This window comes from Emys orbicularis, chromosome 2, assembly GCF_028017835.1.
Source record: "Emys orbicularis isolate rEmyOrb1 chromosome 2, rEmyOrb1.hap1, whole genome shotgun sequence".
In the NCBI taxonomy this organism is placed as follows: domain Eukaryota; kingdom Metazoa; phylum Chordata; order Testudines; family Emydidae; genus Emys; species Emys orbicularis.
The window spans coordinates 59257529-59834244 of record NC_088684.1 but is presented as its reverse complement, the minus strand read 5'-3'; the positions used below and the strand labels follow the sequence as shown (position 1 = coordinate 59834244).

At 42.3% G+C, this 576716-nt stretch overlaps 5 protein-coding genes across 5 annotated transcripts in view; 1 reads left to right on the top strand and 4 right to left on the bottom strand.

The window, feature by feature from the left end:
- Positions 1–135050: 135050 nt before the first annotated feature.
- PRDM14 (PR/SET domain 14) lies at positions 135051–146236 on the bottom strand. Its single transcript, XM_065398296.1, has 7 exons — positions 145681–146236; positions 145329–145385; positions 145077–145234; positions 144469–144739; positions 142281–142483; positions 139354–139455; positions 135051–135278 (listed from the first exon to the last, which is right to left on the bottom strand). The coding sequence occupies exons 1-7, from the start codon at positions 146234–146236 to the stop codon at positions 135051–135053; spliced, it is 1575 nt and encodes a 524-aa protein (XP_065254368.1).
- Positions 146237–159893: 13657 nt separating this feature from the next.
- NCOA2 (nuclear receptor coactivator 2) lies at positions 159894–421031 on the bottom strand. The gene is made up of 23 exons (XM_065397650.1): positions 420934–421031; positions 398164–398247; positions 263320–263424; positions 253673–253845; positions 216643–216746; positions 212012–212189; positions 210263–210448; positions 209164–209265; positions 208935–209075; positions 205668–205815; positions 202175–203444; positions 193382–193592; positions 188118–188324; positions 185280–185495; positions 184405–184534; positions 177951–178116; positions 175816–176094; positions 173559–173636; positions 172726–172960; positions 169418–169595; positions 167903–168101; positions 163693–163782; positions 159894–159976 (listed from the first exon to the last, which is right to left on the bottom strand). The coding sequence occupies exons 3-23, from the start codon at positions 263403–263405 to the stop codon at positions 159965–159967; spliced, it is 4389 nt and encodes a 1462-aa protein (XP_065253722.1). The 5' UTR covers positions 263406–263424; positions 398164–398247; positions 420934–421031; the 3' UTR covers positions 159894–159964.
- A 69033-nt stretch (positions 421032–490064) lies between these two features.
- TRAM1 (translocation associated membrane protein 1) lies at positions 490065–515645 on the bottom strand. Its single transcript, XM_065400111.1, has 11 exons — positions 515403–515645; positions 511675–511738; positions 510919–511040; positions 508064–508180; positions 507272–507330; positions 506553–506637; positions 498007–498077; positions 497805–497909; positions 496683–496826; positions 494699–494859; positions 490065–490716 (listed from the first exon to the last, which is right to left on the bottom strand). The coding sequence occupies exons 1-11, from the start codon at positions 515523–515525 to the stop codon at positions 490643–490645; spliced, it is 1125 nt and encodes a 374-aa protein (XP_065256183.1). The 5' UTR covers positions 515526–515645; the 3' UTR covers positions 490065–490642.
- Positions 515646–542835: 27190 nt separating this feature from the next.
- Positions 542836–560591, bottom strand: LACTB2 (lactamase beta 2). The gene is made up of 7 exons (XM_065398765.1): positions 560432–560591; positions 558974–559137; positions 557048–557174; positions 554452–554630; positions 549862–550010; positions 547201–547282; positions 542836–544212 (listed from the first exon to the last, which is right to left on the bottom strand). The coding sequence occupies exons 1-7, from the start codon at positions 560551–560553 to the stop codon at positions 544169–544171; spliced, it is 867 nt and encodes a 288-aa protein (XP_065254837.1). The 5' UTR covers positions 560554–560591; the 3' UTR covers positions 542836–544168.
- A 9618-nt stretch (positions 560592–570209) lies between these two features.
- The window catches only part of XKR9 (XK related 9), a 16034-nt gene continuing 9527 nt past the window's right edge, over positions 570210–576716 (top strand). Inside the window, exon 1 of the mRNA XM_065400210.1 lies at positions 570210–570481. Within this exon, the coding sequence (XP_065256282.1) occupies positions 570210–570481 (272 nt within the window). The remainder of the gene's footprint in view (positions 570482–576716) is intronic.

The window sequence follows — 576716 nt, the reverse complement described above, 5'->3', positions numbered from 1 at the left end:
ATTGGATTTACATCAGGGTAACAGAGATCAGAATCTGGATCCTTTACCTTATCCAGTTGCCATGTATGATGCTCCAGGAGATGGAGGTAAAAGATGAAATCCTGTCTGAAGATGTTGCTAAGGAGGGGATAGCCTGGAGCACAGTAGATTGCATTTTCCATTACTGACACCAATTTTCTATGTGTAGTCGTTTGGAGGTACAGAAAAATAGATAAAACATTGGGAGAAATAACCAGTGCAATGGAATAAGTTGCAAAGGTTTATAGAGTCATCATTAGGTAAATATAGCCAGCTCAGTAAAGGGACAAAACATGTGGACTATCCAAGCACCAAGTAGGTATGATGGAAAAATCTGTAAAACACCTTGTCTGTTTAGTCTACACACCTCTTCCACCAAAGGCAGGGATAAGATAGGATGGTGATCAACATGCTATGCTAGTGCTGTAAGAGAGACAAGGGCCAGATTCACATGTGGAGGGGATCAACCTCTTCCTGCAGTGAAAGGTGGAGGAGGTCAGCTGCCTCTTCAGTATCATTACCCTGTGCTAGGACCTTGTGGGCAGGGACTGGGCGGAATGGGAGCAGGATGTAGGCTGCATTGAATTGGGTAAGGGAAAGGTAACAACCCAGGCAGCACTACCTATCACTATGATATCTGACCCTGAGAAACATTTACTCTTGTTAGGCCCAAAAATATGGAGTATAGAACATTGTTTGGCCAGCTTAGCCAAAGTTAGGTTAACAGTAGTTGCTGGGCCATTCCTGTCTCTCTGTGAAACCTGAGGGCATGCTTGCTTGAGCTGCAGAGAATGAGACAAGAGGTGGGGGCCGCATTCTTGTACCAGAAGTGCTAGGAACAGTTTGTTTGGACATATGGAAACTTGCAGTCTCCACTCCCTGTTTCTGTTCTTCATCTGTTCTTAACTCCCTCCTTTCTCCTAGTTTCTGGTGCATGACAACAAAGCTGATAAGAAGTTGCTGAGGCATCACAAATTGTTTGTAGTGTCAAAGAAGATAGATATGCATGAATATTAGAAGCTTTCTAACTAATAAAGGGGGGTTGGGTTGTTTTAACTATGACGCGACGGAACTGTCTATATAACCTTACTAGTTATTGTAATCGGGGCTGGTTCTCTCTGGAGACGGGCCGCTCTCTATTGTTGTGTGCACTCCTCAATAAAGAGCTTGTGTTTGGACCTTGCTGGTGTTGCCTGTCTCTTTGCGGTCAGACAACGAACCGTGCCGTCTGGGTTCGAGTCCCTGACAAATTTGGCGACTCCGCCGGGACTCGTCTGACTCTCCAGTGCGGGATCAGACTCCGAAGCAACGCAGCGCGCATCCTCTGGCTTCGAGGAGCCTTGCCCGGTAACCTGATCCCTGCGTCGGCGATAAGGTGAGTCCTGTGAACCAGCTGAAGCCCGTAGAAACCCAGCAATGTCCACCTACCCGTTGAGTAGGATCCAGGTCTTCGGGGTTCGAGTCCCTGGGGAGGTCAGGTCTTCGGGGTTCGAGTCCCCGGGGAGGTAAGCGATCGCCAGATATTGAGAGGTAGGGTTAGAGTCCCTGTTCCATCTCAATTGGGGTTAGAGGCCCCGGATTGGGGTTAGAGGCCTCGGGTTGGGGTTAGAGGCCCCTACAGTCTAAATGGGACAATTTGGCAGTAAATGCCCGGGGGACGCCCCGTTGTCTCTGGTACTTAGAGATTGGAAGGAAATCTCTGGAACAACCGGTTTGACTAAATCTAAGATGAGAAATTTATGCCAAATTCAATGGCCTTCCTTTACTGCTCATTTGTCCCTGACTAAAGATTGGCCAAGCTGCGGAACCTTTTCTGCAGACAGGATGGATTCCCTCAGGGATATTCTGGTTGATCTTAGACCGGGACAAATGGATTATTTATTTGTATGGTATAACTATAAACCAAAATAAAAACTGCTTTCGGCCCCAGCTGGCTGTGAAAAAATATAGACGGAGGCAAACCAAAGACAATACAAGTTACAAGTGCTGAGATTACATTTGCAAAGCTTAACTGTCCAGTGAGATCCAACAGTCTGCCTTTGAGACCCTGGAGCTGGCGTGGTTTGGGGACGCTGTGAAGAAGCCACAGGCAGCCGGCCTGGACTGGAATCTCTGAAAGAGACGCCGCAGGAGACCCCAGGGTGTAAAAGAACAGCCCTCCCAAGAGTGGAAGCAAGTCAGAGATTCTGGACAAGCTGTATACAGGATAATCTCCCGTCCACCTCTTCCCCTTCTCTGGACGTTATACAAAGATGTGGCCAGTCTGGACGTACGTGTGTGAGTATGAAAGTGTGCCCACCCTCAGCCGCAGTAAGTCTGAGAACTGGAGAGGGGTTAAGCATTCCTTTCTCCACCCCAGTTGGCTGGGAAGGGTGTCAGGTGGATCTACCCCAGTCATAGCAGGACTGGGCAATACAGAAGTTGGAGAAAAGGGAAGAGTTGTGTACTTGATAACTAGAATTAAGCAATTAAGAGCATAGATCATGAACCAGGCAGCAACTCAAACCTACGCCCAGGGCAAGTTGCAAGCCTTGAGACAGGACTTCCAGGCAGAAAAGGAAGCACTGGCTAAGCAAGTACCGGTCCTTCAGGGACTTGTCAGAATTTAACCATTTGTGTTTGCATATGCTGTAACAGCAGTGTGTTTGCCACAAAAAAAAAAAATTGAATAGTTAAACGCCAATGGGCCATGCATTTTTGCCCAGGTGGCAAGCCTCACGAGGGAGGACTCGGGTAGCCTTGTGAGTAAGAATGTTTAAGGGAAGAGACCAGGAAGGGGGGGGCTAGTTGAGAAGCCCACCCTCCTAGCTAAATTGATAGTGGAACAAGCCGGTGCCCATGGAAGGGACGGTTCAGCAAGAAAAGCAGGATCGAGCCCAAGCAGGCAGTCAACAGATAGATTAGAAAACAGGTTGGAAACTTTAAGGGCATAGTGGAAGAAAAGGAGTAAGTAATTATAAGCATGGCGATTTCAAATCCTCAGGACAATAATTGGAATGGTAAAATCTGAGTTGATTGGGTGTCGTTTTGGGAGACAAGCAAGTGATTTAAAAAAAAAAAAAAGAGTGAGAAGTTAACTCTATAGTTGCTAGAGGGAATTAAGCAGTGAAACTTGGTAAGAATTTCTGTAAGTAATCCAGGCAAGAGGTTATTTAAGTGGAATTATTCGACTATGAATAATTTAGTCGAATTTGCTGAAGAACACTCCTGCTGTGTACAATCTGTATTTTATAAGTTTAAGATGAATTGGTATTGTTTAAAGTTGCAAAACCAAGAATACTTTTGCCAGGCACAGGAAACTAGTGTTGTTTAAGGTATTTAGCATTTAATCCTTAAGGTGACTTAATGCTTTACAAGATTTAAAATGTTTTAAATAAAGACCAAAGGTTGTGGCTGCAGTAGGGTAGTCAAAGCCAGGAAAATAAAAGATTTAAATTTGTTTTTGGGTAACAAAATAGCAGATAAAAGATCTGGTAAAGAGAAAGAAGGACAGTGCCCCTGGCTCTGTGTGGTCGAGCTGTCACTTTGCGCTGGGTGCATGGAGATTTTGTAAGCATAAAAGAAACAGTTATACCTTGTGTAGAAATTGATGTGGCTAGCGTTGTGGAAATTGAACTGTGGAGAGGATGTGCATTTTCCCCAGAACACGTGCAGTGTATATTGTAGCAGAGGTAAAAGAAATGCAAACCTACCAATATAGGTTGTGTTGTCTTTTTCAGATCACTGTGTGTTTGAAAGCAGGAGTTAGAAGTAAAAGGCAATCAAAAGTCTGGGAAAGTTAATTGTGTCCTTTTTTTAAAGTAAGAATCTTTAAGCTGTGGATAGCTTTGGATCTGGAAGCAAGCCAGAAAGCATCTGTATTAATGCAAATTATCTAACTAATAAGGTAGAAGCCACTGAAACCTGGGCTGCCTATAAAACAAATACAAGGAAATATGGTAATTCCTCTGTTTTGCCTAAAATCAACAAGAGTATGTGTATATAAAGGAAATATTTTAAGTAAATAATGTCTTTCAAATCATCAGAGAAAACGGATGCCAGCTGAACAGCATTCAACGTACCATGCATTTACTGGTACAATAGGAATTATTTTTGTGTTCTATGTCCTGTCTTGTGGTGTTTGTCTTGTGGCCAGAATTGTTGTGTTTAATATTTTCATAAGACAATCTAGTTCAAAATTAAATAAAAGGGTTAAATAAAAAAGCAGATACTTGTTTTATTCAACTTGGAATACAAACTGTTTGGATAAATCAGGAAAAATGTGATATACTAAAGTCTAATACATTTACTTAAGTAAAAAAAAGAAACTTCATTGGTCAGATCTTTTAATTGAAAAAAAATGTTGTTAAAATTTGCATATCAACAGTCTTTGGAAGCAAGGACATGGAAGGTTAACCCACTCCCCATATTGCACATGGGATCCTTCTGGCTACCTCAGATTTCTAGCCAGAGGGCTGGGGAGGGAGGAAAGCTATTGGATACCAGAGGTTGTACCGAGTGGACTCCTCAAAAGTGGGAGTGCTTGTCCTGGTTTGTTGCTCCAAAGCTCTGTATATAAGTTATTTTACTGGAAGGGTGTATATGGCATACATTGAATAATAAGACTAATGTACTGTATAATGGCAATGTGTATGTGCTCATTGTTGGGAAAAAGTGTATGAGTGAAGAGTGGAAGTTTCCTTTGTAGGTTAAAAGAAGCCAAGAAGGGGAGAAGGAAAAAGAACAGAACGAGTTAACTGGAAAAAAATAGCTAGCAAGCTCAGTCCAAAGATAAAACGCTGGCCCCATCCAAGGACACTGCCCACAGCTAAGACTTGGCCGACAGCCAAGAAAAGGGGGGCTTGAATAAGCCTAAGCAGCTGTAAAATCTGCAAAACACTGCCAGGCATTAATGAAATGTGTTAGGTTTTTCACAGGTAAAGAAGCACTACCCAAAGACCGTAGCAGTCCTGCCATTCATTGAAACCAGGAGACTGAGTCTACGTAAAGTCCATCAACGAAAGACTGCTTTGACTCCATGCTGGAAAGGCCCTTTCCAAGTCCTGTTAACCACCAACACTGCTGTGAAGTGCCAAGGACTGCCTACCTTGACCCAGGCTTCTCACTGCAAAAAGACCCCTCCACCTCGGGAGGACTCTCCGACTGACGATCAGCCTATTCCTCCTTCTAACTCTGCTGTGCCTTCTGGACAGCAGGAAAAAGAAAAAAAAGACAAGGTGAAGTGCTAGTAACCTCTCCCTTGTCCACTGACAGACCTACTGTGCCTTTGGATTTTTCTAAAAGAAGCAAAACCATTACCGGGTGATGTGCTAGTAACCTCTCCCCTGTATGATGCTGAACCACACTGTTTCAGAAAAAGAGAAGAAGGAACACTCGCTCCATTGAAACCACCAAAGTCCAGGGATTCCTTACTACAAAAAACATTAAGAACTGACCCTGGTGAAGAAACAAAGAATTATACACTGGCAGGAAGAAACTTGTGGGACCCATGCTTAGGAATGTGGTTTTGATTGGATTGTGGGGTTTATTCTACAGGCTGCGCCCTGTGTTTTGGATAAGTCCTTCAGCATGTATTGCCCTCCCTAATTGGATTTTAAATGACAAGTACCAAAGGCACCTTGTTGCCACTGCCCCTGCCATCTCCTCCATTACACTGTTACCCCTGTAACACATCCAAATACAGACAATGCCATATATCTGATAAAACCAACGGCCAAGGCCTTCACACTTTAGTGATTTATTTAAATATTGTTTGAAAAAAATATATTTTTAAGGTTCAGGATATCCCGTATAAGCGAACAATTGAATGAAAAAGAATGGATCAGTGGAGATAAAAATACATGATATCACTACAAGTGAACCCCAAGAATTTGTAATTGAAATTAATGGGTTCTATAGTGAAGTAGATATGATGGCTGTTCCTGGAATTTGCACTGTGTTAAATGAGAGAGGCCCTTATTGGTATTTGGTCACCCAATTAGTAAATAATCAAACGACTACCCAAAGAGTTTGTTCTGCCACTGAAAATTTTACCGGCATAGAAATTATTCCAGTGACTAATAATTTTACCTGTACCTTATTGCAATACACCCCTTCTTATGCCATTAATATCAGTGCCTCCCGGAAATACATAAAGGTGTTCAACCAACAGATGTGGTATAGTACTACACCAAAGAGAGATGTATTAGGATATCAATGGACTGTGTGATTAACACTACACTAGGGACTGTTAATTTTCATTGCCCTTATCCAGTTTCCAGATCACCTCTACATACCCAAATTGTTCAAAAGGGGCTGCTATTAGATTAGCACAACAGAGGGCTTGGGTTATTTCCTCTAGAAAGAAGAGAGACTTGACCGGATCCCTATGGGATAGGGCCAAGAGTACAGCAGCAGTTTGAAATATTTTTAAGAACCAAAAAACATGATAAGAAATTGGGGCAACTAAAGAAGGCCACAAGCCTTATTTCTGGGGCACAGCTAACCCAGGTACAGGCTGGAATTGGTGAGTTACATGTTATCTCCGCCCTTAGTTCTATGACCCAGAAGTTGCTGACAGAGATGGTATTGAATATCACTGAGGCTGGGAAGGCATTGCAGTGGGATCTAGCATGTTTAGGCTTGGCCCACTGCCCTTACAGACACATCAGGAGTACCATCTGATCTGTGGCCATGGAGACATACTTGGAGACTTTCCTGGTGGAAGTGCGGACATTCTCAATGCTCCTTCCAAGCATATGGACCGGTTGGGGGGGTGTGGGCTCCCACATACCGAATCCTGCCGGGTCCATGGGGAGGATGCATGTGGGATTGGGTAATTCACCGAGACATCTGGGAAATTAGACTACCGCCAATGCCCTGGTGGACTTGGCAACCGCACAGAGAAAACTAAGGCAGATGGTTCTCCAGAACTGCTTGGCTCCAGATATCTTACTGGACTCTCAGGGAGGAACATATGCACTAATGGGGCAAGAATGCTGCGTATATGTTCCTAATGGTTATAATGCCACCTGGGACAGAGCAAACCACCTCATACAAGTAGCAAAGGACCATGGAGGGGAGCGGGTTGAATCCTGGTGGAGTAACCTGTTCAATTGGATTCCAAACATAGGTGGTTGGCTCCATAATGTACTCCGAAGCGCCGTTGTAATTATATGTGGCCTGCTAGCTTTGTATGTTATGGTAAAGGTTGGATGTTGGATGGGCACCAAGCTGTGTTCTGTCCAAAAGTAATCAACCCCAAACTTACCACTCATGGCAGCTAGTTGTCCCAGGAGTCCCTCCAAAGGCACTCCAGGGACAAAGGGGGGATTGTTAGGCCCAAAAATATGGAGTATAGAACATTGTTTGGCCAGCTTAGCCAAAGTTAGGCTAACAGTAGTTGCTGGGCCATTCCTGTCTCTCTGTGAAACCTGAGGGCATGCTTGCTTGAGCTGCAGAGAATGAGATAAGAGGTGGGGGCCGCATTCTTGTACCAGAAGTGCTAGGAACAGTTTGTTTGGACAGTTTGTTTGGACATATGGAAACTTGCAGTCTCCACTCCCTGTTTCTGTTCTTCATCTGTTCTTAACTCCCTCCTTTCTCCTAGTTTCTGGTGCATGACAACAAAGCTGATAAGAAGTTGCTGAGGCATCACAAATTGTTTGTAGTGTCAAAGAAGATAGATATGCATGAATATTAGAAGCTTTCTAACTAATAAAGGGGGGTTGGGTTGTTTTAACTATGACGCGACGGAACTGTCTATATAACCTTACTAGTTATTGTAATCGGGGCTGGTTCTCTCTGGAGACGGGCCGCTCTCTATTGTTGTGTGCACTCCTCAATAAAGAGCTTGTGTTTGGACCTTGCTGGTGTTGCCTGTCTCTTTGCAGTCAGACAACGAACTGTGCCGTCTGGGTTCGAGTCCCCGACACTCTTATTTCATTTTTAATTAACAGGTTAAACATTCATATGAAGATGGAACTGTTCATTAGGAACACAGCCCTGAGTACGTGGTAAAGGCACAGTTACTAAATACATGCTATTTTCTTTCCTTTTTGTGAATAATAATGTGCAAGGTAACTTACCAGAAGTACATTTATGATGATGAAAGGCTAGATTCTGTGACCCTCACTCATACACATGCAGGACCATTGATTTCAGTGGCGCTAGTCAGGGAGGAAGATGCTACTCCAGATGAATCACAGACTATAGTTTGGTTCAGATGGAGACATTGCTTAATTTGTATTATAATACGGAGATCTGTACTGCTCCCATTAGGACTTGGGTCCTACAGTGAGCTCATTTGGGTGCCATGCAGAGTCCATATAGTCAAGGGGACTCTGCACCGAGTTGATTGCAGGACTGGGGGCTTGAGTAGTTTCTGTGCTTTTCTCTTCCCCTTAGCATGCGGCAAGTAGGCATTGAATCACAAGACAAACAAATTCGAATTTGCTTGCTTTCTTACTCTGCTTAATAGTTACCCTTTATGATCCTCCTGGTAATGTAGGCAAAGCTTGTATCAACATAAGAAAAAAAAGAACACTTTGACCTTAAACCTGAACTATTTTGCTTGATAAATTGAATTAACTGAATTTCCATATGGTTTTGTAAAATCAATTAATTTTTTAAAAAAATTACCCTGCCTAGAATGAGGCCTGTAAGAGGAAAATATTTAAGCAAAATTTTCCAAGTCTGTCACTGCTGCCCCTGCAGCCATTAATCTGCCCATCCTGCTATGACACCGCTGGATTTGTACTTCCAGAAAATGTGCCTCTTGTCAATCACTGAAAGGAAGAGCTGCTCCCAGGTGAGGACAAGACAGAGAAACTAATACCTTCCAGGGCAGCAGGAGCTGGCTTCCTTAATATTAAAAACATGATTTAAACGTATGAGTATGACTTAAAGAGGAAAGGAAAGAACAGAAAGAAAAAATGTTATGTACACACAAACAAACTAGAATCAGAGCTTCTATAATGAGGGAAGGGAGATGAACAGAAGGTTTCATGAAGTCCATATAGGACCTTGCTATTCAGATCTCATTTACCTGAGAAATGCTAAGGTCAGGGTGGGGACTGTCTCTTTATTATGTTGCCTTGTCTACACTACGGGGATAAGTCGACCTAAGTTACGCAACTCCAGGTACATGAATAAATGTATCACCGACTGCGGTGTCTACACTGTGCTGCGTTGATGGGAGAGTGATTTGTGGTCTATTTAGCAGGTCTTCACTAGACCCGCTAAATTGACCCCCGGCGCATCGACTGCTGCAGTGTCGATCCCCGGTAAGTGTAGACATGCCCTGTGTGTGTAGTGTACCTATCATAGTGGGACTCCAGTCTTGGTTGGGTGCCTTTACTACTATAACACAAACAAATAACTAATACAATAATGGGCATTGCAGAAAACCTGAGAGGTAGATGTAAAATGGCTTAATTCCCACTTTGTACTGCTATACTGTAACTACTGAGGTTTGTGGTGGGGAGGTTCTTCCTTTTATTATGGACTTTTGATATGGAATTCTTCACTTCAGGAGCTGCCAGTCACAAATTTCAGTGCATGAAATAAGACAAACAGTGGGCATAGCTATAAAATTTAAAATGAAAACTAAACCACACACTACAGTATATCTAAGCCCTGAACTAAATGTTCTTTAACAAATGACTCCACAATCTAAAGAGATTAAGAAGAGCATTAGCACTACTGTAGGCTTTGTCTGCACTAAAATCTTTTACCCACCTCCAGTTGCTTTCTGCAGAATTTAAGCATTCTTTTCAAATAAAGTGCCTAACTCTTCCTGCAAAAACAAAACAAAAACCTCTCAAAAGTCACTTGGTGCAGTGTTGTCTTCCTAAATCTTCACAGACAATCTTCACACAGACAAATCTGTCAAAAGTCCATTTTGGGAGAGACAGCAATTAAGTTCTAGCACAGGGAGAATGCTTATATTAGAGGCGATTAAGTATGATCTGCTAAAAATATGGCTTTATAACGAAAAGCTAAGATACGTTTACTTACTTAAAACAAGCAGACCATTATTAGATGCTAAAAGAGTGCTTTTTACATACAGCATGTAGCAACTGACGAAACCTTTGTTTTTATGTCCTCGTATCTTAGAAAGGCATCAAGCTGCATTTTGAAATGTTTAGTATGTTCAAAGAATTTGCAATAATATTTAAGGGTGAAATTCACCTCTGTGCAGAGGGACAGCAAAAGGCTTGTGTGCCACTTAAGCACTCATAACTTAGGTATTGTGTAGACTTATGCTGGGCCTCTGAACAAAGATGAATATTGCCCCACATGAGCAGTGGGCCTATGCAAGGTCCTAGTCAACAATGACTGTCCTAAAGGTGCCAGTCATCCCACAGCAAAGAGGTACCTCTGTTTACCTTAGGTTTATACATATTTCCTACTCTGCACCCATATAAAGTGAGGATGGGACCAGTCCTGAGTTTTCCAGACCAAGGTCTTGGTTACACACACACACACACACACACACACACACACACACACACACACACACACTACAAATTATAATGAGCTGCATCAGCTGCAAATATCAAGGTCATTCATGACTAAGAGTTCCAAAACTTGACTTTTCTATTTTGAGCAAAATGGAGCTTGCGGTTTCCATGGTTTCACCCAAAATATGTACTGGGCTTTTATTGTTTCAGAGCCTTGAAATCCAATCATTTCAATAGAAGACAAAGACATCAGACTACTATGGGTCATTAATTTGAATTTAAACACTCAAGCAGACTACATCTTCTCTGAATGGATTTATGAATCTCTACATTGTGATCATGCACAAAGACAGCTGTTAGGATTATCCAATGTAAACTTATTTCTGGATATATTGTTCACTTGCACCTTTAATTTGTTGTACAGGATAGACTGTTCATGCACCAGAAATATCAAGCTTTTTAAGGTAAAAACTTTATTGAGAAGACGTGACAGCATTCAGTGATAGTGACCGGGGCGGCTCCAGGCACCAGCGCAGCAAGGGCGTGCCTGGGGCGGCAAGCCGCGGGGGGCGGCCTGCCGGTCGCTGTGAGGGCGGCAGTCGGGCGGCCTTCGGCGGCATGCCTGCGGGAGGTCCGCCAGTCCCGCGGTTTCGGCAGCAATTCGGTGGCGGGTACGCTGAAGCCGCGGGACCGGCAGATCACCCGCAGAAACGCCGCCAAATCCGCATGACCGCAGACCGCCCGCAGCCATGACACCGAAGGCTAATTATCTCCTTAGCAGTACTAACAATACAGTATTACATCAAAGAAGATATGGCTATGTGTCTTCCTCTATGTTTGTACAGTGCCAAGTACACTGGGGCCCAGTTCCTGACTGGGGCATTTGGGTATTACTGCAATAGAATGATAAATACATAAAAGAATAATATTGAGTGGTCTGGAGAAAAATATTTTTGAAACAATGGTTGGTTAGTCTGAGGAATAGACTCTTGGCACGTATAGAATGCCTGCCCTGAATTAGTCTATAAGGCCAAGACCTTGGCCTTCAAAGCCCTCCTCAAGGCCCACTTCTATTTCCTGTGAAACACTGTCAACTAATGATCGTTAGGAGCAAGGTCAGTGTAAATAATTATACTTATTTAAAAGTAAAAAAAATGGATTGTATGTTGCTTGTCTTCCCTAGATTGTGAGTTCTTTGAGACAGGGAACTGTAACTTTGTTACATATTTGGAAAGTTCCTATAACATTGCGGGCAATAACAGAAGCCTAATAAATAATAAGAAGTGTCCTACAAGATCCAGTATGGTTAAAATAACCATCAGTAGTCACACAGGGTAGAATTCTGACTTTGTTGAAGTCAGTAGGAGTTTTGCCATTGATTTCAATGTGGCCAGGATTTCACTAATAGTATCTATTGCTCTATACACATATTGAACAGGACAGTGACTATAGCAAGGAACATCCAGGCATTTTTCCACCATGATGGTGGTTTCTATCTATGTGCTTAGATGGGCCCATAACACTGTATTGTCTTAGGACCTCACAAACATTAACAAATCTTTACTCAGACAGCAAACTGAGGCAGTGAGAGATTACCATCTTGTCCAAGATCACACAGAAAGGTGGTGGCGATGGGGACTGAACTCAGGGCTCATAGTCTAATGCTTTATTACAAACCAACCATGTTTCAGTGATGGGATAGGACTGGCCCCTAATCCAGCAACTGCAAATGCTGCCTCCCACAGCATGTGCAACTCAACAAGGATTGCAGCAAGATGGTTGCTCTTGCAAGAAAGAATGGCAAATAGTTCTGCCCAGTACATTCAGCAGATCCCAAGTATGGGCTGCCCTGTAACGAAGTCTCTGGAACTGAGTGTGTTTTACTTTGCCTCTCAATGAGCCATTGCCCTCACTTTTCAAGCTTCTGCCTTAAGATCGGGATTTGGTACTTTATGTTAAGAGAATTCATGAGTGCACTTCTTTCTATTTAGGCTTTCTCAATGTGCCTGTCTCTGAGATATCTAAGCACCGTTTAGGTAGAAGATATAGTATTTGGGCCTGATCCAAAGCCCACTGAAGTCACTGGAAATACTCACATTGCAACGAGCTTTAGATCAGGCACTACATAGTAAGGAACTTAGTGGTCTTATTAATTGCATCCAAAATACCTGAGATCAGCATATATACTAAATTAGGAAATGAGTCAGGTAATTCTTTAAATTTGTCTCTATAACTCCAGATTTTGTCAGTTCCTTCTGGGGTAGAATTTCTCCCTGTTAAGTCAAGCATGGCTATTGGTACACTGTAGTTAACTGATGCTGTCACCATTCAGTGTGAGGTGTGTTTGTGGTACTTTGCCATTTTCTAAGACTTACTCTTTTTTGCAACTGTAAAAGGCACAGAAAGCAATTTAAGCAAAGCTGAGGCAAGACTGAATTTATCTGAGAGCGAGGGGGGAACCCGTAGTTCTAATGTGGCGAGTCTTTTTGAATATGTCAGGCCAAATATTTTAAAACCAACCTTCCCAGAATAATTTAGGGACCATGTTTTTGCTATCTGAATTCTGGCCAGTGAGAAAGAAGGCAGTTGTTGCATCTAGATATCATTTGCTGTTTGTTTTATAACCATACTGTGGATGGTTACTTAACCTAAATCGGATTATAATTTAGTTGCAATTTATGTATACCAGGCCAAATCCTAACATTCTTGCTGAAAGTCAAAGGGAGTTCAGACTGAAAAAAAACTGAGTAAAGATTTCAAGATTGGTCCCCTCTTTACCTTATCTGGATATTCTCCAGCTGATCCTATATCCTGCAGGTTTATCATATTGTTGATTTATTTCTAATATAGGTGGTTTTGAAGTCATGGGGATTTTAATCCTAAAAGGAACATCACTTGTACACAGTATCTCATGTTATTTTGAAATTGATATGGCCAGAAATCCTAAATTTGTGAAGAAAAAGAGGTTAGAAGGCTTTGTTTTTTCCTGGTCCTCCCCTGTGCACGGCTAGCAGCACTGGAAGTTAGGCAGAAGGGCTGCATAGCACATAGAAGTCTCTGGGAGGAATTCTGTCTCCCAGGCAGTGCACCTACTACATCACCTTGAAGAGGACATAGCACACTTCAGACCCATGACCCTATGCTCACCCTTTTTTAGGCATCGAGCACTGAGGTTTGGGCTGGAGTGCATTGGGAAAAGGGAATCTCTTTGTACTCTTCCCCATCTTGTTCACCCAGAGAAGCTGGCCAGAATCTGGCCCTAACTGACAAAGGATGAGATCACAAAATCTGTTATAACAAGGGGAGGTATAAGTTACATAATGCAGTATTGCAACCAGTATGATAAAGATCCTGGCAGCCCGAGATCCAAACTTCTTGAATACCATAAAAATATGACTATTCAACTCAGTGTGTGTTTTTTTTTTTGTTTTTTTTTTTTTTGCTGTCTAAGGATATACCGTATATGGTTAATTCAGAAAATATTATCAGTCTTTATATGCTTCAGACCAACTGAGTTTGATAAACTTCATGGAAAATACAATGTATAATACACTAAGAGAAGAACTAAGCAAATAACTGGATGCTTCCACGTTATACTGCAAAATAAATAAAGCTATGGAAGGATTATCACCAGACCGGTTGCTAGTTAAAGACAGATTTCCAGCAGTACTTTATGGATTTACAGAAAAGAAACTGTTTCAGTGCTAGTCCAGCTATACTCAAAGTAATGTAATGTGATATGGGCAGTAACCAAGGGGTATGAGAAAATCCCTGATTATGTTTGTCTTAACAAAGGAAAAAGCAAGGATTTATTATGGGGAATTACCATCCAATATTGCTTCTAAATATGGATGGCAAGATTGCAGCAAAAATCTTCTCATTGGAATCAACATATTTCCACAATTTGTCATGGAAACTCAGCAGATTTTATGAAGGGAAGGTTAGTAGCAGAAAATGCCAGTACAATAATGAATCTAATGCATTAGGCACAATTATCTGACTGTCCCACAGTCTGACCTATTTTAGATTTTGGACAATGTTCTTAGAAATCACTTCCCTCCTCCTCCCCCCCTGCCCCCCCCCCCCCCCCGCAATTGCAAATAGCTCTCTCAGCTCTTTCTTGCTATGCCCATACAGTACATCATTAAGGAAACAAGGTTTTGCTGGATTTGCACACCAAAAAAATGTATACGTTTGGCTTTTTCAGTATGAACTGTTGGCTATGGCAAAAATTGCTTTTTGCATCACTAATCCTATCCCACAACAAAAAGAAAATCTACACTGCCTAGAATTTATCTACATAATAGTCCAAGAGAGAATTAAAATTATATATATGTATACACACCTTACTGAAAAAGAAGAGAACATCAAGTACTGTTCTGCCACTCCCAGATCAGATCCTACTGTTTCCTGTGTCCCATGTCACCATTTCAGCAAGTACAGATTTATTAGTTGTATTAAAGCTCCCAGCAGCTACTGTTTTACTTTTACCTTCTAATTTTTGAAGTAAGTGTGTAAATGTTTAAGGATAGATTTTGCAAGAGTTCATGTTATGAGCCTAAGTAAGAATCCAGGTGTGTAAATCAATATGCACCGAAATTTAGAATTTTCCAAAAATGAAACCGAAAGACCTAGTTCAACTGAAAATTATAATATATAATGGATCCAGTTAACAGTATGATTTGCAATTGCTAGAGCTGGATGCTACTGGGACTAGATCTGGATATTCCTTGTTATTCAGAGCTGATGGTTAAGGCCCTGATTCAGCAAAGCACTAAGCACATGCTTAACTTTAAGCATATACTCAGTCCCATCCCTATTCACCAAAGTAATTAAGCACATACCATTAAAGTCTATGAGACTTAAATATGTGCTAAAAAGTTACGCTCATGCTTAAGTGATTTGCTGAATCAGGGCCTTAATCTGGGTCTGTATAGATAAAGTCTCAGATTAATGTGAGGGCTTGTGTTCAAGGCCTCTGTGTCTACAATGTGTTTGCTGTGCATCACCTCAGTGACAAATACAGAAAAAATAACTAAGCATGCCCTGTGCAAATGTAGCTCAGATCCAGTTTTTAGACTGGAAGCTCTTTGGGAAAGAGATTGTGACTACCTCTATATTTGTATAGCCCATTTCGCAATAAGGCCCTGACCATGACTGGGATCTCTAAGTGCTACCATAATTAACAATAATTCGTAAAGTCGAAACCAGTTGTTGTAAGTCGAATCAGGGTGTCAATTCAGAAACGTTGTAAGTGCTGTTCGTTGTAGGTCGAACGTCGTAAAGTCTGGGACTGCCTGAACTAGCAACATTGATAGTCAGTCACACTAACTTAGACCTGCAAATCTGGGGACTTACATTTGCTGCGCACTTTTATGTTCTAAGTACACCTCTACCCCGATATAACGCTGTCCTCAGGAGCCAAAAATCTTACCGCATTGTAGGTGAAACCGCGTTATATCGAACTTGCTTTGATCCACCGGAGTGTGCAGCGGAGCGCTGCTTTACCATGTTATATCCGAATTCGTGTTATATCGGGTCGCGTTATGTCGGGGTAGAGGTGTATATTGAAAATACATTTGCCTGATAAATATATGGTTGTGCCTCTAGGCCTATATCATGAGCTTTGCAGTTCATTTGCAGCTCAGGCACATCGCTTTGTGAAATAAACCCAAAGAGCTGAGCTTAATTTAAACAAACAAAAAAACATGTTCTGCCACTGCCAGTTTGTAGGCTGTAGCTCTTTGACTCCACAGCTGTGGAGCCAGGGCTGGATTAAGGCATAAACTAACTAAGCTACAGTTTAGGGCCTCACAATACGAGGAGCCTCTAAAGAAAAAACTGACTCCATTTCCAATTTTATCAAAATCGGTTGCTAAATAAAGAAGATATGGGAAAAAGAAGATTCTCTCTAAATATAGACATTTTCATTCAAATATGGCAAAGATATACACATCTGGCTATACAAATACCCTTGCCCTACCCTTACCCTTCACTAATTGTTCATTATTGACAGGCGGGAGGCCAGGGCTGAGAAAAAGACAATAATTGCACTTGTAAAAATAGTATTTCTACGAGTAAGTCTGCTATCAGTCTCCTAAGGCAGCGTTTTGTTGGCCAGCTGCTACTGGTAAAATTCTGACCGTGCCGTCATAACTAATATATATATATAATAAATAAAAAATAAAAATGAACAATCTCAGTGCCAATAATCTCAGGAAAAATGTGAGGTGGAGACAGCAGTGTCGTGAAGCAATCCTGCCAAACTCATATTCATATGGGACTCATCCTAGGAGTGATGTCATGTATAGTGTCCCCATTGGCTAGTAATAGCAGGAAAGCCACCATCTTTTGTTCACGGTCCAGCACGCTCAGTCGCATAGTGCCTTCGCTCCTGTTTTTCTTCGTTTTCTTAAGTATCAGTGTGTTCTTTCTTCTTTTGATCTGTACATACGTACAATTGTGTATTTTAGTGCGCATGCCACTTTCTGCTTCATGCGCTATCCATGCTTCACATGATTCAGTTTGCAGGTGATCGTCTTATGGACTTGGGTCGAGTGGAACTTGAGGAGGATACATTTGTGTTGGCTTCCCTCCGTCAGTTTTGGGAACCTTCACAGTAAATATCAGAGAGTGCTGATGAAAGGATAAATAGAGGGTTTTGAGAGAAGTGAAGGAAGATATACATATATATCAAAATATTCTGAGTACTCGATGAGCAAGTTATTTCAGACTATGTGCATATAATTTATAGGCTATTAAAGCCTATAATATTCATTATATTTGCTTGAATATAAGCTAATTTTTCTCACTTTCTCAATGCTTGTCTAGAGATTACCAGTCTTTTTTTTGGTAAATTATTTCTCTCTCTTTCGCGCATATAGCTTGTTGTCACTCTATGTGGCCGAGATGTTTACTCAAGATTAATTAGTGGTCCTGGGAGAGACAGAGGACAGAGAAGCGAACTCTAAGAGAAATGTCTGCCTAGAAAATGCTGCAAGAAAAGCTATCTGCCCTAAGCATTGTGCATCGAAAGTGACAAACTCCATAGCTTATCATTTGAGGACATCAATGAATTTGCTCTCCAAAAAAATCACAATAGAAAATGTTCTAAATTTCGGTATTAAAATTAATGTGATGTGCAAACAGACATACTGCAGCTTGTACTGCTTCCATTAAGTAAGCTTGTCTGTGTAACTGTAACTGCTTTTGTGTAGCTTTAGATATAAACTTTTCATATTTACTAATTAAGAAATCATAGATGAAAATATGTTAATTTGAAACTATTTTATAATACAAACAGGCATATTGCAAGACATGTTTTAGTTAGATTATTATTCTATTTTTATAACTTTGCCTTTGTATATATGCAAATATAAAGTTTTCGTTTTTATATATTCAATGTCCTTTCTGTGAAAATAATTTTTTTTAAAAATTATGGTATGGGGCCTCTTACACTTGACATAGTTTAGGGCCTCAGAATGTCATAATCCAGCCCTGTGTGGAGCATATGCCATTCACAGAAGACTAAATTGTTTTGTTAGCCATAGAATATGCCTTTGCAAACACTCTTAAGAGCAATAAAGTGTTTATTTATTGGCCTTTTTTATGGATCTGAGGCTGCCCAGGACTTTATGATCTTCACTATACTTCATTCCAGGACTGCTCAGGATTTCACTATTATGACTAGAGATACAACTCAGCTCTTTCCTCTCCAAAGGCCTGATCCAAAGCCCACTGAAGTCAGTGCTGTCACTTGATAGCGCCTATCACCTGGGATAAAGGAGAATCACTTTTAGATTTAGCAATATTTTCTTTTTTATTATATTTTACTTTAAAGCCTTATGGGTAAAATCCTGATCTCAGCATACAAGTGGAGGAATTAGGCTGTGCATTTGGGATCCTGGCAGGGGCTCCAATCATCACCTACCTTGGCCAAACTCTAGAGCCACTGTTAAAGTCTGGGCCTGCATTACCGTTCATGGCTCCTGCAGTCCCCTCCATGTGTGGAAATGTCAGGGCGATTCTCACAGTTCCAGACCCACCAGCCTCACCTGCATTCCTCTCCATCTCGTCTCTGTCCAAAATCTCCTTTATATGTTGGGACTTAGGAAGCCCCAGTGGAAGAGAGTTATAATAATATATGGAGATATCCTATCTCCTAGAACGGACCCTGAAAGGTCACTGAGTCCAGTCCCCTGCCTTCACTAGCAGGACCAAGTACTGATTTTGCCCCAGATCCCTAAGTGGCCCCCTCAAGGATTGAACTCACAACCCTGGGTTTAGCAGGCCAATGCTCAAACCACTGAGCTATCCCTCCCACCAAGTTCTGCAGTGTGTAGGGGGTCTGAACCTCCATGGGTTCCCAGACCTCTGTCCCCTCCATACACAGCAGTACCAATGTGGAGTTAGGCTTTGTACACGGCAGGATGGTCCAGTGACACTAGATTGGGAATCAGAACACCTGGGTTCTGTTCCTGGCTCGGACCCTGACTTGGTGTGTGATCTTGGGCATGTCACTTCACCTCTCTGTGCCTCAGTTTCCCCATCTGTAAAATGAGGGTAATATACTTGCCTTACTTTTTAAAGTGTTTTAGAATCAACACATAAAGCACTGTACTGAAAGCTAATCTAATTTAACACCCACACCCTCCATCCCTCCCCCCAAGACCAATGTAACCCAAATACCTGTAAAGGTTTCAGATCGTCCCTGGATTGACCATTGTGCCTTTCCAAACTGCTTCATGGGTTCAATAAAAGACTTGCTTCATGTTCTTTAAATGCTGAACTGTCACCCAACCCACCCTCTCAAGACTCACATACATTCACTTGTTTTCAGTAAGGAAATCCCCTTACTTATGTCTGTTTTCCCCAAATATCAGGCCACCTGTCACATATCATGAACCTTCCAAGTACTACTATAACATGAGAATGACTGCCATCCAGCCAGGTGCATTAATTTATTGTACCAAGTCAATATGCCATTGTTAATATAATCCAGAAATCCTCTCCAAACGTCAAGGTCATCATTCAGCTTGCATAACCACTTGATGAAACAGTGACTTTTTTGGCCCAGCCATTGCCTGGCCATACTGTCCAATAGCAAAGGTCAGATATCTAGCTGGAACCTATCATTTCTGCTAGGTTGTCTTTTTTAAGTGGTCAGGCCAGATTCAAGAACAATTTCAGATACTGCAGTTGTGGCTCTGAACCTTATGGCCAGGTCCTCTGCTGGTGTAAAAATTGTTGCTGTGCCCATGTACACCAGGTGAGGATCTGGCCCAAACTGTATCTAATTACATTCAGAAGACAATTAACAAGTCCAAAAAATAAAAGGGAAATGCAAAAGCACTACAGAATACGTGGGTCACTCTGCTGTAGAAGGTTAGTAGCTGAACTTGGCAAGGAAAATAGACTGTGTGACACGATGTGGTTAAAAATAAACTCTAAAGTTCGAGTTCAGGCTGGTGAGAGACCCACTCTGCTTTCTTTCACTATACTCTGATGTGCTCTCCTCAGGAAACACCCTCTGATTCAAGAGAATACCAATCTGGGACTCATACACTTACATAACAAAGCAGCTTGGGGAAGAATTAAAAAGAACTTAGGAAGAATTTCCTCTCATAAATGAACATATGATTGTTCTTAATTATTCACACATAGAGTAGCTGTACCATGGAGCTTTCCAGCTAGCTTGCCTCAAGCCTCTCATGTACTGAATTATAATTTGAAATGCTCAGATAACCGGAGGGCCAGATCCTAAAGTGGTCCTCAACACTGAAGTCAGTGGTACGAGCAGGCTTGCCCTAGCCCTGAGCACTTTCATGGGCTAATTGTCCCTCACTGCTGTAGCATAATGAAATTTTCTCAAATTGCACTCAAGCAGGAATCTAATTTTTTTCACAGCTGGAGAGCTTGCTGCATAAACAACTTTACATTATTTTAACTCTTATATTTTTTTTAAATATGTACATTTGAATTTTTATCTGATTTTTTTAAAGCCTACACGTTTAAACAAAAAGGCAAAGACCAAGTACCCCCTTCCTTTTAGTGGATTTATCTTAAACCCTGGCAGGTTGGCTTGACACGTTTTTGCAGAACACATAGGACATTTGGGATTAAAATTACTGTTGCAACTGTCTCATTAGCATCGCATCAGCATGTAGGAACCGATTATATTCTCTTTGCCCAGCTTCCACACCTCTAATCTCAGAGCTGACCTGATTTATACCACTAGATTTACGTGGGCCAATGTAAATTGAAATCCAGAGAAGAGGGAGAGAGTTGGAGATTCCCTGAAAATAAACTCGGCTGGCAAAGAGATTAACCCATTTAGAAATGCACTTTGCCTGTCACTGAGTGTGCAGCATTTTATCTGTTTAACAAGCACAGGGCTAAATCAGATACTCTCAGCATTCAAAGCAAATATAAGGTAACATTCCAACATGGATCAGTCACAGGCACACCCGTTTACATGGATTTTTTTAGAAAAAACTTTTTTTTTGCCGTGATTTAAATCAAAGCAATGCCAGAGAAGAATATCCTTTCCCCTAAGTGGTAAGATACTGTAGGTGAGTCTGAAAAATCCTGTGCACATTTAATGCAATGCAATCCCAAAATAGACTCCATCAGAGCTGATGTTTTATATTTATCAAGGGCTGAGGCTTATGTAATTTCTCATTTACAGAGGGAAACAATTTATGGGAGAACATAAACACCAGATGTGTTGACCCTAGGGCCTTTATCAAAAGATTCCCAGAAAATAACTCAACTGACAAAGAGATTAACCCGTTTATAAATGCACTTGCTTGTCGCTGAGTGTGCAGAGTTTTATCCATTTAATGAACATAGGTCAAAACCCAGATTCTTATAAGGTTGAAAATAAAGAAACCCATTTAATCCTATCAAGGGCATTTTCTGCATCTTGGCATAGGGCTTCTGCTGAAACATCAAAGGCTTTTACACACAGGACTAGATTTAAAAGTGGTGCATAGGGAGTTACACACACAGAGATTCCACTGGCAAAAACAGGATTTGTGCACAGAACTCCCTGTTCAGTATTTGTTAAACACAGGTATGTATTCATGCAATCTATTTGCACATGAATATCCAAGTATGTAGCGTGCATGCAGAACAGGCAGATGTAGCACCCATATGGAGCTGAGCAAGCCAGTCAAAGCTCAGGTCCAATGCACAAGTTTGGCTCAGCTCTTCCCTGAATGAAGGTGAACCAAGGACAACTCCAATAAGGTTTGGTGCATCATGATGCCAACCACAGGACAAGCACATTGTGGTTACAGTGAGTTTTTAAATGGTATGTATTGTGTGATCATTATACTGTCCAAACAGTTTCACCAAATCAAAATGAAGTTAGAATTTATATGGGATAAGAAAAGATTAAAACTGGGTACAACCACTTTATGTAGATTCATTAAATAGGGTAGCTAGCTGCTCTATAGGGAAGATCATCCTGTAATTTAGGATTACATTGTCAGCTAGAAAAACTTGATGACTGTGTTGTTGCATAACGCTTCTCTAAATAAGAAGTGCCAAGTTTATTTTTGTATTTGTTACTATCTTGTTTCTGATACATTTGTGCTAAGGACATATGTTAAAATTGCTCATGCTGTGGGGATTGAGCAGGCCTAATAGTTGGGCCCCTGGAGCTGGGGTCAGAGCTAGGTGCCAAGTCAGGGGTCAAAGCTGGAGTCAGCAACAGTGGTAGTGTGTAGGAGCAGGGACCTGGAGCGATATAGGAAAGCAGGAACTGGGAACAGATGGGGGTCTGTGATAAGGAGGACAGAGACCAGGAACAGGCTGGGAGGCAGGAACCAAGAGGCAGGCAAGTAGGCAGGGTCCATAGTAGCACACAGCCAAGGATTCCCCCAGCTGCTCAGATAACTTCCTGTGCCTCTTTCTGGTTTAAGTAGAGCTTCCCAGTGGCGCTAGATATCTTCCCCAATCAGGAGCTTCATGGACAGGGCCCTTTGCAAACAAGAGTTTCACTGGTCCCATTCTCCACAGGTTCAGGTGATCTGCTGGGTGGTGGCATGGTCTGAGCAGTACCTAGGGACATGTGGGTTTGAGGCCTGCAATTCCTCACACATGCTCCCTAAAGAAAAACAGCTGTATAAAAGGTTCCTCCCGCAAGGAGCTTGCAATTTTAGATATGACAAATGGGACTAACAAACAATAAGGAAGATATGTGGTGGGGAGAAACAGGCAATATCAAGTTACAGGATGGTCTTTCAGTAAATACTGAGCTCTGTCACGTGAAATTGCTATTGCCCTTTGTCACCCTAACTAGGAAATATAGTCCAGTTTTTTGTTGTTGGTTTGAGTGGGGTGTTTTGTTTTTGTTTTTTTGCCAGCATCTCTGGGGCTCAATCCCAGGAGGATTAGATCAACATAAAACCACGGAGAAGCCTGTCTTCTTGAAGCCATTAAGAATGCTGCAGCAGTGCTCATGTGCTGACAGGAGTAACATATGCCTTCCCATTCGTTGACAATGAAAGACATTAGAAGCAACAAACTCAGATTCCAGCACTCCGCTCCACCTCTGCAGCTCAACAGGTCATTGCAGAAGGAGCTGTTTTGAGAACAAGAAGTGGCCATCTGATCATCAAGCCAATGAGGTTCTGAGGTAGCATTAGTATGTATGCTTATTAATTATTATTACAGTAACTCCTCACTTAAAGTCATCCCAGTTAACATTGTTTTGTTGTTATGTTGATGATCAATTAGAGATCATGCTTGTTTAAAGTTGTGCAATGCTCCCTTATAACGTTGTTTGGCAGCTGCCTGTTTTGTCCACTGCTTGCAGAAAGAGCAGCCCGTTGGAGCTAGCTGGTGGGGGCTTGGAACCAGGGTAGACCGGCAGTCCCCCTGTCAGCTCCCCGCTCCCTTAAGTTCCCTGTGCAGCAGCCACCCAGCAGGCTATCAATTGCCGGCAGTTCAGCTGTCCCTTCCCTCACTGCCCCGTGCTGCTCCTGCCCTCTGCCTTGGAGCTGTTCCTGGGAGCCTCCTGCTTGCTGTGCGGGGGGGGGGGGGGAATCTAATATCAGGGTGTCCCCCTCCCCTGCCCCCCACTTACCCCATCTCCATAGAGCCAAGGGGTAGGGGGGACATGACAGGGCTCAGGACGGAGGGAGCTTGCTAGCAGCAGCTGCTGCCTCAACTTGCTGATCTACTTACAAAGGCAATGTACTTAGAGTCAGCGTACTTAAAGGAGGCCAGCGTACTTAAAGGAGCAATGCACATCTCTCTCTCTCTCACACACACAGGATGTGTCTCTGTCTGCCATGCTGTCTCCCCTCCCTCCATTTGTGGTGCCTTGTAGAATGTGTTAACCCTTGAGGGCTCAGCCGAGTGCTTGGTCATCATTTAGCAGTAAGGCATTCCCTGGGAAATATCCCACCCTCTTCCACCCTCTGACTTCACCCCCTCAACCAAGCTTCACAATCATGATTACTGTGTACAGTATTAAATTGTTCACTATATATATATATATATATATATAGTGTCTTTTGTCTGCTAAAAAATATTCCCTGGAACCTAACTCCCCCTATTTACATTAATTCTTATGGGGAAATTGGATTCGCTTAACATCATTTCATTTAAAGTCGCATTTTTCAGGAACATAACTACAACGTTAAGTGAGGAGTTACTGTATTATATTGTTAAGTGTTTATGTATTTTTAAAAAGAGGGAAACTGGAATAGTACCCAAGAGACTTTATTTCCTGACTCAGATCATATGATTAGGGCCAGAAAATAGTCAATTTTGTGCCTGCACACCTGTGAATCAGATGCATATTACAGCGTTCAGAGTGCACCAAGTGTTGGCTCGAAAGCGGGTATGGCCAGAACACTTGAAGAGTGCGCAATTTCAGCATCTCTTCTGGGAAGGCTCCTGTGGCGATCTAGTGGAAGTTTAACCTGCTCCTCCACAACTCTGATGGGAAATCCAATTTGAGGACAGTAGTTGTACCAACGCTTGTGCTCTCCTAGGGTGAGTCTACCCTCCGGAATAGGGCAGATGAGTAGGCAGGTAGAGGGAGAGAGAAAGGGGAGGGTTAGAAAAGTCATGCATTCTGAAACCAGGATGTCCCTCACAATGTCTAGTTGTCAGTCAGTGTTCTAAGAAGTAGAATTAGTGAAACACCTCCATGAATGCTCAGGTATAAATCTTATTATCAAAAAGCAAGAAGGAGGTAATAAGTAGCTATCATCCACCCTTCTTCCAGGTTTGATTTTTAGGAACCCTTCAAAAGAGTAAAAGAGAACAGCCGAGGAAACCTGCCAGAAATGCAGACTTTCCCTGAAGGATCTTCCTTTTGTCAAAATAACTCATTTGGAACAAGAAAAAAAATCCCATAATCTAATAGGATCTATCCACATCCAAAGGCTTACCATGCCTCCCTTGGGTGCTGGAGAGAGAAGTGGACCTGCCAAGATGCTACCTGATCAGTGGCATAGAAGGTGTCCGGCCTCCCACACAGAAAGTCAGCATTAGGTAAAGTGAGCTGGGGTCAGTGGAGAAGGAGACTTGTGCGGAGAAGGAAGGAGAGCCAGGAGGTCTTTTGGAAAGAGAAGTTCTGTGGGAGGTGGGAGGGTTACTCCAATGACTGGGTAATTAGTTAATCTTCAGGTAACAAATGTTGGATGCATATCCAAACTATGCCCCAATTCTAAACAGTTGCAGGATTACTCAACGTTTTTTTCTGAAGTGGAACATAACTCATCAGGAGGCACCATATGTGGAATCTGAGGATGAAGTCAAAGAACCTCACTGGGGAGCTTGATTTAAAGAAATAATATTTTCTCTTCTGGCACACTTTTCTAGTTCCACCTACACAAGTGCAAAGATCTACTAGGAAGGAGGTAAGATGAGATTGCCTGTCCTCTCAGATGATGACAATTCTGGAGCTAAACCCAAGGTTAAGGATTTTAAGATGTAGGAGCACAAATGAGGTTATTCTTTCCCCTCGGTGCAAAGATAAACAACATGCTTTAGTGAATAAGAGCAAGAAATATCAAATTAAAAGACAACCCTGGACCTTGACAAATGTGTCTCCACTTCAGCACAAAGCTCAGAGCATTATGTTACATAGACTAGAAGCAAGGCTAGAGGAAACTGATCATTGTGTATTTTTTTTCTAACTTATTTCTATGCCCTATCCACATGCTGTGGTTTATTACCCGTTCTTTGCAAAGAGATTCGCAAATTCAAAGAGAATAAAACATTCTGATTTGCTGTGCCTGTCATTGTTTCACCCTGTTTTACCTTCCTAGTTATGGCTGTATATACAAAATGAGAAAACTCATAGGTAACAAATGCTAATTTGGGCAAACTTGTCCCCCAAAAGTAAAAAATTAAGACCCCTATAGTATAGGTTTTATTTCATTAGTTTATGTTGAAAATTATGACAACGTTAACTAATGAAATAAAACCTATACTACAAGCATTAGAATTAGTCACCCATTATGCATGTGCCCATCCTGGCGTACAAGTGTTCAAAATGACACAATGTGCTTCAGGCAACTTTGGCATTAGAAAAGAATTAAGATTCCCCTTTCAACTTACTCTCTTAGCCATGCTGCTGATGACTGGGCAAAACGGCCCCCAAGCCCTCAAACAAATCTAAATGGTTATAAAAAAAAACCTGAGAAACAGAATATAAGACCCTTCCACGCATGCACACCCCACACAGAAAACGTGGGCCAGTTAATTCTTATCATTCTAATGTGCGCTCTATATAATGTGCAACTAGATAAAAGCATAAAATCCATCCTGAAATGCAGCATCATTCCAACTGACACTGATAATTGCCAACAAAAACTGCCCTGACAGCTGTGTATTATATGCAGAGTGTACAGCTAATGGCAGAACTGGAACAGTGACCAGTGAATGGGGAGAAAAGTTAAAAACATCCATTCTTTCTGCCTAAAGTTGTACAGTCACAACAAGATTTTTTTTTTTTAAATCGCATTTCACTGACCCCCTTCTTGACTTCTCTAAGAGTGCCCCAAAGGAGGCATTCAGCTTCTCTTGTTTGGGATCCATATATGAGATCAATAGTGATCTATGTCATAAAGGTGGTGTTCCCTGCAAAATGTACATAAATTGTATTAAGAAGAGGGGAAAGTGAGTGATCTGGGAACCATAGAGATGAGTCACCTCCAATAGCTACATCCGAACAGAATATTAGTCCATGCTTCTTTAAAAGAGATACTGCCTGGGTGAAATACTAGCCCCATTGAGATAAACGGGAGTTTTGTGATTGACTACACTGGGGCCAGGGTTTCACCCTCCGTGTGCTGTACCTTATGCGTACCTACTGATGAATGGAACCATGGCATAGCTTGAATGGGAAGAAAGAGGCTAGGGAATTTGGAAATATTCCTACTCTGGCTTTTCATACTTCCAAAGACACCATTGATTTCAAGCTTGAACCCTAGTGGAAGTATTCCCCTAACATGCTGCATACTCCCAAGCAAGAGCTTAACAAGGGAGATGTACTTTATGTAAAGGTTGTTTGGGTTTTTTGTTTTTTAACGGGAGATGAATTTCCCCCCAAATAACCCACCCACAAAATTTTTAAAGCAAAAAGCTGGGGAAACAATTGAACTGGTCTGCAGCTATTCTCCGTTGCAGAGGAAGTTGGCTTCCAAAGGCCTATTGAGCTGTTCTATTCTAGGAACAGAAAATTGTTCCTAACTATTGCCAAGCCTTGTAGTTGATACCTTAAACTGATCAATTTAAGTCATGCTCTCACACAAGCAGGGAGAATGGCAAACAATTTACCACCAATATGTGGACAAACAGCCAAAAACTAATTACTGCTGATTAATAATGATATAAATAATATATCTTACATTTATAATACACTAAAAGTCTTGAACGGTTTCACTACATTGCAGTGGACTTTCATTCCTCTCCTAGTAAAGTCTCATCCTGCCTACCAGATTCACTTCAGTGTGAATATTGTGGAGGTGCCTGTTGTGACTCCATAGTTAAAGTTGAGGACCATTTCGCACTTAAAGAAGGGATTCAACCTCTTTTGCTTTGTATTGAAAATACAGCGGATCCTCCCTAAATTTTCCACACTTACTCTTTGAGTACAGAATGAATTTCCTGAGAATTGTCAAGTAAATTCATTAGTTTATGAATTAAAAATAATTTAAAAACAGAGCCCTTTAAGAAACTTAGTGTCTGCCACTCTTTTTTCGTCCTGAATGATCTTAGCAAAAGAACAAAGCAGGCCCTTCAAACTTTACATAGAGTTAAAATTAATTGAAAACTTACACATAGGCCATAGATGAAGAAATTTGATTGTAATTAAGCTTAGTTATTACCTATTGTTGTATCTAATTGTATCAGTCTACACAGTTGGATAGGCAACCCCAATTCTGGCTTGTCCTAACTTTTTAGTACTTGACTTTGCGACCTTAGTGTTCTTTTAACACAGCTTTTATGCAATTTCCTACGTTTTTTAAAAAGCAAAATGAAAAAGGAGAAATTCCATCATGTGAAATCATATTGACCTCCCACAAGGGTCATCAGCAGATTTGGGACATTTAGATCCATAGCACAGTCCTGGGTCACTTGAACTAATGAAGAAACTGATTCCAGTAGTAGGCTGTCATCCTCTTTGTGAACCATCCATTAGAGTGAATATGACATACATTTGGCCAGTGGGTTTCACGGCTATTTACTGACAGCAGAGGGATGTTGAGTCTCAGGAAACTTGGGTTCAGTTCCAGGTTCCGAAGAAGAGTGTGCTCTTCTGGTTTTAAATCCTTCTGACTCCATCCTCTCCTCTGCTCCTCACCCCTCTGCATTAAATTCAGGTTGCTTCTTCCTTCTTCTCTGTGCTTCCTGAGAGCATTGAGAGCACAGGAGAGTTTTTCTACTCTCAATTCTTGTATCTGGAGCCACAGGAGCCCGACAGGCAGAAGGAGCAAAAAAGGAAAACTCCTGCAGCCCTGCACTGGAGCATGCTCCATCACTCTGTAAATATGGATCATGTTCAATCCAGACAGCACACAGGAGCTGCGTGAAGAATCTTCAGAGAATAATACAGCTAACTTCTAACAACCCTGTACTGAGCATCTGCAAATTGCAATTTTCAGAGGCTTATAATTTGGCCAAATTTAGGTGGGTGTTTTACTGGGAAAGCAAAGGGCACATCCCTGACAGTATGGCAACTGCTCTGCCATACTGTTGCAAGCATGTAGGTGCTCATTGAAATGATTATAAGAGTTTGTGATCATGAACCAAACATCACATTTTTCCCTAACTTTGTTCGAAGAAATGATTGAACTGTTTTACATTATATATATATATATATATATATATATATATATATATATATATATATCAGCCTGGGAAAGACTCCCAGCATAGAAAAATTCAGTTCAAATGGTTAGAAGTTTGGCAAAGTTATAAGCAATTGAAAACAGTCTCATAATGGAAAGTGTAGGCAACCTTAACTATAAGTGTAGCCACCAGCACTGCATATAATTTTATTATAAACACACACACAGTTTTACAGTTTTCTGAAACAAAAATTAAAGAGTCAAATAAATTCGATGTGATCAGCAATAAAACATTCTGATGCAACAGCACAGAAGATCATTAAATAGCTTATGTGCTTGAGAATATAGGGTTAAATTCAGGCCCGAGTTATACCAAGGATGAATTTGGACTATTGTGTTCAAATCCTGGCTCATTTGATTTTAAGAGTGATATTGATGTACTGGAGGATATCCAGAGGAGGATACCTACCAATGAAGAGAGTTTAATTCTCCCAGAGCAGAAAGTCTGATTCAGGTTTACAAAATATTAAGGGCAAAATTGTCACTTGTCCTACATGCCTGGGTAGGGAGTAAGGGAGCATAAGGCTCCTCCTACTTTCCTGAGCACTCCTCATATCTAGGGTCACAGTGCAGGAGAGAAGACTCCATTGACTTGTCCCTATTATTTGCAGATGGGTAGAGGGGTGGCCGGGAAGGGCCGAGGAATGGGCAGAGTCTGGCTGTGTCCCCAAATGCACCAGTCAAAACAGCTGAGCCAGCACAGAAGGGAAGTAAACTGGGGCAAGTGAGGTAACAAAAAGGGAACCATGACTCAGTCACAAACTGCCCCTGGCTCACAGCAATGCACATGACAATCTACTCCTAATTTTGATAGACATAAACAGTATCTATTCCAATTGAAAGAACATAAATATATACAAACACACACAGATACCCACACACTCCCTCCTGGGGCCAGATCCTTAGATTCTGTAATCTGATGTAGCTCCACTTAGTTCTCTGGCACTATGCCGGTTTACACTAGCTGAAGATCTGGTCCTTAGAATATAATTAAAATATTAACTAGATAAACAAAATGAAAGTTTGACTATACAGTGGTCCCATTTAGACATATAAAGAGCCTAAATAATTAATTGTTATTGCAATCCACATTCTACTTTTGCCCTGTTCTCTTCTCTGTACCCTTTTTAGAATCCTGCTCACCCACGCTGCTATAACAGTACACAATCATTTTGGAATTTAGCCTCATAGCAATGCTGCATGGTAACATTTAGTTCTGACAGCTAGGCAGCAGTAGAAATAGTTAACAAGAAGCCCATTCCAGTTTAGCCATTAAGGATATTAGTTATATATTGCTTATGGACAGTGAGTATTGTCCAGATAGATGTTGCTAGCAAAAATAATAGAACCAATGCTATGAGCTAGTTATTTTTAAGAGCAGCAATTTAAATAAACAGTGATCTTTCAGTAGCTGGGGAATCTTAGCAATTGTGAGTCTTCTTCTTGCTTGACCACAAGTAGACTGTGAGGGCATGCAAGACGGATTTAGATAAATTGCATTCCTAGTAGCCATGGCATAAGAAAGTGTTCAACCTATGTGTGACAGTGAGATAGGGCATTAACAAGCAAATGACCAGATTACACTTCCATCTGCATTGTATGGGCATAGTTTCTGAAAGAGTGTATTAGAGAATACACAGTTGGAAATATACCAGTTAGGCTTAAAATTGGGCATTTTGTTATAACTTCACATATTGGTATGAGATCAAAAACTAAACTGTGATTAGGAGGAATTGTTTTTAACCAAAATATTTTAAATCAAAAATGACAACCTTCTCCTCTTTCAAAATTCATGATAAAAATCACTTTCTGCAATACCAATCAAGACCATTTTAACAGACTTCATTCCTTTACAAAATATCTACAAATATTCTAGACTCATAGAATCAGAAGTGTAGGACTGGAAGGGACCTCAGTAGGTCATCTAGTCCAGTCCCTTGCACACAAGGCTAGTAATAACTAGGCCATTCCTGACAGGTTTTTGACTAACCTATTCTTAAAAGCCTCCAATGACGGAGATTCCACAACCTCCCTGGGCAATGTATTCCAGTGCTTAACCAGTGTGACAGGAAGTTTTTCCCAATGTCCAACCTAAATCTCCCTTGCTGCAATTTAAGCTTCTTGTCCTATCCTCAGAGGTTAACGAGAACAATTTTTCATCTTCCTCCTTGTAACCACCTTTTATGTACTTGAAAACTGTTATATCCCACCTCAGTCTGCTCTTCTCCAGACTAAACAAACCCAATTTTTTTCAATTTTTCTAGACCTTTAATCATTTTTCTTGCTCTTTTCGGAACTTTCTCCAATTTGTCCACATCTTTCCTGAAATGTGGTGCCCAGAACTGGACACAATACTCCAGTTGAGGCCTAAACAGCTCAGAGTAGAGCAGAAGAATTAAGTCTTGGATCTTGCTTACAACACTCCTGTTAATACATCCCAGAATGATGTTTGCTTTTTTTGCGACAGTATTATACTGTTGATTCATATTTAGTTTATGATCCACTATGACCCCCAGATCCCTTTCAGCAGTACTCCTTCCTACCCATTTTGTATGTGTGCAATTGATTGTTCCTGCCTAAGTGGAGTACTTTGCCTTTGTCCTTATTGAATTTCATCCTATTTACTTCAGACCATTTCTCCAGTTTGTCCAGATCCTTTTGAATTTTACTCGTATCCTCCAGAGCACTTGTAACCCCTCCCAGCTTGGTATCATCCACAAACTTTATAAGTGTACTCTTTATGCTATTATCTAAATCACTGATGAAGATATTGAACAGAACTGGACCCAGGTCCGATCCCTGCAGGACCCCACTCATTATGCCCTTCCAGCATGACTGTGAACCACTGAAACTACTCTCTGGGAAGGATTTTCTAACCAGTTACACGCCCACCTTATAGTAGTTCCATCTAGGCTATATTTCCCTAGTTTATGAGGAGGTTGTGTGGGACAGCATCAAAAGCCTTACTAAAGTCAAGATATACCACGTGTCACTCCCTCCCTGTCCACAAGGCTTGTTACCCTGTCAAAGGAAGCTATTAGGTTAATTTGACATGATTTGTTCTTGACAAATGCATGTTGACTGTTACTTATCACCTTATTATCTTCAAGGTGTTTGCAAATTGATTGTTTGATTATTTGCTCCATTATCTTTCTGGGTACTGACGTTAAGCTCACTTGCCTTTAATTCCCCGGGTTGTTCTTATTCCCCTTTTTATAGATTGGCACTATATTTGCCCTCTTCCAATCCACTGGAATCTCTCCTGTCTTCCACGAGTTTTCAAAGGTAATAGCTAATGGCTCAGATATCTCCTCAGTCAGCAACTCGAGTATTCTAGGATGCATTTCATCAGGCCCTGCCAACCTGAAGACATCTAATTTGTCTAAGTAATTTTTAGCTTATTCTTTCCGTATTTTAGCCTCAGATCCTACCTCATTTTCATATAATCACCTGGTAAGAATTAGCGTAACACCATCAATCAGATGAGTATGTGAACTGATAAATTGTACATACAAATATAAAGAAATAGGAAATTCATGATGCAGCCAACTTGAACCTTTCATTTTCCATGGAAAGCCATGCCCTGCAAGGGCTATTTTTGCCTTCTTTATTTACTGTTGTCCTTCCAACACATTTACTGTCATCATTCATTCAATATCTCTTCATTCAAACTTAGGTGCCATTCCCACAAACACTCAATGGGACAGCCACGGTAAATACTACGCTCAGTAGCAGGTGTTCACAGGATCAGACTGTTAAATTACGTGGAAATTTTTTCTTTTAATTCCTTGTAAAACGCCTTACATACCTATCTAGGTTCCTATCATTCTCATACACTGTGGGATCCAAGAACCTCAGGTCTGGTCAGATAGTTGTTCTATGTATTTGTTTTAGGTTGTAGTATGAGTGGCAAAAGCAGCAGCTGTTTATAACACACTTCTGTTTAATCAATTGTGTAGGTGCTGTTATGTCTGACTACAACAAACATAAGAAGTTGAAATATGGCATGTTAATAAACTTCTTACATCCCTAACTTCCTTAGAAACAGCACAAGAAGTAAACTTCATAGTCAGAAGGAGAGTGCCACCCACTGTTCCCTCTAAGCTGTGCGCATGTGCGCGCGCATACAGATCCTAAACCCCGCGCACATGGCGAAACACCGCGCGCACAAAAAATGAAATACTACATTGGAGCCAGGCCGAAATATCATTTACGGGCGACTTTTGACATTGTTCACTCACCATCTATCAACACAGCCAGATTCTACTAGCTGGCAAGGGGGGGAAAGGGAAAGGAGGGCAATGAATCATTCGTATCCCTCCCAGCCAGCATTTCGAACATGGAACGTTGATCACGTCAGGACGGTCGGGACCCACACATCTCCTTGTAGTCTGTTCATTTGCCTGTGTACAAACTCAAGTACATGAGAATAAGTCAAAATGCCTGGCCGTAGTTGCTAAGGAACTGCAAAGATTTCCCAGAAATGAACAAAGGTAAGTGTTGTTTTTGTGACTGAAATCTTTCAAAGGCATTGGACTTCATACATTTATTCGTGATGTTTTACCGTTTTCCCACTTTTTTTGCCGCGTTTTTTTGCTGTGCACAAACTTCCGGGATCCTGATCTGAATGATCTCCCGTTTGCCCTTTTGTCGAGTCACGCTGTTAAGCGCATTGAAATTGTAGCCATATAATAAAAGTATTAATTTTAAATAAACCAATCTGGTAAAAAATCAAACCCAAAATGTCACTGTCTAGAGGTCTAAAGCATAAAAGAACAGGGACTTTTTTAAATCTGGATGGCTGGATGAGACTATAGAGATGGTTACACCAAAGTCACAATGTAATGCTTGTTAAACTTCGTGAAATATTCACATACGATGAGGACAATGGAGTGGTTTGTGTATATTGTCGAGATGCCAGAGCTTCGGGAGAATTTTCAATAGGAAGAATGTGGAACGATGTATGGAAGTTGGATTTCTGAAAGCGTCATCTGTCAAGTAAGTCTCATATAGATGGTGTAACAAGACTTAGAAACAAAAACCCTTCCTTATGGAGTGGATTGCTTAGCATGATTCTTGAAAGTCCAGCTGAAAAGCAGTGCAGGCAAATTAATCTTGAACACAAGCGCTCAAACCCAGAAAAAATCAAGGTACTTATTGACAGTGTGTTGTTGGCTATTAAAATGAACAGCTCAATGCTTTCTGTTCAGGATATTAATGACCATATGGAAAAGTATGTGTGCATACCAGCAAGATGGAGAAGCAAAAATTATGCTTTTGAATTTCTTGAAATTATCAACTGCACTGTCCAAAATGACCTCATGCATGAAATAGCATCGGCAATGTTTCATACTCTAGCTGTTGATGAAAGCACTGATATATCCATTAACAGATACTTGATACTGTACTTTAAATATAGATCTATATATTCTGCAGACTATAAAACTTCGTTTGGTGGACTATTACAATTGCAAGAATGTGATGCTGTTTCAATAGTGTCTGTAATCAAAGAGTTTTATAAAAAACACCAACTTGATCTAATGAAAATGGTGATGGTGCCTCCGTGATGTTGGGCAAACTCAATGGCGTGGCGGCTCAGCTGAAACGTAGTTCCACACTTAGTCCAGCAACATTGCGTTGCACACCGGGAAGACTTGTGGATTTCCAAAGAATGGAAAGAGGTCAAGCTGATAAGAGACATTGAAACCTTAATGAGAACTGTCTACACAGTGTTCTGTCGGTCATCCAGGAGAAAATGCAAATTTCAGGAAATAGTGGATGCTTCTGAATGTGAGTCAGTGGCTTTCAGGCCACTCAATGAAGTGCGCTGGTTATCTAGGCACTTTGCACTTCGAGCAATTATTCACAACTATAATCCTCTTCTGGAGTATTTTGAGCAAGACAAAGATACTGATCCAGTTTCTAAATACTGCCACAAAAAGCTGAATACCATGGAATACCGAATAACATTAGAAGTTTTGAATGATGTTTTGTCGGAGCTGGCTTCACTATCCACGCTGCTCCAGAAACAGTGCCTTACACTTCTTGAAGCATTTCACCTTGCCAGAGGTAAACTGAACAAGATCAGAAGACAGTACCTTGGAGATTCAGTCTTACGGAGTCTTAGATATGAGCTCTCAAGAAAATAATGAAATTGATACCAGTTCCATAATAACTTTCATAAACATCTTGTGTGCACATTTGGCAGACAGGTTTCCAGAGGATGAAGTCCAGGAGTGGTCCGCTTTTGATTGTGCAGCAATAGTTAAGTGTGACTTCAATTTTGGAATTGATCAGGTCAAATCCCTATGTTCAAAATACAAAGACTTTCTTGCTGAAGAGATTGTTATAGTCAGTCAGTACAATGACTTCAAGTTTGCAGTAGCCGAAAGAATCAAAAGCCAATTGGTTTTAAGTTTCCCAGATATGGTGACATTTGCTCACCAGAACGAACAGTTTCAGGATCTTGCAAAGTCTATGGATATTGGAGGAACATTCCTAAATCAAGTGCAGACTGTGAGCGTGGCTTTAGCTTAATGAACACTCTAAAAAACAAACTACCGAATCGTTTACAAGTAGATCATTTGGACATGCTGATGTGTATTAAGAGTTACCAGCTGGATGAAGGACTGATAGATCTGGACAGAGTTTATATTGAATGGGAAATGAAAAAGATCGCAGGGAAAAACAGTAAGGTTAGTTTAGCAGTCTTTGACATTTCGACCAATAAGGACATTAAAATGCATTTGTAATTACATATCTTATTCTTGGCTGATAATCATTTATTGATCTTTTTTAGGAAAATTTAAAACACAAACTCTTGTTTTTCTTTTTTTACTTATGATGTCTCTATCTGCAAAACCCATATAAATTGACATAATGGCATACTTATTAAATTGTCTTTATTATATGTTTATCAAAATCTTTTCAGACATGTATAGAATGAAAGGTGAAAGTGGACACCAACGGGCAGAAGCCTATGGACTGATAATAATTATGATTAATATGTGCTTGATATATGCTCGTGATTGTCTATAAAAAATATCATAAAGCGTAATGCTTAAAACTAACTTCTGCTTCATGAAGAATGGTTAGATTTCCTTTTTCTAAGTATTTAAAAATGACATTTATAAAATAACGGTGTAAAACTATTATCACAAATTGCAAATTAAAGCTTTTTAAATGTATAAGCATTTTACTCGCTTGGGCGCATTTGCCTCATGGCACACAAATTTGAACTCTGCTTCAAAAATTTGCACAGAAGAAATTTTTTGTGCACACGGCCTGTCAAAAATTAGAGGGAACATTGCCCACCCCTACAAATGTAGGTTCAGGATCATCTGGGGACTTCTTACGCCCCCTGCCTGAGAGCAATGTAGAGCTAATACTCCTAGGGCATAATCCATCACCTACTGAAGTCAATGGAAAGGCTCCTGTAGTTCTCAGTGAGGTCTGAATCCAACCCTCAGGCTGTGAGAGGCAGATGCCACGAGAATCATGTTATGTGATGGCTAACTGCCAGAGATGTGGCATTACAGCCACATTGATTATTAATAATCAAAAATAAAATATTAAATAAAGATATTTGTAGGTTGACACCATGGTATCTGTGATCCAGCTGTGATTGGATTTGGGGAAAGAGGAGTATATTAAGGAAAAGGTACTGCAGACTGAAAAATGAGATCCACTTCTTTGTTCTCAGATAAACTGCTGTATTAGGGTGGTAAAGGACAGTTCTATACCTTTTATACTGACAATCAGTCAAAGAAATGCCCATGTTCAATGCATGAATCTCTGCTGCAATAATATAATAATAAGAGTTATTACAAAGAGCTGTGGGATAATCTACTTTTAAATTAGCATTAACAATAGCACATCTTACTAGCATTTCCCCATAATATCAGGAAAACGAGCCAAATTATTGTTTATTGTTCTATATTCATCATCATCATTTGCTCTGATAAATACATTATAAATTATTTACAGAAATGTCAGTTGGAACTTCTAAGTCATCATTTCCCTTATTCCTCATTGAACTTAGCAATCCCCACTTTATTAATTCCTGTCCTGACCTAATTGTTCCAAAAATGATGACAAGAAACTGAACTCTGTGTCTGGCAGTTGAACTCTGTATTTATCCCAAAAGAGCCTTAATCACTACAGCTGATTTCACCATTTGATTCAGATTGTTCTGAGTTTTAAAACCATTTATAAGACAGTGAAAGGGTTTGCATGCAGAGAGAAGGAATTAAGGACATCCTAGGCATTATCTGTATGAGTGCAGGAGAGTGTGCTAATACATTTTTTCTTGAGGGGTAGAGTGCTTTTGAGTATTTTTGCGGATGGCAGATTGAAACTAGAAATCCTTTTATCCCTGATTAAATATAACAGGCATGACTGTGAACCCAAAAGCTTCATATAGTATATGGATGAACCACACTAGAGGAAGGTAATTTAGGTGCAAGAATTCATCAGTCTCAAGTGCTCGCTAAACTAGGAGTGACAACCATGGTCATGTGTGGTTTTATTCTAGACTGCCTATTATCTACTAACCTTTGCTTCACCTACCATTTCCACCACTATTCAGGGAATAGCACAACAAGCGCTGCAGTCTCAGCAGTTCTAGTTGGATGAATGAAGATGGTTGAAGAACAGGCATCATAAAATAAAGTAAAATACTTCCTTTCCTTTGAGCAAAGAAAGTAATCCATCATGGCACCTAACTTTATTGAAACCAAATTATGGCAATGCTATATAATCCATCTTTTTAAAATCTAGCATTGAAACATCACCTTTATTACTGTAATAGGGTGGCCACTTACTGCTGAGCACCCCTCACGGCCAGCAGTCACTTTGCATCAGCAGTGCAAGTAGGCTGCTATGCTCCAGTACACTGTACCAGCAAGCTAGTTATAGCCAATACGGTGTACCGGAGAGACACAGCAGCAGCCCTGCCAGAGAAGAGAGCTGGGGGTTCTGCTCCTTTCCTCATGGTAGAGCCCTGCCCTGAAGTCTCCAGCGCAGCAGGAGGACAGAACACCCCCATCCCCCAGTAACATGGGATGGATGTGGGGAGGGGAGGGGTCACATGCTCCTCCTTAGCTGTTGACCCCCCCCCCCCCCCGTACCAGTAAGAAATTGATTTTACTTGCACCACTGCTTTGCATGTTCCCTGCTGCCCCTGTTAGCTCCCTCTTGCAGGCCCCTTAAACATGCTACACAATCTCTCTTGTGTTTAGCAGTACCCCGGAGCTGAATTAATAATAAGACTCAAACAGTCCTAAGAGTCCTTTTAAAAATGGTTCAAACAATCCTCAGAGAATCCCCAAAATAAAGTCCATAACCATACCAAAAAAGTTCATACTTAGCCCTGCTTCTTCTACCATGCCCAAGTCAGCAGTCCCAGCCCTTTCTAGCTGGCGCTCAACTCTCTGGTCTCAGCTTCCTTCTCCTTCAGCTTCTCCATTTCCTTTTTTTTTTTTTTTTTTTTTTTTTTTTTAAAACAGCGCAGCAGATTTGACTGAATAATCTATAGCCGCCACCAACTGCTGTAATTCCTCAATACTTAGTGGTTTATATTCTCTCACTATGCCCTGTGTCTTCCAGGTAATGTAACAGCGCCTTTTTAATAATACTCCATTTCCCAATGTTTTTATTAAATAACATGAAATTTTTTTGTTACCTTACGACATTTGAATTCCTCTGAAAGCTTTTTCCTTTTTTTATCAAAGCCCTTACACACCCATAAAGGGTGATCAATTGTTTCTTCCATCTTACAGCGTACACGTAGTCCATCTTTGTGTCTATTTATTCGAAAACGATTTTTGTTTAAGTCCCAATACCCAGTTGGTACTCTAAACTAAAGCACTTCATTAGCCCTATCCAGGCCCTGAAGTATGTTGTAATCCTCAACTCTAGGGCACAATTCAAAAAATCTTCTTCCTCTTTTTTTCATTAATCCAAATTTTTGGCCATTCCTCTTTTAAATTTGTCTGTACTAGGCTTTTGAATTCCTGTTTACTCCAGGGTATTTCTAGGTCATCCTTCCATTTCTTACAGCGTTTTTAGCAGCTTTGTCCACCATTTCGTTCCCTGTTATCACAATATGCGCTGGGATCCACACTAATGTTACATGTATCTCCATCTGTATTACCTGTGCTATTAGAAATATCATTTCATTGATTAAATCACTTGTACATACTGAGACACCCTTTTTTTTAAATCACTAAGAGGCCTCAAATTGAATTTTTTAAAAAGGCTGTGGCTGCTGGGTATACATCTCAAATCCAGTTTAATGCTAGCATTATTGCTACTAGTTTGGCAGTCATGACAGCTACATAATGAGATGTTCTTTTATATGTACCAATTCCCAGTTTATCATCCCAACTCTTCTTGGTTTTTTTGTGTTTCGTTTTTGTTTGGGGTCTTTTGTTGGTTGGTTGGGCTTTTGTTGTTCTTTTTGGTTGGCTGGTTGTTTTTTCTTTTTGGGGGCCCATCTATAAGTATTTGACAAAACCAACTCCACTTTTCATCTATATACTGGTACACTTCATTTTTAACATCTATGGTCTCTTTTTTTACCCTTAAGTTTATAAAATAAATCAAAATCCACATTTGGACATTGCACTTTCCTTCCATAACTAATTTTCCCATGACTAAAAGTTTTGACTCAGTTCAGCTTTTCCTTGTCCTTCAACTCCTGCATCCATACTTTAACTTGAATGGCATTCTAACATTGTGTGCTATAGTTTGCCTATCAAATTCCCAGCACTCCTCATATATTTTTTTGGTACTTTCATCATTGCAGTTCCCATTAACTTTGGCCCAGAATGTTAGGTCCAGTAATTTCAGTCACAGTGAAACTGGCATTTCACTAGAAGCTAGCTGTAGCATGTAAGGGTATGTCTACACTATGAAATTAGGTTGATTTTATATAAGTCAATTTTTAGAAATTGATTTTATACAATCAATTGTGTATGTCCCCACTAAATGCATTAAGTCGGCCAAGTGCGTCCTCACTACTGTGGCTAGCATCAACTCACGGAGCAGTGCACTGTGGGAAGCTATCCCAGTTCCCACAGTCTCCGCTGCCCATTGGAATTCTGGGTAAGCTCCCAATGCCTGATGGAGCAAAAACATTGTCGCGGGTGGTTTTGGGTACATGTCGTCACTCTCCCTTCCTTCCCTCCCTCTCTCTGTGAAAGGAACTGCAGACAATCATTGTGTGCCTTTTTGCCTGGGTCACCCATGCAGATGGCATAGCATGGCAAGCCTGGAGCCCGCTCAGCTCACCGCTGCTGTTGCGAGCATTGTAAACACCTCGCACATTATACTGCAGTATGTGCGGAACCTGGCTAAGAGATGGCAGCACAAGGACGATTGTGATTAGGACATGAACACAGATGTTCCTGAAAGCATGGGCTGTGGCAATTGGGACATCATGGCGGCAGAGGGGCTGGTTGATACAGTGGAACGCCAATTCTGGGCCCGGCAAACAAGCACAGATTGGTGGGACCGCATAGTGTTGCGGGTCCAGTGGCTGCGAAACTTTTGCATGCGTAAGGCCACTTTCCTGGAACTCTGAATTGCTTTCATAGAATATCAGGGTTGGAAGGGACCTCAGGAGGTCATCTAGTCCAACCCCCTGCTCAAAGCAGGGCCAATTCCCAACTAAATCATCCCAGCCAGGGCTTTATCAAGCCTGACCTTAAAAACCTCTAAGGAAGGAGATTCCACCACCTCCCTAGGTAACCCATTCCAGTGCTTCACCACCCTCCTAGTGAAAAAGTTTTTCCTAATATCCAACCTAAACCTGCCCAACTGCAACTTGAGACCATTACTCCTTGTTCTGTCATCAGGTACCACCAAGAACAGTCTAGATCCATCCTCTTTGGAACCCCCTTTCAGGTAGTTGAAAGCAGCTATCAAATCCCCCTTCATTCTTCTCTTCTGCAGACTAAACAATTCCAGTTCCCTCAGCCTCTCCTCATAAGTCACATGCTTCAGCCCCCTAATTGTTTTTGTTGCCCTCCGCTGGACTCTTTCCAATTTTTCCACATCCTTCTTGTAGTGTGGGGCCCAAAACTGGACACAGTACTCCAGATGAGGCCTCACCAATGTCGAATAGAGGGGAATGATCACGTCCCTTGATCTGCTGGCAATGCCCCTACTTATACAGCCCAAAATGCCGTTAGCCTTCTTGGCAACAAGGGCACACTGTTGACTCATATCCAGCTTCTCGTCCACTGTAACCCCTAGGTCCTTTTCTGCAGAACTGCTATTCCTAGCCATTCGGTCCCTAGTCTGTAACAGGGCATGGGATTCTTCCATCCTAAGTGCAGGACTCTGCACTTGTCCTTGTTGAACCTCATCAGGTTTCTTTTGGCCCAATCCTCTAATTTGTCTAGGTCCCTCTGTATCCTATCCCTAGCCTCCAGCGTATCTACCACTCCTCCCCGTTTAGTGTCATCTGCAAACTTGCTGAGAGTGCAGTCCACGCCATCCTCCAAATCATTAATGAAGATATTGAACAAAACCAGCCCCAGGACCGACCCTTGGGGCACTCCACTTGAAACCGGCTACCAACTAGACATGGAGCCGTTGATCACTACCTGTTGAGCCCAACGATCTAGCCAGCTTTCTATCCACCTTATAGTCCATTCATCCAGCCCAGACTTCTTTAACTTGGTGGCAAGAATACTGTGGGAAACCGTATCAAAAGCTTTGTTAAAGTCAAGGAATAACACATCCCCTGCTTTCCCCTCATCCATAGAGTCAGTTATCTCCTCATAGAAGGCAATTAGGTTAGTCAGGCATGACTTGCCCTTGGTGAATCCATGCTGACTGTTCCTGATCACTTTCCTCTCCTCTAAGTGCTTCAGAATTGATTCCTTGAGGACCTGCTCCATGATTTTTCCAGGGACTGAGGTGAGGCTGATTGGCCTGTAGTTCCCCGGATCCTCCTCCTTCCCTTTTTTAAAAATGGGCACTACATTAGCCTTTTTCCAGTCATCCGGGACCTCCCCCGATTGCCATGAGTTTTCAAAGATAATGGCCAATGGCTCTGCAATTACATCCGCCAACTCCTTTAGCACCCTCGGATGCAGCGCATCCGGCCCCATGGACTTGTGCTCATTCAGTTTTTCTAAATAGTCCCAAACCACTTCCTTCTCCACAGAGGGGTGGTCACCTTCTCCCCATACAGTGCTGCCCAGTGCAGCAGTCTGGGAGCTGACCTTGTTCGTGAAGGCAGAAGCAAAAAAATCATTGAGTATATTAGCTTTTTCCACATCCTCTGTTACTAGGTTGCCTCCCTCATTCAGTAAGGGGCCCACATTTTCCTTAACTTTCTTCTTGTTGCTAACATACCTGAAGAAACCCTTCTTGTTACTCTTAACATCTCTTGCTAGCTGCAACTTTCCCCTGCCCTGAAGCACAGGAATACCAAGATGAGAGCTGCCCTGACTGTTGAGAAGCAAGTGGCAATAGCCCTGTGGAAGCTTGCAATGCCTGACTGCTACTGGTCAGTGAGGAATCAATTTGGAGTGGGCAAATCTACTGTGGGGAGTGCTGTGATTCAAGTAGCCAGTGCAATCACTGACATTCTGCTATCAAGGGTAGTGACTCTGGGAAATGTGCAGGTCATAGTGTTTGGCTTTTCTGCAATGGGTTTCCCTAACTGTGGTTAGGGTGACCAGATGACAGAAGTCAAATATCAGGATGCGGGGGGGTGGGAGGGGTGGAGAGGCAGAGAAAAAAAAAAAAAACACCACACACACACGCCGGCAGTGGAGCAAAAACAAAACAAAAAAAAACCACCGGAGCACAGGAAAAATTGGTGGGGGCTGAGAACCCACCGGCAGCACGCAGAGCCCCCCCGCCACAGAGGGACCTGCCAGGGGGCCAGGTGAGTCCCAGCAGTGCTAGCCTTACCTGGAGCGGCTCCCAGGAAGCATCCAGCAGGCAGGTCCTGTCCCTCTGGCTCCTAAGGTCGCGCAGGTCAGGTCGAGGGGGGCAGGGGCACTCTCTGCCTGCTGCCGGCGCCTACAAGCCCTGCCCCTGCAGCACGCAGCAGAGACCTCCTCGCCGCCTCTGTGCGTGCCTGGGGAGTGGGGCTGCAGCACTCTGCAGGCTCCTGCCAGCCGACGGGCGGGCGCCGGGAGTTCAGCTGTGCTGCCGCAGGAAGAAGAGGTGAGCGGTGCCAGCAGCGCCGGCTTGCGTCCTCCACCAGACAGTCCCCCGATATCAGGACAAAGTGCATCCTGACCTATGTAAAGTCGGGACACGGGACAAGTCCCCTAAAATCGGGACTGTCCCGATAATATTGGGACATCTGGTCACCCTAACTGTGGTGGGGCGACAGATGGAATGCATATCCCTATCTTGGCAATGGACCACCTTACCAACCAGTACATAAACCATAAGGGGTACGTCTCAATGGTGCTGCAAGCACTGGTAGATCATAAGGGACGTTTCACCGACATCAACGTGGGATGGCCGGGAAAGGTGCATGACGCTCGCATCTTTAGGAACTCCGGGCTGTTTGAGCAGCTGCAAGAAGGAACTTACTTCCCAGCCCAGAAGATTACTGTTGGGATCCTTGGAGATCCAGCCTACCCCTTGCTCCTATGGCTTATGAAGCCATACACAGGCAGCCTGGACAGTAGCAAGGAGCAGTTCAACTATAGGCTGAGCAAGTGCAGAATGGTGATAAAATGTGCCTTTGGATGTTTAAAAGCTCGCTGGCACTGTCTGCTGACTAGGTTAGACCTCAGTGCAATCAATATTCCCATTGTTATTACTGCTTGCTGTGTGCTCCACAATATCTGTGAGAGTAAGGGGGAGATGTTTATGGCGGGGTGGGAGGTTGAGGCAAGTCGTCTTGCTGCCAATTTTGAACAGCCAGACACCAGGACGATTAGAAGAGCACAGGTAGGTGCGCTGCGCATCAGAGAGGCTTTGAAAAATCAGTTTCATAACTGGCCAAGCTACGGTGTGACAGTTGTGTGTGTTTTTCTTCTTGATGCAAACCCACCCCCTTTGTTGATTTTAACTCCCTGTAAGCCAACCATCCTCCCCCCTTCGATCACAGCTGGCAAAGGAAATAAAGTCACTATTGTTTTGAAACCATGCATTCTTTATTAATTAAAAAAGGGAGATAACTGATAAGGTATCCCGGGTGGGGTAGGAGGGAAGGACAAGGCCACATTGCTTATTGTAGCCACACTACAAATCAAAAAACTGTTTGAATGACACTCTTCTGTTGCTTGGGCCATCCTCTGGAGTGCAGTGGCTGGGTGCCTGGAGCCTCCCCCCCCACGTTCTTGGGCATCTGGGTGAGGAGGATATGGAACTTGGGGAGGAGGGCAGGCAGTTGTACAGTAGATGCAGCAGTTGTCTGTGCTCTTGCTGGCTTTCCTGCAGCTCCACCAGATGCCTGAGCATGTCTCTTTGCTCCCCCATAAGCTTCAGCATTGCATACTGCCTCTTCTCACCATGCTCACTTAATGCTTTCCTGGCCTCTGCCACTGAATATCTCCATGCATTCAGCTGTGCCCTATCAGTGCGGGAGGATGCATGAGCTCGGAAAACATGTCATCACGAGTGCGTTTTTTTTTTTTGCCTTCTTGTGACCCCTGCTTCTGTTTTCCCTGCCAGCTCAGGATTCCAGCACCCTGTCTTGCTGAGCCAGACACTCCAGTCTGCTCTAACAAAGACTCAGGGTCTGAATCACTTGTCCCAAAGCTGCAAGTTTACCTGAAAACCAGCTCACAGGAGTGTGCTTGTCTTTAGCACTCAAATGCCCAACTCCCAATGGGGTTTTCTGTGATCCAACCCGTCACACTTCTAATCTGCAATGACCTCAGGGAAGGAGATGATGGGGGAGCATAGAAACATTTGCACCTGTGGGGGGATAAAAAGGGAGAGTAAAATTTCTGATGATACATTTCTGAGAACAAAAGGGAGACTTTCACAGTGAATCAAGCAATTCACAGCAGACAGTACATGTGCTTTAGGTACAAGGTTGCATTTTGCCTTTTATATAGAGCGCCTGCTGGTATGGTGAGACATCACACACAGCTGGGCAACAGAATTCGGTTTCCAGGCAGCCATGGCAAGCCAAAGGGTACGTGGGTTTGGCTTCTAACCCCTTCATAACATGTGGGAATGTTTTCAAACTGCAGTGCCCTCCTTTCCCATAGCAAGCAATGCTGGTTGGGTTTGCCATTTAAAAGGATGGGCTGCGGTTTTCGGGTGGATGTACAGCACACACCTCCCCCCACCCCTCTGCGTGGCTATTTGGGATGATCCCTTCACCCCTCCCCCCACCATGTGACTATTCTCAGGGATGATCCTTTTAGCAAAGCACAAACAGCCCAGCATGAACGGGGCCTTTTACTGTTCCCTTACAACAATTCCCTTATTTCAACCAGGTGACCATGAATGATCTCACTCTCCTGATCACAGAAAGATACAGTCTGAATGTTGCTTGAATGCAACCAAAACCCAGGAACATTCGCTGCCATGCTTTGTGCTGCAATGATTCCAGACTACTTGCTACTGGCTTGGTGTGGTAAAGTGTCCTACTGTGGAGGACGAAATAAGGCAGCCCTCCCCAGAAACCTTCTGCAAAGGCTTTCAGAGTACCTCCAGGAGAGCTTCATGGAGATGTCCCTGGAGGATTCCTGCTCCATCCCCAGACACGTTAACTGGCTTTTCCAGTAGCTGTACTGGTCGTGAATGCATCCCAAGTCTTCAGGGCAAATCAAACATTAAACACTATTTGTTTTTAAACCCTGTACTGTAGTTACAAATGTGCACTCACCAGAGGGGCCTTCTCCACCTTCAGGGTCAGGGATCCCACCTTGGGAAGGTATTGTCTCCAGGGTGATGAAAAGGTCCTGGCTGCCAGGGAGAACGGATTCAGCGCTTGCCTGCTATGCATTCTCCTCCTCCACAAAATCCTCCTCTGTGTTGCGTGAGACTCCCCCCCCTTGCAGGTGTCCACAGACAGTGGTGGGGTAGTGGTAGGGTTCCCCCCTAGAATGCCATGCAGCTGATCATAGAAGCAGCATGTATGGGGCTCTGACCCAGAGCGACTGTTGCCTCCTTTGTCTTTTGGTAGGCTTGCCTGAGCTCCTTGACTTTCACGCGGCACTGCTGTGTGTCCCTGTTGTAGCCTCTGTCCATCATGCCCTGGGCAATTTTGGCATATATATTAGCATTTCTTCTTTTTGATCAGAGTTCTGCCTGCACAGATTCTTCTCCCCATACAGCAATCCAATCAGTGTCTCCTGTTTGCTCCATGCTGGAGCTCATTTGCAATTCTGGGGGGTAGTGCATGGTCACCTGTGCTGCTGAGCTTGCCACACTGACCAAACAGGAAATGAATTCAAAAGTTCCCAGGGCTGGCTAGTTCATTGGAGTTGAAAGTGCTGTACAGAGCACTCTAGGATAGCTCCCAGAGACCAATAACGTCAATTCGCATCCACACTACCCCAAATTTGACCCAGATTTGACCCAGCAAGGTCGATTTAAGCGCTACTCCCCTCGCTGGGGGAGAAGTTGATTTTAAGAGCCCTTTAGGTCGATGGAATGGGGTTGCTTGTGTAGATGCATTCATTAGAAAAATTGACCTAATGTGGCTAAATTCAACCTAACCCTGTAGTGTAGACCAGGGCTAAGTGTTGTAACAAATGCACCACAGGCAATTTGTAGTGTCTGGGCTTGCATTAATTCTAATTTTTTAAGTTCTGATATTGATGCTGACCCAAAAGCTTGGCAGGCCTAGTCAATATCTGATCAGCAGTGCTTTCTTTTCTGCACCCCAGTTGGTCCCAGCAAGACTTTTAAGTAGGTTAATCCTTCCTGTACATTTATCTTTAACAGTTTATATGATCTTTCCAAAGTAATTTAGTATCAATTACCTCTAAGAATTTTAACTTTAATTATATCTATTTGTTTCCCATACATATACAGTTTACATTCCTTTGTAACTTTCCTTTTTGTGAAGATCAATCCTTTGGTTTTAGCAATAGAGAACTTGAAATCCCATGCATTTCCCCAGTCAGAGGTTTCTCCACTTTGTTGATTCTCTTTTCTACCACCTCAATATTCCGGCTCCTAACCAACAGAGAACCATCATCTGTAAATAGAGTGACCTACTCCAGCACTTGTTTTTGGAGATCATTAGATTATTAAATAAGGTTGGGCTGTTAACACTTCCCTGTGGTGTACCATTTTTAATATTACATATATTAGCCATAACTTTCCCTACTCCGACTGTATGGTCCTTTCACTCAAACTCTCATCCACCCATACATTCTTCCCTTTATCCCCAGTGCTCCTACTTCGTACCATAAGCCTTCCCTCCATAGCATGTTATGGAACTTTTCAATATCTAGAAAGACAGCTATCATGAAACACTTGTGCCTCATACCTTTTTTTGTATTTCAGTTCCTAGTTTACCAATGTGATCAGTGGTGCATCTTCCTTTCCTAAAAGGATTCTGCACCTTACCTATAATGCCATTGTTTTCCAAATAGGCAACCAGTCTGTCATTCAACATTCTCTCCATAATCTTATCCAGACAGGAAGTAAAGGCAATCAGTCTATAGGCATCCTTTTGTCAATAGGTTGCCTGGTTTTCAGATTAGAACTATTACTGCATGTTTCCATCCTCTCTCAGGGTCTCTCCTTTTCCCCTCTATAGCGTTATATAATTCCAAGAGAACCCTCAAGCTACTTTCAGAGGGATATTTAAAATTATGTTCAGGGCCGGCTCCAAGCACCAGCATAGGAAGCAGGTGCTTGGGGCGGCCAATTCAAAGGGGCAGCACTCTGTCTGGTATCGGGGTGGCACGTCTGGGTCTTCGGCAGAAATTCGGCGGCGGGTCCCTCTCTTCCTCTTTGAGCTGCCGCCGAATTGCTGCCGAAGAGAAAGAGAGGGAGGACCCACTGCCGAACTGCCGCAGAAGAAGCGGCGTGATTGAGCTGCTGCCGAAGTGCTGCTGCCTTTTGGGGGGGGGGGCGCTTGGGGCGGCAGAAAAGCTGGAGCTGGCCCTGGTTACATATATTATGTTTACCTGGGGCTGTATTCTCACTGATATCAATAGTTTTCTCAAGTTCCCACATACAAAACCATTCATTCAGTATAGTATCTTCATATTTATCCCCAACTACATGACTCTCTTCAATGAATTGTCTTTTAATCTGCTCAAAAACTTCACTTTGATTTTCATCATTACTCACCACTCAGAAAGTTTCTGCTAAAACTTCTGCTTTCTTGTTATCAGAACATCTAACTATGTTTTCAGTCACAACAAGACCTGGGGTGTGACTACTCAGTCTGAATTCCATTCGTTTTTCTAATTTGTCTGTATCTTTCTGATTACTTGATATCTCTATTCACCTGGTGTGCTTCCTCCAACTCTTTCTTTGATTTATTTTATAATTCTAATTGTGCTAGTGACTAACTTCACTTATACAGTACTTCATTAGATCTTCACTATTCATTGTATTTTTTGCTTTGTCAGAATCCCAGGTATGGCTACAGTAGCTGCTGCTATTAATTCCTTTATTACATTATCACTGAAATTCTCTGATTAGCTTTCTCAAAATTCCAGTTGGATAACCTGGAACCTTGCCCTTGGAAACTAATAAGTATAGATAAATGATCACTGCCCATTTCTTCTTCCTTATATATTTCCCCACTTGCCTTTACTTGCAATATTTGCTGTTATAATTTCAAAGTCTAAGCAGGAAAAACTACCATCTGATGTATTAAATCTAGTAAGGGTGCCATCATTTAAAACCACTAGATTGTTTTCATCAATGAACTTTTGTAAGCATTTTCTATTTTTATCAGTTGTCTTACTTCTCCACAATTTATTATGACTGTTTAGGTCACCACATACAATATTGTCTTTTAGTATTTTTCATTGTTTCTGGTAGCTCCCAATTTTCTAATTCCCCACATGGGTTATAGATATTATAAATTCTTAAAGAAATATTTTTCTTCTGCATTGGGATCTCAACAATATTATATTCTAGGCTTACTTTATTCTCTACTGCTATATAGTTTAATCTTTCCCTTATAAAGTACAAAGGCCTCCTCCTCTTCTTAGTTTTCAGTCTTGCCTAAAGGCAATGTACCTAAGAATTTTAAAAGCAAGCTTTTCAACTAACCATGTTTCCTGACAGATAGTTTTCATTTCCAGGATATTTTCTTTTAGCTCTTGACTATGTGATATCAGACAGTGATCATTCCAACAAAAGATTGAGATCCCCATACTATTGATATTTCACCATTAACCTCATTCAAAATGGCATGTATATGGTCCAGTAACAAATTGCTAACATACAAGTATTTATCTGTTGCCCTTGCTATAATTCTTTATTCCCCGCCCCCCCCCGTTTGTGCTGCACAATTTATCACTTCCATCATAAATGCAATAAACTTCATTTTTCACTACTAGTATACCATTGCCTATTCCTTCTGCAGTGTTTATCATATTCTTTATAGAATGAGGCTGTCTGCAGTTCCCCTTTTCTTATGCTGATTGTCTCTTCCTAATCCTAATGCTATGAGTCTCCTTACAGCTTCCACATAAGATAAAAATTGTTAATAACCTGTCTTTTGTCTCTCTTTAGCTTGTCTTGCTGCAATTATTTTCTATTATATATGCATTTGGTCTCTATCCCTTCTATAGAATTTTCATAGGAATTCTCTGCCCCACATTTACAGCATCTCATTTTCCTTTTACAAATAATTGTTACATGCCCATACCATTGGCACTTATAACACCTTAGAGGAGAGGGGACATATGGCTTGGTTCTGAATTTCTGAAACCTTGGTGTTTTTATTTAAGGAGGGACTCTACCTGAGAGTGAGGACAGCTGTTGATGGCTTGTTTTCACCTCATTTACTAAATTAGTCACTTACTTTCTCATCACTGGTTAGTTCCAATAGCACTCCTTATATTACCCCCTTCATTTCAGTCAAATTCTTTGATAGCCAGCAACTTATTTTAACTTTCCCTAGCATTTTAGTTGTTAGCAGTTTATCTGCTTGCTCTTTGTTTTTACATTCAACTAAAAGATCCCCATCTCACAGCCTCCCAGCTTGCACAATAACCCCATGCTTTTTTTAATCCAGTCAAAGCTACTTTCACAGGTTAAAGTCACTTAATCTTATTTCTTTGGCTAGGGATTTTACCATTATAACATTTTGGATTCTTTGCTTCTCTGCTGATATCATCTGATTCTGCTTCTACTCTTTTCTTTTTTCCTGCTTTGTATCCATTCTCCCTTTCTAATCCACTTCAGTTTTCAGAGTGACTTCATTTGGGGTCAGAAAATCCTCCATCTCCCTCCAGCCCGTTACCAGTCACCCTCCCTTGTTCCACGTAAGAAGGCAGTCCGTATACTGCCCCCACTCCAGAGAGCTCCTCCTGCCTGGGTGCGAGAGAGGGGAGCCATGCCACACCCTATAGTACAGGGCTCCTGATTCCAACCCTTAAAGGAACAGTGTCCTGGGTCCCCCCCCCCAAATCAAACCCCTAATTCCCCAGGACCACTTCCTCTGTTCTGCTACCAGGCCATTCCTGAGCCTTCGTTCATTCCAACTCCCTGGAACGGGATCTTCTGGCCCTCTCTACTCTTAAAGGCTAATATACCCCATTACAATTACCATAGCCATTTTTTGTCCTGTGCACTAGAGAGAGGGGGGGAAATCTTTGAAAACAAAATGGAGTCAGATTCTGCTCAGTTACACCTGTTTGGATAAGAGGGTCCAAATATGGCCCTTTATCTTTAACAAGAGCTAATCCTGTGAGGTGCTGAGTGTACCAAGGATACTCAGAACTACAGTTGGTTGAGAATTTTTTGACAATAAGTTTTTTTGGTTGGAAAATGCCAATTTGACAGAACCAAAATGTTTTCTGTGGGAAAAAGGTCTGTTTTGAAGAATTTCTCAACTCAAAAAAAGGTTCAATAAAGTTTTTAAAAATTGTCAATATAAAATGTTGCAGTATTTTCCAAATGAAAAATTCCAGTTTGAAAGGATTTTGCTTCAAAATCCAATTATAATTGAATATTATTAACTATTTTAAAAATAAAAAATTTTCAAAAATCAAAACAAAACACTTTGACCCAAACTGAAAAGTTTTTTGGATTTTCAGTTCCCCAAAAATTGTGATTGACTTTTTGACCCAATTTGGGATAAGAAATTTTGAAATTTTCATGGGATATGAAAACTGTTTCCTAGCAATCTCTAATCAGCACCTCACAAGATCAAGCCACTACTGAGTTACATTCTAGTCATTAACATCAGAGGATATGGAGTTTTGTGGTGCAGTTTGAGTATATTTTGGTAGGACACCTGTTGGGCCAGGAGCTGCTAAAAATGACACATGCTGTTAATTTTGGATAGTAAACAGATTTTTTTCAGAACGGTCTCCAATCCAACTTTAATAACAGTACCCTGGATATAGAGGGAAAAGTGAGAGAACTGGATTCTTGCAGAAAGAACAAATGGGCTGCGAGGAGAGTGAGATTTTATTCAAATGCATTTGTTTTTTTTCATGCCTCAACATGTAAAGAAATCTGTTTAGTTAAGTACAGGGAATGAGACAGTTTTAAAATGCTGAGACTCACCTGCATGCAGGAGACGTCTATGGCACACATGCATCACCACCCTTCTTGAAAAAGGGCTGACCTGGCTTAGACTAACTCCTGGCACCTCCCTCTGGCCAGAGTTAGGCACTTAACTGCCTCTGAGGGGTGTGGGTTAGGCAGCGGCTACACCCTCTTTTCAGCATTTTCTATTGGCTAGTTTAGGCAACTCCCGTGCTGGCTTTTGTCAGGAAGTCCAGCACAGAGAGTGTTGGCGCATGCCTTCTTCTGCCGCCTCTGAGGGCTTCAATGCGACCTGCTGCTCTTTTTTCTCCATCCGAGGGGTCTTCTGTGAGACCTCTCCGAGCTACCGGTCTTCTACCAGAACCTCCTCTGGACCTGGAAGCTGGTCTCAGCGACCAGGTCCGTGGTGGTCATTGAGGGGGTAGATCTCCTTGAGGAGCCCCTGCTACACAACCCCCAACTCAGTGTGCTGGTGGCGGAGTCCCCCTCGGTGTGCCTGGCATGGTTCACCCCATCCCTAATGCTTGCCCTTTTGCAGCGTGAGAGACCTTGGCACACATTTACCTGCAATGCACCAGACTGCAGCCTCTTTTCTAGATCCTCCAGAACCTTCTCCTAAGGTTCTGGCTGCACTTTCCCCCCACACCTCCTGATCTTTGCACACCCTGTCCGTGGGCCCACAAAGTCATGAGATCTCCTCGTCAATCTGCTCCTGGCACTGGCCAAGGTGGCCATATATAAAACCAGGAGGAGGATGCTGTACAGGGAGATGCTTTGAGTGTGGGGCCTATTTCCGTTCCTCCCTCCAATCACGTATCCAGGCAGAGTTCCTCTGGGCAGCATCTGCTGGCTCCCTAGACACCTTTGAGTAGAGGGCACGGTCTGGGCTTCTCTGCTTGGTGTCCCCTTCTGGTTCCCTTATTATGACCCTGTGACCCCACACCCACCCTGTTTATTCATGAGTTGTCCTCCACATTTAGTTGAACCCTGGATTCAGTGTCTCCTCTCCTGAGGCTGGGGGAGGGGCCTTCAGCTGCCTTCCCAGGATTCAATATGTGCACACACGTACCACCACTTTTCTTGAAAAAGGGCTGACCTGGCTTAGACACCCAACTCAGGCACCTCCCTCTGGCCTGAGTTAGGCACTTAACTGCATTTGAGGGGTGCGGGTTAGGCCACACCCCTCTTTTCAGCATTTTCTATTGGCTAGTTTAGGCAACTCCTAGTTCAGTGTGATAGCTTTTGTAGATCCCATTCTTAGGCACCTAACTCTCCTCAAGCATTGTACAGGGAGCCTGGGTGCCTAAAGTTAGGTACTGCAATGCTGAGCCCAGAGAGGTTACCAGTATGAACTGCAGATTTGCTGGGCACTGTTCTGCTGAAGACAATAGGGATTGCAGGTGTTCAGCATCTCTTACTTACATGGGATTTTTCACTTGTCCATGTCACATGAAGTCTGTCTGAACCCCTGGCTCCCAGCCCTATACTTTAATCAGAAGACTATTTTTTCTTTTAATTAATGACAACACACCCCTCTCACCAGGACAGCTGCTTGGGTATCCAGAAAAAATATCAGACATCTGAAACAGCTAACACTTAGTGATTATTTCTCATTAAAAATAATATACAGTAGCATACTTTTTTAAAGCAGAACACCTGTCTCAGAAACCCCAGACTGACAGTAAAACTGAAAGGCAGGAAGTCCCCCCCCCCCCCCCCAATATTACATGAAGTAAATAAAACAATTGCCTCCATCTCAATTTGCCTGCCTAGATACATTAAGACAAAGAATCTCTCACAAGACTATTAAGGGCTAGATTGTGTCTTTACAATCTGCCCTGAGCGAGAGGCAGCATGCAGTTGGGTAACCTCATGAGCAGACCAGAAAATGAATGGTGTCTCTGAAGCCTGGTCTACACCCACAGCTGCATAGATTTAACTAAAGGTTATTTTATACCAATTTAGTTAGATCAGAGCAACTTTGCATGTGGACATTTTTTAATCAACTTAAACCTGGTTTATATTGGCTTAGCTTGCATCAGTAAATTTACAGACATCAGCAAAACCAACAGAGTTTAAAGTGTCCACACAGGGGTTGGCATCAGTTTAAATTGGTTTTTGAGTTGATTTCAGTTCAACCGGTACAACTCCTGTGTTTAGATGAGCCTTTAGTGCCACAGTTCACTCCCTGGTTCCTCCCTTGTGCCAGCTGAGTGTTACCGGTCTATATCAGCAGCAGTCTACTTCCTCCACTGCACTGGCTCAGCTTGGCTGGCATTGTGGATGAGGAGGAACCAAGATTATGCCCACTCCCTGCCCACATACTACCTAGCCACCTTCATGGGAGGGAGAACAGTGGTTTTATGGAGGCTGCTCTCCTCACCACATTGAAACTCATGCTGTAGGTAGTTTACACAAAGTAGTAAGGGGATGCCTTAAGGTGCCTCTGTCCCCTGCAGGAAAACAAGTCTAAATCAATCTTGTCTCCAATGAAGTCAATAGAGCTACACTGATTTATACCAGCTAAGATTCTGGCCCAATGTTATCAATGATATAAAAAACTATATATTGCTAATGCTGTGGCACACTGAGTGCCTTTTGTTTGATCAGGGGCCTCCATACAATGGCAACTTTGCAGCAGGTCCTAGTCTGCTTTGCAACTCATAAACAAGAGAAAAATTCATTCATTAGCCAGAACTCAGGAGAAAGATACTGAGCCTGCTCCTATGGTCTCTAATGGGAGCAGGATCAAGCCTATGATGAGCTCATCGCTCCTAATTATAGCTGCCAGACTGCATCATTATATCTGAGCAGCAGAGGAAAGAATCACAAAACACATGCAAATATATTTATAAATTCTACTTTATTCTATATGGCCTTCAAGCACAAACAAAAAAACCACAAATAGGAAACCTTTACGCTGCATATTTTACTTTTAAAAATGTTGTGGTTTTTTAATATATAATTTGCAAAAATAGCTTGAAAAGAGTTACCAGCAAAATTGGTAAAACTGGTTTGACATATCCTGTAAAGTTGCATCTGTCATATTGCAGGACTGATGGAGCTGGGCATTATGCACAATAGCCATAAAGTATTAGCCTGAAGTTTTAAATGACCCAGTTTTGAAAAAACAAAACAAAGCGCACACATACACACCAAATAAATGCAGCTTAAAAGTCTGAGAGTTATAAAAAGATTGTATTAAAGAAAAAAAAAATATTTAAAAGGACACTTACAAAATTCGATTTTTAAAAAAAATCCTGCAATTTTTTTTTAAAAAGGCTTCAATTCAACAGACAATGTTATTTCCTATCTCTGGGAACTTGTATGAGGATGAAATCTAAATGCAGTTTAACTGTCTGATAGATTAATTAGGAGCACAGCTCTTTTTCTATTGAAGTCAACAGAAGTTTTCCTAGTGAATTCCATAGGCTTGTGTACACTAGAGATTTGGGCATGGAATTCTGCACCACTGCACATGTGCAGAATTTATGACTTTGACAGGCAAGTAAAGGGAATCCACAAGAGCAGTCGTGCAACCCTCACCACCAGTATGTTTCGGGTGCCCAGGGCAGCCAACAGAGAGGTAAATCACTGTGGGGCAGGACTGGGAAAGACCCGGCTGGTGGCTCCTACCCTGTGCCAGGCTCAGCTGCTAGACCTGGCTGGGCTAGGGAGGACAGGACTTGCTCTTCCCCTGCATGGCATTTGGGGCTGGCCAGACCCACCCCAAGATTTCTCCCCCGGCTGTAGGAAGTTCTGCAAACTCCCTCCCCTGCCCTGCTTCCTGCACCCATCACTCCTCAGCTGCAGGGGGAGGGATCGCTATACAGGGAGCTGCTCCCCCATCTGCCCAACCCCCAAGCATCCAGACCCCCTCATACCCAGACCCTCCCACCGAGCCTCACCCCCTGCACTCAGAACCCCCCCTGCTGAGCCCCAACCACCTTCACCAGGACCCCCCTGCAGAATCCCATTACTGTTGCACCCAGAACCCCCCCCCCCACAAGCCCATGCATCCAGATCCCCCCTGCACCCAGATCCCCCACTGAGCTGCCTGCACCCAGATAGCCCCACACCTAGATCCCCCCACACTAAGCCCCTCCACCCTTGTATCCTGCCTTGCTGAGCCTGCCTGCCCTCACCTGGCACAGGGGGTCAGGGCCCTGGGGCATTTCTGGGGCAGGCCCAGTCCTTGCACTGTGTCAGGGTTGGGTGCAGCCTCACCGCCAAGTCTGTGTCCCTGGGGGCAGCTGCACGGTGATCGCCCATCTCTGTGCAGCCAGTGGCCTGTTCTCCCCAATGCCATGCTGGAGCCTCCATGTTTATTTGACAAATAAAATTCAGAACTTGGTAGAATTTTAAAATATTGTGCACAGAATTTAATTTTGGTGTAGAATGCCCTCAGGAGTAAAGGGTTGCAGCAGCACTGTTCTATATTGACCAGGCCCTCTTTCTTGTGACTTTTCTCTGGTCAAGGCTCTGACTTCTGTATCCAGTTGATTCCTGGGGGGCAACTGTTGCAGAAGTCCCTTATTTATATTTAACATATTGCAGACCCCCTCATGCACCACAACTTGCCTTATTATGCCAGTATCCACTTCTGTATGATTACCATATTCCTGTGCAAGCTATCCAACGCATTTGGATCAGTGACCATGTCTTCTTCTCAGAAGCCATCCACAACTATGCTAACATCTGGCCACTGTCAGATACCAGGCACAGATCTGAGGCAATGAGGAGATTCAGGACTGGTCTACACTTAAGTTGACATAGCTACAGTGCCCAGGGGTGTGAAAAATACATACTCCTGAGTGCCATAGCTATGTTGACTTAACCTCCAGTGTAGATGCAGCTTGATTGACAGAAAAATGCTTCCATTGACGTAGCTACTGTCACTTGGAAAGGTGGAGTTCCTACAGATGGAAAAAAACCCTTCCATTGCTGTAATGTGCATCTACACTATGAGGTTATGGCAACATAACTACTGCACTATAGCAATACCACCAGAGTGCCCATAATGTAGAAATGGCCTAAGCTGCAACTGAACTCTGGCATCCAAGACAGCCTCATTTAGGACTTGTTTTCTAACTTTCTGACAGGTGGAATCATGTGCACCAACAAACCCAGCAAGGAGAAAATGAAGGCCCTGCAAATGCATTGTAAGCAAGTCTGGGACTCAAGCCACCACTCTGGGTCATGAAGGAATAGTTGCCCTTTCTCGGAGGGTTTTGAGAGGACCTTGGGTTCAAGGCGTATACTGAGCCCAAAATAACTGTGGCCTTTGCCAGTGTCCCAGGTGCCATGTTGCTGAGGCTCCAGATGGAGGAAGCCACTGCAAATGATGAGCGCACTGTCCAGCAGGACTGAAGCAAAAATGCCAGAGTCCGAGAACATCTTCTCTCAACAACAGGGCCATTATAGATTCTCTTTCTTTTACTTGTTGCTGGGTAACATTTTTGCTGATTGAGGTAGCCATTCTGTCTCCCATAGTTATTGTAACAAAGCTCAAAATAACCTATATGCAATAAAAAAATAAACTATCTAGATACATTGTGCAATACAAGAACTAATACATACACCCTTACAAGTGTCCATTTCTATCTCATGTGAAGTGTACAGAGGCAACTGCAGTGCTTATACCACCACCAAAAATTATTGCATTTCTCCATTTCCCAAAAGCACACAGTTGCACACTAGCCAGCATTATGTGGCTCACAGCAGTAGTCAGAACTCTGACCACTATACCAGTGCGTTGTACCCTCTCTCCCCTACCTGTTGCCTGTTTAGGCCCTGATCCTGCAAAGACACATGCTTAACTTCACACATATGAATAGTCTCACTGAAGTCAGAGGACAGGGATGAGCAGAAGTCAGTAGGCCTGTTCAGGTGCAGAATGTTAAGCATATAAATACATCATTGCAGGCTTTGGCCCTCTAGACCAGGGGTTCTCAAACTGGGGGTTGTGACCCTCAGAGGGTCATGAGGTTATTACATTGGGGGTCACGAGCTGTCAGCCTCCACCCCCAAATCCTGCTTCACCTCCAGCATTTAAAATAGTGTTAAAAAAAATTAAGTATTTAATTCATAAGGGGAGTCACACTCAGACTTGCTGTGTGAAAGGGGTCACCAATACAAAACTGAGAACCACTGATCTAGACTGTAAACTCTTCAAGGCAGGGACAGTGTGTTCCTATACATTTGTACATCAAGTGCCCTCTCCAGGCCAACAACAGTAACATACAAAATACTCCTCGTTTTTGCTGATACAGACTAACACGGCTACTACTCTGAAACCATACAAAATACAATAGTTCAATTCAATATTGCTGATAGTGCTGAAGCCACAACTACCAAGGCTGAGATAATATTTCTAATAAAATTTTTGGCACAGATATGACACTAGGGGAAAATATGCATTTTCAGACTGAAACATCACACACACTTCATCTGAGCCCAAGACAGGGATTTTTATTTTAATTTTTTTGCAAGTTTGGGGTGGGGGGAAATGGATTGGCCTAGAGGAGCATTTTTTTAATAATGTAATTTTGTTAATATCTTGTTGCAAAACAGGTTGGATTAATTTGTGCCTAACCAAAAGTGTGTATGAATGGACAAATTACTGTACTCATCAGCAACAATTTAAAGTAAGACTAGACGGATGTTTCCCTTCTAGGAATGTAAAACTTTTCTCCTGTACGGTTTATCCTAAGTGAGATTTACCAATCATGATTTTAATTTATAAAAAACCTGATCACTAAATTCAGGAAACTAATTATTTTAAAGAGTAGTTTATATTATTTCATTTACTGTGATGCTGCTGCACTGAGATTCAAAAACATGAATGTTTGTGTCTTTTAAATTTCTGTTTTGGAGAAAAACAAACGAACTGATCTGCTTTATTTCAGAAATCTCGAGTTGCTTTTCCCCCGCTCTTTTTACAGGCTGGTAAGAAATAATGATAGCCCTCTTTAAACAGATCTGTAAAATGATGGCATTGCGTTACAAATATTGTTCCTAGCCCAATTAGTCACAGAATCTGCAGTTTATGCCGAATACTTGAACAGTCTGTCATAGAGCAACTGAAAAATGAAGAAATTAAAAGATATAATGCAAATTAACTTGCTGACTTCATTCTGCTGACAGTTGTAGAGTAAAATTTGTTATTTACAAATGTTTGGACAACCTCTGGCTATTTATGAAAGTAGTCACAAATCTCAGAAGTTTCACCTCATGGCAGCACAAATCAGGTCGCATTATATCGGGATACAGGTGTATGTGCTGTAGGGTTTGTCGACATGAACAATTAGTTCATAGCAATCTGGAGTGTGAATCTACCCTGCACTAACCTGCCACGGACTTGCTATCTGATTGGAACTTGCTGCCTCGCATTAACAGTTTATTAAAGTGCTTTGATTAGTCCCATTTCAAAGAGGACTAGATCAAAGTGCACTAAAACTGTTAATGCACTTCATCAGGATCCACATGGACAGCTACGCCACAGCAGGCTAATGCCGAGTAGATTCATATCCCAGCTAGCCACAAACTAAATATTTATGTAAATAAGCCCTTAGCTAATTGTAACAGAGCGAAGATTCACCAACACTGGTGCTTCCCACTGGTTGCTCTGGGAATTAGCTCTTTACAGCTGTGGAGCGCCCTCTCCACATGGTGTCTTACCGGTTGTCTGCTCTGCTGGTTTGGGACCTACATTGCTCCCCGCTCAGTGGTGTCCTCATCAGGACACTGCCCTCCAGCAGTACCCACTACTCCATTCTCACCCCCTTCGGGGTGGTGGGTGTCACAGCAGTCCTTTGGCTTGCACCCACCACAGGGTCCAACCACAACCCAAAGTCTAGCCCCTCACCTCTGGGGCACATTGCAGTCCATATTGGCCATACTCCTCTGTGGCCAAGTGCAGTGTAATGGGGCAACCCAGGCCCACCCAGTACTCGGGTCCTGACCCAGGGACCCTCTATCAGAAGCCGCCTCCAACTGCCCCTTCTACACTCCCCTCTTCTGCCACCATTTCCTGGGCCACTTCCCCTTGGCCCTTGCACCTTCTTGGCCCTTTCTATCAGAGGCTGCAGCCTGACAGGTACAGGCCAAATCTCACCCTCTGCTCCCCTAAGCCTGCCCATCACTGCTCTGTCAAAGGTGTGCCTTCCTTACCTCAGGAGCCAGTCCTTCCTCCTTTGCTAGCCAGGGAAAGACCTCCCTCTGCTCTGCTGGGCAGCCCCTTATATCTGAACTGCCCCAGCAGCTGCCTCCTATTTGGCTCCTAACAAGCCATCTCCTTAATTGGTTGCAGGTGTGCATAGCCTCCCTGGCTGTTTCTGCCCCTCCCCCTGCTGGAGTGTGCCTCCTGCACCACTACACTAACCAATCAGAAACCATGAATAGCAAATAGTCAAATGGAACAGTTATGGATGATTATTACTCTTATTTGTATTACTGTATTGCCTACAAGCCCCAACTGAGATTGTGGCCCCATTGTGATAGGCTATATACAAACACATAGTAGGAGACAGTCCCTGCACCAGAATGTTTACAGTCTAAGGGTGGGATTTTCATCAACTGGCCTTGTATTTCAAAGTCACTTAGGTGCTTTTGAAAATCCCACGCTATAAAGGCAAGCAAGAAAAAGCGGGTGGGAGGAAAGGAAGTATTATTGTCCCCATTTTAGAGACCCTTTTGAACAATACATCTACATACAGAAATCAGGATCAGTTTGAAAACTATTTGTGAGAGACATCATGGTCCAATGCACAGGACAGGAGACATAAGCTCTGCCCCTAATCTGCTGTGTGACCTTGAGCATGTTCCTGAGTCTCTCTGTTTGTCAGATGCCACACCTTCAAAACGGGGAGAGTGACCATTACCTTCCTTTTCCACTTGGAGATCTCTGGATGAAAAGCACTATACTAGGACTAAGTAGTATACTTATCACCCAGAAAGAGGGTTAATATGCAACAAATAGTGTTCTCAACAAGTAACCAGCTGTAGTCCGATGACATTGATGTGTTTACTTTTTACATCTCTCCTGCAGATTTCCAGGAGTGATGCCATAGAAGTGACAAAAACTGAGAGGCTTTCCTTGGAGCAATTGCTTCAGGGCTGGTACCGCTGAATAAAACTCATTATTCAAGATGGCAGTGGCCAACAGTAGTTCAAAGTCAAAATACCAACTCACAGGACCTGGACTCTCAAGTATATGAATATTTCTATACTTATTAGAGCTATCTTTGCTTGGCTTTTTCTCCTGTTGCTGCTCAGCCTGCCTGTGATGAGTTTGTGTATAAGAAGCATACCCAACAACAATCTGGGTCTGCTACCATTCACTTCAGTAGCAAATTTCCCCGGACTTCAGTGGGAGCCAGATTGGACATGTAGCTTCTAAGGAATCTAGGAATTCAGCATCTTCTTGTAAAAAAAACATATTGAGAAACCACATTTCACCTTTTGGTGAAATATGGAGGATGGCCTCTAAGAGTATACTAGCACAACCTGCAATACTTACTCTGGAACTCCCAGTTTCTTGGAAGTTTGTGAAACTGATCTTGTAGGCATTGTTATTTATTTAACATTTACATTTCACCTAGAGAGACCACCCAGGTTGGATGCCGATTGGACTAGGTACTGTACGAATATATAGCAAATAACAGACCCTGCCCGAAAGCGCTTAGATCTTAAACAGTTCTCACAGGACCAGCTCAGACAATGCTGCCCAGGCCTGCAGCCATAGGGGACTCCTGGATCACGACTGATGTTCTATTAGGATAGTCACTACAAGGTCTGGAATAAAAATTAACAGAGTTTTAGTTTTAGTAACTTGAAACCTCTGAAGAATCTGGATGTTGCATTTACTGCATGTTACTGTGGTTCTGCCTGGAGGACATCACAGATTTCCCCCTCCTCCTGTTTAAGGGAAACCTCCGTCCACTATTCCCATAGCACCTCGCCCTCCCTGGCATACACACACACACATGCCTAATCTTGTAATCAGAAGCATGTGGTTGGACACTTGTGCCAACGTGGAGCCCTACTGACTTCAGCTGGCCTTGGTGCAGGGGTCTCTCCATGCAGAGATCCTTGCAAAACTGGAGCCTTCTGGTTTGATTCCTCATGTAGAACTCCACCAGCATTAATGGGAATTCCATGCACAGTGAGCTTGCAGGAGCAGGCTTACTAATTTACACAGCCATTTGAGTACAAATAACCAAATAGAAACAATAAACACCCTATCTATAGAAAGTTATATAAGGGGGGGAGGGGCAGAGTGTAGCTGTAGTCCACTCTGACGATAAAAGCATTTTTTCTTTTCAGTAGATAAAGCTTAACAATCAGCTGGATGTAGACTACAGCCCCAGAGGAGTTGAAAGATGGTTAGAAGAATTATGCAATCATGGAAGCTGGAGCCCAAAAAATAATGAATTGATGTGGTGATGCTCTAATACCTGCCAACAGGTGGCCAGAAACTTGAGTGGTTTAAAGTATGCTTGGTTCTACTTCCTGACTACACTGAAAGCTCTGTATGCAGTGTTGTTGTAGTTGTGCTGGTCCCAGGATATTGGAGAGACAAGGTGGGTGAGGTGATATCTTTTATTGGACCAACTTCTGTTGGTGAGAGAGAGAAGCTTTCGAGCCACACAGAGCTTGAAAGGGACCTGAAGAAGAGTTCTGTGTAGCTTGAACGCTTGTCTCTCTCACCAGCAGAAGTTGGTCCCATATTATCTCACCCACCTTGTCTCTTTAAAAACCTGTGAGAATTCTAGAGCTGGTCAGAAAATGTTGATGAAGATGAAATTTCAACAAAAAATGGAAATGAAATTTTGTTAAAATCTCCTTATTTTACTCCCTCACTCATATTTTCTGACCAGACCTAGAGGTGACTTTGGAGTCAAACCCCAATTTGGGTCTGTTTTTAAATTATTATTAATTTGTTTAATATTTTCATTTTATCCCCATATTTTGTTTTTCCAGAGACTCACCTCCACATTTTAAGTAGGAGGCCAGGCTACTGATCATCGTGCTTATGAAGTTATGACCAAAACCGAATGTAATATCAGAATAACAGACTGTTTAAAGAAAGTGTTCCAAACCTGCTCCTAGAATACAGCACTGGCTTTGAGGATTTTTGCTGCCTCCTCCTCCAAGGACTAGGAGCAGGAAGAATGCTGCTTCAGGGCAAGGAGGCCTCTTTGGGGTTGAGGTCACAAGGATGGAGGTGAGCTTTCAGCAACAAACTAGAGTGTGGTTGCAGGTGGGGAATCATTTCAAGTACTAAATCTTTCCACACCCACTCACCAATCTCTTGCTAGACATGACCTCTGGCATAGGCGCCGACTCCATGGATGCTCCGGGGCTGGAGCACCCACGGAAAAAAAAAGTGTGTGCTCAGCACCCACTGGCAGCCCCACCAATCAGCTCCTGCCCCTCCCTCCTAGGGCCCCAGAGCCTCCCACCCGCCGGCAACCCCACCGATCAGCTCCTCCCCCTCCTTCCCAGTGCCTCCCGCCCACCGCGGATCAGCTGTTCAGTGGCATGCAGGAGGCGCTGGGAGGAAGTGGGTGGAGCAAGTGCAGGAAGAGGCGGGGCGAGGCGGGAAGAGGCAGGGCAGGGTGAGACCTTGGAGGAGTGGAGGTGGGGCCTGGGGTTGAGCAGGGGTCGAGTACCCCAGAGGAAATGAAGAAGTTGGTGCCTGTGATCTCTGGCCCAACAAACCTCCCAATTCCCTGGTCCATTACTGGCTCTGAACTAAATCCATTTGCAAGGAAGCAGCCTCTTCAATGTGCTAATAATCCCTATTCTAGCCTATAGATAACCTTGATTCAACCCATTCACTCCTGTGATACATTCATGCCATTAGTCACTGTCTTACAAGGTGTGAAAAGGAGGCCACAGCAAACCACAAAGGTGAGTTTTGAATAGGAAGAAATAAAACTGATGGGAAGAGTTCCACAGGGTCTTCCCAGCGATCAGCGTTAGGAGCTCTAGCACAGCATTAGCAATGGACAAAATCAGGAGACATCAGTTTTAATTTTGCATCAGGTTTTTAGTTAGCAAGACGCACAGTTTGTATATTTATTAACATGGATTTTTATTACACAGACCCCAAAAGTTATCCCCCATGTGCAGCTGTGATGAATTCTGCATGTCCATTTGTAGGGCAGTTATTGGTGATGTGCAACCAGGACAAAATGACAGCACTCTGGGGCCTTAGACTCAGCACAACACAGGGGCCACTTCTGGCTCTTCTTCTGCATCCCACCTCACTTGGAGTGGTGATAGTAGGACCCCTTGCCCTTAGCAGAAAAGAAAGGGCAGCTGCAATGGGCCCTCTTCTGTCCCCACGAGTGGCAGCAGAACCCTCCCCCTAAGAAGCAGCAGCATGGCAAGCAGTGTTTTTTCTCCTTTTCCCCTCAGGAGAGACAGAGAAGCAGGGTCCCCCTTCCACCCAGGAGAGGCAGCAGGTCCTGGTACTTCCCCTAGCAGCTGAGATGTATCTGCATGGTGAGTGAGCAGGGCCCCCTGCACTCTTCGCCCCCTGCAACACACACAGGCCTCTGCAGCAGGTATTAGAGCAAACCCCCTGTTGAGATGTCTAGAACAGTTCCCCTCACATAGCTACTGTCTCAGGATGTCTCCAGACTCAGACGTCTCTGTGTCATTCACCCTTGGTTCACATTTCCAAGCTTCTCTGTTCTACAGCAAAGACAGAAACTTTTTTTCATTGAAAGCTTCGATTCTGAAGAAATCCCAGGACTCCAGAAGTTAGCCATGGACCCGTAGTTCCTATCCCTTAATCCAGTCCTGTATACCACATTATAAGCTATGCCAAATCATCTCTGTGGAAAGTTTTGCCAAAGCAGAGGTTTTTTATTGCACTTTAAAAAATAATCTTATGAAAAAACAGGAATTGGGAGTCACTTAGGGCTATGCTGTGCCGTTTAGGTGCAGCCCTGTGTTGGGGTGATATGCAGCTGCACCCACCCAAGGAGAGCTTGAGGAGGAATTCTGGTTTAGAGACGGTGACCATATTTCCCAAAGTGAAAGCAGGACACTGCCCAGGGCTAGCCCTAACTCCCCCCACCCATACGGGGACACCCAAGCCCCACCACCCAAGGCTGACAGCCCAAGACCCATCACCCCTTGTGCCCCCGAACATTCCTCCCTGCATAGGCACTGACTCCATGAAAAATGGGGGGGAAATGGTGGATGTGGAGCACCCACCGGCAGCCTCCCTACCAGCTCTCCCTGCACCTCCTGCCCGCCAGCAGACCACCTCCTGGCGCCTCCTGCCACAGACAACTGTTTCTGGGAGTGCAGGGAGGCTGGGAGGGAGGGGGGAGGAGCAGGGATGCGGCACGCTCTGGGAGGGGATGGAACTGGGCAGGAGGGGGTGGGGCGGGGGCGGGAAGAGGCGGGGCGGGGCGGGTGTGGGGCCTTGAGGGAAGGGGTGGAGTGGTGGCGAGGCCTGGGGCAGAGCCGGGGGTCAAGCACCCCCGGGCAGTTTGAAAAGGTGGCACCTGGATTTAGGGACCCCCTAAATGCCAAAAAAGTCAGGATGGCCCAGACAGGGCTTATAAAGGGGACTGTCCCAGACAAAACGGGACATATGGTCACCCTACGTTTAGGAAGGCACAAAGCACACCAAGCATTCTGCAGGCCAGTGCAGAAGAAGAGGGGTGGGGGGGCAATATTTCAAGCCTGAGTGACTGGGTTTTTAATAAGACAGACACGGTTGCCAACTGTGGTGATTTTATTGCGAGACTCATGCTATTTCATTTCATTCACAAAGCCCCAGCTCCTGGAAATGATCAATTCCATGACAATCTCAGCTTTCCTTTTAAACAGAGTAAGTGTCTAGCCCTCAGGGTTGCGGAAAAAAGCCTGAGAACACAGCTTGAGGGAACCCTAAAGACTCAAAAAACAGACGGCAAAGAAAAATAACCCATTTTTTTAAAATCTCATTTTTTTAAGCCAGTCTTATGTTTTTGCAGGGCCTGACTTTGGATTTTCCAGCACTCGGGGTTGGTGATACTGCACAGACTTGTGTGAGTGATTGCGCGTACACAGGAAAAGAAGCCCTATGTTTTCTCTTCTCAGTAATAAAGCCATTTCAGTATTTAGCCAGAGGAGGGCATTAGTACGTAACCTAAAGTACATATCTTATGGTGTGAATGGAAGAATTAAATCTACAAAGGAAAAGAACAAATTAAAAGTATTTTAAATATATATTTTGTCTATCTGTGATTTCTCCCCCATTTAATAACTTCTCCTTCAGTTAGTAGTTCACTGTCCTGTACAGATCCCCGGGCACACCCTGTTAGAGCCCTGCCCACACAGATGATACCAAAGGTTCTATACCAGCTACACCGTCCCCCTGAAGTTCTAAATCCTGTGAGTTGTCACCACAGTTTTGTATGCAGCCGCACACCCACACACAAAGGAGGGGGAGGAAGGAGAAAGTCATTTTATGTTAGTCCGAAGTTGGAGGGGGACAAGCAGCTGGCTCCACAGAATAGCACAGTCCCCCTCCTCCTACATTTATATCATAAAAGTGTGGGGGGGGGAGGGTGCGTGCACATGACAGTGCCTGTGCACATGTGTGTATGCGTATTGCTATCCGTATCCCTTCAGTGTGTCCCCACCCTAGGGCTTTCTGCCTCCCAAGTGCTATGAAATTGTGTCCCCCAGCATTCTTGCCCTCCCTCACCCAGAGTTATGTGCCCCTCTGTGTCCCCCCAAGTGCTCTGCATCCCCCCCCCCCGCCACTCCCTATTTTGGGTCCAGGCTCCCCAATAGGGGGTTTGTCATCCTCCTTCCAGCACTATCTTTCCCCCGACCCACTCCATTGGGAAGAAGGCTGGCGGGAGATTCCTGCCTCCTCCCATGCACTCCAGGCCTGTGGGAATAGGGGCTCTTCCTTCCCCTATGTGTGAGAGCACAAAGCAGCCAGTAGGAGGGAAGCTGGATTCTTACCTTTAGTTCCCCCTCATGTTTGAGTCTGGTGCTGCTTGTAATTCTCTACCATTGTTGGGCCAGCGCCCCACAAGGGAGGGAGGGAGAATGCTGAACCTGCTGCTAAGCTGGGGTCTGGAACTGGCTTCCTCTTACTTCCCCTCCTCCACAGGCTTAAAATTGGAGGGGAAAAAGATTGCTGTCCCTACTCTGCCTGAAAACTGGATGGGAAATGTCCCCCTCACTCCTCCTCTGATTGCACCTATGATTTAGAACAGGGGTGGGCAAACTTTTTGGCCCGAGGGCCACATCGGGGAACAGAAATTGTATGGCGAGCCATGAATGGTCACAAAATTGGGATTGGGGTATGAGAGGGGGTGCGGGCTTTGGGGTGGGGCTGAGGATGAGGAGTTTGGGGTGTAGGAGGGTGCTCTGGGCTGGGACCGAGGGGTTCGGAGGGCGGGAGGGGGATCAGGGCTGAGGCAGGGGTGCAGGAAGGGGTGCAGGAGGGGAGGGCTCTGAGGTGGGGCTGGGGATGAGAGGTTTGGGGTGAAGGAGGGTGCTCTGGGCTGGGTTTGGAGAGCAGGAGGGGGATCAGGGCTGGGGCACGGGGTTGGGGCATGGGGAGAGGCTCAGGGGTGCAGGCTCCAAGTGGCACTTACCTCAAATGGCTCCTGGAAGCAGTGGCATGTCCCTTCTCTGGCTTCTATGTGGAGGTGCGGCCAGGCGGCTCTGCATGCTGCCCCGTCCGCAGGCACCGCCCCTGAAGCTCCCATTGGAGTGCTGGAGTAGGCCATTGGAGCGTGTAGGAGCCGGAGCAGGGCCATGCCATGGCTAGGGTTACCATTCGTCCAGATTTACCCGGACATGTCCTGCTTTTTGTGTTAAAAATAGCGTCCGGGGGGGAATTTGTAAATCACTAAAAATGTCCGGGATTTCCCCCCCATGCAGAGCGAGGCGCGGCTGGGAGGGCTGCAGGAAATTCAGCCGCTCGCATGGGGCTCTGGCAGCCAGAGCCCTTCCCCCGCAGCTTGCCGGGCTGGACTCGGGAGCAGCTGTAGAGCTCCTCTTCCCCGCCCCCCCTCCCCCACACCGTTTGCATCGGGCCTCGGCAGCTCCTCCTCCCCAGCGCCCCGCTCCGGCAGCACTGTGCGGGGGCAGAGACCAGGTTGTGTGTTGCGCTGGGGAGCGCAGCCACGTGTCCGGCTCCGCACAGAGCCCAACACCATGTTCTGAGCGGCAGGGTAAGGGGGCCAGGGGGCAGGAGAAGGGGCAGGGAGATTTTGGAGGGGGCAGTCTAGAGATGGGGGGGGTCGGGAGTTCGGGGGGGGCTTTTTGGGGGGGGGTGGAGAAGGTTTTGGGCAGTCAGGGTACAGGTAGGGGGTAGGGTCCTGGGGGCAGTTAGGGTGGGGGAGGGTCTTAGGAGGGGGCAGTTAGGGGACAAGGAACAGGGAGGCTTAGGTAGGGGGTGGGGTTCTGGAGGGCAGTTAGGAGCAGGGGTCCCAGGAGGGGTAGTCAGGGGACAAGGAGCGGGGGCGGGGGTGTTTGGGAGTTCTGGGGGGGGGGCTGTCAGGGGGCAGGAGTGGGGAGAGGGATCGGAGCAGTCAGGGGACAGGGAGTAGAGGGGTTTAGATGGGTCGGGAGTTCTGGGGGGGGCTGTCAGGGGGTGGGGAGTGGTTGGATGGGGCGTGGGAGTCCCAGGGGTCTGTCTGGGGGTGGGGGTGTGGATAAGGGTTGGGGCAATCAGGGTACAGGTAGGGGGTAGGGTCCTAGGGGGCCAGTTAGGATGGGGGGAGGGTCTCAGGAGGGGGCAATCAGGGGACAAGAGGCAGGGAGGCTTAGGTAGGGGGGTGGAGTCCTGGGGGGCAGTTAGGGGTAGGGGTCCCAGGAGGGGGCAGTCAGGGGACAAGGAACGGGGGGAGGGTTGGGGGTTCTGAGGGGGGCGGGAAGTGGGAGGGGCAGGGGCGGGGCTCCTCCCGTCCTCTTTTTTGCTTGCTGAAATATGGTAACCCTAGCCATGGCTTCCGGGAGCCATGTGGTGCAGCTCTGACCCAGCACCCTGGCCGGAGCACCGGAGCAGGGCCGAGCCATGTGATGCGGCTCGCGGGCCGGATCCAGCCCGTGGGCTATAGTTTGCCCGGCCCTGATTTAGTGGTGGTTTTGCTCACTAGAAGAGCAGAAGTTTTCTTCAAATCCTGTAGGTGGCAGCCATACACCACTTTTATTAGAACTGTTGATCAACAAACAGAGTACATGCAAAATCTCCATATTACTGAGGGCGTAGGTAACTACAATAATTGTACAGTATTTCTTTTCTCAAAGTGTTAGGTGGGCAAAATATTGCCCAAGTTGGAATCAGGGCTCCATGGTTAAATCCCAGCTCTTGCAAAAAGTTTCATAGGATCTCTAATTTCCATGAGTGGTTAAAGTCTCAATTTTATACTTCATTTTAAAAGCAGTATTTGCAGAATCCCAGTGGTCCATAGCACAAACTGGTTCAATTAATACATAATAAATAATAATAATTATAGCTTGCATCATCCAACGATCTCAAAGTTTTAGCAATATTAATTAATTAAGCACACCAAACCTGTTGGTTAATGTAGGTAAGGGATATTGACGGATCACTTCACACACCACTAAAATCCATCTCTGGAGAATGCAGTATGAAGCAATGCTACACAATCGTCTAAGACAGGAAGTGAAAAAGAACATAACCAATTAAAACTGAAAGGAGACTTTAGGTAGTTTGTATGTAATTACCTGATCTGGAAGTTGGCCAGGACAGTCTTATGAAAAAGAACCTTGGGGTTTTTAATGATCATAAGTGATTAGGTCCTTGGTTTTACATCTCATCAGACTGTGATTGTTTCATCAGTAGTGACTTAGATGGAAGAGTGCCACTTACTGAATCACTAACCTCACATGCTACATGATCCCAATAATCATTCAAGAGCTAAGTAGGCCTGATGCTGTGAACTTGTGAGATCTAAAAATATTGCAGCACAAGGTGGCAAAGGTGCAGATCAAGACTGAATATGATTACAAACAATAGGCCCCCGTGTAGTGCACAGTTCCATGGCTGTAGAATTTGCTCCAGATTTTAAGCTTCCATTTTAACGAAAAGTAAAGCCTTGTCCACACTGTTTTCTCCTCACGCCCTTTTTGCACTGGTAGCGTTACACAAATGTAGCCACCCTAGTTCAAACCCTTAGTATAAATGCATTGCACCATAAACCAGAACTTAGACCAATGTGGGTTACCCATTAGTTACACTAGTTTACACCAGTGCAACATGTCTATACCAGGGGATTGCACTGGTGAGAAAACAAAAACACAGCATAGACAAAGCCTAAGTTTATAGTCCTTATGGTTGTGATGAAAACCTTCCACATGTGAACTGAAGGTATTCTGATGCATGGTGATTTCCTGAGTCTGTACACAGCCTGAAACAATAGCTCTAAGAGAAGTGTAAACTGCCCCATTCACCTAAATGGAATGGAACCTAAAGACAACAATTCAGGCATCAACACTGTTAACTATTTGACTGATGATCATTTTAGCAGAACCAGCTGGCTAATACACTTGTCCCAAAGCACCTCTTATAACCTCCCATGTATCAAAAGCCACAGTTCTCCCTGGTGTCTTCCTACAACGACAGTAAACAATATATTGTCAGTACAAAAATCTGCAGCCCATTGGCCATTGAAAATAAATAAATAACACCATACTGAGCGTGTCATTCATTTTCACATTTAATTAAATAAATACTTTCCTTTTTTAATTTACTTGAAAGTGCCACAGAATTTCCACATCCAAATGCCATAAAACCCAGTGGCCTTGCTGCAGAATTTGAATCCAGCTTGTGGTAATGTACATGGAGCCTTGCCAGTAGGGTAAGACACTACAGTCAAGTGGACAGAAATAAAGAAGGGGAAACAGGAGAGTTAAAAGAGGTCTCTCTGATGTTGATTCTGACTGCTCTTTAAGGCATGATCTACCTAAAACTTAGGTCGCCATAGCTACCTCTCTCAAGAGTATGAAAAACTCACATTTGAGATATGTAGTTAAACCAACCCAAGCCTCAGTGTAGACATTGCTAGGATGCCAGAATTCTTCCATCAACCTAACTCCCTCCTCTCGAGTGGATTCACTCCAGTGATGGAAAAAACCCTTCCGTTGCTGTAGCAAGTATCTGCACTAATGCTACATTGGGGTAGATGCAGCTGCGCTGTTGTTGTATTTCTTGTGTAGACGTACCCTTAAGATTTTTCAGTAGTGTGCTTCCTGCAGGATAGCCCAAGGAAAAACATGCAAGGATTACATTACCATTACTGACTCCTCATAAAGGGAAAGCGCTGCAGTGTGTTCACTCTGTCAGCCGCAAGCGCACTGGCGTGGCCACATTTGCGGCACTTGCAGCGGCATTGGGAGCTGTGCATTATGGGCAGCTATCCCACAGAGCACCTCTTCCCATTCTGGCGCTGTGCCTTGTGGGAAGGGGGGCGGGGCGGGGAGGGGCATTCTGGGTTCTGTCCCAATGCCCCGTGATGCATCGCTTCGCATCGCAGCAATCCCTGTGCTTCCATCCACAGTTGGCGCCATCTTTCAATGGTTTTTGTACTGCGCGCTTTCTCTTCCCTTTCGGTCTACGGGAATGGATCCCAGATTGCTGAGGAATATGCTGATGGGTCTCACCAGCAGGTCACGAATGGCAGTCGAGTTGCTCCTTAAGCTACAAACTGACAGTGAGGAGTCCGACGATGATGTCAACTTGCATAACGCTTATGACACGAGATTGCTTGTTGCATTCATGGACATGCTTACCACTGTGGAACGCCGCTTTTGGGCTTGGGAAACAAGCACTGAGTGGTGGGATCACATCGTCATGCAAGTCTGGGATGATCAGCAGTGGCTGCAGAACTTTCGCACAAGAAAAGCCACTTTCATGGGACTGTGTACTGAGCTCGCCCCCACCCTGAGGCACAAGGACACAAGATTGAGAGCTGACGGTGGAGAAGCAGGTGGCTATTGCATCTGGAAGCTGGCAACTCCAAACAGCTATCGATCGGTTGCTAACCAGTTTGGAGTGGGAAAGTCGACCGTTGGAATCGTGTTGATGCACGTTTGCAGGGCCATTAATCGCATCCTGCTCAGAAGAACCGTGATTCTGGGTAACATGCATCACATTGTGGCTGGCTTTGCACAAATGGGTTTCCCTAACTGTGGAGGGGCGATAGATGGGACGCATATTCCAATTCTGGCACCAGCCCACCTAGCCTCCGAGTACATAAATCAAAAGGGGTATTTCCCTATGGTTCTCCAGGCGCTTGTGGATCACCGTGGGCATTTCATTGACATTAACGCAGGCTGGTCCGGAAAGGTGAATGACACACGCATCTTTCGGAACACAGGCCTGTTCAGGAAGCTGCAAACCGAGACTTTCTTCCCAGACCAGAAGATCACCGTAGGGGAAGTCGAAATGCCCATTGTGATCCTTGGAGACCACACTTACCCTTTAATGCCATGGCTCATGAAACGCTACACAGGGAGCCTTGACAGCAGCAAGAAGCGGTCCAACAACAGGCTGAGTCGGTGCAGAATGACTGTGGAGTGTCCTTTTGGCCATTTAAAGGGCCGCTGGCGCTGTCTGTATGGGAAGCTGGACCTGGCCGATGACAACATCCCCATTGTTATATCCGCATGCTATACTTGCCATAACATTTGTGAAGGGAAGAGTGAAAGATTCACTCAGGCATGGACCTCGGAGGTTCAACACCTGGAGGCTGAATTTGAACAGCCAGAGAGCAGGGCTATTAGAGGGGCCCAGCGCAGGGCTGCAAGGATTAGGGATGCCTTGAGGGAGCAATTTGAGGCTGAAAGCCACCAGTAATGTTTGGTGTCCTGCACGGGAGTGAAGTGTAGTGGTTCCAATGTTTGTAGGAATCTGTTTGCGCTACTTATGATGCACTGACTTGCAATGCCTGTTGCTTTCCTGGGCTACAGTATCTTTTACTTAATGCAATAATAAAGAATGTTTTCAAAGCCAAAAAATTCATTTATTGAAAAGAAAATTAATGTATTGAAAAGAAACACAACTGCTTGGGAAACAGAAAGGGCAAGAGGGTGGGGTGGGGAACAGTATAATCACAGATTTGCATATGTCCGGTTATCATGCAGCCCTAACCCTCCTGCCTGTTATCATGCAGCTCTAACCCTCCTTGCCCCAAGAGCCTGCACTGATCAACTTCTTTCCTAAAATAAAAGCTGCTTACCGGGCACCTTCTCTGGTGTTTGTCCTTCCCCAAGCACCATCCACTGTGACTGGCTACCTTCCTCCTGGCTTGAAAATAGCTCCTGGCTGCATGCATCTAGGGATGCCGGGCTGTCTCCCTCCTCCTCAGCACCCTCGCGCCTGCTTTCCTCCTCCTCCTGCCTTGTTGAACTGGGCTTTGAAGTGTCCATGGTGGTCTTCGGAGTGGAGGTGGGGTTGCCCCCAAGTATTGCGTCCAGCTCTTTGTAAAAACAGCAGGTCGCGGGGGCAACACCGGAGCGGTGGTTTGCCTCGCAGGCTTTGTGGTAGGCATTCTGCAGCTCCTGCACTTTAACCCTGCACTGTAGTGCATTCCGGTCATGGCCCCTTTCCATCATGTCCCTTGATATCTGCCTGAAGGTATTGTAATTACTATGGCTGGAGCGCAGCTGGAACTGGACAGCTTCCTCCCCCAAACATTGATGAGGTCCAGCACCTCACCATTGCTTCATATTGGGGATCGCCTGGCGTGTGGAGGCATGGTCACCTGGAAAGATTTGCTGAGAGCACTCCACACCTTGCAGAGCAAACAGGAAGGGGATTTTCAAAATTCCCAGAGAATTTAAAGGGCGGGTCTGATGGTTGGTCACCTGAGGGCAGGGCAGTAGAGTTCAAAGTAATGACCAGAGTGTCTAAAACAGGCATTGTGGGACACTTCTGGAGGCCAATCAGAGCACATTAATAGACCAGCACGTCCACACTGGAACCGCGGCGCTCCAGCCAGGGCGCAGCAAGCATTACGCTTCTTGTCGAGATGGATAACCAGGAGCACGCCAGCTGCGGAGTCCGGGCGCTGTGCGTGCCTTGCCAGTGTGGACGCGCCATGAGTTAGGGCGCCCGGGGCTGCTTTAATGTGCTCTAACTTGCAAGTGTAGCCAAGCCCTCAGTATCACTGTTTGTTTAGGAAATTTAGGACACGATCCTGCAGCCCTTATTCCAGCAAATCTCCTACTGAAGCCAATGGGAGCCAAATCCTGTTTTTTGTGTTTTTCCTTTAAAACTTACATATTAACCAGGGATCGGCAACCTTTAGCACGCGGCTCACCAGGGTAAGCACCCTCGCAGGCCGGGCCAGTTTGTTTACCTGCCACGTCCGCAGGTTCAGCCAATCGTGGCTCCCACTGGCCACAGTTCACCGTCCCAGGCCAATGGGGACGGCGGGAAGTGGCGCGGGCCAAGGGATGTGCTGGCCGCCGCTTCCCGCCGCCCCCATTGGCCTGGAGCAGTGAACCGCAGCCAGTGGGAGCCACAATCGGCTGTACCTGCGGACGCGGCAGGTAAACAAACCAGCCCAGCCCGCCAGGGGTCTACGTGCCAAAGGTTGCCGATCCCTGATATAAACCAACAAAGACACCTACTATATTATTTTGTAGTAGAACAATGTCTATGAAGTCTAGTAAACTAACATTGAGTAAAAACAGTCTAAGAGGTTTGGTCTAGTTAGACTTATAGAGAGAGACCTTCTAAAAATGTTAAAATGTATTACTGGCATGCGAAACCTCAAATTACAGTGAATAAATGAAGACTTGGCACACCATTTATGAAAGGTTGCCAACCCCTGGTCTAGAGGCTTGTGGGAGCCATGAAGGTGCTGGTTTCAATCCTATAGCCACTGACCAATGTCTGATTGCAGATCACTTGACCTTCTTGTTCTTCAGTCATGCTAGCTAGAAAGTGTGTAAAATGCAGCGCTCCAGAAAAATCAGATTGTATGTGTGAGTGCATTAATGTGTGTTTTAGCCTACATAGGATACTGCACTTTCCCTTCCCTTTTAGTTTCTGATTTCCTAAAGTGTTATCCAGAATCCTGTGCAAGTGATATTTTACATTTCCTAAACCTTTTATAGCCTTGAAGTTTGGGAAATTAGGTAGTATTAGCTTTCTCCTCTTGGATTTCTGAAGGCGTTGCAGACTTGTCTTTTACCTAAATCATTTTATGGTCCATTAATTGAATAGATAATGTTTCTCAGTAAAGGCTGAAGGGTCATTTGACATTTTCAACGTGACTACTACATGAACACAACTGTTCAGCCAGAGGGCTGAGAAATATTTGACAGAGGCTTAACAAACAAGTGAACCAAATTTTGATAACCATTGTTCTTAATGAACTAAAACCTTTGAGCTAAAATTTAAGCAGAAAAAAGTTGAAGAGAAATTTAGTTCAATATTCCATAGCTTTTTCTCCATATTCACTTGGAACAGCATTGTCTACTCCAAAAACAAGAGCACATATACATTAATGTTCTTAATAATACAGGACAAAATCCTGAGAGGGGTTGGCCAGCTGCAGCTCCCATAGATCTCCTACAGATGTATTTCACATGTGTGAGATCATCGCTATCAAATAAAACCACAGCTTGTGAGATCATAGCCATAAAAGAAAAAAAACAGGGAAAAATACAGCTTTATGACTCCATAGGAATATATTTACAAATGAACTGAAGTCAACTGAATTATGTAGGTTAATTTACTTCAGTGATGTCACAATTCTGCCACCAGACAATGTTGTGTAATTAAATTAAATTTTAAGAACATCCAAAATGTAAACAATCAGAGGAGCTTTCTGTGTGGGGTTTTGTTTAAATGAATGTCCATGAAAGATGCTAGACTGACCTCTAGTTAATGAAGTCCTCTCTTTATCCACACAAGTACAGTAAGCTACAGCAGCAGTGCATCCTTCCACACATATACTTCCACTCTACTCTAAAAGAATCGCCTCTGCAAGCAAATGTAGTCTCCATGAACACTCAATTCCTTGAGCACTCTGCTGGAACTGGCAATATGATAATCATTTCCGCAGGTGGTTTTGGTGGCCTGGACAGTTGTTTACTGGGAATTTTGATATCACCAACTCATTTCACAAAGGGCCACTGATAATCACTGCTGACATGGGCAAGATTCAAAACCAACTAGGGAGGCGATATGCTTTGTAATCATTACCATGCCTCTGAGTCTTCCGATGCCCCTTGAATACAACTGAAATAACATGTTTTTGTTGTTGAAATCTCATCTTATACAGATGCCCTTTCTTTGCGGTACTGTGTCTGCATACAAATCTTGGGCCCGATCCAGCAAAGGCTTGGGCACATGCTTAACTTTATGCAATGTGAATAGACAATGAAGGCAATGGGATTACTCACAATGCATAATGTTAAACCTATGATAAACAAGTATTTGGAGCCCATATGATGTTTGTATAACTTAGTAAGCACATATAACCTTGTTTACAATTGCCTATTGTGCAAAATTCATTTTTGGGGGGACGCTGTTTGGGGGAAAAAATTATCATCCATGAATAATTATTTGTACCTATCAAGACTTAGTATGCACTGCTCACCTTGAATCTTCCACAGCTGCACTAAATAACAACTGCTGAAGAGTATATAAAAATTACATAATTTGCTATAACCTAAAAACAATGCAAATTTCAGTGGATGAATTATTAAATTAATTGTACTCTATTTGTAGATAACAAGAAAGCATATTTAATTTTTAGAATGATTCCTTATAGTTTTGATACAAGTAGAATATACAATCATACTATGTTCATCTGTTACAATTGTTTATGCTTCTACATACTGTTATTCCAATCACTACTTCCAAATTCACATCATAGACTTATTAAATAGATTATTAAGGGCATGAAACATCTTGCTCAATCCCTGCATCATGTTAAAGAGACACCTGGGTATATCAGAGACAGGAACATAATGACACTTGTAAAGTTATTTTCACATTTGTGAGCTGCAGGTACTAACACGGGTTTGAGATTTTCCATGAAATTAGAGCAGTAACCAGGGAATTATGCTCTGAAAGAAATTTTCCACAAACTTTTAATGATCTTTTAGGGAACATGGGGGAGTTCAGAAGAGCCTAATGAGCTTCTTAAATGACCTGTGAAACATCCCCAAGCAACTGCAGAAACCTGAACTGAAGAAAAGAGCAGAAGCAATGGTGAGTGTGATTCCTGGCTCTGCCACAGAATTCCTGTATGTCTTTGGGCAAGTTACTTAATTTCTGTGTTCCCCTTTTCCTTATCTGAAAAACTGTGCTAATCATATTTCTTTTGTCTGTCCATTTAAATTGTAAGCTCTTTGGATCATGGACTAGCTTTAGTGTATGCCTGTAGAGCACCTAGTACAACGGGGCCCTAACCTTGGTTAGCGTATCTCGATGATGCTGTAATACAAACAATAAATAATAAGAAGAAAGGGCAATAACACCAAACACTTCTGATATTTGCCCTGCTTCCTGCCCCAGCGCACACATCCATGGAAGGACACACAGAGACCCAGTGATTTTGTGCTTGTGCATGCTTACACATCCCTGTATATCAGGCCTGGTCTACACTACGAGTTTAGGTCGACTTTAGCTGCGTTAAATCGAATTAAGCCTGGACACATTCACACGACGAAGCCCTTTCTTTCGACTTAAAGGGCCCTTTAAACCGGTTTCTGTACTCCACCTCCGACGAGGGGATTAGCAATAAAATCGGCCTTAGGGGGTCGGAATTGGGGTAGTGTGGACGGAATTCGACGTTATTGGCCTCCGGGAGCTATCCCACAGTGCTTCATTGTGACCGCTCTGGACAGCACTCTCAACTCAGATGCACTGGCCAGGTAGACAGGAAAAGCCCCGCGAACGTTTGAATTTCATTTCCTGTTTGCTCAGCGTGGAGAGCACAGGTGACCACGCAGAGCTCATCAGCACAGGTAACCGTGATGGAGTCCCAGGATCGCAAAAGAGCTCCAGCATGGACAGAACGGGAGGTACGGGATCTGCTCGCCATATGGGGAGATGAATCAGTGCTGGCCGAACTCCGAAGCAGTAAACGAAATGGCAAAATATTAGAAAAGGTCTCCAAGGCCATGAAGGACAGAGGCCATAACAGGGACGCACAGCAGTGCCGCGTGAAAATTAAGGAGCTAAGGCAAGCCTACCACAAAGCCAGAGAAGCAAACGGAAGGTCCGGGGCTGAGCCGCAAACATGCCGCTTCTACGCGGAGCTGCATGCCATTCTAGGGGGTGCAGCCACCACTACCCCAACCATGTGCTATGACTCCCTCACTGGAGAAACACAAAGGGAAGAGGGTTCGGAAGAGGAGGATGGAGGAGATAGCTCACAGCCGCAAGGAAGCAGAGAAACCTGTTTCCCCAACAGCCAGGATATGTTTGTCACCCTGGACCTGGAACCAGTAACCCCCGAACTCACCGAAGACCCTGAGGGCACACAGGGGACCTCTGGTGAGTGTACCTTTGTAAATATTACACATGGTTTAAAAGCAAGCGTGCTTAATGATTAATGATTAATTTGCCCTGGCAATTGCAGCCAGTACAGCTACTGGAAAAGTCTGTTAACATGTATGGGGATGGAGCGGAAATCCTCCAGGGACATCTCCAGAAAGCTCTCCTTCATGTACTCCCAAAGCCTTTGCAAAAGGTTTCTGGGGAGGGCTGCCTTATCCCGTCCGCCATGGTAGGACACTTTACCACGCCAGGCCAGTAGCACGTAGTCTGGAATCATTGCATAACAAAGCATGGCAGCGTATGGTCCCGGTGTTTGCTGGCATGCAGACAACATCCATTCCTGATCGCTCTTTGTTATCCTCAGGAGAGTGATATCATTCACGTTCACCTGGTTGAAATGGGGCAATTTTATTAAGGGGACACTCAGAGGTGCCCGTTCCTGCTCTGCTGAACAGAAATATTCCCCGCTGTTAGCCACGCGGTGGGGGGAGGGGTGAAGTGATCATCCCAGAGAATTGGGTGTGGGGGAGGGGAATTAGTTGGGTTTGTGCTGCATGTTAACCCTGAAACCGCAGCCCCTCCTTTTACATTGCAAACCCATTTTAAATGGCCAACCCAACGGGTGCTTGGTATGGGAAATGAGAGCACTACTGTTTTAAACCATTCCCACATGTTAAGAAGGTTAAAAAAGCCAAAAGACTGTGTCTTACCATGGCTGCCTGCAAGCTGAAATCTGTGGCCTGGCACTGCGTGAGTGATCTCTCACACCAAACCGGCAGGCCCTCAATATGAGAGGAAAAATGCGACCTTGTAACGAAAGCACATGTGCTGTGTAATGTGAACAGCAAAATTTAACGTGAAAGAGTGTACCTATTGTTCTCTAAAATGTGTCTTTTTTAACCACCTCTCCCTTCTCCTCCACCAGCTGCAAATGTTTCTCCTTCACAGAGGCTAGTGAGGATTAGAAGGAGAAAGCGAAGGACACGTGATGACATGTTTACAGAACTACAGATGTCCTCCCACGCTGACAGAGCACAGCAGAATGCGTGGAGGCAGTCAATGACTGATTATAGAAAAGCCCAATATGAACGAGAGGAGAGGTGGCGTGCTGAAACGCGGGATGAACAGAGCAAGTTGCGGGCTGAAGATGATAGGTGGCGTCAACTTGCAGACAGAAGGCAAGAGTCGATGCTCCGGCTGCTGGAGCATCAAACTGATATGCTCCAGCGTATGGTTGAGCTGCAGGAAAGGCAGCAGGAGCAGAGACCGCCGCTGCAGCCCCTGTGTAACCAACAGCCCTCCTCCCCAAGTTCCATAGCCTCCTCACCCAGACGCCCAAGAACACGGTGGGGGGGCCTCCGGCCACCCAGTCACTCCACCCCAGATGATTGCCCTAGCATCAGAAGGCTTACCTTCAATAAGAGTTAAAGTTTTAAACTGCAGTGTGTCCTTTTCCTTCCCTCCTCCCCCACCCATCCCGGGCTACCTTTGCAATTATCCCCCTAGTTGTGTGATGATTTAATAAAGAATGCATGAATGTGAAGTAACAATGACTTTATTGCCTCTGCAAGTGGTGCTCGAAGGGGGGAGGGGAGGGGAGGGGGAGGTGGTTGGTTTACAGGGAAGTAGAGTTAAACGGGTGGGGGGGGGAGGGGCGGAGGGTTCTTCAAGGAGAAACAAACAGAAGTTTCACACCGTAGCCTGGCCAGTTTTCAAAGCTTCTCTGATGCGCACCGCGCCATGCTGTGCTCCTCTAACCGCCCTGGTGTCTGGCTGCGCGTAATCAGCGGCCAGGCGATTTGCCTCAACCTCCCACCCCGCCATAAATGTCTCCCCCTTACTCTCACAGATATTGTGGAGCGCACAGCAAGCAGCAATAACAATGGGGATATTCTTTTCGCTAAGGTCTGAGCGAGTCAGTAAGCTGCGCCAGCGCACTTTTAAACACCCAAATGCACATTCCACCACCATTCGGCACTTGCTCAGCCTGTAGTTGAACAGGTCCTGACTACTGTCCAGGCTGCCTGTGTACGGCTTCATGAGCCATGGCATTAAGGGGTAGGCTGGGTCCCCAAGGATCACGATAGGCATTTAAACATCCCCAACGGTTATTTTCTGGTCCGGGAAGAAAGTCCCTTCCTCCAGCTTTTGAAACAGAGCAGAGTGCCTGAAGACGCGAGCATCATGTACCCTTCCCGGCCAGCCCACGTTGATGTTGGTGAAACGTCCCTTGTGATCCACCAGGGCTTGCAGCAGCATTGAAAAGTACCCCTTGCGGTTTATGTACTCGGTGGCTTGGTGCTCCGGTGCCAAGATAGGGATATGGGTTCCGTCTATGGCCCCACCACAGTTTGGGAATCCCATTGCAGCAAAGCCATCCACTATGGCCTGCACGTTTCCCAGAGTCACTACCCTTGATATCACCAGGTCTCTCATTGCCCTGGCAACTTGGATCACAGCAGCCCCCACAGTAGATTTGCCCACTCCAAATTGATTCCCGACTGACCGGTAGCTGTCTGGCGTTGCAAGCTTCCACAGGGCTATCGCCACTCGCTTCTCAACTGTGAGGGCTGCTCTCATCCTGGTATTCTGGCGCTTCAGGGCAGGGGAAAGCAAGTCACAAAGTTCCATGAAAGTGCCCTTACGCATGCGAAAGTTTCGCAGCCACTGGGAATCATCCCACACCTGCAGCACGATGCGGTCCCACCAGTCTGTGCTTGTTTCCCGGGCCCAGAATCGGCGTTCCACGGCATCAACCTGCCCCAGGAACCCATGATTTCCAAATTGCTGGGGCCTGTGCCTTGTGAGAGGTCTATGTCCATGTCCATTTCCTCATCACTCTCGTGGCCGCGCTGCAATCGCCTCCTCGGCTGGTCCTGGTTTTGCTTTGGCATGTCCTGGCTCTGCATATACTCCAGGACAATGCGCGTGGTGTTCATAGTGCTCATAATTGCCACGGTGATCTGAGCGGGCTCCATGATCCCAGTGCTAGCTATCGCGTCTGGTCTGAAAAAAGGCGCGAAACTAGTATCTGACGGACCAGGGGAAGGAGGGAGGGAGGGGGGGCGAGTGACGACATGGCGTACAGGTACAGGGAATTAAAATCAACAAAGGTGGCTGTGCATCAGGGAGAAACACAAACAACTGTCACACAGAATGGCCCCCCCCAAAGATTGAACTCAAAAGCCTGGGTTTAGCAGGCCATTGATTTCACGGAGGGAGGGGGGAAGCAAATGAATACAGAACAAATCTATTTTTTACATCTTAAGACGACGGTGCAGCATGACTGATAGCCCTCGGCATCTTCTGGGTGCTTGGCAGCAAATACTGGGCGCTTGGCAGTTATGATGACGATGGCCTTCAGGCCTATTGCACGATCTGCTGCTCAGGGAAGACTCTGCTAATGTGCAATGATCCAACAGGGCGCTTGGCAGAAAATGGCATACTACGACTGATAGCCATCATCGTCATTGTGAAGGCAGCAGAATATGACTGGGGGGATGGGGGACTGGGGGACATACGGAGTTCCAGCCACTGCTGTACGACGAGGACGGTTACCAGTCGTAATAAACCATCTACTGCCAAAAGGCAAAAGGCAAGGGCTGGTGCAATGCAGCCCTAAGGCTGCCAGCCCCACAGCTGCCAGCACCCAGATCGCCGATGAAGGCTACCAGTCATGCTGCACCGTCTACCGCCAAAAGGCAGTTAGCTGCTGCTGCTGTGTAGCAATGCAGTCCCACGTCTGCCGGCACCCAGATGACATATGGTGACGGTGAGCTGAGCTGAGCGGGCTCCATGCTTGCCGTGGTATGTTGTCTGCACAGGTAACCCAGGTAAAAAGGCGCGAATCTATTGTCTGCCGTTGCTCTGACGGAGGGGGAGGGGCCTGACGACATGTACCCAGAACCCCCCGCGACACTGTTTTGCATCATTCGGGCATTGGGATCTCAACCCAGAATTCCAATAGGCGGCGGAGACTGCGGGAACTGTGGGATAGCTACCCATAGTGCAATGCTCCGGAAGTCGACGCTAGCCTCGGTACTGTTGACGCAGTCCGCCGACTAGAGCACTTAGAGCATTTTATGTGGGGACACACACAATCGGCTGTATACAACCGATTTCTATAAAACCGGCTTCTATTAATTCGACCTAATTTCGTAGTGTAGACATACCCTCAGTCTCCACAGAGGGAGAGTTCATAAAATAAAATGATGGTTGTAACTTTCCATGAAAAAATGACTAAGTGTTGAGGTAGAGCTGGATGTGCTTCGGGGGGGGGGGGGGGGGGACAATGTGCTTTCAGGTTATGTACTCACTCACTGGTATTTGGCTATGATCTATATACGCAAAGAAATCAGCAAGGGACACTTGCTTACTATCCAAGAATAGCTTTCATGTTGATAAGTAAGACAGGCCTAAATGAATACAACAATCTGTCATTGGGTTACACTTCTAAGCATTATGGAAAGGGTTTCAGCTACAAACAGCTTTGCCACCACCTCCAAATTTCATTAACAACCACTGTGGTCCTTTTCCACTCCAGCAGCGAAAGCCTGGCACCCAAAGGCTGGCAAGTCATAGACACTGTTGGAAGAAGGGTCCCCTTGAAACCCCAGGCCATCTTCACTTGAACATTGTGATACCCTCATTTCTTTCCAACACAAGCTGATAAACTGGACAAACATGATACAGAAATAGATCATTTGTCTTGCCTGTGAAACATACATCTCTGATAGACAATGTCATTCTGTAACTAGATGGGTGTTCACTTACATCGTGCTGGAAGAGGTATGAACAACAAATAGAATCAGAGATTTCAGGGTTCTAATCCAGGTTCTGCAAAAACCCAGCTGTGACCATGGCAACCCTATAGGTCTAAATATACTTACAAGCTGGGGGAGATGGAAGATGCACCTGATTAGAATAAAAAAGGTCAAAGAAAGAAAGAGACTGACAAGTCAAATGGAAGAGGGGGGAAAAATCTGAAAAGTGAAAAACTACAAAACAGAAAAATAATACTGAGCAAATGAAAGATGTGGTTGAATAATAATGAAAAAGTTCAATATGCAAAAATATTAGCAAGAAATACCAGCTAAATAATGGGACCATAAAGTCTGCCATCAGAGTAATATTTACAGGGAAGAAAACAGTAGTGCAAATACAGCCTTTTAGAATATAGTATTTGGTCCTGCCACGCGGGCAGGGGACTGGACTCCATGACCTCTCGAGGTCCCTTCCAGTCCTAGAATCTATGAATCTATGAATATTGGGAAGCTGTTCCAGGAAGAAAGTCTGCTGGGAAGAGCTGGGATCCACCAGACCAAAAAAAGGAAGAGAGCATCTTCTGGCACCAATTCGCGAACCTAGTGAGGAGGGCTTTAAACTAGATTCAAAGGGGGCAGGTGACAAAAGCCCACAGGTAAGCATAAAAAAGGAATTTTAACAGAGGGCTATACACAGGAATGAAAACATTTACCTGCATATCAGGGATATTAGAAGAACTCTTTCATAAATATAAAGATTTGAAGAAGTAGAAAATACCAGTATTATCCAGATATGCAATATTTCATAAATATCAATACATTTGCACTTACTGTGTTTTGCTTCTTCAGCAAACCGTGAGATGGAGAATGAATAAAAAGGTTCCTCCATTTCTTCATAAATAAGGTCTGTACCAACGTCATTTTATTGCCTGTTAGGTTAGGCCATTAGATTGGTGCAAAAATATAAAGCTCCAAACCTGAAATCCTTACTCCATTAATGCTCCTTCCTTACTTGAGCCCCAGTGAGGGAATGAGTGTAAACCGGGCAAGGACCTCATGATTTGGCCATAAAATAATAAAGTTTCAATGTTTTGTCTGTTTGGGTTACTAATGAATATTTCTCATTGTTTGTATTTGTATTGACAGGAAGAGCTTCGTCCTTTTCCTAGCTTGGCTAGAGTCATTCAAGTCACTTAATCTGTACACTGATGCACAAACATTTATATACATAGATTCAAAGTTTATGAACTCAGATTTTTTAAAAGGCACATAATAATTATATTTTATGGGGCTGGACTATATCACACAAGCTTTAAAAATGTAATGAAACTGCTTTTACTGTTTGTGTGCCTATTTAGATTTCTATATTTACTTAACAAAAGGTTTGGTTGAGGCTTTTCAATCCATATTTACATAGATCCATCAAAGATGGCATAGGGAGATGCAGGATGTACTTGAAACTAGACAATAGCTCAGCAGGATTAAGGCATTGGACTGAGGCTACAGTGTTTTGTTAGAAAGATCTGATAAGTGCTTAGGCTCTTTGCCAGAATAAAGACCCCAACAACAGTGGGAACTAAACAGAGTAATCACAACAGTTAATGCAGACTGTTTGGAGCAATTAGAGTTGATTGGTGATTTCTTAAAGCCCTTAAACAGAAACAACATATAAAAAGAACTAACCTCAATTGGATTGGAGCTTCATTGCCAACTTCAGACTAACTCATTAGATAACGATCTTTTTAATGTACATAACATTTAAAGTATTTTTACTGTTTGGGCAGAGGCTTCCTCTTGCAGAAAAGAACAAAAGCAATAGTCTGATAGGTAGATTTATTAACACAGTGTGTATATAAAATAAAAGCTCATACTTGCCAGGAAGGAAAATCTCTTCTCTATGATATCCATAAAATGTTTATCAATGAATGGATCAGGATCACTGGAGGGACAGGGAAGAGACTGAGTGGCAAACTATCCATTAGCAGCATGATTAACTGTAATATACTTTTAATACAAGACCAAGGTTTGCAATGAAATCTCAGTTTTAAATTGCTGTTGTTTAGTAATGAATAATAGATGTGTCCTGAAAAGCACACATATTTAAATGACAAGAATTTGTAATGGGCCAGATCCCCAGCTGGTGGAAGCTGGTGTAGATCCACTGAAGTCAATGAAACTATGCGGATTTACATCAGCCAAGAATTTGGCCCATAGTTTTAAATGTTGTTGTTGAACTTCCTGATTAGTTTAATTTGTTGCTATACAGGCATTATGTACATCAGCGGTGGGCAACCTGCGGCCTGCAGGCCGCATACAGCCTATCAGGGTAATCTGATTGCGGGCTTTGCTGACATTGACCCTTTGCAAGCACGGCCCCCTGCAGCTCCCAGAGGCTGCGGTTCACCATTCCCTGCCAATGGAAGCTGCGGGAAACGGCAGCCAGGAATGGCGAACAGGCTGCTACTGAATGAAATCTACTAGACCTGCTTAATTGTATAAAGATTTGTTCACTAGGATAACCTCAAGACTGAGACAGACATCACATTTTCATTAGGATTTCTTCTGCTGAGTGAAGCAAGAAAGCTGCAGTTTTATCTCATGTAGCAGAAGCTGGTATCTTTATCAGTAAACATAACAGTTCTGTCTACACTAGGAATTTTTTTTTTTTTTTTAGAAAAATAATCCCAGTAGTGCAGCCAGTGGTTCAGCTGCATCACTGGGAGCTCCCATGTAGACAGGGCTCCAGCAGCTACTGGCATTTTTACCACGTGTCACAACAAAAAAGAAAATTCACACAAAAACTAAATGAACGAGAATTTTGTAAAAAAAAAAAAAAGAAGAAGAAGAAGAAGAAGAAGGTTAAAATTGGGTCCTTCATCAATTGGCTATTGCTTTGGTATTGCAAAGGTGATCTTGCCTGTCATGTCTCCTACCATATAATACTTAGATACAACAAAGTGTGTTTAGAAAGGAGTTTCAGCTTTTTATTTCAGTTCTTGCCTTAATTTTTCTTTATTGCTCTCCTCCAAATCACTAAGATGTGCAATTGCCTAAATAGAGTAACCACGTTACTATATTAGTATAACTCTTATCCCTACCTGGTCTAGTCTTCATTATTTATCATCCTCACTTGCTGTGTCTTATCTAACATTTTAATTATAGTTAGGGGGACCATATTTCCCAAACGGAAAATGGGACACCGCTCAGGGCTGGCCCAAGCTGCTCACCTGAGCTCCGCCCCTTCCCCCCACGCGCCCCACCCCTCCCCCCACGCACAGGGTTGGCCTGAGCCCTGCCTCCCCCGTACAGGCTCTCATCTGAGTGCAGTCTGCATGGGGCTGGCATTGCTCCTTGCCCAAGTCCTGCTGCCTCCCCTCCCCCCGTGCAGGGCTAGCATTGCCGTTTGCCAGAGCCCTGCCTGCCCAACTAGCATCGTTGCTCGCCTGAATCCTGCCTCCCCGCCATGCGGCTGCCATCACTACTTGCGGGAGCCTTGTCTCCCCCAGCCCACAGGGCTGGCATTTCCACTTGCCCACACACATACATGTTCCTCTGTGCCCCGCTATGGGTGCATGCCCCAATTTTTTGGCAAAAGTGACAAACGCCCACTTTTACCAAAAAAGTCAGGATGCCCAGGACAGGTTCCGACCAAAATAGGCCACATGGTCACCCTAATTATAGTGCAACTTACCGTGAAATGCACTTTAGAAGTTAGTGGGACTTGAGCAGACATGCTTACATGTTTCCTTGATTAGGACAAAAGGCTCTGATCCATAGGGTCGCTGAACACCCACAACTTCCACTTCAGAAATGTGTGTTGAATGCCCCTTCACCTAGTACTGTTACATCAAATCCCATTGTATTTTTCCTTGAAGGCCCCACAGTGAGAAGCCCCATATGAATCTCTAGCTCTAGCTCTTGTTCACTTGTTTGCCCCAGGATGCACCATATCACAGATGCCATGGATCTCGCCTTCTGCTTGCACTCAGAAAATAGGATGACAGGTAAATGGCATTTTTATATGGTTTTTCCTGCTCAGCCTCAGGCTACAGCATGCTCACTGCTGTCAGAAAATTTAGCTGTGAAATTCTAACAGGTCTCCACTGAGCATGTGCAAACAGATTTTTCCAAGGCCTGTAACTTGGCCACATTTGGGCAGTATTTCATGGGAATTGCCAAAGGTACATCCCTGACACCAGGATAACCCCTGCTACCAAACATCAAATCCCTGATCCAAAGCAGGGAGGTTCTAGAACGTCTCGTGAAATTATTGTAAAGTTATTTTTTTCACCATGGGCAAAACAATGTTTGTTTTTCCCTAATCACAATCTAGGAACTTGCTGAACCATTTTTGCTGAAACTTTCCAGAAATATTCAGCCTGAGGCAGACATGAGGCATGGAAAATTTCAGCCCAAACAGTTGAAGTTTGGCAAAGTTATAATGAAAGAAAACAGGGTCTTTTAATTGGAAGTATCAGGCAACCTTAACTATAAGTGAAATTACCAGCTCTGAATATAATAAAATCTAACAAAACCTTTGAAAATCCATGCAACATAATAAAACCTGCTATTTATTAGATTAAATATACACATATATTGTAATTACTTTAATATGTGACGCAATAAGGAAAAGGTACTCAGGTCTTATAAATATATATCCTCCCAAGACCAGAAAAGGATTTGAAGGTAGAACAAATTCTTACTAGGAATTTAAAGAAATGTTGTAATAGGAGGAAACAATATTATTTTGAGGCTTAATAGCACTCACTTGTTTTTTCTCTAAATTTTGCTTTTACTTCTATGATTATCAGAAACTAGTGGCTACGCTGAAAGTTACTTAATTTTAAAAAATGTCAATGGTAAATTAACACACTTTGCTTGCCAGAAGTAGTTCAAAAGCAGGAGGATAATGAGTTTTATTAAGTCTCATAATGTCAGGAAAGTGGTGTTACATCAAAGTATTGGATCTGTTATTTAGTTACTCCCCAAAGAGCCAGCTGCAGAAGTAAGTGGGTCAATGACTAAGGGTATGTCTACACTGGCAGAGTTACAGCGCCGGCAGTTACAGCACCGCTCAGAGAGCGCTGAAGGGAAACCGCTGTTGTGTGTTCACACTGTCAGCTGCCTGCACAATAGCGTGTTCACACTTGCGGCACTTGCAGCGGTATTCGGAGCGGTGCACTCTGGGCAGCTATCCCACAGAGCATCTCTTCCTCTTCTGCTGCTAAGCGTTGTAGGAAGGTGGAGGCATAGGCACCGACTTCCCCTTTGCCCGGTGGGTGCTCGACTCCCCCCGCCTCTTCTCACCCCTGCACTGCTCTCTCCCCACCCCCATTCCACCCCTTCCCCCAAGTCCCTGTCCCTTCCCCCATCTTCTCCCCCTCCTCTCCTGAGCATGCCACATCCCCGCTCCTCCCCTCTCCCTCCCAGAAAGTCCAAAGCGCCGCCAAACAGCGGGCAGGAAGCGCTGGGAGGTAGGCAGAGGAGCGGGGATGCGGCGCGCTCGGGGGAGGAGGAGGCGAGGAGGGGTCTGGGGAGTTTGGCTGCCGGTGGGTGCTAAGCACCCGCTAATTTTTCCCCAGGGGTGCTCCAACCCCGGAGCACCCACACAGTCAGCGCCTATGTGTGGAGGGGGTTGCAGGGCATCCTAGCTCCTGTCCCAATGCCCCATGATGCATTGCTTTGCATCCCAGTAATCCCTGTGCTTCCTTCTGCATTTGGCGCCATCTTTCAATGGTTTGTGTACTGTGCGCTCTGCCTCTTTCGGGCAGCAGGAATGGATCCCGCACTGTTGACCAATATGCTGCTCGCTCTGACTAACACATTACGAGTGGCAGTGGAGTTATTCCTTAAACTACAAAGGCAAGAGGAGTGCGACATTGATCTCACCACACGTAGTAGCTACAACACGAGATTGCTTGTGGCATTCATGGAGGTGCTGACCACAGTGGAACGTTGCTTTTGGGTTCAGGAAACAAGTACTGAGTGGTGGATCACATCATCATGCACATCTGGGATGATGAGCAGTGGCTCAGAACTTTTGGATGAGGAAAGCCACGTTCATGGGACCGTGTGATGAGCTCGCCCCAGCCCTGCAGTGCAATGACACAAGAATGAGAGCTGCCCTGTAGTTGGAGACATGCGTGGCGATGGCACTGTGGAAGCTGGCTACTCCAGACTGCTACTGATCAATCACTAACCAGTTTGGAGTGGGAAAGTTGACCATTCGACTCGTGTTGACGGAAGTGTGCAGGGCTATTAATCACATCCTGCTCCAAAAGACTGTGACTGTGGGCAACATGCGTGACATTGTTGATGGCTTTGCACAAATCGGCTTCCCTAACTGCGGAGCGGCGATAGATGGTAGGCACATTCCAATTCTGGCACCAGACCACCTAGCCACCGAGTACATTAATCGTAAGGGGTATTTCTCAGTGGTTCTCCAGGCATTTGTGGATCACTGTGGGCATTTCATGGACATTAACACAGGCTGGTCCGCATGCATCTTTTGGACCACTGGCCTGTTCAGGAAGCTGCAAGCAGGGACTTTCTTCCTGGACCAGAAGATCATCATAGGGGAAGTCAAAATGCCCATGGTGATCCTGGGAGACCCCGCCTACCCCTTAATGCCATGGCTTATGAAACCATACACGAGGCACCTTGACAGCAGCAAGGTGCGGTTCAACAACAGGCTGAGCAAGTGCAGAATGACTCTTGAGTGTGCTTTTGGCCGTTTAAAGGCCCACTGGCACTGCCTATATGGGAGGCTGGACCTGGCCGATGACAATATTCCTATGCTTATAGCCGCGTGCTGTACACTCCATAATATTTGTGAAGGGAATGGTGAAAGCTTCACTCAGGCCTGGACCACTGAGGCTCAGTGCCTGGAGGCTGAATTTGATCAGCCAAAAACCAGGGCTAGTAGAGGGGCACAGTGCGGGGCTATAAGGATCGGGGATGTCTTGAGGCAGCAATTTGAAGCTGAAAGCCACTAATATTTGTTGCTATGCTCGGGACTGCAGTGCTTGTAATGCTAGGAGTTGATTGTGATTGGTGCAGACGATGCACTATGAAGGTGTAAGAAAATTGCCTGTTGCTTTGCAGGGCTCTGTTTGCTTTCAATTAATAGAATAAAGATTGCTTTCAAACCAACACAATTCTTTTATTAAAAAACAACAACCGAGGGAGAGAAACAAACAAAAAAACACATCAGCACTAAGGACGATGGGGAAATGGAGGGTCTCAGGAGGAGGTGGGGTCCTGGGACAGTTAAAGATTTGTGTATATACAAGTATCATATCCAACCTTCTTTTCTGGAGCACAGTGCCGCAGGTACTGTACTTCAGCAGGGCTAAACTGCAGAGGGACGGGTGTTGAGTGCAGTGGGTACTGGTAGTCTGCAGGGCTGGACTAGGACGAGGGAGGAGTGGAATGCCGCGAGTACAGACTGGAGCCAGGAGGTTGATAAGAGTGTGTTGGCAGCAGTGTCTGGGGGGCACATGGGAAAGAATTTTGCGACAGCAGCTGCAAGGGAGGGCGGGCGCGGAGCTGCTCAGTTTGCAGTGCTAGTAGCGCCTGAAGCATGTCTACTTGGCGCTAGGGTGACCAAATGTCCTGATTTTATAGGGACAGTCCCGATTTTTGGGTCTTTTTCTTATATAGGCTCCTATTACCCCCCACCCACTGTCCCGATTTTTCACACTTGCTGTCTGGTCACCCTACTTGGCGCTCCATAACATTTAAGAGCCGCTCCGTGGCTTCATTCTGGTACACCGCGTTCTCCTTTCAGTCCCTCCTCTTGCTGTCCCGCCATTCCTTCAATTCTTTAAATCAGACCACTGATTTAAAACACAGCCACTATTCACATACCTGTCACTAACTGGCTGACCCCAGGCAAGCACACATGAGCCACAAGACGCCCAAAATGGTGAGTAACTGCAGGGGCAGGGGAAATCAGTGCTCCAGAACCGTACTGTACACTGGGCACGTCGCTCTTGGGGAGAGCCAGCACTGATGGAGGGGCCTTATAATTATTACTGTCTGTCCCCACATTTTCCACAGGCTGTGTTCATTATGGAAGATATCTCACTGCTGAGGGTGAGACGGGAATCAAAGGGAGGATCTTCTCCAAGACTGCAGCTTCTGCCTTGACCCTTCTGCATCTCGTCTGTGTGCAGCAATGGTCCCCCGCAAACCGCCAGGGACGGCAGAGTGGTGCGATAAAGTTACCCTTAATGGGGCAAGAAACAAAGCAACTCTGCCAAAGAACCTGCAGCAGTGGATTGCCCAGTATCTCTACAAGAGTTTCCTGGAGATCTCTGAGGCAGATTCCCATGAAGTGGGGGAATCAATCAACACCCTATTCTGGCGCTCAGGCTAGGCATGTGGTGGTACGCGCATCATGCAGACACAAGCCTGCTTTCTGCAACCCTCCTGCCCCCAACAACTCGCTTCAACTAGTCCCAAAATCAAATCCACTTACCTGGGGCCTCCTCTCCCATTTGCGCTTCACCAAGATCCGACTGCTGTGACTGGCTAGCCTCCTCCAGGGTAGAGAAGAGTTCCTGGCTGCATGCATCTCTGGCCTCCAAGTCATCCTCTGCCTCTGAGACCCCTCTCCCTCCACATCCTCATCCAAGATTTCCTCCTCCTGGCTCAGTCCACTCTTGACTGGCACACGAGCCCCCGAAGTATCCACAGTGGCCTTCGCAGTGGCGGTGGGGTCACCACCGAGTATCGTGTCCAACTCTTTGTAGAACCGGCAGCTCATGGGCACAGCACCGGAGTGGCGGTTTTCCTCCCACGCCTTGTGGTAGGCGTTCTGCAGCTCCTTCACTTTGACCCTGCACTGCAATGCATCCCAGTCCTGGCCCCTTTCTGTCATGCATCGTGAAATCTGTCCATAGGTATCATAATTCCTTCGGCTGGAGCGCAGCTGGGACTGGACAGCCTCCTCCCCTCAAATGCTGATGAGGTCCAGCAGCTCAGCATTGCTCCAAGTGAGGAATTGCCTGGTGTGTGGAGCAGGCATGGCCACCTGGAAAGATTCGCTGAGACCATTGCATGCATCACCGAGCAAATAGGAAGGGGACTTTCAAAATTCCCAAGGAATTTAACCAATGGGGATGACGGCTGTCACCAGAGGGCAGGGCAGTAGAGTTCAAACCAATGACAAGAACAGGCATTGCGGGACACCTTCCGGAGGCCAATCACAGTGCTGTAATTGATCAGGGTGTCTACATTGGCACTGAGACACTGTACCCCTGGCGATGAAAGCTGTACGCCTCTCGTCAGGGTGGTTTTTTACAGCGCTGCAACTGTGCAGTTTCTGCACACTAAGCGGTTTGGCAGTGTGTACACCTCGGGAGTTACAACTCAGAAAGCTGCTTTACTGCACAGAAACTTGCCAGTGTAGACAAGGCTTAATTGATCATTGCAAGTTTCTCTCTTCCCAGTCACTGGCCTAGCTATTGTACTATTAATACAAATGTGAAAGAGTACTACTACCACTGATCTTCTTTGGGGCAGGGACTGTGTCTGTTTAGCATGTAGCAAATGGGCTCCCAATCTTGATTGGAGCTGTGGGGTACTTCTATATTACAGATAACACCTGGACAATTCAGCTATTCTACTGTCTGCATACTATCTAGTGTTATAGCAAACATGGCTCACAAACTACCCCAGCCAAAAGACATGGAGAGCAGCAAAATCTCCTTGAAGAGCGCTAAACTTTTGATGGGGGTAAACAGTGGCTCTGTTCCCTACTTCTAGAGACACCCACGCTGCAGAGTCACAGAGCACTCTGCAAGTATGTGGCGTGGAGAGACAGTTCTCTCCCCAGCACGCTTCCCTCATGTCTGGGTGAATTTCTTATTGAACCACTAATATCTCCCCCTCAGCTTCTGTAAAACCCCATATGGAGGGGGGAGGGGGAAAAATCTCTGCATAGCTGCCAGGGGAGTGAACGATGCTACTGTGGAGAGGAAGAATGCCTGGGGAAAGTGCAGCATCTCCCTCACTTCCTGTAAGCATCCTGAGATCCACAGGAGCCAAAACTTTTGCCTGTTTTGCAGGGAAAGTGGAAGCAAAAACCATCCCTTCACCCCTGACATAATGAAACTCAGTAGAAATACACATTTTCCTAGCTCTGATGTGGAAAAACCTGCGTAAGATAGCAAGTAACTTTAGCTGACATGCTGTGGAGAAGTGGTAAGTTCGCTGGTCGAAAATTTTTCCAATGGAATATTTTTCTGTCTGAAAATGCCATTTTGTCAAAAATCTAAACTAGCTACAGGAATATGCCAATTTTGACAACATTTCATTTAGAAAAAAATCCAAAACAAAGCATTTTGATTGTGTTGGAAAAGAATGTTGTCATTTTGAAATGACATTTTATTTGAAAAGTTTTTATAATATAACATAAAAAGATCAAAATTACAATTCACCCAAAAGGATTTTTTTTTTTTTCAAAAATTTCATATCTTGGGAAATTTTGAAATTCAGCATTTCATTCCAATTCAAAATGAAAACAGATTTTGAAATGTCAGCATTTCCCATGAAATGGAAATTCAGATTCCCACACAGCATTGGGGTAACAGAGCTGGACCCATGGTTTCAAGCAAGAATCTAGACTAAATGATAACCATATTTGAGATGTGATTAAAAACTGAACAGCCACATGAAAATGGAATTCCTGAGATACCTGCCTTCTTAAGGGAAAATTGGAAAGTTAAGCTAATATCTAAATAATCTATCTTAATTTCTTGAGTCTCTCTCGTCTGATTTTGGCAACAGGAACAGAGCACAGTCTGTGACAGCTTTGAAACTGAGCTCATCAGGTTCCCGAGTAATGCCCAACAACAGAGGTCAACCAGGGCTCCCAATGGTGCTCAGACCAACAGCTGACTCAGTCACTTCCCTCCTCAGCAGCTGAGGCTGGTAGAGCCCTCACCATTTAGCACAAGATGTAGGATTTTGTTCTTTATTTTATTTATTTATTTTTTAAACAAGAAGCCATCCAAGCAAGGAACCCATCTCTTTCTCTCTCTCCTTTTCTGTCTTTGTCACCCACAGATCAGGGCTTATGTCAGCCTGTAACAGTGTGCACTCACCGCCACGGCACCTCCTGCTGGTTAGTCCGAGAATTAGCTCAGCCCAGCCTCAGAGCTTCTCCTGCTGGCCGGTTTCTCTCCCTTGGTTACCAGCCCTGTAGTCTCCACCACCTCTGGCCACATGTCCCTCCCAGATCCCGGTACCCCTTACCTTGGGGTGCTGCCCCATAGCAGTGCCCCCACACTCTGGGTCTCCCCTCCTCAGGGGAGCCCCCCCCCCCATGCCCACTTTGCCTCAGTGGCTACTGCCAGTCTTCATCTAGCCCCTTTACTCAGGGGCAAACTGCAGACTGCAATGGCCATTCATCATTGGCTAGGGGGGTTGGACCTGCTGCTTTCTAACCCAGCTGTCTCCCTACAGCCCCAGTACCTCCTCAGGCTTTCCTGCCAGGCCTCAGCCTGGGAGGTAGCCAGGCCTGAGCTTCCCAGCTCAGCCTGCCCCTTCCCCAGCACTGCTCTGCCGAAGGTACCCTGTGCTCCCAGGCAGCTAGGTCCTTCTCATTCTAGGGCTAGAGTGAGACTCTCTGCTTCCTACTCACAGCCCTCTTATCAGGGCCAGCTGTGCCCTGATTGAGCTAGCCACACCTGTGGCCAACTACTCAGCCAGCCTCCCTCAGCTGCTCTCACTCCTTTTATCCCAGGAGCAGGGTAACTGCCCAGCTACACAGCCCACCAGCAGGAAGATAGAGAGGTTCAGCTTGAGAGGTTTTGATACACAGAGCGCGGCAGGCAAAGGTTGCATAAGAGCTTTTTCTTACCTTTCAAGAGACGAAGCAAATCCCCCACAGACCAGGCTGCTGTACACCCAGCATCCAGAGCCTCCTGCAGCTTGGAAAGCTGCCCATATTTTAGGCTAGATAGAGCTGTGGGGGTGGCCTTGCTTTGTTCAAATGGATAGAGAAGCAGGTTAGAGGGCATGACAATAAATAATAAATGAGTGACAGCTCGAGACCACAATTAGGCCAAGGTTAATAAGTATCAATTCCAGAGGGTAAAGGATTTCTTTTTAAAAGTAACCACCATATAATAAATGTGTCTTACTACAGACTTAACGGATATCCTGTGTGGTATTAAAGTCAATTATGAAACAAAATGATGTTGCATACTGGAAAAACAAAATTAGATCAATAAATTAGCCCTGAATATAATTATGCAGTAAGATTTGGTGATCATCACTCCTTCAGTTTATTATCCATTATTTATCCAGTGTACAGTATGTACAGATAGAAAACATCTGGAATAATTTCTGCTCGCTCTCTCCTTTAACACCTCAGCAGCATCAGCCCTGCAGTCAGATCTATGGCAGAAAGTTTTGAACTGTTTTTCTGCCAGATCCTTTGAATGGACTTAACCTATATGGTTGTGGCATATGTGCCTTCTGCACACCAAACCATAAACTGGACCCTGGTCCTTGGGGTGAGTACACAAGCTGAGTAACGTAGCTGAAGTCAACAAACTTAGATCGATTTACCGTGGTGTCTTCACTGCGGTGAGTCGACTGCAGCCGCTCCCCCGTTGACTCTGCCTGCACCTCTTGCGGCGTTGGAGTACAGGTGTCGATGGGAGAGCGCTCGGGGGTCGATTTATTGTGTCTAGACTAGACGCGGTAAATCGATCCCCGCTGGATCGATCGCTGCCCAGCGATCCAGCAGGTAGTGCAGATATACCCTTAGAGACAAATACATCTTTTCAAAAGTGGAAATAGCCTTTGTTTAAGACCCTGGCATCATTATGCATATTTCCTATGTAATGTGAATGAAGAGCAATACTGTCAATGAGGATTGGTGAGAAGCAGAATTCACATGAATGAGTACAGGGCAATGGCAACACAGTTTCCAGGAGATGAAGAAGTCCATTCACTAGTATATAAGGGCCTGATCCTGAAACTCTTATGCATGTGAGTAGTAAGTGATTTACTTGAGTCTGTAGAGATTACAGTATTGGGCATGTAACATGTTAAATCGAAAGGAGTGCTCTGTGGGGGAAATCATCGTCATTTTGATGTTATAGAAATCTAGAGTCCAATGTTTGGTTTTGGCTATGTCTGCCCCAGAAAAGCCATAGTCAGGCTACAAAGTATGCTTCCCCAGTTGTGCCACAGTCTGGCTTCCCCTAAACGAGCAGATTCTTACATACTAAGCTGTGGAAGGGAAAGTTTCTGAGCTAAGTGTTTGTGGTCAGTGGACATGGTCCATGTGGATTCACCCATCGGCAATTTGCACATTCCCATGGCACTCTCTGGCATGAGTAATCGGTGCAGCTGGAGTCACGTAGGGGCCAGAATGCAAAACAACACTGATTTTGTATTATATGTTTCTGCCTAGTTAGTGTCCCAAAGGAAAGAGCCAGTATTTGGTCACCGATGCATAAAGACGTAGTCTCTGTGTTACAATCCTGTTGAATTACAGTAACACTCCCTAAGAAGCACACATAAATGTGATCAGTAGCCTCACCAGGATATGTTCCCTACTAACAAGGAGTTAAAAAAATATGAACAATATTTTTTACTAAAAATAATCACCTTGAGAAAACAGCATGTCCTACTTTACCCCAAAAACACAATCATAATTACCTTCCTGAAATTCACTCAGGCAACAATCAACTTTCATTACACTTACTTCTTCAAATGTTGAAACAATAAATGAGACAATGACCCAGTTAATAAGCCTCCTTGGGTATTACCTGTGGATGTATCCTGATCAGAAAAGCGGTCATAAGGCTATTATACTGATGGCACACCCAGAGTGTGATTGGATGGTATCAAATCATGTAACAACTTGTCACTTGCATGAGTAACTGAATCACTGCCTCTCATTAATAAGAATAATTTGGTCAACACTGAATGTACTGAAGATTTAATTCTGTATGAGCAAAACCGCTTTAACATTTGAACTGTGTAAAGTTTAATATCTTGTTAGGGTAAAGTAAATATAATTCATTGCCTATTTAGATTCAAGAATACCTCTGCAACCATAGCGCCTTTGGTAAACCCTGCTAATAATGATTTCACACAGTACCCACATAACTAGGGCCCTACCAAATTCACAGCCATGAAAAACACGTCATGGCCCGTGAAATCTGGTCTCCCACCGGGAAAATCTGGTCTTATGTGTGCTTTTACCCTATACTATACGGATTTCACAGAGGAGACAGCATTTCTCAAATTGGTGGTCCTGACCCAAAAGGGAGTTGCGGGGGGGGGGGGGGGCACAAGGTTATTTTAGAGGCATTGCGGTATTACCACCCTTACTTCTGCACCGCCTTCAGAGCTGGGCAGCTGGAGAGCGGCGGCTGTTGGCCAGGTGCTCAGCTCTCAAGGCAGCACCCTGCCAGCAGCAGTGCAGAAGTAAGGGTGGCAGTACCATACCATGCCACCTGTACTTCTGTGCTGCTACCTTCAGAGCTGGGAGCCTGGAGAGTGGTGGCTGCTGACTGAGGGCCCAGCTCTGCAGGCAGCAGCACAGAAATAAGGGTGGCAATACCATACCATGCCATCCTTACTTCTGCGCTGCTGCTGGTGGTGGCTCTGCCTTCAGAGCTGGGCTCCTGGCCAGCAGCCGCTGCTCTCCAGCTGCCCAGCTCTGAAGGAAGTACCACCGCCAGCAGCAGCACAGAATTAAGGGTAGCAGTACCACAACCCTCTCCCTACAATAATCATGCAAACCCCCTTGCCCCCCCCCCCACAACTCCTTTTTGGGTAGGACCCCTACAATTACAACACCATGAAATTTCAGATTTAAATAGCTGAAATAATGAAATTTACGATTTTAAAAATCCTATGAAACAGATACCAGTACAATATTAAGCATTACTGTGCAATCTAGTTGTTTCTGAAGCATCATCTGTATAAGAATCATCACATGAGGTCAATTGACAAAGACCCCTCTTTTATCATCCTACCGATATACAGGTACCCAGTTGTGATAGTGATCCTTGATTTAGCTTATTAAACATAAAGGCCAAGGTCTATTGAATGAGCTATTGCCTCTGTTTGTTAGAACACTGGGATTGTGTTAAGAAGCTTGGCTTCTCACTTTTGATCCTTGTGGACATCCTGTTCTCCCGAATCATTCTAATACACCATGGCTGTTGAGAAAGAGGACTGCAGAATTATTGGTGATCTCTGTGATAAACTCATCCTTAATGATGAGAGGTGTCAGTGTTTACCCAATGCTCATGCATCACCTGGGTAAAGACACTGCCATTTCAAACACTGATGATTACATTCATGATTTATATGTTTTGGTTTACGCCGCCTTTGATTAATCCATAAAACAAACAACCATTGCTCAGCTTTATTATAAAGACTTGTACATACCTGGCTAATGAAAGCACTTGGAGAAAACACCAATGATCGTCATCTTCATAATGTTTAATACTGCCTTAATGCTATATTAATTCTCTTCAGATCTGAGAGGCATGATTTTGCAATATATTGTCTGCTCTACTGTATATGTTGGTAAGAATAAATGCATGCAGCAGCACCCATTCATATATATTTAGAATTAATTCCAGGGCCCAATTTCTGAAGTCCTTAACTCAATTTTTAATCAGCCCTTATTCCATAAAGATTTCCATGGAAGTGACTGAGAATTTTGCCTCAGTGAGGACCAAGTAAAATCAGGGTGAAATGACTTTAGTAAAGGCACCCACTGTGTTGTGAATTGTATTAAAATTCTGTAGGGAATGTTTTCTCTTCTTAGTTATGTATCTGGAAATGGATGGTCCAGGGGACTAGTAATGAATTATTCAGCTTTTCACTTCTAGATTGTCAGTTTGAATCTGACCCATACTGGCACCAGGTGATAGTTGTTTTCTGACCTATAGGAAATGAGCCAACAGCAGCAGCCCAGTCCCTGGTGACCAGATAGCCACATCACAAAGACATCAGAACCTTCGGTACCAGTCTTATGAAAATCCAAGGACTGAACGAGCCTGGAGAATGAACTACAGAAGTGATCTCTTCCAGTCACAGTTGAGAAGGGTGTGGCAGAGAAGCTCATATTGTTACTACCTTTGCTGTAGATAAAACATTTTATATTCCAGTGCCATTAACCTGGCATGTTGCCTCCTTGATATCCCTCACTTTATTCACTTCTCAAGGGCTGACCTAGAGGCTCCAGCCTTATTGTGGGGATAGGAGTGTGGATAGTGTCCATCCCTGCCTGGGCCCTAAACACCCCTGAAGCAAAACCATTTGTAGAGGCCTAAGAGGAACTATCTAGTGTTTGTACCCATGCAACAGAGATGCTGCCTATTCCAAGTCTCTTGAAAGGTAAACTGCAAAGCATTTTAAAAAATGGGCTTGTGACCATTTTTTGTTGCGTCGTGTTGTGCAAAGAGGGCCTGAAAGAGTTTTATTTCCCCATTTTGTTTTTAGTAGCATTCTTGTTTGTTTCTCTAATCCTAGAAATAAGAAGATCATAAAGTCTGGTCTTTCCTAGTGGGCCTCAGATGTTTACTGCAAGTTCTAACACCTTAATTTAAAAGGGGAATTGATGAATGTTTAACAAATGCATCCTTTCTCCAAGAGTTGTTAGCAAAATATAAATAAATAAAAAATTAACAGTCTAATTAAAAACCCTTTACTTTTCAGTCTTAGCTTTCAGACTCTTGTAGAGTCACTAGTTTTCCAATCACCTGTTTCACTAGCTCTCTACTCACCATAGTCTTCTAGGGCAGATAAGACTATAAAAAATAATTAGAGAAAAAATTTCTACAGCAAATAACCTTTTTCAGGCCTTCTTTATACATCATAGAGAGACAAGAAAGGGCACAAGTCCATTTTCCCTCTTTTAATATAACCTTTAAGGGTGAACAGAAATGATTCTATTCAATTTTATCAAAGGTCTGCATCTGATCTGATCTTTTTTAATTGGGCAGCATATGAGAGGCACTATTTTTCAAGTGTTATCCTGCCTCAGCCTTCCTTTAACAAACCCCATTTGGTCTAGGCTCACAAGCCCAGGCATGAAACACTGTACGCTATTAGCTGAGACTTTTGCTAGCAACTTGTAGTCATGATTAATGAGTGATATACAGTAGGGTGAAACCAAGCAGAATGTAAAGGATCTTTGTCCAGCTTGGATATCAAAATATATGGATCTTATTTATTAAGGCAATAGGTTTCTCTTCTTCAGGGATCAATCCTGTGTATCCAGCAAACGTGTTAAGCTGCTCCTCAAAGCACACTACTTAACTTGATACAAACATTGTCCATCTATTATTTAGAAGCAAGAGGAAGACCAAAGACAGGGTAGGCCCACTGTTTAGTGAAGAGGGAGAAACAGTAACAGGAAACTTGGAAATGGCAGAGATGCTTAATGACTTCTTTGTTTCGGTCTTCACCGAGAAGTCTGAAGGAATGCCTAACATAGTGAATGCTAATGGGAAGGGGGTAGGTTTAGCAGATAAAATAAAAAAAGAACAAGTTAAAAATCACTTAGAAAAGTTAGATGCCTGCAAGTGACCAGGGCCTGATGAAATGCATCCTAGAATACTCAAGGAGCTAATGGAGGAGGTATCTGAGCCTCTAGCTATTATCTTTGGAAAATCATGGGAGACGGGAGAGATTCCAGAAGACTGGAAAAGGGCAAATATAGTGCCCATCTATAAAAAGGGAAATAAAAACAACTCAGGAAACTACAGACCACTTAGTTTAACTTCTGTGCCAGGGAAGATAATGGAGCAAGTAATTAAGGAAATCATCTGCAAACACTTGGAAGGTGGTAAGGTGATAGGGAACAGCCAGCATGGATTTGTAAAGAACAAATCATGTCAAACCAATCTGATAGCTTTCTTCGATAGGATAACGAGTCTTGTGGATAAGGGAGAAGCTGTGGATGTGGTATACCTAGACTTTAGTAAGGCATTTGATACGGTCTCACATGATATTCTTATCGATAAACTAGGCAAATACAATTTAGATGGGGCTACTATAAGGTGGGTGCATAACTGGCTGGATAACCGTACTCAGAGAGTTGTTATTAATGGTTCCCAATCCTGCTGGAAAGGCATAACGAGTGGGGTTCCGCAGGGGTCTGTTTTGGGACCGGCTCTGTTCAATATCTTCATTAACAACTTAGATATTGGCATAGAAAGTACGCTTATTAAGTTTGCGGATGATACCAAACTGGGAGGGATTGCAACTGCTTTGGAGGACAGGGTCATAATTCAAAATGATCTGGACAAATTGGAGAAATGGTCTGAGTTAAACAGGATGAAGTTTAACAAAGACAAATGCAAAGTGCTCCACTTAGGAAGAAAAAATCAGTTTCACACATACAGAATGGGAAGAGACTGTCTAGAAAGGAGTACGGCAGAAAGGGATCTAGGGGTTATAGTGGACCACAAGCTAAATATGAGTCAACAGTGTGATGCTGTTGCAAAAAAAGCAAACATGATTCTGGGATGTATTAACAGGTGTGTTGTGAGCAAGACACGAGAAGTCATTCTTCCGCTCTACTCTGCTCTGGTTAGGCCTCAGCTGGAGTATTGCGTCCAGTTCTGGGCACCGCATTTCAAGAAAGATGTGGAGAAATTGGAAAGGGTCCAGAGAAGAGCAACAAGAATGATTAACGGTCTTGAGAACATGACCTATGAAGGAAGGCTGAAAGAATTGGGTTTGTTTAGTTTGGAAAAGAGAAGACTGAGAGGGGACATGATAGCAGTTTTCAGGTATCTAAAAGGGTGTCATAAGGAGGAGGGAGAAAACTTGTTCATCTTAGCCTCTAAGGATAGAACAAGAAGCAATGGGCTTAAACTGCAGCAAGGGAGGTCTAGGCTGGACATTAGGAAAAAGTTCCTAACTGTCAGGGTGGTTAAACACTGGAATAAATTGCCTAGGGAGGTTGTGGAATCTCCATCTCTGGAAATATTTAAGAGTAGGTTAGATAAATGTCTATCAGGGATGGTCTAGACAGTATTTGGTCCTGCCATGTGGGCAGGGGACTGGACTCGATGACCTCTCGAGGTCCCTTCCAGTCCTAGAATCTATGAATCTATGAATTATTTGTCCCTTTCCATTTTTTTTTTAATATTGTCTTGTAGATATTCTTAACTAGATCCCTTTCCTTAATTCACAGAGAATTCACCATGGGATATTTCCATCAACGAAAATGTTTAGGGGAATGGAACAGCTTCCATACAAGGAGAGATTAAAATGACTAAGACTGTTCAATTTAGAAAAGAGATGACTAAGGGGGGGATATGATAGAGGTCTATAAAATCAAGAAAGGTGTGGAGAAAGTGAATAAGGAAGTGTTTTTCATCCCGTCATATAACATAAGAACTAGGGGGCATCCAATGAAATGAATAGGCAGCAGGTTTAAAACAAATAAGAGGAAGCATTTCTTTACATAACGCACATTCAACCTGTGGAACTCATTGCCATGGGATGTTGTGAAGGCCAAAAGTATAACTAGGTTAAAAAAAATTAGGTACATTCACAGAGGATAGGTCCATCAATGGCTATTAGCCAAGATGATCAGGGATGCAACCCCATGCTCTGTGTGTCACTAAACCTTTGACTTCCAGAGGCTGTGACTGGATGACAGCAGATGGATCATTTGATAAATTGCCCTTTCTTTTCATTCCCTCTGATGCACCTGGCACTGACCACTGTCAGAGACAGGGTACTGGGCTAGATGGACTGTGGGTTTGACACAGTGTGGCCATTCTTTTGTTCTTATGAAAGATTGACTGTACAAAAAATGGAATTACTGCAAAATAAGAGATTAATTCCAGTCCCATTTCCTGCATCTTAAAAGTTTACAAGAAATGGAAAAACAATTAGTATAAATACTCTGTATCTTGCAAGGCAGGTAAGACTAGCCTAGGTTTCTTTATACTTCATATACAATAGTGAAACCTTCATTAGTCAAACCAAAATATACATTAAAAATACTCCACTTTATTTGAACCACAGTTTATCCAAATTAATTTCATCTTCCTCTTTTCATTTGTATAATTAAGGTTTCACTGTAAGGTTTTTCCTGCAGCCATGTGTAAAATTAAAAATCTTTTCTGTAAACAATATAGCAGATGATAGGGCAAGAATATCAACAACTCATGAAAATTGAAATCCCTTGCCTGTGTGGAAATGTGTCTTCTGTATCATTCTAAAAAAAAAAAAAATCCGGGCCTGTTTCTTTAAATACACCTCTACATTTTCTGTTTTCTGCAGAAACTGCCCTTTTGTAGTTTGTTTGAAGACAAAAAAAAGTTCATCTCTAACCAAAAATTCAAATTAATATTGGCCTTGGCAGTAGAATGAGGCAGAATATGAAATAATTTATAAAAGCCAATCATGTCTTGTACTCAATCTTTTGTTGATATTGATACATATAATATCATATATTTGACATTGGTTATAAGTAAGTCGCTATACTGTGGTTTTTCAATAAAATGTAACTAAATTTCTTCAGCTTGCTGTTAAAGTGTGCATAGCAACATTGCTTATCTTTAAATATTAAATCCATCAGTGATTATATATTTGAAAGAAATATATTAAACTCTACTTTATGCCATTGTCACAGTTTCAGGGTAACTGCACCTGTGTTCCTCCTCCATGGCCCAGGAGAACCCATCCAGGTCTCCAGCTGTCACCTGCCTCTGGATAGGGACACTTGTCCCACTCCCTTCTGACTGCGGGGGAGCAGGGATGGGTTAAGACTGCACAGCCTCCTGCCTTACCTTGTGATATCGCCAGCAAGCCAGTCTGCCTAAAGGCCAGCATCTCTGCTGTGCTTTCTCTCCCATGACTATGAGCAGGGTATTGCCAGCAGTTATAAGTTTCCACACAGCTCTTTCTCAGCAAGTACATTTAGTATTAAGGTACAAGCATGACAAAGAAAACATATAAAAACAATAAACAGATTTAAACACACACTAAACATACCAGGAGTCACCCAAAAGTCTTATGAGGCCTTAGTAGGCCGAAGTCTTTTTACTCCTTCCACAAGGGTTGGGGCCCCCTTTGGACAGAAGGGCCTGTCTGTTTGCTGGATCAGAAAGAAGGCTTTTACACCCAGAACTTTAACCCAGATTTCACACCCAGGGATCACTTGATGGGGTTTCATGACATAGAACTTAACTATAGTTTTAGCAATCTCAGTATCTCTCCATCCAATACCTGTCTCCCCATTGATGACCACCTTCCACTCCCACTGGTAATCCAATGCATCTGCACACAGGTGGGTGCAGTATGACATGGGGTGGTAGTTTAAGGTGTGAATGGCTCAGCATAAACATTGTATGCCATCGGCAGATTGGCTGTTTGACTCCCTCTCTCTGGAGCCACCCTATTAATTCTGTGAGGTTGGGGTTGGCCTTTCCAGCACTGCACTGAAACTCAATCAGCAGAGTGGGAAATCCCAGGCAAAGTGACCCTGTTGGCCACAGATGAGACACCACTTTTTCTCACCTGTCTCTGCACTTCTCGGGAGTGGGTTCCCTCCCCTCGGCTATGGGGCTCCACTTGGGCCTGATCCCTCTCCTCTGATCCCGTTCCCTCTCTATTAAGTTTTCTGCCACACACAGGGCGACTATGGTTTGCCAGTTTCCCAGCTATAGTTCCATCTCCAAGATCTTTGTCTATTAATCATGAATTTAGGTTGGGGTGGCAGAGTTTATAGAATTATTCTAAACCTATTAATTCATAGGCTGCATTGACCATGGTAACTCCCCAACTGGTGCCCCATTTTCTTACATAACCCGTAATTGGAGATGGCCTAAATGGGCAACCTCTGTGCTTTGCTTTCTCTCCGGAGAATATGGCCAGTGTAATGCCCACAGTGATAAGTTACACACAACTCTTCCTAAGCAAGCAAGTTTATTATTACAGTGAAATAATTACAGAGAAAACATACTAAAAACAAAAGACCCTATAGGCATTCTAGTAAACTTACCAGAGGTCCCCCCAACTCCAGTCTTGGGTTCTGGTGATGTCATCCCTTCAAAACCCATCGCTGGGTTTTCCCTGTGGTTACAAGTTCATAACTGTTTCATATTCAGACCCAGAATCCAGGCTGGACAGTTCAGTCATTTCTTTGTACAGCTCAGGCCTTTGATTGCCCATCACAGGGACCAGGTAACCAGGAGACAGCCATCCTCTCTTCAGGGTGTAGCTTGACAAGTCTGGGGTTTTGCACAACCAGAGATAGGGAATTTGCATTAACCTCTCCCTAGGTGTTCCCCAGGAAATCCATTCTTGTCTGGCACATTTTCAATATAGACCTTTGAACTTCCAGGTCTCGCATCTGTCACAGCTCCCCCACCAGAGAGGTTACATACAATCCCACAGTAATACATAAACCATTCATTGGCTAAAGTAGATCTCAAAGATATTTAAACTTAACTTAGTAGTCTCCCAAGGATGTGACAGGGCGTTGCCATATCTCTCACAGCCATTAGTGGTTATTTCTTACAGGTCTGTTTGCCAGCAACCAGCCTGCATTATTGTTAATACCACAACAAGGAGTTACAAAATACAAGTGGAGCAGCTATAAACTTGTCTGTTAATGAAACCACCAAGATTTTTGCGGTACTTATGTTCACTTTCAGTGAGGTGACGGGGGGGGGAAGAAAATTTTATATTTAATCTGTTGCAGTAAACCCACAGTCAACCGTAAAATTATGCCTACATATTGAACAATGTATTTTCTTAGCAAATAACTTTCTCGATTAGGTTTGTAAGCGCTAAATCAAACCACCTTGGGGTAACAGTCATAGGCAGAAGCAGTTTGTGCTGAAGGCCCCAATAGTGCAAACATAAATCTATTACAAATAAACATAGTTTCATTGACAATTAGTCTGGGTGGACTGAATTCCTTCTGTGAGGTGATTTATAAATTCATCCAACTTAATTTGCTGATAGGAAGCTGAGCACTGTACCTTGGTCATTTGGTCTGATTTATCTCAGCAAAGTGCACAAAAGAAAATGGAGGTTCTCTATCTTGTTCTTGTCCTTTTCTAGATGCCTGCTACATAATAGGCATCCTTTTCCTTTAATTACCTTCTTCATGGCTTGAGAGCTTTGATGACTTGATTAAGCCTTGCAATGAGGTTCCAGTCCCTACCCATCTGATTAATTAGCCCAAACCTTATTAACTTCCTAATTCCAATCGATAAAGCACTGATGCTGAACCGTGCAAGGGCAAACTAAGGATAGCAATTTTATTTCAAGACACAGAGACTCTAATATTGTTTGCTTTCTTGCTTTTACTCACTTTTCCATAGCAGCAAAGTTAAGAGCAAAACCTAAGCATTTAATGATATAAGAACCAATCCAGCCCAACACCCATCACCTCTTAATCACCACCATTAGAAAACCTGCAATGCAGAGCCACCAACATGTCATCTTTGCTGTACCCAAGAGTGTGCTGAAGCTGACTTTCCCTATACAGTTTTGCCTTTGTTGGTGGAGCATGGTTCTAAGAGGCCAATGTGGTTATCTTTGTGTGGTGTTCCAAGCAACCTACTAATGGAATGTTGGAGATTGGGAGGCAGATTAAATCCCTCCTTCTCTTCTGTGGTGATTACCAACATTAGTGGGGGGGGGGGGGGGGGGGGGGGGGGGGGGCTGAACCAAAGTCAATTGGAGTCTTGCCATTTGTCTAAAGGAGCTGTAGATTGTCAGCATAGCTCTGCTCACATTGAAGTCAATAGGAGTTTTACTACTGATTTCAATGGGATCAGAGATAGGACAATGATGAGCACTTCTGAAAATCCTACCTGTGGTCCTTGCCTCTGCTACCCAGGATCCAGTCACTATACTTGTCCTAGCCGCCTAGATTCTGTCTAAGTCTTTTCCTTATGCAAATCAGCCCCACTCCTCCTCTTTTCTTTATTGGCAGCTCTGAAATGTTGCAACAAAGTGTCCAGCAAGCCTGGAGCATCTGTTAGATGCAGGGTACCCCACCTCTCAAGCTTTCCTTTGTAAATGGCCTACCATAGCCACAGCCACTACTCCAGATATTTCAGTTACTAGCTTTTATTACAGATCATTTGTACTGCCAACTATGCATTTTATTTTCTCACGCAAGTATTAAAAGAGAAGGTGACAGATACAGAGGAATATAGCAGAGTTGGTGCAGTGCAGGTTATATTTTATAATAGCTCTGCATTTTGTGGTTATACAAAGTATAGCAATTGTTTTTATCATTTCATCCCATTTGGCCCAGCTTTCCTCAGACAGTAAGAAGCAGTGAAATTTCTCCATCTGTGAAAGACTCTTCCTCATCCCTTTCTCTTGTGACATCTGGTTCTGCTGATAGACAGAGATGGTGGAGAATGTACATGAGACATAGTGTACATAACATACCTCACCAATGGAAGTGGATATCCCTTGTGGTATATGAGGCACAGATCAGATTTTGGGAGTTGGGTTGGGAGATAAAAAGAGACTTTGAGGTTAGCTGCCAATAATCCGCCATGCTTTATTTCTCACATGCCAAGAGAGACACACCCAACTTCCTGAGCTAATGAGTCTGGATAATGATCTCTAGCAAGCATTTTCTGTATGGTGATTGTCTGCAAGAGACATACAATGGTAATGGCCAGCAGGGGAATTCAAAAGACTATAACTCAATTACATTATTTTTAATGTAGGGATGCAGAGATAAAGTTTCTTGACACCTTAAATGGCTGCTTCTTGGAGCAGCTAGTCCTGGAACCCACAAGATGGGCAGGGATGGTGTCCCTAGCCTCTGTCTGCCAGAAGCTGGGAATGGGCGACAGGAGATGGATAACTTGATGATTACCTGTTCTGTTCATTCCCTCTGGGGCACCTGGCATTGGCCACTGTCAGAAAACAGGATACTGGGCTAGATGGACCTTTGGTCTGACCCAGTATGGCTGTTCTTATGTTATGTTCTCAAAGGGTTCACCTATACTGCAGCTGGGAGGGAGCCTCACACTAGTTTGAGGCAAGCCAGAGCATTAAAAATAGCAGTGTGGACGCTGTGGCTCTGCCAAAGACTCAGGCTAGACACCCAAGCTCAGCCCCAGAGGGTCAGGTGGGCATGAGAGCCCAAGCTGCCTCCTAAGCCGCTATTTTTTAGCATGCTCGCTTGAGGCTTGCTAGTTTGGCTGTCTACTGGTGCGGGGAGAATCGCTCGCAGCTGCAGTGTAGACATATCAATAGTTCACTGGGCCTTCTGTTATTAAAGCTCTAGATGTTTCCTAGAAAGATATTTTCATTAATGTCTGGCTTTCCAGATCGTCACAAGGCCCAAGCTTACCTCCTCCTTTATGCTTTCTCAGTCGTTTGATGGCAAATCACAATTCCCTTAATAATACAATGGCTTGGAGGTCGTGAACAACAAAGGCTCTTAATGGGATTGTGGCAGGGATCAATTGCTCATCTCTTTAGTGCAACCCTATCCCCTGGTCCCCTCAGTGACCACAGCTTGCTGGCTTCACGGTACAGTATCACTGATGGGTAGTGACATTTCTGTTTTAGGGACCATTCCATTAGAGCTCCTGCTTCAATAAAACAGCTAACATTGGGGTGTATTTGGACAAAATAAGGCCTGCAGGCTGGACAAATCTTTCCAAGGTTTTATCGCAGCCATCCTGTCAAGCCACTGGTAAAGAATCATGTTTTCCAAACAGGGGCATGCACAAGGGCACGGGGGCAAGTGGTATAATCTTATACTATAAGCAGAGGTGTATAAGAGAATTCAGGGGCAAAACACAGGTGCTGCAGGCAGTGGTATCCTAAAGAGATCCTGGTCCCAGGGCCGGCGCAACCCATTAAGCGACCTAGGCGGTCACCTAGGGTGCTACAATTTGGGGGGTGGCGACGGCAGCGGTATTTCGGCGGCGGGACCTTCTGCCACCTCTGTGGGGGGCGGCATTTTGGGGCGGGACCTTCCGCCACCTAGGGCGGCAGAAAAGCTGGCGGCGCTCCTGCCTAGTCCCTGAGTCAGTGTTCGAACTCATTCCCAGCATGCTACTGGGAGGGGGCATATGAAACACAAAACTGGCCATTTGTCATTACAGGGGACTTCAGCTGAAAGTAAGGAGGATATTAACTTCAGTGCTCTAGTCACATTCTAACCTGAATAATTATATTTCATCCACCTGCATTTCCTCAACAGTTCAGTGGATATATTATTCTTGTTCACGTCCTGTCCTAAATGGTTATGTAGTGAGCCTGTGTGCTGCTCAACAGCTACAGGGCATCACCTCAGTGTTGGCTACATTTCAGCAGTGATTAAAGTGATCTATAATGGTGGTAAAGTGCTTTAGGATCCTTCCAGATGGAAAACACTATCTACATGTGTCATTTTCCTGAATACTGTAGTTTTTAAACCTACTTCTCATAGGTCACAGAAGTTTACAAAGACGTCATATAGAATTGGAAGGGAGCGCCTGGATTATCAAGTCCAGCCTTCTGCTATTTCAGGCAACCATGGAATCCAGTTCATAAATGTATCCTGTTCACATATGTATCAAACTCCTTTTTAAAGCAAGTTAGGCTCATGGCCCTCATTACTGCTATTGGACAGCTGCTCCAGAATCTCACGGGTTAGAAACCTTCTTTGCAAGGCTCATTGTAGCGGGGATGAGTAATGAGGAGTTTGGCAGTGTGGGCCAGTGGCTAAGGAATAGGAGTGAGGTGGCAAAGGGGCTATTCTTGGGTCTGCCAATGACTCACAATGTTACAAGTCACTTTGTGCCTCAGTTTCCCCCTTTGTAACCTGGAAATAAATGATAATGCTAACACACTTTGGTAAAGTTCTTGGAGTCTACAGAAAAAATGAGTTAAAGTCCTAGGTATTTCTTTATTTCTAGTAACAGTACAGCATACGCCCATTTAGCCAAATAGCATGGGGGGCCAGATTTTATTTGGCTATATTGGGAGTTTTGCTAATCAAGAGGGGAGTCTCTCACTCCAATCCCCCATCCCCCATCCATCCCCCATCCAGTAACAGGATGGCCACAGACTCCCTAGAACCCAGGCTTCTCCTGCAGCTGCTCAGTTTGGCACACGTATGCCCACCCAGCACTAACTCCTGTGGTCACCCGGGGAGCAGCATGGAGGGCACACTGAAGAGAGTATTGGGCACCCCAGTGCTGATCAGCAGGGCCAGAGCTATGACACCAACCACGTGAAGAGCAACTCTCCACTGGAGTTGTGGAGAGGCGGCAAGGAGAGAGCAGAGGGTTGCATTGGGGTTTGCGTGCTAGCAGCTGGGCAGGGAGGCTAACTGGGCGGGGGTTGCACTCAGGCTGTTGTTTTGGGGAAGGAGACAAAGAAAGGGATTTGAATAATGTGGAGGTTTAGATGATAGGGTTTGGGATAAACAGGTCTGCACTGTATGAGGGCAAAGGTTGGTGAGAGGGATTTGGGGGGGGTCGGGAATATAACCTTTTTGCTGTTGCAACAGAATCATTAAAGCGAAAACAAACAAAATCTTTGCCTCTTTGCTTCCCATGCAATCCGGTCTCCCTGGTTAGGAAACTTTTCCAGACTCACAATGTGAAATGTACAGAAGCAGATGTCAGCCAAAACAAAACTTTGCAAATACTCTGTGAGCCCTAGGTTGTGCCTGAGATAAACTAAGTCATTTCCTGGTCATTAGCATCACGCCTGCCGACTAGCTATAGGAGACAAATATTTTGGACAATATGAATGAGCGTCCATAGGCCAAGAAGCATTTTGTTTGCTACAATGAGCATCTGGCAGCTTGCAGAATTGACAATCAACTTTACATGAAAACGGTGACTTCTCCCTTCATTTACTAACCAACAATAAACATGGGTTTTTTTTAGATTATTCATTTAATTAGGGAGTATTAACAAGTTTACAAATCCTTACCAGGTAAATACCAGGTAAAACAATTATTACAAAAGTGAGCTTTTCTTTAAAGACACATGATACAAGAATATAGTCATCAGATCTTCCTCTTTAACAGGGTGTTCCCATATTAGAGAGTGAACATCATTACACCACTAGTGACACGCTGTTTCTAGTGTTTTTATTAAATTAAGTGAACTCTCTGTTTACACATATTTAATAGACCAGCATGTTTATCAAATGTTAATATTCAAAAAAATTGGATGGGTATGCTGGGGGATTTTGCAGGTGAATGTACATTGTCTGAGTATTGAACCAAATATCTAAGTACCCATGTAACCAAAGTATCTAAGTAACCAAATAGCTACATACCTGTGGGTATGCTTACACTGCAATTAGACACCTGTGGCTGACCCAGGCCAGCTGACTTAGGCTACATCTACACTTACCGGAGGGTCCGGCGGCAGGCAATCGATGTTCTGGGATCGACTTATCGCGTCTAGTGAAGACGCGATAAAATCGATCCCTGATCGCTCTGCCGTCGACTCCGGAAATCCACCACGGCAAGAGGCGGCAGCGGAGTCGGCGGCAGCGCGGCAGCGGTCGACTTTCCCCCGTCCTCACAGCCAGGTAAGCCGACCTAAAATACGCAACTTCAGCTACGGTATTCACGTAGCTGAAGTTGCGTATCTTAGGTCGGACCCCCGCTGTAGTGTAGACCTAGCCTCAGACTCACAGGGCTTGTGTTAAGGGGCTGTTAATTGTGAATGGTCTCCAGAACTCTGTGAAATGGGAAGGTCCCAGAGCTCAGGCTGCAGCCTGAACCTGAACATCTACATCGCAATTAAACAGCCCCTTTGCCTGAGCCCTGCTAGCCCAAGTCAGCTAGCGCAGGCCAGCCACCACATATCTAATTGCAGTGTAGACATGCCGTATCTGTCCTCTATTTTGCTGGGCACATAATTGGTGTGCTAAATTTTTCCATAACCACAAGCGCCCATATTTTTTGAACCATTCCCTATGGTTAGACTATTTTTCTTTTTCCAGTGTGAGGTTCCTAGAAGATGAGAGATTACTTCTTTGCTTCCTCTTGTGAGACCCTTTTCAGGAGGAAGCCCTAGGAGGATCACCAAAGGATCATTTGGTAATAAATAGCCAACAGTTGGTGCTATCTGGTTATGGATTGCGTCCCAATACTTTCCAATGACTGGACATGTCCACCATATATGCACAAAATCTCCTCTTTCACCACAATTTCTCCACATTCAATCTATCTATCTATATTTAACCTGACTGGTGTGAGGTAACATTGAAACAGTATCTTAAAGTCATTTTCTTTTATTGGGCAATAGACTGAGTTTGCTAGTCCTCTTTTCCAGATCAAATCCCACTCCTCAATTTGTCAATCCAGGCCCTCTTCCTAACACATTGCATGTGGGCATTTTTTGGTTAGGAAAGTTGTCTACAAAGATTGATATCAATTTGTTATATTTTTTTCCTTAATTGATTGTAGAGGCCATCACTTCTATTAAAGTGAGCTTTCGGTATAAAACAGTTTTTCTAGAAAACAGAGAAACATAATGTCTAACTTAAAAGTCCAGATACCAAGGGAGAGCAGGCCAGTTGAAGTTGGTTTTGATCTCTAAATAAGTTAATAAAGTTTCTTTACTGAATAGCTGGCCAACCATACATATTCCATGACTCTCCTAATCCTTAAAACTCTCTGATTTATAATTTGGGTTAAGATCTGGATTATTTGCAGTGGTTGTCATTGAAGAGGGAAAAAATCTTCTCACTCTAGTTCTATCCCAAAGCCATACAGTAGCCTTTACTAAAGGATATGTATACATGTCTGGAGGGAATAATATTTTATTAATCCAGGCGATCCTAGCAATAGTTACACTGTCACTGTTTTCTTGTTCAATAAAAACCCAGTGTCTGACTGGGTTAGAGAACCTCCAATCTACTACTGCCTTGTACTGGCTGCCTTAATAGCACCATGACATCTTTGGAAGAGCCAGTCCACTCTGAACAAGCAGTTTTAGGGGGCTTCAACAGCTGTAGAAATCACACTTCATCAGACAGGACAGTTAATCTAACTATGTACAGTTTATAAAGCCAGATTAAGGCAACCTGCAGCCCTAGGCATGTCATGACACAAGGCCCCACCCCTATAGTCCTGCCCAGACATCATACCCAGGTCCCCCATCCAGAATGTCAGTGGCAGGGAGCATCCTATGCCCTCCCAGAGAGGCAGAGGCAGCAGCATGGTGTCCCCTTATGCTTCCCAAGGTAGCTGCAGAGCCTCCTTCCCTTCAGAATATTGGGGGTCATCTTTTTCCCCCAAGCAAAGAGGAAGGGGGTACACCAGTACTTATCCCCTGCCACACACATAGGCCTCTGTTGGGGTTGTGTTGGCAGGGACTCCCTGTGCAGTGGATCTTGGAGTTATCACTCTATTGAAATATGTAGAGCAGGTCAACCCATCCAGAGCTGTTGGCTTAGGCTGGCTGCAGACTCAGGCAGGCATCCCTACATGGGTTACACTGGTGTCACATTTTCAAAATTTTTCCTTGCAACCATGTGGTGAGGACTGCAGGAAGGCAAATCCCTGACCCTCATGCCTCATCCTCCCAACTCCAAGGGCTTCCAAAGGTCCACAGGGCTGCCTCCATCTCACTGGCCCTCCTCTGAGATAGGGAGCTGGCTCCAGGCGCAGCCCCTGAGACCTTCATGTGCTTTCTAAACTTCGATTTTAATGTTACCTGGCCTCTGTCAGGAACTTTGGGTAGCCTGGACTTAACCTGCCTTAGTTTTCTGATTGCTCCTCTTTAATTGTTCCCACCTAGCAGCTCTCTCCAGCATCTCTCCTCTGCCTCCCTTGTCTCTTTTTTCTCCCTCTCTCCCACTCCTTCTCACACTCTCCATCTCCCACTCCCTCCTGCCTTCCCCCTTCTATTGGACCCCTCAGCCCTACCTTCTCCACCTCTGCCATGCTGCCTACAAAACCCAGCCTCGTGACCATGGGTAGGCAGATGATAACTGTGACTACTCTGCTTCCTCTATTCTTCTTCCTGCTCCCTTCCCCCTACCTCTAACTCCCAGTGTTGCCAACTCTCGTGATTCTGTCATGAGTCCCATGATAACTACTGTTTTCTTTAAAGCCCCAGCTCCTGGATTCAGGTGGATATGTGATGATTTCAGCCTTCATTCTTAAAGAAAAAATAAGTTTCTAGCCCTTGTGTCTGTGGAGAAAGCTTCAAAATGTGACCCCAGTGCACCCTAAAGGCTCAAAAATTAGAAGGCAAATAAAAAGAACACCAAAGCTATTATTTGTATATAATCTCATGATTTTAAAGCCAATCTCATGATTTTTAGTGAGCCTGACTCATGATTTTTTAACATTTGGGATTGGCAGAACTGTCGCCTTAAAAAAAAAACATACAATTTATGTAACTAACAAAGCTGGGTCAATTCTTCACTAGACTCATTTGCTTTTAGCTGTATCCCTACCTCTTGTCTTTCGTCTGTGTGTGTGTGTGTCTTTAAATTGTAAGCCCTTTCAGAACAGGCGTTGTCTCCTATCTGTGTTTGTACAGTGCCCAACACCATGGGGCATCCCGGTGCCTCTGGGCACTGACATAATATAAATATTTACTACCACTACTAATAATAAACAGGAGTGTCTTCAATGAGGTTCCACCAGAGCAGTAAATTTGGCCAATAGGTATTTAAAATGTTTTAGTTCTTTTATCAGAAACTTTTAAACCATATTTGGTTCAATTATATGTTGCTTAAATAGTTTTCATTGAAAGCCTTTCTTTATGTTCTATGACACTACCAGGAAATGCTGAAAGATACCTACATGAATCGCCAGCATTAAAAAACCACATTAAAAGAGACTGATTATTTAACTACCAAAAGCATTTATGTCTTAAAAAGGACAATACATAGAATTCTATTCATGCTACATAGTAGCTTGTGCATACTCAGATCTTCTTCTTTTTAGACAGACCGACAGAAGGAAAACTGAAGGCTAAATAAGACAGCTGTGTATATGAGAGAGAGAAAGAGAAAGATTGTCTGCAGATGTCAACATACAGTAAACAGCAAGGAAAAACTGCCTGCACGGCAAACTGATATTTCCTTTCCTGCTTTCTGGATAGCAGTTTCAATATTTCATCCAGTTTTTTATTTTGTTTAGTTTTGCTTTGCTTTTTGCTTCATTTTTCCCTGTGTTCTTTTCTTCAAGTATACAAAAATGTCTTTCTAAAAAAAATCCATAGAACTGGAAATGTGAAGAGAGATGAAAATAAATACATCAAGATAGCTAGATCTGGTTTAACATGATATCACCCCAAAAAAGAAATGAGACAACTTCCTGTTATTATCCATCATACTTAGCATATATTTTAACAAATGGATTTCAGGGTCCAGAGGATAGTACAACTCCCTTATCCCTGATCTCCTGAGGGGAATTGGCTGTAGCATTAATTCTGGGACATTAATGGAAGCTTCCTAACCAGGCTGAGTTTACTAAAACAATGACAACTCAAGGTCACACTTCTTAAAATGAGGTATGTTCAATAGAATATGTACAGCACACAGACATACTTATAGATGTCAATCATGTATGTTGTTACTTTTTGAAATCTGAAATGTAAAGGGGGCATTTATGCTAAAAGGCATTAAAAAATCAAGAAATCAATTTCTAGTAAGCTGCCTTCGGTATGGGGAAGAGCAAATCTTTTTCTTTTCTTTTTTTTTCTGCTTATAGACATTGCAGGAAAGTGCAGTAGGAGACTTGCACCGGGTTATTGATGAAAAATAGCCAAGGACATCTATAGTCTTAAAACCTTACAACTGAGGCAAAACTGAAGTGAATAAGGCCCACAGAAGGCTCCAATTGGATTCCCTACATCGCCATTCAAAGGCTACACTTTCATTCTATTGGGACTTCCTTTACCAGGCAGAAATAATTAGTCAAATGATCTGCTGAAGGAGAAGGAATATCACACAAGTTGGATGTGTTCATAAAGAAATATATGACATGGCAATAGGAGTGAAAGAAGTGATCGGCTTCTGCATTTGGAGGCACTGGAGCAAATGCCATTTAGCATGAAAAGCAGGGTAAATTGTTTTGTTGGCACTAAGGCCCTGATCCTGCAATTCACGGTGAGCCCATGGGAAGTCAATGGGGCTCTCTGAAGGCCCAAGGGTCCACCCACTCAGATCCAGTTGCAGGATCTACCTCTAAATATATATATTTGTGGTCAGGAATTGGAAGTATTGTGAAATCCTCTGGGAAATAAATTAGATAATCTGATTTTTGTACAAGAACTACAACACTTAAAATGGATTTGTCCCAGACTCTTTCAACAATATAAGAGGTAGAGACAGGTGTCCACATCACAAAACCCACCCAAATGGGATCCTTGGTTATGGAGAAGCCAACATCTGAATGATTATGAAGACTGAATGGCCTCTCCTCCCTGAATACAGTACTTCCAAGTCAGAGTGCAGATACATTGCTTGGGGCAGTGCAGAGAAGACTGCACTCCCCTAGACAATGCTGTACATATGTATGAGCCAGGGCCGGCTTTAGGCCAATTCAGGCGATTCCCCTGAATCGGGCCCCGCGCCCTTGCCGTCGCTGGTACGCCGTACTGGGGCGGCCAGCTTCCCCAGGGGGCAATTTAAAGGGCCTGGGGCTCCCAGCAGGGGCTGGAGCCCCAGGCCCTTTAAATTGCCACCAGAGCCCACTTCTGGAGCCCTGGGGTAGGGCTGCGGGGCGCTGGGGTCTATTTAAAAAGTCCGGGGCTCCCCTTGCTTCTACCGCCCGGGCCCTTTAAATAGCTGCTGGAGCCCCGCCGCTTCCCCAGGGCTCCCGCGGCTATTTAAAGGGCCGGGGCGGTAGAAGCAGGGGAGCCCCTGCCCTGCCCGCAGCCAGCCCCTGCTGCACCCCCTGCCCACACCAGCCCCGCACCCCCTGCCCGCAGCCAGCCCCTGCTGCACCCCCTGCCCGCACCAGCCCCGCACCCCCTGCCCGCAGCCAGCCCCTGCTGCACCCCCTGCCCGCACCAGCCCCTGCTGCACCCCCTGCCCGCACCAGCCCCACACCCCCTGCCCTGCCCACAGCCAGCCCCTGCTGCACCCCCTGCCCTGCCCGCATCAGCCCCTGTCTCCAGCCAGCCCCGCACCCCCTGCCTGGAGCCAGCCCGTCTCCAGCCAGCCCCGCACCCCGTGCCCTGCCCGCAGCCAGCCCCGCACACCCTGCCCTGCCTCCAGCCAGACCCTACCTCCAGTCAGCCCCTGCCCTGCCCCTGCCCTGCCTCCAGCCAGCAATGTACGTAATATATAATTTTGTTATTATTTATATAGTTATGGAAAGTAAATAATACATGGAAGAAATGAAAGGGTTTTTTTTTTAGTCATCCCTGCCGGGGCCCCGCCAAAAATGTTCGAATTGGGCCCCGCACTTCCTAAAGCCAGCCCTGATATGAGCCAAAACCTTCTCACCTTGCCCACGTAAATAAGTATAGGAGCAGGAATGGTCAATCAAAGGTGATCAGATCTGGCAGGATTGGTCAAAAAGCAGTCTGGCCTTTGGCTAAAATACACAGGGAATTTTCTCTCCAGGACTGGCAGCCATTTTCAATAGCAATACATTCACACAAAACCAGCCCCACAGCTGACTGATCACTCTGTATAATGGTATCCCTCCACTAAGGATCAGTCATGGTGTTTTTATTAACATCCCTTTATTTTCATGGGGTTTTATGTTGGCAGTAAAAAATGTGTTCTAATCTGTGCTAAAATTTGCATAAATTAACATGTAACAAAATTACGTGTGGTTTTATGCATGTGTATATATACACAAAGATGTACACTTATCAAAACATATTCAAATGCATATTTACTCAGGCAGATAATACATGTTACAAAATTTAAATAAAAAGCTTCAATATACATTTTGATGAGTCTACATATGTGTCCACTTTGGCTATGTGATTATATGCATATAATTCTGTTATATTCTTCCACGTTAGGATTTTTAAAAAAATTTAAACACAAAGTACTGAAAATATAGTGAAGGCTCTGTATGACTCCAACAAAAGCCAGGAAAAAGATCATGAATAATGACACTCCATTTTTAATTGAGCATATTGTTTTCAGTCTCCTCACCTCCACTACCACATGCACACAAATTGGTAGAATAGTGTCATTCTGCATAAGCATTGTCCTTTTAGAGGCATTCAAGTTCCATTGTGATGGGCAGGCTGAAAGAACCTATAAAGAATGAGACAAGCAGGTCAAATACCATTTTTAAACAAAATTATCTTACATATCCTTTGTCTATCTCCAGGGTGGTTTTCCATTCATCACCTTCCGCAGTCACCATTTTAAACCGTCCACTAGGGTAGAGCAAGACTAAAGATTTATTGGACAATGTCTTGTTCATCAGGGAGCAGTCTGTGCCAAAAGAGCCCTTCCCTTCCCAGTTTAGCTGTGTCCTACCACTGTCCCTACCACTGTCCCCACTCTTGTACATCTAAAATTCACAAAGGCAGCAGAACCTGGGTGGTGACACTGCACGGTAGGTGTGGACATAGGGATAACAATGCTCAAAGGGAAGAACTCTCTAATACAGATCATTCTCTCCCTACTTGCCTACTACACACAAAGACAGTAAACATTTCTGGCTGCTGAAAATGGCTTTGAGACGCTGTTCATAAGTTAGATGCACTTCCGCTTGATACGTTAGTGCAAGCAGTGTAGGGAGAGCAGCAGTCAGCACATGTTCCTCAGGAAACAAGAGCTGTTACATGCCATGAATGTTTAAACGTAAACACCACCCCTTTTTTCCCTATGAACTGGCTAGTAAAAAGAGAGCAAACTCTAAACAATTTAATTGGTGTAAGGCACAGCAAGCTTATGATGGTTCTTAAATCAAACAGAATGGACCAAAATCTTTCTTTTGAGGAACAGACTCTTCAATTATATACTTTCCTTTATATGTGCTAATTACAATCTTGCAGGGGAGTTTAAATACACTTCTACCTCGATATAACGCTGTCCTCGGGAGCCAAAAAATCTTACCGCGTTATATTGAAACCGCGTTATATTGAACTTGCTTTGATCCACCGGAGTGCACAGCCCCCCCCCCCCCCCCCCCCCGGAGCACTGCTTTAACACGTTATATCCGAATTCATGTTATACCGGGTCGCGTTATATAGAGGTAGAGGTGTATTCACCAAGTTGTGCCAATTCTTTCACTATTTAAGATTTTTTTTAAAAAAGGGGGTTTCAACTTGATTCACTCCCAGTTTTCTTGCTGGCAGAATTCAGGCCTTAGGTTCTGAGAAGCAGAAAGTCTTTACAAAGGGAGTTTCAGCCAGGTGTGTGCAACTCCAGCCACACTGAGGAGCCAGTTGGCAGCCAGCACATCCATTGAAGTGGATAGAACTGGATAGGGAGGGCATGTCCAGGGTGCAACATGCACTAGAGTCCCAACTACAATGCAAAGATTCCCTTTCCTGGCAAAATCCCTTTTAGTGTAGGAAGACTAAAATTCCATGAGTGTTTTGCATGTGCACACACACACAACCAGCAGGAGCAAATCTATTGGATTGTATGTGCAAAAACTGTCTCTGAAAAATCAAGAAGTACTGACTAAAAAGGATGAGGAAGCATCTACAGCAGGACTGCCATGTCCCAGCTGGAAAAGGCACAATCTCATTGTTTTACTGGGACGTGTTTCAGAGGGAATGTCTTTGGGCCTGATCTTGCTCTTATGAAATCAATGGGTTATTGACGTTGGTAAGAGCAGGGTGTGGCCTTATATTACACAGCCAGAGTCAGGCCCAGCATAACATGTAGCACTGGCGCACATGGGGTCCTCACTGTCTGTCTGAGCACAGCGCTCTGTCCATATGCCTGAAAGAAACTGCCCTCGAGGGGAGTCGTAACCACTACACTGCAGAACCAGCATAGACATCTCAGTCATGGACTCTCCTGAACAGCTGCTCCTCCTACCTCCTATGGTCATTGGGATAGCAAGAGGAGCTCTGGGGAGGCACTCTAGATTACTGCGCTATGGTGAGAGGCCTGGAGGTCTGTTCTGCAACTCTGAACCATAGACCCTGGTCAAAGAACCTGCAGGATCCTAACAGTACAGACCCTGCCTGGAACATTAGCCCCCGACCTGCTCATACAGTCTCCCTGGGCAGACTAGCTCATTGTGTTGGATGGAGTGGTGCTATGTGGACAGTCACTCTAGACATACTTCCATGGCCACAGGCAGTCTGGGGACCAGGCTCTAAGGCAAGGTTTCTATGGTGAGAGAGACATTGGAGATGGGAGCCAGACACAAGAGTGGGGGAATTGGTGGAGGAAAGAAGCTAAAGAGGAGGAGAAAGCAGGGAAGGGAGAGGCAGAAATGGTAGGGACAGAGAGAATGGGGCAAGAGAATTTTTGGGAGAGAGAAGGGGAGAATAATGCAAACAATGTAATGCATATTCAAATATGCAGATTAGGTTGATCTATTGTTTGGAAGAAATGTCCAATTTTCTAAACCTTCACTGGTTTGCAAAGAACCAGGAAACTTCTGGGGACAGCCCACAGCATTGTGACCTCAACCTCAGCAACAGAACTTGATCAATTTACCCTAGGGTTTAGAGTTAAAAAATATTAGTGATTATTTTCCTGTGCTAAGTTCTCATTTATCTGCAAAGATTCAACAATTAGATGCTCTTGAACATAAAGCTGTGGAAAATAAATATCACTAGGCAGACATGGAGCAAGAATTTGGGTAGGTATTATTGATATGCACTGGTGAGTGAGCACTGAGTTCTCTCCATTGGCAATACTGTGTAACGCAGACTATGAGCCTCTTCCTGCTCTTAGGGAAGTCTAAATAAGAAAGGTACAGAAATGGGGTCAGTGACACTCAGATCCTGACACAGACTAAGATGCCAAACCTCCACAAAGTCCAAGTGTTTTATCCCTCAGTTTGGATCAAGGCCCACCTCCCATCAAAGAGGAAATTATGCACGATTGTAAAAGATTCAGCACTGAACTGTTCACAATACTTATTCCACCTTGGTTTAGTACAAATTACTCTAACTCAGTGGTTCTCAACCCATGGGACACTGGCATCCCAATCAGCACACAGCTGTGGCCCATGTGACATCCTCAGGGCCATAGAGGTAGTAGATACATAGTGTGGATGCGGCCGACATAATACAGAGAGCTGCATATGTGGCCCACACTGGTCAATAGGTTGAGAACCACTGCTCTAATTCATAATATGTTGACATTTCTAGTCTCTTAGTTGCCTCCTTTTTATCATCACACACAGGGAGGAACAGTGAATACGGCATCAGACAGATATTCAGAAGCCCTGGATTTTATTCCTGGCTTTGTCACTGTTTCAATGTGACTGTGGGAAAACCATTTAACTGAAGTAATCTCACACCAGGGTATCAAAATATACCTGTTTATATTGCCCCAGTTCGCTGATACTCTGGCTGTCTGGTGCTGCAAACCTGCCTTAATCCCATTTAAGTAACTGTGAGCGGACTCTCCCTGGACAGAAGAAACCATCAATGTAAGGTCACCAGGATGGCTCCCACACCACTCTTCTCAAGACACTAGCATAGGGGGGTATGACCAGAGTGCCCCTGCATCCAGCTGAGCCTGGCCACAGGAGCAGCCACTGGAGGCAGTTGGCAGCTAACATGAAAGAGAGCAGGCCTCAAACAGATATATCCTGCACCAGGGACTAGACCTGGTCCTCCCGCTGAATGACTGGGGAGCCACAAATGTGGCTTGAGCACAGTTCAGCCAGTCTAGAAGAGTCAGGGCCATTGTGTTCTAAGGAGTCCATTGTACTGAAGACAACAGAGATCTTTTTAAATACCTTTACATGTCAATTATTTTACCAGAATGGGGCAGGTCAAGGAGGCTCGACCCTCACAAGAAGTTAAACTCCTGAGGGTGGAGATAATCTCACAGCAGGAAGGGAGGAAAGTGCTGAGCCTGGGCCAACCTGCTTTCATACAACCCCATCATCAGCTTTAGGCTAAGGAGCAGGCCATTATCACTGTCATTGTCATGATTATCTTTAAATCTATCGTCTCTCATTCCAGGCATCTATCAGGAAAAGACCCAAGGCTTTATTAGTGCAGGCAATAATAAGCTCTGAGAAGGTGGGGAGGAAACTAGCTCATAGATAAATTAATCTTCCTTCTGGCTACATTCCTATCAGTTTTGTTAATTCTGAGGGACATTTATTGATAAACCAGATTTTACCACCCTCTCCCATCACTCAAGTGGACAAGTCTTCTACCAGAGTTTTGCTATCACCTCTCTGGCAATACTTTGCCATACACAAGCTCTATAGGGCCCCGGGTGGGAGGGTGTGTTTGATTATTAGCCTTCTCTTCCTGTGTGAATACTATCCCTACAAACCCAGATCCCAGTGCACATTGATTACTTGAGCTATAGCCATTCACCTGCTCTCAAGCACCAGCGCAGAAAGTCAGTGGGTTTTTTATTATAACGGATATTTTACTGATATTTGGAGTTGTTAACTTCTATGCAATAACAATTTACCCCCTAGAAACTTTGACAATAATACAATAGCCCCAGGGTGACAGGATGCCTAGACAACAGAATAAGCATTCCATTCTAATCAGCACTTCCAGCTGCAAAATGTACGCTACAGACCTGAAAACAGTGGTCCAAAAAATGCACTAATTTTATTTATACAGAAAACAGGTTAGCAAAGGAAAACCAGTTTGTCTCTCATGTTAGCAATTCACAATTCCTGCTCTGTAGAAAACTATTTCTCAAGATCCCCTTTAAAAATCTCCTGTGCTGTTCTCGATTTTTTGTTGAAAAAAAAAACAGTAATTCTTTTAATTGCTTTCATCATACATAGATGACCAATCTGTTTCCAGGAGTTGTGGGAAATACAGAAAGAGAAATCTGTTTTAAACTATCCATTTGGTAAAAGAAAATTTTAATCATGCTAAAGTATCCAGGGCCCCTGAGGAAAATATGACTAATAGATTGATACACAGTGAATGAAATCAGTTTGAAACCTGCAAGAATTCCATCAGCTATTTGGAAAACATGCAGTCTATGAATTATATGCAGGATGAAATAAGGTAGCTCCTTATGAAATAAATGATTGTGAACAGCACTGTCCTTAAGGTGATATATATATTATTAAAATGCATGCTTAACCCTCTGTACTTAGTTAATTGAGCCAACTCAATGTTTTCAAATTTCAAAATTTTCTCAAATGGGGAAAAAATTGAAAATACGTTGACAATTTTTTCCTATTTTCCAACCAACTCCATTAGTTAATTTAGTCATGTATTTTCATTGCTATTTAGGTCCCACACACTCGCAGTGGTAGCAAAAAAGAAACTGGAAGATGTGATAGGAGTGAAGGATTTGGCTTCACAGGTGAAGTACATACTGCAGTAAGTTTGGCTCATTTCGCAGCCTTACAGAGCAAGTCAAAAGGTGGGAGAAGGTGGGATTACAGGATGGCACATTACAATTGTTACAATAGCAGGTTAAGAGCTTTTTTTAAAGGCCTTTGGGAATTGATATGTATATAGGCAACATACAGTGCTTATGGATCCTGCTGAATTGCTAGCTGGGGAAGAGACCTGACTGAATGCAAGTGAAGGGGAACAACTATCCCTCTTTTCAGACTTTACATATATAAAGTTTAAAGAGCATCAGGGGATGTTTGTCTGTCCTTGTTAATGGTTGTTTTGTGCTGCCAATTGTGCCTTAACTCTTTCAGGGAAGCCAAACAGTGTTAAAGCTGAATGGTTTCGAAATTACACCACCAATGAAATACCTGCAGATTAAAATTCTGATTAGCTCTTAATGACTGTAAACACTCACCTTTGACCTTCAGTTTTATAACAACTGATTCCCCTCCCCCCCCTTGCAGAAAACTCTGAAAATATGTCTCCAAAAGACTGCGAGCAGTCAATTCTAATATGGTAAAATTATGCAGATGAGTATCGTGAGTACCAGTATGAGAAAATAGTTAATCTGTCCACAAGATCTGCTGCCAGCGAAGCGTCTTCAGAGACCTTTGCTTTCACTTAAACAGACGCTGTCCCATATTTAGAAATACAACAAAGATCAAGAAAGGTACAATACAGTTTATGCCAATTCAAAACTGAGGTTGGGAAGGGTGAGTCAGTGACTGGTGACTGAGCCACTACTCCACTGGGATCTAGAGGGAACATAATCGTAATCAGCAGCCCCCCACAAGAAGAGTGCCAACCATCTGTCATTGTTGTAAAGTCATCTGCTCAGCATCCTTTCAAGTTGTGCTTGGAAATAAACTGAAGGCACTGATTTTTAAAGCCTCAGTATCTCTTGTAAAAAAACCACAATGGTGGTGAACTCCATTGCACCCATTAACTTTTACAACATTAAAGCTACCAAGGACAGAAATAACATCAGGTATGAAAATAATTATTAGTTCTAGTATCTCTTTTCTGTAATAGTGGGTCAATTCAATATTGCCTGGTTTACCACAGGACCATCCTCCTGAATCTTCCAAGATTTAAAAAATATATATGTGTATTGGTTATATCACAAGAGGTAAATCAAACTTCATTTACAATCTGGTAGGAGTGGCAAGTATATATGCAAAACACTGACTAAATGTAACACATAGTAAGGGATTATTAATGAAACACATAGTATATTGTGGATTAAAATAGAAACAAATAGGAAGGTTTTTGAATGATTTCACTTTGATTTTAACACTCTGATTATAACTTTGTAGCAGCTTGCATATTAGTGTCTAGTCTAATCTTAATATTGTAGAGCTGAGTTGAGGTGCACTTGATTTTTTGTAAAAAAACATCATATTACAAAACTACAAATTAACATTTTCTGTCTTAAATGCAACATGTTTTAATATTATTTCAGAACTGGAAATTTACAATTTGTACTAAATGAATAAAATTCTCTTGCTTCCAAAAGACTGGGCCCAAAACCACAGATTCAAAAGAGAGAAAACAGGTAAAGTTTAAAAGACCTTTATAACACTTTTGATTTTCTTATTATTACTTTTAATGAGAAAACGAGGGTATAGTCCATCCACACAACAGACATAATTAAACTGAAGTGCCATTGATCAAATGCACAGATGGTTTGAGGCGATTTAAAACATTTTAACAGTTATTTTAGTTATCCTTACATTCTGAATCTGCCTCAAAAATTAAACAATGCTTCCTCGTCCATGAGAGAAACGTTCTGTTCCTTAAACCTCCCATAGAACCCTTTTATCATAATTACATTCCAGCCAAAACTGTTCCCTCTAGACTGAATCAATCAACGCCGTAAAAGCTGTATGGTTTTTGTCACTGAAGGCCCACTGCTTGCTCCTTACAGTTACAAAAACAAAAAAGGATCAGCTAGAACTCTTGAATAAATATCCATTGTGAATTACTCGCTTTAACCAGCACCAAGACACTTGCTCAGAGGAATGTAAGCCACGTAAAAGAAAGTTAATCCCTTGTGTGAAATACATAGGAATAAGGTGCTGAATGCGATAGATAGATAGAAATACAAAAGGAACTTAAAAACGAAGTCTGGGCAGAATCTTTCTATCCAAGTTAAATCTCAGAATGCAGATTCCTGAGCCTGACAATTTAGTCAACTTTTTGATAGTGTGTTGCTTAGTTTCACTTGGAAAAAAATCTTTATTCACATGCCAGATTCCTTTCCCCTCAATCTCTCATATTCCCCCAATCCTTCTAAAAGGATCCTACTGAGCTCTTCCTAGCTGGCACCTGCACTTTGTAAGGTCTCCTTCCTTCTTCTGCTATAAGAAAACCAAGGTGGGTGAGGTAATATCTTTTATTGGACCAACTTCTGTTGATGAAAGAGTCAGATTTCCAAAGAAGAGCTCTGTGTAGCTCAAACGCTTGTCTATCTCACCAACAGACGTTGGTCACCAATAAAAGATATAACCTCATCCCCCTTGTCTCACTAATATCCTGGGACAACAACTCTCCACAAAGAAAACCAAACAAGGAGAATCTCTTCTATTTCCTTGGGTGTGAAACCCGCCCCAAGCTTTATTTTTTCATTATTTAAACCTACCGCATAAATTGCAGAAGCACAGCTGAGATGTGGGGCTGCAAGTCAATGAGTAAAAAATCAAATGTGTATATCACCCTTCCAGGAAATTTCCTCTTTGGGGCACGAAATCTACCATGTGGTTTTTTCTTTTTCACTGTGGACATTTCCCCTGTGTGGTCTTCAGACAAGTAACTGAGATACAGTTTTGTTCAGAGGATTCTTATGTCTTTTTTAAACTGACAAGGAAAGGAAACAGCTTAATGCTTACAGGCACCAGAGGGGGCTAATGGAAAATCTAGCCCAGACTAAGGCCATGTCTCACTAGCGGGTTTATAGCAGCACAGATGTACCGATGCAGCTGCGCCGCTGTAAGAATGCTCGTGTAGCCGCTCAATGCCAACGGGAGAGAGCTCTCCCATCAACATAATAAAACCACCTCACGAGCGGCGGTAGCTATGTCGGCGGGAGAAGCTGTCCCACCAACACAGCGCTGTGCACACTATTACTTATGCCAGCAAAACTTATGTCGCTCAGGGGTGTGTTTTTTTCACACCCCTGAACGACTTAAGTTTTGCCGACACAAGTGGTAGTGTAGACATGGCCTTATAAATATAATAATCTTTACACACATTTTCTTAGTGGGGCTGAGCCAAGGCCCAAAGCTCATTGCAGTCAATGGAAACGCGCCCATTGACTACAATGGGTTTTGGATCAGGGTCACCATGCACTAGGCTCAAAAGCACTCAGCACTGGTCTGGCTGCTTAAATGATTTCAGAGGGAGCAGAGTTAGGCCAGCACTGACCACGTGTCTATATTTTTAATGTGGATGCATATTAGAGACGGATGCAAACCCTTCAGGGCAGAGATTGTCTTTTTCCTGGGTTTGGGCAGTGCCCAGCACAATGGGGCACTAATCCTGACTGGGGTCTTTGGGTGCAACTATAATATAAATATTTACTACTACAGCTAACGCTGCTACCCGACTTTCTTACCCAGTGCTACATTTCTAAACTGTAATTACATACTGACAGATGTGGTTGCTGAAATCAGCCGTAAGGAGAACTGGCGAGCTCTAAAAGATGAATGGATGCTTTGCTTATTTCCTTGGTGGTTCATGGCCCTGAAAAAAAATCAGCTTTTCATTAAAGGAATCGTTGGAAAATGTTGTTGAAACTGATACTGCAGAAATAAGTCTGCTTCAGTGCTGCCTTCCCATTTTATAATGGCCCTTGCATTAGGGGGCTTGAGGGGGAGGCCACTGATGTCCATTTACTTTAGTAAAGATTGTTATTGAATGAAACCTTTAATGGGGCGTTTATGATCCCACTCAGCTAAGAGCTCAGAGCTTGTCTTAGAATAGTCTTTCTCTCCACCTTGACAGCTATTAGAGAATCAATACAGGTAATATGTCAGCTAGTGGTCAGCACTCCTGTAAACAGTAAGGTGGGGCTGAAATGGAAACTGACAGGTAGCCACTTAGAGAGAGTCTGTGGGTCAAACACATTGTCTCCAGGGAGTGTCATCATTCCCCAGTCAGCATTGGGAGCAGATTGGAGGAGGTAAGGCACAAAGGCCAGACTCCCTTAAAACCACACCGAGTACAGTGCTTACCACCCTGCCAAAAGGCCTGGTGTCTTGTCTGCTGCCCTGTACAGCAAATCACAGAGATGTATTGGGTCAATATCACCCCGGGGCAACTCCATTGACTTCACTGGGATTACACTCAGAATGAGTTCAGCCCAGTCTCGCTCACGGGGTTGCTTATCTTGAAGTCACCTAAGAGATCATATCTTTGAACTGGATCTATTGTTTGACTATAATCCAGGGTCATTTCCTCTTTGGCTTAATATTGATTTTAATGTTTACAGTGACCCTAGTTCTAGAGAGATGCTTCAAAATAGGCCCAGTGAAATACAATAGTGGCAATAAATCCAGTCAGCTGCCATAGACAGAGGAAATGTTCTCTACTCCTGAAAGGCTAATTTAGATTTTATTTTTTTGATCCATGAAATGTGTTTTTCTAGCTCCTGCGTCTCTGCTGGCTAGTCTGCAAACCTCTGTGGCAGTTGAAGGCCACAGAGAAGGGCTTTCTCTCCCTGTCCCCTTTGCAGCGTGAGGATGATATATTTTGTGCCTCTCTAGCACCTTCCATCCAGAATCTCAAAGGCTTCACATGCGCTTGAATGATGTCCTACTAGTCCCCTGCAGGGTAAACAGGATCAACATGAAAATTTAATATTACAGCAGTATCCACCGTTGCCAGTCAGAACAGGGGACCCACTGTATGAGGCGCTGTACAAACCTATAGGCAGATACAGTCCCTGCCCAAGGCTCTCAGACCTAGGCTTTGTCTAGACTGAAGATTTGTTCATGTCTGTAGAGATGCTGGTTCGACCCCCACATTGTAGCTGGGTTGATCTGGTGCAAGATGGGGCTAGCACCTGTGTGATTTAGTCTGGAGTAAGTCTCAGGAATGCAAGCCCGTTTCCCACTCAGCTACATTCAGAGTTCTTACCAGTGTGACTAAATTGATGTAGCTACACTAGTGCAAAGAAACTTGGTATAAACAGGGACTATGTATTATTGCTCCATATTACTGAGGAACAGAAAAGTTAAGGCCAGGATATTCAAATGATTCTGCATACCTCAAATTGGGGGTGCCCAATCTGACTCACCTCAAATACTTTTCAGAAAGTATTGGGCACCTACCCTTTGAATATCAGTCCCCTTTAAGATGTCTTACATTGGACACCCAACATCACTAGTTACTTTTTAAAATCTTGGCCTAAGTGGCTTACTCAAGGTGACACAACCCAGACAGTGACAGTTTTTACCATTACACTGGGTTTTCACTATTACACCAGGTGCTGCCTGGGGTTCCATAGTGGAATGTCTGGTACTGACCCTGCCAGGATCAGGAAGGGGTTAGAGGATCAACTTCTCTTTCTCCAATCCTGTGTTTTTAACACTCGGTGGGGGGGGGGGGGGTAGCAGAGCAGGGAGGGAAGATTGAATGTATTTGATCTAATCCACATTTCCGTATTGCACTGGTCACTGTGATAGGAATGCCATGGAGTCAGGTGTGGAAGGAACACAGTGGGTACCTATTTGCTACTGTGGGATTTGGTTGTTCTAAAAGCAACAATCAGGTTTTGAATCAGGCATCAGAATAACACCTGGGACATTTCCCACTGGATCTGTAGCCTGATTTCTCTTCCTTAGAGGGTTTCCACCTGAATATGTGCCAGTGATTTTGTGCCTTACTTTTCCATGTATGCAGTGTAGTTGTAGCTGTGTTGGTCCCAGGATATTAGCAAGACTAGGTGGGTGAGATAATCAAATTAAAGATATCACCTCACCGACCTTGTCTCTTTACTTTCCCAGGGTCACTTATGAGAGAATTGGGGGAAAGATCTCCAAAGAAATTGTTTTGTGTTTTGGTACATGGATGACAGCTGAATGGAGGACGTAGATGGTTTGTTCAAGTCTCTATGGAAATGCAGATTTGGACTGTCAGCCCTGAGGCTGCTCTACCAGCAGAGCAATAGGAAACCAGTTGTATGTCTCCCACTGCCCCTGTATTTGCTGCTGGGCAGGGTGGGTGAAAATTTTTGTGCGAGTGAGAGAGAGAGAGAATGTGTGTTTGTGAGAGAGAGTGATATAGTTTGTGTGTGTGTGAGAGAGAGAGAGAGAGTGATATAGTTTGTGTGTGTGAGAGAGAGATAGTGTATGTGTGTGTGTGTGTGTGTGAGAGAGAGAGAGAGAGAGAGATAGTTAGCATGTTTGTAAGAGAGAAAGTTTCCAAGTGTTTGTAGGGCTAAACAGGAGATTGCAGAGAAACTTCTGTGAGGTGGAGAGAACACCCCACACTCAGCCCCCCTAAGTAAAATGATTTCCCTTGTTTAATGAACAGTTTGGCTTAATCAATATTTGTTTGCTGCATTATCTGTAATTCACTAAGCTGCTTTCCACGATACTTAACTGCCTACGTCTTTCACTCATTCCCCCACTGAATACAACAGGACAGTGCTTTGAAGAAGAAAAAAAAGCATTTGAACATTTGGTAACATGCTGGACACAGCCAAAGGGCAGCAGATGTCACTGGAGTGGCTTTTGTTTTGTTGCACTTGTCAGGCAGAGTTTTAGGACCATCTTATTGTTGTAGTCTCTCTATTGTCATTCACATTGTGCCTTTTCAGAGGTTATACACTCCCCTGCCCCTGAAACCCAAGGAAAGGCTGAGATTGCCATCCCCCTCTGGTTTCTATTTAGATCACCTCCCATTTAACATTTAAAATACCTTTATACAGATAAAGCAAAGCACTTAAATCAATTAGTTTCTCAAAGGTTAGATTTATCATGATGACTTGACTTACCCCTCCCATTTTCAGGCACATCTCTTCCCAGACATGGCAAAAATTGGCAGAACACCACAAGCTGTGTGTAATAAGGCAAGTCCCATGGTCATTTCGCCTGAGCTAAAAGGATGCTACAGTATTTGCGTGAAATCCTGATCCCAGAGAACTCCCTGCAAACCTCCTCTAGGGTCTGTATGGATATGTAACATACGGTAACCAAAGATTCCTCCTAGTTTCTGTTAAGGCAGCTGGATAGAAGTGCTGTGTTTTACGTATTACCTCAGATAAGGCTAACAGGAGAATTTAATCATTTGGTGCAAAGGGATCTAACAGCTGGGATAATCCCAGGAGAAAGGATCCTGAGACTTTACGGTTAGCTTTGTCATGAATATTCTCCCTTAAATTGGACAAACAGCACCATTGCTTTAATGGCAGTGCCTTGCTACATTTACAGCAAGCAATCCTTCGGAGAACATGCCAGATGAAAAAGTGCAGCACACCCCTCCCCAAACACACCGCCCCCTGGCCCCAATACATGGACATGAAATCCCATTCGCAGCTGAGCGGTCTGGGGCTATTCATTTGCCAGGCCCCTGGCAGCATTTCAAAGGGGCAAACATTCTTCTACAATTTAAATCCTCTAGAAGGAAACATTAGCACATTGTCCACAAACAGGACATGCATAGACTACTGAAGGTAAAAGGAGCATTCCCTAATATAAGCCTCATCTTTCTCCTGCTTTATGCTGCAGGAACCTCAACACACGTGCATATGCTTACTTTGACAATCGTTGCATTTCCCCTGGCAGAGACTAAGAATTGACAGCGCTGTCCCACCCTCGGACTCAGGGAGCAATTCAAGCTGCTTTCACGCTTGCTGTCTTCTGCAGAGCCACGTGGCTTTATTTCCTTTTCTCCACTCTAGTGCGCTGGTCGGTTGCCACCCTCCATCCCAGAGACAGTTGCATTTCAGGTGCTGTGTGATGGGAATTGCAGGTAGAATTGGGATTCTCCACACGTATATTTCGGCGTGGCAAAAGGCTTTTATTGGCATAAGCCTGGGATCATCACAGTATTCACAAGGGGGAGGGAGCTGGATCTATGATTCAGTGGCCAGAACTCATGCATATCCATTTAGGCCCATTCCTGTAAAGTGCTGGGCAGCTCACCTCCCACTGAAGTCAACTGCCATCTAGCCAGCCCTTAATTCCCAGCACAGAGACCAGTTGCTCCAGCTGTATGTAGGGATGTGTGATTTACACTCAAGCTGCATTTAGTTGAGTTTGCCAAGATATCAATTGCTTCATTTTATATTTCTGCATAAGGATTTAGAATGTAAATGTGTGTATTACCAATCGAATGGAAAAACTCAGCAGCCTTCTCCTGAAAGCCAGAACCTCATAGCATTTATTTAGTTTGAGTGCTTTCTGCATTAATCTCACAGTAGCATTCTTAATAATTAACATAAAAACACAGATTTATAGGCTTGAAATGCAATATAACAAACAGGATACCTACAATCAGAAGCACATGTGAAACCCCTCACATTCCCCCTCACAGTTTGATAAAACTGCACTATAGCAGAGTTTCAAAACCACGGCTTGTGTTTTCGTACAAAGTGTAACTTTCTACCAGAGGAAAGTATATATAACTAAAGGACTACAAATAATGAGGCACCACAGTTCCATAAATAATCCTCACATATGTGCGATGGTGAGCGTTACCTACCCGGGAAACCATCTGTATGCATTTCACAGCACGTCTAGCTAATTCTTAGTAAGTCAGACACATTTGGTTCATTGTTGAGGTAGCTGATGATTTCATAGAATCCTGAGTTAATTAAGGGCCTGAACCAAAAAGCTCTTCACACACCAAACTCCCATTTTTGTGAATGGGAGTTCTCTACAAGGGTGAAAATCACCTCTGTGCAGAGGGCCAGCAAGTGAAGTCCCATAGAAACCCCCTAACTATACTTCAGCATGACTTGAGTAATCTATGAGCTCTGTGCTGGCTGTCTGCATGGGAGGGAATTTCATCAATTCAGCACTTAGAAGCTCAGGCTCTTAATGTGTCCTTTCTATGCTATAAGAATCTTTGGTACCAAAATATGTGCAAAATATTCCAAAACAAACAAAACCTTCATCCACTTTCCCCTACACATATATACAATATGTATTGATTAGATTGCCTACATATTAACTAATGCTGAACCTAAATATTTCATTTACAATTAAATCATTTTATAAATATTCCTTGCAAGACTTTTATCCATGAAAACCATGAGTGTACAACAATAAATAGAAATATTAGTGCAAATCAATATATACATATTATTTGGCTAGTGTAATGAAACATGCAAGCAACATTTTTCTAGCTCTGTGACATATTTAAAGGGACACTGTCAAGGTTTGTCGGCTCAAAATGTGATCCATATTTCTCCATTATTTGTGTGCAAAGTCCTTACTGGGCTGGGAAGAGGTTTTTAAACAAAGGTTTCAATTCTCTTTGTTTTTCGTTAAAAAGTAAAAGAAAGAATCGCAGCTTCCCAGTCACAGGTAATCTGTGGGTGAAATCCATACTGGTGCAAAAGGCTACCACAAGGCTGCTGCACCCCCCCAGCTTCAGCAGGACATAACTAGTGCATACGCCTTTTGCTGAGCCTCTATGCCAGACTGGATTTCACCCTGTGTGTTTGAGAGAGAAAAAGAATTCTGTTAGGACTTTGGATTTCACTTTATGTGGCTGCATAATCTGGATTTTGGAGTCTCCAAAGTTTGGGATCTTTTTGATCAAGGGTGATTGGTTCAGTCTGTTATAAAACAGGCCATTGGTAAAACTCAGATCAGGATCCAGGTTCAGATTTGCAACACACCTAAGAAGTAGTAAGGGAGCAGGTCTCGGGTTTTAGTTTCGGCCCTTCTTTAGTTTCAAGAGGGATGAAAAGGACTAAAAGAAACACACACACACAAGGCCAAGATTTTCAAAAATAGGAACCTGAAGTAAATATCCTAAATCCATACTTAGCTGCCTAAATAAGTGGGCTTTGTAACAGCACCCAACAGCTCCCCTGGAGGTCATTTAGAGTTATATAAACAAAGGCTTCAATTTTGCTTAAGAAAAATCAATGATGGATTGAAGAAACCTCAATTTGCAACATCAATAGGAAATGGAGGATCAAGTCTTCAGGTCCTCACTCAGGATGTGGAACTCCCATTGACTCCAGGGGGAATTTTGCAATCAGAGAGTTTGTGGGATTTGACCCTCAGTGCATATATCTCAAAACTAACAACATCAAGAACTCCTGGGCCCATCTTGTACTTCAGACCTTATATTTAAACCAATATGCCCTTTGCCGTAACTGAGATAGTGGACTCTGCTAATGTAGCAGAACTGGGTTTTCAGAAACTCTGTTATACCTGAATCACACTAAAAACAACAAATAACCCAAGCACCCAATAGCAACGCCATAATAATAATGCAGTAAGCACACAAAATGCGAAAGTATAAAAGGACACAGATTTCAGTGTCAGGATCCAAGTGATCCCTATACAGAACAGCACAAGAGGTAAAGGATTTCATTGATGCTACCTGCCTTGACATGGTCTGATGCAATAGAACATTTCTCTGCCATACAGACAAGGGAAAGTACTAACATAAGAACTGCAGCCAGAGTGTGCCTGGCCCTTATGGGTATATCTACACAGCAAAGAAAAATTTGCAGCTGGCCTGTGCCAGATGACTCGGGCTTGCAGGGGTCAGGCTGCAGGGCTGTTTCATTGCTGGTTAGACTTCAAGGCTCGGGCTGGAGCCTAGGCTCTAGGACCCTGCAAGATGAGAGGGTCCCAGAGCTCGGGCTCCAACCCAAGACCAAAACTCTACACAGCAATGAAACAGCCCTGCAGCCTGAGCTCCATGAGCAGGAGTTGGCTGGCACAGGCCAGCCATGGGTGTCTAGTTGCGGGATAGACATGCCTTACGTGGGTGCACAGAGCAGAAGCTGTATGCAGCCTTCTCCCAGTTATGTGACTGACTCATGCAAGAGCCAGCAGAATTGCATCTGGGAAGCTCAGGGCCTGCGTCCACCCTGCTCTCCTAAAGAGATGGAAAGGAGGTAAAACCATAGCTCCATCCCCAAACTGCACTGGCCAGCACAGCTGGCCACTGTGCTGTAACCCACAACTATTTCGTTGCAAGCACGCACCCTTTACATGCTTGGGAGCTACCTTCCTGAAGCAGACTGCCTCCTGCTGCTCCCCCGGGGTATGTGGGCTCCACTCTGCTCCTACATGGAATGGTCTAGCCCCAACAGGATGTCCCCAGTGTTTTTCTCAGCCAATATGCCACTGAATAAAGGGACTAAATGCCCAGAAACACACGTGCCCTACTTGAACAGGCAATACATGTCAGAGCCAGCTCACACTCATTCACAAAAATAGACTTGCACCTTATGTGCGTCAAAATGGCTGGAACGATACACTTCATAAAATAATAACCGGTTAATAGGGGAAAATAAGCTTCAGAACTGGAGCGGAGCCCCAAAAGTAAACATGGACTTCACTGGTTTTACAAAATGCACCTGGTAACAACACAGCCAAGGAGTTTCTGTACATCATTCTGGACAGTCCATGGAGACATCACATTGGAAGCACAAAAACGTTCATGGTCACACTCACATAAGACATTTATCTGAGGGGACATGCACCCCTGTGGAGGTCCCAGCACAAGGCCAAAGCACCACTCAAGCCATCCATGAGGGGATGTAAATGATGCCTAGGCCCTGGGCTCTTCTCTGGCACAAGGGTGAATTTCATCTTCTGAAACGTACACACCAAACACATCCACACAGCTACACGCAGCTCCAAACGCAGGGCTGCTGGCTAAAGAGCGGCGTGGAACTTCATATGGAATCGGAATTCCTCCTGCTCCAGGAAGTTCTTGCCGCACACGGTGCACGTGCAGCCTTTGTCCTTGCTGTGTGTGCGCCGCATGTGGCTGTCGTGGGCCGCATGGGAGGCAAAGGCTTTGCCACAGTGTCTACACTTGAAGGGCTTCTCTCCCGAGTGCTGGCGGATGTGAGTGCGCAGGATGCTGGAGGCTGTGAATGCCTGAAGAGGTGGCCGGCATGGAGAGAGGGAGAAAAGAGTTTAAAAGCAGTTATACAATTGTCTAGAAAACAGTCTCCTAAAGGCTCCACCCCCACCCAGCACTGAAGACACACATAGGAAGGTTAGCATGATACTGAAGCATTAGTCAACCTGTTCCGCATCAGAAGGGCAACAGAAACTCCATTGCTGGAACAGCCCTTAGATTATTCTGCTCATTCAGAAATGAAGCCATAGAAGCAGGACTCTCAGGGGCTGATTCCCATGTCCCCTACCCCAGTGAGCATAGATCAGAGCTAACGCCACCAAAAGTCAGTGGACTCCTTACACTAGCGAGGGAAGAAAATCCGGCTCACTGGTTATAATGAAAACATTTCTGACTGGAAGACACCAGCATATATTTTCCATGTGTCAAAGGAGGCTGGGTCAGGTCAATAATGTCTTTAATTAGCTGTGTATTTATTAGATTTTACCCCAGTTCCCTTGTTCCAGTATTTGTTTTCAAGAACTTAACCCACACAAAAGAAATCTAGTTTTTATTTCTGTAAAGGGTCTCATTTAAATTCATAAAAGCAAAGAAATGATTGGGTTACCACTGCTAACGCTGCCTTTTTGGTACTCACATATAAGGGGTTGGAATTCAGTGGACCAGAACTAAGGGGACTCATTTGTCTCTTTTTTTTTCTTAGCCTAATTAATTTTGTTCCTTCTCTACCACCCAACATTCCTTACTCCTTTCCTTGAAGGAAACAGCTCCCAACCCTGCTCTCTCTCCCTTACTCACAGAACATGCCTTCAGCACATTTACACATTCTCCTACCCTACTACTATTCTTCATGGAGGTTGGTGGGAAAAGGCACCACTGCTGTTTTCTGCTCTAATGAGATCTTAGCTGTCCTCCTTAACATACAGCAAATAGTGCCTCAGGAATCCAAACAGGGCATGTAGACAAGCAACTGACAGCAGGGGAGCACTTCTAACAGACCAGCAGGATCAATTGAACATAACAAATAACTACCCTTTCACCCACCCACAAGAATAACATTGGCTATCTCCTCAGGTGCTATAAATCGGTGTAGCTGCATTACCCACAAATCCCTTCTTCACCTAACCACCAACAGCCATTGCTTTCCAAGCAGAGCTGCACCTCTAGGTCATTTGATTTGATACTCAGAGTGCAAAGGAACTTGGGGGTACATATTATACAGAGAAAGGAGGAAGGGTCTTGTTGTTAAGGAACAGGACTGGGTGTCAGGTAACCTCAATTCTGCATCAGTCTCTGCCACAGTCTTCCACTGTCACCTTGAGCAAGTTACTGAATTTCTCCATGCCTCACTTTCCTCATCTGAAGGCTGCAGCTGCACTGGCTGAGCCGGAAAAAGCAAGGTTACTTTGGAGCAGTAGCAGTAAGTTAGGGGAGGCAAGAGAAATTATGAGTGTTTAGGAGGAGCAACTAATGTTCTGGAATGGTAGAGAATTAAGAAGAGAGACTTGCACCACCTCAGAAATCTACTGGCAACTCCCTGGGAGAACTGCATCCTACAGTCTGAGAACTAGTGATCTCTAGCCATGTCTACACTAGAGACTGTCCAGCGGCATAACTGTACCAATGCAGCAGCGCAGCTGTAAGATCTCCTGTGTAGATGCCAACAGGAGAGAACTCTCCCATCCCCCAGTGAGTGGTGATAGCTACGTCAGCAGAAAAGCATCTCTTGCCACATCAGAGTTTCTGTCAGTGTAACTTATGTCGCTCGGGGTGTGTTTTTTTCTCATATACCGATAAAAGTGGTAATGTAGACATAGCCCTAGTCTGATCTGCCAACAAGAGACTCACTGGGACTCCTTTTGGGACTGCCAGAGCTCAATGCTGAAAGAAGTCCAACACTACACAGAAAGATCTATTCCCTCACTCTGGTAGAAGCTCTGCCATCTGTACTCATAACCAGCAAGTTAAGGATGAAATTTCACTTCACACAAGAGGTTGGGGTGCCAATGTCTGGGAGAGCAGAACACAGACAAAACCCACCCCAAGGAGTTTCGTTGCTGCAGCGGGAGACAGTCAGACCACTACACCTGTTTGCAACAATTTGTATACAAAAGTAACTTCTCATTAAAAGTATATCAATTATTTTAGCTGAGACTTCTGCAAACCACGGACAGGACAGACTGTCCCTGAGCATCCTGAATCCTAACAATGTTCATGTAACATTTCAACCCAGATGCAGTTCTGCCCAGAGCAGATCCTTTACATGCAGCTGTCCCCATTCCGTGTGTAAGGAGCAATCAGTTGCCTTCACTATCCTCCCCTTCCCAGATGCCATTGGCAGACGTGCCCTGGGTCCAGGGCATGCTAGAGGAAGGGGTAGGAACCAAGCAGGTTGTGAGGAGGTCAGGGATGGGGAAAAGAGTTGGGGAGAATGGGTAAGGGCTCCTCTCCCCAGTCCCACACAGGTTAGGCAGAAAAGCAATAAAGCCAGACTGTATCTCTTCCACACAGCTTCTCAGGAGGTCCGCAGAGTTGCTGCTGCCAGAACAGGATAAGGGATGGGAGGCCGTCAGGAGCAGAGAAACTGTACGTGGAGGGGCCTGACCTCACATAGATCCAAAGGCGCTGGAATGCTCTTTATAGTGGGGGTGCTGAAAGCCAGCAAAACTATTCCCAAACTTTTTACCTCGTGCCCCCTTACCCCTGACCGTGCCCCCTGCCCCTCCAAGCTGAGGCCGGGAGCAGGGCCAGGCCTCCAGGAGTGGGGGCAGGGATAAAGGGGCCAAGGCTGGGGCCACAGCAGAGAGCAGGCACGGGGCCAGGAGTGGAACCCCAGACACAGGGCCAGCAGCTGAGACCCAGTGTGCGCAGCCGGGACCCCACATAAAACCTGGGGGTGCTGCAGCAACCTCCACACTCCTACTTCCCGCGCCTATGCATAGATCCCTGATCACCAAATTTCAGTTGCCTATTCCGTGAGACACAAACCCCACACACATCCTGATGGAACAATAGGAGAGGAACAGAAATTTCCTCCCTAAAGCTTCCTTCCATGGGTTTTTCCACAAAAATGTATTATCCAAGCTCTGATTTGTAACAACCCTTCCTTCTAGCTGCATCTTTGTCATATCAAGCCATGGAAGGAAGTGGTTAGATTATTAGCAGGAGCAGTATTAGAAGCTGAGGTTTTTAAACAAAGCTACACAACACATGTTTTCTAATTGGCTCTTTCAAAGAACTGCCTGTGTACAGATGCCTCATACAAAACTTTTTCACTTCATGCATCTGATGAAGTGGGTTCTAGCCCACGAAAGCTTATACCCAAATAAATTTGTTAATCTCTAAGGTGCCACAAGGACTCCTCATTGTTTTTGCTGATACAGATTAACACGGCTACCACTCTGAAACCTTAATCATGTGAGTAATTTTTACTCACATATAGCCCCACTGACTTCAATGTAAGTATTATTCATATGAATAAGAGTTGCAGGATCAGGCCTGTGGAGCAGACCAGTTACTCATCAAGTAGTGCTAATAAGCTCAATTACTACTTGATGCTGAAGGGGAGCCAATAAGGACCCATGAAGTGGTTCAAACCATACATTTCTATCTAGGTATTTACCATAGTATCTCAGCCCCTCACAAGCATTGATAGATTTAATCCTCATACCTCCCTCCTGTGAGGTAAGGACCTAATATTAACTCCATTTTGCAGATGGAGAACTGAGGCACAAGGTAGATGAACGGTCTTGCCCAAGGTCAAACAGGAAATCTGTAGTTAAAGGTGGAACTAAACCTGAGTCCCAGTCCAGAGCCCGAGCCAGAGAACCATCCTTCCCACACCACTTCCACTTTCTTTTTTAAAAACAGTTCTCATTAAGTAAACAAAGTAATAATTTTAGCCAATTTGTGGATTCTTTTCTTTGGGTGGTTTGAAAAACCTATAAAAAGAGGCTCATAGTACTTGAAGTAGAAAAAATAATTAAAAAAGAACTACAAAGAAAAGCACCCGGTCACACTGTGCAGTATTGAAAATCTACGGGTAATCTATGGGAGAAAGCCAGCTCTGAAGAGGATTGGATTTTCCTTTACCTTGTTACAGTACACACATTTGTAGGGCCGCTCTCCGGAGTGCACCCTCATATGTTTGTTCAGGCTGGAGGACTGTGAAAAACTCTTCCCACATACTGAGCACTAGAAGGAAAACAAAGTTAACACAAACACACAATAGCTAAGGATTTCCTGTCAGAGCACAAGCCAATAACTGTTGAAAATGATAGATGTGTGTGTGTGTGTATGTGTGTGTGTGTGTGTGTATCTACACACACACACACACACTTATAAATCTAACTAATACAATTAATTTAACTCGTAAGTGGCAAAATGTTTTAATGTATATTTATTAGAGCTGGTCAAAAACAAATGTAAAAGCATGGGCAATTTCCAAGTTGTTTCCACTTTGTGGGGTTAAAAATGGACCCATTTTACATTTTTCCAAAAAGGTTCAATATTTTTAAATTAAATTTTAATAAAAAAAATTATTGAAATTGTTTGTTTACGAAAACCCGTGTTTTTGGTAAGTGAACATTTTTCTGCCACCATTTCAATAATGGTAGTGGGGTAATAAATATTGTCATTAAAAAACAGTCACAAAAAATCCAAAAATATATTTTTAAATTTTCATTTTTGAAAAAAGACCATTTTTATATTTTAAAAAAAATTGTTCATACATTTCATTATACTATCCAAGGCTCAATCCTAAGAGCATTCGGTCTTCAGAATTCCTACCCACATAGTTAAATTGAAAGATCACTGCCTTCCTTTTAACAAAATAAGTAATAATCTGAATAATGTGGTGCATATTCTGTAGCTGCCTGTGATAGAATAGAGCCCAATTCAAAGCTTATTGAAGTGTATTGAAAAACTGGCATGGACTTCAACATGAATTGTAATTTTCAGTTACGATTTGCGTGAGTGAAATTCTCATCCATGATATTAAATAAACTCAGCCAGGACTGGTGATGACCGGAGTAATTTTTAAAAATAAATTAGAAATTTTAAACAATATATGGTCTCAGTATATACCCTTTGCATTAAAAACATACTCTGACTTAATTGAATGTAAAGTCTATGCACAATGGATTTTTCATTCTGCTGATTTGGCTTGCAATATTTTTCTCCTGCATGCAATTCACATTAAATGTCTAAACAGAAAGAAAGACATTTCTGTTTAGACATTTAATGTGAATTGCATGCAGAAGAAAAATGCATAAGAAAGAAAGAAAGAAAGAAAGACCATGACACAACATTCCAAAACTTATTTAATACACTCACATTTTAATCTAAATCTCTAATCCCTATTTCTAAATCAGTGTGAAACTATTACTGTACTGTTATTACATTGAAATATTGCTGATCTAGCTATAACAACCTTCACTGGGAAGTTCACTTTATTTCAGAAGGAAAAGGAAATAAAATAGTCAGGATGATATTTCAGCTCATATGAAAGTAAGAGGTTGTTGAAATATTACATATTCTGTTGTGTCACATCAAAATTCGGAAGGTTATCCTGACTGAGCAGGTATGAAAATTCCTTGTTTTTACATTGCCAGTGCATCTGAGAGAAGCCTATGCCTACAGAAGGGTATTTGGTGGAGACTAGCCAAATATCACAACATAGATTTGCTCCCATAACAGAATAGTCTAGATATTTAGATTTAAACCTTTGCCACCTTTCTATTTAAAGTATCTAGCTGAAATGAGGAGAAAGCAGAGTCCCAAAGCTACAGCTAGAGTCTCATTGGATACAAACACGCAGAAATCATGGGAAGCCCCTGAGTCAGGAAATGTAATTGTCTGTGATGATACAGATCGGTGCTAGTATTCATAAGGAGGATGGACTGTTTCCTGGTAGGATCATCTCTGTAATCCTCCGTGCTGCTTGCTCTCAGCCTCCAAACAGACAAATCATTAACCTTATAATATATCCCATGACAACAGTTCAGACAACCACTACGACGGTTTAGAATAATGTAGGAACGAAAGTGAGCTGGCGGACACTCTCGCTGACTCGAGCGCTCAGACTTTGCTAACTGGGACAAATATAATCAGCAAGAGAAAAACGCTCAGCCTCATAGAGAAACCCCTGAACTCCTGTTAACATCGTCCTACTTTTCCTTTGCGTGCCTGTGGCTTTCGGAGCAGCAGGACTTCTCTGCTGGGGCTGCAGCCTCCTCGCTGCCGGGCTAGCCGGCGGAACTGTCCTTGCTAGATTGGTTTAATTCAGAGCTGCTGGTGCCAGCTCAAACTTTAACTCCCTTCTGCTCAAGAGGGGAGGTTTTAGCGGAACAGAGCTGGGAATTCAGACAGAAAAGTAGCAAAACAGTTTACAAACCATGGTAACCCTTAAAGGGATACGTGGTTGTAAATTAAAAACAACTAACCTCCCCACACACACCCCTCTTGCCCATAACAGGATGGATGCTATTCAAAGTCAGGCTTGTCCCACCTTTTCTCATACTCTGACCATCATGGACTCTATATGTTAACAGTGTGAAATGTTTTATTCTTATCAATAAGTATCCATGCCATGGAAACCTGGCCGGGTATCTAAAATCACCGTTTATTTCGTTGTCTAGTCCTCTCCAAATGCACCTCCCGCTTGTCTTACTGGGAAGGCACTGACTTCGCTTTCAGATCTTGTCCATTTCAAACTACCCCAGCATTGGGTGAGTTCACATTGTAATGGGAGCCCCGTGGAAAGCTGCAGGTACTTTCATGGTGTGGTCTGAATTGTACTAGCACGTGATATGCTTTCAAGGTGTACATGTTCTTTAAATGTCAGCATTTAAGCATCCTAGAGGGATTGTAATTTACAACTGTCATTTGGGATTGAGGGGTCTAGGACAATTCATTGGTTTTGCTCCTAGATTTCATATAGGAACCATCACCCAGTGTGTGAGAGGAAAACTTGGAGAGGGGAACAAAACACAACAAAACAAAACAGAGGCAATCCTTACCTTGTGAGGTCTGTGTTTCTCATGGACATGAAGAATATGGATCCTCAGTCTGTCTCTCTTTTCAAACGATCGGTTGCAAAGATGGCAAGGAAATTTTCTGTCTCCTTGATCTACGCAGCGAGTGTATTTCAGATGTTTGTCTCTGTAGTATTTGTAGGCAAATACCTTGCCACATCTCTCGCATTTGTAACTCTCCCCAGATTCTGTGCAACACAAGGGAAAGTGCCATCACTTAAATACTTGGAGGTAAATAGCTGTCAGTTTCAAATGTCACTGTCTTTCAGAGCTGGAACCCAACCAAGGAGAATTGTAGCTTTTTAGAATTACAATAATTGTAAACAAGAATTACAACATAGTTAGAAAAATACAATGGAGTTTACAAACTAGATTGAAGTCTGCTAAGCACATTCCTGAATTTCCTTTTTGTGGTCTTACATTTTACCATATTTACAAGAGTGTGGCGCAGACAAATATTTCTTGAATGAAATCCTGGCCCCACTGAAATCACTGGGCGTTTGCCATTGACTTCAATTAGGTCAGGCTTTCACCCCTTCTGTCTTTACCTCTAAACGGAGATCTCCATTCCCTGTCTGAATGCACACCCCGACGTAAAACAACTACTGCACATTAATATCTGACAAAGCAAACCTGACTTTTGCAACATAAAACAGCCCCCCTACCCATGATAAATCATTGGTTTGGTTATATACTTACTAATATTGGTACTGGCAATGTGTTTCATTTTCCACTTAAAAATAAATTTGCATATGTTGCTTGAAGTTTTAAAAGTAATGTCAATTATGTACTACACAAGTGTGTGTTTTTGTTTTCAGACTCAAAGTTTCTACTGTATTTTAAACAGATCCTAACAATTTCCTTAGTTTCCTCCGTATGACAAAAGTATTTCGATATCAATTCCTCCCATGGTTACAAATCCAAAACAGTCAAGCCTTAAAATGAAATCCTTTGTCAGGGTTAAACAACCTTAGAATGACAATTACTAGATACTCAGAGGTCCACAGAATCACTTTGTGTTGTTATTGCTGCAGTCAGCTGAACCATTCTTCAGTGATTCTGTCTCCCTGATGCATTCATATAGTATCATTCTAACATATGTATATATATATGAATGCAACATGTTTTCTATAGAATACAGAGTTGCTACCTAAAACTGATGTCTTTTATTTATTCGCTTTGGAATCCTGTCTTCCCCACAAGACAGCGTCTTCTCTGACACCACATCTTTCCTGGCACCATCTGATTACTGTGTAAACCGTCTGCCTCCTTTATGAAGAATGTGAATGTGAAAATTACAACTGAAGATCAAAACGGTATGAAAATGTGTGTGGGCAAGTGAGCCAGAATGTTTAAATATAAATCTGATTCAGGGCCCTCTTTTGCCGATTATAGCCAATGGGGGAATTTTGCCACTGATTTTAAAGAGATCAAGAACGGGACCATATTCCCCAAACATGAGTTACTTTAGTTTCCAAGTTCTTTGCGGGCAGAAATCACCATTTGCAAAACACTTGAATTTTATGTGCTAAATTACATCTTTTGTTCACAATACAAATTCCGAAAGCAAATTAAAACTAAGACTGCTACCCCGAAGTAAATGGCGTGAAGTCTGGGGAGCTGGCTGTTGATTTTGTATCACTGTTTTGCGATCTGAGTCGGTTGCAAATGTCTTCAAACAGAGAAGTTTTGCGCCGAGCCGGTAGCTACCCTGGTCATAAATATTCAGCCTTCTCAGCACCTCCGGGGAATTTCTGCCTCAGGATTTTAAGATTTGAACAAATAAGTAAAGGAATGGAAGGATGGGTCCTTTTCCCTGAACTTTAATTGTCTTTAATCTAATGGTTCTATTTAAACTAAATCGTGTAGAAAGTTTCCGCCCTGAATTGGAAGCAGAACCCCTGAAAAGGTTGGAAAAGGCTTAATTTATTTACCGGAGATTGAAATTCATGTAAAATAAATGGAAATAGGCAATAGAGATTCTTACACAAATGGAATCTGCAACTCACTTGAAATGGTCTTGTTCTAAGCAAAAGCGAAACGAAACATTCAGAACACAAGCAGCTCTGTGATTATAATCACAACGAAATAATCACTGGCATTGATAAAGAATCTACCGGTCCACAGAGAAATGGGAACAACCCTTTCCACAGGGCTCTGTGCAGGCACTGACCTTCTGGCTGTTGCTGGGGTCCCTTTCCTTCTGTCGCCCCTTTCAAACTGATGGGGATGCCCAGGAACTGCAGATAACAGTCTCCATACCACACCAGCAGCTCCTGGTTGGGTAAGATTTCTTTGCAGCTTTCATAAAATATTTGGCCTTGGCACTGAATAGCTGTCAAATTCTGCTCCTCTGGGAACCGGGCACAGTTTACTAAGGACATCCAGTTTCCCGAGGCTCCTTTCCCATCTATAAAATGGCTCAAGCGACCATCTTCGAAAATCTGGATAAAACATGGGGAAAGAAACCTGTCAGGTTTCTTAGCACTTTGGGTGTTAGAAACCTTCCCCCGTGTAACCCGTTTGTACACAATTTACATGGATCCCTGCACCTATAAAGCCTCTATGTGGGCAATCAAACATGTCCTTGCTCTTTGGGATTCCTCATTCAAGTCAATAGAAAGATTATAGTGGGGGCTGGATCAAGGCTTTGATTATTTTCTTTCCATGTTTCTGCAGGCGTTGAGGACAAAACCACCACCCCGAGTAGCAAGGAGTTAAAGGGCCTTTTTCGGTGCAATGACCGAGCCAGTGTGATGTCCTAGGGGTGAGCCCATCTACCTCCCACATCAAGGAATTGTCATCGTAAATCTTGATCTCGCTGGTGTTGACCACTTTGCCTTGGAAAGGGCCGAAGCGGACGCCCCTGGGGATGAGGTGGGTGCAGAACACCCCCAGCTGCAGAACTTCCCCGTGCAGCGTCTGCAACACGGACAAACCTGGAGGGCGAGAGGAAAACAGAAATACAGACGATCTAATCAGGAGCTCAGCCGAGCGCGTCCTAATGCACCTGAGCCCTGGGGTCCCACCTACCTTCGGGTAACTGGAGGGACTCTCTGTCCAGCAGCGGAGCGTGAGACTCAGCATCTCCTGCGAACAGAACAGGAACCCCCTGGTTAGCCCCCAGGCGAGCCGTTTGTACCACACACACATTGCACTGGACAGCTGCGGGCAGTGAGGGGGGAGCCCGGTCCGGCTGAGCGGAATGGTGTGACCCTGCCGCCGGGATGGGCTCCGGGCTCCCAAGAGGCGATTCCTCGCTCGTGAGCTTGGGTCCATGCAAAGGGCCGAGCAGCGTGCGGGGGTTGGACTCAGCAAACCGAGACGGGGCCAATAGGCACGCGCACCCCCGAGGTCACTGACACGGCCCCGGGGTCTGCCTTACCTGGGCTGGCAGCTGGGCCCCGCAGCCCCGAGGCGGCCTGCGGAGCGCCCCGCACCGCCCCGTACAGCACGGCGCGCAGATCCTCCTGGCTGAAGCGGTATGGGTGGCAGGGCTCGGCCTGGGGGCTGGGCCGGCTCGCGGCCGCCGCTCGGCCCTTCCTGGCGGGGCCGGGAAAGAGCTCGCCCGCCTGGCTGGGCAGTTCCGGGGGGCCCGCTGGCGGGGCCCGGCTGCTGCAGGGCGATGCCTGCCCGGAGAAGGAGGGCCAGGGGGACGGGGTGCTGCAGAGCCGCTCGCCCTGCAAGGCCGAGGGCCGGGTCAGAAAGGCCGGGATCGTGGCGAAGCTGAAGGGGGCCAGAGGCGGGGAGGTGGCGAGCAGCCTTCCCAGGGATTTGAGGGGGTGGAAGAGGTCGGGAGGGCGCCCCAGCGCCTCCAGGTACTGGGCGGGGGGCAGGAGAGGCGGGTAATAGGCGGCGATGTCCCCCGGGCTGGTCCTGAGGGTCTCTCCCGCGTAAGTCTGGTCTTTGGAGGCAGGATCCCCGGCTAGAAACAGGGACATGGCTGGAGCCGCAGGTGAGAGGAGGGAACCTGTGGGGAAGGGGAGACACCACGTTACACGGAGCGGCCCCGCCCGCTGCAGCAGCCGCGCTCTGCCTAGGGGAGAAGAAAAAGCGACTTTATAACCGGGGCCTCCGGCTCCTTTCTACATGGGGGCACATGGCTGCTGCTAGGCCGCCCAGTCTGCGGAGCAAGGGAAATACCCAGCGCCTGCAGCCCGGCCCGGCGTGTGGCACAGCTGATCTAAGTGCTTCTCCTCTGCCCCTCAGAGCCTGCCTGCCTGGGCGCCTCTCCCCTCCAGCCAGCCGGGCAACTCCCCCATGGGCCGCCCTGGCTAGCGCTGGGGAGGGGCTGCTGTTAAAGCTACCTGTCCAACAGCCGCGGTGAGCCAGGTGGGGGTGAAGCAGAGGAGAAGAGAGGAAAGAAGGAGGGGTCCTGCTCAGGGATGACCCCAATCTCCCTGAGCCTGATCTCTGCATTGGGGGTGACCCCGGAGTGGCACCGCCCAGGGCACTGAACTAGTCAAAGGCGACTAGCCCCATTTCCTCGAGGTTACAGCCCAGCCCCAGCACCGAGAGCAACCAGCCCTGGCCACCGCGTACCCCCTGCGGCTGTTCAGCCAGATCAAGGATACGAAACGGGGGTGGGGGCTGGGGAGCTGGGAAAGGGGAATCTGTGGGGAAGAGCGGCCGGCTGGCAGGTGAATCTGCGCTCAGGTCGCAAACGCCACCAGGAGCCGTGCCAGGCTGGGGCTCCTCCATACACAGCCCGCCAGCCCTCAGGGAAGTGGATCGGGCTTCCCACCCTGATTGGGAGCTGGGCGCTGCATTGGGGGCTCCAGCCCCCGGCTCTTCCCCAGCAGATACCCCCCCCCCCCCAGTGGCATGTCCCGCTTGAGGGCCCAGAGCAGCTAGTTTGTAATCGGGCTACAGACCCTGTCCCTCTCCGCAGGGCAGAAGCGAGGCCGAGCCGGCAGGGGAAGGAGTTGGGGGGGGGGGGGGCAGGGGGAGTGGGGAACCTCCTTCTCCCAGGGCTTTATTTTTAATAGACAGATAACAAGTTAACAATGGCTGAAGGATGAAGCCCCGGCAGCACCGATGAATCTGACCTAATGGGCAGGATCAATGGGGCCAATAAGGGAAACAAACCGGGGTCGTGACACATGAATTAAAGAACACGGGGTCGGGGGAGAGGTCACCGGCAATGGATCCGCGCTCCACCCAGGCAGAAGAGATCGAGTCCGTCCCCCACCTCCCCCTTTGATTTAGGGCTTCCTAGCGCCATCGCACTTGAGCATATCCACAGCAGCGCCTTAAACAACCCCACAGCTGCAACAAACATCTGGAGCGCCCGAGCCCTCAGCAGGCAGGGAAAGGCGGGGGGCGGGGGGACTAGCTGTAGGAAGCCCGGGATGCGCTTGCAAAACGGATGCTACTCACACAGTTGGGTCACCTCGGTTCTCTCTCTAGTCCAAGGGTCCAGTATGGTCCCGATTCGCCCCTTGTTAGTTAGCCGGGGAGCAGTGGCTGCCCTAGCTGGGCCGCGGGGCTCTGTCCTGCGCGGTGGTATCCATCGGAGCAGCCTGCTTCGGGAGGGCACTAGAAGCTGGGTCTGCTTGTGGGCAATTCAAGGCAGATGGTGTTAAAGGACACGGTAGGGGACCCATCTCCTCCCCCCCCCCAGCCCCCACCCCAGCCCAGCACCAGCTATTGGCCAAAGATCAGCTCATCTCTTTAGTGCCACTGGGGAGCAGCTCACTTTCACACATTATTGCTTCAATCTACCTGCCTGCCAGAGAAAGCCAGAGCCCGAGCAGGGGGAGAGGGGGGAGAGACAGACAGTCTGTCATCTTCCCGAAAGAGCAGAACACACCTCCGCAGAGCCCAACTATTACAGAAATGGGTTCGCGGAAGGTTTAGCAGATGATGGGGCTGAGGGTTATTTACAAATTCTGCAGGGGGGAAGGCAAAAGGTAACACATTGCCTCCCGAGCGGAATGATGTCAGGTCGTGCATGGCCAAGAGCCCTAAGAATACAAGTGGGTAACAATAACGGAGCCCCCAGGCAGATCCATTTTCAGGTGGATTTTGTTTTGTTTTTTTATTTTTTATTTTTTTATCCATCCCATGCAAAGCAGAAACCCCAACCCCTCATGCTAAGGCTAGAGTTTCATCGGAATGACTGTAGCGCGCAGGAGCCTCGCGCATTTTGGTTTTGCTCCCGGCAGCGCTGTTCCGGGGAGAATTGTTCGGGTGCGTGTCGCTCTCCCCATGTATGTCACGGCTTGTTATTTAGTATTAGGTTATTTCAGACATAACGAATATGCAACGGCTCTTAACGGGGGAAATGACAGAGTCCCTGCCTCGAACGACCATCTACATCCTAGCCCGTCTGTTAACAGCACTTGATGGTAGCTAGGGAAGGAAACTTACCTTTAAGTCCCATCAGGGGAAGGGGCCGAACCCAGCAAAGGTAGCTAATGGGGACAGTCAGGAAAAGCACAGAGCCCGGCCAGCCCCCCGCGCTGACAGACAAAGCCCAGCGCGAACTGAGCTTAGACCTGCCTTGTCTGGATCTAACCCGAGGGTCAATGTAGCGGTGTTTCCCTCGCTAACCACACAACCCCGTTGGTAATTAACCCGAGGCTGGTTGGCTAGTCTTCCTTCGCGGGGAGCTGGCAGGGAGGGGAAACATTGCAATTGACAGGGACTCGACCCAGCGCCAGAAAACGGGCCGGCAACAAACAGCGGGGCGGGCTCTGAACCCGCTCCCTACAGGTGCAGCCCCCGGGCACTGGCTGGGGGCTTTGGCTGAAGGCTAGTGGCTTTTCTCCAGGCGCTGCTGCGGACTGAGCGATCCCGCCCAGGGGAACGTGGCTGGGTTTGGTCTAAACCCGCCTGGGCGGGGGTGGGTCACGTTGGCCCGCTTCGATCGCCCCCTCGGCTCCAGGCCAGGCCCAGCGGGGAAGGCGGCTGCTGCAGAGGCGTTTTCCCCTCGCGCACTTCGTTGGGTCCCGCTGAGCCCGGGCAGCTCAGTGGCAGGACATCACCGCCCCTTGCAGCCGCCTTGGGACCCCGTCCCAAGCAAGGCGCATGGCGGGAACTTGCCCCCTGGGGCTGCTCAAGCCGAGATGGGCGCGGCCCGAAGTCCCGCTCCAGTCCGGATTCGCACCCGGCCAGCACTTGCCCCAAAAGCTGGCGTGTGCCGGCTCCTCCAGCGGGACAGCACTTTGCCCGTTGTCATTCAGCGCTGATGTCAAGGGCAGGGGCCTGCGGGGTAGGAGGCTGCGGAGAAGAAGAGGCTAGAATTTAAGGCCAGGCTGTAAGGGGGTGATGGTTTTCTTATTCTCTCTCACTAACTGTACACAGAGCAGGAGCGGGATCTCAGAAAGGCTCCTGCCAGGAGAGAGATCTGCCTCAGGCATCAATATACCCCTCGGGCCATAGCCCTGCTTCTCTAGGGAGATCCCGATGAGGATTTACACCTATACATTCCTTAGGCAGCTTTAGCTAGCGCCGTGGCTAACAGCTTCCCCATCATATAATGGACGCACATGTAACATTGATGTAGAACATGAAAAGCAAAAATCTGTAGCTACTGCTGCTGAAGAAAAAATCAGCAACCCTGGAGTTAAGGCAGAGGAAATCAATTCCTAAGTAACACAAACACTAAAAATACTAGAAATCCAGAGTTAAAGATCTTGTACAATCTTTATAAATCACCACCTCTTTCATCAAGAGCATTTCCATCACACCTAAGACATCAAAACAGCCTTAGTTCTGACTCCAAGAAATGTAAATTCAGCTTTCCATCCTCTATCATTCAATAGTTTGTAGGCTTAGAGCACAGTTAGGCCATTTCTGAAGATTTCTACATTCTCAACGGTTATACTCTTTTAACATTTGGTGTTGATATATATATGTGTTCGCAAAGCAAGGTAGAATTTTACCAAAGGAGTGAGGGATTTATCAGAATCACAATATATGCCTGTTACTACACAAAAGTAATTGCTGAAACAGCAAGAAACATTTTAGAATGGTCTTCATAACAACAAGTCTGATTTCCGCCTGCTTCATGAACTTTAAAATCTGAAATAAAAAGTTATATTTCCATCTACATAACTACAAAATAGTGCATTAATCTGGAATAGGCACCATGTTAGAATAGTAGAGGAACAATATATCTGACATGGAAACTTCCTAATCAGATCTTAAAGTACAATATTATGAGAAATAGCAAACTATATATCCGTGGTTAGTGCTATTACTGAAAAAGTGCTTACTTTCTCATTTTTACTATATAATTATAAAATACATCAGTTGGAATATAAATATTGTACTTACATTTCAGTGTATAGTCTATAGAGCAGTATAAATAAGTCATCGTCTGTATGAAATTTTAATTTGTACCGACTTCGCTAGGGCTTTTTATGTAGCTTGTTGTAAAACTAGACATATCTAGATGAGTTGATGTACCCCCCGGAAGACCTCTGAGTACCCCCAGGGGTACACATACCCCTAATTGAGAACCACTGATCTAGACCATCAGAAAGATCTGGACAGGCCTAGTTAGGGTCAAGTTTCACCCCATGTTAGGACTTGTCTACACATAGTTTTTGTTCCCCGCTATCTACATTGCTTTAGAAACTAGGATTGTTCAAGCAGTTACAACCCCCTTGTGTAGGGTGACCATATTTCCCAAAGGGAAAATGGGACACCACACAGGGCTGGCCCAAGGCCCCTCCCTCCCCACATGAGGCTGGGGTTGCTGAAATCATTTCAACTACCATGGTATGCATATGATGTGGTTTCCTTTTAGAATAGACTAGGGGTGGGAAAGTTAATGCCTCATTTAGCAGGAGTCCTGCCCAGTGCTATGCCAATAACAAAGCATTGTTATTGGGCAAGAAAACAAGGTGCTGCCCAAGCCGGGATGTCTAGACTGGCCTTGGAGGGACGTTAGCCCAGCCCCCAGCAAGAGCCACTTTCACAGTTTCTCTTATTCACAAATCAAAGTGATCAGTTACCATGGCCTTGATTTGCTCAGCAATTGATCAGTGACTGTGTGCATCCAGATTCCAACGACCCAAGTTGCTCTTAGCCATAATACAGGGTTCAAGACCATTACAGGTAGACACTGCACATACCAAGTTCTGTCAGTGCCCATTTTGGAGGAGATAACGATTCATTTCCAGGGGAATCAACTGATACACACCACATGACCAAAGTGAGGCCCAAGTCAGAGTTAATGCTACCAAATTATCATTGGTAAGGCTACGATTTAGTCATGGAGGTCATGGCAGTCACGGATTCCGTGGCTCTACCAGACCTCCATGACTTCTACGGCTTTGGGCTGGCTGGAACCAGGACCCTGCAGCCCCAGCCCGACGGCCTCCCAGGCTTGGCGGGGGCTGCAGCAGGGGCCATGCACCCCCCTCATGGCTTCCCAGGGCCATGTTGGGGGCTGCAGTCAAGGCCATGCTCCTGTGCTGCAGCTGCAGCCAGCTCCAGAGCGGGGGCTATGTGCAGGGCCGGCACTTCCATTTAGGCGACCTAGGCAGTTGCCTAGGGCGCCAGGATTTGGGGGGGGGCAGCATTTTGCCGCTCTCGGCGGCAATTCGGCGGCGGGGGGGGGGTCCTTCCACGCTCCGGATCTTCGGCGACAATTCTGCGGCGGGTCCTTCACTCACTCTGGGACCCGCCGCCGAAGTGCCCTGAAGACCGGGAGCACGGAAGGACACCCCCCCCCCCCCCGCCGCAGAATTGCCGACGACGACCGGGAGCGCGGAAGGACCCCCGCCTAGGGCACCAAAAACACTGGCGCCGCTCCTGGCTGTGTGCCCTCCATGGCTGTGCCCCTATTGTGGCCGCTGGAGCCAGGGCTGTTCCCCCGCCATGGCAGAGGGCTTGGCCTGTGAGTCCCCCCCCTCCCCACATGGGATACCATTCCTCCCCCAACCTAGCCCTGCCCCCCCCCCCCCCCCCCCAGTTATTTTTAGTAAAGTCACTGACAGGTCACTGGCTCTGTGAATGTTTGTTTATTGTCCATGACTTTTACTAAAAATAACTGAGATAAAATCTTAGCCTTCATCATTGGTCCCCAGTGCTCAGGTATTGCAACACAAACAGAGGGCTTGGCTACAAGGGAACACTAAGACCATGTCTACATTACGGGCACTAATACAGAGGCACAGTTACGGCACTGCGGCTGTAGCACCATAGTGTAGACGTTTCCTACGAGGGAAGGGTTTTTTCCATCACTGTAGGCAATCTCTCTCTCCGAGTGGTGGCAGCCAGATAAACAGAAGAATTCTTCTGTTGACTAGCCGCATCCACACCAGAGGTTAGGTTGGCTTAACTACGGCATTCAGACATGTGAATTTTTCACACACCTGAGTGCCATACTTACATTGGCCTAACTTTTAAGTGTAGACCAGGCCTCAGGACAGTTAAGCTGTATTTACTACAGGCGTGAATGGAAAGTGCCTCAGTTAAAGTGCATTAAACCCCTGTGTGGACACAATCATTCAGAAGTTAAGTGACCTTGGTTCGTTTTATCATCATTCATGTGAATTAGACTGTCCATCCAGAGCTTTAATGTACTTTATAATTATATTTATTTGTACTATCTTAGCACTTTGGAGCCTCAGCCCCGGACCAGGACCCTATTGTTTTAGGTGCTGTACAAACACAGAATAAGAAACGGCCCATGGGCAAAAGGGCTTGAAATTTAAGTTTTAACTAATACACTTCAAATTCACACCTTTAGTTAATTCGGCTTCCTTAATTTTCCAAGAAGTAGTAATGACATCCACAGTTCAGAGGGCATGGCAGTACAGGGCTTTTCCTCTAAACGGGCTTGCAGCCATATCATGTTCCTTCAGTATAACAGTTTGGGGCTATTATTCAGAATTTTCATTATTATTCACAACATAAAAAAATCATAACTTCCTATAGAAACCAGCAAAAATAACAGGAGTACTTGTGGCACCTTAGAGACTAACAAATTTATTAGAGCATAAGCTTTCGTGGGCTACAACCCACTTCTTCGGATGCATAGAAACCAGGAGAGCAGAACTGACTAATGATTTCCTTGGAGCCACATGAAGGCATTCACAGAAGGTCGACAGGTATTCAGAGTACTGAGGCCTTTACACAGGCCGCGGTTTGTGTCTACAGTAAACATATTCAGACAGTTTAAAAAACCAACAACTCATCTCTGAAGAGACTAGAATGCCTATTATGTAAGTGTGTACTTAGGCCATTGCTTTAAAAGGGGCTCTATGCACAGTAACATTCCTTCTGGTATTATTCATTCAATGCCTCCATTTACTAGGTGCCACTGGCTTCCTCGCAAATGCTGATATAAGCAGGATTTGAGAGCAATCACCACCTTCCAGAGGATGCTCAGTCTCTTTCCAGAGAAGTCATTGGGAATTTTCCCGCTGAATTAAATGGAAACAGAATAGGGCCCTTAGACTCTGCTCCTGACAATACTTAAGCATGTGAGTAGACTTTATTTGTGTGTGTCTCCACTGTGTTCAGTTAGGCTACTTTGTGAGTAAAGTAGGCACATACTTAGCCTGGGACCCTAGACTATGTGCTGTTTGGTGCAGGAACTCATCTTATCTAAGGGCCCCCGGGGTCTTACAGCATTTGTTCATCAGAGCCCCATAGACTGAAGGTTACATTGTACAGTGTAATGTAGACTTATAGCACTACAAACATTACTTGAATTCAAAATAGTGCCAGTAACAGTACACAGTATCCAGTTGTAAAAGTTAAATATCTAAATAATTTGATTTTAAAATATTTGCCCAGTTGTGGTTTTTTTTAATTAAGCCAGGTTTTTATGTGCAAGTTCAAACATGCACCTCAGATTAGTATTTTTATAACAGCTAAATTGGTCTGCAAATATTTTCATATAAGCAATTCGAAAGCTTTTTCTTTTTAACTTTTGAGAGTTTGTCTCATGGGACCCAATCATACAAATTTTACTTAAGTAGTTTCTCTTTGTTCTAGTCACCTCATTGATTTCAGAAGACTAGAGCTGGTCAAAAATTTTCAATTAATTTTTTGTAGGAAAAAAATTGGCCTTTTTAGGAAGAAAAATGTTTCATAAATTACTTTAATTTAAAAAAAAAATTATGACTTTTTATTGAAAATGTTATCAGCACTATTTCTGAAATGGCTACTGAAATATGTCCTTTACCAAAAAACATTTTTTGCCTCTAGTGTGCAGATGCAGGACGGTCCAGACACAAGTTGTAGCTAATGTAGACCATTTTATTCAGAATGTTGTTCACAAAACATACACCCAGCTCAGTGACACACGCATTCCTTTGGCTCTTGCCTTTGGGTGGAGCTGGCTTCACAAGAATGATCATCACCCACCCACAACAGATACCCAACTATCCACTCCTGCCTTCTAGACTCCCTTCTTTTTGGGCTGCTCCCCTCTCTGTCCAGCAGGGAGCATATCAGGAATAATGCTACTTTGCACTTCTATACCACCTGCCATGTAGGAATCTCAGGCCTGGTCTACATCTAAAAATTAGATCAGCCTAGCTACATCACTCAAGGCTGTGAAAAATGTTGCACCAAGCACCGTAGTAGATTGTCCAAACTGTTGGTACAGACCACGGCTAGGTTGATGGAAGGATTCTTTCACCTATCTAGCTAAATTAACTGCACTGATGGAAAAGCCCCTTCCATTGATGTAGGAAGTATCTACAGTACAGCACTATGGTGGCATAGCTGCAGCACTGTAGCGGTGGCTCTGTAGCGTAGACATGGCCTCAGAGCACTTTACAAACATCAGTGAATTAAGTCTCCCAGTATCTCATAAGGCAGGGAAATATATATTGTTATTCCCATTTTATAGGTGGGGAAACTGAGACACAGAGGGTTTGTGACTACAGCACACACGACAGTTGTGACAGAGTTCAGAATAGATCCAATGGGAGCTGCGGGCGTGGACAGGGCGCAGACCCCCCCGGCTGCCCCTGACCCATGGGCACTGTGTGCTACTCACGCCCCCAAGTAAATCCCGCCCCCACAGCTTCCAGCCAATGGCAGCTGGAGTCAGTGCTTGTGGCAGGCGCAGCACGAGGAGTGGAGACCCCGCTGGCCGCCGCTGACCTTAGGAGCCAGAGGAACCTGCCAGGTGCTTCCCAGTGGGTGGGAACCATCCCCCAGGTAAGCGGCGGGGCTGCGGCTGAGGCCCTGTGCCCGTGGCTGGGCTGCGGACGGGAGCCGTGTGCTTGTGGCAGGGGCTGGGGCCCTGCACCCCCAACCCGCGGCTTGCAGCAGGGCTGGAGTGGGGGCTGTGAGCCCCCGACCCGTGGTGGGGATGTAGCCGGAGCTGGGGCCCTGCGCCCCCGACAGGGCTGCGGCAGGAGCCGGGGCCCTGCACCCCTGACCCGCGGCTTCCTCAGGCTTTGTATCCCCCTTCCCCCATGGCTCCAGTGAGGTGTGAGGGGGGTGAGCCTGTGGCTGCCCCCCAAGTGTCCCAATATTTTGTTCTTGTCATCTGGTCACCCTAAGTATGTCTTACCCCTTCCTGGAAGGCCCCTTCTATTGGTTAAAATTACATGCCATTCATCCTTGACCTCTGTTGAAACTGCCAAAAAGGGTGCCCAGTTACTGCCAACAGTGATGTGAAGAAATGTTGATAAGGAACTCATCTCAAATAGGCCACTTAAAAGCAATGATTTTCAGTCAAGCCCAACCTCGGCAGGATTCAAAACATTGTTCTAGGAAAGGATTTGAATCCCATTGTCAAGTATGAGCCATCTAGTCCCCTGGACCACTACTTTGAAAATTTAAAAATAAGATTCTTAGACTGAAAAAAAGCCACTATTGTCCTTTTAAAAATTACAGATTGATCGATCCTCTTGTGTCATTTCAAATTCAACACACAGATTTGAGTAAATGAAGACACAACAGAAACACGTTGAAATCTCTAAAGCCATGTAAAACCCGAAGGCATTAAAATTTATTAAATGATGCAATAACAACAGAATTCTTTATTTACAATAGCATTATTTAACATCAAATAAGCAAATAGCATCAGCAAAGCAATATTAACTTGCATAAATGTATTTAAAATTTCTCTGAATATATCTACCTTTGCATAAACTGCTCACACTAGAAATACAAACATCAATGCAGGTGAACAAGGTGATGTTCAGAGTCAACTCCGCTTTGAAAATAAATCACAACCTGAAACACTGTAAGCTTTCTCCTGAAGAACCATAGTTTATATATTGCTTAATTTTACCCTTGTATAATCTTTTCATATACACACATCTCAGATGCAACTTGATGAGGAACTGTACAAATAAAACCCACAACTGACAGAAAGGGGAAAAAAATTAAATGACAGTAAATGTTTGAAGAAATGTGTCCATCTCTATTCAGCAACATAAAGGTAAGTGATGATACACTTATTCCAAAATTGTACACAATTCACTATACAAATATAATACATCAGACAGCTAGGTAGGAATATACAAGACTTAAAAACCGATCTAAGGCATTATGCTAGATTTTAGCATTTTGAGGTTCTTGCACATAGCTTTACCTGTAGTAAGAAACTGAAAAGATTTTGTTTTAGTCTACAAAGAAACACCAGGGAGAAAATTCTAATTAAAATCAAAGCCACTACAGTAATTTTCTTTTGTGCAGAGAATACTTTTGCTCTTCGGCAGCATACTACCATACAAATACTAGAAAACTTGAAATTCACACCAACAATTAATGGCTTAAGTTGCATTTCAAAACTGATTGTGTATCTTTGGGTTTTGCAAGTGGAGCTGTGCCACCCATTTCACGTGTTAAGCCCATATGAACTCCATTTTAAAACATATATTAAAAAATGCATTGTATAAACTGCAAAAACATTGCTTTCAATTAATACAGGCCAAAAGGGATATTGGTATGGGACGAAATTTTAAACTTTGAGTACAAATTAATTCATTGTAGCAAAACAGCTCACTTCACTTTTTAAACTTACCACATTACATGAACACTTAAATGGGTCATATGACCAAGTTTATGTATGTATACTTTTCACATTATGTGCCTTTCACATTTAGTAATATAAGTAGAACACTGATTATTTGTTCTGTTTAACAAAATCCAAGCACTTTCTCCAACAAATTTACTGTGTACAGAATGAGAAATACTGATAATGAAGGGAATTGATTTGGCTATTTATTTTTGTTTCTACAGTGATCAATATGATCTGAAGATTCCTTCACTCACTTTTCTTTTTAATTAGCTAGTCAAAAACTCAAAACACCAGAACCTAATTCTGAGCCAAAGTAGTAGGTATAATCTCCTTCCTTTTAAAATGGCAATGGGCGATGAAGTATCATAATTACAAATCGAATAGAAAGGTTTGCAGATCTGTCATGAATAGGGACAAATTTAAACTACTCATTTTGTCCACCGTGAAAAAGATTAATCTATTGAAAGAAGTTAGGGTCAAGCATTGAAAAGGAATACAATACAAACAAAATTAGTTTAAAACCCATTTACATTTTGTGTTGTGTGAAGTTAAAGTCCCTCTAATTTACACAATTCTTATATAAATTTAAATCAGGTATATAATGTATGTTTAATAAAAATGTCATCATATCAACGAGACTATGGAGCTCAGGCTGACAGCTACTTTAAAGTTTTCCACCAGAGCTAAACACGATGGCTCAGTTGACTAAATATTTCCTTTTAGAATTTGACATACAAAATGGTGACTGCAGAAAAGTGCTGTTTCCCTGTGTGTTACGAGTCCCTCTGAGTGGGAAACAAATGGATTAGCAGATTTCCTTGATTTTCAGGAAAATCCTTCCATGGGAAACAACTCTTTTAAATCATCTTTAACATACTTTCTTCGGCTTTGTATAGAGATCAACGGATACTTTGTACATTTTAACCCCCACCATAAATAAACAATCAAATTACAGGGAAAGAAACCTTCCACTCCCAAAAGGCATGGCTGATGAGATATTATAAAATGCATTGCATTTTAAAGGACATCAAAAAATTTGAGTTCAGATAAGAAAGTGTGTGGATTGGGGGTTAGAGGAGAGAAATAGGTCAAAAACATCATCAATTTCTTGGTATTTCAAGTCCTCAGAAACTGATGCCAGTTTAGTAAAAGATTATTCCAACCACAGTGGGCAAGAAAAAAAGCCACCTTAACAGTGGCTTGTTTAGTAACAGTTTCTCTAAGATTCATTAAGAAAGAATATAAACATACAAAAAATCAAGAATTGGTTCCTACAGTGGCTGCATATAATATAGATTAGATAAATGACTTTATGAGCAGAATCACAAGTTGAAAAGTCTTAAGCCTACAAATTAGGTCTAATCAAGGCATTGTGATCCTTTACAAAACACTTTTTCAGGAGACACACACGGCTATGAAGATATCTAATTTAATACTGAAGTACCTCATTTGGAATCAACTCCACAACATGTATACCTCACAAAAAAATTATACAATTAAAACAGTTAAGTTCTCAACTTAAATTATTGCTTGTTTACATATAAAGTGGATTTTATGTACCTTACGAAACTTCCTCATAGTCCACACTGCTTTAAAAGAATTAAAAACGCATGATGGTAAATCTGTAGTGATATCTGCCATAAGTTTTAAACAAATCATTATTTTCCCAGCTAAGGGATGGGGAATGGAAATTAACATATTTTAAAGCAGGTGCCTTTAGCTCTTTTTGATATTATGCCCCAATTCTGCCACTACTATCACCAATAAATGCATTCTCATTGGAATTCATTGTTCAACAACTGGTTACGTACAGCCTAAACTGCAGGTAACACACCTGGGAAATGAAGGGCTTATCTGTTCTTTTATCCTATTAGAAGAGGAGGAGGAGGAGGAAAAGAGGGCCAGGAGAGGCAGGCAGGAATTTAATTCCATAAAAAGGTAATGCATTTATATTTTTGGATTCATGATTTGCACTATAATTTATTTTTATTTTTTTAAAACAACCACCAAAAAAGCCCCCAACGAAACAGCCCTCTCACAGGATGTTTTTAGCCAGTTTTATAACTTTAAACCCATTCAAAATTGATCTGTATAGTTTTCTACAAGGTCCAGCTTTTCTATCTTTTCCTAAATCAAACCAATTGATTAGCTGTTTATTCCCCATACATTGCCCACACCCCTCACTAGCGTCCAACCCACTAACGACCCCAAAATGCAGGCCTTAGTTCAAAACACTGATTTGCAGATGGAATTGAATCCTTTGCACCAGACTGAGTAGCCAGGGAAAACAAAAAGCAAGAAACCAAGGTCTAGAACTAAACAGGAACAGAACAAGAGCATGGTTGTTTTTCCTTAAATACATACATTTAAATACATTCAATCTGACATGGTTTATGAAAATTGCCTGTCAACATTTACTTCGCAGGAGAGATCTAAGTTGCACTAAGGTGAATGCAGTGAACAGACTGAGCAACTGTCTGTACGCTAGCTTCAGACTGTCAGAGAAGAGGCTGCTCTTCCAGCAACAACTGTTTTGACTCCACTCTGGAAGGCAGAGCTGAATCCTGTCTGCAGCGTTTAGCTGAGCTCGCTCCAGTGGAACTGGCTGGCAGGTCAGTTGGGTCAAAACCAATAGATGCAGGTCTTCAAACTGGTAAGTGTTTTGGGCTGGTGAGCCCAGGCAGCTGAAGAAAGGAGCAACCAGCAACCGTCAAGGTCAGCAATATTTCTGAAAAAAATAGGAAAAGGAAACAGACATCAATGAATTATCTCCAAGTGCTTCGTGGATAATGAGAAGACAGTCAAGAATACTAGGCATTGTACACATATGATGCATTTAAAAATACCAACCACCTGTACAGAACTCAGTCAAAATATACAAACTACAAGCCGGGTTCAAACACCATTGAAGGGACCAAATTTTTAAAACTGTTGAATGAGTGTTTATGTTTGCAATTATCTGTCTTGTGGCTTTAGGGCCCCACTTTAGCCCCTAAGCAGGCATATTATGTTAAACACTATTGGAACCAATGGGAGTTTTCACAGGCTTAAAGTTATGCAAAGGCTTAAGAGCTTTGCTGGACTGTGGCTAAATCTCTGTTCATGTGCGCGCGGACACACGCACACAGAGACAGATGGAAAATTAGGTGGCTAGCTTTGAAAAATCTGTCCCTACAGATTTGATTTAAGTTGACAAGGCAAGGCATTTCATGTGTGTGTGTTGATACTGAATGGTCTTTGATCTTTCAGGCATGTGCAGGCAGAACTGCCAGTGAAGTCAATGGGAGTTTGCCTGCACAAGAACTACAAGTTAGACCACATCCTTAAATCATTCGGATTTGTCTAAATAATGCAGGCCTCATGATCACTAGGATCACCCAATATTTGGAGACTGTGGATAATAAGGTTGTTTAATGAGAGAGTTTATCTCAAATCTGAAATGGTTGTAACCAGACCCTTTGTTCACAATTTAACCCTGGACGGTGGCTCAGGAAGTTGTCTGAGCAGACTTCCAGACTGTACATTGCTTTCTGGTGTCTAGCCTCCAACTCCAGCCTGACTCTTGCCTCCTAGTTCCAGCCTGGTAACTACCTCTGATCTCTGGTCTCTGACTCAAACCTAACTTTGACCCTGACTCTTGCTTATCAATCCCAGCTCTAGTGATACCCTGATCCTCAACTTGTGGACATCAGCCCAGCTGGGACTGCTAGATCAGACCGCCTATGTCCCGGTACTTTACAGCCAGGGCCCTAGGTTTGTGTCTGTTCATCAATCCAGCCCTGCCTGTGGGTATAGCTGAACCTCTCTGAGGGGGAGTCAAGCCTGAGGAGCCCAGTGGAATCCAACAGAGCACAGGTGATCAAACTGTGAACATACATATAATCTATTAAGTGACAACATCACACACACTCTCCCCATTTGAGCCCTGGCTATTAGGAGTTAACTACGCTTTGGTGGTTATTCTTACTACACGGTGACAGTGTACACTGCAACAGTATTAGCACATTATGGATGCAAAATGACAAACAAAAGTAAAAATTCATAAGGAATCATGTCACTACACTTTTGGTGTAGCCACTTTGCTAAGTGAGAATTTAAAAAATATTGCAAAAAGTACCCAGCCCACATTGGGCCAAATTTATTCTAGTAACTCCAAAGGACTTTTGCAGAGGATGAATTTGTTTCACTGTGACATAATAAAGATTAAGCCATGTGAGTAGGAAAAATATATATACAAAAGGAGAAAAATTATGGATATATATAGCGGTCCAACATCTTGAGAGATTAAAAGAGACGTGACAAAGTCGGTCCATCAGCGGTGCTTAGCAATGGTATAGGAAGAGAGCCCCATGCACAAGCGGCAAACCTTCCCACAGTGGCTATAGGTCCACTCGCCAATATGATGCTATAGCGAGGAGGTGTGGCTTCCCTCAGACACGGAGGGAACGCCGCAAGCCAGCTGGTGGGCAGAGCCAGGAGGGCCCCGCTCCACACATGTGAGGGGCAGAACAGGAAGGGGAAGTATAAAAGGCCAACCCAGCAGCTCAGTTGGGGGGGAGCTGCCAAAGGAGACGCACTTCTTCCCTGCTGCTGGAGTGGGACGCCAAGGAGAACCATTGCTGCCCCGGAGACCAGCCTGAGCTTCCAAGAGCCCTGCCACTCCCAACGCTGAGGAGCTGCTGCCGCTACATGTGGTGTATCTCGGGAAGACTGAGGATGATCCCTGGACACAGGTACACCCAATGGGGAGAGTAGGAAGCAGCCCAGGGAAACCAGGCAACAGTCTGGTTGACAGCTGGCCTCAGCTGTGTTGCGGGTGGATCCCCGCTGACCCAGTGGCGGACCACTCCACCACTGTTAGGGCCCTGGGCTGGGACATGGTGGAGTTGGGCGGGCCCGCGTCCCCCCTGCTACCCCATCCTGGGGTGGCAGTACTCCCCCTCCTTAGGCCAGGAGGGCCTGCGCTCCTCAGGAGTCCGTACCTGAGCTCCATAGACTGTGCGTGGCGTTCCCCCCTACCGGAGCTCCATAGACTCTGCGTGGCGCTCCCTCTACCTGAGCTCCATAGACTGGGCTGGTGCTACAGCTCTGTCTGACTCAGTCAAAATGTGGGCAGGAAAAACTAAGGCAGAAGAAGCTGTGGATCTCGGTTATAATCTCTGCCTTTTTGTTTGAGCAGACAGGGATGCCCATGACCACCTTTAAGGCTGCTTTCAACAGCTATGACGTTTGTGTGATGTGGTGCATGGTTTCAAGACTGGAGACTCTGTGCAGGCAACTCTATAGCAAGCGCAAACATCTAAAGGAATGAATAATATTTAATGCACTTTATTTCAGTGAGGTAGGTCTGTGTAAAGTCTAACAAGTCAATTCTTCTAAGAGTGAGGGTATAGGACAGAGATCGGCAACCTTTGGCACGCGGCTTGCCAGGGTAAGCCGGTTTGTTTACCTGCTGCGTCAGCAGGTTCAGCAGATCACGGCTCCTACTGGCTGCCGTTCACCGCTCCAGGCCAATGGGGGCTGCAAGAAGGGCGGCCAGCACATCCCTCGGCCCGCGCTGCTTCCAGCAGCTCCCATTGGCCTGAAGCAGCGAACCGCGGCCAGTGGGAGCCCTGATCGGCGGAACCTGCGGACGCGGCAGGTAAACAAACCAGCCAGGCCCGCCAGGGTGCTTACCCTGGGGAGCCGCATGCCAAAGGTTGCCGATCCCTGGTATAGGAAATGTGGCGGCTTTGATGAGATAAAAAGAACACTAGAGGTAAGATATGGTAATTAACACAGCAGCCACTAGATGGTGCTTTGGGATCATACTACAGAAGAACAATCCCTGCTTAATATATGGTATTCTGACTGCATATTGAAAGTTTGAGGGTATCAATATAGTTTTCATATGGTTTTAAATCCAAGTACATTTAATCATTTCTGATTTAAAGTCTCCTGGGCAAGGACATTTCTACTGATACTGACCATTTTTTTATATTTGTGTGGGTTTCCACTGATTTGATATTTGGATCACACAGAGAAAATATTATACCTTGTCTCCAATCACACCAGGTCCCAGAATATCATGTTTGTTGTAACAAGATTTCTTTGAAGCCGAGGAAGGTTATTTTCTATGAAGAACCTTCCAGTGAGGGGACACTTACAAAACCCACCTCATTTACTTGGCTACTGTCCAAGAAGACTACAGTAGCTTCTCTTCACTACTACTACTGCCTGGAATGCAAATCCGTTTTGTCCCAAGTAAGTGCTAAGTACTTCATCAACTGGAAATTTGTGCTTAGTCAGCTCAGTACCATCACTCTCCTTGAAGCAAGTACTGTCTATAAGGTAACAACTTAAATAATACTTGAAATTGTTGCCCTAAGTACAACGCAATGAAAAGAGGAGTAACACTTAAACAACATATTGTGTGTGTGTGTGTGTGTGTGTGATATTTCTTACCCGAGATGCATCTCCCTCCTGCTTTATCATATCCATTCCAGGCAGCTGGTTTGGAAAAAGATTGCCTCCCCTCATAGCAGGATCATTAACCTAGTTAAAATGAGATATTGAAGCAGATTAGTTCAAAAGTATGTCAGGGAATTTGAAGGGAATGTAAAAAGAGAACATTAGAAACTAATAAGCCATGTTCCAAATGTACATCATCTCCCGCCTCTGAAGAGAAGCTAGGGTCAGAGAAGTGCCTATGTAAAAACGACACCTTTCTTACTCAGAGTGTGTGTGCGCGTGTGCGTGTATCTGAGTCATATTATCTTACTTGACTGACGGAAAAAAAAAAAAAAGTCTTTCCTGGTATTGTCATCTTGTACGTTTTCTTAACCTGCTCTATTTATTAAGTTGGTATCATTCTAAGAGGAGCTGCCTGCTGGGAAGGGCTTGAAGCTATAAGCTACCTGCTATCTTCCGAATTTCAGTGACAGAGGCAGTTGTTACTGCTGCACCTACACATCACAACTCAGCTTTCGGAAGGAAGTACAAAGAGAAATCATGGGTGCTGCATCCCATTAACATTGATTAGGGAAAAGAAGTTTTCTGTCTCCCCTCCTCCTCCTGGCTGCTGGGAGGATGAGGTTCTTTCACTACACTACCCTTCACCATAGTTTTGGCTGCAGCAAAGGGAGAAGAACAAATGGATATAAACTGGCCGTCGGGAAGTTTAGGCTTGAAATTAGACGAAGGTTTCTAACCATCAGAGGGGTGAAGTTCTGGAACAGCCTTCCGAGGGAAACAGTGGGGGCGAAAGACCTCTCTGGCTTTAAGATTAAACTTGATAAGTTTATGGAGGGGATGGTTTGATGGGATAACGTGATTTTAGTCAATAGGTCAATAACGTGCCATCGCTGGTAATTAGTAACAATGGTCAATGATGGGATATTAAAAGTTACTACAGAGAACTTTTTTCCGGAGGGTCTGGTTGGAGAATCTTGCTCGCATGCTCGGGGTTCAGCTGATCACCATATTTGGGGTCGGGAAGGAATTTTCCTCCAGGGTAGATTGGCAGAGGCCCTGGAGGTTTTTCGCCTTCCTCCGCAGCATGGGGCAGGGGTCGCTTGCTGGAGGATTCTCTGCGACTTGAAGTCTTTAAATCATGATTTGGGGACTTCAACAGCTGAGTCAAGGGAGAGAATTATTTCAGGAGTGGGTGGGTCAGCTTTTGTGGCCTGCATCATGCGGGAGCTCAGACTAGATGATCATAATGGTCCCTTCTGAGCTTAAAGTCTATGAGTAAGAGGGACCGGCATCCACTAATCCCTTAGTCCCTCCTACAGTGTGGTCTCTGTTGCTATTCATTGGTTTGCCAAGTAGAAACAAAGCGATGAGCAGCAGCATAGACAGTGGAGCATTTGCTCTAAAGAGCCAGGAAGACAATCCTGCAGGGTTTACAGGCAGTTCACATTCAGAAAGTTGTCTTTGCCACTAGAAGGGTTAGAAGCTTAATTATTTTTAGCATGAAAGTTTAAAATCTGCAGAAATTGATGGTTGAAGCCCCTACACTTGTCAGGGAAGGTTTTCCCATCTCAATGACAAGAAGGGGAATGGATTTTTCAATCCTTTATTGAAAAATTAAAATTCAGAAGATACTGAACTGTGCTCTGCAAAGAAAGGGCCTGGAGAGTGTTGCAACTCATTCTTCTGTGTTTGGGTTAAACAACTGCATTTGTACATGACAAGTATTGCCTGTTATTGACAACTGTGCAGTAGAAGATTTGTTATAACATGCAAAGGCTGAATGTGTGAGTTCTTTTCTATTTTGTTCCAAAGTGCGGGGAAGGAACTGGAAAACAATTTAAATTGCGAAAAATCAAATCACATCCAAATGAATCCAAAACAAATATTGGTAACAAAGAAAGCAATATGATTTATGGATGGGTAAGATTTATATGGTTACTGCAGAGGCAGTACAGCTATGGAAAAGCAAGCTGACTCTAGTCTGCCTTGCACAATATCAACACAATCATCAGTCATGTTCCAACTGCAGAATTATTATTATTGCCACTGGTGATGCCAGCATTCTAGTTTGCAGTATTGGCAGTTAGAAAAATAATTTTTAGCTTTGTAAATGAAAGACATTTTATTTGGAAATTACTGAAAGAAAAAAACCAAAAATATAATTTTTACACAGCGACAAAGAGTCCTGTGGCACCTTATAGACTAACAGACATTTTGGAGCATGCTTCAAAAAGTCTGTTAGTCTATAAGGTGCCACAGGACTCTGTGTCACTTTTTACAGATCCAGATTAACATGGCTACCCCTCTGAATTTTTACACAGTAGCTCTTCTGACGACAATTGCCGTTTAATCAGAGAAACAAGGTGACATAGAAATTAATAATTTTTACATTTAGCTGAAGGTTCTTCAAAGCATTACAGATGATGCCATAAAAAGACAGGTCTAATTGTGTTACTAGATATTAAACCCAAATAAAAGCAAAAAGTGGACAAATTTGCAATCCTTTTGCTCTGAAGCAAGTTACCATGCCTTTCTGCCAACTGAGCTGAGCCAGGTGGAACATTCACAATATGAGGTCTCTAATAATTTCCTGACTCCTTTGTTTGATTCTATATGCAGGATATCCCAGATTCCTTGAAACAATATTTTGAAAACAAATTCTTAGCAAACAGCAGGCCAGTTTTGACTTTGGCAGTAATGCATCTGTGTGGACTAAGAAAGTTAACACCAAACAGAGCAAACCTTGAGTAGACTGCTAGTTAATGGTTCATTTAACATATTGCAAAGTCTCTTCTGCACTGCTGCAGACATTTTAAGCTGGCTCTCAAACATCCCAGTAAATAAATCTGTACACGACTCAAAATTCCAAACAGGAATCACTAGCCCCATGCCTTAAACAATAACAGGATGGTTTGGCAAAAATGAGTAGAGGAAGTAGAGTGGAAAATCAAGTCTGTAAAGAAAGCTCTGGCCAAATAAACACTTCCTTCCCCCCTCCCCCTCTTCTTCCCACCTCCTTTAGTATTGCAAGAAATTGCAACCACTTGCTCTGCCTCAGTGGCTTGGAAGGCAGACTTTAAAAAATGCTGTAATTCGTGAGACTGGGATTTTGAAATAACCTTGAAATTCTTGTTCCCCAGATAATGAGAGGGTTTAAATGTTTATTTTGAGTACCATCAACAGCTAGAGGGTTGGTGTGTTACTGATGTTAATAAAGAACAGATGAAAACCCTTAGGACTCATCTAATAGTATAAAGCTCTGGCTTAGAGAAGTGACATTCACTTAGACGAAAAACAAGAAAAGACCTTCCACCTTTCTCTCACTATTGTCCCCTTCAAATCTCTACTTCCATCTTCCATTGCTTTAATTAGTTTTACTGCATTGAACATTATTTGAAACTTGTGTGTTGTCTAAGTGAAATTTCAGTCCCCAACTACCATGTTGTTTGATAATTTGAGACAATCTTTTTCTCAAGCCCTTTTTAGGTTAATGTGTGAATTTCATCATGGAGATTCGCATGGACAAAACTGAAAGTAAAATGTTATTTTACTGGTTATGTATATCTTAAAGGGGAAAAATGTGTTCTACGTAATAGCCCCAAAGAAAAGTACATGTGTAAAACTCTTTCAGGGTGTAAGAACAGAATTAGCTACCTGGCTTAGCTACATTACATTATAAACAGTGTGAATTTTGTGCTCATGACAGATGCCAGATTAACAGTCCTTGAGGCTGAAGTCCTATTTATCCATAGAGCAGGTACAGCCTGGACAATGACAGCTTAATCATCTCCAAAACACTACTGTGGCAATGTGCCTCACCCTTACCCGCAGAAAATAGCTTTATGCCCATTCTGTCCTTGGCTCCATTGCTGAGATGATTAACAAGGGAACCAATAAGTGTCAACTGTGCTGTGGAAACCCATCTACTGGGAACTGAACTAGATCACCAAATTAATTCCACAGAAGCTATGGAGCAACCAAGCAGATGCTAACTACTGTGGAGCTGGATTTGAATCAGAAATCCAGATATGAAAGGTGCATTAGTCATCCAGTCCTTTGAATGCAGAGCTAAAACTGAAGCTTTTCTTTTTAACATACCATTTTCAAAATAAGCTAGCCGTTACAGTCAATTTCAGCTTCCCAGAAAAACTACAAGTCAAGTAAATCCTCTAGCTGTGGTCTCAGATCCTTAAATTCTCACCTGCTCAGGACCCATGGAGGACAACCCTGATGTAGGCACAGAGGTCGCTGAGGTCATGCTGATCTGCCCTGTCATCTGGTTCATGTTGTTCATGCCACTTGTGTTGGTTGCCATGGATACACTGATGTTCATGTTGTTATTGTACATGCTGGTGTTTGCTTGCTGCCCAAAATGTGGAGGGGACTGTTGTGAAAACATGCTATATCAAGGAATGAAAAAAAGCAATGTGTCAGACTCAGAACACTGACATCACTAAGAAATCACTCTCAGAATATTTCTCAGACTAAAATTTATACATGCAATATACACTAACTTCCAAGGCCAGCTGCTTTGCAGGCATCAGCGGGCTATATTTTCAAACTTGAAGGCCTGATGTCTGTGCACTAAAATGCATGCCTTTGTCCACATGCAGAATTAATGTGGCTGAGTGTACCAATCTGTTGTGCGTGCATAAAGCAACTTATATGTCTTGCTTTCTACTTGCTACGTAGGTCTAAAGCAGCTTGGGATGAGGAATTTTTGGAGGGGATGTAAAATACTAGTTCCCCCCAATTATTATCATCATAGTAGAGGGGAATCAAGTATATTTAGCATCTGGACTGGTAAGTTTTCATGATCATTTTGCATGCTTATTGTAGGCCATTTGCACACATGAGTACCAGATTTGAATGCATGGTTACAGCAAGTGGACTCAAGTGTAGGCATGCAACTGTGCAGAAATTTTTGTTGACAAACTTCAAGAATAAGGTTTTGAAAACTTGGCCCGCACAGCATAAAGGCTTTGTCTTCACTACCCGCCGATCCGGCGGGTAGCAATCGGTTTATCGGGGATCGACTTACCGCGTCTAGTGAAGATGCGGTAAAATTGATCCCTGATCGCTCTGCCGTCGACTCCGGAAATCCACCTCGGCAGGAGGCGGCAGCGGAGTCGGCGGCAGAGGTCGACTTTCCCGCGTCCTCACCGCTAGGTAAGCCGACCTAAAATACGCAACTTCAGCTACGGTATTCACGTAGCTGAAGTTGCGTATCTTAGGTCGGAACCCCGCTGCAGTGTAGACCTAGCCAAAGTCTAGAGCAGACGTCTTTCACATTCATGAACAAGACCTTGGCATAACTGAAGAACCATGAACTGTGGAAGATCCCCTCCCAAGCCTTATACAAAATCCAGTGTGTGTAGGAGCAGAACTTCTACTCAAAGTGAAAGTCACATTAAAGCTTTTCACCACATCTTATATGCATTACACTATTTACACGTCAGCCCTTTCTCTGCATAGTACACAGGCACTAAAGCAGCATAACTAAGGCATCTTTATTAGCAGTAGATTGTTAATACACAGAATAAATTTTTTTAAAAAAAATTACATAAGGGGTCTATTATAGTAGAATGAGTGTAAGATGTCTAGTAAGCAGAGTAAAGACAAAATGTAAATACTTCCTCTTGTGAACACTAATTGAGATAAACACAAGGCAGAATTTAATAATGAAATTATGACATTTGTATTTTTGTAGATTTACCTGTTTCCACCCATATTCCCTTGTGCCCACCCATTCATCTCTGTAGAGGACTGGTAGGCAGGAGTAGCCTGAGACTGCTGTATCATAGGACTCTGAGTATGAGCCATTCTTGGGGACATCAGTGGACTCTGGGGAGTGGTAGCCCCTGTGAAGCCTGGATCAGGTTGTTGACTTATTCCTAAAGAATAAAACAGGATTTTTAGTCATTGTACGTTGTAAACTAATACAAACCAAAGTCTTGATTTTCCGGAGAAATCTATGTGGACAGATGCTTATGCCTTTGTGGCTTCCCATGGATATCCACTGGAATCCACATGGGTGGACTCTAACGCAGGATCTGAGTTAACATCAGGACATTATTAACTAAACGCTACATACATAACCTTTTAAAAAATCATTTCACAGCTGCACTTTGGCTAACTGTATTCCTTACTGAAAGTTATAGTGACAAAATGGAAAATTAGCCTTTTGTGGAAATCAGGTACATTAAAATAAATAAAAGCCATTCTTCTTCACAGTCTCTATAAAAAGCTTTTCACTGCAAAAATGTTGTGCACTAGTTCCTAACTACACCATGCCTAAAATCACCTTAATTATGACACCATCTTTTAACATATACACCTCTACCCCGATATAACACGAATTCGGATATAATGCGGTAAAGCAGCGCTCGGGGGGGCGGGGCTGAGCGCTCTGGCAGATCAAAGCAAGTTCGATATAACGCGGTTTCACCTATAACGTGGTAAGATTTTTTGGCTCCCGAGGACAGCGTTATATCAGGGTAGAGGTGTACAATGTTCTTGTAGCCATGTTGGTCCCAGGATATTAGAGAGAGACAAGGTAGTAGATGAGGTAGTATCTTTTGAAAGCGTGTCTCTCTCGCCAATGGAAGATAGTCCAATAAAAGATATTACCTCACCCACCTTGTCTCCTCTTTTAACATTCAGAAATTTTTTTTCCATAAGCTTCTGTAAGTTTCCATAACATTTGTGTCTGTGTCCTTTTGTGCATGCAAAACAGGTAATGTCATTTTGAACGATTAGTTCATTTTGCACAGTCAGAGCTTGTTTATGTGCAAAGATTCACTGGTTTAACTTAAGGTGTGATTTTACTGATTTAAAAGGCTAAACTGGCACAAAAGTCTGCATGGACACATAGGGTACCTCTACACTGCAATAAAAGACCATGGCACAGCCCTGGGTGGGCTGGATCAGTTGACTCAGGTTCATGGGGCTTGGGCTGCGAGGCAATAAAACTCTAGTGTGGACATTTGGGCTTGAGCTGGAGCCTGGAATCTGAGAGCCTGGGAAGAGAGTGGGTCTCAGAGCCCAGGCTCCCACCTGAGCCTGAATATCTACATTACTATTTTTAGCCCTGCAGCCCAAGGCCTGTGAGACCGAGTTAGCTGATCTGGGCTCTGAGATTTGGTGCGGAGGGTTTTTTATTGCAGTGTAGACATACTCTTATTTTCTTTTAAACCAAGCTTTTTTTTGCTTTACTTTAAGTCAATCATGAACAGGTTTAAACTAGACCAAAATAAGCCACTCTGAAAATGAGAAATAAGAATATCCGCATTGGGGTTTCCACTGGCAAAACAAAGATCAATGAAAATTTATGTTTAGACAAGGTCAATATATATTACAAAATGTGTCAAAGGCACCCGTGAATTTCAAATCAACATTACCAAACCATTACAAATTAACAGAATGTAACAGAATTGCCTGCTTGCCTTCACAGCGTAAAACTGCTCAGAAGGCTGAATGAAACATGTACAGCAACGTTCGACATTGCAAGCAAGTTCACTAAACATCTCTATTCTTGTAATATTTACAACAAAAAGAGTTTAAAAATAAACTAAAACATTTGTGATGTACAGAAAAAATCAAATACAAAGACCCCCATTAAAACAGTTCGGTCCCAATTTTCTCCCTCACCACAAATCTTTATAATTTTCAATCAAAATTTTATCAAAAAGGAAAAAATGTTATCATCTGAATCTTTGCCTGGACTGTAATAAAAATTCACTTCTGGTGACCTGTAAGTGTGGAAATCCATAGCTTAAAAAGGTACGTGCCCAGTCCTATCCATAGTAAGTCAAAAGAAGCCTCCCACAGGGTATTCTTTTCACCAAAAAATGAGCAGAAAATGTCTTGTCAGATTATACTGTTTGCACAAATAGATATTTTAATGCTCAGAGAGGAAGCATGGTCCAGTGAAGAGGACTCTGGAGTGGGAGTCAGTAGACATGGGATCTACTCCCAGCTTTTCCACTGAAACTGTGCATGACAGTGGGCAAGTCATAACTTTTCTGTACCTCAGTTTCCCCATTATAAAATGGGTATAATAATGCTTAGTTACCTTTGTAAAGCAATTTGAAATCGATGGATGAAAGGTATGATATACTATTCAGTAGAAACTGGTGTCAAGAATAACACATCGGAACAAGAGACAGGAAATTAAAAAATTCAGCATGAGGTAGAATGAATTTTTGTTAGTTATATCAGCAGAACATGCACATAATACCTATAACTGTTACATGGGAAGAGGAAAGGTCAAGGCTATGCAGTAGTAATAAGCTGTATCTGACCTGTCCACCCCCAGAACAAACCTGAAGACTGCTTAGTTAAACACAAGGGCATAATGACATTGGCGGCTATATGCATATAAGTTTGGACATAGGGAGGGGGAAGTCTTTTCTGATATTAAGGTAAATTCAGTTAACTAAAAGTCAACACTTAAGCTGTTAATTTGACATTAATACATGCACAAAAATATTAGAAGTTACATACCTAATGTTAACTAATCTCTCAAGATCAACACATAAAAACAAATCAGTATAATGATGATATAAAGGGATTATGAACAGTTTTGCTTCTAAATGATTTTTTACACAACTTCACTCTGTTCACCAATACTGACAACAATTAGCATATTTTTATTCATCTTCACTGCTGGAGTAAATATTGATTTATTTGTTTTGGTCAGAATCCAAAGCCTTTCAAGCCCCTTTGTATAAATACAGCAATATTTATATGTGTGTGTTTATACACACACTTCTGCCATTCAGCAGAGAAGATCTGCACTCAGAGAGAAGGTGGTACCTGAGCTGAGAATCTGGCAGGTACTGTACTGCCTCTGGGGACTCATGACAGGCCCAAAGTGTCCTCTCATATTTCCCATCATTCCCTCATTAACCGGATTCATCTGGGAGCCATGCAAGGAGCTGTAAAAGAGGAGCTATGACCCAGGACTGTGGGACACTGGGGAGAAAGAACTGGTGAAAGGTGTTGGGGATGTAAGTCCAGTACCATAGTTTGGAGGAAATGGAAACTGCTGTGCGTTTGCCTGCGGAATCCGTGGGTTGCTCATGGTTGCTGGTATGCCACCAGAGGCCACCATGCTTGGTGACATATTCAAACTCTGTCCTCGCATCATCAGAGTCCGCTGTTGCACCTGCTGTTGCTGATGCATCTGTCGTTGCCTCAGGTGCTGGCTCAGTATCTCCCTCTGCCTCTGGGCCAGCATCTGTGCATTGATAGGTGCCTATAGAGAAAATGATAACTGAGAATCAATACATAATATTAACTACAGAGGCATCTCTATGGGAATGACTCATAAAATTCAAGTTCCTTTCCTCACCATATGCCTAACTATAAAATTAGATGGAAGGTGAAATTCCTAGCATTACTTCTGACGTGCTGAAGAATTTCAAAACTGAAATAGAGATTAACACAGATCATTTTAGTACTACAAGTTTAAGATTACAAATCATTGGAATGAATTGTTCCACTCAAATTGCCTTTTCCCTATGAGGTGAGGAACTCAGGTTAAAATGTAGATTTGTCACCATTCCTTCTTCACTCCCAGGAACCAAATTACCACACAGGTTAGAGATGGAAAAGGACCTTAGGAATGCAACTTCCACAAGTTGTTTTTGTATTTTAAATCTGGAAATAAATACTCTAATTTAGGGTTGTATTGTTTTGTTTACAGTCTCTGCCTTATGATTTATTACTTGTATTTACTATGTATTATTGACATATTTAAATTGAAGAGTCTAGGTTTCAGGAGAAACTAAACTTGGGACAAATGGAAAATGCAGTGAACAAAACAGAAGTACCTACAGTACTAGCTCCCTCACCTGTGTGGGTACTCCAGGTCTCAGAGACAGGTTCATATTGGAGACGCTGCTGATTTGATTGATCAGTGGCTGGCGATTCTAAATCAACAAAATGAAAATGAAGGTAGAAGAAGAATGCTAAACAAGGGAACCTGCATGCAAAAGGAATACAAACAAAAATTCTGCATGCCTTACAGGTTCTGGTGGACAGTCTCAGTTAAGTATTCATTGTTTTAGCTGCCCAATTCCCATTAATGTTAAAAAACAAACAAACCTCATGCTTCAAGGAGACAATATGCCATATGATCTACAGTAACTCCTCACTTAATGTTGTCCGGTTAATGTTGTTTCGTTATTACGCTGCTGATCTATTACAGAACAAGCTCATTTAAAGTTGTGCAATGCTCCCTTATAGCGTCGTTTGGCAGCTGCCTGCTTTGTCCACTGCTTGCAGGATTCTCTGGAAGAGCAGCACCTCCTTCCTGTCTGATCTGCTTAAAAGGGCAATGTACTTGAAGTGGGGTCAGTGTACTTAAAGGGGCAATGCACGTCTCTCTCTCTCTCACTCATGCACGCACCCCCCAGCACTTTGAAAGTCAGCACCTGTGCAGCCCTGCATGTGCTGTCAGGAGGAGGGAGTGGTGCGCTCCAGCTGGATAGCATGGGCTCATCATCATATTCAGTTTGTAGTAGGGAAGTGTTTGTAGCTACTGCCCTGCATCTATTGTGTTTCCTCCCTCCTGCCTCAGTCCATGCTGCCTTGTAGAGTGTGAGGCTACATTAACAACAGCATATTAACCCTTGAGGGCTCAGCCGAGTGCTAGTTCATCATTTAGCAGCAAGGCATTCCCTGGGAAACATTCTGTCCTCTTACTCCACCACCTCAACCAAGCTTCACAATCATTCATTGCTTTGTACACAATATTAAACTGTTTGTTTAAAAAACGTATACTGTATATGTATATAATGTCTTTTGTCTGGTGAAAAAAATGTCTCTGGAACCTAACCCCCCCTATTTACATTAATCTTTATGCGGAAATTGGATTCGCTTAACCTCGTTTTGCATAAAGTCACATTTTTCAGGAACATAACTACAACGTTAAGTGAGGAGTTACTGTATATGGTATAGCAGCCTGAGAAATTCCAAATGCAATGCCTTTATAACTCTTATGTGCTTATAATTAAATTATTAGCATTTTCTCTAAGCTAGAATTTATCCTGATGTTTAAGCTGGAAATGATCTTAATGTAATGTGCATAACATTTTTATGTTCTATGTAAGACATGAGAGGCAATTGTCCTGTTGTACTAGGCACTGGTGGGGCCTCATCTGGAGAACTGTGTCTAGTTCTGGGCGCCACACTTTAAGAAAATTGTAGACAAATTTAAGGGAGTCCCAGAGGAGAGGAACAAAAAATGATAAAAGGTTTAGAAAACCTGACTTCTGAGGAAAGGTGAAAAAAAATGGGCATGTTTATAAAGAGAAAAGAAGACTGAGGGGGACCTGATAAGTCTTCAAATTCGTTATGGGCTATTATAAAAAGGACTGTGATCAGTTGTTCTACATGTCCTCTGAAGGTGGGAAATCTTTCTAACTATAAAGATAGTTAAGCACTGAAACACGCTGGTAAGGGAGATTGTGGACCAGTTAGACAAACACATTTTAGGGATAGTCTAGGTTTACTTGGTCTTGCCTGAGTACAGGGGGCTAGACTAGATGACCTCTCGAGGTCCCTTCCAGTGCTACAATTCTATGATTCTATGATTTTTAAATGTATATCAGTAAACAATATATGGCAAAAGGAATGGTGAATTAAAACAGTCACAAACTAGAAACAGTGACAAAAGAAAGCATTTAGGAATCTGGCAGCAATTCAGAAAACAAGTATATGATTAGGGTTCTGAATACAACTGAATAGAAAAAAAAAGTCCATACATCAAAAGACATCATTATAGCATTGCACAAAGGGCTAGTGAGACCAGGATTTGAGTACTTGGCACATTTTTTGCACCACATTATTATAGAAAAGATAATGACAAGCTGGTAAAGGTGCAGAAGAGGCCAACAAGGAGAATAAAGACACTATGTATTATCTCTGTAAAATTCATTATGGCCAATATTTCTATTTCAACTGTGGAATTCAACAGGAATAAATATAACAGGGAACACACTTAAGAATTAAACTATTCAGAGCTAGCTAAATTCAATGTATTTACTCTATATTAAATTACCATAATCTGACTGAACCAGTGGTAGATAACATATAAACATAGAATACCTGCTGTGCTTGGAGTCTATGTTGAAGCTGAAGTCTCAGCTGATTTGGCTGGTTCTGCACTATACCAGTAGGCCTGAGACCAGGCCTAGGTTGCATACGCAGTGTTGCGTAACCAGGCCGCTGTCCTATTGGGTGAAAGTTTGGGTCCTGCATGGGTGTATAACTACCCTGGGCCATTTGAGCCTGAGATGCATATTGTTGAGTGAAAACCGGTGCCTTTTGTTCTATTATGATGTTGGATTCCTGACTTGAGAATGGCTCTGGATCTACAGCTTGGCTCTGCAGAAATATACAAACCAAAATGTATATAAACACATAGTAAAATATACTTCTGAATGGGATTATTCCAGTCTAAAAACCCAGTCTTCCCACAAAAATATGCCATTATTAAAGGGACACTGTATAGACAAATTTTGCCCAAAAAGACTGGTACATTTTTTTACTGATTTTTTAAACAAAACTTAAGATCAATAGAATTGTTTCCATGACTTAAAAAAAATCAAGCAAAAAACCATTCCAATGAAAGGAGAAATTCTCTGCAGTCTTTTCAATGAAAACATTGCAACATTGTGCTAGTGCAGGAGAACTGAAAGTGAAAACGACTAGATATTCTAAACAGTGAGGACTAGCCTACTTTTATCACTGAAACTGGAAGAAATTCAAAGAGTAATAAATACACAAATAGTGAAAGACACATTAGATTTCAAAATATTTTCAGTGTTATTAAGCTGAGCTGCCATTTGCAATATAAATGTCTCAGATTTTCAAAGGAGCCAAAGGCAATTAAAAGCTCAGTTCTCATTTCAATGGGGGATGAGCACCTAACTTCCTTTGAGTATGTCTATACAACAGCTTTTTTACCTCAAGTTAACCTGACTGAGAATTAACGCAAGGCTGCTGACACATTTCTAAAGGCTATTCTGAACATTCCCTAAACATTTGTTCCAGGTTACAGTCATTTGAAGTTTACCTTAGACTGCTCAGTAGTTTACTCTGGCAATCAATTAACTCGAGGTTAAAAATCCTAGTGAAGATTAAGATTTTATCCATAAAAGCTAGGACTTTCAAAGGTGACTATTCTTTTTATAAATTGTTAACATCTTAAATTTAACAGTTTCCTTTAAATCTGTAGAAGTCTTAAAACCATTTCCATGGAGACACTTGTTAAAAGAAATTCATATATCATTTTCCTTCAAATAAATCGTTCTTTTTCACACTGATCCTTTGGTAGTGCTCTTGAGGCTACTCACTACTACATGAATTACTTATGAATACAGAATGAAAGTTTCACCTAATGAAACGATCACCAGAATCTTGTCCCTACTGAAGCACTGTATTCAGTATTCTATCAGACAGGTGCATCTTTCTCATGTCCCGTTCAGGATTTTATTGACTCTATTTTACCACTTCAGAGTCCATAGATAAAGGAACAGATGCAGAGAAAGACAAAAGGTCATATCTGAAATACAGGGTTATTTCAGAGGTACAGTTCTGACAAATGGGAAAAGAAATGGCCATAGTCGGCTGCACAGATGAGCCACAAGCACCAACCCATCTCAGAATGTTAAACATTTATACAGGCAAGACTGACTGTTTTGATAATGCAATTTCAATTAAAAATTGGTTCTTGGCTCAGTCTTGTATCTAAGTCCTATTTTTTCCTAAGCCTTTACTATATTTCTATTTGTATTATTTTATTTAGCATTGTGTAACATTTTTTGTATCTGATGAGAACTAATTGAAAGTTAATAAAAACAATTGTGGGAAAAGGGATAAAAATAACAGATTAAGGACCCACTACAGCAAGGCATATAGGCACAATTCTAACATTAAACCAATATTGTTTTAGGTGGTTATGATAAAATCAGCTGTTGCAGGTGGAATATAGAGCCCTTAACTCAGATCTTGGCACTTAAATAAAGGAGGAACTAACTTGCATGAAATCTGTTTTACAATTAAATATACTGGCAATTTTTAAAGCTACACTCAATTCTTTTTACTGATCAGAACATTAAATGTTGTTGTTTTCCAAACTGAGAGCGTGTGTGTATATCACATCAATCTTTATCTCTCTCACTTTTAAGGGATTTCAACTTTTTAACTAGTAATTTAGAATTTGATAGTATCAAGTATACCTGGCTAACCAGTTCTGGTATTCCAAGAGCCCTGTCAATTTCTTCTAGGCCATCAAAATTCCTTAGTGCCAAATAAAGCTGATCCAGGAGCGTTCCCTCATCACTTGGTGACTCTGATGAAGGATGCGGGCACAGCAAGTCATCTGGTGAGCTGCCAAACGGTTGCCTGTGAAGACATGAATATAACCTTGGTAAACAGGTGTTGGAAGAAGAGTACCCATTTCATGTGGATAAATGATTATTTCTCACAAATTGAGCTAATGAGTCTTGTACTACAGGTGACAATTATTTCCATAGCTGCCAATTTTGTTTGGTAACTTCTCACTGTGTAATTCCCAAAGAAACATCTATACAATTCTCCCTTAAGTCACCAAGTGTTGTATGCATGCATGCAGAGGGAAACACAAATACTGCCAGAGATATTTCTCAGAACTAACTTCACAGAATGGGATCAACAAATGAATATGAAAGTCAATGTAGAATATGTTTAATGAAGACAGACGCAAATCACTTAGCTAAATAAACAGGAAAGGAATGACATCTTTTTACTAGTAACTCCAAATTACATACACTAGATTAAAGATACTACCATGAGCAGATATAAGGACATAGTCATATAGAAAGCTTCCTTAAGAGTGGAACCACACTCACTCTTATTTATCACCCTTGTGAATCAGACCATATAGTCAAAGGGTAAAATTCATCCCAACTCACCATACCAAGCTCAAGTAGCCCAGTTTTGTGCCAACAAAGAGAACAAAGGAAGACTTCCTCTACTCCATGTCACAGAGTGCAATAGCACCATTGAGGCAACAGCCCCGTTCACTGGGAAGTGGTAAAACCACGCAGCAGTGGATCCATTAACACCCACTCTTGCCCAGGCTAAAAAACTTTACTTTGCAGGGATGTATGTCCTGATTCAGCAAAGCACTTAAGCACGTTCTTAACTTTAAACATGTGTTTGAGTGCCACTGACTTCAGTGAAAACTTAAGTGCATGGCGCATGCTTAAATGCTTGATTGAATTGGGCCTTAGAATGGGGCCATGAAGGAGATGGGCATTCTGTCATGTAAAGAGCGCTGAGTCTCCAAATCCTGTTCTACATCCAGTAGAACTGCACTTGGCAGGCAGGCACCTCACAGCTGCAAAGGCAGGAGGAAGTTTTATCCCCAAACTGGAAGATCGTACTTATTTAGAAATAAAACTGGATTTGAAACACCATTTCAGCTGCAGCTAAATACCATATCTCTTCTGGGTACTTCACACAGAAATGTTACAGGACCCTATACAGCTTACAGACATATACAAACATACTACAGAGGATGCAGCCTGCTGGAAGTGCAAGGTCACCCAAGGCACTACCTTACATGTTGCAAGGGAATGTCCTGTCAAAGGCAATTACTGAGAGTCAATGGCAAGCTTTCTGTTAGACTTTGGGGGGCGAAAACAGATCTACACAATACACTGATACTCTTGGCAAATACCTCACCATGCATCCAGCTTTGAGAAGATATACTGCCAGAGTTAGCATACTGTTAGCATTATGTTAGCTTCCATAATGAAATTATTATTTGCCAGTGGGAGTCTAATCTCCACACCACAGTGAAGGCTAAGAGAAATACTGCCAGACTACACACTGGAGAAGAAAACATATTCCAGGGATTATGACCAATTGGATACCCATTCACTCAGCAAAGTAATAAAATATACTAAACAGCTCATATATATACACTAAACAGCATTTCGCATCTTTCAAGCACTGCACAAATATAAACTTATTAATCATATAGAGAGAAAATTACTAACATTCGCTCTCCCATGGAATTAGAAATAATTTTAGGAGAAAAACAATAGAAAAATCCTACAACCTTTATCCAAGTTGATATCAAACTCAACAAGTGACCTTGTTAAAAAAAGCACTCCTGGAGCCAAAAAAAAAAGAAAAAGAAATTGTGAATGGATATGAATATATACAATGAGAAAACAAAAATAATAAATCAAAACTTTGAATGTCAAACAATTGGAATTATTTACTGATAACTCATCTATTGTGTACACACTGATGCTAAGATCAACTCTTATCTATACAAGTGTATTCTTTTCTGAATAATTAATTTTGTAACAAACTGTATGATATATGACTCCTGATAATAATTAATCAAATTATTAAAAAAAAAAAAAAAAGACAACTCAGTGCTTGCTTGACAAACAACTAGTTGGCTTCCTTATTATGTAGATTGCAGATCACTATTTGTCCCAGATAACATACAATAATATAAAGATTGTGAAATCTAATCCATCAAGAGATGATGCAAACAAGCCAGGTAGATGAAAGGGGATTGGCAAATAATGATGCAATAATAAACTATTTCCTAATTACAATGTACAAAATAATTGTTTGACTTTTAGATCCATTGGAGAAAATAGAGAAAAAACTGTAGTTTACATAAAAGGTGAAGGGAAGTTGGATCTGGACTCTGCTAAATATATCCCATTATATCACAGCTGAAGCTTACAATATACATACTTCTTTACCTGAATGAAATTCAATAGTAAACTATTGAAACTGAAGATAATTATTTTTCAATATTATGAAGCGCTAATCTTTGCAGGCCACAATCTGCCAGAGAAGTAAACTATGAAATGATTAGGCCCATTAGTGAGGGTGCTCCACATCTTGCATAATTGGGCCCTCAGTTTGTAATCTGCTAGGGGCAAGGAGCCTGGTTGAAAACCTGTCTCCACTGAAGTCAATGAGAGTTTACAGTTGACATCAATGGAACCAAGATATCATGCTCTGTCTTTATTGGGTTCTGTACGAACCCTATGTCACTAAATAAGTAATGACAATGACATTCTCCAGTCCTGATTCCAAAATGGAAGTTCTGGCCAGCACAAGTTGAAAGTCTGCACAGACTCCTGAACAGTCATTTGATAAATACATGACAATTTTCCTTGTTTGTGGACTCTCTACCTAGTAGCACAATGCATCATGAAAGTATTAAGAAAAACATGCTTTATCAATTACTGTACCAGAAACAGGAAAATTCTGAACGCTTCCCACTGTGTATAATACATTAAAAAACCCACAAATCTCCTTCTAACAGGAATATATTTATCCTCTGATCCTAACCATAGCAATATTAGGCCACTGCAACATGCTTTACCAGACACTACACATTACAAGTATCCAGAAACTGAAGTTGGTACAAAATGCAGACGCCTTCTTATTTAACTGTGAATCTTGCCACAAGTGTATCCAATCTGCGTGTCATTATCTACACAGGCCATTTATGGGTTTCCCAGTGGAACTTAAGGCATTGGTTCTGACCTTATAAGCCCTAAATGGCTAACCGAGAGGCTGCCTCTCATCTTGTGCCATACAGCCACATTTTAGATCAGCATGTTCAAGCTCAAGTTGAAATCCCACAGGTAAGAACAGGAAAAGGCTGCTGGAAGGGCATTTTCTCGGGATCCCGTGTTCTTAGAATTTACTCTTCTCTTGGTCCTATATAGTTCAAATCTATTGCCTTCAGGACATGCTGTAAAGTGCAGCTTTTTTCCTCCCTCAGACATTTGCAAACGGGAGCAATGTGAGGGCAGGACTTTGGGGGAATACAATTATTTTAGCTTATTTCCCTGGTTTGTTGGCATTGCTGTGATTTAGTTATTTTGGAGAGATATTTCTGTTGGAAGTACTTTTAAGTAGGGCTGTCGATTAATCGCAGTTAACTCACGCGATTAACTCAAAAAAATTAATCGCGATTAATTGCAGACTTCATCACAATGTTAAACAACAGAATACCAATAGAAATGTATTAAATATTTTGGATGTTTTTCTGTATTTTCCATATATATATTGTATTCTGTGTTGTAACTGAAATCAGTGTATATTATTTTTTATTACAAATATTTGCACTGTAAAATGATAAACAAAAGAAACAGTATTTTTCAATTCACCTCATACAAGTACTATAGTGCGATCTCTTTGCTGTGAAAGTGCAACTTACAAGTGTAGATTTTTTTTGTTTTGTTTTTGAGTGCAGTTATGTAACAATGTAAAACTTCAGAGCCTACAAGTCCACTCAGTCCTACTTCTTGTTCAGCCAATCGCTAAGACAAACAAGTTTGTTTACATTTACAGGAGATAATGCTGCCCGCTTCTTATTTACAATGTCACCAGAAAGTGAGAACGGGCATTTGCATGGCACTTTTGTAGCCGGCACTGCAAGGTATTTATGTGCCAGATATGCTAAACATTTGGATGTCCCTTCATGCTTCGGCCACCATTCCCGAGGACATGCTTCCATGCTGATGAGGTGCGTTAAAAAAATAATGCATTAATTAAATTTATGATTGAACTCCTTGGGGGAGAATTGTATGTCCCCGCTCTGTTTTACCCGCATTCTGCCTCATATTTCATGTTATAGCAGTCTCGGATGATAACCCAGCACATGTTGTTCATTTTAAGAACACTTTCACTGCAGATTTCACAAAATACAAAGAAGGTACCAATGTGAGATTTCTAAAGAGAGCTACAGCACTCAACCCAAGGTTTAAGAATCTGAAGTGCCTTCCAAAATCTGAGAGGGACGAGGTGTGGAGCATGCTTTCAGAAGTCTTAAAAGAGCAACACTCCGATGTAGAAACTACAGAACCCGAACCACCAAAAAAAGAAAATCAACCTTCTGTTGGTGGCATCTGACTCAGATAACGAAAATGAACATGCGTTGGTCCGCACTGCTTTGGATTGTTATCGAGCAGAACCCAGCATCAGCATGGACGCATGTACCCTAGAATGGTGGTTGAAGCATGAAGGGACATATGCATCTTTAGCGCATCTGGCATGTAAATAGCTTGTGACGCCAGCTACAACAGTGCCATGAGAACACCTGTTCTTACTTTCAGGTGATAAACAAGAAGTGGGCAGCATTATTTCCTGCAAATGTAAACAAACTTGTTTGTCTCAGTGATTGGCTGAACAAGAAGTAGGACTGAGTGTACTTGCAGGCTCTAAAATTTTACATTGTTTTATTTTTGAATGCAGGGGTTTTTTTTGTACATAATTCTACATTTGTAAGTCCAACTTTCATGATAGAGAGATTGTACTACAGTGCTTGTATTATGTGAATTGAAAAATACTATTTCTTTTGTTTTTTTACAGTACAAATACTTGTAATCAAAAATAAATATAAAGTGAGCACTGTACACTTTGTATTCTGTTTTGTAATTGAAATCAATATATTTGAAAATGTAGAAAACGTCCAAAATATTTAAATAAATGGTATTCTATATTGTTTAATTGTGCAAATAATTTTTTTAATTGCTTGACAGCCCTACTTTTAAGGTATGTCAAAGGTGCCATATGGAGCATATGGAGAATAGCATCGGGAGAACTATTGGAAAAACATGATAAAGTGGGAAAAGCATCAGGAACGACTGGAACTAAGGCCATGTTAAAGCTATAAATAACACATCATACTCTGAAATAGTCACAGGCTATGTTCTCTCCCCCCCCACTCCCCGCTTTCAAATCATTCCTCAAAATTCACTTCTTTCAACTTATTTCCATGCTGATTTCCTTCCCTGTGCTCCTCTCCTATCCTGCCCTACTTCACTCTCAATTTGAAAATGTGTTCCTCTTTCATCTGCATGTTCTATGTTTATCTAATTTAAACTGTAAACCTTTTGGGGGCAGAGAATGTGACTTTTTAAGATCTCTGTAAAGCCCCATGCACAGTTATGGCCCTAAAGGAAATGTATAGTAACAAATATAAAGAAAAACATACAAGTTTAATATGCACTGATCAGACTGTAATTATGCATTTGGTACTGCGAAAAACAGACTTATATAATTTTAACCCAGGGAGAGAGAGACTTTCAGTCTTGCTTCATTTTTTCTCTCCTGCTCTTTATAGGATTCTAGCCCGAATAAAACAAAACATACAAATAAAAAAAACCTCCCCAGAAGTTGAAGGGTGATCTACACTAGAAAAAGTAGTACCCACATTAGAGCAACAGGCAGCAATATTGTAGCTGCACTCATGGTAAGCCACTAATGTAAATAGGGCTCAGGCATCTTTTCCATCTGTTCACCTACTAGTTTTCATGACTTGATGGTAAAAAAATGCAGAGTCCTGCCTATATTAATTCTTGCACTATTTCCACCACCTGTGCATCTGCACCAGTGATGGGAGTTGATGCAATATGGAGGCATAAATTCTTTCAGTGTACACATGGCCTAACCAGCAGAAGGAGTAATTGGAGGTAATGCTAAGTCATGAATGCATATTGTAGACATATAAATGTGCAACAAGCATAAATCGACAATTTTGTTCCCTGAAAGCATGCACTACATACATTAAAAAAGAGTTTGTTCCCATGAAGCTCATAAAATGTGGACCTACAAGTTTTCCTGTAAAATATGACTTTTTGATTTGCCACTAAGACTGACCTGTTCTGATTACCAAAAGATGTCTGATCTATAGGCAAGATGCTGTCCGGCCACGGTGCGGTCTGATTCGGAGGAGCTTGCTGTTGGCTGTATTGAGGTCCCCCCATATTCATCTCCAGTTCAGATGGCCCTAAACAAGAAAAAGCAATCAAAGAACATCTGTGACAGTGAAGGGCCACTACCTTACTGTTGGTGCTTTCAAATAAGTTATATTTGCTTTGAGTGAACAAAAAATTGTCAGCATCTTCATTTGTAAAGAGGCATATAGACAATAGATCTTTTGTCTCAGTTTAACCATCATTCCAATTTAAGACTTTGCTTTCTTCACGTTGCACTTTAACAATTCCAAAGCATCGTGAAATTACTGGTCAATAAATCTTCCACTTTTTTTTATTTTTTAGCATACATCAAAAGAACTCTGCAAATACAAATTGATGAGTATGGTACTACATTTGATGTGACATAACAAATGCAAATATGAACAAAGACTAGTGCAAAGGGTATGGCATTCTACATACAATCTGTATCCAAATGTACTTGCTTTAGTATTGACCTAATACAAAGGACGTGTTAAAATATATATTTTCTTTATTTTTTCATAAACTAGAAAATCTTTCTATCCTATTCCTTTGGTCACACATTTCTGTGTGGCTAAAGAAAGTCAGAAACTGTCACATAGTGACAAACATTAAAATACACACCTTACATAGGCTTTCTCCTTGTTGAATGGGATATTTCCACTGTAGGGAGCATCTAACTTGCTCAACACAATTTTAATCAAGTCTATATTTGAAGCTAGATGTTACCTTCTTCTACCTAATCATACAATGCAGTAACTGCAAAATAATATACTACAATAAGGCACTGGGGCTTACCCATATTCATGACTTGAGACTGAAGCATCTGTCTTGGGCCTGGCTGGCTGCTGGGTCTCATAGGAATGCTGGCTGTTGGGTTACGTATCATGCCTCCTTGGATTGGCCTGTTCATGGCACTGGTTGTAGCAGCACAGGTTACCCTCACAGCAGAACCCTGAGCACCCCAGTCTCCAGATGGCATGGCGGGCCGAGGGGTATTACCACCAACCATTCCTGTATAAAATCCAAATACAGTGAAACCTAGCTGCAAGCCTTGAAAACATCTCCAAATATTCCTGTTGGTTGATTAGTTTAATTTTCCAGAGAAAAATGTACTAGTTTGTCAGGTTTTATTCAAAGCAAATTCTATCTCAACTGCCCGTTCAGACGTGTAACTCTGCAAGCTTGTGCATTTTGCCGTTCAGTTGGGGAACTGGGGACTACTACAGGTTTTACATGAAGGTGACCCTTTTATCATTTCTGAAAAGCTGTTAAGCGTAAGTGTTCCCATATGTACTCCACAACAGGTGCTGAGGGTGTGTGGATAACCCTGACTTCCTTCCTCAGGAAATGAATCATGTTTGCTGGCATACATGTCAGCGATTTACTTTTCAAGTCCTGTGTGAGAACGTGAAGATCTGGGCAACAACACGATATTAATATACATTTATAAACAACAAAAATGTACATATTAATTCTTATCTTTTTTATTATTAATCACTGATCTTTTGAAAAATCTTGTCATTCATAACCAGGAGCCTTCCTAACTACAAGGCTTACCCAGACAAACTTGAATCAATAGATGGTGCAGGGAAATTACTCACAGGAACTTTCCGATACTTGGTGCAGTTCATTACGGTTATATTAGGGGAAGTCCTCCTACACCTACTGTAAACCACTAATATAATTTATTTACACTTTAAATGTATAGGCTTAGAGTACTGTACTACTGTGGTAATCAAAAAACTAAAACGTGTAGAAATACAGCATTGGTAATCATTTCAATACTGTACTAATATAGGAAATGTTGGCTCAGCTCAGGTGGCTGGTCTCTCTAATCTGGTACCCTGAATAATCAGTGGCCAGTGCCTTCAGAGGGTGGTAAAAATAATAATTCACCACGCCAATTGTGCAATGCAATATATTGAGGGGGAAAAGTCCCCTCCTGATCCTTGCAGGCAATCAGCTTTCTACCTGAAGTATGAAATTTGCTTCCATATGACTTCTGTTTTTTTTTTTTTTTTTACATCTACACAATTCTGTCAGCTGAAACACATGGCGAATTAGCACAAATGGCAAGAATATGGATGGCAAGCTCCAACATGCATGCTTAGTAAGGAGAAAAGTAATTCCCCTGAAAGCCTTCAAGACAATCCCTAAACTGCTCTATAAGATATTTTAATTGCTGGCACAGTAGTACAATTTGTATTTCCTGATATTGATACAAAATGAATATATAACTGACCTTTTGCTGTCAGCATTTAACATGCTTTACACCAGTGGTTCTCAACCAGGAGTCCGGGGCCCACTGGGGGCCCCTGAGCACGTTGCAGGGAGTCCACCAAGCAGGGCTGGCATTAGACTTGCTGTGGCCCAGGGCAGAAAGCCATAGCCCCACTGCATGGGGCTGAAGCCTGGGGTTCCAAGCCCTGCCACCCAGGTCTGAAGTCAAAGCTTGAGCAACTCAGCTTCACAGGGCCCACTGTGATGTGGGACCCCGGGCAATTGCCCTACTTGCTACCTTCTAATGCTGGCTCTGCCTTTTATATGCAGAAAAACAGCTGTTGTGGCACAGGTGGGCCGTGGAGTTTTTATAGCATGGGGGAGAGGGGGGCTCAGAAAGAAAAAGGTTGAGAACCCCGGCTTTATAGCATCTGACTATTCAGAATTCTTAACTGGAGTTTCATACTTCATAATCGTAAAACGTATGGTAACTGATGTAAGTAACTAAACAGAGACACTTCACCCAAACTTTTCCAGTAACGTTTTCCCCTCTGGTAACCTTTGTAAGGTTTAGAGGCAACTTACAGAAGTCCATTATAGACATGGTACAATCAATATTCAAGTTTAAAAACGGTAAATTCAATTACAGATTTCTAATGCTTCAAACAAGACCAGGTTACCTGATTCATAAGTCATAAACTCAGTTTCTTTTACTTAAAGTGAATCTTAATGGCCATGAAAGTAGACAAACGGAGAGCACCAGAGACAGAAGTTCTGTTTTTAATCATGGAACATACTTAGTATGGGCAGCAATATCACCAACATGCTTGAAATTCTGTTTTGGAGGTGATATTTCTGTGATGGAGAGGACAGCTCATTCTCTGTGGTCATTTAATTCTTGACCAAAAGGGTGCCCTTTTGCAGTAGATACACCAAACTATTAACAAAGGGACAGAGATCACCAATTCATTTCACATAGACCACTGAAAAGCCAATTGGCTTCTTCTTCGTTTGGTTTCTACCAATTTTGGTGACATCTGAACCTGGAAAGCTGACGCGAAAGAGTCCCTATTCCATTACTAATCCAATGAGCCTTTTAGTATCTCCACCCATGCCTTTCACATGGTAAGTGAAAAAGCACGTATTCTTGTGCACCACTTAACCAACAAACATTCTGAAGTAGTCCAGGGCAAAACTGATGTGCCACTATGGTTTGCTGTTTTATCGTAACTGTCCACTGTGTGGACAATTTTGCAGACATTTGAGGTTTTCCATTCAGGTTGTGCTTGATTAGGACTTTAGATACATACAGGATGCATCTGTAATGATTCCTACCTTGATTATGTTACACATAAATACGTCCAATTAATTAAATAAGTTAACAAAAATAGGAAACAGTATTTGAATTCTTACCTGTGCTATTGTTCCCTAAAGTTCCTTGATTTCCTATCATCCCTTGACTGCCCATCATTCCTGGCTGAGGTATCACTGAATATGGACTACTGTTTCTTATCGGTGGGAATGGTCCTGAACCTGATGGGTTTTGCAATGTGATGTCGAGTGGTAAATTCTGGTTTGGTAATAACCTGCCCAGTTGTCCTGCCCGTGGGTTATTAAAAGCTACACCAAAGAGAGAGGAAAAGTGAAAAAAACAAGGTTACAAGAATAGAAACTTAACTTATAAAAATACATTCTTCAAACAGAGGGGTTGCGATATACAGCGTTGCATGCGCATATCACTCCGTAGCTGTATTGGATATGCCCCATCCAGACAGCATTACAAAAAATGCAAGGAACGACAGGTAGTGATTTGTATTTTAAATTGTAAATGGTGTAAAGTTAAAATAATTTACTGAAGTACAACTACAGCATACGTATACTACCAGGTGACGTGTGCTTCACTGCCAAACAACCATATCCCTAAAAGGACTGTGGCTGAAAACAGAGGTGCAGATGTCAGCCTGAGGCAAAACTGTTATGAAATTCAGAGTTTGATAGGCTTCACAACTTTCCCCATATAAACTGTATTCCTGAAGGCACCAAAATCCGTGAAGAAGGCCTCTGGCTGTATGTGGTCATTTGCTGATACTGTTACTATCCCTCCTTACATAGAATTTTATTTTTTTTGCCATGAGTAAACACCTGTACTTTCAAGGTTCAGAAACAATTATTTCAGGCTGAAGCCTTAGTACTATACCACCAGTGACATCAAAACTACCAGGAAAATAGTTTTCCTTAAGTTCACTTCTAACTACTTTAACAAGTACATCTGAATTTCAAGACATTCCAACACATCCTATTTCTTAAAGAAACTTACTTGTCCATTACCCCCACCTTTTTTGTGAATCTATTCCTCTGCTGGGGCTAATTTTAAAAGAATTTTTGCTTTAAAAATCAGCCTCAACAGAGAAAAATGCATATAGGTTTTATTAGAAAGGTGAATGTCAACTCTTCAAAAGAAAGCAACTCAGGGACAGTTATTCTTTGAGAGATTTTTAAAAGGACAGCAACTACTTCCTAGAATCTACTAAGTGGTTCCCAGCTATGCTCTGTAGACCCTCTTGCTGCTCACATGGTACTGGCTCTTCCTCTCTTGTTACCTGCATCACACATATACTGCTAAAATACATTAAATATTTTCCTAAAATTATTTTTCCATACAAACATTTTCAGCAACTGCCCCAGGGATAGTCTCTGACTGTGGATGGCAAGAAGTCATCCACAAAACAACTTCATTTTGATGGAACCACACTACAAGAAAGCTAGAGAACTTCTTATTTACTCCAAACTATAGTACAGACACTTATAAATCTGAGAATTCAGATGAAGTATTATTAAGCTAGTTTAAAAAATCAGAAACATCTTACTACAAAAGGTGTCTAACTTGTCTTTCCTCTTTATTGTGTCATATGACAGGAAGCACCTGTGTGAATTATTTTCTTCTGATGTTTCAAATTCTTTGCAATAACTCTTTTGTATAAACCTAAGGTGAGTCAAAACTTTGTCCACAGTACCTCACTCCTGACCATCAGATCCTGAAACACCATATTTAACATCAGTACAAACAAACAAACCAACCAAGTTTGGTTACCAGAGAGACCAACTGGCCCTACTGATTTAAGATGGGTGGGTACCACAAAGTCCAACTCAGAACTGAGCCAAAACCTGATTTCAGTAGCAATCCTAGGACACTTGCACTCTGAGTCAGCAAAGGCTTGAAATAATGGAGACACGGAGAGAGTTGTTATGAATGCAGCTTTATAATTAGCCAATGATAATAGAAAGGAAACACTGGCAGCCCAGAAGGAGAAGGGGGCTGAGGGAACGCCATCAGATTGAAACTATATGTACTACTGTTAGTCAGCCACAGGGAAAAGTTTTGATGGCATTTTCTTCCTGAAAAAAGTTGCTGGATCAGGCAAATTCTAGTGGCTACAGTCAATTTTTTTAAAATAAGTACCAATGTATTCTTAAGTATTGTAACAAAAAGCCTCAATAAAATATTACAGGCAATTTCCAGAGAAATCTGATGAGGTTCAACAAGGACAAGTGCAGAGTCCTGCACTTAGGACGGAAGAATCCCATGCACTGCTACAGACTAGGGACCGAGTGGCTAGGCAGCAGTTCTGCAGAAAAGGACCTAGGGATCACAGTGAACGAGAAGCTGAATATGAGTCAACAGTGTGCCCTTGTTGCCAAGAAGGCTAACTGCATTTTGGGCTGTATAAGTAGGGGCATTGCCAGCAGATCGAGGGACGTGATCATTCCCCTCTATTTGTCATTGGTGAGGCCTCATCTGGAGTACTGTGTCCAGTTTTGGGCCCCACACTACAAGAAGGGTGTGGAAAAATTGGAAAGAGTCCAGCAGAGGGCAACAAAAATGATTAGGGGACTGGAGCACATGACTTATGAGGAGAGGCTGAGGGAACTGCGATTATTTAGTCTGCAGAAGAGAAGAATGAAGGGGGATTTGATAGCTGCTTTCAACTATCTGAAAAGGGGTTCCAAAGAGGATGGATCTAGACTGTTCTCAGTGGTACCAGATGACAGAACAAGGAGTAATGGTCTCAAGTTGCAGTGGGGGAGGTTTAGGTTGGATATTAGGAAAAACTTTTTCACTCGGAGGGTGGTGAAGCACTGGAATGGGTTACCTAGGGAGGTGGTGGAATCTCTTTCCTTAGAGGTTTTTAAGGTCAGGCTTGATGAAGCCCTGGTTTGGATGATTTAGTTGGGGATTGGTCCTGCTTTGAGCAGGAGGTTGGACTAGATGACCTTCTGAGGTCCCTTCCAACCCTGATATTCTATGATTCTGAAAAATAACTAAATGTTTTTATTAAAATAAAAACTCTTTTGGAATTGAATACGATTTAACATGGATTCTGTATTAGTTTTGTAGGTGTTTATGGCACGACAAAAGAAAGAGGAATCCACTCACTATTTCAGTGCACATGTAATTTTCTCTATAATACTTAAATTGCAAAACTAGGCAGATGATTCCATGGGACATTGATGCAAGAGCAGGCTGGGGAGAAACCATATTTTGTGATATTACTGGGTAAGGAAAACAGAACTGCCTGGTTTACAAAACTACTTGGGGGGGAGGGATAGCTTAATGGTTTGAGCATTGGCCTGCTAAATCCAGGGTTGTGAGTTCAATCCTTGAGGGGACCATTTAGAGAACTGGGGTAAAAATCTGTCTAGGGATTGGTCCTGCTTTGAGCAGGGGGTTGGACTAGATGACCTTCTGAGGTCCCTTCCAACCCTAATATTCTATTATTCTAAAACCCAATATGACTTCCTGGCTCACAACTGCTTTGCTGTTGTGCAATTAGGAGCTCTGGAAACAGACTTAAAAGGTGCAGGTGTGACTGTGTTTCCAAGGTTCCTTTTTGCAATTTAATACACAGAAACACTTAAAATATAATTTTATTTACATTACAAAGTAGAATAAAATAATAATAGTATCTAATGTTCCTGTGAACGAAACAACTTTGGTACTGCGTAAAGTTTGAGCAAGTCATGTCAAATACATGACTTGGCCTAAATAAGAGCGGAAGGAAGTGTGATGTCAAAAGCAGACATTGAAGGGCTAATGTCCTAGTGAAAGGACAAAAGATTGGCCATGAGGGGGCCACTTAGGGATCTGGGGCAAAATCAGTACTTGGTCCTGCTAGTGAAGGCAGGGAGCTGGACTTGATGACCTCAGGGTCCCTTCCAATTCTATGAGATAGGTGTATCTCAATATATTAGTGGTCTTTGATTTTGGGTCCTCATCCTGAGATACCTTAACTTCTGAAAATTTAAATCTTGGCTAGGAGAACCTTTTGGAAATGAGCCACTGCACCCCCCTTTAAAAAGAGGTCAGGTAAGAGGAAGTAATGTCAGCCAATGCAGAAAGTTAACTCAGGAAAGCCACCAGGTGTCTGGACCACATGGGAGGGGACTGTCAGACCAGGACTGTCACACAGGACGCTATTAAGACTCAGGAAGCACAAGGACTTCTCTTTGAATTATGTACTGCCTAGGATAGTCTTCCTCCACTTACCAAAGTGAGTATATTAAACACTGTTTAAACCACATCCACACCATGACACAAACTGACCCAAGGCAAAGCATTCACAAGTACAAACAAAATGTTAGTCTTAGATCATGAAAAACAAAATAGGGAACACATAATAATGTAAACTAAGAAATAAATTTGAAAATTGACTTCTTTGGCTTTTGTCACGTAATATGTTACATTTAGATATAATGGTCAGTAGTGTTAAGTATATATCTAGCTTTTAAAAAGAATGTTAAGAAAGTTTTGAAGGGTTAAAAATGTGAATTTACCTGACGGGAGATGCCATTGGTCTTGAATAAATACGTGTTTAGAAAGTTTACAAAAATCCACAGAATAGTTCCAGTTTATTAAATAAATGGGTATTTTAATAATATGACTAAAAACTATATTTAGGAGGTATTTAGAGCCCAGTCTATAAGGGTAAATATTTAAGCAGGATTTAAAAAAACAAACCAAAACCAAAACAAACCAAAAACCAGGTTTATCTCAACTTTCATTTTTGATAACACACTGACCTTACTTGCAGTAATTATTTTTCACAATCAGCTAAATATTTCACTTACAACATGTAATTTCACTTATAGGGACATTGTCAACTTGAAATTGAGTCAATTAAAAACAATTGGTTCAAATTCAGTGTAGGTATTAAACTTGGCCATAAGTCCTGCTGGAAGTTTTGTAATTTTAGAAGCACATTTTCCTATTTATCCTAATAAAAAATTCCTCCCCCCTCCCCCTTTTTATTGTGGGAAACAGTAAAAACAACTATACAGAAAATGCTGTCAAATGTACAAAGTTAACAGGCTGGAAAAAACAATAATATAGTATTATTGTTATTTATAACAATAGCAGGTAAAATATTTTCAAACAGACGTGAATTTTATTTTAAATTGAGTGTCCCTTTAACCCTTCAAAAGGACACTGACTTTCAGCACAGTGCAATATTTTGGTTCCAATTGATCAGGACAGCAGATGGCACTGTTGTGTCAAAGCAGATCTGAAATACTCAACTGTCTACTTCACGGCCTGCCAGCCCTTGGGGCATCATTGCAAAACCTACATTTTTATCTGACAATTTCATACACTTGCATGACCAGTTATAACACAAACTCACTGCTCTGTGAAATCCTCATTGCTGGTTTCTGGGTTCCAACAGACGTGCCAGGGCTGTTTTCACCTGTGAGCTGCATGAGGTCATTGATGATGGCTTGCTTGTCGACTGATCCAGCTGAAGCACCGGGCCGGGTATCTGGGAAAAGCTGTTGTAACTGACTATTCTGTAGATCATCCAGAATCTCCTCCAAGTTATCCAACTCACTACCCGGCTGCAATGAAAATATAGCACAGTTTGTTCTCCGTATGAACAGTGGATAGGGTCCAATCATAGCTCTTATAGCCAGTGGAGCACTGAGAGGAGAGTGAATACCTGTAGTGCCTGAGAGGCATTAGGTATTGTCTCCAGGGAGCCTGGTGAAGCGATGGGGGGTGGGGGAGGACTCACTATACCCGTAGAAAAGGGGTAGGGTGCACTCCCTCCAGTGTTTGCCACACATAGCCAGTCAGCCCAACCATCCCTGTTTAGGTTACTTAACTGTGCCAAGAGTCAGAGCTGTCCCCTTGGGTACGGCGAATTGGGGCAACTGCTCCGGGCCCCACGTTTTGGGGGGCCCTGAGAGCCAGTGTGATTGGCCGGCGCATTTGGTCCCAGAATTGATTGATTCATCACTTCCACCCCGGGCCCTGCACCCCCCCCAAGGACGGCCCTGCCAAGAGTACTGGAACGTCTCTCTCAGCCGAGGGTCAGAGTGCCTCATGCACAGGTGAACTGTGTACTGTTCCCCCAGCACCAAGGCAATGATAATTTGGCAGAGAGAGAAAGAGAGAGAGAGAGAGAGAGAGGGTTCACAGCGGTGGCAAGGATGCCGATTTGTGTAGATATAACAAATAATAAAGTCCTCACAATCATATTGCTACTCTTTTTATGACTAAGACACACTATAGAAAAATTACTTTATATTTGACTAACAAACCCTCAACATTCATATTTTCCTTGTTAAGCTTAAAAACGGAATACTGTGCATAAGCTAAACATTACAGCTATGTAGAAATTAAATTCAAAAGAAATTGGCAATAAAATGAAGTGCTGTATATTAAACAGCTGCTAATTAGTTACTAGATTTAGGAGTCTATCTTGCTCTAGTTATGCACACAACTCCCAAAAACATCAGTGGGAATTACCTATCTGCAAGCAAGAAGAGAACAGACCTCTAATTAGATTAAACATCTACAACTAAGTTCAGTTTACTCAAAAAACCTCCAGAAAATTAAAATCCAACAGATAAACACAAAAGTTGAACAGTGCGTTTTTCTTGGAGGTGTCCATTTCATAGATTTTAGCATTGCTTAACTCTTTCTCTTCCATCCTTAAACATATGTAGTTAAAATTCTTCACACACAAACTTTGAAAATTGTTAAAAATTATGACCTCCTATTCTAGCATTTTCACCACAGAAGACTTTAAAATCTTTGGATATATTTTGTATCACAACATATATACGAGGCTTCTATCAGGATCAGGACCTTTCTTAGGCATTGTACAAACACAGAATACAGATTCAGTCACAGCAGCCATTTGAAGGGTGGGGAATACAAAAACAGACACACACCTTGTATATACAATTCTTAATGTAATATTTCCTCCCTTACTATTCCTCTAAATTGTGAGCCTACACACTTATTGCTAGATTTCTTGTAGGTGAACCACAAAGTACTACCCTCTCCTCCTCCAATTCCCACCCATAACCTTATAGATCAGTTCAGAGAGCATGATCCACACAAAAGGTGTGGTGTGAAAGAAGGGGGGTGGTCAAATTTGGGAGATATAGACAGGAGCGTGGTCAAGGCTGGCACTGTTGGCCTGGCTGAGCGGGTGGGGAGCAATGTGATAAGAGATGGAGTATTAGTAAGGAAGGCAGAGCTCTGAAGAGCCTTGAACTTGTTATGGAGGAAGTTGATGAAGAGATACAAATATGGGACAGGCAAGGAAGTTGATTTTAGAAGCTGCATTTTATATGAATTTAGGGGCAGGGAGGAGAAAGTTGAAAGAGTCATGAAGGGAGCAATGATGGGCATCATAAATATCAGAAGGATGATACAGTATACAGGGGAATTAAGACATATGGCCTTCATTAAATAAAATTTGTGTAAACTAGGGGGGAAAGTTTTGCATGTGCAAGTTGTATTTTTGTTCTTTTAATACTCTGGCTACTATAATTCTGGGTTATACAACAGGCATAACAAAAGCTAGGGATGAAAACATTGGATCCAATTTAGTCACAAAATGTCACTCTTCCCTAGAAGATATTTTCATTTCCCCTGAGGAAGAGGCAACGAAAAACCTGGTAAGGAAAGGCCAACGATAACAGATGTCTTATAACAATGCAACTAGCTAACTACCCCTTTTTGTTGTAGTGTAATCAGTGTTGCTGCTTTATTTTCACTTTTAACTGAGAACAGGTTTCAGAATTACCAGGCCAGTTTCAAAGAGAAAAATAAGACACTACTGTTAGGGCCAAATTCTCCCCTCACATGCGTACAAAAACCCTTTGATATCCACCCTCAAATGGAAGAAATCCACCCACATGTGAAGAAATTGGTGCAAAAAATCTCTAATTGGCTGCCTTTCATAGGATTTCTCCACTGATTTTAATTCTGTACTCAATTTACTTCCTTAGTGGCCTAGTTTGAACTTTAGGTAGGGTACAAGGCACACCTTAAACTCCCTATGTAACAACAATTTCAAAAGTGCTGTTCCTGATACAGCTCTGATGATCACAAGAGAGTCAAACTGTGTACAGAAAACCTATCTTTACAACAAAGCAATGACACTAAACCCCACAAAATACTAACCCAGTCATGCTTAAAAATGGTCACAAGTATTTTACAAAGCACCTTTCCAGACAGTACTGTATGGATGAACAGGGTTCCAAAGCTGAAATTAACTTTGTTTTCATCTACTCCACTAATACTAATGTTTCTTTTGTAAAAATAGATGCTATTTCATCTTAAGCATTTAAACAGTTTCAAAATATATTGGTCTATAAGCACTATATTGCTTATAAAGTTGTATCAACTTTAACCCCTGCTAAGTCCTTCCATTTATCTTAACGGAATTTGGATCAGATGCTAAATATTTCATAGTCAATGTTTTTGTGGTTCCCCTCTTGTCTGCCGCGGGCAACAAGGCCATTTCTTCTCATCATTCATGAGGCCAATATCATATTTCCCCCACCATCATGTGAAAGCCGCCAGTGGGGGCCTTTTTAAAAAATTGGGATTTTCATGCTGGGAGGAACTTTAAAATATATTGTTCCTTAAAACCATAAAGGTGACTACACCTCTACCCCGATATAACGCAACCCGATATAACACGAATTCGGATATAACGCGGTAAAGCAGTGCTCTGTGGGGGCGGGGCTGCGCACTCCGGCAGATCAAAGCAAATTCGATATAACGCGGTAAGATTTTTTGGCTCCCGAGGACAGCGTTATATTGGGGTAGAGGTGTATTTGTTAATTATTTGTTTAGCATAGACAACATGCTCATTGCTGAACAACATACAAAAATAAAAAGTCTCTGTCCCAAACAGGTTATAAGTTAAAAGACACAGAAAAGACAAATGACTGGGGAGTGAGGTTGGGAAGGAGGGAGAATGTTTGGTGGGGGATGATTTAGGGGTGTTCACTTACACCCAAGGATGCATACACTCATAAAATGAAGGCTGTGGAGCTAAGAAAACTTGGCTCTCTCTGTTCTCTCTCTCACCCTTTCTTCTGCCAGCAGCACCACTTCCCTTCTGCATTTCTACACTCTCTAAACTCTGGAATACAATGCTTCGATCCTGCCTCCAGCCCATGCAGGAGTCTGCCTGATCCTCAACAGCCAGACTTCTTTCCCTGCCTTATACTTTAGAACAGAGCTGCTTCTGATCTCTACCAGGAAATCTCCACCCCAGTCACAGGGAAGCAAGGGTCTAGCAGCGGGGTAGGCAGAGCAGAGTAAGAAGATAAACTGGGCTGGGGGTGGGATTGATCCTGCCCAGGAGTCCTAACTCAAGTCTCTTCCTTTCCTACACAGCATTCCCTAGCATCCTTCCCTGCAAGCCAGGAACCTGGTGAGTCCCTGGGGCTTGTCCAGGAAAGTTAAGATGAATTAACTAAAGCTGTGACGTTATAGGCATAAGTTAGAACACATTTTAACTTCAGACTCATAGACTTTAAGGCCAGAATGGACCATCATGATTATCTGTCTGACCTCCTGCACATTGCAGGCCACAGAACCTCACCCACCCACTCCTGTAATAAACCTCTAACCTCTGCCTGAGCTACTGAAGTCCTCAAATCATGATTTAAAGACTTCAAATTACAGAGAATCCACAATTTACACCTGCAAGTGACCCGTGCTCCATGCTGCAGAGGAAGGTAAAAAAACAACCCAGGGTCTCTGCCAATCTGACCCATGGGAAAATTCCTTTCTGACCTCAAATATGTTGATCAGTTAGACCCTGAGCATGTGGGCAAGACACCCCAGCCAGAAACCTGGGAAAGAATTCTCTACAGTAACTCAGAGCCCTCCCCATCTAATGTCACATCACCGGCCACTAGAGACATTTGCTGCTAGCATACCATTGTATGCAGTTTCATCATATCATCCCCTCCATAAATTTATCAAGCTCAGTCTTGAAGACAGTTAAGTTTTTTGCCCTCACTGCTCCCCTGGGAAAGCTGTTGCAGAACTTCACTTCTCTGATAGTTAGAAATCTTCACCTAATTTCAAGCCTACACTTGCTGATGGCGAGTTTATACCCATTTATTCTAGTGTCCACACTGGCGCTTAACTCCTCTCCCTCCCTGGTTCTTATCCCTCTCATGTATTTATAGACAGCAATCATATCTCCCCTCAGGCTTCTTTTTGTTAGGCTAAACAAGCCAAGCTCTTTGAGTCTCCTCTCATAAGGTAGGTTTTCCATTTCTCAGATCATTCTAGTAGCCCTTCTCTGCACCTGTTCCAGTTTGAATTCATCTTTCTTAAATATGGGAGACCAGAATTGCACATGGTATTCCAGATGAGGTCTCACCAGTGCCTTGTATAATGATATTGCCTTGTACTGTATAATGATATTTCCCTGTCTCTACTGGAAATACCTCTTTTGATACTCTCATTCAGATGATCTTAAATCTCCTCAAACTACAGAAAACTATGGCCACTTTACTTCTGAATGACAGCATCCACACAGAGGTTTAATACACTTTAACTAATGCTATGAAGTTAATGTGCATGAGTTAATTTGTCTTAAGTTTCCTGAATGTCCCATGTAGACAAGCTCCAGAAGATGTAAAACACCTCTGGGCTTGTCAGCATTCTAAGGGTTAAGACTAAAAGCTTTACATGTACAGTATTTACTGTATCTTTTTCTTTTATCTTTTACCTCATTTCCTACTTACAAAAGTCACTGCTAGATAAATTAAATATCTGGGTCCCTCACATTCTATCTCCTCCATCTTTTGATCCTCTGGGCCTGCCATGAAGTAACAATGTAAAATTTGTGGCCAATTTTCCACTATTTGAGAAAGGTTTCCTGTCAGTTGCTGGGCTCAGTAGACGTATATGTTTAAACACACTACCTAGAAGAATGCTATTTTTAGTATGGTGGTGCACTTCAAAGCATTTCCCGTTCAGAAAGTGTTACACTAAAAATAACAGAAGAAAACGTAATGGCTCTTTTTCCATCAGAACACAAAGACTCCCCCTTACCCAGAAACGACTCTCTTATGGGGTTGCTTAAAAACTTCCTGTGACATGGCACAATGAAATGAATAATTAGTTAAAAATACAACATCCCTTTGGGGGGAAAAAATCTTAAATAAACCTGCACAGTAGGTAACAAAAGCACAAAGGAGGAATATATATACATATACATATAAATACATATAAAGGAGGAAGAAGAGGGGGAGGGAAATGACACAGGAGGATGGAAGAATTTAGAACAAGAGTCTGTATCCTAGTCTTGTATTAAATAGTTCCAACTTTGATCTAAATTTAGGTAATGAGCACTTCCTGTGAGAAACTGTTTTCCAAAGCTGAAAAGTTTTTGATGCTAAAATATTTTCAGTGATTTTATAATTGGGGTAAAGTGGTTATTTATATAGGGTACTGGCTTGCAGTTAGATAAATGCTTACATTGTTGTATACTCATCACCACTTCCTTTCCTACTTAATGCTGGATTTCACTTGGTTATTCTGGTCAAGGTTTCACAGTCTTAAATAAGGTTTTGAAATTATCTTTTAAAAAAAAATATCTTCAGGGATTCAGCGTTCTTACAAAACAACTGCTGCCATTTAGGGTATTTTTGACATCTCCTTACTTGCCACTCAACTAAACTTCAGTATTGCCAACTCTCATGATTTTTTCATGAGTCTTGCAACATTTGGTGTTTTTCTTACAGCCTCAGCTCTGGTAGTCATGTGACTGAGAATCTCCGCTTTCACTATTATTTTTAAAAAAAAAATAAGTTTCTAGCTCCTATGGCTGTGGAGAAGAGCTTGAAAACATGAATATTGTAGGCTGAAAAACCAAAAGGAAAAAAAAATCCAAAATTTATTATTTTTAAAAGTCTCAAGAGTTTTTGGACCCTGACATATTTTTGAACACTTGGGACTGGCAATACTGAAACTTAAACTTCTTCACTGAAAGTTAGTATACTTACACATTTAAATTTAGTGGATGGATACCTAGCACAAGTCTCTAAGCAATTTCCTCTCCACAAAATATATGCATTCACCATTGAATATATGAAACTGAAATTTTAATTAGTGGAAAGGATAGCAACCGGGAACCATGACAGTACCCTATTGCCTCTTTTAAGAGCACCAGGCATAAACACTCAAATAATTCTTCTAGCGACTACCAGATGGTATATTCTTGTGCTAGTTGAAACTTGGAAGTCCTTCCTTACATCCCAGTGTAAATCTGACATAATTCCATTGACCTCAGTGAATAACTCCAGATTTCCACTGGGATAACTAAGAAGAGAATTTGGTTCGGTACATTTGAAGTGGTTTATTGTTGTCAATTTGGTTTTAACTTTCTGTACATCCATGATTTTTCTAACCTAATGAAGTATTAAGTTCTCATTTAGAATCCGATTGCTCCCATTCTAGCTATATTTAAGGCATTACAGAATATTAGCTGTATAGAGAACTGCATTAACATCCAGGCCCGAGGATTAATCACTAAGGAAATTAGTATAATTTGGCTCAGTTTCCCTCCTGAAGGGTACGAAGGATTGAAAAATTATAGTCGCTCCTCAGGGATGGTAGCAGCTGTCAAGACTTATCCAAGCAAAAGAAATAAAGACGGCTTAGAAAATGCTTAGTTGTATGTGCTCTGAACAGTGGGATGGTGCCCTGCTGTAATAGCATTTTTGGCTGCTGTGTTCCATGATTATTACTTTTTCTCTAGAATCTGCTGACAGAATTCTCTAGGTTAGAATCTGCTGACACAGCAGATGGTGTGCAGTGGTTTAGGCTTAGGACATGCGGTCTATCCCCCAAAATCAGGAAGGGGGAAATGGTAGAATAGAATTCCCCACAAAAACAAGCAAGCAAGCAAGCAAACAAGCAAGCAAACCCACACCTAAGAATCAAATTAAATATGCACAATATAAAAGGAAAAAAACCACGAGTTTGAGAGAGTCATGCAGGTCTACATAATTTCTTAACTGATCATGATTTACAGAGTAAGGATTGAGGCACAAAGCATTGCCGAGGGATTAATGACCAGCTGGGAGAGTTGATGGCACAGGCTGAAGCTATGGATCATTAACCCCAGCTAGTCATTAATTCCCCAGGAAATGCCCTGTGCCAGAGCTGTTATTGCGATAACCCATTTTTAAAATAAATAAATAAATAAAACATATGAAAGGGGTTTACTTTTTGTGCAGTGTCATTATTTCCACGGAGCAGTGAAAACAGAATGATTCTGACTGCCACTGTACAGGATATTTCTGGGAAGTGAACCACGTGCAGAAGCCAATCAAGTGTATTCTTCTGTTTTGTACAGACCCATCTACTTTACTCCTGGGCATTTTTATTTGGATTGAGTAGCACTCAGAAACCCTGATCAGGATCAGTGCTAGTGCAGTGCATACATAGGAAGAAATGATCACTGCCCTGAGAAACTAAGAAAGGAACTGATGGTTGAATTTTAGAGCTTTTTGAGTTAAAAACTAATGGGGTTGAACAAGGAAAGTCCTTCTGTTTTGTGTCTCATCTACAGGTCACATTCAGTACAAGCAACAACAAGGCAACGTCTGAATCAGCCCTGCAAACATATCTTTGGGAAAGCATTCATTCTAGATGTGAGAAGTATAAATAAGCATGTGCTAAGAGTTAATCCAAGGTACCACAGCTTCCCTCTATTCTAAGTATAGATGAGATACCTTTTTAGAGCAGTGTCATTATGCCTGCAGAGCACTTTAGGTATCAGAGCACCTTAGCTATCAGTATGTGGTAAATGTTTGCACATGTTGACTTTTGATTGGTCACTGCTGTAATTCAGTCTGCTTGCTATCCAGCCGCATTCACACCACTGGTCTGTTCTCCCTAGAAGAGTGATGATCACAACCTATTAACCCATTTGGGTAAATACCACCATTTGGAGCCAAGACTGGAACTCAGGGAAAAAATGCTTTACCTACTAAGCTACCGACACTGTCAAGAGTCGCACTCTCAATGGAGCTATGGAAAGGGTGGAGAGGGAAGAAATGCTAGATTAGAACATCCGATTTACACAGAAACATCACCCTTGTAAGAATGAATTATCAAATTTATCCAAGAGACTTCTTACCTGTTCATTAGGCTCAAAGTTTATCTCCTCCTTTTCTGTCTTCATAGCTATTAACTTTGTGCTACTGGAAGGGTCTGTTTTACTGTCCAACCGCTCCAGTTTTGGGGTTATGTCCGGTAAACCAATATCTTTAGTATCATCTTTATCTAGCAAGTAACGAAGTAGTGCATTTTCTTTCTTCTTGGGACTCACTGGTTCCTGTTTAACAGTCACCTCTGAACCAGGAGCTGTGCTATTGGACTCCTGGTTCAGTTCTTTGCCTGTGGCCTCTGCTGTAAGTTTGGCCAAGTCTACAGGAGAACTGCTGTCCTGCAAGAGTCTGTGCAAAATTTTATGCTTCTCCTTGAGCGAGGTTCCATGTGCTGAACCAGAACCAGATAAGCCTCCGGTGGAGTCCTTGTTAGCATCTCCCATAGAATTTGACAAGGGTGAAGGCTCCATCTGATCAGATTTGGTGGTCAGCAGTTGTAAGAGCTTTGTCTGGCTTTTGCCATCATGCAGTCTGTTCGGTCCATCAGGCCTCTCACCACTGATAACCTGGGGCACATTGTTATCATTACTGTCTTTCTGTTCTCCTGAATGGCAGCTGCTCTCTGTTTGTCCAGTTGTACCTTCTGATTGCTCCCCATAAAGTCCAAAACAGTCTTTAGAGTCCAGGCTTCCCATTTTGCTCAGCTGGGGAGGATTCATATTAACGGGGGAATTTTGTAAATTACCCATTTTTAGGTCAGGTGAAGCCAACGACGACCCTAGAGAAACTCCATGACCCTCACTGAGGGCTTGAAGTGCATTTAGGGAACTGTTGGTGTAACTATGGCTATTTCCTGTGCTGCTGCAAACTCCCACAGGTGAATGCAAGCTTCCTGCAGGGGAAAACTGACTGGGTGGAATTCTAGGACTTCCTGCCACTCCAGGACTCACACGATGCCTTGGGGAAAGCATAGAGTTTGGCTGCCCTGGGTTCATGCCAGGGCTGCTTTGTGAGGGACTATTCATTTTTAGTGCATAGTTACTACCCTGAGGAGTGGATGCTTGTATGCTTGACACATGGTTCATTCCCCCTGAACCACTAAACCTGCCTGCTGGCATGCCCATTTGTTCCTTTGGGCCATTTATGGCAAAATTTATATTGCTACTGATGGTCATATCCTGACCTGGGTTCCCACTGCACATGGCCTGATGGGCAGGGCTGCTGGAGCTAATTGGGTTCAATGTCTTCCCCATTGTTTGTCCAGTCAAATCCTGATTCATTCCACAGACATTTTGCTCTCTGTACCGTGAAGGGAAAAAACAACAGTCTATTAGCTAAAACGAAAGAGATCTTACAAGTTGCAATTACATTTTAAAATCTCTTTCAAAAATATGAGAGCAGACCTGCAATTAAAAATCAAGATAATGCTTTTGACAAAAGCCATCTACAATTACCAGCATTGCTACACATGCACAGTTTTCAATGAACAACTACAGTATGTTTTTCAGTAGCTTATTAATACATCTATGGTTTAAAAGAAAAAAAATTACACTTCAGTTAAATTACAAACAGTAGATAGGTTACAATTACAATCTCTCTATATACCCAATATATCTCTTCCCTCAATACAGAATGAGTTACCTTCCATAACTGAGGGAGGTTTCAACTTCTTAATTTCACCTCCTTAAAAAAATGTCCTAGAAATACATACTTATATTTGTATTTATTTAAATACATATTTATAGGACAGCTGTGGCCAGCTGTTCACCAGAATTTTGAACTTCTGTGAACAAACCCTGCCATAGGCTTGGAGCTTCTGTGGCGTTTGCCAGCTAGGCTCCCAGTGAAAAGCAAGTTTAAAAAGTCACATCAGTGAGCTGCCAGAAATGTCTAAGCTGCTCCAAGTATGGGAGCCAAGAAAACTACTGGAAAAAAATTCAGAATGAGACGAGTGTGACACCATTCTGGTTCTGGACAGATTTTTCATATGCAAGGTGAAGCTCATATCACAGAAGAGGGTAGAAAAAAGCAGCAGACAGAGAGAAAGGAAACTTGGAAAAAGTTCTTTAAAGAACAGCTAAGTAAAATGTAGACTAATTATATTCTGTGAGAATGCAAGGTTTTTTATTCTTCTGTTGTAAAAATTAAGCTTGTTAAATCAGACATTTTTTCAAGCTTTAAAGGGACACTGTCAGGTAGTTTAGATCAAAACATTTAGATTCTGAGGGGGGAAAAAACACCAACAAAAAAACCCAAACCACCTGGGTTTTCAAGAACAAATATTAATGGAAGTGTGTTCATGAACTTTTAATTTAACATATAAGCATTTTTGTTTGGATGTAAACATTCCTTTGCAGTATTTGCCCAGTGTAAGAACTTCAGCCAAACATTCAAATCTTGCAGTGCTAGCGCATGAGAACCAGGAAGAGAAGCTGACTACAAACCAACCCTTAGCTATTTTTATTAGCTAAGTGGAAGTAAACAACATAAATAGTAAAAACTGAAAGGATATTTAAAGCCCATCTTGCTATACCAAAATGTATAATTTTTGACCTGACAATTCTTCCTTAATTTACAACTTTGGCAGACACTCATGAAATACTAATCCAAACAAAACACGTTTCAAGTTGTTAAATAGCAGTTTTCAGTGAGTTGAGTGCAATTCCCAAATCCATAATTGCCATAAAATTGTTTCAGTTTGAATTAGATTTATAGCTGTATTCTTCTCCCTAAACAAGTAGTAACGTAGATATGCAGTCAAACAGCACAGTGATGAAAAACCCTGAGTAACAGTTGTACATTGAATATGACACAATATACAAGTACCTTTCATGACCTAATTCATAATTTATTTTTGAAGTGATAGGGTCAGTGATTATTTACTCTTGAATTCAATACTGTTGACTTGTCTCTCACTTTTTGGAGGCAATGCTCTGGAATTAGGGTGCCATATATTAATGTATTTTGCATCAGAGTGCGTGGTTGTGAAATCATTACTCCAAGCACCAACATGATCAGGTGATGTGACTGCCAGTCTTGCAAAGTGACATATTTTGTGCGCCCAAAGCATGCTCTAGTAGTCACACTGCAGTCTTTCACACACAGCTATGCCCAGGCCCATGACACACCCTGAACTACAGGAATTTACCTCTGACGTTTTTAACAGGTAGTTGTGTCATGGCAAAGCAAGGCAAGCCAAGTTTCTGGTTTCTATCAAGCAAAATGCACAGGGAACTAAAATACTAAAATTAAAAGCATGAGCTCAAGATAGATTTTGTGATATTTAACAAGAGTCCTAGAGGGGAAAATCCAGCATGCTATTTGCCTAGCCATTGAGCACAGCCTACACAGTCTCTTACTGATCTCAACAACTTTTATTTTGCTTTAATGGTAGCAGTGGTAGACCAGCTGAAATGTCGATCAGTCTAAACAATCTATACAATACAACTCTGTACTCTCACTATGTCTGTGCGCAGAGTGGGGAAGTAAGGGAAAAGGCTTATTAAAAATAACAAATATTACCTGTGAAGCATATGCAAGGATATTACAAGCTGAGGTTCACTAGTAGTCTGAGAACGGATGAGCTTGCTCTTCGTTTGGGCAGCAACTATAGTGCCATCAGACAAGGAAAATCGATAGACAGAACTGAATGCTAGTCCCTGCCTCAGCACTGTAAATAAGCAAACACCACAATTAATGAGGAACCATAATACAAGTAGATTATACACATAAAACCTAAATCCATCAGTAATGGCTGTTTGGGTGCATCCTTATGGTGCAACAGGAGTTGTGTGATTCACTTTACACAAGAAGTAAGGGCTATTAAAGAAAAAACGATGTTTTGAGGATTTTAAACACTGAGGTGCATGATGTAAAGTATATACAGTAAGGGAACGAGCACGTGCTGTAGAGCAATCACATCAAGAAGGCAGATGAAATAACAAATCTGCAATATACCTGAGAGAGAGAATCCACAAAAGCAGCAAAACTAGAACTTGGGAACACAATGCATTTCAGTGGAGGAGAGGCCCAGAAGCCAATTCCTCCTTTGAGTTAGCAGATATGCAATATCTTTTCTTTAAATATTTGTCTAATTCCTTTTGCTCCTCTTAGAATTTTTTCCCCATGCATATCACCTACTCCTCATGAAGACATCTTATGTAAATGTCATTGCTATCCAGCCCTTTATCATATGTCCACCTCTTTTTTGTTCCTTGCTTAAATCGCCTGTAACAGCTATCCTCTCTGTTCCCTTTAAAAAATGCAGAAGCATCTCTAAAAGGGACACTTATCTGCATAAAAAAGCAAATATTAAAAAAACCCAAAAAACACACGATGAAACTTCTTATACAAGTTATTAAAATGATTATCAAAATTAGAGATGAGTCTAAGACACACTTCCCCAATGGTGGGGTTGTTTGGATTCATGATTTTGTTTTGATCTATAACACAGTGATATGCCGGGGCTCTTATGTTTGGATCTAGATCCGAATGTCACCAAATTCAGCTTTGTGGCTCCAGGTCTCTTGTTGTGACCCATCTCTAATTAAAACTGAAATATTTTTAAAAAAGCAAAATCTAAGCATTTATGCTGTTCGCTTACATTTTTGCCCTTAGATAGTGAAACTAGATCAACCAGTTTCAATTTCTGATTTTCATGCACAATCTCAAAGCTGTTACGCTTCAGTTGCAAATATTATAGGGAATGTTTAAATGCCTACCCCTAATTGATTATTTCCCCAGAACTTAAAAAAAAAAAAAAAAGTTTCTGTATCAGGTACCATCAAACATATTAGCTAAACAGCAACTAGACTAGATTTTGGAACTAAATCCTGACAGTCTCTCTCTCTCTCTCTCTCTCTCTCTCTCTCTCTCACACACATACACACACACACACACACACACACACACACACACACTTTCTGTGTATTTTTATTATTATGAATAGTATCTGCCAATCCCTGAATTGTTTTCTTTTTGTATGCTTTTTAATTTTCCGTCATAAAGAAATGATTATCACCAAGCACAGTTTTCCAAGTGTGGCTTTATTACTCCCTTATAGAGTGCTAGAAGAGTTTCTTCACACTTGTAATTCTGGTATGATTGGTTTCCTTCCCTGCCCCCACACTGTTCTTATATAGTGTGCTGCAAGGTTTGAAAGTATTATTTTGGCAGTGAGGAAACAGGAAACACAAGTTAGACAACCAGAAGAGCTTTGGCAGAGTAAAAATGTAAAAGAAAAACAAAAACCAACAACTATGAAACAATGCAAAGCAGAATTTCACTGCAAGGTATGTCATTGTTTAAATTTAACCTTTGGACACCACAAAGTTCAGAGCTCTCAACCTTAGCAGCACAGGCAAACACCACATCAGGAAATTCCAACACTTCATGCCAGCAGGATAGATGTGAAATCGCTACTTAAATCATTTTTCGAACTAATGCTTTAAGCAAACAAGAATGTTTCCGTAGTTCTCTTCCGGAAATGCCTTGTTTCTCACTTTGGCCAATAAAAGGAGGGTACATTTCAACGAAACCAGCCACACTTTGCATTTGTCACTGAGAATCAGCTTGAAAGACTTTCATTTTTGATTCTATATCCATAGTTCCTGTTTTCTGACAATGACCCAAAGTTGTATCTGGACTGAGTGTTCTCCAGGTATACCCTCTTTTGCTCTGTCCCCAAACTTCAGCAAAGCTGTGACCTGATGAAGTCTAAAGAGTCTGGGCCTAATAGGGTGGCCAGATGTCCCGATTTTATAGGGACAGTCCCAATTTTTGGGTCTTTTTCTTATATAGGCTCCTATTACCCCTCACCCCCGACCCGATTTTTCACATTTGCTGTCTGGCCACCCTAGGGCCTAAGACTACATTTCCTGTATGCCTAGCCAATGTGCTGTAGATTAGAATATTTTTTTAAATGCACAGTTTGTGAAACAACATGCCTGCTGTGTATGTGGCCATGCAGACTGTTACGTAAGTATAGGCAACACATTTGGAGCCAGATTCTGATGACCTTACATGTGGGAGTATTTTGCTCCACAATCAGCTACTCAACATAAGTAATCAGTATTTGGCTCATGGTTAGAGCTAGTGTAAATGATGTCTGAATAAAAAAATAAAATCACCTCACCCTAAGAAACATCATGGGAGACCTTCCACTACCCTACACTATCCTGCACTCTCCCTCCCTTTTTATCTATGTTCTTGACTGCTAGGGCAGTGTTCTAGAACACCTCCCAGCTGGTGGTCTGCCTTCAATGTAGTACAACATGCTACAGCTTACACTAGCTATCAGTGCTGCAGCTTCAACAGGTCACAGCGAAGTTTTCTTGTAGTGAATTTTGATAGTGAATATCCATTTTTTGTAGAGAAGTAGAATTAGAGCCTTGAATTGTCTCAGTGCACTGTAATGTGTACGCTGATAGAATGGTGAAATAATGTGTAATGAAAGTTTTCAGTAACCCCTGCCCCGATTTCTCTCTCTAAGACAGCTGCAATGATTTGAACATTTAAGCACAGATGGCTGATGAGTTACAAGCATATCACAAAGCACCCCTTTAATTTGTCAGAGTAGTAACAAGAATGGTAAGATTGAGACAGAAAAGTGGTGCAAGATCTCCCCAGAGATAAGTTTTCTTTACTGTTCATTGGAGATATTGGTTTAGAGGGAGGCTTTCAACATCCCTTAATCGTCCCATGTGGATGTAATGTAAAGAGAGCATGACCAATGCCCAAAGCAACAAACACACAATTTAAATACAGAAAACACTGAAATATAAACCTAACCTTCCTGATGATGCCTCTTGGCAAAAGATATCTCTCCCTCATGCTGTGCATGGAATCTTTGAATGCATCTTCTCACCAAATCCTCCCAGCCAGGTTTCATGGCTGCTCGCATAGTGCTAGTGTCTAGTGAAGTTATCTTGCCTGGGTTAAATAAAATAGTTGTTAGTGATTCTCTTAAAAAACCCCAACCAAAAAACCCCAACCTCCCAAAATTCTGTTTTCACAATACCTTGCAGATCTTGGCGAGTAGAAAAGCTCTCTGATGAGGGAGGAATTGGCCTTTCCTTCATTGGAATTCTTCTTGCCACACAAATCAAGCAAGACTGCAAATCTTAAATGAAACAATATTACGTTAGTATTTTTTGAAGCAGGGAAACCAATGAAGGGAAAGATTTTTTTTTTTAAAAGAACACAAAAGAAATATATCTTTCGTTACATTTTTGGATTAAACCTAATAGGTTTAGTACTCATGAAAGCAAGGGATGGAAAGCATTGATATGGTCTATGTTGTCCTCGCCTTCACTGAAAGTCACAGACTGGGAGGGTTTTCTGCAAGAAAATCTCTGTGAGGATTCCTTTGTGGATATTACCCTACATCAGCCATAACATTGCATTCAGTTAGATTCCGCTCTTAAATTTTCTTATTCTTGAGAAAAGCCTATGGTTCATAACTGATAGCACATGCAATAAACTTTTGCATTTATTTGCATGTGTATGTTTTTAGCTGTAGCTGGACAGGTTAGAAAATATTTAACAGAAAATAACATATTGCATGTATAGAGAACACAATTCTTGAACATTTACATAACTTTGCAATTTCTAAACCACATTCCTTCAAACATGTCTAAAGTACTTGTGCTTCTTGAGGAGGAAATTTCACAATTAGCCACTCTGAGTGTTCAAAATGCATCTGAGAAAATTTAACTGATGGAGTAAATACTGAAGGAAATGCTGAACCACAATAGTCTTCACATTCTGATAACTCAAAAATTGCCTAACAAAATTTTGCTGTCAATGGGCCAAATTCCTCTTATAATTACACTGGTGTAAGTCCAGTGCATGAAACACATGAAGTTACACCCAATTTATATTGGTGTGTCTGAACAAATTGTGGGCATGCCAGCCTATGTAATGCAAATTAAGAGGAAAGTTACACAGTTTAAAGGAAAAGGGAAAGCTTGCATATCTTTTGTTCCCTGCTATGGAGAAACCACTTTATCTTGATTTCACTGCAGATCGCTACTGATCTATGATTTTTTGTGGTAGGCCTGGAAGGAGAAGGTCAAGACATCATTAAAATAAGCAAAATAAAAATATACACCATTTACCTTCACCATCTTCCTTGATGGACTTTGGTTGAGAAACTGCAAAGCACTGCATAGTTTCATATTTCTGATGTGCTTCCTGGTTATCAGGGCCTTCTTCAGCATCAGTTAAAGGTTTTACCAGCATCCGACAATTAAAAGTATGGCTGTTGCGCCTAGGGGCTTCACCAGACCAAGGTCCCCCATTCACTGAGCAAAGCAAAGTTCATATAATAAGATTAGTCTCAGAAGTAGTCATTCCTACCAATCATCCGGAGTGCACATATAAAAAGAGAATTAATTATGGTGCTTTGTAAACTGGGGGAAACACTCATTTAATAAACAATACAATTTTGATATTAGAGTCCTATCCAGCTGGTGCAAAGTAATTTCATCCTTGTCACTTAAATGGATCACAGTCCCTAGTTTGTTCTGCCACCTAGTCTTTCCTTAGTTAAGCAGCTTAAAAAGAGAACAGAAAGGCAATACAAAGTTCTAAATACCTGCACCCAAAAAAGAGATGAAGCACCCTGATCAACTGTCTGACACAGCCATCAGTACTGGACAGATTATGTTAACTCTATCTTCCAACAGCCTAGAAGAAAGTGTGTGCAGTAATGTGTTTGCCAATACAAATCTGGGAGTGCGTTGGTTAATACAAAAGAGAAGGGCAATATCATTCAAAATGTATTGGACAGAGTAGGAACATTGGCAGATAAAGAATTAACATGCAGTGTACATAAACGTGAGGCAAGGAGGCTAGAGACAAATTAAAATGAGTATCCTCAGCTACGATGTAGAACACCGTAGGAGGATGACCTGGGTCCAATGGTGGATAAAACTAAAACCTTTTCCAGAGTGCTTAAGAGAAGTAAAAAAGGAAACAAAATCCTAGGATGCATAAATATAGGTATTGAACAAAAGTCAGAACAAATTATTCTAACACTGCATAAGGTACTAAAGAGGCCATATTTAGAATACCATGCACAGTCCTGCTCAGCTATTTGTAAAAAATAATAAATAAATGGAAAAGGTACAGGAAAGGCTGATAAGAACAATGCAGTGACTTACATTTCTTAGCCATTCAAAAATGCTTCATAATTTTCTATTCTTTAATATTAATCTTTAAAAAGAGGTTATGACGACCTCACTGACATAACAATGTTACAATGAACAGAAATGCCATAATTCTGTTCAAACTATTGTGAACAAAGGTACATGAAAATAAGGTAGTACTAAAAAGCTAAAATATAAGAAATAAGTAGAAATAAAGTATAAACGAACATAGCAATAGCTGCAGCTAATACAAACCGTTCTTAAAAAGAAATGGGATAAACATTTGGGATAATAAAAATAAGAATGAAATAAAACATCTAATCACAAGGCAGTTTCTGTCCTTCTATTGTAAAATGTCCTCTCTTCCTTGTAGTTATGAATCATTTCTTAGAATAACCAGTTTACATGTGGGAGGTGGGGGAGAACTCACACAGATAATGTTATCTGTGCTTGTAAGGATTCACTCTAAAGAACTTGCAGCAATGTCAGTCATACATCTGCGAGTTACTCTGAGCAGCTTTGAACAAAAGCTGAGACAAAAGGAGGCTGGTTTTGAGAAACAATCATTTGTTACATAGCCTATGGCCATACTGACAATAAACACAGTACATCTGACATGGACTTTAACTTAAGTAACTGAGTGCTATTAAGTGAAGCAATGAAAACATTGACAAATATAAATGAGCAATTGCAAATTTTTGTTGGAAATGAATATACCTAAAGATTTTGGCAGCAGGTTTCTGACAAATTCATTGTGGTCCCCTACATGCAGGATGCTATATACACTTGTGTTCATCAGCTCTTCTTGGTTGTACCTTAGGTATTGTGTCACATTCTCAGAAACAAACACAATGTTACCTTCCAGGTTCACTACAAAGAAGAACCCATCTAGGGCCTAGAAGAAAAACATGAAGAGAAAAGCCATAATCTGATTAACAAAAGATATACAGGAAACAATAACCTCTTTTAGAGGACAGATGTCTCTTCTCCTCCTCCCCTCTCCCCCAGCTAGCTTGTACTGAAATGATGAGAAGAATACAAAATTCCATGTAGTGGATCAAATTCTACTCAAGATATAATACTAACAAACTGAAAAGGATTGTAAGATGTAGATTTCATATCAACAGTATTGTGAAACCAGTACTTAAAAGCAGAAAGAAAAAATTGTATTTTGAAAGTCTACTGTGACAGCCAAGTTACTGGACTTTTTGAAAACTATTTGCTGACTTCCTTTTAAAACATATGCTGAATATTATATTTTTGTTTCTCCCCTAACCAGGAGAAAACAAAAGTTCAGGCTCAGTAAGACGTTCTCATGCAAAGATAAAAGCATTAGTTTGTTGCTTAGCAATGACTGTTCTTATGATGCAAGCATGACTGTGCATAAATGCCTAGGAATAACTCAGAACCTTCCTCTCTGTTTAATTTTATGACATGTAAACAGACCGGGGACAGAGATTTAAATTCAAACTATGAAATCCATTGGATTCAAGCATTCAATTACCAGCTCAGCCCACACGAACCTTCTGCCCCTTTGCCTGATATATTGACTCTTCAGAAGGCTGCTCTGAAAAAAAGTGTTTAACTTCCATTTTGATTTGGAAATGCAAGAAGGTAATTTTGTACCTATAGGCAGAGGAACAAACCACTGACAGGACAACAGGGTTATCCATGATTTTTTAGAAATAAAAGTGAGTGGATCCACACTATTGATAAGCCTGAGTACAGCACAAGGAGGAGTTGTTACAGCACTGTACATTGGCATGTGATATAAATGGCTAAATCTTTTATAATACACAACCTGCAATATCCTTAATATGCATTCGCAGCATAACTAGGCTGTAGATGTGTATTACAAATACTACACAGCACTGAGCTGTTAGCAGATCCAGATTTTAAAAATATATATAAAAAAAATCTGGCCATGGACCCCATAGCATATCAAAAGGAAATCGCTTGTTTTATTATTTATATTACAGTAGTGTCTACAATATGATTGATGTTGCACAGATATACTGTATACAAAGACACAGTCCAGGCCCCAAAGAGCATACAATATAAAAACAGAAAGAAAAAAAAAAAACAGAAGAAGATGGGTAAAAGAAGGCACAACATACAAGCAGAGCATTCAAGATAATGACTGGCAAATGTCTTGTTTGTTCCATTTTAAAATTATATATAATAAAAGTAAGATTGTAGGTGTATACACACACACACACACACATTTATCATCTCCAACTGCTTTTGAATTTAGATATTTTAGGTGCTTGTTTGTTCTGTCAATTGTCAGAATTTTTAATTCTTATGTTTTGTCTGTTTGTTCTTTGCATTGTGTCCACTACCTTCTTTCTGTTTCTAATTATTTTAACCCTTGCCTATTTGTGAAGACTTGCCTCCTTTCTATATAGTTTCTTAACAGTTGCATACTTATTTATTTGTAAACTATACCTTTTAAAATGTTTTAATTTCTTTAGGCCCCAATTCTAATAGCAAATCTCCTATTGACATCACTGGTGCAGATCAATGTCTTTTTGTATTTGTATCTATGCACGATGGCAGAGCCGTAACAAGGAATTTTTGCGCCCAAGGCAAGGGCCAACTCCAGGCTCTTCGGTGGCAATTCGGCGGCAGGTCCCGCAGTCCCTCTCGGAGGGAAGGACCTGTCGCTGAATTGCCGCCGCCGCTTCATTCATTCTTCGGCGTCAATTCGGCAGCGGGTCCCTCAGTCCCTCTCGGAAGACTTTCAAAGACACAAATTGCAGGTATCAGAGGGGTAGCCGTGTTAGTCCTGCCTCTGGAGATTTCCATTACTTGCATCTGAAGAAGTGAGGTTCTTACCCACGAAAGCTTATGCTCCCAATACTTCTGTTAGTCTTAAAGGTGCCACAGGACCCACCAAATTGCAGGTAGTTGTCTAACAGGGTTTTCAGCATCTCAGTGATTCCCCTCAACTTATATGGTCCACAACCTAAAGCCTCCCATTATAGCAACCTCCTTGGTGGGGGAGCACTCCATGCAACTTCTTCACTGCTATTTCTTGAGCTGACTAGAGGGATCGGTAAGTAGTAGCATGAGTCTGCGTAGTGATTATGGCCTATCTAGAGTGTTCTCATCTCCTAATGTTCAGAAGCAAAAGGCAAAATCAGTTTACTTTTAGGGTAACTGCTAGGCTATCAAACCAGCTTATGGCATTAAATTATTTAAAACTTATCGAGGTTTCTACTTTGTAATGCTGATTTCTTCTCTCTTCCCCAGATATACTGCACCATGGCAGACTGTTGGAACAATAATGTAATCTTGCACCCTTCCCTTCAGGACTCTTGCTCTGACAGGGGATCATATAAGGAGCAAAGAGGTTGGCAGAGAGAATAAGAGAACAGAAATTCTTTTAGAGGACGTACTAGAAAAGAAAACAAAGTTTTGTTCTTTGGGTTGCTGTGGATTATTGTCTCACTCTCTTTTGCACACACACTCCCCTGCCTTAAACAGGAAATCTGTGAAAATCCCATCAGAACTAGCAAATGATGATGAATTCTATTTACTTTCTTCAACAGGAAACACTTGCAAGTATGAGGACACCCCCTCCCCCAATTAAATTGTTTAATAGAAAAGAGAATTACATTTCTAAATCAGATAACTAGTATGCAGTCAGTTGCCTTTGCCATTATTTTCCTTACTTCATAAAGAGAAAAAAGTGGACTCATCAAGCCTATGAGACTTTTAAAGAGATGAAAATACTTGATTGCATTTCCTTACAAAGATAAAGATACACAGAATACATCTGTGGTCTTTTCACAGAGAATGCATAATAACTTTGCGACCTTTTAAGAATCTGTTGCGCAAAGGCTTGAGTTTATTAATATCATTTCTTAATTTTTTATGGTCAATGCAGAATGGTTTCACGGTAGAGGAGAAAAATAAATTAAATCCTAATAAAGTAACACGAGGGTATCACCTGTGATTTTAAATACCCTGTGTACTGCAATAGTTAAGCACAATAGGGTGAGATAGGGATAATTTTTTAGCCTTAAATTAATTGTGTGTGTGTGATTAAATCAGATCTTTATGATCAATTAACATCTACATGAAGACTGGAATTACTACACTGCCATGTATGAGCTCTGAGGTTTAACTTTGCTTGTTAGCAAAAACAGCAACATTCAGTTCAGTGAGCAAGTGTAATAAATATTAATTAAAGTTTTCATCTATTGAGTGTAATGCACTAGTTATTCAGGGGACAACTTCTTCAGTCTGTCTAATCTGTCTAACCTATCTAGTGCTCTGCCTAGTAGTTGAGAATTTTTCAGTGCCCTAATTCCATATACAGCTCAGGAAACAGTGTCAAATTTCTGTGTTTTTATCTAATGAGTCATGGAAAGTAATTCAAATATTTATCATTGGTATATTTATTAGGGTTTATAGCTTGGCCAATGCTACATTTTGGGAATAATGGGGTAATTTATATATCTGTCAACCTTGGTTCCTCTAGCTAGACTCAGGGCTTTTTGTTTAGTTTTGTCTAAACCAACATTTATTCCTCCTTGCAGATAAAGATCACTGTCAGAATGTGTATTAAGTGTTTGTAACAGATCTTAAACAGATAAAATATCAGTGACACAGAGTAAATGACAGTAGTTTAATATGTTAGCGTCCTAGATGACATGTATGCACTATAGATAACAATGATATCAAGGGTGCATTTAAGAGTTAAGGTTTCAACCATTCAGCCTCTTCTGATATCAATGGAAGTCACACAGTTAAAGTCATGCAGAATTCTTTGCTAAGCTAATCAAAAGATTTATCCTGAAGAATTCTCATGGATGTGTGTTTTTGTAATCAGGAGGGAAAACAATCATGTTACCTATGCAGAAATGGCAAAAGTAATTAAAACAATGTGTAGCAATGATGCATAATTTTAGAGAAATACTCCCTCCCCACCAAATGTATACTTGTTGTAAGTCAATGCGAGCATACAAATGGGTTTACTAAATCTCCATATTCCGGAAAGGCACACAAAATTAGGACATTTCATAAAAATATTGGAACTCAAGAAATATCCACAACTACAGTGGTTAAATATATAATATGATGCTATTGTTCTAATCCTGCTCCCCTGGGAATCAATGTTTTGTCACTGAATTAAATTCAATAGGATCAGCAGCATGCTCTGTATTTGTGATATGGAATGGCATCCTAAGTAGCAAGGATTGCTGTTTTATTGAAGTGATAACATTTGATCATGCCTTTAAGAGTGAGTTACAATTTGATTTTTTCACTCCATGACATTCATCTTGATATTATATGTAGCAGAATTAACTCCAATGTAAAGAAAACTTTGGGAACTTCACCTCAAGCATCATTGGTCCAAGTGCATCCTTGTCAATGACACTCTGACCTGTAGATGATACATCCGCTTTTTGTACTTCATCTTCATTGGCCGCTGCTGCTTTTTCTGCATTAAAGAGAACTACGCATTAAATGACAGAACAGAGCTCTTAAAAAGGTATTATCATTTTTCAAGTCCACAGTAGTCTGTGACAGATACCAAGCAAACCACTATGACCGAGATTAAAGAAACCTCCATCGTGATATGGGGAAGCAGGGCTAGTGGGTTAACTTTTCAACTCTGGAATTGTAGGCTCAAATCCTTCTGTAGGATAGCAATGAAATAGATATACAGTAGTGGTTTCATCATGGTCCCTAGTAGATATTTGACTAAAGTACAGAGCAAACACACACACAGTCTGGCATGACAGGCACTCTTTGCTTACAAAGAGGTGGAGAGCAGACTGGAAGACCTTGCAAAGCACCTGTCTCGTTGTCCCTGCACTATCTTTTCATGAGCACTACATTTAAAAAGAAAATGGAAGCTAACAACATTAGACTGATCCGGAGTTCACGCATAAGTGAAAGAGTCTTTGCACTCCCATTTCCACACCACACAATTATTATTGTTTATCATTTTAAATTCACATTATATTATTCACACTATAGTTTTCCCCCCCACTGTCATTTATGCATATTTACCAATATGCACACAAAATACATATAATTTCAAGAGCACTGCATGAAAATTAAATGATAAACAGAAGCAAACAATAACAACTTTCTGGGAGCATACCACCACCTATGCTAATGTTTCAATTATACGCATCTGAACACTTTGCACCCTTGTTTGTGCTCCATGCTGCAGTACTGATTAAACATCCAAACCAGAATTTTGGCCTCAAAATATCTTATAAATCAAATTAATTTAGCAAATCTGCACTCACAATCATGCCAATCCATATTAATTATTCTGTATCTCTTTTTTATTTTTATCTTTGAGTTTAAATGGGAACATTAGCAGAAAAAATATTACCTAAAATTAATGCAACATCTGATCATTGCATTATCTTAATAATCCTCAATTCAAAATACATTTTTAGTGACAGCCCAATATAACAGAAGATCTAAAAAGTAACCCAGAGTGACAACAGACTCCTAAAAATGCTTGGATTTACTATTCAATGAAAACTGTGTAATATTTAGTCTATTGCTACATATGAGAAAATCTGAATGTACAGTTCCTGTGTCCCCTCAAAACAGAGAGACTGGTCACCAAAATCCTGGATTTCCCCAAGATCAGTGTACATCTATTAGAGATAAAGTGTAACAGAATCCTCGGTGGCTCCCCCCTCCAAGGGTGGGTGAATCTGACTGAACATACCCAGTTATCTATACTGGGTGGTTCTAACACAGTCTCCACTTCCTTATTATTTGCAAGGGAGGCTCTGGCCTTTATGGGAATTCTTAAGTCTCTCCAGATGGGGGATCAAAATGAAAGTCACAAACACCAACACATTTGGGGATACTCCCTCCCTGTAGCTCCAGAAAAAGGGGACGGGATGTGGCGTGTCTGCAGTGCTCCCAGCAATCCAGCACTAACATAGTGGGTTTCAAGGCTGGGTCTCTGAGTGAGGCTCAGCCTGTCTTAGGGCTGGTCCACACTAAGCCCCCAGTTCGAACTAAGATACGCAACTTCAGCTACGTGAATAACGTAGCTGAAGTCGAAGTATCTTAGTTCGAACTTAAAGGTACTTACCGCGGGTCCACACGCGGCAGGCAGGCTCCCCCGTCGACTCCGCCTACTCCTCTCGCGGAGCAGGATTACCGGCGTTGATGGCGAGCACTTCCGGGATCGATTTATCGCGTCTAGACAAGACGCGATAAATCGATCCCAGAAGATCGACTGCTTGCCACCGAACCAGCGGGTAAGTATAGATGTACCCTTACTGTAGGAGTCCACTGTACTCTCCTCAGGGTCAGGATGAAGGTTTCCAGGCTAGGGGTTCCCTCCATGGCTTCAGGAGTCACTCCTGCAGTCCTCTACTTGGAATAATCCTGATCCTTCCTCACTGCTGACAGCAGTTTCCTTCCCTTTAAAGGCCTCCTCCTATCATACATGATTGACAGGGCTGGAGGGGTGGGGCTAGCCCTACCACCAGGGCCTCTCTGGCATCTTCCTCATCTATGTGGGGTCTATACACACAGTGACATAAGGGTCTGTGAATATGTACTGCTTCATCTTAAATTTATACAGTACTTTTCATTCTGCTGGATCCTTACATGTCTAAAAGTTACAGGCCTACAGGAATCACTTAATCTATTACTGAAATACAGCCTGGGAGTAGAAGGTAAGAGAGAATCGGACAATGGTCACATGGCACAACAATGGAAGGGTAGAGGATTTGGCAAGAGACACACATGCAAGTCCCTACGCCTTTTACTAAATTTGAAAAAAACAAAAACAAAAAACATTTACACAGTTTTTGTGATGATACAGCACACTTGATGTAAAATTTGTTCTTGTGACTACAAAGATTATCTACAGTAAATTATAAGCATGGGATTTTCAAATGCATCCAAGCTCCCATTGCCTTCTGTGGGAGATGTGTTGGGCCAATACTGAGTGCTTTTGAAAATCCCATATTGTTTTTACAATATGTTCATGCACAATATGATAGCATTGCAAACAACTTCTGAAATGTAATTGTGTGTATGACTGTTATGATTAATAAAAATAATTTAAATGGTCTCTTAAAGAAGTATTATAATTAGGACAATATAATGTCCTCATTCTGTAACGGCAACTGACACAAACTAATAAGAGATTCCCATGCGTGGACTGAAGATGGCACAAGGCCTTTTTGGGAAGGGCAAGGAAGAAGGGTGGGCTGGTATCTGTCCCTTTGCTGAAAAAAAATATAAAGTGTGGGGGGAAATCTAGCTGTTCTCCATATGCTACAGGACAGCAGAGTTTGTACCATATTATGTTAATGCTGGAAATATTTTAACAGAAAAAAGTTTACTGATCCTGAAAGCTGGGTCCAGTTCCTAGCAAAGTCTGGGAGGCTGAGTCCCAGGTTGTAGCTGATATCATAAGCAGTCCCTGTTTTTTGTATTGCAGAAGACCTTTAATCACACAGTTAAATTTTTCAGAATACCATCTTGCTGTCCACTTTAATTCCACAGTAGCCATCAACATTCTCTTGACCCCCTAGAGCTCAAGATTAATTCTCTATGCCATTTGAAAGATGGGATTCCAGCTTTTAGACAACATATAAAAATGGCTCTAGCTCCAAATTTTCTTGACATAGGGACCCTAAAAAATCATATCAGATGTGCAACAGCTTGGGGATAGGCAGGAGAGAGGCACTAAGCTAATTAAAACATTATTATGTTAATTTCTTTTGTGAACAATTATGGCTAGATGAATGTTGCAGATCATAGAAAATATCTGGCGCAGATCTGTTCAATGCATTGGTGTTTCCTAGTTGTTTCTTTAGTGGATATACAAGGACAGGTTAAGTATCAGGAGGTAGCCGTGTTAGTCTGTATCCACAAAAACAACAAGGAGTCCGGTGCCACCGGACTCCTTGTTGTTTTTAAGGACAGGTTAGTAATTTTCACTGTTTATTTCTCACATACTACTGATCAGTTGCTAAAGAGTCTTCAGACTATTACAACCACAGAATTCACATTGCTCTTAATGCTCCTGGCTTGACCAGTATGTTGTATCTCATTTATATAAACACCTTCTATCCCTTATGCTCCCAAATGAGATTCTGAGTCAAAAGAAAGTGAAGGATGTTTTTAATGTCTATTACAGTAATTAATTTTGAAAATTATACATGGATGCACATTAAGCTTATGCATACTGTATCAGTCACTGAATAAAAACAACATACCCTGCACTGTGCACTATAGACATATGAAATACACTCTTTAGTTTAAGGATTCAAGCATTCCAAGGAGCATTACAAATTCAAAAGGGGTGCTCAACTGCACGATTTTATAATTGGATCTGTGATTTAACTGAAAGGTGTGTAAAAAAATCACAGACAGCTCTCTACTGGCTAACACATCTAAGCAGCTTCACGCATATAAGTTATTTCAGCTAAGGGTCAGCATGACTTATGCTCATGAAATGAACTAAAGATCTTCAGGTTTTGCAGTAGAATTATACACTTTTGATTGAACGATAGCCTATTTTGGGGAATCCATCAGCAAATACAGAGAAAGCAAGTGAACCTGGAGATCAGCAATCACTGAAGGATGCCAGCAGATTGTGTTTTTAACAGAGAGGTGAGATAAATACTTGAAATGAATAATTTATTTTCAGATAAAGCACACAGTGTCAATTGAGAGCAGAATTTTGTTGAAAGAAAGGATAGAAAACACAAGCAGCCCTGCTAATTACAGCGTTACCAACTCATTATTTTATCATGAGTATCCCGATAGTTGGTGTTTTACTTAAAGCCCCAGCTCCTGGAGTCATGTGATTATGTGGGACTCAAAGCTTTTCCATATTTATATCTATATATCTATAATATATTTGGGAGCCCCACCTAATGATTTTTGAATGCCCCGTAGGCAAAACTGCAATATAGGGCCCAATACTGCAAAGACTCTCTCTTGTGAATAGTCTTGAAATCAGTGGGACTACTTATATGACTGAAGCAGACCGACTAGATTCTTTACTGCAGTCAAGCTCTGTTTGGCACAAGGGAGAGGGCAAGACAAGTTATGGCTCCCTTATTTTGCACATGCTGCTATCGTGTCTGGTGCCAGCATATCTCTGCAACCCCTAGGCCTGCACCCCCTCCCATACCCAAATCCCCTGCCCTGAGCCCCCTCCCACACCCAAAACTCCCTCACAGAGTCTATACTCCGCACTCCTTCCTGCACCCCAACCCCCTGCTCCAGCCCTGAGCCCCCTCCCACACCAAACTCCCTCCCATAGCCCGCATCCCCTCCCCCACTCTGAACCCCTCAGCCCCCGCCCAGAGCCCCCTCCTGCACCCCAAACCCCTCATCCTCTGCCCCACCCCAGAGCCTGCACCCCCAGCAGAGCCCTCACCGCACCCACACCCCAATGCTCACCCCAGCCCTGAGCCCCCTCCTGCACCCCAAACCCCTCATTCCCAGCCCCACCTCAGAGCCCGCACCCCCAGCCAGAGCCCTCACTCCCTCCCGCACTCCAACCCCGTGCCCCAGCCTGGTGAAAATGAGCAAGTCAATGAGGGTGGGGGAGAGCGTGTGACGGAGGAAGGGGGGATGGAGTGAGCAGGGGCAGGGCCTCGGAGATGGGGCAGGGAGTGGGGCAAGGGTGTTCGGTTTTCTGAAATCAGAAAGTTGGCAACCGTATTCACACCAGTGGAGAATTTAGCTCCATAAAGAGAATTCTCTGCTGGCTGTTTAGGTTCAGAACCCATCCTAAGCGCTGCAATGGTATCAGAGTGCAAACCAGAATCTGGACCTATTCATATGAACAGGGATAACAAGACTGAGCCCATATTTACTAAATTAAACTGGAAAAGAATTTATGTAATTCAGAAACTACACATGAAATAATTATCAACCCTGCTCAATGAAAAGTTTAGCCTAGAGACTAAAAAATAAAAATAAAACTCCTTTGAGACATACTTTTATGCTAAGTAAACACATACACATGCAATTATGTAGCATTTTAGGTATGTGTGTAGTTTCCATTTTAAATTGCGGACAGGTTTACAGCTGTTTAAGTATTAAGATACCAAAACACACTGATTCATATTTGACACTAGGCCTTTTTCCAGTGGTCACCAATGATATTTATTTTTTTATATCCACAAGTAAAAACAAACAAACAAATATTTTTTCAGTATGCTCAGCACTGGGAGTGTTTCAAGTTTTATTTGAAGCTTATCCCAGATTCAGATACAATCAAACCTTTATTAAAGCACATTAATTTAGTAAGAACTCTGAAATCAAATGAAGAGAAGTCAAGAGCAATCATTTAAAGTCTCTTGACATATTTTTTAAATTTCCCTACCTCTATCCCCTACCTCCACCCGCAAAATGTTTTCTTCTATACTTTTTTTTTTGGTCCCTTTAGATCCCTGAAAGATAAATAAAACATGAAAGGATTTGGATCTCTCTCTCTCTGTTTTTTAAACAATACATCCCTGCAGTTGCAGTACCATAATTGGATGCGCAATCCGAGGGTTCTCTTTTGTCTGATTCTATGCTTTACTCCCTCTCCCTCAATGAAACTGCTTTGAGGAACATCCCTCCTTGACCCTTCCTCTGCCTTGCAACCCAGAAATCCAATACAAATTAATGAGACTTTCATTTTCAAAACAAAGAACAAAACCTGAGTCTCTTCAGGGACTATGTTAAGATAAGTCAAACTACAAAAAAAAAGAAGTATTTATTTTTTTCTCATTGCAGTCACTATTATGCGTATTTTCTACTGGAACCGAAGGAGCAAAAAAGGGAGAAGTGAGTAAGGAAGCATTAGACAGATAAGCAGTACAAGTGTTTTGAAAATAAGGGGGGGAAGAGACAATAGATTTGCAGAACATCCTGATTATGTTGCTCTACATCACAGGCACCATCACGCGTACATTTGAAAGTGAAATTTCAGACTATTTCCTGATATGAACAGCAGCACATCACAAAGCGAGCCTCAAGCAAAAAACAAACAAACAAACCAAAAATCCTGTAGCCAAAGAAAGCAGTTCTTTTATGCAACACTTCTTTAAAAGAGAATTTCTCAGCTGGAACATACATTTCATTCTCTTCATAATTTTCTAGAGTTGCTATTGGAATGTCATGTCCATCCAAAGTCATGTATCCTTATTTATTGAAATAACAGACCAAAAATGCAAGCAGAGACTTTTCTTGTCAGCAACACCAGAACATTCATTTCTCTACAGGAAAACAGCCACGATTCAGGAGACATCCTTATAATTTAACCAACTGTAGCAGCATCAGCATCAATAGCACTGATTACTGGAAGGTGACTTAAATGCTATACAGCATTTCTGAATCTACAATTAAAATTAAATTCTACAGCACAAATGCTTTTAAAACACCTAATTTATCTCCATTTTTTCACATTTGTTTATGTATTAGACAGCCATTTGTGGGTAGTCTGTTTCACATGTTGTCAGCTAGTCTTTCATAAAGCAATAGGGGAGAGACTAAAGAAGTAAAACATAGGAAAGTGTGATTACAGAAGCATATAAATTGGCAGAGGACAGAGATAAAAGTAGTTTCAGGCACTAGATCTAATTACTTTTTAAAAAATTGACTAGACTTCTACTTGACTCTTTAAATTTCAGATTTCATAATGATATAGGTTTATAATCACTACTAAATACTAATTGTGTGTACTATGGCAAGAGACAATATGTTATGAGTATAAATAGGACTATAAAAAAGAGCAGCTTCATATTTACAGACTTTAGAGTAAGAAAGAAAAAACATTTTTATTAATTCAGTGTGTTCCAATCGCAGATTAGCAAATACAATACATGGCACGGTAAAGCAAAGCAATGAAGAATTTTTAAATTATTCCAATGCCTGGTTAACAATGGGGATAGCAGTTTTCCTTGTAGTTGTATAATTCACAGAATTAGAACCTATAACTAAAATGGTACTTGATATACTTAAACATATTTGTTAACCAGTTCCTAGTACTTCAGCATGAGCAAAGTTGTTCCCTCCAAAATCTATCAATTTTTCAAAAGACAGTTACCATTTCTTTGACAACAATCTCAATAACAAACTGTAACACTCAGCAGAAAGTTTTTGCCCCTCCTCCATGAACACGCCTACCTGTTATTTAGGGAAGTGATTATAAATCGAGGTTGCTGTCACACTTTACTCCGTGCAAAGATATGCTGTAAAGAACCCATTAGATTAGTGTACTCATTTTCCACTTAAACTATAGATCAAGTACTATAGGAAAAGCTATGTAATATCTCAGAAAGGTTTTAGGAGGTAAAACAGGGAAGAATTATGCATCTGCACTGAACTAAAATTAGAAAAGCTGCCATATGGCTCTGTGAAACCAGCAGCACATTCTTATTCATTAGGAAGTATTCTGCTAACATCAAAACACAAGGCCCTTCCTGTGCTCTCCAAATGTGTTTATCTTTTCAACATTAATGTACTACAGATCATCAGGTTGCTGAAATCTCCTACAGTACACATTAAAAAAAGCACAGATGCACTTTTTCTCAGCACTTTTATTCACTGTGAGTAGTCTAAGAGCAAAGCTTAAAGCTGCCTCCTCTCACATAACCTCTCCTTAGTAAATCATGGTTTCCCTTCAGCATCAAGGGGACAGCCTGATCACCCAATCCCAGCTCAAACTGATATCAGAATCCAGTTCCTGTGAGAACGAAACAGACTTTGTTTCACTTTTACCACACTGGTGATATAAAAATCACTTAAACTTATGACACAGGACTAAGCGAACAGAAGATTGAAAGCTGTAAGCTCACTTATTCATCCAAGAACAGTGATAACACTACGTTTAACACTCTGAATACTATATTCTTTTCAGAATTTCCAACACACATTTGGTCTGATTAATCACCACACCCCGACCCCCGGAATTGTGGAAAGCAGCTTCTGTAAAATATTAGCACCATCATATAAGCCTTCCCTTCCCCCAAAGATGAAAAGCGTAGCTAAACTTTGACACAACCTTTCAAATTTTGGGGAACTGCTGATCTTAGAAAATGAAAGTATAGTATCTAGTGTTTTCTGACATTCCCTGAAAGTATAATTTGCACTCTAAAAGCCTTGGGGGCATTTTTGGATATCATAAAACAAACAGTTCAATTAATACATAAAGTAATGAATATAAATGTATCTTCTCCTACCTCACCATGGTTCTCTCTTTTGGTCTACTCACCTCCAATATTAGCTTTTTCTAACTCCATATAACTACCATCTGGCACTATCCTCTGCAGTACAATCCCCCGCCACCTAGGCTAAACTGGAAGTATAAATGGAAGTGGAGGGTAAAGTCATGAAATAAACTCTGGCAAGAATGAAGTCCAAACCTGGGCCAGCAAATGGCCCAGCTTGAATCTGTTCCTCCATGAAGGCTCTTTTCTTTCCCCATGTATATAATCCCCTCCTTACAAACTGTGCTCACAAACTTTGTTCATCACACCTGTGTTTTCCATAATTCTGTGACTGTGGAACTGGCTCCAGACCTGTTACAAAACTTGTTTGCTGAATCTAAGCTTTTAATTATAAAAAAAAGAGTTAGTCTCGCAAAAACAACAGCTAGCTTCCAAATGTGAAATGACATGACATTATCCTAAACAGACAAATAAACAGCCTTAAACAACTGCTGTAAGGGGCATTAACTCTTGGCCTTATTACTACTATTTCACTATTGATCATTTGCAGAAATATCGACCTAATCTTTAGGTTTATCCCCTTTCCTGGACACAGTGGTGGATGCTATTGAAAGGGGGGGGGGATGTGATGGGACACCTAGTTTCTATCAAAAGTTGATGGGGCTGTGAACTAGGAATTGATGTTCTCTCCAAAATTTCAACTCACCTTCTGCCTCATAATGGGGAGCAGAAGAGGAGATACATTCTCTGAGCCCCAAAACTTCAAAGATCAAAACCCACAGTTTTTTTTTTTTTTTTTTAAGTAACTAATGTAACAAAGTCCTATTCCTGTTCAGGTCACCTCTAATATGTCTATCAGTAAAAGCACAGAGAGCCTGTTTGGCATCCTGATATTTAAGTGAAACCATCAGAGAATTAAAACCAAGATTAAAATGGTTACCTCAGAAACCTTTTCTCAATCTATGTCTCAGCAGTGAACAGCAGAAGTGCTCTAGCCTACCCTGTTATGAGGCTAGCTTCATTCCTCATGAAGGCCCCTTGGATCTGGAATTCACTTTTCCTGGGTCTGCCACAGTCTGCATTTGTGGACTTTCTGGACATTCTGCAATGCCTAGCTGTTTTTCCTAAGCATTTGGGAAGGTAGGTGTGCAGGGATGGCAGGGTGTAATTTTGTTATTATGGAGTTAGTATATGGTGTTTAATTTGTTTTTTTGCGTAGACTGAGCAGTTTCATGTATACTGTTAAGTATGAATTTTGATATTATATGAGGGTGCACAGGGTACTTATCTACAGTTTCACAAACCAAAAGAATAAATTAAAAACCACATTCTTTGCAACTACAAAGCTCACCATCTCTGCTATGAATCTGCACCTAAATGAACTGAACTCATGTCTGTATGTATATTGATCTTTTAACAATACTCTCTCTTTTGTTTTTTAATAAATTTTAGTTTAGTTAATAAGAATTGGCTGTAGCATGTATTTGGCTAAGTTCTGGAACAAGGGTCAGCACCCTTTCAGAAGTGGTGTGCCGAGTCTTCATTTATTCACTCTAATTTAAGGTTTCGTGTGCCAGTAATACATTTTAACGTTTTTAGAAGGTCTCTTTCTAGAAGTCTATAATATATAACTAAACTATTGTTGTATGTAAAGTAAATAAGGTTTTTAAAATGTTTAAGAAGCTTCATTTAAAATTAAATTAAAATGCAGAGCCCCCCAGACCGGTGGCCAGGACCTGAGCAGTGTGAGTGCCACTGAAAATCAGCTCACTTGCCGCCTTTGGCATGCGTGCCATAGGTTGCCTACCCCTGATCTGGAATATTCAATAACCTGGGAGGTAATGTGTCCGATCCTTTGGGATTGGTAGAACCTTTTCTTTTATATGATGAAATATGATTTTCGGAAATCATCATATTTGACTTAGGTACCTGGATGGAGGCCTGAGGCTGGATCACTTTAAGGGAACTGTGTTGTTTGGACTTCTGAGTAACCAGTGAGGTAATAAAGAAGCTGTTTTATGCTGGCTTGGTAAATCTAAGTATTGGAATATCCACCAGCTTTTTGGGGATTGTCTGCCCCATTCTTTGCAGTTCATCCTAATTGAGTGACCACAGCTGGCCTACACTGGAACCCCTGTCAGAACACTCAGTTACTACTGAGCTATTCTGTACATCAGGTTAGAAGAAGCAGATTTAACCATCTAGATTCAGAAGACATTTTACCTTTTCTGGTATTAAAGAAATGCTGAGATGACACTTCAGAAAACTCACCATAAAAACTGCTTACCTTTATATAATAATAGAATGCTATACATCTATCTCGGGTGGCTTAGAAATCCATTATATTTATTTGGCTCGGTGTGAAAATATTTTAATAAGAAGCGCCAAACTAAATGACCTCTGCTCTGATACATTAGATACAAATATTCAGCATCCCTCAGCCTAACAATGTAATTATTTTCTTTGGTATGTGTGGAATTAGGAGAGAAAAATATAAATGTACTTTCTGGCATTTGCAAATTTGTGTTAGGGATTTGTTTATTTAATGAATAATCTCAGTTGTTTTGATAACTCATCTTTAAAAATAGCATTACCCGATGTCTCAGTGGTGAAAGTCCCTAGTTCTACCAAGATTTTGGCTGAGATGATGTTTTTAAAGACTTGAAATATAGCAGGATCTGATCATTTATTTCAAAACAAGGCTCCTTCACTGCCCCAGGAACAATGTGCAACCTTCAGGAAGTTAATGACTCTCCAATTAGTTCTTTGAAATATAACAACTCAGAAGAGTTTTTGAAAAGAAAGATGTGAAAGCTAATGATCTTTTGGACTAGACTTCATAGACCTAATTGCCAACTTAATTAAACATACAGGTTTCCCAAACTTGGGCCAAGAGAACATACTCTGCAGGAATGTCAATAATCTATCTACACTCATTTTCTCCATTTTGCTCTTCCAGATGACAGTGAATGTTAGGAGAAAACAGATGATATCCTTTTTCAAACACCTCATCAACATGATTTAAGAATAGCTCCTTTATTTTAGGGCACGGATGACAAATCTGTGATATACAAGGTCATTAACAGTAGCATGAAAGTTTCCTGCTGTATTTGCATTACCAATAGAAGATTTTCAACAGGCCTAACATGGTACATCAAAAAGCATAAGATGCATAAGAGAAGGCCAAGTGAAGACTCAGACTCAGACTTTAAGGTCAGAAGGGACCATCATCATGATCATCTAGTCTGACCCCCTGCATATTGCAGGCCACAGAACCTCACCCACCCACTCCTGTAATAGACCCCTAACCTCTGGCTGAGTTACTGAAGTCCTCAAATCATGATTTAAAGACTTCAACTTACAGAGAATCCACAATTTACACTAGTTTAAATCTGCAAGTGACCTGTGCCTTGTGCTGCAGAGGAAGGCAACCCTCCCGCTAGAGTCTCTGCCAATCTGACCTGGGTAAAATTCCTTCCCGACCACAAATATGGTGATCAGTTAGACCCTAAGCATATGGGCAAGACACACCAGCCAGACACCTAGGAAGGAATTCTCTATAGTAACTCAGAGCCCTCCCCATCTCACACAATGAACTGCAGGCAAAACTGGAAGGTAGATAATTGAAGCCAGCTGACAGAAAACAGAAAAAAGTTTAACTATATGTGAGGGGATACAGCAGCTCCTAATGCCTCCAACAGTCAATAATTCCTTTTCTAGATAGAGGTATTAAGCATATTTAATCATGCAAAAAAATGTATAAGCAATGAGGACAGGTGAACCTTCCTGTCCAGGGCAGACCAGTATTTGGAACAGGGCGAATTTAAACCTTGCTTGTCATGACCCTGGAAACAGTACATGGCCAAATCCAAAATCCATTTTTCTGTCTTGGGAAATTCAGAGACTGAAGTGTTTTATTATTTCAAAGATGTTCAAAAGAAACATGACAGCTAATAACCTGCTTTTCCTAAGGGCATCTCTTATCCTTTTGTATATAATTCATGTAAGGAGAAATTATAATACACAGGCTATATGATGCTCTGCTTAAGAGCATTTTTATGTATTCTAACCATAGTCAATGTCCTCAAGGAATGTTTAAAGTATCTAAGTATTGGAATATCCACCAGCTTTTTGGGGATTGTCTGGCCCATTCTTTGCAGTTCACCCTGTTACGGAGACCATAGTGGCTATTAACATGGTATTGGCCAATAGATTACTTGAAATGGAAAACTATCCCCTTTCCACTCACACCAGAAAAATTTTGCTCATCTTGTTGCTAAGAATGACATCTAGACAAAGTAAATCTTCATAGATGTCCCAAATAGATTCACCTGTCCTGTCAGACTTTAAAAGGCGTACTACTGGAGCTGATGGGTATAAATGCTCTGCAATAGACTAAACCATATTTGCCACTTAGGTGCTATGGGTTCCAGTTTTCTAGTTCAAAGTGATGAAGTAGTCTTCTTTAGCTTCAGTCCCCACTTGAATGCCTGAATCCTTCAGGCACAGCACAAATAGAAAAATAGCTGAATTCAAATAGCTCTGCTTTATCTATTTCCTTTGGGTCCTTTATCATTTTTCCTCTGCAGGAAAGCTTGACCTGCCTTGAAAATGAACAGCACACCCACAAATAGTGAGCTATGAAAAATGACTTTTAATGACTGGTGACTAAGCCCTGGTGCTCAAACAGCTAATAAAAAGCTCTGAGTTGAGATGAAGAGTATACCCTCTTGTCTGAGCTTCACAGAAAAAAATAATTATTTCTTTTATAAACACCATAGAAACTTAAGACAGAACAAAAAGAAAGCAGTAGAACTGTGGTAGTACCACCAGCAACAAACCTGAGGAAGCCAGAGTGACAACTGTATACATAGCATCCTTTGTCAGTCAATGAAAGGAAGGTCTCAGAGAAGCAAGGCCTTCACTGTAGCACTGCTATACAATGAGAAAGCATAACTTTAGGTTTTACACTGCTCACTGACTATATTTTTAACACCAAATATAATGGCCCAGACTAAGTGCACTGTAAAGTTTAATTAAGATTCAACATCTCTAGAAGTAGACACTAGTGACAAACAGCTTAAAGCCGTAATTTTAACATAATAATTCTTAATATTGATCATTGCAGTATTCCATAAGTCATCTGTATGTGATACCACATTCAACTGATTTGCTTAAGTAGTGCAGGAAGGCACATCAGAATAAGAAATAGAGACAAGGACTGAGGGAACTAGAGTGGAGCTGGTCCCAGTGCCACAGTTAAGGCAGCACTTAGGCAAGAGAGACTAATAACGGAGAAAGGAGTGTAGAAAGAATATGGGAGGATGAGAGAAAGAAGGTTGGGGGAAGGAGAAAAACAGTAGAGAATGGGGTGGGAGGGGAGCCCTCAACAGAAGGAGAGAGCATAAAACAGAAAGAAAATCCATCCCGCCAGAAATACCTCTTCTGACAGCTAATGACAGGAAATGCTTATTCCTGGGGGGGGGGGGGGGGGGGGGGAGGGATTCTGCACCCCTGCGGAAGCGCAGAATTCATATGGCCTGCATTTTTCTGTGCCCCCCGCACAGAAAAATGAAAAAAAAAATCCACTGGGGGACTCACGCCTCTTCCCCAGCAGCCCAGGCAGCAGGTCTGTTCCAGCGTGCCTGGAGCAGCCTCAGAGACAGGGGAGGGAGTCTAGGCGTACGTGCATGCCAACAAACAAGAAAGAGAGAGAAAGACTCTGTCCCTCTCCCTTGCTACTGCAGCTCACTGGCATGGAAGGGTAGGGCTTTTTATTATGCATGAGGCAGGCTAGAGGCACAAATATAACAGCCCTGCCTGAGTTAATTGATTCATTCTCTGAGGCACTAGCAGCCTGTCTGTGTAGTTAGTAACATGATTAAAGTTGCTGTTGATGGTTAATTGATCTCATGCTCTGAGGTAGAAACGTAGCAGCCTGACTGTTAATGTTAATGTTGTTAATGTTGCTATTGTTAGTTAACTGTTCCCATTCTCAGTCAATTCCCCCAGGAGAATAAAACCTGTGAAAGTTTTAAGGCCTCTACGTTGCCAGAGTGATGTAAAGGAGCCTTATTATAAATGACAGTAAGGGAATCCTCAGCTAGGAAGATGTATGTGCTTTCGCACTTTTTTCCTGTGCCAAAGTGGCACAATGGGGTTAGATTACAGCTCAGGATTTATTTTACTTACCCATTTAAAAAATAAAAAATAAAAAAGACTTTGAGGACAAATAAAACATTTACCAAACAGTCAATAAAATGTCAGGACAATCAAAACTGACAATGTCCAGGACAATGATTAGCAAAACTATATGACTTTCATGTGTGAAAGTCTGAGCAATTTAAAATGACATTCTACTTTTGTTTTTGCTGTTTGGTGTTCTGTAATGTAATTTAAATGAAAATCCAGGATTATAACGGGAATGCAGGGTATTAGTTACCACGTGTTTGTAACTTAACTTTCATGTGTTTAGGAAATGCTGAATAGTTATTGTGATTTTTCTCCATTTATTCAACATCCTTTTTGAAGTATAGACACTATGACCCCTAAGACCTTTTCAGAATCACTGCTTTTCAGGACACAGTCTCCCATCCTGTAAGTGTGACCTACATTCCTTGTTCCTAGATGTGAGACATTTTATTTGGCTGTATTAATGCTTATTGTTTAAATGAGCACAGTTTACTAAGTTTGTTCTGGTTAACTGGCCTGTCCTAGTAATTATTTACCACTCCCTCAGTTTTTGTGTCTTCTGAAAAATTTAGCAGCAATGATTTCTTTCATTTTACTAATAAAGATATTGAATAATATTAGGTCAAGAACCAATGCCTGCAGGACCCCAATAGAAACACCCTCTGATGGGGTATACTACGCCCTGAGGCCCCCGGCTGGAGGCCTCACGGCTCTGCCCCACCCCACCCCAGAAAAGGGCAAATGGAGAGAATTCCCCAAGTTGCCCAGAGAGGGTGCAAGGAGCAGTCAATATAAAAGGAGCTGCAGTGCACAGTAGAGATCAGTTCCTTGCTAGAACTGGAGGACAGATGGTGTGCCTAGCTGGCTGAGGGAGCTACAGGACCTGGCAGAGACTGGGGGGAACACAAAGGAGCTCCGGGCTGTCTATTGGGACTCAACTCGCACGAGGCCCAGAGGTAAGGGTGAAGAATGTGCTGGGGTCAATGGGAAGTGGTCCAGGGAATCATAGCAGTGACACAGTATATTTAAAGGGACTTGGCGGACGTCTGCTATCTATAGGGTCCTTGGGCTGGGACCTGGAATAGAAAACTGGCCCGGGTCCTCCCCTCCCCACCCCCACTGGGAAAGTGGTCTAGACTGTGATGCACCCCAGAAGGGGAACTGAACTCCTTTAGTGGCCCAGCTGAAGAGCTGTGGCCAGAAAGACCCACAAAGGCTACAAGTCTCCAGGGAGGGAGCCCTGCGGGACGTGGTCCCACAGCAGGGCTAGGACAGCTTGAAGAGCAGGAACCATTTGAAAAAGCCTAGAAAGGTCTGAGAGAAAAGCCAACCGACGGGTACTGGGATAGGCCCCCCTGTCAGACTGTTTCCCAGGAAGGAGTTTTTATTTCACACGCACCCTTTGTGACTCAGCCAGAGGGCTGAGTCCCCGAGGACCCACCACAAACAGAGAGAGAATGCAGGCACACCCACTCGGACGGGGGAACTCGCGAGATTACACACCCCCATTTGATGATGATTCCCCATTTAAAACTGCTTTTTGAGATCTATCAGTTAGCCAGTTTTCCATATAATATGGAAATGCCAGCTTCTCCTCAAGTTTAAAATGTGCTACATTGATTTGTTATACTGCAAATTTTTTTTATTAGTGTTGTACCAATACTAAGGGCTTGTCTACACTTAATGCTACAGTGGCTCAGCTGCACTACTGTAGCACTTCAGTGTAGATACTACCTATGACGACGGGAGAATCTATCTACCTGAGAGGCACTAGCTAGGTTGACGAAAGAATTCTTCTGTCAACCTAGCGCTGTCTATATGGGGACTTAGATCAGCTTAACTATGCTGTTCAGGGGGTGTGGATTTTTCAAACCTTGAGCGACGTAGTTGTACCAACCTAATTTTCTAGTGTAAACAAGTCTAGTTAAAGAAGTTCTCTAAAGAAGTTCAAGTATTTTATGTCAAAACAGTTGCCTTTATCAACAATCTTTTTTCATGATGATACAAATTTGGTTTGTTTGACAAGACACAATTGTCATAAAACCATCCCGATAGGCATTAATTATGCTACCATCCTCAAGTTATTTGCAGCTTGCATCTATCAGCCTTTCCCTGGTTTTGCCTAGGATTGATATCAGGCTAATCAGCCTGTAGCCACCCAAACAGACCCTCCGACAAGAGGAAAACTGCAGACCAGGGAAAGGAAACACATGAGATGGGAACACTGAGCATGGCCATAGCAAATAAGGGAAAGGTACCTGCCTAAAACGCCCACCAAGTTTTTACCACTATTTGCTGTTTGAGGGCTTAAATCAGACTGAAACTTCATCTTTTCCCAACCCCTAGAAAACCCCCGTTCTTTGTTATGGTCCCCGCTCCAGTCTAAAAAACAAAACGGCATGTGCACTGCTGCTTCTGGGCAGGTTGTATTGTGCTTTTCCTGTGCTAGACTGCCAAACACCATATGCATGAGGGTGCCAAACTGTGGCTTGTTCAGGACACTGTTGTACCAAAAGGTAGCCCTGAATATTATTTAATGTAGCAGAGCGGTATCCCAAACATCTCTGATTATACAGGAACCCTGAATCTCTAATATGTGCCTGTTTCTATATATTACTGAACTTTCATTACTAGCCATATACTCCTCCCATCTCCCATCTGACAAATGCTGTTCAAATTTGGATGTTGGTTCTGACCAAAGTACTCTGGTAAATATCATTACTTGCAGAAAATGAAACCAAACTTTTACAGAAGATTGGGATATTTGGAGGAGACTGTAGTAACATACATTGAGTGGTTAATTTTGGAGGGTAGGAATATTGGATGTGCGTGTACACTAGAGAAGTGGGTGTCTTGTGAAGAGCAAACAGATGTGCCAATAAATTGCTTTACATTCAGCTGTCTGGTATAATATGGATAAGAAAAAAATGCATAGCAGTCTGCAGATTGGAGGAAAGAAAGCATATGTCACACTCAGCTGATAACTGGCTGCCTCTTCCTAGGAACATTCACATGCAAATTTACCAATTCCGTATAATGGAGCAAACAAATTACAGCCCCTCCCCGTCCCTCCCCCCCCCCCACTTTTTCTAGAGAAACTTTCAACTATAGGATTTGTCAGTTTAGAGATTTTCGGTTTGCCTACACACAAACTGGACCCCCCACCCCAAAATCACTAAAATGCTTGTAATTCACAGCTTTCATTATTTTAGTGTAAATCTGGGTGTGGCACTTATTTCAGATTAAGAATGTTCAGACACACTGACACCAGTGGGTGCCGTGATCCAGTTGGATGCAGGCTGTGTGAGCTCTGACACAGTCCACGGGGAATCCCCCAAACACTGTTCCATCCAAGCCTGAGAAATATTGTGTCCGACTACTGAAATCCCCAAAATGCCCTCTAGCTCTGAATCTTCCTCTGTGAATTCGAATGCACCAAAAAACCAGAGGAGATCTGCCTCCCCACTTCTACAAACAAAATGGGACTTGACCCTGATGGAAGACAGCTGATGGCTGTATTACAATAGGTAGTTGCAATTACTGTTGAAATTGAATCTACAGTTCCCACCCTACAGAGAACTATGCCTGAGATTCACAGTGCACTACAAACTCTATCTAGATAGATGGGTGAACTAGAATGTAGAAATTTTAAAGTGGAAGATGATTTCAAAGAGAACAAATTACAGGTTATGAAGAACTGTAATGATATCAAGACTATTAAGACCAAGCTAATTGATCTAGAAAGCTATTCACAACGATGTAATATCAGGATTGTAGGTGTCCCTGAGGGAATAGAGACAAGTAAACCCTTTGAATTTGTCCCTAAACTGCTATTTAAGTTGTTGGATGTGCTGGTAGATCTTTGTTTTGATACAGAATGGGCACACTGGGCCTTGCCCCCAAGCCAGCTCCAGCGGGTTGACCTAGAGGTTTGATTGTGAAGTTCTTGAAGTTTACCACTAAGGAGCTTATAACGCAGAAATGCAGAGGGGGAAAAGGAGCTGTTAGAGGAAGAACCAGCACTTAAAATACTGCTCTTTCAAGATTATGCCCATGATGCAGTTGCAATGAGGGCAGCTTTTAAGAAAGCAAAACAATTCACCAGGAAGATGGAATTGAAATATTTTATTAAATACTCAGCAATGCTCCATATTAAGAATGGTGAGACGATAATATTCATTTCCCCTCAGGAGGCAGAAAAATACCTCAAAAATCTGCAAACAACTCCCTTGCAAGAGGAGACATCTATGGCAGGGGTGGCCAAACTGCAGCTTGTGAGCCGCATGCAACTCTTTAACTGTAAAAGTGCAGCTCCTGGTGCCCCCGCCCACCTCCCCATTCTCCGCCTACCAAACTGGGAGAGGGAGCTCGGGGCTTCTGCCCTGCAGTGGGGTGGTGGGGCTAGCCACTTCTGCCAGAGATGACTGGTGCCTGCTGAGAGTGGGAGGAGCACAATTTAAAGATTTGCACCCCTCAACAGCCTGAGTCACCCGCCCCCAGGCATGTCCCCCTTTTACCCGCAGTGGCCCCACCCTGCAGCTCCCAGGTGTTAGCTCTAGGTGGAGAAGTGGCAGCAAATAGCTGGGAGCTGCAGGGAGGGGCCGCTGCTTTAACTCTGTGGGGAGAGGCAGCAGCAAAAGCAGCAGCTCTCCCTGCAGCTCCCAGCTATTTGCTGCTCTCTCCCCCCAGGGCCATAGTTCCCAGTTTGCCAGCTCCAGCAGCTGCCATGCAGGGAGGGGGCCCTGCAGCACCATGTGACTGAGCAGGGCCAGCAAACCCTGGCAAAAATATGGGGGGTGGGGGCGCGAAGGGCATGTGGCATGGCCCCCATGCATCACCTCTGGCTTCTGTCCAGTGAGTAGGCGTGGGGAGCTCGGTGCTTCAGTCCTATGGGGCATGCCAGCTGAGGTTCCCGGCAGGTGCATTCCACAGAGCTGAAGCCCCAAACCGGCATGCCCTGGCTCTCGAACTTCCAAAAATTGTCGTATGCGGCTTGGAGGGTTAGTAAATTTGGTCATCCCAATCTATGGAATAATCTGACCATATGGAATTTGTGTGCTGCTCTCTGATATGATATGGCTGCTCTAAACAAGTTGATGGGCACTTGCTGATATGTTAGTACCTTCCCCCCACCTTTCATTGGGGTTGAAGGGTTATCATCAATTTACTTCCTGTTGCCTTAACTCATGGGAAAGGACCATCAATGTAAAATCTGTCATTTGATTAGTAATATATCTATATAGTCTCGCTTTATTAGATGGTGCTTCCTTATGGACTAAAGTTTCAAGGTTCTATTGATAACAGGTAATTACTATAGTTGAAATGTTTGGGGCCACAGGAGTTGTGAAGGATCTCCAAGTTTCATCTGATCTGGCCAGCCGCCCCCCCCCCCCCCCCCCCGTGTATCAAGTGTGTATTTTTGGACTGTTTAAATAGATTATTCTCTTTGATTGTATGGTACTAAATGTGTATTTCTCTCTTCACTATATTTTCAGGATCCCCCCCCCCACTTATTTAATTCCTCTTTCTCCCCACCATCTTGTTACCCTCCCATGCTGGAAATTTCCTTCCCATTGCTGTATAATATGTACCAAGAAGTGACACACTACCCTGGATTATATAACTTTTGCTGATCAGATATGCAAGAATCATATGCTGCTCAAGAAAATATACAATTTCTCATTTATTGTCAAAGCAACTTTATATTTTATCCAGCATATTTTAACAATGATGACTCTGATAATTAACTGTGTCTCCTGGAATATAAAATGTCTTAATAACCCTATTAAAAGAAAAATATATATACTCAGTGCTTAAAGAAAATGTTGACATTTCTATGCTCCAGGAGACAGAACTTGAAGCTTGTAAACTGAATAGAGATTGGGTAGGCCTCTTGGTTTCTAGTTGCTTTTATTCTAAAGCAAAGGACATTGCTATATTAATACATAAAAAAGTTGAATGTTACTATTCTGAGCACAAGGTCTGACAATGAAGGCAGATTTACTGTCCTTAAGGCTGAAACTGAGGGTTCTGTAATCATTTTTGCCAGTCTCTATAGGCCAACCTAGGATCATTCCAAATTTTTTCATAAATTTTTATGAGTATAAATGACATGGGCCACCATCCTATTATTATAGCTGGAGACTTTAAGGAAACTCTAGACCCGGTCTCTGATAAATCTTCTCCACCTTCAGATAAAAACACTAATACTCGTCAGGTTCTCATACATGGCTGATTTAGGTTTACAAGATGTGCGGAGATTAAAATTACCCAATTTGCTAAGATTTTAGCAAAAGCTCTTGCTATGTGACTAGTCAATGTTCTCTCACACATTATACACATAAATCAGGTAGGCTTCCTTCATAATAGACGTGGCTCAGATAATTTGCGTCAACTGATTGATATTACTGCAGCTTCGAGAGATTTTAAAGAACCATTAGCCGTCATTTCTTTAGATCAGAGATTCTCAGATTTCATTGCAACCTGACTCCCGTCTGACAACAAAAATTACTACACGGCCCCAAGAGGGGGGACTGAAGCCCGAGCCCGCCCGAAGCAAAGCCTGAGTCCCACCACCCTGGGCAGGGTGGCCCAAAACCAAAGCCCAAGGGCTTCATCCATGTGCAGGGGGCCTGTAACCTGAGCCCCACCGCCCAGGGCTGAGGCCCCTGGGTGGTGGGGCTCAGGCTTCGGCTTTGGCCCCAGGTCCCAGACAGTCTAACACCAGCCCTGGCAACCCCATTAAAATAGGGTCACAACTCAATTTGGGGTCACAACCCACAGTTTGAGAACTGCTGCTTTAGATGCTGAAAAGGCCTTTGACCACATAACCTGGGACTTTTTTTCATGTGTTAGCAAAATTCAGATTCGATAACCAATTAATTGCTTGGTTTAAGCTTTTATATTCTAACCCGACTTCCAGGGTAGTTACCAATTGTATTATTTCTGCCCCATTTCCATTACAGAGAGGTACAAGGCAGTGTTGCCCCCTTTCTCCTCTTCTGTTTGCTTTACCTCTAGAACCTGTGGCCATTACCATCCAAGCAAATCAACATGTACATGGTATCAGGGTGAGCCAAAAAGTACAAAATTAATTTTCTAAGTATATGATGCTCTTGTATTTGTATCTAAGCCTGAGGTTACAATTCCTAACCTTCTAACCACTATTAATAAGTTTGGACACCTCTCAACAATTAATTGTGGTAAATCAGAAATCTTAGGCATTGACAAACATGCCCACAAAGGCCTCTTCTCAAATTGGGACTTTCAATGGCAATCCTCTCACATTAAATGTTTAGAATACTGATTCCCAATAATATTCAGAACATCCCAAAGATAAACATAGAACCAATTATTCCCCAAACCGCTAACAATTTGGGGAGATAGTTTGTTAACCCTCAGTTTGTGCGGTAAAATTAATATGCTGAAAATTAATGTCCTTCCAGAATTCTGTATGTCCTGAAAGGCCTCTCTATTTCTATTCCTCAAACTTATTTTAAGAAATTCAATAATATTTTCAGAACATTCTTTTAAGGCACAGGTAAGAAACTTAGACTGACTCTGAACGAATTACAGCTCCCCCTATTTCTGAGAGAATTTTGTTTCCCCCAACTTGGAAAATTATCACACCACCTTTTTGTTAAGCCAGGCATCTTTGTGGCTGTTAGATATGACTGTACAGACCCTACCTTGGATTCAGATTGAATGAAAATTAGTATAGCCCCTTTCAGGCATTGTAGGTTCGAATTATAGATTTGATGGCTCCAAAGCTCCCACAATAATGGCTGTGAGACAAGCTTGGTCAACCCTGAACAGAAAGTTCTGCTTCCATCCATTCTTCCACACAGAAGCGGTCCTATGGGGGTAATCCTATCCTTAAAATGAGTGGCAAAACCTTGATGTGGAGGGAATGGGTGGAGAGAGGAATTATGACTATTGCAGCTAATTGACAATTATAAATTTAAACCATTTGTAAATCTTCTGCAGCAATTTGGTTTGCCCTACTCCAGAGCATGGAAATATCTCCAGTTAAATTATTTACTTATGAATGTATTTGCATTGGGAGCTCCAGTACCTCCAGAACTTTTATTATTTTGAAGGAAACTTCCTGGATTTACTTAGACACCGGTATCCTTTTACGAATGACTGGCCCAAAAAACACTGCCAAAGATTGATAATTTGAGAGTTGCTTGGAATAGTGATTTGGATATACAACTATCTTTGACCCAATGGAATACAATTGTATCTAATGTTAAAAAAGCAATTATAGATCGGTGACTATGTTTTATTCACCAAAAGACACTTTTTCAAACATACTAGTTCCCACATAGACTAATGATAATGGTTCTCATAAATGCAGCTCACCGCTGTTGGAAATGTGACTTCCTTGGTGCTACACTGGCTCATAAATTTTGGAAGTGCCCCTGTTATCAAGAATTTCTGGTATGAGGTGGGTCAAAGGACCAATTTGATATTAGTTGGAACCATCCCCCTTAGGTTTCATTCTTGGATGTATTCCTGGTACCTGGAGGTTACTGGTAACAATGTGGCATGGTTTCAGCGCGCAGTTTTGGTTGCTAAAAATTAATCCAGCCAACATGGAAAACTTGATCCCCACCAAATACTGATGCTTTGCTCAGTGATATGGCTGATCTTGCAGCTAGTGAATGACTGGCATTCTGCAGTAAGAGAATGCCCAAAAAATTCAAAGCAATTTGGGATGACTTTTTAAGAGGTGTATGATTAATGTAGATCTTGAAGATAGATATGTCGCTTCCCCTCCCCTCCCTCTATCCTAACCCTCTGTATTTACTTTATGTATTATGATGAATCTGGTATTTTGGTATATTTGTTGTATTTGGAAAGATTAAATTAAAAAAAAAAAAGGGCCCATACAGACTTTTATCAAAATAACAGAAAGTGTGATTTAAATCAGATTGTTATTTTGCTTCCAGTTTGTGTAGAGACAAGCTATCAAAGACATTATCTTTTGATCATTCAAATGTCTTTAGTGCACTGTGAACCCTCAGGTGTTTTGGGCTCTCAGGGTTTGTCTACATGAGGATGCTCAGGAAAGTTAAGGCAAATCAACTAAAGATGTGAAGTGAAAGCTGTAACTTAATCCTCTGGCTTGTCTACGGGAACATTTCTTTCCCAGCAAGAATCTACCCTGCACTAACCTGCCATGCACTAACTGTCCACTGGGCCCTGCTGAGGTGCATTAAGAGTTCATTAGTGCACTTTGATCTAGTCCTGTTTCAAAGAGCACTGGATCAAAGCACGCTAATGAATTGTTAATGCACATCAGCAGGGTCCTCACAAACAGTGCACGGCAGGCTAAGGTAGGGCAGATTCACATGCCAGCTTGCTAACAACTCAGGCCAGACCTACACTAAAAAGTTAGGTCGACCCAGCTACATTGCTCAGAGGTGTGAAAAAAATCTACACCCCTGAGGGGCATAGTTAAACTGATTTAATCCTCGGTGTAGATAGACCCCTCTCGTCGCTGTAGCAAGTATCTACAATGAAGCACTACAATGGCACACCTGAAGTGCTACTGATGTGTCACTGTAGTGGTTTTAGTGTAGACATAGCCTGAGTCTTTGGGCTTGTCTACACTACCGCTTAAGTCGATGTAAGTTATGTCGCTCAAGGAGTGAAAAAACCACACCCCTCCCTTCCCCCCCAAGCGACGTAACTTACATCGACTTAAAGCAGTGTCCACACCATGTTATGTCGGCAGGAAATGCTCTCCCACCAACATAGCTTCTGCCTCTTGTTGAAGTGGAGTAATTATGCCGACAGGATAATGCTCTCCCGTCAGCATACCACGTCTTCAGCAGATGCGCTACAGCAGCGCAACTGCACCAATGCAGCTGTGCCAATGTAGCACAGTAGTGTAGACTTGCCCTTTGTGTAGGTAAATACTAAGTTACAGGGAACTGAGTCTGTTCAACTCCTGAATGACAACATCCACATCTTTAGTTGATTTGCCTTAAATTTCCTTAGTGTCCCCACATAGACAAGGCCTCAACATAGCAAGTGTAGCATCCTGAACAGTCATAGCTTCAGCAACAGTTTTTATATCACTTTCCACTTTTCTCAGAATGCATGCATTTTACATCAGACACACCTTTTAAAACAATTGAAACAATTATTCCACTATGGTTTCGTGAAAAAGCCTTCGAACAAGGAAGAAATAGTTAAATGATTTGACATAGCGGCATGATGCACATCCAGAAGTGGAAACTGAATTACTGTACTCAGAAGCAGCTCATTTTCTAGACAGTGGTTATTTTTGACACACACTGTTTCATTAACATTTTCACCCTCTTACTCTACAAACTTTCATATGACTCTAGTGTTCTGAGATTTTTTTTATAGCTTGTAACAACTTAATCATAAACTTTAAGTCAATATTCTTAAGCAATCAATCTTCTAGAGAAGCTGAAACAAATCAGATATCCATTTCTTTTTTATTGCAACTAAAGCAGTGAGGCAAAGTGTACCTCCCTAATAAATACCTATGTTGTCCCCATTTTTTGTAAAGGAAATATGGTATGTTTTAGGGAAATGAACAGCCACTATTCAGATTGTAATGCTGAGAAAAGTTACATGATAGCCAGGTTTCTTATAGCAGATGATTTTTTTGACTGAGTCATCATCACTACCATGAAATTAATTTGCTATTCCATAAACTCAGCCCCACCATGGCAGCCTGTATTCTTATACATTAATGCCAAGACTCATTTATAAACTTGCTTAAGATACTACCCAAAAGTTGGATGTGGAATGTATTAACCTATTTGCCCTGGTATTCTTGGCACCAACAAGATAATGCCTTTTATTCTGCATACTTTTCAAGTGTAACAGAGGCTACTAATGCAAAAAGTAAGTTTCTATTCTTTATACTGTACATTTGGTTTACTAAATTTAAAACACTAATTAAATATTTTTCCACGGCTAACTGTACATTATGATTGTGCTTTAGGTTTGGCACAACACATTACCAAGTAGAAGCTGTAAAGTTTCAGAATTATTGGTGTCCTGATTGAAAACACCTGGAAGACAACATGCTTTCTCTAGGAAGAAAGCTAGCTCCCATCAACTCACTGTATTTCCTAGTAGCCAACTTTGGCTGCAAGTGAATATTACATACGCCATGCTAACAAGAAGAGAGAAATAGGAGGAAGAGAAACCTCCATCTCACCTATGCAAGGCACTTGTGTATTTGCTTTTCAACACTGGGAGACATTAAAGAACAATGGATGTTCTGTGTGGATTAGATGTTAAAACAAAACATTTACATGGCACCATTCACAAAAGTTACATAACAAGGTGATATGATAATGAACTCAAACCCATTTAGCATCCCTAAAAGTATGGCAGCACTGGAACAGCATGATTTGGAGTTTAAGCTTCTTTGACAATGCTTTCCTCTACATCCAAACACCATAAGAGAGACAGACAATACTAGAAAAAAAAAAAAGATAGATTTATATCTTTAAAATATTTTACATTCATGCCCTACTAGTCCTGAAAGATAAAAAGCAAAGCAAAACAGGATGCAGTTACAAATGAGTTAGTTTTCCTGTTATGCCCTGCCAATAATCGCTGTTCTTTCTTGAAAAAAACCATCTTCCAAGAATACGGGTTAATTCAGCTTTTCTTCAAGTTTAATGCAAGGCCACTTCTGATCTAAAGCTGTATACTCATTTGTTAAAACCACAGTGGTTATCCGATAGTGATAAAGCTGAAATAACTGAAAAGATAGGTTTTCCACTTCAAGTACATTGTTTCAGGTATAGCATTGCTCAGCTTTTTAACTCTTAAGCTTAATAAGAAGCTCCTGAAGCATTCTGGTAGTGGCTACTCTTGATCTATACTGTAGTAATTTACATGCTGCACAAGTGACCAACAATATTGAAAAGGTAACTACAACACAGTGTGAACCTCTTTAGATGATCTGTGCTCTTCAAATGATCTTGTTCTTAGTTTCTCTGTCAAACACCAAAACTGAACAATCTCAGATATCTCATCAGATTAGGGAACAAGTTAACGGTCCCAGTCAGATCAGAAAGAAGGATACATTCATCCTGAAATATTAGGGTCTTGTAAAAATAACAGGAGTACTTGTGGCACCTTAGAGACTAACAAATTTATTAGTCTCTAAGGTGCCACAAGTACTCCTGTTATTTTTGCGGATACAGACTAACACGGCTGCTACTCTGAAACCTGTCATTAGGGTCTTGTGTACACTAGAGAATTTGCTGGTACAGCATATATTCATTCCCTGAGCAAATTAAGCTATGCCAGCAAAAGGCCCCCTCCTCACCCCCATTATAACTTCATCTACATAGCTGGTGAAGCTATGTCAGTTAAGGTGTGATTTTTTTTTAAGTAACTATGCCAGCAAAACTTTCAAGTGTAGACCAGTCCTAGGCTTTTACACCTCCTCTCAGACAGGAATAAGCTATACTGGTATAAGCACCTTTATACCAATAAATGCATCCATGCTGGGGGTGGGTTGTACCGCTTTAAATATACTAACATGGTTAAAGCGGTACAACTTTTATGTGTAGACAAGGCCTAAGCCACCAGTCTCCAGATTACGCAATTCCAGCAACATTAGTAGAGACCTATCAAATTTCACACTTACTGACTATGCTGTCTAATGACTACAAAACTTTCATTTCATCAGAGCCAGAACAGAAACTGACATTTTGCATTATCTAAATGCAGCTTAAATTGTTCAGTGAATCAGTAATTCTCTGGAGGCTAGGAAGTAGTAAAGTCAACCTAACTGGATATTTAGCCAAAAAGCTTTATGATACACAACAGAAGATCAAAGCCCTTTTCAATGCTCCACCGTAGGTAGAGAAGACAGCAAGACTAATAGTTCTTTTGTAAATTTTACTCAGACATAAACTGCTTTACTTCACAGAACAAATTCCTTTGGCATTTATAACTCAGGATTAAATAAAACCCTATCAGCATGAAAATAAGGAGCATATATGGAACAGCAGCCATACAAGTCTTTTTTTTAAATCAATTTTCCCCCTCCAGAAATTAATATGGATAAAATTGTCAGTTTTAAATGTGTTGAAACCTCAGATGTGACTTACTTAAATTTATAGATCAAATTCATCCATAGAACCATTTGCATATTTTTTTGTCGGCATATTAAGGCCCTGATTTGGCAAGGTACTTATGTACATGTGCAACTTTAGGCACATGAACAGTTCCATTGACTTCATTGGCACTACTTAAATGCTTAATGTTAGGCCCGAGCTTAAGTACCCTTGTTGAATAGGGGCCTAAATACAAACCCTGGCAGTTTAAAAGAAGTAGCAGCCAAAGTCCTGATTCAGTATGGCTTTATGAGCGTGTTGTTCTTCCAATTCTGGAGAAAGGAAACATATTCTGGTTGTGTACTGTTGCTGAAGGAGGCATAGGAATATCCACTTGATTCAAATTGCGAGTCGCACAAAAAAATTCATTAGGGATATAGAAGTGTTTATTCAGTCTTTTAATTAATAAAAAGGGTGGGGTTTGTTTTTGTGTTTTGTGTGCAGGTCCAATGGCTCTTACAACCCTGTTTTTCTCAACTTCTCTTTGTTTTTTGTTCACAGGATGGCACACACAATTCAGGGTCTGACTTGTGAGGCTTTTTTGAAAATGAAAACTGACAGTTCTAATGTGGATATTAACAGCTAGATTGATAATCACCATCTTGATATCCATGCAGCTCATTACTGCATTTTTAACATGCTGAGCACGAATGTTCTTCAGTGGACTTTTCACTAGTAATAAAGCAGCAGAAGCTGGCGACAGCTGAAAGTCGGGAGGCAAAGCTGACATGTAAAGGTGCATTTAAAGCCAATTTAGCCATGAAAGACCTGCGTAGGATCTGGAGCAAAAAGGTGAAACTGTACACAAAAGTACAGATTTATCAAATCCGTGTACTTCCAATTTTCTTATAAGGATGTGAAATATGGACATTGCTTAAACAAGACATCAGGAGGCTGGAGACATTTTATATGAGTTGCCAGAGGTGACTACTGGTATAAGATGGTTTGATTTTATCAGTAATAGGGATGTATCATTGAGAACTGACCTCGAGAGGATTGAAGTCATCATTGGCCATTGCTGGCTGGCCCTTTTTGTCGTATTGCCTGCCTTGGCGATAATGTCCCTGCACATCATGCTCTGAAGATCGGGACTTGAGGACAGGAAGGGACACTGCCGTCACAGACTGGTGGTGGCTATGCTGTCACCTGCCATTAAACTGGCACCAGATCAGCAATAACCCTGTGGAGCTCTTAGACCACCTAGACCAAAGCCATACAGTGTGGTCACAGTCACTAGGCACTACAGACCTCCACTGTATAGGCGTGTTATTGCAAACATCCTACTACATATGAAAATAAAAACAGGACAGGCAAGTCCCACCATTGAAAACCTCCTCTACGGGAAAACACATACAGCAGTGCTGACAGCCTATATCAACTGGGCTAGAATATAGACTACAAAATTACTTTTCCTAGGTGTTACTGCTTCAAGTCCACTGAAAAGAATGAGCTAAAGAATGGAAAATGTGTTGAGGGAGATTGGGGGTGGGGGAAGCATTTCATAAATAACTTATTAAGTTATCGTGTAACTTGTTTCATAAGTCCCTCATGGAGAGTGTCAGATAAACTGAGCTTGCTTCATGATGTCCTATCTTCCTTGATAGCCCAATGACAGTGCCTGATTATACCCAGTGACTTTGCTCCCTTCACATAACACCCATTCATGCCTGTCCCCAGAAGGATATTTGGGTATATGGGTCAGGACCTGAGACCCTTCCCATCCTATTCCTTGTAGACAGGCATGGGTATGTGATTGGACTTCCTGACCATGAGGTTCAGACATTGGACTGGCATTCTCCTTGCTTAACAAGGTTATTGAAGGTCTGAAATAGCCTCCCTCCCACTGACAGGATTGGCCTAACCAGCTCAGCCTCTTTCCCACCTGCCCCTCCTCCTGGCTCCCTCCAATGCATCCTTTCACTCGGAACCAGTGATGATCCATTCATGGCTGGATTCAGTACCCACTTTCACCTCTCTTTGGTCTCTCCTTGGGTTGCAAGACTCTTGCTGTCAGTCTCAACTAATGGTCTGGATTCTGGTTCCCAGCCATTATTCACTGGATCCACATGCAGGCAGCAGTGCAATATCCAGGAGTTTCAGGTTGGTTTTGCAAGGGACAGAATTCAGAAAACCAGGACATGAGACAGGACAAATGGATGTCCCACTGTTGTGAGCTCCAGTAGCAACACGCTCCCTGGTATCATCATTCTCATCTTGGAAGCAGCTATTTGATGACAGATATGAATGTTGAACTCATAATTTGTGTAAAACAAGACTAAACTGCATCAAAATGTATTCCTTGCTGTCATGTTCACATAGTCTGAGCTTGTACCACAGCAGGCCTGGATAGGTGCCTGAAGATCTGGGACTGCGGACCAGGACAGGAAGGATATCCTTTGTGAGTGAAGGAATTTTGTGTAGTCTACTAAGGGTGAAACATAGACCCTCAACAACATTACAATATAAACTGCTTGTTTCTTCCTAATGGCATACATTTCTTGGAAATCTGCTCAGTCATGGACTGAATCTTGGCTGAATTTTTGGGAGTGGGGTATGCCAGTTACAGTTGAGGTAAGCAGCATTTCTGATGGTATATCTTCACAGATTAATCATCCAGTTAGGGTTACAATCAATGGTGGGTGAAGTGGGTCTCATGACCCTGCAGCGGTGGGAAGGAAGGGTTTAAGATTAAGCATAAAACTACTTTACTGTACTGATGGGAATGCGTAGACTCTCAGAGCAAGCGTCTGTGGATTTCTTAGTGAAGATCTTACTGCATGCCTGTTAAGGCTTGGGTATCAGAAGATCCCATTTGGGCCTTGGTCTATGTTATACAACCAGTGACAGAGGGGAGAGGCCTTCGTCATTGATAGTTCACTTCCTCTTCCCCCTTTGAGCCTCTACCAGGATATGTTGTCTTTAGACAATAGGTGACATTTTCAAAAGCACTAAGTAACTTAGGCTCCTAAGTCTCAAGCGCCTAAGTCATTTTTTAAAAATTGGACTTACACCGTTAAGTCACTGAGGGTATGTCTGCACACTGAATGGCAGTGCGTCTCAGAGCCTGGGTCCACAGACTCAGACTGGCAGGGCTCACGCTACGCTGCTAAAATAGCTGTGCAGATTTTATGACTCAGGATGGATCTTGGACTCTGAAGCTCACACCCAACCCTAGGCTTCAGGGCTTGAGCTCCAGCTGGAGCTACAACGTCTACACAGCTATTTTTAGCCCCATAGTGCAAGCCCAAGTCTGTTGACCCAGACTCTGAGACTTGCTGCTGCAGGCTGCTGCTTGCTGTGTAGACATAGGCTTAGGTACTACTTTACTCAATATCTTTCTTAAGTACAATCCAGTAAAGTAGTAGTCGTGGTTGCTCTGCATATGCAGTGGTATCTGTCCTCAAAAGTTCCTTCCCCCAGCAAAGGCTTGATTTTCAAATTAAAAATATGCAAATGTGCACCTAGCTTACTTGTGCAATTACTGCTGTAAGCCCTATTCTGGTACCTGTGTGAGCAAATACTTTGTTAGGGCCTGTCTACACTGGCAATTTACAGCATGGCAACTTTCTCGCTAAGTGGTGTGAAAAACCACACCCCTGAGTGCAGCAAGTTTCAGCGCTGTAAAGCGCCAGTATAGACAGTGCACCAGCGCTGGGAGCCGCGCTGCCAGCACTGGGAACTACGCACCTCGTGGAGGTGGGTTTTTTAGAGCACTGGGAGAGCTCTCTCCCAGCGCTGTGCCGCACCCACACAAGCCACGTTAAAGGGCTGCCGCATTTAGCGTTGCCAGTGTAGACTAGCCCTTAGATTCACCTAATTTAGGCTCTTAATGACAGACAATGTGTTTTGACATTTCTATCAACATACCAAAGTAATGCTAACATTTAAACACAATATGCTGATCTACAATAACCCTTTCACATCATACATGTACAATAGACTGGGAATTTTGTTCTCCTATCTTTATAAAAAATATACAATCAAGGAGATACCGTACACACATTTGCATTTGGGATTCATTTGAATAAATATTTTACTTGATCTTCCTGCTGAGATCACACCATGCAATCTCTCAACCTACCTGGATATCCCCAATCTTCTGCCCAATCATTGTAAAATAATACAATCAATCAGAGACCTCACAGGGAAAATAAGTTTTCTTGCAGAAGCGCCCCTTTTTTCCTCCAAAGAACTAAAAATACTCCACCATTATCAACACTAGTTTCCAGGCTAGAATTACATGCAGTGACTACAGCCTACAAAATCTTTTGACTGATCCAATGAAGTTAGTTACACAGACATGTTCACTTATAGTCATGAAAACTATAAGAAAACGAATCTGTGCAATATTGCATTTTAAAAGGGTTTAAAATATCTTTCTTCTCTAAGACGTGACTACAAAAATGTTGTTTGCCATTCCATATTTACTGTCTCTCAATAATTTACATATCAAATGTGCCAGGATAAAAGATAAATTGTATCTTTTTTCTGACTGCCCACCCTACAAACTCAACCTGGGAACTGAAAATCAAGCTACATTTTTTCTTTCTTGTGCTTCATCACCTGTAAGAGAGATTCCACTGATCAAATTTTGCCCTCAGAGACAGTTGCACGACCCACTGCTTTTCAATGTAGTTGCATGGTGTAAATGACTGCCTTGTAATTGGAACTTAATAAGCAATTCTGTTTATGATGCACAAGGAGGAACAGAATCCAATTCTGTCTCTCAGCTTTATTGGCTCTGCAGAATAAAAAGTAGTAAAAACGTAATTAAAGTAATTAAATCCAACTCTGAATACACACCAGGAACAGATCTGTTGAGTATAAATGTGTCATTTTTACATTTGTCAACTGTCTCTTTAGGGCCTCTACTTAAGTTCATGTTTATGGGGGTTCAGGAGTGTAACAATATAAAAAATGCCTGACTATAAGGAAACAGCATCTTTTTAATCTCTGTCTACGGCTTGTCTATCTACAGGTTTTGCACCGCTTTAACTATACCAGTTTTGAAGCAGATGCAGTTAAAGCAGTACAGCTCCCTAATGTGAGTGCAGTTATACTTGTATAAAGGAGCTCATACTGGTATAGTTCAAGAGGAATAAGCTATACTGGTATAAACACCTTTATATACCAGCATAACTGCTTCCACCCTAGGAAGTGTACTATTTTAAATCTATCACTGTAAAATCACACCAGTAACCAAACTAGCTGAATCAGTACAAGAACTCGATGTAGACCAGGCCTTAGAAGTACAGAATCAATTAGTAAGACTTGGAGATATTTAAAACTTATTATATTTATATAATGAATGCAACCAAAGCTCAGAGTTCCCAGTCTGACATGATGAAGTACTTGCCAGAAAAGAGGCATTTAAAGCAAAATTAAAATCATAATTACTTCTTAAGTATGTTGCCTTGATTAGGTCCATGCTTTCTGTGACATTAGGCATAGATATATTTGTACTGTATTGTGAGACTGACTTTTATGTTTAATTTATGTAACTTGTGTTTGGTAACAGAATGTCCCTTGTAAATCAATTGCTGCATTCCAGCCTGTCTTAAAATGATAAAAAGTAAAAATTAAGCCATTTCCACTGAGGTACAAACCAAGATAAATTTGCTTCCATCCAGAAATCTTCAAATCAGTGCTGCAGTATTATCTGACTTAAAGGAATGTTCAGTAAGTCCTTTAATCACTATTTCTAGATCCTGAGACTTTGTTAATTAGCACATTGAAGATTTCAGTGTTTTGCAATACCCCTGAGAAAGGATTAAAGTCTGCTCTATAACAACTATGAGTTTTAGGTAAAGGCTCAAATGGCAAACAGACAGTCTAATTGTTCTCAGGTGAAGACTCACATGGAACAAATCAAGTTCATCTAGGATAACTGATTTAATGCATATCTTTCATTCCCCCAGGGCTGCAAACTATTACCACTTGTTGCAGTAATTATTATTCATAATATTCTAGCCTGCCTCAGAAATGTTTTCTCAATTATTTATACATTAAGCCTTTGAGCTCGGAAAACTAAGTACATAGTGGGCTTCTGTAGGTGCTTTGTTCTACTGTTATCCCATGTTGACTAAGTAGTGCATATCTGCATACGCAAATCAGGAAATTAGATGCAAAATTACCTTATATACATAAATCCACTGATCTGTTAATCTAGCTAAGGATGTTCATGGCAGAGGATGCAGGCTATCATAGCAGCCCACAGGCCAAAGCGTCTCACCTTTTCTCCCATAGCATCAAGACAAGCTGTAAGAGCATATTCAAGTAGCTTCATAGAGCTACCAGTGGACTCACTTCAAGAAGCATGTTATCTTGTGTTGAGTGGGAATAGGGAGAGTGAGACACCAAGCAAGAGCAAAATAAGAACCAAAAATAAAATTTTAAACCGTTAAAAAAAATAAAAGAGAGAGCGGGAGAGAGGAGAGAGAGTCAGAAAAGCACTAGAGAGAGCAAAAAGTGGAAAAGGTGGCACATCCATCTGATGTAGGGTGTGGTAGCTCCACCAGAAAAAAAAAATTGAGAGGCACTATCCCAGCCACAGCTATTAGCCATAGGAATAAACTGAGAGCAAATAAAGTTCCCACACAGAACCCACTTATCAAATGTAGGTGCCAATCAGCTCTGAGAAGTCATTGTGATAAATTGTTACTCAAACACGAAATAAAATGCTTTCTCTTGGTCATTAAAAGATAACATTTAAGATTACTGTATTCTGACTGACCCATAGGTAGGGTAATATTCAAGACAACTGGTGGCAAAGCTGCATTGTTTATCAAACCATATTAAAAAATAATATCCATTTGATTATAATTTCATTAAAAAATAGCTATTGACAAAGCAAATATAACCACATCATTGTCAACGGACACACAATCTGCCATTCAGATACTTTACATAGAAAGGGAGTGGACAGAGGCACAGTTGATTCACACTGCTTTTTGTCAGTAACAGTTGTTCCCCTCCTCTAGCATTCTTTGTTTAATTTCTATAATATGTAATTTTTAATTTTTTTCTCTTTAGGCGCCCTTGATTTTTCTGAAGACCATTACCTTTCACCTGTACTATGCACAATCCAGACATCTTTCCCCCAAGCCCTGCCTGATTTGCGATATGTGGGAGAACAAATGAATTGAACAAAAGTTTTCCAGTATTTCTGATTCAACTTTTTAAACCAAACAGCAAGTGAAAGACTCTGGTGACACTGAGTGGCTACTTCTGTGATGGGAGGAATGGAGAGAAACAAGGAATTAAATTTGGCATGTGATAGTGGGAAACTTGCTTTCTCAATCCCAGATACCCATCTGTAATATTACCAATCCCTCACATTAAAAAAATCGTAAATCACACCACTCAAAATCATAAGATTGGCTTAAATCCAGGAGATTTAAATTTGGGGCTAATTTTTATTTATTCTCTGGTTTCTGAGCCATTAGGGTGCACTCAGGGGACATTTTCAAGATTTCCTCCACAACCATGAGGATTTTTTTTTAAATGAAAGCTGAGATTTTTACATATTCAGATGGGTTCAGGAGCCAGGATTATAAGAAAATTACCCAATATTACAAGGCTCATAATAGAATCACAACAGTTAGCAACACTAATAGGCTCTTTCTTTGCTCTTACACAGTAACACTTTTCTGGTGGCACCAACAGAAATATCTTAAAACCGACTGGGACAAAATGTTTCCTGCTGCCAGAAAATTGCTGCTATGCAGTACAGATGTGATCACACCCAAATTGTGGTGAAAACCAAATGTAACACATAACCTGGAATATCTTACTTCTTAATTAAGACATCTGGTTTCTAAAACAGACATCAACATCATATTTTCATGTCTCCATTAATCCTATCTCCAGTTGGATCAAACTAGCTATCTATTACAAGGGTGATTCTATTGCAGAGTCTCCCTCAATTAAGCATCCTAGAATTTACAGCTGTGTAGTTCTTTACCTGCACACACACTTGATATGGAATAGGGAGCATTACCTTCCCTAAGAAAGTTAAAGTGGTGAATCCCATACTATTGATAATGTGAAAGATATAGATAAAAGAATGTCTCCAAAAACAGATTATAAAGAGATAATTTCCTCTTAGCCCCAAAAGAAAACAATATGCACATACTTCAGGAGTACAAATTGGCTCCATCCATTCAAGGTGCTGTTCAAGCCTGTCCAACATAGATTGACTGGCATCACAAAAAACACTTAAAGCCATTGTTTCTTAAAGTTTTTTCTTTAATAGGAAAAAATTACAAAAGAAAAGAAACAGCTGATCTCCTAGACAAAACCCGGAAGAAAACTGTCATGTTCTCTGGTCTAACATTTACAATGGAATTCTGACTAGAGATTAGGGTACTTTTAAATCTATTGTAGTTCAGGATATGATGTTATAATTTAGGGGACAGGGATAGTTTAGTCCACAACATCTATTCATGCGTGCAAAGGAGAGCAAGAACTGGAATGAAGAAAACTTTCATACTCCACACTTTTGGATTATTCCTTACGCTAAACTAGCTCATCTTTTGTGTATTACAACTCTTTCACCTGTATTACAACTTTAAACTCGATGACAAACAAATACCACTGAATTTAGTTCCATTAGAAGATGAATACACACATCAGGCTGACTCACTCTCACCACCCTCCAGGCAGCGGCTAAATTTTATATGAAGCCTATTTTAGACACCACCGAAAATGATATTTAACACCTTTTACCCAAATTAGATCACTACCTACTTCACTAGTGATTTAAATAACCACAGATAAATTGAAGAGAATGTGAAGTGAATACCAGGCTTGCCAAAACCCCAAAATAAACAAAGCAATTAAAATATTCAATTAACTAGTCTTCTTACCTTGTTCTTTTATCTGACGAATTTGCTTCACAGTTTCTTTCAAGATTGCACATTTGTCAGGTTTAAAGTTAAAGTTGTCAATATCATTAAAATTTGCAAAAATCAGCTCTGCAAGTTCTTCTATGTATTTATTCTCCTGCTCACGATTACGTTTCTCAGTGCTTCTTTTAGGGCTGAAAGAGGAGTTTAAAATGTGTTATTTTTAACAACAGTTTGTTCACCTTCTGACAGTTCAAAGTTGAGATTAGGATTTTGAAGAATATTGAACAACATCAAAGAAATAAAACAAAAAAAACCTCATCGACCTACTGTTTCTTGAGTAGCAACGTCTATGTTAGAACAAATTAATTAGCTCAAAAGTGAACATTTTAAAAAGGACACTGTCCACTTGTTTGTTCCCCAGCAGTCAGCTTTTGGAGATGGGGTTCAAAATTAAAAAAAATATATATGCAAAAAAAGTTTAAGCAAAATACAAATGCACTTCCCTGCCATGTTAAGAATTCAAGCAAAACAACATTTTGTTAGTACATGAGAAAGTGAAACTGCCCAGAAACAAAAGTTAAACCAACCAACCTATTTCCATTGTCCAACCCATGTGAAATGCAAAGATTAACCACTAGCATAAATGCTGAATACTAAGTTAGGGTTTTTAAATTCTTTCAGTTTTAATAAAGTAATTGAGGTAATTTTTTATTATTATTTTATGTTAGAAGTCTCTAAAATTTCATAAAAGACAAACGGGCAAATCCTACACTGTAGTTTGAAATGACTGAAGAATTCCCCTTCATACTGAGTGCCAGAGAAAGCTATTTACTCAAGCTACCCAGGCTTTATCCAGATGGCAACATGAACTGTACCTCCTTTGCATGAGCAGGGTCTCAAAAAATATATTCGATTTATAACAAGGGTTAACAGCTTAGATTTGTCTGAATGGAATAGTTGTGTAGTGACTCCCTGCTGGAATGAGAATTTAGTTGGCCATTGCCTAACGAGTGTGAAAACTGTGTGGACTTTATTTATTACTTATAAGAAAAAATATAAAAAGATTGATTACTTACCTTGCAGTAACTGTGGTTCTTTTGTCCATGTGGATCCCACTCTAGATGTGCATGCATGAGATTGGCATCTTTGAACAGCAGCGTCTGTGGGGGCTGCACCCAAGCCCATTGAGGAAAATTTGGGCCCCCTGTCCCCATTTCACTTTACTTCCACAGATGTTTTGGGGGATTCTCTGAGCTCAAGGCCCCAATAAAATTGTCCCTGCCTTTCCGCTCCTCTCATCAGCCCTGGCTGCACCTATGCCCTGCATGCCCCCAGGCTCCTCAGCCAACGGATATAAAGGGCACAGCGGCCACAACAGTCCCTCAGTTCCTTCACCAATGCAGAATCTCAGCAAATGAGTCTCTGAAATAGCAGAGATAAAGGGTGGGTCATGGGATCCTCACAAACATCTTGAAGAACACAGTTACTGCAAGGTACGTAACTGTTCTCTCCTTTTCATATATTTGTCCATGTGGATGCCACTGTAGGTGACTGGCAGTACCCCACACCAGAAAGGTGGGACCTCCTAGCTGTCACTAACTAAATGATTGTAATGCTGCCTTCCCAAAGCTGATATCTGATCTTTCAGCCAAGTCAAAGGTGCAGTGCTTAACTTAGAGGGGACTACTCCAAGTAGCTGCCTTGCAGATCTCAAATATGGAAATATTTCTGAAACATGCATAAGAGGTAGCTTGAGCTCTAATTGAATGTGCCTTAATGTTTGGTGGCAGGGCTATGCCAGACATGTGGTAGCAGATTGAAGTAAACTGGGTAATCCATTTAGAAATTCTCTGAGAGAAGATGACTTGCCCTTTAGCAGCACTATTTCAAACAACAAAAAAGACTGAGGGAAAGTCTAAAGGACTTTGTCCTACAAACAAACATCTATGTTTCGCTAGGAAAGACTGGGGTTTTGGAAAGGACACTGGAAGATTAATTACCTGGTTTAAAAAGAAATCTGAAACAACTCTTGGAATGACTTTAGGATGAGGTCTCAACATCACCTTGTCTCAGTGAAACGGGGTAGAAGGAGGAGTATCCAGCCATGAGGGCTTGGAGTTCACTGTCCCAGCTGGCTGATGTAACAACCACCAAAAAAGGCAGTTCTGAGAGTAAGAAGGTAAAAAGAACATTCAGAAAGGGGTTCAAAGGGACGCCTCATAGGACCAGTGAGGATGATGTTGAGATCCTAAGACAGAGGGGGGCTTCCTAACTGATGACTATTTTCCACAGTATATTCTACTTGTGGAGGGTTTCATGCTTTGCAACAGAATTTCTCGTATCTGTAGTGAACATTCTCTGCCATTAGCACTTACCAGCCAACATGTAGGCTCCTAGGTGCAGTGAGATTTTGGGTCTGGATATAGAATTTGTCTCCGGTTCTGAGATATGTGTGGACAGTCCAGAAGTGCTACTGGGTGCAGAGTTGACATTTTAAGTGTTGCGGAATCAGTACCAGATTGAGTAGGGATCAAAGTAGCCCTAGGGCCTTTTGGTGGTGAGCCAAACATTGAACCAATGTTGCTTGCTTCTGTAGCATGAAAGGGCTTTGTGCTCAGTTCTCAGGAACAGAGTGAAGGCAAATAGCTCTTCTTAGATTTTCCCTTTCTTTGGAGAAGATGACAGTTGCCAGGAACCATGTTTGGTCCACTGCTGTGATCTATCTTGCCTCAGTTCAGTACCAGTCTTTAGTGCCTGGGACTAGCCACAGATGCTGAGGTGGTCTTTGGCAGCCATGTCTTTTGACTTGTCAATGGTGCCAGTCAGACGTCTTACTATACCAGTCTTGGGAGTTGGATCCTGGCTGATAGGGACACAGAGAGATTGAAACTTGGAAGTAGAAGGTCCCATCTTAAGAGACTGATGCCTATTATTCTAGGTCAAAACTGTCTCTCATAGACTGGTTTGGTATACATAATTTCAGCAGAATGTCACTGGATTTTCTTGTTCTTGAGAAGGATTGGCGGACAGAGCACTGATCAGGCACACAGTTCTCACTGGGTCAAAATTAACCATGATTGTAACAATCTACAAGAGTGGGTGAGACTGTCACAAGATGGGCAGGTTCGAAGCCCGAAGGCTTTGAGTCCACTATTGAAGTGATTGTGGCACAGCACACCAAGGGGGAAAAGAGGGAGTGTGTTTACTTGGGGCTTTTTTTGGGGCAAGGAATACATTTAAGGGGGGGGGAAATTAAGAATGCTTTGGGGAGATTTATAGGAAAATTAACCCTAATTGGTTAAATTTATAGAAAATGTGCTACAGATAAAGAAATAACAGAATAGGAAATCTTAGAGGCAATAGAAAGTATAAAAAGTGGTAAAATTCCAGACTGATGGCTTTCCAGGTGAAGTTTACAAGGTATTTAATAAGGTGTAAGTGGGTTACTTGTGGGGTACCTTCAATGCCATTCTGTTAGAGAAGAAACTTCCACAAACCTATGAAAAGAAACTACTGCTGTTGTTCTCCCTAAAGTTGAAAAAGACCATACCTTATGCAGCTCTTATAAGTTCATGACATAAACAACTTAGCAAAAATACTAGTGAGCCAACAGCAGTCCATACTCTCAGTTTTTATATACTAAGGCTGTCAAGCAATTAAAAAAATTAATCATGATTAATCACGCTATTAAACAATAGAATACCATTTATTTAAATATTTTTGGATGTTTTCTACATTTTCAAATATATTAATTTCAATTACATCACAGAATACGAAGTGTACAGTGCTCACTTAATATTTATTTTTTATTACAAATATTTGCACTGTAAAAAACAAAAGAAAATAGTATTTTTCAATTCACCTAATACAGTAACCCCTGACTTAACGTTGTAGTTATGTTCCTGAAAAATGCGATTTTAAGTGAAACGATGTTAAGCAAATCCAATTTCCCCTAAGAATTAATGTAAATGGGGGGGGGGGGGGGGGGGAGTGTTAGGTTCCAGGGAAATTTTTTTCACCAGACAAAAAAGACATATATATATATATATATACACACACATACATACATACACATACATACATACACACACACACACACACACAATAAGTTTTAAACAAACAATTTATTACTGGTACACAGCGATGATGATTGTGAAGTCAGAGGGTGGGATATTTCCCGGGGAATGCCTTACTGCTAAATGATGAACTAGCAATTGGCTGAGCCCTCAAGGGTTAACTCGTTGTTAATGTAGCCTCACACTCTACAAGGCAGCATGAATGGAGGGAGGGGAGACAGCATGGCAGACAGACACAGAGACACACACCCTGTGTGTGTGTGTGAGAGAGAGAGAGAGATGCGCCTTGCTCCTTTAAGTACGCTGACCCAACTCTAAGTACACTGCCTTTTTAAGTTGGTCAGCAAGCTGAGATAGCAGCTGCTGCCAGGAAGCTCCCTCGGTCCTGAGCCCTGTCGTGTGTCCCCCTGCTCTATGGAAGATGGGGTAAGCAGGAGCAGGGGGGAGGGGGACACCCTGACATTAGTTCCTCTCTTCGCCCCCTTCCCCCCCCCACAGCAAGCAGGAGGCTCCGGGGAGCAGCTCCAAGGCAGAGGGCAGGTGCAGCACATGGCAATGGGGGGCAGGCAGCCGGCAACTGATAGCCTGCTGGGCGGCTGCCGCACAGGGAACTTAGGGGAACGGGGAGCTGATGGGGGGCTGCCGGTCCACCCTGGTTCCAAGTTCCCACCAGCTAGCTGCAACGGGCTGCTCTTCCCGCAAGCAGTGGACAAAGCAGGCGGCTGCCAAATGACATTATAAGGGAGCATTGCACAACTTTAAACGAGCATGTTCTCTAATTGATCAGCAACGTAACAACGAAACGTTAACCGGGACGACTTTAAGTGAGGAGTTACTACAAGTACTGTAGTGCAATCTCTTTATCATGAAATTTGAATTTACAAATGTAGAATTATGTATAAAAAATAACTGCATTCAAAAATAAAACAATGTAAAACTTTAGAGCCTACAAGTCCACTCAGTCCTACTTCAACCAAACGCTCAGACAAACAAGTTTGGTTACAATTTGCAGGAGTAATGTAAACAAGAAGCGGGCAGCAATGTCACCTGAAAGTGAGAACAGGCATTCGCATGGCACTGTTGTAGCTGGCGTTGCAAGATATTTAGGTGCCAGATGCGCTAAAGATTCATATGTCCCTTTATGCTTCAACCACCATTCCAGAGGACATGGGTCCATGCTGATCACGGGTTCTGCTCGATAATGATCCAAAGCAGAGTGGACAGATGCATCTGAGTCAGATGCCACCAGTAGAAGGTTGACTTTCTTTTTTGATGGTTCGGGTTCTGTAGTTTCCGCATTGGAGTGTTGCTCTTTTAAGACTTCTGAAAGTATGCTCCACACCCCCTCCCTCTCAGATTTTGGACGGTACTTCAGATTTTTAAACCTTGGGCGAGTGCTGTAGCTATCTTTAGAAATCTCACATTGGTACCTTCTTTGCATTTTGTCAAATCTGGTGTGAAAGTGTTCTTAAAACGAACATGTGCTGGGTCATCATCCGAGACAACTATAACATGAAATATATGGCAGAATGCGGGTAAAACAGAGCAGGAGACATTGAACTCCTCGGGGGAGAATTGTGTCACAAATTTAATTAACGCTTTTTTTTTTTTTTTAAACAAGCATCATCAGCATGGAAGCATGTCCTCTGGAATGGTGGCCGAAACATGAAGGGGCATACGAATGTTTAGCGTATCTGGCACATAAATATCTTGCAACGCCAGCTACAAAAGTGCCATGGAATGCCTGTTCTCACTTTCAGGTGACGTTGTAAATAAGAAGCAGGCAGCAATATCGCCCATAAATATAAACAAACTTGTTTGTCTTAGCAATTGCCTGAATAAGAAGTAGAACTGAGTGGACTTTTGGCTCTAAAGTTTTACATTGTTTTGTTTTTGAGTGCAGTTATATAATTAAAAAAAAAAAAATCTACATTTGTAAGTTTCACGATAAAGAGACTGCACTACAGTACTTGTATGAGGTGAATTGAAAAATACTATTTCTTTTATCATTTTTACAGTGCAAATATTTGTAATCAAAAATAATAATGTAAAGTGAGCACTGTACTTTGTATTCTGTGTTGTACTAGAAATCAATATATTTGAAAATGTAGAAAAACATCCAAAATATTTAATAAATTTCAATTGATGTTCTATTGTTTAACAGTGCTATTAATTTTTGTAATCACAATTAATTTTTCTGAGTTAATCGCATGAGTTAACTGCGATTAATCGACAACCATAATATAAACCCAAATCAAACTGTATTCGTTCAGGATAGACAAATGTTAGACAATATTCGGAGAGTACTTGGAATCATCCATAATGCCAGATCAAAAAGATCCATTTCTTTTGTTATCACTTGATCCAGAGAAAGCTTCTGATAGACTAGAGTAGAGCTTTTTGTTTCAAGTCCTGTCCCAGATGAACATTGGTCCCTTAGTTCCTTAAATGGATAAATGTTCTTTATATCAGTCCAAAAGTAGTGGTGCAACTTAACGGGATTAAATCTGCCCTGTTTGAATTACACAGAGGGAGTAGGAAAAGTTGTCCATTGTCTACTTTACTTTTTTCATTGGCCATGTAGCCTTTTTCACAGAAGATAAGGAATAATGAATTTATCACAGGAATAAAACTTGAAGGAACACATCAGAAAATAGCTTTATATATGCTGATACATTATTTTTATCTAACCCAAAAGTTTTCCTAAAATTAGTGTCTAAGGAAAATCCATGACTTTGGGAAAGCATTTAAAGTACGTTATGCCAAATCTGAAATGCTAGCAATAAATTTGCCAGATCCTCAGAAGTCATTCCTCTAGAAAACATTTGGGTAAAAATGGTCAACAAATTCTGTAAGAACCCTGAGAATTCAAATCTCAAACAGTGTAGAAGAGCTCTATGATTTAAATGTCAAACCACTACTTCAGCAAATGAAAAAAACCTGGAGTGTGTAGGGGGAAGTATATACTTTCTTGGTTTGGAAGAATAGCCTTAGTCAAAATGAACATTTAATCCAGGATATCTTTCTTGTTTCAAAATCTTTATGTAATCATCCCAGATAACATCCTAGTAGAAATACAGAGGATGTTGTTAGAATTTATATGAAACCAGAAAAGACCAACTGCGTGCAGCTATTTTGTACAGACCAATTAAACAGGATGGACTAGCTGTTCCAAATATTCTATGTTACTAACAAGTCAGCCAGCTCAAAGCAGTAATGGATTGGGGTTCTCTAACTCAGCCAAACACTGGGTCTTTATTGAATAAGATCATTGTGGTGGTGTAACTATTGCTAGACTACCATGGATTAATTCTAAAAAATCATGCTCTCTGGAAATTTATACACATCCTTTAGCAAAGGCTACTCCATGGGTTAGGGATAGAACTAGAGATAAGATAAACTTTTCTCCCGCACCAATGACAACCATTGCAAATAATCCAAATTATGAACCACAACGTTTTAAAGATTAGGAGAAGCATGGAATGACTATTCAGTAAAAAAACTTTTCGAACCTATTTAGAGATCAAAACTAACTTGAAATGAATGGCCCACTCTCCCTTTGTACCAGTACTTTCAAATTAGGGAATACGTTGTTTTATACAAAAATCTTATGTTAGTAGAAGCGATGGTCACTTAGGGGGGAAAATGTAACTAATTTGTAACCATCTTTGCAGATCACTTTCTTAGCAAAAAATATCCATAAATGATACACTGGGAAAAGGAACTGGATAGACAAATTACACCAGAGGAATAGGATTTGATCTGGAAAAGAGGACCAGCAACCTCAGTCTGTAGCATGATCAAAGAATATTTCTTTAAAATACTGCTTCAATGGTTCCTTATACCAGTCAAATAAAAAAAAAAAAACCCACAGAGATTGAATGGGGACAAATGTTGGCGATGTGGTGGTGAAAGAGAAGTCTGTATGCATTAATGGTGGACATGCTTTCCCAAAGTAATGATTTTCTTTAGACATTGATGCTATCTGTAAACAAATATCGACAATTGTTGGATATTTATTATCAAATGATCCTTTGGTAATCCTCCTGGGGCTTCCTAGCAGACAGACATGGTCACACAAAGAGAAATGAAGAATTAGTCTCTCATCTGCAGTTCTGCAGAAAAAGACCTAGGGGTTACAGTGGACAAGAAGCTGGATATGAGTCAACAGTGTGCCCTTGTTGCCAAGAAGGCTAACGGCATTTTGGGCTGTATAAGTTGGGGCATTGCCAGCAGATCGAGGGACGTGATCATTCCCCTCTATTCGACATTGGTGAGGCCTCATCTGGAGTACTGTGTCCAGTTTTGGGCCCCACACTACAAGAAGGATGTGGAAAAATTGGAAAGAGTCCAACGGAGGGCAACAAAAATTATTAGGGGGCTGGAGCACATGACTTATGAGGAGAGGCTGAGGGAACTGGGATTGTTTAGTCTGCAGAAGAGAAGAATGAGGGGGGATTTGATAGCTGCTTTCAACTACCTGAAAGGGGGTTCCAAAGAGGATGGATCTAGACTGTTCTCCGTGGTACCTGATGACAGAACAAGGAGTAATGGTCTTAAGTTGCAGTGGGGGAGGTTTAGGTTGGATATTAGGAAAAACTTTTTCTCTAGGAGGGTAGTGAAGCACTGGAATGGGTTACCTAGGGAGGTGGTGGAATCTCCTTCCTTAGAGGTTTTTAAGGTCAGGCTTGATAAAGCCCTGGCTGGGATGATTTAGTTGGGAATTGGTCCTGCTTTGAGCAGGGGGTTGGACTAGATGACCTCCTGAGGTCCATTCCAACCCTGATATTCTATGATTCTATGATCTTCTGGTACCTGCTACGCTACCAGAAAAAGAAAAATAATCCAACTCTAAAAGAATGGTTCTGAATAATAAGGAATGTTACGGAAAAATTAATGCCCAAATTATGCACCCAGCAAAACAGACAAATTTGGTTACCTTTTATTCAATATTCAAGACAAAGTACATTTCACCTGTAAAAAACCCAGCAAACTTGTCCAATTTTTTGAATATTAATATTTGCTAGACATGCTTGGTCTCAGTAACTTTAATAAACCCAATTTAATAAAATCACCAGAAACAACTTCTTGTGGGTAGTATAAAGATGCTCACTCTTATATATGGTATGATTATATTACTGTATGACATTTCCCTAAACAAAAGCTCACTGTTGTAATGATTCTTATTTTGTCACAGCAAGGATTTGTAAGCCTGTTAAAACTTCCTAAACAAAACAAACAAAAAAAGAAACGAAAAAGAAAACGAGAAATTGCGCTAAGGGGCAACTGACAGACATAGCCTGGTTCTGTCTCGCTGCTATGAATGGGAGAGGGAACTGAGGGACAACTGTGGCCATTTTGCCCTTTATGCACTCACAAGGGAAGCTTAGAGAGGCACACAGGGTGCAGGTGTGCCCTGACAGAAACTGGTGTTCAGAGATTTCAACCTTGTGCACATGAGGTGCATGCACACCTAGAATAGGAGCCACGCAGACAATACTTGAAAGAGAAGAATATTTAGTTTTTATGTAATCATCTACTTCTTCAAAATATTAATGAACCACTTCTTCAAAACACAAGTGAACTAACCTGGGTCCAAGCTGATCAGGGCATTCCTTGCGCTTTCTTGACTCTGCCCTGGATGGGTCAGAGGAATTTTCTCCCATCCCACTCATCTTGAACACATATCAGCAACTAAAAAAAGAAGGGGGAAAGGGTTAGAGTAGATGGACATCTTTTCTTCTTGTCTATAGTTAAATGAAACATAACTGACCTAAAAAGGGGACACATGTAGCTTTAATTAAAAAGTTAAAATATCAAGTTACACAAGTCTGCATGCAGTATCATGGAATGAGTACGTCAGTAACAATTGCTATAACCAATGAACACACGTCTAATTTTGGATGTAGAGTTATTAAATCTACTTCAGAGGGCAAATAACCTGTAAAATCATAATGCATTAGAGCAACACACACACTGGTAATATTTGTATCACAGTAATGCCTAGAAGCCCCAGTGAAGAATCAGCAGAGCCCTGAGCGGATACAAAAATTTAGATCCACATTCAATCTGCATCCATAGTAACTAACCACCAGCATCCTCTAGAACAGCAGTTCTCAACTAGACATCCATGACTCCCTGGGGAGCCACCAACCAGTTTCAGGGGGTGCGTGGCCCCACGGGGCTTCAGGCTCCACCCCCGCGGTGGGTGCCAGGGCTCGGGGCTCCAGCTGCGCAGGGGGTACCAGCCTCTTGGACAGACCCCCCTGTGATGGGGCGGACTAGGTTCAGAGGCCCGGTGCCGGAAGATAGACCGCCCCAGAAAAGGGCAGTAGAGAGGTTTAAGTGGTGTATAAACTTCATAAGGGCTCTCTGCATGAGGGTGACTTTCACCCCTATTCCTTGGGACTGAAGTAGCAAAAGACTAAGCCTCCTCTAAAGCAGCTTTGCACAGTCTTAAGACTAGAGTTCTTGTGGCGGTCTACTTTGTGAGAAAAGAAAAGGAAGCTTCTCTTTGCAGCCTCATACTGCTGGGCTCAATTTCCTACTAGAAAACCTTTTTTGAGACGGGAACTGTCAGTTCCGAAATTTCTTTGTTACCTATTGGTTCCAAATTTAATAGGATGCCACTGTATAAATATCTCAGAAATCCACAAAGCACTATATCAAACAATTCAAAATTCCCACCACAGTTAATGTACCAGTTTGTACGCATGATGATAGAGCAACAAGCACTACTAAGTTACAGACACTAAAGAAACCCCCAGTCACATTTCCATCCACAAAACAAAGCTTTGGGGCCTTTTGAGATGCTATACTAAATCTAGCATTAGTAATATTCAAGTTTTGCCAACCACCTGAATAAGTTTTTGCCCACGTCTTGTGTAGAAGTATTAGTAGGATATGCAGTACACTTTAGTTTTTTGGTTTTTAGTCTTCTTTTGATAGTGGAGCCCTCCCTTAACAAATACAATAAAAATGGTGCAAGAAATCTGGCCAACTTTCCAAATATAGGAAGAAATAAAAATGATCACCTGTGTTTATTTTTCTTAAACAGCTATAGGACTGTCATGACCCAGATCTAAAATTATCTGTCCTTACAAAAATTAAAATATCTGGTTTGCAACTGCAGAACTTTTAATCACGTTACTGTCAAATATTGATAGAAAAGGCTAATTGACTACTTGTAATTCCACATCACTGGAGACATCATTTGATCAGATTCTAGCACAAGATAGGTCAGGATTCCCTTTGCTAGCACTTAAAATTTTGGCCCTTGTGATAGGGTGTTACCAGGTCCGTTGAGGCCCTCCGGAAGGCCCTGCAGTCCCTACCATACCATGCCCCAGAAAAAAGGCCAGTAGAGCTGGGTCCTCCAAGCTGCAGGGGAGGCAGCCAATCAGAGTCTAGCAGGCTCATATGAAAGGAGTTGCAGGACCTGGAAAGCTCAATTGCCGGCTGGAGCCAGAGGAGGAAAAATGGTATTCCTGGGTGTCTGAAGAAAGTGCAGCAGCTGGACAGAGCAGTCGCTGGCTGGGACCAGAAGGAGTGAAAGGCTGGGAGATTCCATAGGTAAAGAGATTGGGGAGAAACCCTGGGATAGGACTGTGAAATTCTCCAGGCACTGAGGCCTGGGAGAAAGAACCCTGAGAGAACAGGGCAAGGACCATGGGCGGTGGGTGACCTGCCAGCTCGGGGAGGCTAGCCTCCGGCCAGCCCCATCCCTCCCCTCCCCTGCTGAAGCACAGAGCCGCCCCTCCCCGAGCGCCGGGTGGGTGGTGCGTGGCCCCCCGAACCGCCAAGCGTCAGGTGGGCGGTGCATGTCCCCGAGCGCCCCCAGCCCCCCCCCCCGAACACAGGGCAGGCAGCGCCCCCAGCCCACCCCCTCCCCGAGCAGCCCCAGCCACCCCAAATCCTGGCCACGGCCACCCTAGCCCAAGCCCCAACATGCTTCCCTAGAAACAGCCAGCCTGCCTGGGCTGGGGCCAAAGAGGAAGGGCAAGCCGGAAGGGGTCTTCTGAGCAGATTGTGGGCAAGGCCACACCGAGTGGTTTGGGGAGGCGTAGCCCCCCACAGCCTTCAATACACACCACCCAGGGCAAAGACTGTTAACAGACTCTCTAGGTAAGAAGAGGAGAGACCCTGCTTAAACAGGGAACAGGCCAAGGACCTAAGAAGCTGATGGGACAGAGCAGGAAGCAGCCCAGGGAATGCAGCAATAGCCGTTAATGAAGGAAGCAGCATGTGGCTGTTAGTCATAGGTCCCTGGGTTGAGACCTGGAGTAGTGGACGAGCCCATGTCCCCCCACCAGCCACAGGCAGAGTGGCCAAAGGTTGAGGAAGCAACAAGTTTCGTTTGGAGCCCGAGAAGGGGGCAATACCTGACGTGGTTACATTAATCAGGCCCAGAGATGGGCCTGAGGGCCTTAAGGAAGGGCCAACCGTTTGTTGGATTGGGTTACTGTCTGTTTTGTTTGTTTCACATACAGACCGTGTGTGACTCAGCTGGAGGGCTGAGTCACTGAAGACCTACTGCAAAGTAGAGAGTGGAGGCAAGAACCTGGCCAGCAGGAGGTGCTTACAAGGGGCAAGTAGCCACACCATTACAGCCCTGTACCATCCATTGTTTCCTATGCACAAACTTGCCAGTGCCTCAATGCCTGCTGGACTGTTCAATTATTCTGCTCCTTGACAAGCGAGAATCAAACTTCAAGCATAATTTAGCCAGAATTGGTATATTTTTATATTATGTAACAGAATGACCAAAAAGGTGGTTTTGAAAAACTTTTGGCATAAGGGAATCCAGTCAATCAAGATCTTCAGAGAAGTCAAAATACAGATAGGTTATTTTCTCATTTCTAAAGAGGCTAGTTTATAGTTTTGGAGACCAAAACGCTCAAGGGAAGTTTCCATAAATTCTCTAATTCAAATGAACAAGCAATGCCTGAAGTGGTTTAATGTAAATTAGAAAACTGTGGAGACTTCCTGAAGCTCCCTCCACCCAACAAGAGGTGGGAGAGTTGTGGAAAACAGACCAGGTAGTGAATAGCAGCACGACCATATTATCCCCGAGATGACAAGAAAAGGATGTGCGTCCCTTTGCATAAGTAGCAGGCTGAGGAGCTGGAGCATACACACTAACAAAGTGGCCCCCAGAGTCTGCTTATACTCCTAATTAGAAAATCTTAATAAAGAATCTATAAGAACTTCTTTCCATATGAGCTAGTTTGGAGAGAAAGATCCTCAGATTATAAGAATCACCTTCCTCTAGTGTACGTATAGAGCAAGTCCCAAAATCAACTGGAATGTTGTTTTTAAGGCTAAAATAATCCACAATGAACTAGTCTTAAAAAAAATACAGACTCCTTCAATTAGGAAATTAAAGGCTAGCTGTTCAGCACAAGAGTATGAATCCCAGATCTGATTCAATCCATATTAATACAAAAACGAACAACAAGCAGTAAGAACGGCCACACTGGGTCAGACCAAAGGTCCATCTAGCCCAGTATCTTGTCTTCCGACAGTGGCCAATGCCAGGTGCCCCAGAGAGAATGAACAGAACAGGTAATCATCAAGTGATCCATCCCCTGTCACCCACTCCCAACTTCTGGCAAACAGAGGCTAAGGACGCCACCCCTGCCCATCCTGGCTAATAGCCATTGATGGACCTATCCTCCAGGAATTTATGTAGGTTTTTTTTTTTAATCCAGTTATAGTCTTGGCCTTCACTACATCCTCTGGCAAGGAGTTCCACAGGTTGACTGTGTGTTGTGTGAAAAAATACTTCCTTTTGTTTGTTTTAAACCTGCTGCCTATTGAACATATACTCAAAGTTCTTGTTGTAACAGCCTCTCATAATGGGGGTCCCCTGAAGAGGGATGGGCAAAGTGGATGAGGTTTAGGGAGCGTCTGGAACTGGATAGAATATCCAGTATCTATGATTTCCAAGGTTATAGTGTTCCAGGTTTCCTCAAAATAAAACAGTCTCCAAACATGGTGGGGAAACAGAATATTTCCTTTATGACTGCTTCTGAACAGTTCCTGATTGCATCGTCTACCTCGAGGAACGCATTTGCCATGCTGATGCAGTAACTGAAGAAGCTGAGGTCTTTTTTTTTAAATGAAAGCACTGTTTTTTTCCTGAGTGGCTCAGCAAGTCTTTGATAAGGATGGTAATAGGAAGATGCTGGAGCCTGTCTGGGAAAAGTCTGATGCTTAGACTGTTTCTTTCTGGGTTGATACTCCCAGTGATCTTAGCGTGGCCTGAAAATCTTTCAAGGAGTGCAAGGCATTGTCTGTTTTGCAGCTAAATAGATGAGAATCCTCAAAGAGAAGAACTTCAGTTGTGTTCTGCACTTTCTGGGGAACTCCTGGGGATTGCAATGATGATACTTGCCCCATTGTCACAGCAGTTGCCATTGACCTTGCTGCTGTGTCCGGAGCATCTGTTGCAGCTGGCAGTGAGGTTCATGGCACTAACTGCTCCTCAGCAATAAGAAATCATAATTCCTCTCTTGATTCCTGCAGCAGCCTGTCAACAAAGTCTGATACCTTATGCCAACTAAGGAAGTCGTATTTGGAGAGGAGTGCCTGGTAGCTGGTAATTCATAACTGGGGGCTGTCAAAGGAGTAGTTCTTCCTCCCAAAGATGTCCAGAGGTTTAGGTTCATTTCATCTGGAATGGACTTGCAGCTATGTTTCAAGTGCTTCTGGGCAGCAGTGACCACAAGTGACCCAAGTATGAGGGTAATCATAAAAATACTCAACCCCAAAGAAGGAACTTGGTTCTTCCTATCCGCTTTCCTTGACGTTGGAGGTAAGATGGCTTGTAACTGCCACATCAGTTCTAACAGGTCTTTGTTAACTGGCATTGTCAGTCTTTCCAGTAACAAAATGTGCAAGGTGTCTAATAACTTCTGTGGTTTTATGTACACAACCTCCACTGAAATCTCTAATGTTTCATCCATTCTTCTAAGAAGACCCTGAAAAGTTTTGTAGTAATCAGGATGTGATGGTGTAGATGAGACTGCAGACTCATCAGGTTGATGTTGTTCTTCATGAGAGGCCTGTAGTTGTGATGGCTGAGCATGGGACACCTGTGGCTGATAAGGTTGAACTCCTGTACACACCATAAGATGGGGTGGTCTGATCCTGGAGTGGGTAGAGAATGCCCTTCTAAGGTGATGAGGGCCCCAAGGAGCCCAGTAAAGCAGGCGTGAGGTCCACGGGCAAACTGTGTAGAAGGCCAACGGGGTACTAGGCAGAACATCCCTTCCTATATCCCTACACTTAAGTTGATACACATATGCCCTAAACTCCCTCTTAGAGATACCGGAGACTTGGGAATAACTAGAAGAACGTTCTCTACTCTGGTTTGAGGCTCATGAGAAGAAGGAAGGAATACTTCCCCTCTAGTGCTGGAGCAGACCTAGCAGGAGTCCCTGTAATTTCTTTTGGGACATTTCTTACAGGTGTATATGCACGCAATACCGACATTGAAATTCTCTCTGGTGATGAAAGGATGGACACTATCAAATTTCTTGCTGCCAACAGAGTTGGTACCACTGACATTAAACAAGTGGCCCTTGGTGCCGGAACAGACTGTGCAGATGACATTTGTATTGATGGAGTCAGTATTCATATGGATAGCTCTATTGTCATTGCCAAGAGCCCGGAAGGCAGCATTGCACCAATAGTGCGGACAACTGTGAGGGGCTGTTCTTTAGCTGGTACAGATGAATTTGGCAGAGGGACCATAATCAGGCCTTGTGCTATCCCTTGACAAGGTTGAATAAGGTGATCTCTGCCTCTTTTTCTTAGAGGTCCCTCAGATGGTGACCTGCTCTTATGATTTTTGGAAAAGCACTGATGTCTTACCCCTCTCGGACAAGGACTTGGGAGGTTGAACCGCTGCAGAGTACACTGAAGAGGTAGAAGCCCAGGAACTGGAAGCAGAGCCAGTGCTCACCAGTGCACTCTTGGAAGAAGATTGCTGGACTGTGGCTCCTGTTTACCTGGATCTGGGGCAGGTCTCAAAGATTTATCCAAGAGAAAATGTTTCAAGTGGGTGTCTCACTTTTTGAATTCATTTTGAAAACAAACAACAAATAGAGCATTTGCTTATGATGTGTCCTTCACCTAAACAACAAACTTTTTGAGTGGCTATTATTAAGGGGTATAGCTGCCTCACTTGTTTGTTCATCCATGAACACCCGGTACAGGGTAAAAGAAAAAAGGGCAAAAATGTTACTCGGTAGGAAACCTAATAACCAACACTAACATAACTGTATATACTTTAATATAACTATCCTAAAAGCTATCTACCCAATTTTTAGAACTAGCTATACAAATATGTAAGAGTAAAAGGACACTGCTTAAAGTTCTCTTTCAGCTATTGGAGGTAAGAAGGAACTGAGAAGTAGTTGGAGCTGCTCTGCCCTTTTATGCCTTCGAGAGGTGGATCCAAAGGCACGTAGAGCACAGGCATGGACCAACAGACGCTGAGGGCCAAAAGATGCTGATCTCTGGTATTTACATACTCAAGACAAGCACTTGAAGAAGCTGGTTGGTCTGGAAAGGGTTATCACCTTTCATAAAATTATAGCATAACTCAGAGTGTCAGTCACAATAAGTCTAGCTGAAGATATGTACAAATGTGCACACTGTCTCCCAAGACAAATTAATAGATTCCAAAGCCAGAAGGGACCATTGTGATAATCTAGTCTGACCTCTTGTATAACAAGGCCATAGAATTTCCCCCAAAATAATTACTGGAGCATCTCTCTACTGAAATGTACTGCAATACTGGGGTGGCTAATATAATCGATCTGTATTGCAAGCATAGTCACAAAGTACTGCTGTACTCGCAGCATATTTAATCACTGCAAGAGAAGCCTGCAAAGAAGTCTCAGTTGCTAAAAGTGAGCCAAGAAAAGAGAAACGTACCTAATAGACCCCTAAGAGAACTTTGACACTAACTAAAAATGATTTGAGGCAGTATCAGTTCAAAACGTGTATGACGGAGATCCTGAACCAGCCTCGATGGCTCCATTCCAATAGAAACCTTATTCGCTGATCAAGGTAAAAAAAACAACATAGAAGCTGAACATTTCAGATATTATTTGGTCTGTGCATGAAACTCAACTGATGCCTCAAAGGGTCCAAAAACTTTTGAAAGCTTAGGGGAGTCCCTGCCTACTTAATGCTATAAGTACAAACTCCAATAGTAGAAATCAGGTCAATGCTATCTTCAGAGAAATTCCTTTACACAAAAACATAAGATCACAGAATGATTTTCAGACTTTTAGTGGGTATTCTGAAAAGTAATAAACGTTAAGGACACAGGTGGGATCTCAGAAAACATGAAAAAGCAACTAAGAATATGTACAAGGGGGATCACCTCATGTAGGGTATTGAGCTTACTTCTAAGAAACTTGAACTATTTCTGGGGGACTAAAGTTCAGTTTGAGACAGCACACACTGCCAAGTCAGATTCTGCTCTCAGAATAACACTGGTGTAATTCTAGAGGAATTCCACTGGAGTCTTTGCAGTCAGTTCTTTGGAGGGAACCATATAAATTACAACTGTATCTCCCTGTAAACCGATTCAAGGAAAATGTGGTACCATTTACCAGGAAACTAGCTACCCTCTGCCTCCTCCCCCAAGTTAAATATAGTTATCAGTTTTGAACAAATAGTTTGTATTTTACTTTCACCTACTCAGGATAGGTTTACAAACCACTAAATTTGTTTCATAGCAGCATTACCAGCTTGCTCTTTGAATGAATTATTTGTGTAAGTGGAGAAGGGTTGTTTTTAAAAAAAATCATCATAAAGTTTTTAAAAAGGCTTCTCTGGAAATCCACAATCTACAAGCATTCCTCCCCTCTCCAGCCCCCAAACATTAAATCTCTTGCGCACATTCATTATACTTTATACCACCTCCTCCTTCCTGGTTATTTATTGTTATTAATTTTTATAGCATCCAAAGTTGTGTTGGGCATTTCACAGAAGACATAGAAAGCTCTGGTCCCGGACTGAAAAACACTACAACTAAAATTCACTTTTCAGTATAAATTCTTTAGACACTAACCTAGAGGGGGGGGGGGGGAATCTAGAAATTTTAAACATATGTTTTTAAAATGTTCTTCCTAGTCTCTCTCAAAACACCATTGCCTGTACCAGTAAATACCAGATCAGAAAACTCAGAATTCAAACTTGCAAGCCCTAAATCTGTCCTAGATACATGGGAACTCAAACTAAAGTAACGGAGAGCAGAATACTATTACAAGCTGTAGACCAAATCTTACAGTCTTTATTCAGACAAAACTCCCATAGAGTCAGTTACAGCACATTATCATGACAGCAGAAGCAGCACCAATTTAAGAACTGCTCACTTCATCCCACTCCCCTCCCCAGCTCTCAGGCATTTCTAGAGGGTCAGCTGTATGTAAAAGTTACTTTAAAATAATTGAACAGTTCAGTTTGTTTTTTAAGAAGCAATTAATATAATGGCTCCTCCTATAGAGCTCCTCTAAAACAGAGGACTATAACATATGGATTAAAATGTAATAAGACATTCACAAGTAGAATTTGTTAAGAAAAATAATGTTCTCTCTAAATTACGCAGTTTGAACTAACCATCTCCAGACAAGACTTACTCTAAGAAAATCATTATCACATTCTGATTTACACTGAACTTTGTATTATATTTTGTTTTAATTATAACTCCTGTATAGTTCTTACCAAAATGAACTTCACAAGCAAGTTATGAAGGTCAAGGTGAAGAGGTTCAAGTTTATTCTCTTTAGCTGGGAACAGGAGAAGGGCAAACTGACTTGGGAAACTTAAGAGAGAGTTGGGATTAAAAACAGAAATGCTGGCTGTTACTGAGGTGGAAAGGATGGCATTTTTATTAATGAAATAAAAGCTTAGTAACAATGGTAGTAAATTAGAAAAGGCACCCTGTTTTGCAAGACATTCATTAAGGTGCCTCGTCAGAATAAACTACAGCACAAGACCAAGGCACCCTCTTTTTAACTTTGAGCAGTTTGGAGTGCTTTACTGTACTCCAAATCTGGGATTCAGTATCCCACTAAAAGGGTAATCAAGTATTTTACCTTCAGTGTTTCTAATGGATTTTATCTCAACTCGATATATGGGAATTTATATTTATCCTATAAAAGAAAACAATCTTTAAAATTCAGGGCATATATTTCCCCATCCAATCTGTTTCAGCATCATGGGCACGAGCATTAAAAATTCTTGTTAATTTCAGTCTGATTTCTCTGATTGTTAAATGTAAATCACAAAAACAGAAAATGACATGAGTAAACTCTTGGGCAGTATGTGCTAGTAATTATAGTCAATGAGAGCAATCTAGTTTCTGCCAGATGTTGGGAGGTTGTGAAAGGACAGAGCTGGCAAGAGGTTTCAATTCATTCTTTCTTGTTATCAATAACAAAACAATAGTTTCTGCTTTCATTGTGACAGCACATCCTCCTTCACATCCTCTACCAGCAACCACTGTAAGTTAGAATGCACACACACACAAAAAGTTTTAACCTGATCGGGCAGAGAGCATAAAGTGTGCTTTAAACACATTCATCTTTCAAGTGAAAAAACAACAAACAACTAAAAATAAAACACGGGGAAGAGGGAGGGAAGGGGTTTCATGGAAAAGGCAGGCAGGGAGCAAAAAAACCAGCACAAATCAATTACACAAGTCTTTAGTGCCTCCTCCACCCTTACATTTTCATCATCTGCCATCAAGTTACAGCAAATAGCTTAGAGCTTCAAGTACTGAACCTCAGCACCACTGAATCCAGTTAATCATCCAGAGTCAAAGTAAAAGAAGATAACGTGCATTTTATCTCTTATCAGTGCAGGTCATCTTCCAAACAAGGCCTGTTAAATTGTCAGATTTATTATAAGCCTAAAATGCAGTTAAAGAATAGATGGGAATAAAACCTTAAGAACTACTGCTTCAATATGAAGAGAAGCAAACAAAAGGCGGAACACCATGACAGGTAAGCAGGTAACAGAACTGCATCCCACCAATACACTGACATGAAATACAGACTTAATTGCTAAATACAGTACTTATTTATTACAATTATTGGTGTATTCAGCAGTGTACCCAGTTCTTGATCAAAGAAGCTTACAATTTAAATGCAAGCTCTGGTTAAAATTTTCCAAAAGCCTAATTTAAACTGTTCTGAGTCCCACACTACAAAGAATAATTATATTAGTAAACTCTAACAGCTACATCAGTTTTCTTATACTTTTCTGCTGTAGAGTTCACACCACCAGAAGGCTACATTCTTGCTTCAACTCTATTCAAGTAAATTATGAGTTCTTTTGCACAAACCACAATAAAGTTGGAAGCCATATGAAACTTGCTTCTTGCTCCTCAAACTTTTTTTTTTAAAGAATGTAAGCACTTTGTTTCATCAGCTAATTTCTCTAAATCTGTATAAAAATATGGAAACAAAAATATTTTAAATATTTGCATATATTGTATACCTCCCAACATTTCAAGTAGCTAATATAGGATGCAGTGCTACTCAAGTCTGGCCCGTCCACCCTTCTGTCTCCAACTACGGTGGGGCAGAGAGGTCAAACATGAGTGGTGCTGTGACCCTATGCTCCATGCAGTAACATTATTCAGGTTTGGGGGCCCTCTCAAACAGAGGCTTGGGGCAAGCTGCCCTTCAGCTGGAACAGCAAGTTTGGGGGTCAAAGAAGGGCAGTCCTATGAAAACTGAGACTATTGGGAGGTATGATACTGCACATTTCTACCTCTGAAAACAGGAAATCATGTGTGTACCAGCTACTAACTTTCCCAGATCTCACAGGAAGTCACTATTAGAGGCAGGGTTTGAATCAGGTCCCCGATTCCTTGCTCCCATGCTTTAGCCACTAGAACATGCTGCCTTGCAATCATTAACTCACCACAATTATTCAATTCTTTGAGCACACAGCACTTCTGGCTCCTGGTATATCTTCTTTAATGAAGAACACATTCAGAGTTATAAAAAACAATTTGAGACAGCTGACTGCGAGAATATACTGTACGTGTGTGTGTTTTTATATATACACATACATACATATACACACACATACACAGCTTCCAACCCTAGAACAGCTCAAAGAGTTCCTCTGCACGTGAGCGCTCTATTGCACTGCTCTTACGAAAACACAGCAACAAGAAAGGCACAGACAGTGATTTGGGAACCAGTGAGCTGGAGTAGAAATCAAGGGAAACAAACAAACAAAAAATGAGAAGCATCTGAATATCACCTGTCAAAATTAAACCAAGGTGATTTTTATTGCAAACAGCTTACCGAATCTAAAATCTCCACTGCCACACTACTAAAAAATGTAATAGAAAATAAAGGTCTGGATTTACTAAGCACTCCTCCCTCGTCCACACACCCCTATTTGCAAACCACATACTCTACAACCAACTCATTACAGCCATCTATTACCACACAAAATGTATGGAGTTAGGACACACCCGAAACCAACCAATTCTGCCAAAACAAGCAAGATGCCTAATACAAAAGTTGGCTGTGTTATATTACATACCAGGAATACAAACTGATTTATTCAACAAAATGGTCTATTGTATTCCAGTAAAAAGCTTTACTATTTTTGCTACAGCTGTAACTACTCAAAACCTTCACGCTTCAAAATTATCACATTTCATACAGGGACACTCTTGCAAGTAGACATAATAGTTAAGTAGCAAAACTTGTGAATCTAATTTTTAAGCATTTATATTGAAAGATTATAGGTTTCCCTGTTAATTCTATATTTAGCCACTTCTATCTGAAAGTAACTTCAGTGTTTTTACTTAGACAATATAATTTCTTTTAAAGGAAAGCAGTAACATTAAAAAAAGGTTTATGGTAACCATTACCAAATGTGACTTTATATATGTACCGTGCAAACAAGGAATAAAGAGGGGAATATTAGTTATTAGCTAATGTAATGGAGTTTATGTATGTGTAAGAACACTCATCCCTCTCTCTGGGAAACTCTGAGGAAGTTGGCTCCAGCACCTGCCTCATATTTTTGTTCAGTCCAAGAGCTACAACAGACTATAAACAAATGTTTAAGCTAAATGTTCCTTCTTCCTCAATATGCTTTTCTCTTACATTTACTTTTGCATAATGGCTTTAAAGTGGTGTATTAGACAGTAACAAGAAGACATATTCCATTTTCAGACTGAAAGCCAATAAATGCTCATGAATTTTTTAGTTGAGAGACACTTCAAGATGCCACTGGGAAGACTGTGTAATAAACACATTAGGCTGAAAATGGGCAGCAGCAGCTCTTTAACACACACTGTAACAATCAAAAAAATGACTAACATTCATGTTCTGTGTTACAGACGGATATTTAAGAGCACATTCTTTAGCTTCCACCTGAAACTTGAAAGGTAAAAAACTTCCTTTCAGTTATTCAAAACTTCAACTCTGACAAAACCAAGTATCACAGTGCTGGCAGCTTTAAACAATGAATCCAAGCAAGCAAAGTAATAAAATAAAGTAATAATAGTAATAATAATAAATTGTATAATCTAACACCAACAATATAAAATGGCTTCTACTTTCTGTATTCCCATAGGCTAAATCTCTTAATATAGCCAGTCACTGAGCTGCTTACATATGAGACTACGTCAGCCAGCTCTAATATGCCCAGGAATAGCAAGACTAGGCTTTAATAAGACACCAGAGAGTAACATATCACAGGAAGAAAGTTACATTCTTTGCATAACATACACGATTTCTGTTGTTACTATGCTTACTCTGTCTTAAAGATACAAAACCCTTTTTTGATCAAAACATTACATTCTCAGTAAGAAGATGTTAAAGACTATTAAAAAGGGAGTCTATACCCGAATATTGCTCATGATTCTGGATCAAAACTTCAAGATCAGAATTCTACTATCTGACATTATCCTGGGAACCATTTCAGTTTCTCATTATTCAAATGATAAAAACTGAATCTCAGTTCCATAAGAATAACTGCTGAGATGCCAGGGACAAAAAACAGATTTGTATGTCTACAAAGCACTCTTATCCACCCAGTTTGTGACAGTTGTAACCCTATTTAAAAACCAAATGTACAAACAAACCCTCCTAGATTGCAGCACACATGGTGAATATCAAGCCACAGCTACAGAAACCGTATTAAGCCTGCAAATATTTTCATTGGAAAGAAAAAAAAAATCCTTAAACAGATGTCTTAGGAAATTAGGTGTTTTCTTCTCTAAAGTGTCACAAATGCTAACATTTTTAATCATTAGAATAATTTTGCAGCACAATATTTAAGAGCTACTAAAACTTGAAATAGGTTTTTATGGACAACAAAAGCAGATAGATGAGACAAAATTAATACTGTATTATTGAAAAAAAGTGTGTGTTTAAACAGACATCCTTCAACTTGAAATGTAGTCAATTTTAAAAGTGTGTTAAGCATATTTAAAATACATCAATTGCCCCTGAGAACCCCATGCCAGCTTTTACAGGTTTACAACCACATTTGCCTGTTTTTAAAACATTTTTTGTCTCCTCAGTTGATGTTTGAAAAAAACAACAAAACAACAGGGGGAGAAACTGGACGGATTATATAGCGTGAACAGTGGAACTGACCATACACTAAATGCTATCAAGTAAAATTGCAAAACAGAGAAAAGTAGATTTTCCTTTTAACTCTTTCACTTACAGTAATTTGGAGGGTTACATATAGCATTAGTAGGTTAATAGCTTAAAAATCACATTTTGAAATCTGACATTCGCTGATTGTTAGAAAGAAATGTATGATTGGTCACAGCATGAGAGAAACACAGGAATTTAACTTATGACGCACCTCCCAAAACTATGGGTATGCCTACACTATATGTTTTTTTAACTCAAGTTAACTTGAGTTAATTGGCACTGAGTTAACTAACTTATTTGTGCATACTCTTCTGGAGTTATTCACTTCAGATGAAATCCATTATACTCACAGAAAGCCCAAGGTGGAATACTGAAGGGTTAAGGAGGATAAAACCCACTTGTTACCCTAGGGCAGTAAGCAGGGCGGCCTGATGGGCAGGAATAGTAGCCACAGCCCTGCTGAGCCAGTTGCATGGGATGTCTTGGTTCTACGCATCTTTGGATCCCATAGCCCAGGGGTGGGCAAACTATGGCCCGCAGGCCGAATCTGGCCCGCAAGCCGTTTTAAGCCAGCCCGCAAGCTCCCACTGGGGAGTGGGGTCGGGGGCTGGACCACGCGGCTCCCAGAAGCCGCAGCATGGCCCCACTCTGGCTCCTACGCACGCCAATGGTCCGCTCCTGTGCTCCAATGGGAGCTGCAGGGGTGGTGCCTGAGGATGGGGCAGCGTGCAGAGCCGCCTGGCTGCGCCTCCGCATAGGAGCCGGAGAAGGGACATGCCACTGCTTCCAGGAGCCGTTTGAGGTAAGTTCCACTCAGAGCCTGCACCCCTGAGACTCTCCCCACGCCCCAACCTCCTGCCCCAGCCCTGATCCCCATCCCGCTCACCAAACCCCTCGATCCCAGCCCGGAGCACCCTCCTACATCCCAAACCTCTCATCCCCAGCCTCACCCAAAGCCCGCACCCCCAACCAGAGCCCTCACCCCCTCCCACACCCCAACCCCAATTTTGTGAGCATTCATGGCCCACCATACTATTTCTATTCCCCGATGTGGCCTTTGGGCCAAAAGGTTTTTTCAGCCCTGCCAAAGCCCCACCCCCATTACAGATGTCTATACCCTTGTATGTAAGTGCCAGTGCAGAGATGCTTTCTGAAGCTCATAATGGATGCACAGGCAACCCTGCATAGTCGTTCCGCTCATGCACTCCCCAGTCAGCTCCTATGCCAGGTTTAAGAAGTGCAGAATGCCAAGCGCAAGCCCCCCACATAAGAGATTAATTTCTCCCTTTTTGCATACCATTTTTAACAAATTCCAGCCTGGCCACCAAAAAAACAAAAACAAACAAACAAACAAAAAACACTCCCTAGTAGCAATATTGGTTATTACATTTTGTAACAGCATGGGTGGTTAGTATGTCCTTTGCTTACATTTATAAAGTATATCAACTTGATTTAATAGTGCTAACCCAATGTCAAGCTGGATCCTAGGGCAGTCCCATTAACAGGCTTTACACCCCTTCATTTCAAATTCTGATTGCAGAGTATATAGCAAAATTTCTAATGTTCAGGAACTGTAGATACCATGGGATCTAAATAATACAACATCTTTTACCATTTTTATCATTGAGAGTTAATAACCCATCAGACAAAATAGTCTCTCTCTCTCTCTCTCTCTCTGTGTCTCACACACATCCTTCCAAAGTATGTAGAGTTGTCCATTCTCTCATCAACACACACAGGATTTAATTGTGCACGTCCTCATAGTATTAAAGGCCCAATTCATGAAAGCATCCTTATTCAGGGACACTTTAACACATGTTTAACTTTAAGGACATGCTTAAACCCCACTGAAATCCCTGGGATTACCATTAAAGTCAATTAAATATTTGCTTTGATTAAAGTCTCTTCTTCTAGCTATATGAATGGCTGTGATGAGAGTGACTCACTTAGGCCCCAACTCAGGAAAGCACTTACACATATGCTTAAATCTATTCTATTTAGGAAGGGCACTTAAGCACCTCACTTTAAACACATGTTTAAGCCCCAAAAGCTTTCAAAGAGACTTCAGTGAGACTTAAGCTCATGCTCAGTTAGGCATGCGCTTAAGTGCTGTCCTGAATCAAGGCCAAAGTGAGTCACCAACAATCAGTGCCATCCATATAGATGGGAGAAGAAACAAAATCTCGAGAGAAAATAACGACTTATTCAGAATTACACTGTTAAAGAAATAGAGATCCCAAACATTGTGTAAAACAGACACTGAAAACCATGCCCTTAATTTTTTCAAGTTTCAATCAATACAAAATTAAAATCAGAACACAATCTTAACTTGGGCACACATTTGAAATAATCTGTAAGAACCACTCTCATCCATTACAGCATGTATGGCCTGGCGAGCAGTACGCGGTCTTGCTAATTATTAAAACCAACACTACTAAATGTTAATTGCAGATCCATAAACAAGCATTCAAAACCACAAGCCGTTCAAATGTGGAACGAAATTTTGTACACCCACAACTAGGGCCCTGCATGGATACAAAATTTGTATCTGCATCCGATCTGCAATCCACAAAAAATGGTCCATGGATATAAAATGGATATCCAAAGATTTGCAGGGCTCTAGATACAAAATTTGTATCTGCATCCGATCCACAAAAATGGTCCGCAAATATCTGCATCCGCAGGTGCGGATATCTGCAGATATAAAGCGGCTACCTGTGGATTTGCAGGGCTCTACACACAACAATGCTCAACCAAGGAAGAGATTTTAGGATGATGGTGGACTTGGTAGTGAAATAAATAAAAACATGACTATACATGCACACTGTTTGGCCTGTCCCAAAACAAAGAATGTTACCAGTTCCTTCCTAGAGCATATTTGATCATTTAAAAATACATATTGCAGGAACTTCTTCAGTCAATAGCCATTTTTGGAATTGGGGGGAAAACTTCAGCTAAGTTAACATTTTAAAATAGTCACTATATTTGGAGAGGATATTTTAAAAAATACAATAAGACTTATTTTTAATACACCTCTACCTCGATATAACGCTGTCCTCAGGAGCCAAAAACTCTTACCGCATTATAGGTGAAACCGCGTTATATTGAACTTGCTTTGATCCACTGGAGTGCGCAGCCCTGCCCCCCGGAGCACTGCTTTACCGCGTTATATCCAAATTCGTGTTATATCGGGTGGTGTTATATCGAGGTAGCGGTGTATCTCCAAACAGTACAAGATAAAAATATAATGCTTTGTAGAAATCTGTATTATGATTATAATTCAATTCTTGTCAGAGGCATCTACAACATTACATATGCACTTTGTTATAGGCTGTATAAATACAAATAAATAGCATAACTTATATCAAACGTCCTTGTGGCAACTTCTTTTAAGCATTTATGAAGTATCAGGTAAAAAAAGTAACAATAAAAATTAACTGAATGCAGCTGTATGTTAGACCCTACAGGAATCTGTGACCATTTTTAAATGTCTATTAGTTTATAAAACTGATCTTAAGTGTGAATGTGTACAGTAGACATAAATGGTTTCAAGGAGGCCTTTCAAAATCTCTCACATCAATCTGTCTTCATACTCTTTCACAAGAATAGAATTTCCTATACCACAGCAGCAGCACCAATAACAAAAGGAAAGTTCAACTATCATTTCTGAAAGATGTAATGTCAAAACTGCCATCTGAATGTATTTTTTAAAATTTTGTATCCATTAGCAAGGAACACAAACTTGTGGATATAAGTCTCCTATTTACAGGGATACAGAGCATGAGCAAATACAATGTTCCATAGCCTTTACTATACCACTCCCATTGACACACAAAAAAACCCCACCCCACCTGTTTTTTTAACATGAAAAGCAATAGTCACATCTACCAAAAATTGTCAGTGAATTTGTGCTGTACTTTTAATGTAAAAAAAAAAAAAGAGTTAAATTAGCAGTGGTAGGGGGGGAAAAACACTCCACGTTCTCTTTAAAAGGAAATGCTTGACTAGAAGTCTGGATTACACTGCTTGAGAGAGTATTAAATGCATAATATTTGTGACCAGTTGTGATTAAAGGCTTTGAGTAGTTCAGAAGGACACACACACACACACACACACACACACACACACACACACACCCCAAAACAAAAAACCACCCAGGTAATTATATTACTATACAGTTCTCACAGAAGCTTTTACTAGTCTTGCTTTAGACAGCTGCTTGATCAGAACAATTTGTGGACCAATTGTTATCTGAAATGACAAATCCACTGAAGAGCTCAGTCTCTGTTGTCACATACCTTGTCTCTTGTATGAGGGTGTACAAAGAGGAAATGAAACTGGAATGGTGAGTACAAGGGTACAGTAAAGCACACACAAGAGATTTAAATCCCTTAACATAAACTAGTTTTGATTTTGTTTTTTTAAAAGATCAATTTCCCTCTGACATTTCCACATGCTTGTTCCCCCTTTGATTCTTCTGTACATTACCCAAGCTGTTCTCTGGTTATCCATTAGGTCAACCACAATCTCATAACAGTTAAGTGAAGACATAGCCCATTGCTGGAAATGGGATGTACCCTAGGACATTTTTACTTATAACTTTCAGAGGGTAAAACTTTACCTCCCAATAATAGAAAAGTGCAAGCCAATGAAGCCGTCTCTCTAGCCCTGGCACCACAAAGTGTCCATGAATAAGGACAAACTAAAGAGGAGCTTATACAGTAAGATGACTCTGGAGGGATTTCCTGGCAGGTACAGTGACTATCACTTTATGCATTTTCTTTTTCATGTGTCTTCAATCACCTCAACTAGCACAGCTTGTGGAGCCATATCAGATCCTTAAGTCTGGCTCAAGCTTCATAATTTGTGGCTTTTTATAACAGCTTTACCAAATACCTTTCATTTATTAATGAAGTTGGCTCCAACTACCAACATTGCTGTCACACCTCTCCCTTCTTTTCTTCATATGATAAATGGATGCTGAAAATAACCCCCTCAACCTGACATGATCAGACATGACTATAGCATTTGCTATTAATTATTGTGGCTTGAAACTCTGGGTTCCAGCAGGATTTTCAAACAAGTCATTTAGCTTGTTTAGACACTGCAAAATTTTTGTTTTTCAGACAGTCCTCGGACTTATGACACCATTGGCCCCTGAAAATCACGTCTTAAGTCGAAAACATTGTAACTTGAATTTCCCATAGGAACAATGTTGGATTGAGCATCGTAAAGTTGAAAAAGGATGTCAATTTATAAACCTAAGTGCCGTTTGTCGTAACTTGAACGTCATAAAGTTGAGGGCTGCCTGTATAAGAGATTTTTGGGAGTAATTTTTTCCTTCCTCAAATATAAGCGAGAGGCTTATATAGAAGAGATGATAGAATAAGGAGTGGAGGAAAGAAACATCCAGTGAACATTGTAAGTTAAAACTCTTTAACTGTGCTTATAGTCTGATTTTTGAAGCATAACATCTATAGTGGACAATGGACTAAATGAAATTCCTCTGGCCAAGAAAGAATACCTGAAGTTTCAAATACTCCACATATAGTAGTTATTGCACAGTGTTGCAATGCCACTGAAATTTGGCCCAGCCACCCCTTCCTCATGCCTAAGCGGCCCCTGGATTTCTGGGTTTTTGAGTTACAGTGTTGGCAACCCTATGAAATCCTATTAAGCAAATAAAGCAAAATGAACTTTGCCAGCACCAGAAATATACTGCTTATTCAAGAAGCTTCTTTTATTCTAATTATTTCTGTTTGTTTAATATTCCCAAAAGGGTATCACACAATTAAAATTAGACCTGGCCAATTCCAACATGCAAGCAATCAAATATATTTGTTTATAGAAAGTAGGTGCTAAATCATCAGTATGCACAGGCAGAGCCTATCCTATATCTTATTTGAGCTCCTATAATGAAATAAGGAAACAAACAACACAACAAGTATACAGGAAGTTTCATTGTTCTTGCAGCTTTTACATTTGCTTCTGTGAACATGACAGGCTCACCAGGCCTCAGATCAGTCATGCCACGGGCCTACTTGGCAGAATGTAGGTACGCTGCAATTAAAATATTCAGGCTTAAACAAAAGAGAACAAGCAAATAAATAAGGGTCATTTGGTTCCATTTCTGTGTCCTGTCAGCATGTAATAAAATATCTTCAAACACACACTATATTATTTAAATAATAATAAATAATAATAATAAAAACACATGTTCCTTCTGTTTCTGTCTCAAAGTAGCATGAGTTTTTAAAAATTCCTAAATAAAATAAACAAAATCAATTCTTGTATGTATATAATTAATTATTAAAAAGATTATAAGCATTACAACCATCACTACCATTTCAATATGTATCTGGGATCACACACTTTTAGAACACTGCCAACTGGTACTGCAGTAATGCTCTGTTACGACTACCTTTGTCATCCTGCCCTTAAAAGGAAAAAAATATTGCAGAAGTTCAGCTTAGTTTTCCTGTGAGTGCTGATCATTAATTTTATTTTACCATTTTTGGGGGGGAGGAGGCAGGGTAGGATTATTACTATTCTTTATTGTTAAACTTCAACAATATTCCCAGTGCTGTACAAGACACAAAAACAGACAATCTCGAGTGTTGCACCCTGCAAGGTTACGAGAAAGGTAAAACACTATACTGCCGAGATAGTTAATGGCATCAGCATGTACAACACTAGACAAATACACAGTGAAGATTAACTGAATGTCATTCTGCAACCTGGATCATATAACTACAAAGAAAACAAGGAAGGTTAGAGAACAGAGAAAGTTATATAACAACAGCAACATGAAATTCATTAATGTTACAGTGTGTTTCACCTGTTTTAGGCCTTGGTGAGAAAAAGTGACTATTATTATTACAGATTCTCAATCTGCACCCTCCTTTTATTCCCCTGTGATCTGTGCATTGGCATTACCAGGTAGTTTTGAACAATGAATAATAATTACTGCAATGGAAAAATAATATATTGTACTTGGGCTCCACCTTCTCCTTGAAAATGGGATATATATAGGTGGGTCTGTATATTTTTCTGGGCATTAGCAAAATCCTTACAAGAAATATTTTCTCTATACTGTACAAGACAACTGCAAGTCACCTCTAGTAATTAAAGGAGGCAACAAATAACAAATCACTGAGAAATCAGTTTAGAAAATCCCTATTTGCTACAGAGGAAAATTAATTCACAACTGTCATGATTAAAATAAAAAAAACACCCCACACACACACACCCCTCGAGAATATTACCAAATATGAAGTCACAGCACTTCAGAAACACACCTTGTAATCTTCCACAGCCTCTGCAGTTCAAGGTAGATCTCACCAGTTTTTCCGTGCCTTTAAATAGGGATGTAAATAAAATCCCCATCCATCACACTTGCTTTTTTTATTTACCAATATATATATATATATATATAAATAAATAAAAAATAAAAAGGACAATTAGCAGTAAATTTATTGCCTTAGAATAACAGCCCTCCATTAACCCAAACCAACATTATGTCTTGATGTAAACCAAAGCACATGCTGAGTGAGGACGTGCACACACAGTAGCTTATCTCCTCTGTCATCTGCTTCTAATGACAGCTGACAAACTAGCCACGCTAATCCTTTTCTAGCTGCTGATCAGATAGATTCCCCCTTTGACAATCCAGCATGGTGGAGCACTCGAAAATTCCTCCTGCTTCTGTTCTTTCTATTGCTGCTCTAAAAGGCAGTTTCCTTTTCATTGAGATAATAGCCTTTTCTGCAGTCACATGACTCAGAAGCTACATTAGGAGAGCTTTATGATAATAGACTGAATAAGCCCCCTCCTCCATTCTCCTGCTTTTAAGGGTATGTCTCAAAAAACCCCAGACAAAAAAACAACCACCCCCACTTGAAATAATTTGCATCTTTTTGTCAGAAATTAAACATCATTCTATCATATTAAAGAGAAATATACACAATGTATACTTTCTGTTCTAAAAATAATTAATGAAAATATTCTGATGCACAATTCTCTCTTCACTAGGGAACACACACTGGTCACAAACACTTCACATGAAATGAAACTGAATAACCAAGCAGGATATTTAGCAGGCTAGATTTACTCTCTTTTTCCCTATGTAATTTTCATCCTGCGTTTAAATTTAACTGCAATGAATATTTTTTTCTTAGCAACATTGTATGGATTAATTTACTGTATTATAAAACACATAAAACTACAAGCAACTAACAAATTGGAGTTCATCCCTGATGCTTTCATTTTTTTAGACCCATCCCTTCCTTTCATGGAAAAAGCCTCCAACTTTATCTTAATTTACATAGCACCCAGAATAAGCAATTTAAGCTTTTTAAAAAAATATTATATATATTCTAAGAGACAGGTGTAGTTATGTAAGCATCAGTTTCAGAATTCCTAGACTTCCTGAAATCACAGGTTCAAATCCTAGAAGTTCAGCACCACACCCATCAAGAGTTTTCCCACTTATTAATAGTATGGTGGTCTGAACAATTCAAAGGTGTGTATATGTATACACACACACACACACACACACACACACACACACACAGAGCCAATTCAAAGCTATATAATACAGTTCCTAAAATATTATTAGACAAATTGAGAAAAATGCTCCCATGAAACTTTAAAAGCAAGAATCTATCTTTTCTGCGTGGAAATTAAATATCACTTCAAACATGGCACTTGTTGTAAAGAGATGATAGCCCTACAACCTTGCTCTGGTCCACCCCAAAGCTACTGTGCAGTACAACACAGTCTATTGGTTGGTGGTCACCTTCCACCCCCGAAGTGGCTGCATTTCAGTGCTGGTGTAAACGTATATAGTTTGGTCAGAAAAGGCACTATATAAAATATTACTGGAGTTTTGCAGCACACAGTTGGACTATTTTATGACCCACATCTACTCTTTCTAAATTCTTGGGGGGGAATACCAAAGAGTATTTTCCCCTCTTTCTCTGCCTATATGTCATATTATTCCAAATTTTCCTCCTTAGATAGACACGTGTCAGAATCAGAGCTTAAGGCCAGAAGGGACCACCAGATCATTTAGTCTGACCTCCTGTATATCACAGGACACCAACATCACCCCACACACTAAACCCAACCACCAAAATTAGACCAAAGTATTGCAGCCCATAGGAGACTAAACTGTTATGTGCCACAGAGAATAGGAGGGACTCAGGTACACCAGTGCTCGAGGCCCCCTCAGTGGCAGGGAAAGAATTAAGTGAGATATACTACGATAATCCTGGCACACGCTGCAGAGGAAAGTAAAAAAACCCCCAAGGTTACTGCCAATCTGACCTGGGGGAAAATCCCTTCAGGACCCCACATATGGCAATCAACTAGACACTGAGCATGTGAGCAAGAACCAGACAGCCAAGCACCTGGGAGAGAGAATGCTCTGTACCACTTCTGAGCCTTGGCCCTTGCCGTCCAATGTCCCATCTCTAGCTGTGGCCATCTCTGATGCTTCAAAGGAAGGAAATAAAGCAAAACAAAAACAGAATACATGGGGTGGGGGGGCTTCCTGCCCTGTGCAGGTGGCCAGCTGAAATAGCTTTTACAGACATAGAAGACAAAGTGGAAGTGAGCCCCAGGGCTGCTGAGCCCCGCCCCCTTATCACAAGCAACCCCATCGTACAATTGCGCTCATAAATTTGTCCAACCCTCTCTTGAAATTGTTTGCCCCCACAACTCCTATTGGGCAAAGAGGTCTCAGACACCTCCACAGCATTATTCCCCAGGTTCTGTAAATGGGGTTCTGCACAAGCAGACGGGATAGAAACTGGTAGATATGTTGGTAGGACATACATTGTCCCAATCCAGCCCTGCAGCTGTTGGAAATCCTTTTCTGCTTGTATCTCCCTTTCCTGGGGATCTCCACATCAAGGGAATAGTCCTGTTAGTGGAGCTCCATTGCAGCCATATGGTGGCCACAGAGCTGGACAGGAAGGTTAGTACTAGTGCACAGGCACAGTTTTCCCCTGAATCCTTGAAATGTGCCAAGTTTGGAGGATTTGCAGGATAGCAAATCCCACTTACACCCTTCCCCTCCAAAAGAATGATTTAGAGAATCTACATGAGGGAGATTTTAATGTGGGAGGGGACACTCTGGCCCACTGAGAGGAGAATATAATTGTAAGACCCACAATTAAGCAGACAAATGCCAAATACCTAGGTTAATTTTGTCATTTCCTCCTTAACATGTCCCACTGTATCTACATATTGCAGTATATATGGTACGTAAAATCACCAACTCTTCTGAGACGACTGAGGCACTACTTAGCAATCTTAACTCTGTATTTCTTTTTATCTATGCAAATTAATGACGTAACATTATTCTTCCATATTTATTCCTTATCTGGAGAAAAAGGTGGCAAAGCACACTGATTAAATTTGCCAGTGATACGAACATGGGAGGAATAGTGAATTTGCAGAAGGCAAATCTAATATTCAAGAAGCCAGAGAAAGATTAGAAAGATGGACACTAGAAATAAAATGAGCTCCCACAAGGACAAATGCAAAATAGTTCACTTTAGAAATAAAAATGGAAGGAACAAGTATAAAATGGGGGCAAACTGACTAGACATAATACTGTACTGCAGACAGTCTTACAGGCAATAGATGAAAATTTCAGAAAAACAATGCAATGCGGTAATAAAGGCAATACTGAGATGTACGATATGAAGAAAGGATTTACATGTAAATTAAAAAAAAAAAGTCCAGATAAGCACCACCATAGTGGTAAGAGGCCTATAAAGGATTAAAAGAATTGAAACCATACAGCCTTTAAAAAGACAGCTCAGGGAATTACAGTTAAAGGACTAAGGAAATGGTTGAGGGGGGAAATATATGATTGCAGTACACAGCAGGATGCTAAACAAAGAGGGGAAAAAAGAGAAATTAGTTAAAAAATAAGATGTCCAAGACCATAAAATACCCTGTTTTGAATTGAAAAAAGGAGATCTCTGCAATTAAACACCAGACCATCTTTGGTCTGATCAAGGATGCAAATAACACTTCCGAAGGAAGTATTGGAATCAATGTCATTGGAAATCCTTAAGACCTTTTAAGTAGTTTAATAGGAATCTTACTAATGCTTGGGATGACTAGATGTCCCCCCAAACCTACACAGTTTTGAGACCATATAGGTTCACACTGCACTGAAGACTGGCATCTCAGATACTATTAAAGGGTTGCCTTAATGAAGCACCTCTCATTATATAGCATCTGAAAAGAGTTTGGAGCTTTACAGTAGACACAGAAAAACAGTTCCCACACCAAAGAGCTTACAAATTATAATTTCTGACATGATAAAATGAGTGAGGGTGTCAAACAGCAAAGAAGAGGAAAACAGTCATAGCAATACAGTTATTCAATTTAATTACGTGCACATCCTGAGTGGGTCAGTTACAGCTATGTTTTTCTTATTTTAAATAAAGGGTTTCTAACTTTGCTTTACTTGCTTACTTGCCATCCTTTGTAGTCTTGGACAACTTGACTGAAAACAAAAATAATTTTTTGGAACAATACACAGAGAGATGGAGACTGAAACTGGGGAAAGGCTTCCCCCTATCTTCGCTGAACACAGAAAGGGATGTAATGAGCACAAAGGAAGCCATTCTACCCTACCATTACTATTTATGATTAGTACCTTACCACCAGTTGCAACCCCAGCACCTGGAGAGTAACCTGAACTTGACTACTGAAGCTTTCCGAATAAGGAGGCATGCCACTGCTGGTGCGCATAGGACACCTCATAAGGTGGGGCCGGTCTTCTGGCCCACCCCCAACAATCCAGTACCTGCTGATTGCGCCGGTGCCAGCTTTCTCATACTATTTCACCAATATGCCTCAACCCTGGCCTGGAAGGTAAGACAGCAACTCTGTCTGTATGGTCATTCAATTCCAGCCTTTCTACTGAGAGGGTCAGCATGGGTACAGTTATTGCCAGTTACGGTGACACCTGCCAAGAGAAGTCAGAGCCAGGAGGCTGAATAAATTGGATCCTCCAAAGGAGGAGTGCTTTAGCTAACTTTAGGTTGTGTTTTTGAGGGTACGTCTATACTTACCAGCTGGTTCGGCGGCAAGCAATCGATCTTCTGGGATTGATTTATCGGGTCTTGTCTAGACGCGATAAATCGATCTCGGAAGTGCTCGCCGCTGACGCCGGTAATCCTGCTCCGCGAGAGGAGTACGCGGAGTCGACGGGGGAGCCTGCCTGCCGCGTGTGGACCCACGGTAAGTACCTTTAAGTTCGAACTAAGATACTTCGACTTCAGCTACGTTATTCACGTAGCTGAAGTTGCGTATCTTAGTTTGAACTGGGGGCTTAGTGTGGACCAGCCCTGAGTGTATTGAGGAACCAAGAGGGGAGAAACAGAGGCACTGAGGTGCAGAGTGACCTCTGACAATGAGGAGATGCTCAAGATGACTTTGTTACAGGTTTATTCACCTGCATAAGGGCTATTTGTGAGACCAAGATTTAAAAGTAGAGCTCTACATCAAGTAGTATAAAAAGCATGCAAAAAATCAAGACTTACTAGGATTTGGCTCTGAAGAGCTTGACACCATAGAAATGTAGGACTGGAAGGGACCTTGATAGGTCATTTAGTCTAGTCCCCTGCACCGATGCAGGACTAAGTATTATCTAGACCACTGGTCCCCAAACCATGGGGTGTGTCTCCCCTAGGGGGCATGGGGAAACATTGGGGGGGGGGGAAACATAGCAGAGCCCAAGCCAGTCCCTATGGGGGATGGGGAGGGAGCACCACCCAGCCCCGCTCCACCCTCAGCCCAGCTCTATCCCCAGCCACAGCTCCGCTCCCCAGTCCAGCTCCAGCCCAAGCTCCCCTCGGCCCCCCAGCCACAGCTCCGCCCCCAGCTCCACCTTCAGCCCAAGGTCCTCTGCTGAGGAAATCTTGGCTATGCAGTAATGGAAGGGGGGTGTGGATAGATTTCAATACTGGTAAGGGGGAGGGGTACGACAGGAAAAGTTTGGGCATCATGTATCTATCCATCCTCACTGGTGTTTGTCTAACCTGCTCTTAAAAATATCCAATGATAGAGATTCCACAACCTCCCTAGGCAATTTATTCCAGTGCTTAACCACCCTGACAGTTGGGAAGTTTTCCTAATGTCCAACCTAAACTGTCCTTGCTGCAATTTAAGCCCACTGCTTCTTGTCCTAACCTCAGAGGTTAGGACGAACAATTTTTCTCCCTCCTCCCTGTAACAACCTTTTATGTACTTGACAACTGTTATGTCCCTCCTCAGTCTTCTCTTCTCCAGACTAAACAAACCCAATTTTTTCAATCTCCCTCAAAGGTCATGTTTTCTAGACTTTTAATCATTTTTGTTGCTCTTCTCTGGAGTTTCTCCAATTTGTCCACATCTTTCCTGAAATGTGGTGGCCAGAACTGGACACAATACCCCAGTTGAGGCCTAATCAGTGCAGAGTAGAGCGGAAGAATTACTTCTCGTGTCTTGTTTACAACTTTCCTGCTAATATATCCCAGAATGATGTTTGCTTTTTTTGTAATAGTGTTACACTGTTCACTCATATTTAGCTTGTGATCCACTTTGACCCCCCCAGATCCCTTTTCGCAGTACTCCTTCCTAGGCAGTCATTTCTCACTTTGTATGTGGGCAACTGATTGTTCCTTCCTAAGAGGAGTACTTTGCATTTGTCCTTATTGAATTTAATCCTATTTATTTCAGACCAGTTCTCCAGTTTCTCAAGATCATTTTGAATTCTAATCCTGTCCTCTAAATGCTTGCAGGTCCTCCCAACTTGGTATTGTCCACAAATTTTATAAGTGTACTCTTTATGCATTATCTCCATCATTTATGAAGACATTGAATAGAACCAGAACCAGGAGAGATCCCTGAAGGACCACACTTGATATGCCCTTCCAGATTGACTTTGAACTAGTTGTCCAACCACCTTATTATAGTAGGTTCATCTAGGCCAGTGATATTCAGACCTCAGTGGTTCAGGAGCCAAATTAGCAACCAACATTACCCAAAAGAGCCACAGTAGTGTGAATGCATTGTTTCGTATTATATATTATTATTTTCACAAGAAAATGACAAACCAAGTATTCTACAATTGGTTAATAAAACAATAAAAGCATTTTGATTGGTTAATAATTAAATGACATGGTATTTTAATATCATGTGCTGCAAAGAGACGCGTTAAAGTGCCACCTGCAGCTCCCGAGACTCAGTCTGAGTATCATTGGTCTAGACTATATTTCCCTAGTTTGCTTATGGGAAGGTCATGTGAGAGAGTATCGAAAGCCATACTAAAAATCAAGATCTACTACTTCTCCCCTTCCCCCATGGCTTGTTCCCTTTCAAAGAAAGATATTAAGGTTGGCTTGACATGATTTGTTCTTGACAAATGCATGTTGACTGTTACTTATCACCTTAATATCTTCTAGGTGCTTACAAATTGATTGCTTGATTATTTGCATCATTATCTTTATGGGTACTGAAGTTAAGGGAACTGGTCTAGAATTCCTTGGGTTATCTTTATTTCCCTTTTTACAGATAGGTACTATATTTTCCCTTTTCCACTCCTCTGGGATCTCTCCCATCCTCCATAAATTAATAGCTAAGAGAGATCTTCAGTTCCTTAACTATTCTAGGATGTATTTTGTCAGGCCCTGCTGACTTGAAGACATCTAATTTGTCTAAGTAATTCTTAACTTGTTTTTGCCCTATTTTAGCCTCAGATCTTATCCCATTTACATTGGTGTTTACTAGTTAGTTGTCCAATCACTGCTAACCTTCTTGTTGAAAAACAAACAAAAAAGGCACTTAACACTTCAGCCATTGTTGAGTTTTCTGTTATTGTCTTTCCCTCCTCATTCAGTACCTGGCCTATCCTGTCCTTGGTTTCCCTCTTGGTTCTAATGTATTTGTGAAATGTTTTCTTGTCTCTTACCATATTTCCTATCTTTCCTAACTATCCATTGTGAGTTTTCTCTTGTACCCTTAATAACAGTATCTTCTTACTTTGCTATTGGAAGAACAAATACTCAGCCGACACAACGTATCAGGAATACTAGACAATACATTCTTATTTTTAATATGCAAAATCTCAATACATGGAATAGTATTTCAATGCATACTACTTTCAGATATGGCAGTAAATTATCTAGATATTGCTACTTGGAGAATACAACAATTATATAAAAATCCAGGATCAAAATGGGAAAGCTCTTCCATGCTGACAACATTAATATCTTATTGGGTCAGCAACACTTGATACAATGTACTAAGTTCCCTATAACACCTGTCAATAAGAGGGTGAAGTAAAGATAGGAACACAGCATCAACTCTGAATCTCCTTGTTGTTACTGTTAACTTTATTGAACAGGGAGATATTTGTACTTCATTACCAAAACCAAACAAACGAAGGGCTCAAGAAGCAACTACACTCAGTCTTCTGCTCATTCTATTACACTTGCAAGTTTTCACAGTATCTAAACAATAGGTATTTCTAGAAAATTCATCACTATAGTATTTGAGTGCCATACACAGCAATAAGATACGCACCTAAACATGTCCATACTGGACTCTGCTCTTTGTTCCTCCGAACTTTGGTAATTCTTGTTTACGGCGCTTTTGGGTTTGGATTTTATTTTTTAACTCCCCCCCACACACACCGCCTCCCTGCCGCCCAAACCATCGTTGTTGTAGTAATGTGTTATCCTTGGTTAGCTCAGGAAGGCTTTTGAAAAAAAGGTGAGTCTTGTAGTGTATTCTGAAAATAAGACTCTGGTTCAGCTGTATCTCCTCTTGTAAACTCCGCTATCGGAGGCAGCTGTCAATTGAGAACATCTAATTTCTGGTTCTCAAGTGATTTGCTCTGGGTACTTGCCAGAGGTCTTAAAGGGTCATGGATGGAGGAGAGGTGGGCTCTCTAGCTGGGCCCCAACCGAACGAGGGCCTTAAACATTAAGACCAGGGCTTTGCATCAACACTGAAAATATACTGGGAGTCTGAGAAGGATGTATAAGCAGGGGAATATTGAAGAGAAGAATGGAGGACGTATTACCTCTGTGTATGGCATTAGTGAGACCATTACTGGAATACTGTGACAATTTCTGGTGTCTATATTTAAAAAAAGAATGTTGAGAAATTGGAAAGGGTCAGAAAAGAGCTTACAAGAATTATTTCAGGCCTGGAAAATCTGCCTTAAAGTGACAGATTTAAGAAATTCAATCTACTGAGCTTAACAAGGAGAAAGTAAAGAGGTGACTTCATCGTGGTTTACACACATATGTAATGGGAAAAAGCAGAAGGTTTTTTAATCAAGCAAGATCTAATAGCTACGAGCTGAAGCTAGACAAAAATCAGACTAGAAATAAGGTGCAAATTTTAATAGTGAGTGTAATTAACTATTGGAATAATTACACTCACTATTAAAATTTGCAGCTTATTTCTAGTCTTATTCTAGTCTAATTAACTATTGGAATAATTTACCTAAGGATGTGATGGATTCTCCATCACCTGAAGTCTTTACATCAAAACTGGATGTCTTTCCAAAAGATATGCTGTTGCTCAACCAAAAGATATGGATTTGATGCAGAAATCACTTGGTGAAATTCAATGGCCTGTGTTATTCAGTAAGTTAGATGATCATTGCATCCCTTCTGGACTTAAAATCTATGGCGAGATGAGGACACAAAAAAATCACTTTGATATATTATCTGGTTTTGCCTGAAATAGATGCTGTATTTGGTACAATTTGGAGTCGCTGTGCTGTCTCCACCTTTAGTCCAGGATACAGTGCCAGGATACAATTTACCCTGCCCTGGAGGTAATGAATGCATGGGCCACTGTGGCTAGATCCTCATCTCTGAGGCGGCGGGGGGGGGGGGGGGGGGGATGTAATTTCCTAGGAAACTGGAGTCTTCAGTCTTGCCTAAGTTCAGTTTGAGTCAGCTGCTCTTCTTCCAAATGCTTCTTTCTCACAGGCATTGCAATGAAGCAGGAACAATCCAACTCAAACCACGTGCTAAACATAATAGCATTCACTGACTGAAGGATATTACTGAATGTTTAAAACAATGACATCCCACTTCTTGCTAACATAAATGGTCCTTTGTAAAATTACAAACTACACACAAAACAGGAATCACTTTCTATTCCACAGAAATGCAGCCTTTCTACTGGTGACAGCAATGCTGAATGGCAGTTTTAAAAGCTGAGAAGTGAAGAATACTTTATTTGAATAAAGTGACAGCAAAATTTAGGTAGGCAGGTAATTATCCATATTGAAAATGAGGCACTGTGGCAGATGCCTCTTACTCTTGATAGAAATGCTGTGGGATCTTTAAAGAACCCAAAGTATCGAGGGTCTCAGCTTTAAATCTATGATTAGACTGGCAACTCCTTAATGTCATGTTATGACGTTGAATCAATTCTGATTCAAAAAGGAAAAGTTCAACCCACTGAACTCCAAAATAGAAATATAGCCAAACTACATTTTTTTCTGTATTTCTCCCAAATTGAATGGCTGAATATTTTGTGTGTAACTATAGCCAAAGGCTGGAAAACCACATACAGCTTAACATTAAATATTCAAAACATACAGTAACTACTGCTCATATCCTGAAAGATTTTATACATATAAATTAGTGTAGTATTCTATTGTTCATGCAAAAAAAGTTAAGCATTCACAGCCTGATATCATCTTTGCAAATAGAAAACGTGTACAGGTTACAATTAGGGCTGTCAAGCGATTAAAAAAATTAATCACAATTAATCACACTGTTAAAGAATAATAGAATATCATTTATTTAAATATTTTGGATGTTTTCTACATTTTCAAATATACTGATTTCAAATAGACTGATTATACCACACAAAATACAAAGTATACAGTGCCCACTTTATGTTATTATTTTTTATTATAAATATTTGCACAGTAAAAAAAGAAATAGTATTTTTCAATTCATATAATCCAATTACTGTAGTGCAATCTCTTTATCATGAAAGTTGAACTTACAAATGTAGAATTACATACAAAAAAATAACTGCACTCAAAAATAAAACTATGTAAAATTTTAGAGCCTGCAAGTCCACTCAGTCCTACTTCTTCTTCAGCCAATCGCTCAGACAAACAAGTTTGTTTACATTTGCAGGAGATAATGCTCCTGCTTCTTATTTAAAATGTTACCTGAACGTGACAACAGGTGTTTTAATGGCACAGTTGTAGCCGGCATCACAAGATATTTATGTGCCAGATGCTCTAAAGATTCATATGTCCCTTCATGCTTCAACCACCCTTCCAGAGGACATGCATCCATGCCGATGACGTGTTCTGCTTGATAACGATCCAAAGCAGTGCGGAGCGATGCATGTTCATTTTCATCTGAGTCAGATGCCACCACCAGAAGGTTGATTTTCTTTTTTGGTGGTTCCACATCGGAGTGTTGCTCTTTTAAGACTTCTGAAAGCATGCTCCACACCTTGTCCCTCTCAGATTTTGCAAGGTACTTCAGATTCTTAAATCTTGGGTCAAGTGCTGTAGCTATCTTTAGAAATCTCACTTTGGTACCTTCTTTGCGTTTTGTCAAATCTGAAGTGAAAGTGTTCTTAAAATGAACAATATGTGCCAGGTCATCATCCGAGACTGCTATAACGTGAAATATATGGCAGAATGCGGGTAAAACAAAGCAGGAGACATACTATTCTCCCCCAAGGAATGCAGTCACAAATTCAATTAACGCATTTTTTAAACGAGCGTCATCAGCATGGAAGCACGTCCTTTGGAATAGTGGCAGAAGCATGAAGGGGCATCCGAATGTTTAGCTTATCTGGCACGTAAATTCCTTGCAAGGAAATGCCTGTTCTCACTTTCAGGTGACATTGTAAATAAGAAGCAGGCATCATTATATCCCGTAAATATAAACAAACTTGTTTGTCTTCGCGATTGGCTGAACAAGAAGTAGGACTGAGTGGACTTGTAGGCTCTAAAGTTTTATATTATTTTGTTTTTTTGAGTGCAGTTATGTATCAAAAAAAATCTACATTTGTAAGTCACACTTTCATGATAAAGATATTGCGTTATGGTACTTGTATGAGGTGAATTGAAAAACACTTTATTTATTTATAATTTTACAGTACAAATATTTGTAATAAAAATAATAATATAAAGTGAGCACTGTACACTTTGTATTCTGTGTTGTATTTGAAATCAATATATTTGAAAATGTAGAAAAGCATCCAAAAATATTTAATAAATTTCAATTGGTATTCTATTGTTTAACAGTGCGATTAATCGTGATTAATTTTTTTAAATTAATCGCGTGAGTTAACTGTGATTAATCGACAGCCCTAGTTACAACGTATCATACAGGTAGAATTGATAGGCACGCATGGCTTCCCTCAGTGCAAAAGAAATGGGATTTACCATACTTTCACTTCTTATACCTTCCTTTAAAGCTTTCCCATCATTACCTTAGTCTAATATAATAACAAATGTAAACAATATAAACTGTGCTTTTCATATTTCTGAACTCTCAGTGATTTAGTGTATTGAATTAGAGAATATGATGATACAAGGCCAGTGAGATGGAGAGAAAAGTCAAGCATTGATGATTCAGACCGCTACTTATTTATTTGTGCATAGCAAGGAGACTGCACTTTTTTCTTTTAGATGTGTGATTGTTATGCCTTTGTTAACGTGAGGTTGGAGTATTGCAATACACACTACATGGGGCTATACCTTAAAAAAATATTAACAGTCTGTAGCTAGTGCAGAATGTATCTATCTATCTATCTATAGAAGCTCTTGTATCCTCCCCTTTCAAAGCTTAAAATTCACAATTTAATAGTAAGTATCATTTTAAAATCACTTACTTTGACTGCAAGTGTCCTCTCAATCACAGTCCAGACCATCCCCCAAACTATAATTACTCCTGGCCAAAAAAATAACCTCACCTAGCCCTCATTCCTTTCTCTGCCCAAATACCTCATAGGTGGGACCGGAGGGCGGGGGGGGGGAGCAGCTGAGAACCGCAACATATCTAAAGTTAAAGGGCTCTCACAAGGAAATGTCTTGCTGACAGCAGCAGCATCAAATCAAGAAAGCTCCAGACCGAGCAGCAGTGCTGACCACAACTTCAGCAGTACAGCACAGGACGAGAGAGATGATCTCTCAGGTAAACTGGACGTAAACCATTTAAGAGACTTCAAAAGTCACTATCAGTGACCTATTTCATCTGCAGACAACCAACACAGCTTTCAGAGCACTCGTGCTGTGTGCTTACAATATTTAGCCCCACATCAAAAGCAGGAACACTGCACTAGCTTCAGTGGCTGAATTGTCTTAAGTTGTAACCCCATGTACAGTCACTACAGCACACTCAGTGGCCCTTATTGTTAAGTAGCATTTCATGCAGAGAACACATTACACCTTTGTCCCATCATTTGTACTGGCTACTGAGCGATTTTGGGGTGAAGTTTAAGATGATAGTTTTAACCAATAAAGACACAGAGTAAATAGTTTAGGGCCCTGGACATTTAAAATATTGTCTTCCTTTCAGTGTTCTACCATGGCAATTTGTCGATCTGGGATGCTCAGGCTTACAATGGGCCTAGTTTAAAAAGGAGAGTTGGCAGACAATGAGGCTTTGGAATTTACTTCCCATCTTTGCTCAGCAGAGCCTAGATTTGGTGACATTCAAGGCGAGAACTTCACTTGTTCTCTCAAGCAACAGTTTAAGTGGAAGTGACTGGAAACTAATCTGAGCTAACCAAGGATATGAATGAATATTACAGTAAGTTTGTACTGGAGCTAGTGAATTCTTTAGGCACTGTAGGTATTCATTGATCTTACTACTCCAAGAAAGCTGAGGTTCACCGGGATTAAGGGGTGGTTGTAGAAGAAGAGATTTTTTTGAGGAAGTTACTTTTATTTTTTGATGTGGTTTTTTACTATGTGATTTTAATACAGTATGTGCTTAGTGACTCTCTAGATGCTCGAAACTCTGCAAACATCTACTCAAGGTATCTAATCAAAATAAAGAGGAACATGCTTTTAATATGGATACACTAATATATGTCCCTATTTGCCAGGTGAGCTGAGCTTTCACATTTTACTATTTGGAGAATTGGTATTTAAGGAGATCATAAAAGAGGGCCTTACTTTAGTCAGGACTAAAGGAGCTAAAAGTGTGAAAACATTTTGTCAGGAATAATGGGTGAGATTGTCTCTGATGGAGACAATACTGAAGTGGTGATGATAACAGCCAGATTCACACATTTGTGAAGTAAAGAATGGGGCCAATACCTCGATTTTGAAAATAGAAAGATGTGAGTTTTGAGTCAAGGAAGGAGATGGAGTCAGTACACTTCCGGCTCAAAATATTCTTCTCACTGACAAAACTTGTTGAATTAAAAGCTGTTGTACTGGAACTATTATTTTTGAGTGGATGCCTGAAGGTGGACAGAAAATGAGAAAGGATCTAAAACAGCAAAGAGAATCTCCTTCATAATAGTGACACTAATGGTTGCATTCAGGAAAAAAAGGTAACTAAGATGGATAGGGGAGAGAAGAGGAAATAAGCCAAGCATCTATACATCTGTCTTTGGTACTTACATGGTTCCCATGACTATTGTATCAAAGCACCTCACAATCGCTAATGTGTTATATACACACACTGTATATATTATATTTTACTATACTTTATATTATATTTTTCATTTTTTTAACTGATATTTCCTGAAATGTCCATGTGCTAGTCACTTTCTAAAGCTAATAAGTCTAGTGGTAGAGGAATATCCAATTGCCACTCACCAAAGCAGTGGGTGGATAGGTAGAAGCAAAAATCAGGTCAGCAAGGTGCCTGTAACTCTAGGGGAGAGTGCCAGTTGATGGCATCAAATAAACAGTGAGAGCAAGAAAGATGATCTCTAAATCCAATTCAAGAGGGTAGCAGACCACACCTAAAGGGATCGTTTCAGTGGAGATCCCTTTTAAACTACATGTGAACTGTCTGAAAAAAAAGCCCAGTTTTACAATCCAACTGTCTTTCTGTGTTTTAAGAGTTCAGAAATGATTTGTTTCCTCCAGACTTTTCCTGGAAAATATCCCACTTGGATGTAGCACTGCTCCCTCTCTCCACAGTGGTTTTACCCTGCCACATCTTCTCATACCCTTCTCTTTTAAAATGGATATGGGTAAAGGTGAAAAACTGGATTTTGCCTGATGTTAGTTTACACTGAGCGTTATTATTAAGTTGCAGTAAGAAAGCAGTGGATAGTAAAAATCATCTAAAATCATCAGGTTTCCTAATCTAAGTGGTTACAGGCTCAAAGTGTTAATAAGGAGTTGGGCCTGCAACAAACAGCCTAGATTACACTCAAAAAGAAATAATGTCCTTTTAAATTCCACTACACCCATTTCAAATATTAGATAGCAGGTAATGGCCCAAAGACATTAGCAGTCATGCTAACCTTTTACTAAGTCTGATTCACTATAATATGTAAACACACATATTTTGGGTTATTGAAACAATAACTATTTAAATTCAAGACTTATTAATCTCCCTAACTTTCAATATTTTTTCAAAATCTATTATGTTCACTCTTTATTCTTAAAATGTTTCTCATTTTGCAAATTGCATTTGTTCCTGATCATATTAAGCTCTTTATTAAAACCTGAACAAAAATTCCCATGACAAAGCACAATTTCCCTATTATATGCTTATTATCTAGGTGAAATCTAAAACATTCTTAAAGAATGCCTCCCCCCCAAAGAAGAGTCCTGTAAGCATGTCTTCAGTACACTAAAGCCATATAGTGTGCATGCTGAAGGTGCCATGTAGCAACAAACACCAAAATATGATTTATTTTGTCATAGGGTATGTCTATACAGCAAAGAAAAATCTGAGGCAGGCCCGTAGGACCCTGCAGGATGAGAGGGTCCCAGACCTCAGGCTCTAGCCCGAGCCTGGAAGTCTACACAGCAGTGAAACAGCCCCACAGCCTGAGCCCGAGTCGGCTGGAACAGGCCAGCCATGGGTTTTTCTTTGCTGTGTAAACATACCCATATTTCACCCAAGGAATTCCATTTTGAGCTTTCACTATCCCCACCAAAAAGCTTAACAGACATATGATGTTTTATACCAGGAGTGGCCAACCTGTGGCTCTTCAGAAGTTAATATGCGGCTCCTTGTATTGGCACTCTGGGACTGGAGCTACAGGCGCCAACTTTCCAATGTGCCGGGGGGTGCTCACTGCTCAACCCTTGGCTCTGCTACAGGCCCTGCCCCCACGCCACCCCTTTGCGCCCCCTCCCCTGAGCCTGCCGTGCCCTCGCTCCTCTCCCTCCCCCCCCCCCCCCAGCCTCCTTCATGCCATGAAACAGCTGATCGGGAGGTGCGGGGAGGGAGGGAGAGGCACTGACTGGCAGGGCTGCTGGGGGGTGGGAGATGCTGGGGGGAGCACATGGGGGGTTGCTGACATATTACTGTGGCTCTTTGGCAATGTACATTGATAAATTCTGGCTCCTTCTCAGGCTGGCCACCCCGTCTTATACATACTACATCTAAAATTTATTCACTGGGCAACAGAGGAGGAAAATTTACTAACTGTAGGAATGTGCCAGATCAGGTCAGCATAGATATAGATCCTTGGGGCAGATGTCTCAGATTAACCTTGCGCAGTGAACTGCCACTAACTCAATGGACAGAACTGTCAGGATCTGTTGAATAAGTATCTACAGAACAGTCTCTCTCCAGCTCTCTGTGGGATCAGCTATCATCCACTAAGATTCAGAGCAGGTTTGACAAAAGAGTAGTAGTAAAGGAACCTTTTATATTAATTGTAAAAGATAGCTACTCTTGCAGGTTATTTTCTGGTATAAATTTTATGACTCCTTGCACAGAGTGCAACTTGAAGACTAATATCACATTAGAAAGATTGTCTATATTGTCAAAATAAAGTGCATTACAAAACGTAGCATTATTATGCATTAGAAAAAAGACAAAATTCACTATTTTTTTGTGATAAATTAAAGAAACCTCCAAGGCTTCATTTAACAAATATAAAAGAGAAATATTCTTTCAAAAATACTTTTAAATACTAAGTTTTAGGTAAATGTTGCAAGATAGATAGTGAAGGTATATGGTGTTTGTGACAGACCCACACCAGTGGGGTACAGGAGTCTGGTAGAGGACAAATATACTGGTCACTGGATGAGTAGTTTTCTCTTCCCTGAGTGACCAGACCTATTGGGATCCAGGAAGTGGGCGGGCGAAGCCCGCCCACTGCTAAAGGATCCTCCCCAGCCTAAGGGGGGGTCCACAGGACCTGGAGACCAAAAAATTACGGGGGACAACTAATAAAAGAACAGGGACAGGAGTGAGGTCAAAGGGTCAAACAAAGCGAACCAGACGGGGACACCGAGCAGAGAACCCCGGACAGCGCCCACTGCTCCTCGAAGGCGTCAAGGGAGCCAGTGGACGCCGCCCAGAGGAACTCTGCCCGGATACGTGAAAGAACGGAGGACCTGAAATACGCCCCACAGTCACAGGAAACTCCATCGGCCAACCTCCTCACTCTGGTTTTATAGATGGCCAGTTTCGCTAGGGCCAGAAGGAGGTTGACCAGGAGGTCCCGCGACTTTGTGGGGCGACGGATAGGGTGTGCATAAATAAAAAGGTGAGGAGAAAAGTGCAACCAAAATCTTAACAAAATATCCGTGAGGAGCCGGAATAGGGGCTGCAGCCTGGTGCACTCCAGGTAAACATGCGCCAGGGTCTCCCTCACGCCGCAAAAGGGGCAGGTGTCTGGGATAGGGGTAAACCGCGCCAAGTACACGCCCGTGCTCACGGCTCCGTGAAGGAGCCGCCAACTGATATCCCCGGTGGGCTTCGGGATCAGAGCAGAATAAAGGCTGGCCCACCGGGGCTCCTCACCCTCCAGAGGTGGCAGAAGGTCCCGCCACTTCGTATCGGGGCGGGACGCGAGGGTGAGGACATGAAGAACATGGAGCACGAGCGTGTATAGATGTTTCCTTGGCGCGGTCCGGAACAGAACCGGCTGCAGATGGTGCAGCCGGCTCATGGCGAATGGACGGGGAGGGGGCTGGTTGGGTCCACGGGGCAGGGGCCCGATGAAAAAGTCTGGAGGGCTCGGAGTGGAGGGTGGGCGGGGCGTGCCCTCTCGCAGGACCCGGTCGAGATAGTCCCGAGCAGCAGGCGGCAAAGCGGCCCTCACCTCCTGAAGTACGCGCCGGGGAGTACGAGGTCTGGAGAGCCCCATGCGCTGAGCGAGCGTCAGGTGATCCAGCCAGTCTCCCCGGTCGTAGTCCAGGAGGTCTCCGACTTTGGTGACTTCTGCCAGGACCAACCTCTGGCGCACCATGGGGGACTCCGCCACCTGCACACGAAGCTGGGGGTTGTGTAGCAGGGGCTCCGCGAGGAGATGTGCCCCCACGGTGGCCGCCACGGACCTGGTCACTGAAAACAGTTTCCAGGTCCGGAGGAGGTCCTGGTAGAAGACCTGCAGCTCGGAGAGGCCTCGCGGAAGACCTCTCGGATGGAGACAAAGGAGCTGCCGGTCATATCGGAGCCCTCGGAAGCGGCGCAGGAAGGCGTGCGCCAATACGCTCCATGCCGGACTACCTGCACCATAAAGGAGCCTCTGCAGGGCCTGGAGGCGGAAGACGTGGACCTGAGCGTGCAGACACTTCAGGCCCTGCCCTCCCTCCTCCAGGGGTAGATGGAGAACTCCCGCAGAGACCCAGTGCAGTCCTGACCAAAAGAACTCCAGAATCAACGTCCGGAGGATGGTCAGGAAGCCCGGGGCCGGGACCAGGGTGTTGAGCCGGTACCAGAGCATGGACAGGACTAGTTGATTGAGCACCAGTGCTCTCCCTCGAAGGGAGAGACACCAGAGCAGTCCTGTCCATTTCCAGAGCCGCTCCGACACCCTGCCCTCTAAACCTAGCCAGTTCTCCGGCGGAGACGGATGCGTGGCAGAAAGGTAAACGCCGAGATAGAGCAGCGGACCCGCGCTCCACCGGATGGCCTGAAGCGCGGGTGGGAGGGAGCTCGCCTGCCACCCGTCCCCTACCACCAGGCCAGAGCTCTTGACCCAATTGACCCGGGTGGAGGAGGCCGCCGAATAGATGGTCTGGCAAGCCTCCACCCGCACCAAGTCGCCCGGGTCCTGGACCACGTGGAGCACGTCGTCGGCGTACACCGACAGGACCAGCCGCAGCTCCGGCTCCCGCAGCTCCAACCCTGCCAACCTCCTACGGAGGAGACAGAGGAAGGGCTCGATCGCTAGAGCATACAGCTGGCCCGAGAGGGGGCACCCTTGACGTACTCCTCGCCCGAAGCTGACCGGTTCGGTCAGGGTCCAGTTGAGCCTGACCAAACACTCTGCGGAGGCGTACAGCACCTGGAGAAAACCCACAAACTGGGGCCCGAAGCCAAACGCTCGCAGAGTGCCCAGGAAATACCCGTGGTCCACCCTGTCGAACGCCTTCTCCTATCCAGGGACAGGAGGGCGAACGACAGACCATCCCTACACCCGAGTTCCAAGAGGTCCCGGACCAGATACAAGTTGTCGAAGATGGTGCGGCCCGGGACGGTGTAGGTCTGGTCTGGGTGGATCACGTCCGCCAGCACGGACCCTAGCCGCAGCGAGATGGCCTTCGCTACGATTTTATAGTCCGTGCTGAGGAGCGAGATGGGACGCCAATTGCATAAATCGCGGAGGTCCCCCTTCTTCGGCAATAAGGCGAGCACGGCTCGCCTGCACGAAAGAGGGAGGACCCCGCCCTGCAAGGACTCGGCCCAGACGGTGACAAGGTCCGGGCCGAGGACGTCCCAAAACACGCGGTAGAACTCCACGGTCAGCCCGTCCATGCCTGGAGATTTATTGGTGGGCATGCGGCGGAGGGCTTCCGAGAACTCGGCCAGAGTGAGAGGTAGCTCCAGCCGGTCTCGGTCGCCCGCGCTGACCGTCGGGAGTTCATCCCAGAGCATTCTGCAAGCGTTAGGATCGGTCGGATCCGGGGAGAAAAGGCCTGCGTAGAAGGCCCTGGCCCTCCCGCACACTTCCGCTGGATCCGTGAGGGGGGTGCCGTCCTCTGCTAGAAGGTAGGTGACGTGCTTCTTGGCCCCCCTCTTTTTCTCCAGGGCGTAGAAGAAGCGGGAGCCGCGATCCATCTCCCGAAGGAGGCGGATGCGGGATCGAACAAAGGCACCTCGGGCCCGATGGTCCTCGAGGGTCCGGAGCTCTTCCCGCTTCTCCCGGCACGCTCCGCAGAGGGATGGATCACCGGGGCTGGCGGCCAGACGCCTCTCCAGCTCTAAGACCTCCCGTTCCAACTGCCCTATCGCCGCATCCCTCCGTCGGCTGGCGCCCCGGGTGTAGTCACGGCAGAAGAGCCGGGCGCGCACCTTCCCCAGGTCCCACCACCGCCGCGCCGAGGGAAAGGCACGCCGCTGCCCTCGCCAGGCCAGTCAGAACTCCCGGAAGGACGCCACGAAGCCCACATCCTCCAACAAGCTATTATTAAAGTGCCAATAGGCCGGCCCCGGCCTCTCCGCGCAGAGAGAGGCTGTCACGGTGGCTAGATGGTGATCTGAAAAAGGGGCCGGCCGGACGCTGGAGGAGTGGGCCCGGGAAAGATGGAAGCGTGACATATAGATGCGGTCCAACCGGGAGTGGTACGACCGATGGACCTCCACCCGGACAAAAGTGAATGTCGAAACGTCATCCGGGTGGTGGTCGCGCCGGATGTCCACCAGGGAGTGATGTTCGACGATCTCCCGGAGGACATCCGCGGCGGCCGGGTGCTGCTCGGTCCCCGAGCGGTCCCGTTCCTCAAGGGTGGCGTTAAAGTCCCCGCCCAGGACCAGGCACTCGCGAGGATCCAAGGTGCCGAGGAAGGCGGACGCCTGCTGATAAAAACACAACCTCTCCGGGCCCAATGTCGGGGCGTAAACGTTGACGAGATTAACCACAAGCCCCTCCATGCGGACCCGGAGGTGTAGCAGGCGGCCTGGCACAGCCTAGGCGACCCCCAGCACCTCGGGCCATAGGTCGGGGGAGAACAGGGTCGCCACTCCAGCCGTACGAACTGTGAGGTGGCTAAAATAGACCGTGTCCCCCCACTCCAGCCGCCAGCTAGCTTCAGCGGCCGGATCCGTATGGGTCTCCTGCAGGAAAATCACAGAGTACCCCCCCTCCCGAAGGAAGGAGAGCACCTGGCTCCTGCGGAGACCCATCCTACAGCCTCGGGTGTTTAATGTTGCAAAGATGATCGGTGCCATAAGGAGGGCTGGGGGGGATCCTCGCCGGCAGAGACGCTCACGGCCTCCGTCGGGTCGCGCAACAATCCGTGACCTACCCCGTGGGCGATTAAGGAGTCACGGAAGAGGCGGACCCGTTGGTAGGCCGCAGCGGCCTGCCTCCCGGTCCTCTTACCCTCCCCCATAAGGGCCCTCGCGGCCCGGAGGATCTGATGAAAATCCCCCCATCGCTGGAGTGCAAGCTGTACCTTGTTGCGGGAGCCACGGACGTCCTCAAGGAACTCCCGTAGCTCCTCTCTCAGCGTATGGGGGGGTGGGGTCACTGATCTATGGCTTTCCCCCAGTGGGGCCCCTGTCACAGCCCCGTGGCCCACCGAGACGGGTAAGCAGGGGGCAGACCCTCGACGTGGCGTCCGATGGGCCGACGCCACGTGGCCCGCCTCAGATCCTGGCTCAATAGGGGGCGGCGGAGGGAAAATAGCAGCCCCTGGTGGGTCGGGACAGGGAAAAACAAAGGCTGCTCCTTGGGGGTCATCCTCTGGGATATAGAAGGAGACAGCTCCAGGGGCGGCAAAACCATCACGGGAAGTGGAGAGGACAGGGACGGGGTCAGTGTCAGGGGTAGGGCTGGAATCAGGAATAGGGACTGGGGAAGGGGCGATATTGGGATCGGGGGTCCCAGCAGCCAGGCCACTGGGTGGGGGGGATAACACCCCACAAATGGGCTCAGGGATTTGCGGGGAGGGAGGTGGGCCCTCGGCGATGCCGGGCTCGTGCTCCAAGGCAGATGGTAAGGCCACGGCATCTGTAGGTGGAAAGTCAACGATGGGGCCCCCACCCGGGTAGGAGGTTGGCTGCCCCTCAGCCACGAGGGAGTCCCCTGGCGACTCGGGTCCCGGCTGCGTGGCACTGGCTGTCGCCTCAAGAGGCTCGGCGGCTGCTAGCGGGGTGCCATCTGCGGCCTGGTTGGTGGAAGAGTCCAGGGGCTCCTCGGAGGCGGGAACGGAGGCAGTGGATAAGGGGACGGAACACGGGGAAAGGGGGGCCGAGGCGAGGTCGTTCAAATCGAGGCCCACTGGCAGAGGGTCGTCCTCCCCCTGGGTAACCGGGGTCAGACCCAGGGCCTCGATCTCCTCATAAATGGAGGGGAGATCACCTTCCACCACCCCAGGGTTCTCCCCGCCAGCACCCAAAGCGACGCTCGCCTTGGTGCTTGCAGGGGCTTCAGATTGTAAGGGGGCGAGAGGGGCCCCAGCAGGGGCTTCCATAGGAAGGGACTCCGGAGGAGGGGCGATATTACCTTCCAGTGCTGCCACGGCATCCCCAGCCGGCACCATTGAATTGGAATCGGCAGGGGGCAAAGCGGAAGGCTCGGCATCGGTGCCCCCCTTCCTGGTCTTCCGGGGGGCTACCGCATCAGGTGGGAGGAGCGGAGCTCGAGCCTTCCGCTTGCCCCGCTTCCCCTGTACTAAGGACCAGCCCTCCATGGCATCATCCGGGGGTTGGCTAACAGGGGTCGGGTCAGGGAGCAAGGACGAAGGCTCAGGGACTCGGGGAGGCAATGGTGGGGCAGCATGTAGGAGGGAGGAGCCACCCTGGGGCATGCCCTTTTCTATGCCCGGCGGTATCCCTACCTCACCCTCCTCCACAGGCCCCGCCAGATCGCAGGCGGCAGAGGCGGGGCCCTCCCGCTCGTCTGGGCACACTAGGGGAGATACCCCTTGGGCCCGAGCGGGAGCGTTGTTGGGCCGGAAAGGAGGAGGGGCGGCTTCGGGCGCCGGGCAGCCAGGGGCGCCGGCGATGACGGGGCCGGCGCCCTGCCAGGGCTCGGGGGTCCCGGATGCCCCTCCGTGCCGGGCCAAGGGGCAGTCCCTCCGGACGTGCCCCATCGCCCGGCAGAGGTAGCACCGGGCCTCCCCCGTTGAATAATGCACTCGGTAGCGGGCCCCCTGGTAGGGGACCAAGAAGGACCCCTCGAGCGCCTCACCGTCACGTGCCGCCGGCGGCAGTTGTAACTGTACCTGCCGGCGGAACGAGAGAACATGACGGAGGGCGGGGTCTTTGCAGCCCAACGGGAGAGGGCTGACCACGGAGATCGGCCTCCCCAGGATAGAGAGGGCAGGTAACAGGGCGGCATTAGGAAGGAAGGGAGGGACAGAAGTCAGGACCAGTCGGGCGCCCAGGTCTTCTAGCAGCTCCAGGGGGACGAACACGCCCCCCACCGCCAGGCCCTTCTCCACCGCCTCCTGGCAGGCGGCCTCCGATGCTAGGAAGAAGACGACCTTTCCGTACATCTTGGAGGCCGCCACAATGGCCGTGGGCCCCACCACCCTCGCCAACGCCCGCACGTAGGTTTCCACGTGGGGCGAGGCGGGTACCAGGAGGCAACGGACGCCGTGCTTCCTAGTCAAGGTGGGGAAGGGGCCCCGGCCACTATAGATGGTTTCAGAGGCGGTGGTTGATTGAGATGATGATGCAGCGGCAGGCGGGGGGGCCGCCGCTACCTGGGCATATGCCCTGGGGGCTGGGGGAGGGACACCTACAGAGCTGGTGGGGCCAGCTGGGGGAGGGATGCCGCGGCCGATGGCGGGGCCGTGGCAGTGGGGGCAGCCCCCGCCATGGAGGGCCTGGCCTTCTTGGCGGGGCCTTTACCTTTCTTTGTGCCCTGGCCCTTCCTGCCGGCTGGGGGGGCTCCCCCAGAGTCGGAGGGAGAGAGGGACGTGGCAGCAGCGGAGGTCACCTTGGTATCTGCCGCTGCCGGTGCTCCAGCAGGGGCGTTAGCAGGTGGCACGGCAGCGGCGGTTGAGGTAGAGGCTAGGGGGGACGATGGTGGGGCGGGTGGAGGAGGGGCAGCAGGGTCTGCCCGAGAGGTCCCACTCGCCTCGTCCCCTGCCATAATGAGGGCGGGGGCAGAACAAACACCGGAGGGGGCAGGGAGAGGGGAAGCAGGTCGACCATTTCTCCCCGCTAGGCTGCAGGCAGGGGAGGAGGGCGCCAAAAAGGGGTGGGCTGGATGGGAGTGGGACTATCAAGCGCTAGGGGTCAGTCACTGACTCGGGGAGGGTTTCCGGCTCCTCTAGTCGCACCAAGGAAGGGGGAATATAACAGCATTGGGGGGTGCAGTGAGACAATGTCAAACTAAAACGGGAAGGGGCACAAGCGCAAGGGAGGGGACATGGGCGCACGAGGGGAGGGGCTAATCAATGCAAGGGGACCGCAGGGGAAGGGGAACCATCAGGCTGGGAGTGGGGCAGAGGAACCACGGGGCTAGCTTCAGAGGCTGTGGCGGGTCAAACAAACAAAGGCTGCAGAGGGAAAGGGCGGGGCAGGCAAACAAGCTGGAGCTAGCGAGGGGCTGGGGCAAAGGGGAGGGGTAAAAGGCAGCAAGGGGCAAATGCGTAGGCAGCAGGGGCAAAGCTGGGGGCTTGCTGCAGGGGGGAGGGGGTCAGTCCAAAAGGGGGGGGGGCACGTGCACCCACGTGCGCTTGCAATGAAAATAAAGTCTTTTAAGGTTGGCTGCTGTTTCAGGCCCAATGGTGGCAACAGGGCGTGGCAAGCCTAGGTGAGCAGCTGAGTCCCAGAGGTAGGAGTTCGAGGCAGATGGTGAGTAGCCGGTGGGGGTGGTGGAGGGGGCAACGATGATGGTGGTGGTGGGGGTCGGGGGGGACACAGATGGACCAGGGGGCAGGCTCCACGCCACACCCCCTGTGTCCCCACAAACAGTCTAGACCCCCACCACAAGAGCACAGTTCAAAAGTTACTCAGTCCATAAGGGCCCCCTCCACGGTGGTCTGTGGAATTCCTACGCGCTCCCCCACTGGTAGATGGTCTTCTTCTTCTCCTCCTCCTCGGGGCTTCAGCAGCTCCCAGCAGCAAACACAGTAGCTCCAGGCAGCAGTCCGGTGGCCAGCAGGAAGGACCCCTCTCAGGTGGAGATGGTGGTGGTGGTGTCCACAGCAGCAGGAGCAATGGCTGGGGTTTCTCCCTCCCCTCTTCTGGGGAGTGGGCTAGCAGCCTCCCCCCCCCAAGGGGCTGTAACTGGAGCAGCAGCAATCAAGGGTGCGGGGGGTCTAGCAGCCAGCCAGCAAGTAGGTAGCAGAGAAGGGGGGGGGGGGTTCTGGCCCAGCCAGGGGAGTAGCTGGAGCAGCAACAGTAGCTGCAGTTGTAGGGAGAGCCCAAGGCCTAGTAGCAGGAGGAGCAGGCCCCTACCTTCCTCCCTCCAAGCCAGAGGGCTACAGGAGAGCAATCTATGGGACAGATCTATTAGTCCCAGGTCAAGCAGGGTTTCTGTTCCCTGAGTGACCAGAGCAGGGGCTGCACTAGAGTAATCAGGAACCTGCTAGAACCAGTTAAGGCAGGCAGGCTAATTAGGACACCTGGAGCCAATTAAGAAGAAGCTGCTAGAATCAATTAAGGCAGGCTAATCAGGGCACCTGGGTTTTAAAAAGGAGCTCACTGTGTGTGAGGAGCTGGGAGCAAGAGACGCAAGGAGCTGAGAGTCAGAGGGTGTGTTGCTGGAGGACTGAGGAGCACAAGCGTTATCAGACACCAGGCGGAAGGTCCTGTGGTGAGAATAAGGAAGGTGTTTGGAGGAGGCCATGGGGAAGTGGCCCAGGGAGTTGTAGCTGTCATGCAGCTGTTACAGGAGGCACTATAGACAGCTGCAGTCCACAGGGCCCTGGGCTGGAACCTGGAGTAGAGGGTGGGCCTGGGTTCCCCCCAAACCTCCCAATTGACCTGGACTGTGGGTTCTTCCAGAGAGGAAGGTCTCTGGGCTGTTCCCCAACCCACATGGTGAATCTCTGAGGCAAGAAAATCTGCCAATAAGTGCAGGACCCACCAAGATAGAGGAGGAACTTTGTCACATGTTGTACAAACAAGCCATCTGCTACTAAGCAATTTTTATACTAGTTTTGATAATGATTTCAGAAGTGAACTTTTAAGTGTTCAAAATATAAAATAATTCTCAACACTGAGCAAGTGATACATTCTTTTGTGGAAACAGAGTTCTCCAGACAGTAAAATGAAATCAAAATTCCCTTCATAGGATTCACAGGAAGCTGTTAAAAGTATTTATATTTATGTTCATCTGCAAAAATATTTTAATGTAATGAACAGAAGTAATGCTTCTCAGTAGGGCCCAATCTTTGATTCCCATATGACTGAGAAGTGTAAACAGTGATAGCGGCACCAAGGACAAAAATGAACACAAGCCTATGCACGGAGGGACTTGCAATTCATTGTGCGAGGCTTGTTGTTATTACTAAACATGGAATACATTTCACCAGTACTCTTCACATACCATTACGGTATTTAAGCTCCTTACCAATTTTTTTTTTTTTTTTTGCTATTACTTTCACCACCTGTGCTGGAGATACTATGTAAATTATTATAATCTTATTAGCTTTAAGTGGTCACGTCTCCAAACATGGGAACTGCTGCTGCTTTAGCCAATCAGCTTTCACTAATCTGCACACTAATAGTTGCTCTTGCTGTGCTTTGGGATTGACTGTCATGAGGTCGAAACAGTGATCTAAGCTAAAACGGATAAAGAAAAAACATTCCTCCCTCCCTCCTCCTCCTCCCCCTGACTAGCAGCAATCTAATTCTGAATTGATATAGAAAATAAATGTCAAAATTCTGCTCTTATTTTATATTGTAAAGAAGTTACTTGGTGCATATGTATATATCCATTGTTTGCAATAGCCTCTTTGAAGTTTAAAAGTAAAATGTCTCTCTAACAATACACACATCAGCACTACACGGATGAGGTCCAAGTACCTAGATTACAAATGAACAGAGCTAAAATTAACAGTTACTTTCTTTTAACAAATATTGAAACTTCATTTTAGTGTCTTACATGAAAATAGCTGTATCTCTACCACCTGTATCTGGTGGCATTTAAAGTTCCAGGGACAGCGTTCATTTACTTAGGCCTGAATTCATCACTTGTAAAATGTTTTGAAATCCTCAGATGGCCAGCAATGTATAAGAGCAAATTACTGTTAACCTCAGCTACAGAGTAAATACAATAACTACTGCTTTTGTGGGTGGCACAAAATAGCAGCTAGTATTTATTAATTATGTGGCAATGGAGCAATTAGAATTTTTGTTTTCTTTTTTAAAGCCATCTGAATATTCAGAATCTAGGACTCTTCATGTAAGACTATAACTGATCTGAGGCAGACTCAATGTTCAGTATGAAAACCTTGAAGGTGTCCTTTAAAACACTAATTATAAAAAATCTTAATTAGATTAGGTAGGTAGTAGTTATAACATGCAAATGTTGGCTCAATACAAAGTAATATGAAATGGTACAAACATTTCTGTAATTCCTATTAGATATGTAAGGCTATTTTGTTAAAAGTACAAATAGATAATCTCTTTTCTTCCAAAAATCAAGGGGTATGTCTATACTTACCTCCGGGTCCGGCGGTAAGCAATCGATCTTCTGGGATCGATCCCGGAAGTGCTCGCCATCGACGCCGGTACTCCTGCTCCGCGAGAGGAGTACGCGGAGTCGATGGGGGAGCCTGCCTGCCGCATCTGGACCCGCGGTAAGTTCGAACTAAGGTACTTCGACTTCAGCTATGTTATTAACGTATCTTAGTTCGAAGTGGGGGCTTAGTGTGGACCAGGCCAAGAAAAGAAAAGAAGAGAAACTAAAGAAAAGAAAAGATTGGTATTGTAAAAAATGCAAGTCACATTTTTTCTGATTTTAATTATGCCCTTAACTTTGTTCATATGTTAATATATTTTACATATTCCAGAAACATATAAACAGATTTCTTAAACTGGTGGATTTTACTTTTTAAATTATAGCAACAAAATATTAATAATTCTATCATATCCAGAATAATTGTGTGTTGAACATAAAAACGTTACTGAAGAATGTGAAGTTGAGATTTCCATTTGAATCAATGAAACCTTGGGAATACTTTCTAAAATTATTTTAAAATATATTTTCACAATTTAAAAGATTCGACAGATAGACAAGATAAACGTAAAGTAACTCACATCCCTTGAAGTGTGAAATCTGTTCCCTGACTAAATTTTCCACTCCATTGTACACACTGAAAAAAATAGTAGTATTTACATATAGTTTTTACATCTTCAAAGCACTGCACTAGTACTACCAAAGTAATCCCAACTACCTCCTTGTGAGGCAGGTAATCATCATCCCTATTCTACAGATGTTGAGACAATTAAGTGATTAACCCAAAACCATACAATCATACAACAAGCCCGTGACTGAGCTGAGACTACAACTTGACTTCTAATATCATGCTTATTTCTTTAGACTATTTAAAGAATATGCACAGGAAGCCTTTGAGGGATTTGCAAACAAAGCAGTATTAATAATATGTACAATTTTGGGCTGACACAATCCTCTTCAAGCCTCTACCTACCTAACAGAATCTGTTTATATCCTTTAGTATTTGGGAGCTAAAGTTTTCATTTCAATCTATTTTAATTATAGAGGAAAATTTCAAAATCTTGTGTGACTGAATTCATTAAGCTTCTGTGGTAGTCACTGAACAATCTAAGTGCCTGAAAGCTTTCATCATCAGCTCTCTGCTGCAGGTACAGACATGGCTAAAATGCATTGATTTTGTCTCGGGAGGAGAGATGTTTACTGGAATTAAACCCAGCTCAGTCAAAGCACAGCACAAGCTTCAGCATGAACTTTTAAAAAACTTTTCTATTCGTGTTTGAAACTTCCCCCTTCCCCCAGAAACAATTTATCATGTTGATCTTATCATATGCTTCCAATTTCTACTCTTAGTACGTCATTCTGTAAACCTCAAGAATATAATAAAGTAACCTCCCTCAAAGCCTGGATTGACAAGAAGTCTACACACACCTACATGTGTACACCCCTCCTTCTTCAATCAGTTCCCTGAAAGCCAGTTACATGGAAAAGGCTTGGATGACACTATAACTGTAGCTACATGGCAAAAATATAATTTGACATTCATTGGACTTTTGTTAACTGATCATTTAAAATTCAGAGGGAGAGGACAATCTTTATTCCCATGTTCACAAAACTCTTCAGTCTTACAGAAGCCAAAAGTCTAATTTGCCAAATATTTCACAGGTAAAAACCACAAGATACCAAATGTGCTGGTCTAAATGGTATAGATACTTTCTGGCAAAATAATAATCATGACTTGCTTTTTGTTTAGGTTTTACACACTTAAGATTGTTCAGCCAAGTTATTTGTTTAATTTCTTAAACCAAAATAAATGTTTAATAGGTTAATGCTGAGTGTTATTTTTTCAAAGCCCTTGCTAAATTTGCTTGTTTTTCACCCCCTCCCTCCAATCAGTAGCAGAACAGTACAGTATAAAACTTTCACAGGGCATTTAAAGCTTAGCAAACCTCTGCAGTCCAAAAGACTTTCAGTTCAAAACAATTTTCTATTCAAAAGCTAGCTTGGCAAATGAGTCAGGAAATCATTAAGTCAAACTACAACAACAAAAGTTGAATTATTTTTGCTAAACTACTTGATGGTTTTACAACAATTAAACACCCCACTGCAAATTCAAAACCTTCAAAAAAACACTGTATTACAGTTACAAAACTGACTTCCCCAGTATGCCTGGTGTAATATGATCATAATTGCTGTAAAAAGACAGAGACTGACTGTATGTTAAGTCCTGCCACATCTAGGTGCTCTACACAGCTCCATTTGGGACTGCAGGGTCAAAAGTTTACAGAATTTTTCACCAGTCGCAGAACTCCTTGCTATGTGTAATCTCTGATCCACTCTCAAAGCAATTTTTGTATTACAGTCATATGATTTCCCCAGGGAGGGGGAGGGAGAACATACATTTTATTAAGAATACACTTTTTGTTGGTTAGCTTAATAATAATAAAAATTTCCATATTCAGTAAATGGACTCAACTTGCATTGTTATTCCCAGTTAACTCCTGTGGAATGTAGCAACTTCACTTCATTCTCCTCTTAAATTACTGCAGCAGCTCAGGCTGTTTGCAATTCTGAGCCTCATGCAGAATGCGGTGGGAAGCATTCACCATACCTGTATTTTTAAAGTGGGTAGACCCAACTGTTCCCTTTGTACAAACAGACAAGATTCTTGCTCACTCCAATTATTTAAACTAGTGTTCACAATGAAAACACTGAAGCACTCAGTATCCCGCAATGGGGATTAATGACTTGAGAGGTGTCATAGTAAATTATACCATTACAGGGCATAGCAGATTTATATAAAAGTTTTAAATTATGTAAAAGATCTCTTAAGCAGAATCAATACTGGATGGTTGAGCTTTGTTTTTAATAAAAATAAAGGAAATTTGCCATTGCGGTAAATCAGGGTTCTGCTAATCAGATGCTAAAGAAGACAGCTGGGTTTACCACCAAGTTCCTTTTGATGGGCAGATCAACCAACAGAAGCATCAGAATATTTGGTTCTCCCTTGATCCCCTCCAAACCACCCTTTACTCACCCAATCCTTGTTATCTTAGTAAGTAGTGATTAAACACATAGCTGCTCCAACACAAAGCAAAAACAAGACAAGAGTGAAGAAAGGAAGTTAACGTCAGAAAAAGGTAAGATCTGAATTAGTGTATCTGTTTTTAATTGGTTTTCTACTAATAATAGCAAACTGCATCTAAAAAAAACAGGTAGCAGTATCCACCAGAGAATTCTAGAAGAAAACATACAAATCACACATCCTCTAATACCAGAGAAGGGTGAGAACAGAGATACACTTTTATGAAAAATGCATTTGAATACAACCAGTGAACACCCTTTAATTAGGGTTACTATATTTCCACAATCAAAAAAGAGGGCGGGGGGGAAGCCCCGCCCTAGCCCTGCCCCCACCCCGCCCCCATCCACTCCCTCCCACTTCCCACCCCCTGACTGCCCCCCTCAGAACCACAACCCCCCCTGCTTCTTGTCCCCTGACTGCCCCCTGCTGAGAACCCCCCACCCTAACTGCCCCCCCTAGGACCCTACCTGTCCCCTGACTGCCCCGACCCTTATCCACTCGCATGGGTGGCAAGGTTGTAGAAATTTTGGTGGTGCCCAGAACCCCCCCACACACACACTTGCCTAAGGCTCTGGGAGGGGGGAGGAGGTCTGAGGTGCAGGTCCTGGGATGGGGATTAGGGTGCAGGAGGGGTGCAAGGTGCAGGTTCTGGGATAGAGTTTGGGTGCTGGGTGCAGGCTCCGGGCTGGGGCAGGGGGTGGGTGTGCAGGAGGGGGTGAGGGGTGCAGGCTCTGGGATGGAGTTTGGGGGTGGGAGGCGGTGCAAAGGGAGGGGGTGCAGGCTTTGGGAGGGAGTTTGAGGGCAGGAGGGGGTGTGTGGGAAGGGGGGAGGGGGTTTGGGAGGGAGTTTGGGGATAGGAGGGGATTCAGGGGTGAGGGCTGTGGGTCTGAGGATGAGGGGTTCATGATGCAGGAGGGGGCTCAGAGCTGGGGCAGAGTATTAGGGTGTGGGGGGATGAGGGCTGGGGCTGAGGGGTTTGGGGCGTTGGAGAGGCTCGGGGCTAGGGTGGAAGGGCAGGGTAAGGGCAGCCTGTCTTCCCATTAGTGGATGGGGGACGCTAGGACCCGGGGGCAGCAGACAGCAGTTGCTGCTGGCTCTGGCAGTACAAGCAGGCAAGGGAGAGGCAGGGAAGGGGATGTGCGGAGGGGGGGTGGCAGGTGGAGGCCGGGGATCCATCCAACACTCCCCCGCTCCCTGACTCCCCCCCCCCCCCCCCGGACTCCTCTTACCATTCTGGCTCCACGTGTTTGCAAAACACGCTGCCCGGTGGGTCGGTGTGTGTGTTACACAGGGCTGCAGACAGAGGGAGGGGGGAGCAGGGGAGGGCTCTGGCTGCTGGAGGCCAATGGGAGCAGCTCAAATCGGCCAAGCTGCCCAATCAGCAGCCGCACTCTGCATGGAAGGGAGGGAGGGAGGCGAGGGAGAAAAAAAACCCAGACATTTTAACCTTGTTACCAATTCCTCCCGGACAGCTATTTAGAGACACAAAAGCCGGACATGTCTGGGGAAATACGGACGGATGGTAACCCTCCTTCAATGGTATTTGTGACCTCTTTAATTTGTTATCTTCAAGCATTTATACAAGCAGATTTTGTTTGCAAGAATGTACACTAAATGCAATTGCCTTATGAACAATTATATAAATCTCTGTTCATGTAAAGGTTTGAAGTTCTGCTCAAGCACTCATATTAAAGTTTTACAAATCCAATCAGGGAACAAAAAACTATATGATGCGACTAAGATTACCAACCAACCAGTCAACAGTTGGATGCATCCGACAAAGTGGGCATCCGACGAAGTGGGCATTCACCCACGAAAGCTTATGCTCCAATACATCTGTTAGTCTTAAAGGTGCCACAGGACGCTCTGTTGAATTTCACCTAGTAATTCCTAAATCAAATTTCACTCTGTACCTGCACAAGATAAAATATCTATCTTCGTGGAATCAATACTCAGTTATAAATGGTTTTCCCATTTCAGGAATGTCTGCATCAGAAAACTTATGTTCAAAGGCAGCATATGCAAAAGTTCATACATCCAAACCAATATTCCATAGCTGGAGAAGTGGGAAGACTTCCAAGCATCCATTCTGAAAACTGCACACTAGATGCATTTTCTTGATCCATCCCCAAGATGCCATCATTCTTGTCCAAAGACCTTTAATAATTTTGAGGCAATATAAACCTTTGACCATATATGCCTCCATAGTACATGAGATTATTCATACACCTAGGGAAGATCTGGAAGCTTTCTTCCATATACTGGAACCCCATAATAATATTAGTATAATTGTTTCTTCAAGTCTTAATTTTATCCCAACAGAATTTGACAATGTCTGAAGCATCCCAAAATCACTCCCATGGAAACAAAGGGAAAGGAACACAGACCAATGGCAGATGACCAGATTTAAATTAAAAGGAGAACAGATCCTGGGAATTAAACTTGGGACAGGGCCCAGAATAACCCTGTAGTTATGAAAGATTAAAAAAAAGTAATCTGGGAGGAAAAGGAAATAAACTCTCCCATCCTCCTAGATGAGGTGACTGCTATGAGGAATATTACTTTAAACAAGTTTACAGTAACTGATGCCAAACTGAAGAACAATATTAAACTTCTAAGGAGGGGGGCAAGTGTAATTCTGGTGAGTTTTAACTTATAGTTGCCTCTTTGGAAAAACTGTAAAATGACCAGATGGAAACATACTGGGGGATCCCTAATTTTGCCTCCAAAAGCTCTAGATAAAGGAAACTGACATTTCAAGGTGCTGAGATGGACTTTTATCCAGCTGCTCTGGAGGAAATTAATTTTAATAGGCGAGAATACTTCAAGGATGTGACAATTTGAGAAATCTGTCTATGTAAAACTTATGAATGCTGGTTGATTTTATAAAAATCACTATCATTGAATGCCTCAATGTACACTGAATCAGGCTGGTGTCTTGTATGTCTCAGACTAGGAACAATTGAGAGTCATTAACCTGAATAATGTTCATTCAAATGGAAGCACCTTTGAACAATGTGATGGCTGCAGCCTAGGGGAAACCAGTTCTTCCCAGGTTGACTGCAGGATTAGGGACTGAAGCAATGGAAAATGTGCAACAGAAAAGGACCAAAGAAACAAGGTGTTAGAATTGGCTTGTAAAGAACACAGATTCTGGAGGTTCACAGAACACAAAGAGACATACTGTTGGAATGAAAGGAACCTTTTGACCTCCAGACCTGAACAAGCTGTAAGGAACTCATTGAAGAAGGCAGAGGAGGATTCCATGACCAGGAACAGAACACTGAGCCAGAGGATTGGGGTCCAGGAGAGGGGACCCGGGACCCCTGAAAGGACTGACCAAAACCTAAGAATGATCATGAGTGGTGAGGACACTGGAGGGAACGGTTCTGCATGAGGTTATTGATGAATAAAGTGTGATCGGCTTGGATTCAGAAGTTCCTCTGCAAAGTCTGTATATTACTTGCTTCACCTGTCATGTGTTCCCAATGGGTTAAGGGGTAGTCAATAGGCTGCGGGCCAAATCTGGACCGCCAGACGCTTTTGAATGGACAGTGAAATCTTTTTATTTACTTATTATCATTATTGTTATTGCAGTGTGAAAAATGTTTCTTTGGAGTCTGAACCATGACAATACCTTGACCAAGAAATTTGGACAGTGACAAAATAATTGAGTACCTGTGGGTTAAACTATAAACTGGAGTGCACAAGAGGGTAGATAGAGTTCTTGGGAGCTTGTGCTTGAGTGACTGTGCGGTAAGTTCATTTCTGGTCTCAGACCTAGGGCAGTTGGACCATAAGGCCCCATTCCCTAAAAGAGGTACCAGACACTCTGTGGTTGGGAAATGTGCCTGAGACCATGGCTAGAGCCTGCCCAGACTCAGAAGCACATAGATCCAGCGTTGGGTACAAATACAGCTGCCTGGTGAGCATGCACAAGGGGGAGCTCAATGAGAACTGTGGCATAGGGGATATAGTATTTCTGCTCAATTTCAACTAGAAAAAAAAACACCTCTGCAAGACAACTTAGGAGCCAACACAGGACTTCATATCAGCATAGTTGCAGAGACCCTTTATAACAATCCCTTGGTTCTTCTGTTCAAATTCCAGGTCCTTACAGTGTTTATTTGCCACAAAAGTGTTGCTCCTGTGATAGTAGGTCTGGGTGCACTGGAAGGGAGAGGTGGATTTGAGCATACCTGCCTAAAATCAGTAATTTATAAGCTTGAGATGGTTTTGTTGTTATTTCCTTCTGACTTCCCCCTATTCAGTACTTGTTGTATAGTGAACGAAAACGAGTGCCAGATTTCTCTCATCTATTTGAAAATAAGAGACAAATACATGTACTCTTTATTTTATAATTGGAAGAAATAATATAGTCACTATTATAGTTTCAGTTAGTCTTCCAAAGGACATAGGGAAATAGAGAGACAGGAGAAGATGCTCACATAGTTTTGCAACTAGGAAACTAAGACTACATCTATTGTTGTGTCTGTTTATGAATCTCTAATACCCATTCTCTGCCCTTTCACTTGATTTTTAAACATGAATTATGTATTAGCATGCTTTTCTCGGTTCTTCTGGAAAAAAAAGTCTTCAGACACTATTGCTAGGAGGTGTAGAGAGAGCATTCTGCATCAAACAACAACTGATGGTTGAGAGCTTGGGCAAGAGAAGATACTTCAAAGGAAAGAACTAGGGTGTCTAATATCTGAAAGTCGTACCACTATTTCATTTCCCCGTTAGATGGACCCAAGGAGGAAACACAGCTGTTCAAAACAGTGTGCCCTATTAGACAGGAACACAAACACACACGAGTGAGCATAATGCTATTTTATAGATCTCAAAATGTTTTACAAAAGTGATTGAGCATAATGACCTACTTTATATGATGTCTACTATTATGGACCTCTATCAGAGGAATCATAAAACAGAGTTTATCATTTTCTGTAATGAAAGATCCTATGGCAATTTTCATAAGTTCTGGAAAACTTGTCTTACGGGGAGTCTTAAGAATCGAAATCTGTTTTAAAGAGGTGTTTTGATCACAGTCTGTAAGTACCTACATGGGGAGAAGATTTCTTATAGTAGGCGTGACTTTTTTTTATCTAGTAGACAAGGCATAACAAGATCCAACGGCTGGAAGATGAAACTAGACAGATTCAAGCTGGAAATAAGGCACACATTTTTAAGTGAGGGTAATTAACCATTGGGATAAATTACTGAGGGTTACAGTGGATTTCCTATTTGTTGAAGTCTTGATTTAAAGACTGGATATCTTTCTAAAAGATACAGGCTTGATGCAGGAAATACTGGGTAAAATTCTGTTATACAGGAAGTCAGACTAGACAATTATAATGGTCCCTTCTGATCTGAATCTATAAATCCCCTAATAGTTTAAAAGTGAACAGCAACATTGTATAGGAAGCCTTGCTCCTCATTTAAATAGCTGATGTATTTCTCTCCAGTGGTGGCTGAATTTGAATGATGGGTGAAGTGATCCAAATTTTAAATTATGGATACATACACCTCACAGCAACAACAGAAGAAATTTCTTTATTTCTATATCCAGGTGACTCTAAGGAACAATATGATAAACACTATTTATTCTTTTGCCGTTGCCCTTCTCAACTATGCTTTGCCTGTTAATCCATTTCCACCAGGAACTACTTCTATCATTCCAAACTTCTTAGCAGCTTTTTAACAGCCAACATTTTAAAAATAAACAAATATGACAAATATTTCTAAATATAACTTTATTGTAGAATATGTGACAAACATAACAGACAATTGTGTATGGAGAAACTGTTGTAGGGGCAGTTGTTTTGGATGACTTGCCTAGCTTACTTATGTATTCACCACTCATGTGTAAAGCCACCATTCTATGTTGAAAAAACATTTGTGCCATATTACACACATACAGGGCGATACTATTTTATATATAAAATAATTCATCTATAAAAATACACATACATACATCTACCATCATAGGATTGTTTTTGAGGCTTACTTAGTTGACATATCTTACTGGCTTTCAGATAAAAGGTAAGGTAAAAGTAGAAAAAAATTCCTTTTAAAAAGTATTGAAAATTGCCATTTGAGGGGTCTGGGATATTTGCATATACAACATCTGTTTGATTTTGAATCACTTCACATACCTATTATAGGGTACTTTTGGTGTAGCTTGGTATCTTACAAACACTGAAGGTATTTTTCTATAAGTAATTATAAGAGATGTGATACAGCATTTAGCATAAGGTGAATGCAAATATATTTTCCATTAATAAGAACTACCTATTTCAACATACGTAACTAGCCACAATCCTATTTTAGAGCTGGCTACCCTATCCTTTAGCCCAGTGATTTACAAGACACACTTTTAATGCAGAGCATATTGGGAAACAAATTTCACAATGTCAATTATATCTCTGACTTATACATGTGCTTAAGTAAGGAACCAGGCTCTGGAGATAATAGAGAAATATGGCAATAGCCATACTAAACAAGGAAATACATGAGTAGCTATAATAAGTAACTAAGATAAGTTGGAATGCTTGGAGATGATATTTTAATTTTGTTATAACATATATAATTAAATAGCAGCACAAACTATATACCATCTCTCTCAGAGCAGCAGCTCTAACTTCCTTTAAAACAATTAAATCACTAGGGCAGAGTGGGAGGGAAGGAGTTTGGCTCCATTTGTAAAAATGGATCAAATTAACCAGATAAGCCACTGCTGTAGTTCAACATTTACAATCTTCACTTGGAATGTAAAACACTTAGTACGACAAACAATGCATTCACAGGACAGAGTCAAAGCAGTTTTCATAATCTTTTCTCCCTAATTATAGCTGTCACCTCCTTGGAAGTTTGAGACAGAAATCTGTTCTCTTCATGAAGTTTTTTCTCCTCCATCATATGACACAGTTATCATGAGGATGCTGGCATTTATGTTACTTCTTAGAAAAATAGGATAGAATAGGATAGGATACTGGCCATTGCTGTGGCCTCTTTGTGCTATTCCAGTGGTGCAAAAAGGCCTTAAAGATGGCTTAATCTGACAGCTGAGAATTATTCTAGTGTGGGGGAATATCTGGGTGGCATGGAGTGGAGAATCTTGATGCAGGTCTCTTCCAAGAATTTTAAGGGTTAACTTATAAAAAAGGATTGGCCATGTGGGATCGGCCTGAGGCCAGATCTCATCTGGATCTTGGTGTCTCCACTAGCAATATCTAGCTGCTGAAGAGGAAAGGAGAAGAAAAGTTTTCTTCCCAGGATATCAGGTGCAGGAAATACCTACTTAATGCCTGTGGCTTTTCTGGCTCTTGCACAGTGCTATGCTACCCCTTAGAGGGAGAAGGCACCTTTCAAAAGGAATTTTGTATGGAGCGAGAGCTCATGGATCTCCCAGGTAAGTGCCGCTGCTTCAGCAGCAGAGGAGAGCTTCCCCATAGCTTTCTTCCTTTTGACAGCAGTTCACCCTCGGCTCCTCCAAACACACAGCAGAAGCAGGGTGCATAGCAGCATCCTTGAATAGTTGCTGTTTCAGTGTCTGCATATCAGCAGTGGCAGAGAGCAGAGGTAAAGGCAGGTCCCATTTAGCTAAAGATGCAGAGCTCTCTTCAAGGGCACAAAGCAGCATAGGATGTCTTTGATACAACATGGAAGTGGACAAGAGCAGAAGAGGCATTTTCTTATCCTCTTCTTGCTCTCCTTTTCTACAACATTAAGTGCCTCTGCAGTAGGAAAGTGGAATGGGTGAGGTACCTCACAAAAGGGCTGTCCAAAACAGCAGGACAATCAAGCCTCAGAAAACAGTGATAAGAGATTTTGAATAAAGCTAATTTGTAATGGAATGTAAAAAGTGAGGTCCCCAAAGAGAGAGAAATTGTCCACCAGCTCTGTAGCAGGTTTTGCTGCCCCATGCAGTTTACAGTGGCAGGAAGCCAACTGGCAAGCTCCTCTAGGAGGAGTTTGGAGCCAAGCCAGTCAAGCTCACAGGTCTCTTTGCTGCTGCCAAGCTGAAGTGGAGCCTGAAGACTGTGCTGCTTGGATCTGTGGACCTGGTTGTGACCATGAATATTCGTTTATAAAAATGCTCTTAAGCAAATCATATACTCTCTGTTTATAAAGTGACTGAACATGTAAAACAATATACTTAACCCAGCTAGGGAGAATGAACCACAGACTTTTAATTACAAGGCTATTTGCACTCTGACTAGAACAGGAAGTATGCTGGTTATACAGTGGGCTCTACTCCTGCCACTGCACTGAAACCACATTTATGATGACTGAAACTTTGCAATTTATATAACTATATGTATTTCCTGTTTTGAACAGTGTTCCACTACTATTTAGTTAGCTAAATATTAACATTTCAAATACCATATATTTATTAAAGGTGTTACATTTTTGGAGAATATATATTCTTCAAATTATTTTATTTTAGTAACAATCTTTTAAAAAGTCTAGATAAAGTGTGTCCACTTGAAATTCATTGTTAAATCTCTATATTTCCAGGGCTCAAACATATTTCTTAGGTGTCTAGAAGCATGTAGGTTTTGTATGTGTCATGTAGTTTCAAAAACATTTATGTCCAACAGGGCATATAGAATCTGTGGAGGCATCGTCAACCACACACTATTGGGCACATACTTCAATTACATTACAGAGTGGCAAGCAATATCACATTACAAATTCCATGCACTGACAGTTGTGTCCTTATCCATTCAGTATACTCTATTAATCACAAACTCTTCGTAATAGCAGTTTTGCTACTTTAAACAATATATCACTAATTCTTAATTCTAGCAATTTGCAAAGTTGATGCACGTTCAGTTTTATAGGCAATCCTTATTCTTGAGGCTGAACACACACACGGCGAGTGTGCCACACACAAGGTAACTTGAATCAAAACCATTTTAGTATCAGACACTTTTGAAAATACTCTAACACAAAATGTAACAGTCAGAAGCAGATGTAAATTTCCTTATCTTAAAAAACAAAACAAAAAACAAAACAAAAAACTTCCCTTCATTATATTAACTGGAATCTCACAAAACCTAATTTCTTCAATGAATACAATCACACAAAATCAGTGCTCTGCCTTTCCTGACAATGTAGTTATTTTCCTAACAGACTGACAAAGGATGCACACACTGACTTATCACATCATTCAATCAGCAGTAAATGGATTGTGATGGAGAAAACTTGTCCTTTCTTACACATCTAGTAATTCCTCATGATAAAGTTTGATGATATCCTTCACTATAAAACAAAGACTATTATACATTCCTATTATACATTTCAGATTTGTTTTGTGAAACACCTCTCTGGAGCTCTAAGGGTACGTCTACACTGCAATTAGACACCCTGGCTGGCCTATTCCAGCTGACTCAGGCCCGCAGGCTCAGGCTGTGGGGCAATTTAATTGCAGTGTAGATATTCAGGCTTGGGGTGCAGCAGGAGCTCTGGGAGCCTCCCATCTTGCAGGGTCCTAGAGCCCAGGCTGTACCCCAAGCCTGAACGCCTACACACCACAATTAAATAGCCCTGCAAACCCGGGTCAGATAGCACAGACCAGCCATGGGTTTTTAACCAGTGTAGACATACCCTTCTTATGAACTTGAGATACACATAATCAAGGTCACAAAAAATCTTTAATGCAAAGGGGTGTCATTGTCTCAACCCCCTTCAGTTGTTTTGCCCTACAAGATTACAACCTCCCTCTGAACTAGCCATCCGATCCCTTCCTCCCGGAATATCCATGAAAAAGCATTGGCCTTGCAATGTCCTTAGAAAGTCAACAAACACAGACTACGAATCCCAGGTTGGGGAAGGAAAAGGAAATTCAAGAGTCAAGGTTCCCGTACGAAAAATGCCCTCGTACCAGCACCCACTCTCAAGCACCTCTGCTAACCACAACTGAAGCAGGAGAGAGAGATACAAAATCTGCAGACTCCATATTCCAGGAGAGTTGATTTGTTACAACCCCTTTAATTGTCTTTCCCAGAACAGACTGATAGTGGCTTTACAAAGCCTTGCTAGTGCCTCCTGGAGGACGCCGCCTGACACACCTTGCTTCCCTACTGAGAATAATTGACAATCTCCACCAAAAGTGAGCCCATCTTTTATCAACCATCCTTAACAAGCCAGGAGGGACAAGGGTCCAACTCACAGGTTGTAGTTGAAAATTCTCCTAGCATCTTTGAACCTCATTAGTTCAGACTGAAAACAGACCAAAACTCAAGCAGAAAAGACTCACCTTTTGTACCCCTTGGGAGCCTGCTATGTCAGCACAAGGCAGACGACTAAGTCCAGATCATGTTACTTTTGTGGACACAATCACAAAGAACATTTCTAATAGTAAGAAAAAATTGATGTGAGTGGAGGCAACCCAGATTAGTCAGGCTATCCATCACCCAGGAACAATCCCGCTGTTGAAGATTTATGCAGATGCTATGCAGTGATGGAGGCAATAAAGCCCTTCTTCAACTCCAGCACAGCTGCAGCTTAAATCTTCAAAAATTCTTTAAGTCACAGTCAGACTTGGCATAGAACTTCAGCCACAGGACTTCCCTCTCTCTTCATTTCATGTCATCTGTAAACCTCAGCGATCTGTGAGGACAAAGCTCACGAAAAGGGTGTTTCGGGCCATCATATCAATAGCAAAGGACAGCCCCACTCCCAATCTTACTTCCATGCCCCCCGATGCCCACAGTCCTCTGCTACCCCAAGTCTTCACATGTCCATTCTCCTCTTCATACCAGCTGTCCTTCCTACCTCCTCAATATCCCATATACACTACCCCCTGCTTCAGGGAACAAAAACAAGCAGATTACCACACAACTAATAGAGTGTTGCTCAAATGTATTTCCTATCAACATAACCACTAAAAAACATGGAAATCATCTGTTAAGGCAACATTAACATTTACCTCAACCTCAGTTGAGATCCCTTACTGCCCACATGCCATGATTCTTGGGCCTGGTCTACGCTTGTGAGTCACTATGTCAGTTAGGGATGTGATTTTTCTAAAACTAGCACCAGTACAAGCCCCAGTGTGGATGCAGTTACATGAGTGAAAAGATGCCTTATATGGTATAATTATTCCCCTTTCTGTACAGGATTAACTATACCAGTATACAGCATCTTTATATCAATGTAAGTCGAAGGATGTGTGTGTACTGCTTTAACTATAATGGCATAGCTGAAACAATACTACCTCATTAGTGTAGATGAGGCCTTACACATTTCAGCTCCCTTGCACATCTATATAGCCAACCACAATGCACACATCCAATTCCTCACAATCGCACTCAAATGCACAGGTTTAACTCCAATTTCATACTTCCATGCACATATAAACAAACTTATCACTATAAAGTACATATCATAATCCTCCTAAAATCAGTTCCGGTTGTGTATTTGAATGTGATTATGAGGAACTGGATGTGTGCATTATGGCTAGTTATATGTAGCAATTTAAGGTTTTGAGTTCAGGATTTTGAGTGTGTATTTGGTGTTGGTACTAAGGCATATGGAATTGAGTTTTGTCTAAATGTTAATGGTGCATTTACTTGACACTAGGTGATTATGTTGATAGGAAACGTTCTTGAGCAACCATAACTCTATATTAATTAAGTTCTGTGCACGCGATTATATTAAAGAGCTCCTGATGCATCATGAAAGCACTCTAGAAACAATTTAAATACTGTACATATATTTTCTGTGATTTTTTTCTCTTTTAGAGACTGTCTCATGATTGCTTATGAATTTCTCTGCTTTTGGCATCTGAAGTCATAATCCTATTTGTGACATTACAATTCTCTCTTTACAGCAACTAACTGTGATGTCACAAACAGAGGATAATTACTGCAAATCAGGAATCAGCAGCAGGAGCATATGAACTCTTAAACTACAAAGGTTCTGTTGGCATGCAAACTTCCCTAACAATGGAAGTGCAACAGAGAAGTAGAAATATGGAAAATGGGATATGCTAGTAGACTTACCACTAAATATATTTTTTTTTTAAAGTTTTTCTATGAGGAATTAGTGAGACATCAACAAATAGTTAGGACTCAAAGCTCAGTGACTTCATAAAAATATTATTTATAAATGTTACATAAATAGAACAAAAGACAGAAACATTAAAATTAAGGAAAATCTTGATGTAGTAGAAATATTAACCACAACGCCATTATACTAATGGAAAAGCATGTACAACTCCAAAAGCATCTAATTTAAAGAAAAAAGAAAACATGGGCAATGAACTGCAGATTTCACTGGGTTCATAAAAACACAATCTACTGTTCAGTATTAATAACAGACTCATGAAACTGAATCAACTTATCCAACAGATGTTGAATTAACCCAAAGGAATTTTACTTTTCTATTGTAGAAATGAGAGTTATGAATAATTCCAGTATGGTTAACAGTTTTCAAAATATTAGCCTAAGATTAGCTTCCATTTCCATTATTTCCCCCCGTATTTTAAAACACACATAACAGAAACCATTTTCCATACTGCATTAAAACTGCTACTGAAATAAAAGAGAGTGGGAACATTGATAAAACAACCTTTTTTTGTTTTATAGAATGTACAGAAACTGTATGGTTTTATTTTTCTTGGCACTCCTCTCTCCACATTAGTCCATAATCTTCCCCATACAGCTCTGCCAATGCATTGCCCTCTAGGCCCACAACACCCCTACTGTTCCAATCCCTTGCTTTTCTTAAGCAAAGCCTGAGACTTGTGTGACTGTTTTGTAATATGTACTACTGCATCAGTCTAATTGCAACACAATTGTCATGCTTTCAGTAGAGAAAATAGTTTCCTTTTTAACTTCCGCCCATGAAATTCAGATACATGTTTGAAAACCAAGGCCTGGGAATTTAAAGAAAAAACACACCCCAGGGTAGTACTCAAACAAATATAGCTCTGGTTTTCTTAGAAAGCAGCACTGAGAAATACCGTACTATGGCCTAAAGCACTACTGCAACCTTTCATAAAGCCACGTACATTAGATCCTCTAAGAGCTGACTGCAGTGGAATGTGTATTCTTACTCTGTGTATTTAATATCACATTTAGCTATTATTAATGCTTCATAGTTTTCTCTGTCTCACTATTCTGTAATGTAAGTTGGCTGGCTACATAGCAAATGCATTTCCCATTGCCTTTAGGCCCCAAAGATAAAAACCCTTGATTCATTCACAAAAATCTAAGATGATGCTTAAGTAATTTTAATACAAAAAAAATTAGATTAACATTTAATGGCCAAAAACTACATTAATGCAGAATTAAGGTTGCTTGCTGGTGAGTCATCCTCTTGCTGAATGCTGAGTTGAGCAAAACTCAGACTTCTGAAAACCAGTAAATGGTTTTCAGACCAAGGCTGCCTATGCAGCCTTAACTCTGCCCTCTTTCAGCAATGCCCCAATACGCCTTGGGAACACACATACCTTTATTCTGAAGGTAGCTGAAGCGTACAAGCTCTTTACCTCTTTTTACAAACATCTGCCTATACACCCACACCAGCTGCGCCCCACTAGCCCTGTTTCAGCACACCTCTCCAGCCATGCCCCCGACCCATTCAGTGTGTTCACTCCCCAAACCAGGTTCCTCCCCAATCCTGTACCCAGGCCTCTTCACCGCAAGCAGGGAACATATCTCCCTAAAGATTTCCAACCCAGGTATACAGTACAAGTGTTTCTATTGCTGTTACTTTCCCCCTCCTATAACCTGACTCACATCCTGCACCGGGAGCAAAGGCCGAGTATGATACAGTAGAATAGTGTCCTGGTTGTGTTTCACAGTTGTTCAAGGGTAGAGTTTGTGGCAGGATTGGCGAAAGAAATTACAGACAGGGTTTCTGTTCCAAAATACTCACTTTTATGTTTGAGAGGAAGATCCTTTCATCCCTGTCCAACAGATATACCCCATCTCCGAGAAGCATTCGGAGCTTGTAATGGTGCTATGCCCTATAGTACACATTTTCCAGTCAGCCATGAACCCTCCAGTTTCCCGATTAATATTCTTCCAACTTATTAACAGCTTATATGAAGTGTTGGAGTACACTAGCAGAGCTAGAGTACAGATGATGGGGGGTGCAGGAGGGTTGGGTGTGCATGGCAGAATTGGGGGTCCACAGCAATTGGGGTGGTGGGGCAGAGCTAGGTGTACAGGGGGTTGGAATGCTCTGGCAGACCTGTGGAGCACAGGAAGGTTGCATTGCGCTGGCAGAGCTGTCAAGTGCATGAAGGTTGCAGTACACTGCCAGAGCTAATGATTGCAGGGGGTTGGGGTACATTGGCAGAGCTAGTGGTGCCACACCTCCCTCACCTGAGCCTCCAATCTGTCCCCTCCCCTCGCTGCAGCCCTAAACCCCTCTCCTCCTACTCCCCCACTCCTCTGCACCCTAACACCCCTCTCCTCCCGAGAAGCACTGATTCCCCACAAAATACAACTGCCACCCTAAGGGTAGACTAAGGGCTGGTCTACTCTACGAAGATAGGTCATTTTAACTATATCAGTCAGGGCTGTGAAAAATTTCATGCCCTGTGCAATGTAATTAAGCTGACTTAAACCCCAGTTTAGATGCCGCGAAGTTAACAGAAGAATTCATCTGCACTTACCTGCTGCTTCTCAAAGAGCTGGATTTACTGCAATGACGGAAGAACCCTTTCCATTGCTGTAGTAAGTATCTACACTACAGTGATGCCGCTGCAGTGTTTCTAGTGTAGACATACCTTAATTGCAACAATCTCCTGCCACTTGGTGGGGGGGGATTAACTTATCCTTTGAAGGGTGACATCACAGTCATCAGACATCTATGATTCCTCCAATCATTAGTGCCTCTCAGTTTAGCAATACAAGACAGCAAAAGGAAACCATTTTTGGGGAGAGTGGGGAGGGCTGTAACTCAGGAATCCCTTGGTCAAATTACCCCAAATATTGGTCACTAATGCTACCCTGTGCCTCAATAAGGCACACCAAATTCAAAGCAATCTGAATAACTGTTCAGCTTTTAAAGTGCTTACACGGGTCGAGTTTAAAGCGTATGAAATGGCAGGACTAGGAATCCTCCAGCCATTTTCTGGACTGGTAAATGTGTAGTGTACAAAATGTACATTTTCTTAAGTACTGTTCTCAATATGGGTCCCCCAAAGATTTAGTGGGTGCCGTGCTCTACCTTGGGTAAAACTCTACAGTGAGACCATTTGCCCCAGAGCTCATCAATAGTTTGATCTCTAGCTCTTTGCAAAAAAAAAAAAAAAAAAAACACCCACAAAAAACAGAGAAACATTTTTAATGCCATTTTTATTCCCCCTCTCTACTAATGCCATTAATAAAGAGGGGGAAATAAAGTTTCTGTGGGGTTAAAATATCCCTGGGAGGATATTTTTAGAAAAGTCATGGTATTTGGGTCAACCTGGTTAACTCAAAATTCAAAAAAATTGGTCTTCATATGTATAAATAAGAAACATAAAGCATCCTTGTGAGGGATAGTTCAGCAATATAGAGAAAGGAGGAAAAAACTTCCACTATAGACAAGAGATTGCCTTTCCCCAAAAATCCAATTTACAAACTAGTAAATTTGCTAGTTCCAGATTCCTGTAAGCTAGCAAGACACTGAAATTCTCCAGCTCAGAATTCTTGTAAACATCCACACAATGCTGGCTTACAAGAACAGAACAGTGGAGTACAGGGACAAAATGTCACAGATTTATGTGCAAGACACCAAGGCTGTGTCTATGTTACAGCCACTACAGTGGCACAGCTACGGCTCTGCAGCCATCCCACTGTAGCATCGTAGCATAGACATTTCCAACATCGATGGAAAGTCTTGAATAATTTTCTGATCATTTGTAGTTAAAGTGATGACCAGGATATTGGACCAAATTCAACTCTGTTTCTCCAATGTTTCATCAGCAAGCCTTCAAAATGATACTTGTTCTTTTATCATCAACCAACCCAGATTTTAATTTTTAAATTAAAATAATTACTCATAGGCCAAGACACTGCAGGTCAAGTTGTAGTAAAGAGTCAAGTTTTACACTCAAATCCATGAAAAACTGACCACCACAAATGCTTGAAATGACATGATCCTAAAGAGAATGGTGCCACACTAGGCCTGTATGTGATTATGCTGAGTTTTTAGGTATATCCAATGATGAGCTCCCAAAATCCTAATAACCGGTTCCCTACCGGGTCCTCGGTGGCACTTCGGCGGCGGCGGCGGCGGCGGGGGGGGGCCTTCACTCGCTCCGGGTTTTCGGCGGCAGGTCCTTAACCCGGAGCGAGTAAAGACACACACACCCCACTGCCTAAGTGTCACCAAAGACCCGGTAGGGAACCGTGCAGTGAGTACAAGCCCCACGGGCCTGTCTCCCCCCCCCCCATCTGACCCCAACCCACTTCCTGCCCCCAACTGCTCCCCTCAGAACTCGCAACCCATCAACCCCCCCGCTCCTTGTCCCCTGACCACCCCCTCCCGAGACCCCCCACCCCCTACCCAACTCGCACCGCTCCCTGTCCCGACTGCCCCGACACAATCCACCACCACCCCGACAGACCCCCGGAACTCCCATGCCTACCCACCCACCCCCGTTCCCCATCCCCTGACCCCCCCCCCCAGAACCTCCGCCCCCTCCAACTGCTCCCTGCCCCTTATCCAACCCCTCCTCCCAGCCCTGGCCCAGCCACCTTACCATGCTGCTCAAAGCAGCAGGAGCCCAGAGCACTGATGCCAGCGGCACGCTGGGGCTCTGCGAGGGGGGGGGGGGGGGGAGACAGGGGCCGGGGGAGCCTCCCCAGCTGGGAGCTCAGGCGGGCCGGACAGGACGGTCCCGCGGGCCGGATGTGGCCCACGGACCGGAGTTTGCCCACCCGCCAGCCCCTTTACAACCGGTTCTACACTGGCTTCTAAATTTAACAACTGGTTCTTGCGAACCGGCTCCAGCTCACCACTGGGTATATCTGAAGACTGCTAATTATATATTTAAAAAATGGAGGTCTGCTTATAATACAGTGAAGTCAACCAATCATTCAAAAAATAAACAAGGACAAAAAAAGGTACATCTTTTATAGGGTTTAAGCCAACTGGCAGAAATTTAGGGAACTCATCCAAAGTCAATAATGCATTATAAAAGAGCATTTTTAAATTTTTATTTCAGTTTTAAAACTGCTCTCAGGGTTATTGGACTAACGTGTAAATTACTCCTTTGATTCCCTAGAAACTTTCAGCAGCCCATATTCTCTCTTATAAATATAATGTACTGTGGATCTGTTACCTTCTTGCTACATTTTAAGGCAAGTATTGTATATCTGCTGGCGTCAACTTTTTGGTACCATTTGGTCTCTTTTTATGTGAAAAAACTAATACTATTAAATTTATTTAAGAAAGCTGCTCCTTAAAATGTCACAAAATACATCATTTCCTGCAATACCAAATATATTTGGGCAGTAGTTAATCCACAAGAGACTGTAGCTATGTCGATGGGAGAAGCCCTCCCCCATAATGCTGTCTACACTGGGGGTTAGGTGTGGATTTTTCCACATCCCTGAGTGATGTAGTTCTATTGATGTAAGTGTGTAGCGTAGACCTGACCTATATCTACAGGATATATTTCTTTTGCATATTTCCTATGGATACTTTCTAATTCAAACAGAAATTTGATTGTCCTAAGGAAATGTTGCTATATGTTAGTCTGTTTTTAGAACAGTGTATTTCATGCATTTATTAAGGATGAAATAAAAATCTAGTTTAAGAATTTACTCCAATTAGTTCAAATATCAAAACAGTATATGAAGCACAGAAAACAAAGCCTGAATAGCAAGTATTCAACTAAACAAATTCTGAGTTAAGGTTGGGCATAAGCTTTCGTGGGCTAAAACCCACTTCATCAGATGCATGGAGTGGGGGGTCAGGCTAATTAGCACTGACCTCCCATTTGGTAAGGCAACTCCCATCTTTTCATGTGCTGTAATATATATACCTGCCTACTGTATTTTTCACTCCATACATCTGATGAAGTGAGTTTTAGCCCACAAAAGCGTATGTCTCTATGGTGCCACAAAGACTCCTCGTTGTTTTTGCTGATACAGACTAACATGGCTACTCCTCTGAAACCTGAGTTAAGGTTGCTGCTCTGTATTCAGTTTTCCCTTTAAAGCATAGTACTTCATGTTAGCAGAGAAAAGTACATTAAAAAGGAGTGGCAGTCATATATTTGTATTCACTTGATTTTATTGATTTAAGCCATAATTAAAAAAAGAAAAAGAAAAAAAAAAAAGAAAAAAAGAGAAGCTGAAGGAATACATTTCCATATTGAAAACAGTGCCTACAATCTCCCCTTGGAATGACAGTGTGTCCGTATCCTCCACAGATGACATCATATTAAATTAACCATTTTGTATCTGAGATCGATAGTGCATTACTACTACACAGAAAGAACACATTAATAGTGTCACTATCAATACATACTAAGGGCCAATTTTGTCCTAAGAACCATGGTGAGGATCTCGGTATGGAATTTGGCTTTATATGTTTTCAGGGCTGACTGCAGCGTCACTTCTTTACTAAGGATCTTCAGGAATTTGGGGGCAAATCCTCAGCTGGAATAAACTGCCACAGTAAACTCTATTGACTTCAATGGAGCTATAAGAGTTTACACCACACAAGGCCCTGCGTCTTGGCCTCTATAGTTTCATTCCATAACAACTTAATCCAAGCCAACATTTAGGCAGGCCCTGTATGGTGACACTGTGTAGGAGCGGTTCTGTTCCTTAGTCCATAAATGAGAGCCAGGGAGAACTAGTTTGTGTGTGTGTTCAACAGCCTCAATAAAGAATCCTCTTTGTGTTTACTATATTTGAGTCTCTACTCCATCTCAAGGGACATTGTATAGTTATTCTTCAAAAAGCGTAGATCAAAAGATCTGCAAGCCTTTGACAGACTCCCCCAAGTGGTTACAGAATAAGCAAAAGGGGCATTGGCAATATGTTGCTCATATTCTATTAACTGAAACCAGTTTCATTAGCTTAAATTCCTTAATAGGAATAATTCACTTGAGTCTCAGCTTTGTAGAGAACAGAAAGTTGTCTGGCTTTGTGTGATTTTACAAATCTTTTATTAAAATCAGAGAAATGCAAAACCTAGCAATATGAATCTTGTATAGATTTAGAAATATTCTGGACAGAAAGCAGAATAGAAAATGCTTATGCAAAATGTGAGTAGAGCTGTAGTATTCTGTGACTTTTATGGCATGTGTCTCAGTAAAGCTGACTCTTTTGGCACATCTCCCCTCTTAAATCTGCATTGCCACACAGTCATTTAGCAGCATTTTAGAGTCAAGCCAGTGCCAGTTACCATTGTATTTCTGATGCATTCTAATTTATTCCTTTTGTTAAATGAAAGGCATAGGATAGCAATTGTATATGCAAATCATTTTTCTTTATGCCCACAACTTTTTCCTTTGACATGCCAGTGTTTTGTTTTGGTTTTGGTGGGGGGAGGATGTTAAGTAACTCACCATTATTTTCAGACTACTATATTTATGTTTTGTTTTTCAAATAGATAATTTTTAGAAGCTTAAAATGGAAGAGACTTATTAGATCATCAATTCCCTTGTTCAACTATAGTTCCCACATTGAGGACATATCAGACAGGGTTAGGATTAGGAATAGGAGTTTCACTTAAAAAACAAACACACAACAAAACCTATGTTATTGCTCCCAAATGCATTAAGTAAAATGCATGCCATCCTCTGGCTTCTTTTAAGGACATGCTGTGCCATCAATATTAGCATAAATGATGTGTGCCCAGCTTGTAAGATTCCTGCACCAAAATCTCAGTTTTTCAATACCATTTCATACTTTACACAATGTATAAACAGGGTTCGCACTGGGGACTTGCAATTATGGGCCTCAACCTGCAAACATATACACACAAATAACTCTACATACCTAAGTGTTTGCTCTATTGGGTCTTACTTATTTGGCCTAACTTTTTATTACCAACTCTGTCACTGGCTCCATGTGTACCTTGTCCAAGAAATGGAACCACACTACTTCAAGATTTCTCCCCATCCATAACATAGTTTTAATACTTACCCATGAAAGTAAAGTACTTTGAGATACTCAAATGAAAGATGCAATGAAAGAATGAAATATTATTAGAAATTCAGAGGATTAATTAACTCAAACAATTTTTAAAAAGAGTTTATTTCTCTCAATTTACCATAAAACCAGGTTATGTGTTAGCTATATTTGTGTACATAGCTTTAATATTTGTTTCATCATAGGAAAACCCTACTAGAGAAAGGAGCATTGCTATGCAATGCTTTTAACACTTAGGATTGCTGCAGTTTTATGACTGCACAATGTTTCTAGGCTGTTACCCCCAATCCCCATTCCAAAAGAAGGGATGGGGAAACTTTTGTTCCCCCAGAAAAAGGGAGCAAGCTACATCCCTCAGTAGAGCGCTCAAAGAGATTTTAATTAAGTGCTCCTCGCAAGGGGCTTTATATTCACAGCTCATTGCAATGCCAATCCACAGCTCTCACCAGGTAAAATGAAACCTCCAATGCAGCAAAGAGGGTGAAGAAATTCCAATTTCTACACGTTAAAGGAGTTCAACTAGAGGGTCGCACACTTTGTTGCTTCTTTAGGCTGAGCTCATATCAGAGGCTCCCTATATCCCTCCATTCTCCCTCCTAAACTCCATGTGTGTCATCCTCCCATCCCCCAATCTCTGCAACCTCCCCTCCACCTCCTCTCTCATACCAGGGTCTTTATATGTCCCCCCTCCTATTCCCTCTTCATTCCAGGACACTATGTGCCCCCATTTTCCCCATCACCACGTCAGAGGCTCTGTGTCTCCCTCAATGTCCCCCTCCCTCCACTCCATTGTTCCCCATTTTCCTCCATGCTAGGGTCTCTGTGTACCTGCCCTAGGGTGACCAGATGTCCCGATTTTATAGGAACAGTCCCGATTTTTGGGTCTTTTTCTTATATAGGCTCCTATTACCCCCACCCCCGTCCCGATTTTTCACATTTGCTGTCTGGTCACCCTAACCCGCCCCCACTCGCTCCTTCCCCAACATGAAAATGGCTCTGTGTGCCCTCTATTTTCCTCTCCACCACATATCCAGAGCTCTGTGCGTCTCCCCCATGTTCCACTCTCCATACCATTGTTTGCCATTCTCCCCACACATACCAGGGGCTCTTTGCTTCCCCCATGCAACTTTTCGCCCAATACTCATTGTGCCAGGGTCTCTGTGTGGCCCCATCTTCTCTTGCCAGGGTCCCCCTTTCTCTACCTAACAAGTTTTGTGCCCCCCAGTCTCCTCTTCCCCCATGCCAGGATACCCCAATTCCCTCTTCTCTCCGCTTCCCCCATTATTATTCGTCTTTTCTTTCTGTCTGGGAATAAACTGAGGTGTCAACTCTTTAAACTCTATTGGGAGGACAGGCAGAGCTGAGATGAGGGGTGTTATGGTGGAAGGTGTTAATGGTTGCTGTTAACCAGTCATTTGATCTACAGACAATCACAGAGCTGGTTTAAGCTGCTGGATCTGCTAATCAGATACAAGGGGCTCTCTATGTCCTCCATTTTCCCCTTCAGCATTAGAGACAAACAAATGTCATCCACTTGTGTGTAAATCTTTGGAAGCTCAACCGAGAAGTTTATTTTAAGGAGGGAAAAAAATAGAAAACAACTATTTCTGTTTGTCCGAAATACTAATATGAACAAAAGGAAAGGTCTAGAAGAGCTTGCAAATCAATATGACAATTCTGAGAGGCACTTTTTTTTTGTTGTTGCAAAAATTCCTATAAGTTTAAAGTTATAAACTGCTCTCTAAAGCACATATGTAATGTAATATAGCATCTGTATGCTAAATTACAGTCCAGTTTTCTAAAGTTCTCTCATCACAATCATACTCAAAAAGAGAAATGCAGATGTTTTTAAGCCTTTCAAATAATATGCAATTAAAAAAAAAAAAAAAAAAAAAAAGCATATGAAATTGTCTTAATGTGTTCTACTAATTAGTACTGCTTTCATTTTACAGGGTGAGAAAATGACAAAAAAAAATTCTAAACTGGCAGGGAAAAGCCAATTCAGTAAGCTGCGTTTTTGTTTCCTGTGACAGGCAGCGGAAAAATCTCTTTCACTTATTAGGTCTACAGAGACAAAAACTGGCCGGGTGTCAAACCTGCTTTGTAAAAAATCAGATCCATTCAGCCTTGTATAGATAGATCATGCTGCAATTTTTTACAACCTGTTACCAGTATCAGCTTAACAAAAAATAAACCTGTGGTGTCTTCCAACCAGTGTTAACTACAATGATAATCTTCTATAAAATGAGTTACAAACGGAATTGACTGTTCTACACACACACACACACACACACACACACACACACACACACACACACAACCAATGACTCTGCCAAATCACATTAGAAATCCAAGATCTATTCATATTTCTCCAGATTATTAACATATGAAGATGCTAAATTGAGATCAAGTATAAATGATGGATAAGCAAATGGAAATACATTTTAATCAAATTGAGTGCTGCTAGCCACATTGTGTGTAGCAATGATTTCTATGAAGGACAAGTTTCACTGCCCCATTCATAATCCAGAGTGTGGAGGCCTGTCAAGGGGACAGGGTGGAGTATTCCATGGGAAGGTAGCTGTGTCAGTTGGGGCGGGGGGGCGGTTGGAAGAAGAGAAACCTTTCATAGGAAGAACAACGAGGAGTCCTTGTGGCACCACAAGGACTCCTCGTTGTTTTTGCTGATATAGACGAACACGGCTACCACTCTGAAACCTTTCATAGGAAGGCAGCTCTCAGGAAGGAAGGAGAGCAGTCTGATCTGGTTGACTGGCTGTGCTGTTGGAGAGAGCTGGGCTGTATAGTTGGATGAAGTTCGCTGAACTAAATAACTAAGATGCATTGCCCTGCTGCTTGGCCAAAACTCTGTCAGTTATGACAGAGGAGGGATCAATTTACTGGCAAAATAATGATATGGCTTGGTTAGATTCAAATTTCACGAAGGATGAGAAAATGACCGAGATTAATCTCTGGAATGATTTGATATTCATTTTCCACTTAAAAAATAATTTCAACAAATGTATTGTTATCTGGTACACTGTTAAAATTCTAAAGCACATTACTTCAGTAGGGGCATAAAGTCAAAATGCCATTATTTTGGAATTTTTTAAAGAACATATTACAAAATTTTACACTCTGTGCCTTCAAAAAGCTTTTCTCGTGGTCTAACCATCTATCATCTTTAACAAATTCACTCATTTTATTTCATTTTAAAACATTTATTTTAATTTAATTAAATACATAATATATTGCTCTACGGAAAAATATCAAATTGATCTCTTCGGGAAACCAAAGAAAATATATATAACAGAATAATCTGGTCACTTGTATTTTTCTATAAAATAGAAATTGGCTATTTTTCACATTCATTATTTATCTACTCTCAAACTTTAAAATTGATCAGGATGAACCATACTAATTATTTCTTAAAATAAAAAACAAATTCTTCTCATTATCTTTAAAATGAATCCAGACCAAATGTTTTTTACTAGTATTCATAGGGAAATTCAGACATCATTCTCCTAGTTTTTGGTTTCCTGCATTCATGGTAAAGGCACTATTTACAAAAGAAGATTTTTCTTGAATTGACCCATTTTTCTTATAAGGCATTACATTTCATTATGTCTTTTAAAGCCTATCTTCCTTAGAATCCATACCAGACTAAAGTTCAAAGTAGTGTCACAGTTCCAGATTTAGAAGGAGAGTAGGAAGAAATAACAGGGAACACTGCAGGTCTGACACTTTTACACTCATCAGGTGGAATACCCTGATGTCCTGTTTAATTTTTAAAAATCCCCTAAGCAAAGCAATGGGAACAAATATATTGTACAAAAAAGTAACATGTTCTGGCAGCATGATGGACCTGATGACCTAATACATCTCTCATGTCTACGGTTACTTTGATTTCATATCTTACACACTTAAAATCCATCAGCCTTTCAAAAACAATTTTACTTGTGGGAGAAAGCTTGTTCTATCCTTCATTTCTTTAAATTACAGAAAATGACAGAATGCTCTGGGTAAGAACTCATACTGTAATTAACGATGAACAATATAATGGGAGTTTTTCTATAAATATGTAAAACCGAACAGTTTGTAAACTAAATCACAAACAATTCCTGCATTAAGAAGGACTATAACTAGTGATTTTTTACTATAAAAAAGCAAACAATTGCTGCCAAATGTTTACCATAATTTGCTTAAGATGAAAAGATGATGTTCACAACCAATGTTTGCTTCCACACACGTGTATTTTACATTAATGTAAAAATCAAAACCATCACCAACCCCTCCACTATTTGTCTATAGCTAAGCCTAAAAGAAATTTTAAAGAAGAGTTAATAAAAACTGCAGGGTTCTGTTGGGCTCCTGAGTGTAGGTGTGATTTTTACCACCATCACATAAATAATCCGCTTTAATACTCCTCTCCTAAGTACACCATAAATCACAGAACATAGAGACTCTCTGATCCAGTTTTATTTGCACAAGAACAGAGGAAACATTACATGAGGCCAACTTTTGTGTAGGGGGAAGGGAAACTGTAATCCTCTCAAATAGTTTTGCCAGAGTTCAAATTTAGATCAGAATTTGTTGGTATTTGCAAGGTAACTAGCTAGAATCTTAAAAAGCCACTGAATACAAATTAGAAGCTATTTAACTCCATTTTAGGAGGAGAATGTACATAGTTGGCTTATCTGCTGCTCTTTAGAAAACTGCTGTAGAATGTTAAAACTGTTCTAATCTTTGTCTCTCATTTGAAGCAAAACAGCTTTGTGTAGCCTCTAAAAATAGGAAGAGTAATGTGGGGGGAGGGGCAGAGTGAGAGGATAAGTGGGAGTGAGAACAGTTATACCACGTTGACATGAATTCATAAGATTGCCAATTAATTGTACTCCTAGCATATGACTATCCTAAATCAAAATGAGACACATTCTCTATTATTAAGCAAAAATTATTGTCCTAACATTTTTTGTACATACAAAGAAGAAAAGAAAAAGTTCTCTTTTATCTGCCACCAAGACCATCATTCTGCAGTCACATTTGTAATGAAATGCAGGCCAAAGGATTAGTCAGAGCTAGTTCGTGGGGGGGGGGGGGGGGGGGGGGGGGGGGGGGAAGGAAATCTGTATGCAAATACAAGACTATCACAGTAACTAAAAAAAGAATGAATCCTACTCAAGTACCAGTGAATGTTGTCCAACAGGATTCTGTATAATAGCTTTCACTCAACCCACTCCCTACAGCACACAGTAACCATTTTAATGAAAGCCTCTGCCCTAAAGTAGACCAGCAACATCAACGTCAAGGTTAGGGAATAGGGATGAACAAAATTAAATGTCCTGAATGGCACAAATATCAACCATATTCATTAAGCAGGATCCTGCTGGGAGACAGGGCTCTAGAGGCAGGGGGTCCTCTCTTTTTCCTGAACTACCCACAGACTGAGGGAGAGAAGGGGCAGCTCTTGCAGATGGGTTCCCCAAGCAAGGGATAAAAATGAGTGAACAGATGTTATTCACATTCAAAAGTTCAAATATTAAATAGGAGGCACCAAATGAATCAGGTGAATCAGCTCATTCTTGTTATAACACCACAAGAAAACTAGGCAGCCATGAAGAGTCACTGGTTATCTCATCAAAAGGCACTGGATTGCTAAGTGATATGAGTGTGGGTGGGGACTTGAAGAGGGGGCTGATTCTTTCCATTTTACGTCATTAGGCAGATCTCACTTGTATGGTGTCACGAAAAAAAAAAAAAAAACCAAGACTATAATAGTTCTTGTCAGAGGGCTACTGTTTAAACATCCAATCATGTGAGCTTCCTTGGGATAGGAAAAGAAAAACATAAGCAAACTCAAAATATTTAAACTATTGATATTCACCCTCAGTTTATTTTACTTTAAAGTTTGCAGTGCTTGTTGTGGATCAAAAACGGGCATATTCTAATTGCGATGCAGCAGTGTAGGGTTTCTAAAACTGGTCTTTTAAAAGGTTCACTTACAAACTGAAAGAAATACCTTGTCACTTTGCAAAGTAGCTGTTTTGTTTTGACTCATTATACAAACAGGTGCCCAAGCCACTCTAATCTAAATGGGAAAAGATCAAAGAGCAAGCAGAATAGTAATGAATTCACAACCAGAAACATGTTGCTGTACACAGTGCAATTAGCAGCAAGATCAACAAGTAGGGACTGGAGATTTGAGCCCATGCTTTCTAGATGGTATTTTTTCATTTAAGTAATGTTCACATTAATGCCAACAAAACACTGTTCAGTCCTTTATGTATTTCTACTCTAAACGTTAGAAAAACAAATCCAGTTCTGTGTAAATCATCTTTAGACACGTAATAGTTGTTAAGATAAGGCCTGATAACAATATCATAAGGAAGCAAAAATCAAGGAAGAGAGCAAGTATTTAATGCTTACAGATGCACTTCTGGAATAGGATATTAGCATTAATTTATTGAAAGGGGACTTACATAGTTTACTTATACAGACTCGGACAACTAGATTTGAGTAATACACCTCTACCCCAATATAATGCGACCCGATATAACACGAATTCTGATATAACGCGGTAAAGCAGTGCTCCGGAGGGGCAGGGCTGCGCACTCCGATGGATCAAAGCAAATTCGATATAATGCGGTTTCACCTATAACGCGGTAAGATTTTTTGGCTCCCGAGGACAGCGTTATATCGAGGTAGAGGTGCATCTTTTAATATACTTTTATTTATATTTTGTAGCACTTCATAAAAGGTTACAAAATTTAATTCCTGGAAATGTGTCATAAATCTTTGTTTATCTGGAAAGAATATTTTCACATGGGGAGCTACATATATCAATTGAAGCACAATCCATGGTCTTCCTTTGTCTGCATGATTATATTTGACTACGAACAACAATATCTGCAGAAATGTGCACAGCTCTGGAAATAGTGCTTGTTAACTAACTGTTTGCTGATATTCTTCTGACAAAATGATTGTATTTGTCAAACAAATATTGTGGTTCTTTTAAAAAATATAGCTGCCTGACAAGGGAGTGGTAGAATTTAAATATTGTCATTATATGTAGTTATAAGATCCCTGTATGTGCTGGTAATATTAATGTGCTAAATTGAATTTATTAACCTTCCCTTATTACCTTTTATTTGGTCACATCCACTATACCCATTTATCCATCTTCCCCAGGACACCCTACCACTGCAACCTCTGGGAAGCTTCTAACCATCAATTTTTAAGAAGCGTGTACACATACTCATGCACACATACACACCAGAAAAAGGTTTCCTTCTTTTCTCCCAAATGTCCTCCCAAAATTACACCTGCCTGAGGCCCAGGACAGGCAGTATTTTGTTTTGGACTATGGACAGGTTAACTATCTAGTAACTCATACCCTATAAGGTAACTTATACCATTGGAAAGAATTGATTCCCAGCATTTGAAAAGGATACATCAGTAATTCCTCTAAGCTGTGGAAGTTCTGAGATATTGGATTTAAAGTCATGGCATTTACAGAAGAGTTATACTAGGTAATTTTTAGAGGTTTATTTTTTTTTAAATAATATTTAACAGTTTAAACAGCAGAGCTCCTGTTACTAGAGAGCCTGGCTTTATAGGCACAGGCACAGAAGGAAACAAAAAAAACAGTCCTAAGACATTTTAAAATATTTATCAAATAGTTGGTTTTCTTTTCTTAGATAAGAGGCAAATAAAGAATACATTGTATTAGTATTCATTTAAGATGACCTTATAATTCACTTGTGGCTTTCACTATGCATGAGTAATATGGCTATTTCCAACTCAGGATAATAAAACCTTTATATACCGTATCACATTATCATTTATACTCACTCCACTTTATGTATAAAGTGGTCATGCTTAAAAAGTCTGTTACAATTTGAGAGATATTACTAGTTTCCGTGATATTTCCCATTTTAAATATATAGAATCTCAGTAGAATTTTTCAAAAACAGATGAAAGTTTAAGTGTGCCCACTGTATCTTGCACACAAGTGTGCCCACTGTATCTTGCACACAAGAACAGCCGTACCGGGTAAGACCAAAGGTCCATCTAGCCCAGTATCCTGTCCGCCGACAGTGGCCAATGCCAGGTGCCCCAGAGGGAGTGGACCAACAGGCAATGATCAAGTGATCTCTCTTCTGCCATCCATCTCCATCCTCTGACAAACAGAGGCTAGGGACACCATTCCTTACCCATCCTGGCTAATAGCCATTAATGGACTTAACCACCATGAATTTATCCAGTTCTCTTTTAAACGCTGTTATAGTCCTAGCCTTCACAACCTCCTCAGGTAAGGAGTTCCACAAGTTGACTGTGCGCTGCGTGAAGAAGAACTTCCTTGTATTTGTTTTAAACCTGCTGCCTATTAATTTCATTTGGTGACCCCTAGTTCTTGTATTATGGGAATAAGTAAATAACTTTTCCTTATCCACTTTCATCCATATCACTCATGATTTTATATACCTCTATCATATCCCCCCTTAGTCTCCTCTTTTCCAAGCTGAAGAGTCCTAGCCTCTTTAATCTCTCCTCATATGGGACCCGTTCCAACCCCCTAATCATTTTAGTTGCCCTTTTCTGAACCTTTTCTAGTGCCAGTATATCTTTTTTTAGATGAGGAGACCACATCTGTATGCAGTATTATCGATTTATATAAGAGCAATAATATATTCTCAGTCTTATTCTCTATCCCCTTTTTAATGATCCCTAACATCCTGTTTGCTTTTTTGACCGCCTCTGCACACTGCGCGGACATCTTCAGAGAACTATCCACGATGACTCCAAGATCTTTTTCCTGACTTGTTGTAGCTAAATTAGCCCCCATCATATTGTATGTATAGTTGGGGTTATTTTTTCCAATGTGCATTACTTTACATTTATCCACATTAAATTTCATTTGCCATTTTGTTGCCCAATCACTTAGTTTTGTGAGATCTTTTTGAAGTTCATCACAGTCTGCTTTGGTCTTAACTATCTTGAGCAGTTTAGTATCATCTGCAAACTTTGTCACCTCACTGTTTACCCCTTTCTCCAGATCATTTATAAATAAGTTGAATAGGATTGGTCCGAGGACTGACCCTTGGGGAACACCACTAGTTACCCCTCTCCATTCTGAGAATTTACCATTAATTCCTACCCTTTGTTCCCGGTCTTTTAACCAGTTCTCAATCCATGAAAGGACCTTCCCTTTTATCCCTTGACAACTTAATTTACGTAAGAGCCTTTGGTGAGGGACCTTGTCAAAGGCTTTCTGGAAATCTAAGTACACTATGTCCACTGGATCCCTCTTGTCCACATGTTTGTTGACCCCTTCAAAGAACTCTAATAGATTAGTAAGACACAATTTCCCTTTACACGTACACACACACCCCACATGTACACAAGAGAGAGAAAATTGAATTAGATCACCCAGATCCAGAGAACAATTTCCCATATCAGTAACATTAATACAAGGCAAATGTGGAGCCTAAACTATATATTAGTTTGTCTTTATACTTGTTTGTTTATCCAGTTTTTCCATGTAGCTACAAATGAATAGTGAATTTAGCATAGGTAATGATAGTGAGCAACTCCCTGTGACAATTTGGGCAATCTGTCTATGCACAAGCTACGAATTCTGGTTGAGGTCATGAAACTGTTATTATGAAACTTCTGCATCATGGATTGCTTCTATATGGATGTGCAACCCACCAATTGCTGACAGGGGCTGCAGCAAGACCAGGGATAATGGAGGTTGTTAATTTTAATGACTACTCTAACCAAACAATGGATATGCTAAAGAGGCTGCCTGAGTGGGAAACCATTACTACCAAGTTTTTTTTTTGCAGGGGGCTGGTAAAGTGGAAAATCACAAACAGCAGAACAAAGAAACCAGGTGGTGGGAGAGCGACTCACAGAACAAGACACAGGAAGCTTTGGTCAGGAGAGAGGATGATATGGGTGTGTTTTCATAGCAAGGGGGGCAGTTTAACTCTAGGACTAGCCCAGGGCAGAAAAAGCTAGCTGTCCTAGGAAGGTTCCATGATTCTGAAGAGAAACCATGAGTTGCCAGAGAAGGATCCTAGACATCCCAGATGACTGTGCCCAAGCCCAAAGAACTCTCCAGAGAGATGAGAGATCTGAAGCAGGGAAATGTGTATACGTGTGTTTATTATTTTGTATAGATTGTGTATTTCTTTGCTAAGTAAAGAGCAATGGTGTTTTAGAATCTTGTGCAAAATTTTCTGTGCATCTGTTGACTGTCAGTATTACGTGCCCTTGAAGAGTTAAACCTAGGGTTACCATATTTCAGGTGCCCAAAAAGAAGACACTGCCAGAGACTGTAACTGTCAGAGCAGCTCCAGAAAACAGTTGGAATGGGGAAAGGGGCAAAATGGAGCTCAGCCATGGCCACTCCTATCCCCACCAGCATGCTTGGACCCAGAACTGTGCAGGGGGAGGAACTCCTCCACTAACACTGCCACTGAAAAAATGAAAGGATTTAAATAACCAAAGCTCACAAAAAAATGCAGATCCAATATAACATTCGCTACAATCGTATTATTCACTCAATATTAGCTGCCATCACATTGTTCAGCTTGCATATTACACACAAAGACTATGTTAACAGAACATTAATAAAGTTGCAAAATCAAGCACTCAAAAATTAGGAAATGCCAGATTTAAGGTTGCCTGTGCATTCTGTCTTCAGGGCAAGGATTGTCTCTCACTGTATGTTTGTACAGTGCGGTCCCGTTCTTAATTGGCCCCTGGACACTGCCACAATAAACATGATAAATATCAAATTCCAAAAATAAATTTCAACATGAAAAAAACTGATTAGAATAAGAAAACAAAGGCAACACATACTACCCAAGTTACAGCAAATGTAAAAAATACCACATTCAGTTTAGGGAAAATATACATTTGATGTAAATCATTTCAATTAAAAATTAAATAGAGAATTATATGTAAAAGGCAACCCCAGTAATGGTTGTTTGCAATCATATTTATTGCTAACATATTCATGTATGGACTACTTGCATGAGTTTGAATACAAATGTCCTGAAGAGATTACACAGGCAATCTTAATAAAAAACACAGCCTCATCAGAAGGTGTCAGTGAACTAAAAATAAACTCATTCAACTCTGATAAGAAGAACCAGATGCTTATCACGGGGGGAATGCGACACTGGGTTTCATATGCTGAAGCTTCCAATCTGCCTTTTTGCACATGAAGACACACACCATTATTATGGGTTGTGAACAAATGCCAGATCACATAATCTGCTCTTGATAATGTGATTTTGGCTGGACCCTGAACTTTCTGAATACTGCTCCACCAGATGATGAAGAGGAAGCTCATGCATGTACTACACCAATCAGTATTCAATTTCTTCTTCTAGAATAATTACATTATTAGTTCCCAGATTCTTCATGATCAAAAATACTCTCCCTCTCCTAGGGATTTTGCTCATTGATATGGAAAGTAAAAAGAATCCTTGTGCTTTAACATAAGAGAGACAGTCATGGATAAAAAAACAAAAAAACAAAAAAAAAAAGTCACACAAAAAAGCCAAGATGGGTCCTACAGCTCAAACCCAAACCAAACTAAAACCAAAACCAACACCACAGTCCTTTAGTGCGCAGTTAGGGAATAATTTAGTAGTAGCAGCAAGACCCCTCTAATACTGTATCTGTGGGCTGCAGGCATTAGCGAGCAACGTTCTACACTTGCTACACACAGTCACTACATTCCAAGAGGATGTGCTCTACCATTTTAAAGGAAGTTTAGACTCTCATCCTTGTTGACTCTCATCCTCATCTCATACAGTTCATATGCCCTCAGTTTGTTTCCAATTTCGGCAGCATAGGTAAAGCTTCTCAAAAGATACAGAATTTCTAATACAGCTCTTCCCCATTAAACTACACTTCAGCTTTCTTCCTCTGCTACCAGTACTTCAAATGTGATCGCTAAGACCAAGAATCCAAAAGAACTTGAGATAAAAATCTCTAACTGGCATTACTTTTTCAATTATTGTAGACTTCTCTCATAAGTGAGAGGTATTTAAGATAAATCTATAACTTAAAACTAAATGAATATAAACAAGGGTTAAACCAGTTTAGGTACAACTACATTAGGGGTTTGCACTTAATTAAATTGGTCACTCATCTATTACAGACAAGGCCTAAGTAGTGTTTATAATTTTATTTGCAATATATTAGTACCCTAGACCAGGGGTTTGCATATTGGAGGCTGTGGCCCACAGAGTTCACAAGCATTTGCCAAGAAGTCTGTGTTCTTGATGCTCCCTGGCTCAGTTCAAGGCAGGAGCCTAAAAACATAGCCAATCAGCATCCCGTGCTGAGTAAAACGCACGCCACTGCCCCCACCTCCATTCTACTGGAAAGAGAAGGGGAAGAAGCACACCCCCTCCACACGTACATCTCCTACACACACCCCTTCCAATGAAGAGAAGAGAGGGGCAGAGATGGGGACCACTTTAATTCCCTGCCACAGAACAAGCTCAAGCAGCTTTAAATACAGGCTTCTGTATAGGGCCGGCCTTAGGGAAAATAGCACCCCGGGCAAACTTGTATTTTGGCACCCCTGGCCCCAGCTACCTTCCCAGGCTCCTTCCCACCCAACCCCCATTGCCCCAGCCACCACTGTCTCTTCCCCCATCTCTAATTGCCCCAAACTCCCTTCCATGACCTTGCCCTCCAAGCCCACCCTGCTTCTTGCCTCTTAACCACAGCACCCCCCTGACCACATCATCCACGCCTAGGGCCGGTCTTGCCCTGCAGTGACTCACATCTGGATGCAGGGCCGGCTCTAGGATTTTTGCCGCCCCAAGCAGAAACAATTTTGGCCGCCCCTCCCCCTGTTTTTTTTCTTACCCCACCCCCGGCCCCGCCTCAGCTCGGCCCCTTCCCCAAATCCCCAGCCCTGCCTCCTCCCCCCAGGCTCTCAAGCCTAGGAGGGAGGGGGAGAAGCGGCGCGCGCGCCGCGGCCACTCGGAGTCTCCCCCTCCCTCCCAGGCTCTCAAACCTGGGAGGGAGGGAGAGCAGCGGGGCGCCAATCAGCTGTTTCGCGCGCCGCGGCCGCTCGGGATCTCCCCCTCCCTCCCAGGTTTGAGAGCCTGGGAGGGAGGGCGAGCAGCGGCACGCGAATCAGCTGTTTCGCGCGCCATGGCGCGCGAGCGGCAGCAGTGGAGGTGAGCTAGGGCGGCCGGGGCACATTTTTAGGGGCGGCATTCTGGCGCCGGCCATGCCGCCCCTAAAAATGTGCCGCCCCAAGCACCAGCTTGTTTTGCTGGTGCCTAGAGCCGGCCCTGTCTGGATGCCAAGGTGATGGGCATCACAGGAAACCCCACAGCAGTCTCTTTGACTCCCCCAGACAGTGCTACACGGACCCCTCATCTGGTCGTTGAGCAGGACAGCCAAGACAACGTAGTAGGCGGTCTTCCGCACTCTGACAGGGTGAGCAGGGTCTGGGGCAGTCGTACCTCTCCTGCACCTCCCAAACTCTCCCACTCAACACGGCATCCATCTTCTCTGCCAGAGCCCCAGAGGGTCAGCAGCCCAAGGGGAGGCACAGTGACAGGAGGGCACCAGAGGGCTGTGGTGGTAGGGGCGCCTGGTGACCTGAGAGCCCCAGAAATGGGGGGAGGGAACCAAAGGTGTATAGATAGAATCACACTGGTGTGGAAATACCAGGGGGAAAGAGGAGCAGTGACATGGGGGCTCCAGAAGGGCAGATCTCTCCCCACCCCAATACTGAGCATCTCCAATATTCAAATGCCCTTCCCCAGTCCCAGGGAAGGTGGGTTATGGGGGGAGGGGAGGGAGGTTAAAATCCTCCAGCGCACTGAAGGTAGCGAGGGTGGGTGCTGATGGTGGAAGGTTGGCTCCCAAAATATCCAAGCCCCTGCACTAAACACCTCCCTTTGGGAGGAGTAAGAAAAAGGGGGAGCCCCTGAGAACTGGGGAGCATGGGGAACTGTGGGGTCAGAGTCTGGCATGCAGGAGGGGGACCTCGAAGATGTGATAGACACCCTGAGAACTGGGAGGCTGGGACCTGTGGGGCTGAGGAAGAGGCCTCCTGGGTGCTGTGTGGACATTGGGGGGGGGGGGGGGGCTCGGCGCTATGGGCACAGGCAGGGCTCCCTGGGAGCATAGGGAGGGCCCCTGCAGGCTCTACGAGCATAGACAGGGGCCTCTTGGGAGCTGGGTGGGCTGGGACCTAGAGGCACAGGAAGAGCCCCTGGAAGCTGGGGGCACAGGGAAGGGGCCCTCAGGGGTTGGGGGCACAGACAGGGGCTCCCCTGGGAGCTGGGGCATGGGATCAGGACCCCCTAATACTTACTGGTCTCTTTGCCCTGCAGTTTTAGTTCCCAGTCCCTTCCCTTCCCCTCCCAACCTGGAAGAGGCCGGCCCCCATTGGCTGACCGAGACGCCACACTCACCTTCCATTGGGCAGCATGGCTTTCCATTCAGGCCGCCCATGGAAAAAGGAATGCCAGGGCTGGGACAGTCTGCGGGGAGGAGGAAGGGGAAAAAGCCAGAGAGAGCATTTGTCCCACCCCAGTTAATATATAGCCTGGCTACTCTTGATGTACACAAGCCAAAATTTCCTTTTCAAAGCACATAATTAGGTTAGGGGCATCTCTGGAGCCCAAAATTTCTTCCATTCTTCTTCAATTTTACCTCTTTATTAAGAATTGTATAAAACGATACACCAATAATACCAATTGGTGCAGTTACACCAGTTATGTGCCTTCCAACAACTTTGGACTGCACCAAGCCATTAATATACACTATTCATAGGACAATGTGTATAGTGCCAATAATGTTAGAATGCAGGAATGTAAACAAGGAACCATATTGGTTTCTTTAGTTCATTAAATACGTAAGAGAAAAAATAACCCAACATCTGTAAAATAGAAAAGGACAAAAATCATTGGCAAATGGTATTTTATTTTCAAGTTCCTAAGATACTATCACAAATAAGATTTTTTTTAAATAATTTATCAAAATATTTAACAGGATATTAACTGAAAGCATCCAGTGTAAGTTTAACACTGCTGTATTTCAGACTCTATGTGCTTAGGATGAAAATATTTCAGATGAACAGGTGATGTTTAGAATCAGATAGCATCAAAAAAAGATCACACACTGCAGTACAGCAATGAAAAAAAGACATTTGAAGTGCCCTGTAAAGTTGTTTTGATTTCAAGAGTAATCTCTAAATTGACATCAGGAACAGAACTACAGCAACCCTGCCAAAATATCTGCTAGCATGATCTTATATTTTAACTCCTGGCAGTTTCAAACTTACCTTTGGTCTTCCCTGTTGAATCACTGTGTTAAGTATCTTTGATGTCTCAAAAAAATTCAAGTAAAAAACTCACATAAAAACATAAGAATGGCCATACTGGGTCAGACCAAAGGTCCATCCAGCCCAATATCCTGTCTACTGACAGTGGCCAATGCCAGGTACCCCAGAGGGAGTGAACCTAACAGGTAATGATCAAGTGATCTCTCTCCTGCCATCCATCACCACCCTCTGACAAATAGAGGCTAGAGACACCATTCCTTACTGATCCTGACTGGGCGCTGTGTGAAGAACTACTTCCTTTTATTTGTTTTAAGCCTGCTGCCCATTAATTTCATTTGGTGGCCCCTAGTTCTTATATTATGGGAACAAGTAAATAACTTTTCCTTATTCACTTTCTCCACACCGCTCATGATTTTATATACGTCTATCATATCCCCCCCCCCCCCCCCAGTCTCCTCTTTTCCAGGCTGAAAAGTCCTAGCCTCTTTAATCTCTCCTTGTATGGGACCCATTCCAAACCCCTAATCATTTTAGTTGCCCTTCTCTGAACCTTTTCTAATGCCAGTATATCTTTTTTGAGATGAGGAGACCACATCTGTACACAGTGTTCAAGATGTGGGCGTACCATGGATTTATATAAGGGCAATAAGATATTCTCCGTCTTATTTTCTATCCCTTTTGTAATGATTCCTAACATCCTGTTTGCTTTTTTGACTGCCGCTGCACACTGTGTGGACGTCTTCAGATAACTATCCACGATGACTCCAAGATCTCTTTCCTGATTAATTGTAGCTAAATTAGCCCCCATCATATTGTATGTATAGTTGGGGTTATTTTTTCCAATGTGCATTACTTTACATTTATCCACATTAAATTTCATTTGCCATTTTGTTGCCCAATCACTTAGTTTTGTGAGATCTTTTTGAAGTTCTTCACAGTCTGCTTTGGTCTTAACTATCTTGAGCAGCTTTGCAAACTTTGCCACCTCACTGTTTACCCCTTTCTCCAGAACATTTATGAATAAGTTGAATAGGATTTGTTCTAGGACTCACCGTTGGGGAACACCACTAGTTACCCCTCTCCATTCTGAAAATTTAGAACAAATTATAGATTTTCTTCCAAGAGCACCTTAGTCTGATAGAGACTGCTTAAGGGAAACCTATCTACCAAATGCCACTATAATTGTAAAAAATGCGACCTCAGAATTTCAAGAGCAGCTAATTCAAATATCTTTTTGAGAAAAGTACAGTCTTAGTGCACAGGGTAACTGCAAGACCCCTTCATCAGATCTATATTAACTCCAACTTCCAAAAGGTGATCAGGAAATGAAAAATCATGTTTTAAAAGAGAAAGTGAAAACTTTTGGTGACACACCACTAAGACTTTGTCTAGCCTAAGATTTAGGGCTTCTCTACACGTACAGTCCTGCAGCGGCACAGCTGCACCTTAGTGAAGATGCTACTATGCCGAAGGAAGAGCTTCTCCCATTCGGAGTAGCTAATCCACCTCTGCAAGAGGTGGATTCTATGTGGATAGGAGAAGCTCCTCCTGTCGACACAGCACTGTCTACACTGGGGGATAGGTCAGTATAACTGGAATGCTCAGGGGTGTGGGTTTTCTTACACCTGTGAGTGACACAGTTATACTGATATAAGTTTGTGGTGTAAACCTGGCTTTAGAGATGTGATGTTAGATCAAATTACCTAGTTTGATCTAATTAACATCTTAAAATGCTAGTGAAGAAAAAGCATTTGTACTTTAGAAGAGTGGTTCTCAACCAGGGGTTGGGGAGAAGGGAGGGGCACAGGCACATTTCAGAAGGTCCACCAAGGATGGTTGGCATTAGATTCACTAGGGCCCGGGATAGAAAGCCAAAGCCCCACTGCGCAGGACTGCCGCCCGGGGTCCCACGCCCCACCACCCAGGACTGAAGCCAAAGCCTGAGCAACTTAGCTTTGTGGTGCTCCCGGTAACATGGGGCTCCGGGCAATTGCCCTTCTTGCTACCCCTTAATGCCGGCCCTAGATTTTATATGCAGAAAAATAGGTGTTGTGGCACATGTGGGCCATGGAGTTTTTATAGCATGTTGGAGGGGGCCTTCAATAAGAAAAAGATTGAGAACCCCTGCTTTAGAACAATGCTAAAAATGTCAAATTAAAGTCCAGGCTTCCTCCAAGGGCTGGTTTATGCTGCAGAGTTACGTCAGCTTAACTACATCACTCAGGGCTGCAAAAAATTTTACACCCTGTGCAACGTATTTAAGCCAACCTAAGCCCCAGTGTAGATACCACTAGGTAGATGGAAGAAATCTGTCAACCTAGTTCCCGACTCTCTGAGAGGTGGATTTACTACAGCGATGGAAGTAAAGTGTTGCTGTAGTAAGTGTCTATACTACAGTGCTACAGCCGCACAGCAGTGTTTCTAGTGTATATATATTCCAAAGCTTCTACTCAATCACCTGAGCGTGCTCTAAAATACAATTGCTTTGTATTAACTAGACTTTTAAGAAGGTGATAATTAGATTGAGCTAGATAAATCAATATAACTTCACACCTTTAAATCCTAAAGTAGACAAGGGCTAACACTAAGTAAATTTAGTTGACAGATTTTTAGTGTAACAGGCTGGCAAATGTCCGACATGTTCACAGGCGCTGATCCTGCTGGAATAATGTAAGTGGGTTCTGCAGACTAAAAGGGTTTGTCTTTACTAAGACCTGGTCTGCATTAAAAAATTAGGTCGGTTTAACTACACCCCTGAGGCTAGGTCTACACTGGGGGGGGGGGGGGAAATCGATTTAAGATATGCAAATTTAGCTATGCGAATAGCGTAGCTGAATTCGATGTATCTGATCCAACTTACCCCGCTGTGAGGATGGTGGCAAATCGACCGCCGCGGCTCCCCCGTCGACAGCCCTTACTCCTACCTGGGCTGGTGGAGTACGCGCATCGATTCGGGGATCGATTGTCGCATCCCGACGAGACGTGATAATTCGATCCCCGAGAGATCGATTTCTACCCGCCGATCCAGGCGGGTAGTGAAGACAAGCCCTTAGTGGTGTAGTTAAGCCGACCTAAGTCCCCACATAGATAGCACTAGGTTGTTGGAAGAATTCTTCCATCGACCTAGCTACTGTCTCTCAGGGAGGTGGATTACCTATGCTGATGGGAGACTCTCTCCCATTAGCGTAGGTAGTGTCTGAACCACTGTAGCGTTTTAAGTGTAGAAAATTGGTTCAGCCTACATCAGGCTTAGTTAACACATGCTCGCTAATCCTGACCTAAACTTGGACCTCTTTCTTAGTGTGGCCGCAAGGAAACACCTTGTAATTCAATTTAGCCGGTTGAGTTCAAAGCTAAACACAACCAGGAAAAAAAAAAAAAAAAAAAAATCAAGGTAAAAACGTTACTCTGCATCTACTCCAGAAAAAAGGTCCAAGATTAGGTCAGGGTATCTAGCATCTAAACTCAGCCACCTTTCTTATTCAAGACAAACCTTAACCAAAACATTGGTTCATTACACCACCTGTATAGTGGGTATAAGATGATCTAGGATGTGAGCTGAGTAAATGGAATCACAGACCGCCTAGGACCAGCAAAGCCTAGGGAGAAGGTGTGAGCTGGACTGAATGTTGTTAGTTATCTTATTGTTAGTGTTTTTGTCATTGAACCTAAACCTCAAAATGGGATACGTTTGATTATACAGTGTATGGACTATTTTAGAGCAGACTGGAAGAAGCAACTCGTTAACGTCATAACAAGAAACTTGAAGGTAGAAAACTACTTTACCAGATTCTTTTCTACACCATCTAGTGTACAGTCTCTGGAGTTTTCTGGAGATGGTCAGCAGCATCATGTTGATCACATTACTAGATTTGTTCAATCCTGTTGACCTAAAAAAGCTTGAGGACCTTGAGGCTTTTCTAAAACCATCATCTAAAAAATGTAGGCCTGAGATTTATACTCTTCCAAAGATGTTTAAGCAAGTGCTACAACTCTGATTACAGGGCGCAGAAAGTTCACCGTAGCCCAGACCCCTGCTATGTTTAACCACACTAACAAGGAACAATAAGGAGTACCAAGACATAGAGAGCCACTTCTACCAAATAAAAGTACAATGTAGGCGCTCATATGTTGGTATCTAGACTCCAAATACACCACCTCCCATCTCTCTACCACATTAGAACCAATCTAAAGTACTGATCCTAATATTTTTAACATATAAAAATCCTAATTAAGTTTTTCATTTTGATAAAAATGAAAATTATAAACAAAAAGACCATGGTAACAACTATTAAAAAAAACAAACCCCAAAGCAGGGGTGGGCAAATTACGGCCTGCGAGCCATTTTAAGCCGGCCCGCAAGCTCCCACTAGGGGGTGAGGTCTGGGGCTTGCCCTGCTCCAGTGCTCCAGACGGGGATCAGGGTTAGGGGCCACACCGTGTGACTCCTGGAAGCTGCAGCATGGCCCCGCTCCAGCTCCTAAGGCACTCCAATGGCTCCCTCCGGCGCTCCAATGGGAGCTGCAGGGGCAGTGCCTGCAGACGGGACAGCGTGCAGAGCCGCCTGGTTGTGCCTCTGCATACGAGCCGGCGAAGGGACATGCTGCTGCTTCCGGGAGCTGCCTGAGGTAAGTGCCACTCGGAGTCTGCACCCCCTGAGCCTCTCCCCATACCCCAACCCCCTGCTCCAACCCTGATCCCCCTCCCGCCCTCCAAACTCCTCGGTCCCAGCCCAGAGCACACTCCTACACCCCACACTCCTCATCCCCTGCCTCACCTCAGAGCCTGCACCCCACTCCAGCCTGGAGCCCCCTCCTGCACCTTGAACTCCTCATTTCTGATCCTACCCCGAAGCCCGCACCCCCAACCAGAGCCCTCACCTCCTCCCACACCCCAACCCCAATTTTGTGAGCATTCATTGCCCACCATACAATTTCTATTCCCAGATGTGGCCCTCGGGCCAAAAATTTTGCCCACCCCTGCCCCAAAACAATGAGACCCCGATGTCAGAGAGGCATTCATTATCACAACTGACATTATTTTGATTTTTCCCCATCCACACAGCTGGTTAAACAAAACAAAAAAAGGAAACATCTCCATGTATTTCAACCTAGAACTAAACACAGTAAAAGCCCACTGCAAACAGTCAACCAGGACACATTTTTGAAGATACTTGCTTTATCTACTAATAACATATACATTAGTCCAAACCCTCTAAAAATTTCATAGTAAGATAATATTCTATAAACCTTAGATGAATTAGGTCAGCAGACTACTTATCTGAAAAAAAGAGAAACAAGTGAAAATTATTGGCCCATGTAAGACTATATGTAATCATCTTCCTTCAAATTTGCTTGGGTACAGCAGACACTAACCGGAGAAAGTATGATAACTTCCTAGAAAAAATTATATTTAAGCACAATTTGCAAGAGAAGTTCTAATATGATTTCACTACCCAGAGTAGACGGCCACTTTCCAGCTTCAATTCCAGTGCCCTTAGCTCTCCCTTCCAACCTCTAAAATCCTCCCTCTGCACAAATGAGCACTTCACTTGTAAGGTAAATAAAGTAGAGGACTTATTAAGCTAGTTTCTTACATATGCTGTGGAAGAAGTGGGTCTTCAAGAGGGATTGAAATGAGGCTTTGTGGACCAAATCAAGAAAAGTGTTCCTTTGTGTAAGTGCAACATGGATGACAGTGCTATAAGTCCAAGATATCTTACATCTACAGAATCATCCCAAGTTACTCAGAGAAAAGAGAGTTCTGAGATTTAAGAGGCTCCACATTCTTTCTGAATTAACAACTCACTCCTTACTTACTGGATTCTGTCATATACATTTGGAGAAGACAATCATCTTCCTCAAGTCACACAACAATAGCGCTCTGTAAACCTTCAGACTGAACTAATTTTTGTCATGCATTCTAAAAGCAGACAACAAAAACGCAGCTCTGGTCTGTTATCAATGCTTTGCAAGAGAATGTTTCCATTCCGTGTCAGTCACTTTATCTGCAGGAAGGACAGAGAGGATAAACATTACAATGAGCTGCCACTACTCTCTCAGCAAATTCTCTCTCACTTTAATGTCCTGAACGTAAACCTTCATGAAAACCAAAAATATAAGACTTCATTAATGAGCAGTTTATCCACCTAAGCAGGGGAGTTTTCCTGTGGGGGCAAGAACAAAGGTATATCAAGTAACCCAATGAGTAGATTCCATGTACACCTCAATGGCAGGGATATTCAGGCACTCTTAAAAGCCTTAGACACCAACTAGTGTTTTTGACATCTCTATATAGACTCCTCTTACCACAGGACACAATTTAGCACATACACATACAAATTAGCTTCTGTAGCACAAAATACACAAAGAAGTAGGTTTTGGAGAATTGGGTTAAGGTACAGCTCCTACCAAGCAACTAGACCTAGTAGTCTTATTTAAAACCTTTATTTTCTTCCTAGCATCAGATAACTGAATTCTAAATGATTCTGTGTGGAGGTGGGTAAGGGACTGATCTGTAATGTTTTACAAATTAAAATTCAGTGAAACATGTTTCTCAAGTGGTGGACAATGCTTAACATACACCTCTACCCCGATATAATGCTGTCCTCGGGAGCCAAAAAAATCTTACCACATTATAGGTGAAACCGCGTTATATCGAACTTGCTTTGATCCGCTGGAGTGCGCAGCCCCACCCCCCACGGAGCACTGCTTTACCGCGTTATATCTGAATTCGTATTATATTGAGTCGCGTTATATCGGGGTAGAAGTGTATTTTACATTTCAGCAGAAGTGAGCAAGCATGATTTGAAATGCAGAAAATAACCAAGTTAAAATAACTTAATTCGTATAGAGAAGCTGGAAAAAAATGGGAATTCCAAGTTAAAGTTAACTTTCTGTTCCTATCTCATCTCCATTGTGCCTAAATACTGCAAAGATCTCAGAGCAGAGGCCAGTTTTACACCCAGCGTTTAACTACAGTCCAACAGAGAGAATGCAAATTGGTTAAAGGCAGGGCCAGTATAAAGAATTTGAAAAGAAAGAAGAGAGAGAATGAAAATCTGAAGAGCCAATGACACCAGCAAGTGACCTGCAGGGCTGTCAATGCAGCACCTTTCACGAGCTTGAGATTTACGAAATAATTTGATAAATAGAAAATAGACACAAACACAACTTCAGTAGATAATCTTTCCTTTCACTGAACAAAATTAAATGTAATCAAAGTTAAATTTCTAATAAATGCAAGGGCTCTCAGTATTTCAATTAAATAAACCTCAATATATAAATCCTCCAGTTCCCAGTGCCAACTCCACCCTACCTACCCCTCAGTACTTCACTGAAAAATGTAGAAAAATGAAGCAAGAAAGTTTCATAGCCTCCTCTTGCTTCCACAGTAAACAATATTTGAGGCTTTGCATACATTAAGTTCACTTTATGACAAATATTCTTTTATGTTAACATTTATGAACCATTTCTTTTTATACAAACTGATAATTTCAAGCAGATATATAAATTTATACACCACAAGAGCAGTTTTAAAATCAGTATAATCAAATTAATTCCAGTTAAATGTCCGCCTGTTTAACCATCTAGAGCAGGGGTCGGCAACCTTTCAGAAGTGGTGTGCCGAGTCTTCATTTAATCACTCTAATTTAAGGTTTCGTGTGCCAGTAATACATTCTAACGTTTTTAGAAGGGCTCTTTCTATAAGTCTAGAATATATAACTAAACTATTGTATGTAAAGTAAATAAGGTTTTTAAAATGTTTAAGAAGCTTCATTTAAAATTAATTTAAAATGCAGAGCCCCCCGGACCGGTGGCCAGGACCCAGGCAGTGCGAGTGCCATTGAAAATCAGCTCGCGTGCCACCTTCGGCAAGCGTGCCATAGGTTGCCTACCCCTGATCTAGAGTCTGTGTGTCGAATACATTTGGAATAAATCTGCAATCCGTCAGCACTGGTACATGAGTGAGTCATGGAACACCCTAACCAAAGTGTGGAGAAATCTTACTACAGAAAGAAACTTTTAAGTGCAGAAAACTTTAAATGTCTGTCTTGTTTTACCAAAAGGAAAAAAAAGGAAGAAGTTAAGCTTAAAATCAAAACCATAGACATACAATCAGCAGTGTTACATACCAAGCTGTTCCAGCAGTATCTTGTCATTCAGGACGTAACATTTTCACGCATCAGCCATACAGATCCCAGAGGCTCAACCCACATTTCCTGATTTCTACAACAAAGATTGTCATTAAGCTACCAACATCATCAGGAATGCAGTACTACTGTAACCATACTTAAATTAACCTTTCATCCACTTTGAGCAAAACAAAAAAACTGTAAGACTGGTATGGCAAGTTAGTCAGCTTCTAAGCTATTATCCATAAGTTTCAGATGAGACAGCAGATCTATTAAGAGCACAAAGCCCTATATATATATGCAACTTGCACTGAACTTCACTCAAAATAAAATGAACCCTGTTCAGTTTAGTCAGATTATTGTAATTCTCTCCTTCCTTCTGCTTTCATTTGGTTCACATATCACATAATGCACAGTTTTATAGGATTTTGCAGCTAGGATAGTATCTAAGAGCAAGCTTGCCTTGCCATGTCGCTCTAGCACTGGTTCTTTATTAAGCATACAGACTTGAAAATTATTTTGCTAATATTGTGCTGCTATGGCAATATCAACCAATGTTTTTGGGTTACGGTTATGACTTTTCTAGGTTATCTTTTTTTTCCAATGCACTCTGCATAACTGTTGACTTTCAATAAAGAAATAATGCATTAAAATTCTTTTCAATGCTTAGACTCTTCAGAGCCTTATAACTCTTGGTAATCTCATGGCTTTTAGCTCCTTACATTCCTCATAGCCACAGTCAATCTTCCATCGACACTGCAGATATGAGCCAGATCTCTGTATGCAAATTATTTGGTTATGCGTCTCATTTGCAAAATACTTTGTCATTTCAAGATAGATCTGCTAAATTAGTAATAGTGCTTAAACCAAACCCTGAAAAATATTTTTACTTTACACTTGTTCCTACATTCCCTTTTTCACAGGGTACACAGCCAGAGCAATTTGCATGAAGGGCACTGCATTAATATATGTGAGTGAAGCTCGTGTTCTCCTCTCCCATGTAAAAATGCACAGAAGGGAAACAAGAATGAAAAAAATTGTATAGCTGTTGAGGAGCTGCATGATTCTTGCAGTAGCTGCATGCTGTAAATTGGAGGATTCAGGAAAAACCCTGACCCAAACCCTGATCACAGATCCACAGTCAGCCTCCTGGAGCAAAGCTCCCCCTCCACACTCCTTCCAAGCAAAGCTCACCTCTCATAAGGTAGCTGGACTGGCTGAAATGCTGCAACCCTCTGTAGGTCATAGAGCACATAGGATAGATGATGCTGATCCAATTAAGAATAATTTATCCTCCCCGTTGTGCATTATGTGGACCTACTGGATGGAGGAAATATACTGCATAAAGTGGCTCTCTTTTTGACTTTGGAATCTGGTGGTGGTCTAGCAAATGGAACAAACATAGTTGCACAGTAGAAGATGCTACAGGCTCCAGCACACTACATTCTCCCTCCACATAGCTCCATCCACCTCATTTCTGCATTTTTGTTCCACACTGCACAGTGGAAGAGGATATTGGAACCCAAACAAATGATTCCATAATAAGTAACAATCACCTTCAGCCATACATTGCTTTCAGAAAATCTTTAGTCAGAAGTACTTTAAGTGAAAGACATTTCTTCCTATGCAGTATCTAATCTGTCTGCACACAAACTGAAAGAAGAAGAAAAAACACTATTTCAAGGACATACTATCTGCACTATTATTCTGAGAAACAAAGAACAATTTAACATTTTGGGGAAAGTGACACAGAGGTCTGCACTCCTCTCCCAAGCAGACTGCATTGCATTAAGTCACTCATTCTAAAGTCTATAAAAAAGAGGCTCCAACAACTGAGCTACAATTAGTCAATAGAGGCATTCCACTAGCTGACATACCCTGATTTAATCAAGACACACTGAAAACATTAATTTTCATAGTAAAATTATCAGCTAGATTTTATTTGCATTCTTCAGTTTTAGCCAAGAGGTCTATTTCGTTATAATGGGCATGATCCTGCAAGGTGCACAGTGATCTTTCATTATTGGCAGTAAATATTTTTATTACACGGCTCTCAAAGGCTCCACTCAGAATTAGGACCCCACTGTGCTGGGTGCTGTACAAAGACAAAGAGACAATTCTTGCCCTGAACAGTTTATAGACTAAATATTCACCTGCAAGGGAAGTTAAAGGCACCTTCCAGTAGTGAGCTCCCTGTCAATTAACAACAACAAAAAATTGCAGGAATAAAATGTAGACAGGTAGCAGTGTTTTATGCATTTGAAAAACAGTATCATCTTCCATTATATTCCATAATGCTTTTTTGCATCAGACCAGTTACTACTGGGTACATAATACATTTTCATTAATATGAATACAACCCAATTAGACACAGATTAGATACAAATATAGTGTGCCTAGGAATTACAGGCCCTGTGGTATGTAATCTCCTGCAGTCTAATCCCTGAATACATTGGAGCAAAATTCCCAGCTCTGTTTTAGGTGAGTGCAATTCTTAATAACTTCTGTGCAGTTGTTATGACAGAGATGAGGTTCGTCCAGTGTGAATGACACCATTATGATGTAAATATTGGGCAAACTGAAAAGTTACCAATTCACAGTAGCCTTCCTACAACTGAAAGAATACCATGTGGCTTGAACAGCAACACTGAAAATGATAGAACAAGAAGTCCTGTTGAGTTCAATGGAATTTTTCATATTAGCAGTTCAATGTATACCATAGTGGAAGCTGGTAGCAACCCCTGTATTTAGGTTGCCTAACACTTTCCATTATAAAGTATTCTTGCAATCTCATCTTTGAGAAGCTCTCATGCCTCCATTATTTGCAGTAGACCTTTGGTATTCCGCACAGGGAATTTCCCATGGGCTACAGAAGTGCTTTTTCTTTGTCCCATGAAATTCCATTCAGATTTTGGCTGAGATATAAACTGTTAAAAATTGCCATTTCCCTTCTCTTGCTTGCGTTTCTCAGGAAAATACTAGCAGCATGCCAAAACCACCACTGAACATTCAGAAGCAGGGCTCAACATTCAGAAGCAGGGCTCACACCCCCAGAAGCTGCTCCACTGGAACACCAGGGAGCTGCCAGAGTAGCTGAGCTGTAGCAGATGGTGGGAGAAAGGACTCTAGCCCCCAGATACTCTCTCTACCCCCACTTTCAGGACTCCCAGGTGTGCATCTGGCATGGCGGTAGAGACAGACACAGGCTGGGCTCCCCAAAATCACCACTCCTCCCAGACTCAGCAAATGGCACCATCAGCCAATCCCGCATCTGGGGCTTATACAGGAGGAGGAGCTCCCCCCAACGCTGGGGCTGGGGCAGATAGAGAGAGTGCAAGGCCATCTTGGGCCTCCTCCTGATCACCCCCTGGAACTGCAACCCATCCCCCCCCCCCCCCCCCCCCCCAGGGAAATTAACAGTCTCTTGTTGCCAGATAATATTGTTAGTCTTGTTGCTCAAGTGATAACAGTTTGTGCTGCAATGCTGAAGGCTCAAGGTTCAAACCCTACTGATGATTCATGATTGTGGGTGAGGGGGGTTGTTACAGTTGTACATCATGGTTTTTTTATTTAATTTCTTTCATTATCGTTCATCATTCAATAAAATAAAGTAATTTTCCCCCCACTTAAATAAAAACCTAGGAAATTACACTCCACAAATACTAAAATAGCATTATTAGGTTGCAAATTCAAGCACTCAAAAGTTGGGATATGCCAGTTATACACTTGTCTGTGCAGTTTTATTCAACTCTCTTGTGCATATGCATTATGATACACAGTCTTTAACTACATGATATCATACCATTATTTCCACAGGATCCCTATGCACAGGATGCACAAAAGTGCAGAATTAAGGTTACATAGGCTACTGTAGGTCTGACATTTCCTCATTTCTGAGTGCTTCACTTTGCAACCTAAATAATATTCTTTTAACATAGTTTCTGTGTAATTCTTAATAGTTTGTAACACTGATACATGATAAAAATAATGTATGAAAAGGAATCACTCAGCTCTTTGACAGGAAAAGCTAGTCCATGATTGGGTGCCCAACCTGAGATACCTTAAAGGGATTTGATTTTAGGGTATGACACTGTAGCATGGATAAGTTATCAAAGTGTGTGCACGGGAAGATATTTTACAGTATTAAGATATTTTTCAATTACTGTGTGCAATCTGATAATTGTGCACTGTTTAATTTTTTAAAGATCAAACATGCCATGCTCACAGCCATCAGTTAGGAAAGCAGGCTTTGCTAAGTTCATGAAGATTGATTCAATGATGTTGTAAGTGAAGATAAATGATGTTGTAAGTGAAAACAGCATACTGCACTAGCTCACTAAACCGGAGTTCCATAACAATTTAAGGTCCCAATTCAGAAAACATTCTTATTCAGAAAAGCATTTAAAGCACATGCTTAAAGCCCATTAAAGTCAATAGGACTTACACATGTGCTTAAGTCCTGTCCTGAAAGAGAGATGTGGAGAGTCCATGTAGGTATACTAGTTATTTGTTAAACAAACTCGCATTACTTTAGTGATTCCATGCTTGGATAAATACAATTATTTCATTTATTACAGTGTGTAATAACAGGAAATTAAATGTAGAACTACATTAATATAAAGTAATGGTGAAGGGTTTACATACACAAAGTCAGAAAATTCAAAATTATTAATTTAACAAGAGAACTCTGCTAAATTGCACATACACATTAAGATAAAATTTTATTATAAAGTAACAAAATATTATATATGTGCAAGAAAGCAGATTTTTAAAACTGGTATCTGAATCAAATTTTAAATTTCCTTACTTGTGTGTGTAAAATCTCAACTATACTGTGGCAATACCAGTTTTTTCTATACAATACATAATTTCTATGAGGTTTCTATGGTGTCACTATCAAACTTACATAAATAATTATTTAACATAGCTTCTTCAAACATGTCCACAGTATTTTGGCAAATTAGTGACCTTGGAACTATGTTCCTGGTAGCTCTCAAAATCTGAATGATTTCGCTTGCTCATATTAATCATTAATGTAACTTTTTTCAGCTCTTAAAAACTAATGTAAACTCTTAGGACTTTTCAAGAGCTAAAGCCTCCCACTAATTAGCTTTCTAAGCCAAGTAAAAGCCATTCTACACTCTACTCTAAGCAATTTTATAGTTTGTTTAGTATACAATATTTAAGTTTACATTTTGGAAGTGCTTCATTGTAGTCCTGTACCAGGCCTTAATATAATTTAACCAAGTCAATAGTTTGTTTTTGTTTCTTCTTTCTCCTCATTCAAATAATCCTTATCCATTGAATTCAAATCAGAAAATGATGAGACATTTTTTGAGATCAGTCTGGCTGCAGATCTTATTAAAAAGCCAAACCAAATAAATGGTTACTCACCTTCTCGTAACTGTTGTTCTTCAAGATGTGTTGTTCATGTCCATTCCAAATCAGGTGTGTGCGTGTGCACGTACACGTTGGCTGGAAGATTTTTCCCTTAGCAGCATCTGTCGGGTCGGCGTGGGTGCCCCCTGGAGTCGCACCCTCATGGTGCCTAATATATAGCCCTCCCGACCCGCCACCCCTTCAGTTCCTTCTTGCCAGCTACTCCGACAGAGGGGTAAGGAGGGTGGGTATTGGAATGGACATGAACAACACATCTCAAAGAACAACAGTTACGAGGTGATTAACCGTTTTTTCTTCTTCGAGTGCTTGTTCATGTCGATTCCAATCAGGTGACTCCTAAGCAAAATTAGGAGGTGGGGTCCGAGCTGTCCACTGACTGGAGTACTGCTCTACCAAAGGCCGCATCATTTCTGGCCTGCCTAGTAATCGCATAGTGTGCAGCGAAAGTGTGTATTGATGACCACATCGGCGCCCTGCAGATTTCCTAGGTGGGGACTTGAGCCAGGAAAGCTGTTGATGAAGCTTGCGCCCTTGTACAGTGAGCCAGGGGGCACTGGGATCCCTGCTAGATTGCAACACTCAGTAATGCAGGCCACAATCCATGATGAAATGCGCTGTGTCGAAACAGGCTGGCCCTTCATCCTGTCCGCTACTGCGACAAAGAGCTGTACCTGAACGGTTTTGTCCTCTCAATGTAAAAGGCCAGCGCTCTGCGGACATCGAGAGTGTGGAGCCTCTGCTCCCTGCTACTTGCATGAGGCTTGGGGTAGAAAAATGGGAGGAAAATGTCCTGGTTGATGTGGAACTGCGATACAACCCTCAGGAGGAAGGCCAGATGGGGCCTGAGCTGAACCTTGTCCTTAAAAAAACAGGGCCAGGCTGGTGCTATGAGAATGACACGAGCCCGGTCTCTGCGGATCTTGAGCAGGACCTTGTGGCCAATGGAGGAGGAACGCATCCACTGTGGAGCCCGGACTGTGATTCTGGAAGGAGCAGAACTGCTGACGCTTCCTGTTGTGTCACGTGGTGAAGAAGTCGATCAGGGGACAGCCCCACCTTTGGAAGAGCGAAGATGCAATGTCCGGGCGAAGGGACCACTCGTAGCTGTGAAAAGACCTGCTGAGGCGGTCCGCCAGCTCGTTCTGGACCTCTGGAAGGTACGACAGCTGTAGATTGACTGAGTGCGCTATACAAAAGTCCCATAACCTGAGGGCTTCCTGGCACAGGGGGAGAGGAGCGTGCACCTCCCCCCCCCCCATTTGTTGATATAAAACATCGCGGTCGTATTGTCCGTCATGACCGATACACATCAACCTGCTAGATACGGGCGGAATGACTGGCATGCTAGGCGTACTGCCCTGAGTTCCCTGACATTGATATGAAGACAGAGATCTGTCTGTGACCAGAGGCCCTGAGTCCTGTGGTCCCCCAGATGAGCTCCCCATCCCAAATCTGACTCGTCCATCACTAGCGCTAGAGATGGCTGTGGAGCAGCGAAGGGAACGCCTGAGCACACCTGCTGAGCGTCCATCCACCACAGGAGCGAGTCAAGGATAGGGCGAGGCAAGGTCACGATCCTGTCCAAGGCGTCCCTGGCAGGTCCGTACACTGACACAAGCCACGACTGAAGCGGTTGAAGCCTGAGTCTGGCGTGCCGAACCACATACGTACAGGCTGCCATGCGGCCAAGAAGTTTGAGACAATTTCTCGCGGTGGTGGTGGGGAACTGCCTGAGTCCCTGGATCATGGCGTTGAGGGCCTGGAAAGCAAGAGCCAAGGGAAGTTCTAGCCACCGCCACTGGCAGTAAAAAGGAACTGAAGGGGTGGTGGGTCGGCAGAGCTATATATTAGGCACCATGAGGGCGTGACTCCAGGGGGCACCCAGGCCAACCCGACGGATGCTGCTAAGGGAAAAATCTTCCAGCCAACGTACATGTGCGCACACACACACCTGATTGGAATCGACATGAACAAGCACTCAAAGAAGAACAGGAAGTTCTTACTAAATTTGACCCAAACCTAGGGTGACCAGACATCCTGTTTTTAAAGGGACAGTCCCGTATTTAAGCCCTACTGCAGGTGTCCTGACTTTTTCTTTAAAATGGGCAAATAGAAAATACGTGACAATCTCCCAACCACCATCATAGATTCATAGATTCTAGGACTGGAAGGGACCTCGAGAGGTCATTGAGTCCAGTCCCCTGCCCGCATGGCAGGACCAAATACTGTCTAGACCATCCCTGATAGACATTTATCTAACCTACTCTTAAATATCTCCAGAGATGGAGATTCCACAACCTCCCTAGGCAATTTATTCCAGTGTTTAACCACCCTGACAGGAACTTTTTCCTAATGTCCAACCTAGACCTCCCTTGCTGCAGTTTAAACCCATTGCTTCTTGTTCTATCCTTAGAGGCTAAGGTGAACAAGTTTTCTCCCTCCTCCTTATGACACCCTTTTAAATACCTGAAAACTGCTATCATGTCCCCTCTCAGTCTTCTCTTTTCCAAACTAAACAAACCCAATTCTTTCAACCTTCCTTCATAGGTCATGTTCTCAAGACCTTTAATCATTCTTGTTGCTCTTCTCTGGACCCTTTCCAATTTCTCCACATCTTTTTTGAAATGCGGTGCCCAGAACTGGACACAATACTCCAACTGAGGCCTAACCAGAGCAGAGTAGAGCAGAAGAATGACTTCTCGTGTCTTGCTCACAACACACCTGTTAATACATCCCAGAATCATGTTTGCTTTTTTTGCAACAGCATCACACTGTTGACTCATATTTAGCTTGTGGTCCACTATAACCCCTAGATCCCTTTCTGCCATACTCCTTCCTAGACAGTCTCTTCCCATTCTGTATGTGTGAAACTGATCAGTACTGGCGGGTCCTGCTGCTGGCCGGATCCCTGCTCGCCATCCACCTACCCACCAGTGGTGAGTCTAGTGCAGGGGTAGGCAACCTATGGCACGCGTGCCAAAGGCGGCACGTAAGCTGATTTTCAGTGGCACTCACACTGCCCGGGTCCTGGCCATCGTTCCGGGGGGCTCTGAATTTTAATTTAATTTTAAATGAAGCTTCTTAAACATTTAAAAACCGTATTTACTTTACATACAACAATAGTTTAGTTATATATTATAGATTTATAGAAAGAGACCTTCTAAAAAGGTTAAAATGTATTACTGGCACACGAAACCTTAAATTAGAGTGAATAAATGAAGACTCGGCACACCACTTCTGAAAGGTTGCTGACCCCTGGTCTAGTGGCTGACGATAGGGGTGGGTGTGCAAGGCTGGTGGCGGGGCGAAGATGCAACACGCAGGACCAGCTGCTGCCCCTGCTGGTCCATCAGTGCAATCCCTGCTGTGTGCTGGCTCTCATCCAGGAGGGCCCTGCCCTCATCTCATTTCAGGCCAGCACTGGCTGCGCGCTGTGATGGCTTGTGAGTGTGGGCAGGCGCCAGACAGAGGCCAGCTATGTGTCACCTCTGTTGCCCACCCATCACCCCTTAATATGCTCCCCCTCCCACTGTCCTCGCCTTGCTTTGCCCCTTTGCCCCCACCGCTCCTCCATAGCCCCATTGGTGGGGCTCGTCCCGCTCCCAGCACTGTGTGGAGAACAAGCCCCTGGTCAGAGCACTCAACTCACCTGCAGCCTGGCCAGCAGGCTCCTTCCTTCCCCCACTGCCTCTGGCTGGGCAGGCACCCTGGGAAAGCCCAAGACTCCCCAGCTCAGGGATGAAGTATTGGCGATGAGGTGCTGAGACCTGCATGTGCCAAAGCCCTGCACAGCGCTGGCATGGGGAATCCTCTCCACCCCTCAGCTTGGCTCTGGAGTGGCGGTGGGGTAGGGGAAGCCATTTCCAGCCTGTTCATGCCCCAAACCTGCAAGCTCTACAGCAGCCCACAGAGCGGGGCTTAGCACCCTCGTCACCCCCCCACCCCTGGGTCCTGCCCCCAGGGAGTGCGGGGCTGCTCCATCCCCTAGGCACCCTCCCCTGCTGAGCCACCTCTCTGGCCGGTTCACTGAAGACCCTGCAGTCAGGTTCCCTGGACCCTGGTGCACAATCCATCCTTAGGGCTTAACCCCTTCCTGCCCGCACTGTAGCCGGGGGATGACAGGAGGCAGCTGGGTTAGATTGGTGACCAGCAGCAGCCTGGAGGTGTTAGCTGCCTTTTGACACTGTGCGGACAGGAAGGAACAAGCTGGAAAGACGGGGGGTGTGGAGAAGAGATGACCTCTGCAAAGACACGGGCCAGGTCATCCCTTTCCCCCCTCTCCCCTATGACTGGAAGCCGCCCCCGTCCCCTCCCTCCCACACTGTGCCGAATGGCTGCTGGTGGCCACATTCTGGTGTGAACCCTAGCAGAAATCGGGGGGGGGAGGGGGGCGAGGGACACATGTGACCCTACATCCCATCCTCTCCCCCTCCCCCCCGCACATGTTGCCTATGAAAAGAAACATTTTTGTTTTAACTAACAGATACAAAAATATCAGAAAATGTTTATTTCAGGCCTAACAAATATTTTCTTCCTGTAATAACTTTTTCAAATCTCTTTGGTTAAAATATTTGCAATTATAATCTCTACAGGTTAGTAAACATTTTCAAGGTACAAAGTTACAACCTGTGTGGAATCGTGTTCAGTGTACTCTGACATTACCAGTGTATCTGCTCCAGCCGCTCACACATTGTCTAAACACAGTTAACAGCTCAAAAGTTAAAATATTACATCAGTGGACAAAAATGTAAGTTTTGTTAACAGCAGAGCATAATCATCATCCTTTTTCAGGGTATCCAATGCCCAAAGCAAGTAAAAGTCAGTGTGCTCTGCCCTCCTCCCCCAACCACTGAAGTTTCAAACATGATTCAGAAACTCAAGAAATCAGGGGATTTGTACAGAATTAAATAAGAGCTAACTGATAAGAAATGTAAGAGCAGAGGGTATTTCTTACTTCCTGACATGCAGGATCAGATTGGGAGCACCATTTCTACTTTAGAGTTGACCAATTTTATAAATATGACAAACCAGAGAAGTTGTTTCAAGATACGTATCAAAATAGAAATTAGGAATGAATACCATCACTCAAAAAGGAACATACAAAAATGCACACTTTTACTTGATTATACTTTTAATAGGATAACAATAATACATATTTACATCTAGGAACCAATAGTAGATCATGTGCAAAGTAACATTTACTCTGTTTAGGTCTATTTGTAGAACTGAAGTTTTGTAGTATTTATCATGGTCATTATGATCTATAAGCTATTTTGTATCAAAATTTTCAGTGCCACATGGAAACATTTAAGTTTGCCGGGCCATATATGTTAATACTTAGGAAACGGGGCCCCAAAATAAGCAAATGTGCAAAATTCAGATTAATGTTTCAGAACATTCAGAAGGTTCCCAAACAACAACACAGAGCAAGACAGCTAAAGAAGCACTTTTCCAAAGAGATATATGAAATGTGTGGTAGTATCTGGAATTCACATAGGGAAATGGCAGGAGTTGCTAAATAGGTGCAAGATCAAAAAGCCTGCAGAGGCTGCACAGTATAGGGGGACTGAAAACTGAGCTAGAATCCAGCAATTCCTGAATTCTAATCCTGGTTCAAAAACCGACCTCTCTCTCACCCGTTTCCCATCTGTAAAACTGGGATAGCACTTGCCTATTGTAACTCTCCGTTTTGCAATAAGAGTGTTTGTAAAGCTCTTTGAAAATGTAAGTTATGTGTCAAGTACAGCACAGTGATGGGGTGTTCACGGCACAACAGCCTAAAATGGTTAAGGAAGCTGAGAAAAGTCCAGTTAGTGTGATAGGCCACACGAGGGGGATTAGTCTGAAGAAGCAACCCCGATTCAGGATGAAGTTAATCTGAACGGGCGTGGACTGAGCTAGTATAAAGCCAGGATACTGGCAACAGAAATGGTGACAGTGAGAAAGTCTGCAGCCACCCTGGGTGTATTAGAGAGGGAAAGAAGCAGGGGCGGCTCCAGGCACCAGCGCAGCAAGCGCGTGCCTGGGGCGGCAAGCCACGGGGGCAGCCTGCCGGCGCTGTGAGGGCAACAGTCAGGCGGCCTTCGGCGGTGTTTCTGCGGGAGGTCCACCAGTCCCATGGTTTCGGCGGCAATTCGGCGGCGGGTACACCGAAGCCGCAGGACCGGCAGATCACCCGCAGAAACGCTGCCGAATCCGCGTGACTGCGGACCGCCCGCAGGCACGCCGCCAAAGGCCGCCTGATTGCCGTGCTTGGGGTGGCAAAAAACAGAGCCGCCCCTGGAAAGAAGGAACCCATGGAAAGAGTAGGACTCTGACCCTGAAGGAAGGGTGTACCCAGAAGAGAGGGGGGTAAAGAAGGAAGCATGTAGGTGGTGAGTAGAAAGCAGCCCAGGAACAGAGCAGCAAAGTTGAGGACTGAACAGATCTTAGCTACATGTTGTAGAGTCCCTGGGTAGAACCTGGAGTAGTGGGCTGGCCCAAGTTCCCCTACCAGCCACTGACGCAGTGGCATTGCCTGGACAGCAGGACAAGTGAGATTCTATACTCCACAAGGGAAGAAAGCTGCAGCTCCTGGAGTGAGAGAGGGGCTGCAGAGTGAGAAAGAGAACAAAGGGGAAAGAGACCACTCAGGGAGGTCTTGGACCTGGGAGACAGCTAATCCCCAGAACATCCAGAAGGAGGCGCCACCTGCAGTGAGTGAGTACCCCATTACGAGTACAAAATTTTCCACAAGTAATAAACCACAACCTCCTCTATTCTTAATTAGCTTTGGCAGCAGAAAGTAGTAATATTAAAGCATGAAACTGTGTTCTCTAGAAAGAAACTTCTTTTTACTCTAACTTGCTTCTATCACTTTACTAAGGAGTCATTTTTATAAGAGAATAAAAGGGTAATTTCATCTTAAAAGACTGTACAAATCAGCAAGCCAAAACAAACAAGCGATTGAAGTCATGACAGACAAGTATTTCCATAATTTTTCATACTAAAAATGTATGTGATAAGATGCATTGGGAATGGGTCCTAAGTCTTTACTACCAGTAGTAGTCACCCCAATGTCAAGGACGATGTTGACAATCACAGTTTATAGGCATATTAAAATGATGAACTAACCATAACTTGGTTTTGTATTACCTTCTCAAACCCAAATTCTAAAACATGCATGAAGTCCTCCTTAGAGCTGACTTCATGAAACAAAATTTAAGGAGTTAAAGGACAGTAGCAAGTTCTCTCTTTAGGCACTAATCTGAAATTCTTAACTAGGGTGCTTAATTTGAAATGGGTGTACACACAGTATTGGGAGGCAGGAGTTTAATATAAAGATCATACCTAGAAGAGATTGTCTTGTCACACACTGATTCAGGACCCACAAATCTCAGATTATGCTATGGAAAACTATATTAAGAAATTGTTCTGAAATCTATATTAAGAAATCACCAAGCTGGCATTCAGAATTTCTCATTCTGTTAAGAGAGACTTAATACATACAGCTCTGAATACAGCTCTCTTGATTGGTTGGCAAGAAGGTTCTTTTTTTTTTTTTAAGTAAGAAAAATATTTTGTTACACTAATTTCATCTGTTTCATCAATTTTAAAAAGTACATACCTTGATACCAATTAAATTAGCTCAAAATATCATAGCTGGTATTTTGGGCGATGGGGAGAAAACATATACCATCACATGCATAATTATAATTAAGAAACACATTCTGCCCATAGCCTTGGATTAGTCCCAAAATACAATGAAAAAAACAAACAACCCCACTGGATGGATGAGGCGAGTTGCAGAGAGGCAATGCAGGAGGACTCTGCAACCCAGTGCGTAGAATTGCGCTTTATAAAGGTTCTCAGCATGGGAATACAGAAAAGTGAGTGGGGCAGGCCAGAAAAGTGGAACCGACTTGTACACTCCATCTACTCACAGAAGATTGAATAGTCCAACACCTGATGTGATAGGACTGCAAAGGTACAGAGCCATAATTACAGCCCAATGTTGCAGTAATAATCATTATTTGACTGAGGGTGCACCTTTAATCCAACTCACAGGTTAAAGAGAAGATGCTCACCCAACCCCCATGTAGTTCTTTGGAGCACTGCCTACAGGAGACAGCAGCCTGCATCAATTTGCATATACATTAAGATCGGTTAATGTCATCCTAGAGCTCAGTATTTACCTCTGACCAATATTGATCAAACTTAATGATTCATCACATGGCTGTTTTCAATTGATCAAAAGCCAGGATTTCTCTTAAGTACATCATGAAAAAAAAAGAAAAAAGAAAAAAGAAAGAGTGCATGATAGAGAATTCACACGTTTGTATAGCCAGTATTCTCTGTAAGCCCTTACTGCTTTTAGTTTAATATTCTGATGCTTCTAGCCATTCAAATAATCAAAGAAAGCTAGACAAGCGTACTACCTTGTGTATGTATCAAAACAGAGCAAATGGGGGGGGAGGAGAGAGGAAGGTACTAAAACCTGTTCCACAATACTGTATATACATACTTAGAATCTGACCAGGGCCGGCTCCAGGCACCAGCCCACCAAGCATGTGCTTGGGGCGGCACCTGGAGGGGGGCGGCGCAGCGGGACGCTCCGGCCCGAGAGCGGGGCCGCGACTGGGCTCGCCGCCCTCCCCGCGGCGCTCCGGCCGGTCAGGGAGAGCGGAGAGCCGCGGCGGGCTCGCCGCACTCCCCCTGGCGCTCCGGCCGGTCGGGGAGAGCGGAGAGCTCCGGCCGGGCTCGCCGCCCTCCTCCTGGCGCTCCAGCCGGTCGGGGAGAGCGGAGAGCTCCGGCCGGGCTCGCCGCCCTCCTCCCGGCGCTCCGGCCGGTCGGGGAGAGCGGAGAGCTCCAGCCGGGCTCGCCGCCCTCCTCCCGGCGCTCCGGCCGGTCGGGGAGAGCGGAGAGCTCCGGCCGGGCTCGCCGCCCTCCTCCTGGCGCTCTGGCCGGTCGGGGATTGCGGGCCCGCGGCTGGGCTCGGCGCCCTCCCCTGCCGCGCTGGGGGGGGGGTGGCGGGGGGCTTTTTTGCCTAGGGCGGCAAAAAAGCCAGAGCCGGCCCTGAATCTGACTTACAGTGCTAACTACTCTAACCACTGAAAAGCAGTTTATTAGTAAGTACTAGAATTTCCACACCATACACCAGAGTAGAAACTCTTTAAAATCCATTTTTGCAACTTAAAAGGGACACCAGAGTGTGAAAGCCATGTTTTTCTTTTCTTTAGTAAAATCTAGTCCATAATAATAAAGAACTTGAGAATTTTACTTGAATTCTAAACCAAGTGTATCAGACATACAGAAAATACTAAATTGGAAGTATCAAACAAAATGTTTTGTTAAGAAAGCTGACATATCCCAGATTTCAATATTTTGGTATACAAATTTAATATTTTGTCAAAATAATTGACTTTTAGAGTAAATGGTTTTGTGGGAAAACTTAATCATTTGCATGGAGTCTTTTTTAGCATTTGCAGAGCTGTAGAATGATGCCACACTGAAAAGAAATTCCAATTAAAACATAATTTTAGCTGAAAATAAGCAATCAATTTGTACAGTTTTAATTCAAAATCTGCTCCTCAGAATCCATAAACACAAGAAAAGTGAAAGAACCAACAAAATTTACAACCAAAATTAAAACTGATAAAATTTGTAACCAGAATTTTGTTGCAAGTATTTGCAGCTTTAATATTTTCATTGATTCTTTAGATGAACCTTACAGGAGGTAAATCTTAACAGACTATGCAGTTTATGGAGGCAAAATAATTAATCAATCAAAGTCTGCATGGATATTCACCAAAGCATATGAGGACATAGTAAATTTATTTCTATAAAAATGAATTCAGAGCAGGAGAAGTATCATCACTAGACAGGGAGTTTGGTTACCCGAGATTTTATTCTGCTTTTGATTACACTATATGACCACTGAATGGAGTTACTAATATCAGTGCTGAGTATTAAGGCCATGTCTATGCTACGGGGAATATAGCAGCATAACTACAGCGCCATAGTTATGGCGGCATAACCCCATCGGTCAACCTAGTTGTGTCTACAGTGGCGGTTAGGTCAACATAGTTATGGTGCTCTGAGGGTGGTTTTTTTCACACCCCTGAGCGCCATAGCTATGTCAACCTACATTTTAAATGTAGATTAGGCCCTAAGACTGACACTAGAATAAAAACCATGTTCCGTGCCATATTTCCAAAATTCTCTTGTTACTTGCATTAGTCTCAAAACACAGAACTCTGATAAAATCCTAACTGATCATTACATCATTCCAATGCTGCTTTTAGTTGGTTTAAAAATAAAAGTACAATACATATTTGATACAACATGAATGCAGAAAAAAAAGTACTTACTCCATGGCCTGTAAAAATTTGTAATTTTACTTGCTTTTGAAAGGAGAAAAAACTAGTTTAGGCCATTTTGATTAGTTTCCTATGGCTTCTGAAACCAGTTCCTCTTCCTGTCCAGACACAAATGTATTTTGTACCAGCTGTTTTAGTGGCAAATTTCTCATATCTAATATTATATTTAATGGGACAAGCTAACATATATGGCCAACAGCTATGTAAAAGGATGAGATTAGTATTTGAAAGCCATCAAATCCTCCATCGCCGTCTCATGTAGTAATTAAATATTTGTACCATCATTCATTGATAGGCTTACAATCAACTCCTGACATCACTAATGTAGTGTATGGGAACGAGCATTGAGCTTTAAAAATCAGTTGTTCTGCTAACTGGGCTGTGACTGTTGTGAGATGTGACCAGGAGAGCTGCTGAGGTGTAACTTAGTACTTATTGAATTGAAAGTAATAGAGCAATACCTCCAAAAGAGCATTTAAAATCAAGTGTGCAAGTGACATAACATAGGTAGACAGAAAATGGACATGGTAACAAAATATATTGGCAGAGGGAAAATGAATTTATGTTGAATAGGAAAGCAGTTATGTTAGTAAATGATTCCTTTTTTCTACTTTTAACCTTTTCCCCAGCCAGAACAATGCCTATTTTAGTAGCATTCACTATTGTGTTTTGAGAGATAGCTAAACATTTGTGTAATGGTGGAACTCTGTTGAATATAAAGTACAGCATTAAAGGTCTACTGTTCTTGATCCCACTGAAGCCTATAGCAAAATTTTCATTTACTTAAATAGGGACAGGATCAGCCCTTTAGGTTGTTTTTATCCTGACCTCCTACTACTATCAAATGCAGAAAATTTCCAAGTATTGTATAAACATTTACCTTAGGCTCACAGTTATGTTGAAATAATGTTCAGCATTTGGTCTAAAATAAAATAAAACTAGGAAATTCAGGGCTAAATCCAGATCCCATTGAAGTCAATGGGAGCTTACCTGTGATTTCCATGGGTTCAAGATTTGATCCTCAACCCTTAAAACACATGTGTGCATGAAAAATAAGAGTAATATCTTAATTTTGAATTTCCTAGCTCTTATTGGTTTAAACCAAATCATGAAAACTTTGTTGTATTTTAATACTTTAAAAGAAAAATCTTAGAGGAAGGTTACAAAATATGCTGCATTATTTAGTCAGTCAAATACATGAGTTAGTATGTGTACAATTTAATTAATAAGTTATAACAACTCCTTTGTCAAACTCAGTTGTCATTTGAGTAGAACAAACATGCATCTTAAGCAGTAAACTTTTATAGATTTTCTCAGTTCAAGTTTCTTTTTAATTTGCTTTTTCATATCAATACATTTTCTTAAATTTATCTACATGACTATGTTAGGTTAAAATTAACCCAGAACTCTGTACTTGGTAGATAAGGGGTTGGGAAGGTTTTCCATGCATTATGTGCTAAAGTGTATTTGGTCTTTTTAAAATTTACACATACATTGTTACCAATTCTGGAAAGTTTACAGAAACAAGACCCTACAGAATGTTTATAAAATTGCCTGAGGGAGAGCAAGGGGGAGCTGGAAAATAACAGCATTGCATTTGGCACTTTAAACATTAAATAAAGTAAGTTTCAAAGTTCATTACAATCTAGTATGTACAGATGAGAAGAGGAAAAAGTATTTCTGAAAAAATTAACTACAGACTTTTCAAAGAGTGATTTAAGGTCGTTAAAAGAGAACTCTGAAGGGAGAGGTCGGGGGAAGGAAGGACGGGGTTACAGCAATAAGACTACATGGATATGCAGCACAGTCTTGTACACAGCATGCTGGAGCAAAAATGTGTGTGTGTGTGTGTGTGTGTGTGTGTGTGTGTGTGTGTGTGTGTGTGTGTGTGTGTGTGTGTGTGTGTGTGTGTGAAGTAAAAGGAAATACATAAATGAGCCAACAATGATATTTATTACTTAAAAAAATACCCACACATTTTTGCTCCATCAAGTTGTGCACAAGCCTTTGCTGAATATCCACATAATCTTACTACTTCATCTCCCGGTTTTCCTACCAACCATTTTGTTACACATACAAACATACCCTTGCCTCCATCACTGAGTCGTAACTATAATGAGATGGTAAACTTGTCAGGGCAAAGTTCATGGCTCCCAGTTCCACTGTCCCTGTTTAGGCACTGCAATGGAGTGGGGGAAAGGGAGAGGCAAAGCTGATTTAAGGCATCTTTGCCGCTCCTGATATGCCCACTACAGCAAAGGCTGGAGGTGAGCTGGCATAGAACCGTTTCAGCAGCACTATGACAGCTGAAGAGAACCCCATTCTGCTTGGGTATTCCCAGGGGGCTGGTTCCACATGCTTTAGGCCACCAGAATGACACAAGGGCTGAGGCAGAAGAGTGAACCAGGGCTCATATTTTTTGTTTGCACTGTCAGACGTAGCATATTTCTTCTACTACCTAAAATAAAATTAAAAAAACAACTCCAGAATCACTAAAAGACTCTGTGCAAAGTTTAAAATGACAAATGCATTTTAACAGAAAATGCATTTTTCCTTATCTGCAAAGTACAGAGTTCACGATTCTATTTGCTCCTTAGTGAGGCATTATATGGAGAAGCAGCTGAGGACCCATAACAGGGCTAAATGACAGCCTTGCCCTTCTGCATGAAGGAAAATAAGCTGTTTGTGTGCTCAAAATGCCCCTTTATCCTCACTACTGGGCACATTCAACACCTCTCAAGTGCATGGGATTTTACTGAACTCCCTTGCAGTCACCTTTTAGGCAAGATTTTAGTTTCTGCCTAGCAATTTAAATTCCAAGTGAATTTTGTGGGTTAGCTTTTATCTACTAAATATAGGAGGGTATAAAGAAAAGTGGACAGGCCTTTATTTCCAGCAACATGAAAGGTGTCAATATAATGCACATGTTTATGGGAAAAAGTTAAGCTTATCAAAACATATAATAATTAAAGGTGTCTGGCCCAGATGTCAGTCTTTGCATGTTTGCTTTGTCAGCTGTCAAACTATGTTAGTATGTGATGGTAATGGGCATGTTGACAGCAACAGCGCTAGCATTTTAAAATAAATCATAAACTGCATCCAGTTATCAGGGGGAAAAAAGGGCATGGTTACTAAACTAAAGTTGGTGATTTGTGTAAAAAATAATGCCCAACACCAAGAGCCCAGCCCTGCAAGCAAATCTATGCGGTGGGACTTCGGCACCCAATTGTAGAGCTCTTTGCAGAATCAAGTTCCACATTATTACTTCTGTGCATAAACCTTTCAAAACAAGTTACATGGAGTTCTGAACAACTGTGATATGATAGGTCTTCATATATTTTTCTTTATATGTAGAAGTTCATCTGCCTAGTAAACAATACAGTTAAGGTTAAAAAGTGCCTTCCATTCTATTCCTGTCTTTAGGAGGAATTTTCTAGTGGGGGAAAAAAAATTCCTCCTAAAAAATTCCATGCTTGGTCTCAGCCCAAAGATGAATTATTTTGAAACATTTGACTAAAATCAATTAAGACAATTTTAAGTTATGAAAATGTAAAACAATTATTTTCCTACTGTAAAACACATATCCCAACTGGAGTTTGTACCCGTGTATCTTGTGGCAAAAGCGAGAAAATTTGGAAACCTCAGATTTGGCATTCTCGTCCTCACAAAGAACCAGGGAAGTTTGAAGAAAAAAATGCAAGTTCTAACATTACATTAATGTAAGCTTTTGCATTTAATAAATTTCAACTCAATAACTCAGAGTCAGATCATGCTACATACTCCAAGATTCTACACAGCATTATAGTAATGAACTCCTGGAAACCAAAGGAGCAGTAGTAATAAGAGTTAGTCATAAAGACTGCAACCTGGTTTCCTGTTAAATATATAACCATACTGCAACGAAAACTCATTACTTTAAAATATGTGTTCCTTAAAAAGTACAACTATATTTTCCTTTGCTGTAGTCAGGAAGCTAATTTGTGCTTAGGTTTATTCATGTAGCAGGAACACTGTACTGTTTTATTTTTAATGTTGAAGAGAGTGAAAGAAGAGTTTTTGGTAGAGGATAAGTTGATTTCTGTCCGTTTTTTGTTTCTTTACAAAACAACCCTCTGATCTCAGCTCTGGGGAGTCAAAACAGCTAAATTATTGTGATTCTGGGCCTAATTCATGCTGATTATGTGGTAGTGGAGGGAGCAGAAGAAGGAGAGAGAGGAGAGCCAAGGAAAGAATGGTGGCTAACAGAGATCTGAGGGATATGGAGGACTTTTGATGATTCCATGCCAGATTTGATAACTTTATTGTGAGTTCCCTCAGGAAGTCTTATAAAAAAGTTTTACACCAGCACAGTGGGTTTATTATAAGAACTAGTTATTTAAAAAAAAAAAAAAAAAAATTAAGCTGTAAGTTTCATTTTTCAAAATACATTGAATGGCCTTCAACCATCTGAATCCTGGATTTTTTAGGAATTAAAAAACAAAACTAGGTTAAACTTGACTTCTGAATATGATGGATAGTCCCAGGCTAAGAGGGCATTCAGCACTGAAAACAATGAAGCATTTCATTTTTAGGTTTTCCTGATGGCCAGCCCCTCTTTGCACTGCTGTGAAGCCCATAGTACATCAGTCTGCAGTATCACAGCTACCAAGAAATCCCTTTTGGAGTATAAAACTGGCCAATAAAGGCTCAAGTAAATAGTACTTGTCTATCATACCATATTTAGTGTTCACAGGGCTTTTTTATTTGATATCATGTAAGTATAAAGTAACTTTTTAAAAAGAGAGGCTTGATACACCTCTGTTTTCACTCATCTGAATTGAAGTTAAACTATTATCTGATCTTTTTCTGATGGTCTTATGTCTACACTCACTCCGACTGAAGGGTATATATCTCCATCCCATTCCTTTCAGTGAGCTTTTTTTTTAAAATCAGAAAAATTAGAAGAATGAAGCTTCCCACATGACCAGTAGTTCAGTGAAATCTCCCCCATTTCAAATGTTTTCTCCATAATACCAAATACTGACAAATGGTTTGGTCATATCCATTATTTGAGGCTGAAACAGATCAAACACAGCATCGCATAACCTTTGTGATAAAAATGGGGGAGAGGCATAGGCCTCAGACTGGAACCCTTGATGTACCCACGCATTTATTTTCCTACTGCCTTAGTCTTGGAAGTCAAAGAGCATTGCCAAGAAATAACGAATATGTCATATACTAAAACAAAAATACAACCTGACCAAGTGACTACTTCACTTAAGTACACAAAAACAACAAGGATTCCGGTGGCACCTTAAAGACTAACAGATTTATTTGGGCATAAGCTTTCGTGAGTAAAAAACACAGTGTCATTATATAATGCCTGCATCTATAACTTTCACACCAATTTTGGATCCCAACCCACGGGTTGAGAAACCCTGCATTAGACAATGCTTGTACTGTGACTGGGGCTAATTTGGTATGACCTTTGTCTCTAATTTTACCCCATTATACTTTACCAAGTTTCAGTCCCAGATATGTCTGAAAAAATACATCAGTGCTGGTACTCGGAAGAAAACAGCTGAAGTGGCAGAGATATTTCAGCAAGCTACCACTCATGCTGAAAGGCTACATTTTTATAATGGTTCTGTGATAAATGCCCATTAAAATTAATTAGACAGAATACAATACACGTCAGCATGAGTTATTGTCCACAGGTTGGCCAGTCTTTTTACATCAAGGTAGAGAACTGCATGTTGGGTACAGAAGTCTTTGTCTGATGAAAGTCACATTAAAGATGAGGGTGGTTGCATGTGAGGCTTAGTCCTCCATCTCCTGGCAGGTTGGCAATGCTGACCCCCAGCCCCATGCTGTAGCTTGACAGGCATTAGCTAGATACACATGTAGTTGTTAGAAAAAAAATTACTTAGTGGATTTCCAAGATTTCTATAGAGCCCAAAAGAGCAGAAAGATTAGATCAGAAACTGAATACTGCTTTGAAAAAAAAAATCAACATAAAATGATGATTTTTGGAAAGTTCCAAATATTAATACAGGAAAATATTTCCAGTTTTGACAACCAATGTAGTCATGGAATAAAACACTTCCATCTTCAGTAGCTGCTAAAATAAGCACTCTTTTACGGGCTTTGACAGAGAACAGAATTCATTTCCCCTTTACAGCTGCACTGTTTCAAAGTCAGTTAAACATCAATGTGACAGCCTTACTTTCTAGAGCTTAGGCATTTACTAGATTATTTTAGTGGGACCTGACCAGAAAGCAAAGATCATGGAAGCAGGCTGGGCAGTGGAAGAAAATCCAGGTCTATTTTTCTTGAATACCTTATGAAGCGTTTATTTTAGCTGTTGCCACAGAGTAATCTGTCCTGTTCATTTGTAATGTTTCTAAATTCCTGCCTGGCACAAACACAACTGCACTGAAAGTAGTAAATTCAATGGATTTGAGACCACTTTCAGAAGCAATTAACTGGCAACCAGATTCTACCCTTAAATTACAATATGTCTCTAGAAATGAAGCTCAACTGATTTAAATTAAATAAAATAATTTTTGTATATGTATTATATATTAGATGTTTATCTCTACTCCATTTGCCACTAGCCATCACCTTCTGGTTAAAGGACAGGTCTAGAAGTCAGACAATCTGGGTTCTGTTCCCACCTCTGCCACAGACTTTCCTGTGTAACCTTGGGCAAGTCATTTAAAAGCAAGGATATTTCCCTACCTCATAGGGTTGTAGTGAGGTTAATTAATATTTGTCAGACATTCACGTACTTCAGTGATAAGCACCACAAGAAATGCCAACAAATAAAATTATATATATTTTGGAGGAATCATAGGCCAAACTAATGGTGACAGTTTCTACAGGCTACTAACAACTGTAAGATCTTGGAAAAAAAAGACATGAAAAATGACTATAACTAAGGGTTCCCAAACTGTGATCCATAGATCATCTGCTGGTGTTCTGGGGAAAGCTATTGGTCACATGATGCTGACTCTCCTTATTTGCAAAAAGAAAATTAAAAACATATCAAACACTTTCCTATTACTATTTTCCCATGTAAGCAGTTGCTGTAGTTGTCACATGGACATTATGAGAGCATGAAGAGGAGGAGGTAGACCTATAAGACAACTTCTATTAAAACATGTCCACAATACTCTCCGCTCAGTGTTAGACTGAGCCATTCCTCTCATTAGATCTAACCACTGCCTATAAAAAAAACATACTGAACTGTATTGTAGAGCTTTCCATTTGTACTTAAGTATATTCCTTATTTTTCCTATGCACACTATATCCGAGCTTCAAATTACTAAATTGTTTCTGAAGAGGAAACTTGATATTCTATAAGTTAGCTACTTGTCTACTCATTCATTTAAATGTGTCTGTATAAATACAGGCCAAGAAACTTTACCCAGAGTACTGACTATGTTACTAAACTACATCTACTGCTTTAGAAACAGCAGCTAGCAAAACCAACGTGTGTGTATGTGAACAGCCTGGGTAGATTAGAGTATTTAAGTGCTCATTTTTTCTGACTTGAAACCTCGCAGTGAGCCAAGACAAAGAAAGTCTGGTGGTTTATAGTCACATAATTTGGCGCAACTATCAAGTCTTTATTCAGAACAGCTCCAGGTCTTGGCCAACACTAAGAATGACCCACCTTTCAGGACAGATCAATTATCAAGACACAATTCATCTACCAATAATAACGAAATCATTCTTCTTCACACTCCTGGAGTAGCTTTGATCTGAGGATTTCCAAGGTACAACTGTAACGAAGTAAGCCTCATAACACCTAGGGTAACCAGACGTCCTGATAAAATCGGGACCGTCCCGATATTTTGGTGTCTGTAAGCCGGCAGGACTCTGCTTCTTTTTTTTCCTTTCTCTCAGCCGGGGCAGGACTCTGCTTTTTCTTTCTTTTTTTTTTTTTTTTGCACACCCCATGTGTCCCGATATTTTCTTCCCCTCATCTGGTCACCCTAATAACTCCCCTGTGTAGTAGGTACTTATATAGAGAGCCCTACCAAATTCATGGCTGGGGGGGGGGGGGGAGGAGGAGGTGGAAACGTAACAGATGGTAAAATCTGGTCTCCCTTGTGAAATCTGGCTATTGTAGACAGGGGGAGGAGGTCATAGGATTGCTACACTTACTTCTGTGCTGCTTCTGGCGGCAGCGCTGCCTTCAGAGCAGCGTGGCGGCTGCTGGCCAGGAGCTCAGCCCTGAAGGTACCGCCATTGCCAGCAGCGGTGCAGAAGTGAGGGTGGCATGATATCGTATTGCCTTACTTCTGCGCCATCACTAGCAGCAGCTTGCTGCATCCAGGGGAGGTTCCCGGAGGTGGGAGCATGGAGCCCAGTGCATGGTAGGAGCCCTTTGCTGGGATGCCCTCAGCCCTGCCCCTCCCTGGCTCAAGGCCCAGCACCCAGGGGTTAAAGGGCTGGCTGGGGGGGGGGAGGGGAAGAGGCCACAGCGCCCCCTGACCACAGCACCCTGCGTAGTCACCCACCCATAAGGCCAGCCCTCCCTCCCCCTAAAAGTGACAACCCTCCATACCATGCCACCCTTCACTTCTGTGCTGCTGGTAGTGGCAACACTGCCTTCAGAGCTGGGTTCCCAGCCAGCAGCCACCGCCCTCCCGCTGCCCAGTTCTGAAGGCAGCACCACTGCCAGCAGCAGCGCAGAAGTAAGGATGGCAGTACTGCAACCTCCCTACAATAGCCTTGTAACCCCCGACAATCCCCTTTAGGGTTGGTACTCCCACGGTTTCAACACCGTGAAATTTCAGATTTAAATATCTGAAACGGTGAACTTTACTATTTTAAAAATCCTATGACCATGAAATTGACCAAAATGGACCGTGAATTTGGTAGGGCCCTACTTATATAGTTAGTGTTTAGGTGGCATTCAGGGCTTTGGCTTGGATCTAAAAAGCCTAGAACCTGACTACCTGAGAGATCACCTCTCTCCCCATGCCACATTACCGGAGTTGAGGGCAGCACCTGAGCTTTAATTTCCCCTCTAAGAGAGAAGGTGGCAGCAGGTTAGGCATTCTCCACAAAGGCCTCTCGTCTCTGGAACTCGTTTCTACTCTTGATCCAAAATAGCCCTAATCTCTTCACTTTCAGGGCATATATTTGGCAGGGCTTCTGCAGAGAGGTGAAGGCACGTAGAGTGGGATGGGGTATACACTGCTGTGGTATTTACTGGCCAGAATGTTACTTTTTATTTAAATGCTGCTCCACTATTCCTACTCTGGCACCACTATTTTCAGTAAATAATGAATGGTAGCCCCAGCAACAGCAAGATATCTAGTTTGAAGTTAAAAGCAGCCCAATTCTTCAGCCCCAGAAATACTTCAAATACAAGCTCATGAGCCTGCTTACTTCTGCTACAACCAACTAATCTTACTTCAGTATACACCTCTCCCCAGAGCAAACAGAGGGTTTCTTGTGAATGAATTGAAATAAATTTTAAAATTAGCATTTGATGAGAATATTGTAAAGAATGCTGTACATTTTGTTTAAAAAAATCTTTGTTCAATAATGTTATTAAAATGATTTCCCCCTCTCTTAGAAAGCATGGAAAAGTAAAAGTAAGATTTTTTTTAAACTCTCCAGGCAGCCGGTAATTGTACTCTATTTCACCTACTTTCACCTCACAAAAAAACAAAAGAGAACAAAAAAAACCTTTGCGGTCAGGCCTCTAACTTTCACAGCTGTCACCAGTTACAAAAAACAAACCAAGCCCAACCCATCAAACATACATTTAAATTAAAAAACTGAATTGTTTGGGCCTTATTTTTGTAAATTATTTTTGAAACAGCAGTAAGTTACAATAATTATATGGTGAATTAAAAACATTAACCAAAGTTATTAAAAACTGAAATCTTAACTGAAATAAATGCATCTGATATGTGATAAAATGATAATGGAACTACTGCACGATGGGCTATGCTCCTAGCAGTGCTGGAGCTCAGCCCACAACTCATTTCAAAACTTATGTTAAAAAAAGCTTCTGATATTTCTTAATATCTGCAATGCACAGCACACAGCTTGTCTCCACTCAATAATCCTAAAGAGACGCTAAGTGCAGTTTAAATGATTTATTCCACTAAGATTTTCATTGTATTAATTTATATTTTATGACATCAGAAACCATAGATGTTCAAAAATGCAATTTAATTTGTAACAAAGATATACGTAGCCTGCTAAAACATGGCTAAGTATGTTATGGATCTTTTAAAGGTGATCTGCAACAGAACTGTCCCTCCCCTCCTCCTCTCCCCCCCTCCCCCCCCAAAAAACCCACTGAGTATTATGCACTGAATGTCCAACATAAACAGAGTAAAAGGTAGAGTGAGTTCATTAGGGGGGAAAAGTTAGGTTTAAAGTTGCAAGCTCAAGATACTAATGGCTGAATGCTCCTCTTACTTTGTTCATATGGGATACTGAGCTATGGGAGTACTAATTTTTTACATTTTCAGATTAACTTTAAAATGTTTATACAGGTTAAACACGATGTATATAAATATGCAGAATGCTTGGTTTCCTTCTTTACATTGTCAAAATGCAGAACTTATGTGTGTTCATAATCTTAATATCATTCAATAATTTATGAGTTTAAGGTATACCATTAACTTGAAATCTATTTTTATAAAAAATGATTTAAAATTAGTTGCAAGTACAACAACACCTGTCTGAGTCCTCCAGTCAATTTATGTGGTTTAATAATCATTTTCTTTTAAACAAAAAAGTTTCCTTTGTTGAAGCCTGAAGGATACACACAAACAAGAGTAAGCTAGCTTACTATACATATACAAAGGAAGTAGTGAAATTGACCATACACAAAGTAAACAAAAACCACAACAAAATCAGTAGAATTAAAAATTAAGGTGTTACTTGTGACAAATAGTAAATTAAAAATAAAAACCCTCAGTGTGTTTTTTTAAGCTGAAAGTATCTCTTAAAAAACAAGCCCCGTTTATGAAAATACTTGCTCACTAATCAAGTAACAATCTCATTTTAAAATAACATTCCCTACATGGGATTTTATTAAGAGATTATATATGTAGGCTCGGAAGGATTAGATTTTTGTTGGTAAATATCAGTATACATACACCAACCAATGAAAAAATATTTCCATTGATGATAACTGAAATTTACATATAGCAAATGCTACTTGAGAAAAATGGGACTTGAGAAGTTTTTAGAGTTTGATTTAAAGATATTTACTTGGTATATTTTGACATTGACAGCTATAAAGGGTTAACTTTTTGAATTTCAATGTCTACTGTCATTAAATAATTGTCTGACCACCCCCCACACACACACAAGTTCCCACAGTTGTGGAAATTTAAGTCAACAAAAACTGAAAAACAATTAACCCATAATTTTGCACAACTGAAAATTTAAATTGATAAATATTGAAAAAAAGTTTAAAATAAACATTATCCATCCTTTATTTAAAAAAAAAATAATCAAATTCTGCCACGCCTATACATATATAGTACCTATAGTAATTTACAGATATCCCATTTTCCTTGAGCTGAGCAAGACCGCACTGTATATTTCCCCCCACTCCAGAACTTCCAAGTGCATTTTGTTTCCTGATCTACTGGGCCCTAAAACAAATAAAATAATTCTACAGAGGATACAGAGAAAGTTTAACCGAATACTGAACTGTTAAAGTAGAATTTCAGAGAGTACTTCCACAAAGGTAATTTCACATTTCACAGGAGATGGAATTAAAAGGCTATATCTACCTACTTGATGTTTTATCTAACAATGTAAGCAAGCAAAATTACAGTTGACTCAAAACAATTTAGACTGATTCTCATTTAATAATATGGCAGGAGCCCGTTGATCACAGGTTTAGCTGGTAAACTCCCTCCAAGACTTTTCAAAATTCCACTGCTTCATGTCCTGCACAGCTAACAGAAAATATGGCCTCTTATTTGACTAGTGTTTTCTAAAATGGAAAGCAAAAATGAGTAATTGTTCTGTGCACCTATATAAACCCAACCACCATAAAATCTGAGCAATTCACAAACAGTAATGAATGTATCCTTACACCCACCCCTGTGAAAAATATGAGCCTCATTTTATAGATGGACAACTGAGGCATAGATGGTTGAAATGATTTGCTCAAGGTCACACAGGGAGTCTATGGCAAAACTGCAAGCTGATAACTGATCTCTTGACTCCCTAGCCAGTGCCTAAAGCACAAGGCCATCCTTTCTCCCTAAGGCTACATCCCTTCCCTAACTCCTTTGGATATAATTATACATATAGGACAATTTTAGGGATTAAATGTGATTTCTACCACAAATTTAAATGACATTTTAGAGTTAAACCCCCAAATTCTCAACTATTTCCCTATATGGTTGGCTGCCACCTTACCAGAGTTGTTTGTTGATGATGGTGCACTCCTAGACACTCAAAAGGCCTATAGAACAAATTTTCCTGGTTGGCTACCAACAAGCCTGCAAAAAGGTGCTCACCTGGCAATTGAGTATTCAGCACAGGAGTAGCTTGAGCTTGTGGCATCAGTAAAGAGCCACTGGAGCCCACCACTAGGTATTACATATAAGATACAAAATTAGCAGATACCAGGAATGAAGCAACATGACAAAATATGCAACTGACTATGTATGTCAGCTCATCTCAGTTATACAAAACTTAGTTTTGTGGAAAAATTATAGGTTGTTTCATTTTGTTTGTTTGTTTTTTTAAACACAGAAATTTTCAATTATAAAAATGCAAAAAAGATTCTTAACTGACCCTATGTACATGCATATCGTCATACAAAACCCTATGTTGCGCTATTTCACTCAACTTCTCCTTCCCCTCAAGATATTGTCACTATAACAAAACAACTAGGGCTATCGATTAATCACAGTTCACTCACACAATTAACTCCAAAAAATTACCATGATTCATCGCAATTTTAATCAATCATACTGTTAAGCAATAGAATACCAAGTGAAATTAATTAAATGTTTTTGGATGTTTTTCTACATTTTCAAATATATTGATTTCAATTACAACACAGAATACAAAGTGTTCAGTGCTCACTTTATATTATTATTTTAACTCTAAAAAGTATAAACAAAAGAAATAATATTTTTCAGTTCACCTCATACAAGTACTGTAGTGCAATCTCTGTCGTGAAAGTGCAATTTACAAATGTAGATTTTTTTTTGGTTACATAAATGCACTCAAAAACAAAGCAACATAAAACTTTAGAGCCTACAAGTCCACTCAGTCCTACTTCTTATTCAACCAATCGCTAAGAGAAACAAGTTTGTTTACATTTACGGGACATAATGCTGCCTGCTTATTATTTACAATGTCACCTGAAAGTGAGAACAGACGTTCACACTTTTGTAGCCAGCATTGCAAGATATTTATGTACCAGATATGCTAAACATTCGTATACCCCTTCATGCTTCGGCCATCATTGCAGCATGCTTCCATGCTGATGATGCTCATTACAAAAATAATGCATTAATTAAATTTGGGACTGAACTCTTTGGGGGAGACTTGTACGTCTCCTACTCTGTTTTACTCACATTCTGCCATATATTTCATGTTATAGCAGTCACGGATGATGACCCAGCACGTGTTGTTTGTTTTAAGAACACTTTCACTGCAGGTTTGACAAAAACACAAAGAAGGTACCAATGTGAGATTTCTAAAGATAACTACAGTACTCGACCCAAGATTTAAGAATCTGAAGTGCCTTCCAAAATCTGAGAGGGACAAGGTGTAGAGTATGCTTTCAGAAGTCTCAAAAGAGCAACACTCTGATGCGGAAACTACAGAACCCGAACTACCAAAGAAGAAAAATATCAACCTTCTGCTGGTGGCATCTGACTCAGATGATGAAAATGAACATGTGGCGGTCCACACTGCTTTGGATTGTTATCGAGCAGAACCGGTCATCAGCATGGACACCTGTCCTCTGGAATGATGGTTGAAGCGTGAAGGGACATATGAATCTTTAGCGCATCTGGCTCGTAAATATCTTGTGACAGTAGCTACAACAGGTGACTCTCACTTTCAGGTGACATTGTAAACAAAAAGCAGGCAGCATTATCTCCTGCATATGTAAACAAACTTGTTTGTCTGAGTGATTGGCTGAACAAGAAGTAGGACTGAGTGGACTTGTAGGCTCTAAAGTTTTACATTGTTTTGTTTTTGAATGCAGGTTTTTTTTACATAATTCTACATTTATAATTTCAACTTTCATGATAAAGAGACTGTATGACAGTATTTGCAATGGGGGGGAAACTAAAAATACTTTTTTTTTTTTAAGAGTGCAAATATTTGGAATAAAAAATTAATATAAACTGAGCACTGTACACTTTGTATTCTGTGTTGTAATAGAAATCAATATATTTGAAAATGTAGAAAACATCCAAAAATATTGAAATATATGGTATTCTATTATTGTTTAGCAACGTGATTAATCACGATTAATTTTTTAATCACTTGACAGCCCTAAAAACAACAATTCCTTATTAACTGCTTCCTTGTTAGCAACAAGCAAAATCAATAAAAATACAGCAGAGACCTCTTCTGTAAATTCAACTAATGCAAAATAGAGAGTATTTTCAATTAGGAGTGCTACAGAACATCTCTTCTACAGTGATGATAGCAAGTTTACACTAGCTATTCTTTTTTTTGGAGGTCCCTTATTCCCCTTTTTAAATCCAATCTTGGTAAAAGTGAGGCGGGGAGGGGATTTCCTTTTCCTAAGCAAGAGTAGGTGATGTTCCTCTTTCAATTACAGCAGTATAACTTTAGTGGAATTCTGTATTTGCACAAGCGTAACAGAACATAATATGATTCATATGACCAAATCATCACTAGATTTATAAACTTTTTTTTCACAAAATTAAAATAGTAAGAGTAGTCTAAAGATCACGTCAACATCAGTAGAAGTGTATTAATTTTTCATTACATTTAAAAAGAACTTTTTAGCTTTTTAAAAAAAGCATAACTGTATTCCTCACTTTGCTATGCACATAGTCGAAAGCTCACATTTTTGCTTTTCCCCAGGTTTTCTGTGCTAGTGACACATCTAACTACATGATACTCTGATCTTACTTACACAATTCTTTTAGGTCTTCAAGATGTTTAAATCAATCACTGTTTACACTGACTTGATCGAAGAGTGTTGAATGGAGAAGCCACTAGGTAAAAACACCCACAATGCATTAATAGCAATGGGAAACTTGTTTATATTAAAACCCTTGTAGACAAATATATTTAATTTCTATTACCAGTTATGGACAATTTAAGTGGCTGATATGAAGAGTTCACAGCCATGGAGCAATCTTCTCAGACCCACCCACCACCTCTCTACTAATTTTTGTGTAGATACATATTTTGTCACAGAAACTTGGTGGAATGATGATAATCAATGGGACACGGTAATACCAGAGTACACAATATACAGGAATGAAAGAGTATGTCATGCTGTGGGGGAGTGGCATTATACGTGAAAGAAACAGTAGAGTCAAATATAGTAAAACTCTTCGATTAATCAAACTGCCACTGATATGGATACAAATTCCATGCTTGAACAGTTAGAGTATAGCTGCAGGAATATACTACTGACCACCTGACCAGGATGGTGACAGAGACTGTGAAATGCTCAGATAGATTAGAAAGGCTACAAAAATAAAAATCCCCCATTATTATTGGGTTTTCAACTATCTCCATATTGACTGGGTACATGTCAGGATGGGATGCAGAGATAAAATTTCTAGATACCATTAATGACTACTTCTTGGAGCAGCTCCTGGAACCTATAAGGGGAGAGGAAATTCTTGCTTTAGTCCTAAGTAGTGCACAGGATCTGGTCCAAGAGGTGAATATAGCTGAACCGCTCAGTAATACCAATTATAATGTAATTAAATGTACCATCATTGTAGGAGGGGAAATACCAAAGAAACCCACTACAGTAATATTTAACTTAAAAAAAAAGGGAACTACACAAAAATGAGGAAGCTAGTTAAACAGAAACTAAAAGGAATAGTCACAAGAGTGAAATGCCTGCATCCTGCATGGAAACTATTTAAAAACACCATAATATATGCTCAAACTAAATGTATACCCCAAATAAAAAACAAAAACAAAACAGTAAGAGGACCAAAAAATGCCACCATAGCTAAACTACAAGAGTAAAAGGGGCTGTTAGAGGAAAAAAGGTATCATTTAAAAACTGGAAGTCAAATCCTACTGAGGAAAATAGAAAGCATAAATTCTGGCAAGCAGAGTGTAAAAGTGTAATTAGGCAGGCCAAAATAGAATTTGAAGAACAACTAGCAAAAGACACAAAAACCAAACAGCAAAATTTGTTTTTAGTATCTCAAAAGCAGGAAGCCTGCCAAACAATCAGTGTGGCTATTGGATGGTCAAGATGCTAAAGGACCACTTAAGGAAGACAAGGCCGCTGTGGAGAAGCTAAATGAATTCTCTGCATCAATCTTCACTGCAGAGGATGTGAGGGAGATTCCTAAACCTAAAGCATTCTTTTAAGGTGACACATCTGACGAACTGTCCCTGATGGAAATGTCAGAGGTGGTTTTGGAACACATTGATGAATTAGAGTAATAAAATCACCAGGACCAGATTGTATTCACCCAAGAATTCTGAAAGAACTCAAATATGAAATTGCAGAACTACTAATTGTGGTACATGACCTGTTGCTTAAATCAACCTCTGTACCAGATGACTGGAGAATAGGTAATATAATACCAATTTTTTAAAATGGGCTCCAGAGGCAATCTTGGGAATTTCAGACCTGTAAACCGAATTTCAGTATCAGGCAAATTGATTGAAACAATAGTAAAGCACAAAATTATCAGACACGTAGATGAGCCCAATTTTCTGGGAAGAGGTAACACTGCTTTTGTGTTTTGTGTAAAGGGAAATCATGTTTCACCAATCTATTCGAATTCTTTGAAGGGGTCAATAAACATGTGGACAAGGGTTATCCAGTGGGAAGGTCCCTCAATAAAGGCTCTTAAGCAAAGTAAGCAGTCATGGGATAAGAGGGAAGGTCCCCTCATAGATCACTGACTGGTTAAAAAGACAGGAAACAAAGGGTAGGAATAAATGGTCAATTTTCACAGTGGAGAGAGGTAAATAGAAGGGTCCCTCTAGGATCTGTACTGGGACTGTTCAACATATTCATAAATGATATGTGTAGAGGTGTAAACAGTGAGGTAGCAAAGTTTGCAGATGATACTAAATTACTCAAGATCATTAAGTCCAAAGTTGACTGCAAAGAGTTGCACAGGGATTTCATAAAACTGGGTGATGGGGCAACAAAATAGCAGATGAAAACTGATGTTGATAAATGCAAAATAATGCACACTGGAAAACAGTCTCAAAACAAAATGATAAGGGTCTAAATTAGCTGTTACCACTCAAAAAAGATCTTGTAGTCATTGTGGCTAGTTCTCTGAAAACATCTGCTCAATGTGCAGCAGCAGTCAGAAAAGCTAACGAAACGACAGAATGTTAGAATCATTAGGAAGAAGATAGATAAGACAGTAAATGTCATCATGCCACTATAAATCCATAGTACTCCCACATCATGAATACCGAAGGCAGTTCTGATTGCCCCATCTCAGAAAAGATATATTAGAATTGGGAAAAGTACAGAGAAGGGCAACAAACATTATTGGGGGGTATGGAACAGCTTCCATATGAGGAGAAATTAAAAAGACTTGGACTGTTTATCCTAGAAAATAGACAACCGGGGGGGTAGGGGGGAAGGAGAGAATATGATGGAGGTCAATAAAATCATGAATGGTTTGAAGAAAGTGAATTGGGAATTGTTATTTACTCCTTCACATAACACAAGAACCAGGGCCCTCCAATGAAATTAACACACAAAGGAGGTTTAAAACAAAACATAAGGAAATACTTCTTCACATAACGCACAGTCAACTTGTGGAACTCGTTTTTAGGGGTTGTTGTGAAGGCCAAAAGTGTAACTGGGTTCAAAAAAGAATTAGATAAGTTCATGGAGGATAAGTCCATCAATGGCCATTAACCAAGGTAGTCAAGGGCACAACCCCATGCTCTGGGTATTCCTAAATCTCTGACTGCCATATGCTGGGATTAAACAAGGGATGGATCACTCAATAATTGCCCTATTCTGTTCATTCCCTTTGAAACATGTTACCAACCACTGTCAGACACAGGATACTGGGCTAGATGGACCACTGGTCTGATGGACTACTGGCTAGTCTTATGTTTTAAGTGATACTAATCAACAATGAAAAATAAGACTGAAAAAATTCAGCTAGAGCCTAAATTCAAAGACTTCCCATTAAAAATCTTTATGAAGAGGAACCAAACAAAAAAAATAAATAAATAGAAAATTAATTAACCCTGTGTGAAATTTCACACCCATTGGCCACTTTCTTCTAGAGAAAAACAGGTATTTATGCATTTCAAGCCCATTTCGAATGCAACCTAACTACAGAGTTTTTACCAGGCACTTTCCTAATACGGTCCCTGCCCCACAGCACTTACCATTTCAACAGATAAAGAAAGATGTGAGAAAGGGAGTCATCCCCCTTTTAAGGGTGAGAGATTTGCCCAGGTCACACAGAAAACCTGTGGCAGATCAAGGAACTGAACCCAGATCTCCTAAATCCAAGTCCAATGCTTTAGCCATTGGATCATCACTCCTTCTCCTGGTTTAAAATTAAGGTGTGTCTAACTGTAGCACCAAAATACCATTAGGAAGAGAACCACATTTTAGCCTGTTCTTGTTGGCAAGGTGCTAGTATAGTTATCCTCACCATTGGCGGTCAAGGATGAACTGATTTGCTGGCTAATGACCCTCCTAAACTATTTTACATACTCCTAGACTGGTCATCACTGTAGCTTCTAAACACAACATAAAAGGCTAGATGTAGTACCTTACTGCAGTAAAAGTACCAAACAATGTAAGAGAGGCAGAATATGGCCCGTAGTAATAAAACTAGTATAGTGCTGTCTACTAAAAAGTGACTTCAGGGTGAATTCTTCTCCCCCCACCCCGACCCCGCCCAAGATATTGCAGGCTTTTTAATGCAGATTTATAATATACATGTAATATCTATACTTTGTGTGTATGAATATTAGTATGTCTCACCTTTGTTTATGGTGGGACGGCTACAGCATGATTTTGTACAACGGTTTTAACACAGTTTGTCCAGTCCACAACAGCAGAGAAAGTTACTTCATATTATCTACTAGCCAGAACCATATTTGAAACAAATTTCAACATATCTGTAGACAGAAATGGAAGCTACAATTCAATCACCTCTTGTACAATAGTGTAATACTGCTGTAGCCAAACATTTAAATTATTTGAAAGGAGAGAAATAACTTCACAAAAAAGTCAGAGTCAATTTGCAGGTTTTCAATGGAACCATTATATTTTTAAGAGCTAAGTATCTTTATTTTTTTGTTATGAAAGATTAAAAAGGAATTTAATTTACATAATAGAAGTGTTTCCCTCCCTTCCTGCAGATATGATTCATGGAACTCCATGCTATTTTGATAAAGCGTTTCAGGGGAGGGGAAGGATGGGAAGAGGATGAGCTAAAAATGTGTAAAGGGGAACTTCTAAATGTGCACACTAAAATCTGGTATTTGAGCAACATGCCAGTCACAAATGGCTATAGACACACTACTCAAACTTTGGAAAATACACTCGCTCGTATGATCAGCTTCCTTAAAATCCCCAAGAGAAATTATTTTGGTCAAGTACACGGGATCCTAGAAAAATGTTTAAATGATTAAGGTATAATTAACTTCTTTTTAAAGCCCTGGTCTACACTACAAATTTATATTAGTCTAACTACATCACTTAGGGATATGGAAAATCCACCGCCCTGAATGATGCAGTTATACCAACTGAACTCCTGGTGTAGACAGTGCTATGTTGACGCAAGGAGCTTCTCCCGTCAATGTAGCTACTGCCTCTCAGGGAGGTAGAGTACCTACAATGATGGGAGAAACTCTACCGTCGGCATAGGTAGCATATTCACTAACCACTGCAGCTCTGCAAGTGTGGGCAAGCCCAAAGCCGATAAGACTTTAGTGATGATAGTTCATTTTGAAACTGGATACAGAATAAAGCCAAAGTTTATTTAAAAATAAGTTGTATAACTTTTCACAATAAATCTTTTCATATAAAAAATGAGGTTGCAATGGCACTTTGCCAGACATTAGCTTAATAAACTTGACCTTCACTTGGTACTTTAGCCAGTAAAGTTAGTTTTCTGTTTGAGTATCTGCTACTTTAATGCCCGGGCATTGTGGCATCATTATAAAAATAGAAATTCAACCACATTAACATACAGACATGTGTCTGTGGATCTTTAATTTACTGTACTGTAAAGCTGCCAGATAAACAGATCAGTGCAATTCAATTTTCAGAAAACCAAGGCAAAATCTACTGGCCTTGATCCAAGTTATCAGTGTCATTGTCAAGCCCTATATTTAATTAATACTATTTACTGTCAAGATCTGAGTTGGGCAGATCTTTCACCAGCCTCAATTTGGAGGCTAAGGGCAGGCACTGAGGAATATTTGCCTGAGTAAATGTATGTCATCTTCCTTGATGATACAAGTGCTCAGTTGTCCTGTTCTTGACCCCGTAGCATTCCCAGGCTCTAACATTGATGACACAGTGCAATCAATCTACATTATATATATCTATATCTATATGTGTGTGCGTGTGTGTGTGCGCACGCGCGCACACACACACACACAGATTTTCCTCTGAGGATGGCTCTTTCTTCTGCAAACGTGTATATACTGTGCCTTTGTTAATATAAAAAGGTTGTGACCAAAATAAGGAATAAAATAAAAAAAACTTATTCAAGGCCCATTATTCAGCTTTAATTTAATTCACTTGTTAAATATTGGTTAAGTTAGTTTCCAGTTATCCTCTTATTTCCAAAATACTTTTCATTTAATTCATTTTAAACTAAAAAGTTAAAAGTAACTATCTTAATGTAGCTACTTAAGAAAAGAGGATCTCAAACATAGGTGTTTATCTTTTAAAACAGTCCTATTCACATATAATATTTCATATTCACATTTCTCCAACACAATAAGCAGCTCAGTTGCACAACACCTGCTCCCATGCAACAAATCCATTTAATTTAATGTGAGTTTTACATGTGTGGAGACTGTATGCTCAGAACCGGAGACAGACTTGTATATTATTTAAAACTATAATTTATTTTTTAAACAATCTGCTTCCCCTTAACTTCATTTATATTTTTGCTATTCACAGGGTTTTTTTAAAACAATAAGTTTAACACTTCAATAATTGATCTTCTTTGATTTCACAGGGACGTCAAAGTGTTAAATTTATGGTATCACAATCATTTGCACATCACAAAAAAACAGAAAGGTCAATGCCCACTACCAATGGCTGGAAATTGATCAATGGGATGCACCCGTCTAATCTTAACAGAAGATCACTGCTCAGAGTTTCAAATAAAGGTGAAAGGCCCTGTGGTCACTGCCAATATGCCCTGCAGAAAATTTCTTTCCAGACCCCAGATTAGGCAATCATATTAACCCTGTTTGTGTGAAAATCACTATAGCTAACCATCTAATTCAACCTTGATATACCACTGGTGTACAAGTAATTGTTTATTTTTCCTTGAATACTAGTAAACCAGATTTTTCTACTACCAAGAACAGAGAATTCTGATCATATTTGGAGAAAAACAAAACTTCTCACTTATTTTTAATGTCAAAGAATGGTCATGTGTTCTTCTACTGCCTCGTTTGAATTTTTTTTTTTAACCTAAATCTCTATACATATATGCTGCAATAAGATCCTCATATACTCCTCTTCAAACTTCTAATTAAAACACAGCAAAGATTCTTTATACCTTTGATCAATTAGTAGACTTTATTTTATTCCAATTTATTATACATCTTCTCCAGAATTTGTATATCCCTCTGGAAAGAAGGTGCTCATAAATGGTTGCAATACCAGGTATATAAATTATGCTACCATAAAGCTTTTTATGAACTGCAAAATACCACACATACTTTAAGATTTTCACTTACTAATTGTTTTGATTTTTGAAATGAGGGAAAGCACTACTCAAAATGTTTAGGAAAACAGATGTATTACAGAATTTTCCTGTCTATAGAGAGACTGTGACCTGCATATTATAATTATGCACATCAAATTAATAATGAGCTTCCTAGAAACACACAGTTTAAGTTCTGCAATTTGTGGTACAATAGTTTAAATTAAGAAAGACAGGTTAATATATGTTTATACGATTTAATTGAATATCAGATTATAAACTTTCATTGAATGAGTCTGAATTAAGAATTATTCTGATAAAAGACTAAATAAATAGTTAAGAAAAGCAAAAAAGAGGTAGCATACAATCCATTTAGTCTTTGTATATTTTAATCTTTGTGGTATTTTCATTTACTGACGATAAAGAAAAGTGGATTTTGTTGTTGTTTTTATTTATTTATTTATTTTTAAGGAAAATTCTTTTTGCTCTCCAAAATTTGCTTAATATAACTGTAAAAGATGAAAAGATACCCGACACAGATATACATATTTTAGCCCATAATTTTTTAATGTTTTTCAAACTGCTAAACACATTAAGAACCCTGTTACTTAGCATAACTACCTACCTGCATACTTAAATATGTGCAAGTCTCAAAAATGCACATTTATAATTAGTCTTCAGTAAGTCATTCTACAACGCATTAAAAGGAATATATTTCTTGGGAATCCTGAAAGGGATCTCACACAAAAAGAAAAAAAAATATCTCTAGATTTTATACAGAACCTCCTAAATTAGTATGGAGTACCTGTCTTACGTTAAACAAGCCTAAAATAAAATATAGTATTTATCTTCCGTTGCTAAGTTTTGTTAAACTACAAAATTATCATCAATTTAAAACAAGCTACAGGAGAGGAGGTCTCTTTTTACTCACTGTCAGAGGTATTATCCCTTCTCGTGAATGGATTCAGACAGGTATATCATTCCTGAGCAATTAGTTGTTTGGTTGTCATTATATTTGTTTCAGCCACAATGTAAGTAGTTTATTAGTGCTGGTAGAAGGAAAGAGTTCTATTTTTGCAACATAACCTTTTACTATAAGAAAGACCACACATTTGGAAAGTAAAAAGTCCATTAGGTAGATGATAAAAGTATTTATTTGGTTTAATCTTAAAATATACTACTCCTTGAGTAGCTTCAGCATATATTTGCTTACTTTCTTTCCCAACACAGAACCTCATCCTGGATCCTACGCTCTTGTGAATAGTCCTTACATGAGTAGTCCAGCCAAAAATATTTTCACAAAATGGGCCTTTGAAATTTTCTTTTCTTACTCGCATTGTATTAATTCGTTTGTATGTTATCTAAGACAGGTGTTTTTATGTCTGTGCCCTAAATATGCATATAAAAATTCCTTACTTGATCATCAAATTCTCTACTGAAGGAGCTATAACTGTAATAACAGTATTTAAATGTATATAGTTCATAGATAACTCACCAAGACTTAGTGAGGCAGTCAAATCAGTTCTGTAGGTCATGTGTGTGTGTGTGAGCTTCAGTACTCAGATACATCTCAAGTGTGCTATAAACAAAAGTAAAAGAGAAATGTTAGTCTTTTTGAATAGAGAAATTGAAATTACATTAATATTACAGTATGTTTAACATAATGTACTGATCATTAACTGAGAAAGTGAACATTATAAACTTTGCAGTATAATATCTGGTTCAGAGATCATGGTATAATCCTGTGCAGCTGTCTGAATTACTCCATATACACACCTATTCCCTTTACAGGAATTACTGCTGACTGCATGCAAACCCATGGTGATAGCAACTAATAGGTTAAAATTAATTTGAACCCTGTGTACTTTATTTTCTGTGAAAATAAGTCCAGGATAACCAAGATTCTCAACTAGCTGTTCCTCACATATATCAGAACTCTAATCCTTTCTTAAAAATCAGAACCTGAAGCAGAGTTTACCAAATCAGTGTAGAAAATCTCCATGACAGCTACTGCTTCCTTTATTTGTTGGTCTGATTTGCTTTTTAAACAAACTTAGTGTCTAAATCTCTAAAAATAGGAACTATTATAAAAAAGCCTTGAGTCAATATTAAAAACTTAAACTTCTTGAAAATTATATCCACATTCAGTAAATTCAGTTATTCTCCACTCTTCAAAGTCCACTTTAAAGCAAACATTTCTGGCCTGAATGACGGAAGCATTACAGTTAGCCAACAAATGAAAAAATATGCATTTGCAGTAGCCTTTAGATTCCAGGAGAACAGAGGACAAGCATTTCTGTACCAAAGCAGTGCCCAGTCTTTCAGAGAAAAGGAGGTGCAATATTCTTCTTGGGGTACTTGCTCATGTCTATGGGCAGCGGATGGAGCCCCACTTTGGGAAGGCTAAACCTCGGCTCCGCCTCTTCCACTCACACACCCCACCCCCACCCCCCGCAGCCAGAGCCCCAAGACCCCCTTCCCCCTCCCATGGCCAGAGCCCCGAGGCCCCCTGCCATGCCCCCTGCAGCCTGAGCCCTGAAACCCCCTCTCCCCTCCGTGGCCAGAGTCCCGGGACCCCCTGCCTCTCCCTCCCCTCCCCCGCCCCGGGGCCAGAGGAGCCCTAGGCCAGCCAGAGCCCCGAGTCCCTCGCCACAAACTGCTCAGAGGAGCCCCAGGCTGGCTGGAGTCCCCGTAGCCGCACCTCACCTCCGCAGACCCCAAGCCACCCTGCGAAAATTCAAAAGCTCTTCTCTCTTCCGGAAGAAGAACCTGAGCTTTTGCTATGCTCCATGCAGGTTCCGGGGCGGCTGAGGAGGCGGTATGTGTTACTCAGCATCCTGGGCTCATCAGTAATCTCCCTGGAGTCCACGGAGATTACTAATGAACCTCTGGAGTGGCGCACATATGTGCCAGTATAAGGGGCGCTGCCGGCTTCCACCTCCCTCAGTTCCTTTTACCGCCAGTGACGGTGCTGGAACATCTCCTTGCTTTGGCGAGCTTTCCTGTCTCTACTGTGTCTAACAACTATATACAACAAATTCACTACTAAAGCGTAATCAGTTTTGTTCCCTCCAAGGCCTCAGCAGAGGCTCACTATCCGATGCCTTTCTCCTGTTTTGGTCAGGAGACCTGATGTACGCCTTCCCGCCAATTCCGCTTATCAACAAAGTCCTCTCGAAAATCAAGAGGGACAAGGCATGGGTCATTATGATTGTCCCAGCATGGCCTCGCCAGCATTGGTTCAGCATGCTCATGGACCTGGCGGTTGCAGCCCCGTGTCCACTTCCCAGCCGCCCGGACCTACTCTCGCAGGATCATGGTCGACTCCTGCACCCAAACCTCCTTCTGGCATTGGTGCATGTAGTGAGCACACACACCTACAATGGAATGGACATGAGCAACATATCTTGAAGAACAGTTACAAAAGGTAACCGTTTTTTATTAACTTCACTCTATCATCCACATAACCTTTATAAACATAGAATCATAGAATATCAGGGTTGGAAGGGACCTCAGGAGGTCATCTAGTCCAACCCCCTGCTCAAAGCAGGACCAATTCCCAACTAAATCATCCCAGCCAGGGCTTTGTCAAGCCGGGCCTTAAAAACCTCCAAGGAAGGAGACTCCACCACCTCTCTAGGTAACGCATTCCAGTGCTTCACCACCCTCCTAGTGAAATAGTGTTTCCTAATATCCAACCTAGACCTCCCCCACTGCAACTTGAGACCATTGCTCCTTGTTCTGTCATCTGCCACCATTGAGAACAGCCGAGTTCCATCCTCTTTGGAACCCCCCTTCAGGTAGTTGAAGGCTGCTATCAAATCCCCCCTCATTCTTCTCTTCTGGAGACTAAACAATCCCAGTTCCCTCAGCCTCTCCTCATAAGTCATGCGCTCCAGACCCCTAATCATTTTTGTTGCCCTCCGCTGGACTCTTTCCAATTTTTCCACATCCTGCTTGTAGTGTGGGGCCCAAAACTGGACACAGTACTCCAGATGAGGCCTCACCAATGTCGAATAAAGGGGAACGATCACGTCCCTCGATCTGCTGGCAATGCCCCTACTTATACAGCCCAAAATGCCGTTAGCCTTCTTGGCAACAAGAGCACACTGTTGACTCATATCCAGCTTCTCGTCCACTGTGACCCCTAAGTCCTTTTCTGCAGAACTGCTACCTAGCCATTCGGTCCCTAGTCTGTAGCTGTGCATGGGATTCTTCCGTCCTAAGTGCAGGACTCTGCACTTGTCCTTGTTGAACCTCATCAGGTTTCTTTTGGCCCAATCCTCTAATTTGTCTAGGTCCCTCTGTATCCGATCCCTACCCTCTAGTGTATCTACCACGCCTCCTAGTTTAGTGTCATCGGCAAACTTGCTGAGAGTGCAGTCTATGCCATCCTCCAGATCATTAATAAAGATATTGAACAAAACCGGCCCCAGGACCGACCCTTGGGGCACTCCGCTTGAAACTGGCTGCCAACTAGAAATGGAGCCATTGATCACTACCCGTTGAGCCCGACGATCTAGCCAGCTTTCTATCCACCTTACAGTCCATTCATCCAGCCCATACTTCTTTAACTTGGCAGCAAGAATACTGTGGGAGACCGTATCAAAAGCTTTGCTAAAGTCAAGGAATAACACATCCACTGCTTTCCCCTCATCCACAGAGCCAGTTATCTCCTCATAGAAGGCAATTAGGTTAGTCAGGCACGACTTCCCCTTGGTGAATCCATGCTGACTGTTCCTGATCACTTTCCTCTCCTCTAAGTGTTTCATAACTGATTCCTTGAGGACCTGCTCCATGAGTTTTCCAGGGACTGAGGTGAGGCTGACTGGCCTGTAGTTCCCCGGATCCTCCTTCTTCCCTTTTTTAAAGATGGGCACTACATTAGCCTTTTTCCAGTCATCCGGGACCTCCCCCGATCGCCATGAGTTTTCAAAAATAATGGCTAATGGCTCTGCAATCTCATCCGCCAACTCCTTTAGCACCCTCGGATGCAGCGCATCCGGCCCCATGGGACTTGTGCACGTCCAGTTTTTCTAAATAGTCCCAAACCATTTCTTTCTCCACAGAGGGCTGGTCACCTTCTCCCCATATTGTGCTGCCCAGTGCAGCAGTCTGGGAGCTGACCTTGTTCGTGAAGACAGAGGCAAAAAAATCATTGAGTACATTAGCTTTTTCCACATCCTCGGTCACTAGGTTGCCTCCCTCATTCAGTAAGGGGCCCACACTTTCCTTGACTTTCTTCTTGTTGCTAACATACCTGAAGAAACCCTTCTTGTTACTCTTAACATCTCTTGCTAGCTGCAACTCCAAGTGTGATTTGGCCTTCCTGATTTCACTCCTGCATGCCTGAGCAGTATTTTTATACTCTTCCCTGGTCATTTGTCCAATCTTCCACTTCTTGTAAGCTTCTTTTTTGCGTTTAAGATCAGCAAGGATTTCACTGTTTAGCCAAGCTTGTTGCCTGCCATATTTACTATTCTTTCTACACATCGGGATGGTTTGTTCCTGCAACCGCAATAAGGATTCTTTAAAATACAGCCAGCTCTCCTGGACCCCTTTGCCCTTCATGTTATTCTCCCAGGGGATCCTGCCCATCTGTTCCCTGAGGGAGTCAAAGTCTGCTTTTCTGAAGTCCAGGGTCCGTATTCTGCTGCTCTCCTTTCTTCCTTGTGTCAGGATCCTGAACTCGACCATCTCATGGTCACTGCCTCCCAGGTTCCCATCCACTTTTGCTTCCCCTACTAATTCTTCCCTGTTTGTGAGCAGCAGGTCAAGAAAAGCTCTGCCCCTAGTTGGTTCCTCCAGCACTTACACCAGGTAATTGTCCCCTACACTTTCCAAAAACTTCCTGGATTGTCTGCGCACCGCTGTATTGCTCTCCCAGCAGATATCAGGGTGATTAAAGTCTCCCATGAGAACCAGGGCCTGCGATCTAGCAACTTCTGCTAGTTGCCAGAAGAAAGCCTCGTCCACCTCATCCCCCTGGTCTGGTGGTCTATAGCAGACTCCGACCACGACATCACCCTTGTTGCTCACACTTCTCAACTTTATCCAGAGACACTCAGGTTTTTCTGCAGTTTCATACCGGAGCTCTGAGCAGTCATACTCCTCTCTTACATACAACACAACTCCCCCACCTTTTCTGCCCTGCCTGTCCTTCCTGAACAGTTTATATCCATCCATGATAGTACTCCAGTCATGTGAGTTATCCCACCAAGTCTCTGTTATTCTAATCGCATCATAGTTCCCTGACTGTTCCAGGACTTCCAGTTCTCCCTGCTTGTTTCCCAGGCTTCTTGCATTTGTGTATAGGCACTTAAGATAACTCACTGATCGTCCCTCTTTCTCAGTATGAGACAGGAGTCCTCCCCTCTTGCGCTCTCCTGCTTGTGCTTCCTCCCAGGATCCCATTTCCCCACTTACCTCAGGGCTTTGGTCTCCTTCCCCCGGTGAACCTAGTTTAAAGCCCTCCTCACTAGGTTAGCCAGCCTGCTGACGAAGATGCTCTTCCCTCTCTTCGTTAGGTGGAGCCCATCCCTGCCCAGCACTCCTCCTTCTTGGAACACCATCCCATGGTCGAAGAATCCAAAGCCTTCTCTGCGACACCACCTGCGTAGCCATTCGTTGACTTCCACGATTCGACGGTCTCTACTCAGGCCTTTTCCTTGCACAGGGAGGATGGACGAGAACACCACTTGCGCCTCAAACTCCTTTATCCTTCTTCCCAGAGCCACGTAGTCTGCAGTGATCCGCTCAAGGTCATTCTTGGCAGTATCATTGGTGCCCACGTGGAGAAGCAGGAAGGGGTAGCGATCCGAGGGCTTGATGAGTCTCGGCAGTCTCTCCATCACATCCGTCAGAATCAAACAGATTCTGTTTGAGGGCCAGATGGCATTTGTACACACCAAACTACCAAAGAAGCGTTTACACCACACCAATACTACCCTTACTTCTCATTCTGACTGACAAGAAAAACAGAAGTATGAATTAAAGCTGCGCACCTATATTCTAAGACGCCCCCCCCAAAAAGCAACCAAAAAAAAAAAAAAAAGTGCTTTGAGGAAAATGGTATTTAGAGCGTGGGAAGAATTACATTCTTGATGATGGTCCTATTCACCTATATACCTTTTAAAAATAAACTTTTAACTTTTTAAACTTTTTACACTCACAAGTGGTATATCACCCAGTAATTGGCCATTCTTAGAAGCTATCACCAAGGAATAGATGACAATCTGGACAATACGTTTACATGCACTGCAATTAATTTGGTAGGTGTTTTGGATACATATATTTCCACTACAGCATTTAAAAAGCATGTTGGTACTAGAGAACACAAATATGTGGTACTTTAAGTTTGTCTTCATTCCTGCTTGAGTAACAAGTTTGGTTTGATTTAAGTATCTGTAACCCTGTTTTATAGTGACAACTAATACAACTGGGGAAGAGATGGTTCAGAAGATTGGTGCAAAGATAAAATGACTTTAATCTTTAAACATTTGAAAAATATTATCAGACGCCTACAAGCCAGAGGCAGATAGCAAAGTTTAGTCTGTCCCTAATGAGGCAGGTCCAGGGACACTACTACAGCTCCAGTCATCAACCACTGAGAAAGCGGAAGAAAGTGCTGGATGTGTCCCTAGAACCTAGCTGGGGAACTCCATTTTTCATAGAAGTGTTTCATCTGAAGGTTCTCTCTGTAGCCAAAGGGATGGTGTAAGTAGAGGAGGCTGTCTTCTCCACCTTCCCTTGAACACTATCACCAATCAGTCTCCTGATTTTTGTAGGGGATGAGATCTGCTACTCTAACTCTCTTCCCAGCTTCCTGGCTGCTACAAGGTGTGGGTGGGGGAATACAAGGGAATGTTCTCCACTACTCTCCTCCTCCAAAGTCATTTTTGGGTCATCTTCTCTTTTTTGAATAGATCCAGAACCATCTTCTTCTGCTCTTCATAGCAAAGTGAAATTAACCTGATTCTTGACAACTTCACTGCAGCCCATGTGGTTCCAAATAGCAGCAGTGGAACTGACCAGTATTTATTAAATTCAATCTGTCCCACTTCGCAAAGTCATGAGAAATAGCAGAGGCATGGGAGCGGTCTGTCTGAAGACTACGACAACACTCGATGGAAAGGCTCACAATGGGAAGGTTATCATCACAACTTAAATTCTGTAGAAACTAGTCACTTAGCTTGTGCTCCAGAACAGAAATGTAATTGGGGCATTCAAGATAATTGAAAAAATATGGAATTAGTTAATTTTAATGAAAAGTGTCAGCTAGGCGTGGAGCCTGAAATTCTCTTGTTGGCCAGAGAATAGGTACCGTATGAACATATTCGCACCAACTCACCCTCCCAATGTGTCTCAACTGTAACATAGGTTGTTGGGGAGAAACAATTTCTCAGAGGGAGAGGGAAGTTTAGCATCTTTGCACATCCATTCCTTGACTTAGATACTGAATTGCAAACAAAGATGCCACTGTCAATTGTGGTGATGGTTCTTGGGACGCAGAAACTCGTCTCAAGAAAACCAGAAGGAAACCACCCAATTCATATCAAACAGGTGACTCATCAGCTCTTAAATTTGAATTCAGTGTTTGTATTACGGTAGTTCTCAAAGGCAACAATCAGGATCAGGGCCCCTTTATGCTATTATTACGTGTATATTATAGCAGCCTAGAGCCCCTGTCATGCACCAGGCTCCCACAGTGCTAGATGCTGTACAGACACAGAACAAGACAGGCTAGGTACTGTACAAAACACATGAATAGACAGCATCTGCCCTGAAGACCTTACAGTCTAAGAACAGTGGTAAACTTTCAGTCATTAGCCAGGGCTGTATTTGAACTAGAGGTGAAAGATACCATGACTGGGCAGAGGGACTCAGTAGGACATCTCGTTATCCCAGGGAAACCTTTTTAAAGCTAAACAGGAAAACAAAATATAGCTGATATATCCCAGGTGTAGCCAATATTACACATTTTTATTATTTTGAACAACTCTTCCACTCAAGCTGCAATATCCCTTCCATGCACAATGCAATCACAATGGAACATCATTACACACCAAGTACATATGGCAGTGCTGAAGGTGCATTTTCCCCCAATGTCTGTAGTAGCTGACCCACCAGTTAAACAATTAACATCAAACTTCTGTGTACTACTGCTTAATTGAGAACAAGACAGTGAATGACTATCCCTCTCAGAGATGCACCCAGAAGAGATCCCCATCTTGAGTGGCAAGAGAAGTGAATTAAATATTTCTATCTTTGGTCATATACATTTAGTCTTCAGACTCTTGCAACATGAGCATTAACAGCAACAAAAAATTAAAACAAAACTATGTAATTAGAGCTACAGTATCTTTACAGTAATTAAAGAATCAATAGGTCAGCCCTCAAAAAAAAAAAAAATCCTAACATTTTGGCACTAAAAAATTAAAATATTACAGTCCTGACTTTAATAGTTACAAGAAAAAAGATTGAGTTAAAGTGAACTTTCATACTGGAGAACACTTTCAAAAAGTCTTGAAATAAATAAAAAAAAGTCTGTTTACCTATAGCATTCTCATAACCTTTTCCTTGTCAGAGAATTTGTGCTGGAGACTCTGATATGAAAATAACAGGTGAGCTAGCCTTTCATCTCTAAAGACGCAAGTTTAATTTTGTGCATCAAGTGTAACAAGTAAAATTATTTTGATGGTCTACATGCACATATTTGTGGACATATCTGTATAACATAAGCACTCAGTCAGCATGTCTTGAAATTTCTGGTGAGAGGCCCAAAGACAGAAATAACAGAGGTGCTACAGGGCAAAAACGGGAGAGTTGTGTAGACAAGCTTGCACGTGTCTCCCATTAAACTAGACAGTATTGTCAGTCTCTCACTTCCATGAGTACTAAGAATACATCCTCTTGAAACATTTTTTAAAAGAGCTTTTCTCTTCACAGGCCCACTTTTACCTCATCCTGCTGTTGTCATAACGATGAATCAGTTAGCTGGTGAGAACATCCATGACAAAAAGTTAGTGGAAAAATACGTTATTAAACTTATCTGCAGACCAAGATTCTCTCTAAGAACATTTGATTTAAAAACAAGTACCTCCAATATCATTAGTAGGCAATAGATAACTGACACACTAAACTGCTTTTTGTGGGAGTGTTTAAAATTAATATGTAGTACACACTAGAGGTGCCATATTGACAGAACTAAAATACTAAATCCCATATTCACACACAGCAGAAATACAGCATGTTCAGATGTGCGAGCTACCATAACATATGCCTTAATTCCTAATAGGCAAGAAATTATTTCAGTCTCCATAAACATTCTTCAATCCTGGACTTCCCCACTGAACCAGTCGCTAAGAGTGCCAACTGTGATATTCCCAGTTGAAATCCCACCAAGAGCAACAACGTTTTACACTCAATAAAGAATCATCAAAATAACGAATTTCAGTCCCCAACACATAGGGACGTATTCTATCCGGCAACTTAAAGGTGAAAGGCTCTGTGTGCTAGTTATCTTTCAATTTTCAGTTTGGTGCACAGTGTAAATTTTTTTTCTTCAGGGTTCACACTGTTCTTTGTCCATCCACATGCATCTAGATATTGTAACCCGAAGAATGTGCAATCCCGTGGTTTCCATACCATCGGGCCCACATTCTGAGTCTTACCGCTATTGAATATGCAAACGCTAAATAAATAAATTACTGCTCATAAGATATGTAAATTCACACCATGTTCTAAAGCTCCCTAATAGAGGATCATGTCATCTGTACTATGTAGGACTTATGAATAAATCAGCATCTTTAATACTGATTTGCCCCTTGATTTATGATCTTTAAACTCTTTCCGTTTCATTTATATATAAATATAGATTTAATATTTTGGAGTATTATTTTAGCACAATATAAATTATCTGTTCCAGAGAACAAGTTTAATAATATACAAAAAATATAATTAGGCATTGCAGAGGTTATGTTTTTAACCTAAAAATACACATAAAAAGGCTTTTCAGAACAAAAATTGTCTGAGTTCACTTAAGAAACAGTAACATTTTCTGTCGCTCATAATTGCCAAAATGAGAACAAAATAAAAGTAAGATCAGCTAGTGATTATACTAATAAAAGATTTTGTTATAGAATTCATTTAAGGAAATTCAAGACTGTCATGCAGTTGTATCATTTTATTTCTAAAGGGGAAAATGGTGTAATGTTAGTATGTTATGTGGCTTTAAACATTTAAATTAATTTATTTTAAGCTTTAAAAAAGCAATAATGCATTTTTCAAAGGAATTTGTGCCAAAATTACTTACATAAAACTCTTAAAAATAGATTTTTTAAAGTCCTAATTCTAATGGCATCTAGTATATTAAAAAATAAACTGAAAAAAATGTCATAGCTGTGAACAAAAATTATACATGCTAGGATCTGTGCATATTCAATAGCTATTTTTCAAGCTCTCCACTATCTCATAATAATAATAATAATATTATAACAACCAACAAAATGACTTGAGTGAGAATACTCATGGGAGTAACATTGGATAATAAGTATTTGCAGGGATCCAGCCCTTGGTCCATAAAGGATTAACTTCCTCAAATTAATTCTTTTTGACCTTGCAAAAACTGCCCAAGACCGCCTGGAAATGGACAACAGCTAAAAACCTGCATTTTTTTTTAATCCTGCACACCAAATTTCTCAAACTACATAGGATGTCATTTTACATGTCACATTTCTGCCTGATGTGATTGTAAACAGCTAAGCTACTGAATCATTAAATATAGGGTGTGTTTGTGCAATGGAAATAGTGCTGACAAACCATTAGCTGTAGTGAAATGAGTAGACAGCTAATAAAATACAACTACTATTGAAACAAATATGAATTATCTTTTATCCACACTGTACTCCATTTTACCACTTGCTAAGATATTATTTACATCTGCTAAAAATACTGTTTTAATGCACAGCAAGTGTTCTGATAATTGTATTATCCACTGTTAAATATGCAAGCTATTTGCTACCCTAAGCTTCATTATCTTGACATCTAAAAGCCAAAGAATTCTTCTGTAAGACTGCAATTCCCAAGAAGATAAATGCTCAGATCGTGTCTGCAAGCACACAATGGAATCACAGCTGACGATGCACATCTTTTTCTGGATGTCTCCATATGCTCAAGAGTTTTCTCCCTCTCTCCACCCCCCAGCTATGCATTAAGGGACTTACTATCTGCCAACAGGAGCACAGTTGCCAACTTTCACGCAGTAAATAAGCACCCCGACTTTCACAATAAGCCAAAAATCAAGCTAATCACATTTCAAAACAAGGCCCAAACAAGCCAATCCCTAAGAACCCCAACACTATGTAACTAGATCCCCCTGGCATGCAGTCTGGGACTATGGTGGGCCAGCTGTGTACCCCGACTCTCTCCCCCCCCTTGTCCCTGCTTGCCCCCTCTTGCCCCTGCTTGCCAGGAGCCAATCAAAAAAAAAGAAGCAACAAGCTATACAACAAGCTACAAGCCAAACAAGCTACAAGCCAAAAACTAGCCAACAAGCAACTCACAAGCCAATTAAGCCAAAAACAAGCCCAATTTCTGCATTTTTTTCGCAGGTTTGGCATGTCTGATCAGGAGTATTGAAAATAGCGAAGTGAAGAGAGAAATGCACAGTATTCTGCAAATACTACATTGAGACTTGATTGTATTTTTATGTTATTGTTTTGAGAAACCAATGACAGTGAAAGCATTAAGTAAAAAAGAACATGACAAACATGAGTTTGATCCAACCACCCTTTTCATTATTTAATGCACAATCTTTTCCTCAGAAAATAAAGAGAATTTGTTTTTTATTTCAATTTAGCAAACTCTGTTCATTCATTTTTTAAAATCAGTGTTTCCTCCTGGCTCAGATTTGAGCAACCCCTGTAGTCTCAGGGATTCTCATCTAGGATTCTTGCAAGTGCTCCAGTTTAGCGCAGTACCACAGCTTCTGTCAATAAGCCAGTGACATCATCAACAAATGAAAAGAGCAGAAGACAGTGGGCATTGTAGTAGCAGCTGTCTTTCTAAATGACTTTGTTATTGCTGCAGAGTAACTTGTGCTCGCTGCAGATGGAGCAGAGCCTGTTCCCTTTTATTTTAAAGTTGGGGGGAAGTTGTGAATATCAAGACTATAGACAGTTTAAATTTACCTTTCTCCATAGAACTTCACAGCCTGTTTATAAAGCACACTCTGCATCGCAAGTAGTGATAAAAACAAACACTATTCTTTAATAACACCCTTTTGAGGCTATAGGATTAGGGTAATTAGTATGCTACATTAGATCTGGACAAATCCTAGCGACCTGTCACTTTCCTGTGTGCAACTGATCTTTGACCATTTTCTCCTTATATATCATGGCTCTATGTTTAACAGCTTTGGCTTCCAACTACATTCTCTTATCCATCAGCATCATGCTTATAAAAAAAATACCAACCACTCCTTCCTCAAATACCTGAGTTTCAGGCACCGAAGATGGCAGCACAGTGTACTAACGAACCCAAAGGGATTTACAAATTGCCTTTTTACAAAAGGGCCTTCATAGAGTGCAAAGGCAGTCATGCAACATTAGGACTATACAGATTCCTTTCTTTGCCAAATAAAGGCAAAGTCTAACCTAAAGCTTCAGAAAATAGGAAGTTGAGGGTTCCTCAAGGTTTTTACTTGAAGTGAACAAGCAACCACAATAATAAATAGTATAATCCACAAGATGATTAGGCCACGTTTCACCCCACATTAATAAATAACTCACTTATTTAAATATTTATGAGATTGGAGAGAAGATACTTATTTTGTTAAAAAAAAAAAAAAAAGTTCTCTTCTAAACATTTCTGTGGTTTGACTCTCTTTATAAGGGCTTGTGAATGAGACCTTACATCACCGAGATTGGCTGCATTGACATTAAAGTATCAGAGGGGTAGCCGTGTTAGTCTGAATCTGTAAAAAGCAACAGAGGGTCCTGTGGCACCTTTAAGACTAACAGAAGTATTGGGAGCATAAGCTTTCGTGGGTAAGAACCTCACTTCTTCAGATGCAAGAAGTGAGGTTCTTACCCATGAAAGTTTATGCTCCCAATACTTCTGTTAGTCTTAAAGGTGCCACAGGACCCTCTGTTGCTATTGACATTAAAGACACCATGGCACTCTTCATAAACAGTAATTTGCCACAGTATCTTTGGCCAAGTTTCCGCTTCTCTCTGCTCACCCACTAACATAAGGAATATTGTGGAATTAACCCCTACAATCCACTCAACGGGAATGGGAGTGGGGAAGGGTGTCAGTACCTTGTATTATATACATATGCACTCCCCGTGTGCGATACCTTCACTGTAGTCCATCAGCCAAAAGCTGTGCAAGTAGGGCAATAGCACAATCTAATTTTGGTCAAGTGACCGACTGCTTGCCATTCAGATTGGTCATGAAAATCTACACAGCTGTGTGCACATAAGAAGACAACAGAAAATCCTTGAGGACAATAGGCTCAATCTAGGGTTGCCAACCCTCCAGGATTGTCCTGGAATCTCCAGGAATTAAAGATTAATATTCAGTTAAATATTATGTCATGTGATGAAACCTCCAGGAATATGTCCCATCAGAATTGGCAATCCTAGCTCAATCTGACATTATCCAGAGCTCGTGCTAGCCCATTGAGGCCCCTAAGCAGTAAGATTTCCCCCCACCCCCGCACAACACATACTAAAAAAAAAAGTGAATAGGGGCCCCCTTGAGCTGCTTTGGGCCCTAAGCAATTGCTTAGTCTGCTTATGCCTAGCGCCAGCTCTGACATCATCAATGATGTCAAACATGGACACTTAAAAAAAAAGTTGGCCAATGCAGCAGACCAGCAATCCTTCAAAACCGTTGGGATTACCTCTCAATATGTTTCCCACCTCTGCCATCAAGTGGGAAACAACCAGGAAATCAGCTGGCTAGAGCTGATTTTATATAAGGAGTTCAGCAGATAAAAATCCAAAGATAAAACAAATGATGACAGTCTTCAGAGACAGTAGTAACAAAAAAACAAAAGCAAAACAACTTTCAGATAAAAACAGTTCCTTCATTTGGGCAGACTACCCTCAGATGAGGAAAATCTCTGACTGTTTCTCTACTTGGGCAATACTGTATTGCTATAGCTCTCGACATATTTGTGTAGCTAGAGCCAAACCTCAGAATGTCATGAAATTTTGCTAGCCCAGAATAAAAATCTACTTGCCTGCCCCTTACCAGAAAGAAAAGACAAAAAATCCAAAAGACAATGATACTTTTTTTTTGGAATGGTGAATAAAGAATTCACCTTTGGCAAGTAGAACTTTTTAATATCTGAATTGCATGTACATAGAGGGGCATTTGTATGCATACTTTGGATAAAGGTAAATATATTAACGTGCTGAGCATCTGCTATCATTATTACTTGGTGCTGGCTAGCAATCTTGTTGATTTTTAAACAAACAATTTCTAAGACTCCAATAACCTTAAGCAGGCTTTTTGCGTATGGTAAGAGTGAGCTGAACTTATAAATGCACTTACCCTTCTCTGTAAAGAGAAGCATGTGATTTCTATGCTAGGGAGAAATATTCAGGCCCATGAGTAGTTGGGCACATAAAGACCAGGCTCCAATTACACCTCACACAGGATTCTCTGGAAAGCAGGGGTACGAGGGGGATCTACATTAGCTCACAGGGTCCCCTAGGGAATGGGTGGAGTAGGGTTTAAACACACACACTTGGGTCCTCCATGCAGGGGGGAAGGAACTAGATACCAACCCCCTATCAGACCCTTCCACATACATTGGGGCTCAGGTGGCTGAGTGAACGTGGGGGAGGTAACTCCTCCCACACACACACAGGGGCCCAGAGGCAAGGACAGTGGAACACAGCACGGGGTGTAATGCTACCAACTGCTACCGTCACAATTTGTTACCAGTAGCAATTACTAAATCTAGGTCTTCTTTTTGTTGCCCTGCCACAATTTGCTGCCTCTGCCTTTCCTCATCCTCTGTTCCAGAGATAGCAAACTCTGATGTTTCAGGGCAACCCAGTCTCAATTTACTACCATTTTAAAATGTATATTTTAAACTTGGACATAAATAAAGGTATTTTTGTCATTTGCAAGAGCATTTTACAGAGTTAAACTGCACGGCTACTGTATGTAAAACCCTAAAGAAAAGTATTGTCTTTTCTTTATTCGTCTTTTTCCATTATAGATTAGAAACCGCATGGCCTACAGTAATTAAACATCTAATGTATACAAAACTCTGAAACTAGTGTAAAGCATTGTAAAAAGGTATTTGAAATACTTATGAATACCTTTTTAACAAAAGTTATTAGGCAGAAAATCTACCATTCTTCCTTATACAGACTCTCCCCCCATCATCACTGTTACACATATTGATCAAGTTTTCAAGACAAAATTTTCACTTCGCTGCTTTGGCACAAACATGAGTATATTGCCCTCGGATTGTCTTCCAAAGACATTTTCTCAGGCCTTTTCCTCACTGCTAAAACTGAGTGCTTTCTCCTTACTGAGCTTTTCCCTCAGAATACCCCCCATCCAGACCTCAGTTACCCCTTGTTAAACAAAATCACCTTTTTTAGCAGTGAGGAAAAGGCCTAAGTGCTAGATTCACAAAGGGACTTAAGCACTGAACACTCGGTATCACAACACCTAGTTTTTAGGCACCAAGAAAATCACATGAACACCACTGCAATTCACAAATCCTGAGTTAGGTGCCTAACCCCCTATACAATGAGTGGGGAGAGAGAGGCACCTGAGAGTGGGATCTCAAAAGCCTGCTCACTAGGCAGGAAGCTGCCTAAGACAGCCAATGGGAGATGCTGACCAGAGGGTGCTAAACTCCACCCCCTCACCCCCTTCAGAGCCTAAGTCCCCGCTGCAAATAGACACCTAGCTCTGCCTGGTGATCCACGAATGAGAACCCCTCTCCTGGAGTTAGGTGGCTTTAGTGCCTAACCTGTTTCTTGAGAGAATGAGCTAGGCAGGTGCCTAACTCCACACAAAACAGCCGGAGGAGGAGCCCACCTTGTACTTCTAGACCAATGGTTACAGCACATACCTGGAATGTGGGAAATCCCTGTTCAAATCCTGGAATTGAACCTGAGTCTTCAGGCAAGTTCTCTAACTATTGATCTAGAAGTTATAAGGAAGATGATGGTACTGTGTCCACCACCTCCTCCAGGCAGATTCTGAATGGGACCCGATCCAGTACACAGCCTCTGAGAACACCTGCCCAGATCGGGCCCGGCAAGCAAGATATGCATAGCCCAACCCTCCTCTTCTCTTATTCGTGAATCACTCTGGGGCTTAGGTACGATATTGGCATCCTAAGGAAGCCTGGTGCATGCTCAGAGGCAGAAACTTAAGTTTTACCCTGAATATGTAGGTGCTGAGTTTAGGCACCTAAAAAGTTTGGTGAGAGTTTGGGGAATTGCAGGGGAGCCTAAAATTGGGACTTAGAGCTAGATTCACAAAGGTTTAATTACTTAAGTTTCAATAAAAAAAAGGAACAAAGAGGACCGGGAATTACAGACCAGTCGGCCTAAAATGTCAATACCTGGAAAGATACTGGAACAAATTATTAAGCAATCAATCTGTAAGTACCTAGAGAATAATAGGATTCTAATGAATAACCAACATGGATTTGTCAGGAACAAATCATGACAAACGGACCAAATTTCCTTGACAGGGTTAATAACCTAGCAGATATGGGGAAGCATTAGATATGATATATCTTGATTTTAGTTAGGCTTTTGACAGTCCCACACAACCGACCCATAAGCAAACTAGGGAAATGTGGTCTAAATGAAATTGCTATAAAGTGGGTGCATGACTGGTTGAAAAACCATACTCAAAGAGTTGTGATCAATGGTTCACTGTCAAACTCCAAGGGCATATCTAGCGGGTCCCACATAGCTTAGTCCTGAGTCTGGTACTATTCAATATTTTCATTAATGACTTGGATAATGGAGTGGAGAGTATGCTTATAAAATTTGAAGATGACACCAAGCTGGGAGGGGCTGCAAGCACTTTGGAGGACAGGACTGGAATTCAAATTACCTTGACAAACTGGAGAATTGGTCTGAAATCAACAAGATGAAATTCAATAAAGACAAGTGCAAAGTACTACACTTAGGAAGGAAAAATGAGCACCCAGGGGCGGCAGGTGGGGCCAAGGGAGAGACTTAGCCCCAAAACTGCTGGAGCCCCGCAGGCCACATTGGGGAGGTTCGCTGGCCGCAGATGGCCAGCGGGCCACGAGTTTCAGACCCCTGCTTTAGACACTTATGGACAAATTGGACAGAGTCCAAAGGAGAGCAACAAAAATGATAAAAGGTTAAAAAAAAAAAAAAAACCCTGATCTATGAGGAAAGATTAAAAACTGGGCATGTTTAGTCTTGAGAAAAGAAGATTGTTAACAGGTTCCACTTCAGTTTTCAAACATGGTAAGGGCTTTTATAAAGAAGACTGCGAACAATTGTTCTCCATGTCCACTGAAGATCAGACAAGAAATAATGAGTTTAATCTGCAGCAAGGGAGATTTAGGTTAGATATTAGGAAAAAACTAATTATAAGGGTAGTTAATATCTGAAATAGGCTTCCAAGGGAGACTGTGGCATCTCCATCATTGGAGGTTTTTAACAGGTTGGAAACACCAGTCAGGGATGCTCTAGGTTTACTTCCTACTGCCTCAGCACAAGGGGCTGGATTCTCAAGGTCCTTTCCAGCCCTACATTTCTATCATTCTATAATGTGGCCATAATATACAACACACATGCCCAGCTTCTTCAGATGTTCATAAGAATTTCAGCATCCTCCTCCTTTTCAAAATATTTCTCAGTGTTGTTAGCAAAACCATCCCTCACAGTGTGCACGTGCATTCTTTTGCACTGATCAGTCACTGATGTCACAGGGCTGTCATCAGCAGATATATTTATAACATTTCCCCCTCTTGAGATCGGATTACCTCAGCGATAAGGTGAGTAAACAGGGAGTGACCTGCCAAGCAGCTTTCCTACAATGAAAACATCCTATACAGCTTCACAAATACAGAGCATGTCTAGTAACTGCCACTCCCTATTTATGGATGTTTCTGGGTCAGGTGATCAGCCCTGCACAATGCAAGTGTGCTGAGACACAACATCACAATGTTCTAAGTGAGCTGAAAACACTTTTGTTGCAGCTTATCATACTGTGGCACACCTTTTTGGGTATCGCAATAACGGACTGATTAATACTACCATCATAATGCAAAAAAGATGTAAACACAACAAATGCTGTGTTTATAAGTTAAATTTTCCTGGGAGAACATGAGTAGTACAAGATAAGGTTTAAAACATGTGTGGTTAGCAAGCAGGTAGAGGCCGAGATCAAAGAGGAATCTTTACAGTTAAAGCACCAAATACATGGCTCAATTGGTTAATTCTAATGGGACTTTGTATGCATTACTGTACTCATAGTGAGGATCAATGTACAGATAGGCCAATACTCTATGTGTGCACAGCAGGATCTACCATGACACTATCGGGCCTTCAATCTCCTGCTCATGAAAGATATCCTGACCAGTGCAGGACAAAAAGAAGGAGCAAGATCATCTAAAAATTTCTCCTTAAACCATTTATTGAAATTTTGTCAGGCCAAAGGTAATAAAGGAAATTGATGGGGGGAAAGCCTCTTAATTCCTTTAGTTTAGAATGCTTTAACTGATTTTCCATGACACCCACACAAATGTGGGGCTGCAGACATTCAGACTAATACATCTGATGGCAAAGGAGCAGTGTTAGCAACACAATCAGTATCAAAGTTGTCAAGCTATGAATAATAATGGATAATTTAACATCTGAGTCTGCACTACAGTCTGTGTACTTAGTGTTAAGAAAAAGTGTGTTTTTGCCATCAGATAACTACCATGCATTAGCTATCCCCCTGTAAAAACATAGTGGAGACAAGTGGAGACTTTAGTTTCTCCAAAAAGCAACAAATGCCAGATTTTTAAAAGGTATTTAGTAGGGCTGTCAAGGGATTAAAAAAATTAATTGCAATTAATCTCACTGTTAAACAATAATAGAATACCATTTATTTCAATATTTTTGGACGTTTTCTACATTTTCAAATATATTGATTTCAATTACAACACAGAATACAAAGCGTACAGTGCTCACTTTATTTTTTTTTTATTACAAGTGTTTGCACTGTAAAAAAACAAAATAGTATTTTTCAATTCACCTAACACTAGTACTATAATGAAATCTCTTTATCATGAAACTTGAACTTACAAATGTAGAATTATGTACAAAAAACTGCATTCAAAAATAAAACAATGTAAGATTTTAGAGGCTGCAAGTCCACTCAGTCCTACTTCTTCTTCAGCCAATCGCTCAGACAAACAAGTTTGTTTATATTTGCAGGAGATAATGCTGCCCACTTTTGTTTACAAGGTCACCTGAAAGTGATAACAGGTGTTCTCATGGCACTGTTGTAGATATTTACGAGCCAGATGCGCTAAAGATTCATATGTCCCCAGGGCCGGTGCAAGGAAGTTTCGCACCCTAGGCGAAACTTCCACCTTGCGCCCCCAGCCCTGTGGCAGGCCCCCCCCCCCCCCCGTGCGGCAGCTCCCCACCCCAGCTCACCTCTGCTCCACCTCCTCCCCGAGCACGCCGCCCTGCTCTAATTCTCCTCCCCTCCCAGGCTTGTGGCGCCAAACAGCTGATTGGCGCCGCAAGCCTGGGAGGCGGGAGAAGTGGAGCGGCGACTACGTGCTCAGGAAGGGGGCGTAGGAACGCTGTAAAAAAAAAATTGGGGGCACAGCTTTTTGGCGCCCCCAAATCTTGGTGCCCTAGGCAACCGCTTAGTTTGCCTTAATGGTAGCACTGGCCCTGTATGTCCCTTCATGCTTCAACCACCATTCCAGGGGACATGCGTTCATGCTGATGACAGGTTCTGCTCGATAACAATCCAAAGCAGTGCGGACCAACGCATGTTCATTTTCATTATCTGAGTCAGATGCCACCAGCAGAAGATTGATTTTCTTTTTTGGTGGTTCGGGTTCTGTAGTTTCTACATCGGAGTGTTGCTCTTTTAAGACTTCTGAAAGCATGCTCCACACCTCGTCCCTCTCAGATTTTGGAAGGCACTTCAGATTCTTAAACCTTGCATCAAGTGCTGTAGCTATCTTTAGAAATCTCACATTGGTACCTTCTTTGCGTTTTGTCAAATCTGCAGTGAAAGTGTTCTTAAAATGAACAACATGTGCTGGGTCATCATCGGAAACTGCTATAACATGAAATATATGGCAGAATGCGGGTAAAACAAAGCAGGGGACATACAATTCTCCCCCCAAGGAGTTCTGTCACAAATTTAATTAACACATTTTTTTTTTTTTAAACGAGAGTCATCAGCATGGAAGCATGTCCTCTGGAATGGTGGCCAAAGCATGAAGGGGCATCCGAATGTTTAGCATATCTGGCACGTAAATACCTTGCAATGCCGGCTACAAAAATGCCATGTCAATGCCTGTTCTCACTTTCAGGTGACATTGTAAATAAGAAGAGGGCAGCATTATCTCCTGTAAATGTAAACAAACTTGTTTGTCTTAGCGATTGGCTGAATAAGAAGTAGGACTGAGTGGACTTGTAGGCTCTGAAGATTTACATTGGGTTGTTTTGGGGTTTTTTTGACTGCCATTATGTAAGGGGGGGGGGGGAATCTATATTTGTAAGTTGCACTTTCACGACAAAGGAATTGCACTACATTACTTACATGAGGTGAATTGAAAAATACTATGTCTTATTTTTACAGTGCAAATATTTGTAATCAAAAATAATATACACTTTGTATTCTGTGTTGTAATTTAAATCAATATATATAAAAATGTAGAAAAACATCCAAAATATTTAATAAATTTCAAATGGTATTCTATTGGTTAACAGTGCAATTAAAACTGTGATTAATTGTGATTAATTTTTTTAATCGCAATTAATTTTTTGAGTTAATCGTGTGAGTTAACTGCAATTAATTGACAGCCCTAGTATTTAGGCAACTAAATTTAGATTTTCAAACGCAGCTAGATGCTTCCAACCTGTAAAAATCTGGCCTGTAGTGACTATCTGGGAACCAAGTTCTACACAAAAATGGTGATTCATGAAAGAGGACAAGAGTGCTGGATAGATAGGCTAAACAATGTTGATAAAAGCAATCCCCATTGTTAGATTAAAGGAAACTGAAGAAGTTTTGACATCAACACAGGAAATCAGTCAGCACTGATGTCATATGACCCAAAGAATAAACTTGTGTACTAAAAAACCCCCAAAAAAATAGAATTAAGAGCTGTCACAATACAAAGAGGAAGTGCTATAGTAGAAACACTGAGATACGATTGCTGAAGCTACTAGCAACTATTAATACTTTAAATGATTAGTTATTAAAAACATTAAATAACACAATGCCATCTCCACTATGTTAAATAACATAAATGAGGAAATAAAAAGAAAAATAAAAACAACATTTTAAACAACTTAAAGGAGTGAAACTCTATTTACAGTGTATTGCAAGGAAAAAACCAGTCCCATTCAGGCAATCAAAACAGCAGATAAAACAAGCCTGTGAATTTATATAAGGTTTTATTCAGCCATATAAACTAATAAATGATTCCTTTAAACACTAAGAACATCTATGACAACTATAATTTGTAAGTGGGTGGAGATAGGTCAATGTTAAACATTTCACTGAATCAAGTCTCTTTTAGCAGCTCAATACAGCATATCATATAGGGAAGTGCTGCCCTGTGGGAGCATTGGACACAATGTGACTTTAGGAGCACAGCCCTGGGCAGCCAGAGCTAAGACGTCCCCTCCTCGAGGGGAAAATGCTGCCCCCGCAACACTCTTTTTTTGCAACCACTGCACATGTGGTAACTGTAACTCTCCCCCGATTGCCCCTCTACCACCGCCTGAACCCCAGCCCCTACCCCACATCCCTGCTCTTCCCCCCTCAGCCCCTCCCCTGCCTCCAGCTGTCTGACCGGCCCGTGCATTCCATTGGGCCCCCTGCATAGACTCCGCCCCTCGCAGTAGGGGCAGTGTCGAGCCAGCGGCTTCAGAAGCTGTTACTGCGCGTGCTCACTTGGTATGCGCATGCTCAGTACCAGCAACGCAGCAAATCTAGAGGGGCAGCAGTTTGTAACCTGACACCGGCCCCCCGCGCGCGCACCCGGGGTCCCGGCAAGCGGTGGGAGGAGGCGGCTCTAGTGTCACCTTCCCCCACCGCTCGGCCCGCACGCTGCGGGACACCCCGCCCCGCCAGCGCTGCCCGCGGCTGTGGCAAGCCAAAGCAACTGACGCCGTCACCGCCTCCTCCCCCCATCCCCACCCTCGGCGAGCGCCCCGCCCCGCGAGCGGCACCAGCCGAGCCCCGGCCCCGCGATCCCCTCCCCGCGGGCGGCGCCGCACACAGCACTGCGGCGGCCGGGAGTCCCGGGGCGTAGGCGGCCGCAGGGCAGGGGCCCGGCGGCGGGGAGGGGCTGCCCGGCTTCACGCGCCCACGCCCCCACACAGAAAGTTAAAGAGAAGTGAAGTTGCCCGTGGCCGGGCGCGGAGCGCTGGGAACTGGGGGGGAGGGAAGCCCCCAGCCCCGTTACCCTCCGGGGGGGGGAAGACAACGACAGTTTCCCTGCCGCTCACATACACCCCCCCCCCCCCGACGGAAGGGAACGGTCCTCTGTCCCCAGCACTGCCCCAAGGCATCCCCGTGTCTGGGGGGGTCGAACAGTCCCGTCCTACACCCCCTTTGCCGCCCGGGAAACAGCAGCCGCCCCCCCCCCCGCTCAGCCAGGAAAGGGGACACGCCCCCTCCCCCCAAGGGGGAGCTGCCCCCACTGCACCCCGCATCCTCAGCAGAGGGGGAGTAATCGCCCCCATTTCTACTGAGGGTGCAACCCGCCCCCCTGCTTGACCACCAGTCCTCACTGCACCCCGCTGGCTGGAAGCAGAGCTAACCCCGCTGCGACACCCGCAGCCCCCCAAACTCCTCTCCCTTCGCTGCGGAGGGGGAGCAGCCGCCCCCTCCCCCTGCCATCAGCTGCCTTTCTGTGCCTCCCCCGCCACCATTGCCCGAGCCACGGCGGGTCCCCGAGCTTACACAACCCGGCTGGGAGGCAGCAGCGGCAGCGCTCAGCCACAGCCCGGCCGAGGGGGCGGCATGCGGGAGTGTTTACCGGGGTCAGTCATGTCTCCGGCTGCCGGGGCTGCCGCGGACGCTGACCTTCGCTTTGCAAGATAAAGCTGTGGCTGCGGCCGCCATGTTCCCGTTTTAATAACTGGCTGCTTGTTTATTTCAATGGAGAGAGACCCTCCCACAACTCCCCCCCCCCGCTAGCCGGAGAGGAGGAGGGGCGGGGAGCGCTGCCGCCAGGCGCAGTCTGGCCCTCCCTCCTTCCCCCGGCGCGGCAGCGGCGCTGCTACTCGCCGAGGCTGCCAGCGAGGAGGAAACTTCCTCCCCGCGCTGATGCTTTCCATGAAACACCCCGGGCTGCTCGTGGCCCTGCTCTGGAAGGGACAGCGCGAACGGGGGGTTGCCCAGCGCGCCTAGGTGAGGCGGGGGAAATGGCCCATTGAAACCTACGCAGCCCAAGAAGAAGCCCCTCAGCCGCCGAGCTGTGTATGTGGCCCTTTGCCAGCCGTCCTCCTCCTCCAAGGAGTCGTCTTCCCCAGTCGCTGAGACTTGAGAGAGCGGCTCTGCGCCGGTTTGTACGGCCCCAGTGTTCGCCACAAGGAGGGAGCAGCCGTCGCTCCTATCTCCCCACCACACAAAAACAAAGCGAGCCGGGGCGGGGGTGTGTGTGTTGGAAATAGTGTCTTTAGCGAGCAAAGAGCCAAACTCCATGGTGCTCACAACATGGAAAGGCGAGTTTCTCAAAACGCAGGCACCCCTTTGCTGGAGGTGGAAAAGCAAATGTAGCAGCTTTATGAAAATGTGGCATGTACTGTAGTGGGGAGCACACAGCCAGTTCAGTTCTAGACCCAGCACACAGAATTGTCCACCTTTTTTAAAAAAGCAACTTTATTTTTAATGCAGATTAGAAACATCAAACTATTCCATTTGTACCCACTCTACTTTTCCTCATTCTTAGATAAATACCATGGTGCTATATTTTTCTGCTAAACCCCCTCTTCTCCCCCCCCCCCCCCCCAGGGTATTACTGTAGGTGATACAGGTACCAAATGATTAAGTTTGGTTAACGTTAAGTTTGCCCAATACCTTCCTCTATAATACTCCAATGTATGGTTACCACTTGGCTGGTATGGATTTGCCAGCTGCCAGAAAAATAATTTGCTGGAGTTTTTTTACATGGGTCTAAAATTTTGCATTATTATTACAATACACTGTGCAGGGGCGGCTCTATGTATTTTGCCGCCCCAAGCACGGCAGTGAGGCAGCCTTTGGCGGCATGCCTGCGGGAGATCCATCGGTCCCGCGCCTTCGGCGTACCAGCCGCCGAAGCCACGGGACCAGAGGACCTCCCGCAGGCACGCCGCCGAAGGCAGCCTGACTGCCGCCCTCACAGCAACCGGCAGGCCGCCCCCCGTGGCTTGCCACCCCAGGCACGCGCTTGCTGCGCTGGTGCCTGGAGCCGCCCCTGACACTGTGATCTCTAATCTGAAAAGTTTATACATCCAGCTAAAGATGCTGCAGTGTTCCCACTTCCAGAGTTTAAGTAAGATTGATAACATCATTTTCTTATCTATATGTGTTCTCTCTCATATTATCAGTGGCTGTTGGGAGGGGGAAAGTGGCGGAATTGCCTTGTGGTTGGAGGTTGGGGTTGCGGTGGGCTTGCCTTTGTTGGGGGGGGGGGGATTGCGGCTTTTTGCATTTCAAAGGTGGTAACCCTACTCCAATGCCATGGTGCTATAATTTTCTGCTAGACCCTAAAGGATATTATTGTAGGTAATACAGGTACCAAAAGCCTATCATTAAGTTTGCCCAACACTTTCCTGTATAATACTCCATTTTAGTCCCTTATGACATTGCTAGATGTTAACTGGCTTGGTTGAAACGCCTCATGCTGCGTGTTTGCTGAAGACTGAATTTTTAAGTTTCAGCAAAAATGGTTCAACCATTTCTCAGAACACGATTAAGAAAAACTATATTGTTTTGTCCATGTTTTTAAAAAATCTTACAACACTTTTATTGAGAAGCTCTAGCACCTCCAGATTCTGCAGCCGAGGTGGGGGGGGGGGGGACACTAGTGTCACTTTTTGTCATCCTTGCAAAAATTTACCAATATTTGCACAAGTTAGGAGCCTCTGTTTGCACATGCTCAATAAAGACTTGTTAGAGATTGGCAGCTAAATTCTCCACAGCTTACACCAGCACTGAGTAAGCTCCACCCTTTCTCGGCTCCGGTATTTGACCGGACTGCTGTTTGCTGTCCCCACAGAGCAACTGAGCCCACTCCATCCCAGGGCTGCAAGAAGGGAACAGGATACATCTCTTACAATTGCTCCTCCCATCAATCAGGCCACACACAGAAAACTGACAGCATGGAAACACTCCTGTGCTTTCCATGTTTCCCCTTGTTGGTAGCCAGAGAAGCCTGCCTGGCAAGAAAGTGGTGAAGAGGAAGACTGGAATAAAAGAGTGGAAAGGAAACGGGGAAGGTGAAAGTTTGAGGGAGGTAACAAGGATGAGAACAGATTGGCGGGGCCAGGGACAAAAAGGTTAGGTTTGGAGGCAGACAAAGGAGAAGAGTCTGTAACCACTAAGATACTTGCCACCTCAGAACCAGGATTCCAGTGTCTCATTATCCCTGGCCCTCATTTTCAATTAGCTGTGAAGCCCACTGTCAAAATGTTTCTTATCTTCCTCTAATGGCTGACCCACGTAAAGGATGGCAGTCTACTACTGCTACTAGTTACTATATTACAGGGATCAGCAACCTTTGGCACGCAGCCCGTCAGGGTAAGCCCCTAGCGGGCCAGGCCCGTTTGTTTACCTGCAGCGTCTGCAGGTTTGGCCAATTGCAACTCCCACTAGCTGCGGTTCGCTGCTTCAGGCCAATGGGGGCTGCAGGAAACAGCGCGGGTCGAAGGATGTGCTGGCCACCCTTTCTGCAGCCCCCATTGGCCTGGAGCAGCGAACCGCGGCCAGTGGGAACTGCGATCGGCCGAACCTGCAGACGCTGTAGGTAAACAAACTGGCCTGGCCCGCCAAGGGCTTACCCTGACGGGCCGCGTGCCAAAGGTTGCCAATCCCTGCTATATTAGCTCAAGTGGCAGAGGTCTGTGCTGTGGAGCAGGCAGTTCTAATCCTGCTGATAAGCCATGTGGGAATCATTATGATTCCACATGATGGAATTTTTATTCAGTTTACTTTTTTAGAAAGTTAGGAAATTATATGTAAAATACTGCATTAAAAACATTAAGGTTGCAAAATTGAGGGCTCAAAATTAGGAAATACCATGGCCCTCATGCATATACATTAAGATATAATTTTTAATTACTTGATTGCATACTATTTTTTCCACAGGCCTACAGCCTCATTCAGTGGTGTGAATTTAAAGCATTATAGTTAGATTGGTATAACTCCCCATGTGGATACTCTTATTCTGGTATAGGGGTGTATTTTTCTAGTTTATCTTATGCCACTTTGGAAGCAATTTAAGCTAAGGCCATGTCTACACTACCACTTATGTCGCTCAGGGCTGTGAAAAAAAACCCACCCCTGAGCAACATAAATTTTGCTGTCATAAGTGATAGTGTGCACAGCACTATGGCGGTGGGAGAGCTTCTCCCACCAACATAGTTACCACCGCTCGTTGAGATGATTTTATTATGTCAATGGGAGAGCTCTCTCCCATCAGCATAGAGCATCTACATGAGTGATCTTACAGCAGCGCAGCTGTGTTGGTACAACTGTGCCGCTGTAAGCTCGCTAATGTAGACATGGCCTAAGTCAAAAAACCACTCAAATTCTGGAATAACAGTGTCCACATGGGGGGGTAATTTAACTTTACTGATATAATTACTATATAAAATTATACCAGTATACCTGGAAAAAATTTCCATGTAGATAAACATTTAGAGTGGGATTTTCAGAAATGCATAAGTGATTTAGGAGCAAAAGTCCTAATGATATATCAATATAACTAACTCCCAATGTGGACACAATAAAATGACTTGTGTACCACTTTCTGAAATTTACCACCAGCCTCAACGTGCTCATGCTCCAAACACAAAATATTTTTTAACTTTCTATGAATGTTGTATTAAATAAACACGTATTTATAATATTTATTTTCAGATAAAAAATTAAGCTGGAGTTAAAGTTAAGAGAGCATAACAGTAATTTAAAGGATGGAAAATCTTACAAAAATATAATAATAAAAAGTATCAGAAAATAAAGAAAGCCATAGTTAAAATTGCACTTAAAAGGAATCCAAACGTTTGAAAGTGCAGGGATGCACAGTTAACAAGCCCAAAACCCCTTAGCTTTACTGCTGCTGTGGTGCCCTCAAAAAATAATTCCTAGACAACTTTATCCATCCATAACAAACAGCTTCATCTCAGAGATCAAGCACTTGAATGTTTTACTCCTAAGTGAAACGTTGTGCAAAGTTCAGTCTGCAGAGCCATACACTAGGCACAGATAAAAATATACTTTATAAAATTGTAATTAAACAGATTGCACATTGAAAGCCATCATTCTACATTCTTCATTTAGATTTCTTGTGCCACCACTTATCAGTAAATCTGTATCTATATACACAAATTTACTGGCTAATGAAGTTTTAGCACTTTACATAAAAAGAGCAAAGGTTAGTGTGGTGTCAAAGTATACACTTACAACTGGAATCATGTTTATAAGTCTGGTTCAAGATGTACAAGAACAGTGCACGCACCCAGATTTAAGATCTGCTTCCTCATACTACAGGCTTCTTAAAGTCATAATGGAAGAAAGATGATGCTGAGATGGACAAATGGCAGTGATTTGATCATTTTTCCAAACTTATATTCACAGACATCGTTTGGGAACTTAGTTTCTTTAGAAAAAGTTATTGATCCACAAACAACATTGTTCAGCATAGGAGCTTGATTCTACAAACCCCTAGGGTTTTCAGAAATAGGCCCTAAGTATGAAAGGAACAAAGAAGAAAATATAGGAGGGTGACATCACAACAGGTGTAATAAGGTATTTCAGATGCATTCACTTCAAATTGTTTGCGTTTTATATTTAAACTTAATTCCCTGATGTGCTTTTTTATAATTACATTTTTTTTAAATCTTAAATTACTGATATATGCTCTCAACCATAAACTCCAATACAGACGCTCCCCAACTTATGCAAGCGTTCCGTTCCGGAATGCCTTGCGTAAGTCAAATTTTGCGTAAGTCGGGGACGTAAACCCAACAATTACGCAAAAAAACCCAACGCTTACGGAACTTTTTCCGTAAGTGCGTGTTTGCGTAACCCGGGGAGTGTCTGTATAATCAGGATTTTGTGTGGAAACTTCCTTACTTTTAAAAACATTTAGAAATGTTTATGATCCCAGGCCCATACAGTGGGAAGTAGGGCACAGATTCTTTATTCCCCAAGACTTAGAATCATAGAATATCAGGGTTGGAAGGGACCTCAGGAGGTCATCTAGTCCAACCCCCTGCTCAAAGCAGGACCAATCCCCAGACAGATTTTTACCCCAGTTCCCTAAATGGCCCCCTCAAGGATTGAGCTCACAACTCTGGGTTTAGCAGGCCAGTGCTCAAACCACTGAGCTATCCCTCCCCCTTCCCCTTTTCCTTCTCCCTTCTCTTTCCACCCTCATGAACCTTATTGGGCTCCTTAGCCATTTGAAAGCTAGTTTGTTGAGGCAGTCAGACCTAACTTATTATGGCTCATCAGGTGGCTGTCAGGGAGCTGAAGAACCTCTTAATTCTCTGTAGGAGAAGAGGAAGTCTTTATTCCTTAGGAGTGGGCCAGGGAGCAGTAGGATGACATGAGAAGCTGGGGAATGATTCTATGTCAATCTCTCGCTGCAGGCTCCTCTTCCGCTCTCCAAGTTCTTTTCTGCTCACATCCTGTATACTCTCATTTGTTGATCCTGGAGGACTTCTGCACTCTTCCAGAATCAGAGAATAGTAGAAAACTGGCAGGACACTTCACAGGAGAAAGTAGTTTGTCTAGCACCTTATCCGTTTCCACTCTCTGGGTCTGCTCCAAAGCTCATTAAAGTCAAAGGAAAGATTCCCATTGATTTTAAGGGGCTTTGGATCAGATCCTATCGACCCAGTCCCTAAGGACAAAGATTAGTAAATAGCTTTATCTTGGAAAATGCTATTCCATGTATAATAAACATCCAGTACTGAGTTTGTAAAGAGCCATCTGGGCGCTGATATTAGGAGTTCGGAAAACCTACCACTGCTGAGAACATGTGAACTGAAAACTCTGAGACACTGGGAAAAATCTAAAACAAGTAATTTAAGAACATCTTTAACCCTGTACTTCCCAAAATCTCAGAAAAAAAATTCTCATACCCTACTTCAAGCATCCCAATTTGCAAGCAGTAATTACCCCTGTCACAAGCCTAAGGGGTAGAAAATAAGACTTTGAATGGAAGTTCAGACCCAACTTTAACTATGGAGTCATGACCAACTCCTTCGTAATAACACAACATTGGTATGTATGTCTTTTTGCAGACATGTAATACAATATTAAATGTCTTCATTGCCCTCTGTTTTCCCCATTATGATATACTTATTAGCCTTTGGCTTCACAGTTCATCCACTTGGGAATTGCATTTTTGCCTTGTAAAACAAAGGAACAATGATATTACCACTTAATTATAAAGGGCACCACTCAAAGTTCTGCGATTATTAAGATCTGGAATTTTTCATTAATTGCTGCTCCTCTCATAATGCGCACGCCATGTTTCAGCAACTAGTACCAGACTGATTCTGTGATTACACATCTATTGTAGAATATTTTTTTAATTTTCTCCTAATGTTGGTGCATGGTAGAAGTAACGCACAGTTCCAGTATAATAATTATAGTGCACTCAATAAGTAGTATGTCAATGTTTTACAGAATCAGAAGACAGGAACATAGGAATTGCCATACTGTATCATACCTGTGGTCCATCTAGTCCAGTATTCTGTCTGCAACAGTGCCCATCACTAGATGCCTCCGAAGAAGGTGCAAGAACTCCACAGAAGGCAGATGTGGGGTAATTTTCCCCTCATGAATGTCTCATCCTAATTCGTAAGAGTTGGAGATTGGTTTAAGCTCTGAAGCATTTTTATCCCTTCCAAATCTCTGTTTACCATAATTGTTATAATGCTGGATATTCTTGTTATCCACATATATGTCCAATCCCTCTTTGAACCCTCCACTGATCAGCTATGGCAGTATGGCATGGTGAAGGAAGAGATTTTAGGTAGATAGGTCAAGCCACTTAGGGCTTATATGTCAAAACCAACAACTTGAACTCCATGCAAAAAAATACAAGCAACACATGCAGATTTCAGAGCACTAAGGGCATGTGCACATGGCTTAATCAGGTTGCTGCCTTCCATACTAGCTTCATTTTCCAAGCTGATGAAAGGCATGTAGAGCATATTGCCATTGTCACTTCAAAATCAGCCAAAGTCATGGATGATGGTAGCAAGGTCTACTCCTGTGAGAACCTCATAACACATGTGGAGGAAAACTGTCCTCTAACAGTTGTCATCTAACAGCAGCTGGGAGTCTGACAACTCCCAGTCATGAAACCTATTAATGAAAGAACAATTTAAAAAGAGATGATACAATCTTTGGCATATCTTCCAGTTGCTTCCTCCAACCTACCAAAAGCTCAGTTTTCACTGAATTCAGCCTCAGTCAACTCTCTCATCCATATTCAGACTGCTTCCATGTACTAAGAAGGATGCTCCTTTGAGCCCTGTTGATCAGATGAAATGGGGAGCACTGAGGGTCGTTAGCTCATGAAAACAATTTGACCAGTTCCTCTTAACTCATCCTCCCAAAGGCACAACAGAAGGGCTGATGATGTGGAACCCCACATAAGAACACCCTGCTGGCAGAAAAGCAATTACCCAGATCTACTCTGGAATCTCTTCAGGGGAAAAGAATGAAGCTTGTTCCACAAGCAAATCACCAACACTTCACAAACTACGGTATTGAAATCAACTTTTAGATCTAATAATAATGTTAAAACACTTAAAACAAGGCCTAACAGAATCTGCCTAAAAACTAGCACTATGTGAGTGGGGAGTTCCAGTGGGTATTGTGACAAGGGGTGTGTGTGTGTGTGAGAGTGAGTGTGAGAGAGAGTGAGAACACAAACAGAAACTGAGAACACAGCAAAAGGAAGAGGCAAGAAAGCCAAGCAGTAGCCCAGAGGTGGGCAAACTTTTTGGCCCGAGGGCCACCTCGAGGTTGCGCAACTGTATTGAGGGCCAGGTAGGGAAGGCTGTGCCTCCCTAAACAGCCTGGCCCCCGCCCCCTAGTCACCCCCTCCCATTTCCCGCCCCCTGTCTGCCCCCCTCTGAACCCCCAACCCATCCAACTGCCCCTGCTCCTTGTCCCCTGACCGCCCCCTCCTGGGACCCCCGCCCCCTGACAGCCCCCTCAGGACTCTCACCCCCTATCCAACCGCCCTCTGCTCCTCGTCCCCTGACCACCGCCTCCCGGAACCCCTGCCCCTAACTGCCCCCTGGGATCCCACCCCCTTATCCAACCCCCCCTGTTCCCTGTCCCCTGACTGCCCTCCCGACTCTTATCCACATCCCCGCCCCCTGACAGGCCCCCTGGGACTTCCACTCCCAACCCTCCCTGTTCCCCATCCCCTGACCGCTCCCCCAGAACCTCTGCCCCATCCAACCGCCCCCTCCTCCCTGACTGCCCCCCAGGACCCCCAGCTCCCTTACCCACCCACCCCCCGCTCCCCGCCCCCTTACCAGCAGCAGAAGCTTACAGCCGCGACACCCGGCCAGAGCCAGCTGCGCTCCCCACGCTGCCCAGCGGGAGCGGCATGCCAGAGCACGGCCCACGCGGCGGCATGGGTGCGGGGGAGGGGCCGGGGACTAGGCTCCCCAACTGGGAGCTCAGGGGCCGGGCAGGACGGTCCCACGGGCCGTAGTTTGCCCATGTCTGTAGTAGCCTGTGAGCGCAGTCAGACCCTGTGAAAAGCTAGAGAGCTTTTGGTTAAAGAGGCTTGGGGCTGTAAGCAAGGAAACTTCTCCTTTTGTTCTTGGATCCTCTTGTGTTCAGAGAAGCAGGACTTTGTACATTCCTTGTAAATAAGCAAGATTGCATCAAAGAAAATACCAGACTCCGTCATCAATTTCTACTCCCATCTGGAACATTCCCAGCACCTCAAAATTTGACAAGCTGCTCAGGTCAAAAGGGGGCAACAATAATAGTAGTAGTAGCAGTAGTGGCAAATACTTACATTATGGTAGCATCCAAAAGCCCTAATCCTGACTGGGGCACCATTCTGCTGGGAACAGTACAAAAGGGACAGTCCCGTCCCTGAAAGGTTTAAAATCTAATGACAAAAACATATGAAAGGAAGAGAATGGTGATACAACATACAAGCAAATGAATGATGCTGCCTAGAAAGGATATTGAGAGGCTTTTCTCATGAAAGGTGACTATGTATTGCCCTTGAAGTGTGCCAAGGTGGGAGGAGGGCTTTCATTCCTATGTAGAAATCTCTATCACATTACCTGTCAGCTTAGATTTATTGAAGACTGGATGAGTGGAGATTCTTTGTATACACCAGTGAATCTAGAGAGGGAAATGTGTCATTCTAACTTTATATTGCAGATTACATTTGCGTCAACCTCATATTTTAATAAAGATAAAATTAAATCCACTGTTAATGTCACTGTATTGGAATGGGGAATGGCCTATAACAATTGTGCCAAAAAACCTGCTCTGTCTCCTGTTTGCCCGGTCTGTAGTAACCCAGTATATCAAACTATTTTTAAAAAATTGTAAAGTTCAACTGGCATGAAACCCCAATGAGCATGTTTGTAGCACGGGTGTTTACTCATTTAAGTACACCTCTACCCCGATATAACGCGACCCGATATAACACAAATTCTGATATAACGTGGTAAAGCAGCACTCCGGCGAATCAAAGCAAGTTCGATATAACGCGTTTTCACCTATAACACGGTAAGATATTTTGGCTCCCAAGGACAGCGTTATATCGAGGTAGAGGTGTAATTGAAATTACTTTAGGTTTTTACACTTTTTTTGTTACCTTAGGACACATAATAAGAAAACAACACAGCCACCACTAGCATATACATAGGTTCCAATTCTTCAAAGACTGAAGCATGTGCATTACCTCAGACACATGAGAGTCCTGTTGACTTAGGATCAGGGCTTATGGTATTCGAGAACCAAGCATTAGTTTTACTTTTAATCACAGGGATTGACTTTTATTTTTCCCCAGGGGTACTTCACCCTTGCTCTGCCCAGAGGCCCCACCCTCACTCCTCCCCTTCCCCAAGGCCCCACCTCCCTCTGCCCCTCCCCCAAGGTCCCACCCTCACTCCGCCTCTTCCCACCCACACTTCTCCCAAGGCCCTGCCCCCACTCCGCCTCTTCCCGCACCCTCCCCGAAGCCCCTGCCTGCCCGCCACTCACTGCTCTCTGCTCTCCCCCAACCCCTCCTGAGCATCCACTTTTTTTTCCATGGGCTCTCCGGCCTCGGAGCACCATGGAGTCAGCGCCTATGCTTTTAACCATGAAAAAGCTTCTACTCATGTCACCTAAAGGCCCGATATTCTCTTTCTATAGTCTAAAGTTAGACAACATGATTGGCTAGAAAGCCAAGATGGGGAGGAATGAAATTTAAGGTCATAAAATTGAGATGACAGTTCAGATATATTTATATGTACAACTAATATCCAGGAAACAATTTAGTCTATTGTGTAAAATAAAATATTCTTGAGGCATGGGAAGTTACTTACCATGCACAAGTAAATGCTTTTCTTTGAGATGTGTGGTCCATATGCACATTGCACTGATAGTGTGCATGCACCTCATGAGCCTGAGGTCAGTGTGTTTTTGGCCAGCAGTATCCATACCATATGCCCCTCAGCCCTTGGGCTCCACAGTGAGGGCACATAAGGGCAAAGCACACCAGCCTCCATTTGGTTCCTTCTTACTGCAGAACCTCCAAAAGAGGAACTCCAAGATAGAGGGGATTGTGGAATGTTCATATGGACAACACATCTCAAAGAACTCCATTTACTTGCACTTGGTAAGTAACTTCCCATTCCTCAAGAACATTTTATTTTACACAATAGTACATCCTTTGAGTGATTGTCTGCATACACATTCCACTGATGGTGACTCCTAAGCAGTGATTGTATTAAGGAGGTGGCAGCTTCATTCATTAAACAATGAATAAAGAACTGCTTTACCAAATGCAGCACCAGCTGGAGGCCTCATTCAGGATGCAGGGTCTCATGAACATTGATGCCCAAATGTCTGATATTGGTAGATTTCACAGCAATGTTGCTGATGCAGATTGTACTCTAGGGGAATAAGCTGTGATCGTGGAGAGTGGCTCTACCTTGGCCACCTCATAGCATGTTCTAATATAGTCAGAAATCTTGTCTGATCGTTTCTGGGATGAAAATGCAGAGCCTTTCGACCTCTCTGTGATGGAGAGAAACAAACGGTCTTGGTGATTGGGTTTTGTTTTGTTTAAGTAGTAACCCAGGGCTCTCCTGACATCTAAAATGTGCAACAGATTTGGCTGCATAAGGTTTCAGGAAAAATAGTGGTAGGTATATTTGTTGATTCAGGTAGAATTCTGTCACTACTTTGGGGAGAAATTGAGGGTGTGTTCTCATGGATACCTTGTCTGTGTACAGTGGGCCAGCCAGTAGTTCTTGAATCTCCCCTACTCTTCTGGAAGAAGCTATAGCAACTAAAAATAAGTAAGGCATAGCAGGGAAGAAGAGGCCATAGGTTCGAAGGGTCGCTCCATGAGAGCTAAGAGTACCATGTTTAAGTCCTGTGCAGATACAGGTTCCTTGATTGGTGGGAATACCATAATTAGGCCCTCCAGGAACTTAACTACCAACAGATGAGAAAAAGTCCTTCACTGGTGGGTGATGACCTGAGATGGCAGCTAGGTTCACTTAACTGAACTAAGGGACAGGTTCCTATGTTTTAGTAAGTAGTCAAGTATTTGAGGGATGGAGGAATGATGTGGTACCACTAATTTTTTGGTGGCACCAGTGGGAAAACCTCATCCATTTTGTCATGTTGATTCTTTTCCACTGCTTATTAGAACTTCTCTAACTAGAGTCTAGCATACCTGCTTTGTTGACAACATCCATTCAGCTGCCATGCTGTGAGATGCAGGGACACCAGGTTTGGGTGTAGAATCTGTCCCTGGTTCTGAGACAGCAGGCCTGGGAGCAGAGGTAAGGTTTTGGGTTGAAATATTGACAGGTTCAGGAGGTCTGTGAACCAGAATTGTTGGAGCCATGCTGGAGCTATTAGGATTAGCTTGACTGAGTCCTGTTTGAGTTTTTGAAGCACTCCAGGAATTAGAATGGTTGGGGAATAAGCATATATCAGATCTTCTGACCATAGTATCAGGAATGCATCTGCTATGGATCCTGGGCTTATTCCACCCCTCAGGCAGAATCTTGGACATTTGTTGTTGTACTGAATGGTGAAGAGGTTGATCTTGGGATTGTTTCAGTCCATGAAAACGTCCTGTAGAATTTTGTCTTTGATCTCATGATCTGGGAGGAAGTGTCTGCTGAGGTTGTCTGCAAGAGGGTTCAGCAGTCCAGGTAAGAGTACAGCCACCCTGGATATCTGCTGTTTGATGCACCATCCCAGAGCCTGATGGCTTCTCGACAGAGAGGAAAAATATCTGACTCCATCTTGATTGTTGATTTTGATTTGTACAAACTGCCCTTATATTAGGTGGAGAAAGGATGCCCAGGCCTTCTGTACAGTTCTGAGTTCTAGGAGAGTGATGTGCATTCTCTTCTTCTTCCTTGAGGACCATAGACCTTTTATCTTTAATTAGTCAATTTGGGCACCTCATCCTAACAAGGATGCATCCATCACAACAGTCTTGGACACGGGCACCTGGAAGAGGACAGATTTGCAGGCATTCATCGGGTTTCTCCACCATTTCAATGACGATAGGACCAAGGGTGGCATAATGAGAGGCACATCAAAGTGATGTTTGGAAGGTGTATAAACCAGTTTCAACCAACTCTGCAAGCAGCAGAGGTGAAGTCTATTATGCAACATCACAAAGATGCAAGAGGCCAGAAGGGTGAGGCATGACCTTACATTGATACAGGGGTTTCCCTCAAATTGGATAATTAGGGTGGACAGGTTTTTGAATCTCTCTTGAGGTACGTAGGCCCAGGAGGTGGAGGAGTCTAGGATTGCACCAATTAATTTAATGTTAATTTATGTTTGTTGACTTTTGGGCATAACCTTTGAAAGAGGTTGAGCATGTTGTAGATGGCTTTAAAGGCCTGTTACGGAGATTTCCCCCTTACAAACCAATTGTCCAGAAAAGTGTCTATGTTGATGTTCAGATAAGTTCTCAGATAGTCTTCTCAGATATCAGAGGGGTAGCCGTGTTAGTCTGGATCTGTAAAAAGCAACAAGGAATCCTGTGGCACCTTAAAGACTAACAGATGTATTGGAGCATAAGCTTTCATGGGTGAATGCCATGTGTCTGACGAAGTGGGCATTCACCCACGAAAGCTTATGCTCCAATACATCTGTTAGTCTTTAAGGTGCTACAGGACTCTTTGTTGCTCTTCTCAGATAAATTGCCACAACTGATAGCACCTTGGCGAATATCCTCAGTGCCATGGGAATGTCCAAAGGACAGTACTCAATACTGATAGTTCTCCTGGCCCACTGTAAACCTTAGGTACCTCCTGTGAGCAGAATAATGGCGATATGGAAGTATGCATCCTGAAGGTAAAGAGGTGCGAACTAGTCTCCTGACTCCAGAGTCAGGTTTATCGATGTAAGAAGGGTCCCTGAAAAGGGATGGGAAAGGGGTTATTGGCACCACCAAAACCAGGATGGAGTATGTGATGCTTCCTGGTTGTTGTGTGGCCCCTTGCTACCACCTGCCCTTAGCATTAGGGAGCCTTGCCCATGCCTGCCCAGGGGTCAGCTCGCTGACTCTACCAGCCATGAGCAATGCAAGCACTCCCTTCTCAGCTTACACAGACCCTGTCCTTCTGCAGGTTAGCGATAGGCACATTCCAAGCCCTGAGCCCTCTCAGCATTCCCTTGAGTGCCTAGCCCCTGTTCCAAAGGACACACACACTATTTACAGATACAGTATTCCCAAAGGAACAGTACACCTCAGCTGATCAGTTTCAGGATCACCACACCACTTAACTCACGGCACTTAGATTTGTTTATAGTAAAATCAGTATAAGGGTATTTTCCAAAGAACAGAGAATCAAGTAGAGAAAAGTATTGAAAAAACAAATGGTTACGTATAAAATAAAATCATAACATGCTTTCTAAAGCCTAGACTTAACTAACCAGACACTTTCCTGGTCTAATGAAGATTAGCTCACCCAAAGCCTTTCTTGCAGCGATTAACAACCAGACCAGTTGTGACCCTCCATTCATAAGCTAAACACACTAACAGGTTGTTCCTTAGGTGAAGGATATTGAGTCTCTCTCCCTCTACATTCTCCTGATTACCAGGCTAATTCTTTGATCTTAGTCATAAATAGGACACCCCCTGCTCTGTGTTCCCTCTTGTAGATTTTGTGATCTCTTGTCCACTTTGCAATCTTGATTAGTTGGTGGCTTTGTATGCAAATAGATGTATGTTATAAGACACACACTGCAAAATGGTCAGCCAGAGAGAGATGAGTGTCTCTGGCTACATCTACACTACAGGGGGGGGGGGTCGATTTAAGATACGCAAATTCAGCTACGCGAATAGCGTAGCTGAATTCGACGTATCAGATCCGACTTACCCTGTTGTGAGGACGGCGGCAAAATCGACTGCCGCGGCTCCCAGTCGACGGCGCTTACTCCCACCTCCGCTGGTGGAGTAAGCGCGTCGATTCGGGGATCGATTGTCGCGTCCTGACGAGACGCGATAAGTCGATCCCCAAGAGATCGATTTCTACCCGCCGATTCAGGTGGGTAGTGTAGACCAGGCCTCTGACCCCTGCCTGAACAGAATCTGTTTATCACCTTCAAGTGACCTGCCTTAACTTTCCTACCCTAAGAATATAGTTTTCAGTATAGATACATAATTCCTTAAATATCATCCACACCTACATCTTGCAATGATTAGGATGGCCAGTGCTTCAGTAGCTGTTTGTAGAGACCTCACATGCCACCTTATGGTGCACTATTATTAAGACATCAGGGGATCGCTGTAAACCCATATGCACCCCTTATGCCCTCTGTCAGTTGGCACCAGGGTCCCTGGATGACAGAGTATCCATGTTTTATTGAATCTGTGGCCCATTGGTCATTGGTGAGTATGCCTGAAGTGAGCTAAATGACTTCCCAAGGGGAGGTCTGGTACCTCTGGAATCAGTGGAGGTGGAACTCATCTCTCAACTGTCCCATCAAAATGGGAGTCTCAGACTGGGAGAGATGGAGCAGTGGGTTGTCTCCTTCTGTGGATCTTTCCTGGGTGGTTCTGATGTCCTTTGGTGGTAGAAGGGGGGACACTGGTTTCTGCAAGGGATATGGCTGCTTGACATGTCTGATCTTTGGAGCTGATGTGTACACCCTGAGGGAACACAGGGTAGCTCATGAGTCCTTTGATGTATGGAGATCCTTGTCCCTTAGAACTTCAACTCCTTTGAAGGGGCAGATCCTCCACCATCATTTGGACTTCTCTGGGGAATCCCAATCCTTGAAACCAAGGAGCCCATTGCATAACAGCTGCCATTGCCATAGATCTGGCAGTTGTGTCAGCCACAGCAACTGCTGCTTTCAGGCTTGTCGTGGCCACTAACTGGCTCTCATTGACTGGCCATATAAATTCCTCGCTAATCTCAGTTGGCAGAGTATCTGCAAAAGCAAGCAGAGCAATCTCATGTATGCGGAAGTCATACCTTGCCAATAAGACCTGGAAATTGGCCACACGGAACTGCAGGCTTACCAGGGAGTAGGCTTTTTGACCAAATGATTCTAGTCTGTTTGGCTCTTTCTCCTTTGGTGTGGACCTGAATTGTTTCGCCCTTTCATTTGTCACTGTAATTACAATGGAGGATGGGACAGGGTGTGTGTAAAAGAATTCCACACCTTCAGGAGGCATTCTTTATTTCCTATTTGCCTTACAAGAGGTATGGTATGCCAAAAAGGGTATTGGCACAGGATTTTGGCAGGGTCAATAATAGCCTCCCTGACAGGGAGGGCTATTTTTCCCGCTGAAGAAGTCCAGAGTATGTCTGCTCCTATACCTCCTCAACAGGGGTTTGGAAGGCCTCACTAACCTTTTTAATATGTTTTGGAAACCTTTGTATTGGCCCATTGTGGGGCTGTTGATGGCACTACAATCTCATCAGGGACAAGGAGGACAGGGTCACCAGTGCCAGAGGGTTGCCTTCTGGTGCGATTTCTTCCATCTCTACCTGTGGTTAGAGTGGAACCAAGAGGGGTTGTTGGGAGGTCGGTGGAGCCAGCACTGTGGGTGAAATAAACTTCTAGTGCTCTTCCTTCTGGCTAAAGCTGCTCTGAGCAGGCAAGGGTCCCCAGCAGGGTTATATGGGCATTGATGGATAAGAGCCTGGTGGACAGGTGGTATTTTTCCTATTTCAAAACTGGGAATGAATTATAACTATGTATGTATTTGTCAATTCAATAAAAACAAAGGATCTCTGAGCAAATGTGGCATGTACCCAGTTACAGGTTAAGGGCCCAACTCTTGTGCAGAGTGTCTTGACTCTCTGTGATGTTGAAGATTGCAGAGAAAATCTGGGTGGGTAAAAATGCTGTTGGTATGGATCGTCCTCACCGTCTGATGATGCCAAGGATAACGTATAACTTGGATCCATGGGTGGTTCCGTGGCCCTCAGTGTGTTAGAGTTTGATGATGCCGCATCAGTGGATAGGGTTGGTGCTGACTGTAGTGCTGAAATCTACAGCAAGGAAGATTCCAGTTCTGGATGCCTCTATAGATGCATCGATGCTGAGTACTTGTACGGTCCTGTAAGATGATGTGGTCTGGATATGTGGGCTGGCGCTGGATTTTCTTGGGGCACTATCACAATTCCTTTTCAATAAGATTGTTAATTGTAATTTAGTATCTATTTTTATGTACTAATATTGATGGCTATCAGTAATTTATTTCTCTGTATGTTGTCTATTTCCTGATATAAAGCATTTAAAATTTAATTTGGTTTTCTATAATGAAAACTACTTTATAACAAGGTGTATTTATCAGTTTATAATCTATTTACAGAACTGAGCAAAAAATCTACAGTTAGTCATTTATTCAACAGACAAAGGATTTTATCTTTTAAATGTCTGTAACAGATCCCCAAATTCTCAATTATCCATTATTTGGAATTGTGACTTTCTTGGGTGATCAAATATTAGTCTGCAGTTTGCTGGTGAACAGTTTGTTGTGAATATTTGCTGGTTAGTTACGTAAGTCACATGGTATTGTTCCTGTTCATCCATTGGGTGAATTTATGTAATTTACCAACAGAATGTAAACTGTAATTTGGTATGTTACGTGTACAACATTACTACATTTAATATCCATGGTAAATGCTAGTGAATAACAGAGGGTAATGGAGGACAGTCTAAATATAAAAATATTAATATTAGGAACTACCTTCCAGTATTGACATGAGTGTCTTTCCACAAGCTTTCTTGTCAAAACTGTTTTGTCAAGAAGTAGAAAGAACAAACAATAACCAAGATGCAAAAGACAGAAGAAACAGGGAATAGTAAATATCTTTGAATCAAGTAAGCCTTCCTAACCTACATAATTGAAACAGGAAAATCAAGTAAACTGAAAAACCCAAACAATGGAGTGAAAAATACTCATAAGAATTCCTAATTAATACAGTACATCTTCAAAAAGTGGGAGTATTTTATGGTATTTTAAAATATTTTCAATTTCAGATGAGTGACAATTCAGAATACATTGCTTTTATAAATATCAGTGATATATATCAGTTATAAAGTAATGCACAGCTTCTAAAGATCTACATATATATGGCACCAACCACAATTACTTTCATTCATTACAATGAAAATGTTTAAGTCAAAGCAGGAAGACACAATTATCGAAGCTGAAAGATAAAAGGGTAAAACTACACATGTTGTAGGGAAGATAACTTTTTAATCACACGTTCAGGACATTTTTCATATTTTCATAGAAATCCTCGCATAGTAAAGAAGTTAAAGAATTCTGGAAATTAAATTAAAATGGGGTGCACAGGGAATGAAGGATTTTTATTTTATTTTATTTTTAACTTTTAATTATAGTTTGTTTCTTGTGCACTTAATTTCCCAAATCTGGCCCGTTTTGAGAACTTCACAGACTATGTAAAACTCAGATACCCACTGATAAGTATGCAGCTGAGTAATCAAAGGCAGAACTGCTACATCACTGGAGAAATTGGGGGGGTTATTGCAAAGAAAATGACAGCACTGTCACATAAACTCTTCAAGGAAGGGACCATCTCTTACTATGTCTTTATAGGGTACCTAGCACAATGAGGTCCCAATGTTGGACGAGTCCCCCAGGTGTTGCTGTAATACAAATAAAATAACAAAAATACTCAAAAGTTCCACTGGATTTCATTTTCACCACCCAACTAATCAGATGTAAATCAAGTACAGATGCTCCCCGGGTTACGCAAACCTGACTTATTCAAATCCGCACTTATGGAAAAAGTTCCGTAAGCTAAAAAGTTTTTTTTTTTTTTGTGTGTAATGGTCGGGTATACATTCCCGACTTACGCAAAATTTGAGTTACGCAAGGCGTTCCGGAACAGAACGCTTGCGTAAGTCAGGGAACATCTGTATTAGAAAATACAGGTTCCTCTACATTACAATAATGGTTGCCTTTAAAAAAATTAAACTATGTAGTATTTTGTAAACTTAATTATTACTCATCCTACAAACTTGGCAGGAAGGAACCTCGCCCTGCCTCAACTCTTGGTGTCTGCAACATGTCTTGAAACTGCTGCTCACAAAAAATAAAAGCACTTCTTTGTAGTTCTGCTGTGACTGATTCACATGCCGGAAGACAGAATCTTGTTTCAAAAACCAGCCTTGTACATCAGAGACCTTTTTATATTAAATGTCTTCATATGTGCAACAAAATTATGTAATTTGTACAGAAGCAAAATTATATATATACACAGATATCTGCATCCATTTTTGGTCTGCCCTCTTTCCCAGCCAGTGGAGTTTTTCCCCAATTCACAATTAAGGTAGTTAGTTAATGATGTTCATATGATTGCCAAAAATGTGATATAGCAAATGTTTTCAGAAATGGGGTGATGGGAATCAAACAGATCTATCTTCGCATTATTTCAAGTATCATATTAATCAAACCAACTAATCTATAACAAATTTTTATTAAACTTATGCACTACTTGATTTGGAAACATGTTTTGTGTTTATAGTATTCCTTAGTTAACTGCATGTTGTTTTATACATTAGAGCGGAGATGTACCTTAACCAAAGCTTCTGATCCAAACGCCTCCAAATTTGTGGGTTCAAAATCTAGATCCTAATTTTGTAGCTCAAGCACATCTCTAGTCAAAAGCATGAATGGTAGGGAGTACATGATATTAATGTAAAGCACATGAAGTAAAAATGCTATATAAAATACATTTTCATTCTTGCTATAAACTAAAAACCTGATGCAATTTTAGTGGTGAGCAACAGCAATGCCAACACTTTGCTTCGTAATGTCATCATAAATCAATCTGATATACATTGCAAATAATTAATCAAAACACTATAACTATAATCAACAAAAATACACCTCAGCAATATAAAAAACGCTGTATACCCTTGTACAAACCTCATCTTACTACCACACATGATTATCCCCATTTTCATCTGTGTATTTCTTTAGTAATCATGAATATTACATTCCTAACAATGGACAATATGGGTAACGAAAAAGTAAAAATAAAAAAGTAAATAAAAACTGTGAGATTAATTAGGTAGGGATAGAGAGAAAGGAAATGATAGAGAGGGGAGGAGTTTGAAGAAGTGCATAAGTGAGCAGAAAGACGATGTACAAAAGGAGACAGAAGGAGGGGGAATGAAAGGATGACAGAGTAATTTAAGGGTATGTATACAAGGAATGTTGGAGGTAAGAGGGAGGAGCTAATTGGTGTGGGTGTGCATGGAGGGGAGTGCAGGGGTGCAGGACGGAGGTGGAATGTAGAAAATGAGATAGAGGGGGGAGCCAGGGTGTACACTCCAGCTGCATTACATTGCTCTAGTGCAGGGATCGGCAACCTTTAGCACGTGGCCTGAGAGTACGTATCAGTACATATCAGTAGGGTGAAAACATTACAGGGATGTTGTAGTTGCTCCTTAACCACTCATCATAAAACCAGGAAATTCAGAGTTGAGGTTAAACTTAAAAGACATGTTAAGGTATGGAAATGCACAGTTCAAGAACCCAAACTGCCTAAAGTCTGCCCTTTAGCAACACCATTGAAGCATGGGAGATGGGAGAATTTAATGTGTCTTTAAAAATCAGTTTAATGTAATCTGGGACCACACTGCATGGTTTAACTACAGGTCAGACTTAATAGTTTTTATTTGGAGTACTGTATACGGTACACACACAGACACACACAGAGTACTTTCCATATGGGTGCTAGATATGTATCTACACACACACACATAAGTGATTGTTCACATAAGGGGAATTAGTGACATATATTTTGGGACTATATAAACTCAAATATGTATTTTTTTGTAACATTCTTATTGCACACTTTTATAAAGGTACCCATTTCTGTATTTAAGTGCTCTTTTAAGTAGGTTATCAATGCCACATAAAAGGAGAACATCATGCTTATGCACAAGCTACAACTTTGAAAGTGAGTAGCTAGCTCAGACTAGTGATCTGAGCGCCCAGGATTTCACAGGTCAAATCCTCTCAAAGCCTGGGGAAAGGATGTGTTTAATAAATAGAGGCAGGTTTGTACTTCACTGTATTTATGGCAGGAATTAATTTTGTCTCTTGCTTTTGTTCTGCTTTTTTCCCTCCTTTCACTCAATTTTCCTTTCCTTTCACTGCATTCTGGTGTTTCTCTGCCCAATTTCTGTAGTGTTTAATAATTCTCTTTCCCCTACCTTTCATTATATCTCGTTCTTTCTCCTCTCTTTTACTTATCACTTACTCTTCTGTCTGTACCCACTGTTAATTCTCTGTCCCACATCAATTCCCCTCCTTCACAACTGGAAACCTACCACTCATTCTAATTCCACTTATAGATATAGCTTACCCTCTGCTGCACATAGCCCTTGACCCCTGTTGAAAGTCCTCTAACATAAGCCCTCCCCGTACACATCATCTCTTGGGGTACGTCTACACTTACTTCCTGGTTCGGCGGCAGGCAATCGATCTTCTGGGATCGATCCCGGAAGTGCTCGCTGTCGACGCCGGTACTCCAGCTCGGCGAGAGGAATACGCGGCATCGACGGGGGAGCCTGCCTGCCGCGTCTGGACCCGCGGTAAGTTTGGACTAAGGTACTTCGAATTCAGCTACGTTATTAACGTAGCTGAATTTGCGTACCTTAGTCCGAAGTGGGGGGTTAGTGTGGACCAGGCCTTGGTCTCTATTTCCTCCTTTGAGGACAGTCCTAAAATTCCTGGGATTGGTCAAGAAGCTGCTGCTGCTTCTAGTCTCCTGTAGAACAGCAGACTTCTCTCCACAATCTTGTAGAACTGAGGCTACGTCTACCCTTATGGTGACGTGTACAGAGTACAGATACTGCGCGCCTCCTAACACAGGTATAAATAGCTGTGTAGCCAGTGAGTCACTGCTTAGGCGAGTAAAGACATACTAGAACCTTAGGGTATATAGCCCTACACCACTCTCTACTCACCCAAGCCATTACTCCTATGTTGACATGCTATTTTTTAGCACTGTAGTGTCCTGCTACCTCCCTGCTGCCAGAGCCTTTGCTAGGGTTGCCAACTTTCTAATTGCACAAAACCGAACACCCTTACCACACACCCCTTCCCCGCCCCTTCCCCGAGGCACTGCCCCCACTGACTCCAGTCCCCCACCCTTACTCACTTTCACTGGACTGGGGCCGAGGGTTGGGTCCAGGAGGGGGTGAGGGCTCCAGCTGGGGGTGTGGCTGGGGATGAGGGGTTTGGGGTGCAGGAGCAGGCTCAGGGCTGGGGTGGGGGTTTGAGGTGCAGGAAGGGGTGCAGGCTCTGGCTGAGGGTGTGGGCTCTGGGATGGGGCTGGGGATGAGGGGTTGGAGTGCGGGAGGGGGCTCAGGGCTGAGGTAGGGGATTGGGCTGCGGGAGGGGGTGCAGGCTCTGGGAGGGAGTTAAGATGCGGGAGGAGGTTCCGACCTGGGGCAGGGGGTTTGGGGTGCAGGCTCCATCCGGGCGGCACTTACCTCAGGTGGCTCCTGGTCGGTAGTGCAGCGGAGCTAAGGCAGGCTCCCTGCATGCCCTGGCTCCGTGCTGCTCCTGGAAGCGGCGAAGTGGAAGCGCAGCCAGGCAGCTCTGCGCACTGCATGCTGCCCGCATCCACAAGCGCCACCCCCACAGCTCCCATTGGTCACAGTCCCTGGCCAATGGGAGCTGCGGAGTCGGCACTGGGGGTGGGTGCAGCATGCAGTGCTTCCCTGATCGCTCCTGCACCTAGGGGCCGGACATGCCAGCTGCTTCCGGGGAGCTGCGCAGATCCAGGACAGGCAGGGAGCCTGCCTTAGACCCGCTGCACCGCCAACTGGACTTTTAATGGCCCGGTCAGTGGTGCTGACCAATGCTACCAGGATCCCTTTTTGACCAGGAGTTCTGGTCAAAAACCGGACGCCTGGCAACCCTAGCCTTTGCCCTCTGCAGGAAGAGGCTCTGACAGCAGGAAAAGGCTCTGGCAGGGGGAGACAGTGGGGAAAGACTTAGCCAGAATCTTTCCCTGCTGCCTCCTCCCTTCCAGAGCCTTTCACTGTCAGGGGTAGCTAACACCACAGTGTGGACACAGCCTGCTTTTCACTGCATCGTGTAGCTAACGTACCCTACATGCAAATGCGAGTGTAGACAAGGCCTGAGAGATGTTAGGAAAAGGAATGAGGAGTTAGCTTCTTAGACACCTGGAGGCTGGAGGAGGCACTGCATGTGACAGCAGCAACTCTCATGAAGCAGATACAGGGGTCAATGCCTGAGGCTACCCTTGTTTCTCATGCATGACCAGCATTAGAGGGTGCCACCTGCAACAACACAGTTTGCAGAGCTCCAAAACCAGGTCTGACTCTTGTACACAAAACCTGCCACATTATTGGCAGTGTCTGCTTAAGTGAGGACCATGACTGGAATAGTAGGCGCATCATAATTTGAGCTTTGAAGTTTGTTGCTCAAGCAGTAGCATAGCAGTTCCCAAACTTTTTGCCTGCTTGACCCTAGTTTGAGAGTTATTGATTCATGTGACCCCATATCTACATCACTAGACTCGCTGCTGGAGGTTGAACCAGATGCAGCATCTCCACAGGTCCCCAGCAGAAATACTTGCTTTACAAAATAGCATCCTGCAGGAAGTGTGACCTGTCACATACAGTGTGTGTGAGGTCACAGTAAGTGGAGGACACCATTTTGTAGAGCAGGTCTGGACACATTTGGACTTGGGTTTGTATATTCAAGTGGGATTGTGGCCCCATACACTAATGATGCAACCCCACGTGGAGGACACAACCGATAGTTTGGGAACCACTGTAATAGGGGTGTGGGTGTATTGCTTCGAACATGCTTGGCTGAATACTATTAGTTCCTCATTAGTTCCTTATTTAGTTACTCAGTGTATTCATTCAAGTTTAAGGCAATTAGTTGAATAGGACAAGAAAAATAGAAGAATTCCCTGAACATTTTATTCTTTTTTTAAAAATGGTCATGTTTATTCTCTGAGTTGTTATTTGAAACAAGCCCGATTTGGTGGTAACCAAAAACCTCCATCTTCTGATGGCTGTTAAGTGCCTTACTTGAGGCAAGTTTATTGGCCTAGTCCACCAGTGGACCAATATCCACAATACAAGAAAAGAAACGTCTCATCTCCATAGTGATGGGACCATAAGAGGATGCTTGCAGTGTTACAACCCATTTGTAATTTCTCAATGGATGTTAATCTGGTACTTTTCATAAAAAATTAATTCACTTACAAAGTGATTTGCAGAGGTGCAGCACCTCTAAAAATTAGGTCACTAATGTTTTTAGGTTTATAAACTACTAATTCTGTTTGTAGAAGTGAATCTTCCATAATGTAATGACTATTTCCTCTGGATCTTAATTCCTCAGTTAATTTGATTGTGTGGATTAAGACACAGACATTTATTCAAAAATAAGAAACGAAAACTCTTCAGTTTTTGTAAAGGGTAAAGAAAACTCATTCTTATATAGCTTTGCTTGGAAACTTAACATTTACATTTACTAAGATAAATGGTAAGGCAATTATATTCAGTGTTACTGAAAGAAAATGGCAGAGAGGCGTATGTAATAGTTCTATTTCTGCAAATCCACGTTTTTTAGATACTAGCCTGCAATATGTATTTTACCCAGTCATATCCCAATTTCCTCCCTAAGACAAGCTGCAAATCGAGTTTATAGTTTATTTTAGTATTTCCTGCCATCAAATTATATGGATAAGAAATCCTCTATACTTGTGCCATAATCCCATTTCCGACAAAGAGAAGGATATGCAGGGCTGTAGTATAGTATTGCCTTGCAACCTAATCAGTCTCTTCATATTTTAGACCACTCAGACTTCAAAATCTTTTAAAATAAACAACTTATTTTCCTGGGGTTAGTTGGAGAAGGTACATAGGGACTTTACATGGAAAACAGATATATTTCAAAATGAACAAAATAATTGATCATGAAAAACACCATGTAGCATGGGTTTGCTTACAATTCTATTAAGAAATGAAGAACAGTTCTTCAAGAACAGCAGTGAAATACTGCAGTATACATGAGACAAAACCCAGATCTGTGTTTTTCATTGTGGGTGGGGTTTGGTGACATATATTTTTACTTCTCTAGAGATTTAAACAAGAATCCATGTCTCAAAGAATATATATATTTAAATATTTTTGAAAGGAAATACTTGTACTCTGCAAACACGATGTCGTTTAGGAGAGCAAAATCAACAAAAAATAAAACCGATTTTTGAGAGACTGTCAATATACTCCCATTTACTAAGAACAGCTAAGTTATATGAATAAATGTATACATAGAAACAATGTAAACATCATATCTTCAGTTTTTCAACCATAAAACGATAGCAATTTATGAAATTTTAAGGAAAGAAAGAGAAATAGATGTTGTGAGTTGAAGTTAAATAGATAGGCAAGATCAAAATCATTGTATGGAGAGGGTTTTAAAATTAATATTTACTTTTTTTTAAATTTAGCTGAGATTTTAATTGCTCTATGACAAGAAAATACATGAATTATTCACCAATTAAAGTTTCTTAAATGCTTCACTTAAATAGCAAACAGGCAGCAACAAGAAAATTAGCTAATTTTGCATTAAATATTATTTTAAGGCTACAAAAGAACAGTATATGATCTGTAGAAGTTACACATCTGGTTGAATGTTTTACTGTAAGGATTGTGGTTAAGATGTAAAAACTGACTAGTGATTTTTAGTGTGTCCAACTTGAGAATCCTTGAAGGAGGCTGATTTTTCACAGCGAGGGTCTTCAGTACTTTCTAAAATTCAGGCCCCCTTTAAGGTGTTTCCAGGTAGGCACCCCAAAAAACGGAGGCACCCAAAATCACTAGCCACTTTTTAAAATCGTGGCCTGTAACTACCATTAGTAATAGTAATACACAAGGTTTGATCCTGCATGCATGTGCCAGCTGACTTCACTGGGAATTTTGGGTACACAAGGAACACTGTCCAAAATGAGCATTAAAAGATGATCAAAGCTTCTAAAGGTAAAGAAACCCAGGACGAACAACTGAAAAGTCAGTAATGCAATGGTACATTTAGTACAATCCCTACAAAGAAGAGCCAAACCCTACAGAACGAAATATAAAAAGATAATTTACACGAATTAGTTGCATAACCACTGTAAAGCAAGACAACACCACACCCACTGTTATTTTGGGTGCGTATGGGATTGGGAGCCAGGAACTCCCAAATTCTAATCCCGACTGCACCTTTGGTGTGTGATGTTGGAAACATGATCTCTCTCTGCTTCACCACCTGAAATAAGGGGCTATTAATATTAATAGTACAAACCCATTGTGATGATTAATTTTTGTACAGCACTTTATATTTTCAAAGTGTTAATACTTTTACTATTGTTACTTTGAGCCAGTGAAGTGCAGATAGAAGTCTCAGAAAGCATTTGGACATAATTGACTCTGTAGAATATACCTATAACAATTGTTTAAATACTAGGGCTGTCGATTAATCACAGTTAACTCACGCAATTAACTCAAAAAAATTAATTGCGGTTAAAAAAATGAATAGCGATTAATCACACTGTTAAATAATAGAATACCAATTGAAATGTATTAAATATTTTTGGATGTTTTTCTACATTTTCAAATATATTGATTTCAATTACAACACAAAATACAAAGTGTACAGTGCTCACTTTATATTATTTTTATTACAAATATTTGCACTGTAAAAATGATACAAGAAATAGTATTTTCAACTCACTTCATACAAGTACTGTAGTGCAATCTATTTATCATGAAAGTGCAACTTATAAATGTAGGGTTTTTTGTTATAGCAGTCTCGGATGATGACCCAGCACATTGTTCATTTTAAGAATACTTCCACTGAAAATTTGACACAATGCAAAGGTACCAATGTGAGATTTCTAAAGATAGCTACAGCACTCGACCCAAGATTTAAGAATCTGCAGTGCCTTCCAAAATCTGAGAGGAATGAGGTGTGGAGCATGCTTTCAGAAGTCTTAAAAGAGCAACACTCTGATGTGGAAACTACAGAACCGAATGCGATGGGTTGAATCACAGAAACCCCCTTTGGGAACTGCCAACTGATGTGCCTAGACTACCTCTGAGCCTGTTTTCCCTGGTATCTTGGAACTTCAGAACCTTGCCTAGTTTGAGTCAGGCACGCTAGCCTGCTACAAACATAGACCCAGGATCTGAACCACGTCCCCTAAAAGCTGCAGGCTTAACTGAAAACAGCTTAAGAAGTGTTCCTGTCTCCAACACTCAGATGCCTAGCTCCCAATGGGGTCCAAACCCCAAATAAATCCGTTTTACCCTGTACAAAGCTTAGACAGGGTAAACTCATAAATTGTTCGCCTTGTATAACACTGATAGAGAGATAGGCACAGCTGTTTGCCCCCCAGGTATTAATACATACTCTGGGTTAATTAATAAGTAAAAAGTGATTTTATTAAATATAAAAAGTAGGATTTAAGTGGTTCCAAGTGATAACAGACAGAACAAAGTAAATTACCAAACAAAATAAAATAAATCACGCAAGTCTAAACCTAATACAGTAAGAAAGTGATTACAGATGAAATCTCACCCTCAGAGGTGTTCCAGTAAGCTTCTTTTACAGACTAGCCTCCTTCTAGTCTGGGTCCAGGTAGGCACCCCAAAAAGTGCCGTAGTTCGCCGCTCCAGGCCAATGAGGGCTGTGGGAAGCGGTGTGGGCCAAGGGATGTGCTGGCCGCAGCTTCCCGCCACCCCCATTGGCCTGGAGCGGCGAACCGCAACCAGTGGGAGCCGCGATCGGCCGAACCTGCGGACGCAGCAGGTAAACAAACTGGTCCGGCCCACCAGGGTGCTTACCCTGGCAGACCGCGTGCCAGTGGTTGCCGACCCCTGTTTTAAACTCATAGACTTTAAGGTCAGAAGGGACCATCATGATCATCTAGGCTGACCTGCACATTGCAGGCCACAGAACCTCATCCACCCACTCCTGTAATAGACTCCTAACCTCTGACTGAGATACTAATGTTCTCAAAACACGATTTAAAGATTTCAAATTAAAGAGAATCCACCATTTACACTAGTTTAAATCTGCAAGTGATCCATGCTGCACTGTCATATTTAAAGAGCTCCAAATATTGATAAAGATTCAGCCATGATAAGTCTACGTTTGTTAATAAACATGGTGTTGGGTTTGTTTGTGGTCAGAAAATTAACCCAGGAAAACAATATCTTTGCGTTGCAGATCTATTTGGCATCCATAGCAAATTTCACCCAGTTTACAAGTCAAAACAAGATGGTTTTCCTAACTGCTGATGCTGCAAGTGACCTCTACAGCTTTAAATCAGGTCTTGTCATTTCTGCTTTATGCATCACCACCAGAATATTCTGAAATCAGAATGCCACTGAAAACTCCTTAATGATGCAGAACTCAATCAGCTATGTTGACTTTGCACTTCTGATTTGAAGTCAAAATGTTGTTTTTTGTCACCAAGCTAAGCATATGATTCAAAAAGCACATGGGGAGCAGCAGAAAGGTACTAGTTTTACAGCCCTTTTAAAAAATCTAACTACATATATTTATTTATAATATAAAGATATATATTTAATAACTAGCAGAAAAGCTTTAGAGCAATTAGATAAGTCACTGTGTTGGTTAATGCTATTTACTTTTCTTCCAAATCTTCCTTGACACTGGCCCAGCCTCCCTCATCTGCCTGTTGTTACACTGAATGCTGCTGATCACCTGGCTGCAATTCAGAATGAGACCAAATGACACTAAATTTGAACTTTAACCTCCTCCCAGCCCCCCCAATTATTCCCCATCCCCCCTCCCACCCTGGCAGCAAAGATTCCAAAACATTAGGTAAAAGTGGATTTTCCCCCCATTCAATTTTGAAAACACCACAAGTATGCTACATTTCATTTGACAAGAACCATTTTCTTTTTAAACACTGCTGCCGAGCATATTATCTGCAACTAAAAGTAGAGTATTTAGAATGAGGAGTCAAAATAGAAATGAAGGGGTAGGGACTGCTTGCTCAGAAGAGCCTTTTGTCTGGTGATAGTGTGACTAAAGATAATCTTTCTTTATCTTGTATGTTTAACTTGTGTCTGGTATATCCAAAGTGTTGAAAAAATGTGGAATTACAAGTGAGTTAGGGAACAAACCCATAATATAGGGTATAATTTCTAGGCATGGAAAGGCAGGAAAAACAAACTCAGCAGTTATTATAGTATATATTGTCTCTGTAATCGTTCCAAGACTTCTGGTACGATAATTTCACAATTAAAGTATACTCTGACTAATGATTTTATAGCAGAAAAACAAAATTATGTTATATTACTCATGCAGGCAACCACACTTGAAATGCATTCTTGTTACTGGACTTTCTTACATAGTTTAATGATAAAACTTCAGGGGGGGGAAATGCTGGTAACTCAAGGCTGCAGAAAACAGAGAAGGATTTAAATATTTAGTGTCACCCAATCAGTGAAAAATGATTAATGAAACTTGGGGAGTACACTGCTTTTTATTCTGCAAAGTGGAGCAGACATGGGGGAAACATATTTGGGCTCTTTAATAATAAAAGACACAGCAAAATTCTGCACAGCTAAAACTACCTGTTATATCACAGTTGCTTATTTCTCCTCAGTGTGATTAGACCCTCCCGTTTCCCTCATTACAGGCTTGTATTATTGAAGCAAAGCCAACAGCAAGTTAGCAAGCCAGCAGGGGAGCAAACTGATTATATAGTTAGCTGTGGAAAAACTGAAATTCTTTATTAAAGGGAAATGAAATACAGTTAATTTATTCTTCAGCTCAACTCCTCCCACACTGCACTTACTCTGCTAGTACTTTGATTTCTCCCTGAAGCTGCTAGACAGCCAAGAAATTACAGAAGCTTTACTGATTTAAAAATAAGGCAGACTTTGAGGTTTTATTCTGTGGGGTTTTTTTAAACAGGATGATTTTTTCCATTAACAATTACTGTAACTCACTCATAATACAAGACAGAATGGCAGAAAGAGGAGAGAAATAAGTGTGAAACATTTCACTTTATATAAACTGAAAGACTTTGCAATCTATTTTAAATGGTATTTATAGAGGCACCAGTAGCATAATTAAGGTTGAGCTGAGTTTTGCACTTAAAGCAGGGATTCAACCTCTTTTCTGTGTATGAAAAACCCAGTGTATTGTCTCCCAAGTTAAAGGACTTACTCTTCGAGCACCAAATTTATTTTCTGAAAATTTAAAAGTTAATCTGTTTATTAGTGTCCAAGATAAAATTATTTTTTTAAATGACTTCTTTAAGGAATTTAGTACCCAGCATCAGGCCTTTTTTTGCTCCAGTGATCTTAACAGAATAATGCAGACTTGTCAAACTTCCCAAAGTTAAAAACCACAGACATTTTGTGCATAGGCTACATCCGAGGACCCACCACCTTACAAACATTTCCCTCTCATTATTCTTCAAAGATGAAATTTTCTTCTTCAGCTGAGGTTGACAAATAATATTCTTCTATAGAGAATGCCATGAAGAACTGCCCTCTTTCAAAATGGCTGCCATCTCCCTTTGTTCTCAATGGGACTGAGGCCACAGTTTTTCCTTTGCAAAGATGGTCACTGCCTCTTTTCATCTACTTCACAGTGTTTCTTTTCACCTCCTGCCAGCATTGGAGGACACCTTGGTTTCTCTCCCACTAGGAATAATGGGAGGCAGTAGCCTTTCTGAAAAAGGGCATCTAAATGTGGCCTTTTTAAGATTAGAACTGTGGACCCAATAATGTTGAGGGTAATTCTAAATGAGTTGGCTGTGCAGTGACGTGAGGAAAAAATGTTATTAAAAATTAGCGTAATCTACTCAAATCTGGTACCATAAACACTAAAATGTCTTCATTTGAGACATCTGGGGAAGGGATAGCTCAGTGGTTTGAGCATTGGCCTGCTAAATCCAGGGTTATGAGCTCAATCCTTGAGGGGGCCACTTAGGGATCTGGGGCAAAAATCTGTCTGGGGATTGGTTCTGCTTTGAGCAGCGGGTTGGACTAGATGACCTCCTGAGGTCCCTGATATTCTATGATTTATATCATTATTGGATGGTGTAACTACGAGTTTGAGTGCCTTAACACTGCATTTCCTGCAGTAACATTTAGATTTAACAACTCTGAATTTGTTAGATTTATGATGCTTGGTTTTGGGACACTTACCATACTCCTCTAATGTATTTTACCCTAAATTACTGGTAAGTGCTCTCATCCTTAACTCCATTTTAACAAAGTTTTTGTCTAGGATTCATAGAGCTCCTGCAGTATTCTATGTCTGACAGAGAGTGCTAAGTACATTGAATGAAAGTATTAGCATAAAAAGCAGTGGAGCCTAATATGTCCAAACAACTGAGCAAAGTAAGCAATGTAGATACTATTATCAATAGAAAGGTATATAGACTATGAGGTACAGTTGTATTTTTTTCTAGTTTTGGAAGTGGAACATCAAGTAAGAGAGTGAGGTGTCTAATTCCTTCCACAGTATGATTGATCCATGAAGGGAAGAGAAAAGGGTGGGATATGTTTGTATTTTAAAATGCAGTATTGCTTATTTCAGTGAAGACTGGTAAAAAAAAAAGATGAGCTCTAAAGTAACATTGTGCCTGCATGATGGATTTTTTTTAAAGTACCATTTAATAGTTTGGGTCAGGTGAGAAATTGTTTAAAGGCCACTGCCAGCAGTGGCAGATCTACAGTTTGCCACATAGTGACAGCAGGCCTATTTAAACGTTTTGGGGTCACATTAACCTCTGGTATAAGTCAGTGTAACTTCACTGACTGCCATAGTGGTGCCTCTTTATATCAGCAAAAAGAACAGGAGTACTTATGGCACCTTAGAGACTAACAAATTTATTAGAGCATAAGCTTTCGTGGGCTACAACCCACTTCTTCGGATGCATATATCAGCAGTGCATTTGGCTAAGTCATATGAAGTCAATGGACGTATGCCCTATTATAACCTGTGGAGAATTTGGCCTCTTGAAGAATCCAGAGGGTTTTTTGTTTGTCTCTTTGTGGGGGAGGTGAGCAGTGAGAATTTCTTGGATTACATTTTATTTGCATATACATATACTTACTTAAATATAGAAGCATGCCTACTACAAAGAGCAACAGTAAACAAACCACTGTATGTATACTATAACCTGTGCAATAACACACATTTAATATAAAACATATATTTTCAGTCCAAGAAATTCAAAATAAAAATGTTTTAAAATGGGACCACAGCTCTGAGATGTTTATAGTGTCCTTTTGAACAATTTATCCTCTGATCCATATTATATATCTATTTTTAAACAGTCCATCACAGAAGAGGGAACTGCGTTGCCAACTGTAGCATCAGAGCTAGAGGCATCAACCAAGGCATAGTGTCTAGAGAAGGTATGTGCCAAAGACCATGTAGTGGCTCTGCAGATTTCTGAAATGGGAACATTTTTAAGGAGAACCATAGATGTAGATTGTGATCTAGTCGAGAGCACCAAAATATTGATAAGGGGTGCCATGTTGATAGCCTGGTAGCAAGTTATAATATACTCGGAAATCCATTTAGAGAATCTCTAGGTAAAAATGGCAGAACCCTTTGACCTGTCTGCAATCAAAACAAACAGTCTATTGGATTTATGAAATGGCTTAGTTCTATCCAGATAGTGGGATAACGCCCTCCTGACATCGAGAGTATGGAGAACAGTCTCCAGGATGGAAGCATGCAGGTTTGGAAAGAAAACTGGTAGATGTGTGCTCTGATTTAGGTGAAATTTGGAAGTTACTTTAGGAAGAAACCTGGGATGTGGTTTTAAGGACACCTTATCCTTGTGGAACATTGTGAAAGGGTCGGGAGTCCTGCCATTAAGGCCCCAGTCTCTCTAACTCTATAGGCTGAGGTAATAACTACTAGAAAGGCTGTTTTAATGAGGAGCAGGGGCAATTGGTTCAAAATAGGGTTTTGTGAGGTTCTTGTGAACCAAGTTCAAGTCCCAGATAGCAGTAGAACCTTTATCTGTGGGAAGAGATTCCCCTTCACCTTTTGTGAATCTCACAGTTGTGGAGTGAGCAAACAGGGAACCCCTTGATAGTAGTATGAAAAGCTTTATGGCCACCGTATGAACTTTGATGGAATTCAGGGACAGTCCCGATTTCTTAAGCTGTAGCAGGTACTCCAGGACAAGTGGAGGTGGGGCAGATTCAGGAGCAGCATTGTGGAGTTCACACCAGTGGCCAAATCTTGTCCACTTTTGAAGGTACGTAGTTCTGGAGGACAGAACTACTGTTTAATAGTATGCGTTGTACCTCCACAGAGCAGGATGACTCTGTCCCCACAAACCATCTTTGAACCACACCATCTTGGGCTGAAGAATGCCCACATTGGGATGCATCAGACACCTAGCATCCTGGGAGAGGAGCTGAGGAACTGTTGGGCGATCTATCGGAGGATAGAGAACATGATGAATCAGGTAAAGAAACCACATTTGCCTTGACCGTATCGGGGCTGTCAGAATGACTCTGGCCTTCTTCTGCTTGATCTTCTTTATTGCCTTGAGGATGAGAGGTGTCAGAGGGAAGGCATAAAACATTCTGTCCATCCAAGACAGGAGGAAGCTGTCCCCCAGGGAACTACAATCTAACCTTTCCCCATTGAGCAAAATAGATGGCATTTTTTGTTTGTAGTTGTGGCAAGAAGGTCTACTTTTGGAAACCCCCAAGTCTGAAAGATTCCAACTAGAACCTGGGGACCAATCCCCAGACAGATTTTTACCCCAATTCCTTAAACAGCCCCCTCAAGGATTGAACTCACAACCCTGTGTTTAGCAGGCCAATGCTCAAACCACTGAGCTATTCCTCAGCACATAAGGAAGGGGATCTCATCCCTCCTTACCAATTGAAATAAAACATGCAAGCCACATTGTCTTCCCTCCGAGAGGGACTGAGGGACCTGCCGCCGAAGAGCCAGACGTGCCACCCCTTTCCGTTGGCCGCCCCAGGCACCTGCTTGCTGCTCTGGTGCCTGGAACTGGCCCTGGTCACAAATGTACAAGCAGCCATGTGACCCTGAAGCTGAAGGCAGTTTCTGACTGAGGTCTGGGGGCTGTCTTGAATCGTTTTGACAAGACTCAATAATATCCAGAACCCAGTCATGGGAAGAAATGCCCTGGATGTCAGAGAATCCAGGGATGACCCTATGAATTGTATGTTCTGGACAGGCGTTAGTGTGGATTTTTCTATATTCAGCTGAAGGCCCAGGTCCAAAAACAAAGAAAGTGCTGTTCTTGTGGTGGACAATACCTCTTGATAGGATCGACCCTCTAAGCCGCTACTGATAGGACCTTCGAGAAAAAGTCTTGGAGCTGAGGAGAGGCCAAAGGATAGCACCTGATACTGAAAATGATCCTGGCCCACCACAAATTGGAGGGATCTCTTGTGAGGCAGGCATATCACTACATGGAAGTATGCACTCTGGGGGTTGAGGGCTGAAAACCAATCCCTTGAATATAGAAGGAATTATAGCTGCCAGGGTCACCACCCTGAGCTTCTGACCACACCCTCTTTTGTTCTTTGGTCTGAGGAAATAGTTTGAATAGAAAGTCTTTCCCCTATATTAAGCAGGTACCGGTTCTATTGCTTCTAAACAAAGAAGGGTGTTTATTTCCTGCTTCAGCAGGAGCTCGTGAAAGGGGTCCCTGAAGAGGGATGGGGAAGATGGATGAGGAGAAGGGAGGGAGATAAAGTGGATGGGGTAACCCGATGATATTACCTCCAGCACCCATTTGTCTGAGGTGATACATTCCCATGCATGCTGGAAATGGGAGAATTGGTTTCTATTGAGGGAAGTTGGGCAAAACAATGAAGGCTAACAATGGGGGTTGTGGGGGAATTTGAATCCTTAACTGTTCCATCAAAACTGGCACTCTGATGACAATGCCTGTTGCAAAGTTGCATCACATGCGTTAGAGGGTCTATTTCTCTCGAACCTGTGCCTCTTCCTGGGGTTTTCTGTGGAATCTAGAGAATCATATAGGGTTGCATCTTTGAGCCATTTGCAATATGCTGAACTTCCATTAGTTTGGAGGAGTATAAATACCTAATGCGTGTGATGTAGCCCTGGATTCTATAAGGGTATGTAATGACTCTTCAGTGTTCTCTGCTTCAAACTACTTCAATCCATCAAATGGGAGATCCTCAACCACATGTCGTGGGAAGCAAGAAAGTTGTAGCCAGAAATCCCTACAGATCACCACTACCATAGAAACTAAACAGACCACGGTGTCTGCAGCATCAATCTCTGTCTGCAATGATATTCTTGCCAGCAACTGTCCCTCAGCAATAGTGGCCTGGAATTGTTGCCTTTGATCTGGATGAAGATGTTCAATACACGATCCAAATTTAATGTAGTTGTGGAAGTTGTACTTGGCTGTCAGTGCTTGGTAATTCACAAAGCAGAATTGCAGCATAGCCAATGAATAGGCAGGCCTTCCTTCCCAGGAGGCCCAGGCACTTTTGGTCTCTGTCACATGGGCTGGATTTATAACAATGTTTGTCCCTCTCATTCACTGCATCAATGACCAGAGAATTTGGAGGTGAGTCAGAGAAGAGGAATTCAGATTCCTTGGTGGGGACATAATATTTTTTGTTGGCCCTCTTACAAGTAGGTGTCAGTATAGTCGGGGTTTGCCAGATGCTCCTAGCGGGTTCCAGTAGAGCCTCATTAACAGGGAGGGCAACTCTAGATGGTGTGGCAAAGTGCAGAATGTCCAAAAGCTTGTGTTAGGGTTCTCTGACTCCTCAAGGGAGAGTCCGCCACCCATTTAACGAGGCTGCCAAAAATCATCGGCCATTGATGGAGGAGGAAGCGTCAGGGTCTCAACTGGTGGAAGGGACGAGATTGTGGTTTGAGCCATAGCTTCTTCATTCACCCTGGTCTCCTGTTCCTCCTGTTTAGATTAAATTTCAGGAAAAACTTCCTAACTGTAAGAACAATAGGACAATGGAACAGACTGCCTAGGTAGGTCATGAAAGCTCCTTCACTGGAGATTTTCAAAAGGAGGCTGGATAACCATCTGTCTTGGATAATTTAGATACAACAAAACCTGCATCTTGACAGGGGGTTAGACTAGATGACCCTTGCAGTTTCTTCTAACCCTATGATTATATGAAATGCTTCCTCTTGTTGCTAGAGAAGCTTACGTGTCCCTATCGTCCTGATGGGATAGGGTCAGGGACCTAGAGAACTGCCTATGATAGGCTTTCCAGGAATCTCAGTATGGCCATTAGGGGCAAGGTGGGTGGCATCCAACGTTGCTCCCACCAGGAGTGATACGGTCCCGGAACATCTTCCCAGCCCTTCAGGAGAGGGAGTTAGTGTAAGGTGTATTGGAGAACCCTGCACTGAAATGGACGAAGCAGAGGGAAGGTTATCGTCCTCCTCCTTTTCTTCTAATGGAGGAGCTCCCACAGAAAAGGAAGGTGACAGTACTGGGGATGTAAAAGGATCTGAAGACCAAGACGTTCTCGGTACCTGCCAGCAATGGAGACTGGTTCAGCAGTCACGGTCAACTCTCTCTGATTTCTAAAATCCTGTGGTACCAAATGGTGCTGTGGCACTGACAGATGTAACGGTACCAGGTGTTCACCCTTGTCCAACAGTACTGGAGGCTTAAGGCACTTAGTAGAAGGTGCCAATGAGGTTGAATGCTTACATGCTAACGCAACACTTGGTAAGGCCACTGAGAGTGGAGTCATGCTCGACAGTACCGATCTTCTATGCTTGCTGCTGTCCCCAGCCAATAGTACAAGTGTTTTCCCAGAGCCCTGGTTACCCTTAGAAACATGGTGTTTTCTTACCTCACCTGTAGCAGAGGAGCCTTTCACCTCTATGTTACCCATGCCACAAAGAAGACCTCTCTGAGGTTGTAGATGTGGCCGGAGATCAAGGTCTTTCTCTGGGAGAATCACTGTGAAGGAAACTAGATCTCCTCTTCTGAGAAGATTTGGAAGAGAACTCCGAGGATTTCTCATTCCTAGGAGAGTGTTGTGCCAAGTTGGAAGGGGCTCTAGAAACTCCTGGAGACTGATGTCCAAGGGGGTTCTGACCTGTTTCCAAAGTGGGACAAAGGGAACACTCCATCATAAGGAGTTGAAGTTAGACTTCTTGCTTCTTCCAAGCCTAGATTTCAGGGCTAGACAGAAATTGCACTTCTGTGGCACTTGTGACTTGCCCAGGCAGCGAATGCACTTGGAGTGCCCGTCACTGACTGAGATGGCCTCTTTACACGAGAGGCAGTTTTTCAATCCTGATGAACTGGGCATTCCCTTCACAAGGAGGATTTCCCTGGAGAGAATAGAACAAGTCTCTATAACCAAAAAAGTTTAAAAAGAAACAAACAAACCAAATCCTAGCTAACTAATTAATTAAAGGGAAGTGCCGTAATTGCTGGGGTAGGCAAGAAGCAGACACACTAGCTCCATCTCAGGCTGAGGCAGTTGAGAAGGAAGTGAGGGGGCGGTTCATCCAGCCTCAGTCATAGGCGCCAACTCCATGGGGCTATAGCATCCATGGGGAAAAAATGGTGGGTGCTGAGCACCCACTGGCAGCCTCCCTATTAGCTCCCCCCACCCCTCCCTAGTGGCTCCTGCCCGCCGGCAGGCCCTGTGGTTCAGGGCCTCTCCCTCCCTCCCTGTGCCTCCCGCCCACCGCAATCAGCTGTTTTGCAGCGTGCAGGAGGCTGGGAGGGAGGGGGGAGGAGCGAGGACGTGGCGCACTTGCGGGAGGGGTGGAACTGGGTGGGAAGAGGTGGGGTGGGGTTGAGTGGGGGCAGGAAGAGATGGGGTGGGGGTGGAGCCTTGGGGGAAGGGGTGGAGTGGGCACAGGGCCTTAGGCAGAGAGGGGGTCGAGCACCCCCAGCACTTTGGAAAGTCGGTGCCTGTGGCCTCAGTGCAGGGTACGAGGATACTAACAGTGCATGTTCAGCCTGAACGGATGCTGCTAATGAAATTCTCTGATCAAGGGCCTCTGGAGTGCATGCACACCAAGAGTGGAACCCCCAGAGGGATGCTACTCGAAAAAACAGCTTGTTCTCATGATGAACGCATAGATCTGGGTTCCCTTCTCAGATCTATATTAGGCAAGTCACATCTTCTGTGTTGCAGTCCCTCCACATGTGAAATGGAGAGGAGTGAGTGGGGGGAGGGGCCTCAAGGGAAGAGGTGGAGCAGGGGTGGGGCCTTGAGGAAAGAGGCAGGGCAGGGGTGGGGCCTTGGGAGGAAGAGGCAGGGCAGCGGGATCTGGTTTTTAGAAATTAGAAAGTTGGCAACCCTATACTATAGTGATAAGGTGATGTAAATGTTAATGAGAAAGCCTATGAAAAACGTGGCACCCCAAAAGAAGTGGGGTATGAAAGTTCAAAGAAGGAAAAGAAGTGAAAACCTTCATAAATATGTATGAGCACTAGTGGGCCTCAGCTTATAAAAGCTGTATTCCGGCCTGCGTGTTGTGATGTGGGGAGAGGCCAGGATGACAGCCATTGCTGATGACGATAATGATGGAGAGAATGAGGACTAATGCTTGGGTTTTTCCACATGGCATGGTGTGAGTAATGCAAATATGCTGCATTCTGTATTGGTCTCTCTATCCTTTACCAGACTGTAGTGTGTATATTGTTTGGTTGGCTAATAAAAGTAATTATTATAGAAAGAGTACTATGTAGTCTCCGTTGTGCACCATAGGGTCTATTGATAACCTCTCTACTGTAGTTGATCTTGGGGGCTGAACTCTCACAGATTAAAGTAGGAGTAAACCCTCACTAATTGGTTAAAGTAAACCATGGCTACAGATTTGGTGCCTGAACAGATTTGGCCTCCATCCCCCCCCAAAGGGAACACACAGGGAAAGCACCCCATTTGTAAGAGATTGATGTGAAAATTAACCTGGATGGGAAATTTAGAGTTAAAATCATTTTGAGCTTTTGATCTTAAAGAGCCAGACTGCTATAAGCAATGTGATTAGTTAGAGCACAGTACTTCCCTTTTTAGTTTGATCCTCTTTTGAATTCCTTGCTCTTCTGATCTACTTCCTCTTCTTATCTCAGACTTCTGGAGTTTATAATTGAGAAGGACATTATTTTTGTTTTAAATGCGCAAATGTTAATGGGGAATATTGTGATTTGTAAAAGTGGTACCATAGTAATTGAATAAGCAGTAATGCTAGGACCCAGCACCCACCATCAGACCAGAGGTCTCTGTCTAAGTGGCAGAGGGAGCTAACAGACAATTCAAATGATCAGTAGGTTGAAAGGCTCAGATGAGCTAACCCTGGTTATTCACAAAAGCTTCTCTGGACTGCGACACCAATGGAGGATTGACGGTATTGTATGGAGTCCATTGATCACTGGCCCTCCTTGTCAGGGGATAACCAATTGTAAGTTATCAAAGGGGGGAAAGGCACCGTAAGGCGCTCCATTGTGTACTGAGCTGTTAAAAGGTCAAAGAGGAAGAGACCAACAGACACTCCCTGTAGGGGAATTAAGGAAACGTTTGGTATTGAAACCAGTTAACAGGAAAATTGTGGAAGGAATACCTTCCACTGAAGCAGTGTGTTAAGAGTTATGGGGACTAAATGAAATAGTGATACAAAGTTATGGTCAAATGAGTAAGTATCAAAGGACCAGACGAATGAACCTCCATTCATCAGAAGATAACAAAACCTTAGTTACTCACATGTCTTCGAGACCTTGTAACCAAATATTTTGTAACCCATGGGAGATTTTCTGGAACCTGCCAGGCCAACTATCACTCATGGGTCATCTTACCTACCTCTCCTGGAGATAGGAGGATTTATGTAAATATATGTGTGAAATAAATTATCTTGTAAAGTAATTCCACTAAAAATCTGTTTGCTTTAATGATTAAATGGGAAATAATTTAAAGTCAAGGGTATTAAGGCATTAATTGTTCTCTGTGCCTTTAAACTGTAGTGTCTGTGCCTGAGTGACTTCCTTTTCTTTTTTTACGTCAGAGCTGACAGAAACCAGTCAAGTTAAAGCTCTTTGGCCAGCACCAAATGTGGTGCTGTATAAAAAAGGGGAAGCAACTTCTCTAGACTGCGTCTGTGGGGAAAAAAGAACAGACAAAGCAATTTTTTTTCAACCTAAATTTAATGTAGGATTAAGATTTGCTGCACATGAACCAGTATTAAAATTTTTATGTTAAATGTAGTTTGAACAAAGCCAATTAACACTGTTTTTTGTGTAGGGGCATCTAACTTTAAGTATATTAGTAATTTATAAAATTCAGCATTGGCTCCCAGGGCTTTGCCTGATGTAAATGTAAAAGGTAACTTAGTGAGAGGAAGTAGGGTAACGGAAACCCTACTCACTATTCCTCTAATCTGCAAGGTACGGCAGGGGGAAGAAAGTAGGAAAAGGAGCAAAGGTAGAACCCTTAGATAAAGTTAAAATATTAAGTATCTGTAATATTAATATTAATATATATAGTTTTGTTGTTGCACGTTTGTATTGGCTGGAATGCCAGCCACAGAACTTGGTTTAAATTCTTGATTGCTAATAAATGTATTTTTAGTTTAACTAATTGATGATTGTGTATCATTATCCCAAAGATGAGTATCAAGTCAGTTACAATTCTGGACAGATCCATGGCCGTGATAAAAGAAACCAGCAACATATGCTTTATACAGGAATTTTTTAAAGGAAGTATTAAAGCCTTACTTTATAAAAATAAGAATAAAAATCAAAAATGTAGCAGCCTTTGCTACCCACAGCATAACAGTCATGATTTTTATTATGGATCTAAAATTTACCATTTTAGTAAAAGTGTTTAAAGTTATTCCTAATACATTTTTTTATAATTCCCTTTTATTTTATCTAGTCAAATAAAGCATGTGTTAATATTTTTGTTAAACCATTTTTTTTTTAAATAGGTTATGAACATTCAGGGAAGATACCTTTTTATAGGCAAATTAAGGTGTAATCTAGTAAAAAGAAGCTCTTTAACCTAAGTAGTTTTTTGAAAATGGATAAATTTCCAGTACTTATCTGCCTTATTAATCAATGCTGGTGTCAACTAAATACTTGAACAGTTAATAGTTGTAACCTAAGATGGTGTTGGGGGTAATTATCAGAAATATCACCCCTACAAGGGGGTGACAGGAATTAAAGAATCACCCTCACCTGATTTTGAAAAATTTACCTTGAATCAACCTGTGGTTGATATGCTAGGGAGCCTGGGTTTGTTGATTATAGGTTGATTCAGCAGAAAGTCCACATTCTGCACAGTATATTCTGCACAACACACTGAAATGGACTTTTGTGTTAATATATTTACTGTATTTTTTTGGTGGGGGAAGCGGAGGATTCTGTTTGGGTATGAAGTGCCCTTACAAAACTTTTGTTACTCTGGTACTTTTGAGCTTTAACCTGCTCAAATAACTCACCCTCAAGTATGTTATATTAGTGTTTTAACCTCTTGCCCTAGCAAACACCTTTATGTTCACAAGGTAAATGGACCCTTTATATGTCCAAACAATAAAGCTAATTTATCCTCCAAAATGGGATCTAAGGGGCTTGATGTAAACAGGCTATAACACATTTGTGAGCCAGCCTGTCACTCCCATTCAATTTCTTTGATTAAGGGAAGTCAAAAAGACTTAGTTCCTGACTTGAAAGCCCTGCACAAGGAAAAATAAAAGTATTGTAAAACCAATTTGGAGGTTAAAACTCTCCATGTTGATGTTCCCTTCAAAAAACATCAGGGAACTGATTAAACCCTCCAAATTGATTTTGTAGGACCACTCTCTCTTACAAAAAAGGTGGCTGGTAGTGGATCTGTTTTACAAAGTGAGTAAAAAGCTTTCCCCCAAAAGATTAACAACTGCCACTGCTAAGGCTCTGGTAGAACAGATGTTTTTTCACTGGAGGGTCTCATCAAAAACATCCCACTTTATTAGTTATGTATTTCAAAACAGTTTATAATATAATTTAACAAAAGTTCCACTTTCTTTATCACCCACAGGTTTTGGGGATAGCGTAAAGAACCAATCAAATTACTAAATTAAAAGCTGGTAAATGCTTATGGCAATTTGGGGTATTTTAATTCCCATAATTTTAAATGGCTTTTAGAATAACTTTTGCTGCCTCAACTGGCTGATCACCTTTTGAGGTGATGACCAAAAGAGAAATGGAATTTGAGCAATCCAGTATCTCCCAAATTAAGAAAATTAAAATGGCTACATACCTGCAATCCTTGCACAACCATATACACAAAGTGCACTGGTATGTAGTGGTTTTAATAAAGCAAAAAAATAAAATAAAATAATTGGAAAGTTGGTAACCAAGTCATGCTCTTTTCATATAATGTATTAAAGTATGATTGCTGCCACAGGTGGTTAAAACCATATAAAGTTATTAACGAGCTTTATTTATTTGAATATAAAATTTAAATCACTGGTAACAAACAAAAGGTAAATAAAGTTTTACCATGCTAAATCAACTAAAGCTGTACCAGGAAAAAAAAAAAAAGATGTATCTTTGCGGGTATCCAACAATCCAGGATCCTCAGAGGAGACCGAAGTTGGAACTGGCTCACAGCAAAATGCAGCTGGCAGCATTGTTCCTCCTCTGCGGCAGCCTTGGCATCCTGACAGGTGGCTCAGTGTGGCACTGGGCCTGTCAAGTAAATGTCGACTCTTAACTTCCAGTATTTGACCCCCACGTGGAGAAAATGGACGATTTCAGGGTCTGAACTCTCACATATTAAAATAGGTGTAAACCCTCCCCTTGGGGTGGATAAATGGTTAAAATAACCCAGAACTATAGATAAGGCTACAAGCCATAGATGCACTGTACCACTTTGCTGTTACTCTCGCCTTAACAGTTTCTTTGCCTTCTTCCCCTAACAATTCTGTTAATTGTGTCACTCCACCCATAGACCTGGAATAGTTTGCTGCTCTACCTTCCTCCCTACTCCATTGCATCTGAAGTAGCCTCACTCACTCTCAAATTCCTCCCTCTTCTTTTGCTAGGTCTCTACTAACTAATCTATTCCTGATCTAGTATCCGATATTTTAAAAAGTTCCCAAAACATAAACATTTAAAAAATTGTCACGACTCTATGAAACGAGCAAAACAATGAATACAATTTGCTTTCTATGAATACCAGCCATCTCCCAAGAGCCACATTCTTTTCCATTCATAGCTGATGCCAGTCCTTTCCAATCATTATGGCTGGCCATCATTCATTGTATTGTCTAGCTAATATAGATTGTAAGCTCCTCAGGGCAAGAACTTTGTCTTTTTAGAAGTCTGTAAAGCAGTGCACGAAGCACATCAATGTCATTCTGTGCATAATAGATAATTATGAATGCTGGAAATATCCTCCCTTCCCTCTCTGTCTCCTCTGCACTGCCCTCATTGCAAGAATGAATACAGCAACACACAATGTTCACAACAGTTTCAAAGACACAAAGAAGTCCAGAATTTTTTATCCAGATATACTACAGGAAAGGTTTTGTGTGTTCCTAGCAAGTCCCAGGAGGTAGTTAAGCTATAGTTGAACTTTAGATTCCAATACACAGACTTAAAAAAAAATCAGGCATCTCCTAAGAAACTAAACTGCCATTAGAATTAAGCTATTATAATTAGCCATCATCACAGCTGTTATTATATTGAGACTACAACAATTAGCCTTCATAACAAAGAAGTTTTATTAATGCCAGGCCCTTCTAGATATAACAAGACAGAACAGAACTACACAACCCCTTTCTAGTTTAAAAAAACCCACACAATTCTACTTTCACTTAAAAAAAAAGAGAGACTGACAGATACACCCATCAGTAGGCACCATTTTGGCCAAGTTGACTGTCATACATGCACACATTGCTTTGTTCAAGGGAAAATTTGATATTTCCAGACTCAGACTCTTATGATAGCTTAGGTCAAACCCTGTAATAAAAACATTTGCAGTGGCCAACTCTAAAATACTAAGATGCAAAACTTCTATTGAAAAAGGTCAGTTCATTAGAGAATTCAAGTTATCTACTTTGGAGCCCAGCTCCCCAGCCTGAGTTGCTGCAGAGAACATTCTCATCAAAGCTGTGTTTATTTCTGCTTGTTTTGCTGTCCAGTGCGACCAAGGTTGCAGAGACTGGCAAGTGTAACTTAACTGAAATTAATAACTCTTGTTTACCTTGTTGAAGGAAAGCAACTCTCTTACCCTCAAAAGCTGTCAAACAGCAAACTAAATAGAGATGAAACTAGTGCTCTAAAACTGGATTTAAAAGTAACAGAATGAGTTCGCAGTATCGTGGTCCTCTTAACTGAATAGAAAAAAAATGCTTCAGAGACTGAAATAAGAGCCTATGCCCAAATTCTGCCCTTGTTTATTTATATCTGTACAATTTCACTGAAATCACTGAGGTTTCACAGATATAACAGAGAGCAGTATCTGATAAATTTGTAAGACATTTTAATAAGGGATTAGGCACAATCCAGAAGCCAGTTTGGCAGATATCATTAGAGAGAGACCATGGTTAGCTTATTCTCTAAAAATCAAATATGTGTGATTCCTTATTTATGTCTGAAAACAGAATACCTCGCCAATGCAGAATATACTGATCGTTTAATGGAATGGCCAGCGGTACAGAGCAACTCTACAATTCACAATCAACAGGAGCATGAGATGCACAAGTGACCCAACTGAAGCTCAACACTGTGTACTTTTTCTCTTCGGGTGCAAGTAGTCCAGCTCAAAATCTGGTTCAAGTTCACAGACTAGCCCATTTTGTAACATACCAGCACCGCCATATAAATAAACATGATTTAAATGTCATTTTGTGAGAGTCCAAAAATATTGGCGCACTCATCCCAGATTAAGGAGCTGGAATTGACCAGAACATTGATCACATTTTTAATTCAACCCAGTGATCCATAAAATTCAGAAAACTGACCTCTTATTCCAACCCATTCAGGCTATTATGAAGATATGATGGGACTCAGACGACCTAGCACTGTTTGACTGACTAGGGACTTTGTAAGTCATCTAGCATTGAACAATGACAAGTTGGGTTACATAAAGTACTGTGTACAAACAGGGCAGCAAACAGGCAGGAAAACAGGGATCTATCACAGCTACAGAAAAAGGTTGAATCCATAGGTGCCCAAGATTGAGGAGAGACTGAAAAACCAAAGCTCAGTTTTTGTGCTTATTTTATCTTGTCTATGGGAGTGACTTCTAGCATGTTCTCTCTGGCGTGGTCTACACTATGAGTTTAATTCGAATTTAGCAGCGTTAAATCGAATTAACCCTGCACCCGTCCACACAACGAAGCCATTTATTTCGAAATAAAGGGCTCTTAAAATCGATTTCTGTACTCCTCCCCGATGAGCGCAGTAGCGCCGAAATCGATATTGTCATTTTGAATTAGGGTTAGTCTGGCCGCAATTCGATGGTATTGACCTCCGGGAGCTATCCCACAGTGCACCATTGTGACCACTCTGGACAGCAATCTGAACTCGGATGCACTGGCCAGGTAGACAGGAAAAGCCCTGTGAGCATTTGAATTTTATTTCCTGTTTGCCCAGCACAGGAGAGCACAGGTGACCACAGAGAGTTTATCAGCACAGGTAACCATGCAGGCCGATAATCGAAAAAGAGCACCAGCATGGACCGTACGGGAGGTACTGGATCTTATCACTATATTGGGAGAGGATTCAGTGCTAGCAGAACTTCGTTCGAAAAGACGAAATGCCAAAACTTTTGAAAAAATCTCCAAGGGCATGATGGAGAGAGGCCACAATAGGGACTCAGAGCAGTGCCGCGTGAAAGTCAAGGAGCTCAGACAAGCCTATCAGAAAACAAAGGAGGCAAACGGTCGCTCCGGGTCAGAGCCGCAGACATGCCGCTTCTATAGGGGGGGCTGCCACCACTACCCCACCTCTGACCGTGGATTCCGAGGCGGGGGTAATCTCATCAGCCACACCTGAGGATTCTGCGGACGGGGAAGAGGAGGAGGAGGAGGAGGAGCTTGCGGAGAGCACACAGCACTCCGCTCTCCCCAGCAGCCAGAATCTTTTTCTTAGCCTGAGTGAAGTATCCTCCCAAGCCAGTACCCAAGACCATGACCCCATGGAAGGGACCTCAGGTGAGTTTACCTTTTAAAATATAAAACATGGTTTAAAAGCAAGCATTTTTTAATGATTAATTTGCCCTGAGGACTTGGGATGCATTCACAGCCAGTACAGCTACTGGAAAAGTCTGTTAACGTGTCCGGGGATGGAGCGGAAATCCTCCAGGGACATCTCCATGAAGCTCTCCTGGAGGTACTCCAAAAGCCTTTGCAGAAGGTTTCTGGGCAGTGCAGCCTTATTCCGTCCTCCATGGTAGGACACTTGACCACGCCATGCTAGTAGCAAGTAATCTGGTATCATTGCATGACAAAGCCTGGCAGCGTATGGTCCCGGTGTTTGCTGGCATTCAAGCAACATCCGTTCTTTATCTCGCTGTGTAATCCTCAGGAGAGTGATATTGCTCATGGTAACCTGGTTGAAATACGGGAATTTAATTAAGGGGACAGATGTGGCTGTTCCTACTGGGCTGTTTGCCTGTGGCTGAAAAGAAATCCTTCCCTGTAGTAAGCCAAGCGTGGGGGGGGGGGATTGGTGCTGAGCTTTTCACGTGTGGCTAGCAGGGATCTTCCCTGATACCAGCCACGCGGTGTTGGGACGGATAAAGTGATCATCCCAGAGAATTGGATGGGGGGGGGGGGGTTAGTTTGTTTTCTGCTGCTGAAGGTTAACAGGAAAACCGCAGCACTCAACGGGCTTTGCTTGGTATGTGGGAAAGGAGGGCGCAGAAGCCGAAAGACAATGCCTTACCATGGCCGCATGCAAGCCGAATTCTGTTGCCTGGGCCTGCGTCTGTGATCTCTAGCAGCAAAGCCACAGGCACTCAATATTAAGAGGCAAAATGCGACCTTCAACAGAAATCACATGTGCTATGTAATGTGAATAGTGTTGTTCACCGTGAAAGAGTGTAAGCATTGTTCTGTAAAATGTATCTTTTAAAAAAATTCTCTCCTTTTTTTCCCCTCCCTCCAGCAGCTGCAAATTTTTCAAGCCTCCCTCCTCCGTCCCGAAGACTATCTCAGATAAGGCGTAGGAAAAAGAGGATGCGAGATGAGATGTTCGCGGAAATCATGGAATCCACCCGCAATGAAAGAGCTCATCTGAATGAGTGGAAGGACACGGTTTCAAAGTATAGGAAAGATGCCAGTGAACGTGAGGACAGGAGGGACCAACGTGAGGACATGAGGAACCAACGTGAGGACAGAAGGGACCAACATGAGGAGAGGAAAGATGCTCGAGATGACAGGTGGCAGCAGGAAGATCAGAGGAGGCAGGATGCAACGCTGGGGCTGCTGTGTGAGCAAACAGACATGCTCCGGCGTCTGGTGGAGCTTCAGGAATGGCAGCAGGATCACAGACTGGTGCTACAGCCCCTGTATAACCCCCCTCCCCATGTTCCATAGCCTCCTCACCCAGACGTGTAAGAATGCGGGGGGGGGAGGGGGGCGAGGCTCTGTGCACCCTCCCATTCCACCCCAGTGGACAGCCCAAGCAAAAGGCTGTTATTATTTTAACCTTTTTTAGTGGCCTTTTCCTTCCCTCCGATCCTCCTCCCAAACCCCACCCAGGCTACCTTGTCAGTTCTCTCCCTCTTTTTATAATCAATTAATAAAGAATACATGATTTTTAAATGATAGTGACTTTATTCCTTTGAAAGCAAGCTGTGATCGAAGGGGGAGGGTGGGTTGCCTACAGAGAATGAGTCAATAAAGGAGGCGGGTTTTCATCAAGGAGAAACAAACAGAACTTTCACACGGTAGCCTGGCCAGTCATGAAACTGGTTTTCAAAGCTTCTCTGATGCACAGCACTTCCTGATGTGCTCTTCTAATTGCCCTGGTGTCTGGCTGCGCGTAATCAGCAGCCAGGCGATTTGCTTCAGCCTCCCACCCCGCCATAAAGGTACTCTCACAGAGATTGTGGAGCACACAGCAAGCAGCAATAACAATGGGGATATTGGTTTGGCTGAGGTCTGAACGAGTCAGTAACGATCGCCAGCGACCTTTTAAACGGCCAAATGCACATTCTACCACCATTCTGCACTTGCTCAGCCTGTAGTTGAACAGCTCCTGACTCCTGTCCAGGCTGCCTGTGTATGGCTTCATGAGCCATGGCATTAAGGGGTAGGCTGGGTCCCCAAGGATAACTATAGGCATTTCAACATCCCCAACGGTTATTTTCTGGTCCGGGAAGTAAGTCCCTTGCTGCAGCCGTTTAAACAGAATAGTGTTCCTGAAGACACGAGCGTCAGGAACCCTTCCTGGCCAGCCCACGTTGATGTTGGTGACACGTCCCCTGTGATCCACCAGTGCTTGCAGCACCATTGAAAAGTAACCCTTGCGGTTTATGTACTGGGTACCCTGGTGCTCCGGTGCCAAGATAGGGATATGGGTTCCATCTATCGCCCCACCACAGTTAGGGAATCCCATTGCAGCAAAGCCATCCACTATGACCTGCACATTTCCCAGAGTCACTACCTTTTGTAGCAGCAGCTCAATGATTGCTTTGGCTACTTGCATGACAGCAGCCCCCACAGTAGATTTGCCCACTCCAAATTGATTCCCGACTGACCGGTAGCTGTCTGGCGTTGCAAGCTTCCACAGGGCTATCGCCACTCGCTTCTCAACTGTGAGGGCTGCTCTCATCCTGGTATTCTGGCGCTTCAGGGCAGGGGAAAGCAAGTCACAAAGTTCCATGAAAGTGCCCTTACGCATGCGAAAGTTTCGCAGCCACTGGGAATCGTCCCACATCTGCAACACTATGCGATCCCACCAGTCTGTGCTTGTTTCCCGGGTCCAGGATCGGCGTTCCACGGATAGAACCTGCCCCATCAACAACATGATCTCCAAAACACCGGGACCCGCGGTTTGAGAGAATTCTGTGTCCATGTCCATGTCCTCATCACTCTCGTCGCTGCACTGCCGTTGCCGCCTCCTCCTTGCCTCGTTTTTCTGGTCCTGGTTCAGCATAAACTGCACGATGATGCGCGAGGTGTTTACAATGTTCATGACTGCTGTCTTGAGCTGAGCGGGCTCCATGCTTGCCATGGTATGGCGTCTGCTGTGTTCACCCAGGAAAAAAGGCGCGAAATGGTTGTCTGCCGTTGCTTTTATGGAGGGAGGGGTGAGGCTGTACCCAGAACCACCTGCGACAATGTTTTTTGCCCCATCAGGCACTGGGATCTCAACCCAGAATTCCAATGGGTGGGGGAGACTGCGGGAACTATGGGATAGCTATGGGATAACTACCCACAGTGCAATGCTCCGGAAATCGACGCTAGCCCCGGTACATGGACGCACACCGCCGAATTAATGTGCTTAGTGTGGCCGCATACATTCGACTTTATACAATCTGTTTCCAAAATTCGAATTCTGTAAATTTGGATTAATCCCGTAGTGTAGACATACCCTCTGCAAATTGGCTTCTACAGCTTAAAATCTCTGTGGGAATGCGCGCTCTGACAGAACATTGTGCCCTAACTGAAGGATTTGTTAGTTTGCTCAGGTGGAACTGGAAGGAACATCAAATGGCACTAAAAGGTTTTCAAAGAGCCACATCCTTAAGGGTGCGGTCACATAGCCTGCTGGCAACTTTGTGAGTAAACAGGCTGCTGCCCAACTGTTGAATGGTGGCTTGACAAGCAGCTCTGTCAGGCAAGTGATCAGTAACCCAACATGGACCTTTACCCAATAAAAAGATTACTGCTCAATAGCAGTGCATGTGGAACCTACTAATGAGAGGGCCAATGTCAGCAGCAACTCTGAAACAACCCTAAGATGCCTTAATACAATCAACCAGGAAATTCTAGGGTAAAAACACGTACTAAGCGTGCACTTGTGAGCCAGAATGGAGCAGCAAAGAAAAGCAGGGCCTTTCTTTAGATTTGCACTCCCATGGTGCTGCATAAGTGATTAAAACCCAACATTCCTGTTTTATATTCACATCCAAAAGGGAGGTATGGTCTTATGGCTAAAGCATAGCACTTAGGATTCAGGAGATTTCAGTTCCATTTTCAGCTGTGCTGCAAACATTCTCCAACACAGGACAAGAGGCAACCTGTTTCAGACACGGGAATGTGTACCACACACGTGCTTTGTGGATTAATTTATTAACGTTATAAACCCACTCAGATAGCTAATGGACAGTTGCTATATACCGGTAATTAGCCAAGGTTATTGCAGTGGCTTATTACAATAGATTGACTCCTGATCAATTGTGTTAACATGTTTTGTGCTTTTACTGAGTCTTTTTCCTATTAGTAGCTATGAGCAGAAGGTAAAGGAAGACAAAGTGGTGAGAAGAACTTCTGATCTTGGAAATAAAAATCTTACAAACTTTTAGTCAAACAGTTCCACTCTCACTGAAGATAAACTTTTAACTCCCTCTTGTGGTTAAAAATATAACTCCATTGCCAAAAAGCGCTATTTCAAATATTTTGCTATAAAGCCTTTAAAAAAAAAAAAAATTCCTCACCTAAAGTTGCATCTGAATGTGTCAAAGTATTTTAATTTTCAGAGGCATAGACATGCTTGTTATATAGGCATAAAGAAACCCCTCCTTTCTTCTGCTCATACAAGGCTATGTCAAGTGTTTGCAGCCTTTGGCTCTTGAGCCGTACATGCGTCTTTGTTTCTTCCCAGTAAACTGTAAAACAGAAAATTTGTTACATCTGTTATCGCTACAGCATCAGATCAGCTGCTTAACTAATCTTAAACAGTTCAGTTTCTGCACATTTATACAGCAAGCGAATATAAGGGTAATTATAATGGTGAGTATAATAATGTATTAAATATGATGTCCATATTGGATACGACCAGTTGCCTTTCACGCACAGATACAACAGAAGGTCACAAAAGTATGTCTCAATCTAAAAAGTTTGCTAGATTCCTTCGCTGGACCAGCTACAGAAGCTGCTAAGACAATATATAAGGTAAGCACAGATTAAGTCTACCAAAGACTATATACAAGCAATCCTAGAAGAAAATTTATGGGAATTTTTCCTATACAAAAACTGGTTGAATACTGTTGTGTTAACTTCCTGACAGTGCTGAATTAACGTAGATTCAGTACTAAAATCAAAATCAAAATTCAGTGTTATTGAATGCTTCCAGACTGTTGGACCTCTCCATAAAACTCATTAAACACCCCTAAATATCCTTTTTCAGGATGCACAGAGTCTTATGCCAAGCTTTCAGTGGCCCCTTCAGGATCTGCCTACTTCATTTGTCCCAAGGTCTTGGGACAAAAAAGAAGACAACTTGCTTGAACGACCTTTACAAATATAACATGATTGCAATTTATGTAGCACCTTATTATGCCTAGGCATATTACAGATGCATTATTAATGTTATTCAGTCCTTTAATACAGCCTGCAAGCCCATGCTAATAGCTTGAAAGCAAAAGAACAAGTCTTCCACTTAATTTGAATGGCAAATGAGTGGCAACCTCTCACTGTATGCAATTAAAGTGGTGGACCACCTGTGATAACAAAAGAAGATTTATGTTAATAATCCTTCATACGCTATTCTAAAGGAAGAGGCAAACCAGGAATAAGAGAAAGCAATACCATTTTTAAGGCAGATTGCAATTTAATCACCATCGGCAATGTACAATACATTTCCATCATGCAGCAAACATGGCAGGGTATGAAAAAGCTAACTCTTATGTTCTTATTGTAAATTGATGGTACATTATTTGAATGAGAGCATTATTTAGGATCTGATTCTATCACTGTTACTCACACAGAGTAATATCTTACTCCACAGATATTACTACCGACTTCAGGAATTCAGATTTATCAAAGGCACATAGCTACTGTTATCTGCTGCAATGAATTCTTAAGGGCCCAAGGATTAAAGTAACTTACACACTGGGAGGCAGGATGGCAAAGGATCATACTAACACACACACACACACAAAACCAAAGTAGATTTAAGATGACCGTACCTTACCTAAACTTCTATCAATGTCCTTTCTCTACAAGATATAAAATATACACAGAGTAGAAAACTGATACGAGCAGCGTTGATATTGATTGGGTAACTGTCCATTTCTATATTTTCCAAAGGTCCCCACCTACCTCTCCTCACATGCAACCTTAGCTCTGATTTTTTTTCAGGGCAATAGGATTTTCTTAAGAAAACTACAGTATTTACTTGGGGGATTTCACTCATGATTTATTGATAAACATAACTCATGCTTAAAGATTTTTGCATAAGAATTTGTTTGAATATGCATCAGTTTTCTTGTGATACACACCAGAGCAATCTAATTTTAGATCAGTCAGACAATATGCAGGATCCCGTCATGTGTTTATAGAATCTATTTACCATACTCCAGACACAGTTGGAACTATAGGTCCATCTACTATCGAATGGCCCAATTGCACTTTCCTTTTGGGTGAAAGTAATCAAAAGTCTGTTCTGGGAAAGAGATGTTCAGGTGTTAGCTAAAATTTTTATTTCTAGGCACCACCTCTGGTGGTCTAAACCAAGATCAAAAGATCCAGCTCTTTAGTGACTCGCTACCAAAAACCCTATAGTTACTGAGACCTTGGAAATCTCAAGCCACACCAAATTATAGACTGGGATACAAATACTGCTAGAAACTGCCAACATGGAAAAGCAATCCTGTGTCAGAGTGGGAAAAACTGAAAAGTTTTTATTCCTCTGGGAACCCTGTCTGGACCATATAAATGAATAGACTGTATCTCACAGTCTAAATTTAAATTCAGCAGCTCCTTCCTGGACATATTACTTTCTAAATTAAGTATATTTTTTGTAACCACCTGCAAACTCATCTGAAACTCAACATTCCGATCCCAAGACTCAATTACCTGAAGAAATCTTGTGATTTCAGAGGGCCTTCGTGTTCATCCTTTTTAGAACATATTTGTTAATAATTTGGAATCAATATTGCCTCTTTTGACTCCATATGCAATTTACAATGCAGATATAGAAATGCTTCCTATTTACATATGCAGGGATTAGAGAATTGTCTTGTTGTTAGGACACTGGACTGGGACTCAGGAGAGCTGGGTTCAGTTCCTGGTATGGCCGCATATTTTCTCTGTGATCTTGGATAAGTAATTTAATTTCTCTGTGTGTCAGTTCTCCATCTGTAAAATGGAGATAACTGTACTTCGCTTCCCTTTGTCTGTCTTGTCTTGGGGACAGAAATTGTCTCTTACTGTTTTTGTATAGCACCCATCAAAGGGGTCCTGATATTGGCTGGAGTCTCTTATAAAATAATAAATATAATCCTGATTGGCATCTGGATCATCAATTTTGAGTGACACTTTGATATAACAAAGGATATAATGAGTTAGGGGTATGAAAACCCCCAAGTCCTACAGCACTTAGACCAGGGTTGGCAACCTTCGGCACGCGGCCCATCAGGGTAATCCGCTGGCAGGCCGCGAGACATTTTGTTTACATTGACCGCCCATAGGCATGGTCCCCCGCAGCTCCCGATGGCCGCAGTTCGCCATTCTTGGCCAATGGGAGCTGCGGGAAGTGGCGGCCAGCACATCCCTGCGGCCCATGGCTTCCCACAGCTCCCACTGGCCAGGAACAGTGAACCGTGACCACTAGGAGCTGCGGGGGGCTGTGCCTGCGGACGGTCAATGTCAGCAAAATGTCTCGCAGCCCGCCAGCGGATTACCCTCATGGGCTGCGTGCTGAAGGTTGGCAACCCCTGACTTAGACAAACAATCTGGTCAAAAAATGATACTGGCTGCAAAATGATACAAAGTTGCTTTCCGGAATTCTGGGATGGAGAAAAGAAGAGGAAAGGAGAATGGGGGTGAGGGAGTGGGAGCGGGCATGTGGTGTCCCCTTGGCAGTGGCTTGCCTCCTTAATTTTATAGGAAGCAGTGATTTGGGCTTTTAGTTTACAGGTCATGTATCTGCAATGCCTTTGTATATTATAGGATGAAATTCAATAAGGACAAATGCAAAGTACTCCACTCAGGACGGAGCAATCAGTTGCACACCTACAAAATGGGAAATGACTGCCTAGGAAGGAGTACTGTGGAAAGGGATCTGGGGGTCATAGTGGATCACAAGCTAAATATGAATCAATAGTATAGCACTGTTTCAAAAAAAGCAAACATCATCCTGGGATGTATTAACAGGAGTGAGAAGTAATTCTTCTGCTCTACTCTGTCCTCATATTCCACAAAGGAAGGTCTGTTACATATTCATGGCTCTGGAGATAAAACTCGCTGGCACGTCAGTGAGAGGAGCATCCAGATTTAACAAGTTTTTCTCCACCTCCAAAACAGCACGGGCAATTGAAGCTTGCTGGTAGACTTTGCAGAGCTCCCAGAGAAAGAGGGAAAGCAGGTTCATCACATGCCCAATTATGGAGAGGGTTTGAGGGACCTATAGCCCCATCTATTCTGAGTCTGGAAATCATATTTGTACTTTCTCTTTTTAAAAAAACAACACACAGTTCTCTAGAAAGGTGCTAACAGTTTTCTCAAAATGTGTACACAGGGCTTAACTCTGCTATAAAACTGTTTTATAAATCATAGTATAGATATGTGCCAATATTTTCTAACAGGGGCACCAATATTTAGGGACCTACTCAATATTTAGGAAAACCAGTTACTTCTCCTGCCTCATGTTGTTGGGTGATGATATAAAGGACGGAGCCGCCTCCAGCTCCCCTCAGTTCTTTCATACTGGCCAGACTCTGATAGAGAAGGGAAGTAGGGTGGGTTGTGGAATGGCCCCGTGCAACACATCTTGAAGAACAGTTACAGAACAGGTTAGTAACCGTTTTCTCTTCTTCAAGTGATTGCTCGTCCATTCCACTTCCAGTGACTCGTAAGCAGTTCGATCTGGAGGTGGGGTCAGAGTCTACCTGAATGATTGAAGGACTACCCCACACTGAAATCTAAAATCCTCTCTAGCCTATTGAGAGATGGCATAATGAGAAACAAAAGTATGTACTAAAGACCAAAGTTGCAGCTCTACAAATGTCCCGAACAGGCATGTGAGCTAGAAAGGCTGCAGAGGCCGTGTGAGACCTCCTTGAATGTGCCAGCACCCTGTCTGGCAGAGTTACTGTGACAGTTCACTCCATATTCTTTATGAAAATATGCTTATGATATCAATATGACATAACTGAGATGTACTTTATGCAAGATGGGGTTTGTAAGATATCATTGGAAATGTTATAATTTGCTGAATGTGATTATCCAATTTGTGTGCCTGTATCATTGCTGTATCTGAAGTTAGGAATATTGACTATGTATCTGTATTTCAGCTATGCTACTTTGGGTGACGCTCACTGCTAACACTTCAGGTACAACAATGGAAAAGCCAGACAGGGCTGATGGCCCATCAGCAAGGACAATGGACTGTGTAAAGGCTTAGCCTTCCTGTGGACTCTCCATACTGCCACTGACTCATGGACGCTGTGATACTACAGAGTCAGGTGGTCTTGTCACCTGATACTAAACATTACCTGGGACTTCTTGTAACTTTCCAGTGGAAGGGGAGGGGGGTCAAGTTTGGGAAACAAAGGATTCCTGCCTTATGTAAATTCCATTTAAGGGTGGGGAGGAAGGCAAATGGGACTCCTCTCCATGGCTTGTCTGCCCAAGAAGAAAAAGACTGCTAAAGCCACCTGAAGGGAAGGCAAGGGGGGAGTCCAGACTGAGACAGGGGTCCAGTCTGAAAAGGAATATAACTGGAACTCTGAACCACAGAAACTTTGCAACCTGCCTAAAATAACATTTAGGGTGAGAATTTACATTTTGTAACCTGTTTCTTAAGTATATTGAGCTTAGCTTGTGTATTTTGTTTTATTTGGTCAGTAATCTGCTTTGTTCTGTCTGTTATCTCTTATATTCACTTAAAATTCACCTTTTGTAATTAATAAACTTATTTCTTCTTTATAATATAACCCAGTTTATGTAATTTCCAACTACGGGCAAGAAGTTGTGCATATCTCCCTCCACATTGAGGGAGGGGCAAATTTCATAAAACCTTTGGGTTTGCACCCTTAAAAGGAATAGGCACCAGAGTGTTGGAGCAAGCCCCTAAGGCTGAATCTTTCCAGAGCAGATCTCTGTCTCTCTGTGCAGCTGGGTGTGGCCCTGCCTGTGTGTTTGGCTAGAAGAGAGGTGTGAGCCTAACCCAGCAAGGCCAGGTAAAGGGGACCCAGGCTGGCAGAACAGGCTGACTCAGTGGCATCCCAGCATAGCAGGTGACACCCCAAGGGGCCCAAATCTGTCACAATTACATTGGCCATGTCATAGCACAAATGTATACAGGAGGAAATCCATGGTGAGCTTCTTTGAGATGAAACTGCAAGGCCCTTCATCTGTCCACCACTGACATAAACAGTTGCAAAGATTACCTACACGGTTTAGTCCTACCCAAATAAAATGCTAAGGCTCCTCTAACATTCAATGTGTGAGAGTCTCTCCTTATCTTTATGAGCATGAGGGTTAGGGAATAAAGTTGGTGAATCTAGTGCCAGATTGATGTGGAACTGAGAAACTACTTTGGTGAGAAATTTTGGATGAGGGCATAAGTATACCTTCTCCTTGTAAAAGACAGTTGTATGCGATGGGTTAGATACCAGAGCTCTCAATTCTCCCACTCTTCTTGCAGAACTAATTGTTACCAAAAAGGCTACCTTCATTGAAAGATGAAGCAATGAACAGGTAGCCAGAGGTTCAAAGGGCAGGCCCATTAACTTTGCTAACACCAGGTTTAAGTCCCAAGGAGGAATAGGATCCCCTACTTGGGGATATACCCAGTTCAGATCCTTCAAAAATCTTAGCATGAAGGGGCATACAAATATTTAGCATATCTGGCAATTAAATGCCTTGCACTTTCAGGTGACATTGTAAATAAGAAGTGGTCAGCATTATCTCCTGTAAATGTAAACAAACTTATTTGTCTTAGTGATTGACTGAACAACTGGATTTATAGGTGTGATGTTGCACCCCATAATGCTTTATAGAAATATGCTTATAAGTGTAAATATGACATAACTAGGATATGATTTGTGCTAGATATGCCATGTAACATATCTTTGCAAAGGTTATGATCTACTGAATAGATTCATCCTATTTGTATGCATGTATCATTTTTATATCTGAAATTATGAGCATTGGCTCTATGCTTGTATTTAAAGTGTTTGCTGCAGGAAGCACATAAGACAGATTTGGTCAACATAGTGTGAAGGGGTTATTTAAGTAATTGGGAGTACTTAACTAACAGTGGACTTTGGAAGATGCCAATCCATATCTGAGCTTTCCTGGGAATGTTCACACTAACATGTAAACAGTGGCCTGCAAAAAGCTGAATCATTCATAGACTTGTGACTTGCCCAGGTGGCTAGAGACCCCATCTTGTGACTGTGATGTGGCACAAGAGAGAATATAAGAGGCCTTGGCAACCCCTCCATTTTGTCTTCAGCTGGTTCAAGAGATAGCCTCTCCACCCCAAAGAGATGCCTGAAAGAAACTGGAGCAAAGAACATTAACTACGGGGGTGTGAGTGATTGCTGGACCCAGACTAGGAAGGAGTCTAGTCTGTCAAAGAAGCTTATTGGAACATCTCTGAGGGTGAGATATACCTGCATTTAGTTTCCTACTGTATTAGGCTTAGACTTGCATGTTTTTGTTTTATTTTGCTTGGCTTAGAGGTAGTCTCAGCACATCAGGTGGCAGTTCCCAAGGGGGTTTCTGTGACCCAATCCGTCACAACAGGCCCTCAAGTTTTACCTTGTTTTGTTTTTGAGTGCAGTTATGTAACAAATGAACAAAATCTACATTTGTAAGTTGCTTTACATTTGTAAAATCTACATTTGTAAGTGTACTTTCACTGTAAAGAGATCGCACTATAGTATTTGTATGAGGTGAATTGAAAAATACTATTTTTGTTAATCTTTTTACAGTGCAAATTTTAAAATAATCCAATAATAATAATATAAAATGAGCACTGTACACTTTGTATTGTGTTGTAACTGAAATCAATATATTTGAAAAAGTAGAAAAACATCCAAAATATTTATAATAAATTTAAAATGGTATTCTATTAACATTATGATTAAAACTGCAATTAATCATGATTTTTTTTAATCGAGTTAAGCAATTAACTCAAATCAATTTGAGTTAACTGTGATTGACAGCCCTACTAAAGGCTTTGACACTGGTTCCATAATCTAAGGTTTTGCAGTCTGAGATTTTCATTAAAATGAGTCTAACAACTGAGACTCCAAATTCCATCATTTAAAATACAAAAGATTCATAATTTGTTACCAAATAGTGCTAGCCTTGCATATTTTAACATGTTCTTCAGTTTCTGGCACTGTATGTGTGTATAGGTACCATAATGAGATGCTAATTGTGGTTATTTTTATGGTTAATAAAAGGCATAAAAATAAAAAATAAGGCTAGACAAAAGGGGAAGAAACGAATGCACAGGCTTTTTGCCACTGGACATCAGAGTTTAAACAACATACAGAAAATGACTGTGGTTTCCCCTACCCGATGTTTTTCCAATGTCATAAAATCACCACATGATTTTGGACTTTGGGGAGTCAATCTCTGCTCCAGCCACACACAGGACAGCAATGTATATTTGGACCTGGCAGCAGGGTGAGATGAGACACAGTGAAAGGACTAGGGGAAAGTGATCAATAACTAGCAAGGGAGAAATAGAGTAGGATTCACTACAGGCTGGCAGGAGTTTAGACCCTGCCTCTTCGCAGGCATCCAAACCCTGACCCCTTACAGTGCCTGCCTGTGTAGAAATCTCACCAATTATGGAAAATGTAAGTCAGCTCCTGGTGACAGCCACATAGCAAGTGACTAGTTTTCTAACACTATACAATTATTTTTTCATTAAATTTTATGTGCAATTTCTTTTTAAGCTACAACTGTGTACTACGTGGAAGAGTAAGTTACATCTAGTTACTGAATTCATCAGGGAAAACAGACAATGCATACAATTAACATTTTATTTCAACATTTAATAGAGACAATCTATAAACAAGCTATGGAAGTCAGGGTTAGGACTGGGCAAATAGTAATACAAGTTTTCTAGAGGGAAGTTGTGATGCCCTCAAAGTGCACTAAACGAAAACATATTACTGAAGATTGCCAAGAATAGTATCCATTGTAGATAAACACTGTTGGCCTTTTGGTCCATGCACACAGTTGTCAATTAGTCACCTTAGAAGGTAACATTCAGGGCCCAGATTTTCAAGAGTTCAATGCTCTACAAAAAGAACAGGAGTACTTGTGGCACCTTAGAGACTAACCAATTTATTTCAGCATAAGCTTTCGTGGGCTACAGCTCACTTCTTCAGATGCAATGCTCTACAGTTCCCATTGAGAACAAGCCATTGAACTGCCACCCAATGCCTAAAACTATCCTGAAATACCAAAACGGCCTATGGGATGGAACATATTTCATACATTAAAGTAGTTCTTTGGACCCAAACAGAGTTTTACTCCATCTGCATCAATGAAACTGGAGGTGAGTCTATACAGTCTTCAAAATTTCACTCACCTGAGAAGATGAGGCACTTGGATTTGACCCGCTTGGACCCCAAGCTAATCTGAGACAACCTCTGACAATACTTGTAATCATACATATATCCTTGACGCAGTTGATGTTCCTGCTGACATCCTGGCACAAACCCTTTGGTTCTGAAGCCAGGGATCCAGGCAAGATACTTCAAAGATGTGAAGAGCTGCATGAGGGTTTACAGTGATCAAGTCCAAGCTACACCAAAGTTGAAGCTTTAATGTAGTCTTCCAAATCTCAAAGTATGAGAACAAAACCCCGTAGTCTTGATGCCTCTGTGAGCCTCAGTCTGGGTTGATATATGCTTTAGATTGCTCAGGCTGAGCCTTTTCTTTAGCTCATTATGTATCCTTTACTATGCGATCCAGATGATTTACCTGTTTATTTTTGTATTACAATAGTGCCTATAGACTCCAAAATTAGGTATCATAGCCTTACTGTGCTAGGCACTGTACATACAATTAGTAAAACAGTTCCTGACTTGAAAGCCCTGCACAAGGAAAAATAAAAGTATTGTAAAACCAATTTGGAGGTTAAAACTCTCCATGTTGATGTTCCCTTCAAAAAACATCAGGGAACTGATTAAACCCTCCAAATTGATTTTGTAGGACCACTCTCTCTTACATGGCTCAAGACAGTATCTTCAAAATGGGTTGCCTGATGCTAAAACAAATCCAGGACTCACGATGGTGATGTAGACTTGATGCAACACAAAGATACTCCACTCCCTCCCCACATGTCAAAGATTGCTCAGGCTGAGCCTTTTCTTTAGCTCGTTATGTATCCTTTACTATGCGATCCAGATGATTTACCTGTTTATTTTTGTATTACAATAGTGCCTATAGACTCCAAAATTAGGTATCATAGCCTTACTGTGCTAGGCACTGTACATACAATTAGTAAACCAGTCCCAGCTCTAAAGAACTTACAGTCTAAATAGACAAGATAGATGAAGGGTAGAAATGGAGGCAGAAAGATGAAGCAACTTGCCTGAGGTCTCAGAGTAAGTCAGTACCTATTGAATCCCAGGGGTGGGCAAGCGCAAGCCTGCTCACATCTGAAGGCCCTCCCCCAGCCTAAGGGGAGGAGCTACTGGGCTCAGGGTTCAAATGAGAATGGCGGCCACAAATGATAAAATGGGAATGGGCATGAGGGCCATAGGTTCAAAATCAGGGATCCAGAAGAAGACACTCACCAGAAAACCTGGACAGCGCCCACTGCTTCTTGAAGGTATCTAGGGAGCCAGCAGACAGGGCCCAGAGGAACTCTGCCCAGATGCATGAACCAAGGGTCAGAGTAAGTCAGTAGCAGAGCCAGGAACAGAACCCAGGATTCTTGATTCCTAGTCCAGTGACGTATCCCCACCACACGCAAAGTTTACCAGCTATTACCACAATCCAGAAGGATTCATTCCTAAATACTTAAAAGGTTTTGTAATGAATATAATAATAGAAGTCTGCTAGGTGCTTTATAGGCAAGGACAAAGTCTTTGCCCAGACGTTACAATCTCTGCTTGTTAATACATTTAGAACATGAGTTCACAACTTAGGGGTTTCAGGGGGTCATGACCACCCTGTCCTTCCTCTTTTGCCAAATGACCATGTCAGGAGTAAGGCCCTTCAGCTGCACCAGCTCAGTCTCTTGCCAGCCTAACTAGTCAATTATAGGGTTGCCTGGCATCTGCGTTTCAATCAGAACGCCCGGTCAAAAAAGGACCCTGGCAGCTGCGGTCAGCACAGCTGATTGGGCTGCTAAAAGTCCGGTTGGCCGCAGCACCAGGCTCCGTACCCAGCTCCACAGGCAGGCAGGCTCCGTACCCAGCTCCGCAACTCTCATTGGCTGGGAACCACGGCCAAAGGGCAGTGGCAACACACTGTGCCCCCTGGCCACTCCTCCACCTAGGAGCCGGAAGGACATGCTGCCACTTCCCTGGAGCTGCATGGACTTCCTCCATCCCCAGGAAATGCCGGGCCTGCCTGAGGTCAGTGCCATCTGGAGCCTGCAGACTGAACCTCCTCCTGTGCCCCAATCTCCTGCCCCATCTTGGAACCTCCTCCTACACCCCAACCCCTCAGCCCCAGCCCGGAGCCACCTTCTGCACCCCAAACCCCTCATCCCCAGCTCCACCTCAGAGCCCGCACCCCCAGCTGGAGCCCTCACCCCTTCCAGCACCCCAACCACCTGCCCCAGCCTGGAGCCCCATCCCAGAGCCTGCACCCCCAGCCGGAGCACTCACCCCCCCCCCCATACATCCCAACCCCCTCACGGAGTCTCCAAGTAATCCAGTTCTGACCCTCAGCTCTGATTCCTGGGTCTGAACCTGTCTTGACTCTTGGTGCCGGCATTCAATCTCTGACTTTGGCTCCAACCACTGGGCCTGATCCTGGCTCCAAACCTCTGACAGAGTGGCAGGTGAGTGCCTCAGTATGGAGAAGATTGAGATGGACAAAACTGTCCATGAACATAGAGTGGTTGCTTACCAAGTAGCCGTCTCTTGCCAATGATTACTTCACTGTGATATTTAATACAGCACAGTAGTTGCCTATTCTTAGGGTAAAGAAATGACTACAATATTGCAGATGCAACTCTCTGGCAATCATTGATTTTTAATCGCAACCACCATTGTAAAAAGAAAAATAAATATTGTAAAGCTGGCAACTAATGTCTAAGACTGTGCCTCAGATGCTCTTGTTCTGTGAAAACACTCAAATGTATGCTAAGAAAAATGTCATTTTTGGCACCCAGACTTGAGCAGTTTTGCCATCACTGATCTGGATGCAATGAGAATATTTGCAGAAACCCACAACAAAAATTGATAGAGAGAACGCAGAGAAAGAGACACCAAGAGGAAACTTCTTCTCTGACTCAGAACCAGTATTGCTGTTTTCGAAGCCCGCAATTAGAGTTGGCTCTCTTTATATTGTTCTATGCAAAAAGAACTTCCCCCTAAGACAGCTGCAACCTGGAGCTCCTCACCCACCATTCCTAGTAAAAGAACTGACAGTTATGGATGTTAGTAGCACACAGGCTCTTGGCATCCGAACGTGAATTGTGTTAGAATGTTATACTTGGAAAATGACAATTGTATTATAACCACCTACTTACCGTTGGAGAAGTTTCACTTCCAGAAATGGGATGGGGGAAACCACATCCCCAAATAGCAACGATGATCATGTCCAAGGGCCTCAACAGTTAACAAAACAATATACGTGAGGTATTTATAGTCAGACATCGCTTATGTTTTGTTTTTTGGAGCATTCCAACTGCTGTAACATGCATGGGCATGCACACGCAGTAGACCCAAGATGTTGTACTCTCCTTTGAGGGAAATTTGGAGGATGACAGGGATAAACCTGAGCAGTGCTGCAGTCACCACCACCAAAACAGTCCATGATATGGAGCATGGAAAAGAACTTGGGTATGTTACAATAAAATGTATTATTTCAAACTTTAAGGATTATAGAAATGGTGAAAAATTCTTCAATATTAAAAAAAGAAAGCAAGGCAGACCAGTGGCAGAGGGACAATTCACTGCCAACATGGTGATCTGACTCAGTCTTGAGCTGGGCCCTGATTAGTCACAGGAGAGCTACATCCTGCCCTTTGCTAAGAGAATAACTCATGGGCCTTTGAGGAATCCCCAGAGGTGTTTTGTGTTTGTTTGAAGTGAGAGTCTCTCCAATTCCTCCTCTCAAAGCCTAGACTTTGTACAGGGAACAAAGCACAAGTGGCAGAACATAGGCTACCTGCACTGTCAGGTTGAGGCTGTTACTACAGCCCATGGGCAGTAGCAGTATTCACAATCCACTGCAACCACCTTACGCTGTGTAAGCCATGAGTGGGTCCGAGAGTATCACAAACCAGATGGCTGTCCCGTCACCTCAACAACAAACCCTCTTGGATGCTTACATTTTCAGTGCACAAGAGGTTGAAAAATGCTTCTACCAGGCCTGTTTGCAGTTAAGCCAGGCTTAGTTCTTGTTCGACGTGTGGCTTGGTCATTTCGAGCCCCTTCGCAGTCCCAGAAAGCCCAAAATGCAGCAGAAGCAACAGTTACACATTTCTAAGTGTTATTTCTTTAAAATAATGATCATAGGGTAAATTAGCTGAGTCCTCTCGATGGAAGTAGAGAACACTGCAGAAATCAGAGGTTCACATCAGAGAGGAAAGGTTATAGTTTCCTAGCCGTTGGTTAGATGAAAAGAGGAACCACTCCTTTTGACTTCCATCTTCGACTATGTGCAAAGTCAAAAACCATGACAGCTCAAGTATAACCCTCATAGAGAAGAACATATTGCCATTTTTCCAATTAGTTGATTTTAACCCATAAAAAGCTTTAGTTTGGGGTCATCACTTAGACATCAACTCCTCTCTCAGTTGAGATGTTAAATAGAACAGCCTTTCTAAATACATGTTAAAAACTGCCAACCTTGCACTAATGGCTCCGAACTCTAGGATTCATCCCCCTCCCCACTCCAACGGAGCTCAAGTCTGTGCACTTTCAGAGCTATTTACACAGGTATTTTCTGAGTGGAAGTGTCTTAATTTAGGCTTGTGGAAAGTCTAATTATTTGTGTTAATTGATCATGATGCGACTAGAGTTCTGGACAGTGCAGTTTTATAAGCTGAAATAAAAATTTCACATTAATAAGAGAATAACATTCCTTTGAAGTAATTAAGTTGCTTACTAGTAACTGCAATTCTCCAATTACTTTCCTCTGCTTCATTAATCTGGGACTGTTTGAAGAACATACGAAGTGAGAAGGGTTGATGTATACTACATTTGGTAATGGGATCCGAAAATAGGCTTAGTGATTTTAAAATGTTTGAGTCATGTACAGTTCAGATGGGACTAGTTACTCTTTGGGGCTAACAAACAGTAGGAAGTCTACAGGAAGAACCAAGTATTTTGAAAATTTAATAAAGCAGATCGTAGAGAATTCCACCTAGAGTTGCTTTTAAAATAGACAGACACAAATAAGCAAAGAAGGTGTTTAGGAAACTTGCGGAATGAGCCTTTAGCTCTTCTGGAGTGTGAAACATCTTTGTTACAAAACATTGCACCACACACTTGGTAAGGTTCGAGGCCTTTAACTGCAGCCAGATTAGGTGAGCAGCAGCCATGAGCCAAGAAGCAGAAAGTCACAGCCTCACATTCCATCTAAATTTAAACAAAACAACGAAATATCAGGCTGTTAAGAAGCCGATCCTGTACGAATAGTGCCCACCACCAGATAAAGAAACAGATCTTAAGATGTTTAAAGAAAACTTTGTTTGATAGCATTCTGTGGTTAACAGTTGTGGTTGTGAAATCTCTACTTCTTTATTGTTTTGCCTTTATGTCCCTGCTTCTCTATGGTTTATTTGTATGGTTTCTGTCTGGTTTTTTTATTTGTGTCTGTTGCATAACTAGTTTTGTAAGATTAAAATCAACTAAGGTGCTGGGGTATGTTTGGGTAAAGAATTATTTCACAATGTGTTACGACGGGTCAAAGAATTATTTTGTAATATTATAATAAAATGATTGGTTAAAGTATAGCTAAGCCGGACTCAAGTTTCACTATATAAACTGAGACCCAAGACCACCAGCTAGGAAGGAAAAGGAAAAGGTAAAGAATAAGAAGGAAAGACCTGGAAGAAAAACTACTATTCACCTGCAAGACAGCCTGAGAACAGAGCTGCTAGAATCCTACGCACGAACATGATGTGAAGCAACCAGAAACCAGGTGAGAATGACCTTGCCTGGCCAACAGGGAACGTAAGCCTGTGTGATCAGGATTGGTGAGCATAGCATTGCATGCTTACCATGTGTATTCTGCTTGGTGATTGTTAATAAGGATATTACTGTATAAGTCTCTTCCGCTGGTAAAAGGTCCTGCAAACCTGCGGACTGTTATGCCGTGAGCCCTCGGAAGGGTAAGGGTGCGTGCCCTGGAGTGTGGGATTATGCCTTGAGCCCTAGGAACAGGATAAAGGTAGGTGCCCCCTAGAGTGTGTGGGTAACAACCTGGATGGATTATTTGAAGATGAACTCCATTAGGACAATTACCCCATGGACTTTAAATGCCTAGGGCAGTTCATGACCGTTCAGCATTGGTCTTACATTCCTATTTTCTGTATAAAGAGAACATTTTAAGTCCAGCTACAGAGAAGAGCTGGTTTTCAGGCAGAACACTGACAAGGGAATAAAATTTGCAAGAATATATTTAAGAGGTATCCAAATCCATATTAGATAGAACAAGAATTTAGGCTGGAAATGGGTACAATTTTCTCTTTATGGGATATATGGGAACTTACAGTTAACACAAAGCGTAAAGGTCTCCTGCAGCCTAGGAACAAAGTTGTATTAGGGACAGGACCAGACTAGATGATCGCATAGGTCTTGCCCATCTCTAACATCTGTGATTCCATACCTATGAAAGAATAGACAAACATCCAGATCTTTCCCCACCCTAATTCTTCACAGACATACTCCATCCTGTTAGCCATTTGCTCAGACTCACAGATGTAGCCCAACCTCATAAATCACAGAGGACCTCACAGTTTTCTCTGCTCCAGGATCAGCAAATCTGGTCTTCCAGCTCAGAGCCGCAGAAACTAAAAAAAGTGGATAACTTCTTGCACCTGATTTAGGTTAGGACAGTGATTCCCAAACTTGTTCCGCTGCTTGTGCAGGGAAAGCCCCTGGCGGGCCGGGCCGGTTTGTTTACCTGCCACAGCCGCAGGTTCGGCCGATCGCAGCTCCCATTGGCCACAGTTCACTGCTCCAGGCCAATGGGAGCTGCTGGAAGCGGCGCGGGCCGAGGAACATACTGGCCACTGCTTCCAACAGCTCCCATTGGCCTGGAGCAGCGAACTGTGGCCACTGGGAGCCGCGATCGGCCAAACCCGCGGACGCGGCAGGTAAACGAACCGGCCTGGCCAGCCAGGGACTTTCCTTGCCCAAGCGGCGGAACAAGTTTGGGAACCACTGGGTTAGGAAATAGAGCAGAACAAGGGGAAAAAATTACAATTTCCAACCATATTTGTAAGACATGTTGCTAAATCTGCACTAACTTACTTTGCTCAGGTTTTGTAAATTACAGACTGCAACTGAAGAGACAAATACAGAGATCATGATTTGGAAGTCAGAAATTTAAGCAACCGAGAGTTCTCTGAGCAAAGCAAAAAGGATCTTAATACATGAATTAAGAATGGGTGGCAGCAGACTGGAAATAGAGACATCAGGATCATATCGTCTTGGCATCTTGATCAGAATACTTTTCAAAAGACAATGGAGAGAAAACAAAAGCAATTACTTCTATAGTAAATCAGAAATACATTCTTCAAGATACTACTTGGCCTTTCCTAGTTCAAGTCAGACAACTACTGCTAGCTTTCAGCACGATAAAAAAAAATATATGTAATAAAAAAAAAATTCCAAGGATACCTGGAACAATTGGGACTTCCCATTACCAGATAAGAAAATGACCACTCAGAGGAGTGAATTTGGAAATGCAGCCCTTCTGAAAATTAAAAGCTTTTCATGAACATCCATCAAGAGTGAACAATGTTAGTAACCTGTACTAACAGACAAAAGTACATAACTCTGCAGAGGATTTTGGAGGTGAAGCCAAAGTTTACACTTTAAGGTGTAAATCTCAATCATTCTGTAAGAGACTCCGAGTTCAATGAATAATTTCTCTGGAAACCAGTTGATATTATAAACCCCAGGCTCCAATAAATCACTTAAGGGAAAGCTCTAAATAATTATGTTCAGAATGGTAGCTAGTTAAATAAAAGGGATTCATGCATCAGTAATCAGAACCTATGTTTCACTTCTGCTGACAGAAGATTCCACTCCTCGAAATTCCTCTGGGTGAAATTCTATTGCCTGTGATATGCAGGTCATCACACTAGATGGTCATGATCATTCCTTCTCATCTCAAGATCTCTGGGGGGAAAAAGGTTACCAGGAGGTTGAGAGCTCTCTTTATGACTCCCCAGATAGTACCAACATGGCCAGAAGAGGGCAAACTCTCAGATGACAGTTTTGGAATCACACACATGATTAGTGCTTTTAAACATTCTTCCCCTCTCAAGTACAATCTTTGAACAAGGCACCACACTCAAAGAATGTCCTGGTGTTAAACATCAGACAAAGCACGCTGGTCCATGGAATGGAGATTTTACATGTATATTTATCACTTTTTGAACTCTGATCTTACAGTTTTATGATCAGATGTGATGGAATCTTTTTGCCCTAGACAGCTTTTTAACTTTTTATTTTTTAAAAACCAAAACATGACGTAGCTATTTCCATAACAATACAAATTTCAGGGTATACAACCCCATAACAGGGCTACTACTGTAACAAGGTCCATGCTTGCCTGCAATTCTAAGCAGGGGGGAGCTGTTGAAGCAACTGCATCAAGAATTAAGAGTCATGTTATACAAAATTTACAATAATTCATGTCAAAATAGCTATACATTATTTAAGAGTGGATAATTAAGTGCAGCCCAAATTTTGTATCAGTATACAAAACAAAAAAATTATAAGCAACTAAAGGGGAAAAGAAAGACAGTGAATGCAGTTTTTATTGTTATTTTGTTGGGCTCAGTTTAATATACTCAATTTATAATTGTAGGTATTTTGTTTCGCTGAGCTTAACAGATTTCTCATAAGGGCTCCTATTTATCAATAAGTGGTCTAACAAAAGCTATCTAACAAGCAATTTCATTTAAGGTAAACTATTAAGTAGGTTTTTCTGGAATGAAATGAGTCGGGCTTATATCTATTACAGACTACAAAGATACGAATGCAAATATTAATTGCAGATTCAACTGAAAATTTAATTATTTGGACAAACCTTTGCACTTAAAACTATGAAAAACAGGAAAAATGCAAATTAAGTTACAATGGTCCTAATGGGAGTAAAGATCACCAATAGTACAATTTTTAAAAACTTTGTAGCTTTTAAATATATTTTTTCATCAAAAAAAAAAAAAAAAAAAATATATATATATATATATATATATATATATATGCAATAATCTGGACTGTTTCCCAATAAGAGATGGAAACAAGAAAAAAAAAAAAAAAAAAAAAAGGAAAGTTTGCCAGAACTTGATTTGTCTAAATAAATCCCCTCCCCACAAAGCATTAAAATATATCCTAAATTAAAAATCTGACCCATTTAAAAAAAAAAGATGCAATCTAAAAATCAGAGACAAAATGAGTTTTCAAAGTAGGGCTATGTCACACTAGTACTCTGCGATATGCACATGTATAAGCACAGTTGTGAGTTATTTTATTAACTTAAAGTAGCGCTATGCAAATCACTCTTCTCTGTACAACACATTCTCTGTTTTCCACTTTTCAAGAGCTAAAGCTACATCAGAAAGATTTTGTTCCTTACAAGTATTTTATACAAGAGATTTCCAGCCAACACAGACAATAAGACACTGCAATGTTTCCAATCAGTTAAGATTTTGTTTTAATGACATGGGCATTTCTTGAAACGAACGCAGCTATTACCTACAAAATAATGCACATTAATTTTGATGGTCTTACAAAACCAGTACTGAGCTGCAAATCTGATTCAAAGTAATATACTGAACGTTTGAGAATATCTAAAAACAGATATTAATTTTTTTACTTCAATTTTGCAATACTTCTTGAAGAACTTGAAAAATATGACATTGCTGTAACAAGATATTACCAAGATTATAAAAACTGGAAGGAATAATACACTGTATCACTGATCCTCAGTAAGTAGAATTCTGATTAATATTAATCACACTAAGTGTTTAAAAAAAGTGTTCATGGTTATTTAAAAAGTGTTGTGGCCCCCTAAACATGTGAAAACAGATAACCTATATTTCCACTCTTTATTTAAAGTCAAAATGTTTTTTTAAAAAAAGTCTCACAAAACAATAGCAATAATCAAAAAGCATGAATTGTATTTTTGTAATCAGTAAGATCTCTAGTGCTGAAGGGCTTTTCATAGTAAAAAGCAGATTCTTTGGGGACATTAGTTAACTTGATAAAATTCAGTTTTATGATGATTTTTCCTTCCTGCTACGAGGCGAGTCCGCTCCATTTGAGGTTACTGTTCCATTTACTCCATTTTCTAGGAACAAGAAAAAAACTGATGATTTCCCAAGCAAAACAACATTTTATATTTGATTATCTTTAAGTCGTTTCTAAGTCAACATATAGCTTTTGTATATTTTATTCTAATGTAAGTATTACTCTGCTAAATGCTGTCTTAAGAGACTTTCATGATGCAATAATTGCAATAGCTTAAAAATATTGTGTAAAAAAACCTTTTACATAGTTTGCAGAAAAGATTTTAAAATAGAGACTGATTTAGAGTTCTGTACAACTGAACTCCTAGTAACCAAGATATCCAACTTTACAGATGAAGGGTTCTAAAGAGATAATCCCAATACAATTTTTTTAGAAACTCAAACCTTTTGCTTTTCTGCAATGTGTGGAGAATACATAGTATAGTGCAGCAAAAAGCTTTACTGGCATTCATCTGGGATGACTTACATAAAGTCACTCATGGATTCACCTTTCTTAAGTAATGTATCCATTCCAAATTTATGTTAACAAAACTCTTCTACCACAGCATCAAACACATGTAATAATGTATACAGTATATTATGTGCAGTTTGTAAATATATGTTAGTACTAGTGATCTTTTCTCCTGCCTCTTTCGCTGTAGACTTTCCTTCCATGTGAAGTGCCAATGGAAAGTTGCTGGATTGTTAGTTTATTGTAAAGCAAAAGCCATATGCATGCATCTAAGTACACTTTTAAACCCCTTATAAATTAGCCAGAAGATTGTGTTTTTTACCAGTACACAAAGGAAGATCTGTGATCTGAGAACTATGCCCCTGCCAAAATTCAAGTTGTCAATCTCCCCTACTGGAATACTTAAGCTGTTCAAGAGATTGCAATGTTGAATTTTCTTTTCTTTGTTAAATCATGGCAAGAGCAGTCATTCCCCTTTCTCTTTGTTCTTGAAAATGCCTGAAATACTTGCTCAGACAGACGTTTTGAAAAATTTAGTTTGAGAAAATTCCATCCTGGAAGGCTACAGAGTTTGAGGAAGCTCTAGTAATCCAAAAATGACCTTTCATAACAAAAGCACTTACGCAACCTTAAAAGTAGAAAATGTAGCTCCTAAACCCCCCTCACCCCCCCAAGATTCATCCAGCTCCCAAACCATCTCTGTAATATGCTTCTATAACAACAGGCTTTGGAAATTAAGCCTTTTTAACCCTTGACTGTCCAATGATGGGGTTCCTTAGGCTATGGGATTTCTTAAACCTGCTGTATCCTTGCAATTAAGTTAGGTACGTTCTGCAATGTAAACCATAGAAGACAACATCTGTCTGCAGATGCAGGCAAAGTGCGATAGGGGCTTAAAATTTCTTTTCCTTTCCAAACTGCTTTCCACATCACCACCACTGTTTGGTACGTTCCTACACTAACTCTGGCACAGTGAATCCTAAAAAGACACTCACCATCGAAGTGGTGCTTTATTGTTGCATCCTAGAATCCCCAGGAGAAGGAGCAGCAGCAACATCACAGAACTGGGAATTCATGTGGTCTTTGCCTTCAGGCAACCTCCACCAACACTACCATGAAAACACCCAGGAGCAGACAAGTGTACAGTCCCAATAATCACATCCATAAATTTGACCTGTACAGCAGTCATCCGCAACCAGCTCAAGCTTCTGCAGAGCTTGCATTCAACAATCCCTATATCACTCCAACTTCAGATTTAACACTCAATTTTGCCTGAATCACAGGTAACTAGCTATATCACTCTGCCCTACTGGTCCCCTATTGGCTTGCTCCTGGCTTCAGCTGAAGTAAGTAAAACCAAGAAGAAAAAAAAAAAAAAAAAGGGGGAACCTGGAGTCACACACTCTCGCACAGGGAGAAAAGAGCTGGGACCAAATCTCTGTAGCACCAAGACTTGCCACACGAATTTCTGCCCTTTTCCCAGTGGAAGGGTGACGTACACCAATATACCCATCTAGCCCCAACCCCACCCCATCACCAAAGTCTCAATCTCACTATGTGTACATTTTAATTCTACAGCTATTTCTGACACACCCAGATGATGTTGGCAGGTGTGGGGTTTGGTGCACTCAAGCACATGTGCTTAATATATACCGCTGCCAGGCCTGAGCAGCTTTAAGTCTTCACAATGGAGATAAGGTTGTGTATAATATCAAAAGGAAGGAAAGACACTTTTGGGAGGGTTTTAAGCCACTTTTCCCTTTAATTTGCACTTCTTCTCCCATGGTTTTTCACATAGCAGCAAGACAGACAAAAAATTAAATGGGAAAAGTAGCTGTAAACTCTCCAAAATTGGCTGTGGGCCTCCAGGATAGGTATAACATCTAAAATTACTTTATTTTGTGAAATACCACAATTCAAGTTAAGTGTCTCTTTTTGTTGTTCTCATGATATATGTATTTACCAACTAATATTCACCTTGAAGTGTGTGTTGCAACTCACCTACATTACACATAGGAGGGTACTACAATGATTTAAAACAAGGTGATTTAAGTTATTGAATTGTATTATGATTTAAATCACTTGATTTTTAAAAAAAGTCATTAAGTCATGTTGAACCTTTGCAAAACTAATTAGATTACAATTTAAATAAACTGAGGTGTTTTGTTTGTTTGATTTTTGTAAAATACCAGTACTGGAAGAGTATCTTGAATTTTATAAAACTATGGCAAAAAAATTACTGCATTAATATTACCAGTAAGAATTATTAAAACTTTCAATACATTAGAACTGTGATTAAAACAAACAAAAACAAAATCATACAGACTAAAATTTACAAAACTAAGAGCCTAAAGTTAGGGTCCTAAGCAGCATGGAAGCACAAGTCCCATTTACTTTAACCTGCAAACCCAGCTGGAAGAACCTGTTATTTACTTAAACAAAAAGATATAATTAGAGAACAAAGTCTCACACATCACACCAGAACTCCAAATAGGGCCAATTGTTCCCTTAGGCAAATTGCCTACATATTGCTTGAGAACCAGAGGGGTGTAAATGTTAATCCACCCTAGTGTGTCACATGCTAACTGTCCTGCATGGACCTTGCTGGGATGCACCAGAAGTTCCCTTGTGCCTGTCACATAGTATTACTTCAGGACTATATTAACAGGCACCAGTGAACTTCTAGTGCACGCCAGCAGGGTCCCCGCAGGACAGTTAGTGCACGACAAGCTACTGTGGATTAACGTTTACACCCCTCTGGTGCAAACTAAAGCACCGGGGGGAGGGATAGCTCAGTGGTTTGAGCATTGGCCTGCTAAACCCAGGGTTGTTCAACCCTTGAGGGGGCCACTTAGGGATCTGGGACAAAAATCAGTACTTGGTCCTGTTAGTGAAGGCAGGAGGCTGGACTCGATGACCTTTCGGGGTCCCTTCCAGTTCTATGAGATAGGTATATCTCCATGTACACAAAGCCCATAGTCAATTTTAAGAGACAGTCAAAAAGGATTACTCTCATGTAATTCAGGCCTAAGAGTGAGACAGGTAAAAGTAGAGTGCAATTCAGAGGTGACCTGCAAAGTCTTAAAACAGCCACAGATTTTTAGATATCCCGCCACTTAGGGATCTGGGGCAAAATCTGTACTTGGTCCTGCTAGTGAAGGCAGGGGGCTGGACTCGATGATCTTTCAAGGTCCCTTCCAGTTCTAGGAGATGGGATATCTCCATTAATTATTATTATTATTATTAACCTGGCAAACTGGAACACATTACCCTAATTTTTACAAGTCAGGTGGATATTTGAGAGTCACCTTTGAAATACTCAGGTAATTTTATCTGGTATATTATTTTATATTATCTGGGTTATAAACAGCCAGTGAGAACAATTTCGAAGTTATTCCTCCTTGATATCAACCACCAATATTAGTTTCCATCAGTATGAGTTCAAGTATCAAAACCAGAAACATCTCATTTCACACAGCAAACATTCAACAGCACTTTACCCAATTATGCCATATAAGTTTTTCATATTGGTTTAACTCTATCCTCAGAAAGAAAAACCTTGCAATACAAACCTCTCTCTTTTTTGGATGGTCTACCTTTAGCTGTTACAAATTTCTTCTTCAGTGACTGAGGCTGAGAAGAAGAATGTTCTCTCCACCTTCTAAGCTGGAAATTAATGAACTTCCACATCATAAAGGCTTGAGTTCCACAGATTGAGGACAGTACAATGATTCTATAAACAGATTTAAGACAGAGCAGAGGTAGTCATGTAAACAAGTATCAGATGAAGGCATGTCAACAAGTTTGTCAAGTTTACCAAACAGTTAACCCTCAAGGTTTGTACTTGTCAAGAGAAGCTGCCTGTTTGCTCACCAAAGTATATAAAATTTCCTCAGACACATGCAAGCAATCATTCTTTTCAACAGGCAACAAATTAGAAACTCTTCCCAGTAGGCAAATACTGATTTTTCTCGTGCCTTTTTATGAGGCACAAGTCAGCCTGGTTCTGACTTTACTTCCTTATTTTTTATTACCATTAAGAGACAGATGTTAACACAGATATGGAAATAGGATTTGGCAAACGAAGAGCAAAATTAGAGTGAGACCCCTAAAGAGGGTGGAGACTGGTCAAATGTGCAAAAATGGACGCAGTAGCAGCTTCGTGGCATTCTCTCTCCTTTCCCACGTTTGTCAGAAAAGCGCCTCAGATTACCAGCGGGCTATGGTTGGGGGAAAAGGTGTGGATTGGCATTTTACTCCCCCTAAAACTGTGAAGTTATTCAATAAGATGATCCCTGACCCTAGCAGTATTTTCATACATTCCTTCCTCCACAAATTAAAATCCTGAAAGGTAGAGGGTGCATAGGGTATGACAACAGCATGGCTCCTAACTGTGCCATGTTACTGCAGATGAAAGAAACACCTCACAACCAGCAATGAAGACTCTCTAGGCCCCTGAACAAATGCCCTGTCCCTTTTATTGGTGCCTTCAGAACTTCAAGACTTCCCTGAAAAACCCACAGCTCATTTTCCTGGGTGAGGGAAGGGAAATGCTCCAGTCTTCTGCCTGAGAGGGTGATCTGTAGGTAACTCCATATGTTATGGAGCTTACAAGATTTTTCTCAGTAGTATGCATCTAGAGGCCAATCTACAGATTTTAGGACAGTTGAGAGACTTAAAACTTCTGTACATCAGAGGGCCCCTTTAAGTCTAAAATTGCACTTCTCTCGCAAGACAACCAACACTATGATCTATAGTAGTACAAGAATTCTTCAGTGAATAATTTTGTTATGGAGTTGGGCAAATGCCTTACCACTGCTACCAAAGCTCTGGACTTGAGGCTATGGGCTTTAAGTAAATTAATAAATGTCCTCAGTCTAATATGAATACAGAACATTCCATAATATGCATTAAGTTGTATTTTATTCCTGGAACCCCCCACTGAGGCCCCCCTGCATTGGGAGCCCCTGAACCCCCCCCACGCCAAGCCTCACCCCCTGCACCGAACGCCCCTTGCACCAACCGCCCCCAAGCCTCACCCCCTGCATTGGGACCCCCCCCAGACCGGGACCCCACCCCACTGAGCCCCAACAATCTGCACCCTGACCCCCCAGCCAACCCCATTCCCCCAGCACTCAGCCCCGTCGCTGAGACCTAACCATCTTCATCTGGACTGCCCTGCAGAGTCCCATTCCTCCTGCGCCCAGAACCCCCGTGCATCCAGATACCCCCTGCACCCAGACCTCCCACAGAACTGCCTGCACCCAGATTCTGCCACACATAGAACCCTGGTACTCTTGAGGGAATTCTACGCCAAAAAATTTAAAATTCTGCAAAGTTCTGCACATTTTGTCAAAATAACAGTAACACAACAATAATATAATGACACCATTTTCAATTATTTTGGTAATTTATTTCAAAATACTTGTCACCAAATAATTGAAAATGGTGTGATTATAGTGTGTTATTTTGACAAAAAAATGCAGATTTAAAAAATATTTTGGCACAGAATTCCCTCAGGAGTAATGTTTTAAAAGAGGTTTCAATTTACCATACCTGATACCCAGAACGTTAAAATTTCCAGTAGTTAAATTCAGGTCCTGATTCTCTGCTCTTGCCAGGCCAAAGCCAACAGTGAGAACAGAGAGAATCAAAGTCAGAAGTCTTCCAAAAACAAAAAGACCAGCCCACAATGAAAACCTACAAAGAAAGTGCCACAAGTCAATAAATATGCATATTCATTATTTGGATAACATCAGAAAATCATTAGTCTGACTGTTTATTTCCATTATGTGGGACTCTGTTTAGTTAGAGAAAACTATCAAGATTTCTTTAAAAATTAGGACTGATACTCAACATGAGATGTACTGCTAATCTCCTTTCAATTCTCAAACGTTTACACATTTACTAAAATAAAAATTCTAATAATTTTTTGAGTAAGAATGTTGATGCAATAATTATTGAGTTTTTTTTTTTTAATTACAGAAAAGAAGTGGTGATAAGGACTATCACCATATTTAAGATACATAAAGTTAGATTATAAACAGCACTGTCATTTATGCATAGTTTTAAGGATCAGCATAAGTGAACACACTAGATATTATCCAACTTCAAAATGTTATCTAAGAGGGGTAACAAAGCTATAAAGTTGCTAATTGGGAGCTACTAATTTTGATTGTGAGCTAAAAGCTTAACAGGAAAAACTACCTCAACTCTTGGCCTTTAACCTCCATTTTCTACAGAGTTCAAGACATGTTGTAAAATCAATGACTGTGCCCTCCCCCCCCATATTAAGGGAAACAATGAAAGTGATACTTTTTAGCAGCTATGAATTTGGAGACTTTATTTGGAATTATGTCAAGTTTACTGTGTCTGCTACACCAAATATCCCATTATAATTTTCTTGTATATATCAATATAAAGTATATAATAAGGAACAGAATACTGCTGTATCAATTGCTTGAGTAGGCAATAGGGTAATATGAAATTATTTGTTTTATAGCATACAATTAAGGAGTAGTACTCTATTAGAAATATAGAAGTCACTTCTGAAGGGCAAGCAAATGCTAACTGAACTCATTTTTTATTGTGGCTATTGTGCAGCAGAAATACAAACTTTGCAAGAAGCTTGTGAGCCACAAAGTAGTTTTCTTTGTTAAAGTCATGATAAATACTTACCCTTTTTGATACTTTTCATCACTGAAGTAAAAGAGGCGGGAGATGTGGAAGAGAAATTCAACAAAGTAATGCAACACCAGAAGAACAAGTCCAAGACGGGTGAGGCTGTAACAAAACAAGAGCAAACCAAGTATTCAAACATTTTATGAAATATTAGTGGTAGCAGATAAATCCAGTGAAATTTATCTTAAAACTGACTTACTTCAAAAGATAAGCTCCAGCAATATGAAAAAGATAAAGTCCAATGTAGACAAGCTGGCGAGGGATATCTTCCTATTAGACAGAAGAATGAATGAGTCTATGGGACACAATGTTTTCATGTTCACTGATTTTAGAAATTTCATTTAGGCTGCTCAGACAACTTAATCCTTCCTTTCATAATATTATCGTGTCTCCCATGACTAGATTTGATTCTCTCAATTCCATACTAGTCTCATTCAGGAGTTTACCACTAACTAATCTATTTGTTATCTTAAGCATCTACCAGAATAAAGAAGAGTAAAGGGGGGGAATCAATTGTCAGATAAAAATCAGAGGTGCTTTTCAAAGCAGCTCAAGTATTTTTCTTAAGGCAAATTTGAAAAATTATGCCTCTGTACTATATTTCACTTGTACATCAAAATATACAAATAATATTTCACACACCAAAATTACCTATTATGGCATCCACGGTTAACCCAATTACAATTTAAAAGTTTATTTTCTGCTCAGTTTTACTTTTTCTATATACACTAAAAAAAAGTTCTATTAATTAATGAACTCAAGACATTTCACATAAAATGCAATGCTAAGAATGCATCTGTTTTAGAAATGCGAGATCCTCAAGATGCTTCCATTTCAGGATTCCATACTCCTAGGCTGATCTGTATGCTGGCAGCACAGTGAATTTTTTATTAGAAATGATACCAGTGTATGTGCTGGCACTTCAAGTTAGGCTTTTAACTGGTATTTTGATGATACCACAGGGAAGTTAAACAGAGAGAGGAAGAGACTGAACAGGCAAGAGGAAGAGATAAGAATAAGAGTAGGGCCAGAGAGAGTGAAAGTAGATAGAGCGATTTAAGAATAATTATAAACCATTTGCAAATATTAAAGAATCACCCATATGACCATATATACTCCAGTGATACATAATGGTGTGGAGTGCAATATAAGTCATATTCTTAAAGAGCTACACACAATGTACAGGACACTGACAACATTTCAGAGAACCTCTACATTTTTGGATGAGCTTCCTCTACAGATTGAGTCAAGTATTTCAGTTTTCGCTTGCACATATTATATAGTAGTGGAAATTGTGAAAAATCCATCCAGCAAGAACTACATTAAACAGACCTGTATTCTCATTTCAAATCAAGTTAGCATGTGCAAATCTGTGTGCATGCCATAACACCTAGTGAGATACAAAAATCTAGCTAGAGCATGTGTGATGTTATCTGATTAAAATATGACCATATAGATCATTGTTGCAACCACTGTTCTATATTTGCAGCAAATCTTGTACAAAGGTTGTCAAGTGAGGTGTCAATGAAAAGGTTATGATTTGGTTATCTGAATGCATGTATCATTTTTGTATTTGAAGTTATAAGTATTGGCTCTATAGCTGGATTTCAAATGTTGGCTCCTGGGGTACCACCCACAAGGTAGCTAGGCAGCACATCTTGGAGGGACTATTCAAATTAAGGGGCTCATCAAGAAATACTTGGTTGACAATGGACTGTGGGAGATGCCTCACTTGAGTGGACTGTCATGTAAACATGCTGTCTGGAGTGTAGGTAATGGCTTTCTGCAATGACTGAGTGAAATTAGGCATGAACATGTGACTTGCCCATGTGACTCCAAACTCCATCTTGTTGTATTTTTCCACAGTAAGAACAATGGGATGCCCTCCACATGGCAAAAACTATAAAAGGCCCTGGAAACACCTCCTTTTTGTCTTCAATCTTGCTTCCTGCCTCTGGAGGAACTTTGCCACAAACTGAAGCTCTGAACAAAGGGCTGAATGACCCATCCAAGCTGTGGATGTGTTCCAGAGACTTGACTTAAGCCAGTAGTTTATTCCATCACTGCTAGAAGCCTGAACCAAGAACTTTGCAATTATTGTATGTATTTGATTCTTTTAACCAATTTTAACTCTCACTTTTCTTTCTATAAATAAACCTTTATATTTTAGATACTAAAGGATTGGCATCAGTGTGATTTTTGGGTAAAATCTAAATTATATATTGACCTGGGTGTGTGGCTGGTCCTTTGGGATCAGAAGAACCTATTTGATGAGACTGGTTATAAAGAACCACTCATCTCTGAATCTGGTGTTTTTGGTGGTGACATAAGAACTAGAATGCCTAAGGAAACTGTTTTTATGACTTCTTGTTAGCCCGTGTGGTGAAAAAGAAGTTTACTTTTGTTGCTGGTTTGGTATATCCTATTGGGGATTAGCCACCAGTCTTGGGGGTGTATCTGCCCTATTGCTCAGCAGTTTGTCCTACATTTGGCATCCTTAGTTGTGACCCACTGAGGCATGGTTATAGCATGACCTTCCCCAAATGGTCTGATGAAAAAAAATAAGAAAATTACCTTTATTATAAACAGGCATTTTAAAGATTCATGCTCTTAATACATGGCAAGCAAAAATTCTGCAAGCTAGAATTCTAGATCTGTTCACTGTCCAGCAAGGAAATACCACATGCCATGCCTCCTTATTAGGTGTCACCAAACTCCTCCTCTTTCACTTCTAACAGCAGCTGTCATTTAAAGGTGGAAAGTTACATGCATAGAGAAGACATACACTTCAGGCTCTGCAGGGGGTGAGGATCTATAACTTCTGAAAATAAGAATTAAAGCTAAGTTTTGTTTTCTTCATATGTAAGGAGACTCAACAGCCAACTCACCTCATTAAAAGCTGCATCAGAAGGAAACATATCACAGGGTACAGGTTGGCTAATGGTGAAATAATACCAATGGCACAATACAGCAGATTTTCTTTTAAAAAAGCAATTTAACAAGATAAGAGGTGATTTGTTTTGTGATGTACCACCACCAATATGACTATCCATCTAATATAGAATAGCCAATACAGATACAAGATAACAGCTCAGTTCTTTCTCCTTCTCCCTGGAGGAGGGTGACAACAGGTTTCTTCAGTTGAGACCTTCCAGAACTGGAAAAAAATTACAGCTAGCGTACACTCCCCTGCTTAGTCATTTTGTCTGAGCTTGATGGCCCACTGGGATGCCCGGAGTGGGTGTCCATATGGGTGTTGCCACAAAAACCACCACCACCTCAGCTGAAATTCCAGTAAGAGAAAGAGTAACTCGGGATAAGCCAAAATGGGCAAGATTAAAGTGATGGGTGAGGGGAAAGACCAGACCTGAGCTCACTAGGGTGAATGGAGACCCTCCCATAAGACTGCTCAAGAAGGCACCGGCCCAGTATCAGGTGGTGGCCCTGTACAGCTCAATGCAGTAGAATGGCCACTATTCTGGTAACTTGTGAAAACTGTCTCCTCAAAGATCTGCTGGACAACCACTTCAGGCTCAAGCCATACCTTCTAGAGATGCCACTAGCTGGACTACAGGCATCAGCTGAGGGATCTTTCCTCAAAGTTTTTTTGGGTTGGAAACGCCTGCAAGGGAGGAGTGTTGGATGCAGGCTCTGATACCTATCACCCAGCCTATGAGGATCTTTGAACAGTAAAAAGAGAGACCTGGACTCATGGAAGGGTTATGTTCAAGAAAGGTAAGCCGGGCAGAAATCCAGGAAATGCCAGCAGACTAAGCCTGGCCGCAGAGTGTGGACAGAAGACAGCTTGGAAAGGCAAGCACAAGTTCAAATGAGTCTGAACAAACAACATTTAATAGTAGAATTTAGGCTCCAAGGTAGAAAACCAGGAGATTGACTAGAGAGTCTAACATAGGTGCTGGAACTAGGGGTGCTCCAGCACCCCATGGATTGAAATGGTTGCCATTTACAGTTTGGTTCAAAGTCTCTCAGCACCCAGACTATAAAAATTGTTCCAGCACCACTGGAGTCTAAGGCAGCCTCTACCTTACGAAACCTAGTTACAAGATGATGGGACCCCAATGGAAAATCCTGCTACTGAGTGGAGCAGAGACCTCTTTTTCAAACCTATCTTGAGAAACCCTTAGGATAAAATTAATAGGGGATTTCCTGGCAAAGATCACATGAGATCAACCACACCCTGTAGTAAGCAGAGGAAGTACCCTTATTTTGCAAGCAAAATGGACGACAAGGATCCAGATTTCTAGTTTTGAGAACAAGGAGATTTCACAAGTCAGGCCCGAAAACTAAGCGGCATGGGGTTGAGGTGAAGGAAGGAAGAGCTTATGATGTAGTTTCTTTCATCCTAGCAGATGGAAGCTGAGACATCATGCACGACACAGGTCACAAGAATACACCTCCTGTGGCTTCAGACTCTACTGAGGAATACAACTCTGGCACATACGTATTTCCTAGGCTGTCATTGCAGGCAGAGCCTAAACAGTCAACAGGTGAACCACACCTTTCTATTATTCCACCCCAATTAAGCACAGCAAGGATCCATAATAGACAAAAGATGTCCTAGTTGCTCTCTCAGGTCCTCTGGCTCAAAGTGGCTGCCTTTTGCAACTGCAAACTCTGCTGTTATTACCAGGGCCAGGCATTTTAATTTGCAAGACAATCCTAGATTTAGAAATTTAAAATAGTGTGCAACAACCCCTCCTCCCCCAAAAACAATACACACAGATTTGTTAATTTTTCTTTTTAAGTCAACCTTTGTTGGAAACACAAACTAACTCAATAAATTACTGGGTTTAAAAAACAAATGTCATCAGCCTGAATCAGCAAACACGGAACACACTGCCATATAACCATAAAGGACATGGCACATAAGCGTTTCCTGAAGAATATAAGAAACCTTGATGTAAATACTTTCCAAAGTTTATGGAAAATTAGACATCCACAGGTTTGTCAGAAAGATGAAGTGTTTATCCTGTCGAAAGAATGAGACGCTGATAAGGACAATCCTCTTGTAAATGGATTCTAACATCATCAGAACTGATCCCCCATATACTTTGTTGCTCACGTGAAATGCATGGAACCAGAAGATAAGTCACTTTGACTACAAGGAAGCTCATATACACAAATTTGCTCATTAAAATGTAATCTGAAGAAATGCAAGTTTACCACCTTAAAACTGCTTAGTCACTAAAATGAAATAGTTACTATTCACTAGAATGAAATATTCTGCAATTTACAAGCTAGAAACAGCCTTAATCTAGTCAAGACTTATTAATGCCCACTGAAGGAAAGCCTTGAGGCAACTGCAAATTCTCTTAAGGAATCATCTTAGAAGTTCATGTAGAAAGCTAGATTACTTTGTTTTCTGATGGATTCATTAACAGGTCTGTAGCTGAGCAAGTATCTGTGTGCATCAGATTTGTATCCTTTGCTGACGCAGGAAACGGAGTCTGGGACAGCTAATGAAATCATGCAGGGAATGGACACAGCTTTAGAAATGGTGGGGATCAAGACAGTAGAGCTCAAATCAAATCTAGGTGATCTGAATTTAGATAGCATAGCAGTATATATACATAATGTTCAAATGGTGTACAGGCCAAGACACTCAATGATATTGAGGATTGCATTAACCACACCCTTGAGCTTGTTATTTAGCTCTCAAAGATCACCCCGATTCTTAAAACGCTTAATTAAGACATAAAATTCAAATTTTGCTATTTAAGTTCCAACTTCAAGCATTTGATCTCAGAAGTATCTGCTGCATATGTTGGGTTGCTAGTCAGGCCAGAAAACTGAAAAAAGTGATCATGATAACTTGGCTATCATCTACTTCAAACACACTGCAAAAACTCAGGCACAAAGTTTGATGCACTCTGAGGGAAATCAAGGCATACAAGTTTGTGAGCTCATCAAACTGCCATGATAGACTCAATCACCACTGTGACTGAAGTTCCTTGCTTTTTAAGTTGAGGGTCTCTTGTTGCTGGGGAATCATAAAAACTAGAATTCTCAGCAATGAAAGACTATCCCAACCCATATTTATGTTCAGTAGAACTACTAATTTAAGTATTATCCAACATGACTAAGGATAGCAGAATCAGGCCTTTAACCAGCTTCATTTAAGAACTTGTCTACATGAACATTTAGTTTGTAACAAGCTGGGTTGTCAATCTACCTCACGCTAGTCTGCCATGGACTGTCTGTCCACATGGACCAAACTCTTATTTAAAAGAGAACTAAGTCAAAGTGCATTAACAAACTGTTAACACACATCAGTAGGGTACATGCAGACAGTCTGCAGCAGAATAGAGTGGGGTAGATCCAGATCCCAGCTTGCCGCAAACTACATGTCTATATAGACAAGCCCTAATTGTACTAGTAAGTATACATGCAGTGCTCTAAATTTACAAATTACAGTAGCATAATTTTGAAAAGTGTATTAATGTAAATTTAGAAAAGTACTCACTGAGGTCTATTTATGTGCCAAGTGAAAACTTAAGGGTTTAGACATATCTGCAAGTTGGCACATAAATACACTTTAGTGACTGCTCTCCTAAATTTACCAAGAAAGTTCACAATCTCTTGCGTACTTTTGGACCCTGGAATACTCTGGTATTACTTGTTAACTGCAGCGCCTGTGACCTGGAAAATCTTTTTTAGTACTTTGAGTGGAGGACGCAAGTTTCCTGCTTTAAAAACTTTTGTTTTGGTAAGAGATGGACACACACAATAGATAAAGCAGTCATAACCTCTAACTCCCCTTACCAATAATCAACCTAACACAAAAAATTAGTTCTTTGCCAGAGACTGAGAAAGGAAGGAAGTTCCAGTGTTCAAATCTGATGAAAAGGGGATGGAGAAGTGTATATAATCAGCATATTGTAGGCACTGCAGACCCAAAGCCCTTGTGATCTATCCTGGCACTCTTTCACACACTGAGCTAGATGGGACCTGGCAGGCATTACCTTCCAAACCTCATTAACAAAAAGAATGGAGGCACCCAGTAACACAATCCAACCAGCTCTATCAAGTCCTGAACACAGACAAGGAAAGGGTTTTGGTTATTTCACTTTATTAGATATAACTAATAAAATAAGAACACTTGGCCTCTGCCCATTTTCAAAAGGAGATGAGATTATATTAACAGGACTCAATAATGCACCTATTGAAATCAATAGTAGATTTAAGATTTCAAAGAAGAGAGTACATGTGATTGGGAAGGTTAAGAAACTTTGACAACACTATGTCTTGTCTACTCTTCTCCATGAAAGTGACTTCTGAAACTAGTTAATTTTTTGCAAACACATGCACTTTTGGGGCAGTCAAATTATGTTACAGAACTCACACCTATTCCCACCCCAAGATCAGCTCTAATGGGATCTATACAATACTTGATTTTACACAGTCTAACTCAGGACAGTCTCCCTTTGCTAAATAAATATATGTGCTGTTTCTTAAAATTCCTTGAGCTGGCCAGGTGGGTAATCTTTACACTACCTCCCCAAAGATATCTATTTAAGATTCCCTGGAGTTGGTAAGTAAGACAATAATTGCTACCAACCCTGCAATAAGCATCAGATATGAATTTTTTTTCATTTTAGTGAAAACTTACTCACCCAGACTACTAATTAAACAAAAGAAATTTGAAACTGAAACTTACATTCAGTATGCACAAGGAAAGAATTCTGACATTTGTCTTTACTAAATCAGAAGATCACAGTCAATTTTGTTCACATAGCACGTATTAGTGTTTAGAGAAAATACTTGACTATACAAATATTCAGGCCAATAAATTAGCAGGATTAAAAAAAAATTAGAAGGAAAATGAGAGAACATCCATACTTAGCAAAGCAAGGAAAAACTGAAGGGATTATAAACTCATTCTTCAAGATATAAACCAATCTGACAGATATTATGTAGACCCCACTTACAGTTTGGTGTCTAGCAACTTCCTCTGAAGCATTTGGTAACTGACCATTCTCAGAGACGGGATACTGGATCAGCTGGACCACCGGTAAATCTAATCTACTAAACCTTATGTTCTTAAATATGCTTAATCACTTCTAATTACAAAGAACCAGGGCTGGATCCTGCCCCTGTAAAGTCAATGGCAAAAACCCCTCTGACTTCAATGATGCAAGATTAGACCATAAATGGCAAGATTCAGTTGTTTTAACAACAATTAAACTGGAAGTCACCACTTTGATTTTGTCATATTGGACTGACTGTTTCACCCTTTGAGTGTTGAAAGTTATGAGGCAACGTTTTTATAACAAACTGACTTAAAAGTATTATTTAAAACACTGGTTAAAATTGAGAATTAACCTTATAAATGAATTTTTGATTTGCAGTTCTTTAAAGTGTGTAATAGAACATCAATCTTATTTGCACCAAATAGTGTAATACTACTTCCATGCAAGCCCTAACAGCTCCCACTGAGAAAGACAACAGCTCCATTCACAATGCAGATACTGAAACAATTATAGGTATTTCAAAGTAACTACTCAGAAAAACGCTTTAACACATTCTTCAATAAATATCTAATAAGCTCTTTGATACAGAGAATCGAAAGCATGTTCAGATGTTGGTCTACAAAAAGAAGTGAACTATTGGTTGATACAGAAGCATATAAATTATATAATTATACTGAAACCTTCATTTCTGGCACAGTTGTGAGAGCACAGCAGTATTTTCACCGTTAAGATAAAAAAAATGTTTTCAGCTTACTTTTTTGGTTTTCTGGAAGTACAATTCGGGAAAAGCATGAAACCAGTATGCCAACTGTGAGATGTAGAAAAACTTCATTTGAAACCTGCACGGTACAGCAATAAAATAAAAAACATCACTTCTGTAACTGCAGTCCAAACTCAAAATTTTCACGAAGTTTCCTGCACACTTGGTTAACCATGGATTTTACAATAAAACAAATACAGCATCTTCTCAACACTATTCACAGAAATAAGGTTTTTGGAAAATAACAATGATCCAAAAAAGATATTACAGGTCTGTCTCATCTTACGTGGGGTTCCGTTCCGCGGTTAGCGCGTAAAGCGAAAACCGCGTATAGCCAAAATCCATTGAGTTCAATGGCGGGCGAAATCGCTCGCACTACAGGTATAGTATTAAAATTGTTGTTTTTCTCTTTTTTTGTTTTTGCCGACCGCGTAAAGTTGAAATCGCTCATGTTAAATGCGCGTAAGATGCGACAGACATGTACAAGAGTGGCTAAACGCTTATTAGCGACTTCATTCTCTGCAATATTGCCCTTAAGAAATACTATTTCTGGTAGTTACTTTAAAGTTGTGGGGGCATTGAGTTCTAAGCAAAGACTTTAACCACTTCCATTACTGCACCCGTTAGTTAGTCTAAACAAAATACCTACTCCAGGCCATAAATCTTGAAGGATAATCACTACTTTCTAACACTGAAGAAGGAATAAACCTTACGGAATCAGCATGTGTGGGTAGTCCATCCACAGAGACGTTGGATCCGATACATAGTTCTCCTGAAAATACATAAAACTGTTGGTTACCTTTTAATCACAGGACAGACAGACAAATACAGAAGCCAGTGATGAAAGTCTGTCACATTTCTCATTTACAGCACACATGCTACAGAAGCAGTATAAGTGAAACTGGAAAATGCACTCTTATTCCAGAATAAGAGAGTGTTCACACAGAGTTAGTTCCAGTATAATGATATAATTATACCAGTAAGTTTAGTCATGTCAGCAAGCCCTGAGTATTACTGGAGACAAGAAAAGACTTCTGTTTCTGGAAACTGGAATTTAGTAGAGATTTTTTTTTTTCTTTTTAAGAGAATCTCAAAGCTCTTCACAAAAAGTAATTATGCCTTAACACCTGAGAGTTTGACCAGTATTTAAAATAAATTTTAGAGGTAAGTAACCAGAAGCATAGACACTTGTTTACAGTCATACGGCAATGAAAGGTTAGAACAAAGACAAGGAGTCCTGACTCAGTCCCATACTCAAATATTGATTTGTTGTTTGAAAGGCAGAACCCCCCAAAATTAGGGTGGGGGAAGGAAATCTACCATCACAAGTACTAACTGGCATTCAACTGTGACAGAGATCTAAATACAATAGGCAAAAGACTTCTCTGATCTAATATTAAAATACATGGCTGAAAACTACAGTAAGTAATTTTCATTGCACAAAAGTTAGATAAGCAAGGGTGTGATATCTGACAATATAAATGAAAGATAAAAGACATACTTACAGAGACAAGAATATTCGTGCCCCAGACACATGAGAAAAGGTAGAATGCACTAAGTTGTCCAGATTCATTGAACTTGCTGTGTTTTGTTTTGGAAAAGTGCATTCTCCTGTTAATTTTCTAAAACAAAAGTTATTTAAGTTATTGATAAACATATTGAACCATTTGTTTTAAGAGGAGGATGGTTAGATGTTTCTTAAGTATAGTTTTCATAAAATATCTAAAATTGAAGTCAATGTAGCCATGCATTCTAATTAAATCTTACAACAACAACACTGGTCTACAATTTTTGAGAAGTCGTCTGCTTCAGAGATAAAATGTGCTATTTATTATGTATTTTGATGTGCTGAATTCAAATATGACAATTAAAACAACTGATTGGCTACTGTTTCTAAGATATTTAAGTTTTTACATTTTATGTCTATGTATATTGTGTAGATAGTAGAGTTTTAATCATCAATTGTAAACCTAGGTCTTTTCATGTGTTTATGGTTGCATTACATGATAATATTTCACCTGTCCTGTTTATGTAACACTTTAAAAATCAGCAAAAGGGTTATATAAATAAAATTTATTATGAAACAAAAGGCAAAAAACTATTCTGTACATAGTTTAGTCCTATTCAGTGTCTACTCGGCGCTTCTTGGCTTGTCTCTTGTATTCATTAAATGGAGCATCTCTTGTCACTGTCCAGCAATAGTCTGCAAGCATTGATGGGCTCCATTTGCCCTGATAGCGTTTCTCCATTGTTGCAATGTCCTGGTGAAATCGCTCGCCGTGCTCGTCGCTCACTGCTCCGCAGTTCGGTGGAAAAAAATCTAGATGAGAGTGCAAAAAATGTATCTTTAGTGACATGTTGCAACCAAGGCTTTTGCATGCCTTGAGGAGGTTTTCCACCAACAACCTGTAGTTGTCTGCCTTGTTGTTTCCGAGAAAATTTATTGCCACTAACTGGAAGGCTTTCCATGCCGTCTTTTCCTTGCCACGCAGTTCATGGTCAAATGCATCATCTCGAAGAAGTTCACGAATCTGAGGACCAACAAAGACACCTTCCTTTATCTTAGCTTCACTTAACCTTGGAAATTTTCCACGGAGGTACTTGAAAGCTGCTTGTGTTTTGTCAATGGCCTTGACAAAGTTCTTCATCAGACCCAGCTTGATGTGTAAGGGTGGTAACAAAATCTTCCTTGATTCAACAAGTGGTGGACGCTGAACACTTTTCCTCCCAGGCTCCAATGACTGTCGGAGTGGCCAATCTTTCTTGATGTAGTGGGAATCTCTTGCACGACTATCCCATTCGCAGAGAAAACAGCAGTACTTTGTGTATCCAGTCTGCAGACCAAGCAAGAGAGCAACAACCTTCAAATCGCCACAAAGCTGCCACTGATGTAGGTCATAGTTTATGCACCTCAAAAGTTGTTTCATGTTGTCATAGGTTTCCTTCATATGGACTGCATGACCAACTGGAATTAATGGCAAAACATTGCCATTATGCAGTAAAACAGCTTTAAGACTCGTCTTCGATGAATCAATGAACAGTCTCCACTCATCTGGATCGTGAACGATGTTGAGGGCTGCCATCACACCATCGATGTTGTTGCAGGCTACAAGATCACCTTCCATGAAGAAGAATGGGACAAGATCCTTTTGACAGTCACGGAACATGGAAACCCTAACATCACCTGCCAGGAGATTTCATTGCTGTAGTCTGGAGCCCAACAGCTCTGCCTTACTCTCGGGTAGTTCCAAATCCCTGACAAGGTCATTCAGTTCACCTTGTGTTATGAGGTGTGGTTCAGAGGAGGAGAATGGGAGAAAATGTGGGTCCTGTGACATTGATGGTTCAGGACCAGAAGTTTCATCCTCTTCCTCAAGTGAGAATGATTCTGGTGCATCAGGAACCGGCAGTCCTTCTCCGTAGGGCACTGGGCGTATAGCTGATGGAATGTTTGGATAATGCACAGTCCACTTTTTCTTCTTTGACACACCTTTCCCAACTGGAGGCACCATGCAGAAGTAACAATTGCTGGAATGATCTGTTGGCTCTCTCCAAATCATTGGCACTGCAAAAGGCATAGATTTCCTTTTCCTGTTCAACCACTGGTGAAGATTTGTTGCACAAGTGTTGCAGCATATGTGTGGGGCCCACCTCTTGTCCTGATCTCCAATTTTGCAGCCAAAATAAAGGTGATAGGCTTTCTTAACCATAGTGGTTATACTGCGCTTTTGTGATGCAAAAGTCACTTCACCACAAACATAGCAGAAGTTATCTGCACTGTTCACACAAGTACGAGGCATCTCTGCTCACTTTGGCTAAACAGAAATGTGTCCCTTTGCAAAATCAAACACTGACAAATAAGAGAGCACGACACTATGATTTCTAGAGCTGATATAGGGCAATTTGTTCAGCAGAGTGATGTAAGCTTCGTTATGATTGCATCATCCATGACTTCTAGGAATAACATGATGCAATTCATATCATGTATGACGCATGTACCAGCGTCAGATTGCATCATTCATTGTTTTGCCTAAAAAGCAAGTACTGTCCAAACCCAGTCATAGATTTATTCATAGATCCAGTCAAAGATGTATTTTAGTCATTTCTGGTTTAAATTGAGATCCCTTCCCTTTATAACTCACTTATCCTCCGCCATTCCCAAGTCAAGGGTCGTATATACTGACCCAATAGCATATCTTGAAAACTAGAGCCAATCAACAATTTTAAGCATCATTTTCGTTCTCTGTGACCCAGAATTAGTAAAGTTTGACTACATTTATTTCAGAAGCATTTTGGCTGTAGAGCAGTGTAATTTATACCATATTTATCTTAATGGAAGAAATGTATACTTGGTACTTACATCAAGCACATACTCCTGAATAATGGCATGTATGATTATTGCTACCAGCATGTAGAAAAAAACTGTAGCCAAGTCCTTGATACCATAATGATAAAGGGAGATTGTTTCTGTAGCTTGTTCTTCTAAAGGACAAAAACAAAGTTTTACTTTTAGAAAGCTCATTATGAAGATCCTGTTCAGTTCAATTAACAATATGTTTGTCTATTTCTCAAAGCAGTATTGTTAAGACAACAAATCAATTAAAAAGATATTCCTATTTTGTGCTGGATACAAATTGAAACCAAATTAATGATTCATAATTGCCTAACTCACTAGATACTTAGTTTATAATAATCAACTCCCTCCCATTAAACTAAATTTGTGTCTGTAGAGATGTACAATGGAAAACATAACTGATGTATTTAAACTCCAAAACTCAACTCTTACAGTTCCTTCTTGACTAAATTATTTGTCCCCCTCTGACTAGCACAGAGCATTACATACAGGCCCAGAATCCTAATCAAAAAGATATTAAGAGGATTCATGTGCATCTCCACATCAGGCAACATTTTTAATATGATGAACACAACGGAACAGCCTTAAAAATGCTATCACAAAATTAATCTCAAGTGACATAGTTTAAGATTAACAGTGGATTAGCAAGAATTACTTTGGTCGGCATCCAGACTCAATTTGGGAGAGTACAGTATACCAACAATTTATGAAAATTCTGTCTACTCCATGGTAATAGTGTTTAAATTCTCAAAAGACACCTACCTGTAGCAGGAATGGTAACGTTGTACTGAAGTGTAACAAAAATGACAGCAGCTTTTGCTGTAATCTGAAAGAACAAGACAAAGTGAGTTCTATAAAATCTAAATTAAAACAAACCAAAGTTTACTAATCAAAAAACACATATCCAGCATGGCTTGAACTAGAAAAGCAGTAGAGGCAGGGTGCTTGGCAATGATAAAAGAAAGGAACCTTATCTTAAAGTCATCTGATCTGACTTTCAACCGACAGAACTGTCTATCTAGGAAAGCAAACTCCCACAATGCAGGGATTGAGCATTGCCGGAATACTTTAACAATCCTCTCCAAAAAGTCTCCTCCAAACTGCCTATTTACCAGTTAATCCCTTTCCCCCACATTAAACTAATAATACAAGCTGCAATTCCCTTTCCACTATGCTTCACTCTAATATACCAAAGTATTGTAATGCCAAGTCACCTATTTTAGACCATCTTTGAACTTTTTTTTTAGTCAATCACCAAACAATAGCCTTGTTTCAAACTCAATTTTAACATCCCAGCTAAAAATAAAAATAATCACAAACAGGAGGATGGGGTGGGCTGGCAGACAACATATAGAGCTGATGCTGACAGATCCTTAAAAAAAAAAAAAATGAATTGCATATCAGGCTCAAAAGAATTAGGCCTTGTCTACACTGCCACTTTACAGCACTGCAACTTTCTCGCTCAGGGGTGTGAAAAAACACCCCAGAACGCTGCAAGTTTCAGCACTGTAAAGTGGCAATGTAGACAGTGCTCACCTTGTGGGGGTGGGTTTTTTTTTTTTTTTTTTTTTTTTTTTACAGTGTTGGGAGACATCTCTCCCAGCGCTGGTGCTGTGACTACACAGCCACGTTAAAGCGCTGTCACGGCTAGTTGAAGTTGCTAGTGAAGACATACCCTTAGAAACCTTTGAACACTAGACAACACAGAAATACAAGCACACAAAAAAGTAAAACAAGGTGAACAGAATGCGGCTAGAGTAGTGATGCCATTGATTATTCTGGACTATATGAAAAAAATATATATAAAAGAAAGTCAGAACAAATGCAGAATAAAATTGCTACCTTTCTTTAGAAAAAACTATTTTTTAAAAAAAGAGCAGCACTACATTATCTTTTCTACTCCTATTTGCAAACAAGAAAACTTGTGTAAAATAGTAAAGACTGGAAAAGCTTCCATGAAGTCCACCTAATACCCCCAAACAGTTTTTTTTTTTAAATAAACAAAAATTAAGTTCAGAATATCTGGAACTGAAGGGTTTAAGGGATCCAACTACTTCTCTAGTGCCATACCATCCATCACTCATTATCACCCCATACAGTTTACATCATCTATGCACATTTACCTCTAATGTTTGGAAAAGTATTTACAGAGGTCAAAATATCTAGACCATAAAATCCCATTTCCTGTAAAAGAGAACAATTTCCAGTGGTCACCTAGTCATTCTTTATTTTGTCCTTTGCTTCCAGCGCTCTACAATGTTTTTACAGTTTTCATGTCACAGAATACATATTGACTTTTAAGTACAATCCACGGTGCACCACTTTTGGTGATACCGAACTAACACAAAGAATAAAGATTGGCAGAGCCGTAAAACTTTCATAGTTAAAGCAACTACTAAAGAAGGTCTTTGTAGGTACAGAATAGCATGTAGTGGAAAGACTGAACATAAAATTGAAAACTTACACTCCAGTATACAAAAATCTTTTCAGCATTAGCAAAATCAGCTACTACAATAAACAATAAGACATTACCACTTTGTTTTTGAAAACCGTGAATCACAGGTGTACATAAAAAGGAAAAAATTCAAATCCATCCTTTTTCCTCTCCACATAAAAACAGTGTATAGACTGTTTTCACAACCAAAAACATCTGGGAAGACAGACATGTCTGGCTTTCAGAGGCAAGCCGTAGCGTAGTATAGGAGAGTTATATATTTCTTTTAAACCCCTACTCTCCAACCTATGTTGATAATCTCTGGCCTTCGGATACTGAATATTACTTAAAGTTGGAAAAAACTGATATCAAAAACTAGTCATATACATAAAATGCTTATAAATCTTCAGGCTGCTCACCAAATGAATAAGGGATTGATTATGCTCTTAAGGATCCTGGTAACACTGACAGACTACTAGCACATCAAGTTGAGGCTAACGGTACTAGCACATCAAATAGAGACTCTCTTATCTTGGCTCAAAATAAGTGAGTGCTATTCTGAAGGGAGCACATATTATTACAGTCTTTGTGCACTCTCAATAAGCAACTGAAGAGAGGCAAGAGAGACATTTTGCAAAATAGGAGATCCGGTAGACAAATTTGCCATTTCTTTTTCCACTTCAGTGACTTTTAAAAGAAAATTTAGAAGACTAGTTTTAATTTTCAACTTGATTAGATAGTTTAGTCAGTAAGTGTACTCTGACTTTTAACCATTGTCTCAGAAGCAGCTAGAAAATAACTAGATTTCAGTTATCTCAAACATATTTTTTGTTGTCCCAGGCAGCAGCATATCACCACTTTTCTGGCCGGTTGTCATAAGAAATCAGTTATGAGACTGAATGCAGACAGATGACTCTTTAAAGCTTAGTGGATACTTAGGAGTGGGATATAAATCTTCATTAATTCCAAATTGATTTTGCATGGCAAGGTCATCCATCTTCCCAATAATTACTATCCAAACAAGACACTAAACCACTGAACTGCAAGGGCAGGAAAATGGAGCGCATCTGCCCACCAACAGCTTCCCCTTCGGGCTGCTGCCTGGAGATGCAAAGCGCACCTCCGCGTGTCACTAGTTTGTGCGGCTCCCCGCCGAGTGCTGCTGTTGTTTCTCACACGTGTTGCGGTGGGGGGTGTGAATCACGCAGCGAGTAAGCAGCTGCTCATGACGCCTCAGTACCGGGGCAGCAGAACACGGCAATCGCGGTCAGCCGGGGGCGAGGCAGCCTGGGACACGTCACCGTTTGCTCCCCTTTCCCGGGAGCTAGCTGGGCGCAAGGCCGCCGCCCCAAGGGCAGGAAACGCGCTCCCCAACAAGGCCTTACGCCCCCCCCCCCATCCCCGCTGCTTACACACGGCAGCCTCGCTGGGCCCCAGCCGCCGCTCCGCCTCCCTCAACACTACGAGCCAGCCGCTCCGTCCCCCGCCCCCCGGCAGCCGCTCCGCTCCGACTGCCACGTAACCTGGCCGAGGGCAGCAGGAACCGCAGGGCGCTGCTGCTGCCGCACAAAGGGGAAACGCCGCTTCCCCCATCCCGGCTGCAGCGCCAGCGGCGCTGCCCCTATAATCCCACCCGCGGCCGGCACAAGAGGGCGGAGGTGGGAGGGCTTGCGGGCGGTGACCCAGGGAACAGAGCATGGCCCAGCTCCAACAGCCCCCTCCCCAACACGCCCCTCCTGCAATCTGCTCCCTGTGCAACGTGTCGGCCGGCAGGGGCAGATCCCCCAGCAGCCCGCGGGGTTAGGAGCCCTCAGGTATGGGGGGAGGGGGGAAGGTGTGCTCGGCATCACGACCCCCCCCACCCCCCCGCACAGCGGGAGGAGGAGCCTGAACAGCCCAAACCCCGCCCGGCTGGGCCAGATCAGCGTATCAGCTACACACACATCCACCCTGCAGGGCAGCGCCCCCTGCACCGGGCTCACCCCCACCGCGGCAAGGCCCCTCTCCCCTGGTCAGGGCACTAGGGTTGGGCACCCCTCGGGGCCGTGCGGCTCACCTCGAACATGAGCCCCAGCAGGAAGACCATGGCCACGCAGGAGACGATGTCCGCGTGGTTCTGCACGATGAACTCGTGGCTCAGCACGGGCGGGTTCTTGCTGCTCTTCTTGCGGATCGCCATGGTGGTGGGCAAGGAGCTGAGAGCCGCCGCGGCCAGGAAGGGGCGGAAGAGGAGGCGGCCCGCCCAGCTCCTCCAGCGCTCGGCACGGGAGGGAAGTGGCTCGTCCTAGCTCCGCGCGCCGCCTGCGGCCAGAGAGGGAACCCTTGGCCGGCCGCTGGGAAGCCGCAGCGCCACCTGCTGGCGGGCGGCAGCGACGCCTGTCCTGACTCCTTCCCGTCCGATGGGCGGGGCGCTCGGTAAGGGTAAGGGCGGCCGTTGGCTCCCCGTTGTTGCACGGGCCGCTGACGTTCAAACTGACCAATCACAGTGCCCCGCCTCAGGGCCGGGCTAGTGTTAAAAACTGCTAAGGTGGGGCAGATTTTGCTACCAGTAGGGTTCACTGACGCGTAAGGTGCCCTGTCACAATTTGCTACCTCCCCTTTTCTCATTGGTCCGGGGGTAGCAAGTTCTGACCGGACATCAAACATCCATCGCAACTAGCTGGCCCTGGCCCAGAAGATGACAGCGGTGAGAGGTAGCAAACTATGATGACAGTTGTTGCCCTTTACAATGTGCTACCATTTTGAAATCTCCATTGTAAATGTGGACACCACCAGAGGTACTTTTAAAAATGTAAAAACTTTATTATTGTAACAAGGTATATAAACAAGAATAGCTTACTTTACATTTCAGTGTTTTTTTCAAAAACAAGCATCTAAACATATTTATAGTTAGAGAGTTAACAATTTTTTCTTTACTGAAATGTACATTAAAATAATGGGCAGCACCTGAACCACTGCTGGGGGAGGCTAGCCCCCTACCCCATCCCTTCCACCTGAGGCCCCGCCCATTCCAACCTCCACCGTGGCCGCCAGCCCCTGCCCCAATCTAGCGCCCTCAGCCCCAGAGCTAGGGTTGCCAGGCATCCGGTTTTCGACCGGAATGCCTGGTTGAAAAGGGACGCTGGTGGCTCCGGTCAGCACTGCCAACCAGGCTGTTAAAAGTCCAGTTGGCGGTGCTGTGGGGCTAAGGCAGGCTCCCTGCCTGTCCTGGCTCCGCACTGCGCCCCGGAAGTGGCCGGGTCCAGCTCCTAGGTGGTGGGGACCACGGGGCAGCATGCGCTGCCCCCACCCCTGAGCACCGACTGTGCACTCCCATTGGCTGGGAGCCCTGGCAAATGGGAGCTGGGGGTGTGTGTGTGTGTGCCTGCGGGCAAGAGACGCGCACGGAACCTCGTGATCCCCCCCATCTAGGAGCTGAACCTGCTGGCCACTTCCAGGAAGCAGTGCGGAGCCAGGACAGGCAGGGAGCCTGCCTTATCCCCACTTGCTGCTGAGCGGAAGCTGCCCGAGGTAAGCCTGCACCCCAATCTTGAGCCTCTGCCCCAGCCCTGAGCCTCTGCCCCAGCCCTGAGTCTTCCCCAAACCGAGAGCACCTGGCTGCACCCCAAACCTCTCATCCCCGGCCCCACCCCACAGCCTGCACCCCCTATTTACTGAATGGTTGCAATGATTTAATGCTAATATATATACACTTGATTTCATATTATCATATCAGAGTCTTATGCTATATATTGATTTGCTATGGCCTGTGTTGCTAATAATATCTTCTCACTTATGCTAGATGCTAGTGTTTTGTGCCCACGTCCAATGAAGCAGTTAGCCATGCTCAAATCACACAAGTTCACTCAATATCCATTATTAAGCACAGTGAATACAAGTATGTGCTGTTTCCATTTTTCTTTCTTAATATCAGGAAGATATTATCCTCACTTATGTTACATTTACTGAAAATACTTTCACATTAACACTACATGTAAACTATGAAAATAAGTATCTAAAAAATCACCTCCAGTTCCTCAGAGAGGCTCTTTCATATGTTGTCTCATCACACAAGGGATTAATTATTAACAATTCTTTTGTTTCCATTAATGTTATCTGTAAGTGTAAATACATATGCATATGTTATTGGTAATATGACAATTTGAACAATTGTATAATGATTTTTCAAAACATTGCGTGCAGATATTTTCATTTATTATGTTTCACTAACACACAAGATAAAATCATATTGTGAATTCCTTGCGTAAAACACTACAGACTATATTCTTTAATTTTACATTACCAACATAATAACACTTCACACTAGCATTTTATTTTTTAAACTTCAGTCCTCAGAATTTTTTAAACTTCAAGACTTACACTGAAGTTCCAATTTCATTTGTATGTATTAAACTGTATTGAAAACCCATAATACAGGAAATTATAACACTGCTACACAGCTGTATTTGAAACCTGTTATGTAGTAGAACATTTAGTGCATACAATCCCAAAGTATAACCATGGAAAACATCTTACCACAATAACCCGATGAGTTGGTGTGTTGAAAGGAAGCAATAATATATAATTTTGCATAATTCCACACTGTGTTCATTGAAAAAAGTATTAAGAATGCAGTTATACTTTTCAATGAAGCAGACCATTCAATGTAGATTATTCTGTATTTCTCAATTTCAGTATATGCTTACTATCACTCATTCCCCAACATAGCATTGTATTTGCTGTTTCTTAAGACTGTGCTTATCTGCCTTTATGAAAATGTGCTTTGCCCATGTTGGGCATGAAAGCTTGTTAACATTTATCTTCTTCGGTTTCATTTGTCTTGCTCTGCCTGACAGAACACCAATGGAAACTACTGACAAGACGGCTTGTACCTGTTGACATTTAAGCAAGTTTTTAATGTATTAATCATTGTGGCACACAAAGAATGTAATGTAGTTCATAAATACATACTTGGAAGAGATCCTTACTGTTACAAATAAGTTATGTAAGATGGATTACAAATCTTTTCTTTTTAAGACCCCATGTGCTCTTTCTTTCTTACTTTAAAAACTGACTAACCAGTGCACATACTGGTGATGAAGTCATGGCCCCACTGAACTGTATAGCAATCAATCAATCAATCAATAAAAATGGCTACTAGCCTTTCATAACTGTTGTTCTTCAAGATGGGTTGCTCACATCCATTCCATGCTAGGTGTGTGTGCACCATGAGCACAGTTGCCAGAGATTTTTTTCCTTTAGAGGTATCCCCTTGGACCCTTGCACTATATACTGGTATAAGGGGCACTCCGGCCTCTCACCCTGCTGCATGGCCAATTTACGGCTTGCTGACATGGCTGCTTTTAGCAATAAGCAATAGTGGTTTCAGGCACTTTACTCACTCACTCACTCATGCCCGTCACCCCAATCAGGGTATGGGCCGCCAACCACAGATCTCCAGAGTCCTTTATCCTGGGCCATTTGCTCTAGCTGGTCTCCTCATCTCTGCTGCGACCTGCGCCGTCTTTCTTGACTCGTACATGGTCCTCACGTTCCATGTACCGATGGTAATCCTCCTGGTTGCAAGAAGGGTAATCGGCTTAGTGGCTTCCAGGCACTTTACTGGTTTGCCAAAATCTCCCTGTACAGAGTGGGTGGTAATGAGAGGGACAACAAGTCCTTCACAGCTTGGAAAGCCTCTGGAGTCGAGAGGCGTGAGGGATCATGACTGCTCCCAGGAGTTGGAGGTGGGTCCCGAATTGGGCTTGGTGCCTTTGGGGAGGGGAGGGGGACGGGAGAGGGGTGTTGCTGGAGCTGACCACAGGTCTGAGGATGACAAGTGGCCTGGCATGGGTCTCATCACATCCCCCTTTGTGACCCTCTTTGGCGACAGGGAACATCCTCTTTCTTGCACTGGGGATGGCGAACGGTGCCAGGAAAAGCAAGGTGCCAGTGGTGCACTTCATACCGAAGCCGTAGTTCTCAGTGCTGATTTGGAGCGGACTGCTCCGAACCCAGTCTCAGGGCTGCCTCCATTAGCAGAGCCTTCAGGTGAATGTCTGTTTTTTTGAGTTCTTGGCTTGAAGCCCCTGCAGATCTTACATGATCTTGTCTTTGATGTGAGCTTCCCCAAGGCACTTCAGACAGGCTGAATATGGGTCGCTTACACTGGCATAGGTTTGCTGCAGGTGGAGCACAGTTTGAAGCCTGGAGACCAGGGCATGCCCAGTCCCTGGGATGATGTCCCTCTAAGAATGGGACAACTAGCTATACTCTAATTCTAAACTAACTATAACTATAACTATAATTATAACTCTATACAAAACTGTGAAGACCACACTAGGAAAGCTACGTAACAAAGTCCTGAAATCCCACAACATAACCCTTTCAACAACAACAAAAAAACTTTACAATGCTTTTGTGTTCACATCTCTCCTCTACAGCTGTGAAACCTGGACACCATACAAATAGCATATCAAACAGCTAGAGGCCTTCCATATATGGTCTCTGCGTGCCATTATGGGGATCTGCTGGCAAGACAAAATTACCAACCTGGAGGTTCTCCAAAAGTCAAATGCCACAAGCACCGAGGCCATGTTGATAAAAGCCCAACTACGCTGGGCTGGACACATCATTAGGATGCCTGAACATTGACTCCGCAGAAAAAATTTTCTATGGAGAATTGGCACAAGGACACTGGAATCAAGGCCACCCCAGAAAGCACTATAAGGATAGCATCAAGAACAGTATACACTTCAGTGCAATAAAACCGCATGATCTCGAGAAGTGTGTGTCAAATAGATCAGCATGGCGACACACAATATTCAGAGCTTTCCAAGCCTTTGAAGAGGATGAAATAATCGACTGTTAGCTGAAAGGGAAAAGCGTTATACCACTACTATAGCTACCAAGACCCTCACCAATGACTTTGTCTGCCCGATCTGCTTACGAGTATGTGCATCACGCTTTGGATTTAGGAGTCACTCTAGAATCCACAAAAAGAGATAGCATGAAAACTTCGTCGTCAAACTGACAGACTACGTGAAGAAGAAGACCAAACCACTATAGAAGGAAAGCCTTGCAGAAGCCATTTAAGTAACTGTCACAGGCGGTAAGAAGGAACTGAGTAGGTGTGAGGCCAGCGGTGCCCTATATACTGGTACAGAGGAACGGGGCTCTACGGGGTGCTAGGGCCGGCCCTATGGATACCATTAAGGGAAAAAATCTCCGGCAACTGTGCATGTGACGCGTGCACACCTAGCATGGAATCGACATGAGCAAGCACTCGAAGAACTAATGTGGCCTTCAAGATGTCAAGGACTGTATCTCAGGTATATAAATCAAAATACTTCTGAGTACATGTTTGGCAGCAATAAGTACAGCAAAATGCTGCAATTAGAGGTTTATATTCACACTTTCAGGCTATTTGGACTTAAATGTGTTTTACCACATATTCATCTGATGGTTTAATTATTGATAAAATTGATATTTCCATGTAGCATCACAATAAGTGGCCTACCTTTCCACTTGCTTTCTTGACCACACAATACAAATACACATCAATAACCTACAACAGATGATGAAAAAAAGAGTTAAAATTTCAAAAATATTTGACAAATCAGTCCAGTCACCATCCATGTTTACTGCTATTTAAATGTACCTCATCACTCAGCCATCTTCTTGGCTTCAGGCCATGAAATGAAAAATTATACAAATTGATTTTTCTCATTTTGGCCTCCAGTTTCTGTGTAACCTTGTGGGTTTGTAAACAGGTAACACACATTACAAACAGTTTCCTTCTTCTCTGTTTTACTATTGTGAATGCTGCCATTTTTACATGAAAACTTTTGACATACTTCATAAATGGAAATATGTTTACAAATTGTTTAAAAAAAAAAGGTGCGGTAAGCAATTACCTTTCAGAAGCCATTCTTTGTTTTTCCCATCCTCCATAAGCAGGTCATCAACATCACTTGGAGTGCTGCCTGCAACTTCTTCCACTACACGCTCCTCTTCTTCTGTGTCTGTGACCTCCACGTTTATAACTCTGCTGTCATGAGGCTTGCGAGATACATTGCTACCCCTTTTTCCAATCTCTTCGGAGGGGACTGTTTTTTCAATGTCACCCAAAGCAGTTTGATTTTCCATATTTTCCTCTGATCTGTTTTCAGCACCTAATGTTGGTGGCTTTTTAAATGGCTTTAAGTGGGAGATACTGTACACAGATCCTAAGTTTCCTTGAGATGGTTTCCAATTTAACTCTTTTACCCATAGCAGTGGTAACTTTGTATGGTCCACAATAGAATAGGTATGTTGCAGTGGCCATCCCTTTCTTGTTCTCTTTCTTGCATTCAGTAACATAACACAGTGCCCAACCTCAAATGTTATTTTCCCATATTTAGAACTCTTTCTTCAAGCATACTGTATTTGTTGTTTTTCTTGTGCTTTAAAAGTATTACTAAGAGCCAGTGCAATGTCAGCATCCTTTCTAGATTTCAGATTTAATCAGTACTCTTTGTAGTATTGTTCACTGAGATCCTTGAAATTTGGTGGCTTTGTAAAGAAATGGAGATGGGGCTATATTTGTGAAGTAAAGAAACACTGAATAACATATTTACATGAAAGCTGATGGTACTTAAATACACTTACCACATAATTCTCTGAGACTTGGTCTGGAAATGTTGCTTCAAAGCCATACAGTAGTCGAAAGGGTGACATTTTTGTTGTCATGTTCAGTTTAGATCACACACACACAAAAAAGTCATCAAGAAATTAATCCCAATTACTCCCAGTGTCATCAACCAACTTCCAGAATCCTCTGTAACAAATGGTGATTAATTAGTTTGTGGGAAAAAAAGTAAACGTAATGTCTTGACTGAGACAGATTATACGGAATCAAAAAGGTGTAAGGAGAAGGCTATCACAGTGCATTGCTATGATTATTTTTCATTTCACATGTGATATGGTAAAAAGACTTGCAAAGTAATAAATTAACTTTGAAGATTTAGAACCAATTTGTAGCTTCTGGCATGGTGCATTCTACTTGCCTTTAGTACAATAATTTCCCCATCCTTAAAATTACCTGTTGATGGATTTGTTAGTGTTTTCAGCCAATCCTTTGGTTTATGGGTGGTATGGACTGGTGAAGCTACATTCTATTACCTTTTTTTGCACATATCCAGATTAAACTGAAAGAAAATTTGTTATAAACTTTCCTTTGGACAGTGCGTGAGCTGCCTGTTCAGAGAGGCTAACCTCTGGCCCCGCACCTTCTGCCCAAGGCTCCACCCCTCCCCTGCTCCTTCTACCCCTCTTCCCTGATGGAACATCGAGCTCCTCACCGCAGCTGCTGGCCCCCCTGCTCCAGCCCTGGGCCACCCAGATGGCCCGCCCAAGTGCCCCAGCCCCGGAGCAGCAGGCGCCGCAACCCCAGCCCCAGAGCGCCAGGCGGGTGGCCCCAGCGCCCCCAGCCCCAGAGCACTGGGCAGTGCGGCCTCAGCATCCCTAGCCCCGGAGTGCCAGGTGGCTTGGCCCCAGACCCAGAGTACCTGGCGGGCAGCCCCAGTGCCCCCAGCCCCGGAGCATCAGGTGGCTCAGCCACAACACCCCCAGCCCTGGAGCACTGGGGGCCCCCAGCCCTGGAGCACTGGGGGGCCCCAGCCCTGGAGCACTGGGGGGCCCCAGCACTGTCCCCAGCTGCCCCAAGTCCCAGGCCGGCCCACCCTATCCTTAACCCCAGCCCACTTTGGGGAAGAGGAGCAGCCTGCCTGGGCTGGGGCCACGGGAGAAACGGCAGGAGGCAGCTTTGGGTGGAGCAGGGCCATGCCTGGCTGTTTGGGGAGGCTGAGGCCTCCCCTGGCCTGTGATACCTGCTGCCCATGGACAGATCTGTATGTACGTTCCTTCCCCTATTTGACATTGCTTTTATGTGCAATTACTGTGGTTTACTATCCCATCTTTTAGTATTACTACCTGGAATAATATGTTGGAGTTTTTTTTGGTGGGTAAGAAAAAATAGTGTGGGTGTTCAGAAAAACTTGTCAGCAACAATTTACATTAAAAAAAAATCACAAGGGCAATGAAGCCCATGGTCACAGTCAACTATCTGTGACCTGATAGTGTGGTTGAAGAAATAGTAAAAATAACCACAAGAATAAGTCTTGACCTCATTATTTAATTCAGAACCGCGATCTGTCAGTATCCACTGTGGACAGCCAAAGTGAATGATAATTTTGGACATTTTCTTTGCCACCTCATATGCTGACTTATTTTGAAGTGGAAATGCTTCTACCCATCTTGTAAGATAATCCGTGGCTATCAGTATATACTGGTATCCCTTCTTGTTGTTGGTAATGGCCCTATTAAATCCATTCTCACCAATTCCCAGGGCCGACTGATGTATATGTAAGGGTAAGGTTACAGTAATACTTTGTATCTCTCTTATTAAACGTTCTGAATAAGCCAGAGGTGAGCTGGAGCCGGTTCCCACCAGTTCGCGGGAACCGGTTGTTAAATTTAGAAGCCCTTTTAGAAGCAGTTGTCTCTCACGGGACTTTTAAATTTAACAAAAGCTCCAGCAGCTCCCTGCCCTTCCCCCCGCCCCAGCTCACCTTGCTCCGCCTCCTCCCCTGAATGCTCCCCCGGCTTCTCCTCCCTCCCCGGCTTCCCGCAAATCAGCTGTTATCTCGTAGTAAAACTAAAGTGCCTTATGTCCATGATGTTTATAGCTCAAAAAATAATAAGTGACACTTTAGCTTTATGACAAGCTGCCTAGGAAACATCATCACAATACTTATTACATAACACTTGATAAAAAACAACTTTCTGGAAGAGAGAGAACCAAGTGTTCTGTGTTTTCAGAATGATATAGAAAGCATTCTACGGAGTTGAATTTCAGGGCTATTGTATGCAAAACCCTGAATGATAGTCTGAGTATTTCTTTATTAGTCCTTTTCCACTGCAGAGTAGGTCATACTGTTTATTAGTAAAAAAACATTGAATGCCCACAAAACATTGAAAGTAGTGTAAAACATTGTAAATAGTATTTGAAATACTTATGATTTCTTTTTGAAAACAAGCTAATAAGCAGAAAATCTACCATTGTGCTTTATACAGACTTCCTCCCTTTGTCACTGTTACACATATTGAGCAACAAGATTTCAACACGGAAATGACGCTTTCATACCATGGCGCATACATGTCCGCACATTGCTCTCTGATCTTGTTTTTGAGACAATTTATTGAGCTTTTTCACTCACTGCTAAAACTCAAGTGTCTTGTCCTTATTGTGTTACTTCAGAATAGCTCAAACACCTTTGTTACTGCAAGGTGATAAAAAATTCGAAGTTTTTTAGCAGTGAGGAAAAAACAGTTACCTTTTCCGTAACTGGTGTTCTTCGAGATGTGTTGCTCATGTCTATTCCACAATAGGTGTGCATGCTTGCCACGTGCACTGGTGCCGGAAGTTTTTCCCCTAGCAGTACCCGCAGGGGAGCGCTCTAGTGACCCCTGGAGTGGCACCTCCATGGCGCAGGATAAGGAGCGCTGCGTGCACCCCCCTCCCTCAGTTCCTTTTTGCCAGACAACTCCGACAGAGGGGAAGGAGGGTAGGATGTGGAATAGACATGAGCAACACATCTCGAAGACTCATGATGGCTCCTCTCTCCCTTTGTTCTGTTCCACCCCTTTATATATCTTTTGCATAAGGCAGGAACCCTTTGTCCCTCTGGGTTTCCACCCCCCCTCACTGGAAAAGCACCAGGTTAAAGATGGATTCCAGTTCAGGTGACATGATCACATGTCACTGCAAGACTTCATTGCCCACTTGCCAGCACACACATATACTGGAAGACTCACAGGTAAACACAACCATCTGCGGATAATGGTCCTTGTTAATGGGAGTCATCAAGATTCCAAACCATCATTAATGGCCCACACTTTACATAATTACAATAGGCCCTCAGAGTTACATTTTATATTTCTAGTTTTAGATACAAGAGTGGTGCATTTATACAAATCAGATGATCATACTCAGTAGATTATAAGCTTTGTAATGATACCTTACAAGAGACCTTTTGCATGAAGCATATCCCAGTTACGTTATATTCCCTTATTACCATATTTTTCTAAAACTATCCCAGTTACATTATAGTCACTTATTATCATGTTTTTATAAAACCATATAGACTGCACAACGTCACACCCCCCCATCCCAGGTCCAACGCATCAGACACCAGTTCCAGCGATGGGGCCCTGCCCCTGAACAGGACCCCTTGGAGCATGTTTCTTGGGGAGGACCACCACCGTAGGTAGGTGATCACTGGCTCGGGCACTATGAGCACGTTTTCCATTCTGTCCCTGGCCTGGGAGAACTCCGAGGCCAATCAGAGCTGGAGGGGCCTCATCCTGAGTCTGGCATGATGGACCACATACGTGCACGCCGACATGTGACCCAAGAGCTGGAGGCACACTCTGGTTGTTGTCACCGGAAACCTTGTGGCCGTGTCGATGAGCCCCTTCAGGGTCTCGAACCTGTCTGGTGGGAGGGAGGCTCTGGCCAACGAGGCGTCCAGGACTGCCCCGATAAACTCTATGCATTGTACCGGGACTAACGTGGACTTGGTGTTGTTTACCAATAGGCCCAAAGTGGTGCACGTGGACAGAAGGAGCGCCACGTGATCCCGCACCTGTGACGGGGAACTTCCCTTGACAAACCAGTCATCCAGATAAGGGAAAATCTGGATCCCCTGGCACCTGAGGTAGGCCACCACCACCAACATACATTTCGTGAATACCCTGGGGGCAGTGGACAGGCCAAACAGGAGGACCATAAATTGGTAGTGTTCCTGCCCCACCGTGAAAAGGAGGAAGCACCTGTGCCCCTCGAATATATGAATGTGGAAGTACGCGTCCTGCAGATCAAGGGCAGCGTACCAGTCCCCGGGATCCAGGGAGGGGATGATGGAGGCCAGGGAGGCCATGTGGAACTTGAGCTTCACCATGTACTAGTTCAGGCCTCGCAGGTCCAAGATAGGCCCGAGCCTCCCTTTGGCCTTCGGGATAAGGAAATAGGAGTAGTATCCCTTGCCTTTGAACTCCCCGGGTACCGCTTCCACCGCTCCTAGGCCCAAGAGCTGCCCCACCTCCTGCTCAAGCAGAGCCTCGTGCGAGGAGTCCCCCAGGAGGAACGGGGGTGGGGAGTAAGTAAACTGGAGGGTGTAGCTCCGGGGGATGGTGTTGAGGACCCATCGGTCCGAGGTCAGCCGCGACCACTCCGGGAGGAAAGCACACAACCGATTGGAGAAGGGAAGCTTTATTGAGGGTGGATCCCTGATGAGAACTGGCAGGGCACCCTGGGTGTCCTGTCAAAACTGCCTTTTCCTCGCTTGCTTGCCCTTGGAGGACCCAGGCTGGGGGGAAGGCTGAGTCTGCCTCTGTGGGCGCCTCTTATAGTCCCGTGACTTCTTATAAGCGGTCTCGTATTTTGAATGGGTGGCCTGAGTGGGAGTCTGCTGCGGCTTGAACTTAGGTTTAGCCGGAGCCGGAACACAGAGACCCAGAGTCTGGAGAGTCGTGCGGGAGTCTTTCAGGCCATGCAGCTTTGTATCCGTTTGTTCTGCAAACGGAGCTTTGCCGTCAAACAGGAGGTTCTGCCTCGCTGGACAGCCCAGAGAGCAGGAGCCATGATGCCCTTCTCATGGACACCGTGGAGGCCATGGACTGCATGGCCGTGTCTGCTGCCTGTATGGTTGCCCTGGCAGCCGCTGTGCCCTCCTCCACCAGTGCTTTGAACTCCCTCCTCTCGTGCCCCTGGAGGGAGTCCACAGATTGAACTCATACCGGCCCAGGAGAGCATAGTGGCTCACCACCCATAACTGGAAACTCGAGGACGAATAGTTTTTTCTTCCAAATGAGTCCAGCCTCCTTGAATCTTTATTTTTTGGTGTAGGGGCTGGCTGGCCCTGCCGTTCCCTGTGGTTGATCGACTCGACCACCAGGGAGTTAGGAGCAGGGTGGGTGTATAAGTATTCATGCCCCTTCGTGGGTACAAAATACTTGCGTTCCGCTCTCTTAGAGATGGGGGCCAATGAGGCTGGGGTTTGCAACAGGGCATTTGAAATTTTCGCCATCCTTTTGTGAAGAGGCAAGGTCACCCTGCCCGGTGCTGAGGAGGACAGTACATTAAACAGAGAGTCCGAGGGCTCCTCCATCTCCTCTGCTTGGAGGTGGAGGCTTGATGCACCCTTTTTAAGAGTTCTTGGTGGGCCCTAAAGTCCTCCTGCGGGATGGAGGGACCGTAATCGCCTCATCCGGGGAGGGTGAGGAGGCCAGCGCGGTACTTTGTTCACTGGCACAGGAGGGTCCATCACCTGGTCGGTCTCTGGGCATGATGCCGAGGATATACATCCCACTGTCTCCTTCCTCGGAGGGCTGGAGAGGGAGGCTGATGGTCCTTCTGAGGTTCTGGCCACCGAGCGAACCCCCACTGGGGGCTGCGTCGGGGGCCATGGTGCCCACTGGTACCATTGGGCCGGCCACGGGGCCTGGTCGCACTGTACCTGCTGTGGCACTGGTGGAGCTGGCTGTTCGGCCTGGCTGGCCTGGCCCATCGATGGACAACTACGAAGGGAGGCCAGGCTGACATATGACCTGCCGCTGTCCCTGGACTGGGAGGAGCAGCGGCGCCGGGAGCGATGCTGACCACGGGACTGCAATCCCGATGTGGAGGACCAGTACCGTCGGTAACAGCTGCTCCGTGATCGGCTCCGGCGGGCGGACCCACGATGGCAGGACGCTGGAGATCGATGCCCGGGGCTGTGGAGGCAGTGCCGTGGTGGGGTCCTGGAGCAGGATGATGAATGGGAACGACGTTGACGTTCGTGCCGTGACCGGTTGCGATAGCCCCTCTCAGACAAGGACCTTTGGCGTTGTCTGCCTGGGTCCGTCGGTGTTCGCTCCTCAGGCTGAGCGGTGCTGAGAGTCTTGATCAGACGGAACCCAACCAGACAGCCTGGTGAATGTTGAGGGCGATCCACATGGACTTTGCCCTGAACGGACGCTGGGCAGCGAATGGTGTCAGGAACGTTCCCTCGACCGAAACCGGTACCGAACCGGGGGTGACTGCGGAGATCCCAGCGGCGGCTTGCCTCTGGAGCACAGGGCCAACTTTGGCGGTGCTCCTGGAACCGGCATGGACATAACATCCTGGGCTGCCTGCAGGGCCTCCGGTGTGGAGGGCATCTGGACATCTGGGGAGGCCTGCTCCGAATAGACCAGGCTACTCCGCTTGACTTGAGTCGGAGGCCTAGAGGCTGGTGGGGATCGAGGACTTCCCAACATGGGTCTAGCCTCTGTCCTGGGTTTACTCTGGTGCTGCGGCGAAGAAGGCCTCTTCCTAGCCTTCTTGGCATGCCCCATGGATGGGTAGCGGTGCCGACTAGTCAATGGCACTGAAGGGTCGCTGCGCACCGACACCGCGGTGCCCGGTGCTGACTCAGAGCTGCGCGCCGGAGCCGGGGTCAGCGCCAACTCCATCAGAATAGCCTGGAGTCTAATGTCCCTTTCTCTCATGGTTCGAGGCTTAAACGACCTGCAAATCTTGCAGCGATTGCTGAAATGGGTTTTCCCCAAACAGCGTAAACAGTGGCTCTGTGTGGCTCCTGGAAGCAGAGCATGTCCCCCCTCCGAATTCTACATGTAGGGGCAGCCAGGGGGCTCTGCACACTGCCTGTGCCCCAAGCGCCATTTCCTCAGCTCCCATTGGCCAGGAAACACTGCCAATGTGAGCTGTGGGGCTGGCGCCTGCGGACGGGGCAGCGTGCAGAGCTGCTTAGCCACGCCTCCCTGTAGGAGCCAGAGGAGGACATATTGCTGCTTCTGGGAACTGCTGCTTGAGGTAAGCACCACCGAGAGCCTACACCCCGACCCTCTCCCATGTCACAACCCCAGCCCTGATCCCCCTCCTGCCCTCCAAACCCCTCGGTCCCACCCCAAACCACCCTCCTACATGCCAAACCCCTCATCCTCAGCCCCACCTAGAGCCCTCACACACAACTCCGCACCCCAACCCTGATCCCCCTCCTGCTCACTGAACCCTTCGATTCCAGCCCAGAGCACCCTCCTGCACCCCAAATCCCTCATCCCCAGGCCCACACCTCCAGCCAGAGCCTTCATCCCCCCGCCCCCAACCCCCGCCAAGAGCCCTCTCCTACACTCCAAACCCCTCCTCCTCAGCCCCACCCGAGTCTGCACCCTCAGCCAGAGCCCTCACACACACTCCTGCACCCCAAACCCCGACCCAGCCCTGATCCCCCTCCTGCTCAACAAACCCTTTGATTCCAGCCTGGAGCACCCTCCTGCACCCCAAATCCCTCATCCCCAGCCCCACATCAGAGCCCAGACTCCCAGCTGGAGCCCTCACCCCCCCCGTACCACAACCCCCAAGTGAGGGTGGGAGAGCGAGTGACAGAGGGAGAGGGGATGGAGTGAGTGGGGGGGCAGGGTCTCGGAGGAAGGGTGGGGCGGGGCAAGTGTGTTCGGTTTTGTGCGAGTAGAAAGTTGGCAACCCTAGTTGAGAGACCTCTGACTGACTGGTAGCAATCTGGTGTTGCAAGTTTCCACAGTCAGTTCAGTTCTCATTTTGGCGAGTTCAGCACACAGATCCTGGAGTGTGACCTTGCACATCCAAAAGTTCAGCACCCACTGCGCATAATCCCAAACCTGCAGTATGATGCGATCCCATCAGGTGGAACTTGTTTCTTGGGGCCAGAACTGATACTCCACCATCTGTAGTTGCTCCATGAATGCCACCAAGAAGTTTGAACTGGTTGTCGCTATGTCCCACAGCAATTTGTCCTGCACGGAATCATCATCTCCCTTCTTTTCTTGCAGTTCTGCAAATACTGCAAGATCATGCACCCTGGGCTTGCAACGCTCATGACAATAATGCAGAGCTGTGCAGGCTCCATGCGTCTGTCAGAGATGGCTGGCAGTGAGGAGGGCCACATAGGTTTGTGGGCGTTAGGAAAAAAAAGGGGGGGAATTATGTATAATTTTACCTACGCAATACATATAAAATTAGGGGATGGTGAACATTGCCTTATAGAAAGTTGATCCCATGATCACAGACATTCCTGTGCGACCCATTTGGGCCGCAGCATGCGTTGCCAAAACTTCCCAAAATACAGTGTGGTGGACAGTGGCGAATCGCACAGTGGGATACCTATCATCCATGGTGCACCACACTCTGAATCGATACAAGCACTTCTGGTAAGTACGCTCACTGCAGAAAACGAGTCAAGTAGGCATGCACACAAGTGACATACTAACTGTGGTGACTGTATGCTGATGTAACTTGAGTTAACCTAAGTTTGTAGTGTAGATATGGCCATAGGTATATGAAATGTAGGGGAGAGGCAACAGGAAAAGTATGAGTCTAGGCCAAGATTCTTTCAGGTGTTTAGGCTCCTGCTTTTGTGAAACTGGGCCTACTGTACCCTAAAGGCTCAGGAACAAAGAGGCATATAAAAAGAATCCAATATCATTTAAAAGATGTCATGACTTGAGGGTGTATAACTCATGATTTTTGAATTCTTGTGGTTGTCAAGCTATGTTGGGGTTGTAGATGTGTGTTCATAATGTTGTGAAGACCAAAACTATAACTGAGTTCAAAAAAGAATTAGATAAGTTCCTCAGGATGGGGCTATCAATGGCTATTAGCCAAGATGATCAGAGATGCAACCCAATGTTCTGGGTATCCCTAAACCTCTGACTGCCAAATGCTGGGAGTGGACGACAGGGGATGGATCACTCGATGATTGTCTGTTCTGTTCATTCCCTCTGAAGCACCTGGCACTGGCCACTGTCAGAAGACAGGATCCTGGGCTAGATGGACCATTGTTTTGACCCACTATGGCTATTCTTATGTTCAGCAAAACTTACAGTAGATTTTTGCCTTTAAGAAGGATTTACTATGAGACAGTGTACTGCCCTTATTGAATATTTGAGAATCAAGTTCTACACACAAGCAGTGACATGCGAAAAAGCACTAAGGGCTGGATTGAGAGGCAAAATAACAGTTACAAAAGGCAATCCCCAGTGGTGGATCAAATGAAAGCAAAGTTTTGACACCAGGCCAGGAAATCAGTCAGACTGGAAGTCACATGATCCAACAGAATAAACTTGTGCTATAAAAATAAAAAGTTAGAATTAAAAATTCCAAATTAAAAATCACAGTAAAAAACATAGCAAGTGGTATATTAGAAACACAGAGGTCATTGCTAAGACTATTAGCAACTATTTACTTATAAATATTTTCAATGAGTATTAGAGGACCAAATTTTAAATATTAATCTTCAAGGTTCTTCATTAAATTGGCCCACACAACACCTCACTTTTGAAAATGATAACCCCTCTTGGCAGCTGTGTTCCTCAAGAACTAAAAAAAAACTGTCCACCTCAGCAGACTATAAAGCTTTCTTTGCAATCGTCAGAACCCTGCGCGGATATAAAATTTGTGTCTGCATCCAATCTGCAATGCGCAAACATGGTCCATGGATGTGGTTATCCACGGATTTGCAGGGCTCTAGCAACTGGGCTAGTGCTTTGTAGTTAATTACCAGAAGACAACCAAAAATCTCTCTGTTCTGAATGAAATGTAAAATTCACTTATTTGACAACTCTCTCACAGCTGCAATTGCAGCAGAAAAAATAAGAAGATAGAGCAGGAAAGAGGAAAGCAAGAACAGCCATAACAGGAGGGGAGAAGGAAACTAAGTAAGACTACACAGAAGTAGGGTAAAAAATTGGAGCACCAGCTTACTGTGATCTCTTTTGGGAGATGCTCAGTTGTAGTTGCATCCTTCAATGTCAGATAAGAGATTACTTGCTCTTAAGACAATAAGACCAGAGAATATCCACAGAGTTAAAAATAATGTAGAAATCATGCAATAAATGACAGGAAGAATGATTCTGTGGTTAGAACACAGGACTGGTAGTCAGGAGTTCAGGGTTTGGGTTTCAACAGACTTCTACCCTAGTTTTCCCCATCAGTAAAATAGGGATACTTTCCTGTCCCATAAATGTGTTGGGAACAGTAATTAATTGTTTTTGAAGCTCTTTGACATGCTCAAAAGTCACAGCAGAAATGTATTAAATGGGGATATCAGGTGATATATCTGGCAATGATTTGTGGCACCAGAAATCTACAAGGATTCTTTCTTCTTCCCTCCCAATCTCCTTTCTTCCAAAACTGCAGAATTTCTGCAAGCGGTTATTTTTAATATCTGTTCTACTTGGCCCTTATATTTCATCATACCAGATTTTCTTTACGCATTAAAAGTCAAACATTTGTAGCCAAGTTACCCACCCTTTAGAACTCTAATTTATAAAGAATGTAGCAACCGGTGATAATTACAAATTTTGCAAGCAGGAAAATATTCTATGGATGTGATTGCAGAAATGGATGAGGTAAATGGGGATGGTGTAACAACTGAAATGCTTTTAGGCATACAGTTTTGGGTGTTAATTTTCTCCCTCAAACTGAACAGGGACAGGCCAGGTCCTTACTTGGACAGGAAGCCTCATTGGAACATAAGCTGCAGGAAGTAATGTTTTCTCAGATTGTACTGAACAATGGCCCAGCACCATGGTACATTCTTTCCACTGTCAGCTTCTTGGCTTAAACATGTCTTATAAAAAGCATTTATCCTACTTGCTGCCCCATTCCCCAGTACATGCTACTGCCTGACCAGAACAATTTCCATACCCTTTCTTCATTGAGCTGCTGCTCTACATGATATATGTCATTACTATATTAGATAATGATCTCTTAAGGGGAGGATGGTAATACTTCTTTGTAATTTCTGAAGGCGAAAGCCAGTGTCAGTTTTTAAAATGAGACATTAAAATACATGGGGAAAAAAGTTCAGAGTTGACAAATTTTGCTCACCACACCAGTAATTTTCTAATCTGTCTCAGAAAAGTAGCGAATAAGACATCACAGTCTGTCAGCTGTCCAAATGTGTTGTGTGTAATCTTTGGTGATCTCAAAGTTCCCAGGCCTGGTCTACACTAGGAGCTTATATCGAATTTAGCGCCGTTACATCGAATTAACCCTGCACCCGTCCACACCAGGAAGCTACTTAGTTCGAAATAGAGCTCTTTTAAATTTGACTTCTGTAATCCTCGAAAACGAGAGGAGTAGCGCTAAATTCGAAATGGCAATATCGAATTAGGCTAGGTGTGGATGGAAATCGACGGTAATAGCTCCGGGAGCTATCCCACAGTGCACCACTCTGTTGACGCTCTGGACAGCACTTCGAGCTCGGATGCTCTGACCAGCCACACAGGAAAAGCCCCGGGAAAATTTGAATTCCTTTTCCTGTCTGGCCAGTTTGAATCTCATTTTCTGTTTGGACAGCGTGGAGAGCTCAGCAGCACTAGCAACGATGCAGAGCTCTCCAGCAGAGTTGGCCGTGCAATCTAATAGAAAGAGGGCCCCAGCATGGACTGATCGGGAGGTGTTGGATCTCATCGCTGTCTGGGGCGATGAGTCCGTGCTTTCAGAGCTGCGCTCCAAAAGAAGGAATGCAAAGATCTATGAGAAGATCTCTAAAGCCATGGCAGAGAGAGGATACAGCCGGGATGCAACGCAGTGCCGCGTGAAAATCAAGGAGCTGAGACAAGGCTACCAAAAAACCAAAGAGGCAAACCGACGCTCCGGATCCCAGCCCCACACATCACGTTTCTACGAGGCACTGCATTCCATCCTAGGTGCGGCCGCCACCACTACCCCACCAGTGACCGTGGACTCCGAGGATGGGATATTGTCCACGACCGGTTCCTCCTCGGAAATGTTAGGTGACGGGGAAGATGAGGAAGGAGATGAGGAGGACGAGGCAGTCGACAGCGCTTGCACCGCTGATTTCAACGACAGCCAGGAGCTCTTCATCACCCTTACAGAGATCCCCTACCAACCGTCCACAGCCCTTACCCCGGACACCGAATCAGGGGAAGGATCAAGCAGTGAGTGCTTTAAACATCTAAACATTTCATTTTAACATAAGTGGAATATTTATATTGTTAAGAATGGGCTTTTCAGTCACTCAGTTAAACATAGAAACTTTTATTTATAACAAAACAGGAATAATAACTATTTCAGTAATTTGTTGTTCATGATTTATTTGGCTTAGTAAACTTTTTAGTACTAACTATGTATAGAAAATCAAGTACTGTCCGGATATTCATGATTAGTCCACAACACGGCCCCTCCACTCTGTAGTCCGTTATGCTCAACTTAAAGGAAAAGGCGGTCAATGTGCCCGGGAATGGACAGACAGTCCTCCTGGGATAGCTCCGCATAGCTCTCCTGGAGGTACCGCTCCAGCATGCGCACGAGGTTCAACGGCAGGGCAATCTTGTTTGGTCCCCCGTGGTAGCACACGTTCCCACGCCATGAGTCCATGAGGTAGTCGGGGATCAGTGCGCGGCACAGCATGGCTGCATATGGCCCAGGCCTCTGCATGCATTCACGCAGCATCCTTCCCCTCTCGGTCTCCGAGATCCTCATGAGGGTTATGTCACATGACGCCCTGCTTTAAATTAGGGAGGGGAATGTTAGTATTTGGACTGCTTTACAGCCACGCGGTGGAGGCGGCAGAGGGGCAGCATACAGGGATCTTTCCCGGGGACAGCCGCGAGGTGGTGGGACAGGGGCAGAGCTCATGCTTCCCTGATTGCTGCCAGCAGAGAGTGGCCTTGCATTCAGTGCGAAAGGAGCCCAGTGCTACTATTACATGTTTAAGCTGCCACAAGTCTACGGCTTACCATGTTTGCCCGCAGCAGAAGTAGAGGTGTCCTGCAACGCTTCTCTGATCGCAACTGCAGGACCCCAGACACATAAGGCGAGGGCCGAAAATTCGACCTTGTCCTGAGTGAGCATGTGAAAGGTGCAGTGCATGGTGTTGTTCACAGAGAAAGACTATGCTCTTTGTTAGCAACTTCATTTATCTGGCTCAGGAATTTACTCCCTTTTTCCCATTCCCACAGACACATCTGCGACTGTCTCCCAACCCAGCCTGGCATTACACTCCCAGAGGCTAGCGCAGATTAGAAGAAGGAAGAGAAAAACTCGTGAAGACATGTTTTATGAACTTATGGAGTGCTCACGAGAGCAGGCAGCCCAGACGACACAGTGGAGGGAGAACTTGTCACAAATGCACAGAGCAGTCATGGAACGGGAGGAGAGGTGGCGCCAGGAGGACCAGCAGGCTACTCAAACCCTGCTTGGACTAATGAGGGAGCAAACGGAGACGCTCCGGCGCCTAGTGGATGTTCTGCAAGACCGGAGGCAGGAGGACAGAGCACTGCTGCTGTCTATCTCTAACCGCCCTCCCCCGCCACCAAGTCCCACACCCCCCTCACCAAAAGTACAAAGAAGGAGGGGCGGCAAGGGCCGTTAAAACTGTCAGTCGGCCACTGCACACTGCTGCAGCAATGGAAGGCTCTCGTTCCAAACTTTGAAAAGTCCTTTCCTACCCATCTCACACTAGCCCATGTCCAAGTTTCCTTCCCCCCCCCCCCTTTCATGTGCGGTTCGTAATAAAACATCTGTTTCTGTTAAGTACTGTTTCCGAGAGTGTCTTTTGGAGGGGATTCTGTCTGAAGGGGGGGAAGGGGTTTGTTACTTGGACAGGACAGTCACCTGTAGCAGGCTACAGAGGCGGGGGCAGGTCCAGCATCAGGACACATACACAGCACAGTCACCAGTTACCCTGGTCAGTCTGGGAGGCGGTTTTCTTGTTCTGGGGTGCGAGGGGGTTGATCTGTGACTTTGTGTCGGGGGAGGGCAGTTAGAGATCCTATGCCGCGGTCCTTATCCTGGATCACAGAGCCACGCAGCAGGGGATCTGTTACCCTCCACCCCCTGCCAGAAAGTCACTTGGCCGACACATACATCCAGTCCCGCCCAGGACTGCTGGCAGGCTGCGTTGAAACAACCAACGCAGCACTGCGGAGCCTGTCATTCCCGGACTTTAGAAGCATCATTTGCATCAAAACAGTAAGCCCGCCCCCCGCCACAGTCTGCGTCCCCGGTTTAAAACATTCCCGCGAAAACAGTAGAAAAGGGAACCTTGTTCATTAACAGAACAGAACAGATTTTATTTGTTGGGAAGGTGGGGAAGGGGGTATGTAACTTGGAAGGATAGTCAACAGTAACTGGGTAAAGAAACGGGGGCAGGTTCAGCATCTGTGTCCACAAAGTAAAAAGTCACTGTAGACCCTGTTCAGTCAGGAACCTGGCTTTCAAAGCCTCCCTGATGCACAGTGCGTCCCGCTGTGATCTTCTAATCGCCCTGCTGTCTGGCTGGACGTAATCAGAAGCCAGGCTATTTGCCTCAACCTCCCACCCTGACATATAGGTCTCCCCCTTGCTCTCACACAAATTGTGGAGCACACAGCAAGCAGCTATCACAATGGGGATATTGGTCTCGCTGAGATCACAGCGAGTGAGTAGGCTTCTCCATCTGCCCTTGAGACGGCCAAAAGCACACTCCACCACCATTCTGCACTTGCTGAGCCGGTAGTTGAATAGTTCTTTCCCTGAGTCCAGTGCGCCAGTGTAGGGCTTCATGAGCCAGGGCATTAGCGGGTATGCAGGGTCCCCGAGGATGACTGTAGGCATCTCCACATCCCCAACAGTTACTTTGTGGTCCGGGAAGTAAATACCTTCCTGCAGCCGTCTACACAGACCAGAGTTCCTGAACACCCTAGCGTCATGAACCTTGCCAGGCCACCCAACGTAGATATTGGTAAAACGTCCCCGATGGTCCACCAGTGCTTGCAGCACCATGGAAAAGTATCCCTTTCTGTTTATGTACTGGCTGGCCTGGTGGTCCGGTCCCAGGATAGGGATGTGAGTCCCATCTATAGCCCCACCGCAGTTTGGGAATCCCATCTCGGCAAAGCCATCTCTGATGAGCTCAACGTTTCCCAGGGTCACTACCTTAGATAGCAGTAGCTTGACGATTGCCCTGGCTACTTGCATAACAGCAACCCCCACGGTAGACTTGCCCACGCCAAACTGGTTAGCGACGGACCGGTAGCTGTCTGGCGTTGCGAGCTTCCAGAGGGCTATGGCCACTCGCTTCTGGACAGTCAGGGCTGCCCGCATCCGGGTGTCCTTTCGCTTCAGGGCAGGGGACAGCAACTCACACAGTTCTATGAAAGTCCCCTTCCGCATGCGAAAGTTGCGCAGCCACTGGGATTCATCCCAGACCTGCAGCACTATGCGGTCCCACCATTCCGTGCTGGTTTCACGGGCCCAGAATCGCCGTTCAACAGTATCAACAAGACCCAGTGACAGCGAGATGTCCTGGGCGCTGGGTCTCATGTTCTCAGAGAGGTCGGAGCTAGTGTCCGACTTCATGCCGTCACGGTAGTGCCGTAGCCTCCTCTCATGATTGATCTGCAGCTGCCTCTGGTACAGGTGGAGGAGAAGCTGCGAGGCGTTGAGAACTGCCACAACTGCAGCGATGGTCGCAGCGGGATCCATGCTCGCACTGCTGTGGCGTCCGCGCTGTCAGTAATCAGAAAAGCGCGCGAAATTATTTCCCGCCGGCGCTTTCAGGGAGGGAGGGAGGGCTTGAGTGACGGACGGATGACGACAGGCGCCCAAAAGCACCCTCGACACATTTTTTTACCCAGAAGGCATTTGGGGCTCGACCCAGAATTCCAATGGGCAGGGGGGACTGCGGGAACTGTGGGATAGCTGCCCACAGTGCACCGCTTCCAATGTCGACGCTTGCCCCGTTAGTGTGGACTCACAAAGTTTCACAAAGTCGAATTACTGTCCTTAGTGTGGACACACACGTTCGACTTAGTAATATCGATTCCACATAGTCGAATTAACTAAAATCGAAGTACTCTCGTAGTGTAGACAAGGCCCCAGTGGGAAGGTTTCTCTGAAAAAAGCTCCACCACAATTGCCAACTCTTTTTATATTCTCAGCAGAGAGTCAAGAGAGACTAAATTATCCCCATATTTCAGAATAATATTGGCACATATTGATGATATATCTTGCACTTCTACATACTGGACTTGATTCTGTGGATAATAGAAGTTTCAGTTTCTGAGACTATCAATCTGGCACCATTCACAATCACTGCATTCAATTTTATCTTGAATTTAATGTTATTTCTTCATTGTAGGTACATGTAGGTGTGATGCTGGCGGACCAGGTCATGCTAGAATGTATTCAGCTCAATTCACTTGTGTATTAGTGCAGATCAAAGTAATAGTCAGTTGTATAAGAGTGTATTGTGTGTTTAAACTTCATGAAAACTAATGGGATGTTATTTGCATGTTTTCACTTATCTGTTCCTGTTATAACATAATAGCAAACATTTACCTTATGTATACCCCTGCAACTAAACAACCCATCAAAGAAATCTTGCGACACAATAATGAAGGACTTAAACATAGAACGCTAATTTCAAAGCAAGTGGCCATTATATACATGATGGTCAGAGGTCAAAAGACTAGGTACATTCCTCACTCACCATCATCAAAGGAAAAGCCCACATGGGTAGAGATACTGTCAGCTTGCTTTCTATATGAAGAAACTATAACTATGGATTCAAAGGTCTCTGACTGGACTGTTCCAGGGAAGTGTTTCAGATGCAAAACAGAGATCCCCAGAGACAATCTGAGTACCCTGAAAGCCTTCTGGGAAACTGGCAGTTTATTACATCATTAACATCATATGGAATTACAAACTGTGACTCACCTGTTAATATATTTTACCTACGTTAACCTCTCAATAACTCATTTCCTATTCTTAGCTAATAAACTTAGTTAGTTTCCTATAGAATTGGCTGCCAGTGTTGCCTTTGGTGTAAGTTCTGGAGTGCCAATTGATCTGGGGTAAGTGGCTAGTCTCTTGGGATGCGGTGTGATTTTTGGTTTTAATAACCTTTTACCACAAAGTTCAGTTTGTCTGGGTGGCAAGATACCATGGACTCACAGACTGTCCCCTTAGACTTTCCAATTTAAGACTGGTATAATGATCCAGGAGTTTACATTTGTTACTGGTGTGGTGAACTCTAATTATAGAACACACCTTGGGAAATCTGCCCTGTTTTCTGGCAGTTGGTCCTGAGATAGGCACTCACAGTTGTGAGCCACTCCAGACAGTATGACAGAAGGTTCTACAAACTAATCATTCACTGCAATCACAAGGATGACAAGCAAAAGTCCAAAATGGTATTTTGGTGTCAGAAGATTTCCCCTCTTTCTGACTCCCCATAGGAAGCTTCCACAACATTCAAATAAAGAGGAGTGCTAGAAATCCTTAAAGACTAAGCAAATCAGTTACTGATAACTTAAACTCCAATGTTCCCAATGTAGTGAAAGTTAAGAATGATTAAATAGTTGGTGTGAATCAGACAATTACATATTGTTCGTAATATTGGGGGGGAAAAGAGGTGGTGGTAAGTGAGAAAAGGCAGAGGTCCAAATCTTGGAGATGCAGCTTTACAGGTAAAACATTTTTTAAACTTCTACAATACCTATATGGAACTTCTGAAATTGAACAAGCTATGTCAGAGTAAGACTAGGGATGTGGGATATCAATTAGAGAGATCACTATGACCAAAAGTCATGGCTTCAGGCAAGAGTATCAATCCTGTAATACCTAATGAAAGAATCACGGTAGACTGTAGCTTCATATTTTCCAGCAAGATAAAAGGGGGGGAGGGGAGAAGAGAGGCAGGATGAGTTAATGCTAGCCAGATAAGGGTGAAATTTTACAAATCTAAGCTGTCTGAGGAAAATAAGTAATAGTGAGAAAGTTGGTCATTTAATAAATGATGGAGATGAAATTGACACAAATGGCTAATACTACCTCTAAAAATAATGATCAACAAAGAAAATATAGAAAACTGACTAAATAGGAAAGAAAACCCTGTTATTGATAAAGAGATAAGGAAATACTTGGAACATTTGACCATATACAAATTAGCCACTCTGGAAAATATGGATCATACAGTATTAACAGAATTAGTTAATGAACTTACTCTATGTACCATTGACCATTATTTTCTGAAATGAAATTCAGATAACTGGGAAGTTTCAAAAGACTGGGAAAAAACAAATGAAGTTTTCAAAAAATAAAAAGGAAAAAAGTGATATTTGAAATCCATATATTGAATTTCTATTCCTAACAATGGAACAGATGGGGACAAATTCATGAAATAGCTACAGAATAACAGGACCATAAATGGTAAGTAGAAATTCACACAGGATAAACTGTGAGGAATTCCAAACACCGGAAAGGGAAAAGAAAGAATTCAAAAGGACCTTGACAAATTAGAAACATGGACAGAAAAATAATTCAATTGGAAAAATACTAGCTAACAGATCTTAATTCAATTCAATGCACAAACATACAAGGAATGGAAACTTGGAAAGCAGTAATGCTGAAGACCTAAGAATGATAATGGACCAAAAGTTAGACTTGAGGAAGCAAGTACGATTTGGCTCCAATCGAATACAGTTTGCCTACACAAAAAGGATCATTCCACAGAGCAAGGAGGTAGCATTTTCTCTCCATACTGCTCTGGTGAGACTTCACCTAGTAGATTATGTTCAGTTTTGGCAACCCATTCCTAGAGATGCTGACAAGTTAGACATCACTCAAAAGAGCAGAGCAACAAGATGACCTTCTGCTGTTTTCTGTATAATCAGGGTGGATAAAAATCAGTGATTTAAAAAAATAAATAAAAAAAATCAGATTTTTTTAAATTAAATTGGATTTTTTTTTATAAAATGCTTTTTGAGGAAAAAAACCTCTCATAATGGAATAGGAATTATAAATTCTAATTCTATAGTATGAGACAATATATTCATGTAATGTTTAAGAAAAGTTTTGTAAATGAGAACCAATAGTTCAGGGATTAAGGTCCCAATCTTATGGGGTTCCAGGGGCTTCTGTATAGATTATTTAGGTTCATCTTTCTATCTACCCAATGGGACTCAGTGCTCAGTCTAGAAGATACCATCAGAGATACTTAGTTTTGCAGTTCTCAAACTGTGGCTTTGTCTCTCCAGAGATAACATGATTGTTAACAGCAAAAATGTTTTATAAATAAATAATATACAGAGGTGAGAAATAACAGACCTCAACTCTATTGTCCCTCTGCAGATTTGTGTACACAGTCAATCCCTTCCCTCTCCTCTCTAAAAGTGCAAAGTTTCAAAAAGTTCAATGAATTATTGGGGGCGGAATAGATCTGGACAAGTAGTAGTAGTCTGGAGATAAATGTGAGAAGGGAGGGACAGGCAGTAGAAACAAATGTGAAACTGTTTGAGTAGCATATTCCAGAAGTCTTGAGGTCTTTCTGAGTGTAGCCTTCATTGAGTTGAGATCTACCATACTATTCTCTCACTAGAAGGGAAAACCTATAATGGCAGCAGGGCGTAAAAGAGATCCAGTTTGGGAATATGAACCATTCAAGAAATATATGTTTGCTGATGATGTTTTAAAGAAAGTCGCACCAGTGAACTGGTGGAAGTCACTGAAGCACTTGGATTCAGAAACTGTTGAAGTGATCTCCTCACTTTTAACAGAAGTAGCTTCTTCTGCCGGTGTAGAAAGAATATTTTCTTCCTTTGGACTAATTCATTCCAAACTGAGAAACCATTTGGGACCTGAAAAGGCGGGAAAGCTTGTTTTTTCTTTTCCAGATTACGAACAAACAGGAAAATGAAGGTGAAGACGACTGAGTTAGCTGCAGAAGCCAATATTTTAAGTTTCTCATGTTGACCTAAGCTGATATAGTGGATTTTTTTTTTTTTTAATATTTCATTTAACTATTTTAGTTGAAACAATTTTAACAAAAACAAACCTGATTTTAAAAAACTTGAATGTTTAACTAAATTCAAAAATTCCTATGCTTGTTTTGTTAAAATATTATGTGTTTGCTGTTGAAGAAAAAAAATCCAGAATACATAATGTTGTTGTTTTAGTTAAATAAAACAATTTAAATGTCTGTCTGGTGATGTTCTCCTCCTAATACAGCATGGCAAGAAAATCCTCCAAATATGAATGATTAACCTGTTGAACTGGAGATAGTTCACCTCCCAATAACTTCATAAATATCTGCTTCAATTACCTTTGGTAAATGAAATAACCAAACAATCATTCATTTTCTGATATAGCTGTAAAACTAATCTGAAAAGTTTTCAAAATAAATCATTTAAAAAATGTACAGTGTGTACCTTCTAAAAATGAAACCTACATCTATCTCTGAGTTGTGAAGAATATGGATTAAGGTTATAACAACCAACAACAATGCACTTTTATGTAGAAATCCATGATTAAATCGAATCTTCCTGACTAGTGATTTACATCAAATCCACCCTGTCCATAATCCATGTGTATTTGCTGTCAACTAACATTGGAACAATACAACTTCTGAAGCCTACATAAAAAACCTAACTGACAAAATGTGCACATGCCACATATGAAAATATAGGGTTGAACAATTTTAAAAGTCTGTAAAGGATTTTCCAAGGACGTAGGCATGAAAGATAAATGTATCCGTATTCCATATTAAGTGATTTCAAAACAAGATTTGTGCCAGGATTAGAAGGTACATTTAAACCATACAGACATTATGTACTTTTTGAATACACACAGTAGTGCAAATATTTACAAGTTCAGTTACTTCAAAAGTTTAAGATACACAGAAAACTGAAATTAAGGTCCAACATTATCGTCAATTAAAACATTCTACTGTATTTTTAAATCACAGACAGTATATAGAGTCTTAGAGTCAAATTTTGCCTTGTTCCACCTTTGTAATTTATATGACGTTGATGGGTAACTGAGGGCAGAATTTATAAATCAATATTTAAAACTGGCAAACACCTGGGACTTCAACTGCTTAGTGTTCAATACATCTCTAATAATTATCTGTATAGTATTTTTAAAAATCATGTGATTGTATAATCTGACATTGTTTCATTTGCACATATAAAGTTTTGTTTGCATTATTTTTGCTATGATTTTATTTTATTAAACATTTGTCTTAACTGGCATGAATAGTTAAAATTAATAGTAGCTCCTTACACTGAATCTGCTAGGAAAGGTTTTTCCTCAGAGACTACAAAAAGCTGAAACTACTTTTTTGCTCACTTAGCTCTTGCATTGAATCTTTCTAGATTAAGTAGCAACAGCCCACATAGGGGCCAAAAATTTCAACTTTGGGTGTCTAAAATTAGGCTCCAAAAATCAATACTTAGATATCTTAATAAAGGGTTGAGCACTCACAAATCCCAAATAAAGTCATTTTTGCACTAGTATGAACCAGTGAAAATAGGTCATCGAGAAAGTCACTCTGCCACCTTCACAATCAGTTTTTGCACTACAGTTGTCATCAATTACTTTATACTATAGTAGTACCTTTACTAGCTGTTTTCTGTCACTGGCAGAAAGTCAAAAATTTTACAAAAAAGACAACATACAGCTGTTCACAGTAACTTCATTTGACTAACTGAATACACAAGTTTTTTCAATTCCCATCAGACAGAATATGACAATCATTGGTTATCTGAGTACTTTGTAACAATAAGATTACATAAAATTTATTTAAGACAGCAGAATTATGTAATTTTTTTTCTTAACAAAATTGTTGTTCTGATTTTACGTAACAGCGGAGTGCTTTTGGATTCCTCTAATTGTCCATCCAATGTTCTCCATATACAAGTTCATGTATTTATATAAAGAGGTTGTGTGTAGGTATTTGAGAGTACTCTTAATCTTGTTTCTGTTTCTTGCAACACTTACAAACTGCTTTTCCACCTGAAGTTGGGAGATTTTTCATTTACTGTTAAGGAAAAAAAAAGTAAAGTAAAACTGGCCAAGTTAGTCACTGAAAGCTATCATTGTTGGGTCTAAATATAACAGTTTTTTGCTATGGACAAGGAAAATATTAGCAAAATGAAGTAACTCAGGAAGCTTAATTCTAACCTCGGACACATGAAGTTGTCACACCACATATCTTAAAATCCATTTGTGCATGCACACTAGGAGATTTTATTTTAAAGCCACAATGCTGTCCACCTGAATATTGAAGGTTAAGGTTAAGTGTTTAGTTTACTGGAGATTGTTAAACATTCACAAATTGGCTAACTATAACAAAACCAGACTTCTAGGGATATAAACCATATTAAGAATGAATTTTAATTAATATAATTATAAAACTTAAGGAAAACATACTGGAACTTCTGAATATTAAGAATCTTTGGGCAACAGAGCATGTTGTTTTTTTAAAGTTTGTACCCAGTTTGAAAGTAAGTCATACTGTTAGGTTAACAGCACAAAGTAATTTCTATCAAGGTTTTCAAAACCTGGCAGAAATTGTTTTGATCCATTCATGACATCTCTTTTTTTAAACTGTCAAATACTGACTTTGATGTAAGGGCCCTTACAATACTTTCATCCAAATTAGGGAGAGAGCAGAGTTTATATATACACAAATTATAAAACACTACTGTACACACTCTTAAAAAAAAAAAAAAACGAAAAAAAAAGATACAAATCAATAAAGGCAGTACAATTCTGAAATTAGGTTATAAAAAAGGTGTAGAACCACACTGCAGTCTCTAGAACTACATGGAGAGTTAGTGACTCCATTAGATAGAACCATGTGCCAAATTACTGTTATAGTTTTCATATAACAATGGAATAAAATATGCTAGGCATATTCAGTACTGCACATTAACAAGAGATTTCTTTGGACAAATATTTTGTGAAAGTTAGAAGAAACTTTCATTTTACTGCAGCTACTGTTTTCTAAGAACAGACCAAAATTTGATATACTGCAGCTCACTGTATTAAAAAATGGCTTTGTACCAAAACAAAATCAAAGGTCAATGATCAGTGGTATGAATATACAAAGACTTGTATAGTACTCATTCAGGACTAATAATATGTATTTTTCTTAATATAAATCCTTAAGCTGAACTGAAATATTGACAAAGGTATTGTGCTGTCATGTGTATCACAAATCTAAGCTCTAATTAGTACTTACAAATTTAATATTTGCACCACAAAGTGTACAAATCAGCAAGCAAAAAACCACAGTTCTTATATTTTCAACTTTGCTGCCCCCCATCAACCTCCCACAAGAATACTCGATATGGATAAAGGACTTGAAAACATCTTTTTCATTCTTCCAAGGAAGGTGGAACATGTAAATTAATTCTATATGCATCAAAAGTAACACGTTGAAGAAAAGTCACAAGAATTATTCTAGCCAGCATTTGGTACAACCCATAATCGTTAAGGCTGCCAATTTCAGATGCTCATTTCTTTCTGAAGCATAGACTTTTTTGACTGAAGCTCAGTGTCCTTGGTTGCTTATCAAAAGGTGAATTTTTATGGTTTCAAGAAGTGTGAAAAAATTCTTACATGGGAAAAAAATTGGCGCTAACAACTTTTGACTGTTTGAAAGGTACACACTGAGCATGCACAACAGAACATATTAAAATGACAGATGTACATTTAAGGTGATTTATTGTGCATATGTGCACAGCTTATTAATGGGCAAGTTGTGGCTCCTCCTAGGAGGGGCAAGGGAAGCCTCTACTCATCTATTCCTTGGGTATCTGCACAAGGACCAGAAAATAGCCTGTTAATTGTGCTACCTCAGATGAGGCTTTGGGAGTGGGGAAGGGAGGGACTTGTTAGTATGGTCAACAGCACGTAAGGCCCACAGGGGTCTTACTCAGCCAAGTTTGTGAAGTGGCCAGGACCTATCCTCAGTGTGCTTGCTAGTGTCCAGCAGTGGATAGGAGAACACATGCTACACCATTTAAAAGGTGTAGTGAGCTCAAGGGATCATAATGATGCCCTACTGCATTCTGCTTGCATCGCTCTTATGCACAAAATATGGTTCATAGTACTGCCTCCTCAGCCTCTACAGTTATGGCACCAAAGCAATGATTGTGCTTGAAGACATGATTTAGACTTAAGTGCTGCCTTTTTAAAAATTCTATCTTCAGATGTTTTAACTTAAAATGATACCAAACCCATTTCTTCAAACTTTATTTATCACTTAAAACCCCCCCCAAATTTGAAGAAAACTGGGCTAAATGCTTTTATTTAAAACTCAGCAAGCCCTGACAGCTTATTCACTTGTACACATTTATATTTTTATATACTGGTACATATACTTGTTAGCCTTTGGCTAATGCCTGTTAAGGTTTTCAAGTGCCTAGTTTTCTAAAGACATTGACAACCATTACTTGGCCTTTTCTTAAGGGGTCTTATTACAGAACTGGAACATTTTCTTGACCATTTTTATTTTAAAATAACTTGAAAGTAAAATGCAAAAAACCCTAAATTAATACAACATTAAGGTTGCAGTTAATTATTACAAAAGTCAGGAAACGTAAAAGATAAGCTTACACAATTTTTAACTTTGCCCCTCAATAACAAATGCCTAAAAAAGTCATTAGTTATGTAATCACAGCTGATCTAAACTTTTAGAAAAACATTATAAAACGTATCTGAGAAACTGCATGTGATGACAAATACTATTGTAATGCGTATATTCTTTAATTCTGATCTCTTGAATATATGCATTACAATAGTATTTATTGTCACAGCTTCTCAAACATATTATATGATCTTTACCAGAACTTTATATATCCTTAACGTTAAATCACCTTAGTTTAAGGTAATTCTACTTTAAATTGTCTGAGTGACTACCAATACTACAAAAATTGTGTGAAAAACTATCAATGTGAGAGTGCCAGGAAATAATTTAACAAAATACTGTAAGAAATAATTTATAAAAGAAAAAACTTACACACTTTTCCTTCTTTTTCTAACTTCCTTAAGTGAAGGGTAAGGTTATTTTCTGCTGCTTTAAGTAAATTTTCAGGAATTTCCTAAATAGAAATACAATGAATATATAATCATGCCATATCTGCCAATATTTTTTTCGTTTTTGTTTTTATATTCCTCAGTACACAAAAGGGAACTCTTCTATGTTCAACTACCCACCAGCAGTGGCAAAGAATTGAAATAAGTCATACCACTTAAATCTCTAGTTTAAATAATATTTTTTTCCCATTCTTTGCATTATGTCCTAATTCAGGATAGCACATGTTTAGGATAGCCCAAATTTAACAATGTATTACAAATAAAGCATTTCTAATTTTAGTACTTGGCCAAATACGAAGCTCAACATAAGAACGGCCATACTGGATCAGACCAAAGGTCCATCTAGCCCACTACCCTGTCTTCTGACAGTGGCCAATGCCAGGTGCCCCACAGGGAATGAACAGAACAGGTAATCATCAAGTGATCCATCCCCTGTTGCCCATTCCCAGCTTCTGGTAAACAGGGGCTAGGGACACCATCCCCGCCTATCCTGGCTAATAGCCATTGATGAACCTATCCTCCATGAATTTATCTAGTTCTTCTTTGAATCCTGTTATAGTCTTGGCCTTCACAACATCCTCTGGCAAGGAGTTCCACAGGTTGACTGTGCATAGTGTGAAAAATACTTCCTTTTGTTTGTTTTAAATCTGCTGCCTATTAATTTCATTTGGTGACCCTTAGTTCTTGTGTTATGAGGAGTAAATAACACTTCCTTATTTGCTTTCTCCACATGTCATGATTTTATAGACCTCTATCATATCCCCCCTTAGTCGTCTCTTTTCCAAGCTGAAAAGTCCCAGTCTTATTAATCTCTCTTTATATGGAAGCTATTCCATACCCCTACTCATTTTTGTTGCCTTTTCCTGAATCTTTTCCAATTCCAATATATCTTTTTTGAGATGGGGTGACCACCATGCATGCAGTATTCAAGATGTGGGTGTACCATGGATTTATATAAAGGCAATATGACAGTTGTACATCAAATTCCCTTTCCATTCCTCAAGATTTTTCCCACAGTTGCCAGCATTTCTTAAAATTTGAGGGGAATTTTCCAAATATGCTATGGATCTGGCAGTTAGAGATCTTCTGGGATCTAAATGGTTGTCTTGGTAAATTGTCAGTTATTTTAAAAATAAATATCAGAGTTGCAAAACAGTTATCTCCATATTAAAAATGTAGTGCCACTGTAAAAATTATTATAAATTAGTGACTGGAGAACCTCAGAATGCTTGTGATTCTGATAAGCATCAGAACTTCTGGATGCTTACCTGAAGTAATGGAGCTTCTCCTTGAAACCACCTCTCCTCACATAACTGTTCCTCCCACAACAGGCTCTCCCACCACAGCCTATTCCTGTCTTCAAAGGGGGGCAGGGGGAGATTTAAAATTCAGAGTTACCCAGGCCTGTCCCCATACCTATCTGAAATTACATGGGGGACCCACTTCTCTCAAATTTTCTACCCGTTGGTGTCATTATCCCCCACCCCCCAGTTCCCCATCTCCTCTGATTAATCCCCCCTGCCACTTACCTCAATGTGTGGGGGAGGGGACTACTGGCTCCCTTCCCTGGCTCTGAGCTGGTTTCCACTCTACACAAAAATTATCATCAGCCTAGAGTAGCTGCTCAGACAGACAATAGGTAGCAGTCTCTCCTTGATCTGTATGGGAGGCTAGCATTACGGAAAAATCCCTCCTAGGCTGCAGTAGTTCTCAGTCTCCAGGACACAGACTGGAACTTCAAACACCTGAGATGCGTTTGCAAAACCCTTTGTAAACCTGTCCAGGATGTTTACAGCCCATGTCAGATTAGGATGGTTGACAGCTATCTTTTGCCCTCCCAGCATCTTGCACTTTTCCCTTCAGCCCAGCCCAGTGAATAAGTTTTTCCTGTAAGCAACATCATGAAAGAGTTCTCTATACTGCATGCCCTACACTCTGAGAATTACCATAAAGAGAGGAAGGGTAAGCAGAAAGACTAATATCTTTAGGGCTCTGTCTGATGATCAACAAATAGGCTTTTGAGTGCACAGGCTGTTTATCTTTAAGTCACAGGATCCAGCTCCTGTTGCCCCATGGCAAGCTGTCAGAACACAGGGTTTCTAGCAGAGTTTTTAGCCTGCACCTTCCTGAAGCCTGTGGGAGCTTGCAACTATAAGTTCTAAAATACCTTGCAGGAGACTCCAAACAACCCTGGACATAAATATATTTAGTTATTGTCTGACATTGTTCATTCTGATCTGACTATTTTATAACTACAAACTTTCTTGATCCTCATGAGAAACGTGTGATTACTAAGCTTAAAAATAATTATGAAAGGTAGAAGTTAATAAAAATAATTTAAGCCCAGATCCAGTAAAGCACTTAAATCGCAAGACTACTTACATGCTTATAGACAGGTGTGAATTTTGCTACATTAGTCCTTTACCGCACATGACTAGAACAGAAAAAATGCCAAATGTGGCTCCGCTTAACTATGAAGCCTCCTAAAAGCCCACACACAAACACATACCATGTTGACTTTATTTAAGTGAAAATTAAGGTTGTGCTCTTCAGTTCAATTTAATAACGTTTTAACTATAATTACCTTGTATACAATCTTTATAAGCTCCATTGATGTAAATGATTTTCCAGCATTCTCCTGCAAAACATTTAGGATTTGTTGTTCACGTGCATTTCGGTGAGAAATGTATCCTTGAATTTTAGCACATGCATCATGTACTACTGGGCCATGTCCTAAATTCAAATACAATTACAAGAGTTTTTTTTTTTTTTAATATGAGAAACAGAATTTTTTAAACAACTTATTTAATAATTTGCTCACAAATATCCTCTCACTTTGGTAAAAAGCTCTGATAAGCCTATAAATCCTATGGAAGCAGCAGCATCCCTGTACTTACCACCCTGCTAGTTAGGGTTGCCAATTTGGAAATACAGTGAAACCCCACTATAACGCGATGATTGGGGTCCAAAAATTTCAATCGCAATAAATGCAGGGTCGCGGTATAGCGGGGTTACCAACATTTTACCGTTTCAAGCCGGTCAGTTTCAAGCCGGTCAATTTCTCTTGGGCAGAGAGCAGGGGAGACGTGCAAGGGGCAGAGGAGGAGCAAGGAGCAGCTGGGGAGGAGAATGGCTCTTCCCGCCAAAAGAAGAAGCGGGGGTAGAGGGGAAGAGGCAGTGGGGAAGGCACTTTCCTTTTTTTGTTTTTCTTCGGCGGCGCTCCGGCCGCTTTTTCTTTTCTTTTTTTGGTGTGCCTCGGCAGCGCTCCGGCCGCTTTTTCTTTTTGTGTGCCTCTTTTGGATTTAACACACTCCACCTCCACCGGGCTAGAGAGCCAATGTTTGGATATGAAAATGGAACCAAAATTTTGCAACGTTCAAGAAGGTTCACGCATCCTGTATACCAGCTCATCTCCAGCAACCACGTACACGTACACTTATCTATCTATGATACTGGGCCAAAATTGAAAAACTTGGAACCAAATCTGGATATAAACTGTCCCAACTTTTGGGAGCACTCAGATTTATAGTTTGGGTTTGAGCTCTTTTCCATTTCAACACAAACACCCCAATAATAAATCTAATAAGTGACTTGCAAAACAATTATAAATACATTTCTAGATCTATTCCATACATGTATTTTAATGGAAGTATTTTAATAGTTTAGACCTTATGCAAACACTGGTTTGTATCACCCTAGATACCCAGATGCCTCCCATCATCATAGCACTAGAGTGCATCACAACCATGAAAGAATCTATTTTTGAAACACCCCTTTGAAATAGTATCATTATCCATATATTACAGATGAGAAATTTAGGCAGAAAGAGATAAGTGACATTCTCAAGTCACACAGCAAGTTTGTGACAGAGGTAGGAATTGACCACAAATCCTATTTCAGAGGATTAACCACAAGGCCATTCTTCCTCCCTCATTTAATACTGTTAAGGAACTAAGACATTTGTCAACTTTTATTACTTAACAGAATATATGGGGATATACCTATGTCATAGAACGGGAAGGAACCTTGAAAGGTCGAGTCCAGTCCCCTGCCTTCACTAGCAGGACCAAGTACTGATTTGGCCCCAGATCCTTAAGTGGTCCCCTCAAGGATTGAACTCACAACCCTGGGTTTAACAGGCCAGTGCTCAAAACCACTGAGCTATCCCTCCCCCCAAATTCTGCTCTCCTCATGTGATACACAGAGAAAGAAAATTACACTTTCTTTATTATTTTTGTTTATAAAACTGTGAAGCTCCACAAGGGCTGTCTACATTACAGCAGAATAGTGGATGGTGTTCTCATACAGTATAAGGTGCCTAAATGTCATATTAGTGGTCTTGGTTACAATGAGAAGTTGGAATGATAGAATCTTTGTTCTGTATTTGGAGGGCTAGACTTGAGATCTTGATGGCAGTCGATATTGGAAAAATCTATGTTGTTAAGTGGGAGACTATCAGAATTTCTGAATATAAGTTGAGGCTGTCCAGGACTATATGGACAGAATTAAGCTTGGTTTTTTAAATACAAAACGTGATACTATACATTTGTACCTTTATTTAAGAGACTGCCAGAACTGTGAATGTATTAGTATATAACATTTTAGTAATAGTTAATTTTCATTATTTTAAATTCCTCATTTTAGGGAGTCTAAGTTCAAATATTCCTTGGAACATATTAACTAATTCTGTTTAGCTCCTTAAAATTAAGGAAGATTTGTCTGTTAATAATGGACATTCAATTTTTAAAGTACTCACATTACTTAGTAGGAAGGTTGTATTAATGGAAAAGTGAGAGAGCCATCTGGTGGCCAAAGTATCTTTCAGTTCCCAGGGAGACTTATAAAATACGAATAGTGGATAGGTTCTATTGTATATATTCAATTCAAAAAATGTTAAATATAAAAAGTTATATGGAAAAAATAAAAAACTCAGCCATATAAATACATTCACAGTAGGCAAATGGTCATGTTGTTGCAATGAATCATGGCCTCCTCCTAGATCTAATTCAGAGTTCAGATGGAATAAGAGAAGCCTCTGGGGTACGGGTGTGTGTGTGGTGTGTGTATAGAGAGAGGAAAGGTAGAGAATAAGGCTGTCAAACGGAGAGGATTCTCAGCATGAATAAAATTGAATACAAATCAAAAAAGTTACTATAATAAGTTTACCAATTTTAATACAGTAAATAGTGGTGATAGAAAACTGTTCTCTGATTAGGGAATAACTATTGTTTATGGAAGTGCACAAATATTTTATTAAACATGGTAAAGGAAACAAAATTAGTTCCGATTCAAAATGCTGTACCAGGATACCAATGGCCATCGGCCACTGAAAATGCACAATATCCTATTGCCTTATTAGAATCTTAATTAGGGTATGTATTTATCTATTGCCAGCAGCGTGTTAGGTGCTTTAGTAAAGCAGAAGGACAAGCTTCCTGCCTTAAAGAGTTTGTAATCTAGATAATAAAACACAGAGAGGGGGATGAGAGAGAAAGAGAATTGTGACAAAAAGGTGGAATTTAACACATACTTTTGGCATGAGGAAAGCTAATCAAAGAAGAGGAACATGGTTTATAGACTTTACACAGAAGGCAGTGTGGCCTACTGGATAAGGTATTGGACTGGGACTCAGGGCACCTGGAATCTATTTTCAGCTTTACCCCTGGTTAGCTTGGGCAAGTCAGTTCAATTCCCCCATCTGTAAAATGGGAATAATGATCTTCCCTCTCTGGTAATGTGCTTTAAGATCTACAGATGAAAAATGTATTTCTTTTCGAAGTACACCTCTACCCCGATATAACGCGACCCAATATAACACGAATTTGGATAGAACGCAGTAAAGCAGCGGTTTCACCTATAACGCGGTAAGATTTTTTGGCTCCCGAGGACAGCGTTATATCGGGGTAGAAGTATAGTACATTTTAACAAAGAACATGAAGAAAGAGTGGAGATATGGTAGACTAAGTGAAGGAAGCTACTCATAGAAGGTTCATGTTATGAAGGCCAAGACACTAACTGGGTTAAAATAAGAACTAGATAAGTTCATGGAGGATAGGTCCATCAATGGCTATTAGCCAGGATGGGCAGGGATGGTGTTCCTAGCCTCTGTTTGCCAGCAGATGGGAATGGGTGACCGGGGATGGATCATTTGATTACCTCTTCTATTCATTCCCTCTGAAGCACCTGCCATTGGCCACTGTCGGAAGACAGGATATTGGGCTAGATAGACCATTGATCTGACCCAGTATGGCCGTTCTTATGAAGAAGGCAGAAACAAGAGTTTGAAGTTATTTAATTATGCAAAATGCAGGGTGTGGGGAAGGGAATGAAAAGAGAAGATGGAAAAGGTAGGCAGGAGCCAGGATATGCAATCTCGAAAGAGAATAAGGAACTTAAATCTTACCGTCACATAATGAGTTTTTAAATTCCGTCTTGACAAAAAAGAGGCATAATTTTATATGAAAATTAAATGTTTTCCAAGATTTAAAAAAAAAGTCAAGGAGACTGAATAAATCAGAGGATAATTAATGTAATATGGAGTTTGACCTCTTGGTCACTGGCTGAAATTCAGCATAGTTTGGTAACTAAAATAATCATCTGATTGATAGCTTGGTGGCCTTTACAAAATGAATTTATGGTCTCAATCCAGTTTGGACAGCTGTCTACCTCAAAAACCATGACCACAATTGGCATTCTTAGCCATAGACTGACTAGAGAAGCCAAGGACTCAAGGGCTATACATACTGAACTGACCCCACCTTTCCCCCCCTGCTCTATAGGTGGTCTTTTTAGTTCAGGTTTAGGTGCAGTGGCAGGATGGTGTGAAGCAGCTTGCACAGATGCTGCCTCTCGTGCATGTATTCTTTGACAGAAGATTCTGGTTTTCTGGGCTATCAATTCTGCACTTCTCACAACCACAAGTTTCACTCAAATATAATAATGCTCATGAGAGAAATGGATAGCATCATGGCAAGCACACATGCAGTATCTTAAATAGAATAAACTGAATGCCCTTTAGCTAATTATAATAACTAAACACTGGATAAGGTACATTAAGTATTATATAAATACTATATTATTTGACTGTAGTAAGAGTTCTTACATTCTTAGAGGAGCTATTTTAAATATTTTATATAAACTAGTAGATGTAATTAAGAAAATGTAAACTACCAACCAGGGTACATTAAGTCAGCTTGCATTTGCAACAGCATTTCCAGTGATTTCATGTAGTCATACAAGTCTTCAAATACTGCTGTCCCTTCTCCTAGAATACAGTCACCAGAAAATATGGCATTTTCTTCCACTAGATGTAAAGCCATATGATCATCAGTGTGCCCAGGTGTATATAAAACTCTATTAAATGAAAGGAATGAATAATTTTATATGCAACAATCACATATACACTATTTACATGTAACAGAAACAAATGCTGATAAAGCCATGAATTAATATGGCAGTCTAGAAAAAACCTCTGTAAAGAATCCTTATTAGGGAAAGAGGGTTAATATGAAATATTAGCTTAGAGATGATGTGATCTGGGCTAACCTGGTCCATTTTCTTAAGCTCCATATGTGACGGGTTGGATCACAGAAACCCCCTTGGGAGCTGCCACCCGATGTGCAAAGACTACCCCTGCTCCTGTTTTCCCTGCCAGCTCAGGACTCCAGCACCCTGTCTTGCTGAGCCAGACACTCCCGTCTGCTGCAACACAGACCCAGGGTCTGAATCACTTGTCCCAAAGCTGCAAGTTTACCTGAAAACAGCTCACAGAAGTGTGCTTGTCTTTAGCACTCAGATGCCCAACTCCCAATGGGGTCTAAACCCAAATAAATCCGTTTTACCCTGCATAAAGCTTATGCAGAGCAAACTCAAATTGTTCGCCCTCTATAACACTGATAGAGAGATATGCACAGTTGTTTGCTCCCCCAGGTATTAATACATACTCTGAGTAAATTACTAAATAAAAAGTGATTTTATTAAATACAGACAGTAGGATTTAAGTAGTTCCAAGTAGTAACAGACAGAACAAAGTAAGTCACCAAGCAAAATAAAATAAAATGCGCAAATCTATGCCTAATCAAACTGAATACAGATAATCTCACCCTCAGAGATGCTTCAGTAAGTTTTTTCTCAGACTGGACACCTTCCAGGCCTGGGCACAATTCTTTCCCCGGTACAGCTCTTGTTCCAGCTCAGGTGATAGCTAGGGCATTCTTCATGATGGCTCCTCTCTCCCTCTGTTCTCTTCCACCCCTTTATATATCTTTTGCATAAGGCGGGAACCCTTTGTCCCTCTGGGTTTCCACCCCCCCTCACTGGAAAAGCACCAGGTTAAAGATGGATTCCAGTTCAGGTGACATGATCACACGTCACTGCAAGACTTCATTGCCCACTTGCCAGCACACACATATACAGGAAGACTAACAGGTAAACACAACCATCTGCAGACAATGGTCCTGGTTAATGGGAGTCATCAAGATTTCAAACCAACATTAATGGCCCACACTTTACATAATTACAATAGGCCCTCAGAGTTACATTTTATATTTCTAGTTTTAGATACAAGAGTGGTACATTTATACCAATCAGATGATCATACTCAGTAGATTATAAGCTTTGTAATGATACCTTACAAGAGACCTTTTGCATGAACCATATCCCAGTTACGTTATAGTCACTTATTACCATATTTTCTCTAAAACTATCCCAGTTACATTATATTGACTTATTATCAAGTTTTTATAAAACCATATAGACTGCACAACGTCACACCATAAACATATATGCAAACTGGCAAACATAATTAGCTCTAATATTCTATTCTATACAATAGGTCCTTATACTACACTCATCACTGTGGTATCGGTGTGGGTCGAGCAATGTGCTGTCCGCCCTTCCTGCAGCCCCCATTGGCCTGGAGTGGCGAACTGCAGCCAGTGGGAGCCGCAATCGCCCGAACCTGCGGACGCAGCAGGTAAACAAACCGGCCCGGCCTGCCAGGGGCTTTCCCTGAACAAGCGGCGGACTGGCTTTGAGAACCACTGTTCTACAACACTGAAGTAGTTTAATTCACCACTGACTTGAAAGGGACTCCCTCTGAGTAAGGAAAAAAAGCAGGATGTTTCCTTAAAACTGACAGAAGCGGTAGAGCAGCGTTATTTTGATGGGAGAATTCTGGACAATACAAATCTAAAAAACAAAAACTCTACTCCAAGCAGAGTTTTTATTTTTTACCCTGAAATGAGACAAGTACCAAAGATTCCATGAAGTACATTATGGACTTTGTTGTTATTATCTATTCTACATGGAAACCACTCAGAAACTATGATGATGGGCAGCAGTATAAAACACCATAGAATATAGACGGTTGCCCTAAGGAACAGTTTTATCTAGGGAACCTTCATAATTTTTCTAAAGAGGCTAGATAGTGCTGAAATCATGGGGCTGGATCCTGATAATATTAGGTAATCCCCTCTCACATAGGTAGGTCCTCTTGACTTCAACAGTATTATTCAGCTGCAGAAAGACTACCTGCATGAGTAAGTAGTGCCAGGATCTGACATATAGGCAGCCCTCCAGTCAATTATATTGAAAAAATAATTTCACTGTGGCATATTCACAAATCTCCTCAACTGTTTTGGCTGTCTTAAAAATAAGAACTAAATTATGATGCAGTTATAAATAGTAACTTCACAATTATGAGGTATGAGAGGAAAACATTCTTAGTTTTAAAAGTGGACTTAGCCTACTAGCACAGAACTAACATTTACCTGAGAGTGGCTCCCTCAGTTTTTAACACATCTCCATCTTTCAGATATGAATACTTTAGCTTTTCTCCTTCTATTATTTCCTCACGATGAGGAGTGCGTGGAAGCTTACTTATGCAATATTCAGAATCTATTTAAAAAAGCAGATTACATTTTAGATCATTCACAGTTAGGGCCCTACCAAATTCACAGTCCATTTTGGTTAATTTCACGGCCCTAGAATTAAAAAAAAATCATAAATTTCTTGTTTTCAGCTATTTAAATCTGAAATTTCACCGTGTTGTAATTGTAGGGGTCCTGACCCAAAGGAGTTGGGGGGGGGAAGGAGAGGGGAGGTCGCAAGTTATTGTGGGGGGGCTGCCGTACTGTTACCCTTACTTCTGTGCTGCTGCTGGCAGCGGTGCTGCCTTCAGAGCTGGGCAGTTGGAGAGCAGCGGCTGCCGGCCAGGACCCCAGCTCTGAAGGCAGAGCTGCCGCCAGCAGCAGCAGTGCAGAAGTAAGGATGGCATGGTATGGTATTGTCACCCTTACTTCTGCGCTGCTGCTAGCAGGTTGCTGCTTTCAGAGCTGGGCACCTGGCCAACAGCCACCGCTCTCCAGCCACCCAGCTCTGAAGGCAGTGCATAAGTAAGGGTGCCAATAACGTGACCCTCCATAAAATGACCTTGCGACCCCCCCTGCAACTCCCTTTTGAGTCAGGACCCCCAATTTGAGAAACGCTGGTCTCCCCTGCGAAATCTATATAGTATAGGGTAAAGACACAAAAAAGACCAGATTTCACAGGGGGAGACCAGATTTCACGGTCCATGATGCGTTTTTTCATGGCCGTGAATTTGGTAGCGCCCTATTCATAGTTAAGCACTGATTACTCTCAGGCTGCTAGCATGGACGCCCCATAACATTACAAAATGTGAGTAGATATACCATTATGCAGGAGTCTATTTCAATGCAAAGTTAAAGAATAAAAAAGTTTATTGCAATAACATGTATATGAAGGAATCATATCTACATAGACAAGACCACTCAGACACATATGAAAAACTCTAAAATTGAATACAGCTGGTGTTCTACATCAGTAATATTTTTTAAAGAGGATAAACAAAAAACGACTTCTCCAAATGAAATTTCACTTTGAAATTCTTATAATCCATTATTAGTTTCATTTGGAGAAGTTATGTCTTGCTCATTAAGACACCAACACCACTTCCAGCTGCACTTGGGGACTCCTTGGAAGTAACTCTGGTGAGGTTTCAGCCTGTGGCAATCTCCCACAAAACACAGAAGGGCTGCATTCCCTGTACTATTCATAAAGTATAAAAAGAAACAGCTTTCTCTGCTTAGAGGTTTAACCAAAACAAGCATCACTGAATGTTTATCAATATGATATCTTCATTTATTTTGGATAAGGACAAACATGCAAAGTGTCCCTACCTTACACAATTTGGGGTCTGGGTGTTCACCAAAAATTTCCATTCGAGTGGTTACCAGCCACCTGATCCAGTTATTTACTTGTTGCTCAAGTGAAAATAATTGTCAATTGATTATTCTGTGTTAACTCAGGGAGGAATCTCTTGTTGTTGGGTGAATTATCAATGGTAAACTAATTTCCCTCTCGTCATTCATAGACAAAAGACTTAACAGTATGAGGCTTTCCCCTTTCCAAATATGTAAATACTTATTTATATATTGACATGAAGAAACATTTTGGAGTGCATCTAAACCAAACATTCATACTATTTACTGTACTCATACTATGCGCTGTAACAGCATCAGGTGTTTAAATATACTATACAGCTCACATGAAGATCTCAAGTGCATAGTCCAGCTAACAGTCCTCTAAAACACTCTAATTAGAGGGTCCCTGTCCCCATAGCTAACCAGTAGTGCCCCTTCAGTAACTGTCAAATTAAACTATAATCTTCTGCCTACCATTGTGGATGTTCCTACAAATATCAGATATGCCTCCAGTATGATCATGGTGCCAGTGTGTCACTAAAATTTCCTGGATTGAGATGTTGAACTCAGTCAGTGCCTGTTTTAAACAGCCAATATATTCAGGGATAGCTGGCTCTCCCGTGTCAATAAGGATCCTTCTACATTTGAAGAGAGAAAATATGGCAGAAATGTTCAATTACAAAAGTCATTAGAGAATTAAGAGACTCCCTGGGGGATGAAACCCTAAATACTTCGGGAAGACCACCTCTTCCTGTGACACACTGCTGCAGTACTATCAGCAGCAGTGCTCGAGCTGCATTCCCCCCTCATTGTAAGGTGGGGAGCTCCTGGCAGTATGTTCTTTATCAGGGCCCTGGCACTGCTTTTGTCCTGAACAACAGCCTAAATTCAGTGAGGTTTGGGCATGCTACAGAAGCCATGTATTTGGTAGGATTTTTGGAGAGGATTGAGGATATGTTTCCAGAACATGGTTTTTTTGGCCAAGCTGAGTTTACAGATGTTTGCTTTTTGACTGCTGATGGGTTATTGCGTTGTAACAGTTAATTGCCAGAGCACCTACAGACAGCATAAAGCAGTGGTTCTCAAACTTTTGTATTGGTGACTCCTTTCACATAGCAAGCATCTGAGTGCGACCCCCCCTTATAAATTAAAAACACTTTTTAAATATATTTAACACCATTATAAATGCTGGAGGCAAAGCGGGGTTTGGGGTGGAGGCTGGCAGCTCGCAAACCCCCATGTCATAACCTCACGACCCCCTGATGCCTGTGTGAGAACCCCTGGCATAAAGAAATCTTTGAATCAAAATAAACAAACAATGTTGAAACTTTGGACCCTGGCACAACCACCCTACATCAGTGTCGGTAAGTCAAAATTTACACCGAGTGCCAAGAAAAACTGTGGCAAGCCCAGGGAAAGAGCCAGTACCTGTTGTCATGAGGAAATACAATGCTTACATCACGCCCTCAGGTAAATCACTGAACTCGGGACATATAAGCCAAGGGAAATATGGGAAAGAAGTATAACGTCTTTGGAAGGAAGACAGGGAAGGTGAAATCCTGACGGACCCAGAAACCCAACATACAAACGGATAAAACTGTGTGCCAGAGCCGGGGAAACCCTTCACTGCCCCTAGTTTCCCAACCCCACTCCCTAGGCTTCCCGTGACCCCCGGAATCCCCTCTAAAAGGCACGACAGCGCAGAGAGCATAGCCCCACTCCCAGACTTCGGGGGAGAGCAACACGGGCACGGGCCTCGCTTGGGCCTGTCTCAGAGACCGGGCTCCAGCCTCAGCCAGGCGGCGGCTGCGGAGTTCCAGCGGGGCTGGGAGCGCGCGGCGCTGCAGGTGCGGGGCAGTCAGGGCGGGCAGAAGCTGCCGGCGCCAGCCCTGTGGCGCGAGCCTGCGCTCTGCCGGGGGGCGGGGCTGTTACCTGGGCCCGGTCCCCACCAGGTAGGTGTTGGTCCCCTGCAGGGTCATGGGGCCCGGGTTACAGCCCAGCACGCGCACCACCCGCGAGGAGAGCCGCTCAATGCGCGGCAGCAGCGACGCCATTTTCCCCGCAGCGCCAACAGCCTAACGGCGGCGGCGCGCGCTCGACAGAAGAACGTAGCTCCCCTTGGCCCCTCCCTCACGGAGAATAGCTCCGCCCAGCGCAGGAGCTGAGCGCGCGACTGTTCCCACGGAGGCTGGGAGGTGGCCTTTGCGCGGAGGAAGTTGGGCGGGGCTGCTTGGCCTTGGCCCAGTCGCCTTCTTCCCCCAGCTGCCCTGAGAGCAGAGAGTTCACCTCAGCTGAGCTTCCTAGGCCTTGTCTACACTAAAGGGAAAAGTTCCATGTAGCTTAGATCTACTTACCGCGGGGTCTAGGCTCTCGGCAGTGAGCTGGGAGCCTCGGTGCAACGGGTGGGCTTCTTGCAGGGAGCCTCCAGGCAGCACTAGGGCTTCCAGCAGGGAGCCACAGGGCAGGACCCAGCTGGGAGCAGGGAGCCAGGTGGGCACAGGTCAACTCGAAGCTGTGAGCCTGGGCAGCAGCTGGGCTGGGGGAGCTGGGACCTGGGGGGCAGCCTGGCTCCTAGTGGGAAGTGGGGTGGCCACAGCCTGGTTGGGAATGGGAAGCCCACGGGGGCAGCCAGGCTCTAGTGGAGCCCCCCCGCCCTGCGGTGACAGCTAGAGCCTGGCTGCCCCCGCTAGAAATTGACAAGAATGACAGCCAACAGCCAATATAAGTAATGCAGTGTCTACATGGACATTGTCGCCCTAACTATGCTGACAAGCCCTATGCCTCTCATGGAGGTGGAGTTATGTCAATTATATTGGCAGGAGCAAGGCTGTAGTGTGTACACTGATATACTAGGTCGGCGTAAGGCTTACATCCACCTAACTGTAGTGTAGAGCAGGGGTTCTCAACCTTTTTCTTTCCGAGCCATCCCAACATGCTATAAAAACTCCATGGCCCACGTGTGCCATAACAAATGTTTTTCTGAATATAAAAGCCAGGGCCAATGCTAAGGGATAGCAAGCAGGGCAGTTGCCCAGGGCTCCACACCACAGGGGGCCCTGTGAAGCTAAGTTACTCAGGCTTCGGCTTCAGCCCCGGGCTTTAGCCCCATGCATTGGGGCTTCAGCTTTCTGTCCTGGGCCTCAGCAAGTCTAATGCCAGCCCTGCTTAGCGGACCCCCTGAAATCTGCTTGCGACCCCCCCCAGGGACCCCAGGTTGAGAAATGCAAGCCTCAGAGCGTCACAGCTAAATAGAAGTTGGAACAGATACGTAGTTAACACGTATTTCAAAGACCCATTCAAGGTGAAGTGGCCCAGTAACAATCTTCCAGTCATGGGGGGCAGAGAGGGGGAAGGAAGGGAGGGGAAAAAAGCATCTGTGGCTGGGGGTTGCTAGTGGGCTATAGATTGTTGTCATAAGTCCACCGTCTCTATTCAGTCCATGATTTTAGGCCATGTCTACACTTACAAGCTTAAGCTTACATGAGCTTAAGAGCACTCTTGTAGATGCGTTATGCCAACGGGAGAGAGCTCGCCTATCAACATCATAAAACCAGCTCAAAAAGTGGTGGTAGCTATATTGGCTGGAGAGTGTCTCTGCTGACATAGCACTGTGCACACCAGTGCTTATGCCAGCAAAACTTATGTCACTCAGGGAGGTGCTTTTTTCACACCTCCGAGTGACAAAAGTTTTGCCATCATAAGTGCTAGTGTAGACATGGCCTTAGTGTCTAGCAAAGTTAAGAATTTAAGCTCCCAGGCTCATCTTTTGAATTTGTTGTGCAGATTTCCCTTGAGAATGAGGACTGAGTAGTCAGATACAGAGGGCTTATTTTGTGAAAAGTGTTCACCCACAGTGATATGGTGTTTTTGTCTTTTATCATTTTCCTGTTTAAGTTCATGTGAGAGCATAGTGATTGTCTGGTTTCACCCACATAGTTGTTATTGGAGCATTTAGTGCACTGGATGAGGTACACCATATGTTGTGATAGGTATGTGTAGGATCCATGGATCTCAAAAGGTGTGTTGTGGGAGTTGTTGATCATCCTAGCAGTGGAGATATGTCTACTGGTTTTGCATCTATTCTGACAGCATCTGGTGCCGCTTTGAGTTGGTATGTCCTGGTCTTCTGATAATGAGTTTGGAGAGGCTGGGGGATTGTTTGAAGGCCAGAAGAGGAGGGTTCAGGAAAGATTTCTTTCAAGCTGTAGTCCCCATGAAGTATTGGTTGTAATTGTTTAATGCTACCCCTATGGGTTCCAGTGAGGTGACAACTAGGGGTGTGTGGTCAGAGGGGTTTTTTATTTCCATACTGAAGCAGGTTCTCTCAGGGTATTTGGGTGGCACATTCCATGATGTGAGCTACTTCTCTGGTGAAGTGTCCTTTTTTTGGAGAAGGCGGTTTTAGTGTGTTAAGGTATATATCCTGGACTTTCTCCTTGGAGCATATTCTATGGTATTTGAGTGCCTGACTATAGATTTCTTGGTGCATTTAGGATGGCCACTGGATCTCTGAAGGTAGGTGTGGTGATCCGTGGGTTTCTTGTATATAGTAGTCTTTAGGTTCTATTGTTGGTGGTATCCAGGAAGTTCATGCTAGTGTGGGAGTGTTCCAGAGAGAGTTTAATGGATGGGTGGTGGTTGTTGAAGTTGTGGTGGAAATCTCCCTGGATACCATGATCAGCTTCAACAGTGGAACCTGACAGACAACTATATACAGGAAACCCACGGATCACCATGCCTACCTTCACAGATCCAGTGAAGGTAACTATCCTAAACAGTGGGAGGGACACAATTAGAATTATGGGCTATCTGTACAAGTAGAATTTTTGGGAGGGATACCAAAGTGTGGGTCTGACAGTGTTATGATGTTGGTCTGGAAAGTATTACTTCTGTTGATGATCCTTTATGCAATGATTAAAAATCTCTCTGGGACCAAATTCTGGCTGGAGCTGTTTATAGGTGCACACCAGAAATTCCAGACAGCAGATGGACAACAGAACACTTATTGGCTGTCTCTATTCTGGTGCCTCCATAATTTTGCCAAGCCAGCCTCTTTAATCTATCGGAACCATTATTTATATCACACTCATCACATTAATTTCTCACTTTCCAGGATCTTCAGCCTCTGAGGGGCAATTACAGGATTTGCTTGGAGTCAGAGGGGCTAAGGCTGCATGTTATATATGTATGCTCTGACTCAGCAGTGGTCTTTACACACAACCTTCCCTCCCCCTTCTAGATTACTCCTACTGTCTATAGTTGAGCATGGGTCGGTGAATGGAATTGGCCTCATCCAGAAATCAGGTGCCTTAAAATGCTGTTTTTGCAGTGTATATGTGCATCTGTTTGGGGCTCCATTAAACCTATTTTCAGCCATCAGGTAAAATTTGGCTCTTGGGTTAGGCATATCTGTGATGTCACATATAAAAATGATGGGACCTGAAGATACCTAGGCAACTTGTGTATTTTGGTAGCTGACTCTCTCTAATGTAAATTCAGTTTTTTTGCATAATCCTGAAAGTATGAGAGGGAAAACCTCTTCTAATTTGCTAAAAATCTCCCACAAACTGTGCTGGTGATTTTTTCCTCCTTAATTGCTTTGAATGGTAAGATTCTGACTGCTTATGAAATCAACCATCAAGTGTCTTTTTTCTTTTTTAGTATCAGTGTAAATTTCTTCTAAATAAATAATGTCTTTTCTAATTACATGTAGGAGCTATGAAGCTATTTGGTCTGTAGATGGCAGCAGTAATATCCTTTGAGGAATTAATTTACAGGTTCTTTCTGCCACAAGAAAGCCTGTGGTCTTCATTTCCAGGACCTGACCACTAGGTACAAAACTTTGATACCCCTCTTTCTAGTATGCACTGACTGAAGTGGCTGCTGTTAATATGTTTTTGCAATTCTACTAGAGCTTCTAGAGTGGACAGTGATTTGCTTCAGCTTCTCCAATTCAAGTAGCAGGTTTGCATTTTTAGTAAAAGCAAGCATACTAACCAAAGATTATTTATTTGCGAAAAAAATAGTCTGAACAGGAGAGTGTGAACATTATAAACAACAAAAGAACTAAACAAAATGAGTTTTGAAATGAGGTTGCTTCATATTTTACAACCAAATGATATTAACTCACGGCCAAGTTTAAAAAAAATTTTTTTGGGGGTGCAAATAGACACCTAAACACCTTTAAAAATGTGGTTCTCAGCTTTTATCTTTTGCCCATGATATGTGTAACTGCTGAGAGTAAAAGCTTTTCATTGAGGCTAAATAATAGCATCTCTGTTGCCTAAGCATGGAAATATAATTCTGTGTTTATTATACAAACTTTGCTGAATAGGGTAATGCAGATGATTTCACAAAATAAATCATTCCAATATAATTTAGAAGCTGCTAGTTAGAAGTATTAGTGAGATAGGATTTTTTTTTGTTTGAGCTTTTTTGTTTGTTTGTTATTTTTATACCTTTGCAATTGCGGCTATAAAACACTTTAAAAAAAAGATATATGTATTTTCTGGCCATCAGCAGACGTTCCCTTTTTAATCTGTTGACTCTTTATGCTTCCCCATTATTGCATTTTTGCCAGGGAGAATTTTTTTGTACACTTACCTGTTCCAAGCATCAAAACACATTCATCTGCCATCTGTTCATCTCATTGCATGAAAAAGCAAAACCCTTACCTTTTGTATACATTTTACAATGTATATTATTGCAAAGACAACTGCTGAACAATTCTTTATTTATTAATAAGTCAAATATATTCACAGGCTTTGCTAAATCTACATATATATGTATATTGATTTTGATCAATAAGTCTTAAGAAACCAGTGTTATTTCAACAAGTGGATATACTTTCATGGAGTAAAAGACATGAAATGAGATTTAGTTAAATAACCTTTATTTTAGGACTATATTAAAAATCCATAGATAAAGGCTCTTTTAGAATTCTTATTCCAATAATGTATACATTCATAAGGATTGACAGTTCCAGATAGCTAGCAGTTTATTAACTATGTCACATGGTCAACAGGTGATTTAAATTTCAGTTTCCATTATGGCATGTAGCCTTTCACTTTTGCTGATGGCAAACTTTCGAGACACACAATGAAAGTATGAGAAATGTTCAGACCTTCAAAGCTCCTTGGAGCAGACTATGGATTTTACAGTGAAAACTTTGACTTGTCTGTGGCAGGTATTAAGGTAAGTTTGCATTTTATGATAGTGTTTTTAAATATATTTCAAGTGGTAAAGGTCTATTTTTTAGTATTTTACAGCTTCTGCTCTATCTCGGAATGACTGTGTAAAGGTATATTGGGTTTCAGAATGGGCACATTTTGCAGCATAGGGTACTTAAATTGTACTTCTTATGGATGATATCTTAACAGATCTTGTACGGTAAGCAAGTTTTGAGCCTAGAGGTCTTGGATCAGGGACTAGGAGATTCCAGGTGCTGTAGGGCATAGGAGACAACACCCTTCTCCAAGTCAGCATTGAACTTGTACCCCACATGGCATTAGGAGACGCTTTAACTATTGGAAGGACTGTCATAGATTACACATAAACACTTGTATACATTAAGGGTCAGATTTCCAGTTGAGATTTCAGATGCATCTGCAAAAAGGCATTTGTGCATGGTCTTGTGATTAAGGCAGTAGAGTGAAGTTTGGGAGATATGGATTCAGTTTGTGGATCTGTGACAGACTTCCTGTGCTACCTTGACAAAATATTGATTATAATGCTTCCCTATTGAAGAGTGTGGAGAGGATGAATTCATTAATGTTTATGAGTTGCTCAGATACTGAAATGAGGGTACAGAGATGGGGCCCATATGAGTAATTAGAAGTCCAACTACCCAATTTACACACACATATTTCAAGCACAAAAATCACAGATCATGACTGAAGTCATCTAAAAACTTGCCCCCAGGTATCCCATAGCATATTGCCCATTATACATGTTAATCCTGCTATCCTGGAAGATATCAACATCAACAATTATATTATCCCTGTCCAAATAGAAGCATAAGACTTGCCATATTGAATCAGACTGTTTATTCATCAAGTCTTATTCTGCCTCCTGTAGTGGCCAATAGCTACATTCTTATATTTTCAAATAGTGATATATTCTTCATCCACCATCCTAAAAACTGTGCAGTAGTTACTGTGACCCATTACAATGGCAGTTAAATATTAAGGGTGAGTGAAGTGATCCTTATATATCAAGTATATTCAGGGCATTATTTTTTTTTAAGAAACATATCTCACAGGCTGCCAATTTAAATATTACATAAATGAAAGAATTATTAGGTTATGAAATATTAGTAAGAGCAAAGTTCAGTTTAGCTCATGCACTACTGTGTACCAAAGTTTACTCCCCTAACCTCCCCAGCTCATGTCAATTGCTGTTGATATTTGGAAGAAGTTAGTGACAATTTTTTTTTTTGTCAGATGAAGGGACTCCAGGTATCTGAGTTCTGAGAGTATGTCACTCTACTGACCAGAGGTAGGCCAAGACTTGAGATAGGAAGTTGACAGAACAGAAGACTCGTAATAGCTAGGTTACTATTCAAAATTTGGTCTGGTCAATATCAATTAAGAATTGTCAGGATCTTTCTTGTGGTCTATGTCATATTAGCTAATGGTCTCAGCTCACTTCTTAGTGGGCAGGTGTCCAAAAATCCAAAGCAAGCCCAGCCCAACTCTCTTCCTTCCAATCCTTCCTGCCCCGGCTCTGCTGGCTGCCCCCAGGTGTTCCCCATAAAGTGTCTGTCTGATACTGCTTTGGTTGTGGGGTGAGCCTGACATTTTGGAATGTTCATCTGTTTGGTTATTTTGGTATGCTGCCAAAATTTTCCTGACACATGCACGTGAGAGAATAGAAGGGAACTGGTGACTTTTAACAGTTTATAATGCAACAAAAACTGAATGGAATTTTATGAGACAAAGAAAATGCAATTCCACAGCTCATAGACTTTAAGACCAGAAGGGGCCATTGAGATCATCTAGGCTGACATCCTGCACATCACAGGTCACAGAACCACCCCCTCCTCTTGTAATAGACCCATAACCTCTGACTGAGTTATTGAAGTCCTCAAATCATGATTTAAAGACTTCAAGTTACATAGAATTCACCATTTACTCTAGTTTAAACCAGCAAGTGACCTGTGCCCCATGCTGCAGAGTAAGGCAAAAAAATCCCGGGGTCTCTGCCAATCTCACTTTGGGGAAAATTCCTTCCTGACCCGAAATATGGCAATCAGTTGAACCCTGAGCATGTCAGCATGACCCCCCCAGCAAGACTCCTGGGAAAGAATTCTCTATAGTAACTCAGAACCCTCTCCATCTAGTGCTCCATCTCCAACCATTGGGGATTTTTGCTACTAGCAGTCGCAAATGGGTAGGGTTGCCAATTTTGGTTGGATGTATTCCTGGAGGTTTCATTACATGGCATAATCTTTACTTAAAGATTAATCTTTAATTCCAGGACAATCCTGGAGGGTTGGGCCACATGCTATTGTAGGCAATTTCATCATACCATCACCTCCATAAACTTATCAAGCTCAGTCTTGAAGCCAGTTAGATTTTTTGCCTCCACTGCTCCCCTTGGAAGGTTGTTCCAGAACTTCACTCCTCGGATGGTTAGAAGCCTTTGTCTAATTTCAAGCCTACATTTGTTGATGACCAGTTTATATTTGTTTGTTCTTGTGTAAACATTGGCGCTTAACTTAAATAACTCCTCTCCCTCCCTGATATTTATCCTCTGATGTATTTATAGAGAGCAATCATATTTAATTTCAGCCTTTGTTTGGTTAGGATAAACAAGTCAAGCTCTTTGAGTCTCCTCTCGTAAGGTAGGTTTTCCATTCCTCTGATCATACTAGTAGCCTTCCTCTGCACCTGTTCCAGTTTCAATTGATCTTTCTTAAACGTAGGAGACCAGAATTGCACATGGTATTCCAGATGAGGTCTCACCAGTGCCTGGCATAATGGCAATAACACTTCCCTATCGTTACTGGAAATCTTTTGCCTGATGCACAGCCACATTACATTGGTAGCTCAGAGTCATCCTGTGATCAACCAATACACCCAAGGCTTTCTCCTCTTCTGTTGCTTCCAACTAAGAAGTCTCCAGCTTATAGCAAAAATTCTTGTAAGTCCCTAAGTGCATGACCTTGCACTTAGTACTATAAAATTTCATCCCTTTTCTATTTCTCCCATTTTCAAGGTCCTCCAGATCTTGTATGATATTACAGTCCTCCTCTGTATTGGCAATACCTCCCAACTTTGTGTCATCTGCAAATTTTATTAGCACACTCCCACGTTTTGTGCCAAGGTCATGAATGAAAATGTTAAATAAGATTGGTCCCAAGACTGATCCCTCAAGGGCATTCCCTCTGCTGAATATCAAAGGTATGTTGAAAACAATAGAGGCGTGAGAGATTCTCAAAGAAAAAGTCACAAAAATCATTATAATGGAAATTGTTAGGCAACCTAAATGTAGGAACTGTAATCTGCTTCCCCGATAATAAGGATACATATTCTACAGTAAGGCAGGGTCTGGCTAGCGATTCCTGCACAGGAATGATCTTTCATACAAACAGCCTTGATCCTGTTCAGTAGCCTCTAAGGGGTAATCTTTTGTAGTCACTGAATATGGACAAACATGAAAGATAAAACCATTAAACAGTGAAAAGTCTTCCAATCACACAATGCGTGTAGCTGTATAATGATGTGTATTCAAGGTATGATTGTTCTCCACTGTTTGTGAGCACTCAGAGGCAGAGGAAGAAGGTAGTATCTTGAAACAAGCCCAGATTCTCATGGATTAGCTGTTGACTGTGGAAGACACTTTTTTTGAAAGTGTTGTTGTAGCCATGTTAGTCCCAGGAGATTAGGGAGACCAGGTAGGTGAGGTAAGAAGGTCTGAAGAAGAGCTCTGTGTAAGATCAAAAGTGTGTGTCTGTCACCAACAGAAAAGTTGGTAGAGTAAAAGATATTACCTCACGCACCTTGCCTCTAATACCTTTTGAGAGTCCAGAAAGGCTGGCTTTCATGAATATTCTGTCTTAATGAGTAGTGTTGGGAAGGAGTCACCATCTTTACCCACACTAACTGAGGTTTAAAAAGCTCATGGTAATGGGCTTGTTTCTTAGCATCTCTTAACTCTACACTTAGAAATGTCTACTTATAACAAGACAGTTCCACTGGTACTGGGCAAGGTTCAGAATCACTGGTGTCAGGAGAGTAATTTCAACTGGTCAGAAGTTTATCTTCCCCAGTGATTGTCCATGAGCATCTCCCATACACTTTTCTTTTCCTTTTAAATTATTATGTGACTTGCTGGGGGGCTTTATGCTTTTCTGAATTATTGGTCTTGTTATTGGTGACTCTTCATTTATTCTTCTTTTCAGGAGCCAGCAACTAGGAAGAATGACATCTACCAGCGTAATTAAAAAGATGTTTACATGTACGCTTTCTGGAATGGACATGTAGCAATGGAATTAGTTTAGTATTCTAGCAAAGAGCATAAAACTTGAAGTCTCTTTATTTTGATTCAATTTTCCATACTGAAAATATACACTACAGCTTTGCTTTATAGAAAACATTATGAGAAGGTTGTATCACTAGGTGTAAGAGTGTATTTAGATATGCTCTGACTTCTTCTCCTTCTTATATTTAGTGATAACACAGTGACAATAATGAAAAACTAACTAATAATGAAATTTACTAAGTGGAATTTTACTGTGTCAGTTCTTGGAATTGTAATTTATGTAGCTGATATTGCAGCAGATATCTGGGTCACTAGTAACTATTTCTGTGAGGGACAATATTCTTTGGGTATCTTGACACTGGTTTTTAGGTTGCTGTCATCAATAATAGTACAGATATTTAGTTATGAATGGTTTAAAGACGACTGTGGAAGCCCTGATCCTGGGAAGCTGAACTGGATTTTTCTACTTCATTTCTTGCATGGTGGAATTTTTACAAGGTAAATGCCAACTTTCAAATATTACAAAAATAAATCATATTGCTTTTGTGTGGTTCACTATGAACTTTCAGTGTCAGCTAATTATGCAGGGCTGCTGATTTTAGGTTTTAACTGATAAACAGCAATAAAACACCCCAAATTCAATCAATCAATCAATCAATCAATCAATCAATTAAAACTAGAGTTTATCCCATAAACTCTGGAAAAACCCCTGAAGTGCTTACTTGTATCTAAGGCCTTGTCTACATAGAGCATTAATGCGGACTAATTCGGGGGCGTGATTTCTAAACCACACTAATATGTTGTGCATTAATTGGTCTGTGTAGACCCTGTTGGTACACACTAAAGGTTCCTTACTGTGCTTTAACATAGTGCTGTTTGAAACAGTACAACGTTAAGTGCACTAGGTAACGTTACAAAGAGATTATTCATTATATAATATACATTACTCATTACAGTATGTACAAAGAGCCCCGAAAAACCCTAGTTTTTTGACATCTACATAAAACTCAAATATTGCTAAAAATACCCCCCCCCATGAAATTAATAACCCATTAAACCAGAAGCCCTATTGTTATGTTAATACAACTTCCAGATCAAATCTACTGCTGTGACAGCAACCACAACTCTATTTATGTCAATGGAATTGTGTTCTCTTATGCTAGTGGTAAATTTGGCCCTCCATTTTTGATGTAGCTATAAGTCTTACCTATTTCATTTTCCTTATCAATAATTATTTTAGCTGTAACTGTTACAATTCAATTTCATTTGGCACCACATTCTTTATACAGGATATATTACATAAAAATGCTGGACAGAGAAAGTCAGTTGTGTAACTGATAAAGAAAAAGAAGTTTTTAGGGTGATACTTAGGGGAGAATTGCCTCTGAGGGTAGCTGAGGTGAAAGAAATTCATTAACATGGAAAGTGCAGTGATATGGATAGAAAGAAGGTTGAGTCTGGAGGACAGGAATGAGCAGTTACTCATGGTATTAGGCACTGAGCTCTATAGTGAGTGTTTGCAGGCTCATGTCCATGGTGACTAGAATCCCTGTTTGCTGACAGGTGCATGTTCAATAAATTTAAAAAATTTTCCTTCAGCTCTGTTTGTGACTTTGAAAAGTAATTTTCAATTCAGTTTGCATCTATATTGAGACTACACATCACTTCCCTTTTAAAAGTGATGTGAAAACTTCTTGTTGAGAAATTCAGAGGTTCTGGATCTTAATCCATCTATGGATATGATTGTTGTGAGTAACAGGTTTCTTGCTGGGAAAATGTAGACTTGCCAAAGACACTATAATTATGTGCTTTAGCATGTACTTCATAGAAGAAAATGCTAATTTTAAATGCTCCTTAAAATACTTTTATAAACTGTGGACATTCTAAAAAGGTGCATTTATGCCAATTGAAAAATCTCAAACAACTTTCTTTACCTGTAAACCTTAGATTATTAAGAGTGAAATAATTTTTAAGATCCGGTTTACTTATCACTGTTTACTTTCTTTCTTTACTTTCGCCTCTCATATATTCTTTCAATAAGTTTCACTTTTGTTTACAGTCAGTTTTACTTTCATGTTCTTCCTGTTGCAATGCTAGTGTTTCTAACACTGCTGCGGAATATTAATTTGTTTTAAAAGGATTGTTTTCATTTTGAAAATTGATGTTAGGTTTTATAAAGGCTTGTTTTTACAAGATTTTAATTTTGGGCTAGAAATGTCCCTGTTATCTGTCTGGCCAAGTTTTTATCTTCTTAGCAAACCCATATATTTGGTGGATTTGTCTAGCTAAACTGATATTTAGCATTCAGTATTAAAGGGACATTATCAGCTTTCCTCTCTTGGTAGGAGTCTCTCAGGACCCTGTCCTTGGCCCCTCCTCTTCTCACTGTATACTCTTGCCCCTCTCAAATCCATTCAAAATGCTGCTGCTAAGATCATCTTCTTGGTTCATTGCTCTGTCACCTCTTCTTTAAGTCCCTCCTCTGGCTCCCCTTCTCTGAGGAGAAAGAGGGCATTAGGTGTATTTTTAAAAAATAAATATATCCGCATCAGGTTATGTTTGATATTAACCTGCCTAACTGCCAGGAGTTATATCACAGGAGGCTAAGGGTGAAACTAGCAGGAAGCAAAGGAGTGACACAGATAAGAGTCCTGGAGAAAGCAATGGAAAAGCTATTTGTTGGGGAATACCCCATATCTGGCTCTATCCAGGCTAGAATGGTTTATTCTTGCCAAGGCTGAGCACAGAATCAAAGAGAATCCTAAACCTAAAAAAATCTGGCCTCAGGGAGGAGAAGTGTGGAATGGGTTGTCAACAAATGGAATCTGACACCCAGATTGACAGAGGGAGTATACTGCAAGCAGGGCAGGCTGGCTCTCCCAACTCAGAAATGGGAATAAGCTGGACCTCTTTGAGCTATGGATAGAGAGGTTAAGTAAGGAAGTATCTGCCCAGGCCTTTCAGTATGATAACCCATTTTCCTAAATGCTTTTTACCTTTTGAGGAATGAATAAATAATGGTTTCAAAGACAAAGTTTTTGCGTCACTGCTGTTACAGACTCCTGAAGGGTAATTTACAGATGCCAAAAAACAAGTTGGGCTTGTGTTGTTAATGTGGTTGGGAACTAGGGGGCTGTAGCCCAGAGATCCAGCCTGAGAGTGATTGCTTCCGCATGATTCTACCCAAAGCAAGATGCTGGAAGCCAGGCTTGTCAGCTAAGGGGTGCACTTGAGAGGGACTAAAAGGAGTGCAGTTTGCCCTGTAGCCATGACAGCATCAAACACAAACCTCTTCTCCCGACCTTCAACATCCTCCACAGTTTTGCTTCATGCTACCTAACTGACCATGCTACCTAATTTATTACAAAGTTGACTCCTACCTTCACTCTTGTCAATGTCAACCATCTGGTTCTCCATTTTTCCAACAAGAACTTCCACATTCTCTCCCATGCTTCCCCTCCTGCGCTGGTAAAAGCTCCCAGTGAAAATCTGGAAAATAGCTAGTCCTCCTTCAAGTCCTTATGCAAAACTCACCTCTGTGGTAATTCACATTGTTAAGTACAACTTAATAATGGCTAGGGAGGTGGAGAGCTGTGATCACTACTACTAAGTGGTTAAGTATTACACACCTCCTATTATATTTATTTGTTACCTTTCTTCCAGATGCCACACTGGTTGTCATTTGTCTCAGACACCTGATAATTATCTTTTAGATTGTAAGCTCTTTGGGGCAGGGAATATTATATGTTTGTACAATGGGGCTGAATCTTGCGGTGCTATCTCAATATAAATGTTAACAACAATAAATATTAAAACCATATTGTGACATACCAGGATGCACTCCAGATCGGTGTTGGGTGGGGGTTGTTACTCTCCTGGCCTGCAGTCTGGGGTGCCTTACAATGCCTTGCTGCTGCAGCCTCCAATCATTACTGCTCACAAACATCTTCCAGCATGCAGGTCACTCCCAGATGTGTTTGTGTAATTACAGCCTGCCACTCACCAGCCTTAGTTATACTGCAGGGTGACCCCAACATACTCCCAGTCTCAGATTCTCCACAGAAATATATATCCTTTACTGTCCAGCCCCCTTCTGGACAGTACAAATATAGTAATACTGTTATTCCTTTAAGGGAATAATATATCAGCTTATTACCTTAAATGGAGTTATCCAAACATTTCAATTTAAATACATTGGATTAGATCAAATAATAAAACAAGTTTATTAACTACAAAGAGATAGCTTTTGAGTATGAGTAATGAGGCATAAAAATCAGAAATGGTTACAAGAAAAATAAAGAAAAAATGCGTTCTAGTATCTAACTTAAACTATATCAGATTCAAGCAAAATTTCTCACCACATGCTTCCAGCAAGATTACTGACCAATCTCTACAGGTCAGGACCCCTTCCCCAGAGTCCAATGGCTGTTTCTTTTGTCTTCTCAAGTGCAGAGAATGCAATGGGCTGGGAGAGAGAGGGGTCCTTTGGTGTGTTTGCCCCTCCTTTTTATAGTTTCATTGTCGCTCTTGAAAAACATTTCCAGCTGAGAAACAGGAGACAGTCTATGTGGAAGGATGTTCCCTACTGGATTTTTTCCATCTGTTTGAGCTTCCTTTGTTTTCCCTTCCTGCTTGATGATCCTGTTTACTGCTTAGCACACATTCCTTTGTTTAGGACAGACCTGTTTGCTGACTTCTGCCTGGGCAGGCTGTGGGGTTTGGAACATGTGTTAATAACATCATATAGGGGAATCTTATAACTTCATATACAATGTTGCCACACATTTTATGAGGACAAAACTGACCAGCAAATTATGAGTTTTCAAATGATACCTTAAAAGGCATACCTTGTACAAAGATTATTACAATAGAGTGTAGGGTATGAATACAGGGGTGTATTCTGTCACTCATATATTTAAAAATCCTTGTTTATATTGCTAATAAGAGCTTAGATTATTAAAATGGAAAGAATTGTAAACATTTAATTCCTTTAACATAATGTTTATTCTCAACAGTTTTTTAATGACTCATAGACTCATAGACTTTAAGGTCAGAAGGGACCAATATGGTCATCTAGTCTGACCTCCCGCATGATGCAGGCCACAAAAGCTGACCCACCCACAACAGAATCTTCCAGCCTGCGACCCCTGCCCTATGCTGCGGAGGAAGGCGAAAAACCTCCAGGGCCTCTGCCAATCTACCCTGGAGGAAAATTCCTTCCCGACCCCAAATATGGCGATCAGCAGAACCCCGAGCATACAGGCAAGATTCTACAGCCGGACCCTCATTTTACCCGCGATGGCACGTTAATGCCTAATTGACTAAAATCACGTTATCCCTTCAAACCATTCCCTCCATAAATTTATCAAGCCTAATCTTGAAGCCAGAAAGGTCTTTCGCCCCCACCATTTCCCTCGGAAGGCTGTTCCAAAATTTCACCCCTCTGACGGTTAGAAACCTTCTTCTAATTTCAAGCCTAAACTTCCCCACGGCCAGTTTATATCCATTCGTTCTCGTGTCCACATTACTACTGAGCTGAAATAATTCCTCTCCCTCCTTGGTATTAATTCCTTTGATATATTTAAAGAGAGCAATCATATCCCCCCTCAGCCTTCTTTTGGTTAGGCTAAACAAACCGAGCTCCTCGAGTCTCCTTTCATAGGAAAGGTTTTCCATTCCTCGGATCATCCTAGTGGCCCTTCTCTGTACCCGTTCCAGTTTGAGTTCATCCTTTTTAAACATAGGAGACCAGAACTGCACACAGTACTCCAAATGAGGTCTCACCAGCGCCTTGTATAACGGAAGCAGCACCTCCCTGTCCCTACTAGAAATACCTCGCCTAACGCATCCCAAAATCGCATTAGCTTTTTTCACAGCCACGTCACATTGCCGACTCATAGTCATCCTGCGATCAACCAGGACTCCGAGGTCCTTCTCCTCCTCCGTCACTTCCAACCTATGCGTCCCTAACTTATAACTAAAATTCTTATTAGTCATCCCTAAATGCATCACCTTACACTTCTCACTATTAAATCTCATCCTATTATTGTTACTCCAATTTACAAGGTCATCCAAGTCTCCCTGCAGAATATCCCGATCCTTCTCCGAATTGGCAATACCTCCCAACTTTGTGTCATCCGCAAACTTTATCAGCCCACTCCTACATTCGGTTCCGAGGTCAGTAACGAATAGATTGAATAAAATCGGACCCAAAACCGAACCTTGAGGAACCCCACTGGTGACCTCCGTCCAACCCGACAGTTCACCTTTCAGTACTACCCGCTGCAGTCTCCCCTTTAACCAGTTCTTTATCCACCTCTGGAATTTCATATCGATCCCCATCTTTTCTAGTTTAACCAATAATTCCTCGTGCGGCACAGTATCAAACGCTTTACTAAAATCGAGGTAAATTAGATCCACCGCATTTCCTTTATCTAGAAGGTCTGTTACTTTCTCAAAGAAGGAGATCAAGTTGGTTTGGCACGATCTGCCTTTCGTAAACCCATGTTGTAATTTGTCCCAATTGCCATTCACCTCAAGGTCCTTAACTACTTTTTCCTTCAAATTTTTTTCCAAGACCTTGCATACTACAGAAGTTAAACTAACAGGCCTGTAGTTACCCGGGTCACTTTTCTTCCCCTTCTTAAAAATAGGAACCACATTAGCTATTTTCCAGTCCATTGGTATGACCCCCGAGTTTACAGATTTATTAAAAATTATCGCCAAGGGGCTT

Coding starts and splice junctions, on each gene's coding strand:
- PRDM14 (XM_065398296.1), bottom strand. CDS start 146,236: ATGTCCCTGTTTCTAGCCGGGGATCCTGCCTCCAAAGACCAGACTTAC. Junction 142,484..144,468: donor ACCCCAGCAACAGCCAGAAG/GTCAGTGCCTGC, acceptor TGTGTTGCACAG/AATCTGGGGAGAGTTACAAA. Junction 139,456..142,280: donor AGAAACACAGACCTCACAAG/GTAAGGATTGCC, acceptor TTTTCCTTCTAG/TGCTCAGTATGTGGGAAGAG.
- TRAM1 (XM_065400111.1), bottom strand. CDS start 515,525: ATGGCGATCCGCAAGAAGAGCAGCAAGAACCCGCCCGTGCTGAGCCAC. Junction 511,041..511,674: donor CGTTACCATTCCTGCTACAG/GTAGGTGTCTTT, acceptor TTTGTCCTTTAG/AAGAACAAGCTACAGAAACA. Junction 498,078..506,552: donor ACTTCCAGAAAACCAAAAAA/GTAAGCTGAAAA, acceptor TCTGTCTAATAG/GAAGATATCCCTCGCCAGCT.
- NCOA2 (XM_065397650.1), bottom strand. CDS start 263,405: ATGAGTGGGATGGGAGAAAATTCCTCTGACCCATCCAGGGCAGAGTCA. Junction 212,190..216,642: donor TTGGACCAATGATGCTTGAG/GTGAAGTTCCCA, acceptor TTTTTCTTCTAG/GCCCTAGATGGGTTCTTCTT. Junction 210,449..212,011: donor CCTGCTGCCAAAATCTTTAG/GTATATTCATTT, acceptor TGCTTTGCTCAG/TGAATGGGGGACCTTGGTCT.
- LACTB2 (XM_065398765.1), bottom strand. CDS start 560,553: ATGGCGTCGCTGCTGCCGCGCATTGAGCGGCTCTCCTCGCGGGTGGTG. Junction 547,283..549,861: donor TTATAAAGATTGTATACAAG/GTAATTATAGTT, acceptor ATTTCTATTTAG/GAAATTCCTGAAAATTTACT. Junction 544,213..547,200: donor AGAAAAAGAAGGAAAAGTGT/GTAAGTTTTTTC, acceptor TTTCCTTAACAG/TAAATGAAAAATCTCCCAAC.